Source organism: Scyliorhinus torazame, chromosome 10 (genome assembly GCF_047496885.1).
Source record: "Scyliorhinus torazame isolate Kashiwa2021f chromosome 10, sScyTor2.1, whole genome shotgun sequence".
Classification (NCBI taxonomy): Eukaryota; Metazoa; Chordata; class Chondrichthyes; order Carcharhiniformes; family Scyliorhinidae; genus Scyliorhinus; species Scyliorhinus torazame.
In genome coordinates this window covers 49,906,043-50,327,311 of record NC_092716.1, presented here as the reverse complement: position 1 = coordinate 50,327,311, position 421,269 = coordinate 49,906,043, and the positions used below count along the sequence as shown (strand labels likewise).

At 48.4% G+C, this 421,269-nt stretch overlaps 2 protein-coding genes across 4 annotated transcripts; both read left to right on the top strand.

Annotated features, from left to right (window-relative positions):
- Positions 1 to 39,952: 39,952 nt before the first annotated feature.
- LOC140430549 (uncharacterized) lies at positions 39,953 to 82,307 on the top strand. The gene is made up of 4 exons (XM_072518086.1): positions 39,953 to 40,386; positions 67,066 to 67,204; positions 75,943 to 76,082; positions 77,397 to 82,307. Exons 1-4 carry the CDS (start codon positions 40,175 to 40,177, stop codon positions 78,205 to 78,207), a joined length of 1,302 nt encoding a protein of 433 aa, XP_072374187.1. The 5' UTR covers positions 39,953 to 40,174; the 3' UTR covers positions 78,208 to 82,307.
- A 2,814-nt stretch (positions 82,308 to 85,121) lies between these two features.
- Positions 85,122 to 418,703, top strand: jph3b (junctophilin 3b). 3 transcript variants are annotated; one of them, XM_072518084.1, is made up of 6 exons: positions 85,125 to 86,016; positions 146,392 to 147,166; positions 309,207 to 309,331; positions 394,061 to 394,938; positions 406,467 to 406,822; positions 417,334 to 418,703. In XM_072518084.1, the coding sequence occupies exons 1-5, from the start codon at positions 85,635 to 85,637 to the stop codon at positions 406,545 to 406,547; spliced, it is 2,241 nt and encodes a 746-aa protein (XP_072374185.1). In that variant the 5' UTR covers positions 85,125 to 85,634; the 3' UTR covers positions 406,548 to 406,822; positions 417,334 to 418,703. The 3 variants fall into 3 exon arrangements, with proteins under 3 accessions (XP_072374186.1, XP_072374185.1, XP_072374184.1); XM_072518083.1 differs by having other exon boundaries at positions 416,561 to 418,703; XM_072518085.1 differs by lacking the exons at positions 146,392 to 147,166; positions 309,207 to 309,331; positions 394,061 to 394,938; positions 406,467 to 406,822; positions 417,334 to 418,703 and adding an exon at positions 107,587 to 107,933 and having other exon boundaries at positions 85,122 to 86,016.
- Positions 418,704 to 421,269: the final 2,566 nt, after the last annotated feature.

Sequence of the window (421,269 nt, the reverse complement as noted above, 5' to 3'; positions counted from 1 at the left end):
CTTTCCAGGATCATAGTGGGTTAGTAACCCAGATGACGACAATTGTTGTTTTACCCGCCGGAAAGCGGTTTCTTGCGGCTGACCCCAAACCCAGGTGTGATTTTTCTTCAGCAGAAGATGCAACGGGGCCAGCGTAGTTGCCAGATTGGGGAGGAATTCCCGTAATAGTTTACGAGGCCGAGAAAAGAACGAAGATGCGAAGTGTCAGTCGGGACGGGGGCCTGTTGAATCGCGCGCACCTTCTCTGCGACGGGTTGCAAACCTTTGCGGTCCACCCGATAACCCAGGTAGACTACTTCCTTCGCCTGAAAGACGCACTTTGTGCGACGTAAATGGACTCCAGCCTCCAAAAAGCGTCTAAGGACAGCTTCCAGATTTTCCAAATGTTCCTGCTCCGACGTCCCTGTGATCAAAATGTCATCTAAGTAGACAGCGACACGCGATAAACCTCTCAAGGTGCCCTCCATAACGCGTTGAAAAATAGCGCAGGCAGAGGAGACTCCAAAGGGCAAACGTGTACATTCATACAGGCCCTGGTGTGTATTAATCGTTACATATGGTCGGGAGGCAGGGTCCAGCTCCAACTGCAGGTAGGCGTGGCTCATATATAATTTTGTGAATGAGAGTCCACCTGCAAGCTTCGCGTAGAGATCCTCTATGCGAGGCATTGGATATCGGTCGAGTCGGGAAGCCGTATTCACTGTAAGTTTATAGTCGCCGCACAAGCGAACTGTGGCATCTGGCTTCATTACAGGTACAATGGTGCTGCCCAGTCAGCGAAACGGACAGGCCTGATAATACCCAAAGTTTCCAAACGAGTGAGCTCCCCTTCTACCTTCTCGAGCAAGGCGTAAGGCACCGGGCACGCCCGGAAATAGCGCGGCGTGGCTCCTGGTTCGACTTGGATATGGGCTATGGCCCCTTTTATTTTCCCCAAACCGGGCTGGAATACATTTGGGTATCGTCCTAGCACCTCAGTCAACACTCCAAAAACTGTTTGGCGGATGTGCTGCCACTGCAAGCGCAAATGGCGCAACCAGTCCCGACCCAACAGGCTGGGCCCATGGCCGCGCACCACGATAAGTGGGAAACGCCCCTCCTGGCGTCCATAAACAACAGGGGTTATCGTAGTTCCTGCAATGTCCAATGGTTCCCCCATGTAGGTGGCCAACCTGGCCTGTGTGTTGGTTAATGTAAGGGTCTGTATACCCTGCTTGATGTGGTTGAATGTCCTCTGGGCGATCACGGAGACCGCTGCGCCAGTGTCCAACTCCATCTCAAGCGGGTGACCGTTGACCTGTACTGTCACTTAATGGGGGCCACACGGGGAGCTGCCACACAATGCAGCTGCAGGCAGTCGTCCTCCGTTTCCACGTCCTCAGGAGTAGTCGCTGCAGGTTCATCCACATGGAAGGTACGGCTCCTGGGCTGGTCCTAGTTTCGGTCGGAACGACAGCACCTCTGGCGCCCCCAGGACCGGCGTCCACAAGTCTGACACGGACATGGCTCCTCATCCATTGGTTCTGGAGAAGGCTCCCTTCGGGGAGGAATGTCCAACAGCCACTAGCGTCGATCCGGAAGTCGCCTCGCCCAAGGTACCGCATGCACTTCCATTCCCTGTAGCTCCTGCACTCCTCGTTCTGCGCTCTCGGGACAATACTATTTGAATGGCCTGTTGAAAAGTCAATGTTGGCTCAGCTAACAACTTTCTCTGGGTGGCCACATTGTTAATACTTCAAACCAAACGGTCGGGTAACAATTCTGACAAGGTCTCACCATAGTCACAGTACTCCGCAATCCTGCGTAGCCTGGATAGAAAGTCGGCAAGGGATTCTCCTGGGGTTCTCTCAGCGGTATTAAACCGGTAACGTTGGACTATCGTGGACGGGGTTGGGTTAAAATGCTGCCCCACTAAATTCACAAGTTCATCAAACGTTTTGGTGTCCGGCGCAGCTGGGTACGTAAGGCTCCTAATCACCCCAAATGTATGCGGGCCGCAGGCAGTGAGCAATATGACCACCTGGCGCTCGTTTTCTGTGATATTGTTTGCCCGGAAATAGTAACACATCCGTTGTGCGTACTGGTTCCAGCTTTCCAGCGCAGCAACTAAAACATCCAAACGTCCACACAGGCATGGTGTAATAGAAAACAACTTCCAACCTGTATCCACCAAAAATCCAGGGAGGTGGCTTCAGCAGTGTAGACAGCTATTCACTTTAACCCTCGTCGCCAGTTTTGTGAGGGCCACGAAGAATCCAGCACGAGTTTCAAGGATACAAAGAAATAACATTTATTTACAATAACATATATACACAACAACAGCAGCAGCAGCAGCAGCAGCAGCAGCAGCAGCAGCAGCAGCAGCAGCAGCAGCAGCAGCAGCAGCAGCAGCAGCAGCAACAACTTCGCTTGCTGCTTACTCCTTTCTGCTGGTTCCAAACTGGCCAGCTTTATTTATACAGGGAGTCTGCTAATGATTTCTCATTAGGGAAGCTCATACTCCCACAGGATTGTGGGATTGTCATTAGTCCCCAGCCAATGGTAAGCAGGCAGGTTATAACAATGGTGCAAACACACACACTGATGGACACATAGTGGGACCAATCAACACACACAACACCGCAGCCAATCACCAGTTAGAGCACATGCACTATAAAGACAGGGGGCATCAGAGTTCCCGCTCATTCGAGCTGCAGCTTCCTAGTAGGATTGAGCTCACAGCCTGCAGCACAGACATTCACCATGTGCTGAGTGCATCGACTGGTTAGGACAAGGCAAAGGTCTTTAGTTAAAGCTAGTATCGTGTTAACCCACAGTGAGAGTATGTTAAACTGTTAATGACTCAATAAAATAGTGTTGCACTATTTCAAGTGTTGGTGACCTGTATGTGTTCCACTGATCCAGAGCGCCCAACACAACATGATACCAGGTGTTGAGGGATATTAGCACTTCTTAGACCTACCTGCAAGTGATCTGCCTTCTGCCAGCATTCCGTCATCCTGCAACATGGACAACATCTGCCCGCTGCCGCCGCTCCGCATCGCCGGCAACCTAGGGGCCAACTGGAAGATATTCAAACAGCGCTTCCAGCTCTTCCTTGAGGCCACAGACAGGGAGGAAGCCTCGGATACCAGGAAGATTGCTCTCCTCCTATCCACGGCCGGGGACCATGCCATCCACATTTTGAATTCTCTCACCTTTGCGGATGATGAACATAAAACAAAGTTCAAGATGGTCCCACTCAAGTTTGACACTCACTGCAGCGTAGAGGTGAATGAAAGTTTTGAGCGCTACGTGTTCCAACAGCGTTTGCAGGGTAAGGATGAACCTTTCCAGTCCTTTCTCACTCACCTCCGCATCCTTGCGCAGTCTTGCAGCTACAGGCCCACCTCCATGATACGCGACCAGATCATTTTTGGTGTTCAGTCGGACCCCCTACGACAGCAGCTCCTCAAAGTAAAGCAGCTCACCCTAGCGACCGCCATTGAGATCTGTGTCCTACACAAAAACTCCACGAGTCGGTATTCCCACATCCAAGCGGCTGAAACGGCGCGGCAAGGTCCCCACGAGGCGGAAAGGGTCCAAGCAATTGAGCAACTCCAGGGCCTCAGCCTGGATGAGGGCGGCCATTGCGCGCTCTTTTTGCGGACTCCCACACTTGTGCGCACCAAACGAGGGGACGCCGAAGAACGTAATGTGCAGGCGCGCACCACGCACGACCGCACCGCGCATGCGCGGTGGTGCAGCGACCGTGCTGACGCTACAACGTGCGGCAACTGTGGCTCCGCCCATTTAAAATGGCAATGCCCTGCCAAATCTCGACAATGCCTAAGATGTGGCAGACTTGGCCACTATGCTGCCTTATGCCGAGCAGCTCAGCCTACCAATTCATAACGCTTCAGCCCGCCTCGCAGGAATGTCCGGGCAATTCAACCCACAATCACCGAGTCCGATGCGGACCTCCCACACAGCAGTGACACCGAGGACCCAAAGGCACCTTTTCGAGTCTGTATCGTGACAAAAAACAGGGTGTCCCCGAAGCAAAGACACCAGCCACTGTCAGTATACAGCATCGATCCAGACGATGAGTGGTGTGCCACCCTGATGGTCAACCGGTCCCAAATATGATTCCGCCTGGACGCTGGTGCCTCCGCCAATCTTATTGCGCGGTCTGACTTCCAAAGGCTTCGTGTCAAACCAGCCATCCTTCCATCAGCCTGCCAGCTACTGGATTACAATGGCAATGCCATTGATGCCAGCGGCTCATGACAACTTGAAGTGATGTACAGGTCACGCAAAGCCATCCTTCCTTTTGAAATCGTGGGCTCCTCGAAAGCCTCCCTGCTTGGCGCGCAGGCATGCAAGCTGTTGAACCTAGTTCAGAGAGTTCACTCTCTCTCTCCTGATGACACGTCTGCCTTTCAGGACACCGACTTCAGGGCGCAACTCGACGCCATCATCAACCAGCACCACGACGTCTTCGAAGGCATGGGCACGCTCCCATACACCTACAAGATCTTATTGAAACAGAATGCCACGCCTGTGGTGCACACTCCTCGCAGGGTCCCAGCACCCCTTAAGGACCGCCTCAAGCAGCAGCTGCAGGACCTCCAGGACCAAGGAGTGATTTCCAGAGTCACGGAACCAACCGACTGGGTCAGTTCCATGGTATGTGTAAAAAAGCCTTCCGGCGAATTGAGAATTTGCAATGATCCCAAGGATCTAAATCGCAATATCATGAGGGAACATTATTAAATTCCCAAGCGTGAAAAGATCACATGCGAGATGGCTCGCGCCAAGCTCTTCACCAAACTCGACGCCTCAAAAGGTTTCTGGCAAATCCAGCTTGACAAATCAAGCAGGAAACTGTGTACATTCAATACCCCTTTTGGCAGATATTGTTACAACAGGATGCCATTTGGGATCATATCTGCTTCAGAAGTGTTCCATAGGATCATGGAACAAATGATGGAAGGCATTGAAGGTTTTCACGTCTATGTCGACGACATAATCATTTGGTCCACCACCCCGCAGGAGCATGTCAGTCGCCTCCAGCGCGTATTCAATCGCATACGTGCTGCAGGACCTACGCCTCAACAGGGCCAAATGCTCTTTTAGTCAGATGGAACTCAAGTTCCTCGGGGACCATATCTTCCAGTTGGGTGTGCGGCCGGATGCGGACAAGGTGGCTGCTATCACAGCCATGAAAACGCCAGAGGACAAGAAGGCGGTCCTCCGATTTCTGGGCATGGTCAACTTTTTAGGGAAGTTCATCCCTAACCTCGCCTCTCATACCATGGCTCTCAGGAACCTGGTCAGGAAGACAACAGACTTCCAATGGCTCCCTGCCCACTAGCGCGAATGGAGAGAACTCAAAACCAAACTCACCATGGCCTCGATCTTAGCTTTCTTTGATCCAGCAAAAGAGACCAACATTTCGACCGATGCCAGCCAATCTGGCATTGGGGCAGTGCTCCTGCAACGCGATGAGGCCTCATCATGGGCCCCCATTGCATATGCGTCACGCGCCATGACCCCCACGGAGCAGCGCTACGCGCAGATAGAAAAGGAGTGCCTGGGCCTTCTGACCGGTGTCGTTAAGTTTCACGATTATGTGTACGGACTTCCTCAATTCACTGTCGAGACCGACCATCGCCCGCCTCCAGCGTATTCTTCTCAAGCTCCGCCGATAAGACTTCCAGCTGGTATACACCCCAGGCAAAGACCTCATCATTGCTGACGCTCTCTCCAGAGCAGTCAACACTCCATGTGACCCAGCGGGATTCGTCTGCCAGGTTGACGCCCATGTGGCCTTTATGGCCTCCAATCTACCTGCCACGGATGAACGCCTCGTCCAAATTCGCCGCGAGATGGCGGCTGACCCCTTGCTACAGCGTGTCATGCGCCACCTAACAGACGGGTGGCTCAAGGGCCAATGCCCTCAGTTCTATAATGTCAGAGATGATCTGGCGATAGTAGACGGGGTTCTTCTGAAACTGGGCCGCATTGTCATCCCGCATAGCATGCTCCTGTGACCACTGCACCCACGCTGCTTGGTCTCCAGCCGTCGCCATCTTGCTTTTCCTCCCCGCACTTTTCGCTGCACCAGAATCACTTTTTTAACCGCTCCACTCCTGGTCCAATCCATATAATGTCAGGGGGACCTTGCTGTCACCTTCCCACACTGGAAGCCTTCGAACAATTGCCGTTGGGGCCCCACTGAAGAGCCCAAAAGTCCGTTCCCGGCGGGAGCTGCCGAACGTGCGACCTACCTAGGCATAGCCGCAACCAGAAGTCCCAGTACAGCAGTGTTAGCACCAACATCACTGCCACCCTAAAATGCCTCAGCAACTGATTCCATATCTTCACCGACAACTGCACCACTGGGCTCCCTGAATACCTATTCTGCGCCATTGGCAACGCTGCAGTGACCATAGCCCTCAAACTGGACTCCTAACAAGATTCCTCCTCCATCCTAACCCACTCTACCTCTTCTCCTTCCCACCACCTCGGCACCTTGTCCACATTCACCGCCCAATAACAATGAAGCAAGTTCGGCAACCCACCCCTGCTGCCTCTGCCTCTGTGGCAGGGTCCTCCCCACCCTCGGCACCTTCCCCGCCCACACAAAGTCCGAAATGATCGTTTCCACTTTCCAAAAAAGGCCTTTGGTATAAAGGTTGAGCGAGCCCGAAAGATAAACAAGAACCTCAGCAAAATATTCATTTTCACCACTTGAACCCTCCCTGCCAACGTTGTGATAGTGCCACATGGGCGTCAACCTGGCAGACGAATCCTGCTGGGTCACACGGAGTGTTGACTGCTCTGGAGAGAGCGTCAGCAATGATGAGGTCTTTGCCTGGGGTGTATACCAGCTGGAAGTCTTATCGGCGGAGCTTGAGAAGAATACGCTGGAGGCGGGCGATGGTCGGTCTCGACAGTGAATTGAGGAAGTCCGTACACATAATCGTGAAACTTAACGACACCGGTCAGAAGGCCCAGGCACTCCTTTTCTATCTGCGCGTAGCGCTGCTCCGTGGGGGTCATGGCGCGTGACGCATATGCAATGGGGGCCCATGATGAGGCCTCATCGCGTTGCAGGAGCACTGCCCCAATGCCAGATTGGCTGGCATCGGTCGAAATGTTGGTCTCTTTTGCTGGATCAAAGAAAGCTAAGATCGAGGCCATGGTGAGTTTGGTTTTGAGTTCTCTCCATTCGCGCTAGTGGGCAGGGAGCCATTGGAAGTCTGTTGTCTTCCTGACCAGGTTCCTGAGAGCCATGGTATGAGAGGCGAGGTTAGGGATGAACTTCCCTAAAAAGTTGACCATGCCCAGAAATCGGAGGACCGCCTTCTTGTCCTCTGGCGTTTTCATGGCTGTGATAGCAGCCACCTTGTCCGCATCCGGCCGCACACCCAACTGGAAGATATGGTCCCCGAGGAACTTGAGTTCCATCTGACCAAAAGAGCATTTGGCCCTGTTGAGGCGTAGGTCCTGCAGCAATGTGACCTCTTAAGATCCTCGCTGGCCTCCTCCACCAGCTTCATTAAGTTCCACTTATGGAGCCCCGTCCATTCCCTCGCTACCTGAAACCCCAAATACCTAAACCTATCCCTCGCTACCATAAATGGCACCCCCCCTAAATTAGCCCGCTGTCCTAGCTCATTCACCGGGAATACCTCGCTTTTCCCTACATTCAGTTTGTTCTCTGAGAACCCTCCAAACCTCCCAGCAGGCCCATAATCCTTCACATACTCTCCAGCGGATACAGCAAGAGGTCATCGGCATAGAACGACACTCGATGCTCCCACTGTCCTCTCATAATCCCCCATCACTACGCCGACCCCCTGAGAGCCATCGCTAATGGCTGTATGGCCAGCGCAAACAGCATGGCGACAGCAGGCACCCCTGCCTCGTATCCCTGTGTAACTCAAAGCTTCGTGAGCTCATATCATTCATCCTCACCCTCGCCCTTGTTGCCATACACAGCAACCGTACCATTGCCACAAATCCCATCCCAAACCCAAACCGTCCCAAAACCTAGAACAAGTACTGGCACTCCACCCGATCAAATGCCTTCTCCGCGTCCGTGGACACCACCACCTCCGCTACCAGAACCCCCGCCGGACTCATCACCACATTCAACAGCTGTCTTATTTTACTCGCGAGCTGTCTACCCTTCACGAAGCCTGTTTGATCTTCTGCAACCACCCCCGGGACACAGTCCTGTCTCTTTGCTTCCTCCACCTGGGGAAATTCCAACTCGTCCAGAAACCGCCCCAAGTCCCCCTCCTCTCCCCCCGGGTCTGCCTCGTAAAATCCCTGGTAATACTCTCTAAATGCCCCATTTATCTTCCCTCGCTCCGACACCACATCCCCAGCCCCAGTCCGTATCTTCAGTATTTCCCTGGATGCAGCCTGCCTCTGCAGCTGGTGCGCCAGCATGCGGCTCGCCTTATCCCCATACTCATATTGCACCCCTCTTGCCCGATGCAGTTGCATTACCGCGCTCCCCGTTGTCAGCTTGTCAAACTGCCCCGCAACGTTTTCCTCCTCGACAATCCCTCCACGGTGGGCACCCTCGAACATTCCCTGTCCACCTCCACTATCTTACTGACAAGACGGTCATGTTCCTCCTTCCTTTCCTTATCCGCATGAGCCTAACATGAAATAATTTCTCCCCGGACCACTGCCTTCAGTGCTTCCCAAAAAATGGCCGCTGACATCTCCCCATTCTGATTCAACTCCACATACTCCTTAATCGCCGCCCGCCCCTTATCACAAAAACCTTCATCCGCCAACAACCCCAAGTCAAACCTCCACCCCGGCCTCTGCTCTCGTCCCGTTCTAATCCGAATCTCCAGCCAGTGGGGGTGCATGGTCCGAGATAACTATCCCCGCATACTCTTCCCCCTCCATCCCAACCAAAATCTCCGGACACACTACAAAGTAATCAATCCTTGAATTCACCTTTATAGACGTGTGAAAAGAAGGAATACTCCCTTCCCCCTGGTTCTGAAAGTTTCATGGATCCACCATGCCCATCCTCTCCATAAACCCCCCCCCCCCCCCCAGTTCCCTTGCCATTCGTACCCTACCCATCGACCTGGGGCTCGACCTATAGACCCTCGGCTCTAGGACACCATCTCCTCACATGATCAACTGGTGCGTGGCCAAATCCGGGATCGCTGCCAGCAATCCCCTCACAAAACCCGCATCATCCCAATTAGGGGCATACTCATTTACCTTCCACTACCACACTCACAATCACATATCTCCCACCCGGATCCCTCATCTCCTCCGCATACGGGTGTTCCCCAATCGGAAACCCTGGATCAACCAAAAGGTCCAATCCCTGCTAAAAGTCCTGGACGGAGGCGCTCACGTCTGACGGCCCTGACCTATATAAGAAATCCAGATATGACATACGGAAAGCCATCAGGGATGCCAAAAGAAAATACCGCATCAAACTAGAGTCCCAAGGCCAAGATGTCTATGGCAGGGCTTACATGCGATCATAGGCTACAAAGCAAGGCCAGGCGGAATCTCTGGGGCTGGAGCATCCGTCCCCGATGAACTGAACAGGTTCAATGCCCGCTTTGAACAGTCAGCCAATATATCAGTGCCACCCGCCCCAACAGCCTTGGACACACCCATACCCACTATTACAGCCTTGGAGGTAAGAGTTGTCTTCTTGAAAGTGACGGGCCCCGACGGAGTCCCTGGGCGAGCACTCAGAGACTGCGCTGACCAGCTGGCGAGTATATTCGCAGATATCTTCACCACCTCACTCCTCCGCTCTGCGGTCCCTACCTTCTTCAAGAAGACCACTATAATATCAGTACCAAAGAAGAACAAGGTAGCCTGCCTCAATGACTACCGACTGGTGGCCCTGACGTCTATTATCATGAAATGCTTCGAGAGGCTAGTCATGAGACGGATCACTGCCAGCCTCCCAGACGGTCTCGATCCATTGCAGTTTGCCTACTGCGGCAACCGATCCACAGCAGATGCTATCTCTCTGGCCCTACAATCAACTCTCAAACACCTCGACAACAAGGACACCGACATCAGACTGCTGTTCATAGACTACAGCTCCGCCTTCAACACCATTATCCCAACAAGACTAATAACCAAACTCTGCAACCTCAAACTTGACCCATCCCTGTGCAGCTGGATCCTTGACTTCCTCATCAACAGACTGCAATCTGTCAGGATAGACAACAGCACCTCCTCCACAAGAGTCCTCCACACCGGGGCCCCGCAAGGATGTGTGTTCAGTCCTCTACTATACTCCATATACATACATAACTGTGTGGCAAGATTCAACTCCAATTCAATCTATAAGTTTGCAGATGATACGACTGTGGTAGGTCGTATCTCAAACAACAACGAATCAGACTACAGAAGGGATTTAGACCACTTGGTTGCATGGTGTACCGAAAACAACCTCTTTCTAAATGCTGGAAAGACCAAGAAACTGATCATTGACTTCAGGAAGCGTAGCACGACACACACTCCCGTCTGCATCAATGACTCTGAAGTAGAGATGGTCGATAGCTTTAAGTTCCTGGGGGTCACCATCACCAAAGTCTGTCCTGGTCCATTCACGTTGATGCAACAGTCAAGAAAGCCCAACAACATCACTACTTCCTACGGAAGCTAAAGAAATTTGGCATGTCTGCATCGACTCTCACAAACTTCTACAGATGTGCCACAGAGAGCATCCTATCCGGCTGCATTACAGCTTGGTATGGCAACTGCTTGGCCCAAGATCGCAAGAAACTGCAGTGTGGTGAACTCAGCCCAACGCATCACACAAGCTTGCCACCCTCCCATTGATTCTGTGTACACCTCCTGCTGCCTCAGGAAGGCAGACAGCATTGTCAGAGACCCCTCACACCCAGGCTTTCCCCTCTTCCAGACTCTTCCATCAGGCAGAAGATGCAGAAGTCTGAAGACCTGCACATCCAGACATAGGAACAGCTTCTTCCCTACAGCTGCCAGACTCCTCAACGACTCTCCCTTGGACTGATCTGTTTCCTGTAAGAACATTATTCACGACGCCCTCGGCTGCTTTTGTTTGGCCCTTGTTCCGCACTGTAACCAATCACTGTTTGTCGATGTACCATTTGTCAATGTACTCTGTCGATTATTCTTTTGTCTACTATGTACGTACTGTGTACGTTCCCTTGGCCACAGAAAAATACTTTTCACTGTACTTTGGAACTTGTGACAATAAATATCAATCAATCAATCATTAATTTTTTTTGCTCATTAAAATCGCCACTTCCCTCAATTTCAAATCAAACCCTGAGTGAAAAACCTGCCCGACCCACCCCATCCTTAACCTAACCTGGTCCTTCACACAGAGGTGCATCTCCTGTAGAAAGACCATCCCTGCTTTCAAGCTCCTGAGGTGCATGAACACCCGCAACCTTTTAACCGGCCCATTCATTCCCCGGACGTTCCACGTTGCCAGCCTTACTAGAGGCTTACGCCTCCAATCCCCTCTACCGTCTGTCATCTTCCCTACTTAACTCCCGCCCTCTTAATTCCACCCTATACTTAACCCATCCCAGATGGCCTCTTTCACCTCTCCTGACCACGTCATCTCGCACCCCCTGCCGCATCACAACAACCTTCCCCCATCCCCTTCCTCCCTCCCCCTTCCCGGCCACCCCTCTCGGCCTTCTCCCCACCACCTGACTTCCGTTCACCAGCATCACCTGTGAGGCATCAGCATCAGCGTCCTGTGTGGGCACGAGCCTGAGGGCGCTGGTGACGGCACCACTGCCGCTCTCGCCGACAAGGTACACCACGGGTCCGGTGGTGGCGGCGACGCTGAAGATCTGGGGGCAGTGGAGGCGACACAGGGGCGAGGTGGGAGCCTCGGTTTGGTCCCCGATTCGGGAGAATCATCGGTTCGTCCCGGGAAGGATGGATGGGGGGTTTCGGAGCTGGCAACGGGCAGGGATTAGAAGAATGGAGGACCTGTTCATCGATGGGACGTTTGCAAGTCTAGGGGCGCTGGAGGAGAAGTTTGGGCTACCCCCGGGAAACGCTTTCAGGTACATGCAAGTGAGGGCATTTGTGAGGCGGCAGGTGAGGAAATTCCCGTTGCTTCCGGCACGTGGGATTCAGGACAGGGTGATTTTGGGTGTATGGTTTGGAGATGGCAAGGTTTCGGCGATTTACCAGGAGCTGAAGGAAGAGGAGGAGGCCTGGGGGGAGGAGTTAAAGGGCAAGTGGGAGGAGAAGCTTGGGGAGGAGATAGATGAGAGTCTGTGGGCTGATGCCCTGAGTAGGGTTAAGTCATCCTCCTCTTGCGCCAGGCTCAGCCTAATACAGTTCAAAGTTACTCACAGAGCGCATATGACAGGGGCGAGGTTGAGCAGGTTCGTTGGGGTGGAGGACAGATGTGGGAGGTGCTCGGGGAGCCTGGCAAACCACATCCATATGTTCTGGACGTGCCCGGCGCTGGATGGGTTTTGGGGCTTTGCGAGGACTATGTGCAAGGTGGTGAACGCCCGGGTCAAGCCAAACTGGGGATTGGCATTATTTGGGGTATCGGACGAGCCGGGAGTGCAGGAGGCAAAAGAGGCCGGTAGCCCGACGGAGGATTTTGCTACTATGGAAAGATGCAAAGCCCCCTAGTGTGGAAGCTTGGATCAATGACATGGCAGGGTTCATCAAGCTGGAGAGGATAAAGTTTGCCTTGCGAGGGTCTGTGCAAGGATTCCTCAGGCGGTGGCAACCGTTCCTAGACTATCTCGCGGAGCATAAGGAGGAGGTCAGCAACAGCAGCAACCCCGGGGGGGGGGGGGGGGGGTTCTTTTGGGGTGGCGTTTGGGTGAAGGTGTTATTTTTTTCCCTATTTGTGTTTTAAAATGTTATATGGGGGGTTATTGTATATGGGGGAAATCCAATGTATAATTTCTGATTGTTGTGTTCTTGTTTTTTTTTGTTGGGGGGGGGGGGTTTGTTGAAAATTTGTTGAAAAATTTGAATAAATATATTTCTTTTAAAAAACACTGCTATACGAGAATCATGGGTTTGAGCTGGGGGGGAATGGATAGTGTATTTAGGAGGTGAAGGGAAGTGACAAAGGTCAAGGTGAGGGTACGGGCAGCACGGTAGCATTGTGGATAGCACAATTGCTTCACAGCTCCAGGGTCACAGGTTCGATTCCCGGTTTGGGTCACTATCTGTGCGGAATCTGCACATTCTCCCCGTGTGTGTGTGGGTTTCCTCCGGGTGCTCCGGTTTCCTCCCACAGTCCAAAGATGTGCGGGTTAGGTAGATTGACCATGCTAAATTGCCCATAGTGTCCAAAATTGCCCCTAGTGTTGGGTGGGGTTACTGGATTACGGGGATAGGGTGGAGGTGTGGATCTTGGATAGGGTGCTCTTTCCAAGAGCCGGTGCAGACTCGATGTGCCGAATGGCCTCCTTCTGCACTGTAAATTCTATGATGATCTAAATTCTATGATGATCTGTAGTTGGAGGAAGGGTTCGCCAGTCTGGAGGAGCTAAGGGAGAGGGTAGAGCTGCTGAGGGGGAGTGAGTTCAGGTATCTAAAGGTTAGGGATTGGAGGGGGTTCCCTAGCTTGCAGGGATACACCCTGCTGGAATGACTGCTGCTTCTGGATGTGGAAGGGGAGGGAAGAATTGGGGATGTATACAAGTGGTCGGGGGAGCAGGGATGCGAGCGGGTGGCGAAGATCAAGGAGAAATGGGAAGCGGAGTTGGGAGGATCAATTGGGGAGTATGGAGTGAGGCACTACGTAGGGTAAACGGGACCTCCTCTTGTGCCAGGATGAGCCTGATACAGTTTAAGGTGGAGCACAGGGTGCATATGACTCGGGCGAAAATGAGTGGGTTATTTCAAGGGGTAGCAGATGAGTGTGAGAGGTGTGGGTGAGGGCCAGCGAATCACACGCACATGATTTGCGGTTGCGAAAAATTGGGAAAATTCTGAGTGGGAGCGCTCGCAGTCTTAGCCAGGATAGTGGAGTAGGAGGTGGACCCTGACCCTTTAGTGAGGGGGGGGGCGGGGGGGTTGAGAAATGGTGGGGATGTTTGTGACCGTGTTTGAGGGGCTGTTAATCGCTGGGGGAGGGGAGGGGGCGGTGAAAAAGGGGGGAAATCTGTACAGACTGTATAATTGATTACTGGGAAGTATTTTTCCCAGGGTGTTTATTTGCCGTCACCTGTTTTGATACATGTTTGTAATAAAATACATTTTTTTTAAATGCAAAGGCAGGAGATGCAACACCTGCCAATTTACCTCCTCTTTTCACTGTTGAAGGCCCCAAACACTTCTTCCAGGTGAAGCAGCAATAAATGTGTATTTCTTTAAATCTACTGTATTCTCTGCTCAAAATGTGGTCTCCCCTACAATGGGGAGACCAAACCCAGATTGCGTAACCACTTTGTGCACAGCTCCGTTCATTCTCAAGCAGGATTTGGGCAGCACGGTAGCATAGTTGTTGGCAAAGTTGCTTCATAGATCAAGAGTCCCAGGTTCGATTCCCGGTTTGGGTCACTATCTGTGTGGAGTCTGCATGTTCTCCCTGTGTCTGTGTGGGTTTCCTCCGAGTGCTCCGGTTTCCTCCCACAGTCCAAAGATGCGCAGGTTAAATTGCCTGTAGTGTCCAAAAGGTTAGGTGGGGTTACTGGATTATGGGGATAGGATGGCAGTGTGGGTTTAGGTAAGGTGCTCTTTCCAAGGATCAGTGCAGACCCGATGAGCCGAATGGCCTCCTCCTTCACTGTAAATTCTATTTTTCTATGATCCCAAGCTTTCCAGTGGCCTGTCATTTTAATTCTCCAACTTGCTCTCACTGACTTTTCTGTTTGGCCTATCGCACCATTCCAAAGAGGTTTAATATAAGCTTGAGGAGCAGCACCACATCTTTCAAATTGGAAATTTTTCAACCTTATGGACTAGTCTCCAAGGAACAGACCCGGAGAGGCGGAGCATCGGAGCTGTAAGTATAAATAACTTACCTCAGGGATTCGCAGCCTAATCTCCAGAGAGCGGACATGGAGGGGCTGAGTATTGAAGCAGTAAGTATAAAAACTTTACCTTGGGGATTTGCGGCCTAGTTTCCAGAGAGCGGTCAAAGAGGGGCTGAGCATCGGAGCAGTAAGTATAATAACCTTACCTTGGGGATTTGCGGCCCAATCTCCAGAGAGCGGACATGGAGGGGCTGAGCATCGGAGCAGTAAGTACAAAAACTTTACCTCAGGGATTTCACTGAAACGAAGAAAGGAAAGAAAAAATGACATCACAGGACAAGCTGTGACCTGATTGACTGGTGGGGAATCTGCACTAAATTTGAAAAAAAAAATTGATAAACTAACCAATTAACTAAGTAGAGGAGTAACTAAACTAGAGGGCGGAGACTAATTCCGGGTCAGGTATAAAATTTAGCGTGGGGCTTTCCGCGACTAAATGTTTTATTTACAGGACCTACCTGAGAGAGGCTGGGACCGGAACGCGACCGACCGGAGGGCAGAGATTAGTGTATTTAGCATATAATATTTATACTAGAAATCTAGTGCCAGGGACCATATAGTTAATTGTAACTTAATTTAATAAGAATTTATTAAGTATTTTTTAATTAATTAGTGCTAGAAATATTAGTCACTGGGGTAAAGTGCTTTATCTGTGAGATGTGGGAAATCTATGATACTTCAAGTGTTCCGGATAACTACATCTGCAGGGCGTGTATTCAACTGCAGCTCCTCACAGACCACATGAATCGGTTGGAGCAGCACTTGGATGCACTTAGGAGCATGCAGGTGGTTGAAAGCGTCATTGACAGGAGTTTTAAAGACACGGTCACACCCAAGATGCAGGGAGATAGATGGGTGACTGCTAGAAGGTGCTGGCAGTCAGTGCAGGAATCCCCTGTGTGTCTGTCTCCCACGGCCTGATGGGATCTACCCCAGAATACTGAGGGAGGCAAGGGAGGAAATTGCTGGGGTCTTGATAGGGTAGAAATGACAGGATTTGGGAACCATAGATGACAAGGGAAATTGTAAGCTTAGTCAAAAGGAAAAAGGAAGCATAAGATAGATTTAGGCATCTAAAAACTGACGAAGGCTTTGAGGAGTACAGTGCAAATAGGAAGGAATTTAAACGTGGAATCAGGAGGGCTAAAAGGGGCCATGAAATGTCTTTAGCAAACATGGTCAAGGAGAATCCCAAGGCTTTTTATGCATATATTAGTAGCAAGAAGGTAGCAAGAGAAAGAATAGGCCCACTTAAGGACAATGGAGGGAAGTTATGCATGGGAATCACAAGGAGTGGGTGAAATTCTTAATGAGTACTTTGTATCGGTATTCACCAGGGAGAAGGACATGACGGATGTTGAGGTCAGGGATAGGTGTGTGAACTCTCCTGAGAATGTCAATATATCAAAGGAGGAAGTGTTGAATATCCTAAATTGCATTAAGGTAGACAAGTCCCCGGGCCCGAATGGGATCTATCACAGGTTAGTGCGGCAGGCAAGGGGAGAAATAGCTGGGGCCTTAACAGATATCTTCACATCCTCTTTGACCACAGGCGAGGTTCCAGAGGACTCGAGAATAGCCAATGTTATTCCCTTGTTTAAGAAAGGAAGCAGGGATAATCCAGCAAATTATAGCAGGTGATTCTGACATCAATGGTGGGGAAGCTTTTGGAAAAGATACTGAGGGATAGGATATAAGCACATTTGGAGAAAAATGGACTAGTTAGTGACCGACAGCATGGTTTTGTACGGGGAGCATCATGTCTCACCAGCTTGATTGAGTTTTCTGACGCAGTGACAAAGAAAATTGATGAGGGAAGGGCTGTGGATGTAGTTTATATGGACTTTAGTAAGGCATTTGACAAGGTCCCACATGGCAGACTGGTACAAAAACTAAAATCACATGGGATTTAGGGTGGGCTGGCTAGATGGATACAGAACGGCTTGTTTATGGAAGACGGAGAGCAGTGGTAGAAGGGTGTTTTTCAGAATGGAGATCTGTAGCTAGTGGTGTTCCACAAGGATCAGTGCTGGGACCTCGCTGTTTGTAGTATATATAAATGATCTAGAGGAAAATGTGGGTGGTCTGATTCGTAAGTTTGCGGATGACATGAAGATTAGCGAAATTGCTGACAGTGCTGACGATGGTCAGAGGATACAACAGGATATAGATAGATTGGAGACTTGGGCACAGAAATGGAAGATGGAGTTCAATCAAGACAAATGCAAGAACAAAGAACAATATAGCACAGGCACAGGCCCTTTGGCCCTCCAAGCCTGTACCGGTCATGAAACCACCCTTGGCCAAAACCCTCAGCATTTCCTAGTGCCGTATCCCTCTATACCCATCCTATCCATGGATTTGCCGAGATGCCTTTTGAACGGTGTTAATGTATCTGCTTCCACAATCTCCCCTGGCAAAGCGTTCCAGGCACTCACCACCCTCTGTGTAAAAAACCTGCCTCGCACATCTCCTCTAAACTTTGCCCCAAGGACCTTAAACCTATGCCACCAAGTGACTGACCCCTCCACCTGCCCATCCGCTCTGTCCATGCCCCTTATAATCTTGTAGACCTTTATCAGGTTACCCCTCAACCTCCGTCGTTCTAATGAAAACAGTCTGAATCTATTCAGCCTCTCTGCATAGCTAACACCCTCCAGACCAGGGAACATCCTCGTAAACCTCCTCTGCAACTTCTCCAAAGCCTCCACATCCTTCTGGTAGTTTGGGGGCCAGAATTTTGTGGAATATTCCAAGTGTGGCCGTACCAATGTTCTATACAACTGTAGCATGACTTGCCAGACTATATACTCGATGCCCCGTCCAATGAAGGCAAGCATTCCGTATGCTTTCTTGATTACCTTTTCCACTTGTATTGCCACTTTCAACAATCTGTGGACCTGCATGCCAAATCTCTCTGACTTTCTATATCCCTAAGAGTTTTGCCGTTTACTGTATATTTCCCCTCTATGTTAGACCTACTAAAATGCATTATCTCACATTTGTCTGTATTAAACTCCAATTGCCAGTTCTCTACCCAAGTCTCCAACCTATCTATGTCCTGCTGTATTCTCTGACAATCCTCAACACTATATGCCACTCCACATATCTTGATGTCATCCGTAAACTTATTAATCAGACCATCTACTTTTTCCTCCAAATCATTTATGCGTACTACAAACAATGGAGGTCCCAGCACAGATCCCACTAGTCACAACCTTCCATTCAGAATAACAACCTTCTACTGCTACCCTTTGCCTTCTGTGACCAAGCAAGTTCTGAATCCACCTTTACACCTCACCTCTGATCCCGTGTGACTTCACCTTTTGTACCAATCTGCCATGAGGCACCTTGTCAAAGGCTTTACTGAAATCCATGTAAACAACATCCACAGCCCTCCCCTCATCAATCATCTTTGTCACCTCCTCAAAAAACTCGATCAAGTTAGTGAGGCACGACCTCCCCTTCACAAAACCATGCCGTCTATCGCCAATGAGTCCATTTGTTTCCAAATGGGTACAAATCCTGTCCCTGAGAATTCTCTCCAACAATTTACCTACTACTGTCATGAGGCTCAGCAGCCTATAGTTTCCTGGATTATCCCCACTACCTTTCTTTAACAGCGAAACAACATTAGCTATTCTCCAATCCTCTAGGATCTCACCTGTAGCCAATGAGAATACAAAGATGTCAGTCAAGGCCTCAGCAATTTCCTTCCTTGCTTCCCTCAGTATTCTGGGGTAAATCCCATCCGGCCCAGGAGGTTTACCTACCTTAATGTCAAACACCTCCTCCTTTTTGATGTCAACATGACCCAGACTGTCCACACACCCAACCCAAGAATCATCTTCCAAAAGTCCTTTTCTTTGGTGAACATTGATGCAAAGTGCTCATTTAATACCTCACCCATTCCTTCTGGCTCAACACATAGATTCCCCCCACTGTCCTTAAGTGGTCCAATCCTTTCCCTGGCCACCCTCTTGCCTTTTACATATGAATAAAAAGCTTTGGGATTCACCTTAATCCTACTTGCCAAGGACTTTTCATGAGCCCTCCTAGTCCTCCTAATTTCCCGCTTAAGTACCTTCCTACTTTCATTATACTCGTCAAGGGTTTCGACTGTCCCCACTCTTTTAGACCGTACAAAAGCCTCTTTGTTCTACTTGACGAGGTTCACAATATCCCTCGTTATCCAAGGTTCCCTAAACTTCCCATACTTATCCTTCATTCTCTCAAGAATGTGACTTTCCTAAATCCTAATCAACTGTCGCTTGAAAGCCTCCCAAGTGTCCGATGTTGATTTAGCATCCAACAGCCGCACCCAATCCAGATTCTTCAATTCCTGTCTAATGTTATAAGTAATTTGCCTTTCCCCAGTTTAGCACCTTAACGCGAGGGTTACCCTCATCCCTATACAAAAATACCCTAAAACTTACAAAATTGTGGTCCCTACTCCCAAAATGTTCCCCTACTAAAAATTCAACTCAATGTCCAGGCTCATTTCCCAATACCAGATCCAGTACTGCCCCTTCCCTAGTTGGACTATCTACATATTGCATCAAGAAGACTTCCTGGATACTCCTTACAAACATTGCCCCATCCAAGCCCCTAGTACTAAGTGAATCCCAGTCAACATAGGGGAAGTTAAAATCCCCTACCACAACAACCCTGTTACTTTTGCATCTATCCAAAATCTCCCTACCTATTTGCGGACAAGACCCGTCCCCTGAGCCAAACCACAGTTTTTCCCCTGTCGATAGAGGCCCGCCAGGCCTTCAGCCGCATCAAAGCAGACATTGCAAAGGCCACGATGCACACTATCGACGAGTCCCTCCCCTTCCAGGTCCAGAGCGATGCATCCGACGTAGCTCTGGCGGCACCCCTCAATCAAGCAGGCAGGCCCGTGGCCTTCTTCTCCCGTACCTTCCATGCTTCTGAAATCCGCCACTCTTCAGTCGAAAAGGAGGCCCAGGCCGTAGTAGAAGCTGTGCAACATTGGAGGCATTACCTGGCCGGCAGGAGATTCACTCTCCTCACGGACCAACGGTCGGTTGCTTTCATGTTCGATAATGCGCAGCGGGGCAAGATAAAAAACGACAAGATCTTGTGGTGGATGATCGAACTCTCCACCTACAACTACGAGATCTTGTATTGTCCCGGGAAGCTAAATGAGCCTCCTGACGCCCTGTCCCGCGGCACATGTGCCACCGTAAAAGTGGACCGCCTCCGAGCCCTCCACGAGAACCTCTGCCACCCGGGGGTCACTCGCTTTTTCCATTTCGTCAAGACCCGCAACCAGCCAAACTCCATCGAGGAGGTCAGGGCTGCCACCAGGGACTGCCAAATCTGCGCGGAGTGCAAACCGCACTTCGACCGGCCAGAGAGAGCGCACCTAATAAAGGCTTCCCGTCCCTTTGAACGCCTCAGCATGCACTTCAAAGGCCCCCTCCCCTCCACTGACCGCAACACGTACTTCCTGAACGTGATTGACGAGTACTCCCGGTTCCCATTCGCCATCCCCTGCCCCGACATGACCGCCTCCACCGTCATCAAGGCCCTCCATAGCATCTTTGCACTGTTCGGGTTCCCCGCTTACATACACAGCGATAGGGGGTCCTCCTTAATGAGCGACGAACTGCATCAATTCCTGCTCAGCAAGGGCATCGCCTCGAGCATGACGACCAGTTACAACCCCCGGGGTAACGGACAGGTAGAGAGGGAGAACGGAACGGTCTGGAAGACCGTCCTACTGGCCCTATGGTCCAGGAACCTCCCAGTCTCCTGCTGGCAAGAAGTCCTCCCGGATGCCCTCCACTCCATCCGGTCACTACTTTGTACAACCACCAATCAGACACCTCACGAATGTCTCCTTGTCTTCCCTAGAAAGTCCTCCTTCGGGACCTCGCTCCCGACCTGGCTGGCAGCACCTGGACCCATCCTGCTCCGAAAACATGTGCGGGCGCACAAGTCGGCCCCGTTGGTCGAGAGGGTCCATCTGCTCCATGCTAACCCCCAGTACGCCTACGTGGCGTACCCCGAAGGCCGACAAGATACGGTCTTCCTACGGGACCTGGCGCCCGGCGGAACGCCACGCACATTCCAGCCACCAGTCCCACCCTCCCCTCCACCGCAGCACCTTACAGGAGGATCAGTCCTTCCGCCGCCCCTGTCTAGGCCCCCCCACCCACCGACGCCCCCTGCAGGCGCGCCCTTCCCAGGTCAGCCGTTTTCCCCACCAGCGCCGTCTAGGGGTGACAAAGCTGCCATGGAGGTCAAAGCCACGTTCCCAGAGTCACAGATGCCCGAGCCTCCACCGGAGTTACCACCGAAGCTTTGATGATCACAGAGGACGACCAGGGTCCCCGATCGACTGATTGCTTCATTTTAACTCTAATCTGTAAATATAAAACACCAAATGTACATAGCTACGAGACTTGTAAATAGTTACTGAACACTGTACGGAGGTATTACGGTACCTCCATAACTAATTATACCATGTTGTTAGGTTTTGTAGTTTCTGGCCTCCACCCCCGCCGGACTTTTTTTTAACAGGGGGTGAATGTGGTATTGTAGGTATTATGGTACCTGAGAGGCTAAAGTACCATTGGTAGAACCTGTATACTTGCTATTGGCTAGAGTGTATAATAGCTCCGCCCTGATAGGCGGGATATAAGAACCCATGCCACCCCAGCAGCCCTCATTCTCTACCTGAGCTGCTGGGGGAAACATCTAGCTTATTAAAGCCTTCAGTTGGACTACAACCACGCTTTAGTGGTCATTGATCGTGCATCAGGGGCGCCATCTTGGGACCCCTCCGCTGCCTCCCAGGAACCCAGCTCGCCCGACCGTACGCTGGCCACCGCTACCGCCGACCGTCTTCCGACACTCGCCTCCGTCACACTGGACCAGTCCCGGCCGCACCACCTCGCGAAGTCTACAATGACCGTCCGGATCAATGGGCTCGAGACGGCCTGCCTTTTTGACTCCGGGTGCACGGACAGTTTCATACACCCAGATACGGTAAGGCGCTGCTCCCTCTCCATCCTACCCGCAACCCAGAAAATCTCCCTGGCTTCCGGATCCTACGCAGTGGAGATCCGGGGGTACTGTGTCGCGATCCTCACTATGCAAGGCGTAGAGTACACCAACTTTAGGCTCTATGTCCTCCCCCATCTCTGCGCTGCCCTATTACAGGGGCTCGACTTCCAGTGCCACCTCCAGAGCATTACCCTAAAGTTCAACGGACCTCTGCCCCCCCCCCCCCCCTCACCGTCTGTAGCCTCGCGACCCTTAAGGTCGCCCCACCCTCCCTCTTCGCAAACTTCACCCCGGACTGTAAGCCCGTCGCTACCAGAAGCAGACGCTACAGTGCCCAGGACAGGGTCTTCATCAGGTCAGAGGTCCAGCGACTCCTGCGAGAGGGGATCATTGAGGCTAGTAACAGCCCCTGGATAGCCCAAGTGGTGGTCGTCAAGACTGGGGAGAAGCACCGGATGGTCATCGATTATAGCCAGACCATAACCAGTACACGTACCTCGATGCGTACCCCCGCATATCTGACATGGTCAATCAGATTGCGCAGTATCGAGTCTTCTCCACAGTCGACTTGAAGTCTGCGTACCACCAGCTCCCTATCCGCCCGGAGGACCACCAATACACTGCCTTCGAGGCAGACAGCCGCCTCTATCACTTCCTCAGGGTTCCCTTCGGCGTCACCAACAGGGTCTCGGTCGTCCAAAGTGAAATGGACCGAATGGTTGACAAGTTCGGGCTGCGGGCCACGTTCCTGTACCTAGACAACGTCACCATCTGCGGCCGTGACCAGCAGGACCATGACGAGAACCTCCGGCGCTTCCTCCACACCGCGAAACTCCTGAACCTAACTTAAAATAGAAAGAAATGCGTCTTTCGCACAACCCGCCTGGCCATCCTCGGCTACGTCGTGGAACTCAGAGTCCTCGGGCCCGACCCCGACCGCATGGGTCCCCTCCTGGAACTCCCCCTTCCCCACTGCCCCAAGGCCCTGAAGAGATGCCTGGGGTTCTTCTCTTACTATGCCCAGTGGGTCCCCAATTATGCAGACAAGGTCCGCCCACTGATCAAGTCCACCACGTTTCCCCTGGCGACTGAAGCCCGACTGGCCTTCGATCGCATCAAAGCGGACATCGCCAAAGCCGCGATGCACGCTGTGGACGTGTCCATCCCATTCCAAGTGGAGAGCGATGCGTCGGACTTTGCTCTGGCCGCTACACTCAACCAGGCGGGCAGGCCCGTGGCTTTCTTCTCCCATACCCTCCACGCCTCTGAAATTCGACACTCCTCCATCGAAAAAGAGGCCCAAGCCATAGTAGAAGCTATGAGACATTGGAGGCATTCCTGGCCGGCAGGCGATTCACTCTCCTCACTGACCAACAGTCGGTTGCCTTCATGTTTAACAACCCACAGCGGGGCAAAATCAAGAATGACAAGATCCTGAGGTGGAGGATCGAGCTCGCCACCTACAGCTATGACATCTTGTATCGGCCCGGGAAGCTCAATGAGCCCCCAGATGCCCTCTCCCGCGGTACATGTGCCAGTGCACAAGTAGACCGACTCAGGGCCCTCCACAACGACCTCTGTCACCCGGGAGTCACCCACTTTTTCCACTTTATCAAGGCTCGCAACCTGCTCGACTCCATCGAGGTCCGTGACCAGGGACTGCCAGGTCTGCGCGGAGTGCAAACCGCACTTCTATCGGCCAGACAGAGCACATCTGGTAAAGGCCTCCCGCCCTTTTGAGCGCCTCAGCATGGACTTCAAAGGGCCCATCCACTGGCCGTAACGTGAACTTCCTCAACATCGTTGATGGGTACTCCAGATTCCCCATCGCCATCCCCTGCTCTGACATGACCTCTGCCTCCGTTATCAAGGCCCTGCACAGTCTTTTCACCCTGTTCGGGTTCCCCACCTACATCCACAGTGATCGGGGCTCCTCCTTTATGAGTGATGAGTTGCGTCAATTCCTGCTCAGCAAAGGCATCGCCTCCAGCAGGACGACCAGCTACAACCCCCGGGGAAATGGACAGGTGGAGAGGGAGAACGCGTGTGGTGAACCACTGTAATAGGAGATGTAAGGTAGGACCTGCACTACAAGTTCTCCGGTAGCTCCTGCCGGCTGGCTCCGCCCACAGAGAACTGTATAAATATGCATGACCTCCAGTGCCCTGCCATTTCACCAGCTGCAGCAGAAGGCCACGCATCTGACTGTAATAAAGCCACAGTTGTACCCAACTTTAGTCTTTCTGCAATTGATCGTGCATCAATTTATTACAGTCAGATTTTCCACAGAATGGATATCCGAATTAAGCCCGATCGCATGCAGCTGGATCCGCACTCGCCCGACGCCAGGAAAGACTTTGCTCACTGGTAGCATGTTTTGAGGCCTACATCAACGCGGCGGACCCCACGCCAACGGAGGCTTAGAAGATAAACGTCCTGTACTCCAGACTGAGCTCCAGCGTGTTCCCGTTGATCCAAGACGCCACGAATTACACAAAAGCAATGGAACTCCTTAAGGAACACTACGCGCAGAAGGCGAACACGCTCTTCGCCAGGCATGTACTCGCCACCCGTTCGCAACTACCTGGTGAGTCCATCGAAGACTTCTGGCGGGCCCTAATTCCACTCGTCCGGGACTGTGACTGTCAGGCCGTCACGGCCGCCGAACACGCAAATCTCCTCATGTGCGATGCCTTCGTGACGGGGATTGCGTCGGACCGCTTCTGAGAACAATTACTGGAAGGGGCCATGCTCGAACTGGCGGAGACGAAAACCTTGGCGCTTTCCATGACGGTTGCATTCCGTAACGTACAATCGTACCCCTCCCGCCGCGCTGCCCACCCTTTTACTCCTTCCTACCCCTCCTGGGCCCCGCCGATGACCTCCTCAGCCGGGGCCCTGCCTTCCCAATACGCCTGCGCCGCACGCCGATCCGCGCACCCCGGGGGTCCCCGGTGCTACTTCTGCGGTCAGCAGAAGCACCTCTGCCAACACTGCCCGGCCCGCACAGCAGTTTGTAAAGCCTGCAGTAAAAAGGGCCACTTCGCGGCTGTGTGCCAGGCCTGCGCAGTCGCTGCAATCGCGCCCGTTATCGCCCCCTCCCCCACGCCAGACGCACAATGAGAGCCGCCATCTTCTCCTCCCGGGTCCATGTGCGATCAATGGGCGCCGCCATCTTGTCCCCCTTCGGCCACGTGCGCCCCATGGGCGCCGCCATCTTGTCCCGACCCCGCAATGTACGCACCATGGGCGCCACCATCTTCTCCCCCACAGGGTCTCCAGACATCCCAACATCGGAACCGCACACACTCGCCACCCGAAGCATCCGATGGCTACCCGCAGCTCGCTTCGCTGACGCTGGACCAATCTCGCCTGCACAACCTGGCTACCGCGTCGACGCCGGTTAAAATCAACGGCCACGCGACCTCGCGCTTGCTGGACTCCGGGAGCACCAAAAGCTTTGTTCACCCAGATACGGTAAGGTGCCGCTCCCTCACGGTCCACCCTGCCAGTCAAAGGATCTCCCTAGCCTCCGGGTCCCACTCTGTCCCAATCCGAGGCTTTTGTACAGTCACCCTCACGGTCCAGGGCGTAGAATTTAGTAACTTCCGCCTCTATGTCCTTCCTAATCTCTGCGTTGCACTCCTGTTGGGCCTGGACTTCCAGTGCAACCTCCAGAGCCTCACCCTCAAATTTGGCAGGCCCTTACCCCCCCTTACCGTTTGCGGCCTCGCGATCCCCCCTCCCTTTTGGCCAATCTAACTGCGGATTGCAAGCCCGTTGCCACTAGGAGCAGATGGTACAGCACCCAGGACAAGACCTTCGTCAGGTCCGAAGTCCAGCGGCTGCTTAAGGAGGGTATTATCGAGGCCAGCAACAGCCACTGGAGAGCCCAAGTGGTAATGGTTAAAACTGGGGAGAAACACAGGATGGTCGTGGACTACAGCCAGACCATCAATCGGTACATGCAGCTCGACGCGTACCCCCTCCCACGCATATCTGATATGGTCAATCAGATTGCGCAGTACCGGGTCTTCTCAACAATTGACCTGAAATCCGCCTACCACCAGCTCCCCATCCGGAAGTCGGAACGGTCATACACTGCCTTCGAGGCGGACGGTCGCCTCTACCACTTCCTTAGGGTCCCTTTCGGTGTCACAAATGGGGTCTCGGTCTTCCAAAGAGAGATGGACCGAATGGTGGACCAGTACGGTTTGCGGACCACCGTTCCGTACTTAGATAATGTCACCATCTGCGGCCATGACCAGCAGGACCACGATGCCAACCTCGATAAATTCCTCCGCACTGCCACTCTTCTCAACCTGACCTACAACAAAGAGAAGTGTGTGTTCAGCACGGCCCGGTTAGCCATTCTCGGCTATATAGTCCAAAACAGTCTTCTCGGGCCGACCCCGAGCGCATGCGCCCCCTCATGGAACTTCCCCTCCCCCACTGCCCCAAGGCCCTCAAATGCTGCCTGGGGTTCTTTTCCTACTACGCTCAGTGGGTCCCAAACTATGCGGACAAGGCCCGCCCACGCATTCAGTCCACCTAATTCCCCCTCGCGGTCAAGGCACAACACGCATTCGCCCGCATCAGAGCAGACATCGCTAAGGCCGGGATGCGCGCAGTGGACGAGTCACTGCCTTTCCAAGTAGAAGGCAACGCTTCAGACGTCGCCCTTGCCGCCACTCTAAACCAGGCAGGCAGGCCCGTGGCATTCTTTTCCCACACCCTTCATGCCTCTGAAATTCGACACTCATCCGTTGAAATGGAGGCCCAAGCTATCGTTGAAGCTGTGCGGCATTGGAGGCATTACCTGGCTGGTAAGAGATTCACTCTCCTTACGGACCAACGGTCGGTAGCCTTCATCTTCAATAACACACAGCGGGGCAAAATCAAAAATGATAAAATCTTGCAGTGGAGAGTCGAGCTCTCCACCTATAATTACGACATCTTTTATCGCCCGGTAAACTCAACGAGCCCCCAGACGCCCTCTCCCGAGGTACATGTGCCAGCGCACAAGTGGACCAACTCCGGGCCCTACACAACAGCCTTTGTCACCCGGGGGTCACTCGATTGTACCATCTGGTCAAAGCTCGCAATCTGCCCTACTCCGTCGAGGAAGTAAGGACAGTCACCAGTGCAAGTCACAAGTGCAAGCCGCACTTCTACCGGCCAGACCGTGCGTGCCTGGTGAAGGCTTCCCGCCTCTTTGAACGCCTCAGCGTGGATTTCAAAGGGCTCCTCCCCTCCACCGACCGTAGCACGTACATTCTCAGTGTGGTCGATGAGTACTCCAGATTCCCCTTCGCCATCCCATGCCCCGATATGACATCTGCCACCGTCATCAAGGCCCTCAGCACCATCTTCGCTCTGTTCGGTTTCCCCGCCTACATCCACTGTGACAGGGGATCCTCATTCATGAGCGATGAGCTGCGTCGGTTCCTGCTCAGCAGGGGTATAGCCTCCAGCAGGACGACCAGCTACAACCCCCGGGGAAACGGGCAAGTAGAACGGGAGAATGGGTCGGTTTGGAGTGCCGTCCAGCTGGCCCTCTGGTCTAGGAACCTCCCAGCCTCTCGCTGGCAGGAGGTCCTCCCTGATGCTCTACACTCCATCCGGTCACTATTGTGCACCGCCACTAATAACACACCCCATGAACGTGTTTTTACCTTCCCAAGGAAGTCCACAACTGGGGTGTCGCTCCCGACTTTGCTCGCTGCTCCAGGATCTGTCTTTCTCCGTAGGCACGTCCGACTCCACAAGGGTCCACCCCTTGGTGGACAGAGTTCACCTACTCCACGCCAACCCTCAATATGCCTACGTGAGTTCCCTGATGGCCGCCAAGATACTATCTCACTTAGGGACCTGGCACCGTCAGGTTCCACCCCAACACACCCCCCACCAATGCGCCCCACCCCCCCACCTCCCACCGCGCTGCCGATATTGACCGCACCAGACCACCCCCCTCCCCCTTTTCCGCACAAGAGGACGAAGAGGACTTCGGCACGCTCCCGGAGTTCCCCGATGACTGGCCAGGATCAACACTGCCATCACCGCCATCGGTGCCACCTCCACCACCGCCAGCACCGACTTCGCCGCCACCGTTACGCCGCTCCCAACGAAGCACCAAAGCACCGGACCGGCTGAACCTTTGACGGACTCCGGACCGTCAACATGGACTTTTCTTTCCCTACCACTGTACATAATTGCACTAATTGTATATAGTTTCACGTCACCCCCGCCGGACTCATTTTTAACAGGGGGTGAATGTGGTGAACCACTGTAATAGGAGATGTAAGGTAGGACCTGAACTACAGGTTCGCCGGTAGCTCCTGCCGGTTGGCTCCGCCCACGGAGAACTGTATAAATATGCATGACCTCCGGTGCCCTGCCATTTCACCAGCTGCAGCAGGAGGCCACGCATCTGACTGTAATAAAGCCACAATAGTTCCCTACTTTAGTCTTTGTGCAATTGATCGTGCATCAACGCGATGATCTGGAAGACCGTCCTCCTGGCCCTCCGGTCAAAAAATCTCCCAGTCTCCCGCTGGCAGGAGGTCCTCCCCGGTGCGCTCCACTCCATCCGGTCGCTTCTATGTACGGCCACTAACCACACTCCTCATGAGCGTATGTTTGCCTTCCCCAACATGTCCACCTCCGGGGTCTCGCTTCCGTCTTGGCTGACAATCCCCGGGCCCGTTCTTCTCCGCAAGCATGCGAGGAGCCATAAAACCGACCCCCTCGTCGAGAAGGTCCTGCTGCTCCATGCGAACCCCCAATATGCCGACGTGACACACCAGGACGGGCTGCAGGACACGGTCTCCCTTCGGGATTTGGCTCCTGCAGGCTCCCCGGCGACAAACACCACCACACACCACTCTACACCGTCTCCCCCCCACCTCCGCCCACCTCCCTCACAAACTGACTCCCGCAGGCCCACCGAGGACAAGCACCACCACCCCCGCCCATACACCTCCCCCCCCACCCCCTTTGTCGACTCAACATGTGGCTGAAGAAGATGACAACACGCTCCCGGACGTGCCAGTCTCGACGCCGGCGCCACACCACAGCCAGGACTGAGGCGGTCACAGCGGAAGGTCAAGGCCCCCAACAGAAATGACCTTGAACACCACTTCACCCCCGCCGGACTTTTTTTAAACAGGGGGTGAATGTGGTAAACCACGTTATTGTGTTTATTGTATTATATTCACTGTGCTGTGTTGTACATGCCTAGGCTTGTCCAGGCTGGCTCCACCTGTGGCTCCTCCCCTCAGGGCTTCTGTATAAAAGTGGCTAGTCTCCGCCTCCAGACCCAGTTCGGGTCCAGAGGCAGGAGGCTTGCTGTTTAGTGTATTAAAGCCTCAGTTACGTTTATCACTCGTCGTCTCATATTGATGGTGTATCAGTATCCTTGTTAGAGAGAAGGACAGCAACAGGGGATTCCGGCACTGACTGCCTGCCTTTCTAGCGGTCACCCATCTGTGTGCCTGCACCTTGGGTGTGACCACGTCTCTATAACTCCTATCTATGATGCTTTCCACCACCTACATGCTCCAGCTGAACCACGCAGTCTGTGAGGAGCTGCCATTGGTTACATTTCCTGCGGACGTAGTGAACCAGAATGCTGGAAGCGTCGTGGATCTCCCACATCTCACAGTTAGAGCACTGCACCCCGCTGAGTGTCATTTAAGCACTAGTTAATTAATTTAAAATAAATACTTAAATTGTTATTAGATTAAGTTACAATTAACTATATGGTCCCTGGCACTAGACTTTTACTGCAAAATTAAATGCTAAATGCTATTCTCTGCTCTCAGGTTTAGTTACTCCTCTACCTAGTTAATTCAATAGTTTTTTAAAAAAATAATTTTTATTCTCCTTTTTCACATTTTCTCCCAAATTTACACCACCAACAATAAACGATAATCAGTAACAAATATGTCAATCCCCATTTCAATAACAACGATCCCATCCTCCCACCAAACTCCAAACATTAGCCCACTTGTTCACATAAACAAATGACTGGAATCAGGAATCGCCCATAGTCACCATTTACACACACAGCCCCCCGCCCCCCAACCCTCCCACCCCCCCCCCCCCAACTAATGTTCGATGTTGTCCAGTTCTTGAAAGTGCACGATGAATAATGCCCATGAATTGTAGAACCCCACCGTCCTTCCCCTCAGTTCAAACTTAACCTTCGCAAGAGTCAAGAATTCCAACAGGTCCCCCCGCCACGCCAGGGCACAGGGTGAAGAGGTTGCTCTCCAAGCCATCAGGATCCGCCTTCGGGCGGTCAACGAGGCGAAGGCTACAACATCTGCCTCCGCACCCGTTTCCAACCCTGGCTGGTCCGACACCCCGAATATGGCCTCCTGGGTGCCCGGGTCCGGTTTCACGTGCACCACTTTAGAAATTACTCTAAAAACCTCCACCCAGTAATCCTCCAGCCTTGGACAGGACCAAAACATATGAACGTGATTAGCACCCCCCCCCCCCCCCCCGCAACGTTCACCCACATTTTCTACTCTTTCAAAGAATCGGCTCATCCTCGCTCCCGTGAGGTGTGCTCTGTATACCACCTTCAGCTGTATCAGCCCCAACCTCGCGCACGAGGTAGAGGCGTTCACTCTCCAGAGCACCTCACACCAGAACCTCGCCTCCATATCCTCTCCCAACTCTTCCTCCCACTTCGCTTTGATCCCTTCCAGTGGTGCCTTCTCCTCTTCCAAAATAGCTCCGTAAACCGCTGAACTACCCCCTTCTCCAGTCCCCCTGTCGTCAGCACCTCCTCCAGCAATGTGGAGGCCGGCTCCACCGGGAAGCTCTGTATCTCCTTTCTGACAAAATCTCGAACCTGCAGGAATCTAAACATTTCCCCCTGCTGCAGCCCATACTTCGCTTCCAGCTTCTTCAATCCTGCAAACCGACCCTAAAGAAACAAATCTTTTAGTGTCATAATCCCCTTCTCCTCCCATTTCTGAAAATTTCCATCCCACTTCCCTGACTCAAATCTGTGGTTCCCCCGAATTGGCATTTCCCTTGACCCTGCCCCCAACCTGAAGTGTTGGCGAAACTGCCTCCAAATTCTCAATGAAGCTATTATTACCGGACTCCCTGAGTATTTCCCCGGAGCTATCGGGAGCGGCGCTGTTGCTAGTGCTTTCAATGCCGACCCCCTGCACAAACTCTCCTCCATTCTGACCCACTGGGAATCCACCCCTCTGACCCAGCTCCGCACTTTCTCCACGTTCGCCGCCCAGTAGTAGTACAACAAGTTCGGGAGACCCAAACTCCCTGCCTGCCTTCCCCTCTGTCGTAGCACCCTTCTAACTCTGGCCACCTTCCCTCCCCATATGAACAAAGTAATCATTCCCTCAATCTCTCTGAAAAAAGCCTTTGGCAGAAAAACCGGCAGGCATTGGAAAATAAACAGAAATCGCGGCAACACGTTCATTTTAACCGTCTGTACCCAACCCGCCAATGACAGAGGGAGACCATCCCACCGTGCCAGATCAGCTTTCACTCTCCCCACCAAACTAGAAATGTTGTACCTGTGGAGCAACCCCCCCCCCCCCCCCCCCCCCCCACTCCCAGGTAACCTGCACCCCCAGGTACCTAAAGTGAGTCCCTGCCATACAGAATGGCAGACTCCCCCACCCCTGCCCCCACCCCCGGCCGAGACACCACAAAATACTTACTCTTGTCTAGATGTAGTTTGTACCCTGAATTCAATTGTTTTAATTAGATTTTCAATGTTTTTTTTTTCAAATTTAACAGATCCTCTATCAGTCAATCTGGTCACAGCTTTACTGTGATGTCACTTCTCAGTTTTCTTCCCCCACAATTTGTAAACTCAGTGAGAGACACAGACACAAAGTACCACTTCCCTTCCCAGACTGCACTCCGGATGTCTCCCGCTCAGACACATAGTGAGAGACACAGACACAAAGTACCACTTCCCTTCCCAGACTGCACTCCGGATGTCTCCCGCTCAGACACACAGTGAGAGACACAGACACAAAGTACCACTTCCCTTCCCAGACTGCACTCCGGATGTCTCCCGCTCAGACACACAGTGAGAGACACAGACACAAAGTACCACTTCCCTTCCCAGACTCGGATGTCTCCCCTCAGACACACAGTGAGAGACACAGACACAAAGTACCACTTCCCTTCCCAGACTCGGATGTCTCCCCTCAGACACACAGTGAGAGACACAGACACAAAGTACCACTTCCCTTCCCAGACTGCACTCCGGATGTCTCCCGCTCAGACACACAGTGAGAGACACAGACACAAAGTACCACTTCCCTTCCCAGACTGCACTCCGGATGTCTCCCGCTCAGACACACAGTGAGAGACACAGACACAAAGTACCACTTCCCTTCCCAGACTGCACTCCGGATGTCTCCCGCTCAGACACACAGTGAGAGACACAGACACAAAGTACCACTTCCCTTCCCAGACTGCACTCCGGATGTCTCCCGCTCAGACACACAGTGAGAGACACAGACACAAAGTACCACTTCCCTTCCCAGACTGCACTCCGGATGCCTCCCGCTCAGACACACAGTGAGAGACACAGACACAAAGTACCACTTCCCTTCCCAGACTGCACTCCGGATGTCTCCCGCTCAGACACACAGTGAGAGACACAGACACAAAGTACCACTTCCCTTCCCAGACTGCACTCCGGATGTCTCCCGCTCAGACACACAGTGAGAGACACAGACACAAAGTACCACTTCCCTCCCAGACGGCACTCCGGATGTCTCCCGCTCAGACACACAGTGAGAGACACAGACACAAAGTACCACTTCCCTCCCAGACGGCACTCCGGATGTCTCCCGCTCAGACACACAGTGAGAGACACAGACACAAAGTACCACTTCCCTTCCCAGACTGCACTCCGGATGTCTCCCGCTCAGACACACAGTGAGAGACACAGACACAAAGTACCACTTCCCTTCCCAGACTGCACTCCGGATGTCTCCCCTCAGCTCCGCTCCCGATATGAAGGACTTACCTGCCTTACCTGCTACTCACCAATCAGCTCTCTCCCTTGTAGTGCCCTGCAGCAGGGCAAGGCCGCTCCCTGGAAATTTGAGTGTAACAAATCAAGGGATAAAAAGCACCTCCTCCCACCCAGCTTCGAATTCCCACCTAGCTTCAAATTCCCAGCTCCCAAACTAACTCCACGATGTGTCTCACTCTGGATGTGTCCGCTGGCTCACTCCAGCGAGGTGATGCGTTTTGGAGGATCAAATCTAGGTATGAATTATACTGTAAATGGCAGAACCTGAGAAACATTAACACACAGAGGGATCTGGGCGTGCAGGTCCACAGTTCCCTAAAAATGGCAACACAGGTGGCCAAGGTGATTAAGAAGGCATATGGCATGCTTGCATTCATCAACCAGGGCATTGAATACAGGAGTTGGGAAATCATGTTGCAGCTATATGGGTTAGGCGGCATTTGGAGTATTGCGTGCAGTCCTGGTCACCACATTATCAGAAGGATGTGGAAGCTATGGAGAGGGTGCAAAGAAGGTTCACCAGGATGTTGCCTGGTCTTGAGTTTGTTGGCGATGAGGAGAGGTTGAATAAACTAGGATTGCTTTCAGTGAAAAGACAGAGGTTGAGGGGAGACCTGATAGAGGTCTACAAAATTATGAAAGGCATAGACAGGGTGGATAATCAGAGTCTTTTTCCAAGGGTGGAAGTGCCAATTACAAGGGGGCACAGGTTAAAGGTGAGAGGGCGAAAGTTAAGGGAGGTGTGCGAGGTACGTTTTTCACACAGAGAGTGGTGGGTGCCTGTAACGTGCTGCCAGAGGATGTGGTGGAAGCAGGAACATTGGCAACATTTAAGAGGCATCTGGATGGGTATATGAATAGGGAGGAAATAGAGAGATACGGACCGAGTAAGGGCAGAAGGTTTTGTTTTTAGTTAGGGCATCATGATCGGCACAGGCTTGGCGTGCTGAAGGGCCTGTTCCTGTGCTGTACTTTTCTTTGTTCCTTGTTCTTTGACATAAAGGGGCTGTTTAGCATAGGGCTAAATCACTGGCTTTGAAAGCAGACCAAGGCAAGCCAGCAGCACCGTTCAATTCCCGTACCAGCCTCCCCGAACAGGCGCCGGAATGTGGCGACTAGGGGCTTTTCACAGTAACTTCATTTGAAGCCTACTTGTGACAATAAGCGATTTTCATTCATTTAATTTCATTTCAAATATTTGTATCCTCATTGGCTACAGGTGAGGTCCCAGAGGACTGGAGAACAGCCAAGTTGTTCCTTTGTTTAAGAAGGGTAGCAGAGATAATTCTGGAAATTATAGGCCAGTGAGCTTTATGTCAGTGGTAGGGAAATGATTGGAAAAGATTCTTATAGACAGGATTTACTTACATTTGGAAACAAATGGACTTATTAGCAATAGGCAGCATAATTCTGTGGAGGGGAGGTCGTGTCTCGCTAACTTGATTGAGTTTTTTGAGGAAGTGATGAAGACGATTGATGTAGAAAGGGCGGCGGATGTTGTCTATATAGACTTCAATAAAACCTTTCACAAGATCCCTCATGGCAGACTGGCACAAAGGTGAAGGCGCACAGGATCAGAGGTGGGTGCTGGAAAGATGGATACAGAACTGGCTTGAGCCTAGAAGACAGAGGGTAGCGGTGAAAAGATGCTTTTGTGAATGGAAGGCTGTGACTAGTGGTGTTCCGCAGGGACCTTTGTTGTTTATAGTATATATAAATGATTTGGAGGAAAATATAGCTGGTCTGATTCGTAAGTTTGTGGATGACATAAAGATTGATGGAGTTGTAGACAGTGAAGAGGATTGCCAGAGGATATAGCAGGATATAGATCAGTTGGAGACTTGGGCGGAGAAATGACAGATGAAGTTTAATTCGGACAAATGTGAGGTAATGCATTTTGGAAGGTCTAATGCAGGTGGGATTTATACAGTAAATGGCAGAACACTTCGGAATATTGAAAATGAAATGAATTGAAATGACAGGCAAAGAGGCCTGGGTGTACAAGTCCACAGATCACTGAAGGTGGCAGTGCAGTTGGATAAGGTAGTCAAGAAGGCATATGGAATGCTTGCCTTCATTGGTCGTGGCATTGAGTATAAAAATTTACAAGTCATGCTGCAGCTGTACAAAACCTCAGTTAGGCCACATTTGGAATATTGCATACAATTCTAGTCGCCACATTACAGAAGGATGTGGATGCTTTGGAGAGGGTACAGAAGAAGTTTACCAGGATGTTGTCTGGTCTGGATCGTATTTGCTTTGAGAAGAGGGTGGATACACTTGGATTGTTTTTACTAGAATGACGGAGGGTGAGAAAATAGAACATAGAAAATACAGCACAGAACAGGCCCTTCGGCCCATGATGTTGTGCCGAACTTTTGTCCTAGATTAAGAACAAATTAATCTACACCCCATCATTCTACCGTAATCCATGTACCTATCCAATAGTCGCTTGAAGGTCCCTAATGTTTCCGACTCAACTACTTCCACAGGCAGTGCATTCCATGCCCCCACTACTCTCTGGGTAAAGAACCTACCTCTGACATCCCTCCTATATCTTCCACTTTTCACCTTAAATTTATGTCCCCTTGTAATGGTTTGTTCCACCCGGGGAAAAAGTCTCTGACTGTCTACTCTATCTATTCCCCTGATCATCTTATAAACCTCTATCAAGTCTCTCCTCATCCTTCTCCGTTCCAATGAGAAAAGGCCTAGTACCCTCAACCTTTCCTCGTAAGACCTACTCTCCATTCCAGGCAACATCCTGGTAAATCTCCTTTGCACCTTTTCCAAAGCTTCCACATCCTTCCTAAAATGAGGCGACCAGAACTGCACACAGTACTCCAAATGTGGCCTTACCAAGGTTTTGTACAGCTGCATCATTACCTTACGGTTCTTAAATTCAATCCCTCTGCTAATGAACGCTAGCACACCATAGGCCTTCTTCACAGCTCTATCCACTTGAGTGGCAACTTTCAAAGATCTATGAACATAGACCCCAAGATCTCTCTGCTCCTCCACATTGCCAAGAACTCTACCGTTAACCCTGTATTCCGCATTCATATTTGTCCTTCCAAAATGGACAACCTCACACTTTTCAGAGTTAAACTCCATCTGTCACTTCTCAGCCCAGTTCTGCATCCTATCTATGTCTCTTTGCAGCCGACAACAGCCCTCCTCGCTATCCACAACTCCACCAATCTTCGTATCGTCTGCAAATTTACTGACCCACCCTTCAACTCCCTCATCCAAGTCATTAATGAAAATCACAAACAGCAGAGGACCCAGAACTGATCCCTGCGGTACTCCACTGGTAACTGGGCTCCAGACTGAATATTTGCCATCCACCACCACTCTCTGCCTTCTATCGGTTAGCCAGTTCGTTATTCAACTGGCCAAATTTCCCACTATCCCATGCCTCCTTACTTTCTGCATAAGCGTACAATGGGGAACCTTATCAAAGGCCTTACTAAAATCCATGTACACTACATCCACTGCTTTACCTTCATCCACGTGCTTGGTCACCTCCTCAAAGAATTCAATAAGACTTGTGGGGCAAGACTTACCCCTCACAAATCCGTGCTGACTATCCCTAATCAAGCAGTGTCTTTCCAGATGCTCAGAAATCCTATCCCTCAGTACCCTTTCCATTACTTTGCCTACCACCGAAGTAAGACTAACTGGCCTGTAATTCCCAGGGTTAGCCCTGGTCCCTTTTTTGAACAGGGGCACGACATTCGCCGCTCTCCAATCCCCTGGTACCACCCCTGTTGACAGTGAGGATGAAAAGATCATTGCCAACGGCTCTGCAATTTCATCTCTTGCTTCCCATAGAATCCTTGGATATATCCCGTCAGGCCTGGGGGACTTGTCTATCCTCAAGTTTTTCAAAATGCCCAACACATCTTCCTTCCTAACAAGTATTTCCTCGAGCTTACCAGTCTGTTTCATACTGTCCTCTCCAACAATATGGCCCCTCTCATTCGTAAATACAGAAGAAAAGTATTCGTTCAAGACCTCTCCTATCTCTTCAGACTCAATACACAATCTCCCGCTACTGTCCTTGATCAGACCTACCCTCGCTCTAGTCATGTTCATATTTCTCACATATGTGTAAAAGGCCTTGGGGTTTTCCTTGATCCTACCCGCCAAAGATTTTTCATGCCCTCTCTTAGCTCTCCTAATCCCTTTCTTCAGTTCCCTCCTGGCTATCTTGTATCCCTCCAGCGCCCTGTCTGAACCTTGTTTCCTCAGCCTTACATAAGTCTCCTTCTTCCTCTTAACAAGACATTCAACCTCTCTTGTCAACCATGGTTCCCTCACTCGACCATCTCTTCCCTGCCTGACAGGGACATACATATCAAGGACACGTAGTATAATCTGTTCCTTGAACAAGTTCCACATTTCACTTGTGTCCTTCCCTGCCAGCCTATGTTTTCAACTTATGCATTTCAGTTCTTGTCTGACAGCATCGTATTTACCCATCCCCCAATTGTAAACCTTGCCCTGTTGCACGCACCTATCCCTCTCCATTACTAAAGTGAAAGTCACAGAATTGTGGTCACTATCTCCAAAATGCTCCCCCACTAACAAATCTATCACTTGCCCTGGTTCATTACCAAGTACTAAATCCAATATTGCCCCTCCTCTGGTTGGACAATCTACATACTGTGTTAGAAAAGCTTCCTGGACACACTGCACAAACACCACCCCATCCGAGGCGACGTGATGGAGGTTACAAAATTATGAGTGGCATGAACAGAGTGGAAAAACAGACGCAATTTCCCAGGGTGGAAAAGTAAATTACTAGGGGAAGGTTTAAGGTGTGAGGGAGAAAGTTTAGGGGAAATGTGCAAGGTAAGTTTTTTTATGGATCATGGTGAGTGCCTGGAATGCGCTGTCAGGGGAGGTGGTGGAAGGAGATACGACAGCGATGTTTAAGAGCCTTCTTAATATTTAAATCAATAAAATGGAAATAGAGGGATACGGACCCGGGTAGTGCAGACGGTTTTAGTTTAGACAGGCATCATGATCAGAGCAAGTTTGGAGGGCTGAAGGGCCTGCTCCAGTGCTGTACTGTTCTTTGTTTAACATTGAGTTCAACAATATCAGACCATAATCTGTGGTCCATTTTGTTTCCTTCCATTTTTTTACAGTCAGCAGTACACCTGCTCCAGGCACATTCTTTGTTTCTTTTCTTGCCCCATCACCATCCCCGTTTGTCCTGGAAGGCTACCTCTTCCTTCATTCAATCTCTCCTCTCTTTTAACCTTTCGCAAGCCTTCATTTTGTCCCCGTCTCGCCCATCCCTGCTCAAACCTACAGTATTACATTTCTAACTTTTCCCAGTTCTGATGAAAGGTCATCAACCTGAAATGTTAACACCATTTCTCTCCACAGGTGCTGCCATAATGTGCTGAGTGAGCATTTCCAGGATTTTCTATTTTTAGTTCTAGATTTCCAGTATACGTCTTTTCTGCTCGTGGATTATTTTTTTCTTGTTTCATTGATCAAGAGACCCAACAACCGAACCATATTGTGACTCCTGCCCAATAACAAATTGGTTGATTCTTCCTCGCTCAATTATCAGCGGATGATAAATAATGGTCTAGCAGAGTGACACACAAACCCACCTCTGCAACTTTAAAACAACTCAGTACTGTGTGGCTGGAAAAATGAACGTCAATTGGCCAAATATCTGTGGCCAACCAAACCTATTGGACAACACTGCTCTACACATCCCAGGGATAAGAATGTCTTGAGTTTCACGTTCAACCTGGGGGTAGTGAGTGAGCTGATCTTAGTTAGGGCAGCAGTTTTTGTGCCCCATGATTGTAATCCAAAAAAAGACAAATCAGCCAGAATTCCCGGGAGGGATTTTCCGAGCCACCATGCCGAAATCGCGATCGGCGCGGGGCGGAGAATGGGCGTCAAACCCGAAATCCGGTCCGATGCCGCTCCCACACACGGTCTACGCGGCATGGGTCGGGGACCATTGATAGAGGCCCCCGCGGCGATTCTCCGATGTGAACTGGCCGGGTTCTCGATGGCGTGGTTCTAATCACGTTTTGCCTGTCGGGAACGGCCATGGCGGCTAAGGAGTCAGTCTGCAGCCGTCCTGTTGGGGGGCGGGGGGATCCTTCACCGGGGAAGAGGGGGGGGGGCCTCACAGACGGCCCGGCTATCGATTGGGGGCCAACGATCCGTGGGCGCGTGCAATCTCGGGGGGGAGGGGCTCCTATCTATTTGGTGCCAGTCTGCGGTGTGGGTCCGTCATGTTGCGCAGGGCAGCCGATGCAGGCTGCCGCCGTGCGCATGCGCTGACCCCGGACCAGAAGTGTAGGGCCCCGTATCGGCAGCCACAGCTGCGATTAGCACTCCGGGGCCCTGCTAGCCCCTTTCAGGTAGGATAATCACTCTGAACTTTCTTCAGGAAAGTCCAGAGTGATTCGCTCGCGTTTTGACGCTGGAGTGGGGACATAGCCCTATTATTGGAGAATCCCGCCCCGCATTCCTGTTCGCCATCTAGTGACTTTGTTGGAAGGTGCCTAGTCTGTGAGTATGCACTGTCTAAACTAACATCTGAAAAAGGGGCTGTTTTTAATGTGGTGTCGGGAAGTTATCTATGTATATCGATCCACTGGCGACAAAGGTTATCTCTTTCAGGGAAAGCAGCGCTATTAAATGAAAGAACCAGACATTCCTGGCTGATATGTGAACGAGTTGCCGTTTCCCTCTGGTAACACCAGGCTAGTTAATGATTGACAGCAATCCACAGAATCCTTTGGTGAAAGAGGAACCACCAATCAGCGGAGTGGGGCAGTGGAGCAGACATGGTAACGCCGCCAGATCTCTCGGCTATTTAAAGGGAAGACGTCCTCAGATTTAGTACTCAAATTACTCATTTATTTATCCGATGAGAGAGGATTTTACAGAGGGCGAAAGTGTGCCTCGCGGCCTTTATTAAAATATCTCCAGCAACAGGCAACTGGTCGGGCAAGTACACGCCTATCCAGTAAAGGACTTAGGAAATTACTGCAGGTTACATTTTTATGTAAAGTCATTGACAATGAGCTATCACAAGCTAAAGGTAGCGGTGATCGGAGCGGGGGCGGGCGGACTCTGCGCTGCCCGTCAGCTGCTGTCCAGGCCACAGACCTTCGCTCCCCCTGTGGTGTATGAGCTGTCTGACTGTGTCGGAGGTACCTGGGTTTACACAGACAGAGTGGGAAAGGACGACAATGGCCTGCCTATACACTCCAGCATGTACAGGGATTTAAGGTAATGTGCATCGCATGTCAAACTAACGCGAATGTAATTTGATGTATCAGATAAAATGTCATGAACACAAACTTGGCATCCTGCTGTTTGTACACCAGGGTGAGCTGTCGCCCTCCTCCTGCCCAAAGGCCTTCGCCTGCTTGAATAATCCAGGTGACAGGAAGTGGACTGGTTTTTGTTTCCCTGTGTGGTAGCTTGCACCATCTGGTGGTCGTGTCAAATCAGCAGAGCAGTAAAGCAGGAGTCCGTTTGGGCTGCATAGATGTAGGGAGCTTTAATAGGCACCTCAGATGATTAAACTCATGTTTCCAGTCGCTCAGATGAACCAATCTTGGTGCATTGATTTGAAATTTATCAATTAAACAGCAGAAAGAGAAGTAGACCATGGGTGAGAATGGTGACCATGACAGCAGATCTCTTGGTAAAAGTAGCTACAGGAAGTAGGACAGAAAGGAGCACTCTACGTTCATGCAACAATACTTTGCAAAGGCACGGATTTGACACAGTTAGAATGCAGAAAAGGTTAGGGGAAGTTACTAAAGATTGGTAAGAGGAACATTTTGAAAAGGCTTAATGGAGATTCAGGAAGGGAATTCCACAGTGGTGAGCTGTGATGGCTGAAGAATGTTGAAGCAGAGTTGGGGAATGAGTAGACTGGGGAGTACGAGAACTAGAAGGAGCTGTAGGAACATGGCCAGGGAAAGGAGGAAGAGGATTTTGAATTCACATGCTCCAGTGTCTGAATGCAGATTGGATTGGATTTGTTTATTGTCACGTGTACTGAGGTACAGTGAAAAGTATTTTTCTGTGAGCAACTCAAGCAGATCATTTAGTACATGAAAATAAAATAAAATAAAAAAATACACAAATACACAATGTAAATAGACACTGGCATTGGATGATGCTACAGGAGGGAATTCATCGGGTCAGTCCATAAGAGGTTCGTTTAGGAGTCTGGTAACAGTGGGGAAGAAGCTATTTTTAAATCTGTTTGTGCGTTGTGGTATTATAGGTATTACGGTACCTGACAGGCTAAAGCACCATTGGTGGAAACTGTATGCTTTCTATTGGTAGAATGTATGATAGCTCCGCCCTGATAAGGCGGGGTATAAGAACCCGTGCCCCCCCAGCAGCCCTCATTCTGTACCTGAGCTGCTGGGGAAACATCTAGCTCATTAAAGCTTTCAGTTGGACTACAACTTCGCTTTAGTGGTCATTGATCGTGCATCAATTTAATAAGCTAGTTTTTAAGAAGAAAGGATGGAGCTCCGAATCAAGCTGGAGTGTCTGCAACTTAGCCCCCACACGGTGAACTCAGCGGCAATCTTTAAGCACTGGTTGGCGTGCTTTAAAGGGTATCGCGAGACGGCCGAAAACGCACCCACGGGAGAGCAGAAACTGCACGTCCTGCACTCAAGGGTGAGCCCGGAGATTTACACCCTCATCGAGGAGGCGGAAGACTTCGATGCAGCAATAGAGCTGCTAAAAGGACACTATATTCGCCCGGTAAACCAGGTCTATGCCCGGCACCTGCTTGCAACAAGGCGACAAACCCCTGGGGAATTGTTGGAGGAATTCTACCGTGCACTCCTGGTGTTGGGCAGAAGCTGCGGCTGCCCGCACGTTTCGGCGAGCGAACACATGGAACTCTTAGTCCGGGACGCTTTCGTAGCAGGTATGCTATCGTCACAAATCCGCCAGTGCCTGTTAGAAAAGGACACCCTGGGTCTCAGGGAGGCACGTGCCCTTGCTGGCTCCCTGGACGTGGCCTCCAGGAATGCCCGCGCTTACGTTCCCGACCGCGCGGCAGCCCCCTGGGCAGCGTGGAACCCCTCCGTGGCCGACCCCGAGACTTCCCCTATGCCCCCACAGGCCTGCGCTGCAAGGCGGCCTGGCAACCCCGAGGGGCCCCGCTGCTACTTTTGCGGGCAGGCAAAGCACCCCCGCCAGTGCTGCTCGGCCCGCGCATCCACCTGCAAGGGATGCAGCAAAAAGGGCCATTTCGTGGGGGTGTGCCAGGCCCGGGCGGTTGCCACGGTCTCCGGTGGCGAATACGGACCGCAACAACTAACCTCTCCACGGGCCCCGTGCGGCCAGCGGTCGCCGCCATCTGCATATTCCAGGACCACGTGCGGATCCCGGGTGCCACCATTTTGTTCCACGGACGCCACGTTGGAGCGATAGGCGCTGCCATTTTGTCCACCCCCAGCCATGTGCGACCAATGGGAGGCGTCATCTTGGATGAACCCCAAGGACCCCAGCTCGGCTGACCATGCACTGCCTGAAGAGAACTCTCAACTGCTGCGACTAGCCTCGGTGACTCTGGATCAGTCTCGGCCTCGAACACTCTCAACTGCTACAACAACCGTATTCATCAACGGGCACGAGACTTCCTGCCTAATCGACTCTGGGAGCACGGAGAGCTTCATACACGCCGACACGGCAAGGCGCTGTTCTTTCCTCATTCACCCCGTTAATCAAAAAATCTCCCTGGCCTCTGGTTCATACTCAGTGGAGATAAAGGGGTTTTGTGTAGCGAACCTCACAGTCCAGGGAAGGGAGTTAAAAAATTTCCATCTCTACGTCCTTTCCCACCTCTGCGCGGCTACACTCCTGGGTTTAGACTTCCAGTGTAACCTCCAAAGTCTAACTTTCAAATTCGGCGGCCCTATACCCCCCCCTTACTGTCTGCGGCCTCGCGACCCTTAAGGACGACCCGCTTTCCCTGTTTGCGAACCTCACCCCAGATTGCAAACCCATCGCCACCAGGAGCAGACGGTACAGTGCCCAGGACCGGATCTTTATTAGGTCAGACGTCCAAAGGCTACTGAGGGAAGGGGTCATTGAAGCATGTAACAGCCCCTGGAGAGCTCAAGTAGTGGTGGTAAAGACCGGGGAGAAGCATAGGATGGTCATCGACTACAGTCAGACCATCAACAGGTTTACGCAGCTGGACGCGTACCCTCTTCCCCCGCATATCCGATCTGGTTAACAGGATCGCGCATTATACGGTCTTCTCCATGGTGGATCTCAAGTCCGCCTACCACCAGCTCCCCATCCGCACTAGTGACCGCAAATACACTGCCTTCGAGGCAGACGGGCGGCTCTACCACTTCTTAAGGGTTCCCTTCGGTGTCACCAACGGGGTCTCGGTCTTCCAGCGCGAGATGGACCGAACGGTTGACCGGTACGGTTTACGGGCAACATTCCCGTATCTCGATAATGTCGCCATCTGCGGCCACGACCAGCAGGACCACGACACCAACCTCCGAAAATTCCCCCAGACCGCAAAAATCCTTAACCTTACATACAACAAGGATAAATGCGTGTTTAGCACTGACTTATAGGCCCCGACCCTGAACGCATGCGCCCCCTTATGGAGTTCCCCCTCCCTCACTGCTCCAAGGCCCTGAAGCGCTGCCGAAGGTTTTTCAGTTACTACGCCCAGTGGGTCCCCAACTATGCGGACAAGGCACGTCCCCTGATCCAATCCACAGCTTTTCCCTTGTCGATAGAGGCCCGCCAGGCCTTCAGCTGCATCAAAGCAGACATTGCAAAGGCCACGATGCACGCCACCGACGAGTCCCTCCCCTTCCAGGTCGAGAGCGATGCGTCTGACGTAGCTCTGGCGGCCACCCTCAACCAAGCGGGCAGACCAGTGGCCTTCTTCTCGCGTACCCTCCATGCTTCCGAAATCCGCCACTCCTCAGTCGAAAAGGAGGCCCAGGCCATAGTAGAAGCTGTGCGACATTTGAGGCATTACTTGGCCAGCAGAAGATTCACTCTCCTCACTGACCAACGGTCGGTTGCTTTCATGTTTGATAATGCATAGCGGGGCAAGATAAAAAACGACAAGGTCTTGCGGTGGAGGATCGAACTCTCCACCTACAACTACGAGATCTTGTACCGTTCCGGGAAGCTAAATGAGCCTCCTGACGCCCTGTCCCGCAGCACATGTGCCACCGCACAAGTAGACCGCCTCCGAGCCCTTCACGAGGACCTCTGCTACACGGGGGTCACTCGCTTTTTCCATTTCGTCAAGACCCGCAACCTGCCCTACTCCATCGAGGAGGTCAGGACAGCCATCAGGGACTGCCAAATCTGCGCGGAGTGCAAACCGCACTTCTACCGGCCAGAGAAAACGCACCTGATAAAGGTTTCCCATCCCTTTGAACGCCTCAGCATGGACTTCAAAGGCCCCCTCCCCTCCACCGACCACAACACGTACTCCAGGTTCCCATTCACCATCCCCTGCCCCGACATGACCGCAACCACCGTCATCAAGGCCCTCCCATAGTATCTTTACGCTGTTCGGTTTCCCCGCATACATTCACAGTGATAGGGGGTCCTCCTTTATGAGCGACAAACTGCGTCAATTCCTGCTGAGCAAAGGCATCGCCTTGAGCAGGACGACCAGTTACAACCCCCGGGGTAACGGACAGGTAGAGAGGGAGAACGGAACGGTCTGGAAGACCGTCCTACTGGCCCTACGGTCCAGGAACCTCCCAGTCTCCCGCTGGCAGGAAGTGCTCCCGGATGCCCTCTGGTCACTGCTTTGTACCACCACCAACCAGACACCTCCCGAACGTCTCCTTGTCTTCCCCAGGAAGTCCTCCTCTGGGACCTCGCTCCCGACCTGGCTGGCAGCTCCCGGACCCATCCTGCTCCGAAAACACGTGCGGGCGCACAAGTCGGACCTGTTGGTCGAGAGGGTCCATCTGCTCCATGCTAACCCCCAGTACGCCTACATGGCGTACCCCGACTGCCGACAAGATACGGTCTCCCTACGAGATCTGGCGCCCGCCGGAGCCCCACGCACACCCCAGCCACCAGTCCCACCCTCCCCTCCACCGGGGCACCTTACAGGGGGATCGGTCCTTCCGCCGGCCCCGTCTAGGCCCCCCCCACCCACCGACGCACCCCGCAGGCGCTCCCTTTCCAGGTCAACCGTTTTCCCCACCACGCCGTCTAGGCGTGCCGAAGCTGCCATGGAGATCAAAGCCACGCTCCCGGAGTCACAGGCGCCTCCACCGGAGTCACCACCGAAGCTCCGACGATCACAGAGGACGACCAGGGCCCCCGATCGACTGATTGCTTCATTTTAAACTGCAAACTGTAAATTTATATCATCAATTGTAAATAGCTATCAGAATTGTAAATAGTTACAAAACGCTGTACGGAGGTATTACGGTACCTCCATAACTAATTATAAGCTTCGAGCATGCCCGAACATATGAACATGGTTCGCTGGTCCTCCCGCGCACCTTGCGCACCTATCTTCTACCCCAAAGAACCTGCTCATCCGGGCCACTGTCATGTGAGCCCGGTGAACGACCTTAAACTGTATCAGGCTGAGCCTGGCACATGCTGTGGACGCGTTGACTCTACTCAACACATCCGCCCAGAGACCATCCTCTATCTCTCCCCCTAACTCCTCTTCCCATTTGTGTTTCAGCTCCTCCGTCTGCGTTTCCTCTGACTCCATGAGTTACTTGTAAATGTCTAAAACCCTCTCTTCTCCCACCCACATTCTGGAAACGACCCTGTCCTGTATCCCCCTTGCTGGTAAGAGCGGGAAGGTTGAGACCTGCGTGCGCAGGAAATCTCGCGCCTGCAAGCACCTAAACTAATTTCCACCCGTCAGTTTGAATTTCTCCTCCAACTCCCTCAGGCTGGGGAAGCTTCCCTCTATAAACAGATCTCCCATCCTCTCGATCCCTGCTCTCTGCCATCTCCAGAACCTTCCATCTAGACTCCCCGGGGCAAACCGGTGATTATTGCAGATTGGAGACCAGACCAATGCTCCCTCATATTTCCTCCATTGCCCCCAGACTCTCAGGGCTGCTACCACCACTGGGCTGGTGGAATACCGTCCCGGCGGGAAAGGCAGAGGTGCCGTTACCAATGCCCCCAAACTAGTGCCCTTGCATGATGCCACCTCTACTTACTCCCACATCGACCCCCCCCCCCCCCCGCCACCACCCACTTCCTAATCCTGGTGATATTCACCGCCCAATAATAATTACTAAAGTCCGGCAGCGCCAGCCTGCCCTCCCCCCGGCTGCGCTCCAGCATCTCCTTTTTTACTCGCGGGGTCTTACCCGTCCATACAAAGCCAGGCAGAGATCACCTTATTGATCCGTTTAAAGAAGGTCCGTGGGATAAAGATGGGAGACACTGAAACACAAACAGGAATCTCAGGAGGACCGTCATTTTCACTGTACCCTCCCAGCCAGTGATAATGGGAGCATGTCTCACCTTTGGAAATCTTCCTTCATTTGGTCGACTAATCGGGCCAAATTTAACTTGTGAAGCCGTTCCAATTCCCGGGCCACCTGGATGCCTAGGTACCGAAGGCTTCCCCCTACCACTCTAAACGGCAGCTCCTCCAATCCCCCCCCCCCCCCATACCGACTCGTGGCGTTTTTGTGTAGGACACAGATCTCTATGGCGGTCGCTAGGGTGAGCTGCTTTACGTTGAGGAGCTGCTGTCGTAGGGGGTCCGACTGAACATCGAAAACAATCTGGTCGCCTATCATGCAGTCAGAAGTGGGCCCGTAGCTGCAAGACTGCGCAAGGATGCGGATGTGTGTGAGAAAGGATTGGAAAGCTTCATCCTTACCCTGCAAACGCTGTTGGAACACTTAGCGCTCGAAGCTTTCATTCACCTCTACGCTGCAGTGAGTGTCAAACTTGAGGAGGACCGTCTTGAACTTTGTTTTATCCTCATCATCCGCAAAGGTGAGAGAATTGAAAATGTGGATGGCATGGTCCCCGGCCGTGGAGAGGAGGAGAGCAATCTTCCTGGTAACCGAGGCGTCCTCTCTGTCTGTGGCCTCAAGCAAGAGCTGGAAGCGCTGTTTGAATATCTTCTAGTTGGCCCCTAGGTTGCCGGCGATGCGGAGCGGCGGCAGCGGGCAGATGTTGTCCATGTTGCAGGATGACAGAATGTTGGCGGAAGGCAGATCACTTGCGGGTAGGTCTAAGAAGTGCTAATATACCTCAACTCCTGGTATCATGTTGTGTTGGGCGCTCTGGATCCGTGGAACACATACAGGTCACCAACACTTGAAATAGTGCAACACTATTTTATTGAATCATTAACTGTTTAACATACTCTCACTGTGGGTTAACACGATACTAGCTTTAACTAAAGACCTTTGCCTTGTCCTAACCAGTCGATGCACTCAGCACATGGTGAATGTCTGTGCTGCAGGCTGTGAGCTCTGTCCTATTAGCTAACTGCAGCTCGAATGAGCGGGAACTCTGACGCCCCCTGTCTTTATAGTGCGTGTGCTCTAACTGGTAATTGGCTGTGGTGTTGTGTGTGTTGATTGGTCCCACTGTGTGTCCATCAGTGTGTGTCTGCACCATGATATACTGGTGTATATTATGACACCAACCACTGCCTTGAGCGCCTCCCAGACCATTGCAGCCGAGACTTCCCCCGTATCATTAACTTCCAGATAGTTCTGGATACATTTCCTCACCCGCCCACACACCTCTTCATCAGCTAACAGTTCGACATCCAATCTCCAGTGTGGGCGTTGGCAACCCTCCTTTCTCACCTGTAGGTCCACCCAGTGCGGGGCATGATCCAAGATCGTGAAGTCGTAATACTTAGTGTCCACTACCCCTGTCAGTAAAGCCCTGATTAAGATTTTAAAAGTCAATCCTTTATGCACGTGGGAGTAGAAGGAGAACTCCTTCACTCTCGGCCGCCCAAGTCTCCATGGGTTCACGCCCCCATCTGCTCCATAAACCCCTTTAGCTCCTTTGCCATTGGTGGCAGCCTGCCTGTCCTTGAGCTAGACCGGTCTAGCCTTGGGTCAATGACTGTGTTGAAGTCCCACCCCCCCCATGACAAACTTGTGTGAAACCAGGTCCGGGATCTTCCCCAACATCCTCTTTATAAACTCCACATCATCTCAATTTGGCGCGTACACATTCACTAGTACCACTGGCAGCCCCTCCAGCTTACCACTAACCATGATGTAACGGCCTCCCACATCTGCAACTATTCTTCCCGCCTTGAATGACACTCGCTTGTTAATCAGGATCGCGACCCCTCTAGTCTTAGAGCCCAGTCCCGAGTGAAAAACCTGTCCGACCCATCCCTTCCTTAATCTAATCTGGTCGGTTACTCTAAGGTGCGTCTCCTGTAACATTGCCACGCTTCAGTCCCCTCAAATGCGCGAACACGCGTGCCCTCTTAACCGGGCTGGTTTAGCACAGGGCTAAATCGCTGGCTTTTAGATCAAACCAAGGCAGGCCAGCAGCACAGTTCAATTCCCTTACCAGCCTCCCTGAACAGGCACCGGGATGTGGCGACTAGGGGCTTTTTACAGTAACTTCATTTGAAGCCTACTTGTGACAATAAGCGATTTTCATTTAATTTAATTTCAACCGGCCCATTTAGCCCTCTTACGTCCCATGTAATCAGCCAGGTTGGGGGGCTTCTCACCGCCACCCCCCCCCCCCCCCCCCCCCGCCGATCAGCCATCACCTTTCTTGGTCCAGTCTCCAGCCCGCGCCCCACGCATCCGCAGGCCCGCCCCCACGCATCCTCCACCCCCGACCTCCCTCTTGTCCCCCAGCAAAAGTCCCTCCCCCGTCTGCAGAACAGTTCCCCCCCCACACCCCAGTAACAGCACTATGCAAACCACCCCCGTCAACAAGCATAACATCTGCTCACACCCCACTGCGCTTCCGTGAGCTAGCCCGCCCAGCTGGCTTGGTAGCCCCCCGCCCATGGCGCCAGACATTTTCCCACCTATTGTTCCCTCCCCCACCCCCTGCTCAGACACACATATGCAAAAGAAAGCAATCCCAACCCAATTGCCCGAAAGAAACACAAAGAAAATCAAAAAGAAAACCCAACATCTAAAATTCACACCTCCATCCCCCCATCAGTGCAAATGCAAACTTTAACTCACACAGCTCTGCGGCAGGCCCCAAATCAATACAGAAGGCATTACAGATAAAGTCCAAAAACAAAAACGTTTTTTACCGTGAACGCTGCAGCAAAGTTCAAACACCTCAGTCCGCTGCCACCCATTTCGTTCTGGCGAAGTCCATCACTTCCTCGGGCAACTCAAGGTAAACATATTGCTCCTCATAAGTGACCCAAAGACAGGCCGGATACAGCAGTCCAAACTTCACCTTCTTCTTGAAAAGGGTCACCTTTATTTGGTTGAACCCTGCTCATCTCCTGGCCACGTCCACGCCCAGGTCCTGATATATATGCAGGATGCTTTTCCCCCACTTACTGCTCCGTGTGTCTGGCCCACCGTAAAATACGCTCCTTGTCCAAGTACCTGTGGAATCTCACCACCATCGCCCTCGGGGGGGGGGGGGGGGGGGGGGGGGTGCGCTATGTATGCCCCTGCGTCCACTCCTTCGGATCCGCCTGGGAGGCCAACGATTCTCACGTTCTGCTGGCAGGACCTATTCTCGAGATCCTCCACCTTCTCCTGGAGCCTTTTCTGTTGGTCTCTCAACATCCCCACCTCCAACTCCACTGCTGCTTGGTGTTCCTCCTGCTCAGTCAGTGCCTTCTCCACTTTCTGGATCGCCCAATCTTGAGCATCCAGTCTAAGTTCCAGCCGCACAATCGATTCCTTAATCGGGTCCAAGCATTCCTGTTTTGGCTTGGCGAAGCCCTCCTGTGTGAACTGCATCAGCTGCTCCGTTGACCACTGGGTCGTCAAGCCAGGACTCTGGTCGTCCACCATGCTTTCTCCCGCCTCAGCCCAGACCTTCTCTGTTCGCCTATTTCTTCCTTTGCGAGCACTCCTGGTCCACCTCTCCATGCATTGATGCAGGATTCCTCTTCACAATTGCATCCACCATCAATTTTCCGAATCAAATCCAACAAAAAATCGGGGGAAAAGGTCCAAAGGTCCGACCCAAGCGGGGAGCCACCAAATGTGCAACCTACTTCTTCATAGCCGCCACTGGAAGTCAGCCGATTTAAGAATTCTAATATTACATCTGTATTTTATAAGCTTGAAGGATATGGAACATCCAGCTTTTATTCAGTGCTGCGGTGTTAAGCAATGTCAAGAAGTGATATTATTAAGCCAATTAACTTGAATAACATTTTGATTGAACTACTTGAATTTCAGGATTTCCAAATTTTCACAATCCAGCAATTAATACAAATTATGGCAATACTTTTTAAAAAAGTGCTAATTTTTGTTTGTTTCTGTGTTATGTCTGCTTGACTCACTTTTAGATTAATATTAGTGCATTTCACCTTGTATATTTCAGTCCATGGAGGTCTTGCGGTGCATTGGTAGTGTCCCTACCTCTGGGCCAGAAACTCTGGATTCCCACTTCAGAACTTGATGGTCATGGAAGCTGCATTCATAATGTTGCCAAACAGGTTAATTAACAGGCTGTAAATCTTTCCAATACACCTGATGGCAGGCAGTAAGATTGGCAGTTTCCTGGCCAGTTATATTGTAGAAGGCAATGGCAAACCACGAACTTGACTAGGCATAATCCTGGACCAATGCAATGAAAGTCCATGGTTGCAAATGTCCTCTTAGGGCATGGTACCCAAAGTAGGAAGAGGATATTCCAGTACATTTCAATGAAAATAAAAAGGATTTGTTAAACATTGATGCCATCAGAAATGACGCATTCTCCCTGTGGACAAAACCGCCTGGTTCACTTTAATTATAGCTTTCACAGGATGGTATATCGACCATCCTTAAACAGGTAACCTTATGACCTTATGTAAATCAGTTCTCTAAATTGAACTGCAAACTTATCCAATGAGACTTTACGTTTGCCGACTGCTATTACCATTGATAGTGCAAAGAGGGCTTTGCAGTATTTACTGTTTTGAGTACAATATTGTTTTTCTAATTCTGTACTTGATCTTTTGGTATTTTTCCACATCAGTTTATTTTCACGCTGTCCTCCTTAAATGATTGAGTGAAATAATGAAATTTGCAAACATTTTAGTGCAACTGATCAGTTCCAAGGAGATCACTCCAGTCAAGCACAAAGACTTTTCTAGTTTCAGCTTTTCCTCCATTCCATAAATAACATGATAACACCAGAAAAATCTAATTTTTATAAGAAATATATTGAGGAATTCAGAAGAAACGTCTTTACCCAAACAATGGTTAGCAAGTGGAACTCTACCAGTGGTTGAAGCGACAGCCGAAACTTGAATATCAATCATGGCTGCATTGGAATTTGATCCGAATTGTAACTGAAATGTTGCAGCTAACAGGCTGGCCTAGATTTTATTTTTAAACAAAACTTACAGGCGCACTGGGTAGTGGTGGGTGGAATAATATTCCCCCAGTGAAATTAATAGGAACAGTTAACAGAAAGCTAAGTGGGGCGGGGTAGGTGTAGGATAAAGCAGCTTTGGAAAGATCCATATATTAGAAGTTTAAAAAAAGTTTATGCTAATCAGGACAGACCTGCATGTAGGCATTGCTGACACTTTTTAACCTGCTGTTGTATGAGCTCACCACTCCTAAAGACAAACTGTGACTCAGCATTAGCCTCTGGCGGTTGTGGAATCCTAGCTGTACACAAGCCTTGGTTCCAAAAATAAACTGTATCTGATATGAATACAGTGACTTTTATTTTGGGCTCTGAATATTGCATTTTGTGTGACTGATCCAAGTGTACTTTAATGACTCAAGTGTAAGGACTATTGAAATTCATTAATTTAATAATCTTTAGTAGTGTTACAAGTAGGTTTACATTAATACTGCAATGAAGTTATTGTGAAAATCCCCGAGTCACCACACTCAGTGGGTACACTGAGGGAGAATTCGGAATGTCCAATTCACCTAACAGCACGTCTTTCGTGACTTGTGGGAGGAAATCGGAGCACCCGTAGGAAACGCACGTAGATACAGGGAGAACGTGCAGACTCTGTACAAACAGTGACCCAAGCGGGAATCGAACCTGGGACCCTGGCGCTGTGAGGCAACAGTGCTAACCATTGTGCTGCCGTGTGCTTTCTTAAAAAAAAACGAAAGGAACTTGGTACCAGCCTGTTCTAAAAATGCAAAGTGCACAGCGTTCTTGAACTTGTTACAGTCCCCGCTGATATTATTCCTGGACAAGTCTGATCCCAGAGTGGAACCTGGCTTGATAGATCCTAACGTTTTATTAGAAACCATGGAGGGCACTTACTGAATGCATTCACAGGAGTCTGCTTGTGTACTTCTAATGCAAATAATAAAATGTTGAGTCAAAGGAAAAAGGATTAATGCACCAGAACAAGAATATAGAGCAGTTACTGGACCACAGGACCCCAGCTCACAGTTCATGGCCCTCTGGTTTTACACAAGATGTAGAAGGAACGTTCTGACCCACCCCTCAGAGGGTTGGAGGGGGGGGCTGTATTCCCCACAGTCAATCCCCCAGTCTCATAAGTGTCCCATGACCTGCTTAATCCCTGGTTATGACACTGTCCTTTCAGTCCATGGCCTGTTCCAAAGAAGCACCAAACTAGCTCGAGGAACAGCCCCATATCTTTTGTGCAATGAGTTGTCTGATGTTCAGATCAATGTTCATTCCTCTATCAATAACGCTGAACAGATTAACTGATCATTTATTTAATTGCTGTTTCAAAATTATGAGAAAAAAAAATCTGTGTTTATGTACAAAACAATAACCGCAACTCAATTCATATTCAGTTATGTCTTTTGCTATATCTAATCATATGAAGAGCATGATAGAAATACAGCTTGCTATTTTATTTCTGGCTAGCTTGTCAATCTCCAATTGATTTTAGCGTTTCTGGATAGTCTTTTACCTGTACTGTTACTGTCTTACCTGGTAGGCGTGTAGATGCCAGAACCTGAAATAGTTAAAAATGATGGTTGTGGTAAAGTAACAAATCAGCTTTTGGGCATTTTCTGCTGCATAATTGTCTTGGCCACAAACAACTCGACACTTGGCGATTAACAAACTAACAACTGACTTCCAGTTGCGGCTATGCAGAGCTAAGTCGCACGTTCGGCTGCTCCCGCTTGGAACGGACTTTTGGGCTCTTTTCAGGGCCCCCAACGGCATTTGTTTCTACATTTCCCGGTGTGGGAAGAAGATTGCAATATTCCCCCGACAGTGTATGGCTTGGACCAGGAGCGGGGCGACTAAAAAAGTGGTGGTGAACCCAAAGAAAGTGCGAGGGAAGAAGAGCAAGATGGCGGCGAACAGGCAGCATGGATGCAGTGCGCGCAGGAGCAGCAGGAGACTATCCAGCGCTGCTTCAGGGAGATCAAAGCGGACCTGCTGGAGCCGATGAAGGCTTCTATCAACAAGCTGCTGGAGACCCAGACGGCCCAGGGGGTGGTGATCCGCGAGGTCCGACAAAAGATCTCCGACAACGAGGACGAGATCTTAGGCCTTGCGGTAAAGGTGGAGGCGCACGAGGCGCTCCACAAGAAATGGCAGGAACGGTTCGAGGAGATGGAGAATCGGTCGAGGCGGAAGAATTTGCGGATTCTGGGCCTCCCGGAGGGGCTGGAGGGGTCGGACGTGGGGGCCTATGTGGTCACCATGTTAAACTCGCTGATGGGAGCGGGGTCCTTCCAGGGGCCCCTGGAGCTGGAAGGGGCCCATAGAGTGCCGGCGAGGAGGCCCAAGGCTAACAAGCCGCCGAGGGCGGTGCTGGTGAGGTTTCATCGGTTCGCTGATCGGGAGTGCGTGCTCAGGTGGGCCAAGAAAGAGAGGAGCAGCAGGTGGGAGAACGCGGAGGTTCGAATATACCAGGACTGGAGTGTGGAGGTGGCGAAGAAGAGGGCCGGGTACAACCGGACGAAGGCGGTGCTGCACAGGAAGGGGGTGAAGTTTGGCATGCTGCAGCCGGCGCGAATGTGGATCACCTACAAGGACCGGCACCATTATTTTGAGTCTCCGGAGGAGGCGTGGGCCTTTGTTCAGGCCAAGAAGCTGGACACAAACTGAGGGTCAGGATGGGTGGTCGGGGATTGCTGTTGGTGTGTTACATTTTGAGGGGGGGTTCTTTGCTCTTGTTTCTTTTCTTTTTGGTTCGGTGTGGGTGGTTAGGGCACTGTTTTGGTTGGGTTGGTCGCGGGGGCTCTTGGAAGGGGGTAAGTAAATGGAATAGGGGTAGATGGCCGGTAGGGGGGATGGGACCCCGCGGGGGAGGGGGAGGGGGAGGGGGAGGCCCGAGCCATGGGTGAGGGGACTGGGCCTGTAAAAGGAGCTGCGTCAGAGGTGGCGGGGCCGGGCAGGTGGAAAGAGCGGGCTTTTTCCCGCACTGAAGGCTGGAAGGGGCGGGGCCAGGGCGGGGAAGCAAGGGTTGTTTCCCGCGCTTGGGATGGAAGGGGGAGGCGGAGAGCCTGCTGATGGGTCATGGAAGAGGAGGGTATGTCCCACAATGGGAGGAGTCGAAGGAGAGGCGGGAGTGGCCGGGGTCAGCAGGAGTCAGCTGACTTGCGGGAGTGCAATGGGGGGAGCAAAGCAGCTAGGAGGGGTCCTAGCGGGGGGCGGGTAGGGGGGTGGGTGGGGGGGAACCGGGTTGCTGCTGGTATGATCAAGGGGGAGCTGGAGCGAGTAGAGGGGGTTGGGACGGGGGTCTGCCGCCGTGGGGAACGGGCCGGGCATGTGGTGCGGGCGCGTGGCTGGCCGAGGAGGGGTTATGGCTAGTCGGCGGGGGAGGGGGACTGGTAGCCCCCTGATCCGGCTGATAACCTGGTACGTAAGGGGACTGAACGGGCCGGTCAATCGGGCCCGGGTGTTCGCACCTGAAGGGGCTGAAGGCGGATGTGGTCATGCTCCAGGAGACACACCTGAAGGTGGCAGACCAGGTTAGATTGGGGAAGGGGTGGGTAGGTCAGGTGTTTCATTCGGGGCTGGATGCCAAAAATCGGGGGGTGGCGATCTTGGTGGGAAAGAGGGTGTCGTTCGAGGCGCGAGCATTGTGACAGACAATGGCGGCAGGTACGTAATGGTAAGTTGCAAGGGGAGAGGGTGGTGCTGGTCAACGTGTACGCCCCGAACTGGGATGATGCGGGTTTTATGCGGCACATGTTGGGTCAGATCCTGGACTTTGAAGTGGGGGGCTTGATAATGGGGGGGGGACTTTAACACGGTGTTGGATCCGGCACTGGATCGCTCCAGGTCTAGGACGGGTAGGAAGCTAAAGTGCTGAGGGGGTTTATGGACCAGATGGGAGGGGTGGACCCTTGGAGATTTGCAAGGCCGGGGGCTAGGGAATTTTCATTCTTCTTGCATGTCCATAAAGCTTATTCCCAGATCAACTTTTTTGTTTTGAGCAGGGCGCTGATAGCGAGAGTAGAGGATACCAAGTACTCGGCGATAGCCATTTCGGATCACGCCCCGCATTGGGTAGACCTAGAGCTGGGGGAGGAGAGGGACCAGCGCCCATTGTGGCGCTTGGAGGTGGGGCTGTTGGCGGACGAGGAGGTGAGTGAGGGGGTCTGAGGGAGCATAGAGAGATACCTGGAGGCCAACAATAATGGGGAGGTCCGAGTGGGGATGGTATGGGAGACACTGAAGGTGGTGGTTAGGGGAGAGCTGATCTCTATTAGGGCCCACAAGGAGAGGAGAGAGCAGAGGGAGAGGGAGAGGCTGCTGGGGGAGATGGTGAGGGTAGACAGGAGGTATGCGGAGGTGCCTGAGGAGGGACTGTTGATGGAGAGGCGTAGCCTCCAGGCCGAATTCAACCTGTTCACTACCAGGAAAGCAGAGGCGCAGTGGAGGAAGGCCCAGGGGGCAATTGATGAAAAGGGGAAAAGGCAAGTCGGATGCTGGCGCATTAGCTTCGGAAGCGGGACGCAGCTAGGGAGATCGGGGGAGCTAAGGATAGGGAAGGGAGTGTGGTGCGGAGTGGGGTTGGTATCAATGGGGTCTTCAGGGACTTTTATGAGGAACTGTATCAGTCCGAGCCCCCACTGGAGGAGGGAGGGATGGGCCGCTTTCTGGACCAATTGAGGTTTCTGAAGGTGGAGGAGGGACTGGTGGTGGGATTGGGGGCCCCGATTGGGCTGGAGGAGCTGGCCAAAGAGATAGGGAGCATGCAGGAGGGGAAGGCACCGGGGCCGGACGGTTTCCCGGTCGAATTCTACAAGAAATATGTGGACCTGTTGGGCCCGTTGCTGGTTAGGACCTTCAATGAGGCAAGGGAGGGGGGGGGGCTTTGCCCCCGACGATGTCCCGGGCACTGATCTCCTTGATCCTGAGCGGGACAAGGATCCCCTGCAGTGTGTGTCTTACAGGCCAATTTCGTTGTTAAACGTAGATGCCAAGGTGCTGGCAAAGGTCTTAGCCACGAGAATTGAGGATTGTGTGCCGCAGGTGATCCACGAAGACCAGACTGGGTACGTGAAGGGGAGGCGGTTGAACGCGAATGTGCGGAGGCTCCTGAACGTTATTATGATGCCGACAAGGGAGGGGGAGGCAGAGATAGTGGTGGCGATGGACCCTGAGAAGGCCTTCGATAGGGTAGAGTGGGGGTACTTGTGAGAGGTGCTGAAGAGGTTTGGGTTTGGGGAGGGGTTTGTCAGGTGGGTTAGGCTGTTGTATGAGTTCTCCCAGTGAGCCAGAGACGACAGAGCCAGGAGTGAGACACAGCTAAGAGTGAGTTTGGGAATTTGAACCTAGGAGGGAATTGAATTAAATCAGGAAGGCAGCTCCTTTTAAATTTCAGGAGTTTAAATTAATTTAAATTAAGCTAGTATTGTGTAGTGTGGGTTAACGAGGGCTGCCCCACCCACTCACATAATTGGTTGGCAGTTAAGTGTCAGTCACTTAAATCTACCTTGATCTAAAAGCAGGTGGGGGAGGGGGGTCAATTCAGGACAGTTTAAAAAGAGCAACTTGTAAACTCACTCCCAGTGAGTTCTCCCAGTGAGCCAGAGAAGACAGAGCCAGGAGTGAGACACAGCTAAGAGTGAGTTTGGGAATTTGAATCTAGGAGGGAATTGAATTAAATCAGTAAGGCAGCTCCTTTTAAATTACAGGAGTTTAAATTAATTTAAATTAAGCTAGTATTGTGTAGTGTGGGTAAACAAGGGCTGCCCCACCCACTCACATAACTGGTTGGCAGTTAAGTGTCAGTCACTGAAATCTACCTTGATCTAAAAGCAGGTGGGGGAGGGGAGTCAATTCAGGACAGTTTAAAAAGAGCAACTTGTAAACTCACTCCCAGTGAGTTCTCCCAGTGAGCCAGAGACGACAGAGCCAGGAGTGAGACACAGCTAAGAGTGAGTTTGGGAATTTGAATCTAGGAGGGAATTGAATTAAATCAGTAAGGCAGCTCCTTTTAAATTACAGGAGTTTAAATTAATTTAAATTAAGCTAGTATTGTGTAGTGTGGGTTAACAAGGGCTGCCCCACCCACTCACATAACTGGTTGGCAGTTAAGTGTCAGTCACTTAAATCTACCTTGATCTAAAAGCAGGTGGGGGAGGGGAGTCAATTCAGGACAGTTTAAAAAGAGCAACTTGTAAACTCACTCCCAGTGAGTTCTCCCAGTGAGCCAGAGAAGACAGAGCCAGGAGTGAGACACAGCTAAGAGTGAGTTTGGGAATTTGAACCTAGGAGGGAATTGAATTAAATCAGTAAGGCAGCTCCTTTTAAATTTCAGGAGATTAAATTAATTTAAATTAAGCTAGTATTGTGTAGTGTGGGTTAACAAGGGCTGCCCCACCCACTCACATAACTGGTTGGCAGTTAAGTGTCAGTCACTTAAATCTACCTTGATCTAAAAGCAGGTGGGGGAGGGGAGTCAATTCAGGACAGTTTAAAAAGAGCAACTTGTAAACTCACTCCCAGTGAGTTCTCCCAGTGAGCCAGAGAAGACAGAGCCAGGAGTGAGACACAGCTAAGAGTGAGTTTGGGAATTTGAACCTAGGAGGGAATTGAATTAAATCAGTAAGGCAGCTCCTTTTAAATTTCAGGAGATTAAATTAATTTAAATTAAGCTAGTATTGTGTAGTGTGGGTTAACAAGGGCTGCCCCACCCACTCACATAACTGGTTGGCAGTTAAGTGTCAGTCACTTAAATCTACCTTGATCTAAAAGCAGGTGGGGGAGGGGAGTCAATTCAGGACAGTTTAAAAAGAGCAACTTGTAAACTCACTCCCAGTGAGTTCTCCCAGTGAGCCAGAGAAGACAGAGCCAGGAGTGAGACACAGCTAAGAGTGAGTTTGGGAATTTGAACCTAGGAGGGAATTGAATTAAATCAGTAAGGCAGCTCCTTTTAAATTTCAGGAGATTAAATTAATTTAAATTAAGCTAGTATTGTGTAGTGTGGGTTAACAAGGGCTGCCCCACCCACTCACATAACTGGTTGGCAGTTAAGTGTCAGTCACTTAAATCTACCTTGATCTAAAAGCAGGTGGGGGAGGGGAGTCAATTCAGGACAGTTTAAAAAGAGCAACTTGTAAACTCACTCCCAGTGAGTTCTCCCAGTGAGCCAGAGAAGACAGAGCCAGGAGTGAGACACAGCTAAGAGTGAGTTTGGGAATTTGAACCTAGGAGGGAATTGAATTAAATCAGTAAGGCAGCTCCTTTTAAATTTCAGGAGATTAAATTAATTTAAATTAAGCTAGTATTGTGTAGTGTGGGTTAACAAGGGCTGCCCCACCCACTCACATAACTGGTTGGCAGTTAAGTGTCAGTCACTTAAATCTACCTTGATCTAAAAGCAGGTGGGGGAGGGGAGTCAATTCAGGACAGTTTAAAAAGAGCAACTTGTAAACTCACTCCCAGTGAGTTCTCCCAGTGAGCCAGAGAAGACAGAGCCAGGAGTGAGACACAGCTAAGAGTGAGTTTGGGAATTTGAACCTAGGAGGGAATTGAATTAAATCAGTAAGGCAGCTCCTTTTAAATTTCAGGAGATTAAATTAATTTAAATTAAGCTAGTATTGTGTAGTGTGGGTTAACAAGGGCTGCCCCACCCACTCACATAACTGGTTGGCAGTTAAGTGTCAGTCACTTAAATCTACCTTGATCTAAAAGCAGGTGGGGGAGGGGAGTCAATTCAGGACAGTTTAAAAAGAGCAACTTGTAAACTCACTCCCAGTGAGTTCTCCCAGTGAGCCAGAGAAGACAGAGCCAGGAGTGAGACACAGCTAAGAGTGAGTTTGGGAATTTGAACCTAGGAGGGAATTGAATTAAATCAGTAAGGCAGCTCCTTTTAAATTTCAGGAGATTAAATTAATTTAAATTAAGCTAGTATTGTGTAGTGTGGGTTAACAAGGGCTGCCCCACCCACTCACATAACTGGTTGGCAGTTAAGTGTCAGTCACTTAAATCTACCTTGATCTAAAAGCAGGTGGGGGAGGGGAGTCAATTCAGGACAGTTTAAAAAGAGCAACTTGTAAACTCACTCCCAGTGAGTTCTCCCAGTGAGCCAGAGAAGACAGAGCCAGGAGTGAGACACAGCTAAGAGTGAGTTTGGGAATTTGAATCTAGGTGGGAATTCTAAGCTGGGTGGGGAAGAAGTGCTTTTTATCCCTGGTAAGTAGTGTTTCTGTTTCCTTTCATTGGTATATTTATTTTTTCTTTGTTGTTTTTTTTGTTGAAATTGTAGTTGTTGAAGTTAACCGAAGGTTTAAGACATGGCAGGAGATCTCAGACCCGTGTCATGCTCCTCGTGTGCGATGTGGGAGCTCAGGGACACGTCCACTGTCCCTGGCTCCTTCACGTGCAAGACGTGTGTCCAGTTGCAGCTCCTGTTAGACCGCTTGACGGCTCTGGAGCTGTGGATGGACTCACTTTGGAGCATCCGCGATGCTGAGGACGTCGTGGATAGCACATTTAGCGAGTTGGTCACACCGCAGCTGAAAGGTACTGAGGGAGATAGAAAATGGGTGACCAAAAGACAGAGCAAGAGGAGGAAGGCAGTGCAGGTGTCCTCTGCGGTCATCTCCCTGCAAAACAGATATACCGCTTTGGATACTGTTGAGGGAGATGGCTCACCAGGGGAAGGCAGCAGCAGCCAGGTTTATGGCACCGTGGCTGGCTCTGCTGCGCAGCTGGGCAGGAAGAAGAATGGTAGGGCTATAGTGATAGGCGACTCAATTGTAAGGGGAATGAATAGAAAGGCGGTTCTGCGGACGCAATCGAGACTCCAGGATGGTATGTTGCCTCCCTGGTGCAAGGGTCAAGGATGTCTCGGAGCGGCTGCAGGACATTCTGGGGGGGGAGGGTGAACAGCCAGCTGTCGTGGTGCACATAGGCACCAACAATATATGTAAAAAACGGGACGAGGTCCTACAAGCTGAATTTAGGGAGCTAGGAGTTAAACTAAAAAGTAGGACCCCAAAGGTAGTAATCTCAGGATTGCTACCAGTGCCATGAGCTAGTCAGAGTAGGAATGTCAGGATAGAGAGGATGAATGCGTGGCTCGAGAGATGGTGCAAGAGGGAGGGATTCAAATTCCTGGGACATTGGAACCAGTTCTGGGGGAGGTGGGACCAGTACAAACCGGACGGTCTGCACCTGGGCAGGACTAGAACTGATGTCCTGGGGGGGGGTTTGCTAGAGCCGTTGGGGAGAGTTTAAACTAATGTGGCAGGGGGATGGGAACCGATGCAGGAAGTTGGAAGGTAGTAAAACAGGGACAGAAATAAAAGGTAGTAAGGGGGAAAGTGTAAGGCAGAGAAGCCATAGTCAAAAATCAAAAAGGGCGACAGTACAAGGTACAGTGACTGAGGGGAGCTCAGTGAATAGGACCAGGAATACTAAAAGAAATAAAACGGGAAGTGAAAACATTAATGGTAAGCGACGCGGCAGGTTGTTACATGAAGATATGGGTTCAACGGCAAGGAAAATTAGGAGAAAGGTTAAGAGGAAATATAACTTACGAGAGGTTACTGATCGAGGTGTTAAGATTCAGAACAGAGGTAAAAAAGCCAACATAAGTGTACTTTACCTGAATGCTCGTAGTATTCGGAATAAGGTAAATGAGTTGATGGCGCAAATCATCGTGAATGACTATGATTTAGTGGCCATTACTGAAACATGGTTAAAGGATGGTCACGACTGGGAGTTAAATATCCGAGGGTATCAAACTTTTCGGAAGGACAGAGTGGATGGTAAGGGAGGTGGTGTAGCTCTGTTATTTAAGGATGACATCCGGGCAACAGTAAGGGATGACATCGGTGCTATGGAGGATAAGGTTGAATCCATTTGGGTGGAAATCAGGAATAGTAAGGCGAAAAAGTCACTGATAGGAGTAATCTATAGGCCACCAAATAGTAACAATATGGTGGGGCAGGCAATAAACAAAGAAATAACTGATGCATGTAGAAATGGTACAGCAGTTATCATGGGGGATTTTAATATACATGTCGATTGGTTTAACCAGGTCGGTCAAGGCAGCCTTGAGGAGGAGTTTATAGAATGTATCCGCGATAGTTTCCTAGAACAGTATGTAATGGAACCTACAAGGGAACAAGCGGTCCTAGATCTGGTCCTGTGTAATGAGGCAGGATTGATTCAGGATCTCATAGTTAGGGATCCTCTCGGAAGGAGCGATCACAATATGGTGGAATTTAAAATACAGAGGGAGGGTGAGAAGGTAAAATCAAGCACTAGTGTTTTGTGCTTAAACAAAGGAGATTACAATGGGATGACAGAAGAACTAGCGAAGGTAGACTGGGAGCAAAGACTTTATGGTGAAACAGTTGAGGAACAGTGGAGAACCTTCCAAGTGATTTTTCACAGTGCTCAGCAAAGGTTTATACCAACAAAAAGGAAGGACGGTAAAAAGAGGGAAAATCGACCGTAGATATCTAAGGAAATAAGGGAGAGTATCAAATTGAAGGAAAAAACATACAAAGTAGCAAAGATCAGTGGGAGACTAGAGGACTGGGAAATCTTTAGGGGGCAACAGAAAGCTACTAAAAAATCTATAAAGAAGAGTAAGATAGATTATGAGAGTAAACTTGCTCAGAATATAAAAACAGATAGTAAAAGTTTCTACAAATACAAAAAAGAGTGGCTAAGGTAAATATTGGTCCTTTAGAGGATGAGAGGGGAGATTTAATAATGGGAGATGAAATGGCTGAGGAACTGAACAGGTTTTTTGGGTCGGTCTTCACAGTGGAAGACACAAATAACATGCCAGTGACTGATGGAAATGAGGCTATGACAGGTGAGGACCTTGAGAGGATTGTTATCACCAAGGAGGTAGTGATGGGCAACTAATGGGGCTAAAGGTAGACAAGTCTCCTGGACCTGATGGAATGCATCCAAGAGTGCTAAAAGAGATGGCTAGGGAAATTGCAAATGCACTCGTGATAATTTACCAAAATTCACTAGACTCTGGGGTGGTCCCGGCGGATTGGAAATTAGCAAACATGACACCACTGTTTAAAAAAGGAGGTAGGCAGAAAGCGGGTAATTATAGGCCAGTGAGCTTAACTTTGGTAGTAGGGAAGATGCTGGAATCTATCATCAAGGAAGAAATAGCGAGGCATCTGGATGGAAATTGTCCCATTGGGCAGACACAGCATGGGTTCATAAAGGGCAGGTCATGCCTAACTAATTTAGTGGAATTTTTTGAGGACATTAACAGTGCGGTAGATAACGGGGAGCCAATGGATGTGATATATCTGGATTTCCAGAAAGCCTTTGACAAGGTGCCACACAAAAGGTTGCTGCATAAGATAAAGATGCATGGCATTAAGGGGAAAGTAGTAGCATGGATGGAGGATTGGTTAATTAATAGAAAGCAAAGAGTGGGGATTAATGGATGTTTCTCTGGTTGGCAATCAGTAGCTAGTGGTGTCCCTCCGGGATCAGTGTTGGGTCCACAACTGTTCACAATTTACATAGATGATTTGGAGTTGGGGACCAAGGGCAATGTGTCCAAGTTTGCAGACGACACTAAGATAAGTGGTAAAGCAAAATGTGCAGAGGATACTGGAAGTCTGCAGAAGGATTTGGATAGGCTAAGTGAATGGGCTAGGGTCTGGCAGATGGAATACAATGTTGACAAATGTGAGGTTATCCATTTTGGTAGGAATAACAGCAAAAGGGATTATTATTTAAATGATAAAATATTAAAACATGCTGCTGTGCAGAGAGACCTGGGTGTGCTCGTGCATGAGTCGCAAAAAGTTGGTTTACAGGTGCAACAGGTGATTAAGAAGGCAAATGGAATTTTGTCCTTCATTGCTAGAGGGATGGTGTTTAAGACTAGGGAGGTTCTGCTGCAATTGTATAAGGTGTTAGTGAGGCCACACCTGGAGTATTGTGTTCAGTTTTGGTCTCCTTACTTGAGAAAGGACATACTGGCACTGGAGGGTGTGCAGAGGAGATTCACTAGGTTAATCCCAGAGCTGAAGGGGTTGGATTACGAGGAGAGGTTGAGTAGACTGGGACTGTACTCGTTGGAATTTAGAAGGATGAGGGGGATCTTATAGAAACATATAAGATTATGAAGGGAATAGACAGGATAGATGCGGGCAGGTTGTTTCCACTGGTGGGTGAAAGCAGAACTAGGGGGCATAGCCTCAAAATAAGGGGAAGTAGATTTAGGACTGAGTTTAGGAGAAACTTCTTCACCCCAAAGGGTTGTGAATCTATGGAATTCCTTGCCCAGTGAAGCAGTAGAGGCTCCTTCATTAAATGTTTTTAAGATAAAGATAGATAGTTTTTTGAAGAATAAAGGGATTAAGGGTTATGGTGTTCGGGCCGGAAAGTGGAGCTGAGTCCACAAAAGATCAGCCATGATCTCATTGAATGGTGGAGCAGGCTCGAGGGGCCAGATGGCCTACTCCTGCTCCTTGTTCTTATGTTCTTATGAGGTCCCGATGGCTAGTGTGGCCACGAACAAGAGGAGGTCTGAGTACTTTCGGTTGCATCGAGGGACGAGGCAGGGGTGTCCCTTGTCCCCCCCCTGCTCTTCGCACTGGTGATTGAACCTCTGGCTATGGCACTGAAGGAGTCGAGGAACTGGAGGGGATTGGTGCGGGATGGGGAGGAGCATAGGGTGTCGCTCTTTGCAGACGACTTGCTGCTATATGTGGTGGACCCGGTGGGGGGAATGCCAGAGGTAATGAGGATCCTCAGGGAGTTTGGGCATTTCTCAGGGTACAAGCTCAACATGGGGAAGAGCGAGTTGTTCGTGGTTCACCCAGGGGACCAGGAGAGGGGGATTGGTGAGCTCTCACTAAAAAGGGCGGAGAGGAGCTTCAGGTATTTGGGGGTCCAGATGGCCAGGAGCTGGGGGGGCCCTGCATAGACTTAATTTCACGAGGCTGGTGGAGCAAATGGAGGAGGAGTTCAAGAGGTGGGACGCGTTACTGCTGTCCCTGGCAGGTAGGGTGCAGTCAGTTAAGATGACGGTGCTCCCAAAGTTTTTGTTCCTGTTCCAGTGCCTCCCCATTCTTATCCCGAAGGCCTTCTTTAGGCAGGTCAACAGGAGCATAACGGGGTTTGGGTGGGCGCGAGGGACTCCGAGGGTGAGAAGGGTGTTCCTGGAGCGGAGTAGGGATGGGGGGGGGGGCTGGCATTGCCCAACCTCTGTGGGTACTACTGGGCCGCCAATGCGGCGATGGTGCGCAAGTGGGTGATGGAGGGGGAGGGGGCTGCATGGAAGAGGCTGGAGACGGCGTCTTGTGAGGGTACGAGTCTGGAGGCACTGGCAACGGCGCCGCTGCTGCTCCCTCCAATAAGGTATACCACGAGCCCGGTAGTGGCGGCTACCCTCAAAATTTGGGGGAAGTGGAGGCGGCACAGGGGGGGAAGTTGGGGCCTCGGTGTGGACCCCAATACGGGGGAACCACCTGTTTGTCCCAGGGAGAATAGATGCAGGGTTTTGGGCTGGCACAGGGCAGGGATAAGAAAGCTGGGGACCTGTTTGTGGATGGGAAGTTCTCGAGCCTGGGTGAGCTGGAGGAGAAGTATGGGCTCCCCCTGGGGAACACCTTTAGATATTTACAGGTAAGGGCGTTTGCCAGGCGGCAAGTGGTGGAATTCCCGCGGCGGCTACCACGCACAGTACAGGACAGGGTGCTCTCGTGGGGGTGGGTTGGAGAGGGGAAGATCTCGGAAACTTACCAGGTGATGCAGGAGGAGGAGGAAGCCTCGGTGGTGGAGTTGAAAGGTAAGTGGGAGGGGGAGTTGGGAGAGGAGATCGAGGAGGGGACGTGGGCAGTTGCCCTTGGGAGGGTGAACTCTTCCTCTTCGTGCACAAGGCTCAGCCTCATACAGTTTAAGGTGCTGCACAGGGCACACATGACTGGGACAAGGATGAGCCGGTTCTTTGGGGGTGAGGACAGGTGTGTTAGGTGCTCGGGGAGCCCAGCAAACCACACTCATATGTTCTGGGCATGCCCAGCGCTGGAGGAATTTTGGAAGGACATAGCGAGGACGGTGTCGAGGGTGGTAGGATCCAGGGTCAAACCGGGCTGGCGGCTCGCAATATTTGGGGTTGCAGGGGAACCGGGAGTGCAGGAGGCGAAAGAGGCCGGTACTCTGGCCTTTGCGTCCGTGGTAGCCCGGCAAAGGATTCTTCTTCAGTGGAAGGATGCGAGGCCCCCGAGCGTGGAATCCTGAATCAACGATATGGCGGGGTTTATTAAATTGGAGAGGGTGAAATTTGCCTTTAGGGGATCGGTGCAAGGGTTCTTCAGGGGCGGTGGCAACCGCTCTTGGACTTCCTGGCAGAACGGTAGACAATGATCAGCAGCAGCAACCCGGGGAGGGGGGGGGGGTTTCTATTTTATTTTTGTTTGTTTACACTGGGGGATCTGGGGGCTGTATATATTTGCTATGTTTGCTTTGTGTTAATTCGGGGTGTTAATTTATTATTTATGTATAGGGGAGGGGGGCACGGGGGTTGTTTTATTTAATTCTATTGGGTTCCTTTTTCATTCTGTTGTTGATATTTTGCGAAAACCTCAATAAAAATTATTTTTAAAAAAAAACTAACAACTAAGATTGTAAATAATCAAAATTATGAAGGAGAACAAAACATTAACATTCTGTGATGACCACATTAAATGTTAACTTATCTGTTCAAATACTGATAGAGTTATTGTGTAGAATTAGAAAGATAAGGCACAGAAGGAGGCCATTTGACCCATTCTGCTGGCGCTGGCTCTTTTAAAAGAGACATTGAGTTATTCTCACTCTCATACTTTCTCCAAAGCCCTGCTGTTGTTTTGCAGTTCAAGTTTTTGTCAAGTTCATTTTTTAAAGTTATTATTGAATCTGTTACCAGAGCAGTGCATCCTGGATCACAATGACTCGTTGCTTCGCTTTTTTCTTTCTTACAGTGCCACTAGTTATTTTGCCAATTTCCTCAAACTCTTATTTTAACTCACAATTAACACTTGCCTATTGCCAGGATCGCGTTTGTAATCAAACAATGGTAGTTTATTAAGATGAGGAAGGTGGGGTAATTTTCAACTTCACACTCCTGCAAAGGAATGTGTGCCAAAATCTCAGATCAGCTGTTTGTGTTTTCTCTGTCCATCAAATTAAAAATGGTTGAAAAATCATGTGCAGAATTCAGCCAAATTATTGTTACATGTCTCTGATGGGCAAGATTACCTACTGGCAGCACAAAGTCTGAAATTACCATCTATAATAACTGCTTTATTATGTTAAAAAAAACTTTAATTTGTTGAGCGACAGTGTTAAATTCACAAAGTTTGATTTTGCTTTTGTCTCTCATCTTTCCTTTAGGACTAACCTTCCAAAAGAGGTCATGCCCTTCCCGGATTTTCCATTTGACACTCAACTCCCTTCTTTCATCCATCACACTGATGTGAAGTCATATCTGGAACAATACACTGATTCTTTTAAAATTCAACCCCACATAAAGGTTTCAGTATGAAATTTGCACAGTTGCTTTTGGAAAGTTCAAAGATTGTCATCTAAAATAGATGGAACAGGAACAAAAAAAGAGTACAGGAAGTGTTGCACCATTAAGAACGCATAATCTTTTGGTTTCCCAGCCTGGCATTTGGGGGAGGGGTGTGAACTGTCTGTATAGTGCTGTGAACTATGACCTGGAAATGATAATACGGTCTACTTCCAGGTACTGTACTGGAACCCCGGTGGGCTCCGCCCTCACCGGGGGATATATAGACCGGCCACCTGTGGGTGGCACTCATTTCTACAACAGATACTGGCAGGCGAGTTCCTGGATGATAAAGCTGAGTATTCACTCGTTCTCATAGTGAATTGACTGTATAACAGGGGGGTACTCCAATCATGCGCTGGATAATCCCACTCGGAAGTTTACCATGTAAGGGCAATTGTCCAGAGGGGTTAACTTCCCATGATATTTGCACTGGGCTAGGAACCACCCATCAAAGTCATTTAAATCGCTAACTTTGGATGATTGTGCTAGTTTTGCCCTGCTAGTTACTCTGAAATAGTTGGAATAAGGAAAAAAAAGCATGCCTAACTTCAAAGAAACTATTTTTAGCAGCCGGACCGCCCGCACATACACAACCCCCACACCACCCCTACCTACAACTCCCCAGCCCAGAACAACCTGCATCCCGCACATACACAACCCCCACACCACCCCTACCTACAACTCCCCAGCCCAGATCAACCTGACATCGGACACCCCTTTTGCTCCCCCAGTCTAAGTCAGATCCGCCCGCAGTCCGGGTCTGACTCCGACCACCCACCCTCCCCCCGGTCAGATGTCTTCCTGCTCCAGTCCTCCATTGTTCTTCCCTGCCCCTCCCCTTTTTTCCAGAAGCGATTACTCCAGTACCTGAGGGAATGCAATAATAATAATCACTTATTGTCACAAGTAGGCTTCAACAAAGTTACTGTGAAAAGTCCCTAGCCGCCACATTCCGGCGCCTGTTCAGGGAGGCCGGAATGAGAATTGAACCCGCGCTGCTGGCCTTGTTCTGCATTACAAGCCAGCTGTTTAGCCCACTGTGCTATGTAGACAGCTCTTTACGTGCAAAGTCTCACACTTGCCAGTACCTAAACTCACTCCTCTTGGTAACTCAAACCTCTTCCGAAGCTCCTCTACCCAGCGAACCTCCCCTCTGAAAATATGATCCCAACCGGCTCCAACGCCTCCTTCCTCCACCACCTAGACATCCCATCCATCTCCCACACAATGGCATCAACACCAACGTGTGACCCAATTTAAAGTGCCTCCTCAGCTGCTTCCAGATTTTTATTTATGACTCCTTCACCAGACTCCCCGTATACCTTCCCGGAACGAGCGGTAACAGGGCCTTCACCAGAGCCCTCAGGCCCGTACCCTGACAAGACTCCCCCTCCCCCCATCTCACCTTCTCCATGTTCGCTGCCCAATAATAGTGCAACAAGTTTGGAAGCGCCGACCCCCCCTTTTCGCCTCTGCCTCTGCAACAAAACCCTCTTCACCCTCGGCACCTTCCCTGCCCACATAAATTCCACGATTAACGCATCCGCCTTCTGGAAAAAAGGCCTTGGGGAGATAAATCGGGAGGGACTGAAACACAAACAGGAATCTCGACAGCACATTCATCTTCACCACCTGCACCCTCCCCACCAATGTCAGGTGCAGTGTATGCCATCTTTAAGATCCCCCTTGACTTCCTCCACTAAACCCCGTCAGGTTTCATCTTTGCATTGTGGTCCACTCATGCGATACCTGGATCCCCAGGTACCGAAACCGCTTCCTTGCCACCTTAAATGGCAGAGTTCCCAAGTTTGCCTCGTGCCCCGCTGCATTCACTGGAAACAATTCACTTTTCCCTACATTCAATTTATAACCCGAAAAAGCCCCATACCTTTCCAGTAAGCCCATGATTCTGCCCATGCTTTCCAATGGGTGCAACATGAACAACAACAGATTTTTGGCGTACAACGACACTTGGTGCTCCACCCCCCCCCCCCCCCCCCCCACCCCCCCCTTCTCACAAACCCGTGCCACTCAACTGAGGCCCGAAGTGCCATCACCAAGGGCTCAATCGCCAATTCAAACAACAGCGGGCACTCATGCCTCGCCCCCCTATACAACCAAAATACCCCGAGTTCTTCTCATTCATTCACACACTTGCCAAGGGGGATGCATACAACAACCAAACCCATGCTACAAACCTTGGCCCAAACCCAAACCTCCCCAGAATCACAAACAGATACCTCCATTCTACCCGATCAAAAACCTTTTCCGCATCTATGGACATTATCACCTCTGGCACCCGCCCCCTGACTATATTTCGCACTTCCTAATATTACTAGAGAGCTGCCTCCCCTTCACAAAGCCACTCCAAAACCGCCTCTGGCACACACCCCTCTAACCTTCGTGCCAATGCCTTTGCCAGGATTTTCACCTCCATATTTAGCAGTGAGATGAGCCTCGAGGACCCGCACTCCAATGGATCCTTCCCCTTTTCCGGGATCAGCGAAAGCGATGCCTACACCAACATAGCCGGCAGCTCCCCTTTTCCACCACTTCACTAACGATTCCCAAAAGGTGGGGGGCCAACGCCATCATTACTGCTTATAAAATTCTGCCGGAAAGCCATCCGTCCCCGGTGCCTTCCCTGACTCCATCATTCCAATACACTCCATCACCCCCTTTATTCCTAATGGCTCCTCCAACACGTACCTCTTCCCATCCTCCAACCCATCCAAAGACCGACCCATATCGGCCTCCTCCCCACCCCCCAGCTCAGCCTGTACAGCCCCTCATAAAAGGCCTTAAACACCTCATCTGTCCTCCCCTGATGCCCTGCCCTCACCTGAAGAATTCCCCTTGCTGCTGCCCATCGCCGCAGCTGGTGGGCAAGCATGCAACCCGCCTTCTCCGCACATATACTGCACCCGCCTATTATGGGCCAGGGTTTAGAGAACCCCAAAGTGTATCATGGAGTTCACCTGACCCACAACTTTAAATAGATTTTGATTATGGGGAGCACAACGGCCCACTTAACAGTTGTGGTACAACAGAGAGCTAAAGTATATTTAAAACACAACAATGTTTATTCTATGAATCCAGTTAACACTTTATAAACACACAGTGAACATCTTATCATAGATTATCATAGAATTTACAGTGCAGAAGGAGGCCATTCGGCCCATCGAGTCTGCACCGGCTCTTTGAAAGAGCACCCTACCCAAGGTCAACACCTCCACCCTATCCCCATAACCCAGAAACCCCACCCAACACTAAGGACAATTTTGGACACTAAGGGCAATTTATCATGGCCAATCCACCTAACCTGCACATCTTTGGACTGTGGGAGGAAACCGGAGCACCCGGAGGAAACCCACGCACACACGGGGAGGACGTGCAGACTCCGCACAGACAGTGGCCCAAGCCGGAATCGAACCTGGGACCCTGGAGCTGTGAAGCAATTGTGCTATCCACAATGCTACCGTGCTGCCACTTATCAACTACAAACACTGATACTTTCCCAAATACAATATTCTATAGGTAACCCTTTATAACTTCCCAAACAACAGCCATAAGTTAAATCCTTTTTTAAATACAAACAGCAGGTTTAAATGCTCTACAGAAACAGCTATTACTTTGAAATCATCAATGATCTGGAGACATTCCTGAGCTTGTAGAGAGAGAAATCATTATACAGTTGCTTACTTTCAATGCAGTTTCCATCTCTGAAAACGAAGCCAAACACACTGCTGCGCCCAACTCAAAACGAAAGTGCAAGACAGACAGCCAGCTCCACCCACACAGTGACATCACTGCAGCTATTTGATAAAACACCTATTTCTTAAAGGTACATCCACCTGACACACCCACGCTGACCCACCGCTCAGTCTGTTGTCAACTGGTCAAACTGCCCCTGCATCTTCTTTCTTTCTGCCAACAACTCCTTTGTGGGGGCCACAGAATACCTCCGATTCATCGCAACTATCTCGTCCAACAGACAGTGTTCCTCCCCCCTCATCCTACCTTTACGGGCATTGAACGAAATAATTTTTCCCGGACCACCGCTTTCAAGGTCTCCCAAAACATGACTGCCGGTACCTCCCCTTTCTGATTGAGCTCAACATAATATAGGCACAGTAGCACAGTTGCTTCACAGCTCCATGGTTCCAGGTTCGATTCCCACCTTGAGTCACTGTCTGTGTGGAGTCTACACGTTCTCCCCGTGTCTGCGTGGGATTCCTCTGGCTGCTCCGGTTTCCTCCCATAGTCCAAAGATGTGCAGGTTAGATGGATTGGCCATGCTAAATTGCCCTTGGCATCCAAAAAGGGGTGGGGTTACTGGGTTACGGGGGTAGGGTGGAGGTGTCAGCTTAGGTAGGGTTCTCTTTCCAGGGACTGGTGCAGACTTGATAGGCTGAATGGCCTCCTTCTGCACTGTAGATTCCATGATTCTATTAATCGCCACCGCCACCTTCCCACAGAATTCCTTGTCAGCTCCGATTCCAACCTTCATTCCAGCCTCTGTGCCTGACCCGAACATAGACTCCTGTCTACATAGTGGGGAGCATGGTCCGAAATCATTGCATACTCCGCAACTTCGACCCGGCTCACTGCAAGAAAGTCAATCCTGGAATAAATCCTATACGCGTGCGAGAAGAAGGAATTCTCCCTCTCTCCTGGGTGCCCAAACCTCCACGCATCCACCATCCCCATCCTCTCCATAAACCCTCCCTGCTCTTGTGCCATTTTCGACCTCCCCAGGAATCCAATACACAATTGAAATCCCGCCCCAAGCCCCCCTTAACCAGCCGGTGTGAGTCCAAGTCCGGGATTGCACCCAACAGCCTCTTCATGAATCTGGCATCATCCCAATTGGACATTCACATCCACCAACACCAGCGAAGTCCCCACTAGCAACCTACTCACTATCAGAAACCCCTCTCCCCGGGTCTCGTACTTAACCTGGCCCCTGTAAACCCCGTTTTCTTGCTCAACAATTTGGCAGCCCCCCTCGGCTTCGATTCAAACCCCGAGTGGCACACTTGCCCCACCCACCCCTTCCTCAATCTCATCTGATCTTTCACCCAGAAATGTGTCTCCTGCAAGAAAATCACCTCTGCTTTCAAACTCTTCAAGTGCGCAAACACCCTGGACTGTTTACCGATACTCACTGGAGGCTTCCACATCCCCTCTCCCCTAGAGTCCGGCATCATCACCCTTGGGCTCCACTCTGAATTGGGCCCATCCAAGATGTCTCCCTGCCCGCCCATGACCAAATTCATCCTCCATAACTGCCGCGTTGCCTCCCGCCTCAGAATCTTTTCTTTGTGCATATGCACAAGTTCCAGGGCAATCACCACCTGAGGCGACTCTCCCACTCTTGGCCTCTGCCTCATGGACCTATGGGCCCAATCCACCTTCGGGACCTTGTCCAGCTCCTTCTCTTCCACCAACCTGGCCAGCATCCTCGCAACATAGCCAATTGTCCTCGTTCCCTCCACTCCCTCCAGAAGTCCCACAATCTGCAGATTTTGCCGCCTGCCCCCCTCCACATGGGTCTCCCTCGCTTTCTGACAACTGCCCCCGGCCTGACCCTGCTATCCCCCATCTGACTCCGTCCGCCGCCGATGTCTGAACTCCCATTTAGCACTTACATTTCAAACTTGCCTGCTTCCCTTAAATTGTCCTTTTAAACACTTATTTTACAGAAGCTAGTGATGTGTTGGGTGCTCTGCTACACAGACGAACCAACACGGTTGCGAATGGTACAACTCAGTTTTATTACTAACATATATTTACAGTGGTTAACTGGTTACTGAGGTTCGATCATAACCCTAGAATCTGTGGACCTATTCCTAACACTATCTTGGAGTGGCACTCAGCACATGGTGGATGTGTTGTGTGTGTGTTGATTGGTCCGTTGATCTGTCCATCAGTATGTATGTCTGTTTGCACCATGATGTTTACCTGAATATTATGACAGCTGGTGCCATAAAAAGGGGCATATCTTTCCTTTTTGTGCTCCACATTGATGCAGCTGGGGGTGCGCTTTGCTGCTACTATCTCGCCCGGCCTTGGTGAGGAAGGTCAGGTGAGAAAAGGGCTTTGGAATTTCAATGAGGTTAAGTCCCTCCAGAGTGGCTGTTAGTCGGTGATTGTCACTCTGAGGAAGTTACAGGTCAGTGTTGAACTTTCTCTGAAGTCACAGGGTTGGACCTTAGTTGTTTTCAGTTCTTTAACTGTGAATTGGTTGGAACACTTACCCAAAGTATAGTAAGAAGAGTTCAACTCAGACTGTATAACATTGCTGTTAGAGGGCAGCATGGTGGCGCAGTGGGTTAGCCCTAATGCCTCACGGCGCCGAGGTCCCAGGTTCGATCTCGGCTCTGGGTCACTGTCCGTGTGGAATTTGCACATTCTCCCCGTGTTTGCGTGGGTTTCGCCCCCACAACACAAAGATGTGCCAGGCTAGGTGGATTGGCCATGGTAAATTGCCCCTTAATTGGGAAAAATGAATTGGGTACTCTAAATTTTTTTTTTTAAATAAAAAAAACATTGCTGTTAAAGTTGAGGTGATATTTGTTGTTCTACCAGATCATTGTTCTAGGTACCAGTTCTTAAATAAACATGTCCTTCCCTGATTTTTATCAGGAAAAAGTATTAACGATTATGGAACCAGGATATGGTAATAGACTTGAGATGCAGATCATCCACCATCTCATTGATTGACTGGTGGAACAGGCTCAAGGGGCCAAACGTCTTGCCTTCTCTATCCCATTGTTTTTCATCATACTTCCTGTTGATAAAACATTTTTTAAAAAAAATTTGGAGTACTTAATTATTTATTTTTTTACCAATTAAGGGGCAATTTAGCGTGGCCAATCCACCTACCCTGCATATCTTTTGGGTTGTGGGGGCGAAACCCACGCAAACACGGGGAGAATGTGCAAACTCCACACGGACAGTGACCCAGAGCTGGGATCGAACCTGGGACCACGGCGCCGTGAGGCAGCAATGCTAACGACTACGCCACCGTACTGCCTCTCTGTTGATAAAACATAGCAAACAACTTGTTTACAGCTTCTGTCATCAGTTTTCCTGAATCTGTTATGCAGGGCATACTTCTCGATTTCTTATTTCTCCCTAGGAACCGATTATTAAGCCCATGTAGCAGCCTGATGTGTGTGCTACTGGAATGCAAGGAATATCGTATTGGGTGAGCAGGTTGTACACCAGTTTATTTCTGGTTTGCAATTTGGCATTCATCTAATTTAACAAGCTTAAGTATTTACCCACTTTATGTGTAAGTTTTGCTAGGCTGCAGATTAGAGTCGTTGGCCAATGTAGCATCATTTCACAGTGAATAGCATAATCTGTTATTCAATGCTACACACTGTTGCAAACTACAGGGGATCACTGGTTCACAAGAGACCAATCTAAGGCTCTTGGAAGATGAGTGTAGCAAAGTTTACAATTACAAATTGCATCTTGACTGGTCCCAACTGATGTCTGGGCATTCTGCACACATTTGTCTTTAAATACCCACATCCCTTTAATTTCACTAGCTATCACAAGTCTGAGACTACTCTTTCATTTAGTTTATTCATTCAAGCAACGTGGGTTTCGCTGGCTAGGCTAGTATTTATTGCCCTCCCTGATTGCTATTCAGAAGGAGCTGGTGAGTTGCCTTCTTGATCGGCTGCAGCCCACGTGGTGTGGGTACACCGACAGTGTTGTTAGGGAGGGAGTTCCAGGATTTTGACTGAACAACAGTGCAGGAATGTCGATATATTTCCAAGTCAGGATGGTGAGTGGCTTGGAGGGGGACTTCCTGGTGGTGGTTGTTCCCTGGTATCTGCTGCCCATGTCTGTCTAGATGGTAGTAGTCGTGGGTTTGGAAGGTACTGCCTAAGAAGCCTTGGGGAGTTCCAATAGTGCAACTTGTAGATGGTATACACTGCTGCTACTGTGCATTGGTGATGGAGGGAGTAAACGTTTGTGGATGGGCTGCCAATAGTGGGCTGCTTTGTCCTGGATGTGTCGAGCTTCTTGAGTGTGGTTGCAGCTGCACTCATCCAAGCAAGGGGAGAGTATTCCATCACACTCCTGATTTGGAGACAGGCTCTGGAGAGTCAGGAGGTGAGTTGTTGGCTGCAGATATCTAGCTTCTGACTTTCTCTTGTAGCCACTGTATTTATGTGGCTAGTCCAGTTAACTTTTTGGTCAGTGGTAACCACCATGATGTTGATACAATTTGTAATTGTAAACTTTGCTACACTCATCTTCAAAAGCTTTAGATTGGTCTCTTGTGAACCACTGACCAGATCCTTCCCTTGGTTCATGCTTTGCAGGAAGCATGTTAAAATAACATCCATGAGCTGGCTTTGGAGAATCGATGAGAGGGACGTTTATTGTACCACTGCTGCAGATTTTGGGCTCGTGCAGCACTATATTTTACCAAGGTTATTGAAATAGCCCTTTCAATCTCCACTAAATGTCTTCCTTTGCATCCATGTTATAACCTTCCCACTACCATCCCCTTCCGCCACCTGCCTATCCAAATCTTTATCAAATTGCGTGTTTATGGTAAGTAATATTGGAAGGAGTAATTCCAGAGGGCGGGGTGTTTTGTTTTACAACAGATATATTATATTTATATCTTTGAGAAATGTGTGAATACTTGGCAAATCTTTTCACAGTTTCGCACATATGTTGAACTATTGAATCCTGTTTTTGGAACCACTGGAGATGCTCAGAACACATGGGAAGTAACCTGCTTGAATCTGAACAGTCATTGTCGTAGTAGGGACAGATTTGATTCTGTTATTATTTGTAATGGGTGAGTCTGCAATACTAAATTTTAACAATGAGAAATGCTTATTTTTATCTCCAAGGTATCTGAAATAAATTCAACAATAATTTGTTTCTCCGCATCTATTTTTCACGTAATTTTGACAACCCATTTTCTTACAGCCACCTTTGGCTCAGAGGATGGGTTGAGGTCTAAATGCTATCTGATGTGAAGCATTGTAGCTGCAAGACATATTGTCTATCAATCTAATTGAAAACGTTTATCACAGCAGAAAGAAGGCGATTGGGGCTGCCTACAGATTCTGCTGTAAATGGGATTAAGTTTGCTACCATTGAATACATTTAATCATTTATTCATAAAGCAGGTGTACAATGTGCCTTCCCCTCTACAGTGGTCCAGATTTTACAATAGGAATAATGGTGAGGCTATTAGCACTGGCGGTATTATCAAATAAAACGGACAGGAACTTCTGGAGTTCATTCATATGCTGATAAACACAAAATCCCCAATATACTGTCTGCATTTTTCCTGCTTCTCCCCCAACCCTCCCGAGCTTTGTTACACTTGCCAATAGATTCAGCAGTAAAACACACGAAATTGTAATATTTGCCCACTGGTCAACCATAAACAAGGGCAGTAAAAGTTAGGGCTTGTTCATTCAGGGGTAAGTGAAATTTTGAATGGTGTGTCAAAACTTAATTACTGCCAAAAAAATGTTTCTGGCCCAGAACATTTAATTTTGCATGTGCAGAGTGCCATTCCCTCAGAATTTATTATTGAAGATTTTAAAAATATATTTTTTCTGATTCCATCTAAGTCCCATCTTTCTTTCCCTCATTATTTTGCTTTCTGTATATGATTTTCCATTGAATTAAATATTCTAATTCACACTTCATGGTTGAGACCCTGCATGGCTCCATGAAGATTCTTCAATCTGATTGGTTTTAGATATATATGTATATATGCTGTTGCTGTTTTATCACAGATGCCCTGTAGAGGGCGCCATACTGTGAAAGATCTCTAATTACCATAAATTGCTGATCAAAAGCCCACACAAACTCTGTGGACAGCTGTGAGCATGAAGAATGATGTGTACCGTTTCTTTGCCACTGACCACGAATTGTGTGCCATGGTTCCCTTAACAAAACTGTAATAAATGAGAAATTTGTAAATCAAATGTACACCTGTTCCCCAATTAAACATAGGTTTATAGCAAGCAGAAAGATCTAACACCTCATGAGCAAGCTTTTGTAAATCTTTGAAATGTCTTTGTTATATTTAGATGGCTTTTAAAATGTCACAATAATTAAGTTCTTACTATGTTTTAATTTGTATTTGCAGCCACTATTCTGATCCTTTCATCCCTCACATCCCTGAAATTGAACATTTCAAAGGACAGAAAATGCACAGTCACGAGTACAGGTTTGCTGAGCCTTTCACTGGAAAGAATCTGGTTCTCCTTGGTGCTGGTCCATCAGGAACTGATATAGCATTGGAGTTATGTCCGGTTGCAAATCAAGTTGTGTTGATACACAATAATCTGCCGATATCCTCACAGCTGCCTCCAAATTTCCTGCAAGTCAAAGGTGTGAACAGGTTTTCAGAAACTGGAGTGATTTGTGATGATGGAATGGAGTATCCTGCAGATGTTTTCATGTTCTGCACTGGTTATAACTATTCTTTTCCTTTTCTTAAAGACGTGGACTTAAAGGTGAAAGATTACAGAGTTACACCACTTTACAAACATATTGTTCACACAACCTTTCCAACTCTCTTTTTTATTGGTTTATGCCAGACTGTTTGTCCTTTTCCTTTGTTCCACAACCAGGTTTTGTTTGCATTGGCGTCTTTAGATGGTACCCATAAGCTACCACCTAAAGCTGAAATGGACATGCTAACAGAAGAGGAATACCAGTCCTCTTTGCATCATGGAATTCCCCACAGACATTTTCATAAATTGGATAGCCTTCAGTGGAGCTACATGGATGAGTTAGCCCATTTATCCAAAACTGAGCCCATACCACCAGTTACAAGAGATCTGTATGAAGCAAACGCGAAAATAAGAAAGCAGGATCTGTGTAATTATAAAAGGTTTAACTATAAAATAGTAAGCCATGATATGTGGACAACAGTGGAGCCTAAACCATTATAAAATTGACTGTCACTTCTTTAATTTGTATCTTCCAGCCACCTGAGTATAGCCAGCTGGATATGTTCCAGGGAAACTATGGTGCAGATTTTCCCATCCTCGTGCTTTATCTTATCAGATTTGCTGTGTAGAGGAAAAGTGGGCAGGGACGATCACACATTGTAAGGAAGCCTGTTCAATTTCTTGTCCAATAATTTAAGTGGATGGAAAGTCAGGCATACTTGCATGTATAATCCTTCCTGTCCAGTTTTTCTCTCGTCACTGTAAGCGGATGATGTAAATGGCCAGCTGCGGTGTGTTCAATGTGCTAAGTGTATAATTTAAAATTGTTGTCATCAAATGCAGGGAAGTACTGCTGCTACAAATCTTTGAATCTCAGGAGTTATGCATCAGTTTGTTTTTATTTTGCTAAATATAATTTGCTTCTTGCTGTTGTTGCCAAAGTTTGAGACAAACCTTTGAACTTGTATACAGAAGTAGCTTAATTTGGACCAAGGGCAGAGAATCAAATGTTCTCTTATCTGAATTGTTAAGGTTTCCCAAAAGCCCACAAAACGGAACTCTAGAAGAATCAAACTGGTCACGTTTTTAGGCCAAGTGTGTGTAAAAGAAACGCACCTATGGTTTTTTGATCTTACCAATTGATGTCATTTGATGACAGCAATTTTCAATTCTTTGTTAAATCAACAACCATATAGAGAGAAAATAAGCAAAATAAAAATAATTATACAACAGGCTAAGATACAAATAATAATTTTGCACTCAGTGGAAAGTGTAAACCCCAGCTGGATGTGAATAAACTATACCCTTTGACCCATGAACTATAACCTGTATCATACAAAGTAACTGCGTCAGCATTTCTTTTTTAAAAATAAATTTAGAGTACCCAATTCATTTTTCCAATTAAGGGGCAATTTAGCGTGGCCAATCCACCTAGCCTTGCACATCTTTGGATTGTGGGGGCGAAACCCACGCAAACATGGGGAGAATGTGCAAACTCCACACGGACAGTGACCCAGAGCCGGGATCAAACCTGGGACCTCGGCGCCGTGAGGCATCAGGGCTAACCCACTGCGCCACCATGCTACCCTTGGGTCAGCATTTCTGCACCAGCATCTGCTAAAAGCTTTAATAATAATAATAACCTTTATTAGTGTCACAAGTAGGTTTACATTAACACTGCAATGAGGTTACTGTGAAAATCCCCATGTCGCCACACTATGGCGCCTTTTGGGTACAGTGAGGGAGAATTCAGAATGTCCAATTCACCTAACAAACACGTCTTTCGGGATTTCTGGGAGAACGTGCAGACTCCGCACAGACAGTGCTATACAAAATGTAATTATTTATTCATTATTGCCAATGCTTATATTCGCTAAAATATAAACATGGTGTCATAATTTACCAAATCTGCTTCTGTTGCTAACATGTACTCTTTAGGAATGCAAGCACCTTAGTTTCTATATTATGCAGAACTTGGTGAAGAAGCATGGCTACCCTGAAGAATCGGATTTTTCTCTTCTAATCTTGGTCACTTAACCTTCACATCAATGACTTGTTGGATATTTTTCCAACTTGAGGACAGATGAAGACAATGTGCAGGAATTTACAAATATGCAAAAGTATCTACAGATGTGCGTCCTAGTCATGTCACTTCATTTCACAAACACACACATCTCTTGAGATTTTGCGAGGCGATCAAACTGCCTTGCATGTTGAACTTTTTCATAGTGACAGCCATCTTGGTCCTATTCAAAATTGGGATTCTTCTTTCAATTCACAGACAACTCATCTACAGCCAACACAAATACTTTTGAGGCTTGCAGCAAGCGTTCCCACCGAGAATTGCTGCTGGTATTCTTGGAATCATACTGAGCTAGAGCAGGCATGCTGAGAAGCAAGAGCTTATGTAATTCTGATCAACTTTCATTGGTACAAAAACTCTGTTCTGAGCAGTAAACATTTAACTACTTAAAATTAATTGAAAATGTCAGTTTGTTTTTGGTTACAGTTTCTTTTTGCTTTATTATTAAAAGCAACATTCTGAATATTACAGCAAAGTACTAGAGATGCTGGAAATCTGAAATAAAAACAAAAAAATAACTTAATACTCAGCAGAATGTTCTAATGAAAGGTCCTCAACCTTAAATGCTAATTCAGCTTCTCTCTCCACAAATGCTGTCAGACCTACTGAGTATTTCCAGCTTTTTTAAATTCTAAATTTTAGTTGGATAGGGTTAGATAAAGATTTTGGAAATATAAATTTCACTGTAAAAGATAATAAAATTGGGTTGTTTTAAGATATTTACTTTAATATTATGAGCTGTTATTTATCAAACATAGCTGCAAACAGTATATCGACATGTACTGTCTGGATACCATCTATAATCTTGCAAAGTATTTACAGTGGAGAAACAGGCCATTCAGCCCAACAGGTCCATGCCAGCATTTATGCTCTATATGAGCCTCCTCCCACCCTTCTTCAACCCATCAACATATCCTATTTCTTTGTGTCTCAGGAACTTATGTAACTTATTTAATACATCTATATTCTGTGTGAAGGAGTTCATCCTGAATTTTCCATTTGAATATTTTTGTGACAATCTTATATTTATGTCCCTTAGTTCTGCTCTTGTCCTCAAGTGAAAACATCCTCCCAATGTCCACCCTATTAAATTCCTTCATAATCTTAAAGACTTTTAATCAGATCACCCTCTGCCTTTTTTCTAGAAAATAGGGATCCAGCCTGTCCAATCTTTCCTTTTTTTTTTCTCCTTTTAAAATGTTTTTTTTATCCCATTCTTAAAGTTACAAAACCAATGTGCAGAATGGACGGGGCAAACCCTTAATCCATCTCATTGCTTGTCCAAACTCCAATTAAATTCAAATTGAAGCCATTCATGGTTTCCACAAGAGAGAGATACAAGATCCAAGCTGACAAGAAAAGGCAATGCACCACAACTTGGGTTTGATCTGACGCTTGATCTTACCAAAAGCAATTGGTCAATCCTTCCTGTCGGTGTAACCGCTCTGTTCTGCTATCATTTCAGAAAATCTTTCTTGTTCTTTTTCTAGTGCCTCATTTTTATAATATAATATGGAGACCAGAGCTGTTCACAATATGCCAAATGTGGTCTAATCAAGGTTCTATACTAGTTTAACATAACCTCTCTGCTTTTCAATTCTATTGCTCTGGAACTGAAACCCAGTGCCTTGCTTTTTTATGTGGTCATGTTAACATGTGTTGCTTCTTTGAATGCTTTATGCATCAATGTACTCTGTTGATTATTCTTTTGTCTACTATGTACGTTCTCTTGGCCGCAGAAAAATACTTTTCACTGTACTTCGGTACATGTGACAATAAATATCAATATCTCTACCTCCAAATCTATCTGCCACCCTACCCCATTTAGAGACTTGTTTTCAATTTGAGTGTGACCTCTTTATTCTTCCTACCAAAATGAGCCACCGCATGCTGATCTATATTGAAGTTAATTTGCCAATTACCTGTCCATTCTGCAAGTTTATTAATGTCTTCCTCAGTTTATCAATATCTGCCTGATGAAGGAGCTACTCTCCAAATGCTTGTGATTCCAAACAAACGTGTGAGACTTTAACTTGGTGTTGTAAAACTTCTTACTGTGCCCACCCCAGTCCAACGCTGGCATCTCCACATCGTGACTTTTTTTTGTGAGGTAACATTACAACATAGCAATTGTTGCCAAAGCAGGCCATGATATCACAACCTTGAAAATGGTTGGGCAAAAGAATATTTAACAATTATAAAACTTATAGTAACAAATCAGTAGTAACAATAATCAAGCTTGATGAATACAGCCTGTCAAATATCTAAAGGGGTCTGTTTTAAGTTAATGATACAGTAAGTCTAATACACAAGGTAAGGATTTAACCCAATGATTGACACATAGAAACCATGTTACACAAGGCTTAGATCACTGCATTTTAGGACAATACCGTCAGCCTGTGTAAAAACCATCGAGCGGCAGTAGATCTTTGAATTATGCAGTAATTTTCAAATCCGTTCACTTTCTTAATACTTCTAGGATTAACTTTCTCCTTACTATTAAAAACAATATTGGCATCATTTGACTCGGTTATCAATTTAATTTTAGGACTTATCAAGACTACATTGTAGTATACTTGTTTACAATATAGATTCATGATTTACATTACTGAGAAAACAACTTTGGAAAAATATTGCTGCATTTTTTTCTCTCTTTGCTTCTTCCAATCTTGTACCCCAGCACAAGATCCTATTGAGAACGCAGGAAAAGGTATTGTTTAGAAGATGGCTCAGGACTGGTGCGTTGCAGAGCCAGAGCATGAGTTGGGGCAACTCTTCTTTATTTTTTCCTTCCAAACTATGCTTGTCCCTCACTATGATGGCATGACTGAGATTGCGAACTCAATTTGTGGAATTGTTAGCATGCACTTGCATCCTATTACACTGTCACCCAACCCAATGGAACCCCCACAGGTTGCAGAAGCTACCAAGCACCAATAGAGAATTAAATTTGCCATAGTCACAGTGGAACATAGGCTGCTCTCCCCCTTTCGAGAGAGCTGACTTATATATGAGTCCTGAATGTGTTGCATGCTATGGCAAAGCCTTGAATTTTAAAGCATGTTATTGCTCAACAATAGTGATGCAAAACCTGCTTGTTAGTAGAATGAGTTTATTCTGCCAGCTCTTTAACTCTTACCCCCTCACCCCCCTTTGCAGCCCTTAATTTTTCTGGGATGTTTGGAGCTCTCGCAACTACATGCAAGTGTACTTTATTCACTTCTCATTAAGGTGCATCTTGGAAAAGAAAATACTTGGAAGTAAAACGTTTTTTCCCAAGCAAATGAAAATAAATTGTTTTTTAACCTTTATGTAATCTGTCAGCAATTATTGGTAACCACTATGACATGGGTCAACACCCAATCTGACCAAATCTTATACTGACATATTGTCTTCTGACTGGAAGTATCTGATATGCTGATATTGAATTTAATCACATTATCGATATACAGCTCAACTTCCAGCAAAATGGAATCGGTTTGTTGTGTCGACCGGATTTAAAATAGTTTGTGCCCCTTACTTTAGGGGAATAAATTAAAGGACAAGTGGCACTCCTTGTTTTCTAGGTAGGCTGCTGACGCTGTTGAATGAAATCATTATTTATGTTTTGGTGGATTCTTTGGGGTTTTCTCGGCTGCCGGAAACTCGTGTCAAGTTTAAAGACTCCAGCGAGCGGATCTCGACATCTAATTGGGATGGGGGTTGTTATTACAAACTGGAATGCCAGCTGCTCCCTACATCTTGTAATTGGGATGGGAGGGGGGTTCCTGTCGGAGTGTCTCTAAGTGACATTACGCACTCCTCCAGCTAATAAACCGAGGATTCATAATCTCGCTCCTGACAACCACACTTGGAGCAGTCTTGCGAGACTTTGTTGTTTTGAGTGCTGCCAACCATACCTTGCATGTTGGCGATTTCGGTGCCATCTGATCTATATTGTCTGCAACACAAACTGCACTCAGTGAGGATTTACACGATGCAATTCAATTTTTTCAAAACCAACTACTGTTTACCATTTTGTCTGTTGCAGGTCTTGCCTATCGCTGACTCTCCTGGGTACTGAAGTAATTTTTTGATTTGGAGAATTTTCTTTTGCTTAAAATGAAAATAATTTGGGGAATGTAAAATATAATTGATCTGCAAAAATAAGCCCTTTCCACTTTGCTTATTGCTGTTGTTTGGATTTGACTTTCTGGCAATAGAATAATAAAGACTTGTGTCCAGATGGTGGCTCTCCCGTTAGGACCCTGGCTCTCTTTCTCACAAAGCACCCCTATCAATCATCTTGGATGATTCCCAACGCACAATTATACCAAACGGCTTTGTAGATGCACATAAAAGAACAAATTATATGCTATTCACACACAAAAAAGAGAAACAATTAATAAAAACACACGTGACTGTACGTGTCATATTTCTAAGGATGACTATTTTTGACATGTTAAGCCGATCTGATTTGTTGGCAACGGGCCGGAAGGGAAACAGTAAAGCTAATTAGACTCATTGGAGTTACACCATGAACACATTCTGATGATTAAAGCTATTGCCATTCCACTTTATGTCTCCCCCCCCCCCCCTAACAAACCCATGCAGCTCCCGATAAAATAATGACCATATCGAGGAAATGTAAGCAGAAAAACAGAGACCTGGCCGGAATAATCCTATTCTGCCTCGAGGCTGGTTTGTCCTTATTGATCAATGTATCATTTAGCACCGGGCGAGCACACAATCAGAAATTGTTTACGCAATCCACGAAATAAAACCGTTCAATTTCTTTAACAAGAGCGGTGATCATAAACACACACACAGAATAAAATGGCCAGCAATACATGTTACCGTCTTTTCACCGTTAACATTTGGTGGTGGCATCTGTTCCGATAAATACAACGCCGTCGTTTTAATAGACGCCCTTCTAATTGAAAGGAAGGAAGTAGGCCTCCAGCTCCCGAGCTGCAGAATACCAATCAATTCGGCAACAGAAATTGCAATCAAAATAAAATAGGATATATGCATTATTTATAAAATCAAATGTAACCACGTACCAAGTTGTTTATTTTATTTTTTTTAAACAGCGGTGTCCGTTCGAAGCAATTTTTAAAAAAAATAAAAGCGTTCGTACAAAACATAAGTCAAATCCCAGATGTAAATGTACACAGCGCCCATACTCAGCATAGCCAACACTGGACATTTGCTGAATGCTCGGTGAAGCTATAATAAAATAGCCCAGCGGTGAGAGATTAGCCTGGTCTCTATAGCAGTAACGGATCCGAGCAATGGGATTCTCGAAGTGTACATGAACATTACGCAAGATCCTGCGCCTTCAATCCATCGAGAAGGGGGTGAGAGGAACCCTGTTCGCTCTAACGGGGCTTTAAACACAGAAGCATCAGGACTCAGGAGAGCGAAAGAGCCATCTCGGAATATTCCTTGATTCAGCACCATCCACTCCAGACTGCTCTGAAAACAGGAGCATCCTCTCTCCAGCATTGGAGCAATGCTGCAAGATTGGAAAAAAACATCAGGTCTGTTGTTTTTCTCTTGAGGTGTAGAGACGCATTGCTGTGCCAAAAGGCGTAATCCTCCTAACCAACTGAATCTCGTCCTTTAGAAGATTTCATTATAAATATGCCATCATTTTTGAATAATTATCGCAGGCGGTCGAATCCCAGATGACTGGAATTTTATAGTAGCCGAGTGTTGGTTCATTTCTGGTGGACCCATCATCTTTGTTGAAGGCGTTGCTCGTGTTTCTTCTTATTTTGTTTTTGTTTTTTTTGTTTTGTTGCCCGGCTTCTTTAATTGTCCAGGCGCCTTCTTGCTCTGAATTGTGATCCTCATTTCATGCATGTCCAGGGGTGGCAGGTTCGATTTTGACGATGGAGGGTCGTATTGTGGAGGTTGGGAAGATGGCAAGGCTCACGGACATGGCATCTGCACCGGCCCAAAGGGCCAAGGAGAATACGCGGGCTCCTGGAGCCATGGCTTCGAGGTGGTGGGAGTGTACACCTGGCCAAGTGGCAATACTTACCAGGGGACATGGGCTCAAGGAAAGAGGCATGGCATCGGAGTGGAGAGCAAGGGAAAGTGGGTCTACAAAGGCGAATGGTGCCATGGTTTCAAAGGACGATATGGGGTTCGGGAAAGCACTGGCAGTGGAGCCAAGTACGAGGGAACATGGAACAATGGGCTACAAGATGGATACGGAACAGAGACCTACAGAGATGGAGGTAGGAGAAGAAAACTTAACCGGTGTCTCAATAACCCCATCTTTTGCAAAATAAAAGGTTTCAGGAGAAAATGATGGCAATTGTGATAAAGCTGTATTAAAACGTTATTGGGCGTGCCAAAAAGTTGATAATTGGAGACGTTAGTCTTCAGGGGTGTCCCAGGACCAATGCCGCATGTGACCCACACATTTGTAATAAATTCTGAAACCCCTTCTATCCCAAATTCCAACATGACAATGCGAATCGCCTGTGAAACTGGAGAACTCGGATTTCAAAGAGGAAAACCACCATGTTAAGTACCTAACGATAATAGAGACCGAGTCGGTGCAAGATCAATAGATCTAAAACTAAAAACGCGGGTCAAAATGCCCACTACAGTTTTTAAAAGTGCAGCTGAGGCAGGACAGATCCACACTTGTCTGCTTGTTCAGCCATCACCCATTTCTAAAGATTCAGAAAAACTTGGCAAAAAACAAAGAAGATTGTGATAAAGATGAGGCTTATTAAAAAGTCTCACAAGTAAATAAAATGAAGGATATTTTCTTGTCGAAGAACATGGGGTCAATGCTAGAAACTGGTCATCCAAAAATCCTATTACATTAATATTATTTATCTGCAGGAACAGATGTAAATGAGTGCTTTGGTTTTGCACAGGACCAGAAAACCAACATAACTGAAAACATCATTTTGAAAGAGCACAAAACAACCACTAAATCGGACAAGCAATGAAAACCATAAGGCGGGGGTGGGTGATATTGCAACTGGGCTTCAGGCAAGGAAGAGAAGACGGGTAGAGCCAGGGCATCGTGATAGGCTAGTGATGACTAGGCAAAGATTTCAAGTTAAGACGCGGGTCTGCTGACTTTGCACAAACGGTGGAATTATAGCATTTAAGGTTTCGATTTTATTCACCTAAACTCCGATTGTGTTGCCTTGGCAATCGTACAATACGCTTTCCGCATCGTGCACTGTGGAAGAAAACGCTTTTTTGAAACCATTCCAGTGCGGTTGTGATTGTGGAGCTTGCAACCGAAGGAGCAGTGAAGCAACCGGTTACATCTGCTTCTCAACTCCGCGTGGAATAAATAAGGTGGCTCAGGTACTTCTGCCCTATGTCAATGGTCATAGTAAAGTTAGTGTCACCAACTACCTGTGTGAAACATGCAAGAGATGGGAAATGACCAGACTAAACAAGGACAAGAACCTTTTAAAGGAGCTAATAAAAAGGGCGAATAAAACATGGAATTACGGAGATAATGACACAGATTTAAGGAGTCATTGAGTACGAACAATGCCGAAAGTTCCTTCTGATGAGTGTATGATAAATTATTAATTTACAAGAAACCATGAACAAGGCTTTATTAGATTACTCCCATTACAGAACCCAATGGTTTTGAATTACAAAAAGCAGAATGGAAGCGGAAGTCTGTTCGATTAAAAACAAAATCGAATGTAACCAGAAGGATGTCAGAGAATTCATAAATTATCTAATCCGTGCAGCAGACATTGCGCAGGGAAAACAATATCATCTTAACCCGAATTGCGGAGAACCCGTATCAAAATGATCACAATACTTGCTTTCCTATACATGTTAAAATGGGCAAAATTGTGTTTAGTGCTCACTGCGCCCAGCTTGCAGTAAAATATGTCAACTTGAATTAATGTTAAGTTGTTGTAGCTGTTTTTCCTCATTTCCGGAGTCACTCTTCCACATTCCACACTATTGTTGCAGGGAGTGGTGACAAATTACTTTTACACTTCTGGTCCAAATTGTTTAATATCGCCTTATCAAATTTAGCGATATAACGTTCCTTTATTCCGGCAAAGGGGCTATAAAAATACAAGTTGTTGTTTTACAATGTGATTACTGGTCCTTTTTGGGATAGTGATAGGAGAAACATATTAATATGCAAACACGTGTCTTTTGTCCCACACACAATGGACTATCTTCTGATCTGGCGCCAGCAATTCTACAAACCTTTCGCACCAACAGCAATTAATCAGTAATTGACCTTAGGATTTACAGCAATTCAACCATGTAGCTTAAAAGAACAGGTAATTAAACATAACTGAACCCCAGGAGCACAGTAATGTATATTATATGATATAACACCCCTTTCATTATAAAACAGGACACCAACTGACTTATTATGAGGAGCTCTCCAGGAGAGCTGCTAGTCACCATTGTAAAGTATTGGGGAAAAAATAAACCATGCAGTGTCATAGAACATAGAACATAGAACATTATAGCGCAGTACAGGCCCTTTGGCCCTCGATGTTGCGCCGACCTGTGAAACCACTCTAAAGCCCATCTTCACTATTCCCTTATCGTCCATATCTCTATCCAATGACCATTTGAATGCCCTTAGTGTTGGCGAGTCCACTACTGTTGCAGGCAGGGCATTCCACGTCCTTACTACTCCCTGAGTAAAGAACCTACCTCTGACATCTGTCTTATATCTATCTCCCCTCAATTTAAAGCTATGTCCCCTCGTGTTAGACAACACCATCTGAGGAAAAAGGCTCTCACTGTCCATCCTATCCAATTCTCTGATCATCTTGTATGCCTCAATTAAGTTACCTCTTAACCTTCTTCTCTCTAATGAAAACAGCCTCAAGTCCCTCAGCCTTTCCTCATAAGATCTTCCCTCCATACCAGGCAACATTCTGGTAAATCTCCTCTGCACCCTTTCCAATGCTTCCACATCCTTCCTATAATGCGGCGACCAGAATTGCACGCAATACTCCAAATGCGGCCGCACCAGAGATTTGTACAGCTGCAACATGACCCCATGGCTCCGAAACTCAATCTCTCTACCAATAAAAGCTAACACACTGTACGCCTTCTTAACAACCCTCTCAACCTGGGTGGCAACTTTCAGGGATCTATGTACATGGACACCGAGATCTCTCTGCTCATCCACACTGCCAAGAATCTTACCATTAGCCCAGTACTCTGTCTTCCTGTTATTCCTTCCAAAATGAATCACCTCACACTTTTCTGCATTAAACTCCATTTGCCACCTCTCAGCCCAGCGCTGCAGCTTATCTATGTCCCTCTGTAACTTGTAACATCCTTCCGCACTCTCCACAACTCCACCGACTTTAGTGTCATCTGCAAATTTACTCACCCATCCTTCTACGCCCTCCTCCAGGTCATTTATAAAAATGACCATGTAGCTTAAAAGAACAGGTAATTAAACATAACTGAACCCCAGGAGCAGTGGCCCCAAAACAGATCCTTGTGGTACACCACTAGTAACTGGACTCCAGTCTGAACACTTCCCATCAACCACCACCCTTTGTCTTCTTTCAGCGAGCCAATTTCTGATCCAAACTGCTAAATCTCCCTGAATCCCATGCCTCCGTATTTTCTGCAGTAGCCTACCGTGGGGAACCTTATCAAACACTTTACTGAAATCCATATACACAACATCAACTGCTTTACCCTCATCCACCTGTTTGGTCACCTTCTCAAAGAATTCAATAAAGTTTGCGAGGCACAACCTACCATTCACAAAACCGTATTGACTATCTCTAATCAAATTATTCCTTTCCACATGATTATACACCCTATCTCTTATAAACCTTTCCAAGATTTTGCCCACAACAGAAGTAAGGCTCACTGATCTATAATTATCGGGGCTGCCTCTACTCCCCTTCTTGAACAAGGGGACAATATTTGCTATCCTACAGTCTTCTGGCACTATTCCTGTAGACAAAGATGACTTAAAGATAAAAGCCAAAGGCTCAGCAATCTCCTCCCTAGCTTCCCAGGGAATCCAAGGATAAATCCCATCCGGCCCAGGGGGCTTATCTATTTTCACACTTTCCAGAATTGCTAACACCTCCTCCTTATGAACCTCAACCCTTCTAGTCTAGTAGCCTGAATCTCAGTATTCTCCTCGACAACATTGTCTTTTTCCTGTGTGAATACTGACAAAAAATATTCATTTCACACCTCTCCTATCTCCTCGGACTCCAAGCACAACTTCCCACTACTGTCCTTGACTGGCCCTACTCTTACCCTAACCATTCTTTTATTCCTGACATATCTATAGAAAGCTTTAGGGTTATCCTTGATCCTACCTGCCAAGGACTTCTCATGTCCCCTCCTGGCTCTTCTTAGCCCTCTCTTTAGGTCCTTCCTAGCTAACTTGTAACTCTCGTGCGCTCTAACTGAACCTTCATGTCTCATCTTTACATAAGCCTCCTTCTTCCTCTTGACAAGTGTTTCGACTGCTTTAGTAAACCACAGTTCCCTTGCTCGACCTTGCTTGTTTTTTTTTTGGTTAGGGGAGGGGTTAGGGAGGGAAACACTGAAGAAGTGTTTCTGGTTTAAGTGTCACTTGACAACAGCTCCTCTACAAACCACCTTCAAGTTAGGGTGACCACAACGGAGGTATGCAAATTTCCCCCACAACAACCAATCAGCAGCTCCACTCTACTGCCCTCTGCTGGATCATATAACCATAGAATGATTACACTCAGAAAGAGGACATTAGGCCTATCGGGTCTGTGTAGGAAAATTAATTTGTTGTTGCTATTGATATTATCAATAGGACTAAAGAAACATGGATGTCAATTTCACATAATGCTATGCTGAAATCATCAATGCAATTATCACAGTAAATATGGAACAGAGAATGCCTTAAATAAAACTGAAAAAATTCAAAATCTGCTGTGAATTTCTTGCCTTGGAGTGCTTTCCAAAAATCTGCTATTACATACTCGATAAATTCGTAAAAATATACTATTTTCAACAACATTTTTCAATATATGTTTTTAAAAATGGTTTCAACTGGACCATAAAAACTTTATGGCAAAAGTGTTCAGATCTGAGTCTAGAAATACAAAACATAAAATAAGAACAAACAACAAAAAGTATGCAAATAGGGTCAATTTTAACAGTAATGTCAATAAAATATGAAAATGAAACACAATAAAATTATGCTGACTGACAGTAGCCATCCATTACTTAAGCCTTGATTCTCTGAAAATGTACAGATTCTCAAAGCCAGGCTACCCGGGCATATTTGTAGCTATCACAAAATCTTTCCCCTCTAATTTAATAGTCTTACACTAAAACATGCATCGTCATTGATTTTAAAATTCATCCATTGCAAAAACAATCCTTTTTGAATAATTTTGTCCTTTAAAACAATTACTTAAGTTCAGGTTTAAACCGATGATGATGTTGGGAGAACTGTTTTAGCGGTGCTTGAGAGCCTGACTTGAAGATATGGGGATCGATTTTCACTGCCTTTGCCTTGTGTTCATGAGGCAAAATAGCCTTAAGATAAGATCTGCAATCATTGTCACACCTGCGATATGACCAGCTTAATTTTGAAATGAGCCTCCTATCAAGTGACCACAGCACGGTAGCACAGTGAGCATTGTTGCTTCACGGCACCAGGGTCCCAGCTTCGATCCCTGGCATGTGTCACTGTCTCTGCGGGGTCTGCACGTTCCCCCTGTGTCTGTGTGGGTTTCCTCCGGGTGCTCCAGTTTCCTCCCACAAGTCCCGAAAGACGTGCTTTGGTGAATTGGACATTCTGAATTCTCCCTCTGACCCAAACAGGCGCCAGAACATGGCGACTATGGCCTTTTCACAGTAACTTCATTGCTGTGTTAATGTAAGCCTACTTGTGACAATAAAGATTAATATAGTTTTTTTTACTTGTTCATGGGATGTGGGTGTCTCTGACTATGACAGTATTTATTACTCATCCTTAATTGCCCTTACAAAGGTGTTGGTCAGCTGCCTTCTTGAACTGCTGCACGCCATATGGTGTAGGTAGACCCACAGTGTGCTAAGAAGGAACTTCCAGTATTTTGACCCAGAGACATTGAAAGAATGCGAGAGAGTTTCAAGTCAGGATGATGTGTGTCCTGGAGGGAGCTTGCAAGTGGTGGTGTTTCCATGCATTTGTTGCCCTTGCCCTTCTAGAACAAAGAACAAAGTAAAGTACAGGAACAGGCACTTCGGCCCTCCAAGCCTGCGCCAACCTTGCTGCCCATCTAAACTAAAATCTTCCAAACTTCCGGGGTCCGTATCCCTCTATTCTCATCCTATTCATGTATTTGTCAAGATGCCCCTTAAATGTCACTATCGTCCCTGCTTCCACCACCTCCTCCGGCAGCGAGTACCAGGCACCCACTACCCTCTGTGTAAAAAACTTGCCTCGTACATCTCCTCTAAATCTTGCCCCTCGCACCTTAAACCTATGCCCCCTAATAATTGACCCCTCTACCCTGGAAAAAAGTCTCTGACTATCCACTCTGTCTATGCCCCTCATAATTTTGTAGACCTCTATCAGGTCGCCCCTCAACCTCCATCATTCCAGAGAGAACAAACCAAGTTTATTCAACCTCTGCTCATAGCTAATGCCCTCCATACCAGGCAAGATCCTGGTAAATCTCTTCTGCACCCTCTCTAAAGCCTCCACATCCTTCTGGTAGTATGGCGACCAGAATTGGTGATTCTAGGTGATAGAGGTTATGTGTTTGGAAGATGCTGCTGAAGGAGCCTCACTGAGTTGCTGTAGTGTACCTTGTAGATGGTACACACTGCTGCTATTGTGTTTCGGTAGTGGAGGGAATGACTGTTTGAGTTCATGAATGGGGTGTCAATTAAGCAGCTGCTTTGTCCTGGATGGTGTCAAGCCTCTCGAGTGTTATTGGGGCCACACTTGTCCACACTTGTCCACCCATTATACTCCTCACTTGTGCCTTGTTGATGGTGGACAGTCTTTGGGGAGTCAGGAGGTGAGTTAGTCTCCAAAGAATTCACAATCTTTGACCTGCTCTTGTAGCCACAGTATTTATATGGCTGGTCCAGTTCAGCTTCTGGTCAATACTAACCCCCAGGATGTTGATAGTGGGGAATTCAGCAATGGTAATTCCATTAGATGTCAAAGAGAGATAATTAGATTCTCCCTTGTTGGAGATGGTCATTGCCTGGCAGTCGTATGGCGTATATGTTATTTTCCACTTTTGAGTCCAAGCCTGGATCTTGCTACATATCAACAAGGTTGTTTCAGAATCTGAGCATTTGCAAATGGTGCTCAACATTGTTCAATTATCTGTAAACATCCTCTCAACTGACCTTATGATGGAGGGAAGGTCATCAATGAAGCAGTTGAAGCTAGCTGGGCCTAGGACACCATCCCGAGGAACTCTTGCAGTGATAGCCTGGAGCTGAGAAGGTTGTTCTCGAACAACCACAACTATCTTCCTTTGTGCAAGGTATGACTCTAACCAGTAGAGAGTTTTCCCCTGATTCCCATTAACTAGGGCTCCTTGATGCTACATTCAGTCAAATACTGCCTTGAGGTTAAGGGCAGTCACTCTCACCTCTCCTCTTAAGTTCAGCTCCTTAGTCTATGTTTGGACCAAGGTTGTAATGAGGTCATGAACTGAGTGGTTTCCGATAATGAACTACTTTTAATATCAAAATTGTCATTCTATCGTGATTCTAATTACCATTTCAGGAAAATTGGTATGTTCTAATTAGTTCTATGGGTAATGGAACCAAAATATCTGCCAACGGTTAAGTGTCACATTACTTTTATGGGTCCAAGAGGTTGAGCAGTAATATGGGCCACTGCTGCTCCAGTCCAATCCCCAATCTCTCCACCCACCTCTGTTGTCATTAGAAAAAAATGAATTGACTGCGAGTTGCTGGATACATGAATAACCGATGAGTTCCATGGACACCATTGATGGGTTGTTCAATCTTTGATTGGCTGAGATAATCAGATTATTCTGTCTGTTACAGAAATTCCGCATGCAACAAAGGTAACAGATACAAGAATAACAGGTTTTGAAGAATGTACATCGGTGTTTGTACCAGATGTTCAGGCTGTGCTGGCAATGTGGGACTGCCTGAAGACCTTTGTTCAGATTTTGCAAATAGTGCAGAAAATTAACATCTCTTGAACTTCATGTAATTTGGGTGCATTGTACACCAGACTACCAGGAAATATATTCACATTGATTACACCCTCACTCCACAGATTTATCGAGATGAAATGGATAACTTGCACTCAATGTCACTGAATCTATCACCCCCCCCCCCCCCCCCACCCCCAACCCCACTACATCACTAGCTACAGAATAAAACATAAGGACCAGGAATATGTGGCTAATGGTGAAGCAAAATTCAGATGGATAAAAAACTGCAAAGATCGACACTTGGCTGTCAAAATCCAGCAAATTCCAGGTCATGAAAACAGCATTACTTCCACCCAGGACTAACATAGTTAATAGAGCTGGAGCTTCCTGCTTGGACACCAACCATGCACGCAACAAGCAAGTTATTGTTTCAAGTGCTTATTGTAATGGTTCATTTTAAAACCGTAATTTCACATGGAGATCCATATTTATCTTTGCGAAGGGCCAACCCTCTAAAGCAGTCTTTCCTCCTATCCTACCCTCCATTTGGTAAACTGATACTATAAAAAAAATACGAGGCTACATAAAGAAATCTACATGGGTTATGAGAAAAGAATGTTAATTAAATGGCTGCCATAATTTCAAACAGTTTTTTAACAACTCCCATTATTTCATTATCAGATGAACACTCGATTTGTATACAAGGCATTGTTTTCTCTTTGATATTTAATTTGGGCACTTGGAATTCACTGCCTAAGTTGGTGGTTGAGGTTGAAATGCTAATCTCATTTAAAATGTACCTGGATCTACATCTGAATTTATGTAACCTGCAAGGTTACAGGCCAGATGCTGAAATATGGAATTAAAGTGAGCAGCTGTTTCTTTTGTCTATTTTCTGGCCAGTGCAGAAATGATGGGCTGAATGGCCTCTTTCTGCATCATAACATTTTGTGGTTCTATGGTTCATACTTGAGCTTAAACAGCGAGTGCCTGCAGGATATTTGACTGTGCTGGGCATCACACACAAATCTCATGTCACTCTTATGCAAACAGGCATCTTAAGGAGAAGTAACCAGATAATAATCATGAACTGGAAGCCTTGTTGACTTTTCAAGACCCTGGGATGCTAAAGCTTATCGTAACTCTCCAACATCTCACTATAATCAGCTGATGGATCTAGGTCTTTGCCTTTATTTCCCAAGCATTAAACATGACCTGTGTGGAATGCAGAGAGAAAACTCTGTTGGGGAGAGAATTGCAACCTCCTTTACAAACCCACCCAGATTTTCTTTCAATTAATTTAAATGGAATTAAAATCAGTCACTGATCCCTTAGTGGCACATGATCCTCTTTTAAAAAATATATATATCCCCCCCCCCCCCCCTTGACGGCTAATTTTCCTTGAAGAAGTCGATGAACGTCTGCCATCTCCGAGTGAATCTCTGAACCTCTTAAGGTGAACTTAATTTACTCTTGCCTAAGGAACTCTGCCATGTCACTGACCCAAACACCTGACTTTGGAGGCTCCGAGTCCCTCCATCCCAACAGAATCCGTCTCCGGGCCACCATGGAGGCAAAGGACAAACTTTGGCCTCTCTTGCCCACCTGGGCTCCCGGATCTTCCGACACTTCAAATATTGCCACCTCTGGACTGGGAGTCACCCTCCCTTCCAGGACCTCTAACATGACATCTGAAAATCCCTGTCAAAATCTCCTCAGCCTCGGACACGGCCAAAACATATGTACATGGTTCGCAGGACTTCCCCCACATCGCCCACAACTGTCCTCCACGTCAAAAAACCTACTCATCCGGGCCACAGTCATACGAGCCCTGTGCACCACCTTGAATTGGATCAGGCTACGCCTGGCACATGACGAGGATGCATTGACTCTCCTCAGGACCTTCTCCCATAACCTGACTTCCAACTCTGTCCCAACTCTTCCTCCCACTTCCTCTTCATCTCCCCTATTGGAACCCTTTCCCACTCCATCAGTTCCTTGTATATTTCTGAGACCCGCCCCTCCCCAACCTCTGTTTTTGACATCACCTTATCCTGTAGTCCCCTTAGTGGGAGGCGAGGATAGCCCGAAACCTGCTTCCGGACAAAATCCCCCACTTGTAAGTACCGAAACCCATTCCCACCTGGCAACTCAAGCTCCTCCTCTAGCTCCTCCAAGCTCGGGAAACTCTCCTTAATGAAGAGATCTCCAATCTCTCAATCCCTGCCCGCTGCCACCTCCTGAAGACCCTGTCCAACCCCTCCGGAGCGAACCAGTGATTGTCACAGATCGGTGACCATTGTCACAGATCGGCCCCCTCCAGTCCCATGTGCTGCCTCCATTGCCCCCACATTCTCAGGGCTGCCACTATCACTGGGCTTGTGGAGTACCGAGCCAGCGAGAACGGCAGAGGTGCCGTTAACAAAGCCTTCAGGCTCGTGCCCTTGTAAGATGCTGCCTCTACTCACTCTCACACCGACCCCTCCCCCACTACCCACTTCCTAACCATTGCTATATTAGCCATCCAGTAATAATTAATAAAGTTTGGAAGGGCCAACCCCCCATCCCTGTGCTCCCGCTCAAGTAGGACCTTCTTCTCCCGTGGGTCTTTCCCCGCCCATATAAAAGCTGAGATCGCCGCATTCATCTTCCTAAAAAATGCCTTAGGGATGCAAATTGGAAGACATTGAAACACGAACAGCAATCTCGGGAGGACTATCATTTTCACATGATCCTCTTGGCCAGAGTTTCCCTTCTGTGCTCTGCTTAGGTGGTACTTAATGCCCAGGCAGTAAAGACAGAAATCTACATCAGGGTATCAAACTTGGGCCATTCTATTTCCATTAAAGCTCTACAGGTGGTCTTCACTGATCAATAACATGCATTGAGTCAAGTTTTAAAATGCTCAAATAATGCTGAAATGACTTAATTTAGGTCACTTTAAATATTCAATTCCACAATGATGTGTGCATAATTATGTGACACTCAGTTATATGGACTAATTGATCTGTCATCTCCCTCCAAAACAGGTATACCGTTTTGGATACTGTTGGGGGAGATGACTCACCAGGGGAAGGCAGTAGTAGCCAGGCTCATGGCACCGTGGCTGGCTCTGCTGCACAGAACGGCGGGAAAAAGACTGGCAGGACTATAGTCATAGGGGATTCAATCGTAAGGGGAGTAGACAGGCGTTTCTGTGGTCGAACACGAGACTCCAGAATGGTATGTTGCCTCCCGGGTGCACGGGTCAGATGTCTCAGATTGGCTGCAGGACATACTGAAGGGGGAGGGTGAACAGCCAGTTGTCGTGGTGCATATTGGCACCAACGATATAGGTAAAAAACGGGATCAGGTCCTACAATCAGAATTTAGTGAGTTAGGAGATAAGTTAAAAAGTAGGACCTCAAAGGTAGTGATCTCAGGATTGCTACCAGTGCCACGAGACAGTCAGAGTAGAAATTCAAGAATAGTCAGAATGAATACGTGGCTTGAGAGATGGTGCAGGAGGGAGGGGGGTTCAGATTTTTGGGACATTGGAACCGGTTCTGGGGGCGGTGGGACCATTACAAATCGGATGGTCGACACCTGGGCAGGACTGGGACCAATGTCCTAGGGGGTGCTTTTGCTAACACTGTTGGGGAGGTTTTAAACCAACGTGGCAGGGGGATGGGAACCAGATTAAGAAGTTAGAGGTCAGTAAAAAGGCAGCAACTAAAGCCAGTAAGGTACTAGATAATAAACTCAATGTGACTAAGGGGAAGAGTAGACAGGGAAGAGATGAAGAACGCAAAGGGACAGGTGGTCTGAGGTGCATATGTTTCAATGCGAGAAATGTAGCAGGTAAGGCAGATGAATTTAGGGCTTGGATTAGTACCTGGGAATATGATGTTATTGGTATTACAGAGACTTGGTTGAGGGAAGGGCAAGACTGGCAGCTAAATATCCCAGGGTATAGATGCTTCAGGAGAGATAGAGAGGGAGGTAAAAGGGGTGGAGGAGTTGCATTACTGGTCAGCGATGACATCACAGCTATGATTTAGGAGGGCACAATGGAGGATTCGAGCACTGAGGCAATATGGGTAGAGCTAAGAAATAGGAAGAGTGCAGTAACATTGTTGGGACTTTACTACAGGCCTCCCAAAAGCGGTCGTGAAGTAGAGGTACAAATATGTAGACAGATTATAGAAAAATGTAGGAGCAATAGGCTGGTCGTGATGGGAGATTTTAACTTCCCCAACATTGAATGGGACTCATGTAGTGTTGGAGGCGTAGATGGAGCAGAATTTGTAAGGAGCATCCAGTAGAGTTTTTTAGAGCAGTATGTAAATAGTCCAACTCGGGAAGGGGCCATACTGCACCTGGTATTGGGGAATGATCCCGGCCAGGTGGTTAAAGTTTCAGTCGGTGATTACTTTGGGAATAGCGATCACAATTCCGTAAGTTTTAGAAAACTCAAGGACAAAGACGAGAGTGGTCCTAAAGGACTAGCTAAGATGAAAAAGGATGCATACATAAGATCTAGGCGGCTTAAATCTGATGAAGCTTTGGAGGAATATCGGGAAAGTAGGACAAATCTCAAACGCGCAATAAAGAGGGCTAAAAGGGGTCATGAAATACCTTTGGCTAACAGGGTTAAGGAAAATCCCAAAGCCTTTTATTCGTATATAAGGAGCAAGAGGGTAACTAGAGAAAGGATTGGCCCACTCAAAGACAAAAGAGGGAATTTATGCGTGGAGTCAGAGGAAATGGGTGAGATTCTTAATGAGTACTTTGCATCGGTATTCACCAAGGAGAGGGACATGACGGATGTTGAGGCTAGGGATGGATGTTTAAATACTCTAGGTCAAGTCGGCATAAGGAAGGGGGAAGTTTGGGGTATTCTAAAAGGCATTAAGGTGGACAAGTCCCCAGGTCCGGATGGGATCTATCCCAGGTTACTGAGGGAAGCGAGGGAAGAAATAGCTGGGGCCTTAACAGATATCTTTGCAGCATCCTTGAGCACGGGTGAGGACCCGGAGGACTGGAGAATTGCTAATGTTGTCCCTTTGTTTAAGAAGGGTAGCAGGGATAATCCAGGGAATTATAGACCTGTATGGTCTGTATACCTGACGTCAGTGGTAGGCAAACTGCTGGAGAAGATACTGAGGGAGAGGATCTATTCACATTTGGAAGAAAATAGACTTATCAGTGATAGGCAGCATGGTTTTGTGCAGGGAAGGTCATGTCTTACAAACGTAATAGAATTCTTTGAGGAAGTGACAACGTTAATTGATGATGGAAGGGCTGTAGATGTCATATACATGGACTTCAGTAAGGCGTTTGATAACATTTCCCATGGCAGGTTGATGGAAAAAGTGAAGTTGTATGGGGTTCAGGGTTCAGAGTGTACTAGCTAGATGGATAAAGAACTGTCTGGGCAACAGGAAATAGAGAGTAGTGGTGGAAGGGAGTGTCTCAAAATGGAGAAAGGTGACTAGTGGTGTTCCACAGGGATCCGTTCTCGGACCACTGTTGTTTGTGATATACATAAATGATCTGGAGAAAGGTATAGGTGGTCTGATTAGCAAGTTTGCCGATGATACTAAGATTGGTGAAGTTGCAGATAGCGAGGAGGACTGTCAGAGAATACAGCAAAATATAAATAGATTGGAGAGTTGGGCAGAGAAATGGCAGATGGAGTTCAATCTAGGCAAATGCGAGATGATGCATTTTGGAAGATCTAATTCAAGAGCTGACTATATGGTCAATGGAAGAGTCCTGGGGAGAATTGATGTACAGAGAGATCTGGGAGTTCAGGTCCATTGTACCCTGAAGGTGGCAATGCAGGTCAATAGAGTGGTCAAGAAGGCATACAGCATGCTTGCCTTCATCGGACGGCGTATTGAGTACAAGAGTTGGCAGGTCATGTTACAGTTGTATAGGACTTTGGTTAGGCCACATTTGGAATACTGCATGCAGTTCTGGTCGCCACATTACCAGAAGGATGTGGATGCTTTAGAGAGGGTGCAGAGGAGGTTCACCAGGATGTTGCCCGGTATGGAGGGTGCTAGCTATGAAGAAAGGTTGAGTAGATTAGGATTGTTTTCGTTGGAAAGACGGAGGTTGAGGGGGGACCTGATTGAGGTCTACAAAATTATGAGAGGTTTGGACAGGGTGGATAGCAACAAGCTTTTTCCAAGAGTGGGGGTGTCAATTACAAGGGGTCACGATTTCAAGGTGAGAGGGGGAAAGTTTAAGGGAGGTGTGCGTGGAAAGTTTTTTACGCAGAGGGTGGTGGGTGCCTGGAACGCTTTGCCAGCGGAGGTGGTAGAGGCGGGCACGATAGCATCATTTAAGATGCATCTAGACAGATATATGAACGGGCGGGGAACAGAGGGAAGTAGATCCTTGGAAAATAGGTGACAGGTTTAGATAAAGGATTTGGATCGGCGCAGGCTGGGAGGGCCGAAGGGCCTGTTCCTGTGCTGTAATTTTCTTTGTTCTTTGTTTGCAGATGGAGAAAACATTTTTTTATACATCATCAATATTGTAGCAATGCAATTTTGTGAAATCCCCAATCCACTGGAAGTATGTGTAATAAATGAATGATTCAAAATCAAGAACAATATCAACATAATTCAATTATAATATATACTTGTATAATTTATTGTGACACCCTGGGCTAGTGTGGGGTCAATTCCAGCCCCGTTTGACCCGGAGTCGCAAAAACTACCCGAAGCATTGGACCCTTGGCTGTCCAATAATTACAGTCATAGAATCCCTGCAGTGCAGAAGGAGGCCATTTAGCCCATGAAGTCTGCACCTCTGAACCTCTGAAAGTGTACCCTACCTAGGCCCAACCCCCCCACCCTAGCCCCGTAATCCTACCTAACCTTTGGCCACTTAGGGGAAATTTAGCATGACCAATCCACCTAACCAGCACATTGTTTCAACTCTGGGAGGAAACCGGAGCACCCAGAGGAAACCCACGCAGACACAGGGAGAAATTGCAAACTCCACACAGGCTGTCACCTGAGGTCGGATTAAAACCTGGAACCCTGGCACTGTGAGGCTGCAGTGCCACCATGCCACCCTGCCACCATACCACCCTTTGGCACCAGGTTTGTACATGTAAACACAATTACTGTTTATTTATAACAAGAACTATAATGAAATCTACAGTAAATACAACTGGTTAACTACTATCTAATTCCTACTGCTCCGCTTTAACTTGCCCCCACCCTCTATATACACACACACACACACACCATAGACAAACACAGAGGGGGAAAAGGGGTAACAAATCATAAGTAAAAGGAAAAATAGTCTTTGTTTCAGATAGTGGCTTCCAGCACTTTACTCATTTCCAAACCTTGCTTTTATTGAAGTTCTCTGCAGTTTCAGAAATACAGTACTCACAGGCCCTTCTGGAGAGATATATCCAGTTCTGGTCTTTGTTTCTAGCCTGTAATGATTTTCCTGGTGATAGATTCATTAAGGTTATTCGCAAGTTCAGAAATACAGTTTTTCTGGAGAAAGAGAGAGAAGATTCTTGTCTCTCTGCTGTCAAGAGTCAAACTGAAACTCCTTGGAACTCTGAAAATCATTCCAGCAGAATAGGATTCAATCATCACCTGTTACCGGGCAGAGTATGGCCTTTTGGGACAATTCATTGACCACCAGCCAATCAATCCGAGTCCCACCCAATCTCTCTGGTGCCGACAAGTCTAGAGCCTCCTGTTCAAACCAGCTGTGACTAGTAGAGTTCTCTCATTTAACTTCTGAATACTGCTGCTTGCTTTAAAGATACTTGTCCATTAATCATCCACATATCAAAAATAATACGTCAAAATAAAAGAAAGGGGAAATAAAGGAATAAATAAAGCTCCTCCCTAAAAGAATGAAACTTCAGGGGAAGGACGTTTCATTATGATGTATGCAAGACATACATCATATCCATCCAACCCATCTCCGTTATACAAGTTCCCTTCCCAATCTCTACATTGGTGACTAGTCGACCGTTAAATGCTTGACAAAGCATCCGCAATCACATTATCCTTTCTGGGAATTTGTACAATTTTAACGTTGAACTGTTGTAGTAACAAACTCCAATGGAATAACCTTGCGTTTTAAACCTCTCTATAACTTCAAATGGATTATGGTATGTAAAAGCTATGCTTTGATTATTGTCTTTTCGGACATATGCTTCAAAGTGCTGAAAGGCTAATAGCAAGGCTAAGGCTTCCTTTTCAATGGTGGAAAACTTTATCTGGCACAGAATTAGTTTTTTTTGGAAATTATCCCACTGGCCTCCCTATCCCTGCATTGTTGTCTTATAGTAGCACTGCCCCTACCAACAGGCCACTGGAATCTGTGGCTATTTTAAATGGCCTGGAAACGTCCGTGGTGGCCAGCACCGGTTCACTTACTAATCTGGCCTTCAATCTCTCACACCCTCCTTGGCATTCTGTGGACCAGTATTTTTGCTTGTTTCCGCAACATGCCTAACATGCACTGTATTTCAGTCTCTAACTGAGCTAGTCTCCATGGTTTTAGTCGAGATGTATGTGGCTTTATTGGCTCAGAGATTCCTATGTCTACATCATGACTAGTTAACAGAGTGCCCCCTGGTGTTTCCCTACAACTCTGTCTATACTCTTTCAGTGTCCTTATTATATCTTCTCTCTTCTTCTTCCTTCAATAGGTTTGCATCTTTCATTTTTGATCTCCCTCTGAAATCTTCAAACAGTGTCTTGTTTTCATTCTCATCATCAGAATCAAAGACAACATGCATCCCTTTGACTGTCCAAATTGGAAAGGACCCCTTGAATGAGTTTCCTCTACATTTCTGTCTCTCACATAGTGTAGCCAGTCTTTTCTGGTTGTCCAATGAATATCCACATTTCGAGGATCTTCTGCAGCCAAACTACAGGCAGTATTATCAATGCAGAGGGAAATATTTGGTTCATTTTTAATCAATATTCACTCTTCAACCCCTCCTGCTCTACATTATTTTTCTTCACATGTTTTCCTTCAGCTGCAAGTATAGCTGAGGGCTCAATCTTTTAGTTGGTTAGCTGTATATGCCCCATTCTTTGTTTTACATCTTTTACCTCCTCATCGGAGTATTTATAATCACAGCCCCTATCCCCATTTAATAATACGAACTGAAACAAATTGTGCTTTCCAGAGTTCAACTGTCTTCCTTACATTCAGGATCAGAGGGTGTCACATTATTGGCTCCATGAACTTTCTGTTTTTTGTTAACAGATGTGGTTGCAGAACCACTACATGGTTCTCCATTCACCTTCCTCTTAATTTTCAAAAGAAATTGATTGCTGATTATTTCATCCCCTTTGTTATTTGCTTCCTTTACCTTGAAGAGGCATTGAAGACTTTTAAAAGGAATTTTAAAAGGTCAATTATCTGTTTGCTTGGTGTCACTTCATCGTCCTTGCGGTCCTCATCCTGAATAACTGATGCCATGCTATTATGTATATTTTCCTTTAAAGCAGGCTTGCACTGGGAAATATTTACACCTGAAGTGGATGACATGGGGTTTACTGCAAGAGGCTGCAACAAATTACTTTTAGAAAAGTCCAATTCACTTTTGTCTTCCAATTTGCTGTCTTCTTTCCTCGCTTTGAAAGAATTACCTGCCATTTACTCAAGATTAGTTAATGACTGGTCTATTCAGTTGCAATTGTTTATCATTACTTCATAATCAGAACCAAAATTGAATTCAGAACTCTCGTCAGACTCTTCATCACCATTATTACTATTAGATGCAAACTCCTCTTTCTTATGGTCATCTTCGGTCTTGGAGTTTTCAGAATCTGGTTCCCTACCAGAATTTATCATTGACAAGTCTCTGTGAGGAATCATTCTTGTAGAGATAATTTCATCAGTATCAGCATAATCAGATTCACTATCATTGTCATTTGATATGTGATTAGTGTCTTTCAACATTTCTTTCTTTGAGTCATTCAATGCCCAATGAGGTTTGCTAATTTCAACATGCCCGACCATTGATGCCTCATATGCTATCTGCAGTACTTCCCTTGGACTCTCTGTAACCATGGGTGAAGCTACAACCTTCACTCCTGCCAAATAATTCCCCAAAAGTAAGTTACTCCGTCCGCTGGGAAGTTCTTAACCACCCCAACCACCACTGGACCTGACACTAAATCACACTTCAATTGTACTTAATACAATGGAACTGGGATATGATCTCCACGTATCCCATTCACTAATACCTTAGCTTTCATTGAGTTCTCTGGAGGGAAAACCAAACCCTTCTCCAGTAAGAGAGTTTGAGTAGCACCTGTGTCCCTTAGAATAGTTATGGGTTCAGGCAGCAAAATGGTGCAGCACTTAGCATTGCTGCCTCACGGCACTGCAGACCCAGGTTCAATCCCGGCCCCGGGTCACTGTCCATGTGGAGTTTTCACATTCTCCCCTTGTCTGCGTGGGTCTCACCTCCACAACCCAAAAAGATGTGCAGGTTAAATGAATTAGCCAGACTAAATTGCCCCTTAATTGGAAAAACGAATTGGGTACTCAAAATTTATTTTAAAATATAGTTATGGGTTTGTCTACATCAGTTGTGAAAAATGGGGTGATCCTCCCCTTAGACAAAAACCCTACATACCGCTCCTGTACCTCATTCCTCACACATGCTCCCACAGCAGCGTTCACCTCAGGTCTCCGAAGTCCAGTCAAAGCTACAGTCTGTAGTATTCTCCACTTTTGTTCCCTTTTTGGAATCCTCCTCATGAATCCTCAACAGTCCCATGGGCTTTCCTTCAACTTCCATCATGCTGAACAAACGTGTCCTGCCTTGTTACAATGGTAACATCTAGGCTTCTGAGTCTCACCTCCACCCTCAGTACCTTCCTTCTTGGTTGGAGGAGGATATCTTGGAGCTTTCCCAACTGTCCATTCCTTACCTTGGCTTCCTGCCTTCCTTTCACTCTCCCACTTCCTATCCTTTTCAAAATTATGTGGTGATGGGACAAAGATTTAAATTTATGGATTAGCTCACGATCATCAGCCATAATTGCTGCCTGTCTAGCAGTCTTCACCCTCTGGTATTTAAAATGGGTTCTTATTACAGAAGGTAGATAATTCTTAAATTCCTCTAAGAGAAGGCCCTCTCTCAGATTCTCATAAGTAGTTGTTCAATGCTCATATCCATCTATCAAAATTGTCCTGCTTAATCTTTTCAAATTCAGCATACGTCTGTCCCGGCTGTCTCTTTGAATTCTGAAACTTTTGCCAAATGCTTCGGGAACTAATTCATATGCACCCAAAATAGCCTTTTTCACCTTATCATAATTCTTTGACACCCGCTCTGTCAGGGAAGCATAAACTTTCTGTGCCGGCTCCATCAATTTACTCTGCATGGTGTCACGATAGGGAGATATTAGAAACATGGGTTCAGAAATGGGGCCCAAAAATAAAGCAGACAATTTGAAGGTTTAAGCGCAATGGAAAACTGCTAGCAGCAGAGGCAAAGGAATATGCCCATACCTAGCTGAGTCACAGGCTCCTATTCAAACCTAACCTCGATAGAGAATGCATAATGTGATTCAGCAAAGCCCCATTCAGGACATTCCTGCAGGACTAGACTTCCTCCCATAAACAGAGTCTGATGACCTAATGGTCTAGTAATAGAAATCTAGTTGCATATGAATGGTCTAGCTCCAGCCTTTCATGTAGATGGGAATGGGCTAGCAACCAAATAATGGGAATAGATTCAGGTTTGACCATCTCAAGGAAGAAGCTTTGTTTAAAGGGCTGGGCAGAGCTTAGAGAGAGAGAGAGAACACCTTTTTGGGAACAAAGGCACAGCAACAGGTAGGCAGCCAGTGGAAGAGGCCATGGCAAAGACCCACAGAAGGAAGTCATGAACATACAGTCATAAAACAGTTACAGGGCAGCATGTAGAGGGCAGCCAGACTGGTCAGGAAACCTGCAAGCTTAAAGAAGCAGGTAGGCAGCCATCAGAAGAGGTCATTAAAAAACTGCCAGAGAGAGAAAAAGTTTTGATAAAGGATTCTGAAAGAGACATCCCAAACAGAAGAAAGATTGCTTCCTAAGTCAAATTGTTGCTTTTGCCTGGATGTTTAAGTGGAACAAGAGCTGAGTTCCAATGCCGAGTATTGTTTAATGGGAATTTGTGTGTTAAAGTTAAGAAACTGCATATAATCTGTTAGTGTTAGAAGTGTGATGTTTGAAAGTTTAAATCTTGTTTTCTTTTGATTTGTTTTAATAACATTTTATTTATAAAATAACAAAGCCCAATTTCTTATATTATCACACGTGAAATGAATCTATCTTTTATGCAGAGTATTAAAACTTAAAATCGTTACACGTCTCATTCAGCATCTTAACCATTGTTGAAGTCTGACTAGGCATCCGTAACAATGTGTAATGTCTACTTTTCTCTTGGCCACATCATTTGAGTTGCTATTTCCTCAAAAGCCCTAGAAAACATTTCTCCCTACTTCTCTGAATTTTGGGGAGAGCCGGTATAAATTTAAACATATCGCCATTGGGTTCCATTCCAAGATTAAACTCCCCTCGACTTTCTGGCAACTCCCCATTAATTTCTGGTACTTTCATGCGGGAGTCTCTCTCTCTCTCTCTTGCAATTCCTCTCTCTCTATTTCCAATGTCATTTCCATCTCCCTTTCTGTTTCTTTTTCCTTTTCATTTGGGCATCTCCATTTCTGTTTGCTTTTCTTTATGCTTCATCTCCATTTCTCTTTGCCTCAGCTCCATTTATTTTACTATTCTTTTTAATTCCCTTTCATGCTCGAACAGCTACTGAACCCTCTGTAGCTCAGTGTCCTCACCACTCAATGTCCTTGATGCTACACTACTTTGTGGGCTCTCCGATGTTCCTAACATCTCTTTCAAATTTAAATGCTGAGCGATTACATCAGTTATCTCCACCTTACTATCTCTATCTGGTAGCTTTATTTCTAATTCCCCTTCCAATTCAACTAGCTTGTATTTTCAAAGCTCTTTTAAATAAACCAGAGACAAGTCGTCTACCTGAAGAAAACCCATAGCAGCTTCCAGAACCGTCCTGTTATGTCATTACAAACTTGCTACTTTTGTTTAATCTATACTGAACTCAAACTTTGATGTCTACCATTCCAAAGAGCCCAAGCGAGCCCCCATATTATGTTTCAATACCCTGGGCTGGTACATGGTCAATTTCAGACACACTTGACCTGGAGTCACAACACAAGTGGTTAACCAATAATTCTTTGAAAAAAACCCAAAGTGTTTGGCCCCTGACTGCCCAATAATTACAGTCACCAAGTTTGTAAATGCAAACACAATTATTGTTTATTTAAAACAAGAACTATTAATGAAATGTTCAGCAAATACAATTGGTTAATTACTATCTAATTCCACCCTCTACACACACACACAGAAGACATAAAGCCACAAAGGGGAAAAAGGGGTAAAAATCATAAGTAAAAGGAAAAAGAGTCTTTGTTTCAGATGATGGTTTCCAGCACTTTACTCCTCTTCAAAACTTGTTTTCAGTTTATGGTTTTATTGTTGGGTCATTCATGTCTCTGCAGATTCACAAATACAGCACTCACAGGTCCTTCTGGAGAGATATAGCACGTTCTGGTTTTTGTTTGAAGTCTATAATTGTTTTCCTGTCGATAGATTCATTCAGGTTCTCTGCAAGTTCAGAAATACAGCCTTTCTGGAGAAAGAGTGAGAAGATTCTTCCTTTCTGAGGAGTCAAACTGAAATTCCTTGGCACTCTGAAAATCATTCCACCAGGAAAGGATCGAATCACCACCTGTTACTGGGCAGAGTACAGCCTCTTGGGCCAATCAATCAAACCAAGACCCACCCCATCCCTCTCTCCAATGCAGACAAGTCTGCAGTCTCCTGTTCAAACCAGCTGATGCTAGCAGAATTCTCTCCTGTAACATCTGAATTCTGCTGCTTGAATTCAAGATACACATCCATTAATTATCCATGGATCAATATTAATGTCAAAATAAAAGAAAGAATCAATGCCTATGTTTTCCGAGCTTTTCTTTGTGATCTCTTTGTCTTTCTATATCATATAAGCAAATTTCTCTCTGTGCCATTGTTGTGATTTTGACATATCAATATGAAAGTATGATGGATATTAAGGAAATAAACAATCCATGTCTACTTGACACCACGGACTTTCAATTGCACAACTAAATTTGGCTTTTATTAGGCACAAGGAACTATAGTTTAAGACCACATTCGTACAGACAGTGGTGTAAAAGGATATCTGAACAAAGAGAACAAAGAACAAAGGTGTGAGGTGAAACAAAATTGCAAACACATTCTTTTATAAAAGGTTTAAAATGTCATTGTATCTAGTTATTAGGGAAAATGCTAGTGAAATTAAGGTGCTGTGTAGCTGTATTCCTATCTATCCAAAGAAATGAACTTGACAAACAAACAATTAATACATTTAATAAATAATTTAAAATGCTTCTGGTGCTTTCTCTACATAATGTGGGTAAATATTTTCCAAGTTGACTCTGGAACAAAACGATGTTCCAATATTCCAGATGGGCTTTGCAGAGTTCATTCACGACTCTACAAACCTACCAATGAATTTGGTGGAATGGAGCTTGAGTATTGTTGAAAAAGGAGGCACTGTCAGTAACCATGAACTGGTGCATTTTCCATGGCAACATCTATACCAATCAGAGTCCACTTGCTAACCAATCAGCATTCTCTTCTCAAACAGTATAAATGTATTATTTCCCCTTGAATTGGTATTCTTGCGAATTTTTCTGATATGTGCAAGGAGACTACTTTGATATGCTGGAGGAAACGAGTAACCTTTTAAGGCAGGCATTTTCAAAGTCGGAGTCGCGAGTCGCGGGTGGGTCGCGGGCAGGTGTCGTGAGGGTCGTGGAGCTGTCCGTCGCTGCGCTCCCGATTGCGTAAATTTGCGCACAACAGCCGTAGCAGCTGGCTTTTAACAATGCTGGCTGCGAGCGGCCTTCAAAATGACGGCCGCAACCATAAAAGAAAATGCGGGTGCACTGTGTGTGCGTGCCTGCTCATTGGTGCGCATGCGCAGAACCACGTTCCTAACATGTATTCTAATAATGAAACACTTTGATACGCATCGTGGTTGTTTGTGCCTTGTAACTGCTTGCTGGGTAGGTTTTTCCTGTAAGCTTATTGAACTGACAAGACAAGAAATTTTAATTGATTGTGGGATGCAAACTCATTACGCTGGATTTTATCAGGCAGCTGGAGATGGGCTGGGAGGCAAGGTGGCCCATATAGTGATATAAGGAGGCGGGAAGGATGCACAGTTGCGGGGACGGGATGGTGGAGTCATACCGAACATTTTACCGCCACCAAGCTACCTTGCAAGAACTCAATTGAGCTGCTTGAGAGGCCAATGAAGGGTCTCTTCCTGCCTCTGTCAATGACGAGGTACAGCCACGGCTCCTGCTGACTGCAAAGCGGGATCACGCCAACTCCGCCCCCCCCCCCCCCCCCCCCCCCAATGTCTTCCTGCACTGAGGAGTTCCGGCGAGTGTAGCTCCTCCGTGCAGGAAACGGGATTAAGTGCGGCCTCATCAGGGCGTCCCCCGCTGAGGCTCCAAATTTCAGCAGAGTCCTAATGATAGAGTGGTCTTTCCTGGCACTGCGAGCTCATTCTGGGACTGTTTCAATTTGCATTTATGTGGCACCTTGCATTTATGTAGCACCTTTCATGACGTCAGGATGTTCCCAAAGTGCTTCACAACCGAGTATGTACTTTTGATGTGTAGTCACTGCTGTAAGGTAGGAAACACAGCAGTCACTATGTGCACACAGGCTCCCACAAACATTGACCAAATCATCTCTTTCAGTCATGTTGGTTGGGGATTAATGCTGGGTCCCGAAGGTCGGCTGTCTTAGGTCGTGACAGTCAGCCGGCAGGGGTCACGAAGATTGGCTGGCGTGGGTCCCGAAGGTTGGCCGGTTCGTAAAACTGGATCCCCAGAAAAAATGTTTGAAAAACACTGTTTAAGGGACCATGAGCTGGGGCCATTAGACTTAGGATTTTGGTTGGGTTCACCTGTGACCTGCATTGGGGGAGTTTTAGTTAGTGGGTGAGAGGGATTGTATGTTTTCACGTGTGGTTGTTAAGTATGTATTAAAATGTGTGAGGTTTGGTGGCTAGCGTGCTGGGGAGGAGAGGGGGGGGACAAAGGAAATTGGTGTGACGCGGTGATAAGGATGGTCTGGGGGAATAAACATTAACACGTTATAAAGGAAGCGCATCCTTTGTCCCGGTGGTGGGCCACCATGCTAGCACATTTGCTAATTAACGGAAGCAAAATGGCGGGGGGGGGAGAGTTGTGGTGGGTTATGGAGGGGAGAAAAGGGGTGGTTTTTCTGCTTTTTTTGTTTCTCTGTTTTGGGCTTGGGTTGGGAGAGTTGGTCTGGGGGTGGGGCTTTCTTTCCTTGGGGTGGAGGAGGGGTGGGTGTGGCTGGCGTCAAAGGTTTTTGTTGGAGGGAGATGGTGGTGGCCATCATGAGGTGAGACTGGGCCTGGAGGAGTCCATTAAAAATTGGATATGGCTAATTGAGGTTGGGGGAGGGTCCCCCCCCCCAAACCAGTTTGGCCTCATGGAACATTAAGGGTCTGAATAGACAAATCAAGAGGTCCTTGAAGTCACACGGGATCAGGGGTGAACTGGCAAGGTGGATACAGAACTGGCTAGGCCATAGAAGGCAGAGGGTAGCAATGGAGGGATGCTTTTCTAATTGGAGGGCTGTGACCAGTGGTGTTCCACAGGGATCAGTGCTGGGACCTTTGCTCTTTGTAGTATATATAAATGATTTGGAGGAAAATGTAACTGGTCTGATTAGTAAGTTTGCAGACGACACAAAGGTTGGTGGAATTGCGGATAGCGATGAGGACTGTCTGAGGATACAGCAGGATTTAGATTGTCTGGAGACTTGGGCGGAGAGATGGCAGATGGAGTTTAACCTGGACAAATGTGAGGTAATGCATTTTGGAAGGGCTAATGCAGGTAGGGAATATACAGTGAATGGTAGAACCCTCAAGAGTATTGAAAGTCAAAGAGATCTAGGAGTACAGGTCCACAGATCACTGAAAGGGGCTACACAGGTGGAGAAGGTAGTCAAGAAGGCATACGGCATGCTTGCCTTCATTGGCCGGGGCATTGAGTATAAGAATTGGCAAGTCATGTTGCAGCTGTATAGAACCTTAGTTAGGCCACACTTGGAGTATAGTGTTCAATTCTGGTCGCCACACTACCAGAAGGATGTGGAGGCTTTAGAGAGGGTGCAGAAGAGATTTACCAGAATGTTGCCTGGTATGGAGGGCATAAGCTATGAGGAGCGATTGAATAAACTCGGTTTGTTCTCACTGGAACGAAGGAGGTTGAGGGGCGACCTGATAGAGGTATACAAAATTATGAGGGGCATAGACAGAGTGGATAGTCAGAGGCTTTTCCCCAGGGTAGAGGGGTCAATTACTAGGGGGCATAGGTTTAAGGTGAGAGGGGCAAGGTTTAGAGTAGATGTACGAGGCAAGTTTTTTACGCAGAGGGTAGTGGGTGCCTGGAACTCACTACCGGAGGAGGTAGTGGAGGCAGGGACGATAGGGACATTTAAGGGGCATCTTGACAAATATATGAATAGGATGGGAATAGAAGGATACGGACCCAGGAAGTGTAGAAGATTGTAGTTTAGTCGGGCAGTATGGTCGGCACGGGCTTGGAGGGCCGAAGGGCCTGTTCCTGTGCTGTACATTTCTTTGTTCTTTGTTCTTTGTTCTTTGTCCTGTGTTTTCGCTCATTTAATGAGCTTGAAGGCAGGAAATGCGGCTGACGGTAAAAGATCATATGAGATTGAGGAAAGGTTGGGTGGGGCAAGTGTTGCATTTAGGGCTGGATATGAAGGTGAGGGGGCTATGGTGTTAATTTGTAAGAGAGTGGCTTTCTTGGCGACCAGAATAGTGGGGGACGCGGGGAGTAGGTTTGTCATGGTGAGGAGGGGGTGCCCCTGGTGTTGGTGAATGTCTATGCCCCGAATTGGGATGGTGTATTATGGGCCAGGGTTTAGAAACCTCCAAAGTATATCATGGAGTTCACCTGACCTACAACGGTTCATTGATTTTGGTTACAATAAGCAAAGGGAAGCCCTTTCAGGTGTTATTCAACAGAGGCCTTAAGTACTTTTAATCAAAAACAAAGTTTATTCTATGAATTTAGTTAACATTTTTATAAACACACACAGTAAACATTTTAATCAACTACCAACATAAATACCACACACAGCTACAGTACTCTATGTATAACCCTTAATAAATTCCTCCTTTAGCTGTTCCAATTTAATAACAAGATCCCATAAACCAGAAAACCCTTTTCAAAGGTGTGGTCCAGCACACAGCACTCAAGACCTGGTATGGATGCTCCTTTTCAAAACAGCAGCTTTGAATTTCTTCTAGGAAACAATTATTTATTTTCAAGTTATCAAGCAGTCCAGAAACAGCTTTTAAAATGCAGATCGAGGAAAAAACCATCTTTCAACCTGTGCAGAACAAAACCAGTTCAAACTCAAAGGGAAAGTAAAACCAACTCTCAGAGCCACAGCCCAGCTTCACCCACACAATGACATCACTGAAGCCATGTGATAAGACAAAAAAAATTCTTAAAGGGACACTCCCATGACAGGTGGATTTTAAGAAGCAGATGTTGGCAAAGATTCTGGACCTAGACTCGCATTGGTTGATAATGGGGATGGGGCATTTGAACATGGTTCTGTATCCTAGGTTGGATCTGTCGTGCCCAAATCTATGAAGGTATTGGCGATGGCAAGGGAATTGTTGGGGTTCATGGAGCGAATGGGGGGAGTGGTCTGTGGGATCTGGGTGACCGAGAGTGCCGGAATATTTGTTCTTCTCGCATGTACATCGGGTGTATTCCTGAATAGATTTCTTTGTCATGGACAAGATGTTGTTGGCGGGGGTGGTTGGGGCAGAGTATTGAGCGATTGTGGTGTTGGATCATGTGCCGCATTTTGTAGATTTGTGTGTAGAAATGGGGGCTCTCAGCGACCACAGGGGAGGCTGTGTGGGACTGTTGGCAGATATGGGTGTGTGTGAGAGGTTAGGGGTGGCTACACACACCAATGTGGAACTTAATAAAAGGAGGTTTCTGCCTCCCTGCTATGGGAGGCGCTGAAGGCGGTAATTCAGGGGAGGCTTATTTTGATCAAGGCGCACAGAGATAAGTTGGAGTGGTTGGATAGGCCGAGGTGGTGAGGCCATTTTAGCGGTGGATCGGAGGTACTCAGCAGCCCCTGAGGAGGAGTTGTTGAAAGAGAGGGAATAGATCCAGATGGAGTTCAAACTTTTGTCTATCGGGGACCTGGGCATGAGGCCCTTCTTGGATAGCTTGGATTTCCTGGAGGTAGAGGAGGGGAAGGTGCAGGGGCTGGGTGCTCTGGTGGGGTTGGATGAAGTGTATCAGGTCGATGCAGTCTGGGAAAGCTTCGGGAGAGGATTGTTTCACAGCTGAATTCTATAACACGTTTGCTACTGAGTCATTTAATAAGTGGGAGCTTCCGCCCAAGCTGGCACAAGCATTATTTTGCTTATTTGAAAGAAAGATAAGGATCCAGAGAAGTGTGGGTCATATTGTCTGACATCGCTTTAGAATGTGGCTGCAAAGTTGTTGGCCAAGGTGCTGACAAAGTGCATGGAAGATTGTGTGCTGGGAGTGACAGAAAAGGACCAAACGCGATTTGTGAAGGGGCGACAGCTATGTCTAATATTAGAAGGTTACTAAATGTGGTGATGACACCCCCGAGGGCATGAGGAAATGGAGGTAATAATATCTATGGATGCAGAGAAGGCGTTCGACCGGGTTGAGTGGGATTACTTGTGTGAAGTGTTGGGGCGGTTTGGCTTTGGGCCAGGCTTGGTGGGTTGGATCAGAATGTTGTACAGGGCTCTCACGGCCAGTGTATGTATGAACAATACAAGTTTGGGGTATTTCTGTTTGCACCAGGGAATGAGGCAGGGCTGTCCACTGTCCCCATTGGTTTTTGCATTGGCGATTGAACAATTAGTGATGGCGCATAGGGCTTCAACTGGGTGGAGGGGTATAGAGAGAGGGAAGGTGGAGCATTGAGTGCCTCTGTATGCAGATGACTTGCTGCTGTATGTCACAGACCTGGTGGTTAGTATGGATAGGATTATGGGAGTATTGACAGAGTTTGGGGCTCTGTGAGGAAGCAGTTGGCCATGTCTCCGAAGCTGCCACCCCGTTGCTTGAGGACGAGATATGGGGAGCTAATGGAGAGGGAGATGAAGGAGGTAAAACGTTACTGGGAGGAAGAGCTGGGCGAGGGGAGTTATGAAGCAGGGTGTGGAGCGAGGCCTTGCAGAGGATAAAATTGACCTCTTGTGCAAGATTGAGCCTAATTCAATTCAAAGTGGTGCATAGAGCGCACATGACAGTATCATGGATGTCTTGTTTTTTTCCGGAGGTGGAGGATAAATGTGGGAGGTGTTCAAAGGGGCTGGCAAACCACACTCACATGTTCTCGTCATGCCCAAAGTTGGGGGAGTTTTGGGAGGCTCTTCCAGAGGTTATGTCGGAGATTTTGGGAGTGAGGGTTGTCCTGAGTCCATGGTGTGTTGGAGGATCTGAGTGGTGCAGGTACGAGAGAGGCTGACGTGTTGGCCTTTGCCTTCCTGATAGCCTGGAGGAGGATTTTGTTAGGGTGGCGGGCTTCCCTGCTGTCCAAAGCAGCAGGGTGGGGGGAGTGACTTGACGGAATTCTTTAACTTGGAAAAATAAAAATTTGCCATTAGGGGGTCCGAGGAGGGGTTCTTCTCAAGGTAGAGGTTGTTCATTATCTTCTTTAAGGTGTGGTAGAGTTCAGTGGGAGGGGGGAGGTTGTTGGACAATAAGCACAGATTTGCTGCTAGTCTGCCTACATTAAAAAACATACATATCACTGAATAAAAGCGCTAGTTTTTTAATTTATATTTATTAAAAACAATAATATTGTGTATGAGGACTATATTGGCGCAGTGGCACACAGGTTATCACTGCTGCCTCACAGCTCCAGGGAGCCAAGTTCAATTCCGGCCTCCCCGTGTCTGCGTAGGTTTACCTCGGGTGCTCCGGTTTCTTCCCACAGTCAAAAGGTGTGCAGGTCAGATGGATTGACCATGCTAAATTGCTCCTTAATGTCCAAAGGTTGGGTGGGGTTACTGGGATAGGGTGGTGGCGTGGGCTTAAGTGGGTGCTCTTTCTAAGGGTTGGTACAGAATCAATGGGCCGAATGGCATCCTTTTGCTGTAAATTCGATGATTCAATATAACACTTTGAATTGTACCACAACAATAAAACTCACCATAATATATTTGATTTTTGACAACATATGTAAGTATATCTTTTGCAATCAGTTCTTTTCGCTTGGGTATATTATCAACCAAAATTTGTCAAGTACTAGTCAGTTTAAAAAAAAGTACTAGTCAGTTTAACCAATGCATTTGCTTCTTTCTCGCCCATGATTACTTTATTTTCACAGTATCCTCCAGGTATATTGGCGGAGCAGTCAAAATTGAATGTTTATTGATGATGACATGTTGGGTTGCCTGGAGTGCTTGTAACAGAGCACCAGGCACCATGGCTGTTCTTCTCCACTGGTATAAAGTTGTTCAACCAAATGCCAAGAGAAATAGATCTTCAAACTAAACACAAACTGTGCGTATGAAGCAGGTTGATGGTTCAATGGCATTTGGTTGAGAAACAAATATCACCACTAAACCATGTCCTCCTGTAGGACTTGTTTTGGTGGGTTCCATATGTTAGATTTCTTTGCAACGCGAAGCTGAGAACACTGACAGATGAGTCATACCAGAGGTATCACATTATTTTGATTTAAGATATAGAATTAGCAGTAAATATTTGAGCTCCAAAGGAAACTTTTCAGACAACATCTTGCTGACAGGGAGCTCTCCATGGTTCTGATCAGTCTCCAGTAACTTGCTATGAGTATGTCGGCAAATGTTTTGCTTCAGGAACAGTTGTGACAAATTTATGCCCAGCCAGGAATAAATTGAGCATGAAAATTGTTGTTAGAAGCCACAAGATCCCATCAGATTGAATAGCACCACATCCACTGAATCCATCCAGGATAATTAATTTTCCTCTTCCTACATTCTCAGGATGCAGGGCACCACCAGCATTCATTACCCATTCCTAGTTGTACTGATAAGGTGGAGATGGACCTATTTCTGGAGAGGCTGTACTGTGGTTTGGCACAGCTGAGTGGCTTGCTGGACCACTTCAGAGGGCGGTTAATCATTAACAAAATTAGCATTGGCTGAGAATCATATATCGGTCAGACTAAGTAAGGCGAGATCCCCCCCCCTCAAAAGACAGTCATAAACCAATTGGATTTTTACAATATCATCATAGTCACGAAATGAAGGAGCAGTAAAGCAAGCTATTTATGAACATTGCAATAAGACAGAATAACAGAGGAATTAAGTGAACAAATGCGTAGGAATAATAATATGGAATTAAATGCACTGAACATGCACAGAATAATGACAAAATAGGCCCTTTCTAAATAGCTATTTTCTTGAAATAAGGACATTAATGAAAAATGGAAAACCCTTTTAAATGTGAAACATTATTGAGGCAAACATTGCCCAAGCATCGATGTCGATCAACATGGCTATTGGACAGATATTCTCATTGATAACCATGTCAGCGATGTCCTGAGCAGTACTACATCTATTTTCATTGTGAATCTAACTGCATTTCAAACTGCAGGAAAGCTTCATTGAAAGGTGGGGGGCACTCGGAGGAGACAATTTCCCAACTGAGATTGGTTAAATAGCTAATTGTTGCATCCATTAGCAAAAACAAACACAGATTCTGGACAATTGTTGCCCTTCATGATCCTTAAAGATAATAGATGAGCAAAGACTTTGAAACTATATTGGAAGCTGTGTACGAAAGTGATAGACTGCATTGCCCATGTTCTCTCTGTAAACACTCTGGAGCAGATTTAACCTTGTCTGGCAGAAGTAGGGGTGGTATAGCACAGTTAAAATTGTTTCTTGGTAGCTAATACTGATTTCCAGCCAACTATTATTTTAACTATGCACTTCCTTTTTTTCAGCCTGCCCAGCATACAACCTGCTTATAAAACCTAGGGGGATTGGTCCCTCTGGGCCACTAACAGCTGTATTTAAAAGAGAACGGAATGCAGGCAATTGGATCACAGGGATCTATGTGTCATTGTGCAGTTTGGATTACCAAGAGAGTTTCCAGATTCCAGATTGCTGCTTTAAGGATTTTTTAAAAACCTTACTTATTCCAATTAATCTCTGCCAGCCTATCATATCACATTATAGATTTTATTACATATTTTGATTTGGATAAGAGGAATGATAGCAGCATCTGCATGCAGCAGATGAGCCGATTAAAAGATGGTAGGTAAGGGTGGCTGCTTGTAGAATGCCATACCCAGCCCACAGAGACTGAAGCCAAGAATCACCTTACTGGGTCTATCTGAGGAATGGTGCTGTGCTTCTCTTTGCTGACTGTTTTGCTAGTGACTGTAAAAGTCATCGCAGCTAGTTCTCTCCAGGTTGCTTCAAGGTACATCTCCACATATATTTCATTCCATCATGCACGGCTGCGACAAGCCTTGTTTGCCAGGGCTAACTAGTACATTACTTTCCCCATTGACATCAACAAGAGAGCTCAGAGATTTAGAGCAGTGGCTGGCATCCCTCACTTCCAGGTGTAATAGATTGTACACATGTTGCTATCAGGGCACTAGAATACCAGCCAGCAGCCTTTGTAAATAAGAAGGGGAACCAACCAGTTATGTACAATTTGTCTCCAGTCACAGAGATAGGAAAATACACGTCTGTGTGAGGCACCCAGGCAAATGTCATGATGCTTTTACCCTACAATACTCAACAATTTCTCCAATATTTGTCCCTACAGGAATATGGAAATACATCTGCCGCAATACACACCTACATAATGGTCCATGACACTCCTCAGCAAACCCATCATGAGTGAACAGCACTTGCATAATCAAAGTCATGGGATCACAAATATCATGATCAAGTATTCTTCAACAAAGGCTTAGGTGTCGAGACTTAGCTATGAACTCCCTATAATGTCCCCCACAATGGGATTCTTATATCATACTGATATGCTGCATCCTGCAGAGCCTCACCATTCACAATTGGAAGGAAAATGAGTTTCACAATGTGGTAGTATGTATTAGGGGTCATGTGGGACTGTGAAGCCGTGATGCTATTGGCTGACAGATCCCGGGTCCTGGTTTGCTGTTGACTCCTGGCTCCGCCCTTCTCCCCGCCGCTCCATTCTGTTGCTGAACTGCTGGGGACAAGTCTCGCTTAATAAAGCCTCATCGACTTCATCTCTACTCGTCTCTCTCGTAAGTCATTGTGCGCTACAATTTATTAAGCGAGACTTGTCCCCAGCTTTGAAGCTAGAGAAATACGGGATGAAATATATGAAGAGCAATCCGGTGGCCTTGCTTATCACTCTGCCCTCATCACTCACATAAAGACCCTCTGGATTAACAGTTCTTAGAGCATCCTTCATCAATCCCTTAATCCTGCATTAAAGAGCATTGAAACCATTCAGCCACTATACCAATGACATACTGATTTAGAAACTGCTATTAACCCACACTGCAGGCACAAGTGCCTTATGCGATATCAGAGATTAATTTAATGGCAAACACAATAATTGCCATGAATTCATTTTGCACTTGAGTATGAACCAAAGGTAAAAAGTAAATTACTGCAGATTCTGGAAATCTCAAATAAAACAGTAAGTGCTGGAAATACTCAGCAGGAAGGGCAAGCAACACTTATGAAGGGAGAAGCAGACTTAATGGGCAGAATTTCCCCCTCAGACTTATGGAGCAGGGCCATAAAAATAGTTGGGCGCTCATCAGAACTGCATCCCTGCTGCTCGGGAAGTTTCTCAGTGGTCTGGGACGCGGATTGAAAATGGAAAACCTATTTAAATATTTAAGACCCAATTTTTAAATTTATTTTAAATTTTTTAAATTTTAATTCTAAATAAGGGACAATTCACCTACCCTGCAGATCTTTTGGGTTGTGGGGGTTGTCATAATATACATCTATGTATATAATGGAGTGCAGACAGGCAGTGATTGACACACAGGATGACCAGTAAGCACACAGAACAGAGCAGCCAATCACCAGAAAGGACACAAGCACTATAAAGCCAGAGGGCACCAGTTTTCCCGCTCTCTTGGGACCCAGCCTCTGAGACAGTCAGGGTTAGTGAGCTGTCCAGTGCAAACACCGTGTGGTAGCTAGTAAGTCTGGTTAGGCTAGTATCAGGTCTCCAGTCAAGTCAGCATAGTGTCAACCCACAGTTGAACATGTATAATAGTTTAGATGTTAAATAAAATAGTGTTGCATCTTATCAAGTGTTGGAGGTCTGTCTCTCGCTACACTGAATCAAGTGTAGTCCACATAGACCCAGCCTACCCAACACATCAGGGGTGAGATCCACGCAGATATGGGGAGAGTGTGCAAACGCCACATGGACAGTGATCCGGGCTGGGATCGAACCCGGGTCCTTGGCGCCATGAGGCAGCAGTGCTAACCACTGCTCCACCGTGCCACCCCAAAATACCCTATTTAGGGGTGATTTAATGAGCTCGCTGGCATTTTATAACCTCCTGCCACATATGGAGGCCAGTAAGGCAACTGAGGCCGCTTACATTGAGGTAGTGGCTTCCTTGTAGCAGGCATGGGGTCCATCGGAGTCAGAGGCCCCATGCCCCATTGATGGGGCCTTAGAAGGAAAGGCAGTTGCTATGGCCCCAAAGCTCCCTCCAGAGGGCTTTCTCTTCCATTCTGTCGGACCTGCCACCTTCCCCCTCTAAGTATTTTAATGTTTTATCCTTCCGAGGATGTTTCCATTTTGAGAAGATCTCAGACTTCGTCTCACATGACCCTGATGGGTGTGTTTCTGGTGGGGGTGGGCACCTACCCAATTTTATGAGCTTACCCCCACCAGAAACACACCACTTTCCCACCACCCCAGACTCTAACCTCAGAATACGGAGGGCGGGTGGGTGCTGAAACTGAGAGCAGAGCTGGCTTGAAGGTGTGCTGAGTTCCACAAGGCCAAGGCCACATTGTACAGAAGTAATGTACGATTCGGGGTGGTACAGCCTGCATGTTTCGAGGGACATTTAAAGAGAGAGACTATTGTTTTGAGTTGCTGGAGGATGTGGGGAGATGATAAAGAAGTCTGGGTGGGGCAGGGGGGGGCAAATTTATTGTTAATTGTTAGGTGCATTTGTATCTGTAGTTGCTGCAAGATTTCTGTATTGCGGGTGAGGGCATGTGGTTATAGGAATTTACTCGGGGGAGGGAGGGAGGGTGGTTTCTGGGTGAGTTTCAAGTTTGTATTTTGTATTTTTGGGGTTGTTTGTGAGATGGGTGCTGGTGTCCTTTTACCCTCTATCTTTTTGTATCAAATTTGGATGTGGGAGGGTGGGCTGATTGGCGGTATGATTATTTTTTCTGGTTTTACGCTGAGCAGTGGTCACCCTGCTAGCTGTAAAGTTAGTTAATGGGAGCGGAGGACTGGGGGTACCGGCTGCTCATTACGTAGGGTTAGTTCTTTTTAAGTAACGGGCTTCGGAATTTGGTTCTTGTTTTGTTTGGGATTTTTGTCTAATGGGGGTGGGGGAGGGGTGCGGAGGTTAAGGGTCTTTGTCCTCCTTTTCACTGTTTGTTTATTGGGCTGTGGTACTGCTGGGAGGCAGGGTGGGGGGTAGACCGCTGACTGTGACTGATTCTTTGTCCCTGTTCAGTTGATAACTTGGAATGTAAGGGGGTTAAACGGCTCAGTAAAAAGATCACGGGTGTTTGCGCACCTGAGAAGTTTGAAGTTTGATGTGGTGTTTTTGCAGGTGTTTTGTGGATCAAGGACCAAACAGGTTACGGGAGGGCTGGGTGAGACAGGTATACCATTCGGATTCCGATGTAGGGCTCGGGGGAGCTGCAGTGTTGATCAACAGAGGGTATCTTTCTCAGCTGCTAAAATATTGGCGGACCCAGGCGGGAGGTTTGTAATTGTGAGTTGGTCATTGGTGGGCACGTCGGCAGTCCTGGCGAACGTGTGTGCACGGAACTCAGGTGATATCGCAGTTATCAACAAGTTGCTGGCTTCTATTCAGATCTGGATTCACATCAATTAATTCTGTGGGGACTTCAATCCCATTTTGGATCCTTAGTTGGATAGGTCAAGTCCTAGGTTTCTGAGCCCAACAGGTGTAGTGACGTGATATTTGTCTTTATGGAGCAGAATAAGGGTGGGGGGGGGGGGTGCACGGGCAGGCCCCTGGAGATTTAGGGATCCAAGCAATAAGGAATTTTCTTTTTTTTCTCAAGTCCATCAGGTCTACTCCCAGATTGACTTCTTTGTGGTGGGTAGGTCTCCTCTTCCTGGGAGGAAGGGGGCAAGACACTCAACGGTCTTTATTTTGGATCATGCTCCAAATTTTGTGGACTTGATGTTGGAGTCGGGCCCCTCTCAATGACCCCTGTGGAGATTGGACATGGCGTTTCTGGTGGACAAGGGATTCTGTGAGCGTATATCCTCCGCCATTGGGGAGTACATTGCGTTCAATAGAAGCGAGGTGGTCTCACCTTCCAAGCTGTGGAAAGCTCTGAAGGAAGTCATTGTGGGGGAGATAATCTCTTACAAGGCACATAAGGATAAATCTAGAAGGGTGGAGAGGCAAACTCTGGTGCACTTCATCCTAGAGATGGACCGACAGTACTTGATTGCCCCAACACCAGAGTTGTTGGTGGGTAGGAAAATATTGCAGATGGACTTTGAGCTGCTTTCGACAGGCAAGGTGGTGAACCAGCTGCGGAGCTTGAGGGGGACCTTCTACGAATATGGGGAGAAGGCCAGTCATCTTTTGGCACACCAGTTGCGATGGCAGGAAGGTAGTGCTGATAAGGAATTCAGGTGGTGGGTTGGTTTCCACCCAGGGAAGGTTAATGCGTCGTTTGTGGCCTTTTATCAAGAACAATATCTATTGCCGGATTTTGTCCATGGAGCAGACTTTGTTGGAGGAAGTACAATGAAAGTGGGAGTGTGAAGAGGCTCTGGATTTTGATGAGTGGGGGTGGGGTGGAGTGAGGCTTTTCACAGGACAGCTCCACCTTCTCTTGTGCTAGGCTCAGCTTGTTCCAGTTCAAGGTGGCGCACAGGGCGCACTTGACCAGGGCGTGGATGAGTGATTTCTTCTTGGGGGTGGAGGATAGGCGCGCGCATTGTGCTAGGATACTGGTGAATCATACACACATGTTTTGGTCTTGCCCTAAACGTGTAAGCTTTTGGGTCTCCTCCTTCAACACCATGCTGGGGTCTCTGGGTATTCAGCTGGAGCCGTGCCCGTTGGTGGCTAATTTTGGTGTATCGGAGTCAGCGGTGCTGCAGACGAGAGTGAAGGCGGATGTCCTCGCTTTCACCTCGTCGATAGCATGGAGGCAAGTTCTGCTAGGGTGGAGGTCCCCGGTGCAGCCCAGAGCCTCGGCCTGGATGAGGGATTTAATGGAATCTTTGTATCTTGAGAAAGTTAAGTACACCATGAGGGGATCGGTGGAAGGTTTCTACTCGAGGAGGCAGTCTTTCATTTCCCTTTTCAGGGAGTTGGTTACTATCAGTTGCTTGGGGGGGGGGGGGGGTTATTTTTTGTTAAGTTTGTTTGTTTATGGAGGGTTGGCATGGGGGGTAGATCTGGGTGAGTTTAATTTGAAATGGTGTTTGCAGTATGTTATTGTTTTGTTTTACCTTGTTATCACAAAACACTTTCTGAATAAAAGTATTTGTTGAAAAAAAAGCTTGATAATACAATGCACATGCCATTAAACGGCTGGCATGGGCAGTGGGTGGGAGTAGGCAGGTCATATTTCTGAAATGTGCCAGGCCCATCCCCCTTCCTAAACTGCCCAAACCCTCCCCGTCTAAGACCTCCTAGCTCCATGCTCCATGGGCCGCCTTCTTGCTGTTGGGTACAGAAACGGCAGCACCCAATATTCTGCTTTTGGCTCTGCCAGGACTGATGGAGCTGCCGACCAATCTGATTGGTCAGCAGCTTCCATGGCGGGCTCCTGAGACTCTAGAGCTGCCGACTTTGTGATTGGGCTCACTGAATTGGGTTCCCTACAACTATCCTTAATTGGCAAGCACAGTGGCGCACAATTAGGAAGTTGCCTCCAGGAAAATAGCTTTCCCAATTTGGCTCCCAGGAGTGCAGACTCAGGATGCCAATTTGGATCCAACATCGTGTTCCCGACACCTGTGGGAAAGTTTTCAGATCAATGACCTTATATCAGAACTGGGATCAAACAAAAGCTCATCGACTTGAAATATAAGCTATTTTTTCTCTCTCGCAAATGCTGCCTAACCTATTTCCAGAATTTTCTATTTTCATTGTAAACCAACGGTGCCTTTCTTTAAAAAAGTTTATTAAATCTAATACTCCTATGAGATGCTTTCCTTGTGGCCTCAACAAAGCTGATGGAAGGCTGCTATTGTTTATTTTGGAACTTATACTTGTAGCCAGTAACTTTTGGGTGTTCCTGACAGCAAAGGCAACTATATTTGTTGCAACTTGGCTTCTGTTGGGGCAGCCTGGTCCAGCTGCCTTCTTGGCACCATGATGGGTCCTCTCTCTTTGAAATCAAAGCAGGATTTTAGAATTCAGCCATGGCGGGCCAAGAAATTGATTGAGAAAGTGGAAAGAGATATGAGAGTAAACTTTAAATACACACAAAAACAGATTGTAAAAGCTTCTCTCTGCCGGTTGTGACCATGGAGTGAATGGTCACATACAGGGCAGCTCCTGGTTAAAGTCATAGAAAAGAGCTCTTTTTACCAAATACTGGGTGGCATTTTGATGAAAAGGTGTAGGTGAATGCTAAAGGAATAGTTTCCCCTGGGAGTGATATGTTTGCTGGTCACCAGACCCGGCAGAAAACAGTGAGAGATTTGGCTGAAACGTTGGAACAAGCTTGTGCTGCAGCAGCAGCCTCTTTAAACATGCAGGCGAGAAAGGGCTGTGCAAGCTGGACGGCCTCAGATACTGGAGCTGATGGCTTTTATCAAGGAGGAATTCCATCAAGAGAGGAAAGAAATGCGTGAAGGGGGGGTGGGGAGGTTGTTGCGACGTGGCAGGGGGTGAGAGATAACATGGTCAGGAGTGGAGTAAGTGGCCATCAATGGCAGCACGGTAGCATTGTGGATAGCACAATTGCTTCACAGCTCCAGGGTCCCAGGTTCGATTCCGGGTTGGGTCACTGTCTGTGCGGAGTCTGCACGTTCTCCCCGTGTGTGCGTGGGTTTCCTCCGGGTGCTCCGGTTTCCTCCCACAGTCCAAAGATGTGCAGGTTAGGTGCATTGGCCATGATAAATTGCCCTTAGTGTCCAAAATTGCCCTTAGTGTTGGGTGGGGTTACTGGGTTATGGGGATAGGGTGGAGGTGTTGACTTTGGGTAGGGTGCTCTTTCCAAGAGCCGGTGCAGACTCAATGGGACGAATGGCCTGCTTCTGCACTGTAAATTCTATGATAATCTATGATCTGCGATGGGCTAGGCATAGGGTGGAATTAAGAGGGCGGGAGTTAAGTAGGGAAGATGACTGACGGTAGAGGGGATTGGAGGCATAAGCCTCCAGTAAGGTTGGTAACGTGGGACGTCCAGGGACTGAATGGGCCGGTTAAAAGGTTACGGGTGTTTGCGCACCTCAAGAGCTTGAAAGTGGGGGTGGTCTTTCTGCAGGAGATGCAGCTCCGTGTGAGGGACCAGGTTAGGTTGAGGAAGGGGTGGGTCGGGGAGGTTTTTCACTCGGGGTTTGATTTGAAATCGAGGGGAGTGGCGATTTTAATGAGCAAACAAATGGGATCTGTGAGTGTGAAAGTGAGGGATCCAGTTGGGAGATAGGTGATTGTGAATGGGGTATTGGAAGGAGCACCGGTAGTGTTGGTAAATGTGTATGCCCCAAATTGGGATGATGTGGGTTTTATGAGGGAGTTGCTGGCACCGATCCAGGATTTGGCCACGCACCAGTTGATCATGGGAGGAGATTTTAACTGTGTCCTGGAGCCGAGAGTGGATCGGTCGAGCCCCGGGTCGATGGGTTGGGTATGAATGCCGAGGGAGCTGGAGGGGTTTATGGAGAGGATGGGTATGATGGAGCCATGGCGTTTTCAGAACCCAGGGGGAAGGGAGTATTCTTTCTTTTCACACGTCCATAAGGTGAATTTGAGGATTGGCTACTTTGTAGTGAGTCGGGAGATTTTGTTTGGGGTGGAGGGGGCAGAGTATACGAGGATAGTTATCTCAGACCATGCACCCCACTGGCTGGAGGTTTGGTTTAGAATGGGACGAGAGCTGAGGCCGGGTGGAGGTTTGACTCAGGGTTGTTGGCGGATGGTGGTTCTTGTGATAAGGGGCGGGCGGCGATTAAGGAGTATGTGGAGTTGAATCAGAATGGGGAGGTGTCGGCAGCCATATTTTGGGAAGCACTGAAGGCAGTGGTCCGGGGGGAAATTATTTTGTTTACGGCTCGTGCGGTTAAGGCAAGGATTAGCCTGATACAATTTAAGGTGGTGCACAGGGTACATATGACTCGGACGAGAATGAGTGGGTTCTTTCAGGGGCTAGCAGATGAGTGTGAGAGGTGTGAGCAGGGGCCAGTGAATCACGCGCGCATATTTTGGGGTTGCGAAAAATTGGGAAACTTCTGGGCGGGAGTGTTCACGGTCCTCGCCAGGGTAGTGGAGGAGGAGGTGGACCCGGACTCTTTGGTGGTGATATTTGGGTTTTCAGAGAAGCCGGACTCATGGAGAGGAGGAAGGCTGATGTCATGGGCTTCGCTTCTCTGATTGCACAGCAGCAAATGTTGCCAGAGTGGCGGTCGGCATCGCCACCGGGGTAGCGGCTTGGCTGGGTGACCTGTACGACTGCCTTCAGTTGGAGAAGATAAAGTATGAGTTAAGGGGCTCCTCAGGGGGGTTTGAGAAAAGGTGGGGGATATTTGTGACTGTGTTTGAGGAGTTGTTTGTCGCAGGGTGGTGAGGGATGGGTGGTGGGGGAGGGGGGATGAAAAAGGGTAAAACTCTGTACAGACTGTATAGTTGATTGTTGGGAAGTATTTTTCCTCGGGTGTTTATTTGCTGTAACCTGCTTTGATACATGTTTGTAATAAAATACATTTTTAAAAAAAGAATATTCAAACGATAGATTTTTGAATGCCGAGAGAGTCAAGGCTTTTGGAGATGGCACAGGAAGGTGCAGTTGAGGTAGAAAATCAGCCATGATCTTAATGAAAGCTTGAAGTGCTGAATGGTTTAGTCCAGCTCTCATTTCTTATGTAGCGGAAGAGTAAGCTGAGCCGATATCCTGACTTTTATTTTGCAAATATAATGTCATGTGAGAGTACCTTTAAGACATGGATGTTTAAGCAATGTACCTTTAAGAAAACAGTGATGTCAGAAAGTGGGTGGAGCTGAGGTCAGGTCAGCCATTTTGCAGTTTAGTTTTGCAGTTTGAAAAGAGCTTGGAAGTGTCTGTGTTTGCAGTGAGCTGGATCTCTGCCATGAAAGACTACCTCTGGATCATTAGGGTGATTTAAACTCATGATAGTAAAGCCTTTAACCTGATGTGATTCTGTTTAAAGGTGTTAAGAATCTTGGAAGTTTGAAGGAACATTTTGAGGAATTATTTACTGTTGCAATACTTTCGGCGTTATCTTTGAAGTCAGGGGTGTTAAGAGATCCAATGTTTATTTAAGATGTTAAGTTGAGTTCATGGAATAAACAGTGTTTTGAGTTTAAAAACCCACGTGTCCATAATTGTAATCCCACACCTAGGGAAGAAGCCGTGTGCTCGGAAAAGCAACAAATACATTAAAGGGAGAGGTTGGTTGAACTCCATGATACATTTTGGGGTTCTGAAAATGCCTCGCCCATACCAATTGGGGGCTCGAGGGGGATAAAAGTCTATCTATTGGATTGGCTTTTGTGAACTTAAAGACAGTGAAGGATTGTTGTTTTTCCGGTGTGGTATTTTAGTTTAAGTGGGGAGAGTGTTGTGAACAATGGCTCTTTCAGAGGCTCAGATGTTTTTTGGGGTGGAGAATGTCACACGTAGTACTTTACGGACAGAAACGAAAAGCAGATTGTTAGATTTGGCAAGAACATTGCAGTTAACATTACCTGACAAAATGCGAAAAGATGAGGTAATTATGGCGGTGGTTAAGCATTTAAAGTTGCCTGAGATAGAGTTTGACTCATTGGAAATGGCAAAAATTCAGTTGCAAATTAAACAAATGGAACATGAGAAAGAATTAAAGCGGCTTGAATACGAGAGTGAGAGAGAGGAAAAAGAAAGAGAAAGAGAGAGAGGAAAAATAAAGAGAAAGAGAGAGAGAGAGGAAAAAGAAAAGGAGAGAGAAGAAAGGAGAAAAGAAAGAATAGCTCTAGCAGAACAAAAAGAAAAAGAAAGGGAGATACAGATCAGGGAAAAAGATAAAGAGAGGGAGTTTGAACTTCAGAAAATGGCCATGAAACATGACAATCAGTTAAGATTGGCAGACGTAAAGGGAAACGTACAGTTGGATGATAGTGATGAGGATAGTGAGAAAGAGCGTCATAGTCGAAGGCTTGGTGGGAATCTATTTAAATATGTCCAAGCATTGCCAAGGTTTGACGAGAAGGAAGTGGAAGCCTTTTTCATTTCATTTGAGAAGGTAGCTAAACAAATGAAATGGCCACAGGACATGTGGGTGTTACTGATTCAAACAAAACTGGTAGGTAGAGCTAGTGAAGTGTTTGCATCACCACCGGAGGAGGTATCTGGAATGTATGAGGAGGTGAAGAAATCCATCTTAAGTGCATATGAGCTAGTGCCTGAAGCTTACAGACAAAGGTTTAGAAATTTAAGGAAAGAATTTGGTCAAACATACATGGAGTTTGAAAGGCTCAAACAGAGTAATTTTGATAGGTGGATAAGGGCTTTGAAAATAGACCAAACATATGAAGCTCTCAGAGAAATTATACTTTTGGAGGAGTTTAAAAATTCAATTCCTGATGTAGTGAGAACTCATGTGGAAGAACAGAGGGTTAAAACTGCGAGATTAGCAGCGGAAATGGCAGATGATTATGAATTTGTTCATAAATCAAAGATTGGTTTCCGACATCAGTTTCAGCCGGCGAGGGATAGAAACTGGGGACATGAGAAATACTCACGTGGGAAAGGTAAAGGTGATCAGATGGGAGACAATAAAGAGAGTGTACCTCAGATTAAAAAAGAAATCCAGGAGGGTGGAAAATAAATGAAAAGTTTCACATGTTTTCACTGTAATAAACTGGGCCATGTAAAGTCACAGTGTTGGTGGTTGAAGAAAAGCACTGGGAAGGCTGATGTGGTAAAACAGGATAAGACAGTGGGATTTGTTAGAGTGGTAAAGGAAAGCCCAAGGGAAGCAAAGGAGGTGCAAACGATTGTACAGCCTGTCCAAGAAGTAATTGTTAAGAAAGTGCCAGATGTCTTTAAAAAATTTACTTGTGTGGGTAAAGTTTACTCATGTGTATCAGGAGGAGCAGGTAAAGAAGTCACAATTTTAAGAGATACAGGGACTAGTCAATCTTTAATGGTAAGAGATGAGGAATTATGTAGTTTGGGAAGAATGTTGCCAGAAAAGGTGGTGATATGTGGAATTCGGGGTGAGAGGAGTAGCGTTCCATTATATAAGGTAAGGTTGTAAAGTCCAGTGAAGAGTGGTGAAGTGGTAGTAAGAGTAATAGATAAACTATCTTGTCCAGGAATACAGTTTATCTTGGGTAATGATATAGCTGGATCACAGGTGGGAGTGATGCCTACTGTGGTTGATAAGCCAGTGGAAAATCAGTCAACTGAAGTGTTGAAGGATGAATATCCTGGGATTTTTCCGGATTGTGTAGTAACAAGGTCGCAAAGTCACAGGTTAAGACAAGAGGAGAAATCAAAGAGTGAAGATGAAGTTGAAGTGCAATTATCAGAAACGATTTTTGATCAGGTGGTTGAAAAAGAACAAGAACAGGTGGAGGATGAGGCGGATATTTTTAGTTCAGGAAAATTGGCGGAGTTACAACAGAAAGACGTAGAAATAAAATGGATAATTCAGAAAGCATATACGGAAGAGGAATCTGAGAGTATACCAGAGTGTTATTACCATAAAACTGATGTCTTGAGGAGAAAATGGAGACCTGTACATATGCAGGCGGATGAAAAGTGGGCAGAAGTTCATCAAGTAGTATTGCTGGTAGGGTATAGAAAGGAGGTGTTGCGAGTTGCACATGAGGTACCAGTGGGAGGTCATTTGGGAATAAGGAAAACTCAAGCTAAAATCCAGAAACATTTTTATTGGCCTGGACTACATAAAGATGTAGTTAAATTTTGTCAATCATGTCACACATGTCAAGTGATAGGGAAACCTCAAGCAGTGATAAAACCAGCGCCCTTAATACCCATTCCAGCATTTGAGGAACCTTTTACAAGGGTTCTAATCGATTGTGTAGGACCGCTTCCGAAAACAAAAAGTGGGAATCAATATCTTTTGACTGTAATGGATGTGTCTACTAGGTTTCCAGAGGCCATTCCAGTACGTAATATTACAGCTAAAAGGATTGTGGAGCAGTTACTTAAATTCTTTACTAGATATGGACTACCCACAGAAATTCAATCGGATCAAGGAATGAATTTTACTTCAAAGTTATTCAAAGAAGTTATGGATAGCTTAGGAATAAAACAATTTAAATCAACTGCGTACCATCCAGAATCACAGGGAGCATTAGAAAGGTGGCATCAGACATTAAAGACATATTGTCAAGATTATCCAGAGGATTGGGATAAAGGAATCCCATTCGTATTGTTTGCAATTAGGGATGCACCTAATGAGTCTACCAAATTTAGACCTTTTGAACTAATTTTTGGTCATGAGGTAAGAGGACCACTTAAATTGATTAAGGAAAAATTGGTGAGTGAGAAATCGGAAATTACACTATTGGATTATGTGTCAAATTTTAGGGAACGATTAAATAGAGCAGGTGAATTGGCTGGACAACATTTGAAAGTTGCACAAAATGTGATGGAACGGGTAGCGGACAAGAAATCCAAAGTTCGTCGTTTTGCCAGTGGGGATAAAGTTTTAGTGTTGTTACCAGTGGTTGGGGAGCCTTTAAACGCTAGGTTTTGTGGACCGTATCAGATTAAAAGGAAATTAAGTGAGGTGAATTATGTGGTAAAAACACCAGATAGAAGGAAGACTCACCGAGTGTCATGTGAAAATGCTTAAAAGGTTAACTAACAAAGTCGTTTCAGGATTACCCAATTGTGCGGTATACATCGACGATCTGGTAATTTTCAGCCAGACATGGAAAGAACATTAAAACACCTGATGGAGTTATTCGATCGACTTCAGGAGGCGGGTTTGGTGATAAACCTAGCCAAAAGTGAATTTGGAAAAGCCCAAGTCACTTTCCTTGGCCATAAAATCGGACAGGGTCGAATGGTCTCACGGGATGTGAAAACAAAAGTTATTGGGGAGTTTCCGATACCCTCGACACGACGGGAAATAATGCGATTTCTTGGTATGAGTGGATTTTACCGGAAATTTGTACCAAATTTTAGCAGTGTGGTCGCTCCACTGACGGACTTGCTCAAGAAGCGTAACAAATTCCAGTGGACAGCGGAGTGTCAACAGGCATTTGACGGCCTGAAGGCTGTGTTAACCACTGCTCCTGTGTTAGCCATCCCAAATTATACCAAACCCTTCAAAGTGGCTGTTGATGTGAGTGATGTGGGCATAGGGGCGGTGCTTCTACAAGACGACGACGAAGGGCTAGAGTGGCCTGTTGGTTATTTTACAAAGAAATTGAATTCTCACCAGAAAAAGTATTCGATGATTGAGAAGGAGACTTTGAGTTTGGTGCTGGCTTTGCAACATTTTCACATTTATGTGACCAGCAATCCATCTGACACCATTATATATATTGATCATAATCCTTTGACGTTTTTGGAGCGATTTTGGAATAACAAAGAAAGGTTGTTTCACTGGAGTTCATTGTTGCAGCCATTTCATTTAAAAATAGTACATGTGGTAGGACAGGAAAATGTGATAGCCGATGCTTTGTCACAAATGTGATCAATTGAGAAGGTTTTCGGTTGGAGGAAGAAGAACAAAGAAAAATGGACTATATTATCATACCTGTTTGCGTGTGTTGTTTTTTTTAAAAAACGAAAAGGTATATTTACTGTGTACATTTCTTAGTGGATGGTGCAAAAGTGAAAAATGAAACCATCTTGAAGTTGATGGTTTATTATTTTTTCTTGGGGGGAGGTTTCATGTGAGAGTACCTTTAAGACATGGATGTTTAAGCAATGTACCTTTAAGAAAACAGTGATGTCAGGGAGTGGGTGGAGCTGAGGTCAGGTCAGCCCTTTTGCAGTTTGGTTGAACTCCATGATACATTTTGGGGTTCTGAAAACGCCTCGCTCATAACAATAAACTTTCCAAATTTTTGCACATTCTCTCCACGTCTGCGTGGGTCTCACCCCCACAACCCAAAGATGTGCAGGGTAGATGGATTGGCCACACTAACTTTCCCTTTAATTGGGAAAAAAAAAAAATTGGGTACTCTAAATTTATTTTAAAAACATTTTCCAAGTCTAACTTTGAACTCAATATGGTAGCTGCCTATAGAAATGCAAGGTGGAATTTTCTCATTCCAGGACTAATTCTGTTGTGGTGGTGGGAGCCAAGAGTGTTTCCCGCTGTGGAAGCCAGTGGGAATTTATGCCATATTGCGCGATGCTGGCCTCCTTTTGCAGTAGGGGGTTTCCTGACATTTTTCACAGTGGGGTGAGATGGATGGCGCGTGCCCCATCCTGGGTGCCATATTTAAAAGGCGCCCCGACGTCGACTTACCCATCATTGAAGGAGGAGGTGGCCCACCAATCACAAGGAACTCTGGCCCCCAAATTCAGTGACACGTCCTTGAAAATCCTTCTCAATGCAATAAAGGCCAGGAGGGATGTTCTCCACCCAGAGGATGCTGGGGAAGAGGCATCCGTAACATCCAAGTCAGATGACAAACCTCTGAGGTGGCCCTGCAGAAGATCCTGGGGAAACTGCAAAAGTTGCAGAAACATTATGCAGAGGTATCAGAGTCCCTCAGCAGAGTGGCATGTGAGGTGGAGGAGTCCACCCACCTGATGATGTGCACACATTGAGGTCTCCAAGGGGAGAGGGGATAATGGATGCCATGGAGGACCTGGTTCAGCAGAACACCCAGTTTCTGCTGGAGATGTGCAAAGACCTGCATGCCATCGCTGTAATCATCAATGAACTTTTTCAGTGGCGATGCAAGAGGGGGATGGGGTACCTCACCCACCCTCCGGGTGTTTCTGCCCCTCAGGGGGTCAGGCAGGGGCCCTCGGGAACACAAATGGATGAGGTGCAGCTGTTGGATACCCCTGTGATTTCCACTGAAAAAGCCGCGAAGGTCAACATGCCAACAGGGGGAATTAGTCAGCAGGCTGCCTCCACCCCTGCTGCAGGTGTTGGGGGAGTGCTTAGAACAAATGGTAGCGAATGCAAGATTAAAAAGTCTTGAATTTACATGTGGTTTCACGGGTACAGTATGATCAGGCAGCACAGTGGCACAGTGGTTAGCACTGTTGCTTCACTGCTCCAGGGTCCCAGGTTCGATTCACGGCTTGGGTCACTGTCTGTGCGGAGCCTGCACGTTCTCCCCGTGTCTGCGAGAGTTTCCTCCGGTTTCCTCCCACCAGTCCCAAAAGACGTGCTGTTAGGTAATTTGGACATTCTGAATTCTCCCTCTGTGTAGCCAAACAGGCGTCGGAATGTGGCAACTAGGGGCTTTTCACAGTAATTTCAATGCGGTGTTAATGTAAGCCTATTTGTGACAATAAAGATTATTATTAATAATTTCCATTAAATGGGTGAGGGTGGGAATGCTACCATTCTTCAATGAACAAGTAACACAGCGTCATTCAGCTGTTTTTTTTGTCAAAACTTGAAACCAGCAACCAAAGATCCTCACAAGCTGAGCAATCAAATATGATCAAATTATTAATTTCTTTGCCTGCCATTTTCCCTTTCAGTTGATGAAGTAGTGTTGCCAACTAAATCAAATGTTATTAATATTCTGCTATTATTTCATATTTCTTCCATTTATGTTTTATTTCCTTTCTACATAAAAAGATAAACAATTGTGAGAAAAATCAATTTGGTGATATGCATCTGCTTCGGACACAATCAAAACATCAGGCATAAACTGCTCTAGTTAGGTTGTAGTTTCTGCTCTTCTGCATAACCAAAGATGTAAAATCTTCCGGGACTTAATGGAATTGGTCAGCATTAAAAATTATTCACTGACGTATTCATTTACGTATGAGTGACAACTAGATGCAGTTTTACTAATATTGTTGAAAATTGATACATCACAAAAAAATATTTTTAATGCAAGTCTGGTCCTCCACCTGCGATTAAACCTGATTTTAAATCACTGAGAATTACTTTAAAAGAACTGCACTGAACCATTTACTAGTTTCTTAATAAATTGCATATTTTTAACCTGTAAAAGCTAATAAAATGTGCTACGTGTCCCTGTGTGCATGAGAAAACAAGTTCAATTTGAATCCTTGCATGGCCACAAATGGGAGCAACAGGCAAGAAGGTCCACCATGCTTATTATTCGGACTGGCAGTCACACCAGTTTTGTGCATACAGCTGCCCTCAGATGAAATAATTTTTTTAAGCAACATTGCACAAATTCAATAAAGCTTGACATAACTAACGTTTAAAATTCCACGATCTTTTGTGTTTGTTTGTCTGGTTTCACTGGGATCACACTGATAATGCTAATGCAAACTCTACCTCAATAATAAATTATTCGTGAAATGCTAACAATGCCTGGAAAAAGTTCTCTTTGCACAAGCATCAAACGGGTGTTACGTTTCAGTCACAGTTGGAAATTTCATATTTTCCATTTGTGCAACAAAGTAGTAAATCTTGGAAGCGTTGAGAAATCTGGTGAGTCTACCCACTGCCATGTGAGAATACCTTTAAGACATGGATGTTTAAGCAATGTACCTTTAAGAAAACAGTGATGTCAGAGAGTGGATGGGGCTGAGTTCAGTTCAGCCATTTTGCAGTTTGGATTTGCAGTTTAAAAAATGCCTGGCTGGTTTTGCTGAGAGCAGTTTAAAAGTAGAAAGCCAGTTTGAGACAGCAGCTTGAGAAGTTCTGGTTTGCTGTGATATGCTTAGAAAGGAGAAAACCAGGTTTGAGAAAGCAGTGTGGGTGTGTCTGTGGGTTTCCAGAGAGCTGCATGAAGAAAGCAAGGTGCTGGAGCTGAAGTCACCCAAGCTAATATATCTCTGCCATTCTACAGAAAAAATATATATCCTTTAACCTGATGTGATACTGTTTAAAGGTGTTAAGTCTCTTGGAAGTTTGAAGGAATATTTTAAGGAAGTATTTACTGTTGCAATATTTTCTGAGTTATCTTTGAAGTAAGGTGTGTTAAGAGATCCAATGTTTATCTAAAATGTTAAGTTGAGATCATGGAATAAACAGTGTTTTGTGTTTAAAAACCCACGTGTCGATAATTGAAATACCACACCTAGGGAAAAAGCCGCGTGCTCGGAAAAACAACAAATACATTAAAGGGAGAGGTTGGTTGAACTCCATGATACATTTTGGGCTTCTGAAAACGCCTCGCCCATAACACCACTTTCACCCAATTTGTGGAAGGCTTTGAGTGGGAGAAATTTCCAACTTCGACACTGAGGCCGCGATTCAACTAAATGGGAACAAAGTACCATAGGAAGCGGGTTTAGCCACTTGTTTCCTGGCGCTTGCAGTGCCGAGATACACCTGGCTATAAGACACCACTTTTATTAAATAAGGGGCCTCAGCGGGGGAACATGTGGTCGAGGCCGCACATAGCCCCCTTTTCTACATCGAGGAGCTCCGCTCGCCGGAACTCCTTAGTATAGCGAGAGATTGAGACGCTATTTTAAAATGGCATCTGGATCTCTGAGGCCCCCAAAACAACCCCCTGTGCCCCTAACCACCCATGCAGGACACTCCTGGCCCAATCGCCAGCACTCAAAATGCCATTTTGGCACCCTGGCATTGCCTCTGCCAGCTGGAAGTGCAACCTAGACAGTGCCACACTCGCACCCAGGTGGCACTGCCAGGCTTACAGTGCCAGGGTGCCAGGCTGGTGCTGCCAGGCTGGCACCGGCAATGCCAGGGTATCTTACCAAAGTGCTGCACCTGGGGCCAGAGTGTGGTGAATCTGTGGACCTCTACGCCGCAGAAGACTGTGGAGGCCAAATCACTGGGTGTCTTTAAGACAGAGATAGCTAGGTTCTTGATTAATAAGGGAATCAGGGGTTATGGGGAGAAGACAGGAGAATGGGGATGAGAAAAATATCAACCATGATTGAATGGCGGAGCAGACTCGATGGGCCAAGTGGCCTAATTCTGCTCCTATGTCTTATGGTCTTATGGGGCCTGCGATCCCCTGGGAAATCCCCATGGGTGCCATTCCATCTGGTCCCAGTTTGTGGAGACCAATGCTGAAAGACACTCGCCTGAGGTCTCCGAGGGGAAGGGGATAGTTGACAACGCCTCGGGTACCTCGAGAAACTGCATATTAAAGTGACACTAACTGTCTCGCTCAAATATGCAGATTTGCTAAAAAGTTAGAACTCGCAAGGCATTGCGAGCCGGGTAGATCCCGGGAGTGGGGGCTCCCGGCTTCTATCGACCACATTGCGCTGCGGTGGACTGCTTTTTGGGTGCAGAGTGGCCATTGGATCACGCTCTCAATGTCAAAGGGATGGTATCAAATGTAAGGAATTTTCAATGCTGGAAATCCAGGTATGCGCCATGCGCCATGCTTGTGTTTTGACTGGGTGTGAGTGCTGAGGAAGCGTTTAAAAGCAGCTCCCCTTTGTTAGCAGCGAGCAACTGAAGCGCGAGTTGGGTGAAACAGACGGCGAGGGAGCCCATCATGGCAAGATTCAGGTGGGGGCTCATTTTTGGCATTAAGTGCTGTTGAATACAGGCTGGGATCTCACCAACACGGTTGCCATGAAACACACCTGCCAAACATGCCCAAAAGTCCCAAAAGCAAACTTGAATTATTTCCGCTGAATCACGCCCATTGTGAGGGAGTGGGTAAAATACACCAACATATGAAAACATTGAACAGAAAAAAATGAGCTGGTCCATCCAACCGATCCGCTACCTTCATGGTGCAACCCAGCATCATGACCTCCAGTATTCCCAGCCAACAGCAGCTGCATTATTTCCTGGGAGAAGCAGAAAATAGAGAAGAAAATACAACCCTAATTCAGGGGAAAAGAATCTGGGATACCCTCTCCGAACCCCAAGTGGAACGAACAAATGCAAGGGTGTCACATTCATCTTGAAACATATTACCTAGTACCCCACGGTCCCTTTGTATGTCACAGCAGGAATTTATCCAGCTCCCTTTTGAGTGCTGCCAGCGGAGCGCACATACTCCTTGTGCTGGCAAAGCAAATAATAGAAACATACTGTTAATTAGAGCAACAAATGATAATGCACAACTTTCTTGGGTCATAAAAAGTTTTGAAACTGGAGTTAATTAGTAAAACAAATAGCTCATCTGAGAGACCCTGGGTGGGATTCTCCGTTGGCCGACGCCAAAATCACGAAACGGGATTGGGCAGAGAATCGGTTCGCATTACGAAATCGTGGCAGATGCCTATTTGACGCCAAATCGCGTTTCTCCGTCACCTCGATAGTGTCGCCAATCGGAACGCACATACAGTAAACACCATTTGCATGTCACTAGCGGGCCTGACACAGTATTCTCCGGGGCCTCCACGATTCTCCTCCTCCAATGGGCCAAGTTCCCGACGGCGCGGTTCACGTGCGCGTTCAAAATTCGCGAAACTGGCGTGGTGGCTGCTGAGGGAGAGAGAGGGGATACGGAAAATGTCCAACATCACCATAGTTTGCTGACAGTTGAGCTGCTCACGGGGGGGGATTCTGCCAGGGCTGGGGTGGACGGGTACAGAACACCATTGCTGCAGCCAGCAAGGCAACCATGCAGCTGAGCATGCCGCTGATGGCCCACTGTGAATTTAGTGCCACAAGTCGTATGGGTGTCCCCCCAGGCCACCCCCCTAGGTGCCCTCTGGCTCCAGCCGACCCATCAGCTGTATGGACGAGCTCCAGCACAACTAATGCCATCTTGTTGGCTGGGATGAGTGTGTGTAGGGACTGTAATGTAAATATGCGACTGCAGCTTGTCAGCCCGGGTGTCACTCATGGACCCGATGAATCCCGCACCGTTTTTCATTGAAATCGATTGTGCTCCACACGGGGCCGGTACTAGCCCTTTAACAGTAACGGAATCGCTCCTGGTACGGCACTAGTTTTGCTGTCATGGAAGTCCACGAATTCTGAGTAGGCGTCAACACCCGCCCCCTAAGTTTTTCACTAGCAGTAAGTGTGGAACATTTTTGTTTCAAGTTTGTCTTGTGATAGACTGATTTAGTAAATTTGCTATTAAAGGTAGAGATCAAATACTATCATATCTAAACTGTTGTGCAATAAAGGCTAAAGTCCGGAAACAAAACTTGAAGCCACAGGCTACTGCGGACCAATGCCAAGGGAGATCTGCTCGTTTGCTTTAAAATGCAAAATATTTATATACATGCACTTTAGGGAATATAATTAAAGGTATAACCATGAAATAAAACTTGAACTTAATTACCCTGAATGAATGCAAATCCAGACTGAAACGTTGAAAACACTCAGTCACATTTTGGTTTCAGTGATGAGTATCAGAATTTGGGTCACTTTGGTTATGAGATCTTTATCCTTTTAAGGAGCTATGGTGCACAGGTATAAAATACCAAAATATGTGTGCATACTTAATGCATATTGGGGTACCTGCACCGGCACTACAATGGACCTGCAGTGTAATGTGAGGTCAGATCATGTAAAAATATTACTACTGGAGGATCTCTCATGATGGAGCAGTGCTGCATTATTGAGCAACAGCAACTAGAGAAGAGGTTTTTTTTAGCTTCCTACAGCATTCCAGGGTACTTTCTTCAATTGTGGGGCAATAACACCAGACACAGGCCAAAGAGGGAAGAAGTTGGGAAATGGGAGCAATGTTGCTAAGTTTGGGTGAAATAGGAAACAGAAGGGTGCACAATTTTGGGCCCTAATTTTAAGGCAATGGTCTCCTTTTCATTTAATAGGTTCTCCAGGTGCAATATGGGGTAGGAACCTAATTTGAATGATGGTCAGAACTTAATGAGCATAGAATACAGCTTGTGTTTCAGCTGTGTGCCAGTGTATAATAGGATCCCGCATGTTTTGGCTTTGAAAGCTGCCTCTACATATGAGAAAAATACCATTGTAAGTGTGAGTACAGCAACAACTTGCATTTAGATAACATTTTGAATGTAATAACACATCTCAAGACACTTCACAAGCACTGTCAAACAAAACTGGGCATCAAACCACAGAAGGAGACGTTAGGACAGATGGCCAACAGAGGCTACAGAGGTGCACTTTGAGGAGTGCCTTAAAAGAGGAGGAACTGACTTCCGGGTGCGGCGATGACCAGCTGAGTCGCACGTTTCGGCAGCTCCCTGTGAAACGGACTTTTGGGCTCTTGATAGGAGCCCCAACAGCAATTTTGACGGCTAAAAACACTGTGCGGTAAACCAGAAGGGAATCCCCCCTGGATACGGATGGAAAAAGGAGAGGGAAGTGGCCAGATTGCAGTGGATCCTTTAGAACAGCGGCAAGGAAGGCAAGCAAAAACCAAGATGGCGTCGGAAGGTGGCAGTTTAACATGGGGCCCTGAACAGCAAGAGTTCTTGAAATGCTATGTGGAAGAGATCCAAAAGGAAATGAAGAAAGAGCTGTTGGCCCCGATACTACAGGCGATCGAAGGGCTAAAGGAGGAACAAAAGACCCAGGAGCGGGAGCTTCGGGTCGTGAAGGCAAAGGCAGCCGAGAATGAGGACGATATACAGGGCCTGGTGGTGAAGACGGAGACGCAGGAGTCACATCAGAAACGATGTGTGGAAAGGTTGGAGGCACTGGAAAACAACGCAAGGAGGAACAACCTGAGGATTCTTGGTCTTCCTGAAGGTGTGGAGGGAGCGGACGTCGGGGCATATGTGAGCACGATGCTGCACTCGTTAATGGGAGCGGAGGCCCCGGCGGGTCCGTTGGAGGTGGAGGGAGCATACCGAGTGATGGCGCGAGGACCGAGAGCAGGAGAAATTCCCAGAGCCATAGTGGTGAGATTCCTCCGTTTTAAGGATAGAGAAATGGTCCTTAGATGGGCGAAGAAAACTCGGAGCAGTAAATGGGAGAACGCAGTGATCCGCGTTTATCAAGACTGGAGTGCGGAGGTGGCGAGAAGGAGGGCGAGCTTTAATCGGGCCAAGGCGGTGCTTCATAAAAAGAAGATAAAATTTGGAATGCTGCAACCGGCAAGACTGTGGGTCACATATCGAGAGAGGCACCACTACTTTGAGACGGCGGATGAAGCGTGGACTTTTATTGTGGAAGAAAAACTGGAATGAGCGGGTTATTAAAAAGAACGTTCGAACAAAGTGGTGGGGCGAATGTGGGGGGCAAAGAGGGGTTTTATGTACTAATCCTGCGATGTGGTAACTTTTCTCTCTCCCACAGGTGGTGATGGGGGGAGGAGGGGAGGTGGAGGAGATGGGGCGTTGGCCATTGGGGGCGGGGCCAAGGGAGAAGCGCGGGCTTGGTTCCCGCGCTATGATAATCATGGCGGGAATAGAGAAGCAGGAAGGAGGGGGCGTCGCACGGTGCGAGCCGAGGTCACGGGGGGAAGCCGAGGTCAGCCAGAGTTTGCTGACTTCTGGGAGCAACATGGGGGGAGTAATTACGCTAGCGGGGGATCTAACGGGGGGGGGGTGGGAGGGGGGAATTACTGGGTTGCTGCTGCTGGGGAGAGGGGGGAGCTGGTATGGGAGAGGATGGGCGGGGGGGCACCGCCTGGGGGAGATACAGCTGCGTGGGAACTGGGTGAGGAGCTGGAAAAAGGTGATGGCTAATCGACAAGGGGGGGGGGGTAGGAAGCCCCCCAACTCGGCTGATCACGTGGAACGTGAGAGGGCTGAACGGGCCGATAAAGAGGGCACGGGTACTCGCACACCTTAAGAAACTTAAGGCAGATGTGGTTATGTTACAGGAAACGCACCTGAAACTGATAGACCAGGTTAGGCTACGCAAAGGATGGGTGGGGCAGGTGTTCCATTCGGGGCTAGATGCGAAAAACAGGGGGGTGGCTATATTAGTGGGGAAGCGGGTAATGTTCGAGGCATAGACTACAGTGGCGGATAACGGGGGCAGATACGTGATGGTGAGTGGCAAACTACAGGGGGAGACGGTGGTTTTGGTAAACGTATATGCCCCGAACTGGGATGATGCCAATTTTATGAGGCGGATGCTAGGACGCATTCCGGACCTAGAGATGGGAAAGCTGATAATGGGGGGAGATTTTAATACGGTGTTGGAACCAGGGCTGGATAGGTCGAAGTCCAGGACTGGAAGGAGGCCGGCAGCAGCCAAGGTACCTAAAGATTTTATGGAGCAGATGGGAGGTGTAGACCCGTGGAGATTTAGCAGACCTAGGAGTAAGGAGTTCTCGTTTTTCTCCTATGTCCATAAAGTCTACTCGCGAATAGACTTTTTTGTGCTGGGTAGGGCATTGATCCCGAAGGTGAGGGGAACGGAGTATACGGCTATAACCATTTCGGAACACGCTCCACACTGGGTGGACTTGGAGATAGGGGAGGAAACAGGAGGGCGCCCACCCTGGAGAATGGACATGGGACTAATGGCAGATGAGGGGGTGTGTCTAAGGGTGAGGGGGTGCATTGAAAAGTACTTGGAACTCAATGATAATGGGGAGGTCCAGGTGGGAGTGGTCTGGGAGGCGTTGAAGGCGGTGGTTAGAGGGGAGCTGATATCAATAAGGGCACATAAAGGGAAGCAGGAGAGTAAGGAACGAGAGCGGTTGCTGCAAGAACTTTTGAGGGTGGACAGACAATATGCGGAAGCACCGGAGGAGGGACTGTACAGGGAAAGGCAAAGGCTACATGTAGAATTTGACTTGCTGACTACGGGCACTGCAGAGGCACAATGGAGGAAGGCACAGGGTGTACAGTACGAATATGGGGAGAAGGCGAGCAGGTTGCTGGCACACCAATTGAGGAAAAGGGGAGCAGCGAGGGAAATAGGGGGAGTGAGGGATGAGGAAGGAGAGATGGAGCGGGGAGCGGAGAGAGTGAATGGAGTGTTCAAGACATTTTATAAAAAATTATATGAAGCTCAACCCCCGGATGGGAGGGAGAGAATGATGGGCTTCTTGGATCGGCTGGAATTTCCCAAGGTGGAAGAGCAGGAAAGGGTGGGACTGGGAGCACAGATCGAGGTAGAAGAAGTGGTGAAAGGAATTAGGAGCATGCAGGCGGGAAAGGCCCCGGGACCGGATGGATTCCCAGTCGAATTCTATAGAAAATATGTGGACTTGCTCGCCCCGGTACTGACGAGGACCTTTAATGAGGCAAAGGAAAGGGGACAACTGCCCCCGACTATGTCTGAAGCAACGATATCGCTTCTCTTAAAGAAGGAAAAGGACCCGCTACAATGCGGGTCCTATAGACCTATTTCCCTCCTAAATGTAGATGTCAAGTTCCTGGCCAAGGTAATGGCAATGAGAATAGAGGAATGTGTCCCGGGGGTGGTCCACGAGGACCAAACTGGGTTTGTGAAGGGGAGACAGCTGAACACGAATATACGGAGGTTGTTAGGGGTAATGATGATGGCCCCACCAGAGGGAGAAACGGAGATAGTAGTGGCGATGGATGCCGAGAAAGCATTTGATAGAGTGGAGTGGGATTATTTGTGGGAGGTGTTGAGGAGATTTGGTTTTGGAGAGGGGTATGTTAGATGGGTGCAGCTGTTATATAGGGCCCCAGTGGCGAGCGTGGTCACGAATGGACGGGGATCTGCATATTTTCGGCTCCATAGAGGGACAAGGCAGGGATGCCCTCTGTCCCCATTATTGTTTGCACTGGCGATTGAGCCCCTGGCGATAGCGTTGAGGGGTTCCAAGAAGTGGAGGGGAGTACTTAGGGGAGGAGAAGAGCACCGGGTATCTTTGTATGCGGACGATTTGCTACTATACGTGGCGGACCCGGCGGAGGGGATGCCAGAAATAATGCGGATACTTGGGGAGTTTGGGGATTTTTCAGGGTATAAATTGAACATGGGGAAAAGTGAGTTGTTTGTGGTGCATCCAGGGGAGCAGAGTAGAGAAATAGAGGACCTACCGTTGAAGAAGGTAACAAGGGACTTTCGTTACCTGGGGATCCAGATAGCTAAGAATTGGGGCACATTGCATAGGTTAAATTTAACGCGGTTGGTGGAACAGATGGAGGAGGATTTCAAGAGATGGGATATGGTATCCCTGTCAATGGCAGGGAGGGTGCAGGCGGTTAAGATGGTGGTCCTCCCGAGATTCCTCTTTGTGTTTCAGTGCCTCCCGGTGGTGATTACGAAGGCTTTTTTTAAAAGGATTGAAAAGAGCATCATGGGTTTTGTGTGGGCCGGGAAGACCCCGAGAGTGAGGAAGGGATTCTTACAGCGTAGCAGGGATAGGGGGGGGCTGGCACTACCGAGCCTAAGTGAGTATTATTGGGCCGCTAATATTTCAATGGTGAGTAAGTGGATGGGAGAGGAGGAGGGAGCGGTGTGGAAGAGATTAGAGAGGGCGTCCTGTAGGGGGACTAGCCTACAGGCTATGGTGACAGCCCCATTGCCGTTCTCACCGAGGAACTACACCACAAGCCCGGTGGTGGTGGCTACACTGAAGATTTGGGGACAGTGGAGACGGCATAGGGGAAAGACTGGAGCCTTGGGGGGGTCCCCGATAAGAAACAACCATAGGTTTGCCCCGGGGGGAATGGATGGGGGATATGGAATGTGGCAAAGAGCAGGAATAACGCAACTGAAAGATCTGTTTGTGGATGGGAAGTTCGCGAGTCTGGGAGCGCTGACCGAGAAATATGGGTTGCCCCAAGGGAATGCATTCAGGTATATGCAACTGAGGGCTTTTGCGAGGCAACAGGTGAGGGAATTCCCGCAGCTCCCGACACAAGAGGTGCAGGACAGAGTGATCTCAAAGACATGGGTGGGGGATGGTAAGGTGTCAGATATATATAGGGAAATGAGGGACGAAGGGGAGACTATGGTAGATGAACTAAAAGGGAAATGGGAAGAAGAGCTGGGGGAGGAGATCGATGGGGGTGACAAAGGTGCTTTCAAAAGTAGTAGGAGTCCGGGTCGAACCAAGCTGGGGGTTGGCTATATTTGGGGTTGCACAAGAGCCGGGAGTGCAGGAGGCGAGAGAGGCCGATGTTTTGGCCTTTGCGTCCCTAGTAGCCCGGCGCAGGATATTGTTAATGTGGAAAGAAGCCAAGCCCCCGGGGGTGGAGACCTGGATAAATGACATGGCGGGGTTTATAAAGCTAGAGCGGATTAAGTTCGTCCTAAGGGGGTCGGCTCAAGGGTTCACCAGGCGGTGGCAACCGTTCGTCGAATACCTCGCAGAAAGATAGACGGAATGGGAAAAAGAAGGCAGCAGCAGCAGCCCAGGATGGGGGGGGGGCGGGGAGGGGGGGGGGGGGGGAGGAGGAACCAGAAGGACTCTCAGGGTTGTTAATATATACTGTATAGAATGTATAGGTCGTTGCTACAGATAATTATATATTGGACTGTTAAATTATATTTTTGGAGAGTGTTACTTGTGACAAGGCAGTTGCCAATTAGGGCTAGTTTTCATTTTTGTTATTTATTATTTATTCATTTTTTGTTTATAAAATAGGTCATTGTTATTTGTGTTGTTATAATATTGTGTAAAGGATGCACAATGTACTGTGTTGGTTGACCAAAAATTTTCAATAAAATATTTAATAAAAAAAAAAGAGGAGGAACTACAGCTTCAGGGACACTACCAACATTTTCTTCTATCAATACTATCACATCTTTAATAACATCAATATTTAAGTTTTGAATCACATGATGATCTGCTGAAGGGCTTCCTCTGCAAATGACTTCGTAGTCCATGAGGGAGTCCTTTAAATTCCTAATAAAAGAAAGCTGTTTCAAGTGCTACTCATTTCTTTTATTGCGCTATAATATTAAGTATTAGTAGTAGTCATCTAGGTATTGTGAAAGAGAAAATAATTAATTTGTTTCCAGTGAGGAGTCTTCAACAAAGCAATATGCAAAGCACTGGAGCGCTGCAAGCAGCAAACATTCAAATACTAAAAAACAATGTCCCTTTTTGAGAATTGTGAAACCACCGAACAAAAAGGCTGCAACAATATTGGCTATGTTGATCCTGCTTTTGCAGTTTAATTTATGTATTCTTTGTTGTTAAATACATTTTCTTAACGATGTATGTGCCAGCCTGGCAAACACCCTGGCAGTAACAGGCTGGTACATGGGTGGGGGTGCCAGGGTGGCACTGCCAGGATGCCAGACTGGCAGTGCCAAGGTACTCATGTGGCACCACCATTGCCAGGGTGCCACCCGGCCCAATGGCCGATCACCCGGGGGCCTCTGTTGGCCTGGGAGACCCCACTCAGCTATCGTTCTGCCTGGTCCCTGCTCAGCTATCGTTCTGCCTGGTCCCTGTTTGAGTGGACCAGTACTTAACGGTGCCTGGCTGAGGTCTCCTCAGCAAGGCCGGTAGATGCTGGGTGGCCGTTAGATCGGCGCTAGCATGGCTAAGTGGGTTCTTAAACTGGTTAAATCTTGTGAGGCCTAGAGAATCTTGTGAGAATCCCGGGGTAGGCCTCTCCTGGGATCTGCCGGCTGTGTCGCACCCCAGTTCCGGCAGGACACAGCCAGTAGATTGTGCCCAACGTTTCCTATTTTCTAGGTTGATTAAAAGTGCCCTGGAAACCTGTTTTATCTTATTCATCCATGAGATGTGAGCATTGATGGCAAGGCCAGATTTTGTTGCTCATCCCTAATTGCCCTTGAGAAGGTGGTGGTGAGGCAACTTCTTGAACATTTGCAGTCCATCTGGTGTAGGCACGCCTACAGTGCTGTTAGTAAGGGATTTTGACACACCAACAGTGAAAAAACATTGATATATTTCAAAGAATGGTGTGTGTTTTGAAGGGCAACTTGCAGGTGGTAGTGTTTCCATTTGCTTGCGGCCTTATTTTTCTAGGTGGCAGTGGTTGCAGTTTTGCATGATGCTGTCCAAGGAGCCTGTGAGTTGCTGCAATACATCGTATATACGGCGCACATTGCTGCCACTGGTGGAGGGAGTGAAAGTTTAAGGTGGTGGATGGGGTGACGATCAAGCAAACTGCTTTATCCTGGATTCTGGCAAACATCTTGAATGTTGTTGGAATTGCACTCGTCCAGGAAGGTGGAAAGTTTCCATCACACTCCTGACTTGTGCCTTGTAGATGGTGGACAGACTTTGGGCAGTCAGGAGGTGAGTTCTCACCACAGAATTCCCAGCCTCTGACCTGCCCTTGCTGCCACAGCATTTGTATGGCTGGGTTGTTAAGTCTCTGGTCAATGATAATCCTCAGGATGTTGATGATGGGGGAATTCAGCAGTGGTAATGCCAGTGATGTCAAAAGGAGATGGTTAGTTCTTTGAAATATATCAATGTTCCTGCACTGTTGTTGTGTGGCGTGAATGTTACTTGTCACCTATTATTATCAGGTTAAAGTATTATGGACCTAAATGAAGTAAAACCTGGACATCTTCAAATCTTAATGACAAGTGAACAGATTTGCTTAGATATGAAGACAAAATGCACACTCAGCCTGAAATGCTGACTTATTTGTTCTCTGACTCACCTGCCGCAATGCGAGTTCCAGCATTCTCTTCTTTTGTTTCCGAATACCAGCACTTATGTTTTATTTTGTTTCTGGTTTATGTGGTGTAAATAAGGATGTTTCTCCTAGAGATGGTACTCATGTGAGGGGAACAGGCAGTTCAATAAACCTAGATGAGTCGATCAGTATCTAACATTTGACTAGTGCCTTTAAGAAGTAACTTACATGTTGATTTATTTAACCATGTCTGATCAGTGGGAGTTATTCATTATTTAAATTGTATTTATTTATATATAAACTATAAATGTAATAAATATTTAAAATTGGTGTGTTCTCTGTTTCAGGTACCTATCAAGGACAATGGGTTGGAGGAATGCGCCATGGGTATGGAGTGCGTCAGAGTGTTCCCTATGGGATGGCTGCTGTTATCAGGTCTCCTCTTAGAACTTCTATTAACTCTCTAAGAAGTGAACATAGTAATGGTACAGCCATACACCCAGACACTCCAGCTGGAAGTCCTGCAGGATCGAGGGGGGGCTTTGTTCTGACTATGCATAGTGACAATGATCTTCTTTCAACCAAACACAAAAAGAAAGGGATTTTCCGCAGGTCCCTTTTGAGTGGACTGAAACTCCGGAAGTCCGAGTCCAAAAGTTCCTTGGCCAGCCAAAGAAGCAAGCAGAGCTCATTTCGAAGTGAAGCTGGGATGAGTACGGTCAGTTCTACAGCCAGTGACATCAATTCTACAATTAGTTTTGGTGAGGTCGAGACAGATTTATCAGTCATTGAAGATGATATAGATGCAACAACAACAGAAACGTATGTTGGAGAATGGAAAAATGACAAACGCTCTGGTTTTGGGTTAAGCCACCGGTCAGATGGCTTGAAATTTGAAGGGGAGTGGCTGAACAACAAGAGGCATGGTTATGGATGTACAACATTTCCAGATGGAACAAAAGAAGAAGGCAAATATAAACAAAATGTGTTGGTGAGTGGGAAGAGGAAGAACTTGATTCCTCTACGGACAAGTAAGATTCGGGACAAAGTGGATAGGGCAGTGGAAGCAGCTGAACGGGCTGCAGCTATTGCCAAACAAAAAGCTGAGATTTCTGCATCCAGGTAAGAAGCTGGCTACTGACTCACTTCCAATTGTGAGATTGTCAATGATTTTGTATGAGCCTAATTTTACGCAAACAAATAATCATGCTCTAGACAGTTTTGATTATGGCACTAGAGGTGCCAAGCCTGAAGGCCTAGTGTGCAAGTGGTAGCATTCTAGTACAGTGGCAGAGTTAGTGGAAGTGGTCAGTACAAATGGGTGCTAGGTCCATGAACACCCAATTATCTGAGGTTGGCCAACTTGGGCCTGAATGATAACATTATTAGCTCAAGAAAAGAAGAGGGTCAGAGGAGTTTGGCTGAAAGTCTCAGATATTTAGAAAGGAGAACAAGAAAAGTAATATTGGAAGACAAAAAGAGCAACGAGGAGGAGGTCAGAAGGGAATTAGTGCCAGGGTGGCAATATTGCTGGAAAACATGCAGAAGTTGGCAAGTGCAATGTAGAAATGAGCCAATAGAGAGAAGGGTTCTGGTATGCAAACAGGAGAACTGATGAAAGTGAAGAAGAACATGCGCTGGTGGAGGAGGTTAACTTCAGGGCTGCAATTTTACAGTGGACAATTGAATAATGGCATAAACTCAGCAACTGTCTACCCACTTCCAAATCCAGGGATTGTCAATTAAATCTGAGCCCCACCCCCCTCTCCAGCTCCTCAACCTTATCTTCAACCTGATCCTGAAAGGAACGTTAACAGTAGCGATGCTTGTGCTTAATTGGTGTGCAATGCAAAACTGACACTTTTCCATTGATGTTTGTAAATAATCATCATTTCTATGTCTTGGTCATTAATTTTCACTAAGATACTCAATCATTTAAACTTCCGTTTAGAAAGGCACCAAAGTAGTCTCGAAGAAAATATAATTATTTCACACAGATTTAGTTATGGGATGAAATGCCAGTACTTACTGTCCGCATGCTTCAATCTAACAACTGGAAATATTATATATTTCATCAAGTACCAAATTAGAGCGGTAGGTAGTTTACTTCATGCAGAGTAAACTGAAACACAGCCTTTTGCTGCTCAGAGAAGTGCGTCCAGTGAATTGATCACATGACATTACAGGGGAGAAGAGACATATGAACGTGAGTGATCTTAACGAGGGATAAAATAATAAAGGTAAGAGTTGGCTTAATAAAAGGAGTTAAATCTTGTAACAGCTATTCAATTGCAAAATTATTTTGGACGAGTTAACTTTTTTCTGACATGCTACAGTTTTGTACTTCAGCAACAGTTATTTATTCCATTAAAGAAATGTGGACGTTTACAATGTTAATATCCAAAGAGAAAAAATTTAACATTGTGCATTGAGCCTTCACTGTTTATACCATTTGATTGGGAAACTAAAGGCAATTTGTACCTATCCTAATCTAGGTTGGAGTTGGGGTAGATTAGCATATATACCAACTCTATTTTATCACAGTAGGAGCAAATTAAAATATGGAATAAATACATTTCTCTCTCCTGTTGATGCAGATGGAAAATAATAATTAATGGCCTTCAAATGGATGCAGACAAATTAGTGTTTCTACTTCTTGGACAAAAAAATGAATGTCCAATCAATGCCAAATGAGATGCAAATTCTTTTAAAAGAAAATAATGTTCAGCCTTTGTTTTTTAAAACCATCAGTCAACTTGTAGTTTATGGGCGACATAAATTGTAGCTAGGTTATTTTAAAATTCGTACCATTGGCTCAGAAGAACCACTCACCTGAAGACATGATGCTCTAAAATGCACCTTCCTGGTTTTGTTCAGTCAACATGAATTTTTGTTTTAATAAGCCTGCTGTTGTGCACAGCTCGCTCATGTGGAGTGCAGTTGTTGAAGAGCTGGAGATGTTTTTGTTTGCAGCATGCTTAGTCATGCAAGTTAGTGCAAAAGTGAAAAAAAAAACGAGCAATTTTCTCTTGTCATCTCACACCAGCTTGGAATTGGATTGTCACTGGAGGAAAATGTTTCATTTCTGATCCTTAATATCTGCCAGAAGGATCTAACTTAAAAAAAAAGCTTTGTTAAGATCTGAGTACCCACATATAAAAACAGAACTGCATTGCATAACAATTACTGGGTGTTTGTCAGTATTGGAGCTAATGACTAAATCAGGGCCTAGAAATTAATTGGTGCAAAAGAGACCAATGTAGAAAAAATAAACATAGATTTATAAAGCATCTTTCATAATCTCAAGACATTTCAAAGTGCTTTACAGCCAGTAAAGAAGTAATTTTGAAAGCTAGGCCGGAATTCTCTGGCCGTTGAGATTCTCTGTTCCCACTGGCAGTGCACCCTTGCCCACAGGTTTCCCGATAGTGTGGGGTGGCATCAATGGGAAATCCCATCGACAGCGGTGGAAACAGAGAATCCCACTGCCAGCAAACAGCGCCCATCGAGAAACACGTGGCCGGGAAACTGGAGAATCCAGCCCATAATCACAATTGCAATGCAGGGAACATAGTAGGTTGTGCGCACATGCTTGTCTGTCTCTGGGAGTGTACCGTCTGCCATGTTGAATTGTGCTCCTCTGTCCAAGGCGCACACCAGATATATGTGAAACAGTAATTAAACTTCCTAGTATTGTTATTGGAACCTTTTCTGAAATTAGGCTGTCCCAAGGTTTGACTCACCATGTGATAAACTCACTCAAAAACGCATGGCACAAGGACCCTTCAGCAGTGCTATTTCAAGGGTCACCATTACATATTGGTAATTAGATGGTTTGTCCTTTTAGGCTGCTTATAGGTTTTTGTAGACTATTTTCTGTTAAGAAGCTTCTGCTAAAGCTGTACTGCTTATGGGGATTTTTGAAACAGTTTCACTGCAATCATGGATAGTTTGATAGGTTCCCTAGTGACGGGGCGGACAAGCCATGCAAAATGCCGTAGGCTTTGGCAGGACCAGCAGATCCTGCTGTCTGCTAATGGCGAGCTGCCTCTGTGGGGGCAGGAAAATCCCGGCCCTAGGTCTCCCAACTGAACTTTAACACAGAGCTATGTCTCAACACCTTCGCTTCATGAAGCTATTTCACCTCCTGCAGTCACAATTCAATCTCAAGTTTTATATCCACCTAGTTGAATTTGAGCAAGGCATGATTGGCCAATGACATTTTCTTCAACAGCTAAATGATGACAAGAAACTAAAACGAGACATGATGAAATATCAGATCGAGTGAGAGCTCGAGAATTTGGAATTGGGTTGTGCAGCTAATTAGTGTTAATGAGGTTCTGCCCTAAAAATGATTGGGCCTCTCACTGGAGAGATAGACAGGCCAGTTATTTGAGATTAATAAAGGTGCAATTCAATGGCCTTGTCATGCCCGACTTAGTGTCGGGATGAGGCCATTGAATCTCGCGAGAGGCCCGCATCGTGATTTGCGACATCGAAATGTCTCGCGGGATTCAACAGAATCTCATGGCACACCGCAATCTGGATTTCACTGGACGAGATCCAGGCGCGCATATTTAAATGATTCACTTGCTTCATTTAAATATACGCTCGCCCAATTCACCTGGGGCACGGGATTCAGCGGCCTCGCCAATGAGGCCTCAACCGGACACTGTTTAGTACAGGATAACAAAGTCGTGAACCAGTCGTGATGGCACTTCGGGGTGGGGGGGGGGGTTTGCTGGGGTGCCCCTGGCACCTGGGCACCTTGCACTCACAGCCTGGCACCCTGGCAGTGCTAACCTGGTGCCCAGGTGATACTGCCCGATCGGCAGGAGCACTACCAGGGTGCCCAGATGGTAGTGCCAAGGCATCCAGATGCCAGATTGCCCATTTCAGGGGTAGGACCCCTGGGGGCCCTGTGCATAAGAGGTGGGTGAGGGAGACTCGAGGACTCCGGAAGAGGCAAGGTGGGTGAACTGGGGGGGGTGGTTTATGAAGCTGCGGTGGGGAATCATAAGATCAGGGCTGCCTTTAGAAATGGTTCCCTGATCCGCGAGCAGTCTTCAGCTCGCCAGTGAAGGCAATGACTTAAATACTGGCCTCGACAGGGAGTTCCTCGGTGAGCCCCCCAAAAAGTCAAAGTGCTATTGAATAGCTCAACACTGCAGGTGCTGGGGAGGCAGAGGTGGCAGTAGTGCAGTGGTATTGTTACTGGACTAGTAATCCAGAGACCCAGGGTAATGCTCTGGGGACCCAAGTTCAAATTCCACCATGGCAGACGGTGACATTTGAATTCAATATAAACCTGGAATTAAAGGCTAATTACGACCGTGAAACCATTGTCAATTGTCATAAAAACCCATCTGGTTCACTAATGTCCTTTGGGGAAAGAGGTCTACCATCCTTACCCTGTCTAGCCTACATGTGACTCCACGCCCACAGCAATGTGGTTGACTCTTAAATGCCCCAGCAAGCCACTCAGTTCAAGGGCAATTAGGGATGGGCAATAAATTCTGGCCAAGCCTGCAATGCCCACATCCCATGAATTAATTTTTTAAAAACCTGCCTTTCAGCAGACTTTAAGTTGAGTCCGCTGAATCGCTCCCTAAATCTTTTGTTAGTGAACCAGATGGGTTATTACGACAATCAACAATGTTTTCATGGCCATCATTAGACTTTTAATTCTAGATTATTATTGAATTCGCCATCTGCCGTGATGCAATTGGAACCTGGGACCCCAAAGCAATACCATGGGTCTCTGATGACCAGCTCCAGTGACAATACCACTGAGCCACCATCTCCTAATAATAGTGCAGGGAGAAGCCTTTCATTGGTGAAACCTGCAACAATGCTGCAGCTACTGGCGGCTATAAAAGAGCTGCCACTGTCCTTTAGGCCCCCCATTTTCTTACTTTGATTGCCCTCCCCACATCCAGGGTGCTAGGGCCTTCCACTCCTTGAAGCCCCTAATAACACTTTATATTCTCCCTTGAATCCCTCGTTCACTCCTCGATGCCGCCAATCCCGCTCCATGCACTCACCGTGACCCCTGACGTGCCTGTTTACCTGTCTTGTGTCACAGAGTTCAGCAAAGAAAACCTTAGACATTTTTGCACAAAGCCAACTGGTGCATAGCATCTTTGAACAAATGTGAACTGGGTGCCACGAGATTCTCGTGCACCACTGACTTCATCTTGAAAGTAGGATGCAATTATAAATGTTTTATGCTAATGAGTATTCATGACATGCAATTATATTACAAGTGTGAACCCGCTGCAGGCCAGCATGAGACCCAACATGCCACAAACACACCACTCACTTAATCTTGACATCTCAACCCGCTGTCGGGAAATCAAAGTTTCGGCTCCTTCCTAATTCACTCACCCCATGAGCCACAGAGGAAATTCACCTATCTGACCCTGTCTTCCTCCCTTAAACATACCTGTGGTACAATGGTGCGCACAGTGGCCCAGCCAAGGCTGTTGAGCTGCCAGCCCACCGATTGAGGGTGGGGGTGGGGGCTGCCATCCCCAATTGGATGGTAAATTGGTTAACAGGCCTGTTAATTAGCCGCTGCTGTCAATATACTACTTCCAAAATCCTTTCACAGGACAAAGCAGCGTTGACCCCTACTTTTGGTCCTGGCAATGGGACTTCAGCCTCTCCCTGAAAATTCAGCCCATGGTTTTTCTATGAGAATTAACTTTATGGTTCATAAAACAGGATAATTTTAACAGGGGATTTACTAAACAGTACCAGGGACGTTAGTTATGAGGAGGGACTAAAGAAGCTGGGACTGTTCTCCAAAGAGCAATGAAGGATAAGGGAAAAGTCAGTGAAGACATTCAGATTTTGAAAGGTTTTGATAGTATAAGTAAGCTTTTTCCACGACCAGGAAAGTCAGTGGACACAGATGTAAGATAATCAGCAATGGAATCAGAAGGAAGATGAGGAGAATTTCTGACACAGCTAATTGTTATGATGTGAAATGCACAGATTCAATTATATCTTTCAAAAAGGGAATTGAATATGCACTTTAAAGGGAATATTTTGGGCATAGAGAAGTGGGGTGGAACTAATGGGATAGCTCTTTCAAAGAGGTGTCACAGGCACAGGAGGGTCAAAAGGCCTCCATTGTGCTGTATGATTATATGAACAAGAAATGGTCATTAAACTCAATCAGCCCATTCTTTTCTGCATTGGTGGCAAATTGTCAGCTAATTTTCCCAGGAATTCTGTATTTAGTTTGATATTTTCAGTAAAAATTGAAGTGTATTGTCAGTGATTGGTCATAGGATCAGAATGTGTTTCTTCATAATCAACAGTATTTTGAAGAGGCTTTGGTCCTGATTACCTGGATTTTTACCATTCTGGTAGCTGAGATTAATCATTACTTTTTATTGAATAATTTGCATCAAATATTATAGACTTTCTGCAAATGTTATAGTTCTGGCAGACACAGGCAATTTTATATTGCCTATTCACTTTGAAGAACTGTAGCAGACTGTACTTTGCTGATCTGCTCTGTTAATAGGGGCGTTGTTCTTTTTAACATCAGGATATTACCAGCAGACAAATTCTTTGTACTTCAGCTTTCTCTACCGGCCTACATCACTGGATCTGAAGGAAGGCCTTTATTAATGCCTTCACCCAGTAACTGGTGAAGATGGATCAATGTGGTGTGTCGATTAAGCTGATCAGCAGAAACTGAAATTGGTTTCCGGCTGAACAGATTGCACACAAAATTGAATTTAAAGCTGACTCAGTTGATTCTCATTGGCTGCAGACTGAATTTCAACAATGCTTTAAAATATAGATCAAACTGCTGTACTTCAGCATTTTTAGCAGCTACAAACAGTGCACAGTTTCAATATTGATGCAGCATCTCAGGTAAATAGCAGAAAATTATTTTGGGACTGAGGGATTAAATTTTTACTCTCAACACTTTGAAGGATTATCAATGCTGGGGAATAGCATATTTTACTCAAACATACTTGAAATCCATAACAGGTCTGTCAGCCTTGAAATAGTGGGCAAAATTCCATTTGTGTGACTTGTGTGATCGCACTGATCCTCCCAAAAGGGAACAAAATCCCCTCGCGAGCGTATATAGCCATGTGTTTCCTGGCGCTTGCAGTGCCCAGAAGGGGCCTGAACAGGGAACACCAGGCCGAGACCGCACATAGTCCCGTTTTGTACTGTGGGGAGCTCCACTCAACTGCACAAGTTGAATCTGGCAGAACTGGTGGAGGGAATGAAGGAGGACTTTAGGAGGTGGGATGTGTTGTATTTGCCATTGGCTGGAAGGGTCCAGACGGTAAAGGAGACAGTGCTACCAAAGTTTTTGTTTGTGATTCAGAATCTCCCGATTTTCATGCCCAAGTATTTTTTTAGTTGGGTAAATAAGATGATACTGTGGTTTGTGTGGGCGGGTAAGGTTCCCCAGACCAGGAGCGTGTTTCTGAAAGAGATAGGCGGGTGGGGGGGGGGGGAGATCTGCAGAATTATTATTGGGCGGCGAACATAGCCATGGTACAGAAGTGGGCAGTGGAGGCGAGGTCGGTGTTGGTGCGGATGATCGAGGCTTCATGTAAAAGGACAAATCTGAGGGCACTACTGTTGGCACCTCTTCTGTTCTCGCTGGCCAGATAGCATTGAGGGTGTGGAACCAATGTCGGTAGCACTGTAGGATGAAAGGAATTTCCTGTGGATCGATTTGTGGTAACTACAGGTTTGTTCCATTGGGCTGGATGCGAGGTTTTGAGGGCAGTTGGGGATAGAGTATTTTCGTGATCTGCTTGTGAGGGTTAAGTTTGCGGAATTGGAGGACCTTGAGGTGTACTTGCTGCCGAAGGGGAATGGGTTCAGGTACCTCCAAGTGAAGGACTTTTTGAGGATGGAGTTGGGTTCGTTCCCGCGACTGCCGCCTTCAACTCTACGGGGTATGCTTCTGTCCGAGGATGAGATAGGTGAGGGCAAGGAGTCAGATATACATGTGGAGCTGATGGAGAGAGAGTGGAGGAGGTCTGGCACAAGTGAGAGGAGATGTTGGGAGGGGCGATGCAAGCTGGGGTGTGGAGTGAGGCTCTGCGGTGGATAAACACGTCCTCACCATGAGTAAGATTGAGTCTCATACAGTTTATGGTGGTGCATAGGGCTCATATGACTGGGTCTAGGATGAGTTTGTCTTTTCAAGGGATGTAGGGCAGGTGTGGGCTATGTGCAGGGAGTCTGACGAACCATGTCCATGTGTTTTGGGCATGTCCAAAGTTGGAAGGATTCTGGAAAGTGTTTGCGAATGTAATGTCAAAGATCTTAGGAGTGGAGATGGTGCCGAGCCCTTGGGTGGCGATTTTTGGGGTGTCGGAGGATCCGGGTGTGCTTGCCGGCAGAGAGGCTGAAGTGGTAGCCTTTGCCTCTCTGACAGCCCAGAGGTGAATTTTGCTGTGCTGGTGGGACTCGGAGCCACCAAAATTGGGGGCATGGGTGAGAAACTTGGCAGAGTTCCTCCACCTAGAAAAAAAATCAAGTTTGACATAAGAGGGGCAGAGGAGGCGTTCTCCACAAGGTGGAGGCTATACATTGATTTCTTTAAGGAACGGTAATACATCAGTGGTGGATTTGGGGTGGGGGGGGGGGGGGAGGCTGGGTGTAAAAGGAGGGGGTGGAGGGAATAGTGGCGATTCGGCATGGTTAACTATTGTTGTTTGCTTATTTCTGGTCTGTATAAATTTAAAAATACCTCCAATGAAATATTTTTTAAAAAGCTTGGCAACTGGAGCTGTTATTAAGGGCTCCACTTACCACACATTCACTGCAGCCACCAAGATGGCTCAGAGAAGACCTGCCCCCGAGGTTGGGAGTCTGAGTTGGACACACAGCTCTATGCCAGTGAGGAGTGGAGAGACACCATCTTCCTAAGCATGGGCCACAGACTCAAGCCTGTCCCCCTGAACACTGAAATAAATATTTATTTAGTTTTGTAGCTGTCATCAGTTGAAGATGAAGTCAATTTTTGTTTCCATTTTCTCAAATATGGCGAATGTGGAAAAATAGCTTTTGCCATATTGCTAAGCTTCATTTACTATACTGTTTGACACTGTTACAAAGAAACAAATGGCGCTTTAATGAACTTATTTTACCTTTACTATCAACATTTATTTCAACCACAAACAATACTACATTAATTGCACCCTTGCGGTTGTGTCAAATTAATTGGGGAACTATTGTGTATTGAAGACAGGGCCATTGCAAGACCATTAGGTATCCTAGCCGTGCGCCCCCACCACACAATTAACTTTCAAAAATTAATATTGTGCAGTAGTATGAATAAAATATTGCCTATATAAATACATATTTATGAAGAAGAATATTATGGTAGTGATTGTACATTTTCATTTTACAGGATCTGTGCTTAGAAGAAATGCACATTATAATGTGGAATATGGTTCACATGATGTTCACTGGATGATTTTATATACAATTTACACAATCAATAATCATTATAATGGAGTGGGCAAGATTAAATTACATTTTTGATATTGCACTTTTGGAATAATCATGTAGATATACAAATTTGTAAACTGTTGCATAAACTGAATGCGGAATATAGTACGCAATTTTGGGAAAGATTGCAATGTGAATATATGTACGTCAGTATATATAGATGTATTTCAGTAGACCTAGACCTCTTATTCCCCTACTGAAGCCGGTTTATTTATTTATGTAGTTTCATGAATAATTAATTTAGTTTTTTGCCACCCACCCCTCCCGCACTGGCTAAGGTTTGGTGCTCTAGCTGACCATTTAGTTTGCCTCTTGGTTCCATGGTTCTGGTTGGTTTTTTTGCAATATTTTTATTAAATTTTACCATTTTATACATGAAAAGAAAACACACCCAACCCCAGAACTAATACAAAAACAGAAACCTACAACACCCCCCTTACCCCCCCCCCATAACCCTACTTATATTTCCCTCCCTAGCAGCTGATGGTGACTAACTCTGAAATACAGAATGAATGGACGCCATCTTTTGTAGGCCCTCGATCAACCCCCTCAAGGTGAACCCTCTTTCAAGGTGTAGGAATTCCATTAAGTCCCCCATTCACACTGAAGCATAGGGTGGAGAAGCTGACCTCCACCAATCAGCGGGGCGAAGGCTGAAACATTCGCCCCCGCCCTCGTCTGGTCAGATGGCAGGTCCGACACCCCAAATATGGCCCCTAGGGGATTGGGCTCCAAATCCATTCGTAAGACATCATCTGGCTGATGATGTCATTTTAAAATTGAAGATGGGGTGGATTTTGGCCACCCGCACTCCAGCTGTTCCCAGCTCCACAACAAGTTAAGAAAACAAATTGAAACTTATCTTACCTTCAATAACCTTTGATGTGGCTGCTAAGTGCCTGAAGTGCCTGAAGAAACCAAAGAGAAAATGCTGGAAAATCTTAGCTGGTCTGGCAGCATCTGTAGGGAGAGAAAAGAGCTAACGTTTCGAGTCCAGATGACCCTTTGTCAAAGCTGCGACAGAGGGTCATCTGCACTCGAAACGTTAGCTCTTTTCTCTCCCTACAGATGCTGCCAGAACTGCTGAGATTTTCCAGCATTTTCTCTTTGGTTTCAGATTCCAGCATCAGCAGTAATTTGCTTTTATCAAGTGCCTAAAGAAACTGACCACAGCATACTCGACACTTGCTGTTGTCAGTCGCAATCAAATTTTGCGCAGGAGGTTTCAAGCCTATGTACATATGACATTAGTGGAGAGTTCAATCAGGTGGGAGGTAAAGTGGTCAGTGAATCTGATCCCATCAGTTTCCCACTGGGTAGATTAGGTTGAAGATTAAACTATTTTCTTAACAAGCAGCACAGACTTTCTCATTTAATTTTTTTAATGCTATTAATTGATATACGTTTATGTTAGGAAATGTACATCCTCATGCTACATGAATGCTAGTTGAACTTGTATCTTTCCTGAATATCAGTTATGCCTAACAACTACCATGATAATTAATTAACGCCAAAATAATAGTCTGCAGTCTATTGTGCTATATTAAATGTTTAATTGATAGTACAAATGGAAGAAAATTCTGTAGATATCACTGTGGGAAAGGTGTCAGAATATCGATTGCCGTCAAATGCCATTGGTGTAATGACACAGTCCTCTTTCTGGGGAACTTAAATACTTCAATGGAACATTGATGTAAGCTTCTTCCTCTTTGCTGTTCTGGATGGACACTTTGATAGTGGGAAAACAGGAATATTTGAATTGCTGTAAACAATAAAATATGGTTCAATTCAAAACTAAGAGCTATGTGGGCTTGATTACTGTTTTCCCTTCAGACTAATCTGCGGGTGGTTAATATGTGTCTGATATTGTATTGAGGGATATTGCTTTCCCTCTACTTTGGAAGCCAGTGTCATTTCAATGGGAAAGTACTCCAATTTACCAATTCCAGAGGCTGAACAAGATTAAACTATCAGACTTGATAGAGATCAGGAGGTTACTGTTCCTCTCAACACTGGGTGGAAAGCAGTTTCCATTCAACAGTAACCTTTATAATAAAATAAAACTTTAAATTAAATTATTGCATATGGTTCTATGCGGAAAAGAATAATTCAGTGTACCAATATGAACAATCATGTTGTCAGAGGTTTTGAGGCTGACGTATTTATATTTTTCACTTCCATTTTTTGATCAGGAGATTGTCAACATCCAATAATTAATTCCTCAGCACAGCAAACAAACCTTTAGTGATAGCTATCTGGAAACAAAACTATAACTATTGGATATTAAAGCTGCAATACTGTTTCTTGAAAATATCCTGCATGCTAACCAGTCATTTAAAGTCAACAAATAGCAGACTATTTTCACACACATGGATTTGTAAATTCCGTAAAGCTTTTTGGGGGAAAAAGCAGCAGTGCAAGTACAGGTGAATGAGAACAGTTACACTTTATATACTATACATACAATTACACTGTAATTAATGTCATAAAGAAATTGGTAACTATTCCACTGCTTCATTTCACTGAATACCATAGCATTTGAATTGTCTAAGCGAAAGGTATATCTTGCTTAGCTCAATTGTTTAAGAAAATAGCATTTTCAAACATTTTTTAAAAAATTGAACAGCTTCCGTTTGTGAGTGAACCATCAGTGCTATTACTTTCCCAGAAGATCAGAGTGGAAATAAGCATGGATTTTTACACTCGAATTAACTTGGAACCTTAATAAACAGTAATACATGGCACGGTGGCACAATGGTCAGCACTGCTGTCTCACAGCGCCAGGGAGCTGGGTTTGATTCCAGCCTTGGGTGCCTGTCTGAGAGGACAGTAAGAGGTCTTACAACACCAGGTCCAACAGGTTTGTTTGGAACCACTAGTTCTCGGAGCGCAGCTAGTGATTCCAAACAAACCTGTTGGACTTTAACCTGATGTTCTAAGACTTCTTACAGTGCCCACCCCAGTCCAACGCTGGCTTCTCCACATCATGTCTGAGAGGAGTTTGCACATTATCTCCATGTCTGTGTGAGTTTCCTCCGGGTGCTCCGGTTTCCTTCCAGAGTCCAAAGACTTGCAGGTTAGGTGGACTGGCCATGATAAATTGCCCCTTTAGTGTCCAACGATGTGCAGCTTAGATGGGGATACAGAGTTACAGGGTTATGGCGGGGGAGTGGGCCTAGGTGGGGTGCTCATTCGGAGGATAGGTGCAGATCGATAGGCTGAATGGCCTCCCATGAATTCAACTGTTAACTAGTGATTTTAAATAATAGTGTTTTGGTTAACTGAGCAATCTACAGAATTTACACTGATCGTTATGCAAATAGAATCTAATCTGGAGAAGAAATAACGCTTGTCGCCACATTGAAAATTAGACTATAGCAAAGCATTCCTTCGTTTCATCAGGCTTTTAGTGTACAGTTGTATGTAAGAATGTACAAAACACAAGGAAAAACAAATTTACTCCAAAAGTTAACCCATTATATACATCAAAAATAATCATGGAAATTTATAAGTTTTATGTTCAAAACATAGTTTTATTGTGTGCTTGTCTCAGCAGTGGCTCAACTGGCAGGCCCACAATAAAACTCTGTTTCAAAGAAGAGCAAGGGAATTAATGCCTGGTATCCCGACTAATATTTATCCTTCAATCAACATCACATAAACAGATTATCTGCCATTGTCACATTGCTGATCATGTGAGTTTGCTGCACATTTCCAACAGTGACTACACTTCAAAAGTACTTAGTTGGCCAGAAAGTGCTTTGAGATTTTTAAATATTCCATTCCATAGCCATTTCCTTCTAAATTTCAGAATCCAAATCCACAAAATTTAACCACACAAAAATTGATATCAATTTATTTTGGCGTCCTTAACATTAACCACTTGATTTTGAAAAACCATGCCAAATTGTGTTTAATCACCCGAGGTGGAAATTTTAATATTGGGTTGATATTTAATAATTCATGATTCATATTTCACAATTTATTTTTATTTTCATTAATGTTAGCAAAAGTACAATATACCAGTGATTAGGTGTACTGGTGGATTAGTAAGGTGCACTGCCACGGGTCCGTGTACTCTCTCTCATGGCTTGCTTTTGCCCTCTCAGCCTTTCGATAATTCCTAATCTAGTATGTCATCTATGTGTCACTATTTTATGTCATTATTTTGTCAAATTGTTCAAGTGCTTTATACAGATGGGGTTAGGTGGTAGTGATTCCTTTCAGAGCTGACTCCAATTGCAGTTTACTATGTTTCAAATTTGGGTGATTGTGTCTGTTGTATTTCACAGCACTCCCAAATGCTAACACCTAGTACGGTGTGAAGTGCAGTCCTTGAGAAAGTAGCTGCTGTCAGAATAACTGAGAAAATCTTTACTTACTGCATTTGTTAATGTGGAACCTAGTTCTTCATAAGTGCTCTTCAAAACAATCTTTCAGTGTTTTATTAAAAAAAACTAACTGTAATATTAATTTAACCAATTAGTCTTAAATTTGGCATGTTTCGTTCTCCTGCTTAATTATGTTTGAGCTATATTAATTTGGGATTAATTTTAGGATTTTGGTACAATACTTTTGAATGCACTTTTTAAACAGCAAAATTACAAAAAAAAATGATAATGGTAAGTGTGTCATATTTGACCAAACAGGTATTGCTGATTCGCCAGCCTAATTAATATATGCTCCCAGGAAGAGATTTCATATTGAAGAGTGAGATTCAAATTTACAGAATAATTTGAAGTTAATGCCCAACGCATCTGTCTCAGTTACAGTTGGATCATTTGCATCCTGTTACTTCCCATCATGAAAAAGATCACCAACATTGATAGAAAATTTTTCTCTGGTAAACAGATTGGGTAACTTAAGGTTAAAAACTTAACTTGCAGGAGAAGCAGCCCTCAGATTTTCGGCAGGAGCAGTGTCCAGGGGCCTGTCGGGAAGGTAAGGTTAATTTTAAAAACTTATCTTGCAGGAGGAGCAGCCCTCAAATTTTTGGCGGGAGCAGTGACCAGGGGCCTGTCGGGAAGGTAAGCTTAACTTTAAAAACTTATCTTTACAGCTGCAGGAAGTCGGTGGGGATTTCTGGGACGATTTGTTAGTACCTGTATATAAGTTGGGCGGTTGCGAAACCCGAGACACTACACTTGTAGTGTCACCCACCCTTCCACCTCCTCTAACCTAAGGGGTTGAGTGAATATCAGGTAAGCTCTTTCTTTCTTGTTTTATCTAGAGGAGATGGAAGGGAAGATCTTATGAGGTCGGCGCAACATCGAGGGCCAAAGGGCCTGTACTGCGCTGTAATGTTCTATGTTCTATTAATACTCCGAGTTAACTCATTAATCAAGTACTAATGTTTCGCTGCAATAATTATTGCATTTTCTTTACAGGCATTATAATGTCCAGAAAGCATTTTTATCTGGATGGGTAAGAGGAAAGACAATGCTGGGTGTTAGTTTAACCATGTGTCTTGGGGAGGAGAGAGAATGTAAAAAGGAGGAATAGAGATTAGGAGCAGAGTTCATTCGAAGGAGTAACAGAAGCGTCATATGATGTAGTTTGCTGGTAGTTAATGCAAGTTATAGTAGGATGAAAATGTTTCATGTTCTCTCTTCTGTCTTGCTATGAATATAAAAAGTGAGAACTACCAGCACACCATGGCTTCAGTGTGTTCAATCTACAAGGTCACTATAGTAACTTTGCCAAGGAGTCTTTGACAGCACCCATCAAACCAGGGTCTACCACCTGAAAGGTCAAGGGCAGCGGATGTATGAGAATACCACCAGCGCAATTTCCCCTTCAAGTTGCCCACCAACCTGATTTTAAAATATATCACTTTCCTTCATCATCACTAGGTCAAAATCCTGGAACTTCCTCCTTACAGCATGTTGCGAGTACCTTCACCACCACATTGCATCTTATTACCACATTCTCAAGGGATTGGGCAATAAATGATAGCCTAGCCAGCAATACCATCATCTCATGAATGAATAAAAAAATAAGTAGGTAAATGCCAACTTACAACAAACTAATGGGAGAATCTTGCCGAAGATTCACTCCTTAAATTGAAAGAAAACGCCTGTAATTTCCACAGGTGTTTCCCTGACCTCCTATTGGAACTCAATAGACAAGTAAAAAGCTCATTTACATAGTTTTTTCAGGGCTTCTGTTAGTTTTCCACTGAATTTACAGCAGGAGATTGGGGAACCTTTGTGGAAATTGTATCCCTTTTATGAAAGGCATCGTGCATGAGGGCGAAGTTCTTTGGTGATGCTCCTGCCAATCTAAATCATAGAGGCGGATTTTCAAACCAGGGGTCGGGATCACAAAGCCCGGATGTGTTCCGTGTCTCAACTGCATTGCTCTTGCGATGCTATTTTAAAATACACATTACTTAATCCTGCAAGAGGTGTGATTGGCCCTCAATTTGTGGCGTCAAATGTCTCCAGGAGGTCGGAGCTGTCTGCTTGGTGCAAGTGGCAAAGGGAGGTGGCAGCCATGTTGGAGGCTGCTGCTGTCTTGCCAGATAGGACAGGCAGCTCCTGGAAAGACCAGGAGCCGAAACACAGAGGAAAGTGACTATGGACACAGGCTAAGGTACAGCATTTGACCAGTGCTAGTTAGCTCCTCAAAGTTCGTTTTAAGCCAAGAGCAGATAAACTTTCTTTCGTTCTGGGGCAAACGCACCAGCTGTGACTAATATGTATCATCGTTTCGGTTCTCTGATAAAAACTTGTAATAATTCTATTTTCCACTGGACAGGCTCCTTAACAAACTCATGAACGAACTTAATGGGACGGTAATTGATGGAAAATGGCTTTTGAGTTTCCTTCCCATGCCAGCCCTTTGAAAATTTCAAACTGTTTCAGAGGCATCTGGGACCTGCGGCGGCCTGTTGGACCTCAATGTTTTACTTACATCCGCACCAGGGGTCCCATTTGAAAATCTGGCTCAATAATTATCATACAGAAGTCGGCCATTCGGCCTATTGAGTCTATACCGATTCTCTGTAGAGGAAAACTGTCAGTCCCACTTCCCTGTTCTGTTTCTGTATTCCTGCAGGTTTATTTCTAAGTGCCCATCCATCCAATTTCCGTTTCAAATCTTTGATCATCTTCACTTCCACCACCGTAGGCAGCAAGCTCCAGGTCATTGCCACTTACTATACTGTTATAACCTCAGTGGAAACATTGGAAAAGTATCTCTTCACCCAAAGTTCGGGTGGCTGAAGGGGAGAAATTTTGCAGAAATTCATCTCCATTGTGTTTCTATTGAATGAAAGCAGACTCCAGTCAAATGCTTCAGAACGTTTGTGTATGAATATTTTTTTGACAAAACACATACCATGGAAATAACAAAATCAAAAATTGATAAAAATGGTCAAACCAGGAGTATGTTAATCTTTAGTATAATATATTTGAAGTGTCGACGTTCCGATTGCCTTTGTATTCTAAACTTTAAAAAAAAGTTCTTTCTCCAATTCAGACCTTGGGTGACTGTCTGTGTGGAGTTTGTACGTTCTCCCCGTGTGTGCGTGGGTTTCCTCCCGCAGTCCAAAGATGTGCGGGCTCGGTGGATTGATTGGCCATGATCAAATTGCCCCTTAGTGTCCAGGGATGTACAGGTTAGGTTACTAGGCTAGAGCGGGGTGAGTAGGGTGCGAGGTAGGGTGCTCTTTCAGAGGGTCAGTGCAGACTCAATGGGCCGAATGGTCTCCCTCTGCACTGTAGGGATTTTATCATATTCTTCAGGATTTGCCACTTAAAATGATCTGAAAATTGTTTGCAAGCTAAGTGGAGTAACTGCTTTCTGCAATTTTAAGCATGTAAAATGCTGTTTGACTTTCATACAAAAGAATATTCTTTTCTTGTGGAGCGGACCATCTCCCCATCAAAACCCACACAGCTGAAGGTATTTTTGTACCAATTTGTTGACATACAGAATAGGGTGCAAATAGGTCAATCTCTGATTATGTGGAAGGGTTAGTTTAAAGGCCATACAATTGGCCTCAGCACATCTAGGTTGGAGACAGACACACAGAGAGAGTTTGTTGCTGTTCTGTGACCCAGACTGGAAGGAAGTGTCTGTGGATGTACATGATTGATGGGCATGGCTATTATGCTCATGCAGTTGAACACAGTGCTAAAGTTATGGCTCATACTGAAAACTGGTCATTTGGCTGACTGACTGTCACAGAGCTGTACCCTAGCAACATAGCAATATCTTGAGAAGGCTGGGAAGTGTGAGGACATATATCTAATAGCAAAATAGCATGGTATATTCATTCTAAAATGGCGCAACATCTAAAAGAAATATGTATCATTACAACTAATTGGCAATATAATTACTGTAGGTGAGCCAATTCCCAATACATAACCCAGATCAAAATAAAGTAGCAGCCTAACTGTATATTTGTCTGCATTTTCTGTGTATCTGCATGACAATACATTGAACAGCACTGGGAATTGAATTGCTTACAAAGGAAGCTGATGTATACTGCACCAATATTAAAAAACGAGTCAGCAAAATAGGCTTGAGCCATGACTAAAACCAGGCTCTTGGTTGGTCCACTGATATTTAGTTAGTATCAGAACCTACAAGAGATGGCTTTATTCTACATTATAAAATACATTATTGTTTTAAATTTCTGGTAGGGGATAATCCGTAACAAATGTTACAGTTAAATATTCCATGAAATGTGATGCACACAGCCAAAAGCACCCCTCAGCATTTTCATATTCAGTTGGAAATATGGGTTTCACGATTGTATTATTATGGGGAAGGGGGGAGGGTGGAAAAACTGGTGACGTGTTTTTTTCCTGTAAACCTTATTACTGTGGTGCGGTAGATTGATTTTTGCACAGAACGATAATATTTAAACCATGTTGTATGTTGGAGTGGAAAATGAGTGACCATACATAGTCAATGAGTATTGCAATGGTATGGGACATACACCTGTTACACTTCAACTAATTTCCTTTCTATGGTGCTTTTCACTCTCTAATTTTTGCTTGCTTTTAAAAAACAGACAGCTAAACATTTCAAAAAATGCAGATGGTTCTCATGAACATTGGCAGAAATATTTAGTCAAGAACAATTAACGGGCGTGATTTAATGGAAAGATTTTGAAGTGTCATTTTGGCTGCGATTGGCAGGGTATTGCTCGATGGCCGTGTTGGCGAGATCGCAGCCCGTATTTAATGGCACTTAGTGCTGGAAATAACCCCCCATGAGCTTCTGCCATTACTCTCTCACTGTCTGATTCGGCAGACTTGCACCCCAGTGTTTTGCTGCTGACAAGGGGGATCGGCTTTTTCAGAGGACAAGCAGCAGGGTCACCAATACCGCTTGGGAAGCAGTAGCAATGGCTGTCAGTGGGGCAGCATGACAAAGAGGACCACTGTCCAATGTAGGGAGATGAACAACAACCTCCACTGAGCAGCACGGTAGCACAGTGGTTAGCACAATTGCTTCACAACTCCAGGGTCCCAGGTTCAATTCCCGTGGAGTTTGCTCATTCTACCCATGTCTGCGTGGGTTTCCTCCGGGTCCTAGGTAGGGTTACTGGGTTACGGTGATAGGATAGATGCGTGGGCTTAGGTAGGGTGTTCTTTCCAAGGGCCGGTGCAGACGCGATGGGCCGAATGGCCTCCTTCTGCACTGTAAATTCTATGATCTATGAGTTGCAAGGGTAAGTGACCATCTGGCTCCTGGCATCAGTTCCACCTGCCACCCCTCAACTTCCCACTCTCCCCACCCCACCCTCCCCAAATCACTGGCTGAACCTCACACCCTCCCCACATCCGAACTTTGTGTTCGCTCCACAGAACCTACAGGCACCCACCAGCACAATCCCTTCACGTCCAGGTGCGGTGCCCACACATTCCACCTGCTATAGACTCCCCCCGACCCATCAAATGTGTGGTGCACAGTGGCACAGTGGGTAAAACTACTGCCTCACGGCACCGAGGACCCAGCTTCGATGCCAGCCCCAGGTCACTGTCCGTGTGGAGTTTGCACATTCTCCTCGTGTTTGCGTGGGTTTCAGCCCCACAACCCAAAAAGATGGACAGGGTAGGTGAATTGACCGCGCTAAATTGCCCCTTAATTGGAAAAAAAAAATTGGGTCCTTTTTAAAAAAATGAGTATTCACAATACTCCGGCCCAGGGGCAATCCCTGACCTGGAATGCTTCAGCCCCCTGAACAAACCCAGGGCCAGTGAGAGCTCTAGTGCCCTTGAGCTGCATGCCGGTAAATTAAAATGGCTACTCACCTCCTCAGTTCTCCTCAGCAGCCATTACGTCAGTTTCATGTTTTTAAAAAGGAGTGCTAAACAACGCCTGGATGATTTCTCACTGGGGAGCCGGTTACTTCCCGGGAGGCGGTTTCATTCACCTTGAATTTCGCTAATGAGATTGAAATTAATGCAAATTGGTGTTATGATATGCTCTCCGTATTTGGGCGAGGTCCAGAACTTGCTATCGGGAGCGGGCCGGTTAGATGGCAAACTGATTCGTGCACAGCACAAATTTAGATTTTGGTCTTTCCTGCTACTTAACTGGCGCACCCAGATCCACGCCGGGCACAACCCAGTGGATAAACCATGTCTAAAATGTTGTAAGGAAAGCCCTTTTTCCAAAAGGAAAATCAGCTTACTCGTGAACACTCACTAATTTTTAAATTATGAAACATACCAATGTATGTGGACCAGTTAGCTCAGTTGCCTCGTGTGTTGACCAGATTTACACCAATAGCACAGGGGTTGATCCACCTTCCAGGTGAGGTAGATTCAGGGCCTGCCTCCTTACCCTACTCATGGTAAGAAAATCTTGGCCTTTTGCCCTGATTCAGTAAATAATCGGCAAGGACCTGTCTTTAGCCAAGAGAACTCAAGAAGATATCAAAATGTAAAAGAAAAATGTTTTGGAAAATTAATTTATTCAGATAATTTTTCTAAAGTGTGCAGAGTTATATGAATTCAACACATATGTTGATCCTAATCCGTTCCGTCGTGTGTTTCAATTCACTTTAGAGATAGAGCAGTGTATCCCACTCCCTTTCCTCAACGTGCTCGCCGAAAAATCTGTGAATGGTTTCTCCGCCATTGCTTTCTGCAAGCTGACCTTCACTGGTCAATATACTTATTGGGATTGGTATAGCTCCACATGCTATACAATTGGCCTTATCATCAATCGGGCCCGATCCATTTGCCCATCTTGCAAGCTTGACACAGAAATACAGCGCATCAAAGTTATCTGCAGGGCAATAGCAATTCTGATCACACCATTATTTGTTGTGTATCATGCAAACTTGCAAATGGGCGAGAGACCACCACTTCTGGACCTTTAAAGTGCCTAGACTACCAACCCTGGCAAGGCAAAGTATCTCAAAGATTTGAACAACCAGTTCAGCAAGCCATCTCGTGTTGTTACTAAGCAATGACTACATGAGTGGTATTTTCTACTCATAGGCTGTTGCCGTCAGTCCAAAAGGACATTATACCTGTCACCTAATTGAGCAAAGCCATGTATGAATTTCAGTGGCAGTGCAAAACCAGGTTCAAGGGCTGTACATCCCAATGATTGGCTGCCCAAATCAAACAACACGTTCCCCCCATTGTTCATAATAGGCAGAGTACAGACTGTACTCAAAAGACAGAGTACAGACCGTACTCAATAGGCAGCGTACAGGCCAATCTCAATAGGTGGGATGCTGGCCATACTCAATAGGCAGCGTACAGGCCATACTCAATAGGCAGAGTACAGGCCGCACTCAATAGGCAGAGTACAGGCCATACTCAATAGGCAGAGTACAGGCCGCACTCAATAGGCAGAGTACAGGCCGCATTCAATAGGCAGAGTACAGGCCGTACTCAATAGGCAGAGTACAGGCCGCAATCAATAGGCAGAGTACAGGCCGCACTCAATAGGCAGAGTACAGGCCGCATTCAATAGGCAGAGTACAGGCCGTACTCAATAGGCAGAGTACAGGCCATACTCAATAGGCAGAGTACAGACCGTACTCAATAGGCAGCGTACAGGCCATACTCAATAGGCAGAGTACAGGCCGCACTCAATAGGCAGCGTACAGGCCATACTCAATAGGCAGAGTACAGGCCATACTCAATAGGCAGAGTACAGGCCATACTCAATAGGCAGAGTACAGACCGTACTCAATAGGCAGAGTACAGGCCGCAATCAATAGGCAGCGTACAGGCCGTACTCAATAGGCAGCGTACAGGTCGCACTCAATAGGCAACGTACAGGCCATACTCAATAGGCAGAGTACAGGCCATACTCAATAGGCAGCGTACAGGCCATACTCAATAGGCAGAGTACAGGCCGCACTCAATAGGCAGAGTACAGGCCATACTCAATAGGCAGAGTACAGGCCGCATTCAATAGGCAGAGTACAGGCCGCATTCAATAGGCAGAGTACAGGCCGTACTCAATAGGCAGAGTACAGGCCGTACTCAATAGGCAGAGTACAGGCCATACTCAATAGGCAGAGTACAGACCGCACTCAATAGACAGAGTACAGGCCATACTCAATAGGCAGAGTACAGGCCGTACTCAATAGGCAGAGTACAGGCCATACTCAATAGGCAGAGTACAGGCCGTACTCAATAGGCAGAGTACAGGCCGCACTCAATAGGCAGAGTACAGGCCGTACTCAATAGGCAGAGTACAGGCCGCACTCAATAGGCAGAGTACAGGCCGCACTCAATAGGCAGAGTACAGGCCGCACTCAATAGGCAGAGTACAGGCCGTACTCAATCAGCCCACGCTTGAAAACCCAAAACAAAATGTCTACTGGCTTTTCATTCAGTGACTAAAAGAGGAATCTGGAACCAGTCTTTCCTGAACATAGGTTTATTCACAAAGCCCAGAGAACACAGGCACAGACTTCCTTTTCCTTAACCCTCACAGGTGAAAACGGGTTCTCATACATACTTAAGAATAATGCCATAACCTTTCTCCAATTATTAACAGTTGTTCTCACTTACAACTAATAATAATAATCGCTTATTGTCACGAGTAGGCTTCAATGAAGTCACTGTGAAAAGCCCCTAGTCGCCACATTCCGGCACCTGTTCGGGGAGGCCAGTACGGGAATTGAACCTGTGCTGCTGGCCTTGTTCTGCATTACAAGCTAGCTGTTTAGCCCACTGTGCTAAACCAGCCCCTGGTATGCTAAACCAGGGCATACATTTCATTGTGACAGGATTGTAAAGTGAATATACTGTTAGATTGAGTTCATAATGCGGCTCATTTATCCTTGTTCGAGGTGACATACATTCATTTGGAAGGGCATGTTCTCTACAAACAAAAGGAGTATGTTCAAACCGTGTGCTTTTTTTGAATCACTCAGAATCATGGGAGCCAATAGCTTCATGTTACTTTCTCTATGGCAATGCCTTGGCCAATCAGAGACCTCTTGCCATCCAATTAGCTTCTTTATTCTCATACGGTATAAATTGTTGTGATAGTTTGAAGATTGGCATCCTTGTGTTGGGCCTGATGAGTGAAAGATGAAAAGCTTCGGCAACATATCTTCCTTTTCAGAAACTTTCAGGTTCTGGATACAGTCAAGTAATTCAGTGGCTAGACTGTCTGAGCTATTTTGCTTCTCCCAGTTTGACATAATTAAAATCTCCATTATAACTGCTTACTTGCTTTTTGATCTCTATATCTACGCATTCCGTTACTGTATCATTACTATCCGTAGCTCTGTTGATAATTTCTACAGGAGCATTACATTTTTGGTGTATTTTAATTCCATCCATTCTGTTTCCATCGCATGATCATTTTTACTATCATCCCTTCTTTTTTACTGTTGCATTTGTGTCTTTAATTAATAGTGCCACTCTCCCTCCTTTCTGCAGGTTTTATAGCTTAGAATATTTACTGCCCAATCTGAAAGGCTAACACAGTTTGGCTTTATTTTTGTGCTGTGCTGACATTGGTCGGTTCACATGGTTTGACATTCTGGCCTGTCAAAACCTCAACACTGTAGGTTGTGACAGTGGGAGACTTTAAATGAGATCTAGACACCCAAGGGCAGGTTTGTGACACACATTGAATTGTGTGACACAGGCAACATGACCTATGCATCCTCCAAGTTGTTTTAAAATATCACAGCAAGCATTTGTAATGAATTAACATATCAGCCCGAACTCTGCGGAAACTCATGTGATTTTACCATTATAACATTAGCTCATTTTAATAAAATGGAACAAACCATCATTGAGTAGAATGGGTAATTATCCACTGATTTGTGCATTTCAGATGAGGGTATATCAAACTTTCATAAGGCAGAGCATTGTCATTATAAATTTGAAAACTGTAATTTAGTCAAATTACCATCTTTTTCTGAATTGGATTTGGATTTGTTTATTGTCATGTGTACCGAGGTACAGTGAAAAGTATTATTCTACGTACAGTCCAGACAGATCATTCCATCCATGAAAAAAACACCACAGGGCACACATAAATACACAATGTAAATACATAGACACAGGCATCGGGTGAAGCATACAGGAGTGCAGTACTACTTAGTCGAGAAGATGTGTGAAGAGCTCAGATCAGCCCATAAGAGCATCATTCAGGAGTCTGGTAACAGCGGGGAAGAAGCTGTTTTGAATCTGCTGGTGCATGTTCTCAGACTTTGTATCTCCTGCCCGATGGAAGAAGTTGGAAGAGTGAATAAGACGGATGGGAGGGGTTCTTTGATTATGCTGCCCGCTTTCCCAAGGCAGCGGGAGGTGTAGACAGAGTCAATGGATGGGAGACGGATTCGGTTGATGGACTGGGAGGTGTTCACGACTCTGGAGTTTCTTACGGTCTTGGGCTGCGCAGTTGCTATACCAGGCTGTGATGCAACCAGATAAGATGCTTTCTGTGGTGCATCTACAAAAGTTGGTAAGAGTCAATGTGGACATGCCGAATTTCCTTAGTTTCCTGAGAAAGTACAGGTGCTGTTGTGCTTTCTTGGTCGTAGCGTCAACATGGGTGAACCAAGACAGATTATTGATGATGTGCGCACCTAGAAATTTGAAGCTGTCAGCTATCTCCACCTCGGCACCATTGATGCAGTCAGGGATGTGTATGATACTTTGCTTCCTGAAGTTAATGGCCAGCTCTTTAGTTTTGCTGACATTGAGGGAGAGATTGTTGTCGTTACACCACTCCATTCGGTTCTCTATCTCCCTCCTGTATTCTGACTCATCATTGTTCGAGATCCGATGCACTATGGTCATGTCATCAGCAAATGTGTAGATGGAGTTGGAGCCAAATTTTGCCATGCAGTCATGTGTGTGTATAGGGAGTATAGTAGGGGGCTAAGTACGCAGCCTAGCAGGGCCCCGGTATTAAGGATTATCATAGAGGAGATGTTATTGTTCATCTTTACTGATTAAGATCAAAACAAAATCGTACAATCAATCATTACAATTTTTGTGGAGTTACTTTTGTAAAAGAAAGTGGTCACAGCTGGATCAAGTTTGAACGAGAAGCCCATGAGAATTCTAATTTTCATTTTCTTTCCCTTCCTATGCCCAGATGCTTTTGTACTAAGCAGTGCTGGAAAGTGTAGACATTGGATTATGGATTCAATACTTAAGTCTGAATTACTCTGTTTTCAGTACAATGTTTCGATTCTGATCCTGAGATCAATAGTGATAAAGTAAGCTTGAAGATTTTTCTCTTTCAGAGCAAAAAAAAAGCCACGGGTATATTTTTCTAGGATACAGCGGGCGCGATTCAGTGGCTCGATTTGGTGTTGTGATGAGGCCGTTGAATCACGCAAGACGTCACAATCTGGATCTTGCCCACGCCGTACGGCTCATTTAAATATACGTTCTCCAGATTCAACTGGGACTCAATGGCCGCGCCTGGGAGACTTCACCAGGGCGCCGTTCATTACTGGTCCACACAAACCCAGACCCGTTGTAACGGCACCTAGGGGGTGTCCCGAGGCCAATGGAGATTCTCGGGTGGTCGGGGACAGGGCAGGATGTTGCCCTGGCTCTCTCTCTGGCACCTTGGGTTTCCAGCCTGGCATCAGGCTGCCAGTGCCAGGTGTTATGGGCCAGGGTTTAGAGAACCCCAAAGTGTATCATGGAGTTCACCTGACCCACAACTTTTAATAGATTGTGGTATGGGGAGCACACAGCTCACTCTACAGGTGTGGTAGAGCAGAAAATGGACCAGTGGTTTTTAAAACAAAACAATGTTTATTTTATGAACTCAAGTTAACCTTTTTAAAACAAACAGTGAATATCTTAGCAACCAGTAAATGAAATACACCACCCAAAGAATACAACATTAAGTAATCTGTATGCCGTCCGTTTAACATCCAAAAGGCTTAACAAACCTTCAAACAGGAACACATTGGGGTTTACATTCAAGACTGAAAACATTTATAATTCTTCTGAATTCACCAAATGATTAAGATATAGTCCTTCTTGGCAGAGATCAACAGCAGTGCAGCTCACAGACACACCCAAGCCTTCTCAAACTGAAACTAAAAAAAGCAGAAGTGGAGCTCAGCTCCACCCACTCTCTGACATTACTCCAGTAACATGAGCAGCTCCATTTCTTAAAGGTACATTTCTTAAACACTCATTTCTTAAAGGGTACTCTCACATGACACAGGGGATCGGGCCCGGGAAGCCTTACCGGGTTGGGGGGAAGGAGTTGAGGAGGTTGTCCAGGGCCTCCACAAGGTTGGGGGGGGGGGTCATAAACAGGGGGTCTGAAGTGGGGGGGGGGGGGGGGGGGGGAGATTGTGGCAGACTTCCAAATTGGCACCCCATTCTGCGAGGAGCTTTTCCTGCTGGCGAGCTTGAAATCCCGCTAAGTGCGATCTCAGTGGAAATAATTTCCCCGAGGCCAAAGAAAAATAGCCATGTGCCGTTGAATAGCAGGGTGTTGCTCGGCCCCTTAACTCAAGCCCGCTGAATCCGAATGGCCTCCTTCTGCACTGTAAATTCTATGATGATGATGATGATGAATCGCGCCATCTGCGTCCACACTATGTGGATAAATTCCCAACTGGGTTCTCCTGCTTGTCTGTTGGACATTCATGGAAGGAGTCAAATAAACCACAGAAAATGGATTACATGGCATTTACATCATTTGTCTGAATTTCCAAGGCTACCAAAGTCACAAGTGACCAACAGGAGAGAAATTCAATCCCCGATGTGTTTTGAGAGAGATCAGCATGACAGTTTGGTAGTGAATGTCTCCATATTGGTCATCAATGCTTCTTACCTTTGGCCGGAATTATGGCCATCATGCAGCCATAACTCATCCCTGGTGTGTCTATATACCCACTATTTTGCACTTTTTTTGCGGAGTTATAGGCAATTGTATAACCTCTATAGACTACCTTATTGGCATATAATGATAAATGTAGACACAGGAAATCATTCAGCCCATCTAGTCATTCTTCTATAAACTTTGTTATACCCTCATTAAAATGTGTTTTAGCCATAATGTTACAATCCTCGCACAAGCCGGTAATGTTTAAAAGCATATTTGAATTTCCAGGGACTGATCGGAAGGATCACACAACAATGTTTCAGGTTTTAAGATTTTTACTGTATTAAACAAATTAAGGGCACAGTGGTTAGCACTGCTACCTCACAGCACCATGAACCTGGATTTGATTCCGACCTTGGGTGACTGTGTGGAGTTTGCACATTCTCCCCATGGGTTTCCTTCCAGTATTCCGGTTTCCTCCTACAGACCAAAGATGTACAGGTTAGGTGGATTGGCCGTGATCAATGCAAGGGGTTGCAGGGATAGGGCAGGGAAGCAGGCTTGGGTAGAGTGCTGTTTTAGGGTGTTGGTACAGACTCAATGAGCCAAATGGCCTATTTCTGCATTGTAGAGATTCTATGGAAAAACAATATTGACTAAACACTACTTTTGTAGACAACATACACTCTAAACTACAGCAACACATCCTTATTTAATTTAAAAAAAACATTTTATTAAGGCATTTACGGTTTTATAACAATAAAAGATACAAATACAAATGTAAACATAGTTCAGTGCGTAACACATCTTCCTGCCTAATCTAGACAAAAAAATAGCCTAACTCACCCCTACACCCCCCCCGCAACCTATTGAATCTGCTGGCAGTTTAGTTTTCTCCGAAGAAGTCGATAAATGGCTGCCATCTCCGAACGAACCCTAACGTTGATCCTCTGAGGGCGAACTTCATTTTCTCAAGTCTAAGAAACCCAGCCATGTCGCTAACCCATACCCGTGATTTTGGGGGCTTCGAGTCCCTCCACGCTAGCAATATCCGTCTCCAGGCTACCAAGGAGGCAAAGGCCAAAACATCAGCTTCTCTTGCCCCCTGGACCCCCGGGTCTTCCAACACTCCAGAAATCGCCACCTCTGGACTTGGCACCACCCTTGTTTTTAGTACCATGGACATGACATCCGCAAATCCCTGCCAGTATCGCCTAAGCTTCGGGCATGCCCAAAACATGTGGACATGGTTTGCAGGTCCACTTGCACACCTCACCCACCTGTCTAGGTCCACTTGCACACCTCACCCACCTGTCCTCCCCCCCAAAAAAACCTGCTCAGCTGGGCCACCGTCATCTGTGCCCGGTGAACCACCTTGAATTGTATCCTGCACCCCAAAAAACCTGCTCATCTGGGCCACCGTCATGTGTGCCCGGTGAACCACCTTGAATTGTATCAGGCTGAGCCTGGCACATGATGAGGACGTGTTGACTCTGCTCAGCGCACCCTCCCACAGTCCCGCCTCTAACTCCTTTCCCAGCTGAACTTTCCTTATTTAACTTTGAAAGTGACCGAAAATTACTCGCCATGCGCCTACTTTATGGTGTCCTTAAGTAGACACTTTATTCTTTTGGAACCATAAAGTATGGGCGAAATTCTCCGTTATCGGCGCGATATCCGCCGACCGGCGCCAAAAACGGCGCAAATCCCACCTGCATCACGCCGCCCCAAACGTCGCTAAGTCTCTGGCCCGGAATGGGCTAGCAGCGACGTGACGCTATCCGCGCTTGCTCACGTGGTTCACGCCGTGTGGCGTCATGCACGCCGCACGGCGTGACGGCTCAAAAGACGCGCTGCTCCCCCCACCCGACCAGAAGACCCGACCGGATGGCTGGCCGTCGCTCAGCCCCGAGGTTCCAGTCCCGCGACATTGAGGCGCTCCTGGACGCAGTGGAGCAGAGGAGGGAGGCCCTGTATCCCGGACACAGCCGCAGAGTCGCCCCACGCCACAGCCGGCGTCTGTGGAGGGAGGTGGCAGAGGCCGTTAATGCTGTGGCCCTGACACCACGGACAGGCACCCAGTGCCACAAGAAGGTGAACAACCTCGTCAGAGCAGCCAGATTGACCCCCCCTCCCCTGCCCGATATCCATATCCCCCCTCCCCATATCCCCCCTCCCTCATATCCCCCCTCCCCAATATCCCCCTCCCCATATCCCCATATCCCCCCTCCCCATATCCTCGCTCCCCCATATCCCCCTCCCCATATCCTCCCTCCCCCATATCCTCCCTCCCCCATATCCCCCCTCCCCCATATCCCCCCTCCCCATATCCTCCCTCCCCATATCCTCCCTCCCCCATATCCCCCCTCCCCCATATCCCCCCTCCCCATATCCTCCCTCCCCCATATCCCCCCTCCCCCCATATCCCCCCTCCCCATATCCCCCCTCCCCCATATCCCCCCTCCCCATATCCCCCTCCCCATATCCCCTCCCCCATATCCCCCCCACTCCCCTCCCCCATATCCCCCTCCCCACATCCCCCCTCCCCCCATATCCCCCTCCCCACATCCCCCTCCCCCATATCCCCCTCCCCATATCCCCCCTCCCCCATATCCCCTTCCCCCATATCCCCCTCCCCATATCCCCCTCCCCCATATCCCCCCTCCCCCATATTCCCCCTCCCCCATATACCCCCTCCCCCATATCCCCCTCCCCCATATCCCCCCTCCCCCATATCCCCCATATCCCCCCTCCCCATATCCCCCATATCCCCCCTCCCCCATATCTCCCATATCCGCCTTCCCCCATTTCCCCAAGTGAATCCAACCCTAACCTTAACCTCTGCAATACACGCGCAACCGATGGCGTGCATTCATATACCTGTCTAACACTGTTGCCTTTTACCCCTGTCACCACCCCCCACAGGAGAAGCGCGCACACAACACCAGGGAGCATGTGAGGACTGGAGGAGGCCCCGCTGATGAGAGGCCACTGACCGAACATGAGGGAAGGGCCCTGGAACTGGCTGGCGGACCTGAGGACCGGGAGGTTGCTGATGCAGAGGTCGGGGGCCCACCAGCAAGTGAACCACCGACAGCCCGTCCCCATATCCCCCCTCCCCATATCCCCCCTCCCCCATATCACCCCTCCCCCATATCACCACTCCCCCATATCCCCCCTCCCCTTGTCGATACCAGCACGGGCAGGACTGGCAGCGCCAGATGTCGGGGGGACGTCGGATGGCCAGTCCGTTCGCATCCCCCAGCCATGTAGAGGCCTGGGGGCCATCGGGCACCCCGAGGGAGGAGGAGGTGCTGGGGCCTGTTCCGGGTCCCATTGTAGGGGAGGTCCCGGAACACCTCAACACCTCGGGCTCCCCCCCTTCCGTCCCAGGTGCATCGGGTGGGCAACGGGCAGGACAGGCTGGCAGCTCGCCATCCCAGTCGCCCGGGCCACAGCCTGGCCCAGCTAGGCCAGGACGCCCCAGGAAACGGCCGCCAAAGGGATCCCGTGTCAGAGGGCAGGAATCACAGGAGTCCACCTCCAGTTCTGCTGTACCGTTTGGGGAAGCACCTAGGCGTAGTCAAAGGGCCCGTAAGGCCAAACAATTAGACACTGAGTAAGTCGGCATGGGTGCAGGGCACAGATGAGTTTTAGGGGCTAGGGCACATGCATTAACTCCTTTCGTTATTAAAGTCAATGTTAACCTACAGAAGCTGCCTTTGTGCTCTGTCCAAAGTGTGCGGGGGTGTCATGTACGTTGAGCGCAAGTGTGTGTGTGAGGGGTGGTCTTACCTCAGCCCCAGGTGAGTCTGCCCCCTTCCCCCTGGGCCGCCATCAACATCCCCCCAGGCAGAGGACGGGACCGTGAGCTGCAGTGTCACAGTCGCATGCAGGGATGGTCCGGGTGGATGGTGGTACTGTGGCCATGGGTCAGACATAGTCCAACGATGTGGAGCCAGGAGCTCATCGCAGGGCGGGTTGTCATCATCCTCCATGGCCTGCAATAGACACGTGCCCACCGGCAACTGTGTGAGCCCGGCCGTGGATCAGCAATGGGGGGGTGGTGTGCATGAGGGTGGGGTGGGTGGGGTTGGGGAGGGGGGGTGAGGGTGCTGGGTGGGTGGATGGGTGGGGGGTGTGGGTGGTCGGGTGTTGCCATGGTGTGCGGCCTGTGGCCATACTACCCGATTCCCACGCCCATCTAGTCAGTGAAGCGGGCGTCTCTCAGCCTGCCTCGTGCCCGCTGGGCCAGCCGGTAACGGTGGACAGCCACCCGCCCATGTCTAGCCCGTCTGCCCTGACCATTGCCCCCATCCCCCTCATCTGGGGAGGACTGCGCCTCTTCCTGCCGCTCCTCCACTCCGCCATCCTCTGCCTGCGGCACATCGCCCCTCTACTGGGCTATATTGTGCAGGACGCAGCACACCACAATGTTGCGGCCGACCCTATCTGACCGATACTGGAGGGCGTCCCCAGAGAGGTCCAGGCACCTGAAACGCATCTTCAGCACGCCAAAGCACCTCTCTATCACTCCCCTTGTCGCTACATGGGCATCATTGTAGCGGTTCTCCGCCTCATTGCATGGTCTCCGTTTCGGCGTCATCAGCCACGATCGCAATGGGTTGCCCTGTCGCCCAGCAACCAGCCCCTCAGCCGGGGATGGCGTCCCTCGTACATGCCGGGGATGTATGACCGCGACAACACGTATGAGTCGTGTACACTGCCCGGGTAACGGGCGCAGACGTGCAGGATCATCATGCGGTGGTCGCAGACCACCTGTATGTTCATCGAATAGGGCCCCTTCCTATTGGTGAACACGGCCCTGTTATCTGCAGGTGGCCGCACAGCGACGTGCATCCCATCGATCGCGCCCTGGACCATGGGGAACCCGGCCATGGCAGAGAAGCCCACGGCCCAGGCATCTTGGCTGGCCCGCTCCACGGGGAAGCGGATGTAGCGGTGCGCCATGGCATTTTGGGCGTCTGTCACTGCCCGGATGCACCAGTGCACCGATGTCTGCGATATGCCGGACAGGTCCCCACTCGGTGTCTGGAATGACCCCGTTGCATAAAAGTTCAGGGCCACCGTAACCTTGACGGACACGGGGAGAGGGTGTCCCCCGCCAGTGCCACGCGGTGACAGGTACGCCAGCAGGTGGCAGATGTGTGCCACAGTTTCCCGGCTCATCCGGAGTCTCCTCCTGCATTCCCGGTCCGTGAGGTCCTGGTATGACAGCCGGGGCCGGTACACACGGGCCGCCCTCGGGTGCCTCCGTTGCCGTGGGGCCGCGACGTCCTCCTCCCCCTCCTCGTCCTGTCGGTCAGGTGTCCCTCCAACCTGGTCGGCTGCCACCTGCCCCTCTGCGGCAGCCTGCGCCGCCTCTCTGGCACGCTCCTCATCCTCCTCCTCCTCATCCAGGGCAACATGGACATTAGCGGCTGCCGCCACGGCGGCCAACATCGCTGGCTGACCGGAAAACATGACGGCCTGTGCGGGGGAGGGGGTGTGGTGGTGGGGGGGGAACGACGACATGTCATCATTGCCCATACTCCCTCCTCCCCCCCAACCAGGTGGCATGGACCGCATGGGTCCGACTGTTGGAGGCTGGCACCTGGCCAGGTGGACCAACTCACTTGCCCTCACCCCCCCCTCCCCGGCACGGACCCCGTCCCCCGCCCCCCTCCCCGGCACGGACCCCGTCCCCCGCCCCCCTCCCCGGCACGGACCCCGTCCCCCTCCCCGGCATGGACCCCCGTTCCCCCCCCCCCCCCCCCCCGTCCCCCTCCCCGGCACGGACCCCCCCGTCCCCCTCCCCGGCACGGACCCCGTCCCCTTCCCTGGTTTGCCGCCCCCCGTCCCCCTCCCCGGCACGGACCCCCCCATCCCCCTCCCCGGCACGGACCCCCCCGCCCCCCGTCCTCCTCCCCGGCACGGACCCCGTCCCCCGCCCCCCTCCCCGGCACGGACCCCCCCGTCCCCCTCCCGGCACGGACCCCGTCCCCTTCCCTGGTTTGCCCCCCCCGTCCCCCTCCCCGGCACGGACCCCCCCATCCCCCTCCCCGGCACGGACCCCCCCGCCCCCCGTCCTCCTCCCCGGCACGGACCCCGTCCCCCGCCCCCCTCCCCGGCACGGACCCCCCCGTCCCCCTCCCGGCACGGACCCCGTCCCCTTCCCTGGTTTGCCCCCCCCCGTCCCCCTCCCCGGCACGGACCCCCCCCATCCCCCTCCCCGGCACGGACCCCCCCCGCCCCCCGTCCTCCTCCCCGGCACGGACCCCGTCCCCCGCCCCCCTCCCCGGCACGGACCCCCCCCGTCCTCCTCCCCGGCACGGACCCCCCCCGTCCCCCTCCCCGGCACGGACCCCCCGTCCCCCTCCCTGGCAATCATCCTCCCGTTCCTGGCACTCACCCCCCCTCCCGGCACTCCCCCGGAGCCCAGCCCACTCTGACCACCCCCCCCCCCCCGCCGCACACACACACACACAACCCTACACACACCTCTCCCCCACACATACAGACTACGGCCACGCCATCGCCTCGCCAGCGGCCAATCCCCCAGGCCGTCACCTATCTCCACGCTGGTCGGCGTCAACCATGAGCACTGGTTGACGCCAATTAATAGGTGGTTTGATTTACGCCGACGTGACCCGTGATCACGTCGGCGGGACTTCGGCCTATCCGGACTGGAGAATATCGGCAGCCCCGAAGTCCATTGCCTTGCGCCCACCCGTGCCATTCTCCGAGGTGTGCAGATGCCCCACCGACTTTTCTCCCTTCGGAGAATTTGGCGGGCGGCGGGGGCGGGATTCACGACAGCCCACGGCGATTCTCCGACCCGATGGGGGGTCAGAGAATCTCGCCCCTGATCTCCATTCCCGATGGCCTGCCTCCTTTTTCTTTTCCCAGCTGGGTAATTCCGAACATCAGAACTGATCTTCACTGGAGGGTTACACTGGGGATTCTTCCCTTTGGCCTAAGTTAGATGAATCTTTCAGCCCCCTTTAACTTCTCACAAACTGTTTGCTTCATGATGAATCCTAGCATCTGCATTTTCTCTGTTTCAGGTGCAGGACTAGCTGCCTATATTTCCTACTGCCTCTCTCTTAGATTCTTGCAGACTGACTTGGGTCTGTGAAGTTCATAGATATTTTAGGAAACCCGATACCCTGCAACCCGATATTGCAATGGCATGCTCTGGACTCTCCCCTTCCCAAAGTCCAACTCCATGGCAGCACATATTTCATGGGCCTTGTATCCAGGTAGAAGTACCAATTACATTGTATCGAGACCCCCAACTCTATTCTATCTTGAAATTTAAAAAAATCAGTTTAACCTATAAAACCTGGCACCTGCCTGTCAAAGAACAAAGAACAAAGAAATGTACAGCACAGGAACAGGCCCTTCGGCCCTCCAAGCCAGTGCTGACCATGCTGCCTGACTAAACTACAATCTTCTACACTTCCTGGGTCCGTATCCCTCTATTCCCATCCTATTCATGTATTTGTCAAGATGCCCCTTAAATGTCACTATCGTCCCTGCTTCCACCACCTCCTCCGGTAGCGAGTTCCAGGCACCCACTACCCTCTGCGTAAAAAACTTGCCTCGTACATCTACTCTAAACCTTGCCCCTCTCACCTTAAACCTATGCCCCCTAGTAATTGACCCCTCTACCCTGGAAAAAAGTCTCTGACTATCCACTCTGTCTATGCGCCTCATAATTTTGTAGACCTCTATCAGGTCGCTCCTCAACCTCCGTCGTTCCAGTGAGAAAAAAACAAGTTTATTCAACCGCTCCTCATAGCTAATGCCCTCCATACCAGGCAACATTCTGGTAAATCTCTTCTGCACCCTCTCTAAAGCCTCCACATCCTTCTGGTAGTGTGGCGACCAGAATTGAACACTATACTCCAAGTCAGACTTGAAGATTAACATTCTATCCACAGTCAGCACAGACCCGTTTGCCATTGTCCACAGATATGAACATCATCTTGCATCTTCTCAGCTGGGTCACTAGGAAGGGTAGCAAGATGTCAGCACTGGAAGCAGAATGGCACATTGGACATTGTGACCTTCAGGGTGACGTATATGGTGTGAGATGGCTGTAAACTTGATTGTTGCAATTACAGATATTTAACAGATGAATTGCTTCATGGAGACGTATTCTATCCTGAAGTACGTCTTGTTTGAGTAGAATCTGAATCTGCTGCCATTAGGTGCAAAGCTTGCTCAATATCTACAAGACAAATGTGCCTGCAATTGGTAACGTTCTTTGGCAGTTTTCCCTTTCCTCCCTGTATCTTCTGACAGCCTTTCTTCAGAATGGAATGTGCACTTCAGGGACTCTCCATTATCAGCGTATCCTCTGTGTATAGGGTGAGCATTAGGAGGTGGGGAACGCGGAACTGTATGCAATTGGGATGTAAGTAATTGCGCAATTTCAAGCACCTTACTGTCAAACGAATACTGGTTATTGAAGACAGTTTATGTCTAAATTAGGATGAAACACATACAGATGTAAACTTGTTTTCAGTCGGGAAAAAGATTAAACAGAAGACCATCTATACCTACAAAACTGTGAGGGACACGGTGAATGTGAAGTTCAGACCACTATTTAACATGGATTATGTGTGCTCAAGTAAAAAAATGCAAACATAGAGCTAAGAAATCTCAAGTTTGATGAGCGAATAGAATAATTTCAATCTCATCAGAGAGTGGATTTATGGAACAGACTCCACCAAAAGAAATTAATATCAACTAAATCCTTTAAAAAAAAGCGGACAAATGTCAGCATCAAAACTTAAATGATGATTTGGAATGCAATGTCATCAGATATTTAAAATGCTACCTACAATACAACTAGCAGCTAAATTGGTATTTTAATTTCTTTGGATTTTTGTGTAACTAACACTGATGTTTTTTCTGTTTACACACTGATATTAAAATGCTCCTAGCTAGTCACTAAGGATTTCTCAGGTATGAATTTCCATTCCAATTTTCCCTCCGACATTCTGGAGAGACAAATCAGCATGGCGTTACAGCTCAAATCAAGATGAGTAAACATATATTTCTCCTTATTCTGGATGTGAACATTCGTACTTCAACACTCATCACCCAGACAATACTATTAATCTTTTTTTAAAAATCATTCTTATTGTCACAAGTAGGCTTACACTGCAATGAAGCTACTGTGAAAAGTTCATCGTCGCCACATTCCGCCACCTGTTCGGGTACACAGAGGGAGAATTCAGAATGTCCAAATTGCCCAACAGCACTTCTTTCGGGACTTGTGGGAGGAAACCAGAGCACCCGGACTGAGGTTATATAATTATATACTTGAGTTCAATTTTAATTTTTCCAATTAAGGGGCAATTTAGCATGGCCAATCCACCTACCCTGCACATCTTTGGGTTGTGAGGATGAGACTCACACAAACACGGGGAGAATGTGCAAAATCCACATAGACAGTGCCCCGGGGCCAGGATCGAACCCGGGACCTCATCCCCATGAGGCAGCAGTGCTAACCACTGTGCCACCGTGCCACCCTCAAAGTTTGATTAATGAGATCAAATGGGTGGCTTGAGCCTCTGGTATATTAAATTTAGGTGCTTGGTGGAGGAAGTAAGCTTGATGGGCTGAATGGCTTTTGCTCATGAAAAATGAAATGAAAATCACTTATTGTCACAAGTAGGCTTCAATGAAGTTACTGTGAAAAGCCCCTAGTCGCCACAGTCTGCGCCTGTTCGGGGAGGCTGGTACGGGAATTGAACCGTGCTGCTGGCCTGCCTTGGTCTGCTTTTTTTAAAAAGCCAGCGATTTAGCCCAGTGAGCTAAACCAGCCCCTGCAAACATTCCACTGTTTGCTTAAATTCTTGTGAAATTATAAGTTTCCTGGCAAATATTTGAGGAGTTGACAGTTAGGAAAAGCTAATTAGAGGTTACGTTCCTCACCTCCTGCCACCCAAACAGAAATGTACTGATTAGGAGAAAGTTACACGTGCTGCCCATTTTAATAATGCTTCCCTGAGCTTGTAATCATCAGTGATGCAAAACTGAGCTGGAGGCAAGATCAGCAAACGTCTGCTTTCAAAGACTCATGGGACAAGAGACTGCGGAGATCAGAACATAGCTACACTCAGCTGCCAGGAACGAAGCACATTTCAAGCAAGCTCATATAAAGAAAGAGGATTCCTTTTTTCAAACATCAGGTTGAATTAAATGAAGAAACACATGATTGGCAGGGGTATACCAGCCAGCAATCTAAACCAGGGTTTTAAACATTTCTCAGCTCCTGGTGACCAGCAACAACAGAGTGTTCTGTTAATATTAACAACATTATTTGGTTAGCCAATTTGAAGTTAACTTATTCATACGTTATTTGTCAAAAGATTAAAAAACAAGTCAATACAAAATAGAGGTGGACATTTCTAAAAATCTAAAACCAACATTTACCAGTTTGATCTGGTCCAGTACAAACTTACATAGTAGCCACTGCTACAAATAGCATTCATGGTTCCTGTAAAACTGATAAATATTGGACTAGATTTTCTTTTTGATGGGCAAACAAAATATTTCTACCATATAATTTTCCACATAGCTTGCCTGATGCTAGAAAATAAACGTTACACCTATTTACGTTATAAAGGCAGTAGTTTGAAAACTCAGTTTCACTTCACTGGAATGTGCTAGAGTGGGATTTACGCCCATTGAAATTGGAGGAGACTAACCCCATCAGAAATGGTGGGATCAGCTATTTTAACTCAAAAGCAGCTGTCCCCATCAACAAGAGGCCAATAATGCCAGGGCAACCCAAAAGATTCAGAAAAGGGGGATCTCGCAAGGGTACAACTTTGAAGTTTGAAGGGCTGTATGCAATTGAAAGGCAAAGTAGGCTCTCAGAGCAAAAATTGAAAGGGCAGGAGATAAAGAGATGAAAAGGCAACTTTTCAAGAGTTTGATAAGGAAGTACTCATGGCCTAAATTAGAGAAAGGGTGTAATATAGAGAGTAAGCTATCATGAATTCTCTTTGTGTGTACCCGAATGCTGATTGTAAGCTGGCATTTCTACCCATAAAATAAAAACTGAGAAAGACCAAAAAAGTGTATCTGTCCTTATATTTGCATGTACTATCTAGCTTGTCATAGTCATGTGACTCTGTCACGAGGCAATCTGACTGTAGACTAAAATTTCTACTAATTTCAATAAAGCCACTTCCTGAGAGAAGACACCGATGAACCACTGCTGTCCTTATATATGAAACATGGTGCACAGAAATGGAGGAAAAATAGAACTTTGAACCCTGGAATTGATGCAGAAAATACACTGAAAACCCAGGAACACAGAAAGGTTGAAATCTGCAAATAAAAAATGCCGAAAATAGTGCAAAAGAAAAACACACACAGGCTGTAAGTGAAATATTGGCTGCAGAGAGAAGACACAATGAAGAAAGGCATACAGCAAAGTTCAAATCTACAGACAGCTACTGCAAAGGGAGAAAGGAAAAGAGACATGAAAGGACACAAGGAACATAAACAATGACTGCAAGGTAACCTATGGAGTAAAAATGACTGCAGTAAATTTTCCATTCCCATCTTGAGTCAAAATGAATGATATATGGCTTTATAGTGGCAAAACTATGAGATTGCAACAGACTTAATTGACACGCCTGAAAAGATAAGAATAACTACACTTTTAACACTGCTAGGACGGGACTGCCACAAAGTGTATACCACTCTAAATTTAACTGGCAAGCAAAGAAAATACACAGCAGGGATTTTGAATGTGTTGATTGCATGTTCACCTTGAGTGAACGTTACATATGAACATTATGTATTCAATATTAGAGTTCGGAGTGAAAAGGGGACCAATGAACAGTATGTGTTGGCAATAATGCAGCTGGCAGAATGATATGAATTTGGAGAGTTGAAAGATTAGTCTTTAGTGTGCGAGATCTCTCGGTGAAAGCAGGTCTACTTAAATATGAGGAACTGATGCTAAAGAGAGCGATAGACATATGTGTTAAAGTGTGGAATTTGTGAAACGTCAAGTGGAGTTATGTAAGGCAGAGCAGATCAGGAAATATATTATGTTGAGAGACGTCCAAGCCGAAATAACGAAATAATTGCAGATAAAGGGCAGAATGCAAATACTGCAGAGGACAGCATACACAGGAAAAGGAGTTTCTGGCATGGGGAAAAAAGTATTTTAAATGTAAGACCCAGAATCATTTTGCACACAAATATTTGGCTAGAAAGAAGCAAAACAAGTCTATACATGTGGCTATAGGGGAGATATCAGCAAATAATAGAATTATATATGATACAACAGGTTGGTTCAGTAAAATCTATAGGTGGCCAACGGTCCCACGATGACTGCAGAGGGAGAATATCAAGTGAACTAAAATGTTTTGAAGGACGCTGATTTGTGTGAAGTGGCTCAATATATAGTTCGCAAACGAAGCCCTCGAAAATAAGATTGAGGCTATCTGATACTCATACCGAGAGTACAAATTAGTCGGACAACCAAATGTAATGGTATGAAGGAAGATCGGGAGTTCTAGATCATAGATGGGATGCAATGGCCACTCATCTCAGCTGAAGTAAGTATGAAGTTTGGACCGATAGTCTTGAGCAGGCCTTGGGCGGCACGGTGGCGCAGTGATTAGCACTGCTGCCTTACGGCTCTGAGGATCCAGGTTCAATCCCGATCCAGGGTCATTGCCTGTGTGGATTTGCACATTCTCCCTGTGTCTGCGTGGGTCTCACCCCCACAACCCAGGGTAGGTGCATTGGTGATGCTAAATTACCCCTTTATGGGGAAAAAAGAATTGGGTACTCTGAATGTATAAAGAAAAAGCCTTGAACATACCAACAAAGGAAAACAAAAGATTCCAGAGTGAGGGAGACTATATGTAAGTAAACCACAAGATGGTTGCTGCCAACACCAGCGTAAGGAAATGCACAAGTGGAAGGTAAATGAAGAAGATCTAGAGGAAAATGTATGTATCAGGGTGGAACTGGAAGATTTGAAGGGCAAGATTCAAACTGAGTATATACCATTGAAAACGCACAATAAACTGAAGTCTTCAATGAATCAAGCTGTGTGAGATCAAAACAAGCAAATTGCAGAGACAACACCAAGTAACCGGAGGAAAGAATGATCCACAATTCTACTGTTGGCAGCTCAAAGCAGTAACTGAAAACTTTCAACCAAATGTACGGCCAGGAAAAATGGCAGGCATAAAAGGCACGCGACAAAGTTGTGATCTTGAAAGAATCCTTGAAGAATCAATATGTAGCCATGGAAAAACATGAGGAGCCAGTTCAGGTACAAACCCACAACATTCTCAACAGTAGTTAGTCCACCTGTAAACTTGAGACATGTGTAGAGAAAATGTCACCTTAATTGCACGTAATGGAATCGAATGACCAAAGATATCGGCCCAATTGCAGGGATATATTCTTAACGAATGAAGTTGTTCCTTCATTGCAATCAGCAGATTAAGGAGGAGGGATCTCACCAGCTGTATTGAATACAGAACTATGATTAATACCAGAGATCCCCAAATCCCCAACAACCGGAGTAGAACAACAACAGTCACCAACATAACAAGGGCCACAGGAACAATATTCTCGGGATATGGAACATCAACCAGATGAACAGCCAATGTCAACGTGAACGCGTTCCATTAAGAGATCTGCACAGTTTAAAGACTGTGTGAAATACATGTGCAGTGACTAACTAGCAGAACAAACAGTTGTTAATGCATAACAGCGGGTGTAGAGTGAGTAACTTGGGTAACTCACAGTCACACAGGATCGTGCAAGCAAATCTGTTTTTGTTCGCTAGGAAAAGTTGGGTGTCAGTTTCATTTGTTTGATATGAAAAGGGGGGTGGTTTGGGTTTTGAAAATGCGATCTTACTAAGTGTACTACCTAGCATACCATAGTCATGTGACTCTGTCATGAACATACACATGCACATACAAATTAGGAGCAGGAGAAGGCCACTCGGCCCTTCAATCCTGCTCCATCATTCACTAAAATCATGGCTGATCTGATTGTAACCTCAACCTCGCATTGCTGCCTACCCCAGATAACCTTTCACCCCCTTGTCAATTAAGAATCCATCTAGCTGTGCCTTAAAAATACCCAGAGATTCTTCTTCCATTGCCTTCGAGGAAGAGAGTTCCAGATACTCACGACCCTCTTGAGAGAAAGAAATTCTTCTAGTCTCTGTCTTAAATGAGCAACCTCTTGGGCGGGATACTCCGACCCCCCGCTGGGTTGGAGAATCGCCGGGAACTGGCGTGAATCCCGCCCCTGCCGGTTGCCGAATTCTACCCCCCCCCGGCGATTCTCCGGCCCGCAATGGGCCGAAGTCCCGCTGCTGGAATGCCTGTCCCGCCGGCGAGAATCAAACCACCTCTCCTACTGGCGGGATAAGGCGGCGCGGGCGGGCTCCGGGATCCTGCGGGGGGCGCGGGGCGATCTGGCCCCGAGGGGTGCCCCCATGGTGGCCTGGCCCTCGATCGGGGCCCATCGATCTGCGAGCGGGCCTGTGCCGTGGGGGCACTCTTTTCCTTCCGCCTTTGCCATGGTCTCCACTATGGCGGAGGCGGAAGAGACCCCCTCCACTGCGCATGCGCGGGGATGCTGTGAGCGGCCACTGACGCTCCCGCGCATGCGCCGCACGGCAAAGTCATTTCCGCGCCAGCCAGCGGGGCACCAAAGGCCTTTCCCGCCAGCTGGCGGGGCGGAAATCAGTCCAGCGCAGGCCTAGCCCCTCAAGGTGAGGGCTCGGCCCCTCAAGATGCGGAGAATTCCGCACCTTTGGGGCGGCGCGATGCCGGACTGATTCGCGCCGTTTTTGGCGCCGGTCGACGGACATCGCGCCGATTGCGGAGAATCCCGCCCCTTATTTTTAAACAGTGTCCCCTAGTTCTAGATTCTCTGAAAAGTGGAATCATCGTCTTCACATCCACTCTGTAAAGACCTCTCAGGCTCCTAAAAGGCAAACTGACTGTAGGCTGCCATTTCTGCCCAGCTCAATAAGGCCTCTCACTGACACAAGACACTGATGAAGACTCCTGTCCTAATACATAAAACCCCAGCTGAGGAAAAGAACTCCCTTGCAATTTGAAACTATCGCTTTTATGGCTTTTTCCATTGCTGTGGCCTCAGCCCAGGTCTCCTTCCCCATCAGCTTATTACCTTTGCTTAAAAACTTGGCCTGGATTTTATTCTTTTTGAGGCCTCCTACAAGTGTGTCTCTGAGGTTGATTTCTAAGTTTGCGCTTTACCAACAGTGATATGAGACAGTTATTTTTAAATTCAAGAACGTAATCTGCAACAGTCTTACTCGGCAACTGCTTCCTTATACATGAAATGCAATATCATTCTTAGTTATACCAGAATATGAGTCCAGGATCTCATTAGTTTTGGAGTTGGCTATATTACTGGGGTCCCATGGGCAACGTTAATTACAGACTGCCTCAAAGATATCTGGCACCACCGTGGTAAGAAAATCATTCAGCGGAATCCTACGTCAGGCCCTCCGGTCCGCCGGCAGCCCACCCATACCCGTGGGTTTCCCGACGGCGCGGTGTGGCCACAATGGGAAACCCCAGTGACTGGCTGCGGGAACGGAGAATCCCGCTGTCAGCGGGCGCGCATCATGCAGGAAAACGCTGCTGGCGGACCGGAGAGTCCCGCCCATTTACTTTATCCTCATCTCCTTTTTATTTCACAGAATCACAGAAAAATGCAATGCAGAAAAGGCCCCTCGGTTCATCGAGTCGGCACCGCCGCATCAAAGGCACCTGATCTACCAATCCTAATCCCATTTGCCAGCACTTGACCAATAGCCTTGAATGTTATGACGTGCCAAGTGCTCTTCCAGGTACTTTTTAAAGGATGTGAGGCAACCCGCCTTTACCACCTGCCCAGACATTGCATTCCAGACCGTCACTAACCTCTAGGTAAAAAGGTTTTTTCTCAAATCCCCCCTGAACCTCCCGTCCCTCACCTTGAACTTGTGTCCCCTCGTAACCCACCTTTCAGCTAAGGGGAACAGCTGTTCCCTATCAACCCTGTCCATGCCCCTCATAATCTCGTACACCTCGATCAGGTCGCCCCTCAGTCTTCAACAACCCAAGCCTACGCAGCCTCTCTTCATAACTAAAATATTTAATCCCAGGCAACATCCTGGTGAAACGCCTCTGCACCCTCTCCAGTGCAATCACATCCTCCCTATAATGTGGCGGCCAGAACTGCACACAGCACTCAAGCTGTGGCCTCACCAATGTTCTATATAACGCCAACATGACTTCCTTGCTTACGTAATCTATGCCTTGATTGATAAAAGCGAATGTGCTTTTTCACCACCCTATTAACCTGCCCTTCTGCCTTCAGGGATCTATTTACAAACATGCCAAGGTCTCTTTGTTCATCAGGACCTCCCAGTGTGATGCCATTCATTGAACACTTCCTTGTCAAATTACTCCTTCCAAAGTGTAACACCTCTCACTTTTCAGGATTAAATTCCATCTGCCACTTTTGTGCCCATTTGACCATCCTGTCTATCTTCCTGCAACCCAAGACCCAAGGTTAACCACCCAGCCTATCTTTGTGTAATCCACACACTTACTGACCCCCCCCCCCCCCCCCCAGCCCCGCCATCCCTGACATAATCACCTAAGTCATTTATTTTTTAAAAAATATATATTTTATTCAAGTTTTTTGGCCAAACATAACAATACGTAGTGTTTCTTTTACACAACAATAAAGCAATATAAATAACCGTGGCCAGTTTTAAACAAATAAATAAGTAATATATAAACAAAAACAAAAAAACAAAACTAAATAGCAACTGCCTTGTCCAAAATAAATACTCTCCAAAAATACAATCCAACAATCCAATATACAATTACATATACCAAATACCTATACATATACAATAACATCCCTGAGAGTCCGTCCGATTCCTCCCCCCCGCCCTTCCCCCCCCCCACTCCCCCCTGGGTTGCTGCTGTTGTCTACTTCTTTTCCATTCCCTCTACCTTTCTGTGAGGTAGTCGACGAACGGTTGCCACCGCCTGGTGAACCCCTGAGCCGAACCCCTTAACACAAACTTAATCCGTTCTAACTTTATAAACCCTGCCATATCGTTTATCCAGGTCACCACACCCGGGGGTTTGGCTTCCTTCCACATTAACAATATCCTGCGCCGGGCCACAAGGGACGCAAAGGCCAACACGGCAGCCTCTCTCGCCTCCTGCACTCCCGGCTCTTCTGAAACCCCAAATATAGCCAACCCCCAGCTTGGTTCGACCCGGACCCCCAGCACCTTTGCCACCCCCACCCAGAACCCCTGTAGTGCCGGGCATGACCAAAACATGTGGGTGTGATTTGCTGGGCCTCTCGAGCATCTCGCACACCTATCCTCTACCCAAAAAAATTTACTAAGCCGTGCTCCAGTCATATGCGCCCTGTGTAGCACCTTAAATTGTATCAGGCTTAGCCTGGCACACGAGGACGATGAGTTTACCCTACGTAGGGCATCAGCCCACAGCCCCTCCTCAATCTCCTCCCCCAGTTCTCCTTCCCATTTCCCTTTCAGCTCATCTACCATGATCTCCCCCTCGTCCCTCATCTCCCTGTATATGTCCGCCACCTTACCGTCCCCCACCCATGTCTCTGAGATCACTCTATTCTGCACTTCCTGCCTCGGGAGCTGCGGGAATTCCCTCACCTGTTGCCTCGCAAAAGCCCTCAATTGCATATACCAAAATGCATTCCCTTGGGGCAACCCATATTTCTCCGTCAGCGCTACCAGACTCGCAAACGTCCCATCTACAAATAGATCTCTTAGTTGTACTACCCCAGCTCTTTGCCATGCTCCAAATCCCCCATCCATTCTCCCCGGAACGAACCTATGATTGTTTCTTATCGGGGACCGCACTGAAGCTCCTGTCCCTCCCCTATGCCATCTCCACTGCCCCCAAATTTTCAATGTAGCCACCACCACCGGTCTTGTGGTGTATTTCTTTGGTGAGAACGGCAACGGCGCCGTCACCATTGCTTGCAGGCTAGTCCCCCTGCAGGACGCCCTCTCCAATCTCTTCCACTCCGCTCCCTCCCCTTCTCCCATCCACTTACACACCATTGAAACATTGGCGGCCCAGTAGTACTCACTTAGGCTCGGTAGTGCCAGCACCCCCCGTCCCTACTACGCTGCAAGAATCCCCGCCTCACTCTCGGGGTCTTCCCAGCCCACACAAAACTCATAATGCTCTTCTCAATTCTTTTGAAAAAAGCCTTTGTGATCACCACCGGGAGGCACTGGAACACAAAAAGGAATCTCGGGAGGACCACCATTTTAACCGCCTGCACCCTACCTGCCAATGACAGGGACACCATGTCCCATCTCTTGAAATCCTCCTCCATCTGTTCCACCAACTGTGTTAAATTGAGCCTATGTAATGTACCCCAATTCTTGGCTATCTGGATCCCCAGGTACCGGAAGTCCCTTGTTACCTTCCTCAACGGTAAATCTTCTATCTCTCTGCTCTGCTCCCCCAGATGCACCACAAATAACTCACTTTTCCCCATGTTCAGTTTATACCCTGAAACATCCCCAAACTCCCCAAGTATCCGCATTATCTCTGGCATCCCCTCCGCCGGGTCCGCCACATATAGCAACAAATCATCTGCATACAGAGATACCCGGTGTTCTTCTCCCCCCCTAAGTACTCCCTTCCACTTCCTGGAACCCCTCAGTGCTATGGCCAGGGGTTCAATCGCCAATGCAAACAATAACGGGGACAGAGGACATCCCTGCCTCATCCCTCTATGGAGCCGAAAATAGTCAGACCTCCGTCCATTCGTGACCACGCTCGCCATCGGGGCCCTATACAGCAACTGTACCCACCTGATATACCCGTCCCCAAAGCCAAATCTCCTCAACACCTCCCACAAATAATCCCACTCCACTCTATCAAATGCTTTCTCGGCATCCATCGCCACCACTATCTCCGCTTCCCCCTCTGGTGCGGGCATCATCATTACCCCTAGCAGCCTCCGTATATTTGTATTTAGCTGTCTCCCCTTCACAAACCCAGTTTGGTCCTCATGGACCACCCCCGGGACACAATCCTCTATCCTCATTGCCATTACCTTAGCCAGAATCTTAGCATCCACATTCAGGAGGGAAATGGGCCTGTATGACCCGCAGTGCAGCGGGTCTTTTTCCTCCTTTGGGAGGAGCGATATCATTGCCTCTGACATAGTCGGGGGCAGCTGCCCCCTTTCCCTCGCCTCATTAAAGGTTCTCATCAGTAGCGGGGCCAGCAAGTCCAAATATTTCTTATAGAATTCAACTGGGAATCCGTCTGGTCCCGGGGCCTTCCCCGCCTGCATGCTCCCAATCCCTTTCACTACTTCCTCCGTCTCAATCTGTGCTCCCATCCCCACTCTCTCCTGCTCCTCCACCTTAGGAAATTCCAGCTGATCCAGAAAGCACATCATTCTCTCCTTCGCGTCCGGGGGCTGCGCTTCATATAATCTTTCATAAAATGCCTTGAACACTCCATTCACTCTCTCCGCTCCCCGCTCCATCTGTCCCTCCTCATCTCTCACCCCCCCTATCTCCCTCACTGCTCCCCTTTTCCTCAGTTGGTGGGCCAACAACCTACTCGCCTTCTCCCCATATTCATACTGTACACCCTGTGCCTTCCTCCATTGTGCCTCTGCATTACCCGTAGTCAACAAGTCAAAGTCTACCTTTGCCTTTGCCTTTCCCTGTACAGTCCCTCCTCCGGTGCCTCCGCATATTGTCTGTCCACCCTCAGAAGTTCTTTCAACAACCGCTCCCTTTCCCTACCCTCCTGCTTTCCTTTATGTGCCCTAATAGATATCAGCTCCCCTCTAACCACTGCCTTCAGCGCCTCCCAGACCACTCCCACCTGTACCTCCCCATTATCATTAAGTTCCAAGTACCTTTCAATACACCCCCTCACCCTTAAACACACCCCCTCATCTGCCAATAATCCCATGTCCATTCTCCAGGGTGGAAGCTGTTGTTTTTCTTCCCCTATCTCCAGGTCCACCCAGTGTGGAGCATGATCCGAGATGGCTATAGCCGTGTACTCCGTCCCTGTCACCTTTGGGATCAGTGCCCTTCCCAAAACAAAAAAATCTATTTGTGAAAATACTTTGTGTACATAGGAGAAAAACGAAAACTCCTTACTCCTAGGTCTACTAAATCTCCAGGTATCTACTCCTCCCATCTGCTCCATAAAATCCTTAAGCACCCTAGCTGCAGCCGGCCTCCTTCCGGTCCTGGACCTCGATCTGTCCAGCCCCGGGTCCAGCACCGTATTAAAGTCTCCACCCATTACCAACTTCCCCACTTCTAGGTCCGGGATTCGTCCTAACATACGCCTCATAAAATTGGCATCATCCCAGTTCGGGGCATACACGTTCACTAATACCACCGCCTCCCCTTGCAGTTTACCACTCACCATCACGTATCTGCCCCCACTATCCGCCACTATAGTCTTTGCCTCAAACATTACCCGCTTCCCCACTAGTATGGCCACCCCCCTGTTTTTTGCAACTAGCCCCGAATGAAACACCTGCCCCACCCATCCTTTGCGAAGTCTAACCTGGTCTATCAGCTTCAGATGCGTCTCCTGAAGCATAACCACATCTGCCTTAAGTTTCTTTAGGTGTGCGAGTACCCGTGCCCTCTTAGTCGGCCCGTTCAGCCCTCTCACGTTCCACGTGATCAACCGAGTTGGGGGGTTCTTTTACCCCCCCCCCCTGACGACTAGCCATTTCCTTTTTCAATCCAGCTCCTCACCCGGTTCCCATGTAGCTGTATCCCCCCCCAGGCGGCGCCCCCCCCGCCCAGACCCCCCCCTTCCATACCAGCTCCCCCTTCTCCCCAGCAGCAGCAACCCAGTTAACCCCCCCCCCACCTGCCCCTCTAGATCCCCCGCTAGCGTAATTGCACCCCCCATGTTGCTCCCAGAAGTCAGCAAACTCTGGCTGACCTCGGCTTCCCCCCGTGACCTCGGCTCACACTGCGAGGCCCCCTCCTTCCTGCTTCCCTGTTCCCGCCATGATTACCATAGCGCGGGAACAAAGCCCGCGCTTCCCTTTTGGCCCCGCCCCCAATGGCCGGCACCCTCAGCTCCTCATCCTCCCTAACCCCCTCCCCCACGACATGGGGAAGAGAGAGAAGTTACAGGGTCGCAGGTTTAACAACTTGGGAAGTCCTCTCTTTCCCCTTTTCCCCCCTTCATCCCACAAATTCACCCCCCCCACTTTTGTCCCAAACGTTCTTTTTCTGGCCCGCTCACTCCAGCTTCTCCTTGACAATAAATGTCCACGTCTCATCTGCCGTTTCAAAGTAGTGGTGTTTCCCTAGATGTGTGACCCACAGTCTTGCCGGTTGCAGCATTCCGAATTTGACCTTCCTTTTATGCAACACCGCCTTGGCCCGATGAAAGTTTGCCCTCCTTCTCGCCACCTCCGCACTCCAATCTTGATATACGCGGATCACCGCATTCTCCCACCTACTGCTCCGAGTTTTCTTTGCCCATCTGAGGACCATCTCTCTGTCCTTATATCGGAGAAATCTCACCACTATTGCTCGAGGAATTTCTCCAGCCCTCGGTCTTCGCGCCATAACCCGATAGGCTCCCTCCACCTCCAGCGGACCCGTCGGGGCCTCCGATCCCATTAACGAGTGCAGCATCGTGCTCACATATGCCCCAACGTCCGCCCCTTCTGCACCTTCGGGAAGACCAAGAATCCTTAGGTTCTTCCTCCTCGCATTATTCTCCAGCACCTCCAGCCTTTCCACACATCTTTTGTGTTGTGCCTCGTGGATCTCCGTTTTCACCACCAGGCCCTGTATGTCGTCCTCATTCTCAGCAGCCTTTGCCTTCACGACCCGAAGCTCCTGTTCCTGGGTCTTTTGCTCCTCCTTCAGCCCCTCAATCGCTTGTAATATCGGGGCCAACAGCTCCTTCTTCATCTCCTTTTTGAGTTCATCTACGCAACGCCGCAGGAACTCTTGTTGGTCAGGGCCCCATATTAAACTGCCTCCTTCCGACGCCATCTTGCTTTGTGCCTGCCTTCCTGGCCGCTGCTCTAGAGGATCCACCGCAATCCGGCTACTTTCCTCTCTTTTTTCCATCCGTGTCCAGGGGGGATTCCCTTCTGGATTACCGCACAGTGTTATTTGCCGTTAAAATTGCCGATGGGGCTCCTATTAAGAGCCCAAAAGTCCGTTCCACCGGGAGCTGCCGAAACGTGCGACTCAGCTGGTCATCGCCGCACCCGGAAGTCCACCTAAGTCATTTATATAAATGATGAATAATAGGGACCCAGCACAGATCCCTGTGGGATGCCACTGGACACTGGCTTCCAATCACTAAAGTTTTTAACTCAAGATGAAACCTTTATTTATAATTATACCAGTCCTGCATGTTTTTTTTTGTTAAATATTTTTATTCTCCATTTTCACATTTTCTTCAAAATTTACACCCCACCAACGGTAAACGGTAACGAATACAATGTCAATCCCCTTATCAACAACAACGATCCCATCCTCCCACCGACCCCCAAACAACGGTCCGCCTGACAATATAAGCATGAAATAAAACAAAACCTCCCAAGGAGAAAATAAAGAAAAATGAATTAGGAATTGTCTATGGTCACCATTGACATATACAGTCCAGCCCCCCCCAACCCCCCTAATATTCAACGCCATCCAATCCCCGAAAGAGTACCGTGAATGACACCCATGAATTGTAGCCACCCCCCTAACCCCCTCCCAGACTCCTCCCGTCCACTTCCTCTTGTAAACTCCTCCCCCCCAACTTCGGTTCCTTCCCCCACCTTTTCACTCCGACTAGTCTCACCGAAACCTGTTCTACCAGGCTCCGCAACCCCACCCCCACCTCACTCACGTTCACTGGCCAGCTTAAACCGGCCAGTGTGGAGGCCCCCGCCCAGGTCTCCTTGCCCGGTCCCAGGAAAACCAAGAAATCCCCTTTAGCACACAATCCCCGCACACATACCCAAGCCCCAAAGAACCATCATTGCAAATGAAAATCCCATCTCTTCCCTTGTCCAAATATATACAGCGTCGACTCATTTAGTACATACACCAACACGCAGTGAGAAAATAAAGTTACATGAGGCTACATCGTTACGTGGCCATTTCTAAATTCTGGCCACAGTCCTTCTGCCTTCGCAAACTCCTCCACTGCTTCCGCCGTCCCAAATAAAAGTCCTTGGATTTGCAGGTCACCCTCAACTTAGCTGGATACACTATGCCGCACTGCACCTTGCTGATGTATAGTGCCTTCTTCACCCGGCTGAAGGCCGCCCGCCTCCTCGCCAGCTCCAGCGTAAAGTCCTGGTATATGCGTATACCAGCTCCAGCCCACTGCACCACCCGCTTCTGCTTTGTCCAGCACAGGACCTTCTCCTTCACGCTGTAGCTACGGAAACACACAGTTACTACTCTTGGCGGCTCACTCACTTTGGTACAGGCCTCCATGACCAATGAGCCCAATCCAGTTCCTATCGAGAGGGATTGTCCCCCTCCCCCAATAGCTCCGCCTACATCATGGCAAAACACTCCGTCGGCCTCGGGCCTTCCACCCCTTCATGCAGACCCACGATCCTCAGATTCTGCCGCCTGGATCTATTTTTCCAGGTCTTCCATTTTGGCTCGCAGACCCTTGTTGGTCTCTGTCACCCTCCGCAGCTCCTTCCCCATCGAGGTGAGTTGATCACTGTGCTGCGATAATACCTCTTCCACTTCCTTCAGTGTCTCACCTTGCACCCGCACCTCCACCGCTGCACTCGATACCGTCGCCCTCACCGGGGCAATCGCCTCCTCCATCAGCACTTTCAACACCGCCCCCATCTCCTTCTTCATCACTTCCATGTGCTTTGTGAACTGTTTTTCAAGTTCCACGGCCATCGCCTTGGTCATTTCTTCTGCCGTGAGCAATGTGGCCTCCCCTGGTGCCCCAACCCCGCTTTCCTTATAGTTCCCGCGCCGACCTTTCCACTCACCGGCGGACTTTCATAACCCCCTTTTTCACGGCCGTTTGTTTCCCCAAATTTGGACATTTCAAGTCACTGTGCCTTCTTACAACTTTTTCAGCCTCCGTTGCCCCTGGCACCGGGCGTTAAAACCCCGAAAAGTCTATTCCCGAGCGGGAGCCTTCCAGTGTGCGGCTGCCTCCCGCCCGCTGTCATCGGAAGTCCACCAGTCCTCCTTGTTAGGGTTGAATTTGCCCATTGTCCCCAAATATACTGGCAGTGCTATTTTTCAATTAGATGTTATGTACCTGAATGCAATGTGTACATGGGGAATTGGACATTGCGGAACTTCCGCAAAATCAACTTTAGGAGTTCCAAACGGCAGGCAGCTATTATTGAACTAATTTTATTTACGCCTCCCCAACAGACAGGGCAGAGTAGCAAAATGTTCAGATCCTGCAATATATGACATATATATATTAAAAACATTTAGTTGGGTCATCCACTCTAATCCATCCTTCTGTTTAAATGTGTTTTAAAAAAAATTCTTGTTTCTCTCTGTCTTGATTTATTTATTTTACCTTCATTCTCTCAGGCTTTTAGTATCTTACACGCTTTCAACAGCACCTCGCAAACCCACGATCTTTACCGCCTAGAAGGACAAGGGCAGCAGATATATGGGAACACCACCACCTGCAGGTTCCCCTCCAAGCCACACACCATCCTGACTTGGAAAGATATCGCCGCTCCTTCACTGTCGCTGGATCAAAACCCAGAAACTCTGTACCTAACAGTGCTGTGGTGTCCAACATCACATGGACTGTAGTGGTTCAAGAAGGTGGTTCACAACCACATTCTCAGTTAGAGAAAGGCAATAGATACTGACCTAGCCAGTGACACCCACATCCTGTGAAAGAATAAACAAATTTTCCTTTACCCATAGTGTTGAGAGCACATGTTTTAGTTATTATTCGACAGTCTTTCCTTTTGTTTTAGAATTATTGTCCCCCGTCTTCCAGTTTCTGGACCGCTGGGGACCGGACATATGATCCAAGATGTGTGACGTGACTCCATGTGTGGATCTCTGTGGGAATTGCCTGGGATGTTTAAACTTTCAATGGGTATTTCCCCAGCTCCCTGGGAGACTCAGCAAAAGTCCACCGACTCTGCACTAGAGTAGCTACCCAAGAAATGTTAGTCAGTAAAAACCTAGCCTAACTCCTGGGTAACTATAAAACTGACCCCCTGTTACCACCCCCCTTCCATCACTCACACTGACCTCCGAATCACTCTCACTGACCCCCCCCCCCCCCAATAGCTCACAATGACCCCCCTGACTCCTCCTTGACTCCTTGATTACCCCACTGGCCATCCTAGCTACCCCTTCTGATCACGTTAACCCTTGACCACCTGACTAGTCCCCCCAACTAGATCTGATCAGCCCTCACCATCCGACTACCCCTTTGACCAGATCCGACTACCCTCCCCACCTGATTACCTCCCAATCCAACTCGAGTAGCCCATGTACCTGACTACCCTTCCCCAACCCGACCAACCCAATCAACCTACTTATGTGCCCACCTGCCAGCTTACACCCTACCCACCTACCACCTCACCCAAATGTCATCCTACACGCCCACTGCGTCACCCGCCTGCTGCCCTATCCACCTTCTGCCTTATCCACCTACTATCTCACCCACCTCCCCACTTACGCACTTATTGCATCCACCTTACCCACCTACCTCACCCACCTGTCATTCTACCCACTTTCCACCTTATCCACTTACCACTTTACCCACGTACCATGTCATCCATTCTATCCACCCTACCCCCTTACCCAGTTACCTCACCCACCCACCTACCCTAATCATTCACTCATTCATCCACCCTTCCATTCATTAACATTCACACAGGGCTTGTATCTTGCCAAGCAGCAACTAATGCTGTTAAAAAAAGAGGCAAGTGCTGTCTTTTGCCAGATGTTACAGCACTGAATGGAATTCTTTGATGGATACGGCACTCCGCATTTCTGGGAAAGCTGGGTTTGGAAGACCCGACAAGAAATACACTGCAGGTTAATGGAGAGGAAACCTTTGAGTGCAACTGGAATGACAATCCAACACTAATTGCGGATGATCCGAACCATTATTTATACTACTTTTTCACCCTTCCCCCTCTATTTTGTGGTTCAAATACTTATGATGGCCCGATTCATCCTTTCCAGTAGAACTGAGGTCCCAGCCTACTTCACATAGAATCCATACCTCTCCACATCCTGCAGTACATGTCTTTCCTCTTTCCTAAAAAATGTAAATGTCGCCTCAGTTCCAGAGGATCATCGGCTGCTCTCCCCTTTGACAGCTGACTGGTGAAGATTTCACCTGAGAGCTGCCACAACTCAGGCAAGAGGCAAGGTCGAGAAGGCAGGTGTCATAATATACATCAGTACATTATGGTGCAATCACATACACACACTGATGGACATGCAGTAGGACCAACCAGCACACATAACACCGCAGCCAATCACCAGTGAGAGCACAAGCACTATAAAGACAGGGGACAGGAGAGTTCCCGCTCATTCTAGCAGCAGCCAGCTCAGAGCACAGAGCTCACAGCCTGTAACACAGACATTCACCATGTGCTGAGTGCCTCACCATAGCTAGTGATAGGAAAGGGTCCACAGTTAAGCTGGTATTGCTTATACCCACGTTCACAGTATGTTAGCATCGTTGAACAGTTAATAAAATAGCGTTACACCACTTCCAACATTGTTAGCTTGTTTGTGAACCAGAACACCCAACACGACATGGTACAAGGAGTGGCCGCAATCTAGCACTTGTGAGACCTACCTGCAACTTCTCAGCATTCCAGCATCCTACAGCATGGAGACCATCAACCCGCTACCGCTGCTCTGCATCGCTGGCAATCTCGGTGTAAATTGGAAGATATTTAAACAACGCTTCCAGCTCTTCCTCGAGGCCACGGACAGGGAGAATGCATCGGACACCAGGAAGCTAGCCCTTCTTCTCTCCACGGCTGGGCAACATGCCATCCACATCTTTAACTCCCTGACATTCGCGGACGACGAGGACAAGACCAAGTACAAGACGTTGCTCCTCAAATTTGACACACACTTCAGTGTTGAAGTCAACGAAAGCTTCGGAAGGTACCTGTTTCAGCAGCGCTTGCAGGGTAAGGACGAGCCTTTCAAATCCTATTTAACACACCTCCGCATCCTCGCGCAATCCTGCGGCTACGGGCCCACCTCCGACTCCATGATACGTGACCAGATTGTTTTTGGGGTCATGTCGAACACCCTGCATCAGCAGCTCCTTAAAGTTAAGCAACTAACCCTAGCGACTGCCATCGAGACCTGTGTCCTGCATGAGAATGCCACCAGCCGGTATTCCTACATACAGGCAGCTGAAACGGCGCGGCAAGGGCCCCATGAGGCGGAACGGGTCCAAACGATCGAACACCTCCTGGGCCGCAGTCTGGAGGAGGGCGGCCATTTTGCGTGCTTTCCGAGGCCTCCCGCGCTTGTACACGGCAAACGAGGGGATGGTGACGTGGAGGAACGCGATGCGCAGGCCCGCACCACGCAATACCGTACCGCGCATGCGTGGCGGCACAATGAAAGCACTGACGTCACGACGTGCGGCAACTGTGGCTCCGCCCACTTAAAGCGGCAATGCCCTGCAAAATCGCGACAGTGCCTACGCTGTGGCAAGCTTGGCCACTATGCTGCCTGCTGTCGAGCAGCCCAGCCTGCCAACTCGCAATGATTTAACCAGCCTCGCAGGAATGTTCGGGAAATCCAACCCACCTTCACCGAGTCCGATCCTGACTTCATGCAGACCAGTGACACCGAGGACAGGGAGCCTTTTCGAGTCGCTGTCATAACCAAGAACAGGCTGTCTCCGAATCGAAAGCACCAGCCGCTGTTGGTGCACAGCATTGATCCGGACGACGAGTGGTGTGCCACCCTGATGGTCAACCGATCCCAGATCAGATTCCATCTGGACACTGGTGCTTCCGCCAATCTCCTCGCATGGTCAGCATTTCAAACCCTGGGGGTCAAACCAACAATTCTTCCATCCAATTGCCAACTGGTCGACTATAATGGTAACGTCATCCCCGCCACCGGGTCATGCCAACTCGAGGTGACACACAACTCGCGAAAAGTCACCCTACCCTTCGAGATCGTGGGCTCCTCAAAGGACTCCCTGCTAGGCGCACAGGCGTGCAAGCTCCTCAACCTCGTGCAGCGCGTACATTCCCTCTCTCCAGAGGACACGTCTGACTTCCAAGATGCGGACTTCAGGGCGCAACTAAGTGCCATCGTCACTCCACACCGAGATGTCTTTGAAGGCATGGGCACACTTCCCCACATGTACAAAATCCTGCTCAAACAGGACGCCACGCCTGTGGTTCATGCACCTCGCAGAGTCCCAGCACCCCTCAAGGACCGCCTCAAGCAGCAGCTGCAGGACCTCCAGGACCAAGGAGTGCTTTCCAGAGCGATGGAACCAACCGACTGGGTCAGTTCCATGGTGTGCATCAAGAAGCCTTCCGGCGAGATCCGGATCTGTATTGCCCCGAAGGATTTAAATCGTAACATCATGCGGGAGCATTACCCTATCCCCAAGCGTGAGGAGATCACGTGCGAGATAGCTCGAGCCAACATATTCATCAAGCTGGATGCATCAAAGGGCTTCTGGCAGATTCAATTGGACAAGTCCAGCAGAAAGCTGTGTAATTTCAACACCCCATTTGGCAGGTACTGTTACAATAGAATGCCATTTGAAATCGTATCAGCATCTGAAGTGTTCCACCGCATCATGGAGCAGATGATGGAGGGCATCGAGGGTGTGCGCGTCTATGTGGACGACATCATCATCTGGTCCACCACCCCGCAGGAGCATATCAGTCGCCTCCAATGCGTTTTTAAGCGAATACGGGACTAAGGCCTGCACCTCAACAGAGCCAAATGTTCTTTCGGCCAGACCAAACGCAAGTTTTTAGGAGACCACATCTCCCAGTTGCGGCCGGATGCGGACAAAGTGGCAGCCATCACGGCCATGCAGAAGCCGGCGGATAAGAAGGCGGTCCTCCGGTTCTTAGGAATGGTCAACTTCCTAGGAAAGTTTATCCCGAACCTCGCTCCCCACACCACGGCTCTCCGCAACCTAGTTAGGAAGACAACGGACTTCCAGTGGCTTCCCGGCCACCAGCGTGAATGGGAGGAGCTCAAGGTCAAGCTGACCACCGCCCCGGTATTGGCGTTTTTCGAACCTGCAAGGGAGACAAAAATATCAATGGACGCTAGCCAATCTGGCATAGGGGCGGTGCTCCTGCAACGAGATGACGCCTCGTCATGGGTCCCTGTTGCCTATGCGTCACGGGCCATGACCCCCACAGAGCAGCGCTCTGCGCAAATCGAGAAGGAGTGCCTAGGCCTGTTGACTGGTGTCGACAAATTCCATGACTACGTGTATGGCCTTCCCCAGTTCACTGTGGAGACCGACCATCGCCCGCTGGTTGGCATCATCCAAAAATACCTCAATGACATGACCCCTCGCCGACAACGCATTCTGCTCAAGCTCCAGAGATACGATTTCCAGCTGGTGTACACACCGGGTAAGGACCTGATCATAGCCGACGCTCTGTCCAGGGCAGTCACCACTTCGTCCGACCCAGAGGGGTTCGTTTGCCAAGTCGACGCCCATGTGGCCTTCACGGCCGCCAATCTGCCGGCCACGGATGAACGCCTAACCCACATTCGCCGTGAGACTGCGGCTGACCCCCTGCTACAACGTGTGATGCGTCACATGACTGATGGATGGCTCAAGGGACAATGCCCGCAGTTCTATAATATTCAAGACGATCTGGCAGTCATTGATGGCGTCTTCCTGAAGCTGGACCACATCGTGATCCCACACAGCATGCATCACCTGGTTTTAGAGCAGCTGCACGAGGGCCATCTCGGCATAGAGAAGTGCCGACGGAGGGCCCGAGAGGCTGTCTACTGGCCTGGCATAAATGAGGACATTGCCAACACTGTGCTCAATTGCCTCACTTGTCAGCGGTTCCAGCCGGCCCGACCAAGGGGAGACCCTTCAGCCCCATGAGTTGGTCACGTCCCCTTGGTCTAAGGTAGGCGTGGACCTGTTCCATGCGCTCGGCAGGGACTATGTTCTCATAGTTGATTAATTTTCCAGCTATCCCGAGGTTGTACACCTGCACGACATCACGTCATCGGCTGTTATCCGTGCCTGCAAAGAGACCTTTCCTCGTCACGGCATCCCACTCACTGTGATGTTGGACAATGGCCCCTGCTTCGTGAATCAGGAATTGTCTAACTTCGCCAGCAGGTACAACTTTGTACACATGATGCCCAGTCCCCTGCACCCCCAGTCAAATGGCAAAGCAGAAAAGGGCGTCCACATCGTAAAGAGGCTCCTCTGCAAGGCTGCTGATGCAGGATCCGACCTCTGCCTCGCATTGCTGGCCTATCGCTCGGCTCCACTGTCCACGGGCCTGTCACCAGCCCAGCTGCTGATGGGTCGTACCCTCAGGACCACTGTACTGTCCATTCACGTCCCAGACCTCGACCATGCTCCAGTCCTTCAGCGGATGCAACAGTCTCGCGCGCGGCACAAGGCGGCGCATGACGCTCGAGCGACGGTTCTTCCTGCTCTGGCGCGAGGTGTTCAACGTCCGAATCCATCTTCCGGAGGGTGTCTGGTCTGCGACTGCTGTGGTTCTTCGGCTGGTGGCTCCCCCGCTCATTCCTGGTTCGTCTGCCTGATGGCTCCATTCGCCGCCGCAATCGTCGTGCCCTTTGTCTGGTTCCATGCTCGCTACGCGATCCTCCACCGATGCTACGCCCTCCTTTTGTCCCCAACCTGGACTTTGTAGAGCTTCCGGATACTCTGCATCCTCCTCACTTGGCCGTGGCCCGGCCCGACCCTCAGCCGGTGGCTCCTGACCCACCCTTGAGTCGGTCAACCCGAACTCGTCGCCCACCTCAGAGACTTGATTTATGAGCCTTACAATGTTGGACTCAATGGTTTGTTCTTTCATCCTGTTTCAGCATTTCACTAGTTTGTTTACGGCATTCGTTATTAGTTTTGTTGTTGGTGTAACACCTTGATTTTCTTCTCTTTCACCAGGCACCTTCCCGTGTATATCGACTAGCCTCATGTACATAGTTATGTAAATACACTCATTACACGTTATTTATTCTCACATAGGCACATGTTCTTTGTAAAAAAGGGGGATGCCATAATATACATCAGTACATTATGGTGCAATCACATACACACACTGATGGACATGCAGTAGGACCAACCAGCACACATAACACCGCAGCCAATCACCAGCGAGAGCACAAGCATTATAAAGACAAGGGACAGGAGAGTTCCCGCTCATTCTAGCAGCAGCCAGCTCAGAGCACAGAGCTCACAGCCTGCATCACAGACATTCACCATGTGCTGAGTGCCTCACCATAGCTAGTGATAGGAAAGGGTCCACAGTTAAGCTGGTATTGCTTATACCCACGTTTACAGTATGTTAGCATAGTTGAACAGTTAATAAAATAGCGTTACACCACTTCCAGCATTGTTGGCTTGTTTGTGAACCAGAACACCCAACACGACAGCAGGGTCTTCATGAATGACCTTTGCCAGTACGGGAATTGAGCCTGCGCTTTGGGGATGCTCTGCATCACGAACCAGCCATCCAGGTAACTGAGATAACCAAAGTACATAATACTTGTTGCATAAGATCACCTTGCAGATCCTCATTCTCTATTTCACCTGTGTTGCCTTACTATGCACACGCTCAGCCATGCCAACCCTGTTCTGATTCTGCACATCCCTGTGACGAATGACTGCGATCTGTAGCAAACTGTCCAGATCCACTGCCCCTGCCCTTATGTGTCAGAAATTCTGAACACGCAATGGAATTTTCCACTGATAATCCCCGAAAGAGGGTAAATCCTGGCAGGTATGCCTTTGACCAGGGCTCCTCATTCTTGGACATCTGGTGCCCAACAGAAAGACCCTCAGACAGATAGGAAGGGTCCTCGGCAAGCCCCTCCTCTGATATTACACAAATGGCAAGTATTGAAGACAAAAATATTTAGCCTCCATCCGCAGAGGAAATTGAGGGAGGAGTTCTGCTATGAAGAGAAGATGCTAACAGGTATGATGGCCATCGGGATCCTGACCCGACATCACATTTTGGGGATTTAACTCCCTATATACACCAAAACCTGGGCCAGAGTAGCATCTCCTAAAATGTATGGGGAATGTCTGGAATAACAATAGAATTCACTGTTGGGCTGTGTGTCACCAATCAAGATCTCATGTATTGCTGGAGAGGAAATGCAAAATTTCCACTGCTTCCGGAGAAATATGGACAAGTCAATTAATTCAATATGGGAGGTACTGTATATAAACAGTATCTCTGAGGGACTGGAGGATATCCACGTCCTTCTCACTCAGGGTTTTAAATGATGTTTCTGACTCCTTGAGGTGTATTCTCCAGTGTTCATTGGTCACTGGAATTGTGTTCCCAGTGGTAATGGGGAAGCATGCTTCATAGACTGCTTCTACTCATGGCAACAGTGCAGAGGAACGCTCAATCCGTTTCTTACAGAAGCCTTCCTCCTTGTGGGAACAGGCGGCTGAGGAAACGGACATTGCCTGAGAGTGTGCTGGAGACAGATTCAATCAGGACATTCAAAAAGGAATTGGTTCATTATTTGAAAATGGACATTGTGCAGGGCTACAGGAAAAAGACGGAGGAAATGGCAGTAGCTGAATTGCTCCTGCAAAGGACCAGCAAAGGCACAACAGGGCCAAGTGGTCTCCTTCTGTGCTGTGACCATTCTGTGACTCTATGATTAATTGCCAATCAAGTTGTTTCAGGGAATGGAGGCTTTGTGGCTCAAATAAATGGAGGCTTTACATTTGGAGCATTCCACACGGATGTAACTCCAACAACCCTGGGGAGTCTGGCAAATCTGAAAATTAATTTGTCCCTACCAATAACCTCTGAACAAGCACTGTTTCGTTCTATAAATTCAGCTGCATTGGTGAAGAATGAATTGGTGACTTAACTTGTAAAGGATTGCAGAGCTCTTTGGCTGAAAATGTGACTCAATGAATAGCATAGAAGTTTAGAGCTGTGGTCATTTTCTCTGCCATTATCAGAGCTGCACATGCTGTGGTCCTTGGTTGCAATATCTGGTGGCAACAGAGAACAAAGATCCTCCAAAGCTTCAAGATAAAAGCACAACAATCTGAGATAGAGCTCTAAGGGTGATCTTGGAAAGTGTGCCTGGGTCTATAGATCCTGATCGATGGTCTGACTCTTTTCTAATGTTGCCTAATTAATCTGGCTTCCCCGACAGCTTGTTACTGCTCCTCTTCTTCCTCCTCCTCCAAATATACATATATGTCATGTAAAGTGGGATTGCCAGCAAGAAGCCAATTGTACAATTCTCAGATCAGTAATTTTGTTCAAAGAAAGTGGTTTCCTAGGTTACTGCAAAATTTAGCAGAAGGCTCCCTGCGTATGAAAGTGGAAGGTTTTTTGCTGTGTCTACAATGTAACAGTATTTTTTTAACCAACTCTGCCTTGCTGAATGGGTCTGATAAAATGCATCTTTTAACCAAAGACACACACCAGCTACGGTCTCTTTCAATTTATGTTGGTTATCCATTCTTTATCAGCTCTTAAAATTGTCAAATTTAATCAGCTCAAAAATAAACTTCCAAACTTTTATAAAAATGTTTTAGATTATATTTGGTGAAAATTATATTTGATTCCTTTCTCACTGACAGGTAGTGTGTTTAGAGTGGGATTTGTAGATAGTTACATATGATAGATGTTAGTTATTCAAGCGAAGGTCAGGTTTTTTTTGACGATCAAGGAAGAGATGTATATGCAATGGATGGACTGAGAGATGTCCCTGTGGGCTTTTAGCTCGAATCTAATGGATGATAATTCAATTGCAGACTGGCTGGTTGATGCGACTATCAATTCACTCGAAGACACGTGGAGAAGTAAACCGTGGTTTTAATCAGCTTAGAACTGAGCCTGCCTGTGACCGGTGCAACACTGAAGGCGGCCCCGCAGGTCAGCAGCTCTTATACTTCCTGTAAAGGGGGTGGAGCCATGGGCAGAGCCTGTACATGCCTCAACATATCCCCTGTGGGTGAAGCCACACAATGACCCATAGGTAGAGCCCACAGGGTTAATAACATAACACAGTGCACTGGTGAATTATCAGTAATTATACATCCACCACATTCACCCCCTGATTAAAAAATGAAGTCCGGCGGGGGTGATGGGCTCATAGATTCAGTCTGTCCGGTGCCCGGATCGTGCGTTGCGACCGCCGAAGCACTGGTGTTGCAGCCGTTTCGGGTGGCTGTGGAAGTGGGTCCGGAACAGGCACAGGCGTGGACTCCAGGAGCGGCTCTTCCGGAGCTTCATTCCTGTGGACCGGTGCGGCGGATGGGAGGGAACGCAGGAACCATAAAGGGGTGGGGGCGCTGAACATGGGAGGTTGGACGGGACATAGTGTGGGGGGTGCAGTAGTGTGGGTTGGAGTGCAGGAGCTGGACCCTCTCTACCAGGGGGTCCGAACATGTTTTCGGAGGAGGACTGGACCTGGTGTCATCAGCCAGGGCGGAAGCGAGGCCCCTGAGGTAGCTCCCCTAGGGAAAACAAACAAACGGTCAAAGGAGACGACCACCAAAGGAGGGACCTAATAGAGTGGAGCGCATCGGGGAGGACCTCCTGCCAGTGAGATTCCTGGACCGCCAGTGAGATTCCAGACCATCGCGTTCTCCCTCTCCACCTGCCCGTTTCACCTGGGGTTATAACTGGTAGTCCTGCTCGAGGCAATGACCTTACTGAGCAGGTACTGACGCAGTTCGTCACTCATGAACGATGAGTCCCTGTCACTTTGGACATAACTGGGGAAACCAAACTGGTTGAAGACACTATGCAGGGCTTTAATGACAGTGGGGGTGGTCATATCAGGGCAGGGAATGGCAAACGGGAAGCGGGAGAACTCATCTATGATGTTAAGGAAATACGTGTTGCGGTTATTGGAGGGGAGGGGCCCTTTGAAATTGGGCCCTTTGAAATTGATACTGAGGCATTCAAAGGGCCGGGATGTCTTTACCAGGTGGGCTTTTTCCGGTCGATAGAAGAGCGGTTTACACTCCGCAGATTTGTCAGTCTCTGGTTATCGCTCTGACCTCCTCGGTGGAGTAGGGCAGGTTGCTGGCCGTGATGTAATGGGCGAGCCGGGTGACCCTTGGTGGCAGAGGTCATCGTGGATAGCCCATAGTTGATCATCTTGCGCGCTGGCGCATGTGCCGCGAGACAGGGCATCTGGGGGCTCGTTGAGCTTCCCAGGACGATATACTATATCGTAGTTATAGGTGGAGAGTTCGATTCTCCACCTCAAGATCTTATCATTCTTGATCTTGCCCCGCTGCGTATTGTCAAACATGAAGGCAACCGTTCGTTGGTCGGTGACGAGGGTAAACCTCCTACCAGCGAGGTAGTGCCCCCAGTGCCGCACGGCTTCCACGATGGCTTGAGCCTCTTTTTCGACTGAGGAGTCTCGAATTTCGAAGGTGGTGAGGGTGTGTGAAAAAAACGCTACCGGTCTGCCTGCTTGGTTGAGGGTGGCGGCGACAGCGACCTCTGAGGCGTCGCTCTCCACCTGGAAGGGGGCGGACTCGTCCACCGCGCACATCACAGCTTTGGCGATGTCGCCTGGCTGCAGTTGGAGGCCTGGCGGGCCTCGGCTGCCAGTGGAAAGAGGGTGGCCTTAAATAGTGGGCGGGCTTTGTCCACATACTGGGGGACCCACTGGGCGTAATAGGAGAAAAATCCAAGGCACCTCTTTAGGGCCGTGGGACAGTGAGAGAGAGGGAGTTTTAGGAGGGGGCGCATACGGTCAGGGTCGGGCCCTAGGACCCCGTTTTCCACGATGTAGCCGAGGATGGCTAGCCTGGTTGTGCGGAAAACGCATTTCTCCTTGTAGGTGAGGTTGAGTTTTTGGGCGGTTTGGAGAAATCGGTGGAGTTTGGCGTCGTGGTCCTGCTGATCATGGCCGCAGATGGTGACATTGTCCAAGTACGGAAACGTGGCCCGCAGCCCGTACTGGTCCACCATTCGGTCCATCGCTCGTTGGAACACCGAAACCCCGTTTGTGATGCCAAAGGGGACCCGGAGGAAATGGAAAAGGCGGCCGTCTGCCTCAAACGCCGTGTAGTGGCGGTCCTCCGGGCGGATTGGGAGCTGGTGATATGCTGACTTCAGATCCACCATGGAGAACACATGGTAATGCGCGATCTGATTTACCATGTCTGCAATCCGGGGAAGGGTGTACGCATCGAGGTGCGTAAACTGGTTAATGGTCTGGCTGTAATCAACCACCATCCGGAACTTTTCCCCGGTCTTGACGACCACCACCTGAGCTCTCCAGGGGCTATTGCTGGCCTCTATGACCCCCTCCCGAAGAGACGCTGGACCTCGGACCGAATGAGCGTCCTGTCCTGCATGCTATACCGCCTGCTTCTGGCTTGCAATCGGCGGTGAGGTTTGTGAAAAGGGGGGGGGGCGATTTTTAGGGTCGCGAGGCTGCACATGGTGAGCGGGGGCAGGGGCCCCCCGAACTTAAGAGTTAGGCTCCTGAGGTTGCACTGGAAGTCGAGTCCCAAAAGGAGAGGAGCGCAGAGGTCTGGGAGCACATATAGTTGAAAATTAGCGTACTCAGCGCCCTGTATCGCTAGGGTTGCAGTAGTGCACCCTTGGATTTGCACTGAGTGCGACCCAGAGGCGAGGGATATGGTTTGTTGCGTCAGGAATAATGGGAACGAGCAGCGTCTTACCATGTCCGGGTGAATGAAGCTCTCTGTGCTCCCGGAGTCGAAAAGGCAAAGTGTCTCGTACCCGTTAACCCGGACGGCCATCGTGGAGCTCCGGAGCTGCTTAGATCGCGACTGGTCCAGGGTGACTGCGCTGAGGTGTAGGTAGCCGGCGGCGTGATCGGAGGTGCTGGGGCGGCCCCGCGATGGCTGTCCGTGTAAGTCGTACTCGTCGAGCGGCGTAGCAGATGGCGGCCAAGATGGCGGCCCCCGTTGGTCAAGCGTGGCGGGCGGTGAGGAAGATGGCGTCCAAGATGGCGGCCCCCATGGATCGCACGTGGCCGACCGCGTGGGGAGGATGGCCAAGATGGCGGCCCCCAAGAGTCGCACATGTTATGCGGAGGCGGAGTCGGCAGACACGCTGCCACCTTGTGGGGTCTGCGGGCCTGTGAGTCTGTGGATCGGGTCTGTGAGTTCGAGTTCTTAGACCTGGCCAGGCAGACCTTGGCGAAGTGTCCTTTTCACCCGCAGCTGCTGCAGTTTGCGTTGCGGGCCGGGCAGTGCAGTCGGGGGTGTTGGGACTGGCCGCAAAAGTAGCAGGGTAGCCCCCCATGATGGGCGGGCGGCCGCGCGGTACAGGCCTGGGGTAGTCTCGGGTCGGGGGCCCACGAGGGGGTCACGTGATCGGCTGGGAACGCAGTAAGGCTCTGAAAAGCGGCCTCCAGAGAGGTAGCCAGTTTTACCGTGTCGTCCAGGTCCTGGACCCCTTTTTCGAGCAGGCGCCGTCTCACATAGTTTGATCGGACCCCCACCACGTAAACGTCTCGGACGGCGAGCTCCATGTGCTGAGTGGCCGTAACGGCCTGGTAGTTACAGTTGCGCGCGAGGGCTTTGAGGTCGCATAGGTAATCATCTAGTGACTCCCTGGGATGCTGGCGGCGAGTGGTGAAGACGTGTCGCGCATATACCTCGTTCACAGGCCCCACATAGAGGCGTTCGAGTAGTGCGAGGGCCTCTGTATAGGACGCGGCTTCGTCGAGCTGGACAGAAATGCGATGGCTCACCCGTGCGTGGAGGAGGCTCAGCTTCTGTTCGTCAGTGACGGATGGCGTAGACGACGCGACGAGATAGGCCTTGAAGCATCGAAGCCAATGTGAAAACATTTCTTTCGCCTCCGCGGCCTGTGGATCGAGTTCCAGTCTGTCAGGTTTGAGGGCTGATTGCATAGTAGTATTTTAAGCTGATTAAATTGATGCGACCATCAATTCACTCGAAGACACGTGGAGAAGTAAACCGTGGTTTTGATCAGCTTAGAACTGAGCCTGCCTGTGAGCGGTACAACACTGAAGGTGGCCCCGCAGGTCAGCAGCTTTTATACTTCCTGTAAAGGGGGTGGAGCCATGGGCGGAGCCCGTACATGCCCCAACATATCCCCTGTGGGTGAAGCCACACAATGGCCCATAGGTAGAGCCCACAGGGTTAATAACATAACACAGTGCACTAGTGAATTATCAGTAATTATACATTCACCACACTGGTTATAGGATTTCACATGCTGCGTTTACCATTTTAAAAATCAGTATCCCATTTGACTAACCCACCAAGGCTACAATTCAACTCAAAAATCAAAAATAAAAAGTATCCATTACAATCCTTTAGCATTTTTCCGAAACATTCTGGGTAAATATTCTTTTAAAAAAATAAGTCATTTGTGAATTTTAGCTTTAATCAATCAATTCACGTCCTTAATGCATTCCGAAACTAGCCTTTTACTTTGTGCAGACAAACCTTTTTGACCAATTTCTAAAGGTTTTCCATTGTTTGGTGTTCTCACTGGTAAAAACTGACGCTTCTTTTTCCTATAGTTTAAGTGTCACTTATTGGAAACTAAATCCTCAGGTTTAGAAATATTCATTCAAACGTGATTTAGACAATCCTCACGTGTAGACTAAAAAATGTATCAGAACTTGGTATGTAATGGGTGTACAGAACACAGGCTGTTCTGCATGATAATTTAATTTTGTTTTCAGTACAGTACTGAGGTCACTTGTACTTTCTGTGAATCTTTGTCATGTACCACTCCACTCCTACTATTACAATTCATTTTGTGACTGGCTGCAGTCTAGTTACAGATTAAATAAAGTGATCTCCTGACAGAGGCACCCGAGTTAAATCTGCACTCTAATAACAAAATCGAAACAATATTAAATTTGGTTCAGGAACACTCTGCATAAAAAATACAATCGCCCATTAATGTTTTAAGTTTGAAAATCTAATTTTGAGGCTCTTTTGGCAGGGGAGGTCTATGTATATAAAACAATGATACATTTCTGAGATTTAAAAAAAAAATTTGTGGCGCTACAAGTAACTGACTTAAAAAGATAGTAACTGCAGCAATTATATTTTGAATTGGAGAAACTCGGCAATGTAGAAGAACAGAGGTGCAAATTGATAAAATGTTAAAAGCAGCAGCAAGATTTAACAAGATTTTAGAAAAGGCAAGATTAAACAATAGTTAAACAAGATTTTAAGGTAAGATAATGTTTTCAGGTTTTACTACGATGTGTAAAATATAAAAGCTAAGAGGTAATGATGAGTTGATATAAAACCATAGGAGGACCTCAGTTTGTGGAATGTGTATGGTATTGGGATCCATGCTATAGAAAGGATATTGAGGCCACAAAGAGGGTACACAGATTCAAGAGGGTGCTATTTTGTGCAAGGAAGTATAAAGAAAGACTTGAAAATTTGGAACTGCAAAATTCAGCTCAATAGCACCAGTTCTCTTGGCGTTATAAATGCAATTTGGATACAAAATGGCATCTATGCCGCATGTACAAATATCTGGTACCAGATGTCACCTTGCTGAGGATGTTAGCCTGTGTGTCTGCAGTGTCTGCGGTGGGTATGCAGAGTGAGCAGACTGTGCTCCAGTTAATGTGTGATGCAGCACGGTAGCACAGTGGTTAGCACTGTTGTTTCACAGCACCAGGGTCCCAGGCTCAATACCCACTTGGGTCACTGTCTGTGTGGAGTCTACGCATTCCCCCCGTGTCTGTGTGGGTTTCCTCCCGGTGCTCGGGTTTCCTCCCACAAGTCCCGAAAGACGTGCTTGTTCGGTGAATTGGACATTCTGAATTCTCCCTCTGTGCACTTAAACAGGCGCCGGAGTGTGGCAACGCGGGATTTTCATTGCAGTGTTAATGTAAGCTACTTGTGACAATAATAAAGATTATAGATTATTATTATGCTGATTTGAGTGTAACAGTGCCATTTTGAACCTCAATGCTCCAGCAAAAACCCTCTCTCAACCTCACACGGCTGAACAAACTTTCAGCAGCAGGAATGACTCCCAATTAGCAATATTTCAGCTTAGTTACTGATGGATTTCTGCTGTCTAATTTTGAGTTTGCAGAAATGCTCTGCGTTTTCTATTGCTACTTAACATTGGTGAAGTGTACAGGGGGGTGGTGTAGCGTATATTGAAGGCTTTGGTTCTCATTTTAAAGACTCAGTTCAGACCACTTGTGAGAAGGCCTTTCAGCAGAAAACTGGGACCCAGGGTCTTCAAGGAGCTTTCTTGTTTCTCAACGATAGCGAGGATCAATGTATGGCACATCTCTGATATTCAGAGGAGAGGCTCACTGAAATTTGCCTCAGGTTGACACATCTGCAGCCTCAGAGCTGAGGAAGGGTGACAATGCTGTAAAGGTGAATGTGCCATGAACCTCTTCACATCAAGATCCTTTCGTAGATTTCATAGAATCCCTACAGTGCAGAAGGAGGCCATACGGCTAGAGCAACAACATTCTAACTTCTCAGAGTTTGCTGGCCACTGTTGTATAAGGGGTGTTATTGACACCCTTTGTTCAAGGAGAGGAGAATATATCGCATTCTGTCTTTCCAGAGAGAAACAGGCAGCATATGCATGTGGTTTTGCCAGGATAGCAGGCTTCCCCATGGTGCAGAGTGCCACTGACTCCACATATGTTGGTTTGTGAGCACAACATCTAAATGCAGAGGTATACTGCAACTGAAACGGATTCAACTCCCTGAATGTGCAGTTAGTGTATGACCATGCTCAGTACATCATGCAGGTGGATGCCCAGTGTCCTGGCAGCAGTCATTTTGTTCTGTGCCAGTCCAACGTGGCATTTGTATTTGTGGACAACATATAATCAAAGATGACAAGGGCTACCTTCCTTCATCTGCTTCATGGCTCTGGTGCACAATCCACACACAATATGACATTGAGCAAATCTTTGAGGTATGTAAGGAATGCATCCATTGCCTAGGCCACTTGGGAGGATCCCTGAGTACTTTCCAGAGCGTGTGTCATGATTCATTGTGGCCTACTTGATACACTATCAATTACCACAAAGAATAGTGGAACAATCGAGTCGTTATTGAGCAAGGTGAGGTGCCTCCTGTAGCTGGAACCAGAATGGCTGCAGCACCGGTGAGCACACACATTTATACGCCGCCTACTGGGCGGAGCCAGCAGGCAGAGATTTACCCTTGTACCTCTAATATACGGGCAGTGCCGTAATACATTTAATATACTACTAGTGGTGACTACCACATTCACCCCCTGTTAAAAAAGAGTCCGGCGGGGGTGGTGGAAAACAGTACAAGTTAAGTCTGTCGGGGGCCTTGACGCTCCTCTGCGATCGCCTCAGTCCTGATGGTGATGTGGGCGCCGACTTGGTCACCTGCGACTCCGGGAGCGTGTTGTCCTCGTCTTCGTCACCCCTGAGTGGAACCAGTGGGAGGACGGATCCTGCTGGGTTGGGGTCTGCGGTGAGGTTCACTGGAGGGAGGGTGAGTGGCGCAGGGGTGAATGAGACAACTGGGGGGGGGGGGGGGGGGGGTGTCAGGTCAGCGGTCGTGGGTGGGGATCCAGCGAGTGCCAGGTAAAGTCCTGGCGCCCGTCGGGGTGTGCCACGTAGGCGTACTGCGGGTTTGCATGTAGAAGGTGGACCTTTTCGATCAAGGGGTCCGATTTATGGCTCCGCACATGTTTCCGGAGGAGGATGGGTCCAGGAACTGTCAGCCATGTTGGGAGCGAGACCCCGGAGGTGGGCTTCCTGGGGAAGGCAAACACGTTCGTGAGGGGTCTCGTTAGTCACTGTGCAGAGGAGCGACCGGATGGAGTGAAGCGCGTCGGGGAGGACCTCCTGCCAGCGGGAGACCGGGAGATTCCTCGACCGAAGGGCCAGCAGGACGGCCTTCCAGACCGTCCCGTTCTCCCTCTCCACCTGCCCGTCTCCCCGGGGGTTATAGCAGGTCGTCCTGCTCGAGGCAATACCCTTGCTGAGCAGGAACTGACGCAGCTCATCACTCATGAAGGAGGATCCCCGATAGCTGTGGATGTAGGTGGAGAAACTGAACAGGGTGAAGATGCTGTGCAGGGCCTTGATGACCTTGGCAGAGGTCATGTCGGGGCATGGGATGGCGAAAGGGAACCGGGAGTACTCATCAATCACGTTCAGAAAGTACGTGTTATGGTCGGTGCAGGGGAGGGGCACTTTGAAGTCCACGCTGAGGCGTTCAAAGGGGCGGGAGGCCTTCACCAGAAGCGCTCTCTCTGGCCGGTAGAAGTGCAGCTTGCACTCTGCGCAGACTTGGCAGTCTCTGGTGATGGTCCTGACCTCCTCAATGGAGTAGGGCAGGTTGTGGGCCTTGGTGAAATGGAAGAACCGGGTGGCCCCCGGGTGATAGAGGTCATAGTGGAGAGCCCGGAGTCGGTCCACTTGTGCGCTGGCACATGTACCGCGGGATAGGGCATCAGGGAGCTCGTTGAGCTTCCCCGGGCGATACAAGATCTCATAATTATAGATGGAGAGCTCGATCCTCCACCTCAAGATTTTGTCATTTTTGATCTTGCCCCGCTGTGTATTATTAAACATAAAGGCAACCGACCGTTGATCAGTGAGTAGAGTGAATCTCCTGCCGGCCAGGTAATGCCTCCAATGTCGCACAGCTTCCAAGATAGCTTAGGCCTCACTTTTCGACAGAGGAGTGCCGAATTGCGGAGGCAAGGAGGGTGTGGGAAAAGAAGGCCACGGGCCTGCCCGCCTGGTTGAGGGTGGCGGCCAGAGCCAAGTCCGATGCATCGCTCTCCACCTGAAAGGGGAGGGACTCGTCAACCACGTGCATCGTGGCCTTGGCGATGTCCGCCTTGATGCGGCTGAAGGCCTGACGGGCGTCAGCCGGCAGGGGGAAAACTGTGGACTGAATGAGTGGGCGGGCCTTGTCCGCATAATTAGGGACCCGATGAGCATAATAGGAAAAAAACCCCAGGCATCGTTTCAGGGCCTTGGGGGAGTGAAGGAGAGGGAGTTCTAGGAGGGGGCGCATGCGGTCGGGGTCGGGCCCTAGGACTCCATTTTCCACTACGTAGCCAAGGATGGCTAAGCGGTTGGTGCGGAACACGCATTTCTCCTTATTGTATGTGAGATTAAGGGGTTTGGCGGTATGGGAGGTCCCGGGTTGGTCAGTGGTGGCGGAGGTAGCGGCAGACGATGAACGGCCAGAAGAGCAGGGGTCCTGAGACGCCGTCCAAACTGGCGCCGAAGATGGCGGCGCCCACGGATAACACATGGTGGGCGGCATAAAGATGGCGGCGCCCATGGGCCGCACGTGGCTTACGGTGAGGAAGATGGTGGCGCCCACGGGCCGCACGTGGCTTGCGAAGGGGAAAATGGCGGCGCCCCTGGGTCGCACGTAGAGGGTGTAGGAATGCCGGGCCTGGAAACAGTGGCAACCGACCGGGCCTGGCAAACAGAAGCAAAGTGTCCTTTCTTCCCACACCCGTTGCAGGTTGTGCTCTGCGCCGGGCAGCGCTGCCTGGGGTGTTTATTTTGCCCGCAAAAATAACAGTTGGGCCCCCTAGAGTTGGCTGGCTGCCGTGTGATGCAGGTTGGCGGTGAGCTGGAGTCGGCAGCTGGTGGGGCTCACGATGCCCATGAGGGTGCCGCGCGGTCTGGGGCGTAGGACTGAATGTTACGGGAGGCCACTTCTAATGAATTAGCGAGCTGCCTAGTTCCTGCAAGATCGTGCCCCCTTCCAGTAGCTGCTGGTGGATGTATGCAGACTTCATGCCCGTGACGTAAGCGTCTCTAATTAAAAGTTCTGTGTGCTGGACTGCCAAAACTGCCTGGCAGCCACAGCTCCTACCTAGGATGTGCAGGGCACGCCAGAAATCGTCCAGAGACTCCCCGGGGAGTTGCAGTCTCATGGACAGGAGGTGCCTGGCGTATACTTGATTGACTGGTCGAACGTAATGTCCCTTCAGGTGCTCCATCGCTTAAGAGTAGGTGGGTGCATCTCGGATGAGAGGAAAAATGTCAGGGTTCACCCGTGAATAGAGGATTTGGAGTTTCTGCGAGTCAGAGGGTTCTTCAGCGGCTGTTCGGAGGTAGCTTTCGAAGCAAGCTAGGCAGTGGTCAAAGGCGGACGTAGCTTTGGCTGCTTGTGGGCTCAGCTGCAGGCGATCAGGTTTGACGTGGAGATCCATCGTTTAAAAAAATCTTGCTCAATAAATTGATGCACTATCAATTACCACAAAGATGAGTACAGTGGAACAATCGAGGCTTTATTGAGCACAATGTTGTGCCTCCTGTAGCTGGAACCAGAATGGGAGCAGCACAGGAGAGCACACACATTTATACGCCGCCTACTGGGTGGAGCCAGCAGGCAGGGATTTACCCTTGTACCTCTAATATACGGGCAGCGCCATAATACATGTAATATACTACCAGTGGTGACTACCACACTACTTTATACCACAAAACCCTGCTATCATGAGGGCACAGCCATCTCCACCACGTATATCATATACAATTGAGAAGGAGGAGGGGGAAGATGAGTAGGTGGTGGAGAAAGAGAAAGAGGGGAGGCCAGAAAGCTACTTTCTGGACGGGCCATTTGTGATCAGCTCATCTAACAGTTGACCCAGTCAACGTAACCCCAATTTTCAGTCAACAATAGCCCTTCACATTATATTTCTCCTTTTACTGACCAGTACAATGTCCTCGACCACACACTGAAATAAAAGCCATTCCAAGTAATAATTTTGTGCTTCCCCCAGTGCCTATTTTCCATGTGCTTTTGCCTGACCGAGTGTTCCTACCCAGTGCAAGTCCAGTGGCTGCAGCATGGCTGGTGGACGGCTGCTGATTCTCAATGAGGGAGAGTATTGATGACTTAGCAGGGTGACATCAGGGAGTTCGAGCCCGAGGATGCCCAGCTTTAGTCTGCACCATCCCGGCATGGGTGGTAGCAGCCTAGACTGGCTGACGGACAACAACAAGGGCACTAGAGGCAGTGGCAGTGGTGGGAGGATGAATGCTGTCACCCTGTGCATGGATAGCAGGTTATTGCTCCACAAAGCCACAGTGATTTCCCTGTGATTGTGATGACTCCTTGTAATCTTTTGGATTACAGATTGCTGGACTTCAGTGAGACTCTGCAAGCCCCTTTGAGCATCAATATCCACAGTCATGATGGCCGCAGTTTGAGTCTGCATGAGTGATATACCTTCAATTCACCGAGAGGCAGAGAGAGCAAGTGAACATTAGGCTTTATTAGTCATGAACTTGCCTAGCCAGAGTCGGTTGTACAGATGAATGCCGCCCAGAGGCGGCCGGTCTATATATGGCCCCGGTGAGGACGGAGCCAGAGGCGGAGGTTACAGTACAGTAAGTGGAAGCAGCTTGCATCACCACTTCCAGGTCATAGGTTACAGTATCATGCATACATTAGGTGCACAATGAGCTTGGTGCAATAAGTGGAGAATGACCTCAGTCCGAGCTTCCACTGCAGCACTCAGATATTGGGTGGCTTTTGTTGGTGCTGCATTGGAAGCTGAGTTATTGGTCATCAGATGCTGCACCATGGGCGGATCCACAAGTGTGCTGATGTTACCTCCATTTTTGTGTTTCTAGCACAAGACCACCACTTTGTGCTAGAAACGCTAAGTTCTAAATTCTCTGTGGAACCTGATACCAGGTTGGAGCCAAGTCCCCTATGCTCCTTAACAGTGATAGCCCAGCTTTCTGTGTGCGTACCTATCAACCTTTCCTGTGTGCCACCTCTTTGAAGTCTCCACCTGAGATCCCAGCAGCAGACCTGTGTATAACCTCACGCTCCAGTGAGCTGACACCCACACGGCCCTTTCCTCCTGTCTTGGTTGTAGGCCCATCATAGCTGGTAATTTGAAACAAAAACAGTATATACTAGACAATCGCATCCAGACTCGAAACATTAGCTCCCTTCTCTCTCCACAGATGCTGTCAGACCTGCTGCGGTTGTCCAGTATTTTCTGTTTTTATTTCAGATTTCAGCATCCCCAGTAATTTGGTTTTATATTATGGCTGGTAATTTACCCTCTGCAGATCCTGCCTTGATCCTACCCTCAAAAGTATGCACAGTGCCACGATCTGAGCTCATGGATCTGAGATTGAGTGATGGTGTTTCATCATCAGACTCTCCTTCTACTCTGCATTTCTGCCGAGCTCGATGACACTTCTTGTGTATCTGAATGGAGAAAGGCACAAGTTGTGGTGAAGGGGGCAGGGAAAAGCAAGAGGTGTGTCCTTATATGTGTGCAGCTTGGGAACCAGAAGAGATTGAGCGATGAGAGGGAAGTGGAACGGGCGATGGGGGATTTGATCCTTTCAGCTGTGCCATTGGCCATGATGTGACATCTGCCATGCCCCCTCTGGTGATGGCCAACACTGTTTCCTCCATCAGGGTGAGGAGATTCAGTCCTTCCTCCCCCTCAATGATTACACGCTCCTGCCTGCCTTATATGCCTTAACCTCCGAGGGAGAGGGAAGTATGTCAGTGAGTGTGGTGCATTGCATTTGGGTGATGTGGTTGTTCCAGTCGAATAGCTGACAGTGTTTGCAAACTGTGAGATGTGGGCGGAGGCTTGGATGGTGCTATGTGCATGAGGGTGAGGTGAAGTTATGGATGTTAGGTAGTGAGCTGTGATTGATGGAACTTGGTGGTAGGTGAGTGATAACTGTGTGGTGCATTGAGCAGAGTGTGAAACCAGCAGTGGAGTTTGAAAATGCATTCACCAACCTTGAGTACTCATGTGCCAGAGTGAGCCACAGTGAAGAGTGATTTTGGGAATTTGAAGCTAGGTGGGAATTGAATCCTGAGCCAGAGAAGACACAGCCAGAGTGAGACACAGCGAAGAGTGAGTTTGGGAATTTGAAGCTAGGTGGGGATTGGAAGCTGGATGGGAGGAGGTGCTTTTTATCCCTGGTAAGTAACTGGTAAGTAGTTTTTCTTTTCATTTGTCTATTTATTTATTTTTTCTTTCATTTTTTTGGAATTGTAGTTGTATAATTTAACCTAAGGTTTAAGACATGGCAGGAGATCCCAGGCCCATGTCATGCTCCTCATGTGCGATGTAGGAGCTCAGGGACACGTCCACTGTCCCTGGCTCCTTCACGTGCAAGAAGTGTGTCCAGTTGCAGCCCCTGTTAGACCACTTGATGGCTCTGGAGCTGCGGATGGATTCACTTTGGAGCATCCGTGATGCTGAGGACGTCATGGATAGCACTTTGAGCGAGATGGTCACACCGCAGGTGAAGGTTACTGAGGGAGATAGAAAATGGGTGACCAAAAGACAGAGTAAGAGTAGGAAGGCAGTGCAGGTGTCCCCTGCAGTCGTCTCCCTGCAAAACAGATATACCGCTTTGGATACTGTTGAGGGAGATGGCTCACCAGAGGAAGACAGCAGCAGCCAGGTTCATGGCACCGTGGCTGGCTCTACTGCGCAGGAGGGCAGGAAGAAAAATGGCAGGGCTATAGTGATAGGGGATTCAATCATAAGGGGAATAGACAGGCAGTTCTGCGGACACAATCGAGACTCCAGGATGGTATGTTGCCTCTCTGGTGCAAGGGTCAAGGATGTCTCGGAGTGGCTGCAGGAAATTCTGGGGTGCGAGGCGGGGGGGGGGGGGTGAACATCCAGATGTTGTGGTGCACATAGGCACCAACGATTTAGGTTTAAAAAATGGATGAGGTCCTACAAGCTCAATTCAGGGAGTTAGGAGTTAAACTAAAAAGTAGGACCTCAAAGGTGGTAATCTCAGGATTGCTACCTGTGCCATGAGCTAGTCAGAGTAGGAATGTCAGGATAGATAGGATGAATGCGTGGCTCGAGAGATGGTGCAAGAGGGAGGGATTCAAATTCCTGGGGCATTGGAACCGGATCTGGGGGAGGTGGGACCAGAACAAACCAGACGGTCTGCACCTGGGCAGGATTGGAACCAATGTCCTAGGGGGGAGTGTTTGCCAGAGCTGTTGGGGAGGGTTTAAACTAATGTGGCAGGGGGATGGGATCCAATGTAGGAAGTTGGACGGAAGTAAAAAGGGGCCAGAAACAAAAAACACTAAGGGGGAAAGTGTAAGGCAGAGAAGCCATAGTCAAAAATCAAAAAGTGCCACAGTACAGGGTACAGTGACTGAGGAGCGTGTGAAAAGGGAGGTGGCCAATGCAGGATTGAGGGTGATGTACCTAAATACGCGCAGTATACGGACCAAGATAAATGAGCTTGTTGCGCACATTGAAATTGACCGGTACGATGTTGTGGGCACCACAGAGACAAGGCTGCAAGGGGATCAGGGCTGGGATCTAAATATCCAAGGATATATGTCCTATTGAAAGAACAGGCAGATGGGCAAAGGGGCAGGGTTGCATTGTTAGTAAGGAATGAAGTTAAATCGATAGCAAGAAGCGATATAGGATCAGAAAGCATAGAATCTCTGTGGGTAGAGTTGAGGAATCGCAAAGGTAAAAAGACCCTGATGGGAGTTATGTACAGGCCCCCATGCAGTAGTCAGGATGTGGGGCAGAAAATAAATCAGGAGATATAAAAGGCTTGTAAAAAATGCAATATTACAATAATCATGGGGGACTTCAAAATGCAGGTGGACTGGGAAAATCAGGTTGATAATGGATCCCAAGAAATGGAATTTGTGGAATGTCTAAGAGATGTTTTTTTGGAGCAGCTTGCGACAGAGCCTAGTAGGGAACAGGCAATTCTGGATTTGGTGATGTGTGATGAGACAGACTTGATTAGGGAACTTAAGGTGAAAGAACCCTTGGGGAGCAGTGGCACAGAGTCTGTCCCTGTTACTCAGAAGAGAAGAGGGGAGAGGAGTAGAGCATTAGTCATTGGAGACTCCATAGTTAGGGGGAGAGATAGGAGATTCTGTGGGAACGAGAGAGACTCGCGGTTGGTGTGTTGCCTCCCAGGTGCCAGGGTGCGTGATGTCTCGGATCGTGTTTTCGGGATCCTTAAGGGGAGGGGGAGCAGCCCCAAGTCGTGGTCCACATAGGTACCAATGACATAGGTAGGAAAAGGGATAGGGATGTAAGGCAGGAATTCAGGGAGCTGGGGTGGAAACTTAGATCTAGGACAAACAGAGTTATTATCTCTGGGTTGTTACCCGAGCCACGCGACAGCGAGATTAGGAATAGGGAGAGAGAGAAGTTGAACACGTGGCTACAGGGATGGAGCAGGAGAGAGGGTTTCAGATTCCTGGATAATTGGGGCTCATTCTGGGGTCGGTGGGACCTCTACAAATGGGATGGTCTGCACCTGGACCAGAGGAGTACCAATATCCTGGGGGGGGGGGGGGGGGGGGGGGGGAGTTTGCTAATGCTCTTCGGGAGGGTTTAAACGAGTTCAGCAGGGGCTTGGAAACCTGAATTGTAGCTCCAGTATACAGGAGGTTGAAAGTAGTGAGGTAATGAGTAAGGTTTCAAAGTTGCAGGAGTGTACCGGCAGGCAGGAAGGTGGTTTAAAGTGTGTCTTCTTCAATGCCAGGAGCATCCGGAATAAGGTGGGTGAACTTGCGGCATGGGTTGGTACCTGGGACTTCGATGTTGCTGCCATTTCGGAGACATGGATAGAGCAGGGACAGGAATGGTTGTTGCAGGTGCCGGGGTTTAGATATTTCAGTAAGCGCAGGGAAGGTGGTAAAAGAGGTAAAAGAGGTTCAGTTAGCGCCCTCAAGAGTTTCAAGTTAGCTAGGAAGGACCTAAAGAGAGAGCTAAGAAGAGCCAGGAGGGGACATGAGAAGTCTTTGGCAGGTAGGATCAAGGATAACCCTAAAGCTTTCTATAGATATGTCAGGAATAAACAAATGACTAGGGTAAGAGTAGGGCCAGTCAAGGACAGTAGTGGGAAGTTGTGCTTGGAGTCCGAGGAGATAGGAGAGGTGCTAAATGAATATTTTTCATCAGTATTCACACAGGAAAAAGACAATGTTGTCGAGGAGAATATTGAGATTCAGGCTACTAGACTAAAAGGGCTTGAGGTTCATAAGGAGGAGGTGTTAGTGATTCTGGAAAGTGTGGAAATAGATAAGTCCCCTGGGCCGGATGGGATTTATCCTAGGATTCTCTGGGAAGCTAGGGAGGAGATTGCTGAGCCTTTGGCTTTGATCTTTAAGTCATCTTTTTCTACAGGAATAGTGCCAGAAAACTGGAGGATAGCAAATGTTGTCCCCTTGTTCAAGAAGGGGAGTAGAGACAGCCCCGGCAACTATAGACCAGTGAGCCTTACTTCTGTTGTGGGCAAAATCTTGGACAGGTTTGTAAGAGATAGGATGTATAATCATCTGGAAAGGAATAATTTGATTAGAGATAGTCAACACGGTTTTGTGAAGTGTAGGTCGTGCCTCACAAACCTTTTTGAGTTCTTTGAGAAGGTAACCAAACAGGTGGATGAGGGTAAAGCAGTTGATGTGGTGTATATGGATTTCAGTAAAGCGTTTGATAAGGTTCCCCACGATAGGCTACTGCAGAAAATACGGAGGCATGGGATTCAGGGTGATTTAGCAGTTTGGATCTGAAATTGGCTAGCTGGAAGAAGACAAAGGGTGGTGGTTGATGGGAAGTGTTCAGACTGGAGTCCAGTTACTAGTGGTGTACCACAAGGATCTGTTTTGGGGCCACTGCTGTTTGTCAATTTTATAAATGACGTGGAGGAGGGCGTAGAAGGATGGATGAGTAAATTTGCAGATGACACTAAAGTCAGTGGAGTTGTGGACAGTGCGGACGGATGTTACAAGTTACAGAGGGACATAGATAAGCTGCAGCGCTGGGCTGAGAGGTGGCAAATGGAGTTTAATGCAGAAAAGTGTGGGGTGCTTCATTTTGGAAGGAATAACAGGAAGACAGAGTACTGGGCTAATGGTCAGATTCTTGGCAGTGTGGATGAGCAGAGAGATCTCGGTGTCCATGTACATAGATCTCTGAAAGTTGCCACCCAGGTTGAGAGGGTTCTAAAGAAGGCGTATGGTGTGTTAGCTTCTATTGGTAGAGGGATTGAGTTTCGGAGCCATGAGGTAATGTTGCAGCTGTACAAAACTCTGGTGCGGCTGCATTTGGAGTATTGCGTGCACTTCTGGTCGCCGCATTATAGGAAGGATGTGGAAGCATTGGAAAGGTTGCAGAGGAGATTTACCAGAATGTTGCCTGGTATGGAGGGAAGATCTTATGAGGAAAGGCTAAGGGACTTGAGGCTGTTTTCGTTAGAGCGAAGAAGGTTAAGAGGTGACTTCATTGAGGCATACAAGATGACCAGAGGATTGGATAGGGTGGACAGTGAGAGCCTTCTTCCTCGGATGGTGATGTCTAGCAAGAGGGGACATAGCTTTAAATTGAGGGGAGATAGATATAAGACAGATGTCAGAGGTAGATTCTTTACTCAGAGAGTAGTAAGGGCGTGGAATGCCCTGCCTGCAACAGTAGTGGACTCGCCAACACTAAGGACATTCAAATGGTCGTAAGGATAGACATATGGACGATAAGGGAATAGTGTAGATGGGCTTTAGAGTGGTTTCACAGGTCGGCGCAACATCGAGGGCCGAAGGACCTGTACTGCGCTGTAATGTTCTATGTTCTATGTTCCTTTAAAACAGAGATGAGGAGGAATTTCTTCAGCCAGAGGGTGGTGAATCTGTGGAACTCTTTGCCACAGAAGGCTGTGGAGGCTAATTCACTGAGTGTCTTTAAGACAGAGATAGATAGGTTCTTGATTAATACGGGGATCAGGGGTAATGGGGAGAAGACAGGAGAATGGGGATGAGAAAATATCAGCCATGATTGAATGGCGGAGCAGACTTGATGGGCCAAGTGGCCTAATTCTGCTCCTATGTCTTATGGTCTTATGGTCTTATGTGAGGTTGAATGAGGGCTATGTAGCGGACAGTGATTTGCATGGCTGACTGCTCCCATTGCCTTCTCAAAATGTGTCTGACTTCTTTCCCCATTGTGGATACAGGACCTGTCTCCTCCTGTTGACCTAATGCAGCAAAGCCTCCAGTGCTACATTGGAGAACATTGGAGACTACTCTATATCAAATTGTGCCATTCCTCCATCTTGCTTCGGTCAAAGTCACTTGTGAAATTAACCCCAGCACCTGTTGCAGCCAAAATGAACTTCTCCTTCAAGAATGGCAGGCTTGTTGTTTTAAGCAGTACAGACTAGCTTTGAACATACAAGCTCCTTAAGGTTTTGCACCCACTGCTCAAACATGCAGCTGCTGAACAGTAGACTTAGTGCTGGCTGCACATTGCAACTCTGTAAATGAGCAGGGGGCACAAAGTTTGATTGCTGCCAGTATTGGAACAAACAGACGAGTATTATAAACACATTCTGATCCCCGGTGATGTAGCAGGATGTAGCAGGTTACAGAGGGATATAGATAAGCTGCAGAGCTGGGCTGAGAGGTGGCAAATGGAGTTTAATGTAGAGAAGTGTGAGGTGATTCACTTTGGAAGGAATAACAGGAATGCGGAATATTTGGCTAATGGTAAAGTTCTTGAAAGTGTGGCTGAGCAGAGGGATCTAGGTGTCCATGTACATAGATCCCTGAAAGTTGCCACCCAGGTTGATAGGGTTGTGAAGAAGGCCTATGGAGTGTTGGCCTTTATTGGTAGAGGGATTGAGTTCCGGAGTCGGGAGGTCATGTTGCAGCTGTACAGAACTCTGGTCCGGCCGCATTTGGAGTATTGCGTACAGTTCTGGTCACCGCATTATAGGAAGGACGTGGAGGCTTTGGAGCGGGTGCAGAGGAGATTTACCAGGATGTTGCCTGGTATGGAGGGAAAATCTTATCAGGAAAGGCTGACGGACTTGAGGTTGTTTTCGTTGGAGAGAAGAAGGTTAAGAGGAGACTTAATAGAGGCATACAAAATGATCAGGGGGTTGGATAGGGTGGACAGTGAGAGCCTTCTCCCGCGGATGGATATGGCTGGCACGAGGGGACATAACTTTAAACTGAGGGGTAATAGATATAGGACAGAGGTCAGAGGTAGGTTCTTTACGCAAAGAGTAGTGAGGCCGTGGAATGCCCTACCTGCTACAGTAGTGAACTCGCCAACATTGAGGGCATTTAAAAGTTTATTGGATAAACATATGGATGATAATGGCATAGTGTAGGTTAGATGGCTTTTGTTTCGGTGCAACATCGTGGGCCGAAGGGCCTGTACTGCGCTGTATTGTTCTATGTTCTATGTTCTATGTTTCTGGGCCTTATCCAATTTTTCCCCTGGGCATTTTTCATTAGAAGAACCTAGAGCGTGAGTAGATATAATAGAGGTGTTTGAAATTATGAAAAGGGGGACAGGGTAGATAAAAGTAGACTGTTTCACTGGTTGAGGTGTCGGGCATGAAGAGCCACAGAAACAAGAATAAATATGTGAGTTGTGAGGCTGCAGAATTTACTGAGTGGTTGAGGTAAAATTGATATCAGTGTTCAAGGTTTAATTGGATAGGTGAATGAATGAATGAAAAGGGGTTGAAATAATATAGAAATAGGATCGTAAATAAATTAGAACAATTTACAGATATCAATACAAAATGGTAGGCTGAATGGCTTTTCTTGTTATAATTTATTTCTGATTCTACGTAAGATATGGATAGGAAGACTGCAAGATTGGATTGAGCTTTTGTAAAAAGGAACATGACTCCTCGTATGTTGCTTCCTTCCACATCATTGACTCATCTAAATTATTTCAAATAAGATTTTTGTCCTCCCATATTCTCCCACCCCCTCTGAACTCATCAGCCTCTTCCTGGGTTATTGTTCAAAGAGTGACTGAAACCCTCCTGTACTTGACTCTAATGGTCATTATTTACCTTTTGGTAGTGTGGCTACTTTAAGGGGCATGCTCGCACGGTCCATGTGATTGACCCGGGGTCTATCGTGTGTGGGGTGCACGAACCCCGACCAATAGGGGTTCCAGGGAGCCTGGGGCCCGGGGAGCAGGTTCCTGGTCAGAATGAACCCCGGAGCCAGTGTGTGAGAACTTGTATAGAGATTCTGTGCCGATTTATAAGTTATCCTCATTAGTTCAATTAAACCTTTGTTCTTCCTTACTGACATCCACCTGGTATTGCCTCGAGCCACCACAAACATGTCCTTGACAGTGAGCATTTAGTGTATTTGCCCACAGGCGTATGTAAAAGCAATTCTGTTGAACCCAATCCTGTTCTCAAAGTGGCATTCTCATACAAGTCACAAACCAGCGATCAAAGCCAGCAATTCTGATTGATTTTTCGCTTTATAAACTCATGGGGATGGAGGTCAATTGTAATATTCCCACTACTGCCTCAACCAGGATAAACCAACTGTGCACAGACCAGGGGGAATTAATATCCCCTTGTGTTCAGCTCTTGTGCTTACTGGAGAACTCATTGTCAGGGGTATTACCAGAAGAATTTATAACTCAAGCTTTCGGCCCACAGGGCATTTCAGTAAACAGGCCTTAACAGCGGATTCTCCAGCAATAAAATTGCAACTTAGACCAAAGAAAAACTGGCGTTTGGAAGGATACGTTGGAGGGGAGGGTATGTCCTGGAATTCCATGGTTGTGACAAACAGACTCTTATACTAGTTCTTGCAGTACATGAGCCAAACTGACACTCTGATCAAGCTCGCCATAGCTTTTAAATCACCACTTTCAGATGACAGAGAAATATAATTTCAAAGGAAAGTTGCTACATCCTTTTTGGTGATCATCTTTCATTATATAATGTACTCATCTTAATATGCAATTGTTCTCCTCAGCCTGTCAAGGCTTATTTATAACATGAATTAGGAATCTATAAATAGTACTGGAAAATATTTAATTTCTGATTAATTCACTCTGAATATAGACACTATACTTCCGCATCATAGTTTAATTGCTATTTATCAACACCCATGTGTAACAACTTCTTATCCTTTAGATCAGCAGTGAAACCAGGTTTTATGTGTCTCTTTGACATAGAAGCAGAGTGACAAGTCATTGATAGAGCATTAGAATCTTATAATCTTTTACTTTTGGTAGCACATGGACTTCCATTGAGTGATACCAGTACCACACGGCCTTCGTCACAAACCAAAACATAATCCTTGTCAGACGTAATAAATATTGCTACATCCAGTCCTCTCTGCCACCTATCGTTTACTATATAATCACACCACGGAATCATTGCTAGGTTTTTCAGGACTGTTTGTGACATAAGCATATTATTCGCTTTTTTTGGAAATGTTTTTATTAAGTTTTTAACGTTTTACACAAAATTACAAAACATACAAACAAATACCTTGAACCAAACACAAACTCCATACAAACCCCCACCCCAACCTTTCAACCCGTGAGACAACAAAAAACAAAAAAGAAAATAAACCCCTAGCTACTCATCCTTCCCCCCTCCGACAGATAACAGTGACCAATTCTCTGCAATATAATACAAATGGCCGCCATCTCCGGTGGAACCCTTCATTCGACACCCTCACGGTGTATTTGACATTCTTGAGGTGCAAAAGCTCCATCAAATCCCTTAGCCACACCGAGGCACTCAGCGGCATCACCAACCTCCAACCCAGCAGGATAGACCTCTGCGTCACCAACGAGGCAAAGGCAAGGACATTTGCCCCTGCACCCGTCGGAAGCTCTGGCACATCCAAAAATAGTCACCAGGGGCAGGGCTCTAGTTCTATATTTTGAATTGCCAACACGATATTGAAAAAGGACCTCCAGAAACCCACCAGCTTAGAACAAGAACAAAACATATGCGTGTGATGTGTGGACCCCCTTGAGCAGCGTAGACAACTATCCTCCACCCCCTCAAGAAACTCATCCTAGCCTGAGTGAGGTGCACATGAAACACTGCCTTCAGCTGCAGAAGACTCAGTTTCGCGCACGGCGTAGCATTCACCCTCCGCAGCCCCTCACTCCACATCTCCTCCTCCAATATTGGCCCTGACTTCTCCAGCCATTTAGCTTCCCCTTCCACCGAACTGAACTCTTCCCTTACGACCCACTCAGAAATGTCAGATGTATTGCCCTCTCCCAACCCCGAACAGGAGAGAATCCTGCCCAATAAGGAAGATGGCAGCACCACCCGGAAATCCAAAAAAAACTCTTAACAAAGCTTTTCACCTGGAGGTACCTGAACATGTTCAAGCCTAACAGCCAAATTTCTCCTTCAGCTCCTCCAGTCTGGCAAACCGCCCCATCAAAAATAATTCCCCCACTCTCTCCAGCCTTCTTCATGTGGCATTTAACCGTGCCGGCTCAAACAGGTGGTTAGTATAAATGGGATCAGGCCTTGAGCTGCCCCTAACTTAAAATATTGGCGGAGTTGCCTCCATAATTTTTAGTGTGGACACCACCACTGAGTTTGTTGAGTACTTTGCTGGCGCCAATGGAAGTGGCCCTGTTACCAATGACCCCAAACCTGTCCCCCGATATGACCCCGACTCCATCTGAACCCAGAGGGCCCCAGGTCCCCGAACCACCCCAACACCTTCTCCACTTTGGCCCAATAATAGTACCGCAAATTTGACAACGCTAGACCCCCTGCCTGTCTCTCCATCTGGAGCACCCCCTCCAAATCCTTGATGTTTTACCACCCATATAAAAGCAGAAAGAAGCCGCTTGACTCTTTGGAAAAATGACTTGCGGCAAAACACTGTGAGACACTGAAATAGAAATAGAAATCTCGGACTTCTGGTGGCTTTTATTGGCCCGATTTCAAAGATGGCAACTCACCTCCTCGGATCTGCGCTGCAGTCATCCCACTAGCTTCACATTTTTAAATAGGTGTACTAAACGGCATCCATGAGACTGCTCAATGGGAGGCGGTTAGATCATAAGTGGCTGTTCGATACAGGGTCCTTCCCGTTAAGGGGATGGAGATTGGACTTAATTGATGAATTTGGTTTCATGCCATGCCACGGCGGCATCTGCAGCCCACCAATGGGAGCGGGCTGGTTAGATCGGAAACCAATCTGGGCCCAGCGTGGTTCCCGATTTTGGCCTCACCTATGATCTAACCAGCCCGCTCGTTTTCGTGCCTGCCGCGATGTGACCGGTAGATCACGCCCATAGCTTCCGGTAAGCGCAAGTGCGCTACTCTGCCAGCCCGATTGATAATCTTAAATTGATTGTTACTGTAATTCTTAGCACACTTGGGATTGTTCAGCAAATGCTGCCCAATCATGGAATCATGCCTAACATTAGACATTATGGCTGGGACTTTCTGGCCGTTCATGCCAGCGGGATTTTATGATCCAGCCAACGGTGCACCCCTGCCATGGGTTGCCCAGTGGTAAGGGGTGCATTCAATGGGACAACAGGACCAGAAAGTCCCGCCCCTGGCCAAAGGCTGGCCACCTCCGGCGCTGAAAAACATGCAGCGGGCCGCGTAGAAATTCCCTCCCTATGTCCAAGTATCACAAGCACAAGTTTAAAAAAAAACATTTTGAGTACCTAATTCTTTTTTCCCCAATTAAGGGGCAATTTAGTGTGGCCAATTCACCTACCCTGCACATCTTTGGGTTGTGTCCGTGAGACCCATGCAGACACGGTGAAAAATGCAAACTCCACACAGACAGTGACCCGGGGCTGGGATTGAACCCGGGTCCTTGGCGCTGTGAGGCAGCAGTGCTAACCACTGCGCCGCCATGCTGCCCCAAACATAAGTTGGTCTAGTACAGTCAGTTCACTGCCTATTGTGAACAAGTGAAGGGACATGCTGTTTGATACAATTCACCAGTCTCTGGGATGTAGAGTCTAATACCTGGCATCGCACCGACACTGAAATTCAGATATCACGTCACTCATTGTGTGGTAGGCAGAACATATTTTTAGCTTGAGGGCAGCATCTTAAATTTAGATAGACTGGCATTTCAGGTCCAAAAGTACGATACACAGTGAGCAATGATCTGATCGGGGGAGCAATTATCCCACAGGATAGCTGTGGCTTCAACCAATGGTATACCCGAGCTACTCACCTGTTGGGAGGTCCAGATCATTTTCAGATGCAGGCCCCATTTGATGTTTACTGGGGAGCTGCAGGCACCCAAGTGGGTTGTAGCTTGCTGCTACCAAACAGTGTGAAGTAGTCCAATTCTGTAAGGAGCTAGCCAGCAATTATGACCTGTTGATGTGGTGCAAATCCTGAGGAAAATGAGAAAGGGCTATCTACAGTCTGAAAGATTTTTCTGCTCATCTTGGCCACACAAAGATGACGAAAAATGTTTTTTTTAACGTGAGCAGCCTCCAAAAGGGTTTACGGGTTTATTGGCTGCTTGTTCGACTGCTTAACACCTGGTACATGGCTCTCGTTCCACCATTTGTACATTAAAATTACGGCTAGTTCAGAAGGAATTTGCATATTGAAGCAACCTATTTTGGACAGGAGTACTGGTGGCCGATTAAAGGCCAGCCTGACAATTGAGTGTCTAAGATGTCCACAAGACTTTCTTCTGTAAGTCATCTGCTTTTCATGGAAGAACCAGGTGGCTCACACACCGCGCCCCCCCCCCCCCCCCCCCCACACACACACCCACACCCTGTGATAACTCCTCCCCCTGCTGGTGGAATGGTGTATTATGGTATATTGAAGAAATTATGAATAAAACTTTGGATTAAAATCAGAATTTCTGGAAATACACATCAATTCCATTGGTAATGAAGTGGCCTGAAGAACCTTGGTGTAGGGATAGGAAAAAAGGCAGGTTATCATTTTAGGTGGAGGCATTTCATTAAACACTGTTATCACAATGAACAATTATTCTTAACCTATCAGGCTACATTATTTACAAGACAATGTTACCACTTTCCTATATAAGAATTGCATCTCTTGTGCTAGTCGCTTGGAGAAACATTGGTTCCCCATTAGCCATAAAGACAAAATCTAAAATTATTTGACTAGAAGTGCACTTACCTCTTCATTGTTCAAACTCCTGTGTCAAACAGAAGATACAAGGTACGCCTGAACCTGAATTGGTGTTGAATTCAATAGTCACCCCTCTTCCCACTATCTTCAATCATTCGGCAGTTGATACACCAATTTTCACAGCAGTGTTACCCAAAAGTGTTAATACTTCTCCAAGAAGGATGTGATAGCAGGTGTTACATAACATACGATCCTCCGGATGCTAATTCCAATGCAAATTCTCGGTAATGTGACAAATATTGTAACTCTTGATCTTTTCTACCCATGCTCAATGAAGCCCTTGGAAATCAGAACCTGGACTTTCAACTAGATTGTTCTGGCTTCTAGTGCACAATTCCCCCGTGTCTGAATGGGCAATGCAAGAAGATCGAGGAATTTTAGGCATAAATCGTGTTCAGTGCAATTCAGTTTTCTGTGATCTTCTGAACTAGCTTCAGTAATAGCGTTCTAGAGGCTCGCCCCGCCCATGAAATGACAACAGCCAAAGGGTAAATTAATCCCCTTTGCAGGCCTTCAGGAGGTCCCAGAAATGAACATAGGAAATAGTAGCAGGACTCCAGCCAGCCCCTCAGGCCTGCTCCACCACTCAATTATATCATGGCTGATCTTTGACCTCCACGCCAGATTCCTGCGCTATCCCCATATCCCTTGATATCTTTAATGACTAGAAATGGTGGTGGATAGACACTGTGATTTATCAGACTTACTTTATGTGATAAGCACATTTTAAGCTGCATTTTAAAAAAAATCATTTACGGGATGTGGGCATCGCTGGTTAGGCAATAATCCCTAGTTGCCCTTTAGAAAGTGGTGGTAAGTTGCCTTCTTGGATCGTTGCAGTTCCTGGTATGTAGGTACATCCACTGTGCTGTTAGGGAGGGAGTTCCAAGATTTTGATCCAGCGACAGTGAAGGAGCGGCAATATATTTCCACGTTGGGATGGAGAATGATTTGGAGGGGAAACTCCAGGTGGTGGTATTCCCAGGTATCTCCTGCTCTTATCCGCCTAGACAGTTGTGGTCGTGGGTTTGGTAGGTGCTGTCTAAGGAAGCTTGGTGAGTTACTGCAGTGCATCTTGTAGATGGTGTACACAGCCGCCACTGTCCGGCGGTGGTGGAGGGTTTGAATGTTTTTGGACCCTCAAGCGGGCTGCTTTGTCCTGGATGGTGTGGAGCTTCTTGAGTGTTGTTGGAGCTGCACTCATCTAGGCAGGTGAGGTGTATCCCATTACGCTCCTGACTTGTGCCTTGTAGATGGTGGAGTGGTTTGGAGGGTCAGGAGGTGAGTGAGTCACTGCAGGATTCCTAGTCTCTGACATGTTCTTGTAGCCACAGTATTTATATAGCTAATCCAATTCAGTTTCTGATCTATGGCATCCCCCAGGATGTTGATATTGAGGGATTCAGTGATGTTAATGCCAATTGAATGTCAAGGGACGATGGTTAGATCTTCTCTTGTTTGGGATGGTCATTGCCTGGCACCTGTGTGGCAGAAATGTTACTTGCCACTTATCAGCCCAAGCCTGAATATTGTCCAGATCCTGCTCTATTTGGACATGGACTGCTTCGGTATCTGAGGAGACACAAATTATTCCGAGCATTGTGCAATCATCAATGAACATTCCCCCAAAATAATTCATATTAGTAAAGAAAAGGTGCAGGAGAAATTAGAAGATTAGAACATAAGAATATAGGGGCAGGTGTAGGCCATTCTGGCCTTTAAGCTCATTCTGCCACCCAGTTAGAACATGGCTGATCTTCAATTTCAACAGCATCTTCCTGCACTAGCCCCGTATCCTTTGATGTTTTTAATATGTAGAAATCTATCAATCTCAATCTTGAACATACTCACTGACTGAGCCTCCGCAGCCCTCTGGGTCAGAATTCCAAAGATTCATCACCCTCCGAGTGAAGAAACTCCTCTTCAGTTAAGTCCCTCTGCAAATCCATCATTCCTTAAGTAGGGGAGACCAAATCTGCAATCAATACTCTAGGTGTGGTCACTGCAAGGCTCTATCGAAGTAAGGCATCTTTACTCCTACACACAAATCCTCTTGTAATAATGGCCAACCCCTCACCTGCCTTCTTCATTTCTTGTTGTACCTGCTTGTTAGCTTTCAGTAATTAATTAATGATACTAAAACCTGCCAAATCCTACAGACCTGATGGCCTACATCCTAGGACTTCAGAGATGGTGGGTGCATTGGCTTAGATACTCCAGAATATCCTAGGTTCTAGAACAGTGCGGTTACAGTTAAAGAGCAAAGATGTGGCACTAAGTACAACTGCTCTTTCACAGAATCCTGAAATGATTGGCCAAATAACATCTTTCTGTGCTGTACATTTCTATGACTTAACGATTAGGAGGTAATGAATGTAACCCTACGGTTCATGAAAGGAAGGCGAGAGAAAAGAGGGAATTAGAGGCCAGTTAGCCTTATAACAGTAGTAGGGAAACCACTAGAATTTGTCCTCATGACATTGTAACAGGAAACTGAAAAATCATAGTATTAGGTCACCGTTTTATGAAATTAATGCCAATATTAGACGCAATGCTGCACATGGCCAAACCTCCTTTGACATCACCTTCCAAACCTGCAACCTCTACCACCTAGAAGAACAAGAGCAGACAATTGGGGATACCTACACCAGCAGTTCCCTTGAAGGCCGCATACCATCAAACATGGAACTATTTCAGTGTTCCTTCACTGCCATTGGGTCAAAACAGCACCGTGGGTGTACCTACACCACACGGAGAGCAGTGGTTCAAGAAGGCAGTTCACTACCACTTACCCGGGGCCAATTCGGAATGGGCATCAAATGTTGGCCTTACTCACGGCCCTCACATCCCACAAATAAATAGAAACACATGGGATCATCAGAAGGCATTCAATAAGGTGTCACACAAGCAGCTAATGTATCAGCATGGATTGGGCATTGATTAATGGATAGAAAACAGAGCATAGGAATGAACAGCTAATTTTTGAGATGGCAGCTTGTAACTGCAGAACTGAAACAAAGATTTGTGTTTGGGCCTTAACTATTTACAATCTATATCAATGGCTTAGATGAGAGGACCACATGTAAATATCTAAGTTTTGTGTCGACTGGAAGATTTTAGGAATACTGGGTTCTAATTATTGGGCAATTTAAGGGTTGAAAGCCTTGGGTTATAGTGGGTTTGACTGCAGCGGTTGTATTTTTTAAAGAACCCTATTTTGGGAGCTTTTAGGAGCCAGAAGGTGAAATTGGCCAGACAAATGTGTTTTTCAGTCTGGGCTAATGTTCTGTGGTTTGACTGGGGAAAGTCCCTGGGGATTAATGTGTTTTCAGTCCCTGGAAAGTTGACTTGTTTTTCAGCTTGGGAGGTGATGTCTTTGCTGGGTAGAGCTAAGAGATTCAGAGAGATTTTTAAAAACTTTGGAGAAGAGTTCAAGTCTGACCTGGCAAGCCTTATTCTGACCAGAAGTAAAGGCAGTTTTTTCTCACCGCAGGATAGTTAAAAAAAAGAGTAATAATATTTAAAGCAGAGCAGTTTGATCTGAAGACAAGGAAAATGCGAAACAACCCAGTTGAAACAGCTATTTGAAGAAATTCAGCCAGAGTCTGAAAGGGTTCTAACTGGAGCCAAAATCTGTCCTGTAAAGCAAGCATGTAATTATTGCTCTATGTCATTCTGATTTTAAGCTGAATTGAGAGCTGTATGTTTCTTCTCTTGTTGTTTAATGAGGGATTGAGTAGTAGTGTTTAAGGGGTAATTGTAAGCTGTTCTTTGTGGTTGAGAAGTTAAAGAGTTTCATATTGTATTCATAAATGGAGTTTTGTTTTAAAATACCAAATCCCTATTTTTTTAAATTCAATCACCCTGGAGCAAATCATTCTCTCTGCACAGTCTTATGAAATAAACTAAAATATTGGGGGTTCGGTCAGTATCCTAGCCACTGTTGGGGTCTGGTCTAGGATCATAATAAAATTGGAGGCTCGTCCGGGATCTTTTGTATAATTTCTTCTTTGGCTCGGAATTATTGAATTTAAAGACAGTGAGTGTGTGAGGAACAATTGCATTCTTTCAGGTTTTGAAATATAAATAAGGATTGACTGGAGATGGCTCTTCCAGTTGCAAAAGCCTTCTGGGGTGTGGAAAAGTTTACTCGGGATGGTTTACAAAGGGAGAACAAGGCAAAACTTTTGGGTTTGGCAGAGAAGCAGCAGTTAGCGTTATCTAAATGGGTGAGGTACGTAGAGATAATACATCGCTCAATATTTAAATTTGCCAGAGACACAGCCTGAATCATTAGAATTAGCTAGAATTCAATTACAAATAGAAGAGAAGAAATTGGAAATCGAAGCAAAGAGAAAGGAGAATTTGGCAATGGCAGAAGCAAAGGAAAAGGAAGGATTGGCAATGGCAGAAGAAAAGGAAAAAGAGAGAGCTTTTCAAAAGGAAGTTGCAAGGAGGAAGATTGAGGTAGAGATGGAAAGATTATCAAAGGAAGAAATGGATAAGGAAAGATAGAGGAAATTTGAACTTTGGAAACTCACACTGCAAACAAGCATCAACTGAAAAGGTTGGAGTTTAAAGCAGAAGCTGAGGAAGGGCTGGAAAAAAAATACTGCCTGGTCAAAGCTTATTAGAGATATGTTGAAATACATTCCAGCATTGTCAAGATTTGATGAGAAAGATGTGGAAGCCTATTTAATCTAATTTGTGAAAGTGGCTAAACAATTGAATTGGCCAAAGACCATGTGAGTAGTGTTGGTTCAAACAAAGTTGGTAGGTAGAGCTGGTGAAGTGTTTGTATCATTATCAGAGGAGGTATCTAGGGATTATGATGAGGTCAGAAAAGCCATATTAAGTGCATATGAACTCGTGCCAGAAGCCTACAGACAAAGGTTCAGCAATCTAAGGAAAGAACCAGGTCAGACATACATAGAATTCAAAAGAATTAAACAAAATCATTTTGATAGGTGGATAAGAGCATTAAAAATAGACCAAAGGTCTGTTCGGGAAACAATTATTTTGGAGGAATTTAAAGATTCACTTCCTGGAGTAGCCAGAACTCACGTGGAAGAGCAAAGAGTTAAAACTGCTAGACAGGCAGCAGAAACGACAGATGATTTTGAATTGATTCACAAAGCAAAGTTTGGTTTTCAAAATCAATTTCAATCTGTTAAAGTTAAAAACTAGGGAAATAAGAAATTCACAGGTGGTCAATGTAAAGGAGGTTTAGTTGGTGATGTGAAGGAGAGTTTGCCTCAGAGTAAAAAGGAATCCTATGATAGTGGTAGAGAGATTTTTTTTAAACTTAAGTTTTTTCATTGTAGTAAAGTTGGACATGTAAAGTCGCAGTGTTAGTGGCTTAAGAAAAGTACTGGACAAACAGACTTGATAAAACCAAATAAGTCAGTGGGGTTTATTAAAGAGGGGAAAAAGGTGCACCTCTTCCCAGTGGAAGAGGTGCAACAGAGTGTACAACCTGTTCAGAGGTTGCTGGAAAGCCAGCACCAGAACCTTTTAAGGATTTTATTTATGAGGGTGAGGTTTACTCATGTGTACAAGGTGGCGTAGGAGATTAAGATCTTAAGGGATGCAGGCGCAAGTCAATCTTTAACGATGAGAGATAAGGAGATAAGTAGTTTGGAAGGAGTATTGCCAGAAAAGGTAGTAATATGTGGAATTAGTGATGAGAGTCGTGGTATGTTACTATGTAAAGTAAGGTTAGAGAGTTTGGTGAAAAGTAGTAAAGTGGCAGTAGGAGTCATAGAAAAATTACCGTTTTCAGGGTTACAGCTTATTCTGGGGAATTATATAGCTGGATCACAGGTGGGAGTGAACCTACTGTGGTTGAAAATCCAGTGGAAAGTCAAACAACTGAGGTGTTGCAAGAAGTATACCGTGGAGTGTTTCCTGATTGTGTAGTAACAAAGTCATAAAGCCACAGGTTGAGGCAGGAGGAAGAGAACCTGAGGCGTGCCGGTAGGGACGTTGAGATTTAGTTGTCAGAAACCAAGTTTGATCAGATGGTTGGTAAAGATCAAGAGCAGGTGGTGGATGAAATGGATATTTTTAGTTCAAACAAGTTGGTTGAATTACAGCAAAAAGATTTAGAGATAAAGCAGTTGTACCAGAAAGCATATACAGAAATGGAATCTGAATGTATACCAGAGTGTTATTACATTAGAAATAATGTATTGATGAGAAAATGGAGACCGTTACATATTCAAGCAGATGAGAAATGGGCAGAAGTTCATCAAGTGGTAATACCGGTAGTTTATAGAAAGGAGGTTTTGCAGATAGCGCATGAGTTTCCAGTAGGGGGTCATTTAGGTGTAATGAAAACGCAAGCAAAAATATTCTTATTGGCCTGGACTGCATCAGGTGTAGTTGAATTTTGCCATACATGTCACACATGTCAGGTGATAGGGAAACCTCAGGCAGTAATCAAACTAACACCTTTAATACCCATTCCAGTATTTGAGGAACCATTTACCAGGGTCCTAATTGATTGCATGGGACCCCTACCTAAAACCAGAAGTGGGATTGAGTATCTGTTGACCATAATGGATGTATCTACTAGATTTCTGAAGCCAATTCCATTAAGAAACATTACATCTAAAGGGTTGTAGAGGAGTTAACCACTTTTTTTACGAGCCATGCACGACCAAAGGAAAATCAATTAGATCAGGGATCCAATTTTATGTCTAAGTTATTCAAGGAAGTTATGGATAGCTGATTAATAAAGCAATTTAACTCAACGGCGTATCATCTGGAATCATAATGGTATTAGAAAGGTGGCATAAAACTCTAAAGACCATGTTGAGGGCCAGGAATATCCAGAGGTTTGGGATAAAGGAATTCCATTTGTACTATTTGTAATCAGGTATGCACCTAATGAATCAACTAAATTCAGTCCATTCGAATCGATTTTTGGTCATGATCTGAGAGAACCACTTAAGTTGATCAAAGAAAAACTGGTGAGTCAGCAATCGGGGACTACGTTGTTGGATTATGTGTCAAACGTTAGAGAGAGGTTAACTAGGGCTGGTGAGTTGGCTAGGAAACATTTAAAATGGTCACAACCTGTGATGAAAAAGACGGATAAGAACAAAAATTCTAGTTTTGTTAGTGGGGAGAAAGTCATAGTACAGTTACCAATGGTAGGTGACCCATTAAAAGCAAGATTTAGTGGGCTGAATCAAATTGAAAGGAAATTGAGTGAGGTGAATTATTTGATCAGAATGTCAGACAGAAGGAAAATTCACAGTGTGTCATGTTAATATGCTCATTGATGTCATAGATGTTTACAGCATGGAAACAGGCTCTTCGGCCCAGCTTGTCCATGCCGTCCAGTTTCTATCCCTAAGCTAGTCCCACTTGCCTGCATTTTGCCCATATCTCTCTATTCCCACCCTCCCCGTGTAACTGTCTAACTGCTTTTTAAAGGACAAAATCATACCCGCCTCTACCACTGCCTTTGGCAGCCCGTTCCAGATGCTCACCACCCTCTGTGTGAAGAAATTTCCCCTCTGGTCTCTTTTGTATCTCTCACCTTAAACCTATGCCCTCTAGTTCTAGACTCCTCTACCTTTGGGAAAAGATGATGACTATCTACCTTATCTATGCTCCTCATTATTTTTTAGACCTCTAGAAGATCACCCCTACGTTCCAGGGGAAAAAAATCCGAGCCTATCCAGCCTCTCCTTATAACTCAGACCATCAAGTCCTGGTAGCATCCTCATAAATCTCTTCTGCACTCTTTCTAGTTTAACAATATCCTTCCTATAATAGGGTGACTAGAACTGAACACAGTATTCCATGTGTGGTCTTACCAATGTCTTGCACAATTTCAACAAAACGTCCCAACTCCTGTATTCAATATTCTGACCAATAAAACCTAGCATGTTGAATGCCTTCTTCACCACACTGTCCATCTGCGACTCCACCTTCAAGGAGCTATGAACCTGTACTCCTAGATCTCTTTGTTCTATAACTTCCCCAACTCCCTACCATTAACTGAGTAGGTCCTGCGCTGATTTGATCTACCAAAATGCATCACTTCACATTTATCGACATTTATTCACATAAACTCCAGCTGTCATTTATTGGCCCACTGGTCCAATGGGTCAAGATGCTGCTGCAATCTTACGTAACCTTCTTCACTATTCACTCTGCTACCAATCTTGGTGTCATCTACAAACTTATTAACCATGCCTCCTACATTCTCATCCAAATCATTTATATGTATATAACAAATGTTCAAAAGATATTTTGATGACTTCCGGTTGCGGCGATGACCAGCTAAGCTGCACGTTTCGGCGGCTCCAGCTCAAACGGACCTTCGGGCTCTTTTAAGAGCCCCAACGGGAAATTCTTTTGTGACGAAACCCGGTGTGGGGTGAAGCAACAGGGAGTCCCCCCCGAGCGGAAAAAAAAAATATCGGCTGTGGCGGCCAGATCTCGGAGAATCCTCGAGGACAGCGGCAGAAGAAAGAAAGGAGCAAGATGGCGTCGGAGGGAGCTCAGGCGACATGGGGACTGGACCAGGACGAATTTATAAGACGGTGTGTGGAGCTGCTTAAGAAGGAGGTGCTGGCCCCGATGCTACAGGCAATCGAGGGGCTTAAAGAGACACAAAAGGCCCAGGAGATAGAGCTCCGTGTGGTGGAGCAGAAGGTAACAGACAACGAGGACGAGATCCTGGGCCTAGCGGTCAAAATGCAGTCGCACGAGGCGCTCCATAAGAAGTGCACCGAAAGGATTGAAGTCCTGGAAAACAGATCAAGGAGAAAGAACCTACGGATCCTGGGTCTCCCCGAGGGAGTGGAAGGAGCTGACGGCGGGGCTTACGCGAGCACGATGCTACGCTCGCTAATGGGAGCTGAGACCCCCTCGGGCCCCTTGGAAGTGGAAGGGGCCCACCGGGTCCCTGCGAGGAGACCAAAGGCTGGAGAACCACCTAGGGCGATGATCGTGCAATTTCACCGCTTCAATGATAGAGAGGTGGTTCTGAGATGGGCCAAGAAGGTACGGAGTAGTAGATGGGAGAATGCGGTGGTACGAGTGTATCAGGATTGGAGTGCGGAGGTGGCGAGAAGGAGGGTGAGTTTCAATAGAGCCAAGGAGGTGCTACATAAGAAGAAAGTGAAGTTCAGGATGTTGCAGCCGGCGCGATTGTGGGTCACGCACCAGGACAGACATAACTATTTTGAAACGTCGGAATAAGCATGGACCTTCATTCAAAAAGAGAAACTGGACCAGAACTGAGGGACTGATGTTGGAGGGGAAACGAAAATGCTGATGTATAGAGGTGTAAATTGGGGAAGAAGGGACACTGAGAAAGTTGGCGCCGGTGGGGGGGAAGAAGAAACATAGGCGGGGGACGGGCAATGGGAGCGGGGTGGTAGGGGGAGCTGCGCCATGGGGGGTGGGATGGCACTAGAAAGCGCGGGGTTTCTTTTTCTTTTCCCGCGCCAGAGACATGATGGCGGGAAGATAGGCGCAAGGAGGATGGGAGTTCCTCACACGGGGGGGTCAAGGAGAGAGCGGGAGAAGCCCGGGTCAGTTGAAGTCAGCTGACATTCGGAAGCAATATGGGGGGAGTAACCATGCTAGATGGGGATCTAGCGGGGGGGGGGGGGACTACTGGGTTGCTGCTGCGGAGATCGAAGGGGAGCTGGTAAGAGAAAAGGTGGTCGAGGCGGGAATGCGCCGCCTGAGGGACGGGTGGGTGCGCGGAACCGGGACGTGGGACTGGCCAAGAGAGAGTGATGGCTAGTCGACAGGGGAGGGGGGCGGGCAGCCCCCCAGTCCGGCTGATCACGTGGAATGGCCTAAATGGGCCGATTAAGAGGGCCCGAGTGTTCGCGCACTTAAAGGGGCTGAAGGCAGATGTGGCCATGCTTCAAGAGACGCATCTGAAGGTGGCGAACCAGGTTAGGTTAAGGAAAGGATGGGTGGGACAGGTGTTCCACTCAGGGCTGGACGCAAAGAATAGAGGGGTGGCCATATTGGTGGGGAAACGGGTGTCATTCGAGGCTAGGAACATTGTAGCGGACAGCGGGGGCAGATATGTGATGGTGAGTGGCAGACTGCAGGGAATGGAGGTCATGTTGGTCAACGTATATGCCCCGAACTGGGATGATGCGGGATTTATGAAGCGGATGCTGGGATGCATCCCGGACCTGGAGGTAGGAAACCTGGTAATGGGGGGGAATGCAACACCGTGCTAGACCCAGGGTTAGATAGATCTCGATCCAGGACCGGACGAAGGCCGGCAGCGGCCAAGGTGCTTAGGGGGTTTATGGACCAAATGGGGGGTGTAGATCCGTGGAGATTTGCTAGGCCGCTGGCCAAAGAGTTCTCCTTTTTCTCCCACGTCCATAAGGTATACTCCCGGATAGATTTCTTCATTTTGGGAAGATCACTGATTTTGAGGGTGGAAGGAACGGAGTACTCGGCCATAGCTGTTTCAGACCATTCCCCACATTGGGTGGATCTGGAACTAAGAGAGGAGAGGGAGCAGCGTCCACTCTGGCAACTGGATGTGGGATTATTGGCGGATGAGGGAGTCTGCGGAAGAGTGCGGGGATGTATCGAAAGGTACCTGGAGGCCAACGAAGATGGGGAGGTCCGAGTGGGGGTAGTATGGGAAGTGCTGAAGGCGGTGGTCAGGGGGGAGTTGATCTCCATCAGGGCTCACAAGGGGAAAACAGAGGCCATAGAAAGGGAAAGATTACTGGGGGAGATTTTGAGTGTGGATAGAAAATATGCTGAGGCCCCGGACAAAGGACTATACAGGGAGAGGCGACGACTCCAGAGAGCAGGGAAGGTAAATGAGGTGTTCGAGACCTTTTACGAGAGGTTATATAGGTCCCCACCCCCGGAGGGAAAAGAGGGGATGCAGCAGTTTCTGGACCAACTAAGGTTCCCGAGGGTGGAGGAGCAGGAGGTGGCAGGCCTGGGGGCGCCAATTGGGGTGGACGAGGTGACCAAAGGGCTGGGGAACATGCAGGCAGGGAAGGCCCCGGGACCTGACGGGTTCCCGATGGAATTTTATAGGAAATATGTGGACTTGTTGGCCCCGCTGCTGGTAAGAACCTTTAACGAGGCCAGAGAAGGGGGGACCCTACCCCCGACAATGTCGGAGGCGACGATATCACTAATCCTGAAGCGAGATAAAGACCCGCTGCAATGCGGGTCTTATAGGCCTATCTCACTCCTAAATGTGGACGCCAAGTTGCTGTCAAAAGTGCTGACAATGAGGATAGAGGATTGTGTCCCGGGGGTGGTGCACGAAGATCAGACAGGGTTCGTAAAGGGGAGACAATTGAATGTCAATGTGCGACGGCTATTGGGGGTGATAAAAGGGCAGAGATAGTGGCGGCAATGGATGCAGAGAAGGCATTTGATAGGGTAGAGTGGGATTATCTATGGGAGGTGCTGAGGAGGTTCGGGTTCGGGGAGGTGTTTGTCAGCTGGGTTAAACTCCTCTATGGGGCCCCAATGGCAAGTGTAGTCACAAATCGGCAAAGGTCGGAGTATTTTCGACTACATAGGGGAACAAGACAGGGATGCCTGCTGTCCTCATTACTGTTCGCGCTGGCAATTGAACCACTGGCCATAGCGCTGAGAGACTCCAGGAAATGGAGAGGGGTGGTTAGAGGGGGAGAGGAACGCCGAGTGTCACTCCACGCAGATGACCTACTGCTATATGTGGCGGATCCAGTGGGGGGGATGATAGAGGTTATGCAGATATTGAGGGAGTTTGGAGATTTCTCGGGATATAGGCTTAACATGGGGAAGAGTGAGCTTTTCGTGATACACCCTGGGGACCAGAGTAGAGGGATAGTTGGCCTGCCGCTAAGGAGAGTGGAAAGAAACTTCCGATACCTGGGGATTCAGATAGCCAGGAGCTGGGGAACCTTACACAGACTCAATCTGACTCGGCTGGTGGAGCAAATGGAAGAGGATTTCAAAAGGTGGGATATGCAGCCGCTGTCACTGGCGGGCAGAGTGCAAGCGATTAAGATGATGGTCCTCCCGAGGTTCCTATTTGTGTTTCAATGTTTGTGTTTCAATGACAGCAGGGTGTGACTGCAAGTCAGGCAGGTAAAGGGAACCAGCAGTCAGGAACTCAGGAGCCTCAGCCCTTGACTCTGTCCAACAGGTATGAGGCACTTGCTCCCTGTGTGTGGATGGCGAACAGGGCTGCAGGAAGGATGAGTCAGCTGACCAAGGCACCACGGTTCAGCAGGCCATTCAAGGGGAGGGAGTAAATAGGCAAGTTGTAGTTGTAAGGGATTCTATTATCAGGGGGATAGATAGTATCCTTTGTGAGCAGGATAAAGAGTCCCGCATGGTATGTTGCCTGCCCGGTGCTAGGGTGCGGGACATCTCTGACCGGCTTGAAAGGATACTGGAGAGGGAGGGGGAGGATCCAGTTGTTGTGGTCCATGTCGGTACCAACAACAGAGGCAAGTCTAGGAAAGAGGACCTGTTTAGAGATTATAAAGAGCTAGGATTCAAATTAAAAAACAGGTCGTCAAGGGTCATAATCTCCGGATTACTGCCCGAGCCACGTGCAAATTGGCATAGGGAGGCAAGAATCAAGAAAGTTAACACGTGGCTGAAAGAGTGGTGTGGGAAAGAGGGGTTCCTTTTCATGGGACACTGGCATCAGTTTTGGGACAGGGGGGACCTATACCGTTGGGATGGTCTCCACCTGAACCGATCTGGGACCAGTGTTCTGGCGAAAAGAATAAATAGGGTGGTCAATAGGACTTTAAACTAAAGATTGGGGGGAAAGGGAAAGTCAGGGGACCAAGAGGTGAAGTAATCAGTGGGAAGCGTAGCTGCTTAGGAATACAAAAAAGCACGTAAAGACAAAACTCAGGAGAGGTTACGATAGTCCCCATCCCACAAAATATGACACAGTGTATGGAAAGGCTCAGTAAACCAAGTCCCACCACACTAAGAAAACAAAAAGGGACGGTCAATAGAGAATTAAAGGTGGTATATTTAAATGCGCGCAGTGTACGGAACAAGGTAGATGAGCTTGTCGCCCAGATTGTGACTGGCAGGTATGATGTGGTAGGCATCACTGAGACATGGTTGCAGGGGGTTCAGGACTGGCATTTAAACATCCAGGGATTCACAACCTATCGAAAAGACAGGGAGGTGGGCAGAGGGGGCGGGGTTGCCTTGTTAATTAGGAATGAAATTAAATCAATAGCACTAAATGACATAGGGTCAGATGATGTGGAGTCTGTGTGGGTAGAGTTGAGGAACCACAAAGGCAAAAAAACCATAATGGGAGTTATGTACAGGCCTCCTAACAGTGGCCAGGACCGGGGGCACAAAATGCACCACGAAATAGAAAGTGCATGTCAGAAAGGCAAGGTCACAGTGATCATGGGGGACTTCAATATGCAGGTGGACTGGGTAAATAATGCTGCCAGTGGACCCAAGGAAAGGGAATTCATTGAATGTTTACAGGAGGGCTTTTTGGAACAGCTTGTGATGGAGCCCACGAGGGAACAGGCCATTCTGGACTTAGTGTTATGTAATGAGCCAGACTTGATTAAAGATCTTAAAGTAAGGGAGCACTTAGGAGGCAGTGATCATAATATGGTAGAATTCAATCTCCAATTTGAAAGAAAGAAGGTAGAATCAGATGTAAAGGTGTTACAGTTAAATAAAGGTAACTACAGGGGCATGAGGGAGGAACTGACGAAAATCGACTGGGAGCAGAGCCTAGTGGGAAAGACAGTAGAACAGCAATGGCAGGAGTTTCTGGGAGTAATTGAGGACACAGTACAGAGGTTCATCCCAAAGAAAAGAAAGGTTATCAGAGGGGGGATTAGGCAGCCATGGCTGACAAAGGAAGTTAGGGAATGCATCAAAGCAAAAGAGAAAGCCTATAATGTGGCAAAGAGTAGTGGGAAGTCAGAAGATTGGGAAGGCTACAAAAACAAACAGAGGATAACAAAGAGAGAAATAAGGAAAGAGAGGATCAAATATGAAGGTAGGCTAGCCAGTAACATTAGGAATGATAGTAAAAGTTTCTTTAAATACATTAAAAACAAACGGGAGGCAAAAGTTGACATTGGGCCGCTCCAAAATGACGCTGGTAATTTTGTGATGGGAGACAAGGAAATAGCTGAGGAACTAAATAAGTACTTTGCGTCAGTCTTCACAGTAGAAGACATGAGTAATATCCCAACAATTCCGGAGAGTCAGGGGGCAGAGTTGAATATGGTAGCCATCACAAAGGAGAAAGTGCTAGAGAAACTAAGTGGTCTAAAAATTGATAAATCTCCGGGCCCAGATGGACTACATCCTAGAGTTCTAAAGGAGATAGCTGAAGAAATAGTGGAGGAGTTAGTTATGATCTTTCAAAAGTCACTGGAGTCAGGGAAAGTCCCAGAGGATTGGAAAATCGCTGTTGTAACCCCCTTGTTCAAGAAGGGAACAAGGAAAAAGATGGAAAATTATAGGCCAATTAGCCTAACCTCGGTTGTTGGCAAGATTCTAGAATCCATTGTTAAGGATGAGATTTCTAAATTCTTGGAAGTGCAGGGTCAGATTAGGACAAGTCAGCATGGATTTAGTAAGGGGAGGTCGTGCCTGACAAACCTGTTAGAGTTCTTTGAAGAGATAACAAATAGGTTAGACCAAGGCGAGCCAATGGATGTTATCTATCTTGACTTCCAAAAGGCCTTTGATAAGGTGCCTCACGGGAGACTGCTGAGTAAAATAAGGGCCCATGGTATTCGAGGCAAGGTACTAACATGGATTGACGATTGGCTGTCAGGCAGAAGGCAGAGAGTTGGGATAAAAGGTTCTTTTTCGGAATGGCAACCGGTGACGAGTGGTGTCCCGCAGGGTTCAGTGTTGGGGCCACAGCTGTTCTCTTTATATGTTAATAATCTAGATGACGGGACTGGGGGCATTCTGGCTAAGTTTGCCGATGATACAAAGATAGGTGGAGGGGCAGGTAGTATGGAGGAGGTGGGGAGGCTGCAGAAAGATTTAGACAGTTTAGGAGAGTGGTCCAAGAAATGGCTGATGAAATTCAACGTGGGCAAGTGCGAGGTCTTGCACTTTGGAAAAAAGAATAGAGGCATGGACTATTTTCTAAACGGTGACAAAATTCATAATGCTGAATTGCAAAGGGACTTGGGAGTCCTAGTCCAGGATTCTCTAAAGGTAAACTTGCAGGTTGAGTCCATAATTAAGAAAGCAAATGCAATGTTGTCATTCATCTCAAGAGGCTTGGAATATAAAAGCAGGGATGTACTTCTGAAGCTTTATAAAGCATTAATTAGGCCCCATTTAGAATACTGTGAGCAATTTTGGGCCCCACACCTCAGGAAGGACATACTGGCACTGGAGCGGGTCCAGCAGAGATTCACACGGATGATTCCAGGAATGGTAGGCCTAACATACGATGAACGTCTGAGGATCCTGGGATTATATTCATTGGAATTTAGGAGGTTGAGGGGAGACCTAATAGAAACTTACAAGATAATGAATGGCTTAGATAGGGTGGATGTAGGGAAGTTGTTTCCATTAGCAGGGGAGACTAGGACCCGGGGGCACAGCCTTAGAATAAAAGGGAGTCACTTTAGAACAGAGATGAGGAGAAATTTCTTCAGCCAGAGAGTGGTGGGTCTGTGGAATTCATTGCCACAGAGGGCGGTGGAGGCCGGGACGTTGAGTGTCTTTAAGACAGAAGTTGATAAATTCTTGATTTCTCGAGGAATTAAGGGCTGTGGAGAGAGAGCGGGTAAATGGAGTTGAAATCAGCCATGATTGAATGGTGGAGTGGACTTGATGGGCCGAATGGCCTTACTTCCGCTCCTATGTCTTATGGTCTTATGGTCTTAATGTCTCCCTATATTGATCACTAAGGCCTTTTTCAAAAAAATAGATAGGAGCATCATGAGCTTCGTGTGGGCAGGGAAGGCCCCGAGGGTAAGGAGCAACGTAGCAGGGACAGAGGGGGACTGGCGTTGCCGAATTTGGGCGACTACTACTGGGCCGCCAACGTGGCGATGATCCGTAAGTGGATGATAGAGGGAGAGGGGGCGGCGTGGAAAAGGCTGGAGATGGCGTCCTGCAAAGGAACGAGCTTAAAAGCGCTGGTGACGGCGCCACTACCGCTCGCCCCAAAAAGGTTTACCATGAACCCAGTGGTGGCGGCAACATTAAGTATCTGGGGACAATGGAGGCGACAGAGGGGTGTGTTGGGAGCCTCGGTGTGGTCCCCGATCAGGAACAACCATAGGTTTGCTCCAGGGAAGTTGGACGGAGGGTTCCAGAGCTGGCACCGGGCAGGAATTAGGAGAGTGGGAGACTTATTTATAGATGGGACGTTTGCAAGCTTGGGAGCACTAGAGGAAAAGTATGAGCTGCCCCCGGGGAATATCTTTAGGTATATGCAGGTGAGAGCGTTCACGAGACAACAGGTTAGGGAATTTCCGCTGCTCCCGACACAAGGGATCCAGGACAGGGTGCTTTCGGGGGTGTGGGTCGGGGAGGGCAAAGTGTCCGAAATATACCGGGAGATGAGAGAAGAGGTGGAGGAGCTGGTAGAAGAACTGAAGGGAAAATGGGAAGAAGAGCTCGGGGAGGAGATTGAGGAGGGTTTGTGGGCTGATGCCCTAAGCAGGGTAAATTCCTCTTCCTCGTGTGCCAGGCTTAGCCTGGTCCAATTTAAGGTGCTACATAGAGCACACCTAATGGGAGCGAGGTTGAGCAGGTTCTTCGGAGTGGAGGACAAATGCGGGAGGTGCGGGAGAAGCCCGGTGAACCACACACATATGTTTTGGTCGTGGCCGGCACTGGAGGGGTATTGGAGGGGAGTGGCGGGAGTGATCTCGAAGGTAGTGAAGGTCCGGGTCAAGCCAAGCTGGGGGTTAGCTTTATTTGGAGTTGCGGATGAGCCGGGAGTGCAGGAGGCGAAAGAGGCCGATATTGTGGCCTTTCCGTCCCTAGTAGCCCGGTGTAGGATTTTACTCATGTGGAAGGAAGCGAAACCCCCCGGCATGGAGGCCTGGATAAACGATATGGCGGGGTTCATAAAACTGGAGCGGATGAAGTTTGCGCTGAGAGGATCGGGTCAAGGGTTCACCAGGCGGTGGCAACCATTCCTCGACTATCTAACGGAACGTTAGGGGGAAAATAGATAGCCAGCAGCAGCCCAGAGGGGGGGGGGGGGGGGGAGGGAGGGAAGGTGGGGGGGGTAAATTGTTTGTGTTCTAGTGCTTGGGGGAGCACTATTTTGTGTTATTTTGTTAGTTCACTATTTTATTTTAACAATGTTATCTATCAGTTATCATGTTACCATTTTTGTTGATTTGTAAGGGGGAAAAATTGTGTTCGAAAACTTTAATAAAAATATATTAAAACATTTTTTTTTTTTTAAAAAGGTATTTTGATAGAGAAGGGAAGAAGGATGAATTGTTAGTTGTTGTAACTCAGGGAGAAGAGATTAGTCCAGATGATTCTGAATTTGATATTCCTCAAATGAAACTGAATAATGAGGAAGTATTAAAAAATTGGGATAAACTATGAGTTACCTTCTGGAGGAAAATCAAAATGGCCTAAAAGAGTTATTACAGTCAATAAAGCTGTAAGTGGGAATAAAGTGGGAAGTACGAATGTAATTATGCATGATGTCGATGTAGGAAATGCTATTCCCATTAAACAACATCCATACATACTCAATCCACGAAAGTTAGCACAGGTACAAAAGGAGATTGACAACAAGCTTAAGGAAGATATCATCGAAGTGAGTTGCAGCAATTGGATCTCACCAATTGTCATGGGACCAAAACCGGATGGAACACAACGACTGTGTGTGGACTATAAAAAGATTAACGCAGTTACAAAGTCAGATTCTTACCCTCGTCCTCGTTTGGAAGACTATGTTGAAAAGGTGGTCCAAGCACATTGTATTACCAAACTTTACTTACTTAAAGCATATTGGCAAATATCTTTGTCAGACAGGAATTTCAGCTTTTGTGATGCCAAATGGTCTGGATTAATTTATGGTTACGCCATCTGGAATGAATAATGCACCTGTAGTATTTTAAAGACTGACCAACAAGGTCATTTCTGGACTAAACAATTGTTCAGTGTACATTGACGATTTGGTGGTGTTCAAAGAAACATGGAAGGAGCATTTGGAACATTTTAAATAATTATTCAATCGACTAAAGGATCCTGGATTGGTGGTAAATTTGGCTAAAAGTGAGTTTACGAAAGCTCAAGTCACATTCTTATGCCATATAATTTAAAAAAAATATATATATAGAGTACCCAATTCATTTTTTCCAAGTAAGGGGCAATTTAGCGTGTCCAATCCAACTAGCCTGCATATCTTTGGATTGTGAGGGCGAAACCCACGCAAACACGGGGAGAATGTGCAAACTCCACACAGACAGTGACCCAGAGCCGGGATCAAACCTGGGACCTCGGCACTGTGAGGCTGCAGGGCTAACCCACTGCGCCACTGTACTGCCCTTACGCCATACAATTGGACATAGTAAGATGGCCCCAAGGAATGTGAAAACAAAAGCTATTGGAGAATTTCCAATCCCATCAACTAGGAGAGAAGTCCTGAGATTTCTGGGTATGAGTAGTTTCTACCAACCGTTTGTGTCAAATTTCAGCAGGTAGTTGCTCCACTGACTGAACGTCTAAAAGAACACAACAAATTTCAGTGGACTTCGGAATGTCAGGAGACATTCGATAATCTGAAGACTGTGTTCACCACCGCATCAGTGTTGGTGACACCTAATTATGCCAAGCCATTCAAGGTGACAATTGATGCAAGTGATGTGGGTGTTGCTGCTGTACTGCTGCAGGAAAACAGCGGAGGAACTGAACGACCAATCGGGTATTTTTCAAGGAAAATCAATATTCACCAAAGGAAATATTTGACCATCGAGAAGGAGACATTGAGTTTGGTAGTGGCATTCCAACACTTTAACATTTATGTGACTAGCAATTTATTTGAGACAACTGTACAGACCATATTGCACTAAAATTCTTAGACAAATTAAAAAATCAAGATGCAAGACTGTTCTGATGGAGTTTATTGTTACAACCGGTTAATTTACAAATTCTACATGTGGCAGGATGAGAAAATGTGATTGTCGATTCCCACAACTGTGACATGTGGGAAGACTAAAATGGACTATACTCATGGTTATGTTTGCCTGCTTAAAAATGTACAATGATATATCTTTTAGAGTATAAGTTGCAGATAATCATAAGAAATGTTTAAAGTTAAAAGGTTTTAGAAAAATAAAGCCATCTGATTATATTGCTGGTTCATTTTTTTAAGGGGGATGTATCACAATTGGAAGATTTTAGGAATATTGGATTCAAAGTATTCAGCAATTTAAGGGTTTAGAGCCTGGTGTTATAGTGTGTTTGACTGCAATGGTCATGTTTTTTAAAAGGATTCTGTTTTGCAGGGCCTGGGGAGTTTTAGGCGCCAGAAGGTGAAATTGACCAGAGGAATGTGTTTTTCAGTCTGGGCTAATGCACTATGGTTTGACTGGGTACAGCCATGGGAAGTTAATGTGTTTTCAGTCCCTGGAAAGTTAATTTGTTTTCAGCTTGGGGAGATGGTGTCATTGCTGGGTGGAGCTAAAAGATTCAGAGAGATTTTGAAAAAGCTTTTGAGAAGAGTTGAAGTCTGATCTGGCAAGCTTTGTTTTGACCAGAAGCAAAGGCAGTTTTCTCTCACAGCAGGGTAGTTAAAAAAAAGAGAGTAATAATACATAATGCAGAGCAGTCGTGTCTGAAGACAAGGAAGAGGCTGAAACAACCCAGTTGAATTAGTTATTTGAAGACATTCACAGAGTATGGAAGGATTCTAAACGGAGCCCAAATCTTTTCTGTAAAGCAAGTATGCAAGTATTACTCTATGCAAGTATTACTCTATGCAAGTATGACTCTATGCAAGTATTACTCAATGCTATGCTGATTTTAAGCTGGATTGAGAGCTGTATGTTTCTTTCCTTGTTGTTTAATGGGAAATTCAACGGTGAATTTAATGGGATGGGCTAGGAATACCTAACTCACCTCCTGACCCTCCAAAGCTTGCCCACCATCTACATGGCACAAGTCAGGAGTGTAATGGAATACCCTCCACTTGTCTGAACGAGTGCAGCTCCAACAACACTCAAGAAGCTCAACACCATCCTGGACAAAGCAGCCCGCTTGGTTGCTCTTCCTTCCACAAACATTCAAACCCTCCACTGCCGGCAAACAGTATCAGCAGTGCACCATCTGCAAGATGCACTGCAGTAACTCACCAAGGTTCCTTAGACAGCACCTTCCAAACCCACGACCACAACTATCTAGAAGGACAAGAGCAGCAGATACCTGGGAACCTCACCACCTGAAGGTTCCCCTGCAAGTCACTCACCACCCTGACTTGGAAATATATTGCCATTCCTTCACTGTCACTGGGGCAACATCCTGGAACTCCCTCCTAACAGCACAGTGGATGTGCCTACACCTCAAAGACTGCAGCGGTTCAAGAAGGCAACTCACCACCACCTTCTGAAGGGCAACTAGGGATGGCCAAAAAATGCTGGCCTAGACAGCGATGCCCACATCTCGCAAATTAATTTTTAAAAAATTGAGTAGTAGTATTTAAGGGGTAATTGTAAGCTGTTCTTTTTGGTTGTGAAATTAAAGCGTTTAATATTGCATTCATAATAACGTTTTGTTTTAAAATACCAGATCCCTATTTTCTTAATGCAATTGGTCCTGGAGAGTATCCTTCTTGCTGCACAGTCTTACAAAATGAACTCAAATATTGGGGTTTCAGTCCACTGTTGGGGACTGGGATTATAATAGTTTGCCACGGATACAAAACTAAGTGGGGATATAAACTGTGAGGAGGATGTAAAGGGATATAGACTAGTTCATTTATTGGTCAGAAGGCGACTGATGGAATATAACGTGGACAAATGTGCAATTATCCATTTTGGTAGGAGGAATTTTTAAAATATTTTTTTTAGTGAGAGAGGTTAGTAAATGTTGGTATTTGGAGGTATTTGGTTGTTCTTGTACACTAATCACAGAAAATTAACATGCAGCTATAGAAAACAAATACTTCAGCCTTTATTACAAAGGCTTGTGTGTTAAAGTGAGGAAGTCTTGCTGCAATTATATGGGACATCTTGGAGCACAGTGCACAGCACTTGAGCCTTTAACAAAGTAAAGCATTCTACAGGTATTATGTTCTAACAATCGTAGATATATTATTTGTTTAGCTAACTGCAAAATAACAAATATGTTTATTACATACCAAAGGATTTAATGAACCAATCAGTTCACAATAATAACATGCATCTATACATTGTCTTTAATATAGTGAAATGCACCAAGGGGAAGCATTATCACACATAATTAAAACCGGCTTGGTCAAAGAATTAGCTTTTAAGGTTCATCCTAAAGAAGGAGAGAGGGAATTTCAGATCTTACAACCTAAGATCACTGGAGTCACTGGTGGGGCAAAGAGAATCAGGGTTGCTTGAGAAGTCAGAATTAGAATTGGACAAATGTAAAATTCTTGAACAGTTGCAGGGCTGAAGGAGTATGCAGAGATGGAGGAGTGTGTGTGTCGGGGGGATGGGTAAGGGATGGGGGGGGGGGGGAATATAAACAGAAGGATGAAATTTAAAATGTGCAGCATTTCTGGACGAGGAACCAATGTAATTGGTGAGCAGTGTGGTCTTGGAAATGCTGAACTTGATGTGAGATAGAATACTGGCAGCAGAAATTTTATTGCGAGCAAGTTAATTGAGTTTGGAAGATGCGGGGCGGGAGGGCCAGCCAGGAGGACATTGGAATAATCTCATCTGGACGTAACAACAGCATGAGTAAGGTTTCAGCAGCCTTGGCCTGAAGAAGGGATGGGATGAGCGATATTGTGAAGGTGGAAATGAATAGTAATGGTATTGGAATGGATAAAGCTACAGCTCAGAGTCAAATAAGACACTAAAGTTGCAAACAGCCTGGTTCAAGCACGCACAATGGTTAGGGAGGGGGATAGAATTGGTGGGGAGGAAATGCAGTGTGGGGCAGGACTGAAGACAATGGCTTTGCTCTTCCTAATATGTAGTTGGAAGGGATTTCTACGCATCCAGTACCGGTCATCAGTCAAACAATGTGACAAAGCAGAGGTACTGGAGATGTGAGAGCGGTGTGGGTGAAGTGAAGCTGGGTGTTGGCAGCATACATGCGGCACCTGTCATTGTTTTCAAATTATGACTGAAAATCGCCAAAAATACCATTTTTAAACAGCCTTCGGGCCATTTTACCAGTCCCATTGTGTGTGTTCGGTCACTCAGCAGCAGTGCAAGTGGGCAAGAGTTGGTGAAGCATCTTTCCTCTTGTTTGTACCTGAAAATTACAATAATACAGAAGCAGTACCTTGATTTTAAAAAGGAAATGCTGGGTTAATGATAAAGGAATCAATTGCACAAGTTAAGTTGTTTGGACAATACAAACAGATAATTATGGATAAAGATTGCATTGTTTCAGAAAGCAAGAACTTGTACAATGACAAAAGATCAAATTAAGGAAATCTCTGTGATGAGAGGCTGGGGACTTTCTTTCTAAAAGAAATGTCCATTAATTGCTGTGTTTATCAATCGCCATTAATGCTCATTGGAAAGTTATTTCCTTAACCATAAACTATACATTGAGAGATAGCAGTGATTAGATGTATTCTGTATTGTGCGTGTGTCACAGGTGCATTGTCATCCAAGTAGAAAATTAGCAATTATATCAAATCTTCAGGGGAGAAAGGGACTAAGTAAATTTCAGTAACAAAATTCTAATACTCCTTTCAGTGTTAAGCTGTGTTGTTTATGCCCATTTAGTTTCTCCTCACTTGAACCGAGCACCATTGGAAGATATTACCCATAACTTCCTGGCACCCTGGCGTTGAATTTGGGGTGTATCCCAAAGACCCCCAAAGATCCGCTGGGGAATCCCTCTCGGAAGTTCCCAGGCAATTGTCCATGAGGGTTAACTTTCCCTGGACAATTGTACTGAGCTGGGAAGCAACCGACAAAGCAATTTAAATTGCTAATTTCAGATGGTTCTGCCAGTTTTACCCTGATAGTTACACCGTTAGAGGTAAAATGAACAAAAGCACTGCTAACTTCAGCATGACTATTTAAAACACCCAGACGGAGCACCACCACATCCCAGACCCCCAGGGGATCCCACACTCGCCAACTAAGCACCTCATCCTCCCATGGTATTTGTGGTGATCCACTGTAATAGGAGATGTAAGGTAGGACCGGCACTACAGGTTCGCCGGTAGCTCCTGCCGGCTGGCTCCGCCCACGGAGAACTGTATTAATATGTATGACCTCCAGTGCCCTGCCATTTCGCCAGCTGTAGCAGGAGGCCACACATCTGACTGTAATAAAGCCACAGTTGTACCCAACTTTAGTCTTTCTGCAATTGATCGTGCATCAATTTATTACAGTCAGATTTTCCACAGAATGGATATCCGAATTAAGCCCGATCGCCTGCAGCTGGATCCGCACTCGCCCGATGCCAGGAAAGACTTTACTCACTCGCTAGCATGTTTCAAGGCTTACATCAACGCGGCGGACCCCGCGCCAACAGAGGCTCAGAAGATAAATGTCCTGTACTCCAGACTGAGCTCCAGCTTGTTCCCGTTGATCCAAGACGCCACGAATTACACAAAAGCAATGGAACTCCTCAAAGAACACTACGCGCAGAAGACGAACACGCTCTTCGCCAGGCATGTACTTGCCACCCGCTCGCAACTACCTGGTGAATCCATCGAAGACTTCTGGCGGGCCCTAATTCCACTTGTCTGGGACTGTGACTGTCAGGCCGTCACTGCCGCCGAACACTCGAATCTCCTCATGCGCGATGCCTTCGTGACGGGGATTGCGTCGGACCGCATCCGAGAACGATTGCTGGAAGGGGCCACGTCGAACTGGCGGAGACAAAAACCTTGGCGCTCTTCATGATGGTCGCATCCCGTAACGTACAATCGTACCTCTCCCGCCGCGCTGCCCACCCTTCTACTCCTTCCTACCACTCCCGGACCCTGCCGACGATCTCCTCAGCCGGGGCCCTGCCTTTGCAATGCGCCTGTGCCGCATGCCAATCCGCGCACCCCGGGGGTCCCCACTGCTACTTCTGCGGTCAGCAGAAGCACCTCCGCCAACACTGCCCGGCCCGCACTGCCATTTGTAAAGCCTATAGTAAAAAGGACCACTTTGCGGCTGTGTGCCAGGCCCACGCAGTCGCTGCGATCGCACCCGCTATCGCCCCCTCCCCCACACCAGACGCACGATGGGAGCCGCCATCTTCTCCTCCCGGGTCTATGTGCGACCAAGGGGTGCCGCCAACTTGTCCCGACCCCGCAATGTGCGCACCGTGGGCGCAGCCATCTTGTCCCCCACAGGGTCTCCAGACATCCCGACATCGGAACCGCACACGCTCGCAACCCGAAGCATCTGATGGCTACCCGCAGCTCGCTTCAATGACGCTGGACCAATCTCGCCCGCACATCCTGGCCACCGCGTTGACGACGGTTAAAATCAACGGCCATGCGACCTCGTGCCTGCTGGACTCCGGGAGCACCGAAAGCTTCGTTCATCCAGATACGGTATGGCGCTGCTCCCTCGCGGTCCACCCTGCCAATCAAAGGATCTCCCTAGCCTCCGGATCCCACTCCGTCCCGATCCGAGGTTTTTGTACAGTCACCCTCACGGTCCAGGGCTTAGAATTTAGTAACTTCCGCCTCTATGTCCTTCCTAATCTCTGCGCTGCACTCCTGTTGGGCCTGGACTTCCAGTCCAACCTCCAGAGCCTCACCCTCAAATTCGGCGAGCCCTTACCCCCCCTTACCGTTTGCGGCCTCGCGACCCTCAAGGTCGATCCCCCCTCCCTTTTAGCCAATCTAACTGTGAATTGCAAGCCCTTTGCCACTAGGAGCAGACGGTACAGCACCCAGGACAAGCCCTTCATCAGGTCCGAAGTCCAGCGGCTGTTTAAGGAGGGTATTATCGAGGCCAGCAACAGCCCCTGGAGAGCCCAAGTGGTAGTGGTTAAAACTGGGGAGAAACACAGGATGGTCGTGGACTACAGCCAGCCCATCAATCGGTACACGCAGCTCAACGTGTACCCCCTCCCACGCATATCTGATATGGTCAATCAGATTGCGCAGTACCGGGTCTTCTCAACGGTAGACCTCAAATCCGCCTACCACCAGCTCCCCATCCGGAAGTCGGACCGGCCATACACTACCTTCGAGGCGGACGGTCGCCTCTACCACTTCTTTAGGGTCCCTTTCGGTGTCACAAATGGGGTCTCGGTCTTCCAAAGAGAGATGGACCAATGGTCGACCAGTACGGTTTGCGGGCCACCTTTCCGTACTTAGATAATGTCACCATCTGCGGCCATGACCAGCAGCACCACGATGCCAACCTCGATAAATTCCTCCGCACTGCCACTCTTCTCAACCTGACCTACAACAAAGAGAAGTGTGTGTTCAGCACGACCCGGTTAGCCATTCTCGGCTATGTAGTCCAAAACGGACTTCTCGGGCCCGACCCCGAGTGCATGCGCCCCTTCATTGAACTTCCCCTCCCCCACTGCCCCAATGCCCTCAAACGCTGCCTGGGGTGCTTTTCCTACAACGCTCAGTGGGTCCCAAACTATGCGGACAAGGCACGCCCACTCATTCAGTCCACCCAATCCCCCCTTGCGGCCGAGGCACAACATGCTTTCGCCCGCATCAGAGCAGACATCGCCAAGGCCGGGATGCGCGCAGTGGACGAGTCACTGCCTTTCCAAGTAGAAAGCGATGCTTCAGGCGTCGCCCTTGCCGCCACTCTAAACCAGGCAGGCAGACTCGTGGCATTCTTTTCCCGCACCCTTCATGCCTCTGAAATTCGACACTCATCTGTCGAGAAGGAGGCCCAAGCTATCGTTGAAGCTGTGCGGCATTGGAGGCATTACCTGGCCGGCAGGAGATTCACTCTCCATACGGACCAACGGTCGGTAGCCTTCATGTTCAATAACACACAGCGGGGCAAGATCAAAAATGATAAAATCTTGCAGTGGAGAATCGAGCTCTCCACCTACAATTACGAGATCTTGTATCGCCCCGGTAAACTCAACGAGCCCCCAGATGCCCTCTCCCGAGGTACATGTGCCAGCGTACAAGTGGACCATCTCCAGGCCCTACACGACAACCTTTGTCACCCGGGGGTCACTCGATTGTACCATCTCGTCAAAGCTCGCAATCTGCCCTCTCCGCCGAGGAAGTATGGACAGTCACCAGGGACTGCCAGGTCTTTGCGGAGTGCAAGCCGCACTTCTACCGGCCAGACCGTGCACGCCTGGTGAAAGCCTCCCGCCCCTTTGAACGCCTCAGCATGGATTTCAAAGGAACCCTCCCCTCCACCGACCGTAACACGTATATTCTCAGTGTGGTCGATAAGTACTCCAGATTCCCCTTCGCCATCCCATGCCCCGATATGACGTCTGCCACCGTCATCAAGGCCCTCAGCACCATCTTCGCTCTGTTTGGTTTCCCCGCCCACATCCACAGTGACAGGGGATCCTCATTCATGAGCGATGAGCTGTGTCAGTTCCTGCTCAGCAGGGGTATCGCCTCCAGCAGGACGACCAGCTACAACCCCCGGGGAAACGGGCAAGTAGAACGGGAGAATGGGATGGTTTGGAGGGCCGTCCAGCTGGCCCTACGGTCCAGGAGCCTCCCAGCCACTCGCTGGCAGGAGGTACTCCCTGACGCTCTGCACTCCATCCGGCCACTATTGTGCACCACCACTAATAACACACCCCACGAACGTGTTTTTACCTTCCCCAGGAAGTCCACATCCGGGGTGTCACTCCCGACTTGGCTCGCTGCTCCAGGACCGGTCCTTCTCCGTAGGCACGTCCTCCCTTGGTGGACAGGGTTCACCTGCTCCACGCCAACCCTCAATATGCCTACGTTGAGTTCCCCGACGGCCGCCAAGATACTGTCTCACTCATGGACCTGGCACCGTCAGGTTCCACCCCAACACACCCCCCCCACCAATGCGCACCCCCCCCCCCCAACCTCACCGCCAATATTGACCCCACCAGACCACCCCCCCTCCCCTTTTCTGCACAAGAGGACGAAGAGGACTTCGGCACACTCCTGGAGTTCCCCGATGACTGGCCAGCATCAGCACCGCCGCCACCACCATCGGTGCCACCTCCACCACTGCCAGTACCGACTTCGCCGCCACGTTTAAACTGCTCCCAACGAAGCACCAAAGCACCGGACCGGCTGAACCTTTGACGGACTCCAGACCGTCAACATGGACTTTTCTTTCCCGACCACTGAACATAATTGCACTAATTGTATATAGTTTCACGTCACCCCTGCCGGACTCATTTTTAACAGGGGGTGAATGTGGTGAACCACTGTAATAGGAGATGTAAGGTAGGACCTGCACTACAGGTTCGCCGGTAGCTCCTGCCGGCTGGCTCCGCCCACGGAGAACTGTATAAATATGCATGACCTCCAGTGCCCTGCCATTTCACCAGCTGCAGCAGGAGGCCACGTATCTGACTGTAATAAAGCCACAGTTGGACCCAACTTTAGACTTTGTGCAATTGATTGTGCATCAGTATTCCTCACACCACCCTCTGGGATTAGGGGCCCTGAAGCTTAAGCTTCATTAGTTTCATAGTAGATCCGCGCCTGCCCCTCCATCCACACAGAAATCCACATGCCCCCCCTCCCACCCGCACAGGAATCCACACGGCCCCCCCCCCACCCACACAGGAATCCACCTGGCCCTCCCCCCACCCGCACAGGAATCCATCTGGCCAACCCCCCACCCACACAGCAATCCACCTGGCCCACCCCCCAAGATGTATGAACCCTCACCCTCCCCGATGCCTGAACCCTCACCCTCCCCGATGCCTGAACCCTCACCCTGCCCGATGACTGAACCCTCACGCTCCTCGATGTCGGAACCCTCCCCCTCCCCGATGACTGAACCCTCACCCTCCCCGATATCTGAACCCTCACCCTCCTCGATGTCTGAACCCTCACCCTCCTCGATGTCTGAACCCTCACCCTCACCCTCCTCGATGTCTGATCCCTGACCCTCCCCGATGTCTGAACCCAGCACCCCTCGATGTCTGATCCCTCACCCTCCCCGATGTCTGAACCCTCACCCTCCCCGATGTCTGAACCCTCACCCTCCCCGATGTCTGAACCCTCACCCTCCCCGATGTCTGAATCCTCTCCCTCCCCAATGTCTGAACCCTTCCCCTCCCCGATGTCTGAACCCTCACCACTCCTCGATGCCTGAACCCTCACCCTCCCCGATGTCTGATCCCTCACCCTCCCCGATGTCTGAACCCTCCCCCTCCCCGATGTCTGATCCCTCACCCTCCTCGATGTCTGAATCCTCTCCCTCCCCAATGTCTGAACCCTTCCCCTCCCCGATGTCTGATCCCTCACCCTCCCCGATGTCTGAACCCTCCCCCTCCCCGATGTCTGATCCCTCACCCTCCTCGATGTCTGAATCCTCTCCCTCCCCGATGTCTGAACCCTCACCCTCCCCGATGTCTGAACCCTCACCCTCCCCGATGTCTGAATCCTCTCCCTCCCCAATGTCTGAACCCTCACCCTCCTCGATGTCTGAACCCTCACCACTCCTCGATGCCTGAACCTTCCATCACCCGATGTTTGAACCCATCTTCCAAATGTCCAATTCCTCACCACCCGATGTCCTACTCCCCCATACTCTGATGTCCGAATGCACTACCTTCGATACCCAACTCTCCATGCCCCCGATGTCAAACCCTTCGCCCCCCTGATGCCTGCATTCCCCGATGTCCAATTCCCCAGCCCCCAATGTCCGAGCCCCCAACTCCCCCGATGTCTGAAGCCACACTACCTCCAATGTCCGATCCCCCCAGTCCTCCCAATGTTCAAACACCCCTACCCCCATGTCCAACTCCACCCCACCATCTTGACGAACCCATGTGTGGACCCCTCACTCTCCCAGTGCCCTTTGATGAGTGAAACACCCACCCACCCCCTGTTGTCCAGCTCCATCCCACCATGTCTGACTTTCCTCCTTAATGTCCAAACCCCCACTCCCACATCCCATTCACTTACGTTCTCCCTTGCAATGGGACCTTTAGGCTCACCAGCTTTCCAGCATCCAGTGCCATAAAAAGGGGGCATGTCCTCATTCCCTCCGCTCCTTTTGCACTTCGCCGGGGAGGCGCTTCGCCACCTGAGTCCCACCCAGCCTGAGTCCCACCCAGCCTGAGTCCCACCCAGCCTGAGTCAGGAAGGTCGGGTCTGACAGGTGCTTTTAAATGTAAGCGTAGATAAGTGGGGATGGAGTGGCAATCCGCCGCTGATTGCCACTCTGAAGTAGGTATAATCCATTATTAACTATGAAAAAAATGAGTTTTGTGCAATTAGCAGTTTGAGATTTGTGCACCGTTTTCATAAAAGGAAGATAACAAATATAACATAGGCCCGAAACACAATTCTATTCAGTTGTTTTGGTAAATGATGTGAGAGTGAAGCAGAGCACACTGAAGAAAGAGAAAATGCAGCAGACAGAGTGATCTCAGTGGATGTCCATACTGTTCAAAAACACAACCTATTGCTTCCAGATGAGGGATTTCCATGATTGTATCAACTGACTGTAATGAATGTCCTATATAAACCCTTAAAGTAACTATCGTGCGTGCTACACACAGAATGTTGCCAAGCAACAAATCATTAACGATTGTATGCTAATTATACAGTAAAACCTGAAAGGCAAAATTATTCATGTTTGCCTGGTATCATTTAAACTACGAAAATAGTAATTCAACACATTGAAATAAATTAGAATTAAGAATTTGTTCTTGCATCCCAGACAAATTTGACGCCTGCATGATGACAAATTAAATATTCAAATTCTTAATGACAGCTAATGTGTCAATGGAGACAGAAGAGCCTGGGGACATGATTCAACTTTTCCCAGAGTCCATTCAGGAAGCTAGAAAGATCTAATTTAAACCACAGTATATTTTCCAGTTTAACAGACAACACACTGAAAGGAAATTGTATCAGGTTTCATTTGATGTCTCTGTATTGCATCAGGAGCCATAAAACAATGTTTTGGCTGTTTGCAACTCACTGATTGTGCGTTTGTTCCTGTTAAATCCCCTGCATTAGGCCATTTTGATGTCACAGGCGAAAGGAAATTTGATCAATATCCAGATGTTGGCTGTGCAGTTGATGTCTGTAAAAAACACTCCCTCTTGTGCTATATATCAGCTCTGGGTTACCAGTTAACAGCAAGTAATGGTGGTGTAAGGTGAAAAACAGTTTGATAGCTGGAATAAATAGGACAGTATTCCGTGAAGAGATTTCCTCTCTGTCTGGTTGCGCTTTTAAAAAATCCTAGCAGACATTTTTGCAATTGATTAATGCAGTGGCTATGAAACTGCAGAGTTTGCATGTAATGAGCTTGCTGTGGAAATGTTACTGCAGCGTCCTCATCAGCAACAGTTCCAGAAATTTAGAAAACTGGATAAAACTGGTTTCCTGTTGCGATGTGATAAGTAATTATTTTTGGAATTGCTGCTTGGTTTGTAAATCGGATGGGCAATTCTCTGATCTTGGGGCTTAGTGTTGACGCTGTCGTAAACACCAGAGCGTTTTACGATGGCGTCATCTGGCCCCTAGGATCAGCGATCCTGCGCCGCACAGGAGGCCAACACGGCACTGGAGAGCCTGATGCTTCTCCAGCTGCCAATCCGGACGTCAGCATGGGTGCCGCGGGTCTGCGCATGCGCGCCATGTCCAGCGTGAGGTCGCGCATGCGTGTGGGTTGCCTTCTCCGCGCCGGCCTCGACGCAACATGGCGGAGAGCTACAGGGGCCCGGCGCGGAGGAACATAGGCCCCCACCGGGATAAGCCCGCCCACCGATCGGTAGGCCCCGAACGCAGGCCAGGCCACCGTGGAGGCCCCCTCCGGGATCAGATCGCCCCTCCCCCCCACCAGGCCGCCCCCCCGCAGCATGAATGCCGAGGTCCCGCCAGGTAGGACCACACGAGAACGATGCCGGTGGGACTCGGCCTAACTCGGCGGGCACTCGGCCCATCGCGCGGGGAGAATCGCTGGGGGTGGGTCGCGTTGAGCGGTCCCCGACCGGCACCGTGCCGACCGCGCCGGCACCAACGGCGCCAATTCTCCAGTCGTCAGAGCGGCGTCGCGTGATTCACGTTTGCCCACCCCCTGGCGATTCTCCGACCCGGCGGGGGGTCAGAGAATCCCGCCCGGTATGTTTAAACTACAACCAGCAGGAATCCAGTGTTACCTGACTTGACACTGCAACAACTCTGATCTTAAAATCTGAATAAAGCAAACTGTGTAGCTATGAGGAGTGGGTTGGCTATGGAAGATTGGAAATCTAGACTAAAAGGTATGGCAGTAGATAATCAATGCAAACATTTCAAGAATTAACCCATCATTTGCAATAAATTCACATTACCTTAAAGAAGACTGGGCCAACTGTGATTGACAAAATAAATTAAAATATTATTAGACTAAAAAAAAGGGAATATAAAGTTCTGTGACGGACAGGAGGGGAGGCGGGAGTTAAGTCAAGCAGCACTAATTTCTCCTCTTGTCAGCTGTCTGTAAACAGAAAGGTGTTTTGATGTGTTTCTCTCTTAGAGATGGTGGCATATTTCCCAGCCCCTCGGTTTTTGTGCAATACAAGTTTCTATTAATAACCCCACAACAAACCCGAGATAGGATGAACTCAAAGTTTAGTTTCTTTGCAAACAATCAAACCGTGGGAGGAGGGTGGCAAAGCTGCCTCCTTTGCATTCGTACAGTAGAAACGGGATAGAAAAAAATAAAGATTTACAGTATAGAGACCGCAGAAAAAAGAAATATTGTTACACGAGTCCAGAGTCCAGAATCAAAGACCAATGAGATATTCCTTCACGGAGGTCGGTGGGCTGAAAAGCGATGCGGTATAATTCACTTTTCCCGTGGTGTTTTAAAATAAATATTTTGATGAAGGCATTTATAAATAAACATAAAATAAAAGACAACCAAGATAAAAAAAAGCTAACCAACAGATAACAAACAGGAGAACACAGCATTACTCAATAAATAGCCTACAACCGCAACCCGCCCTCCAGACTAAGGGAATCCGTGAGGATTTTCCCATACGCCCGGCTTTGGAGGCTCCGAGTCCCTCCACCCCAACAGGAACCGTCTCCGTCCTACCAGAGAAGCAAAGGCCAGAATGTCGGCCTCTCTCATCCCCTGAACTCCAGGGTCTTCTGACACTCCAAACACGACCAGTTCCGGACTCGGGACCACCTTCACCCCCAGTACCTCCAACATCACGCCAGCGAACCCCCGCCAAAATCACTGCACCTTCGGGCAGGCCGAAAACATGTGAACATGATTCGCGGGCCCCAGCAGCACACGGCACACACCTATCGTCGACCGCTTCAAAGAATCTACTCATTCTAGCCACCACCATATGCACCCTATGGACTACCTTAAATTGAATGAGACACAGCCTGGCACACGAAGAGGACCAATTCACCCTCCTCAAAGCTTCCTCCCATAACCCAGCCTCCAGCTCACCCCTGAGCTCCTCCTCCATTTTCACTTAACTACTATCTCGGCGCCCTCCCAGTCCATCAATTCCTTATATATCTCTGACACCCTGCCCTCTCCAACCCCTGTTTTCGACAGCACCTTGTCCTGTAACCCCAGGGGTGACAGAACAGGAAAAGTCAGCACCTGCTTTCTCACGTAGTTCCGCACCTGTAAGTGTCGGAACCCATTTCTAGTGGGCAACTCATGCTCCTCCACCTGTCCTTCCAAACTTGGGAAGCTGCCCTCCACGAACAAATCTCTAAACCGCTCAATCCCCATCTGCCGCCAACCCTGAAAGCCCCCGTCCAGTTCCCCTGGAGCGAGCCTGTGATTCCCACAGATCGGGGCCCAAACTGAGGCCCCCTCAAGCCTCACGTGCTGTCGCCACTGTCCCGACACCCTCGGGGCCGCCACTATTAGCGGACTTGTGGAGTACCTGGCCAGTGAGGAAGGCAGAGGCATTGTCAACAACACTCCCAAACTAGTACCGTTACACGAGGCTGCCTCCAACAGCTCCCAAACCGACCACTCCCCCACTACCCACTTCCTTGCCATGGCTATATTTGCTGCCTATTCCAGTGGTGTCAACTTGACACATTGAGACAGGCATACAGAGATGAATTAGTCTTAGAGGCAAGGGTACAAGAGTTTCAACCAAAGCAGTGTAGGTGGGAGTTGGGATTCAACCTGGGAAGAGCACATTTTCTGTGAGGCTATCTGTAGGATGCTAAACAGCAGATTGAGATTTTGCGTACAGCAAGGCAATATAACTGGTTCCACAAGTTAGCGGTCCATGTCACATGACTCCAACCTCTCCGCATTGCCGTTGACCAGGGGTATGTATCCCTTGTCTGGGTCACCAAGGTGGTTAAATGCCTGGAAGAATTTAAAGGAAATTTGTTTGTCCTGGCAGACGTGTCGATTCCGGTTGGCCAACCTGAGTTATAAAATGCAGGTGGCCTTTGTATAGATCTCTTTGATTTTGATCTGAGTAGCTCACCAAGGGGTAGCCCACAGTGGGGTCATTGGTGTCTCTTCAGGGATAAGAAAATGCACGTTTTCCCGATACTGCTAGGTAGCTACTATTGTTCGGGGGTCACAGACATTGATTCAGCCATTTTAAAAGGTCTTTGTCCAGTTTTTTTAATTTTAGAAATAAGTCTGAGCATATCTATACATATTTCATAAAAATAGACAGTATGAGGTCTTAGTCCCTTCACAATTGTTCACGTGAGTTCCAGAATCAAAGTCCAGTGAGGTGTTCCTTCACAGATGTTGACAGGCTTAAAACCAATGTTGTAGAAGACACTTTTCTGGTGGTGTTGACTTCACATTATGAAATAGGCATCCAGGGGTAAATCAGTCTTGTAGGCGATGGTACAGAACTTCCAACAGAAGCAGTGGAGATGGGGCCAGGTGTTCACCTGCGTAGAGCTCCTTGTCCGCTAGTCAGATGTTAAAGAACAGACTGAGGTATTCAGCTCAGCAAGGCAATATTACTTGCTCAACAAGTAATATTGTCACATGGCTATGTCACATGGCACCTACCTCCCCACCAGATCTTCAACAAAGGTGTATATCCATCATGTGGAATTCTACTGAGTCTCAAAGACTGCTGAACATCCCAACCATTCTGAATTGAAATGAATGCATGAGTGGCATTTTGTCTCAGCAGACTCTCTATCTCCTGCTGGCAAACCTGGGGTGGGATTCGCTGCAATCGGCGCCATGTCTGCCGACCGGCGCCAAAAACGGCACGAATCAGTCCGGCATCGCGCCGCCCCAAAGGTGCGGAATTCTCTGCACCTTGAGGGGCCGAGCCCTCACCTTGAGGGGCTAGGCCCGCGCCGGACTGATTTCCGCCCCGCCAGCTGGCGGGAAAGGCCTTTGGTGCCCCGCCAGCAGGCGGGAAAGGCCTTTGGTGCCCCGCCAGCTGGCGCGGAAATGACTTTGCCGTGAGGCGCATGCGCAGGAGCGTCAGCGGATGCTCACGGCATCCCCGCACGTGCGCAGTGGAAGGGGTCTCTTCCGCCTCCGCCATAGTGGAGACCATGGCGAAGGCCTGCCCTCGGATCGGTGGGCCTCGATCGAGGGCCAGGCCACCTTGGGGGCACCCCCCGGTGCCAGATCGCCCCGCACCCCCCCCAGGACCCCAGAGCCCACCCACACCGCCTTGTCCCGCCGTTCGAAAGGTGATCAATCCACGTCGGCTGGCGTGGGTTAACAGCGGCGGGACTTCGGCCCATCGCGGACCGGAGAATCGCCGTGGGATTTCCGCCGACCGGCACGGTGCGATTCCCGCCCCTGCCGAATCTCCGGTGGCGGAGAATTCGGGACACGGCGGGGGCGGGTTTCACGCCGGCCCCCGGCGATTCTCCAACCCGGTGGGGGGTCGGAGAATCGCGCCCCTGGTTTATCAAATGCAAATGAATTTGTATAGCCCTGTTTGAAACTGGGCTGTGTAGTCCCCAGGTAATTGTTAGTGGTTCCTCAGAGATAATGAGGTACGTGTTTTCCTGAAACTGCAGAGTCTTATTTTATTCTAGGGTCACAGAAAAACAATAGTTTAGCCATTTTAAGGACCTTGTTCAACCAATGCTTAGCTTTAAAACTTGGAAATAGCAATGAGTATTGGGCAGCACGGTATCCCAGTGGTTAGCACAGTTGCTTCACAGTGCCATGAACACGGGTTGAATTCCCGACTTAAGTCACTGTCTGTGTGGAGTCTGCACGTTCTCCCTGTGTCTGCGTGAGTTTCCTCCGGGTGCTCCGGTTTCCTCCCATAAGTCCCGAAAGATGTGCTTGTTTGGTGAATTGGACATTCTGCATTTTCTCTCAGTGTACCCGAACAGGCGCCAGAGTGTGGTGACAAGGGAATTTTCACTGTACCGTCATTGCAGTGGTAATGTAAGCCTACTTGTGACACTAATAAAGATTATGATTAGATATATTTTTTAATAAAAATGTACAGTTGTCAGATCTATTCCATTACGGTTGCCAAAAAGAATAGTAAGCCTTAGCAATGGGAAGATTTTAGAATTCATCAATGATGACTAAAATAATTGATAAAATATAAGAGTAAATTAGCAAGAGACATAGAAACAACCGCCGACCTGGAACACTTCAGACCCCCTACCAAGCCCAACCCCTCACAGTGGCCCCCCACCCCACTGAACACTTGGGCAGCAGCTCCAGTGCCTTGGAGTTGCATGTCGGAAAGCGGAAATGGCTACTCACCTCCTCAGTTCCCCTCAGCAGCCACTGTGCCAGCTTCACGTTTTTAAATAGGAATAGTAAATGTGGCCCGCATTATTTCTCACTGGGGAGCCGGTTAATTCCCGGGAGCCCTTTACATTCAACTTCAATCTCGCTAATGAGATGGAGATTGATGCAAATTGGGGTCAATGATATGCTCGCCATATTTGGGCGCCGTCGAGAGCGGGCCGGTTAGATGGCATACTTGTGCCCGGCGTGAATCTCGATTTTGGCCCTTCACGCTATTTAACCGCCGTACCCAGATCCGCGTCAGGCGTAACGCGGTGGTTCAATCACACCCCCGATCTATGCGTTAATGCCACGCCAATGTTGAACCTATTGTTTTAATCCACCATAAAATGTGTTAGCTTGTTCAAATAAATCAACCATTTTTTATATTCCAGTTGCAAGTAGCTATTATTCAGAAATCGTTAGCAGCTTAATAGAGTGGAACCTTGATCATTTACTGTAATTGAGAAGAATTCCCTGGTGCGAAATGGTCAGTAATCAAGGTTGCACTGTAACAAAGAGCCTGCTGATCAGGTACTCAAGGGGAGTGGAGACTTTACTAAAATATGATTCTCCTTGTCATAGCTTTTCCTCTATGCAGTTATCCCTAACCTGACAAAATATTTGAAATGGAATATAAGGACATCCATATAGTGGACTGTCCATGCCCCTGAGTAATTTATCTGTATCCTGCTCTCACTGAATAGAAAGGCATTCCATTTTTTCTTTTTGAACTCTCTCCTAACTATTGCCAGGCATTCAATACATGACAAGTACAGTTACTTGTGTGAGTCCCAATCCTGCTGTGTTTGCCCATCTAACTGAGTCTCAATACTGTTGCACCTTCTGATCCTCCCAGCAGTTTGACTTGGATTTCCTTCACCTGTGCTATCACTCATCAGTGTGCATTCAGGTGAAACAATAATTTTAGCTAAGGAGCAGTTGCAAAACCTTCGCTACATGCTCAAAAGAGTAAATCTGTGCTGCTGCTTGAGTTTGGAAGAAATGCACTAATTGGTACTGTAAACATGCTGCCTTAGGCATGCACTTTGTTCATAGATTCTCCAAAAGTGCAAAATATTTTAACAATGACGATATTGTTTTCCAGCGATGGTCTTTAAAATTATGAAGGGGTTTGAGAGGCTCAAAGGGGTATGGAGGGATTGCTCTCACTTGAGGGTGAGTCCAGAAAAACGTGACACAAACATAACAGAGCCTCCAACAGATCAAATGAATAATTTTGGAGGAATTTCTTTAAGCAAAGCACACTGAGAATGTGAAGTTTGCCGTCAGGTGGATTAGTTGAAGCAGATAAATAGTATGGATACATTTAAGGGAAACATTTACAAATACATGAGTGTGAAGGGGATACTCGATACAGGAGCAAGGTGGTAGAGGTTATGAAAGTGAGGTGAGGCTCATATGAATTGTGATTTGTGATGTTTGTCCCTTTAAGGGCACCACAGCAGAGTCAGGGTCAGCTGGTTTGGGAGGCCAATTGGGAGTGAGAGTGGGTAATCACCCCATGGGTGGAGTCCTCTCTTAGGCAAAAGACATGTCAGGGATTAGGGCAGCCGTACTGTTGTACAGTTTTTGTTATTGATAAATAACTTTTGCTTTCTAATGAAATTTGTGAAAGTGAACCATTACATCTGGTGATGAGGATGGGATTGTCATGATACTGCATCTGTCCCAACACTTGTGAGTCTGAGATAAAATACTCACAAGAATGCTTCTCTTTGGGCAAATAGATCCATTTGAAATACCGAGATATTACGAGACCCCGAGGGACAGACACAGAAGAAACCTGAATTGGCCGGCAGTGAAAGGTTTAGAGAAAAAAAAATAACCCAGCGAAGCAAGAGCTGTGGCTTTAAGTTTTTGAAATAGAACTTAAGTTAAAAAAAACAAAGTTGCAACAAAGTTTTATTTTAAAGTAAGAACACCGTAGACATTTTAAGCATGGGGGGGGGAGGGGGGGGGGGGAGAGAGAGGGGGGGTCCGTCCGTGGTACCATTCGCTGCACTGATGGACTGCAGAAGTTTTAAAATTAACAAACTCCTCAACCTTTTATAAAAATAAGTTAAACAATTGAAACAGAACGGCCCCATTGGATCTCGAGTGTCATTGAATTATGATGAAAAAACTTGTACAACAAAAAGAAGAAACAAAACAAAAACTCCAAATGGCCAGAGGGGAAAAACACCAAGACGTCACTAAAAGGGATTTTCATCAGTAAAAGTGAAGTTTTAAACGTTCAAAAAAGGGCAGCGGGAAGCACACGAACAACACAGAGAAAGCTGGTAACTGCGTACAACTCAGTAAGAAAATTACGGTCTTAAACCAGTCATGCATTCAAAGTGACAATGCACATAAAGTGGCAATCACAAGAAGTGATTGCCATGGCTATGGACAGGAAATTGGAGAAGACCTCAGGTGAAGGGCAAGTCTCAAAAAAGGTCAATAAACAATGAAGACTTCAAGGAAGAGGCAATACAAAACCTCAGAGGAGGCAATGAAGACCTCAAGAAAGAGACAACAGAAGACCTTAGAGGAGTCAATGAAGACTTAAAGGAATAGGGGACTGAAGACATTGGAGGGGGCAATAAAAACCTCAAGGAGTAGGCAATGTATTACGATCCCAGACCAGATCCCAACAGTGGCTAGGATACCGGACCTCAATATTTTAAGACTGTGTGAAAAGAATGATTCACTCCAGAAGTTATTGCACAGAAAAATAGGACTTTGGTATTTCTAAAACAAAACAAATTCTGAATACAATATTACACTTTTAACTTCACACCCAAAAGGAACAGCTTACAATTACCCCTTAACACAACTAAAGAATTTCCCATTAAACAACAAGAAAAGAAATATACTGCTCTTAATCCGCCTTAAAGTTATCAGGGCATAGAGTAATACTCGTTTTATAAAACAGATTTGGCTCCAATTGGAACCCCTTCAGACTCTGGCTGAACATCTTTAAATAGCTTTTCAACTAGGTAGTTTCAGCCTCTTCCTGTCTCAAACAAGACTGCTCTACTTTAACATATTATTACTTTTTTTAACTATCCAGCTTGGAAAGAATTGTGGACTCAGAGTCAGACATCAGAACTCAACTCCTCTCTCCCTCAAAGCTTCTCCAAACTCACTGCCTCTCTGTCTTTCAGAGCTCCACATGGCAATGACCTCATATCCCGAAGCTGGAAACACATTGGGCAAGATTCTCCGTGCCCGGTACACCTACAATGCGTTCCCTGATGGAACGGAGAAAAAGGTGTCAGGGCAAAATCAGGATCAGTGCCGGATGCCAACCCAAACATCATGCTCCGACTCCTTGCTGGCGGCGTGAACGGGTTCCATTCCGCACGCCAGCAGGCGCATGGAAAAAATGCAAATGGGTCATTAGTGGGCCCGGCGCCCAATGCTTCGCCCTCCCGTGACACTCCGGTCCTCATGGCCCGGAATCACGTGGGCAAGGTTCACTTGCGGTCTCTATATCATGAACTTGATATGGTGGATCTTGCGGTGGACCAAGGGGGCTCTTTGGCCCACAGCGAGGTTCACCATGCCAGGACCACGATGGTAGAGACCACCCAAGCCCATCAAACCCCACACTGCAAATCAGCCCTGACCCGCCCCCCCCTCCCCCACCGCACAGCAGCCCCAACCCTTGAATTGCCTGGGTGCCCCCCACTCCGACCTGCTGCCCCTCAGGAACCCTTGTAATACAGGGACCCCCCACCGGGACCCCTGTAATAGGTATACCCCCCCACAGGGACCCCTGAATTAGGTGGGCCCCCCCACAGGGACCCCTGTAATAGGGGGAACCCCACAGGGACCCTTGTAATAGGGAGGACAGGATGAGATCAGCCATGATCGAATGGTGGGGTAGGCTCGATGGGCCAAATGGCCTAATTGTGCTTCTATATCTTATGAACGTATGAACCTATGACCCCCCACAGGGACAGCTGTGTTAGGGGAACCCCTGTGACAGGGGGAACCCCCCCTCTGGGACCCCTGTGATAGGAAGACCCTTACAGGGACCCCCTGAGTAAAGGGACCCCCCCCAGTAACCCCCCAGTGACCCCCTGACTATGGGAACCCTCCCCACAAATTCTCCCCCCCCACCCTCAGAAAAGAAACCACTGTCTGGAAGCTAGAGAGCAGTCCAGACAGGGGTTGCAGGATGTATTATAGCTGTAATACTTACCTTGAAGCTCCACCTGTCTATTCCTCGAAGGGGAGCAGCTGTGTCTGCACCTGGTTCCCACGGATCCACTATCCGATATCCATTCATGGCTTTCAAATAGTGATTGACAGCTTGTCAAAACCATCTGCAGCTTTGATCCATTCATATCCCTTAACGATTCAGTGGCCTAAGTGGTGAAGCCCCAATGTTTGTGAACATTGTCCACATCAAAGAGATGAAAGTGCAATAAGTGCATTCCAATGACTCAGGCATGTGATTTCACTGCACTTTCATCTCTTGCAGTGCACAGATCGACCGATTTGCGATGTGGAGGGGGCTCGGGGCTGCTTTGCAGTACGGGTGGGTCAGACCACTTTGCAGTGTGTGGGGGGGGGGGGGGCGGTAGTGTTGGCTGGCCGCGGAACTCTGCTACTGCCCACATATCAGCCCGATATCGAGATTCCCCTGGGAATTCCTCGTATACCACACCATGCATACATTTGCATGGTGTGGAACACTGAATTGCATCCCGCTTTACAACTTCAATGGGATCATAAACTAGTGCAATTCAGCTCTGGCAGTAGAACAGACGGCGGGATTCTCTGTTGCCCAACGCCGAAATCGGGAACGGCGATTGAGTGGAGAATGGCTCCCGATGCCGAAACTGCGGCAGGCGGCGGTTAGACGCTGGGTCACGATGCTCTGACCCTCCAAATTGGCATCATCGAGACGCGCACCGTGCGCAGTTGCAACCCACTTGAATATCATTATCGTAGCAAGGACAGCACGGTAGCACAAGTGGCTTCAAGCGCCAGGGTCCCAGGTTCGATTCCCCGCTGGGCCACTGTCTGTGCGGAGTCTGCATGTTCTCCCCGTGCCTGCGTGGGTTTCCCCCAGGTGCTCCGGTTTCCTCCCACAGTCCAATGACGTGCAGGTTAGGTGGATTGGCCGTGATAAATTGCCCTTAGTGACCAAAAAGGTTAGGAGGGGTTATGGGTTACGGGGATAGGGTGGAAGTGAGGGCTTAAGTGGGTCGGTGCAGACTCGATGGGCCAAATGGCCTCCTTCTGCACTGTATGTTCTATGTTCTATGTTCAATGCTAAGGCTTCCTTTTCAATGGTGGAATACTTTCTCTGGCACAGATTTATTTTTTTCTGGAAAATATCCCACTGGCCTCTCTATTCCTGCATCTTCAGCTTGTAATAGAACTGCCCCGTCTCCAGGTCACTGGCATCTGTGGCCATTTTAAATGGTCGGGGAATGTCCTGAGCAGCCAGCATCAGTTCATCTACTAACATGGCCTTCAATCTCTCACACCCTACTTGGTGTCTGGACTACAGCGGTTTCGCTTGTTTTTTCAACATGTCCAATATGCATTGTATTTCAGTCTCTAATTTCTTCCACCGGGCAGGAGATACAAAAGTCTGAGATCACGCACAAACAGACTAAAAAACAGCGGCTTCCCCGCTGTTACCAGACTCCTAAACGACCCTCTTATGGACTGGCCTCATTTACACTACACCCCTGTATGCTTCACCCAATGCTGGTGTTATGTAGTTACATTGTGTACCTTGTGTTGCCCTATTATGTATCTTTCTTTTCTTTTCTTTTATTTTCATGTACTTAATGATCTGTTCAGCTGCTCGCAGAAAAATACATTTCACTGTACCTCTGTACAAATGCAATAAACAAAAAAAAGAGTCCGTCTCCATGGTTTAGTCAAGACAAGTGTGGCTTTATTGGTTCAGTCTTTCTTATGTCTACACCATGAGTAGCTAACAGAGTGCCCCCTGGTGTTTCCCTATAACTCTGTCTATACTCTTTCAATATCTTGTGTAATGCACTCAGTCTTTTCTGATTGTCGAATGAATGTTTAACCAAATTCAAGACACACTGCAAGCAATATCGGCAATGCTGAGGGGAATATTTGGTTCATTTTTGATTAATAAACACTCTTCAACCCCTCCAAATTTACATTCTCTCTTGTCCTTCACAAGGCTTCCTTCAGCAACAAGTACAGCTGAGGGTTCAATCCTCTCAGAGTTGGTTGACTTTATATGCACCATTCTTGGAATTACAACTTTTACCTCCTAATCAGGGTTTCGGAATCACAGCCCTGATCCCCTTTTGGTAATACGGACTGAAACAATTTGTGCTTTCTAGATTTCAATTGTTCTTTATTTTCAGGATCAGAGAATGTCACGTTATTGATGCCACAAACTTCCTGGTTGTTGTTAATAAATAGGGTGGTAGAACCACTAAATGGTTCTCTGTCCACCTTCTTTTTAATCTTTAAAAACAATTGATTACTGACTATCCGATCCCCTTTGCTATTTGCTTGTTTTATCTTGAAGAGGCACTGTGGACCTTTAAAAGAATGTGGGTTAACCAAGCGTTTGCTTGGTATCTCTTCTCCGCCATGACTGATTAACTGATACCATGCTTTCATGTGTATTTTCATTCAAAGCAGGCATGCTGTAGGAAATATTTGCACCAAAGTGGATGTCAATGGGTTTATTGCAAGAAGCTGTAACTGATTACTTTTTGAAAAAGTTCAATTCACTTTTTTCTTCCAATTTGCTGTCTACTTTCCTAGCTTTGTAAGAATTATGTGCCATTTGTTCAAGACCAGTTAGTGATAGGTCTATTCGGTAACAGTTGTTGAACATAATTTCATAATCAGAACCGAGATCGAATTCAAAACTCTCATCTGAGTCTTGAACACTTCATTACTATGAGATTCAGACTCCCCTTTCTCATGGTCACCTCCGGTCTTAGAAGTCTCAGAATCTAGTTCATTACCACTGACACGTGATATGTGATTAACTTCTTTCAACATTTCTTTCTTTAAGTCACTCGCTGCCCAATGAGATTTCCTAACTCCCCCATGTCATACTGTTGGCATCTCATGTGCTGCGTGCTTCCTTCTGACTCTCTGTAATCATGGGCGAGGCTACAACTTTACTCTTGCCAAATCATTCCCCAAAAGTAGGTCCACTCCACCCGCTGGGCATTCCTTAACCTCTCCGACAACTATTGGACTTGACACTAAATCCCACTCGAATTGTACTTTATACATTGGAATTGGGATATAATCGCCACCTATCCCCTTCACTATTACCTTAGTTTTCATTGAGCTCTCTGGAGGGAAAATCAAATCCTTCTCCAGTAAAAGTGTTTGATTAGCACCTATGTCCCTTTAGATAATTATAGGTTTTGCTACCTCAGTTGAGGAAAATGGGGTGACCTTCCCCTTAGGCAAAAACCTAAGGGGAATGAGGTACTCTCATCTGCCTCATTCCTTTTTTAAAAATATATTTAGAATACCCAATTATTTATTTCCAATTGAGGGACAATTTAGTGTGGCCAATACACCTAACCTGCACATCTTTGGGTTATGGGGGCGAAACACACGCAAACACGGGGAGAATGTGCAAACTCCACACGGACAGTGACCCAGAGCCGGGATCGAACCTCGGACCTCGGACCGTGAGGCAGCAGGGCTAACCAACTGCGCCACCGGGCTACCCTATCTACCTCATTCCTTGCACCTGCTTCCACAGCAGTGTTTACCTGAGGCCTTCTCAGTCCAGTTAAATCTACAGTCCACCTTGTAATACTTTCCACTTTTGTTCCCTTTTCGGAATCCTCCTTATTAACTCCCACAAGTCCTTTTTTAAAAATAAATTTAGAATGCCCATTTATTTATTTCCAATTGAGGGGCAATTTAGTGTGGCCAATACACCTAACCGGCACATCTTTGGGCTGCACAGTCCAAAGATGTGCAGGGTTAGGTGGATTGGCCATGGTAAATTGCCCTTAGGTTAGGTGGGGTTACTGGGTTACGGGGGTAAGGTAGAGGTGTGGGCTTAAGTGGGGTGCTCTTTCCAAGAGCCGGTGCAGACTCGATGGGCCGAATGGCCTCCTTCTGCACTGTAAAATCTATGACCCCTATGACCCCTGTGGGGGTGAAACCCATGCAGACACGGGAAGAATGTGCAAACTTCACACAGACAGTGACCCAGGGCCGGGATCGAACTTGGGTCCTCAGTGCCCGTAGGCAGCAGTGCTAACCATTGCGCCACTGCTGTCCTCTTCTTTTTTTAAAAATGTAGAATACCCTATTATTTTTTTCCAATTAAGGGAGAATTGAGTGTGACCAATCCACCTAACCGGCACATCTTTGGGTTGTGGGGCTGAAACCCGTGCAGACACGAGGAGAATGTGCAAACACCTCACAGACAGTGACCCGGGGCCGGGATCGAACCCGGGTCCTCAGCATTGTAGGCAGCAGTGCTAACCCCTGCGCCACCGTGCTGCCCTAGCTCCCACCAGTCCAAGGCTTTCCTTGCAACTTCCAACATGCTGAATGGAAGTTTCCCACCTTGTTACATGGGTAACACCTGGGCTTCCAAGTCTCACCTCCACCCTCAGTACCTTCATTCCTGGTCTGAGGAGGAGATCTCAACGTATTCCCAGCTATCAATTCCTTACCTTGGCTACCTGCCATCCTTTCACCCTCCCACTTCCTACCCTTTTCAAATTATGGGGGCAATAGAACAAAAGTTTAAATTAATAGATTAGCTCCTAATCATCAGCCATAATTGCTGCCTGCTTAGCAGTCTTCTGCCTCTAGTCTTCCACATGTGTTCTTACTATAGGAGATAGAAAACCTTTAAATTTCTCTAAGAAAATGACCTCTCTTAGAGCACCATAGGTAGTTACAACCCCAAATGCTCGTACCTGCCTATCAAAATGTTTCTGTTTAACCCTTTTGAATTCTCCCTGAGTCTGTCCCGACTAAATCCTTAAATTCTGAAACTTTTGTCGATATGCTTCGGGAACCAATTCATATGCATTTTTGCCTCATCATAATTCTTAGACACCCACTCTGACAGGGAAGCATAAACTTGCTCTGCCCGCCCCGCCAATTTACTCTGCATGGGTAATGTCCACTTTTCTCTTGGCCACTGCATTTGAGTTATTTTCCCAAAAGCCCTAAAAAATGTTTCTCCATCCTTCTCATTGAATTTTAGGAGGACCTGTATAAATGTCAACATATTGCCACTGGGTTCTGTTCCAGGATTAAGCTCCCCTCTACTTTCTGGCAGCTTCCCACTCAGTTCTTGTGCCTTTAACTGGAAGGATCTCTCCTTTTGCTTTTTCCTCTCTCTCATTCCCTTCCCTCTCTCTCTTTCTTTGACCTCTCTCTGCAGCGCAAATTCGCCGGGTGATTGTCCCTTTAAGGGTAACACAGAAGCGTAAATGTCACCTGGTTTGGGGGACCAATTGGGAGTGTGAGTAACATGCAGGGGACTAGGGCAACCATATGGGCTGCTGTACAGTTTTCCTTATTGATAAATACCTTTTGTGTTTCTAATGAAATCTGTTGTGCGTCATTACAGTGCAAACATTGGCATAGATCAGTTGGGCCAAATGATCCTGGCTGGAATTCTCCGGCTGTTGCGAATCACTGTTCCTGATGGCAGTGCATCCCTGCCTGAGGGTTTCCCGGCAGCATGGGGTAGTTTCAGTGGGAAATCCCATTGACAAGTTACAGGAGTAGTGAATCCTGCTGCCAGGGAATGGCGCACTGCCAAGGAACACGGGCTGGGGAACTGGAGAATACAACCCCTGCTTCTATCGATACTTTGCAATTCCTTTTTTTTTAATTTAGAGTACCCAATTATTTTTTTCCAATTAAGGGCCAATTCAGCATGGCCAATTCACCTACCCTGCACATCATTTTGGGTTGTGGGCATGAGACCCACACAGACACGGTGAGAATGTGCAAACTCCACATGGACAGAGACCGGGCCTGGAATCGATGCCGGGTTCTCGGCACCGTGAGGCAGCAGTGCTAACTACTGCCCCACTGTGCTGCCCTTTAGGCTTTGCTATTCCATGTAAAAAGCATGTGGTCTGTGTTTCGCCATGTACACAACTAAACCCAGGTAAAAACCTAACTTTTAAAAGGTAAATTTCGAGTACCCAATTCTTTTTTTCCAATTAAGGGGCGATTTAGCGTGGCCAATCCACTCACCCTGCACATCATTGGGTTTGTGGGGGTGCGACCCATGCAGACACGGGGAGAATGTGCAAACTCCACATGGACAGTGATCCAGGGCCGGGATCGAACCCGGGTCCTCGGTGCCGTGAAGCAGCAGTGCTAACCACTGCACCACCATGCCGTCCCGATAAAAACCTAACTTTCTCTAAAAAGATATATTTGGGTTTCTATATTAAGAAATTTATAGGAATTAGAGCAGTGGAAATATGATTCCAATTTTAATGCTGGAAACAAGAACTGGCTTCAGAAGAGGACCAGATGGTAAGTTTCAAATTTATTTTTCAGGTTTTCCTTTGGTTGGAAGGGACAGGATCATTCCTCCAGACCTCACAAAGAGCCTTGAACACCCTCTGACTGACTTGCACCCAGCCATGATCCCAGTAAGACACCCTCTCCCAAAGCCTCCTATGTTGCCATTCTCGGATGAGAGGCTGGAGTGGATGCTGCTTTTTGAGTGCTGCGATCATCCACGCTGTGGTTGGCTATGACCTCCTGCCACCAGTTTTCTCTCCTGCCATTGGACTCACAGTCAGCCTGGCTGGCTGCTAAGCAAGAGGGGGGCCCAACAAATATTCCAACGAGGCCCTGCCACAAAGTTTGGCAGAGCCTGTACACCCTCAGGTTCACCAGGACAATTCTAAACTCCCTGTGCCCTCCTTGATTCCCTGTTATTACTGGGACCTACACATATGTATTACTGTCAGTTCAGGATACATTCATCACAAGCAACATCTGATATTTAGCACCCAGCTTTGAGTTTCTCCCTTTCAGGGTTTATTAGTTATTGAACTTTGATTTCTCATAAGTCAGCAAGTAAAATATGGCACTAGGGTTGTTGCTGGGCCCTCAGCAGATTCTACTCTGAAGAGGATAATTGTTTCAAATTGTATTGAACAAAAGACACAAAGACCTTGAAAATACAGTCAGTGGACAAATGTCAGTGCCCTGTTTGAGGTAGCATTTATTAGGTTACATTTAAAAACCAGGGGACGGAATTTACAGGGGATGATGGGGTTGTACAGGGCCCAACTATCTCCAGCATAAAAGTGAGGGGTGAGCCCGGCCCTTGCTTGGCTGGTCTGCCCCACAAGCATTTCACTACCATTGGGCTGATAATTGACTTGAGGCGAAACGTCTGCCGCCATCTGACAAGGAAGTCCTGCCTCTGAATGCTGCTGACCAATTAAACGGTCGGAAAGTTTCTGGTCCCAACAGCGCCACTGCGTACTACTTCGAGAAACACTATGCAGTCCTCATTGGCGATTGTTAATGGAACCAGGTGCAAGTGACTGGCAGACCCCTGCAAAGTTGGCGGGTTGGTTGGGGGTGCTGTCTTACTATCCCAGTTGGTGTTATAGCTAGATGGGAAGATCCCTGAATAGAACCCTGGCTCAAAAGACCCGATAGAGACATGGATGTGGGAAGACCCTGGGTGGTCTCTGATGGGCAGAGGGTCTTGTAAATGAGGTACCACTCCCTTGCCCATCCACCAGCCTGAACTGAGAAGACATGGGGCGAAATTCTCCGACCCCCCCGCCGGTCTCCACCATGGCGGAGGCGGAAGAGATTCCCTCCACAGCGCATGCGCGGGGATGCCGTGAGCGGCCGCTAACGTTCCCGCGCATGCGCCGACCACAATGTCATTTCCGCGCCAGCTGGCGGGGCACTTCTGCCAGCTGACGGGGCGGAAATCAGTCCGGCACGGGCCTAGCCCCTCAAGGTTAGGGCTGGGCCCCCCAAGATGCGGAGGATTCCGCACCTTTGGGGCGGCGCGATGCCCGACTGATTTGCGCCGGTTTTGGTGCCGGTCGGCGGACATCGCGCCGATACCGGAGAATTTCGCCCATGGATACTGTACAAAGGTGAATCCGGGGTTTTTGCTCAGGGAGGGATCAGGGACCATAGTGAGGAGGAACAAAGCGGATGAGGGTGTCGGATTTTGGAGGCCAGGGAGTGAATCACAACGTGAGAGGTAACATATTGGTGGCACCCCCGATGGTCACAGGGAACCCTCAACAAAGGCATAACCTCTTCTTTCTTGCCTTTTCACCTGAGATGGTGTAGTAGGGGCTTGCCTCCTTCCTTCTTCAGCCACACATACTTTTGTGGCAGGGGTGGAAACATGTCCTTAACTGGTCATTAGGGGAGGCAGTGGCACAGTGGTATTGATGGTGGACGAGTATTCAGAGACCCAGGTAATGATCTGCGAACCCGGGGTCAAATCCCACCATGGCAGATAGTGAAATTAGAATTCAATAGAAGTCTGGAATTAAAAGCCTAATGATGCTTATAAAACCATTATCAATTGTTGTAAAAGCCCATCTGGAAATCTGTCATCTTTACCTGGTCTCGCCTACATGTCACTCCAGATCACAGCAATACGGTTGACTCTTATGCCCTCTGAGATTTGCAATAAATGGCCCAGCCAATGATGCCCCCATCCCATGAATTAACATCAGGGTAGGCGGGATGGCTGATGCCATACCCACCCACTGTATTATGGGGGATGGCTCAGGTGTGGGTGGGCTAGCCATCTATTTTTCATGCCTCCACCCCCCACCCCACCCCACGCCCCCCCGGCCTGGAAATAAACTGGCTGGGGTGCCGTAAAACTCCCCCACATTATTATCCTTCTTGTAGCTTCCTTAGTGCTCCAAAAATCACATTATTTACTGTAATGTTGTCAACCCTGGGTCAATCCCCAGTTAGTTTAAGAAATTTTACCTTGCTTACCGCGTGGACGAGTACAATGGATCTCTTCAGTGACCGCGAGTAATGGCTTGTCTTCCACTGGTATGAGAGACCTATAACTCATGAGTGCTGTAGACGTGGAAGAGCTATGATGGTCTGCTATATGATAAAAGGATAATAGAAATCATGGATGGGATATTTGATCTGTTCTACAAGTGGACACTAAAAGCATTATTTTAATTTTAAAATTTTATTTCCTCGGTGAATTAGCCGATCTAAATGTGGTGACATTACACCCGCAGAATTTTTTTAAAAACAAAGTTCCTTTCTTTACATAATCACTTAAGAAATTTAGACAAGTTATCAAAATACTGGCCTGTGCTGCAAATATATCAAGATGAAGGAGAATCCTTTAATCTGGAATCTGAGTTTCTCTGAATTCTGAACTTTGTTCCGATTTATAAATATTCAACAGAGAAGTCTGCAGTCCGTTCACTACAACATGGATATCTCACTGAGTGAAAATCCTTCTGCTTTTCCTCAAGTGCCTTGGGCAAAGCTCATTTCCTGGCCTATTGCAGGCGGTGCCATGGAAAACAATAGGAAGAGAGGAAGGGATTTTTTCAGATTTGTTTGGACAAGGCAAGAGAATATTTTCCTCAGTTCATTGGACAGTGCTATTATTAAATTAGCTTCAACTGAGTGGGCACACTGCTCATGCTTGAATTGTGATGCTATCCAAAAACCGCGATTGGACCCAGTAGTTTCAGTCGCAACTCCAGTTTGAAATGCTGTATTGATTCAACATATTACCAATTCTCAGCAGATTCTATTCTGAAGAGGATATTACCAATTCTCTCCTGCATCTTTAAAAATCTTGTTGTTTTCCATTTTTGAAGTTACTTTGACTTTGTTCTAACCCCCACATGACCCACGGGATGACCCGATTAATCTCCCCATGAGCCTCGAGGAGTATGAGCTCCATCAGCGGGATAGTTAACCCTGTGGGAGCCGAGCTGCAGAGTAGTACCGACTGGGACTGTTACTTGTATATATTTTCTTTGGCAATAAACCCGTTTGTTTTAACTCTCCTTTCTGGACTCCTCCGTGACTGCTAAATTGACGATGAGGGTAAAGTGGAACTACAGTCTGCACTGTTAACCATTGGAGCTCGGCCACTATTCTTCGTGAACCATCTTGAAAATGCCGCTCTTTGGCAGACTCCATGATTTTGATGTGTGTGTGGAGGACTGGACTTAGTACGTGGACCATATGCACTCATTTTTTAAGGTAAATGCTATCATTGGGGATGATCACCAGACGGTAATTCGTCTGACTGCCTGTGGGGACCTGACGAACCCCGCGGCCCCACACTCCAAAATGTTTGAAGAGCTATTGGTACTCGTGGCAAACCATTATGATCCCAAGCCGTTGGTTATCATGCAGAGGTACTGATTTAATACAGCCGAGAGGACCCCAGGGGTGTCCGTTATCGAGTTTTTGCCGCGTTTGGGAAAATTGCCAGAATTTTGTGACAATGGCCCATTCGTAGCCGAGATGCTATGGGATCACCTTGTATGCAGAGTAAACAATATGGCGACCTCGTGAAAATTGCTGGCCAAGCCATGGCTGGACCTAAAGAAGGCAGTTTAGATCTCCGTCTCATGGGAGAGTGCTGAGAAAGGAGTCCAGGAACTCCAGTGAATGTCAGGGATGGAGGTAAACAACGTAGGGCGCACAGTGCCCCCCCAGGACTAGGAACCGCGGGACCCTACCCTGGCCCGAGCACCGCCAGGGCCAGGCCCACTGGTCAAGGGCCACTATAGCCAGAAGGGATGAACACCCGGAGTCGGAGGATGATGCAATGCGGCGCGGCACTTGTGGCAGTTGGAAGGGCAGGGATAGGATACCGCAGGTCAGCCAGCAAACCTGCCACCTTACCGGAGGGAGACACCAACCCAGAGCCCAGATTCTCCACTAAGACCAGCCTGAGGACGAGAGTGGATGCGCTTGCATTGCGTCACCACGTTGCACCCCATTAGAATTACCATTCAGGTGAACGGCTATCTGGAGATGGACACAGGGGCCGCAGTTTTGTTAATTGGGAGACAGACTTTCAAGAGAATCAGGACTAGGGTTCAATGTTTGAGTTTGTGGGACACTGAGGTGAGGCTAGCAACCTACATGGGAGATCCCCTAGCCATAGCGGACATGACGATGTCCGCGGTGACTTACAGGCAGTAATCCATTAGGCTGCCAATAATAATAGCCAAGGCTCCAGACCAGATTTGCTAGGCTGTGTGACTGGCTATAATGCCTCCCGTTGGACTGGCAACAGAGTTTCCAGATGGGCGCCGGAGGACTTTACGAAGTATCGGGGAAATACCGTGACGTTGTCCAGGAAGGCCTGGATAAAATTAAGGGAGCTGTGGCCAAAATGCAGGTGGACCCTGAGGCCCAGCCTAAGTACTTCCAGGCCTGCCCAGCCCCCTGTGCACTGCTGGCGAAGGATGAGGACGAACATAGACAACTGGAAGGCCACGGGATCATCCGATCCATAGTATTTGCCAATTTGGCAGCTACCGTATGCCTGTGCAGTGATTATAAGTTGACCGTCAACAAGGCCTCCCATCTGGACAGGCACCCAATGCTGCGGATAGAGGACCTGTATGCAAAGCTTGACATGAGCCAGGCTTATCTCCAGCTGGAACTGTACCCTGACTCCTGGCATTATGTAAACATTAATGTCCTCAGGGGCCTCTATGAATACACAAGACTGCCTTCTGGAGTGTCATCAGCTTGCGCAATTTTTCAGCGTGTTCTAGAGAACATCCTGAGAGGGCTATCGTGTGTGGTGGACTACTCGGACAATGTCCTGGTCACTGGAGCTACGGAAAGGAAGCCCCTGAACAACCTGGAGGAAGTCCTCACTGCTTTTCCGAGGTGGGTGACCGCCTCACGAGGAGAAAGTGTGTTTTCCACACCAGGGAGATTACCTACTTGGAGTATCATGGGGACCGGGATGAACTACAGCCGGTAGAGGAGAATGTGCCGTTGATTAAACAAGCTCCCACTCAGAAAACGCAACAGAGTTACGGTGGTTTTTAGGTTTCGCAAACGGTTACAGGAAATTTATTTCAGTTCTAATGATCATCCTCACCCCTCTACACACAGTAGTGAAAAAGCACCAAGAATGGGCGTGGAGAGAACCGTAGGAGGAAACTTTGCCAGGGTGAAAGAGCAGCTAATGTCACCTGGATTATTGATGCATTCAGACTGCTCCAAGCCTCTTTTCGTAACTTGCAATTTAGGGAATTGGAGCTGAATTTTCCCATTGCATGGCTAATGGAAGAGAACGGCCAATAGCATTCCCATCCAGGACACTGCAGAGTGAAATTACGCTCAGATTGAAAAAGAAGGTTTGCTGTTGTATTCGCAGTGGATAGATTTCACCAGTACGTGTATGGACGTCAATTCACTACCATTACGGACCACAAGCCATTTCTAGGGCTCTTTAAAGAGGACAAGGCCGACAAAGTCATTTTGATGCTAAATGTTATGGATACCCTGCCAGTCACCGCTGCCCAGGTATGCGACTGGACGCAAAAATACTCCTTATTGACGAGAGTACATCATATAGTCTTATACGGAGACCAGCACGGGAAGCTGCCTGAAGAACTACAGGCTTTTGCAAACAAAATGCTGGAGCTCAGCATTGAAGGCTGCATCTTTCTGTGGGGGCCCATGGCCTGGTCCCACGCCAGGGCAGAGATGCCATCCTTCAGGATCTGCACAATGGACACCCTGGGGGTGTCGAAAATGAAAATGCTAGCCTGTAGCTATTTGTGTTGGCTAGGCCTGGATGGCACGATTGAACAATTGGTCCAACAGTGCACCACATGGCTAAGAACAGCAGAAACTCCCGCCTGCCAGCCTGCTCCATCCGTGGGAATGGTCAGGCTGGCCTTGGGTGCGCCCACATACTGATTTTGCTGGATATTTCCAAGGGTTAATGTTTCTTCCCATATAGATGCCCATTCCAAATGGCTGGAAGTTCAATGGATGTTATCCACCACATCGAGAGCGACGGTTGAGAAGCTCCGACTCTCCTTTAGCACCCACATTATTCTGGAGGTTGGTCACGGATAATGGCATCCCCTTCACGAGCAAAGAGTTTGAGCGCTTCATTAAGGTCATTGGGGTGCGGCACATTTGCATGGCCCCGTATCACCCTTCCTCGATCGGGCTGGCCGAGTGGGCAGTGCAGACCTTCAAAAGGAGTCTGAAGAAGACCACCCACTTGTGGTCAGGCAGCTGGCAAGGTTTTTGTTTTGTTATCGGACCAGGCCGCCGCAATCGGCATGACATTGACAGAACTATCGATGGGCCAGTAACTTATGGACTTTGGGGGGGGAAGGGGGATGGGGATGCCATAACCCCCACAAGACCCACCGATTAATCTCCCCATGAGCCTAGTGGAGTATGAGCTGCCATGTTGCGGTGGGATAGTTAACTCTGGACATTAAAAGCTGGCCCAGGTAGGAGCCCAGCTGCAGAGTAGTACCGATTGGGACTGTTACTTTTATATACTTTACTTTGGCAACAAACCATTCATTTTAACTCTCCTTTCTGGACTCCTCTGTCACTACTGAAGATTTACTCTTTAATACTGTGTAGCATCAGGGCTGAGAGTGGGCAGCCTATTGCCAGGACTTCAGCAACACTGTGCTTGAACCTGCTACCAAGGCATGAAGGAAATGGGTCAATTACCTACAGACTCTCAACTAGGATGAAGAACTGATTCTGTGGGAAATTAAGACGAGATTGAGGTTACTGTCATCCTCCAGTATGCAACATGTTGCTTCAGCATTTCTGTCCTTAAAATGGCTGTACAAAGGTTCTTCAATCGGTGATATCAGGGGATAACCAATGACATTATGATCTTCCAAAATTCAAGCTTTCCAATAAATATGCAGAATTATTAAATGCTTCGGAATCAGAGGATTATTTATAATTTGCAAAAAACATCTGTCCTAAAATTCTGATTTAAATACTTAATTATTCCCGGGGGTGATTGGCGTGGGGTAGGCACTGAGTGGTACTGAATGGCTGGCATGTTCCCTGTGCCCCAACAAGGATTAGTGAGGTAGATTTATATTGGCTCATGTGAAGAAGACTGCAGGACCACTGGGTTAGCCGCATCATGAGAGCGATTCCATTGGAAATTCCGAGATCCCAAAATTGCACTGCGGTTCTAACCTTGGATAAAGGAAGCCAATTTAAATATTACATTGAGGCTTCTGCCTGTTTGGGCAAATAAAGCTATGTTGACAGCAGTTTACCAGTAAATGGTAGATTAAAAAAAATATATATATATACATTGTTTACCTCCAGGATCCAGCCCCATTTGTCTGTAAGAATCTGTGGTAGGTGGGTGCAAATACCCTCCTGATGTATTTTGCAACTCATTAAAGCTACAGGGAATGTCCTGTCCAAAAATATGGGAAAGTGAATAAATTCCTGCAGCTTCTGTTCCAGCCTGGGCCTACTGGTTTAGGAGGCGAAACTACTGGACAATAAATGACCGAGGTGCGTCAAGCTTCTTGCTAACACAACAGGGGTGATTCTCCGAGCCCCGCGCCGGACTGGAGAATCGGTGCAACCGCGCCATGACGCCCCGACGCCGGCATGCAATTCTCCGAGGTGCAGAGAATCGGCACCATTTGTGCCGGCGCGTTTGGCGCTGCGCCGTTCACCTCTGGTCGCTGCCAGCAGGAATTCTGCACGAACAGTCGGGGGGCGGCCTGTGGGGTGGGGAGGGGGGCTCCTTCACCGGGGGGGGGGGGGGGGGGGGGCCTCCGATGGAATCTGGCCCGCGATCGGGGCACACCGATCGGCGGGCTGTCCTCTCCCCCTCCCCCGGGCCTACTTTCTGGCGCGGCCGGCCCCTGAACACCGACTCCATGTTGAGTCGGGGCCGGTGCGCTAAAGAAGTCCCCCACGCATGCGCAGGGTGGTGCGGTCCAACTGCGCATTCGCGGGTTGGCGCGGTGCCCAATCCTGTAGATTGGCCACTCACTCACCAAAATATAGAACCAAAACTCTCCCAGCCATATGGAGGTGGGTTCGATGGCAGGACAGCTTGTAAATTGGTGGCAGCAGTGTTTGGTAGGGAGCCCACATCGTTCCACTGCCATGGCACATTACCGACTCTGGGAATCTCAGTGGCATGGCCGTCCACAGGGTGGACAATTGTGCCAATTAAGTGCCCAAATAAGGCTCGTCCCCCAGCCCCATTGGCATTTTACCTGGGGAGGGAGGGGCCACTGCCACAAGGGGAAAATGCCTGGTAAAACTTGGAAGCCACCCAACAGGCTCCCAGGGAGGAGTCCTCCTTTGCACCAAGATGTTTTTAAAGATGCCTCAGCATGGAAGCTCCTTCTTCCAGGGCGGCACGGTGACACAGTATTTAGCACTGCTGCCTCACAGTGATATGGACCCGGGATCAATTCCAACCTCGGATGACTGTCTGTGTGGAGTTTGCACTTTATCCCCATGTCTGGGTGGGTTTCCTCCGGTTTCCTCCCACAGTCCAAAGATGCGCAGGTTAGGTGGATTGGCCATAAAAAAAATTATTTATGTTTTTATTCGTTTATGGGACGTGGATGTCGCAGGCTGTGCCAGCATTTATTGACCATCCCTAATTGCCATTGAGGGGGTAATTAAGAGTCAACCCCTCTGGAGTCACATGTAGGCCAGACCAGGTAAGGACGGCAGATTTCCTTCCCGAAAGGACATTAGTGAACCAAATGGGTTTTTATGACAATTGACAATGGTTTCATGGTCATCATTAGACTTTTAATTCCAGATTTTTAAAATTTAATTCAAATTTCACCATCTGCAGTGGCGGGGTTTGAACCTGGGTTTCCAGAGCATTACTCTGGGTCTCTGGTTTACTAGTCCAGTGACAATAGCACTACACCACCGCCTCCCCATTGCCCCTTAGTATCCAGGGATATGTAGGTTAGGTGGGGTCATGGGGATAGGGTGGGGGAGTGGGCCTAGGTAAGGTTCTCTTTCAGAGGGTCAGTGTGGACTTGATAGGCTGAATGGCCTCCTTCTGCACTGTAGGGATTCTATGGTCCTATGGTTCCTGCAACCTCAACAGCGGCAACGTTGATGGGTGACACTGCAAAGGCCTCTGAATGTGCTGATGGGCCACCATCCTCAATTGGATGGGGAACCTAGCAGCAGCCAGTCAATTTACTGCCGCAGCCTCCAGGGCCAGGTCCCATTTCCCATTTCGGCAGTGGGGCTTACCTGTATTGAAAGGCCAGTTGATTGTTTCTGCAAATTAGCAATTTGTAGAAAAATCATGTTTGGTTCAACTTCTAAAATTTGAAGGGTTCTTTCAGGAAGCATGGTAATAATGTGGATTAATTCCTAAGACCATAAGACCATAAGACATAGGAGCGGAAGTAAGGCCATTCGGCCCATCGAGTCCACTCCACCATTCAATCATGGCCGATTTCAACTCCATTTACCCGCTCTCTCTCCACAGCCCTTAATTCCTCGAGAAATCAAGAATTTATCAACTTCTGTCTTAAAGACACTCAATGTCCCGGCCTCCACCGCCCTCTGTGGCAATGAATTCCACAGACCCATCACTCTCTGGCTGAAGAAATTTCTCCTCAATTCCTGCTTGACATCCAACCAAATCATGGTTTATTTAATTTTAATTTTTTTTTGAAAATCTTTTTATTGGCTTTTCTCATATTTATAAACAGTTTTAACTTATATACCCCCCCCCCCCACCCCCCGGGTTGCGCAGTCCTTTGGTTCTTCATCTTTTCCCCCCCCCCCCGGCTTACTCCTCGTTGCTGGCCTTGAACAGGTTATGGAACAGGCCGACAAACTGCCCCCAAGTATCCAGGAAGCCTTCCTCTGACCCTCGGATGGCGTACTTAATCTTCTCCAGGTGGAGAAATTCCGAGAGGTCAGCGAGGCAGTCTGCAGCTGTGGGTGGTGCTGCCGATCGCCAGCCGAGCAGGATTCTCCGGCGTGCGATTAGGGAAGCGAAAGCAAGGGCGTTGGCCCCCTTCCCCATGTGTAACTCTGGCTGCTCCGATACCCCGAAGATTGCCACTATTGGGCATGGCTTCACCCTCACCCCCACAACCTTGGACATTGCCTCGGAGAAGGCTGTCCAGAACCCAGCAAGCTCGGGGCAAGCCCAAAACATGTGGGTGTGGTTGGCTGGGCCCCTCTGGCACCGCTCACATTTGTCCTCCATCTCCGGGAAGAACCTGCTCATTCGAGTTCTGCTCAGGTGCGCTCTGTGCACCACTTTGAGCTGCATTAGGCTTAGCCTTGCGCAGGAGGAGGTGGAGCGCACCCTGCTCAGTGCTTCGCTCCAGAGTCCCCATCCCATCTCTGTCCCCAGTTCGTCCTTCCATTTTTGTCTGGTCCTGTCCAGTGGTGTTCGGGCTCTGTCCAGTAGCTGTCTGTATATTTTCCCACATAGCCCCCCATTCTCGCTGCTTGTGCCTATCAGGTCCTCTAGTAGTGTGCTTTCTGAGGCCCCAGTGTACCCCACTGTCTCTTTGCGGAGGAACTGCTTTATTTGGAGGTGTCTCAATTCCTGTCCTCTTGCTAGTTTCCACTTCCTCGTCAGTTGGTCCAGTGTCGCCAGGCTGCGCCCTACGTAGAAGTCCCCGACCGTCAGTGTGCCCCTGGCCCGCCTCCATCTTTTGAAGGTGGTATCTAGCATGGCTGGGGGGAATCTGTGATTGCCGCAGATGGGGGCCATCCAAATATGGCCAAATTTGAATCCCCAGGTAACGGAATCTGTTCTGGGCCGTTTTGAACGGGAGCCCCTTCAGCTCTGTCCCTGCCCCTTTTGGGCTCACTGGAAATGTCTCGCTTTTGCCCAGGTTAAGTTTGTAGCCCGAGAAAGTTCCAAACCCTTTCAGTATTTGCAGTATTGCCTTCAGTACCACCTGTGGCTTCGAGACATAGAGGAGCAGGTCATCTGCAGAAAGTGAGACTCTGCTCTCTGTCTCCTCTCCAGATTCCCTTCCAGCTTTTTGCATCCCGCAGGGCTAATGCCAGGGGTTCGATTGCTAGCGTGAACAAGAGTGGGGCAGGGGGCAGCCCTGTCTTGTTCCTCGCTGTAGCTGGAAGTATTTAGAGCTGGTGGTGTTAGTTTGGACGCTCGCTTTGGGGGCGTTGTACAGGAGCCTCACCCAGGCGGTGAATCCCGCTCCTAGCCCAAACCGTTCCAGTACCTCGAGGAGGTAGCTCCATTCAACTCTGTCAAAAGCTTTTTCTGCAAACAGGGAGATAAATCATGGGTTTATGACTATTCTGTGTTATAGACAGAGTATCTCTTTTTGAACAAAAGTACATTCTTCCAATGATTCCTCAGCCCGTTTGAGAAATATTTTATTTCTGCATTTATTGATCTGTAAACATCAGAAAACTTGACAAATCATTTATTAATGTATGGCTGTGATTTTTAAAAATTAACTGCAATTAAGACCATGGGCGGGATTCTCCACTGCCCAACGCCAATCGGTGATCGTGCAGCGAATACCTTCCAACGTCCAAATCGGGGGAGGCGGGGGTTTGACGCTGATTTTCGAGTCTTGCCCCCCTCTGAAATGGCTTCATCGCGCACTGCACACTGTTTGTAGCACCATCGATCACACACGAGGCGAGACGTAAAGAACTTCAATCGAGGCTTTATTGAGCAGAATTGTTCAGACTCGTTCCCCAGCAGCTCAGTCACAGAATGCAGCTGCGGGGATTAACCCAGGTTCTTATACCCCGCCTATCTGGGTGGAGCCCAGTAGGCGGCAGATCCAATCGGGATCCAGCATCAGTCCTCCAATGGCTCCTCGGCATTCATGGTGTACCGTATTACCCTTAATACATACCACCACACTGTTGAAACGGCGTTGGCACATCTTCGGAAGGTCCTCCCGCGATGCTCCGCCCCTGAAGAGCCGAGTTCTCAAAAGTGTGGTTGATGAGGCAGCACGGTGGCGCAGTGGTTAGTGCTGCTGCCTCACGGCGCTGAGGTCCCAGGTTCGATCCCGGCTCTGGGTCACTGTCCGTGCGGAGTTTGCACATTCTCCCCGTGTTTGCGTGGGTTTCGCCCCCGCAACCCAAAGATGTGCAGGGTAGGTGAATTGGCCACGTTAAATTGCCCCTTAATTGGAAAAAATTATTTTTTTAAAATATGGTTGACGTGTGGTCTGAGCGGTCAGGAACCCGGCGTGGCAGCTGCGGACTGCGTCCAGCGGCGTCACATTCGGCTGGGAGTCGTGCCGCTGGCCAGCGGGTCTTCCGCGAGGGGTGGGGGTGGCCCGGGGGTGGCCTGTGAGGCCGTATTTGGCAGGTCAGGTCCGCACACGGCCGGCGCCAAGTTGTAAGACTCGACCGCTGCAGGTCATCGCCGTGCGCAAGCGTGGCCACGGACCTGCCCATTTTTGGCACGGCAGTTGGAAGTTTTACCCGGCGCCGCTACTAGCCCCTCACCCAGAATCAGTGAGGGTTCGGCGCCGATTTTGGCATTGTAAAACACCCACGAATTCTGTGTTTCAGCCGGCACTTAGCCGCTGAAACGGAGAATCCAGCCCCATATTTCTCATATAAAGTAGTGTTTCTTTAATGATTAAAAACCAGGTTACTGCAAGTTCCACTGGCTCCAGCAGAGTAAAGCAGGCCAAGTATTTGAGAGAATTGCCACAAATTTAATCTGATGGTTCTCTGGTTTGTCTTACTCAGCTCCTTCACCATTACTAAGCAAATATTAAGGATTTATGGTGAAATAACGAGCACTGGGGAATAAGCTGGCATTTATTAGCAATTTCATTAGTTAGTCATTAAATAAAAAGCTACCTCGCAATGACGTCATCATCTCCTGTAATGACTTCAAGATAGAAGAGCAGCTTTCTTTCAGTAACCTCTGATCGATCAATATAGTTGTGAGATGTTCAAAATCCATTTGAAAATTCAAACATGCTCCTTTCAGAAAAAAGCAATTTATTTGGATTCCTGTCAGTATTTCTTTTTGCAGCCAAATAATTTATCCATATAGCCTTTAAAATAAAGTGCAAACAAAGAACATGGACGAAATCGGCGTGATGTCCACCGATCGGCACCCAAAACGGCACAAATCAGTCGGGCATCACGCCGCCCCAAAGGTGCGGAATCCTCCGCATCTTGGAGGGCCAAGCCCCAACCTTAAGGGGCTTGGTCCGCGCCGGACTAATTTCCGCCCCACCAGCTGGTGGAAAAGGCCCTTGGTGCCCCGCCAGTTGGCGCGGAAATGACATCTCCGGGCGGCGCATGCGCGGGACCGCTAGCGGCCGCGCACGGCATTCCCGCGCATGCGCAGTGGAGGGAGTCTCTTCCCCTTCCGCCATGGTGGAGACCGTGGCGAAGGCGGAAGGAAAAGAGTGCCCCCACGGCACAGGCCCGCCTGCGGATCGGCGGGCCAGGCCACCGTGGGGGCACCCCCCGGGGCCAGATCACCCCGTATCCCCCCCAGGACCCCGGAGCCCGCTCGTGCCGCCTTGTCCTGCCGGTAAGGTAGGTGGTTTAATCTACGCCGGCGGGACAGGCATTCTAGCAGCGGGACTTCGGCCCATCCGGGCCGGAGAATCGCGGGGAGGGGCCCGCCAACCGACGCGGCGCGATTCCCGCCCCCGCCGAATATCCGGTACTGGAGATTTCGGCAACCGGCGGGGGCGGGATTCACGCCAGCCCCCGGCGATTCTCCGACCCGGCGGGGGGTCGGAGAATCTCACCCCATGTCTATATCAATTTAATAATATTGAAGATCAAACACAAACAAATGGGAAGATTTTATTCCAACTGATTCCACTTCAGATCTTCAACCAGAACTTGCATTTCTGTACCATTAACTTACAAACCATCACAACGGACGTAAATGGGGGAACAGAGCTCAAGCCACGGAGGGAAAGATTTAGACATTGGAAGGTTGACTTGTGTAGATATTTAACCCGGTGGAGAGGTTTGCAAAGAGAGTTCTAGAGAAGGTCAAATTAGAGGTAAACTCTGTTTCCAATTTTAGGATAGAATCATACATATTAGGCCGGAGTCAGGGATCCAAAGTGCGTGATGTGATGATATGCATAATGTAAGTTTGTATGCAATGTTATGCACGACCTCTGACCACTAGGTGACATTGTAAAACCATCACATTACCATGTGATCTGGGAGTTGGGAGTTGGCCGTGCTCAGAGATAGACATATTTGCAGTAGTTCCATGAGAGTTGTTTAGTGTTAGTTGTTTGTTAGTTAATTTATCCTAGTTATTTTACCATGCAATTTATTCCATAATAAATCATTTTAAACTACATGTTCTGTCGTTCATCGTTCACTTCGGCCAGTCGACAGAACAACATGGGCGAGATTCTCCGACCCCCGCCGGGTCGGAGAATTGCCGGGGGCTGGCGTGAATCCCGCCCCCGCCGGTTGCCGAATTCTCCATCACCGGATATTCGGCGGGGGCGGGAATTGCGCTGCGCCGGTTGGTGGCCCCCCGCGATTCTCCGGCCCGGATGGGCCGAAGTCCTGCCGCTAAAATGCCTGTCCCGCCGGCGTAGATTAAACCACCTACCATACCGGCGGGACAAGGCGGCGCAGGCGGGCTCCGGGATTCTGGGGGGGGCGTGGGGCGATCTGGCCCCGGGGGGTGCCCCCACAGTGGCCTGGCCCGCGATCGGGGCCCACCGATCAGCGGGCGGGCCTGTGCCGTGGGGGCACTCTTTCCCTTCCAACTTCGCCACGGTCTCCACCATGGCGGAGGCGGAAGAGACTCCCTCCACTGCGCATGCGCGGGAATGCTGTCAGCGGCCGCTGACGCTCCCGCGCATGCGCCGCCCGGAGATGTCATTTCCGCGCCAGCTGGCGGGGCACCAAAGGCCTTTTCCGCCAGCTGGCGGGGCGGAAATTCGTCCAGCGCGGGCCTAGCCCCTTAAGGTTGGGGCTCGGCCCCCAAAGATGCGGAGCATTCCGCAAAGAGGGAACTGGAATAACTGAGCTGAGTGGTGGAAGGTGGCTGTTTTGCACAGGTACAAATAACCAGTTTGGGGGTCAGGACTTTCTGGCCCCACCAGTGGCAAGCATCATCACAGATGGGAACAGGAACATTTGGACTGCAGCCAAAAGACAATGGACAGGATTTTCCGGCCCCTCCCAATAAACAGATAAACAAAAGTTACACAAAACAAAACCGCAAAATTAGTGGGTGTGGTTGGGGGGGGAGGTGGCCGGAGGGGAGGCGGGGGAGGCGGCTGGGGGGGGAGGGTGGATGTTGTTGGGGGGGGGTGAGGGGGCCGGGGGGGTGAAGGGGGTTGGGGGTGAGGGGGCCTGGGGGGGGGTGAAGGGGGTTGGGGGTAGTGGGGGGGAGGGGGGAAGGGTGTATGTGATTGGGGGAGGGGGCGGAGGGGGGAAGGGTAGATGTTGTTGGGAGGGGGGAAGGGTGGATGTGGTTGGGGGGAGGGGGCAGAGGAGGAAGGGGGGAGGGGGCGGAGGGGGGAAGGGTGGATGTGGTTGGGAGGGGGAAGGGTGGATGTGGTTGGGGGGAGGGGTGAAGGGTGAATGTGATTGGGGGGAGGAGGGGGAGGGGGAAGTGTGCATGTGGTTGGGGGGAGGGGGCGGAGGGGGAGGGGGAAAGGGTGGATGTGGTTGGGGGGAGGGGGCGGTGGGGGGAGGGGGCAGAGGAGGGAGGGGGGAAGGGTGAATGTGGTTGGGGGAGGAGGGGGAGGGGGAAGTGTGCATTTGGTTGGGGGGGAGGGGGCGGAGGGGGGAAGGGTGGATGTGGTTGGGGGGAGGGGGGAATCATAGATGTGGTTGGGGGGAGTGGGGAAGGGTGGATGTGGTTGGGGGGAGGGGGGAAGGGTGGATGTGGTTGGGGGGAGGGGGCGGAGGAGGGAGGGGGAGGGGGGAAGGGTGAATGTGGTTGAGGTGAGGGGGGAGGGGGAAGTGTGCATGTGGATGGGGGGAGGGGGTGGAGGGGGAGGGGGGAAGGGTGGATGTGGTTGGGGGGAGGGTGCGGAGGAGGGAGGGGGAAGGGTGAATGTGGTTGGGGAGGGGGAGGGGAAGGGTGGATGTGGTTGGGGGAGGGGGAGGGGGAAGGGGGGATGTGGTTGGGGGAGGGGGCGGGGGGAAGGGTGGATGTGGTTGGGGGAGGGGAGAATCATAGATGTGGTTGGGGGGAGTGGGGAAGGGTGGATGTGGTTGGGAGGGGAGGGGGCGGAGTCGGGGAGCAGGGGAGGGGTGATGGGGAGGGGGAAGGGTGGATGTGGGTGGGGGGAGGGGGACAATGTGGTTGGGTGTGAGTGGGGAAGGGTGGATGTGGTTGGGGGAAGGAATGGTGGATGTGGTTGGGGGAAGGGGGGGAGTGGGGAAGGCTGGATGTGGTTGCAGGGGGATGGGTGAAGGAGGGTTTGGGATGGGTGATGACAGGGCTAAGGAGGCTGGGTTGTGTAAAGGAGTACAGGGAAGGGGGGACGGGGTAGGAGAAGGGGGCGGGGCAGGGGATTGAGATGGGGGTAGGAGGAGGGGGCAGGGCAAATGATGCCACCATCCTGCCGGGTTGGGGGGGGGCCCTCCACAGTTGCCAGAGGGACCGAGACCCCCAGCTGGATTGCCATGGCAGGAAGGTGGCGAAGACACCCTTCCTATTCGAGGGCATGGTGAAGGGCTGTGCCCGCTGGCGCTGCGATGAGGAGGGATGGGGTGAACTGTGCGAGATACGGATACTGTGGGCAGGTGGCACGGTGCCTGAATGAAGTGACCAGGCAGCCGGGGCACCCATTCATCTAAAGGGCCCTGGCTGCCTACCTGCCAAAGCGCCCTCCTAACAAATTTCACTGCCTCTCCCTCCCAAACCTACCCCCCCCCTTCAAGTTGATGATGTATTCGCAGCAGCCATCGACGTTCGCCGCCGTGGCGGCAGCGGCAGCCATGCAAATGGGCATTCGTCGCGGGCGAGCACTGCGGCTCAGGGAAGGTGCTGCAGAGCCGGGTGCAGCAGAGGGAGTGGCTACGGAGGGGCCCGTGCCAGCTGCTGCTGCTGCAGGCCATCACGCCCGACAAGTCCAAGAGGAGGGGGAGGGCGCGGATCACCTCCACGTCGTCGGCCAGGAAGGGGGCGACGACACTGATCCTGAGGGGTCACCAGGGGATTAGCATGAGCAGGTGGTCGTGCCAAGGCAGCGGAGGCGTCCCATGCATCACCGTGTGTACAGGGACTGCATTTCCTTTGAGGGCCTAACGGAGGCGGCATGCAGGAGGAGACTCCGATTGAGCCGTGAGACGGTCGGCCATAAATGGCCACCTGATGGCGCACCTGGAACCACGTGGAACCTGGGGAGGACATCCCATCCCAGTGAGGGTGAAGGTGACCGGCGGCCTGAATGGACATGCCCTCCCAGTGAGGGTGAAGGTGACCGGCGGCCTGAATGGACATGCCCTCCCAGTGAGGGTGAAGGTGACCGGCACACTGAATGGACATCCCATCCCAGTGAGGGTGAAGGTGACCGGCGGCCTGAATGGACATCCCATCCCAGTGAGGGTGAAGGTGACTGGCGCCCTGAATTTCTTCGCGATTGGCTCCTTCCAGTCGCCGAGCGGGGACCTTTGCGGTATCAGTCAAGCTTCGGTTCACTGGTGCATCCGGGCAGTCACCGACGGCCTTTATGCAGTCGCGGCACGATACATCAATTTCCCGGAGGACCACGTGCACCAGGCTGCCAGGGCATCGCAATTCACCTCAGTGGCCGGCATCCTGATGGTAGAGGGCGTCGTGGATGGTGTGCACGTCAACCTGCGTGCACCGACGTGGGACAGGGACGTCTTCCTGAACAGGAAGGGGACATATTCGCTGAACGTCCAGGTGGTGTGCGACCAGGGAATGAGAATAATGCACGTGTGCGCCCAGTACCCGGGAAGCGTGCATGGCGCCTTTATATTGGCGCAGGCCTACATCCCCGCAATTTTCAAGGGTCACCCCCACCTCCCCCCCTGGATTAGGGGCTGGTTGCTGGGCAACAGGGGTTATCCGTTGCAGCCGTGGCTGATGACGCCCATACGGAGGTCACAGACCAACGCGGAGAGCCGGTACAATGAGGCCCATGCGGCAACCAGGGGTGTAGTGAGGAGGTGCTTCGGCCTCCTGAAAATGAGGTTCCGGTGCCCGGACTGCTCAGGGGCGCTCTGCAGTACGACCCCGACAGGGTCGGGAGGATTGTCGTCGCCTGTGGCGTCTTGCACAACATCGCCCAACAGAGGGGCGATGTGATGGAGGAAGAAGAATCAGGTGAGCCCGAAGAGGCCAGCGACTCTGAACAGGAGGGTGAGGAGGAGGAGGAGGAGGAGGATGGGAGGGTGGCGGGGCACAGACACCATCGGGGCGCGGGATATGGCCGGGAGGCCGCATGACGCCACCGTTTGGGACAGCGGGCACGCGATGCTTTGATCGCCGCACGATTCGCACACTAGGGGAGGGCATCGTTGTTCAGGGCACTCGCACCATTGACCACCCAGTCACCACCCAGCACCCCCCTCACCCACCTCCCGCACCATCGCACAACCCTACCACACACGGCACCACCCTCAAGCAACACTACACCTGCGGCACCTCGTTACTGTCGGTAGACTTTTACTTCCGTAAGCAGGTATGAACAGTGCCATGTTGGATGATGACAACCCGCTCTGCAATGAGCTGTGAGCTACAGATCGCTACTGAATGTCTGACTCATGGCCATATCTGAACACCCCCACCTCGTGTCCCCTCTATGCGTCATGGACACTCCATCACATGTCCATGTGGGGCAGCGGGCGTCGGAGCACTGAGGACGACGGCGTGTTTGGTGTTGGGGATGGGGGGGGTGGGGGGGTGCACTCCCGGCCTCACCACCGTCACCGGGCACCCTCATGTTCCCCCCCCCCGGCACCGGAAATAGGACAGACGCATGAAGGTTTGGTGTAACAACTTTAATTGTGACATTAAAAGACACGTGCCCTAGCCCCTATAACTAATCCGTGCCCTGCACCCGTGCCAACCTACTACGTGTCTAACATTTTGGCCTTACGGGCCCTACCACTACATCTCGGTGTTTCCCCAGACGGTACATCAGGAGTGGAGGCGGAAAGCTGAGAATCCTGCCCTTCAATGTGGCTCCCCGTCGGCGCTTCCTGGGGCGGCCCGGCCTGGATGGGCCAGGCTGCTCGGCGGGCATGCTGGATGGCATGATGCCACCCTCCTCTGTCCGCTGCCCACCTGATGCACCAGGGACAGGACGGGGGGAGTGCGAGTGTTCCGATCCCTCCCTTGCCGTAGTTACCGGGACAGGCACCGGGACCTCCTCCTCCCTCGGGGAACCCGTTGGCCCGCTGGCCTCTCTTTGGGACGGTGGTGCGCGCGGAGGCATGCCCCGTTGCCCCACCGACACCTGGCACTGCCAGTCCTGGAAGCCCACTGTGGAACCGACCAGGGTCTGAACGTTCCCGGTGATGGAGCTGAGGGAGTGCGACATCCCTGTCAGGGACAGCGCTACCTCCTGCTGGGTCTGGGCGACGCTGTCCATCACATGGACAAGGCCACCGATGCTCTCAGCGGTGGCCTGCTGGGACAGGGCCATGGCCTCCTGGGACAGGGCCATGGCCTGCTGGGACTGGGCCATGGCCTGCTGGGACTGGGCCATGGCCTGCTGGGACTGGGCATGGCCTGCTGGGACTGGGCCATGGCCTCCTGGGACTGGGCATGGCCTGCTGGGACTGGGCCATGGCCTCCTGGGACTGGGCCATGGCCTGCTGGGACTGGGCCATGGCCTGCTGGGACTGGGCCATGGCCTGCTGGGACTGGGCCATGGCCTGCTGGGACTGGGCCATGGCCTGCTGGGACTGGGCCATGGCCTGCTGGGACTGGGCCATGGCCTGCTGGGACTGGGCCATGGCCTGCTGGGACTGGGCCATGGCCTGCTGGGACTGGGCCATGGCCTGCTGGGACTGGGCCATGGCCTGCTGGGACTGGGCCATGGCCTGCTGAGACTGGGCCAGACCCCGGAGCGCGGCGGCAATGTCCGTGTGGCTCTGGAGCATGGCTGCCGGTGAGTGGGCAGCCCTGTCATGGGCCACGGATGACACGTGCACACTAAGCCTCACGCCCTGGAGAACCTGACCCATGGCCAAAGCCATTTCCCCCGTTGCCTCCATCACGGATGCCACCCATGCGGTGTCGGCCTGGGTTGCAGCCATGACCGGCAACACTCCCGGCTTGTGGACGCGGATGGACTCCTCCAGCTGCGTCTGCAGTTGCCGGAAGACAGCCGTCACCCCGTCGTCTGGTCCCTGGGGTAGCGAATGCATCGGGTCTGTGGGTGGGCCTGGAATGCCCAGGAACCCGGGTGCCATCTGGGCAGCAGCTGAGTGCTGGGCCTGGGCTGCCTCTGACCGTCCAGCCCCTGGGCTGCTCCTACCTCCACCTGCTGTACCGGTTCGGCTGTGTGGTGCGCACCAGTCTGTGAACCAGAAGCCTCGTCACTGACTTGCCCAACCGGGGTGAGTGTATCTGCGATGTTGGAGGGTGTGGGTGACAGCAGTGCCGCGGCCACTAGGTCCTCGTCTGTCCTCAGCTCTGGTGTCTCCTTTGTGGAACCTTGGCCCGGTGCATTGGGACCACGGCCGATGCCAGGTGCCGTGCCCCTGTGCCTCGAATGTCGCAACGTCCTCTGTGCACCACTGTCCGTGCTCGCTGTCCCCTCCTCGACCGTCTCACTGTCATAAGAGTCATTACTGTCCACCCTGACGTCTGTGTCTGTCCTCTGTGCATCTCGCCTCGATGGCCCGGCCTCAGAGGATGGCCCTCCTGACCGTGATCCTTGCCCTCTGTCCCGTGCGTCCCTGTGGCCAGAAGAGGTTGGAGCTGTACGGCGACGGGGTGGACGGGCAGTTCCACGGCGGTGCTCGAGTGGTCCTGGAGAACACAGTAAGGCACGTTTCGTTAGACACGCGGGGTCGTATGTGAGGGGGTGGAGGGGGCGTTGTGAGGGTTTGGACTGTGGGGGTGGTGCAGTGTCAGGTGGTGGGGTGTGAACTGTGGGGCAGGTGCAATGTCAGCGGTGGGTTGTGAGGGTTTGGACTGTGGGGGTGGTGCAGTGTCAGGCGGTGGGGTGTGAGGGTGCCGACTGTGGGGGGGGGGGGTGCAGTGTCAGGCGGTGGGGTGTGAGGGTGTGGACTGTGGGGCTGGTGCAGTGTCAGGCGGTGAGGTGTGAGGGTGTGAACTGTGGGGGTGGTGCAGAGTCAGGCGGTGGGGTGTGAGGGTGTGGACTGTGGGGCTGGTGCAGTGTCAGGCGGTGGGGTGTGAGGGTGTGAACTGTGGGGGTGGTGCAGTGTCAGGCGGTGGGGTGTGAGGGTGTGAACTGTGGGGGTGGTGCAGTGTCAGGCGGTGGGGTGTGAGGGTGTGGACTGTGGGGGTGGTACAGTGTTAGGCGGTGGCGTGTGAGGGGGTGGCGTGTGAGGGGGTGGCGTGTGAGGGGGTGGACTGTGGGGGTGGTGCAGAGTCAGGCGGTGGGGTGTGAGGGTGTGGATTGTGGGGGTGGTGCAGAGTCAGGCGGTGGGTGTGAGGGGGTGGACTGTGGGGGTTGTGCAGTGTCAGGCGGTGGGGTGTGAGGGTGTGGACTGTGGGGCAGGTGCAGTGTCAGGCGCTGGGGTGTGAGGGTGTGGACTGTGGGGGTGGTGCAGTGTCAGGCAGTGGGGTGTGAGGGTGTGGACTGTGGGGGTGGTGCAGTGTCAGGCGGTGGGGTGTGAGGGTGTGGACTGTGGGGCTGGTGCAGTGTCAGGCGGTGGGTGTGAGGGTGTGGACTGTGGGGGTGGTGCAGAGTCAGGCGGTAGGTGTGAGGGTGTGGACTGTGGGGGTGGTGCAGAGTCAGGCGGTGGGGCGTGAGGGTGTGGACTGTGTGGGTGGTGCAATGTCAGGCGGTGGCGTGTGAGGTGGTGGACCGTGGGGGTGGTGCAGTGTCAGGCAGTGGCGTGTGAGGTGGTGGACTGTGGGGGTGGTGCAGTGTCAGGCGATGGCGTGTGAGGGTGTGGACTGTGGGGCTGGTGCAGTGTCAGGCGGTGGTGTGTGATGGTGTGGACTGTGGGGGTGGTGCAGTGTCAGGCGGTGGCGTGTGAGGGTGTGGACTGTGGGGGTGGTGCAGTGTCAGGCGGTGGCGTGTGAGGGTGTGGACTGTGGGGCTGGTGCAGTGTCAGGCGGTGGCGTGTGAGGGTGTGGACTGTGGGGCTGGTGCAGTGTCAGGCAGTGGCGTGTGAGGTGGTGGACTGTGGGGGTGGTGCAGCGTCAGGCGATTGCGTGTGAGGGTGTGGACTGTGGGGCTGGTGCAGTGTCAGGCGGTGGCGTGTGATGGTGTGGACTGTGGGGGTGGTGCAGTGTCAGGAGGTGGGGTGTGATGGTGTGGACTGTGGGGCTGGTGCAGTGTCAGGAGGTGGCGTGTGAGGGTGTGGACTGTGGGGCTGGTGCAGTGTCAGGCGGTGGGGTGTGATGGTGTGGACTGTGGGGGTGGTGCAGTGTCAGGAGGTGGCGTGTGAGGGTGTGGACTGTGGGGCTGGTGCAGTGTCAGGCAGTGGCGTGTGAGGTGGTGGACTGTGGGGGTGGTGCAGTGTCAGGCGATGGCATGTGAGGGTGTGGACTGTGGGGCTTGTGCAGCGTCAGGCGGTGGCGTGTGATGGTGTGGACTGTGGGGCTGGTGCAGTGTCAGGCGGTGGGGTGTGAGGGGGTTGGGGGTACTGATGGGCTGAGGGAATGCGTGCATACAGTGGATTCTCACTTGGAGCTTTGCCTCCGACCTGGCACGGCGCTCCCTCCCGGTTGGCGGTTCCCCCAGCAAGGTCCAGTGCCCTTTGCTCATAGACGGTCAGGGATGCAGCTCAGGTGACCCCCCCTCCGGTTCTTGCACACTCCCTGTAATTGTGAGCTGTCTTGCCCTTGGTTGAGGGGTGGGGGAGAAGGAGATGAACCTCAGGGTTAGGTGGACATTGGTAGGACGTACACATGAACGCAACATTATCACAAGGTGGGGACACTACGACCCACGCCATGGCACCTGCCCACTGGGTGGGGTGGGGGGTTCCACATGTGTCCTGGATACAACGTAGGGCCCCAGCCCCCCCGCCCCCCCCCCCTGCCGGCGTGGCCGGGGGGGCGGGGGAGGGCATTGCCCGGGGGGACTGTCAGGGTACTTACCCTCGCTGCTCTCGTGAGGTCGTGCAGTATCTTCCTGCACTGGTCTCCCGTGCGGGGGATGTGCCCCTCAGTCCTGACGGCCGTCCAGACATCTCGCCATCCACTCCTCACGGTGCTGCATGGCTGCCGGTGTCCACGCCTGGGAAAGAGATGGCCTGGCGCTCCTCCACTGCCTCCAGAAGTGCCTCCAGGTCACTGTCCCGGAAGCGGGGAGCAACGTAACGGGGCTCATCCATGTTGGGCCCCGGTGTGTGTGTGCCGATCCACGCACTTCCTTATACGTAGCGCGGTGTCATCCTGGTGTAGCGCGATGACGCCGCTGGTCCTGCGCAACGCCCAGCGCGTTTCCCACGCCGCCGCTGCTGGCCCCTTTTCTGGCTGTGAATCGGTCGCAGCGGGGGCCTGTTCGCACCGTCGCATTTCACGATGGCGTTCACGACGGCGCGGGCACTTAGCCCCGCGATCGGAGAAGCGCCCCCCCTTGTCTTCCAACCAGAATGAAGCATTGGGTGGCTTGGGGAAGTTCCAGGTTAACAAAATCCACCTGTGGGCTATTAATGAAGTAAATGCAATGACGTCTGCCTCAGTCTTCGTGAAACTGACCAGTGCAGATGAGACTCCGAATATTGCTATTAATGGACAAGGCTGAAGGTCAATATCCAGACCTTTGGAAAGAGTATCAAAGAAGAATGATCAAAAATCATTGCTGTGTGGAGTTTGCACATTCTCGCCGTGTTTGCGTGGGTTTCGACCCCACAGCCTAAAGATGTGCAGGGTCGGTGGATTGGCCACACTAAATTGCCCCTCAATTGGAGAAAATGAATTGGGCACTCTGAATTTATTTAAAAAAAATATTTGTTGCCTGTGTTAGAGAAAAACGTTCTAATTCTGGCCTTGGTAAAGTGAATTCTGTGTAGAACTTTAAATTGAATTAAGCTTAACTGAGCACAGGAGGATGTGGAGTTGACCCTAAAAAGGGCCTCCTCCTACCAGTCGTCTGTAAAGTCGAGCCCAAGCTCTGCTTCTCAATAATTTTTTATCTTGCCTTATCGAAATTGCCCCTTAGTGTCCAGGGATGTGCAGGTTAGGTTATGGGGTTACGGAGATAGGATGGGGAGGACAGGTGAGTGGGCATGGGTAGCGTGCTCTTTTGAAGGGTCGGTGCAGACTCGATGGGCTGAATGGCCTCCTTCTGCGCTGTTGAGAATCTATGAAAAGCAAGATAGGTTCTGTCTGAGGGGTAGGATGAAGTGTAGGAGGATCGTTAAGCTGGGTTATGGGGCTCCTTCTTGGAACGCATACTCAGGTATTGGTGTTGCAACAGTGGACAGGGTCCAGGTCAATTATATGGGACTCAGAGCCTGTTGCCCAGGAAGTTACAGCAAACTTGATTTGCAATTTTGTGCTTTTGAAGGAATCGGCAGAATTCAATAACCTCACATCAAAGTTTGAAAAGCTACATAGGGGAAGAGAGGAATGAAGCCTTGGAAGGTGAAGGCTATAGTGAAGGAGGCGCAGCTGCATCAATTCTGCCATCCGATCAGAGGACGCAGGCATGGGTTAACAATTAATGCTAATCATGAGTACCCAAATCCCATTCATTCACCTTGAGCAACCGAGAGCTTATCAAGTCAATGAGTGGAGTTCAGAACCACATTGGTTCAATCATGTAATTTATAAGTTCTCACTGCCCACAGGGCTCCAGATGTAATATCTGTACAATGGAATGTTGCTCGTCTCTATGTCTGTGCTAGAGTCCCAGGGGTAAGTTAGAATGAGGAACAATACAATCCAAGCTGTCAAAGTGTAGCTCCTATAGGCCTCTCATTCACACATTTATCTGCACCTTTTAAACATTCTGGTCTTCAATATACTTTTTCAGAGCGGAGGCAAAAGTGATAATGGATCTAGTGATGCAGGCAGCCTTTCTCAGAATCCTCAATCACTGCAGGAGGCGAAGGAAGGAAATGGGTCAGCAGTGCACACAACTCTAGCAGGAGGCACTGCATGGAAGACATGGCCGGGGGAGCCTAACCATCAACAGCAGGCTGCAAAGCAGAGACCCAGACAGTGGGGGCAACTTGCCACACCGAGGGTCTATTATCAGCGAGTGTCCTAACTACACATGTGTGCGAGGAGAGGAAGTGCCTGGGTAGTGTCGGGGGCAGTGCCCAGTCATGACCCTCTCTTTCCAGTGATGCGCTCACCTGAACTCCTCTGGTGAGTTCAGCTGGCCAGGTGCATGCGTGGGAGACCTGTTGTAATTCAGGTCAGCACGACCGTATGCCAATGTGAAATGATTATATAATGGGGGAGGGGAATTATTAAGCACAGAGACCTGATAATGAGATGCAAGTTTATTGTAATGGGCTTCCCGTTACATCATTGACTGGGCAATTGTAATGGGACATCCTCTCGGCATAAATTGGATTTTAGGCCTCCCGCTGGATTTTCCGCTCCTGCCGCTTCCGGTCTCTGGAGTACAATTTGAACCATAACCTTCTGCTCAGGGCTGCGAGTGCCAGCAACTGAGCCGCAGCTGCCATGCCCAGCTGATTGGATTTTTCATTAACTTCAAAGCAGGAAGATGGGTCATTTCCAGCACTATCATGCTTCACTTTGCCAAGTGAATGTGGAGACACTAAAAACTTCTCAAACATACACATAATGGATTCTTGCCAACCTCACTTCAGCCTTTTAGTTATCTGAAACAAGATTTTGCCCTGCTATGGGGTGGGGCAGATGCTGGTGGGTATGTAATTTCACACCAGTATTTATGTTGGCTTGCTGGCACTACACTGCCCCAAGCAATTACCCGGGAGGCCGGTTCAGGGGGGCGGGCGGGGGGTGCGCAGAATGGTGGGTAGTTTAAGATCACTTAAAGGCCAATTATGGAATTTTCCAGTTGGCCATTGGGCCTGGCTCCAGGGACAGGCAGTTGCCTAGAAGCAGCAGACTGGGGTGGGGCTATGGGCTGATGCTGCAGGATGCTTTTTAACTGCCCCACTTGCCTACTTAGGCCATCATGTGGAATGAATCCCTCCACAATGGTGCAGAAGGAGACATTCGGCCCATCGAGTCTGCACCAACCCTCTGAAAGAGCACTCCAGCCAAACTCACTTTCCCACCCTATCCCAATAACCCCTTAACCTAACCTACACATCCCTGGACACGAAGGAGCAATTTAGCATGGCCAATCCACCTAACCTGTACATCTTTGGACTATGGAAGGTAACCGGAGCACCCGGGGGAGTTCACTCCGACATGGGGAAAACGTGCAAACTCCACACAAAGCCAGAATTGAACCAGGTCCCTGACACTGTGAGACTGTGGCCATTTTTAATTTAACATTTGTTGAGAGGGTGCCTCAGGATGGGGTGGCTGTGGGTTCATGGTGTTGAGTTATTTCACTCTCAAGTTCTGGTTGGAAGTTTGAAATTAAAACAGAAAGTACTGAAAATACACAGCAGGTTTGTAGAATCTGTAAAGAGAAGTCAATTTATCAGGTTTTTGGCATAGACCCTCCATCTGTTCTTATGAAGAAACTGTGTTGGCTCAAGAAGCGCTCTGGAGGCTTCCAGTAGTGACATAGGGGGTTATTAACGAAAGGCAAAGGCTGGTAATTATACAGGCACAGAACGCAATAGGATGGGTCTTGTCTCTTCGGAATCCAGGGTCCACACTGCTTGGGCCATTGCTCCCAGGGCCCTGCGCAAACTCCAATTTGGCTGGGTTTTGCGTGTTCCTTCTCAATTGGCCCTGAGCCAGTCATGTGGTCGTAAGCCCACCTCCTTAAAGGGGCCACGCTACCACAGATACATCGTACCTGAATACATTAACCGCTCATCTATTGTATTTTCAGATTTCCAGACTTTACATTTTGTCCTTTTTAGTGTATTGATTGGCAATTAGTTGTGAAATTAAAGATTTTGAATGAGACTAAAATGGAAATGGAGAGAAAAAGAAAAACCAAACCTTCCACCAACATCCACCTGTGTAATTATAATATAGAAAATGTGCTAGGATAATTAAAATAACTTGAACATTGTAATTAACATGTCATCCGTTATTCTAAAAATTAATGTAAAATTGGACATTGGAAGAAGTGGTGTATTTACCACACGGGGGTTCATTAATAAATAAATTATGCTAGTTATATTAAATTTGAGGCCCTGTTGGCCAATCATTAATTGAATACTTTCTTTCCGATTCAAAGTCGATTTTCTGAATTTTGTTGCTTCTGATGCTCTGCAGATTCAGCTTCAGAAATACTGCTGCAACCAGTGAATATCTATATAATGTCTACTTGAGCTTGCAGAGCTCGTCACTGAATCACATCACTGGCACTGGCAAGAAAGAATAATGTGGCTATGGTGTGTAGTGCATGATGTGACATTAGCCTTCACTTAGATTGTGGGTGGAATTTCCCCCCAAAAATGGCAAAGTATTTTTCCCCAGAGATACGGCCAGGTTTTCTCTTCAGATCTTCTGACCCGTTGTCAAAAAAAGCAGGGGGCATTTTTTGCGCCATCAGTCTGGAGGGGGTGGGGCATCGTAGAGCTGGCAAGCTTGGCTCTACAGAGCCCCGATCTCAAAGTGAAAGCAAAGGCTCCTACCCACCACCACAGCCAGCATTGGGGCTTTAGTGCCCCCCCTGACCACCATTGCCGGCATCTCCACATAGTGGAAAGTCACCCCCCTCACCAATTGACTTCCCTGGAGGCCCTGGCCCCACCCCCAGCACTACCAACCTGGCATGACCAACCTGGCAGTGCGAGGTTGGCACTGCCAGGTTGCCAGGGGCAGTACCAGGGGCCTGCACTGACATGTCCCTGACCACCCAGGGGCTACGCTTGCCTCTTTGCCCCCAGCATGGTCATCTCGCCTGCTGGAGAACGGTAGTGATTCCCGGCAGCATGATGTAATGCCGGCGAGGGGGATCATTTTGATGTCCCGGAAGATGTGGCATATTTAAATCCATGCAAATTGATGGAGAGTGTGACAACCTGATTACATCGCTGGTGAGGGGACGGTGAAGATCTCATTCTGAGATCTCCATGGCCCAAATCCCGTTAGGACATAACAGGACTTGTGCCCAGAGCAAACAAGCTTGGGAAATCCCCCGCTATGTAGCAGATGAGCAAAATAAAACATCTTTCTTTGTTTCAACCAAGTTCCAGAATGAAATACTAAATTTCAGATTTAGACTTTTAAAAATTATTTTTCTCCTGCTCTTCCAGATAAGGGTCAATGTTTTTTCTGGGCTGTGTTTGCGATTTGGAGAATAAGCTAACTTTGTGAATCTATTTTTTTTGACCCAAACTATACAATGATATGCATGTACTTTTCTGAAGGAAAATTTGAGAAGTGGATAGTTAGAAAAATATGCTCTTAAATTATTATCTTCATAATCAACAATTGACTTGATTTTTCAGGGAAGTAATTCAATCATTGTTTCTTCAAAATCACTGTATTGAAAAATCAATTTGAAGGATAGTATTGCAGTTTTATTCAGAGGCAGTAGAATTGAACATTTGCCAATGTAATTTCTCCAGAGTAACAGAATTTGCGAGGTGTTAGATGCAGAATTGGTAGTTTAGTAACAAAAAGTGAAGATGTTTTGTAATCCAAATTTTGATGTAGAAAGCTAATAAAACTATGAAGAGGATAAGAACATTATTTTCTTGGTTTATTACAGCTAGGGCAAAAGGTTCAGCTCCCTGTTTATTTAAGATGGAAACAACAATGGTAACCAAATGTGTAATTTGTTTGCAGTATGCTGGTAAATTCAACATGATGAATGAATTTTATAGATTGGACACAATGCTGTTGTATTTTTTATAAATTGTCAGATGTATTTGTCACTCCTCTGAAGAGCTTTATTGCTTCATGTTCCTTATACAGGACATCTCATGCTAAGTCAAAATCGGAGGTGGCTGAAACAGCTGCCCACAAAGCTCAGGATGAAGCACAGCTTGCCAGGATCACTGCCAAAGAATTCTCACCAACCACCCAACACCCAGGCAATGGTCAGTACGTTAAAAATTCATTGTTTTTCCATCAGTCTGTTAACTATTGACCAGGGCAATAAATGTGTAAAACAGCACAGAAGGCTGATCACAGTGAACAAAGATAAACACTCGATGCAATCTATGTTCTGATAAGATTCAAATTATGGTGTAACAAAGGTTTATTGTGAAATATTATTAGCGAGGAATCTCTGACTCCTAGAATTATAGAATCACAGATACCTACAGCGCAGAAGGAGACTGTTTGGCCCATCGAGTCTGCACCCACCCTCTGAATGAGCACAAGCCCAAGCCCACTCGCCCACCCTATCCCTTGTAGCCCCACCTAACCTTTGGACACCGAGGGGCAATTTAGATTGACCAGTCCACCTAACCTGCACACCTTTGGACTGTGGGAAGAAACTGGAGCACCCAGAGGAAACCCACACAGTCACGGAGAGAATGTGCAAATTCCACACAATCACCCAAGGTCAGAATCAAACCTGAGTCCCTGGCACTGTGAGGCAGCAGTGCTAAACCACTGTGCCACCGTGCTGCCCAGTTTACATAATAATCTTTATTTGTTTCACAAGTAAGCTTACATTAACATAACACTGCAATGAAGTTACTGTGAAAATCCCCGAGTCGCCACACTCTGGCGCCTGTTTGGGTACACTGAGGGAGAATTCAGAATGTCCAGTTCACCTAACAAGCATGTCTTTCGGGACTTGTGGGAGGAAACCGGAGCACTCGGAGGAAACCCACACAGACATGGGAGAATGTGCAGACTCCGTCGTACAGACAGTGACCCAAGTCGGGAATCGAACCCGGGTCCCTGGCGGTGTAAAGCAACAGTGTTAAACATTGTGCTACTGTGCCAAGTAGCATAAGGGGAGCCTGGTTTAACATTTAATAAAAAGTAGGGCAGCTTGATTGTGTAATACCATAACACTCGACGGAGGTGTTAGTATTCTGTATGCATTCAAGATGTTTCTATTCTGAAGCGAGGCCCACACAAAATTAATTCCAAAGCACCGGATACAATATTGATTTCAAGATGGTAATTTCAGGTTTTTAATAGAATTGATAAAACAGTTTTTATATCACTAATACTATACATTTAGCAGATTTTCTATTGAATCATAGAATCATAGAATCCCTACAGTGCAGAAGGAGGCCATTCAGCCCATCGAGTCTGCACTGACCCTCTCAAAGAGCACCGTAAACAGTCTCCCGCCCTCTCCCTGCAACTCTGTAACCCCACTTAACTTGCACATCTCTGGACACTATGGGGCAATTTAGCATGGCCAATCTACCCTACCTGCACATCTTTCGACTGTGGGAGGAAACCAGACCACCCGGAGGAAACCCACACAGACACGGGGAGAAAGTGCAACTCCACACAGACAGTGACCCAAGGCTGGAATTGAACCCGGGTCTCTAGCGCTGTGAAGTAATGGTGCTAACAACTGTGCCATTATGCCATGCTCTAAATTATTTACAGTGAAGCAAAGTTGTCTTTTGGAGCAGTGATCTGAATATTGCTCTGCAACATGAGAAGAACTAGTAGATTAAATCATACTTAAGTAATATAGTCAACTACAAATCTATTTTGCATTTCTTGGAGTCCTTGAACAATGTACCTCCCTGTTCTTTCACCAGGCTCTCTTTCTTGGCCCCTTTCTTGTTTTCCTCACCTTCTCTGCTGCTTTACTTATTTTCTTTAACATTTTTTTCATTCTGTGTTTATCTTCCTTTTTCTTAACCTTTCCATGTTTATCCCTTTTTCTCATTTGTCTCTGCGATCATGGGGCTCGGGCATGAATTCAGACCACATAATGACTGGGAAGCAAGAGTTGCTTGCTGGAAGTAGAAGGCATATGTCAGCAGTCTGTGAGAATCTGCAGCTTCGTTTGATTCTGTTTTATTCCCCATTGGCTGATCAGCAGTTTCATTAGTGGTGAGCGAGTTAATTAATAGCCTTCACCTCACTTATATATGTGTCTCTGGGAGTGGGAAATATCAGTTCCCTCGATATACAGTGCAAAATTATCTGATCAGGGTAGCCATTATCCCACAGGATGTCTTCGATGCATCCTATTTCAGCATTGAGATTGCATGTGAGCAAATGGTTCAGTCACTATTTACAAGGTTGCCGATAAGGTCAATCTAATAGCCCGTGGAACTGTGAGAATCCCAACATGTATATTGACCAGTGAAGGTAGGCGTGCAGTAGACCATGGTAGAGAAACCCTGGAAGATCAAGGAAAGGTAGTTAATTTGACAGCTCCATTTCAAATGTGAATTTGAGTGCAGGATGGAGTCTATTAAGGCACGTAAGGAAATTATTATGTGCAGCTGTGGATTTAAATATAGCAAGCATATCACCTACATATCACACAAACTCATGAACGGCCATCATTTTTGCCGCTTAGAAGTATCCAGTTTACCTCAGATTACTCTGGAAGTGCAAGGTAGCTCAAAATGTGAGCAACAGATGACGCTAGCTGTTTCACACTTCTACTATGCAGTAGCAACACAAGTGGCATTCATCACTAAAAGAATGCTGTTGTCAAGTGTTATGGATGCCTGGCCACCCTTCAACAGTGGCTAAGAGACTGGAACAGATGTCATAACCTTTTTAAGTTTTAATGCGGTGTGGAAAGATCGATTCGTTCCAGGAGTGAAAATATAAAAATAGGGCGTAGTTATTTTATAAACAAACTTTATTATGACGGAAGCAAAGAAAACAATATATAAACTTTTTCTTTACCTCTCACACTAACAGATTACATGCAGTTTCTTAACCTTAACACACTTGTTCCTATTAAACAGCACTGTACATGAACACGCAGCTCTCATTCCACTTACACAGACAGACAAAGGCAATACTTGTATTTATGAAGCATTTATAAAGCAATTTTTCTTCTGTTAGGGACAGTTGTTCGGAACCCTTTTCGAAAGCCTGCCTCGGTGGCAACTTTCATAACCTCTCTGCTCAATTGCGACACCCTGTAATTATTCAGAACAGCATTATTTCACTTTCTCTCTCTCCCAATTCCTCAAACAAAGGTTCTCTCGGGTTTCCAGACTTGAACCTATTATTGTTATCTTGGCTAATTACCCACTCCTGTTTATACAAAAGAACAGAGCTATGCCATTTATATGCAACTAACCTTCCATTGATGGACAAATAGGTAATCCCCAGACTCTGTGATGGACTGATGGCTGGTCAAACACATTTGTCCTGAATGACAATGGATCTTGAGTGGATCATCCTGGCTGGCTGAATCGGGGCATCCTGGGTATTTCCACTAACAAGGTTAAGTCTGAAAGGGACAAGGTAACTCAGGTCGTGGGCATATCCGTCTGACTCTGCTACTAGCAGTCTTTTCCCTCAGACTATATAATCCCTAAATTGCCTGCTATATCTTGTAATCCATTTCTGGACCCAAGTTCCTAATATCTCCCTAACATGACACAAGCCAAAAAGGCATTCTGCCTATCACACAAATGGGTAATGTGGGATATGAATTTAGTGCCAGTGTGATGCTGGGTATGTAGGCTGTACATCCCAAAGACTGGCAGATTGTATCAAACAGCAAATCACTTCTGTTGTTAACAATGATACAGACCTTGCTCAACCAGATTGTGTTTGCAAAACAGAAAACTTAGTGTCCTACATTAGATGTGATTCCGCGATTGGACAATATTTGCTAAATAATCCTGATGTGAGAAGAAGTAAAAATTGTCAGTCAGGCTCGTTCCTTATGGACGAGCCCTACTGGGCCATGTTCTTCGCAGATAGAAAGAACATGTACACGTGTTACGCCTGTTTCAGCTAAACAAAATAAGTTACAGCCATTCGCTGGTTCATTCCTCAGGGCACTATCTTGACCAATCAGAGTCAATCTGTCTGGTTTAAATTTCAAACAATGCTTGGCAGTTAACTGTCAGTCACCACCAACTGGTGCATTTTCCATGGCAATGCCTCTACTAATCAGAGTCTACTTGCCAACCAATCAACACTTCCTCTCTCTTCTCATACAGTATAAATTTGTTGTTTCCCTTCATTGGTATTCTTTTTGTCCTTTATTTGACTGTCGGATGGAAGGAGTTAAGGCAGTGGTGACTTAAATGGATGAGAATACTTCAGTGATTAGTTGTGTTTGGATGCTCCTTGCAGCCATGATTGAAGAAGTCTCTGAGTGATGGTCACACTGATGCTCTCTTTGCTTTCTTCTGCCTCCAAAGCAGTTAGGACCATTTACCCAAGATGTTCCAGTCCAGGCATTTGTATTGCAGCATTCGACATTATGTTATAACTGTACAGAAAGTTTCCATGATGAAACCCTGGCTCAAAAGACTGTAACTTTTACTTATTTTTAATCGAACATGGAGGAATAGTCAGAGAACCACTAATTAGTTTTAACTACAAAAAAAAGTATTAAACATGGAAAAATCGTATGATAATACAATACTCTTTTACTATTTCTTAGCTTAACAATCACACACAGATTTTAAGATCGATACCAATGGCAAAGTACATTTTAATCTACAATGGTCTCATTGACACACAAAGTCAATTTTTTAAGGCACATCAATTGGCTGCGGCCAAATATGCACTCTGCTCTGAAACCAAGTTAGTGTCTGTGGGCTCTTTCTCGTAATATCCCCAAATGATTGTCATATGAAAGCTTCCAAACTCCACTTCCAAAACAGGTTTTACAACCTTCTCTCATAATCATGTTTTCCATTTGCGGTTTGTATTCCAAAATCCACTCCATATTTTCCAAAGGACTCTTTTGAACAGAGCTTCCATTCCAATTCTACTAGCGACTCCACTCCACGTCTAACAGCGAATCCACTCCAGGTTTTACACCAACCCCATTTCTGACTTCTTTGTCTTGACTGCTTTTACACACACAAAATCCGATATCCAGCCACCGATCACTCCACAATTATTTAAACTAATGTCTCACAAACTGTAGGAGGATGTCATAAACCTTAGAACCACTTAAGATATCTTATTGACTTCTCAGTAGCCAGCTCTGTTACTGTTCTGTGACTTGAAAGGAACAGTGCCTTGTTTTGCTCCCAGTTCCACTTTGTTCCTTTAAGTTTAGGGTCCCTGGAAACTCCTCTTCATTTCTTGAAGTATCTGTCCTTTAGATTTCTGGTACTGGCTTTCTTAACCATTACTCCATTGTATGGCTTTTCTTGAAGGAAAGCTGAGAGTATTGTTTCCTCTCTAGCTGCCTGTTTCCAACTGCTGTAGCGTCCAGTTAAAACTAAAGAACAAAGGAAAGCGCTTTGATTTACCTGACAAGGGTCTCTAATTCCCAAACAATTATATTTACTCTTCATGCCATAACTCCCTCTCTCACAGTTGGAACTTAACCAACCCCTCCCCCCCCACACACAAATACAAACACCCTTTGTTCAGCATGAGTCTAACTATAGGACCCTTCTAGGCACAGACACATTAAATTAAACCACCTAAAACTATACCTTATCTCTAGTATTTATCAATACAAATATAATCTCTGAAAACTAACTTTGTTTTCCTAACATCTATGAGACATAGGAAGACACAGATATACGAGCACACGAGCTGGACAAAATTACACCCATGCCTCTGACCTGTAGGGCAGCAAAAGCATCAATTTAATATTTCCAACTGTCCTTCGTGTTTGAGGCATGTATTTTGTTTAGGCACTCCTTTAGTAAAGTCATTATCCATGGGAACAGTATTGAGAGTAACATGGGAGTAAACCATAAGCCATCTGATAACATGATTTTCTCCTTCGAAAAGAGATGGCTGAATTTTGAAGAATAAATGTATCAAGATTGCTTCTAGAAAATCTTGTATTAATGTCCAGGATCATTTGTTTGTTGCGACAGACAATCCAGCCATTCAGAAAGAGGGACCTCCTTTCTGATGAGGAAATTGACTGTAGGAGCAGCAAAACAATGGCTCTATCCCTCTGCTGTCTTGCTGTGATGTCAAACTGGATAAATTCCCACAATGCTGCAGAAAAGGGATTCAGTCACTGGGTATGTGCCCGTCTGGGAAGCACCCCTGGCTGATGCACGTAGATCATCATCACTGCCTGAGCTGATCCACTGCCATATGGTGAATGTTGTTGTGACCTTTATAGCCACAGTGAATGGGTCCACATGAAGTCGGTAATGGAACTGCTTTTTTGTCTCTTTTGGCGATGTTTTACCACCAGCACACATTTCCTCACCAATGTGTTCAAAGCACAAATGTTTCCTCTAAATTCTTTGGGAAGCTGGAGGGAATAATATAATGCAATGTATCCTCCTTAAATGTTGCTTATTTGCTTTCTGTCTATTCCTCCTCTATGATAATGGCCTACAAAGGTATGTCTGAGGGTAGTACGGTAGCATTGTGGATAGCACAATTGCTTCACAGCTCCAGGGTTCCAGGTTCGATTCCCGGCTTGGGTCACTGTCTGTGCGGAGTCTGCACATCCTCCCCGTGTGTGCGTGGGTTTCCTCCGGGTGCTCCGGTTTCCTCCCACAGTCCAAAGATGTGCAGGTTAGGTGGATTGGTCATGCTAAATTGCCCTTAGTATCCAAAATTGCCCTTAGTGTTGGGTGGGGTTACTGGGTTATGGGGATAGGGTGGAGGTGTGGGCTTGGGTAGGGTGCTCTTTCCAAGAACCGGTGCAGACCCGATGGGCCGAATGGCCTCCTTCTGCACTGTAAATTCTATGGAAGTCTATAATGCATACCGTACCTGCCCCTGAAAAGCTCGCACTGTGGTTGAAGAATGGTCAAATATTTTCCAGTGACTTCACACTCTCCTAGATGGCCAGAAAGAGGTCCAACACTATCATTGCTCAAAAACAAAAAACAAAACACTCCTGGAGCTGGCCCCAGTTACATATTCAAACTTTCAAGTGTCTTCAAGGCTCAAAAGACTTTTGACTCCTGCCAGTTTCAGTTGGCACAACTGCACCTTATTTCTCATTTTAACTTAATACCTTGCAATGTCAAAAGTAGGAAATGCGTCACTGGTCCCTTATTCCCAATATATTAATGAGCACTAAGTGGGGTATCCTACTGAAAGTGCCAAATCGTGTTTGGAAATTTAGGGATTTTAGGTGCATTCTTTGGCTCTTGCTGCTGGTGAGCTTGGAGGTGGGAAGGGCATTTACAGCAGCAGGGTAGTGGTGTACCTGAACTCTGCCACCTTTCTGCCTCTAATTGAGGCCCTTAAGTGACCAATTTAAGACCCCGTATGGGGCTCATCTCATCACCTCTGGGATTAACCTAGATGCAAGTGGGCCTATATCCATGTTGCATATGTAAGAGTGAACCTGTGTGGGCCACTTGTCTCCCTTGTGTTGGGGGGGAAGCGTCCCTTAATCAAGGCAGTCAGTGCTTGATTGAAGGACATGGGAAGTGGGGAAGGACGTGCGCTGGGAGCGCAACCTCTGCCCTCACTTCCGACCTTTTCTCCCCATAAACCTCTTCGTGGCTCTCCCGCCCCCTACATTACTTACCTGTAGCCTGGGTCCTCCACAATCCTGGGACCCTGTGAGGTGTCCTACTAGCAGCAGCCATGGCTTCCTCAGAGGCTCTGCTGAACGCAAGAGCTGTCAGCTTCTGCTTGGCTGTCAGCTCTCAATAGGCAGGAATTGCGCTCCTGGGGTCTTGATTCCAGGAGAAGGTCCGTCAGTGGCCCCGCCACTGCCTGATTAGCGTGTGGCTTGACAGGCCTTCCCAAAAGGAGGCACTGTGCGTCTCTGGTCGGCAGACAAGACCCCAATGCCACAACAATGCCGTTCTTTGTTTCGAGGGTGGGTGCTGAGTAAAAAGAACTTTGCACCAATGGATTTGCTATGATTGGAGCAAATTGAATGGAATTTGGAGCCAGAATTTTATCATCTCCATGAATCTAATTAGCAACACAAGAAGAGCCATCAAAATCAAGCTTGTTGAGCTGAATGATAATTAATATGAAGACAACGATAAACTGTTGTGGTGTGCGTTAGAAGGTTAGAATCGTCTTTATATTAAAATAATCATAGGCTGAACAGTATTCTAAATATCTACATTTATACACCTCAAATTCTTATTTACTTCCTGCCCCTTTTCACAACCCTTGTGCCATAAAACATTCCCCAACCCGACAGATTAGATAACATATTGCCAACCCCCTGCCAATTCAGCAACTGAGAGGAGCATACATTTGGCTGAGTGACTCAATCCCTCAATTCCCTTCCGAGTTACCTCCCACATCATCCGACTGTATTCCCAACCCCAGCCTGAAAGGCTAAGAACTTGTCTTGAATTAGCGTTTCCCGAGCTTAGGTGAAAGTAGCATTTCCTGAATTGAGAACCTTTGGAGCACAAAACTACATCTTGTCTCCCTACACCCTGAGTTGGAAGTGAACAAACCTTTTCATACAATTTGATTTTAATGTGGGTTACGATTTATCCGGAAAAAAATCTATGTCCGGTTTTGGGCACGTTTAGTGGGGTGTTTCTCGGCAACTGCAGTGTCAATAAAATCTCACTATTTCACGGCACTTTGCCGGTTTGTGTGGCCTTGTGGAATATCTCTCCACCGAGGCGGCACTTCGCTGAAGCTTACCCTAAGGAAAGATTCTTTGCTGATTTAAAAAATATATTTTTAATCTCCTCCTTTTTCACATTTTCTCCCGCATTTACACCCATCAACAATAAACAATAATCAGCAAGATATGTCAGTCCCCATAATAACAACGATCCCATCCGCCCACCAACCCCCAAACATCAGCCCGCATGCTTCCATAAACAAATCACAAAAAGGAATCAAGGATTACCCATAGTCACCCGTAATCTACACAGCCCCCCTCCCCCCAACCCTCCCACCCATCCCCACCCCCCAACTAATGTTCAATGTTATCCAGTTCTTGAAAGTGCATAATAAATAGTGCCCATGATTTGTAGAACCCCTCCGAGCTTCCCCTCAGTTCGAACTTAACCTTCTCAAGGGTCAAGTATACCAACAGGTCCCCCCGCCACGCCAGGGCACTGGGTGGAGAGGCTGCTCTCCATCCCAGCAGGATCCGCCTTCGGGCGATCAACGAGGCGAAGGCTATGATCTCTGCCTCCGCTCCCATTTCCAACCCTGGCTGGTCCGACACCCCGAATATGGCCTCCTGGGGACCCGGGTCCAGTTTCACACGCACCACCTTGGAAATTACCCTAAACACCTCCTTCCAGTACTCCCCTAGCTTTGGACAGGACCAAAACATGTGACCGTGATTAGCGCCGCCCCTCCCCCCCCACCCCCCGCAACTCTCACACACATCCTCTACTCCTTCAAAAAATCGGCTCATCCTCGCCCTCGTGAGGTGCGCTCTATATACCACCTTCAGCTGTATCAGCCCCAACCTCGCACATGAGGTGGAGGCATTCACTCTCCGGAGCACCTCACACCAGACCCCCTCCTCTATAACCTCTCCGAGCTCTTCCTTCCACTTTGCTTTGATCCCTTCCAATGGTGCCTTATCCTCTTCCAAAATAGCTCCGTACACCGCTGACACTGCCCCCTTCTCCAGTCCCTTTGTCGTCAGCACCTCCTCCAGCAATGTGGAGGCCGGTTCCTCTGGGAAGCTCTGTATCTCCTTCCTGGCAAAATCCCGAACCTGCATGTACCTAAACACTTCTCCCTGCTCCAGCCCATACTTCGCTTCCAGCTCCCTCAATCCTGCAAACCGACCCCGAAGAAACAGATCTTTTAGTGTCTTAATCCCCCTCTCTTCCCATTTCCGAAAACTTCCATCCCACCTCCCTGGCTCAAATCTGTGGTTCCCCTGAATCAGCATTTCCCTTGACCCTAAACCCAACCCAAAGTGTTGGCGAAACTGCCTCCAGATTCTCAATGAAGCTATTATTACCGGACTCCCTGAATATTTCCCTGGAGCTATTGGGAGCGGCGCTGTTGCTAGTGCTTTCAGCCCCGACCCCCTGCACAAATTCTCCTCCATTCTGACCCACTGGGAATCAACCCCTCTGACCCAGCTCCGCACCTTCTCCACATTCGCCGCCCAGTTGTAGTACAACAGGTTCGGGAGACCCAAACCCCCTGCCTGCCTTCCCCTCTGTAGCAGCACTTTTCTCACTCTAGCCACCTTCCCTCCCCATATGAATGAGGTGATTCCTGGCTGATTGAAGCACCATTTGGTCTAGCTGCCCTGATCTCCTCTCCTCTCTCCACCCCCCCCCCCCCACCCCCCCACCCCCCCACCCCCCCCACCCCCCCCACTCCCCATTTTCGAAACCCCTCTAACAGTTCATTTAAATATGCTGATCTGGATCACAACATCTCACGAGACTCATTAAATCTGGTGAGGCGTGGGACTTCCGGTGACGGCGGGCGGGAGGCAGCCGCACATTGGAGGGCTCCCGTTCGGGAACGGCATTTTCGGGGTTTAACGCCCGGTCCCAGGGGCAATGGAGGCGGCAAAAGTAGGGAGAAGGCACAGTGAAGGGAAATGTTGAAAATAAGTTTAAAAAGGGTCATGAAAAAAGCAGCTGAAAGTCCGTCGGGGAGTGGATGGGTCACCGCGGGGACGGCAAGAAAAGTGGAGGCTGGGCTGCATTGCCCACGGCTGAAGAAATGACTAAGGTGATGGCCGTGGAACTCGAAAGGCAGTTCACAAAACACATGGAGGCGATGAGGAAGGAGATGGGGGCGGTATTGAAAGTGCTGGTGGAGGAGGCGATTGCCCCGGCGAGGGCGACGGTATTGAGCGCAGTGGCGGAGGTGCGGGAGCAAGGTGAGGCGCTGAAGGAAGTGGAAGAGATATTATTGCAGCACAGTGATCAACTCACCTTGATGGGGAAGGAGATGCAGAAGGTGATAGAGATCAACAAGGGTCTGCGAGCCAAAATGGACGACTTGGAAAACAGATCCAGGCGACAGAATCTGAGGATCGTGGGTCTTCCCGAAGGGGTAGAAGGCCCGAGGCCAACTGAGTATTTTGAGACGATGTTGGCGAAGCTATTGGGGGAGGGGGATGATCCCTCCTGACATGAACTGGATCGGGCTCATCGGTCGTGGAGGCCTGCACCAAAGGAGAGTGAGCCGCCAAGAGTAGTCACTCAGTGTTTTTGTCGGTGCAGTGAGAAGGAGAAGGTCCTGTGCTGGGCAAAGCAGAAGCGGGTGGTGCAGTGGGCTGGAGCTGGTATACGCATATATCAGGACTTTACGGTGGAGCTGGCGAGGAGGCGGGCTGCCTTCAGCCGGGTGAAGAAGGCACTGTATATCAATAAGGTACAGTGTGGCATAGTATACCCAGCTCAGTTTAGGGTGACCTACGAATCCAAGGACTTTTATTTTGGGACGGCGTAAACAGCAGAGGTGTTTGCGAAGGCAGAAGGACTTTGGCGGAATTGAGAAATGGTCATGTACCGATGTAGACTCATGTGACTGTATTTTCTAACTGTGTGCTGGTGTATGTGCTAAATGAGCCAAAGTTGTATATATTTGGACAAGGGAAGAGATGGGACTTTCACTTGTAATGATGGTTCTTTGGGGCTTGGGTGTGTGTGTGGGGTTTGTGTGCTAAAGGGGAGTTCTTGGTTTCCCTGGGACCGGGCTAGGGGAAAAGAGACCCGGGCGGGTGCCTCCACGCTGGCCGGTTTAAGCCGGCCAGTGAACGGGAGTGAGGTGGGGGGAGGGGCTGCAGCCATCGGAGCCCGGCAGAACAGGGTCCGATGAGTCTAGTCGGGGTGGAAAGTTGGGGGGAAGGAACAGAGGTTGGGGGGAGGAATTTTACAAGAGGAAGTGGAGGGGAGGAGTCGGGTAGGGGTTTACAATTTATGGGTGTCATTTCCGGTACTCTTTCGGGGATTGGATGGCATTGAATGTTAGGGGGAGGGGTGGGGGGGGACTTTATAGGTCAATGGTGACCATAGGCAATTCCTGGTTCCTTTTTCTTTTTTTTTCCTTTGTTTTTCCCACCGTGGGAGGGTTTGTTTTATTTGACGCTTGTATTGTCAGGTGGGGCGTTGTTTGGTGTGATGGGTGGATGGGATCGTAGTTGTTGATAAGGGGATTGACTTTGTATTTGTCACCGTTTACTGCTTGTTGATGGGGTATAAATTCTGAAGAAAATGTGAAAATGGAGAATAAAAATATTTTACAAAAAAAAACCATCTGGTGAGGCGTTTCAAGCTTCGCAAATCTCATGAGAAGCCTCGCACGAGATTTAACGGTCTTGTCGTGACACCAAATCGGGCGCGACGAGGCCATTAAATCGTGCCCTGATGCGAGAGTTCATGTCGCTTTACCTCATGTTTATATATCAGCCTGAAAATGATCTTGAAACAGGAATGATTTTGCATGTGGAAATAATAGAACGCGGTTTAGCTTTGCTGTCCAATGCAATGTCCAGTTCTGTTTGATTTGTGCTACATAAATGGATCAAACCAGGAAGACTCAACATAGCTCAAGCACCAAGCAGGAATTAAGTATAACATTGATCAGGTTGCATTTGACTTTCAGTTCACTGCAAAAATTACCAAAGACTAAACAGACAATAATTTGACATTGGTTACAGACAGGAGGGGGATCAATTTAAACAGCCCTGATTTCTCCTCCTGTTGTTTTTGATTTCTGATTTTCCCCAACCCGTTCAGTTTTGGAGTGATCCAAACCTCCATAAATAACCCCACAGCAAACTGGAGACATGGTAGAATAAGAAGGTTGGTTTATTTTAGACACACACAAAACATGGGAAGGGGTTTCACAACATCCGCCCCTTTTTACATTCACCTAATAAAAGAGGGATAAGGGAAAGGGGTTTAGGGCAAAGAGCACGGTAACAATAAAAGTTATGGTTTCACGTAAGTACAGTAAGAAAATGTCCAACAAAGATTCTTTCGGGTGGCTTTGTCTTGCAAAATTCCTGGTCTTGGTCCTAAGAACTCAGTTATAGGTTGAGTCCATTGAAGATGCAGCAAAGTTCTTGCATCCTGGAAATGAGTTCACTCTGTTATATTACTTGGAGTAATATATATTACTCATTTGTTTATGTCGAGTTGTACTTAACTTTGATGATGATGAATACTCAAAGTCGTCCAGTGAGAACAAATAATTTATTGAGTAACTAATCAATTAACTTGTGAGTTCGATTCTTCAACACTTTTACTAGTAGTCAAATTAAACAAGATAGAATTAGATTAACTATGAATATTACACTTTGCCCTCTGAGCTAACTATACTTCTGTTCTCTAGTCACAACACACCCGAAGAGAGCGGGAAAACAAATTGAGCTTGTGTTTATACTCCGTTAGTGTTGCCCTCTTGTGATCTTTTTTTAAATAAATTTAGAGTACCCAATTCTTTTTTTTCCAATTAAGGGGCAATTTAGCATGGCCAATCCACCTACCCTGCACATCTTTGGGTTGTGGGGGCAAAACCCACGTAAACACTCTAGTGATCTTCTGACTGTACTGACTACATATTAACCCTTCATGTATATACATATACAGCGATCACTACACACTCTGGCAGTGAAATACAGGGTTCTTTCTGGAGATCGGACTTTGAGAGAAATGGAGATGGAAAACAGGCTGCTAGCCTGGAGCCCAGTTCTCTTCGGAGGTTAAACTTCAACTGAATGTAGAATTCAAAAGCTGTATAATTAAGGTGCAGATTTAGCACAGTGGGCTAAACAGCTGACTTGTAAAGCAGAACAAGGCCAGCAGCGCGGGTTCAATTCCCGTACCAGCCTCCCCGAACAGGCGCCGGAATGTGGTGACTAGGGGCTTTTCACAGTAACTTCATTGAAGCTTTCTTGTGACACTAAGCGACTATTATTGTTATTATTATTACTATTATTCAATACATCTCACTGCTCTGAGCCTACTTGTGACAATAAGCGATTTTCATTTAATTTCAATTAAAGGAATTCAAACTGCTCAACATTCAGTCATGTGCCAGGGTGATATTGGGTCGCGCTAAGCAGCTAATTAAGCCCCTGGTTAAAACCCATGGAGACGAAGAGTCATAAAGATCTCTGCCTTTGTCCATAGCTGGCTGGTGCAGACGTTTGTGTTGGCGTGCTGAATTGAATTTATACAATACAAGGAGTGTTACATTCCAGGGTTTGATGTGTTAGCCTCTTGTCCATTTTAAACCATTGAACCTCTTGTCCATTTTTTAATTGTTCAGAAACTTTCATTTTTATCAGTCCAGCCATTTGTCCATTATTTTTTCATTGTAATTTTATAAAGCAGCTAGGGTGACGTAGATATAAATATAATTTCCCTTCATGTCGTTTGATCATGACACATATTACTAACAATTATTATTTCACTGCTCCTGCATTGTCAATATTAACACAATTTTCAATGTAATCATTAAAAATATAATAAATAGGTTTCAGCAGTAGTTCAATCAAATATAATGAAACTCAGTTTCCAGGTTTACAATCCTAGCTTGCACTTTTTCCGTTTAAATAGCAAAGTAACAGGTAATTAAACTTCACCTGCACATGAATATATCTTGGACAACATGAATAGAAAAATACACAATCTCTTTATATACTATGTTAAAATGTCTCCACCTTCCTGTGCAGTACATTAATTCCAGCCTCAAGGCTTTACCTTCTTCAGATTGTCTGTAGTTTTATTTTTCCAATTATTTGGCAGCCTCATTTTTTTAACTTTTAGCTAACATCGGTCACAGACTCACACAGTTATCATTTCTTCTTGTGCTTCTCCTAACTTGCTCTAATGGATTCCATTGTCTACATATTGCTGTAAACTCTCACAACTGTTCTTTGAAATATATTTGAGCATATTAGTGCTCTAAAAATATTCTTCTGTTTATTATGGTACGTTATGTGTGCTCTGGCCAAAGGTAGCTCCTTGACTCGTTGTCTGCTGATACAACATTGAGCTATTTTCTTGACAGTTTTTGTCAGTGGTGGCTTGCCATTACCATCTATTCTCAGGGGTAGGAGGGAAGTCCCATGTTACCTCAGCCAGAATGGGAATCAAACCCATGTTGTTGGTATTATTCGGAATCACGTATTGGCCATCTAGGCAATTGAGCTAACTCGCCCCAATATTCTTCTTTTATAAACTAATATTTCTGAGTTGCTTCCCATTTCAAATTCCACCCCATTGCCTCTAGAATCCTGTATATACCTCAGTTCGTCATAGAACATAGAACATTACAGCGCAGTACAGGCCCTTCAGCCCTCGATGTTGCAACGCCATGTGAAACCACTCTAAAGCCCATCTACACTATTCCCTTATCGTCCATATGTCTATGCAATGACCATTTGAATGCCCTTAGTGTTGGCAAGTCCACTAGTGTTGCAGGCAGGGCATTCCACGCCCTTACTACTCTCTGAGTAAAGAACCTACCTCTGACATCTGTTTTATATCTATCTCCCCTCAATTTAAAGCTATGTCCCCTCGTGCTCGACATCACTATCCGAGGAAAAAGGCTCTCACTGTCCACCCTATCCAATCCTCTGATCATCTTGTATGCTTCAATTAAGAAGAACCTTCTTCTCTCTAACGAAAACAGCCTCAAATCCCTCAGCCTTTCCTCATAAGATCTTCCCTCCATACCAGGCAACATTCTGGTAAATCTCCTCTGCAACCTTGCCAATGCTTCCACATCCTTCCTATAATGCGGCGACCAGAATTGTACGCAATACTCCAAATGCGGCCGCACCAGAGTTTTGTACAGCTGCAACATAACTCAATCCCTCTACCAATAAAAGCTAACACACCGTACGCCTTCTTAACAACCCTCTCAACCTGGGTGGCAACTTTCAGGGATCTATGTACATGGACACCAAAATCTCTCTGCTCATCCACACTGCCAAGAATCTTACCATTAACCCAGTACTCTGTCTTCCTGTTATTCCTTCCAAAATGAATCACCTCACACTTTTCTGCTTTAAACTCCATTTGCCACCTCTCAGCCCAGCGCTGCAGCTTATCTATGTCCCTCTGTAAATTGTAACATCCTTCCGCACTGTCCACAACTCCACCGACTTTAGTGTCATCTGCAAATTTACTCACCCATCCTTCTACGCCCTCCTCCAGGTCATTTATAAAAATGACAAACAGCAGTGGCCCCAAAACAGATCCTTGTGGTACACCACTAGTAACTGGACTCCAGTCTGAACATTTCCCATCAACCACCACCCTTTGTCTTCTTCCAGCTAGCCAATTTCTGATCCAAACTGCTAAATCACCCTGAATCCCATGCCTCCGTATTTTCTGCAGTAGCCTACGGTGGGGAACCTTATCAAACGCTTTACTGAAATCCATATACATCACATCAACTGCTTTACCCTCATCCCCCTGTTTGGTCACCTTCTCAAAGAACTCAATAAGGTTTGTGAGGCACGACCTACCCTTCACAAAACCGTGTTGACTATCTCTAATCAAATTATTCCTTTCCAGATGATTATACATCCTATCTCTTATAAACCTTTCCAAGATTTTGCCCACAACAGAAGTAAGGCTCACTGGTCTATAGTTACCGGGGTTGTCTCTACTCCCCTTCTTGAACAAGGGGACAACATTTGCTATCCTCCAGTCTTCCGGCACTATTCCTGTGGACAAAGATGACTTAAAGATCAAAGCCAAAGGCTCGGCAATCTCCTCCCTAGCTTCCCAGAGAATCCTAGGATAAATTCCATCCGGCCCAGGGGACTTATCTATTTTCACACTTTCCAGAATTGCTAACACCTCCTCCTTATGAACCTCAAGCCCTTCTAGTCTAGTAGCCTAAATCTCAGTATTCTCCTCGACAACATTGTCTTTTTCCTGTGTGAATACTGACGAAAAATATTCATTTAGCACCTCTCCGATCTCCTCGGACTCCAAGCACAACTTCCCACTACTGTCCTTGACTGGCCCTACTCTTACCCTAGTCATTCCTTTATTCCTGACATATTTATAGAAAGCTTTAGGGTTATCCTTGATCCTACCTGCCAAAGACTTCTCATGTCCCCTCCTGGCTCTTCTTAGCTCTCTCGTTAGGTCCTTCCTAGCTAACGTGTAACTCTCGAGCGCCCTAACTGAACCTTCATGTCTCATCTTTACATAAGCCTCCTTCTTCCTGTTGACAAGTGTTTCGACTGCTTTAGTAAACCACGGTTCCCTTGCTCGACCACTTCCTCCCTGTCTGACAGGTACATACTTATCAAGGACTCACAGTAGCTGTTCCTTGAACAAGCTCCACATTTCCATTGTGCCCATCCCCTGCAGTTTTCCTCTCCATCCGATGCATCCTAAGTCTTGCCTCATCGCATCATAATTGCCTTTCCCCCAGATATAGCTCTTGCCCTGCGGTATATACCTATCCCTTTCCATCACTAAAGTAAACTTAATCAAATTGTGGTTACTATCACCAAAGTGCTCACCTACCTCCAAATCTAACACCTGTCCTGGTTCATTACCCAGTACCAAATCCAATATGGCCTCGCCTCTCATTGGCCTATCTACGTACTGTGTCAGGAAACCCTCCTGCACACATTGGACAAAAACAGACCCATCTAAAGTACTCGAACTATAGCGTTTCCAGTCAATATTTGGAAAGTTAAAGTCCCCCATAACAACTACCCTGTTGCTTTTGCTCCTATCCAGAATCATCTTTGCAATCCTTTCCTCTACATCTCTGGAACTATTCGGAGGCCTATAGAAAACCCCTAACAGGGTGACCTCTCCTTTCTTGTTTCTAACCTCAGCCCATACTACCTCAGTAGACGAGTCCTCATCAAACATCCTTTCTGCCACCGTAATACTGTCCTTGACTAACAATGCCACCCCTCCCTCTCTTTTACCACCTTCCCTGAGCTTACTGAAATATCTAAACCCCGGCACCTGCAACAACCATTCCTGTCCCTGCTCTATCCATGTCTCCGAAATGGCCACAACATCGAAGTCCCAGGTACCAACCCATGCCGCAAGTTCACCCACCTTATTCCGGATGCTCCTGGCATTGAAGGAGACACACTTTAAACCACCTTCCTGCCTGCCAGTACACTCCTGCAACTTTGAAACCTTACTCATGACCTCACTACTCTCAATCTCCTGTATACTGGAGCTACAATTCAGGTTTCCAAGCCCCTGCTGAACTCGTTTAAACCCACCCGAAGAGCATTAGCAAATTTCCCCCCCCAGGACATTGGTACCCCTCTGGTCCAGGTGTAGACCATCCCGTTTGTAGAGGTCCCACCGACCCCAGAACGAGCCCCAATTATCCATAAATCTGAAACCCTCCCTCCTGCACCATCCCTGTAGCCACATGTTCAACTCCTCTCTCTCCCTATTCCTCGTCTCGCTTTCACGTGGCACGGGTAACAACCCAGAGATAATAACGTTGTTTGTCCTAGATCTAAGTTTCCAACCTAGCACCCTGAATTCCTGCCTTACATCCCTATCCCTTTTCCTACCTATGTCGTTGGTACCTATGTGGACCACGACTTGGAGCTGCTTCCCCTCCCCCTTAAGGATCCCGAAAACACAATCCGAGACATCACTCACCCTGGCACCTGGGAGGCAATAGACCAACCGCGAGTCTCTCTCGTTCCCACAGAATCTCCTATCTATCCCCCTAACTATGGAGTCTCCAATGACTAATGCTCTACTAGTCTCCCCCTTCCCTTCTGAGCAACAGGGACAGACTCTGTGCCAGAGACCTGTACCCCATGGCTTACCCCTGGTAAGTCCCCCCCCAACAGTATCCAAAGCGGTATACTTGTTACTAAAGGGAATGACCACAGGGGATCCCTGTACTGACTGCTTCCTCCCAGCCCCTCTCACCGTCACCCATCTATCTTGATTCTTCGGAGTAACTACATCCCTGAAGCTTCTATCTATGACCACCTCTGCTTCCCGAATGATCCGAAGTTCATCCAGCTCCAGTTCCCTAACGCGGTTTCTGAGGAGCTGGAGATGGGTGCACTTCCTACAGATGAAATCAGCAGGGACACTGACGGCGTCCCTCACCTCAAACATTCTGCAGGAGGAACATTGCACTGCCTTCCCTGCCACCATGAGAGGAAATAGTTCCAATGGCACTATTTATCAAAGTTGGAACCATCTTAACAATGCAAACAAACTTGGGAAAATAATCTGATTGCTCCAAGATTCTTCATGTTTGCATTAAATTTAACTTAGATGTTATGCTTATTTCTCCAAAGTTTTGGTACTCCCGCTTTTACTGACAGAACTTAATTTGATTGCACTTTTGTTCATTATTGTCCTTTTAAAGTTAAGGGACGGGATTCTCCGTCCGCAGGATCCTCCGCTTTGCCGGCAGCGCACTCACGCTTGCAAATTTCCCAACGGCAAGGGGGTTCCACACAATGGAAAACCCCATGGGCCGGCTGCCAGAACGGAGGATCCCACTGGGGGCACCGCACCGGAAAATGGGTGCGGCAGGTCAGAGAATCCCACCCCATGATATTCGACAATGCTTAAAAGGTACTTGGAACCTCTGTTAGTTGTAGTGTCATTTCTGGATCTGGAAAGAACATAAACCATGTTATGTTGGGTTTATTACAGCCTTTTTCTTCATACAGATTAGCAATAATTCGATTTTACTAAATTGAGCATGGGAACTGTTAAATCTGCTAGCCAATGATAATTCTTGGAATATCAGTGATACACAATCAAACAGAACAAAAAACTCAAAAATATTATTTGCTTCCGTCCTATTTGTTCTCTCAAATTATGACATATGGAACTAAAACAACATGACCTTCAAGGAAAAGGCCATACAATTTATTCTCTTGGTTTCCATTTACAAACGCACAATGCTATAAGTTGCATTGTTTCATCTTTATATGGAGGGCTCTTGCACCAAATATTACGGTCCCTCTTCCTCCCCAACCAAATGAAAGTTTGTCAAAAATATGTTTTCAAGTAACCAACGTTCTTTTAGATTGATAAATGTTTATTAAACGAACCGACTGGCTACAAGATATATTTGACACACAAAATACTAGACTTGTGTTGAGAAAGTAAATCTTTAGGCTTGCGTGATGTCTTACTTGGCAGGAAACATTTTTGAAACAAGTGCACAAATCTGTTCACTTAACACAGACACACAAGCCACCAAAGTCCAGAAACATCTTGCCATTCATGTTCTAATATGGAACTGATACAACAGTTACCTGCAGAGTAATGCTTTATCCTCTTCTTCTGAATATAAGTTAGCCTCATATTAGATTCCAGAAACATTATTTTTAAAAATGACATTTTTAAAATAGTAGTTCAGCATTCAGGGACCAGAAGATTCCATTGTAGAAACAGGTATCTAGAATTCAACCACTTTCATTACAATCATGTGCTCAAACTCAACATTCCAATTACCGATAGGGCCTGTTTTTCAATTGGTTACAAGCTAATATTGTATTATTTAAGTTAAGAATATCATTAACAAACTCATCTAATTAAATTGACCCTTGCATCTACATTCATATAATTAAATAATTCTTGTTTTTCGTTGCACAATAGTCATAACCTGCACCCACAGGACATAGCAGGTAGGGAAAGAATGTTGAAAACCTATATAAAGGGAAATGAGCAAGAGATGGCAATTCCAACAGTAAGAGAGGATAATACTGGAAAAAGTTATTTCACTAACAACAACAAAGCTCAAACAATGGGCCAAATCTCTGGACCGGGATTCTCCGAATTCCCGGCGTAAACACCGGAGTGATGTACGCCGGCGTCAACGGGCCTCCTAGCCAAGCAATGCATCACTGTTTAGGATTCTAGCACGGCGCTGGAGAGCTGCGTGCTGCTCCGGCGCTGAAAGGTGGCCCTGCACGGCTGGTGTGGGTCCACGCCTGCGTGCGACGGCCGTCTCCGCGCCAGCCCCCGAACAACATTGCGGAGCCCTACAGTGGCCCAGCGCAGAGGAACATAGGCCCCCACCCCGGAATAAGCGCGCGCACCTATCAGTAGCCCCTGATCACGGCCTGGCCACCGTGGAGGACCCCTCGGAGTCGGATTCCCCCGCCTCCCCCCCCCCACCAGGATAACCCCCGCAGCCAGAACGCGGAGGTCCCGCTGGGTGGGACCACATGTGAACCACACCGGCGGGACTTGGCGGGCACTCAGCCCGTCGAGCGCGGAGAATCGCCGCAGGGGCCGCTTTCAACGGCCCCCGACCGTCGCTGCGTCGACTGCGCGTGCACGACTGGCAGGTCCACGGAGAATCGCGGAAGCGCCGTCTCGCTTGATTTCTGGAGTGAACAGCATTGGAGCGTGATTCCAGCGTGGAGGGTCGGAGAATCCCACCCCTGATATGCAATCTTCCTTGTGAATTGCCCAAGAAGTTTGAACTTCAGATGGGCAATATTGCTGCCTTTTGGGACCCTCTGCAAATGCCTCCATCTCTGAGTTAGAGTCGGAAACATACTGGACAGAAGTATTACAAATATGGAACTTCACAACACGGTTATTTTTAAAATGACTCCTTTAACTGAAGATGGTAGCACAGTGGTTAGTACTGCCTCCTCACAGCACCAGGGACATGGGTTCAATTCTGGCCTTGTGTGACTGTGTGGAGTTAGCATGTTCTCCTCGCATCTGCGTGGGTTTCCTTTGGGTGCTCCGGTTTCCTCCCACAAAGATGTGCAGATTAGGCGGATTGGCCATGCTAAATTGTCCCTTAGTGTCTAGGGATTAGCAGGTTAGGTTAGGCCGGGGTGGACAGATGAGTGGGCCTGGGCAAGGTGCTCTTTCAGAGGGCCAGTACAGACTTGATGGGCTGAATGGCCTCCTTCTGCACTGTAGGGATTCTATGATTCAGAAAGTTTCACAATACCTCCATGAATAATTACCCAGAAAATGTTAGACCTATTACAACCTAAAGTAACGCAACTGCCCCCTCCCAACCAATTCCCCCCCCGACTACTTAATTACACCCCCACCCTCCAGACTACCTCCCACCTCCTGACTACTCTCCCAACTCCCCAATTCTTCCCAACTTCCCACTATACTCTCAACCTGCTGACTGCCCCTTCTGATCAGCAAACTACCCCCCGAGAACACATGACTATCTTCTCAACCATCTGCCTACCCTCAACCACTGACTAACTTCTTACCAGCTGACTACACTCCCAATCCAATCTCATTACCCCCCAACCTGGCTACACACTTACCCACCCTACTCCCTACCCACTGACTTATCTACACATCTCACCCACTTACCAGCCTCACCCATTTACCCTCTACCCACATATCTATGACATGCACCTACCCCCTACCCATTTACCCACCTCACCATTCCACTATCTCAACACATAGCCCTTATTCACCTACCTACCGACCTCACCCACCTATCCACCTCACCTACCTACCCCCGACACAATTAACCTCTTACCCACCTTACCCACCTACTCATTTACTCACTAATCCATTCTCAACAATTTACTCATTGATGAACTAACATTCAGACTGGATATTTAAAATTACCATACAGCAGCTATTTTCATAAAAAGGGGGCATGTCTTCCCTTCTACTATGATCCGATGGAGTTCTCCATTGCACTCTGTATTTTTAGTTCGGAAGATCACAGTAGAAATATGGAGTAGCGTCGGGTTGGGAAATTTCCAGACACAGGGCCAATCCTATGATTGCTGCTCCTCAGAAGATGTGGCCCAATATTTTCCAAACTAAATCCATTTGTGAAAATTTGTGAAAAGATACGCTTGAAGTTGCAGCTTTTTTTCTCAATGTTATGACCCCAGATGATGTTAATACTGGACAAGACAGGCTCCAGATTCAAACCTGGTTTAATAGATCCAAACTTTTCTTAGAAACCATGGAGGCCAGTTACTGAACACATTCACAAGAGTCTGCCAGTGTGATTTTAACACAAGGTATACAATGTTTATTAAACAAGACAAATGAACTATATTAGACTAGACAAACAGGTTGGAAAGACTTCAATACAAACACCAGAAAACAATTCAAACTCACATTATTCCTTTTATCCCAGCAATACTTTTACAGACACAAAATCCCAGTGAAGATTTCCCACTATCCCAACATAACAGCTTCTTTCTTGGCATGGGCAGTCGCAAACAATTTTTTCTTCTGGTGGATTTCTGAGCATTTTCTAGATGTTTTTCCCGCAGTTGATATCTCTCCCTGAGACACACAAAAACCACAATCTAAACACATCATTACTTCAACTTCAGAGAAAACACGATGAGCATGATTCAACGGACAAACGTTAAAGTCCACTTTTGGTCGTGTTTGGCGGGGTATTTCACACTGACTGCAGCCCTGAGAATCAACCCACTATTCAATGGCACATTTTTTGCAGGGTTTTATTCGGCCTAAGGGAGTTTCTCCTCACTGGGCCACATTCAGAGAGATTTCCTGCCGGTGAGCTGATCGTGTTTCCAAATTCCACACACCCACAAAGGGCAAGAATCTAATTTTAATGGATTTCAATACATTGTGCCAACCTGGCAGAGCTAACCTGTGCCATGGGGCAGTGACAGGGGTCAGTGTCGGGGCGGGCCCTCGTAGAGGCCCATGGAGGGGTGAGATTTCCAGTTACGTATGGTGGGGAGGAGCAGACAGCGAGGGGGGAACTTACACGCACGGAGGGGGAATGTTGCCGATACTTCCGCAGTGATTGGGGGGAAGTCCCCGACGATTGTCCGGGTGGATGGAGAGCAACCGATGATTGTCAGCAGGAGGGGAGCCCCCCAAAATCTCTGTGATTGGGGGGAGGGAGGGGAAGTTGCACTTCAGTGCTGATCAGGGCACCCTTTTAAGATGGCGTCCCAATATCCATGGAGTATGTTGAAGTAAGTTAACGGAATATGTGGCAACAGCCTTGTCGGCTCTATCAGGCTCTCTGGGGCGTAAACCATGCCCACTCATTGTTTTTACTCAGAGAGAAAACTGGTCTGTGCAGCTGGAGAGCTTAGCTTCATAATACTAATAATCCCTTTGTAACCTTTGTAACACTTCAAGGGTTGTAAAACTCCAATCAAAATGCATGAGTCAAAAATCCTTCCCAGCATCCAGCACACAAAAAACATTTCTTAACATGCAAATAGAAATATAATTAAACTTAAAGTTATACTTTGTTCCTAACACTAGCCTATATGTATTGTTTTTCTAAATTCTAAATAGTTTACAATACCTCTCTCCTCATCAAAGTTAATTTCCTTTCAACAAATATTGAGACAATTTTTCAGGCAATGTAAAACTCTCAAAAGAATTTGATCTTTGCCTGTTTAATGAAACTGGATTACTATTCTTCAGTTCCTTAAGCACACTGTAGTTCCGTGTGATCAGAAAAAACATTGCAATTAGACAATGTGAGCTAAGAACTGTGGCTTAGCAATCGGTGTATTCATCTTTCTCTCCACTGTTTGAGTCGAGGTTTTAGGATAAATTGGCAATGTTCCTGTGTGGAGAAAGACATCCCAGGCATGTTCATACACAATGTTATCCAGGACCGACATCACAACAGAAATGATTTACGAAACTTCAATGAGAATAATTGCAAATTTTGCATAACCAAACATCCTTTTTTGTGCTAATCTTCAGAAGCTTCCTGGGATTTCTGAAGAAAAGAAGGCTGGTACATTGATATCTGAAATGAAATGAAATGAAAATCACTTATTGTCACAAGTAGGCTTCAAATGAAGTTACTGCGAAAAGCCCCTAGTCGCCACAATCTGACGCCTGTTCGGGGAGGCTGGTACGGGAATTGAACCGTGCTGCTGGCCTGCTTTGGTCTGCTTTCAAAGCCAGCGATTTAGCCCAGTGTGCTAAACCAGCCCCTGCAGGCATTAATGCAGGCATTAATTATATTTTTCTACCTTAAGCTCTTCAGCACAGAATTTTCATCTGAGTAAACCCCTTTTTAAAAGAAAATACTTAATCGGATTGGTTCTGATTTTTTGTTCTACAGTTTCATGGGGTTAAATTCTTTATTTATTGTCATGTGCAGATTCTGGTTTGATGTCAGCATGTGGATTAAATTGCTGAGTATATTGAAACATTGACAGTTACGTACAAGTTGCCAATCATGGAATCGCAGTCAGCAAGTTTCAACTGGTTGCTGTTCTGATCTGTGTGTTCATTATAAGATGTCAGTTTCGAGATTGATTGCTGAATCTCAGCAGAACTGTTTGTCCGCGTAAATTTCCCATTTTGAGTATTTGAGTACAATCACAATTAATTTTGCGCTATTCACTGGGAGCTGGACAAAATTCATAGATGCAATTTTCACAGTGCAATTTGAATTCTAGGATAGAGACGTTATCAGTTTTCCACTAATTTTTGTTTTCTGTCACAGGTCTGAGAAAGGGGCAAAGTTAAGAAATATATACAAGCACTTAGTTCTGATTGCTTCCAAAAACATAGAGTGTGCTCAGCCCACATTTTATTACATGCCATCTGTGCTGTGACCAACACAGATAAGAATGCAAACATCATAAATAATGTTGGTTTAATGAACTTTTGTTCATGTATTGTTAATAATTAACCATCAGTGCTTATGTACTGAAGTGATGCATAAGTGTTCTTCTATAATAGTTAGAACTGTAGTTTGGTTAAATCATTTATCCATCTAAAAGCTCAAAATTCTGTCAGAAACTTTAGGAATTGCGTAGGGAGTAGAAAGATGTGGAATTGATGCTAAAATTGGTTTCTGGAGGTCTTGAGTGGGACAACTTGCAAGTGTTGAATGACTTTTTCTCATTATTTTGCCTTTTTAGCCCTTGTGAAAAATATGCTGTTCATCATCAGGATGCCATATATATAAAATCTATAGTTATGTGGGACAATTTATGGGGCTGATGCCCTGATGCCAACTTATTAACAACTCAAACCAACCCATCCAGCCAACACCCTTTGTCCTCACACCCTAAATGCCAATGCATCCAGTATCTACCATGAGCAGACCTCAGGAGATGCTGAGATGAAAATTCTCAGAGTCAATTGCAGACTTTATTTTCATAAAAAATCCACTTATTCATTAAAAACACTCTTATTCAGGAAAAAAATCATGCACTACATTGAGACAGAAATTTTCCCAGAAATCGGCAAAGGTTGATGACGGACGGGAAAAGTGACATTGAGCCCACCAATGGCATTGGCGGCTTTTCCCATTGTATAGTGCTGCACTTAGTGCCAAAATTTCTTATCCACTGGCTCCACATGTATAGCTGGTGGGACAGCCTCTAATTCACCCGCCCCGCTATCACCTCAATGCTGCAATTATTGGGACACCACATTTAAAGGCCGATGCAGCGTACACCAGCCAAACATCGTAGGCACAGGGAAGTGATTGATGCACAATCAATTACACTCAAGACGAAGTGATTTCATAACTGAAGGCTTTAATCGACTAGAACTGATCCCCAGCAGCTTCGGTACTGAAAGTGAAGGCTGCTGGGACGGCACCAATTCTTTTACTCCGCCTGTCAGGGCGGAGCTATGTATCAACAGCCAATGGTAAACTCCTAGGTTTAACCAATGGTCATCAGCCTCTTAGGTACAGCAATACCTGATAATACCACATTCACCCCCTGTTAAAAAAGAGTCCGGCGGGGATGGTGGCCAGTGGTAACAGTCGCCTTTCACATGGTATGATCAGATATGGAGGTACCGTGATACCTCCTTACAGAGCTGTCGAGAATATTTATAAAGTGTTCGTTCACGGTTAAAGTCACAGCGAAGCAATCAGTCGATCGGGTGGCCTGGTCTGGTCGTCCTTCTGGATCGCCTGGGTTTCGGTGGTGATTCTGGTGGGGGTCCAGGTGGTTGTGACTCCGGGAGCGTGGTTTCGGCCTCCCTGGCAGCTTTGTCACCCCTAGGCGGCGCTGTTGGGGCAAACGGTTGACACAGGGGGGGGGGCCTGTAGGGGGCGTCAGTGGGTGGGCGGGCCTAGGCAGGAGCGGCGGGAGTACTGACCCTCCAGTGAGGTGCTGTGGGTGGGGGGGGGGGGGGGGTGGTAATGGTTCGGGTGCGCGTGCGGTTCCGGCAGGCGCCAGGTCCCAGAGGGAGACTGTATCTTGCCTGCCGTCAGGGGACGCCACGTAGGCGTACTGGGGGTTAGCGTGCAGCAGGTGGACCCTCTCGACCAACGGGTCCGACTTGTGCGCCCGCAGGTGCTTTCGAAGCAGGATGGGTCCGGGTGTCGCTAGCCGGGTTGGGAGCGAGGAGGAGGACTTCCTGGGGAAAACAAGGAGACGTTCATGAGGTGTCTGATTGGTAGCGGGAGACTGGGAGATTCCTGGACCGTAGGGCCAGTAGAACAGTCTTCCAGACCGTTCCGTTCTCCCTCTCCACCTGTCCATTTCCCGGGGGTTGTAACTGGTCGTCCTGCTTGAGGCAATGCCCCTGCTGAGCAGGAATTGACGCAGTTCGTCACTCATAAAGGAGGACCCCCTATCACTGTGTATGTAAGCGGGGAACCCGAACAGTGTAAAGATACCCTGGAGGGCCTTGATGACGGTGGTTACGGTCAGGTCTGGGCAGGGGATGGTGAATGGGAACCGGGAGTACTCGTCAATCACATTCAGGAAATACGTGTTGCGGTCGGTGGAGGGGAGGGGGCCTTTGAAATCCATGCTGAGGCGTTCAAAGGGACGGGAAGCCTTTATCAGGTGCGCCCTCTCTGGCCGGTAGAAGTGCGGTTTGCACTCCGCGCAGATTTGGCAGTCCATGGTGACTGTCCTGACCTCCTCGATGGAGTAGGGCAGGTTGCGGGTCTTGACGAAATGGAAAAAGCGAGTGACCCCCCGGGTGGCAGAGGTCCTCGTGGAGGGCTCGGAGGTGGTCCACTTGTGCAATGGCACAAGTGCCGTGGGACAGGGCATCAGGAGGCTCGTTTAGCTTCCCCGGACGGTACAAGATCTCATAGTTGAAGGTGGAGAGTTCTATCCTCCATCGCAAGATCTTGTCGTTTTTAATCTTGCCCCACTGTGCATTATCGAACATGAAAGCAACCAACCGTTGGTCAGTGAGGAGAGTGAACCTCCTGCCGGCCAGGTAATGCCTCCAATGTCTCACAGCTTCAACTATGGCTTGTGCCTCTTTTTCGACCGAGGAATGGCGAATTTCTGAAGCATGGAGGGTACGGGAGAAGAAGGCCACGGGCCTGCCCGCTTGGTTGAGGGTGGCCGACAGAGCTACGTCGGACGCATCACGCTCGACCTGGAAGGGGAGGGACTCGTTGATGGCACGCATCGTGGCCTTTGCAATGTCTGCTTTGATGCAGCTGAAGTCCTGACGGGCCTCCGTCGACAGGGGGAAGGTTGTGGACTGGATTAGGGGTCGTGCTTTGTCTGCCTAGTTCGGGACCCACTGGGCGTAGTAACTGAAAAACCCGAGGCAGCGCTTCAGGGCCTTGGGGCAGTGAGGGAGGGGGAACTGCATAAGGGGGTGCATGCGCTCAGGGTCAGGGCCTATAACTCCATTTCGCACTACGTAGCCTAGAATGGCTAGACGGTCGGTGCTAAATACGTATTTATCTTTATTATACGTTAAGTTAAGGATTTTCGCGGTCTGGAGAAATTTGCGGAGGTTGTTGTTGTGGTCCTGCTGGTCATGGGCGCAGATGGTGACGTTATCCAGATACGGGAACGTTGCGCGTAAGCCGTACCGGTCAACCATTCGGTCCATCTCTCGCTGGAAGACCAAGACCCCATTAGTGACACCAAAAGGAACTCTTAAAAATTATTAGAGCCGCCCATCTGCTTCGAAGGCAGTGTACTTGCGGTCACTGTTACGGAGGGGTAGCTGATGGTAGGCGGACTTGAGATCCACCGTGGAGAAGACCTTGTATTGCGCAATCCTGTTAACCAGGTCGGCTATACGGGGGAGAGGGTACGCGTCCAGCTGCGTAAACCTGTTGATGGTCTGACTGTAGTCAATGACCATCCTATGTTTCTCCCCGGTCTTTACCACCACTACTTGAGCTCTCCAGGGACTGTTGCTCGCTTCAATGACCCCTTCCCTCAGCAGCCTTTGGACCTCTGACCTGATGAAGGTCCGGTCCTGGGCACTGTACCGCCTGCTCTTGGTGGCGATGGGTTTGCAATCCGGGGTGGGGTTTGCAAACAGGGAAGGCGGGTCGACCTTAAGGGTCGCGAGGCCGCAGACAGTTAGGGGGGTATAGGGCCACCGAATTTAAAGGTCAGGTTTTGCAAGTTACATTGGAAGTCCAACCCCAGGAGTGTAGCCGCGCAGAGGTGCGGAAGGACATAAAGGCGGAAATTGTTGAATCTCCTGCCTTGGACATTAGGCAGAACCCCTTTATCTCCACCGAGTGTGACCCGGAGGCCAGGGAGATCCTTTGGTTTACAGGGTGGGTAACAAGTGAACAGCGCCTTACCGTGTCGGGGTGAACAAAGCTTTCCGTGCACCCCCTCGTCCAGGGGAGCTCAACGAGCCCCCAGATGCCTTGTCCCGCGGCACATGCGCCAACGCGCAGGAGTACCGCCTGCAAGCACGGTAGCATTGTGGATAGCATAATTGCTTCACAGCTCCAGGGTCCCAGGTTCGATTCCGGCTTGGGTCACTGTCTGTGCGGAGTCTGCACATCCTCCCAGTGTGTGCGTGGGTTTCCTCCGGGTGCTCCGGTTTCCTCCCACAGTCCAAAGATGTGCGGGATAGGTGGATTGGTCATGATAAATTGCCCTTAGTGTCCAAAATTGCCCTTAGTGTTGGGTGGGGTTACTGGGTAATGTGGATAGGGTGGAGGTGCTGAACTTGGGTAGGGTGCTCTTTCCAAGAGCCGGTGCAGACTCGATGGGCCGAATGGCCTCCTTCGGCACTGTAAATTCTATGACGACAGTGCATCTATTCTATGATCCACAATGACCTCTGCCACCCGGGGGTTACCCGGCTCGTCCATTTCATCAAGTCCCGCAACCTACCTTACTCAACCAAGGAGGTCAAGGCCATGGTCAGGGCCTGCCAAGTCTGTGCGGAGTGCAAACCGCACTTCTATCGGCCAGACAAGGTTCGGCTCGTGAAGGCCTCGGGTCCCTTTGAGCGACTGAGCATGGACTTCAAGGGGCCCCTCCCGTCCACCAATCGTTATGCCAATTTCCTCACCGTGATCGATGAGTTCTCCCGTTTCCCATTCGCCATTCCCTGCCCCGACATGACCTCAGCCACTGTGATTAAGGCACTGCACAGCACCTTCAACCTGTTCGGTTTCCCCGCTTATATCCACAGCGACCGGGGTACATCGTTCATGAGCGATGACTACGTCAGTATCTGCTCGGCAAAGGCATCGCCTCGAGCAGAACGACCAGTTATAACCCGCGGGGAAACGGGCAGGTGGAGAGGGAGAACGCGACAGTGTGGAAGGCTGTACTTCTGGCCCTGCGGTCGAGAAATCTCCCAACCACCCGCTGGCAGGAGGTCCTACCCGATGCCCTACACTCCATTAGGTCACTCCTCTGCACGGCCACGAATGAGACCCCTCACAACCGATTGTTTGTCTTCCCCAGGAAGTCTACCTCCGGGGTCTCACTTCCACCTTGGCTGATGGCTCCAGGACCTGTTCTTCTCCGGAGGAACGCGAGGAGCCATAAAACGGACGCCCTAGTTGAAAAGGTCCGACTGCTCCACGCCAACCCCAGTTACGCCTACGTGGAGTACTCCGACGGCAGGCAAGATACGGTTTCCCTCCGGGATCTGGCACCCGCTGGATCCTCCACCACAGACGCCCCTTCCCGCGCCGCTCCACTGCAGGACCCGTCGCCCCCTACAACACACCCCCTTCCGGCCCTACCACCCGTTGATGAGCCCCTACCTTGCGGTTTACACCCCCCGCCGGCGGCGGCTCCGCGACCCCCGGCCCTGCCGAGTTCCCCTGCCCCGACCCGAAGCTCCGACCGCTGTGCTCCCGGATGTGCCCTCAACCGGGACGTCCGTGCCCGCCGCACCACCGCCCGAATTGAGGAGGTCGAGGAGGACGATCCGGCCACCGAGACGGATGGACCTATGATGGCACTTGACCCCCGCCGGACTCCTTTTTAAACAGGGGGTGAATGTGATGAACGGTTACTGCCTTATCATCATGTAAGGTGATGTCCCCTTTAAGACAGGGCTTGTAACCCTGGGGACTCCGCCTCTGGCTCCGCCCATCTGGGAGCCATACATAAAGGCCTGCCTCATGGTCTGTAACAGTCAGCTCTCGTCTCTAGCTGTAGTATAGTTATTAGTCTAATAAAGCCTTCTTTACGGTTTAATCTCTAAGTGTCATTATTGAGAGTACCTCACTCCACTAACGCAGAGACACACCAGTGCTCACCACACCCTCCACTAGCACAGAGACACACCACAATGCTCACCACACCCTCCACTAGCACAGAGACACACCAGTGCTCACCACACCCTCCACTAGCACAGATACACCACAATGCTCACCACATCCTCCACTAGCACAGAGACACACCACAGTGCTCACCACGCCCTCCACTAGCACAGAGACACAGCAGTGCTCACCACACCCTCCACTAGCACAGATACACCACAATGCTCACCACATCCTCCACTAGCACAGAGACACACCAGTGCTCACCGCACCTTCCACTAGCACAGAGACACACCACAGTGCTCACCGCACCCTCCACTAACACAGAGACACACCACAGTGCTCACCACACCCTCCACTAGCACAGAGACTCACCACAGAGCTGACCACACCCTCCACTGGCACAGAGACCAACCACAATGCTCACCACACCCTCCACTAGCACAGAGACACACCACAGTGCTCACCACACCCTCCACTAGCACAGAGACACATCACAATGCTCACCACACCCTCCACTAATACAGAGACACACCACAGTGCTCACCACACCCTCCACTAGCGCAGACACACACCACAGTGCTCACCACACCATCCAATAGCACAGAGACACACCAGTGCTCACCACACCATCCAATAGCACAGAGACACCAGTGCTCACCACACCCTCCACTAGCACAGAGACAGGCCACAGTGCTCACCACGCCCTCCACTAATACAGAGACACACCACAGTGCTCACCAAACCCTCCACTAGCACAGACACACCCCACAGTGCTCACCACACCCTCCACTAGCACAGAGACACACCACAGTGCACACCACACCCTCCACTAGCACAGAGACACACCACAATGCACACCACACCCTCCACTAACACAGACACACCACAGTGCACACCACACCCTCCACTAACACCGACACACCACAATGCTCACCACACCCTCCACTAGCACAGAGACACACCACAGTGCTCACCACACCCTCCACTAGCACAGAGACACACCAGTGCTCACCACATCCTCCACTAACACAGAGACACCCCACAGTGCTCACCACACCCTCCACTAACACAGACACACGACAGTGCTCACCACACCCTCCACTAACACAGAGACACACCACAGTGCTCACCACACCCTCCACTAGCTCAGAGACACACCACAGTGCTCACCACACCCTCCACTAACAGAGACACACCAGTGCTCACCACACCCTCCACTAGCACAGAGACCAACCACAATGCTCACTACACCATCCACTAGCACAGTGACACACCACAGTGCTCACCACACCCTCCACTAACACAGACAGACACCACAATGCTCACCACACCCTCCACTAGCACAGACGCACACCGCACCCTCCACTAGCACAGAGATACACAACAGTATTCACCACAACCTCCACTAGCACAGATGCACACCACACCCTCCACTAGCACAGAGATACACCACAGTGCTCACCACACCCTCCACTAGCACAGAGACACACAACAGTATTCACCACAACCTCCACTAACACAGAGACACACCACAGTGCTCACCACACCCTCCACTTGCTCAGAGACACACCAGTGCTCACCACACCATCCAATAGCACAGAGACACACCACAGTGCTCACCACACCCTCCTCTAGCACAGACACACCCCACAGTGCTCACCACACCCTCCACTAGCACAGAGACACAACAGTGCTCACCACACCCTGACTAGCACAGAGACACACCAGTGCTCACCACACCCTTCACTAGCACAGAGACACACAACAGTGCTCACCACACCCTCCACTAGCGCAGACACACACCAGTGCTCACCACACCATCCAATAGCACAGAGACACACCACAGTGCTCACAACACCCTCCACTAACACAGAGACACACCACAGTGCTCACCACAACCTCCACTAACACAGAGACACACCACAATGCTCAACACAACCTCCACTAACACAGAGACATACCACAGTGCTCACCACACCCTCCACTTGCTCAGAGACACACCACAGTGCTCACCACACCCTCCACTAGCACAGAGACACACCACAGTGCTCACCACACCCTCCACTAGCGCAGACACACACCAGTGCTCACCACACCATCCAATAGCACAGAGACACACCACAGTGCTCACAACACCCTCCACTAACACAGAGACACACCACAGTGCTCACCACAACCTCCACTAACACAGAGACACAACAGTGCTCACCACACCCTCCACTAGCACAGACACACCCCACAGTGCTCACCACACCCTCCACTAGCACAGAGACACAACAGTGCTCACCACACCCTGACTAGCACAGAGACACACCAGTGCTCACCACACCCTTCACTAACACAGAGACACACCACAGTGCTCACCACACTCTCCACTAGCACAGAGACCAACCACAATGCTCACTACACCATCCACTAGCACAGTGACACACCACAGTGCTCACCACACCCTCCACTAACACAGACAGACATCACAATGCTCACCACAACCTCCACTAGCACAGACGCACACCACAGTGCTCACCACACCCTCCACTAGCACAGAGACACACAACAGTATTCACCACAACCTCCACTAACACAGAGACACACCACCGTGCTCACCACACCTTCCACTAGCACAGAGACACACAACAGTATTCACCACAACCTCCACTAACACAGAGACACACCACCGTGCTCACCACACCCTCCACTAACACAGAGACACACCACAGTGCTCACCACACCCTCCACTAGCACAGAGACACACCAGTGCTCACCACATCCTCCACTAGCACAGAGACACGCACCAGTGCCCAACACACCTTCCACTAGCACAGAGACACGCACCACAGTGCTCACCACACCCTCCACTAGCACAGAGACACACCACAATGCTCACCATACCCTCCACTAGCACAGAGACACACCACAGTGCTCACCACACCCTCCACTAGCACAGACACACCCCACAGTGCTAACCACACCCTCCACTAACACAGACACACGACAGTGCTCACCACACCCTGACTAGCACAGAGACACATCACAGTGCTCACCACATCCTCCACTAACACAGACACACGACAGTGCTCACCACACCCTGACTAGCACAGAGACACACCAGTGCTCACCACACCCTCCACTAGCACAGAGACACACCACAGTGCTCACCACAACCTCCACTAACAGAGACACACCACAGTGCTCACCACATCCTCCACTAACACAGAGACACCCCACAGTGCTCACCACACCCTCCACTAACACAGACACACGACAGTGCTCACCACACCCTCCACTAGCACAGAGACACACCACAGTGCTCACCACATCCTCCACTAACACAGGCACACGACAGTGCTCACCACACCCTGACTAGCACAGAGACACACCAGTGCTCACCACACCCTCCACTAGCACAGAGACACACCACAGTGCTCACCACAACCTCCACTAACAGAGACACACCACAGTGCTCACCACACCCTGACTAGCACAGAGACACACCACAGTGCTCACCACACCTCCACTAACACAGAGACACACCAGTGCTCACCACACCCTCCACTAACACAGAGACACACCACAGTGCTCACCACACCCTCCACTAGCACGGAGACACACCACAGTGCTCACCACACCCTCCACTAACACAGAGACACATCACAGTGCTCACCACACCCTCCACTAGCGCAGACACACACCAGTGCTCACCACACCATCCAATAGCACAGAGACACACCACTGTGCTCACCACACCCTCCTCTAGCACAGACACACCCCACATTGCTCACCACACCCTCCACTAGCACAGAGACACAACAGTGCTCACCACATCCTCCACTAACACAGAGACACCCCACAGTGCTCACCACACCCTCCACTAGCACAGAGACACACCACAGTGCCCACCACACCCTCCACTAGCACAGAGACACAACAGTGCTCACCACACCCTCCACTAGCACAGAGACACCCCACAGTGCTCACCACACCCTCCACTAACACAGAGACACCCCACAGTGCTCACCACACCCTCCACTAGCACAGAGACACAACAGTGCTCACCACACCCTCCACTAGCACAGAGACACAACAGTGCTCACCACACCCTCCACTAACACAGAGACACCCCACAGTGCTCACCACACCCTCCACTAACACAGAGACACCCCACAGTGCTCACCACACCCTCCACTAGCACAGAGACACAACAGTGCTCACCACACCCTCCACTAGCACAGAGACACACCAGTGCTCACCACATCCTCCACTAGCACAGAGACACGCACCAGTGCCCAACACACCTTCCACTAGCACAGAGACACGCACCACAGTGCTCACCACACCCTCCACTAGCACAGAGACACACCACAATGCTCACCATACCCTCCACTAGCACAGAGACACACCACAGTGCTCACCACACCCTCCACTAGCACAGACACACCCCACAGTGCTAACCACACCCTCCACTAACACAGACACACGACAGTGCTCACCACACCCTGACTAGCACAGAGACACATCACAGTGCTCACCACATCCTCCACTAACACAGACACACGACAGTGCTCACCACACCCTGACTAGCACAGAGACACACCAGTGCTCACCACACCCTCCACTAGCACAGAGACACACCACAGTGCTCACCACAACCTCCACTAACAGAGACACACCACAGTGCTCACCACATCCTCCACTAACACAGAGACACCCCACAGTGCTCACCACACCCTCCACTAACACAGACACACGACAGTGCTCACCACACCCTCCACTAGCACAGAGACACACCACAGTGCTCACCACATCCTCCACTAACACAGGCACACGACAGTGCTCACCACACCCTGACTAGCACAGAGACACACCAGTGCTCACCACACCCTCCACTAGCACAGAGACACACCACAGTGCTCACCACAACCTCCACTAACAGAGACACACCACAGTGCTCACCACACCCTGACTAGCACAGAGACACACCACAGTGCTCACCACACCTCCACTAACACAGAGACACACCAGTGCTCACCACACCCTCCACTAACACAGAGACACACCACAGTGCTCACCACACCCTCCACTAGCACGGAGACACACCACAGTGCTCACCACACCCTCCACTAACACAGAGACACATCACAGTGCTCACCACACCCTCCACTAGCGCAGACACACACCAGTGCTCACCACACCATCCAATAGCACAGAGACACACCACTGTGCTCACCACACCCTCCTCTAGCACAGACACACCCCACATTGCTCACCACACCCTCCACTAGCACAGAGACACAACAGTGCTCACCACATCCTCCACTAACACAGAGACACCCCACAGTGCTCACCACACCCTCCACTAGCACAGAGACACACCACAGTGCCCACCACACCCTCCACTAGCACAGAGACACAACAGTGCTCACCACACCCTCCACTAGCACAGAGACACCCCACAGTGCTCACCACACCCTCCACTAACACAGAGACACCCCACAGTGCTCACCACACCCTCCACTAGCACAGAGACACAACAGTGCTCACCACACCCTCCACTAGCACAGAGACACAACAGTGCTCACCACACCCTCCACTAACACAGAGACACCCCACAGTGCTCACCACACCCTCCACTAACACAGAGACACCCCACAGTGCTCACCACACCCTCCACTAGCACAGAGACACAACAGTGCTCACCACACCCTCCACTAGCACAGAGACACAACAGTGCTCACCACACCCTCCACTAACACAGAGACACCCCACAGTGCCCACCACACCCTCCACTAGCACAGAGACACAACAGTGCTCACCACACCCTCCACTAGCACAGAGACACAACAGTGCTCACCACACCCTCCACTAACACAGAGACACCCCACAGTGCTCACCACACCCTCCACTAGCACAGAGACACACCACAGTGCTCACCACACCCTCCACTAACACAGAGACACAACAGTGCTCACCACATCCTCCACTAACACAGAGACACAACAGTGCTCACCACATCCTCCACTAACACAGAGACACAACAGTGCTCACCACATCCTCCACTAACACAGAGACACACCACAGTGCTCACCACATCCTCCACTAACACAGAGATACAACAGTGCTCACCACACCCTCCACGAGCACAGAGACACACTACAGTACTCACCACACCCTCCACTAGCACAGAGACACACCACAGTGCTCACCACATCCTCCACGAGCACGGAGACACACCACAGCACTCACCACATGCTGCACTAGCACAGACACACCACAGTGCTCACCACACCCTCCACTAGCACAGACACACCACAGTGCTCACCACATCCTCCACTAACACAGAGACACACCACAGTGCTCACCAAACCCTCCACTAACACAGATACTCCACAGTGCTCACCACACCCTCCACTAACACAGAGACACACCACAGTGCTCACCAAACCCTCCACTAACACAGAGACACACCACAGTGCTCACCAAACCCTCCACTAGCACAGACACACCACAGTGCTCACCACACCCTCCACTAACACAGAGACACACCACAGTGCTCACCAAACCCTCCACTAGCACAGACACACCACAGCACTCACCACACCCTCCACTAACACAGAGACACAACAGTGCTCACCACATCCTCCACTAACACAGAGACACAACAGTGCTCACCACATCCTCCACTAACACAGAGACACAACAGTGCTCACCACATCCTCCACTAACACAGAGACACAACAGTGCTCACCACACACTCCACTAGCACAGAGACACACCACAGTGCTCACCACATCCTCCACTAACACAGAGACACACCACAGCACTCACCACATCCTCCACTAGCACAGACACACCACAGTGCTCACCACTCCCTCCACTAGCACAGACACACCACAGTGCTCACCACATCCTCCACTAGCACAGAGACACACCACAGTGCTCACCACATCCTCCACTAACACAGAGACACACAACAGTGCTCACCAAACCCTCCACTAGCACAGACACACCACAGTGCTCACCACATCCTCCACTAGCACAGAGACACATCACAGTGCTCACCACATCCTCCACTAACACAGAGATACACCACAATGCTCACCACACCCTCCACTAGCACAGAGACTCACCACAGTGCTCACCACACCCTCCACTAGCACAGACACACCACAATGCTCACCACACCCTCCACTAGCACAGACACACCACAGTGCTAACCACACCCTCCACTAGCACAGACACACCACAGTGCTCACCACACCCTCCACTAACACAGAGACACACAACAGTGCTCACCACACCCTCCACAAGCACAGAGACAGACCACAGTGCTCACCACACCCTCCACTAACACAGAGACACACCACAATGCTCACCACACCCTCCACTAGCACAGAGACACACCACAGTGCTCACCACACCCTCCACGAGCACGGAGACACACCACAGTGCTCACCACACCCTCCACTAGCACAGACACACACCACGGTGCTCACCACACCCTCCACTAGCACAGAGACAGACCACAGTGCTCACCACACCCTCCACTAGCACAGAGACACACCACAATGCTCACCACACCCTCCACTAACACAGAGACACACCACGGTGCTCACCACACCCTCCACTAACACAGAGACACACCAGTGCTCACCACACCCTCCACTAACACAGAGACACACCACAATGCTCACCACACCCTCCACTAACACAGACACACCACAGTGCTCACCACACCCTCCACTAGCACAGAGACACACCACAATGCTCACCACACCCTCCACTAGCACAGAGACACACCACAGTGCTCACCACACCCTCCACTAGCACAGAGACACACCACAGTGCTCACCACACCCTCCACTAGCACAGAGACAGACCACAGTGCTCACCACACCTTCCACTAACACAGAGACACACCACAGTGCTCACCACACACTCCACTTGCACAGAGACAGACCACAGTGCTCACCACACCCTCCACTAGCACAGAGACAGACAACAGTGCTCACCACACCTTCCACTAACACAGAGACACACCACAGTGCTCACCACACACTCCACTTGCACAGAGACACACCACAGTGCTCACCACACACTCCACTTGCACAGAGACAGACCACAGTGCTCACCTCACCCTCCACTAACACAGACACACCAGTGCTCACCACACCCTCCACTAACACAGACACACCACAATGCTCACCACACCCTCCACTAACACAGACACACCACAGTGCTCACCACACCCTCCACTAGCACAGAGACAGACCACAGTGCTCACCACACCCTCCACTAGCACAGAGACAGACCACAGTGCTCACCACACCCTCCACTAGCACAGAGACAGACCACAGAGCTCACCACACCCTCCACTAACACAGAGACCAACCACAATGCTCACCTCACCCTCCACTAACACAGACACACCAGTGCTCACCTCACCCTCCACTAGCACAGAGACACACCACAGTGCTCACCACACCCTCCACAAGCACAGGCACACCAGTGCTCACCACACCCTCCACTAACACAGAGACACACCAGTGCTCACCACACCCTCCACTAGCACAGAGACACACCACAGTGCTCACCACACCCTCCACTAGCACAGAGACACACCATAGTGCTCACCACACCCTCCACTAACACAGAGACCAACCACAATGCTCACCACACCCTCCACTAACACAGAGACCAACCACAGTGCTCACCACACACTCCACTAGCACAGACACACCACAGTGCTCACCACACCCTCCACTAGCACAGAGACACACCATAGTGCTCACCACACCCTCCACTAACACAGAGACCAACCACAATGCTCACCACACCCCCCACTAGCACAGACACACCACAGTGCTCACCTCACCCTCCACTAGCACAGAGACACACCACAGTGCTCACCACACCCTCCACAAGCACAGAGACACACCACAGTGCTCACCACACCCTCCACTAACACAGAGACACACCACAGTGCTCACCACACCCTCCACTAACACAGAGACACACCACAATGCTCACCACACCCTCCACTAACACAGAGACACAACAGTGCACACCACACCCTCCACTAGCACAGAGACACACCACAGTGCTCACCACACCCTCCACAAGCACAGGCACACCAGTGCTCACCACACCCTCCACTAACACAGAGACACACCAGTGCTCACCACACCCTCCACTAACACAGATACACCACAGTGCTCACCACACCCTCCACTAGCACAGAGACACACCATAGTGCTCACCACACCCTCCACTAGCACAGAGACACACCACAATGCTCACCACACCCTCCACTAGCACAGAGACACACCACAGTGCTCACCACACACTCCACTAGCACAGAGACACACCACAGTGCTCACCACACACTCCACTAGCACCGAGACACACCACAGTGCTCACCACACCCTCCACTAACACAGAGACACACCACAGTGCTCTCCACACCCTCCACTAGAACAGAGACACACCACAGTGCTCACCTCACCCTCCACTAACACAGAGACACACCACAGTGCTCACCACACACTCCACTAACACAGAGACACACCACAGTGCTCACCACACACTCCACTAGCACAGAGACACACCACAGTGCTCACCACACACTCCACTAGCACAGAGACACACCACAGTGCTCACCACACCCTCCACTAGCACAGAGACACACCACAGTGCTCACCACACCCTCCACTAGCACAGAGACACACCACAGTGCTCACCACACACTCCACTAGCACCGAGACACACCACAGTGCTCACCACACCCTCCACTAGCACAGAGACACACCACAGTGCTCACCACACACTCCACTAGCACCGAGACACACCACAGTGCTCACCACACCCTCCACTAACACACAGACACACCACAGTGCTCACCACACCCTCCACTAGCACAGAGACACACCACAGTGCTCACCACACCCTCCACTAACACACAGACACACCACAGTGCTCACCACACCCTCCAGTAGCACAGAGACTCACCACAGTGCTCACCTCACCCTCCACTAACACAGAGACACACCACAGTGCTCACCACACACTCCACTAGCACCGAGACACACCACAGTGCTCACCACACCCTCCACTAGCACAGAGACACACCACAGTGCTCACCACACCCTCCACTAACACAGAGACACAACACAGTGCTCACCACACCCTCCACTAGCACAGAGACACACCACAGTGCTCACCACACCCTCCACTAGCACAGAGACTCACCACAGCGCTCACCGCACCCTCCACTAACACAGAGACACACCACAGTGCTCACCACACCCTCCACTAGCACAGAGACACACCACAGTGCTCACCACACCCTCCACTAGCACAGAGACTCACCACAGTGCTCACCGCACCCTCCACTAACACAGAGACACAACACAGTGCTCACCACACCCTCCACTAGCACAGAGACACACCACAGTGCTCACCACACCCTCCACTAGCACAGAGACACACCACAATGCTCACCACACCCTCCACTAGCACAGAGACACACCACAGTGCTCACCACACCCTCCACTAGCACAGAGACTCACCACAGTGCTCACCGCACCCTCCACTAACACAGAGACACACCACAGTGCTCACCACACCCTCCACTAGCACAGAGACTCACCACAGTGCTCACCACACCCTCCACTAGCACAGAGACACACCCCAGTGCTCACCGCACCCTCCACTAGCACAGACACACCCCAGTGCTCACCACACCCTCCACTAACACAGAGACACAACACAGTGCTCACCACACCCTCCACTAGCACAGACACACCCCAGTGCTCACCTCACCCTCCACTAGCACAGAGACACACCACAGTGCTCACCACACCCTCCACTAGCACCGAGACACACCACAGTGCTCACCGCACCCTCCACTAGCACAGAGACACACGACAGTGCTCACCACACCCTCCACTAGCACCGAGACACACCACAGTGCTCACCGCACCCTCCACTAACACAGAGACACACCACAGTGCTCACCACACCCTCCACTAGCACCGAGACACACCACAGTGCTCACCGCACCCTCCACTAACACAGAGACACACCACAGTGCTCACCACACCCTCCACTAGCACAGAGACACACCACAGTGCTCACCACACCCTCCACTAGCACAGACACACCCCAGTGCTCACCTCACCCTCCACTAACACAGACACACCACAGTGCTCACCACACCCTCCACTAGCACCGAGACACACCACAGTGCTCACCGCACCCTCCACTAGCACAGAGACACACCACAGTGCTCACCACACCCTCCACTAACACAGAGACTCACCACAGTGCTCACCACACCCTCCACTAACACAGATACACCACAGTGCTCACCACACCCTCCACGAGCACAGAGACACACCACAGTGCTCACCTCACCCTCCACTAACACAGAGACTCACCACAGTGCTCACCGCACCCTCCACTAGCACAGAGACACACCACAGTGCTCACCACACCCTCCACGAGCACAGAGACACACCACAGTGCTCACCTCACCCTCCACTAACACAGATACACCACAGTGCTCACCACACCCTCCACTAACACAGACACACCACAGTGCTCACCACACCCTCCACGAGCACAGAGACACACCACAGTGCTCACCTCACCCTCCACTAACACAGATACACCACAGTGCTCACCTCACCCTCCACTAACACAGATACACCACAGTGCTCACCACACCCTCCACTAGCACAGAGACACATCACAGTGCTCACCACACCCTCCACTAGCACAGACACACCCCAGTGCTCACCACACCCTCCACTAACACAGAGACACAACACAGTGCTCACCACACCCTCCACTAGCACAGACACACCCCAGTGCTCACCACACCCTCCACTAACACAGAGACACACCACAATGCTCACCACACCCTCCACTAACACAGAGACACACCATAGTGCTCACCACACCCTCCACTAACACAGAGACACCCCACAGTGCTCACCGCACCCTCCACTAACACAGAGACACACCACAGTGCTCACCACACCCTCCACTAGCACCGAGACACACCACAGTGCTCACCGCACCCTCCACTAACACAGAGACACACCACAGTGCTCACCACATCCTCCACTAGCACAGAGACACACCACAGTGCTCACCGCACCCTCCACTAACACAGAGACTCATCACAGTGCTCACCACACCCTCCACTAGCACAGAGACACACCACAGTGCTCACCGCACCCTCCACTAGCACAGAGACACACCACAGTGCTCACCACACCCTCCACTAGCACAGAGACACACCACAGTGCTCACCACACCCTCCACTAACACAGAGACACACCACAGTGCTCACCACACACTCCACTAGCACAGACACACCACAGTGCTCACCACACCCTCCACTAACACAGAGACTCACCACAGTGCTCACCACACACTCCACTAGCACCGAGACACACCACAGTGCTCACCACACCCTCCACTAGCACGGAGACTCACCACAGTGCTCACCACACCCTCCACTAGCACAGAGACACACCACAGTGCTCACCACACCCTCCACTAGAACAGAGACACACCACAGTGCTCACCTCACCCTCCACTAGCACAGAGACACACCAGTGCTCACCACACCCTCCACTAGAACAGAGACACACCACAGTGCTCACCTCACCCTCCACTAACACAGACACACCACAGTGCTCACCACACCCTCCACTAACACAGAGACACACCACAGTGCTCACCACACCCTCCACTAGCACAGAGACTCACCACAGTGCTCACCACACCCTCCACTAGAACAGAGACACACCACAGTGCCCACCACACCCTCCACTAGCACAGAGACACACCACAGTGCTCACCTCACCCTCCACTAACACAGAGACACACCACAGTGCTCACCACACCCTCCACTAGCACACGTACACCACAGTGCTCACCACACCCTCCACTAGCACAGAGACACACCACAGTGCTCACCACACACTCCACTAGCACAGAGACACACCACAGTGCTCACCACACCCTCCACTAGCACAGAGACACACCACAGTGCTTACCACACCCTCCACTAGCACAGAGACACACCACAGTGCTCACCACACACTCCACTAGCACAGAGACACACCACAGTGCTCACCACACCCTCCACTAGCACAGAGACACACCACAGTGCTCACCACACACTCCACTAGCACAGAGACACACCACAGTGCTCACCACACACTCCACTAGCACAGAGACACACCACAGTGCTCACCACACACTCCACTAGCACAGAGACACACCACAGTGCTTACCACACCCTCCAGTAGCACAGAGACACACCAGTGCTCACCACACCCTCCACTAGCACAGAGACACACCACAGTGCTCACCACACCCTCCAGTAGCACGGAGACACACCACAGTGCTCACCACACCCTCCACTAGCACAGAGACACACCACAGTGCTCACCACACCCTCCACTAGCACAGAGACACACCACAGTGCTCACCACACCCTCCACTAACACAGAGACACACCACAGTGCTCACCACACCCTCCACTAGCACAGAGACACACCACAGTGCTCACCACTCCCTCCACTAGCACGGAGACACACCACAGTGCTCACCACACCCTCCACTAGCACAGAGACACACCACAGTGCTCACCACACCCTCCAGTAGCACGGAGACACACCACAGTGCTCACCACACCCTCCACGAGCACAGAGACACACCACAGTGCTCACCACACCCTCCAGTAGCACAGAGACACACCACAGTGCTCACGACACCCTCCACTAGCACAGAGACACACCACAGTGCTCACCACACCCTCCACTAGCACAGAGACACACCACAGTGCTCACCACTCCCTCCCCACTAGCACAGAGACACACCAGTGCTCACCTCACCCTCCACTAACACGGAGACACACCACAGTGCTCACGACACCCTCCACTAGCACAGAGACACACCACAGTGCTCACGACACCCTCCACAAGCACAGAGACACACCACAGTGCTCACCACACCCTCCACTAGCACAGAGACACACCACAGTGCTCACCACACACTCCACTAGCACCGAGACACACCACAGTGCTCACCACACCCTCCACTAGCACAGAGACACACCACAGTGCTCACCACACACTCCACTAGCACCGAGACACACCACAGTGCTCAGCACACCCTCCACTAACACACAGACACACCACAGTGCTCACCACACCCTCCACTAGCACAGAGACACACCACAGTGCTCACCACACCCTCCACTAACACACAGACACACCACAGTGCTCACCACACCCTCCAGTAGCACAGAGACTCACCACAGTGCTCACCTCACCCTCCACGAACACAGAGACACACCACAGTGCTCACCACACCCTCCACTAGCACAGAGACACACCACAGTGCTCACCACACCCTCCACTAACACAGAGACACAACACAGTGCTCACCACACCCTCCACTAGCACAGAGACACACCACAGTGCTCACCACACCCTCCACTAGCACAGAGACTCACCACAGTGCTCACCGCACCCTCCACTAACACAGAGACACACCACAGTGCTCACCACACCCTCCACTAGCACAGAGACACACCACAGTGCTCACCACACCCTCCACTAGCACAGAGACACACCACAATGCTCACCACACCCTCCACTAGCACAGAGACACACCACAGTGCTCACCACACCCTCCACTAGCACAGAGACTCACCACAGTGCTCACCGCACCCTCCACTAACACAGAGACACACCACAGTGCTCACCACACCCTCCACTAGCACAGAGACTCACCACAGTGCTCACCACACCCTCCACTAGCACAGAGAAACACCCCAGTGCTCACCGCACCCTCCACTAGCACAGACACACCCCAGTGCTCACCACACCCTCCACTAACACAGAGACACAACACAGTGCTCACCACACCCTCCACTAGCACAGACACACCCCAGTGCTCACCTCACCCTCCACTAGCACAGAGACACACCACAGTGCTCACCACACCCTCCACTAGCACCGAGACACACCACAGTGCTCACCGCACCCTCCACTAGCACAGAGACACACGACAGTGCTCACCTCACCCTCCACTAGCACAGAGACACACCACAGTGCTCACCACACCCTCCACTAGCACCGAGACACACCACAGTGCTCACCACACCCTCCACTAACACAGAGACTCACCACAGTGCTCACCACACCCTCCACTAACACAGATACACCACAGTGCTCACCACACCCTCCACGAGCACAGAGACACACCACAGTGCTCACCTCACCCTCCACTAGCACAGAGACACACCACAGTGCTCACCACACCCTCCACGAGCACAGAGACACACCACAGTGCTCACCTCACCCTCCACTAACACAGAGACACACCACAGTGCTCACCACACCCTCCACTAGCACAGAGACACACCACAGTGCTCACCACACCCTCCACTAACACAGAGACACACCACAGTGCTCACCACACCCTCCACTAACACAGACACACACCACAGTGCTCACCACACCCTCCACTAACACAGAGACTCACCACAGTGCTCACCACACCCTCCACTAACACAGATACACCACAGTGCTCACCACACCCTCCACTAGCACAGAGACACACCACAGTGCTCACCTCACCCTCCACTAGCACAGAGACACACCACAGTGCTCACCACACCCTCCACGAGCACAGAGACACACCACAGTGCTCACCTCACCCTCCACTAACACAGAGACTAACCACAGTGCTCACCGCACCCTCCACTAGCACAGAGACACACCACAGTGCTCACCACCCCCTCCACGAGCACAGAGACACACCACAGTGCTCACCTCACCCTCCACTAACACAGATACACCACAGTGCTCACCACACCCTCCACTAGCACAGACACACCCCAGTGCTCACCACACCCTCCACTAACACAGAGACACAACACAGTGCTCACCACACCCTCCACTAGCACAGACACACCCCAGTGCTCACCACACCCTCCACTAACACAGAGACACACCACAATGCTCACCACACCCTCCACTAACACAGAGACACACCACAGTGCTCACCACACCCTCCACTAACACAGAGACACCCCACAGTGCTCACCACACCCTCCACTAACACAGAGACACACCACAGTGCTCACCACATCCTCCACTAACACAGACACACACCACAGTGCTCACCACACCCTCCACTAGCACAGAGACACACCACAGTGCTCACCACACCCTCCACTAACACAGAGACACACCACAGTGCTCACCACACCCTCCACTAGCACCGAGACACACCACAGTGCTCACCGCACCCTCCACTAACACAGAGACACACCACAGTGCTCACCACACCCTCCACTAACACAGACACACACCACAGTGCTCACCACACCCTCCACTAGCACAGAGACACACCACAGTGCTCACCACACCCTCCACTAACACAGAGACACACCACAGTGCTCACCACACACTCCACTAGCACAGACACACCACAGTGCTCACCACACCCTCCACTAACACAGAGACTCACCACAGTGCTCACCACACACTCCACTAGCACTGAGACACACCACAGTGCTCACCACACACTCCACTAGCACAGAGACTCACCACAGTGCTCACCACACCCTCCACTAGCACAGAGACACACCACAGTGCTCACCACACCCTCCACTAGAACAGAGACACACCACAGTGCTCACCTCACCCTCCACTAGCACAGAGACACACCAGTGCTCACCACACCCTCCACTAGAACAGAGACACACCACAGTGCTCACCTCACCCTCCACTAACACAGACACACCACAGTGCTCACCACACCCTCCACTAACACAGAGACACACCACAGTGCTCACCACACCCTCCACTAGCACAGAGACTCACCACAGTGCTCACCACACCCTCCACTAGAACAGAGACACACCACAGTGCCCACCACACCCTCCACTAGCACAGAGACACACCACAGTGCTCACCTCACCCTCCACTAACACAGAGACACACCACAGTGCTCACCACACCCTCCACTAGCACAGGTACACCACAGTGCTCACCACACCCTCCACTAGCACAGAGACACACCACAGTGCTCACCACACACTCCACTAGCACAGAGACACACCACAGTGCTCACCACACACTCCACTAGCACAGAGACACACCACAGTGCTCACCACACACTCCACTAGCACAGAGACACACCACAGTGCTCACCACACACTCCACTAGCACAGAGACACACCACAGTGCTTACCACACCCTCCAGTAGCACAGAGACACACCAGTGCTCACCACACCCTCCACTAGCACAGAGACACACCACAGTGCTCACCACACCCTCCAGTAGCACGGAGACACACCACAGTGCTCACCACACCCTCCACTAGCACAGAGACACACCACAGTGCTCACCACACCCTCCACTAGCACAGAGACACACCACAGTGCTCACCACACCCTCCACTAACACAGAGACACACCACAGTGCTCACCACACCCTCCACTAGCACAGAGACACACCACAGTGCTCACCACTCCCTCCGCTAGCACGGAGACACACCACAGTGCTCACCACACCCTCCACTAGCACAGAGACACACCACAGTGCTCACCACACCCTCCAGTAGCACGGAGACACACCACAGTGCTCACCACACCCTCCACGAGCACAGAGACACACCACAGTGCTCACCACACCCTCCAGTAGCACAGAGACACACCACAGTGCTCACCACTCCCTCCCCACTAGCACAGAGACACACCAGTGCTCACCTCACCCTCCACTAACACGGAGACACACCACAGTGCTCACGACACCCTCCACTAGCACAGAGACACACCACAGTGCTCACGACACCCTCCACAAGCACAGAGACACACCACAGTGCTCACCACATCCTCCACTAGCACAGAGACACATCACAGTGCTCACCACACCCTCCACTAGCACAGAGACACACCAGTGCTCACCTCACCCTCCACTAGCACAGAGACACACCACAGTGCTCACCACACCCTCCACTAGCACAGAGACACACCACAGTGCTCACCACACCCTCCACTAGCACAGAGACACACCACAATGCTCACCACACCCTCCACTAGCACAGAGACACGCACCACAGTGCTCACCACACCCTCCACTAGCACAGAGACACACCACAATGCTCACCACACCCTCCACTAGCACAGAGACACGCACCACAGTGCTCACCACACCCTCCACTAGCACAGACGTACACCACAGTGCTCACCACACCCTCCACTCGCACAGAGACACACCACAATGCTCACCACACCCTCCACTAGCACAAAGACACACCAGTGCTCACCACACCCTCCGCTAGCACAGAGACACACCACAGTGCTCACCACACCCTCCGCTAGCACAGAGACACACTACAGTGCTCACCACACGCTCCACTAGCACGGAGACACACCACAATGCTCACCACACCCTCCGCTAGCACAGAGACACACCACAGTGCTCACCACACCCTCCACTAGCACAGAGACACACCAGTGCTCACCACACGCTCCACTAGCACGGAGACACACCACAATGCTCACCACACCCTCCACTAGCACAGAGACGCACTACAGTCCTCACCACACCCTCCACTAACACAGCGCACAAAGACTCCGTGAGATTAATAAAGTGAAGTCGATGAGGCTTTATTAAGCGTGTCTGTTCCCCCGCAGCTCGATAGTAGAATGGCCTGCGGGGGAGAACTCCGGCTTCTTATACTCCGCCTTCAGGGCGGAGCTAGAGGTCAACGGCCAACCAGGACCCGGGATCTGTCAGCCAATGACATTAGGGCTTCCAGTCCCACATGACCCCTAATACATACTACCACATTCACCCCTTGTCAAAAATGAACCTGGCAGGGTGATGCTTCGCATGGTGGTAAGGGTGTACAGGGCTGGTCCTGGGAGGAAAACATTCACATGGCAATACAGTATGTACAATTTTGTCCTGTTTCAACTATTTACAGAAGGTATCGGGAGAAAAGCAAAATGTTCTTGTGAAAAGTCCATATATTGATTTGATCGACGCCACGAGTCGGTCGGGCGGTCTGGTCGTCCGTGTCGATCGTCTCGGCCCCGGTGGTGGTGGTGGTGCTTGTACCGGTGTTGTCGTCTCCGGGAGCCTTACGGTTTCAGCTTGGGCTTTATTCTTGGTCGGGCCTGAGGGGAGGGGAACCGATCCTCCTGGGAAGGGGGCGGTCGCGGGGTGCGGCGGTGGCAGGAAGGGGGGGGTTGGGTGAATGGTGTCGGGGGGGTGTGTGTGTTGCCGGCGGGCGCCAGATCCCGCAGGGAGACCGTGTCCTGTCGGCCGTCGGGGTACTCCACGTAAGCGTACTGCGGGTTCGCGTGGAGGAGGTGAACCCTTTCGACCAACGGGTCCGCCATGTGTGCCCGCACATGCTTTCGGAGCAAGATGGGTCCTGGGACCGCCAGCCAGGTCGGCAGCGACGTTCCAGAGGAGGACCTCCTAGGGAAGACAAGGAGACGCTCATGAGGCGTTTGATTAGTGCTCGTACATAATAGCGACCGGATGGAGTGGAGAGCGTCCGGGAGGACCTCCTGCCACCGTGAAACTGGGAGGTCCCTGGACCGTAGGGCCAGTAGGACGGTCTTCCAGACCGTGCCGTTCTCCCTCTCTACTTGCCCGTTCCCCCGGGGGTTGTAGCTGGTCGTCCTGCTTGAGGCTATGCCCTTGCTGAGCAGGAACTGGCGCAGCTCGTCACTCATGAAAGAGGACCCCCTGTCGCTGTGGACGTATGCGGGGCAACCGAACAGTGTGAAGATGGTGTTCAGGGCTTTAATGACTGTGGCCGCGGTCATGTCAGAGCAGGGAATGGCGAATGGGAAGCGGGAGTATTCGTCCACCACATTAAGAAAGTATGTGTTGCGGTCGGTGGAGGGGCCCTTTGAAATCGAGACTAAGGCGTTCAAAGGGGCGGGAAGCCTTAATCAGGTGCGCACCATCCGGCCTGAAAAAATGCGGTTTGCATTCCGCGCAGATGTGGCAGTTCCCTGTGACTGTACGGACCTCCTCTAAAGAGCATGGGAGATTGCGGGACTTGATAAAGTGGAAAAACCGAGTGACCCCCGGGTGGCAGAGGTCCTCGTGGAGGGTTTGGAGGCGGTTAATTTGTGCGTTGGCACATGTGCCGCGGGATAGGGCATCGGACGGCTCGTTCAGCTTTCCGGGACGATACAAAATCTCATAGTTGAAGGTGGAGAGCTCGATCCTCCACCTTAAGATCTTGTCGTTTTTGATTTTGCCCCGCAGTGCATTATCGAACATGAAGGCTACCGACCGTTGGTCGGTGAGGAGAGTGAATCTCCTGCCGGCCAGGTAATGCCTCCAATGTCGCACAGCTTCCACTATGGCTTGGGCTTCCTTTTCCACTGAGGAGTGGCGGATTTCTGAAGCGTGGAGGGTTCGAGAGAAAAAGGCCACGGGTCTGCCCGCTTGGTTAAGGGTGGCCGCTAGAGCTACGTCGGAGGCGTCGCTCTCGACCTGGAAGGGGAGGGACTCGTCGATGGCACGCATCGTGGCCTTTGCGATATCCGCTTTGATGCGGCTGAAGGCCTGGCAAGCCTCTGTCGACAGAGGGAAGGTCGTGGTCTGTATTAGGGGGCGGGCCTTGTCTGCGTAATGGGGGACCCACTGGGCGTAGTATGAAAAAAACCCCAGACAGCGTTTTAGGGCTTTTGAGCAGTGCGGGAGGGGAAATTCCATGAGTGCGCGCATACGTTCAGGGTCGGGGCCTATTATCCCATTGCGCACTACGTAGCCCAGAATGGCTAGCCGGTTGGTGCTAAAGACGCACTTGTCCTCGTTATACGTGAGGTTCAAGGCTTTGGCGGTCTGGAGGAATTTTTGGAGGTTGGCGTCGTGGTCCTGCTGGTCATGGCCGCAGATGGTTACATTGTCGAGATACGGGAACGTGGCCCGCAACCCATGTTGATCAACCATTCGGTCCATCTCCCGTTGGAAGACCGAGACCCCGTTTGTGACGCCAAATGGGACCCTTAGGAAATGGTATAATCGCCCGTCTGCCTCGAAGGCTGTGTACTTGCGGTCACTTGGGCGGATGGGGAGCTGATGGTAGGCGGACTTGAGGTCCACGGTGGAGAAGACGTTATATTGAGCAATCCGATTGACCATGTCGGATATGCGGGGGAGAGGGTACGCGTCTAGTTGTGTGTACCTGTTGATGGTCTGGCTATAGTCTATGACCATCCTTTGTTTCTCCCCTGTCTTCACTACTACCACCTGCGCTCTCCAGGGACTATTGCTGGCCTGGATTATGCCTTCCTTTAGTAGCCGCTGGACTTCGGACCGAATGAAGGTCCAGTCCTGGGCGCTGTACCGTCTGCTCCTAGTGGCGACGGGATTGCAATCCGGGGTGAGGTTCGCAAACAAGGACGGGGGTTGCACCTTGAGGGTTGCGAGGCCGCAGATAGTGAGTGGGGGTATTGGGCCGCCGAATTTGAACGTAAGGCTCTGTAGATTGCACTGGAAATCTAATCCCAGTAAAGTGGGGGCGCAGAGTTGGGGAAGGACGTGTAGTTTGTAGTTTTGAACTCCCTCCCCTGCACCGTTAGGGTAACTATGCAGAAACCTTGGATCTGTACGGAGTGGGATCCTGCAGCTAGGGAAATCTTTTGTGCGCTGGGATAGGTGGTCAAGGAACAGCGTCTTACCGTGTCGGGGTGGATAAAGCTCTCCGTGCTCCCGGAGTCGACTAGGCATGGTGTCTCGTGGCCGTTTATTAGCACCGTTGTCGTCGTCGTCTGGAGTGTCCGGGGCCGAGCTTGATCGAGCGTAATTGAAGCGAGACGTGGTTGTAGTAGTGGAGTGGGGTCCGTTGTTGCCGTCCAAGATGGCGTCGGGGATGAACAAAATGGCTGCCCCCAAACATCGCACATGGCTGGTGGGGTCACAAGATGGCGGCGGGGGTGGACAAAATGGCCGCCCCCACGCGTCGTACAGGTCTGGGGTGGTCCAAGATGGCGGCGCCCTTCCTCCCCTCGTGGTGGCCGGGACCCAAAATGGCGGCGTCTGCGGGTCGCACATGGGGCGCTGGGGGGGTTGGGGAGCGTTAGGACCGCGCAGAACTCCCTCTTCTCCGGGGAGATCGGTGGTCGGGACCCAAAGTGGTAGCGCCGGCGGGTCATACATGGGGCGTGGGGGGGGGGGAGGGTTGGGGAGCGTAAGCGGCGTGCAGGGCTCCCTGTTCTCCCGGGACCGCGGTGGTTGGGACCCAGAGCGACTGCGCCTGCGGGTCGTACATGGGGCGTTGGGGGGGGTTGGGGAGCGTAAACGGCTTGCAGGGCTCCCTGTTCTCCCGAGACAGCGGCGACCTCGCGGGACCGGCACACAACCGCGAAATGGCCCTTTTTCCCGCAGCTCTTGCAGATTGCTGCGCGGGCCGGGCAGCGCTGCCGGGGGTGTTTCGCCTGGCCGCAGAAATAGCAGCGGGTGCCCCCGGTGCGACTTGGCGTTTGGACCGCGCAAGCCTGTGGGGTGTCCGGGGGGGGGGGGGGTTTGTCGCGAGGGGTACGACGGAGCCCAATGGGCTGCCGCGCGGTCGGGGCCGTAGGCGCGGTTATTACGCGCGGCCACGTCTAGGGAGGCTGCTAGGGCCCGGGCCTCTGATAGTCCTAGCGACTCTCTTTCTAGATGTCTTTGGCGGATTTGGGAGGAATTCATACCTGCCACAAAAGCATCGCGCATTAACATGTCCGTGTGTTCATTTGCGTTCACCGAAGGGCAGCTACAGGCTCGTCCCAAAATCAGCAGCGCGGCGTAGAATTCGTCCATCGATTCTCCGGGACCTTGCCATCTCGTCGCGAGCTGGTAGCGAGCGTAGATTTGGTTAACTGGGCGGACATAGAGACTTTTCAGTGCTGCGAACGTCGTCTGGAAATCCTCCGCGTCTTCGATGAGGGAGAAAATCTCCGTGCTCACCCTCGAGTGCAGGACCTGTAGTTTTTGGTCTTCTGTGACCCGGCCGGTGGCCGTTCTGAGGTAGGCCTCGAAACAAGTCTGCCAGTGCTTGAAGGCTGCTGCCGCGTTCACTGCGTGGGGGCTGATCCTCAGGCATTCCGGGATGATCCTGAGCTCCATAGTCCTTTTTAGGCACGCTTAATAAATTGTAGCGCACAAAGTCTCCGAGAGACGAATAGAGTGAAGTCGATGAGGCTTTATTAAGCGTGTCTGTTCCCCCGCAGCTCGATAGTAGAATGGCCTGCGGGGGAGGACTCCGGCTTCTTATACTCCGCCTTCAGGGCGGAGCTAGAGGTCAATGGCCAACCAGAACCCGGGATCTGTCAGCCAATAACATTAGGGCTTCCAGTCCCACATGACCCCTAATACATACTACCACAACCCTCCACTAGCAGAGAGACCAACCACAGTGCTCACCACACCCTCCACTAACACAGACTCACCACAGTGCTCACCACACCCTCCACGAGCACAGAGACACACCACAGTGCTCACCACACCCTCCACTAGCACAGAGACACACCACAATGCTCACCACACCCTCCACTAACACAAAGACACACAACAGTGCTCACCACACCCTCCACGAGCACAGAGACACACCACAGTGCTCACCACACCCTCCACTAGCACGGAGACACACCACAGTGCTCACCACACCCTCCACTAGCACAGAGACACACTGTAGCACCGTCAATATGACGCGAGGCAGGTTGAGGTAATGTCAATTGAAGGCTTTATTAAGCAGAACTTTATCCCCAGCAGCGTGGTTACAGAATGCAACTGCTGAGGGAAATGGAGGGAAAAACTGGGTTCTTATACCGGCATTTCTGGGTGGAGTCCAGTAGGTGGCAGATCCTATCAGGACCTGGCATCCCTCCACCAATAGCCTGTCGACACGTGGTGTACCGTATTACCCCTAATACATACCACCACACACACCACAGTGCTCACCGCACCCTCCACTAGCACAGACACACACCACAGTGCTCACCACACCCTCCACTAGCACAGACACACCAGTGCTCACCACACCCTCCACTAGCACAAAGACACGCACCAGTGCTCACCACACCCTCCACTAGCACAGACACACACCACAGTGCTCACCACACCCTCTACTAGCCACAGAGACACACCAGTGCTCACCACACCCTCCACTAGCACAGCCACAGCACAGTGCTCACCACACCCTCCACTAGCAGAGAGACCAACCACAATGCTCACCACACCATCCACTAGCACAGAGACACACCACAGTGCTCACCACACCCTCCACAAACACAGACACACACCACAATGCTCACCACACCCTCCACTAGCACAGCCACAGCACAGTGCTCACCACACCCTCCACTAGCACAGCGACACACCACAGTGCTCACCACATGCTGCACTAGCACAGAGACACACCACAGTGCTCACCACACCCTCCACTAGCACAGCGACACACCACAGTGCTCACCACACGCTGCACTAGCACAGAGACACACCACAGTGCTCACCACACCCTCCACTAGCACAGCGACACACCACAGTGCTCACCACACGCTGCACTAGCACAGAGACACACCACAGTGCTCACCACAGGCTCCACTAGCACGGAGACACACCGCAGTGCTCACCACACCCTCCACTAGCACGGAGACACACCAGTGCTCACCACATGCTGCACTAGCACAGAGACACACCACAGTGCTCACCACACCCTCCAATAGCACAGCCACACCAAAGTGCTCACCACATCCTCCACTAGCACAGCGACACACCACAGTGCTCACCACACCCTCCACTAGCATAGGGACACACCACAGTGCTCACCACACCCTCCACTAGCACAGCGACACACCACAGTGCTCGCCACACCCTCCACTAATACAGAGACACACCACAGTGCTCACCGCACCCTCCACTAGCACAGAGACACGCACCACAGTGCTGAACACACCCTTCACTAGCACAGAGACACACCACAGTGCTCACCACACCCTCCACTAGCACAGAGACACACCACAGTGCTCACCACACCCTCCACTAGTGCAGAGACACACCATAGTGCTCACCACACCCTCCACTAGCATAGGGACACACTACAGTGCTCACCACACCCTCCACTAACACAGAGACACCCCACAGTGCTCACCATACCCTCCACTAACACAGAGACAGACCATAGTGCTCACCACACCCTCGACTAACACAGAGACACACCACAGTGCTCACCACACCCTCCACTAGCACAGAGACATGATACAGTGCTCACCACACCCTCCACTAGCACAGAGACACACCACAGTGCTCACCACACCCTCCACTAACACAGAGACACACAACAGTGCTCACCACATCCTCCGCGAGCACGGAGACACACCACAGTGCTCACCACACCCTCCACTAGCACAGCCACAGCACAGTGCTCACCACACCCTCCACTAACACAGAGACACACCACAGTGCTCACCACTCCCTCCACTAGCAGAGAGACCAACCACAGTGCTCACCACTCCCTCCACTAGCACAGAGACACACCACAGTGCTCACCACACCCTCCACAAACACAGACACACACCACAATGCTCACCACACCCTCCACTAACACAGAGACACACCACAGTGCTCACCACAACCTCCACTAGCACAGCCACACCAAAGTGCTCACCACATCCTCCACTAACACAGAGACACACCACAGTGCTCACCACACCCTCCACTAGCTCTGAGACACACCAGTGCTCACCACACCCTCCACTAGCACAGACACACACCACATTGCTCACCACACCCTCCACTAGCACAGAGACACACTGTAGCACCGTCAATATGACGCGAGGCAGGTTGAGGTAATGTCAATTGAAGGCTTTATTAAGCAGAACTTTATCCCCAGCAGCGTGGTTACAGAATGCAACTGCTGAGGGAAATGGAGGGAAAAACTGGGTTCTTATACCGGCATTTCTGGGTGGAGTCCAGTAGGTGGCAGATCCTATCAGGACCTGGCATCCCTCCACCAATAGCCTGTCGACACGTGGTGTACCGTATTACCCCTAATACATACCACCACACACACCACAGTGCTCACCACACCCTCCACTAGCACAGACACACCACAGTGCTCACCACACCCTCCACTAGCACAAAGACACGCACCACAGTGCTCACCACACCCTCCACTAGCACAGAGAAACACCACAGTGCTCACCACACCCTCCACTAGCACAGAGAAACACCACAGTGCTCACCACACCCTCCACTAGCACAGACACACCACAGTGCTCACCACACCCTCCAGTAGCGCAGACACACACCAGTGCTCACCACACCCTCCACTAGCACAGACACACCACAGTGCTCACCACACGCTGCACTAGCACAGAGACACACCACAGTGCTCACCACACCCTCCACGAGCACAGAGACACACCACAGTGCTCACCACACACTCCACGAGCACAGAGACACACCACAGTGCTCACCACACCCTCCACGAGCACAGAGACACACCACAGTGCTCACCACACCCTCCAGTAGCACGGAGACACACCATAGTGCTCACCACACCCTCCACTAGCACAGAGACAGGCCACAGTGCTCACCACACCCTCCAGTAGCACGGAGACACACCACAGTGCTCACCACACCCTCCACTAGCACAGAGACACACCACAGTGCTCAACACACCCTCCACTAGCACAGAGACACAGCAGTGCTCACCACACCCTCCACTAGCACAGAGACACACCACAGTGCTCACCACACCCTCCACTAGCACAGAGACACACCACAGTGCTCACCACGCCCTCCACTAACACAGAGACACACCACAGTGCTCACCACACCCTCCACTAGCGCAGACACACACCACAGTGCTCACCACTCCCTCCACTAGCACAGAGACAGACCACAGTGCTCACCACACCCTCCACGAGCACAGAGACACACCACAGTGCTCACCACACCCTCCAGTAGCACGGAGACACACCATAGTGCTCACCACACCCTCCACTAGCACAGAGACAGACCACAGTGCTCACCACACCCTCCACTAACACAGAGACACACCACAGTGCTCACCACACCCTCCACTAGCACAGAGACACACCACAGTGCTCACCACACCCTCCACTAACACAGAGACACACCACAATGCTCACCACACCCTCCAGTAGCACAGAGACACACCACAGTGCTCACCACGCCCTCCACTAGCACAGAGACACACCACAGTGCTCACCACACCCTCCACTAACACAGACACACGACAGTGCTCACCACACACTCCACTAGCACAGAGACACACCACAGTGCTCACCACGCCCTCCACTAGCACAGAGACACACCACAGTGCTCACCACACCCTCCACTAGCACACACGACAGTGCTCACCACACACTCCACTAGCACAGAGACACATCACAGTGCTCACCACACCCTCCACTAACACAGAGACTCACCACAGTGCTCACCACACCCTCCACTAACACAGACACACGACAGTGCTCACCACACCCTCCACTAACACAGAGACACACCACAGTGCTCACCACACCCTCCACTAACACAGAGACACACCACAGTGCTCACCACACCCTCCACTAACACAGACACACGACAGTGCTCACCACACACTCCACTAGCACAGAGACACACCACAGTGCTCACCACGCCCTCCACTAGCACAGAGACACACCACAATGCTCACCTCACCCTCCACTAACACAGACACACGACAGTGCTCACCACACACTCCACTAGCACAGAGACACATCACAGTGCTCACCACACCGTCCACTAACACAGAGACTCACCACAGTGCTCACCACACCCTCCACTAACACAGACACACGACAGTGCTCACCACACCCTCCACTAACACAGAGACACACCACAGTGCTCACCACACCCTCCACTAGCACAGAGACTCACCACAGTGCTCACCACACCCTCCACTAGCACAGAGACACACCACAGTGCTCACCACACCCTCCACTAACACAGAGACACCCCACAGTGCTCACCACATCCTCCACTAGCACAGAGACACACCACAATGCTCACCACACCCTCCACTAGCACAGACACACACCACAGTGCTCACCACACCCTCCACTAACACAGAGACACACCACAGTGCTCACCACACCCTCCACTAACACAGAGACACACCACAGTGCTCACCACACCCTCCACTAACACAGAGACACACCACAGTGCTCACCACACCCTCCACTAACACAGACACACACCACAGTGCTCACCTCACCCTCCACTAGCACAGAGACACACCACAGTGCACACCACACCCTCCACTAGCACAGAGACACACCACAGTGCACACCACACCCTCCACTAGCACAGAGACACACCACAGTGCTCACCACACCCTCCACTAACACAGAGACACACCACAGTGCTCACCACACCCTCCACTAACACAGACACACACCACAGTGCTCACCACACCCTCCACTAACACAGAGACACACCACAGTGCACACCACACCCTCCACTAGCACAGAGACACACCACAGTGCTCACCACACCCTCCACTAGCACAGAGACACACCACAGTGCTCACCACACCCTCCACTAGCACAGAGACACACCACAGTGCTCACCTCACCCTCCACTAGCACAGAGACACACCACAGTGCACACCACACCCTCCACTAGCACAGAGACACACCACAGTGCTCACCACACCCTCCACTAGCACAGAGACACACCACAGTGCTCACCACACCCTCCACTAACACAGAGACCAACCACAGTGCTCACCACACCCTCCACTAGCACAGACACACCACAGTGCTCACCACACCCTCCACTAACACAGAGACACACCACAGTGCTCACCACACCCTCCACTAACACAGAGACACACCACAGTGCTCACCACACCCTCCACTAACACAGATACACACCACAGTGCTCACCACACCCTCCACTAACACAGAGACACACCACAGTGCTCACCACACCCTCCACTAGCACAGAGACACACCACAGTGCTCACCACACCCTCCACTAACACAGAGACCAACCACAGTGCTCACCACACCCTCCACTAGCACAGACACACCCCACAGTGCTAACCACACCCTCCACTAGCACAGAGACACATCACAGTGCTCACCACAACCTCCACTAGCACAGAGACACACCACAATGCTCACCACACCCTCCACTAGCACAGAGACACACCACAGTGCTCACCACACCCTCCACTAGCACAGAGACACACCACAGTGCTCACCACACCCTCCACTAACACAGGTACACCACAGTGCTCACCACACCCTCCACTAGCACAGAGACACACCACAGTGCTCACCACACCCTCCACTAGCACAGAGACACACCACAGTGCTCACCACACCCTCCACTAACACAGAGACACACCACAGTGCTCACCGCACCCTCCACTAACACAGAGACACACCACAGTGCTCACCACTCCCTCCACTAACACAGACACACCACAGTGCTCACCACACCCTCCACTAGCACAGAGACACACCACAGTGCACACCACACCCTCCACTAACACAGAGACTCACCACAGTGCTCACCACACCCTCCACTAACACAGAGACACACCACAGTGCTCACCGCACCCTCCACTAACACAGAGACACACCACAATGCTCACCACACCCTCCACTAGCACAGACACACCCCACAGTGCTAACCACACCCTCCACTAGCACAGAGACACATCACAGTGCTCACCACACCCTCCACTAGCACAGAGACACACCACAGTGCTCACCGCACCCTCCACTAACACAGAGACACACCACAGTGCTCACCACTCCCTCCACTAACACAGACACACCACAGTGCTCACCACACCCTCCACTAGCACAGAGACACACCACAGTGCACACCACACCCTCCACTAACACAGAGACTCACCACAGTGCTCACCACACCCTCCACTAGCACAGAGACACACCACAGTGCTCACCGCACCCTCCACTAGCACAGACACACCACAGTGCTCACCACTCCCTCCACTAGCACAGAGACACACCACAGTGCTCACCGCACCCTCCACTAGCACAGACACACCACAGTGCTCACCACTCCCTCCACTAACACAGAGACACACCACAGTGCTCACCACACCCTCCACTAACACAGAGACACACCACAGTGCTCACCACACACTCCACTAGCACAGAGACACACCACAGTGCTCACCACACACTCCACTAGCACAGAGACACATCACAGTGCTCACCACACACTCCACTAACAGAGACACACCACAGTGCTCACCACACCCTCCACTAGCACAGAGACACACCACAGTGCTCACCACACCCTCCACTAGCACAGAGACACACCACAGTGCTCACCACACCCTCCACTAACACAGAGACACATCACAGTGCTCACCACACACTCCACTAACAGAGACACACCACAGTGCTCACCACACCCTCCACTAACACACAGACACACCACAGTGCTCACCACATCCTCCACTAGCACAGAGACACACCACAGTGCTCACCACGCCCTCCACTAGCACAGAGACACACCACAGTGCTCACCACACCCTCCACTAACACAGACACACCACAGTGCTCACCACACACTCCACTAGCACAGAGACACACCACAGTGCTCACCACACACTCCACTAGCACAGAGACACACCACAGTGCTCACCACGCCCTCCACTAGCACAGAGACACATCACAGTGCTCACCGCACCCTCCACTAGCACAGACACACCACAGTGCTCACCACGCCCTCCACTAGCACAGAGACACATCACAGTGCTTACCACACCCTCCACTAACACAGACACACCACAGTGCTCACCACGCCCTCCACTAGCACAGAGACACATCACAGTGCTTACCACACCCTCCACTAACACAGACACACCACAGTGCTTACCACACCCTCCACTAACACAGACACACCACAGTGCTCACCACACCCTCCACTAACACAGACACACCACAGTGCTCACCACACCCTCCACTAGCACAGAGACACACCACAGTGCTCACTACACCCTCGACTAACACAGAGACACACACCACAGTGCTCACCACTGTAGCGCACAAAGACTCACAAGAGACGAATAGAGATGAAGTCGAAGAGGCTTTATTAAGCGTGACTTGTTCCCCGCAGTTCAATAGCTGACTGGCCTGCGGGGGAGAACTCCAGGTTCTTATACTCCGCCTTCAGGGCGGAGCTAGAGGTCAACAGCCAACCAGGACCCGGGATCTGTCAGTCAATGACATCACGGCTTCACAATCCCACATGACCCCTAATGCATACTACCACATTCACCCCTTGTTAAAAATGAACCCGGCGGGGTGGTGCTTCGTATGGTGGTAAGGGTTTACAAGGCTGGTCCAGGGAGGAAAACTTTTGCATGTCATCACAGCATGTACAGAGGTGTTTTTTTTTGTTTTGAACTATTTACAGTAAAAGGGGGAAAAGGAAAACGTTCTCGTTACAGTCCACAATATAGTAGTGTTACATTGATGCCACAAGTCGGTCGGGCGGTCTGGTCGTCCTCGTCGATCGCCTCGGCCCCGGTGGTGTTGCTTGTTCCCGTGTTGTCGTCTCCGGGAGCCTTACGGTTTCTGCTTCCGCTTCACTTCTGGTCGGACCTGGGAGGAGGACCGATCCCCCCGGGAAGGGGGCGCTCGCGGGGTGCGCCGGTGGCAGGGAGGGGGTGATTGGTGTCGGGGGGGTGTGCGTGTTGCCGGCGGGCGCCAGATCTCGCAGGGAGACCGTGTCCTGTCGGCCGTCAGGGTACTCCACGTAAGCGTACTGCGGGTTCGTGTGGAGGAGGCGAACCCTTTCGACCAACGGGTCCGACTTGTGCGCCCGCACATGTTTTCGGAGCAGGATGGGTCCTGGGACCGCCAGCCAGGTCGGCAGCGACGTTCCAGAGGAGGACTTCCTGGGGAAGACAAGGAGGCGCTCATGAGGCGTTTGGTTAGTGCTAGTACACAGTAGCGACCGGATGGAGTGGAGAGCGCCCGGGAGGATCTCCTGCCACCGTGAAACTGGGAGTACCCTGGACCGTAGGGCCAGTAGGACGGTCTTCCAGACCGTGCCGTTCTCCCTCTCTACTTGCCCATTCCCCCGGGGGTTGTAGCTGGTCGTCCTGCTCGAGGCTATACCGTTGCTGAGCAGGAACTGGCGCAGCTCATCACTCATAAAGGAGGACCCCCTGTCGCTGTGGACGTATGCGGGGCAACCGAACAGTGTGAATATAGTGTTAAGGTCTTTAATGACTGTGGCCGCTGTCATGTCAGGGCAGGGGATGGCGAAGGGGAAACGGGAGTACTCGTCCACCACGTTCAGGAAGTATATGTTGCGGTCGGTGGAGGGGAGGAGCCCTTTGAAATCCAGACCAAGGCGTTCAAAGGGACGGGAAGCCTTGATCAGGTGCGCTCCATCCGGCCTGAAAAAGTGCGGTTTGCACTCTGCGCAGATGTGGCAGTTCCTTGTGACTGTACGGACCTCCTCCACAGAGTAGGGGAGGTTGCGGGACTTTATAAAGTGGTAGGACCGAGTGACCCCCGGGTGGCAGAGGTCCTCGTGGAGGGTTTGGAGGCGGTTAATTTGTGCGTTGGCACATGTGCCGCGGGATAGGGCGTCGGACGGCTCGTTCAGCTTTCCGGGATGGTACATGATCTCATAGTTGAAGGTGGAGAGCTCGATCCTCCACCTTAAGATCTTGTCGTTCTTAATTTTGCCCCGCTGTGCATTATCGAACATGAAGGCTACCGACTGTTGGTCCGTGGGGAGAGTGAATCTCCTGCCGGCCAGGTAATGCCTCCAATGTCGTACAGCTTCCACTATGGCTTGGGCTTCCTTTTCCACTGAGGAGTGGCGGATTTCTGAAGCGTGGAGGGTTCGGGAGAAAAAGGCCACGGGCCTGCCCGCTTGGTTAAGGGTGGCCGCTAGAGCTACATCGGAGGCGTCGCTCTCGACCTGGAAGGGGAGGGACTCGTCGATGGCGCGCATCGTGGCCTTTGCGATATCCGCTTTGATGCGGCTGAAGGCCTGGCAAGCCTCTGTCGACAGAGGGAAGGTCGTTGTCTGTATTAGGGGGTGGGCCTTGTCTGCGTACTGGGGGACCCACTGGGCATAATATGAAAAAAACTCCAGGCAGCGTTTTAGGGCTTTTGAGCAGTGCGGGAGGGGAAATTCCATGAGGGGGCGCATGCGTTCGGGGTCGGGGCCTATTATCCCATTGCGCACTACATATCCCAAGATGGCTAGCCGGTTTGTGCTAAACACGCACTTGTCCTCGTTGTATGTGAGGTTCAAGGCTTTAGCGGTCTGGAGGAATTTTTGGAGGTTGGCGTCGTGGTCCTGCTGATCGTGACCGCAGATGGTCACGTTGTCGAGGTACGGGAACGTGGCCTGCACCCCGTGTTGATCAACCATTCGGTCCATCTCTCGTTGGAAGACCGAGACCCCGTTTGTGACGCCAAATGGGACCCTTAGGAAGTGGTATAATCGCCCGTCTGCCTCGAAGGCTGTGTACTTGCGGTCACTTGGGCGGATGGGGAGCTGATGGTAGGCGGACTTGAGGTCCACGGTGGAGAAGACCATATATTGGGCAATCCGATTGACCATGTTGGATATGCGTGGGAGAGGGTACGCATCTAGTTGTGTGTACCTGTTGATGGTCTGGCTATAGTCTATGACCATCCTTTGCTTCTCCCCTGTCTTTACTACTACCACTTGGGCTCTCCAGGGACTGTTGCTGGCCTGGATTATGCCTTCCTTCAGTAGCCGCTGGACTTCGGACCGAATGAATGTCCGGTCCTGGGCGCTGTACCGTCTGCTCCTAGTGGCGACGGGTTTGCAATCCGGGGTGAGGTTTGCAAACAAGGATGGGGGCTCAACCTTGAGGGTTGCGAGGCCGCAGATAGTGAGTGGGGGTATTGGGCCGCCGAATTGAAACGTTAGGCTCTGCAGGTTGCACTGGAAATCTAATCCCAGTAATGTGGGCGCGCAGAGTTGGGGAAGCACGTAGAGCCTGTAGTTTTTAAACTCCCTCCCTTGCACCGTTAGGGTCACTATGCAGAAGCCTTTAATCTGTACGGAGTGGGATCCTGCAGCTGGGGAAATCTTTTGCGCAATGGGACGGATGGTCAAAAAACAGCGTCTTACCGTGTCGGGGTGGATGAAGCTTTCTGTGCTCCCGGAGTCGACCAGGCATGGTGTCTCATGCCCGTTTATCAGCACCGTTGTTGTCGTCGTCTGGAGCGTCCGGGGCCGTGCTTGGTCCAGCGTCATTGAGGCCAGACGTGATCGTAGTGTTTGAGCGTCTTCCTCGAACCCCGTGGAGCCATCGACACTGGGGTCCGTTGTTGCCGTCCAAGATGGCGACGGGGGTGAACAAAATGGCCGCCCCCATGCATCGCACATGGCTGGGGGGTCACAAGATGGCGGCGGGGGTGGACAAAATGGCCGTCCCCATGCGTCGCACAGGTCTGGGGGATCCCAAGTTGGCGGCGCCCCTCCTCCCCTCGTGGTGGCCGGGACCCAAAATGGCGGCGCCTGCGGGTCGCACATGGGGCGCTGGGGGGGTTGGGGAGCGTCAGAAACGCGCAGATCGCCTTGTTCTCCGGGGACAGCGGTAGTCGGGACCCAAACTGGTTGCGCCTGCGGGTCATACATGGGGCGCTGGACAGCGGTGGCCGGGACCCAAACTGGTTGCGCCTGCGGGTCGTACATGGGGCGCTGGGGGGGTTGGGAAGCGTTAGAAGCGCGCAGGAATCCTTGTTCGCCGGGGACCGCGGCGACCTCCCGGGACCGGCACACGGCCGCGAAATGGCCCTTTTTCCCGCAGCTCTTACAAGTCGCTGCGCGGGCCGGGCAGCGCTGCCGGGGGTGTTTCGCCTGGCCGCAGAAATAGCAGCGGGCTCCCCCGGGACGACTTGGCGTCTGAACCGCGCAAGCCTGTGGGGTGGGGGGGGAGGGGGGGTTTGTCGCGACGGGGGTCCACGGAGCCCAAGGGGCTGCCGCGCGGTCGGGGCCGTAGGCGCGGGCGTTTCGCGTGGCCACATCTAGTGAGGCTGCAAGGGCCCGTGCCTCTGAGAGTCCTAGCGACTCTTTTTCTAAAAGTCTTTGGCGGATTTGGGAAGAGTTCATACCAGCCACAAAAGCATCACGCATCAACATGTCCGTGTGTTCCATCGCGTTTACCGGCGGGCAGCTGCAGGCCCGTCCCAAAATTAGTAGCGCGGCGTAGAATTCATCTATCGATTCTCCGGGACTTTGCCGTCTCGTTGCGAGTTGGTAGCGTGCGCAGATCTGGTTCACTGGGCGAACATAGATGCTTTTTAGTGCTGCGAACGCCGTTTGGTAATCCTCTGCGTCTTCGATGAGAGGGAAAATTTCCGGGCTTACCCTCGAGTGCAGGACCTGTAGTTTCTGGTCTTCTGTGACCCGGCCGGGGGCCGTTCTGAGGTAGGCCTCGAAACAAGTCTGCCAGTGTTTGAAAACAGCTGCTGAGTTCACTGCGTTGGGGCTGATCCTCAGGCATTCCGGGATGATCCTGAGCTCCATAGTTCTTTTAAGCACGCTTAATAAATTGTAGCGCACAAAGACTCACGAGAGACGAATAGAGATGAAGTCGATGAGGCTTTATTAAGCGTGACTTGTTCCCCGCAGTTCAGTAGCTGACTGGCCTGCGGGGGAGAACTCCAGGTTCTTATACTCCGCCTTCAGGGCGGAGCTAGAGATCAACAGCCAACCAGGACCCGGGATCTGGCAGCCAATGACATCACGGCTTCACAGTCCCACATGACCCCTAATGCATACTACCACAACCACACCCCCCACTAGCACAGAGACAGACCACAGTGCTCACCACTCCCTCCACTAGCACAGAGACACGCACCACAGTGCTCACCACACCCTCCACGAGCACAGACACACAGCACAGTGCTCACCACTCCCTCCACTAACACAGAGACACACCACAGTGCTCACCACACCCTCCACTAGCACAGAGACACACCACAGTGCTCACCACACCCTCCACTAGCACAGAGACACACCACAGTGCTCACCACACCCTCCACTAGCACAGAGACACACCACAGTGCTCACCACACCCTCCACTAGCACAGAGACACACCACAGTGCTCACCACACCCTCCACTAGCACAGAGACACACCACAGTGCTCACCACACCCTCCACTAGCACAGAGACACACCACAGTGCTCACCACACCCTCCACTAGCACAGAGACACACCACAGTGCTCACCACTCCCTCCCCACTAACACAGAGACACACCACAGTGCTCACCACACCCTCCACTAGCACAGAGACACACCACAGTGCTCACCACACCCTCCAGTAGCACGGAGACACACCACAGTGCTCACCACACCATCCACTAGCACAGAGACACACCACAGTGCTCACCACACCCTCCACTAGCACAGAGACACGACAGTGCTCACCACACCCTGACTAGCACAGAGACTCACCACAGTGCTCACGACACCCTCCACTAGCACAGAGACTCACCACAGTGCTCACCACACCCTCCACTAGCACAGAGACACACCACAGTGCTCACCACACCCTCCCCACTAACACAGAGACACACCACAGTGCTCACCACTCCCTCCACTAACACAGAGACACACCACAGTGCACACCACTCCCTCCCCACTAACACAGAGACACACCACAGTGCTCACCACACCCTCCACTAGCACAGAGACTCACCACAGTGCTCACCACACCCTCCACTAGCACAGAGACACACCACAGTGCTCACCACTCCCTCCCCACTAACACAGAGACACACCACAGTGCTCACCACACCCTCCACTAGCACAGAGACACGACAGTGCTCACCACACCCTGACTAGCACAGAGACACACCACAGTGCTCACCACACCCTCCAGTAGCACGGAGACACACCACAGTGCTCACCACACCATCCACTAGCACAGAGACACACCACAGTGCTCACGACACCCTCCACTAACACAGAGACACACCACAGTGCTCACCACACCCTCCACTAACAGAGACACACCACAGTGCTCACCTCACCCTCCACTAGCACAGAGACACACCACAGTGCTCACCTCACCCTCCACTAACACAGAGACTCACCACAGTGCTCACCACACCCTCCACTAACACAGAGACAGAACAGTGCACACCACACCCTCCACTAACACAGAGACACACCACAATGCTCACCTCACCCTCCACTAACACAGAGACACACCACAGTGCTCACCTCACCCTCCACTAGCACAGAGACACACCACAATGCTCACCACTCCCTCCCCACTAACACAGAGACACACCACAGTGCTCACCACACCCTCCACTAGCACAGAGACACACCACAGTGCTCACCACACCCTCCACTAACACAGAGACACACCACAATGCTCACCACACCCTCCACTAGCACAGAGACACACCACAATGCTCACCACACCCTCCACTAACACGGAGACACACCACAATGCTCACCACACCCTCCACTAACACAGAGACACACCACAGTGCTCACCACACCCTCCACTAACACAGAGACACACCACAGTGCTCACCACACCCTCCACTAGCACAGACACACCACAGTGCTCACCACACCCTCCACTAGCACATAGACACACCACAGTGCTCACCACACCCTCCACTAGCACAGAGACACACCACAGTGCTCACCACACCCTCCACTAGCACAGAGACACAACAGTGCTCACCACACCCTCCACTAGCACAGAGACACACCACAGTGCTCACACACCCTCCAGTAGCACAGAGACACAACAGTGCTCACCACACCCTCCACTAACACAGAGACACACCACAGTGCTCACCACACCCTCCACTAACACAGAGACACACCACAGTGCTCACCTCACCCTCCACTAACACAGAGACACAACAGTGCTCACCACACCCTCCACTAACACAGAGACACACCACAGTGCTCACCACACCCTCCACTAACACAGAGACACACCACAGTGCTCACCACTCCCTCCCCACTAACACAGAGACACACCACAGTGCTCACCACACCCTCCACTAGCACAGAGACACACCACAGTGCTCACCACACCCTCCACTAACACAGAGACACACCACAATGCTCACCACACCCTCCACTAGCACAGAGACACACCACAATGCTCACCACACCCTCCACTAGCACAGACACACCACAATGCTCACCACACCCTCCACTAGCACAGAGACACACCACAATGCTCACCACACCCTCCACTAGCACAGAGACTCACCACAGCACTCACCACATCCTCCACTAGCACAGACACACCACAGTGCTCACCACACCCTCCACTAACACGGAGACACACCACAGTGCTCACCACACCCTCCACTAACACAGAGACACACCACAGTGCTCACCACACCCTCCACTAGCACAGAGACACACCACAGTGCTCACCACACCCTCCACTAGCACAGAGACACACCACAGTGCTCACCACACCCTCCACTAACACAGAGACACACCACAATGCTCACCACACCCTCCACTAGCACAGAGACACACCACAATGCTCACCACACCCTCCACTAACACGGAGACACACCACAGTGCTCACCACACCCTCCACTAACACAGAGACACACCACAGTGCTCACCACACCCTCCACTGGCACAGAGACACGCCACAGTGCTCACCACACCCTCCACTAACACAGACACACACCACAGTGCTCACCACACCCTCCACTAGCACAGAGACACCACAGTGCTCACCACACCCTCCACTAGCACAGAGACACACCACAGTGCTCACCACACCCTCCACTAACACGGAGACACACCACAGTGCCCAGTGCTCACCACACACTCCACTAGCACAGAGACACACCACAATGCTCACCTCACCCTCCACTAACACAGAGACACACCACAGTGCTCACCACACCCTCCACTAGCACAGAGACACACCACAATGCTCACCACACCCTCCACTAGCACAGAGACACACCACAATGCTCACCACACCCTCCACTAACACAGAGACACCCCACAGTGCTCACCACACCCTCCAGTAGCACAGAGACACACCACAGTGCTCACCACACCCTCCACTAGCTCAGAGACACACCACAGTGCTCACCACACCCTCCACTAGCACAGAGACACACCACAGTGCTCACCACACCCTCCAGTAGCACAGAGACACACCAGTGCTCACCACACCCTCCACTAACACAGAGACACACCACAGTGCTCACCACACGCTGCACTAGCACAGACACACCACAGTGCTCACCACACCCTCCACTAGCACAGAGACACGACAGTGCTCACCACACCCTGACTAGCACAGAGACACACCACAGTGCTCACGACACCCTCCACTAGCACAGACACACCACAGTGCTCACCACACCCTCCACTGGCACAGAGACACACCACAGTGCTCACCACTCCCTCCACTAGCACAGAGACACGACAGTGCTCACGACACCCTCCACTAGCACAGAGACACACCACAGTGCTCACCACTCCCTCCCCACTAACACAGAGACACACCACAGTGCTCACCACACCCTCCACTAACACAGAGACACACCACAGTGCTCACCACTCCCTCCACTAGCACAGAGACACGACAGTGCTCACGACACCCTCCACTAGCACAGAGACACACCACAGTGCTCACCACTCCCTCCCCACTAACACAGAGACACACCACAGTGCTCACCACACCCTCCACTAACACAGAGACACACCACAGTGCTCACCACACCCTCCACTAGCACAGAGACACACCACAGTGCTCACCACTCCCTCCACTAGCACAGAGACACGACAGTGCTCACGACACCCTCCACTAGCACAGAGACACACCACAGTGCTCACCACTCCCTCCCCACTAACACAGAGACACCCCACAGTGCTCACCACACCCTCCACTAGCACAGAGACACACCACAGTGCTCACCACTCCCTCCACTAGCACAGAGACACGACAGTGCTCACGACACCCTCCACTAGCACAGAGACACACCACAGTGCTCACCACACCCTCCACTAACACAGAGACACACCACAGTGCTCACCACACCCTCCAGTAGCACAGAGACACACCATAGTGCTCAACACACCCTCCAGTAGCACGGAGACACACCATAGTGCTCACCACACCCTCCACTAACACAGAGACACACCACAGTGCTCACCACACCCTCCAGTAGCACGGAGACACACCACAGTGCTCAACACACCCTCCACTAACACAGAGACACACACCAGTGCTCACCACACCCTCCACTAGCACAGACACACCACAGTGCTCACCACACCCTCCACTTGCACAGAGACACACCCCACAGTGCTCACCACACCCTCCACTAGCACAGAGACACATCACAGTGCTCACCACACCCTCCACTTGCACAGAGACACACCCCACAGTGCTCACCACACCCTCCACTAGCACAGAGACACACCACAGTGCTCACCACTCCCTCCACTAGCACGGACACACACCACAGTGCTCACCACACCCTCCACTAGCACAGAGACACACACCACAGTGCTCACCACACCCTCCACTAGCACAGAGACACACCACAGTGCTCACCACACCCTCCACTAGCACAGAGACACACACTACAGTGGGATCTAGTTTTAGAGCAGCCTTGGGGTTACAATCTGGTGAGCACATTACACTTCCTGTTCCACAGCAGGTGGAGGCAGGGAGGTCCTAGGATGCTGGCACTCGGAGGATTGCTGGAGGCCAGGAATCTGCTTGGTCCCAGGTAGATGACATACCTTTGGGCTTGGTCATGCCTCAGTGTTGAAGCTTCAAAGACAAAGGTGGGAAACTCAGGATGGGATGTCTAGTACACTCCTTGGATTGAAAGGCTGCATGGAGGAGCCTGTTCACCTTTTGTCTGAGATGATTGTGTCCACACTCCAACGCAATAAGGTCAACGCAGCAATGGTGGCAACCACTGTGGAGACCTTGGTGCAGGGCCTTTGTCTTGCACTGCTGCAGGATGCGCACTCCATGGTGCAGGCACTTGCAGGGATCCAAAGGTGCCAATTGTAGAAGACAGTGGGGCTTCTCCAGATGCCCCTCTGTCCCAAGGAGGAGGCCAGCGCCCCTGGGCACCCATAAGGAGGAAGATCAGTTGATGCATGTCCAGGGCCATCCAATCAGGTGACTCCGGGTGTGTTCCGTCCATCCGAATCCCCTCTTCCTGTCGCCGTTCCAGCTCCAGCTCCATCAACCGAGAAGGATGGCACTGCCCCACAGCAGAACCCTGAAAGCAGGCCGGGGCCCTCTAGGTCTTAGTCCTCCAGAAGGTGTCCACCAGGGTCATCACAGACAGCAGGGCATGGCAGAATGCTGGCTGTCTCCACCTCCACAGTGGATATTGGGGATGCACCAAGACGTAGTGGTAGTGTTAGAAAGGTTACGAATCGCTAGTTACACTGTGTGGCCACAGTGTTAAGCACTTGCCTCAATTACCTCGGTAAATAAACTATCACTAATTGCATCCTTTCTTTGGCTCATTGTTCTGATGAGTTGTGTTCCTGTAGCCCAACCCGAAAACCTGATTCCTGAACAAGATAAAGGCAGTTCCTCAGCCCAGGGCTTCCTCCAAGTGCTTTGTGCAAGGCTGCTAGCACATTGGTGGCGTCCCTTCACAGTGACTGAACACATCAGTTATTCCTGTTTCTCATAGGGAATGAGGATATCTCCCACAATGTACAGGGCGAGCGTCGCTCATTCCAATCCTTGTCCTTGCGTGCTCTCTGCACCTTTGAGCAGTGGCTGGCTCCACTCTCCCATATTTCTCAGCCTCCGGTGACAGTAAAACAGCCTCCGGTGACAGTGCTCCCGGATGTGCCCTCAACCGGGACGTCCGTGCCCGCCGCACCACCGCCCGAATTGAGGAGATCGAGGAGGACGATCCGGCCGCCGAGACGGATGGACCTATGATGGCACTTCACCCCCGCCGGACTCCTTGTTAAACAGGGGGTGAATGTGATGAACGGTTACTGCCTTATCATCATGTAAGGTGATGTCCCCTTTAAGACCAGGCTTGGAACCCTGGGGACTCCGCCTCTGGCTCCGCCCATCTGGGAGCCTTACATAAAGGCCTGCCTCATGGTCTGTATAGCAGTCAGCTCTCGTCCAAATCTGTAGCATAGTTATTAGCCTAATAAAGCCTTCTTTACAGTTTAATCTCTAAGCATCATTATTGAGGGTACCTCACATGGTTTGTGTTGTTCTGACATCGCGTCACCGTGGATAGATTATTTGACGGAGGGGGGGTATGATTCTGACGTATTGGCCCGATAATAAGATGCAAATGTATTATAATGAGACTCCTGATATTGACCAGCGGGAAATGCAGCCTGCCACTGATATGGGGAGGAGATGATCACGGAAAGCTCTCACACTGGCGGAAACACAAATTTGTCTTTCTTATGATATTTTCTTTTTTTTTTCTTTTAAAAAAAAATTTTGAGTACCCAATTTTGTTTTCCAATTATGGGACAATTTATCGTGGCCAATCCACTTTACCTGCACATCTTTTGGGTTGTGGAGGTGAGATCTACACAGACATGGGGAGAATGTGCAAACTCCACACGGGCAGTGACCCGGAGCCGGGATTGAACCAGCATCCTCAGCGCCGTGAGACTGCACTGCGCCACGATGCCGCCCCTTCTTGTAATTTTTCCGTTCCTGTCACCGAACCCGCCCGACACTAACGGGAGTGGAACATCCCGGCCTCATGTTCCTTCTACCATATAATCCCTCATAAAAACAACTATTTCATTCAAATGCTTAATCCATTATAAAAACAAGCATTTGTATTCATAGCTCCACATCAAAGAATTCATAACTAGTTGGAGCGGTCAATTGAACTGTGAACTGACAGGCATCCCACTGTGTTAATGATAGCTTGTGAAATTCATGCATTGAGCAATATGAAATACATCTCCTTTCCAATCTGATGGTTTTATTGCAGCTTTGCATGGATTGACCATATTGACACTCAAAGGAATAAATTATCCTGCAGTAAAACAAACTGTAAATTTGCACTGTCACGCCTTTTCTGCCAGTAAAAAGCTCAACACTAGAACAATATCTTAACCCGTATTTACGTATATTTGCCAATTAGCAAATAGTCTTTCAGATTAAATATCTCTTCTCAGTAGAAGCTTTATTTAAAAAGAGAACATATAGAGGGCACCTTCATCAAAGATCAGATTTAACAAACTCCAGAGACCAGAGTTCACATCTTCAAGCCATTATTCACAGATGAGACAAGGATATTTAAGCCAAAAACCTGAACAGAGTTTCTTTCATTGCAACAAAGGTCTGTACAAGTTCTTAAGGCAACTAGAATTAATGCGTTTACAGCTTGCTGGCCCAAGTGCGAGTAACTACAGTAACTGCAGTAAATACAATATTCAGAGCAGGAGTTTCCTCAAGTACTGATAACAATACTGCTGAAGAAACAAGCTTGTTGTGAGCACTCTGGGGAGAAGCAACCGCACCTGTCCTTTAATCAGTACTACTGCATTCTAAAATGTACAAGAGAAAATAGTGAAAAATGATACCCTGAGAAAATGATTGTTTGGAATAAAAAGGCTTCTGTGAATAAAATGGCTGGATGAACTAACATTGCAAATAGTAAATAGCTTCCAAAATCTTTTCAAAGGTTTTCCCAGGTGTTTTATTTTGTCCTCCAGGGGTAGGGGTTGAAGACATTAAGTGCTTATTGATTACACATTTCTTATTTGACCTTCAATCCATAGCTATATTTTTCCCTCTCAGGTTTTATTTTCATCTCTTCGCCCATCTTCCACACACAGGCACTAGTATCTGAGGTTAAATGAGTCGAGAAAAAAGGAGACAAGTGTAGGTCAGAAGGGGAGCACTGGATTCAGATATCAGGTAGTATGTTAGTGAATGGGATAAAACACTGGCTAATCCTATGACTCAAACTTACACCTGAAAAAGAGGAAGTCTACATATGGGGATCTGGTCTAAAGGTGCCTATTTTCATCATGTTTACAGGCCACATGGTGGCATAGTGGTTAGCACTGCTGCCTCAGAGTGCCAGGGACCCGGGTTCGATTCCGGCCTTGGGTGACTGTCCATGTGGGTTTTGCATGTTCTCCCCGTGTCTGCATCCAAGGGTGCTTGGTTTCCTCCCACAGTCCAAAGGTGTGCAGGTTACGTGGATTGGCCTTGATTAATGCGCACGTTTATGTGGATAGGGCAGGGGCGTGGGCCTAAGTAGAGTACACTTTTGGAGGGTCAGTGCAGACTCAATGGGTCGAATGATCTCCTTCTGCACCACAGGAATTCTATGAAGGAATGAGGAACTTTCATTTTGGTAGCTTTTTTTAAGTTCTCAGAATGTCCCAGCTTGCTTCACTGTCAATTTAACTTTTGTAATGCAATCAGTGTTGTAATTTGTGTAGAGCAAAATTCCACAATTAGATAAAAGACCAGTTAATTCAAGAGCAATATACTGCAGATGCTGGAGATGAAAGGAGGCATGGGATTCAGGGTGATTTAGCAGTTTGGATCAGAAATTGGCTAGCTGGAAGAAGACAAAGGGTGGTGGTTGATGGGAAATGTTCAGACTGGAGTCCAGTTACTAGTGGTGTACCACAAGGATCTGTTTTGGGGCAACTGCTGTTTGCCATTTTTATAAATGACCTGGAGGAGGGTGTAGAAGGATGGGTGAGTAAATTTGCAGATGACACTAAAGTCGGTGGAGTTGTGGACAGTGCGGAAGGATGTTACAAGTTACAGAGGGACATAGATAAGCTGCAGCACTGGGCTGAGAGGTGGCAAATGGAGTTTAATGCAGAAAAGTGTGAGGTGATTCATTTTGGAAGGAATAACAGGAAGACAGAGTATTGGGCTAATGGTAAGATTCTTGGCAGTGTGGATGAGCAGAGAGATCTCGGTGTCCATGTACATTGATCCCTGAAAGTTGCCATCCAGGTTGAGAGGGTTGTTAAGAAGGCGTACGGTGTGTTAGCTTTTATTGGTAGAGGGATTGAGTTTCGCAGCCATGATGTCATGTTGCAGCTGTACAAAACTCTGGTGCGGCCGCATTTGGAGTATTGCGTACATTTCTGGTCGCCGCATTATAGGAAGGATGTGGAAGCATTGGAAAGGGTGCAGAGGAGATTTATCAGAATGTTGCCTGGTATGGAGGGAACATCTTATGAGGAAAGGCTGAGGGACTTAAGGCTGTTTTCGTTAGAGAGTAGAAGGTTAAGAGGTGACTTCATTGAGGCATACAAGATGATCAGAGGATTGGATAGGGTGGACAGTGAGAGCCTTCTTCCTCGGATGGTGGTGTCTAGCATGAGGGGACATAGCTTTAAGTTGAGGGGAGATAGATATAAGACAGATGTCAGAGGTAGGTTCTTTACTCAGAGAGTAGTAAGGGCGTGGAATGCCCTGCCTGCAACAGTAGTGGACTCGCCAACACTAAGGGCATTCAAATTGTCATTGGATAGACATATGGACGATAAGGGAATAGTGTAGATGGGCTTTAGAATGGTTTCACAGGTCGGCGCAACATTGAGGGCCGAAGGGCCTGTACTGCGCTGTAATGTTCTATGTTCTATGTTCTATATCCAGCAGGACAGACAGCTACTGTAAAGAGAGAAAAACAAAGTTAAAGTTTCAGGTCTTATGATATTTCATCAGCTAAAACAGCAGCCTGCAATACTGAGGTGCAGGCAAGTTCTCCTTATTCAAAACAAATCGTAAATATGTTCTTCTGTGGTCAACAACTGTCCTGAGTTAGATTGCTAAAGAGCTGAAAGAACTGAGAACCATGCTCCACCCAGTTTTTACAGATTTGACATTGGGGTGTTAAATCAGACAATTAGCATATTCAAAGCGGAAAAACGTCTGTTCCAGGCTGGGGTCCTGGGCACTCAGAATTCACCGCAAATGGCAGATGACTTGCTGCACAGGATTCAGAACCCTGTGTACACCTCACAGAAAATCTATCCTATGTTTTGATTTACTCTGGAGAAAGGCATTGCATTTTCATTTCAAGAGGGGAATACTTTTAATTCATGATTTCAGGAAAAAAATGATGTGCAGTCCTGCCACATCCAGTTGTGAATGGTGGTGGACAATTAAACACCTAACGGGAGGAGGAGATTCCACAAATAGCCCCATTCTCAATGTCTGGGAGCCGAGCACATCAGTGCAAAAGACAAAGCTTAAGCTTTTACAACCATCTTCAGCCAGAAGTGCCTAGTGGTTGATCCATGTCGCTCTTCCTCTGAGTTCCCCAGCATCACAGAAGCCAGTCATCAGCCAATTTGATTCACTGCACATGATGCAAAGAAATGGGTGAAGGCACTGCATGCTGCAAAGACCATGGGCCCGGAGAAAGGGCGGGATTTACCGGCTGGTCACACCGCCGGGGAATTCTGGTCCCATGTCAGCGCACGGGTTTCCCGGCGACGAGGGGTGTTGTCAATAGGAAATTCCGTTGATAATGGCGGGACCGGTAGATCCCGCTGGTCGGCCGCCTCCACTGCCGAAAAATATGCGTCGGGGCGGTCAGTAAATCCCGCCCAATGTTTTGGCAATAGTACTGAAGACGTGTGCCACAGAACTAGCCCATAGCCAAGTTGTTCCAGTACAGCTACAACACTGGCATCTACCTTACAATGTATAAAATTGCCCAGGTAAGTCCTGTGCACAAAAATCAAGACAAATCCAAACCGGCCAATTATCACCCCATCAGTCTACTCTCAGTCATCAGCAAAGTGATGGAAGATGCTGTTGACAGTGCTATCAAGAGGCACTTCCTCAAAAATAAATGCTTACTGATGCTCAGTTTGGGTTCCTCCAGGACTAGTTAGCTACTGAACTCATTACAGCCTTGGTCCAAATGGATAAAAGATCTGGACTAAAGAGGTGAAGTGAGAGTGACTGCCCTTGACATCGAGGCAGCATTTGATGAGTGTGGCATCAAGGAGCCCTAGCAAACTGAAGTCAATAGGAATGGGGGAAACACTCTCAAAGGTCGTGGTTGTTGGAGGTGAATACTCTAAGTCCCAGAACATTGCTGTAGGAGTTCCTCAGGGTAGTGTCCTAGATCCAACCATTGAGCTAGCTATTTCATCAATGACCTCCCTTCCATTATAAGGTCAAAAGTGGGGATGTTTGCTGATTGTTGCACAATTTTCAGCACCAGTTGCAACTCCTTTGACACTAAAGATGCAGCAAAACTAGGACAACATTTAGGCTTGGACTGATAAGTGGCAATTAACATTTGTGTCATTCTAGTGCCAGTCAATGACAGTCTCCAACAAGAGGGAATCCAACTGTGGTAAACACCACTGGTAACACTTTGCATGTATTACGGTACTGCCACTGGATTACAGGTACCACAGTAAAATCCAGCTTGCTGGCTCCTCCCAGCAGGCGACGTATAGAAGTGTATGCTCTCCTGCGCTGCTCCCATTCTGGTTCCAGCTGCAGGAGGCACAACATCTTGTGCAATAAAGCCTCGATTGTTTCACCATTCTCGTCTCGTGGTTATTGACGGTACATCAATTTATTCCACAAGATTTCAAAAGATGAACATCTTAATCAAGCCTGATCGCCTGGAGCTGAGCCCTCATGCAGCCAACGCCACATCTACCTTCGAGCACTGGCTAGCCTGCTTTGAAGGCTACCTCACTGCAGCCACTCTCGGACCCACAGAAGCTCCAAGTCCTCTACTCACGGGTGAGCCCTCAAGTTTTTTCCCTCATCCAGGATGCGCCCACCTGCACAGAAGCGATGACGCTATTAAAGGGACAGTACATTAAGTCGGTGAATCAAGTGTACGCCAGGCACCTCCTGGCCACGAGACGGCAACTCCAGGGGGAGACTGTGGACGATTTCTTGCAGGCTCCACAGATTCTTGGTAGGAACTGTGACTGCCAGGCAGTCTTGGCTGTCCAACACACCAAACTACTAATCAAAGACACTTATGTCACAGGCATTAAGTCTGCGTACATTCGCCAGCGACTCTTGGAAGGGGGTACGCTCGATCTTGCAGAGACTGTGCAGCTTGCTAATTCCCTAGAAGTGGCCTCCCGTGATCTGGAGGCCTACACCTCCGACCGTGCGGCACCCTCGTGGGCATCGTGGGCCCCACCAGCAGCCGACTCGATTGCACCGCAAGCCTGCGCCGCGCGGCAGCCAGCCCAACTCAGGAGGGCCCAAATGTTATTTTTGTGGCCAGAGCAAACATCCCAGGCAGCGCTGCCCGGTGCGCAGCATGACCTGCAACGGGTGCGGGAAGAAGGGCCACTTCGTTTCCGTTTGCCAGGCCCGGTCGGTCGCAGCTATTTCCAGGGCTAGCATTGCTACACCCCCCACGTGTGATCTGGGGCGCCGCCATCTTCTCCTCCACAGGCCACGTACAGCTCGTGGGCGCCGCCATCTTTGGCACCATTTTTGACCGCGCTTCAGGACCCCTGCTCGTCTGGCAGTTCGCTGCCCGCTGATACCTCTGCCACCGCTGATCAGCCCGGGACCTCCCAACACCTTCTGCAGCTCGCCTCCATCACCCTGGATCAGTCTCGGCCCTGCAACCTTGCAACCGCTACGACAATGATAAAGATCAACGGGCACGAGACGACAGCCTCTTTGACTCCAGGAGCACAGAGAGTTTCATCCACCCTGCTACGGTAAGGCGCTGCTCCCCCGGTACTCCCCGTCACCCAGAAAATCTCTCTGGCCTGCGGATCCCATTCCGTACAAATCCGGGGGTACTGTGTCGCGACCCTCACCGTTCAGGGCGTAGAGTTCAGCAACTTCAGGCTCTACGTCCTCCCTGATCTCTGCGCTGCCCTGTTACTAGGTCTCGATTTTCAATGCCACCTCCAAAGCCTTACTCTGAAATTTGGCGGACCCCTGCGCCCCGTCACTGTTTGTGGCCTCACGACCCTTAAGGTCGATCCACCTTCACTGTTCGCAAACCTCACCCCGGACTGTAAGCCCGTCGCCACAAGGAGCAGACGGTACAGTGCCCAGGACAGGACCTTCATCAGGTCGGAGGTCCAACGGCTTCTGCGGGAGGGGATCATTGAGGCCAGCAACAGCCCCTGGAGAGCTCAAGTGATGGTAGTGAAGACTGGGGAGAAGCACAGGATGGTCATTGACTACAGTCAGACCATCAACCGGTACACGCAGCTCGATGCGTACCCCCTCCCACGCATATCTGACATGGTTAATCAGATTGCGCAGTATCGAGTCTTCTCCACAGTAGACTTGAAGTCCGCCTACCACCAGATCCCCATCCGCCCGAAGAACCACCGCGTTCAAAGCAGATGGCCTCCTCTATCATTTCCTTAGAGTTCGCTTCAGCGTCACCAATGGGGTCTCGGTCTTCCAGCGTGAGATGGACCGAATGGTTGACCAGTACGGGCTGCGGGCCACCTTCCCGTACCTAGATAATGTCACCATCTGCGGCCACGATCAGCAGGTCCACGACGCAAACCTCCAAAAATTCCTCCATACCGCCAAGCTCCAAGCACCAAGATGGCGCCGGAGCGAGGCGACTCTCTGCGAGCTCTCCCAAACAGATCCACTTTTTACTCCCTATTATGTATTTTCTTTTATTCCCTTTTCTTCTCATGTACTTTATGATCTGTTGAGCTGCTCGCAGAAAAATACTTTTCACTGTACCTCGGTACACGTGACAATAAACAAATCCAATCCAATCCAATCCAACTCCTTAACCTCACATACAATAAGGAGAAATGCGTGTTCCGCACCAACCGCGTAGCAATCCTTGGCTACGTAGTGGAAAATGGAGTCTTAGGGCCTGACCCCGACCGCATGCGCCCCCTCCTGGAACTCCCTCTCCCCCACTGCCCCAAGGCCATGAAACGATGCCTGGGGTTTTTCTCATATTACGCCCAGTGGGTCCCTAATTATGCGGACAAGGCCCGCCCACTCATCAAGTCCACAGTTTTTCCCCTGACGGCTGAGGCCCGCTAGGCCTTCAACCACATCAAGGCGGACATCACCATGGCCACGATGCACGCAGTCGACGAGACGCTCCCCTTTCAGGTGGAGAGCGATGCATCAGACGTTGCTCTGGCCTCCACCCTCAACCAGGCAGGCAGACCCGTGGCTTTCTTTCCCCGCACCCTCCATGCCTCTGAAATTCGGCACTCCTCTGTCGAAAAGGAAGCCCAAGGCATTGTGGAAGCTGTGCGACATTGGCAGCATTACCTGGCCGGCAGGAGATTCACTCTCCTCACTGACCAACGGTCGGTTGCCTTCATGTTTAGCAATACACAGCGGGGCAAGATCAAAAACGACACTATCTTGAGGTGGAGGATCGAGCTCTCCACCTATAGCTATGAGCTCTTTTATCGCCCGGGGAAGCTCAATGAGCCCCCAGATGCCCTGTCCCGCGGTACATGTGCCAGAGCACAAGTGGACCAACTCCGGGCTCTTCGCAATGACCTCTACCACCTGGGGGTCAGCCAGTTCTTCCATTTTGTCAAGGCCCGCAACCTGCCCTACTCCATTGAGGAGGTCAGGACCGTAACCAGAGACTGCCAAGTCTGCACAGAGTGCAAGCCGCACTTCTACCGGCCAGATAGAGCGCACCTGGTGAAGGCCTCCTGCCCCTTTGAATGCCTCAGTATCGATTTCAAAGAGCCCCTTCCCTCCACTGACCGCAATGTGTACTTCCTCAACGTAATTGATGAGTACTCCCATTTCCCATTCGCCATCCCATGCCCCGACATGACCTCTGCCAAGGTCATCAAGGCCCTGCACAGCATCTTCACCCTGTTCGGTTTCCCCACCTACATCCACAGCGATCGGGAATCCTCTTTCATGAGTGATGAGCTGCGTCAGTTCCTGCTCAGCAAGGGCATCGCTTCAAGCAGGACGACCTGCTACAACCCCAGGGAAACGGGCAGGTGGAGAGGGAGAACGGGACGGTCTGGAAGGCTGTCCTGCTGGCCCTTCGGTTTCGAAATCTCTCGGTCTCCCGCTGGCAGGAGGTCCTCCCCGACGCGTTCCACTCCATCCGGTCGCTCCTGTGCACCGCTACTCATGAGGCCCCTCACGAACGTGTGTTTGCCGTCCCTAGGAAGTCCACCTCCGGGGTCTCGCTCCCAACATGGCTGACAGTTCCTGGACCCGTCCTCCTCCGGAAGCATGTGCGGAGCCAGAAATCGGATCCCTTGGTTGCGAAAGTCCGCCTCCTCCATGCCAACCCGCAGTACGCATACCTGGCACACCTCGACGGGCGACAGGACACAGTCTCCCTCTGGGACCTGGCACCCGCTGGGTCCCCACCCACAACCCCCGACCTGATACTGCTCCTACCCCCGGTTGCCTCGTTCACCCCTGCGCCGCCCACCCTCCCACCAGCGAACCTCACCACAGCCCCCACCCCAGCAGTATCCGTCCCTTCACTAGATCCACTACAGGGTGACGAAGGAGAGGACAACACACTCCCGGAGTCGCAGGTGACCACATCGGCACCCACACCACCACCAGGACTGAGGCGATCGCAGCGGAGGGCCAAAGCCCCCGACAGACTCAATCGGTAATGTTTTCTTCACCCCCTCTGGACGTTCTTTAAACAGGGGGTGAATGTGGTAAACACCACTGGTAACACATTGCATGTATTACAATGTTTTGTATTATACGTACCACAGTAAATCCCAGCCTGCTGGCTCCTCCCAGCAGGCAACGTATAAAAGTGTATGCTCTCCTGCACTGCTCCCATTCTGGTTCTAGCTGCAGGAGGCACAACATCTTGCGCAATAAAGCCTTGATTGTTTCACCATTCTCGTCTCGTGGTAATTGACGGTACATCACCAACCATCTCCCCTTGACATTCAGTGGCATTACCATTACCGAATCCGCCACTATCAACATCCTGGGGGTTATCATTGACCAGAAACTGAACTGGACTAGCCATATTAATACAATGGCTACCAGTGTAGGTCAGAGACTGTGAATTCTTCAAAGAGTAACTCATCTCTTGACTCTCCAAAGCCTTGCTACTGTCTACAATGGAGAAGTCATGAGTGTAATGTAATACTCTCCACTTGCCTGGGTGAGTGCAGCTCCAACAACAGAAGCTCAACACCACCCAGGACAAAGCAGCCCACTTGATTGGCACCCCATCCACAGCTGATGCACAGTAACAGCAGTGTCTACCATCTGCAAGATGCACTGTGGCAACTCCCCAAGGCGCCTTCAATAGCACCTTCCAATCCCACGCTCTCTCCCATCTATAAGGACAAGAGCAGCAGATGCATGGGAACACCACCACCTGAAAGTTCCCCTCCAAGACACACACCATCTTGACTTTGAATTATATTGCCGTTCCTTCACTGTTCCTGGGTCAAAATAACGGGACTCCCTCCTGAACAGTCCTTTGGGTGCATGTACAAAACATGGACAGAAGCAGTTCATGAAGGCAACTCACCATCACCTTCTCAAAGGCAATTAAGAATAGACAATAAATGTTCCACATAAGACCATAAGACATAGGGGCAGAATTAGGCCACTCGACCCATCAAGTCTGCTCCGCCATTCAGTAATGGCTGATGTTTTCTCATCCCCATTCTCCTGCCTTCTCCCCATAACCCCTGATCCCCTTATTAATCAAGAACCTAGCTATCTCTGTCTTAAAGACACTCAGTGATTTGGCCTCCACAGCCTTCTGCGGCAAAGAGTTCCACAGATTCACCACCCTCTGGCTGAAGAAATACCCCCTCATCTGTTTTAAAGGATCGTCCCTTTAGTCTGAGATGGTGTCCTCTGGTTCTAGTTTTCCCTACAAGTGGAAACATCCTCTCCACGTCCACTCTATCCAGGCCTCGCAGTATCCTGTAAGTTTGAATAAGATCCCCCCTCATCCTTCTAAACTCCAACGAGTTCAGACCCAGAGTCCTCAAACGTTCCTCATACGACAAGTTCTTCATGCCAAGGATCATTCTTGTGAACCCCCTCTGGACCCTTGCCTAGGCCAGCACATCCTTCCTTAGATATGGGGCCCAAAACTTCTCACAATACTCCAAAATGGGGCCTGACCAGAGCCTTACAGCCTCAGAAGTACACCCCTGGTCTTGTATTCTAGCTCTCTTGACATGAATGCTTGACATCTTGTGAAAAGAATAGATTTTTAAAAGGTTTTCCCATTCATAATCAGTTGAGTAAGGTACTGTGCATCATTCGTATTTAAATAAACATTCAATGATATAGATTTTAGCAAGAGGGGTTGGGGTGTGCATATTGAAGATTTATTGAAAGTTTAATGCTGTAATTACTTTCCCCTCAGGAATTGAGTATCAACGGCCGAAACACCAGAACTCAACTGAGAATGAGATAGACAGAATTTCATCAGAAAGTCCACCTGCTGAAGAGAGTCCAGAGCTCTACCGGAAGGGAACAACACCCCCAGACCTTACGCCAGAACACAGCCCTGTGCCAAGCCGATCATCCAGCTCACCATCAACCTCACCGCCAAAGTACAGAAAAAAGAATTCAAGGCTTGTGAGGCAGGTCAACATAGAACATGACAAAGGGCAAGACATTCAGGTGCTGTTGGAAGGTGAAAGGGATGAATACCCAAGAGCTACTAACTGGAATGATAAGCAGCGATTGGGCAATCGAAGGGGAGGAAGCAGCCACTCAAATACACCATCAATAGCTGAGGAGATCAGGGAAAGAGGTAATGAATGCAAATACAAACACAGATCCACTGACAGAAAAGGGACAGAGTCACCAACTTTTTCATGGACTTCCTATCGGTTGCATAATCATGATTCAGGTAGCCAGCTGCATGAACAGGACGAAGAAAAACTTAGTAACTACGAAATGGAAATGAAACCCTTACAACGCATGGAGTCCTATGTGCAAGATACATTTTCAGAAAAACACCACAGTAATCTCAGCTCCAAAAACACGATGGAAGATTACCATCCAGACTTTCTCAGCTATGGAGTCCAGAGACTAAAACGCACAACACAAAATACAGAGAACTTCAGACCTATGCCCCCCTCTGAGCCGAATGTACAAAGGCTGGAGACACTGAGAATGAATGTAAAGCTGGAGCCTCGACCATCAAGGCATGATATTAGTATGTCACCAAATTTGAAGACAGTAACTGTACCACAGTGTGAAGAGGAAATGATGGTTCAATATAAATCTAATTCAGTAAGTAATTTGCAAAACTTACCTTTGTTAAATAGGAGCAACTAATTTCAACTTTGATGAAATCAAACTCAGGTTTTGGAAATTTAATTATATTTACTGATTGTTTGAGGTTAAAGGCAAACTTGTACGTATACTGAAGCTACCTGGGCACAAGAGAAATTCCTGTATGTCAATAACTAGCAACAGGATCTTATTATATGTTACTGCAATTCTGACACTCAGGTCAAGTCCCTATTTTGTGTCTGTTCTATTTCCTGCACTACCATCCCGCACTTTGATAAACACAAGCATTCACAAAAAAATATAAAATTAAAGTTGAGATATGGTTCAAGCTGCAAGTTTTATTTGTAGTTTATAGCTATCAAAGAAAAACTTCAAAACAGTCTGACACAATATTTTCTGACTCCAGTTGACTGATTTTATGAGAAATAATATCCTACAAGTTAGTTTAATGTTATAGAAGGACTCAGCCTCACCAGCTTTCATTTTAAAATTGCTACATTTACTGAGGTTTTTGGCCTGATTTTCAAGTTAGCAGAAGGTGTGGTCTGACCTTTAGCTACAAGCATTGGCCAGACAAAGGAATGCCCACTTTAAATGGGAGGGAGGGGTTTCCTGCTCGAGCATTAAGCTGATTCCAGAGGCAGAGGATATCTCCTGAAGGTTTTCAAACCCTGCCGGCATACCGAAATGTAGGTTAGAGGCCACAGTGTGGGAAATGGTCCCTCGATGTGAGTTCCCCAGGGCAGCCAATTAATGGGCAGCGGACTGGCTCACTGCCCAATTAAGGACGGTGATCGGAATTAAAAGTTGGAGGTCCAATCAAAGGCCTTCCAGCCTGAAAGAAATAGCAGGCTGCAATCGAGCGTAAGTAAGAGAGACGGTACTTCAAAATGGAGGCATACACTCTCCAGCTTTGATAAAGTTTAAACTAAAAAAATTGCTTTTGCAGTCAGGCCACCTTTTCAGGCCACCCTTCAGGAGGCACCCAAGCAAGCAGGGAGGGCCTTGCAACCCACTTGGAGCACTGTTCCCCGGTCTGCCACAAGGAGGCTCCCTACAGGCACCTAAATTAATCCAGTTGCATGCAGAACCTGGGAAATCCTTACTGAGGCCCTAAATGAGCCTGCCATGTGTGAGTGGATAATCCTGCCACCCCTCCATCATTCCTCCACAATAATGGCCCAGGGGCTGGATGGAACCGGGGAACTGGCATGCCAGTCAACTGGGCTATTTTTAACTCCCACCCAACTCTGATCAGTACCCAGTGGGCCTAAAACTAGTTCAAAACATTTGGCATAGCTTTTGCTCTTTTTAACGCCCTTTTCAACTGGTGGCAATCCTTGATTACCAATGGCTGTCAGTTGTATAATTTCGGTGAAATCATTCTAAAATTATATAGGAAACCAACCATCTGCAAAAAAATTCCAGTTGTAATCTTTTAAAACAAAATTATACCTTTGAATTATCTCTGACACAAAATGCACACTAAAATTGCTGGCAAAATGGCCCACTGAATAAATGTACAGAAAGATATCCAATTACTTAGCACACTAGAGTTAAAAATGTTGTTATTTGTATTAATTTGTATTAATCTGTGAGATCAGAAAGAAAGAAAATACTGTTTGCTTGTAAAATATCACACATACCGACAAATATTTAGTATTAGTGGTGAAATTTTTAATTCACAATTGAAAATTGTGGAGAACAAAGAGTCTTAATGGTAGCTATTAAATAAATAATTCATCGAATGGCAAAATGGATGAGGCCGTTCAGCCCCCTCAAAGCTGTTTAACAATTCAGTTAGATTATGGTCAATCTGTACCTTAACTGCATTTACCTGCCTATGCTTCATATACCTTGATATACTTACTAAGAAAATATCCATCGATTTATCAGCTTATTCAGCAGGTTTAATCAAATAACCAGCGTCGGTCCTACAGCTCATTGGCTACATTCCATATTTAACGGTTTAGTAGCGAGTAGATCAGATGTATCAAAGTTGGATCATACATTTTGCACTAAAGTCAATACAAGAAAGTTATATTTCAATATTGCATCAATTTTACTGTAAAAGCAGGGAGTGTGTTAAAATCTCCCATGTCTTTAATATGGAAGTTGCTACAGAATATTTGATTCTGTCTACTTCAAAATTCCATCAGTGGAGATTTAATTTTGTGTTAAGTACACATTTTGTAGAATCAGAGAATCTTTTAACACCAAAGGAGGCCACTTGTCCTGTTAGGAAAGAGTTGTTCAATTTAGTCTCCCTTCCCGTCTTTTTCCATTTAACACTGTAAATTAACCTTCTTCAATTGTATATCCCATTGCTTTTTGGAAGTTACTATGGAATCTAATTCCACCATCGTTTCAGGCAGAACATCCCAGATCTTAACAATTTCTGTGTGAAGAAATTTCTCCAAATTTTTTCTTTAGCTCTTTCACCAATTATTTTAAATCTATGGTTTCTGGTTACCAACCCACTTGCCAGAGGAAACAGTTTCTTTCCGATTACTTGATTGAAAAAAACCTTGTAATCCACCATTATAGTGTCTCCCCTTAACCTTTTCTGTTTTAAGGAAAACAATCCCAGATTCCCCAGCCTGTCTATATAATTGAACTCCCCTTTCCATTGTATACCATCTCCTCACCCTCTCCAAGACATTGGCATCCTTTCTTAAAGTGTGGTGTTTAGAATTGCACACAATGCTGCAGTTGAGGCTGAACTAGTCACTTGTAAAAGTTCGGCATGACTTTCTTGTTTTTGTATTTAATGCCCCTATTTACAAAGCCAAGTACCCCACATGCTTTCCTCACTGCCTTATGAACTTACCCTGCCACCTTCAAAGATTTGTGAGTTTATACCCTTTGCTCCCTCTGTTCTTACAAACCCCTCAAATCAGCATCATTTATATTATGCTGCCTTTCCATGTCGTTTCTCCAAAAGTGCACCACTTCACACTTACTCCCATTAAATTGCACTGACTATGTGTCCACCGCATATCACCCAGTCTGTCCATATGCTCCTGAATTCTGCTACTATCCTGCTCATTATTTACTATATCAGGAATTTTTGGTTTTCAAGCGAAAACCTTGAAAATCTATTCTCTGTACCCAAGTCCAAGTCATTTATACCTATAATAAAACTATTTGGGATTAGTAAATATCCCACATATTTTGTTATGTTTCCAGCAGCAAGGCTGTGCATCTTCTTTCTGCTAGAGGGTCGGAGTAGATTGCATCATGACCGGATTTTGATTCAGATGAACAGACAGTTGAAACATTCATTAGAGCTGAAGGGATTGCGAGGCCAGTTATAGATTCAATGACAAAAATTGGGAGAGATATAAACTGGGCTTCAATTCTCGATCAACCACTTTACACTATCACCGTCAAATAATTCTCTTTGCATCTAACTAACACATTAGGTGAAAGATATTCATTATCAATGTCGTAAGAATGCTTTAAATGCCACACTTGTATTATAATACTACTATTACAGTGTAGAGATGATGTAAACTAAGTGAGGCTGATGTGAAATATGATGTGACTTTTGCAGGACAATTATTTAAAGAAATATATGAAATATTCTTAGCCGGTTCTTAGCCTGCTACTTTAGGAATGGGCCAAATGATTTCCTTCTGTCGGAAATGTTCTATATACTGGATGTTAACCAGTTTCTAGAAATTGTCAGATTTGTCCTTTATTAATACCAGCATCGACTCCCGGTTGCGGCGATGCATCGCTAAGCCGCACGTTTCGGCACCTCCCGTTTCAACGGACTTTTGGGCTCTTATCGGGAGCCCCAACGGGAACTTTTTTTGGCCAAACCCACTGTGAGGTGACAAAGGAAGCAGTCCCCCCGGGGGTGGATGGAAAGGAGCGGCAGTAGCGGCCAGATTGCGGAGGATCCTTTGGAGCAGCGGCAGAGAAGAGAAGGGAGAATCAAGATGGCGGCCGAGGGAGCCCAGATGGTATGGGGCCCGGAACAGCAGGAGTTCCTCCGACGATGTGTGGAGGAGCTCAAGAAGGAGGTGCTGGCGCCGATGTTACTGGCAATCGAGGGACTAAAGGAAACACAAAAGGTCCAGGCGATGGAGCTCCGTGGAGTGAAGGCAAAGGCAGCCGAGAATGAAGATGAGATACAGGGTTGGTGGTAAAAACGGAGATGCACGAGGCACTACATAAGAGGCGCATAGAAAGGCTGGAAGCCCTGGAGAACAGCTCGAGGAGGAAGAACTTACGGATTTTAGGTCTCCCCGAAGGAACAGAGGGAGCTGATGCTGGGGCGTATGTGAGTACGATGCTCCATACTCTAATGGGAGCTGAGGCCCCAACGGGCCCCCTGGAAGTGGAGGGAGCGTGCCGGGTCCTCGTGAGAAGACCAAAGGCAGGGGAAACACCAAGCGCAATGGTGGTGAAGTTCCATCGCTACAGGGACAGAGAGATGGTCCTGAGCTGGGCTAAGAAGACACGGAGTAGCAAATGGGAGAACGCGGTGATACGCGTGTATCAAGACTGGAGTGCGGAGGTGGCGAGAAGGAGGGCGAGTTTCAACCGGGCCAAGGCGGTGCTCCATAGGAAGAAAGTCAAATTTGGGATGCTGCAGCCGGCGAGACTGTGGGCCACGCATCAGGGCAAACACCACTACTTTGAGACGGCGGAGGAGGCATGGACATTTATTCAGGATGAGAAATTGGACTAGACTTGAGAAATTGATGTCCGGAGGGAGGTAGCGAGGTGGTGGCACAGAAATGTAAAGTGGGGAGAGGGGAGGGCTACTGTATACTAATGTTGGACGGGGAATATTTCTCCCCCCGATGGGGGGGGACACGAAGAAATGTGGGCGCCGGTGGAAAAGGGGACAGGGAAGGGGAATGAGGGAACTGCGCCATTAAAGGCGGGGCCGAGAGGAAAGCGCGGGTATTTTCCCGCGCTATGGAAATTATAGCGGGAAAAGGGGCGCAGGAAGGAAGGGAGCCTCACACGCAGGGAGGTCAAAGAATGAACGGGGGAAGCCGAGGTCAGCTGACTTCCAGAAGCAATATGGGGGGAGTAATCAAGCTAGAGGGGGATCTAGCGGGGGGGGGGGGATTAACTGGGTTGCTGCTGCTGAGGGTAAGGGGGAGCTGATACGAGACGAGGTGGTCGGGACGGGAGGGCGCCGTCTGGGGGACAGACGGGTGCATGAGACCTGGGTGAGGAGATGGCTTAAAAAAGGGGATGGCTAGTCGACGGGGGGGGGGGGTAAATGCCCCCCAATTCGGCTGATCACGTGGAATGTGAGAGGTTTAAATGGGCCGATTAAGAGGGCAAGGGTGTTTGCGCACTTAAAGAGGCTGAAGGCGGACGAAGTTATGCTCCAGGAGACACACCTGAAGTTGGCGGATCAGGTTACACTAAGGAAAGGATGGGTGGGACAGGTATTCCACTCAGGGTTGGACGTGAAAAACAGAGGGGTGGCAATACTGGTGGGGAAACGTGTATCGTTTGAAGCTAAGACCATAGTGGTGGATAGTGGGGGCAGATATGTGATGGTGAGTGGCAGATTGCAGGGTGAGGCGGTTGTGCTGGTGAACGTATATGCCCCGAACTGGGATGATGCGGGATTCATGAAGCGAATGCTGGGACGTATCCCGGACCTGGAAGTGGGAAACTTGTTAATGGGGGGGGACTTCAACACAGTGCTGGACCCAGGGCTGGACCGGTCCAGATCCAGGACCGGGAGAAGGCCGGCAGCGGCCAAGGTGCTTAAGGGATTTATGGACCAAATGGGGGGAGTAGATCTGTGGAGATTCGCCAGACCGATGGGTAAAGAGTTTTCCTTTTTCTCCCATGTCCATAAGGTATACTCTAGGATAGACTTTTTTGTTTTGGGACGGGCACTGAAGGTGGCAGGAACGGAGTACTCGGCTATAGCCGTGTCAGATCACGCCCCGCATTGGGTGGATCTGGAACTGGGAGAGGAAAGGGAGCAGCGCCCACTCTGGCGATTGGACATGGGACTACTGGCGGACGAGGGGGTATGCGGAAGGGTGAGGGGATGTATCGAAAGATACCTGGAGGTCAATGACGATGGGGAGGTCCAGGCAGGGGTAGTATGGGAAGCGCTGAAGGCGGTGGTTAGAGGAGAGATGATTTCCATCAGAGCCCACAAGGGGAAACAAGAGGGTAAAGAAAGAGAGAGATTAGTGGGGGAAATTTTGAGGGTGGATAAGAAGTATGCGGAGGCCCCAGACGAAGGGCTATACAGGGAGAGGCGAAGATTACAGACGGAGTTTGACCTGCTGACCACGGGAGAGGCAGAGACACAGTGGAGGAAGGCACGGGGGATACAGTATGAATATGGGGAAAGGGCTGCTGGCCCAACAACTTCGGAAGAGGGGAGCGGCGAGTGAGATCGAGGAGTTAGGGACGAAACGGGAGAGATGGAGCAGAGAGTAGGGAAAGTGAACGAGGTGTTCAAGACATTTTATGAGAGGCTGTACAAGTCCCAACCCCCGGAGGGGAAAGAAGGAATGATACACTTTTTGGATCAGCTAGAGTTCCCGAGGGTGGAGGGGCAGGAGGTGGCAGGTCTGGGGGCGCAGATTGAGGTGGATGAGGTGATCAAAGGAATAGGGAACATGCAAGCAGGGAAGGCCCCGGGACCAGACGGGTTCCTGGTGGAATTTTATAGGACCTGCTGGCCCCGCTCTTGGCGAGAACCTTTAATGAGGCTAAGGAAAGGGGGATGTTACCCCCGACAATGTCGGAGGCGACGATATCGCTAATTCTGAAACGAGACAAAGACCCGCTGCAGTGCGGGTCATACAGGCCCATCTCCCTCCTAAACATAGACTCCAAACTGCTGGCCAAAGTGATGGCGACAAGGATAGAGGATTGTGTCCCAGGGGTGGTACATGACGACCAGACAGGGTTTGTAAAGGGGAGACAATTGAATGCCAATGTACGAAGGCTGCTGGGGGTGATGATGATGCCCCCACCGGAGGGAGAGGCAGAGATAGTGGTGGCGATGGATGCAGAGAAGGCATTCGATAGGGTGGAGTGGGACTACCTGTGGGAGGTGCTGAAGAGATTTGGGTTCGGGGAGGGGGTCATTAGATGGGTTAGACTCTTGTACGGGGCCCCGGTGGCAAGCGTCGTTACAAACAGGCAAAGATCGGGATACTTTCGATTACATAGGGGTACAAGACAAGGGTGCCCCCTGTCCCCGTTACTGTTCGCGTTGGCAATTGAACCATTGGCCATAGCGCTGAGGGACTCTAAGAGGTGGAGGGGGGTACTTAGCGGGGGAGAGGAACATCGAGTGTCACTATATGCAGATGACTTACTGCTATATGTGGTGGACCCGGTAGAGGGGATGCCAGAGGTAATGCAGATACTCAGGGAGTTTGGAGAGTTCTCGGGATACAAATTAAATATGGGAAAGAGTGAGCTTTTTGTGATACACCCCGGGGAACAGGGCAGGAGGATAGATACTCTGCCGCTGAGGAGAGTGGCAAGGAACTTTCGCTACCTGGGGATTCAGGTGGCCAGGAACCGGGGAACCCTACATAAACGTAACCTGACGCGATTGGTAGAGCAGATGGAGGAGGACTTTAAGAGGTGGGATATGGTGCCCCTGTAATTGGCAGGCAGAGTACAGGCGGTTAAAATGGTGGTCCTCCCGAGGTTTCTTTTCGTGTTTCAGTGCCTCCCCATCCTGATTACAAAGGCCTTTTTCAAAAAAATAGACAGGAGTATTATGGGCTTTGTGTGGGCGGGAAAGACCCCGAGGGTAAAGAGGGGGTTCCTGCAGCGCAGTAGGAACAGAGGGGGATTGGCACTGCCGAGTCTGAGTGACTACTATTGGGCCGCTAATGTGTCGATGGTCTGTAAGTGGATGAGGGAAGAAGAAGGTGCGGCATGGAAAAAGTTGGAGATGGCGTCCTGTAAGGGAACGAGTCTAAAAGCGCTGGTGACGGCGCCGCTGCCGTTCTCCCCGAAAAGGTACACCACAAACCCAGTGGTGGTGGCGACCTTGAAGATCTGGGGGCAGTGGAGACGACACAGGGGAGTGACGGGTGCCTCGGTGTGGTCCCCGATAAGGAATAACCACAGGTTCGTCCCGGGGAGGATAGATGGGGGATTTCAATGTTGGCAGCGAGCAGGAATCAGGAAGCTGAAGGACCTGTTTGTAGACGGGATGTTTGTGAGTCTGGGAGCATTGGAAGAAAAATATAAGTTGCCACCAGGGAATGCTTTCCGATACATGCAAGTGAGGGCATTTACGAGGCAACAGGTGAGGGAATTTCCGCTGCTCCCGACGCAAGGGATCCAGGATAGAGTGATTTCGGGGGCATGGGTTGGAGAAGGTAAAGTGTCCGAAATATACAGGGAGATGAGAGACGAGGGGGAGACGATGGTAGAGGAGCTGAAGGGAAGATGGGAAGAGGAGCTGGGGGTAGAGATCGAGGAGGGGCTGTGGGCAGATGCCCTAAGTAGGGTAAATTCTTCGTCCTCGTGTGCCAGGCTTAGCCTGATTCAATTTAAGGTTCTACACAGAGCGCATATGACGGGAGCAAGGCTGAGCAGGTTTTTCGGGGTGGAGGATAGATGTGGAAGGTGCTCAGGAAACCTGGTGAACCACACTCACATGTTCTGGTCATGTCCGACACTGCATGAGTTCTGGGAGGGTGTGGCAAGAGTGATTTCAAAGGTGGTGGGGGTCCGGGTCAAACCAGGCTGGGGGTTAGCTATATTTGGGGTTGCAGAAGAACCGGGAGTGCAGGAGGCGAAAGAGGCCGACGTCTTGGCCTTTGCGTCCCTAGTAGCCCGGCGAAGGATTCTACTTATGTGGAAGGAAGCGAAACCTCCGGGCGTGGAGGCCTGGATAAACGACATGGCAGTGTTCATAAGACTGGAACGAATAAAATATGTGTTAAGAGGATCGGCTCAGGGGTTCACCAGGCGGTGGCAACCGTTCCTTGACTATCTCGCGGAACGATAAGGGAAAAACAGAAAAGACAGCAGCAGCAACCCGGGGGGGGGGGGGGGGGGGGGGGGGGGGAGTATTATCCCGTGTTTTTGTTTTTTGCCAGTTGTTGATATTTGCTTTTTGGTTTATCTCTTTTTTCATTTGTTGTTAGTTTAATATATTATTTAAATAACGTTTAATGTATATTCCTTTATTAAGTTGTAAAAACGGAAAATTTCTGTTTGAAAAATTTCAATAAAATATATTTCAAAAAAAAAAATTAATACCAGCATCACATTATTCATATCAGTATCCCAATGAAAATCAGCATAAGGTTCCATTTAACATCTGACACATATATAAAGAGTAAGGTGTCATTTCATACTGATATTCAGTTCTGTATATTACCCTAGCTATTTCTCCAACCTTTCATTAGCTCATTTTAAGCAGCACAACCACTTTAGTGCCTAAGATCTGCTGAGCCATTAAATACTGCCATCTCATTAGCTTTCTCAGTAGTCACCTAGCAACAGCTTATGCTTTCATTAAAGGCTCCCTGTATTTAAATAGACGTATCTGAAATGAACGGAATTACCTGCAACTCAATAAGATTATTTTGTATAAACAACAGCTGACATATATTTTTGTTATAAAATTGCAAGTTATAGCTTTTAAACGTATGATTTATCGAAACAAATACAGTTCCTTTGACAGGGACAACATCCTTTTTACTGTACAGTCAAAGACTAACTGAAATGGCCTGATTAATCCAGGCTCAGGTTCAATACTTTGCATTAGCCGCTTAATCTAAGTTCCTGTCGGACATAATAAATTATTTTTGGATTGTGGCAGCTTGCCTGTATAAGGCAGATAGCTTTTAACCTCTTTATAACTGTGGTACATTATTAAATAATATTGCCTTATCCTCACTAGGAATTAATTTTCAGTATAGAATGCAAGGAATGAACAGGAAGGGAACTCAGTTTGTCAATTACTTAAATCCCACACAGTCTAAAGAATATTAACAAAAGTACTTGCAGTCACACAGATGTTTGCCTCACTCAACAAAAACTGCACCAAAGCATTGCAACGTAGTACATTCTTCAGGCAGTCTAAATATTGGTATGCATTAAATATTAGCTACAATTGTTGACAGCTAACTCAGATATTGATTACCACTTGTGGTACCATGTAAATACCATGTAAATAATCAGGTTGAAGAGTAATTACAAATTATTTCTCTTTGATTTTTGTTATTTTCTTTTTAAATGCCATCTATTCCATGAACCATTTCCAAGTTGCAAGATTTGGCATGTGATTTAGACCCAGGTTTTTGCACGTACCATTCTTTACCATGCGAACGAGGGTGATATAGTTCATTTTTTCCCTAGTTCTTTGCCTGCTGCTTTAGGAAGCACAGAGGAAAACCCAAATCTTGCTCTGTGTCATAGTGCAATGGTGTACCTGGAAAACTACTTAAAAATCTTTAATAGTGATTTACTTCTAAAAGATATATTTGAGATATATCACCTGCAGCTCAATAAGATTACTTTGTATAGACAACAGCTGACATACATTTTTGTCATAAAATTGGAAGTTATAGCTTTTAAACGTAAAATTTATCGAAACAGATACAGTTCTTTTGACAGAGACAACATCCTTTTCCCTGTACAATCAAAGGCTAACTAAAATGGTCTGATTAATCCAAATTTATGTTTGAATTGTGCAAATGACCCACCAGTTGTTACCAGTTGTAGTTGCAGAATAACTAATGAACCTGAAATCGCACAAGAAGTGATGGTGCCCCATCCAAATCTCAACTTTAAAAATTGTTAACGATTACAAACTGGAGCAACAAATTGCAAATGCAACATTTTGAATGATAATAGGTGTTGCAACATCAGATTCTGGAATGTTCTCTTGATAGATTTGCAATATGATAATGGACCACCATCTTTTAGTAAGACATTGAGAGACATCTTTTTCTGAAATCTGATGTTTTTAGTCATAGATCAGTATTAATTGCTCACGTGCCTATGAAACCATTGGGACAAACGTCTGGTATTTCACTCTCCAACATAGGTTTTCCAAGATATTTCATATGCTGGGTCAGGAGGATTTGGTTTTTATAATTAACTTCCCATAAACAGGGTCATCAGACCAAAAGACCAGACTTTAAAACATATATTAATATTTGATCAATTGTAGAGAAAAAGCAGCATTCATTTATTTTACATTAAGAGTAATTTAACCTCAGTTTTCTCATTTGTTTTCATTTGAATGTCATTGTTTAATTAGTGACTGCTGCTGACAGAAATTTAAGATCAAACGTATAGGTGCAGGTTAATTCTTTGTAAGTTTTACTTCATAAAGGGCTAACAGTGGTGAGTACATATCACTAAGTTGTTTCTGCTATTAAAAATTACTACCATTTTAGAGGAGTGAAACGTTTGGGTAAATTTGCTTCTTAAAAACAAGAAAAAGAATTATGTCAAACATACTTATTTGTGATATTGTTGGGGGTCACCTAATTTCCATGTCTCATATGTTTGTTTCTTTTCTCTTTTAGGGCTCCAATCCTATTCTGGTTGCTATGGTGATTTTGCTAAACATCAGTGTCGCCATTTTGTTTGTTCACTTTTTTATTTGAATGCCTATTTGTCAATTTAAATAAGAGAAAACATGAAATTGCAGAAAAGGAAACTGATGTACTTCAATCTGAAAAAGTCAGCTTTTACTGAGAACATGGTCAACTTCTTCACATTTTGCCTTTCCTAGATAACAATACTGGAATTTAGTCAAAATTAATGGCATAAATAAAATAGCTCTGTGGCATGACAGAATGGTGAAATATGCTTCCCCATTACTTCAATGATTTAACATGCAATGTTTGAAGAGAAGAACTATAGACAAACCAGGAGGAAGGTAACATTACCTTAGTACTGACATCAAGAAACTTAAAATAATGAAATGTCCATTTGGGTATCAATGAGGATTTATTCTGAATGTATAGTTTACATTATCTTTTTTGTTGGTCTACTCAAGTCAATTTTCAAAACTATCGTAATATTCTCTTATTTATCGTTGTGGAAACATTCATAGCATTTTGATTAAAATGAGCTGAATAAGAAAACAAATATGCCACAGAAATCAACTCATTAGGTTCACTCACAAACCTATACATTATTTCATAACTTTTGATCAGTTTTTATCAAACACATCCTTTTGAAGAGTTCAGTAGAAGCTATTTAACCTTTTGCGTAACAATAGTATTTCTGCATCAAAACACAATCAGAATCTGCAAATGACTGTTTAGCTCTTTCAGAGATTGTGAATTAAGAGGTGTTCCTGGCTCCATATGGACCATTTCTGTAATTTTACTTCATAATATTTAATATTTGAAATTTTAATGAAAATCATTTTCCAGGCATGAAAACGTGTACATCTTGAAAATCACATGAAGGTTTCAGGGCTTAAGGGGTCAATGCTGAATCCAAATGGAGGATTTCTAGCCCTGATGGGGAAGGATACGGCAGGTGTGGAAATTTGCACTGTTACTCGGCATTTCAGTTCCCTGGCTTCATCTAGCACCTGGCTATTTTCCTGCAAAGTTGGGGGGGGGGGGGGCAGCGGTGTGATGGTGGGGAGGGTGGCGGCAATGTGGCAGGTGGCCTGGTATGACCTATAGTCGGAGGCTGACTCGAATTTTCCCGTTGGGCTCCAAGTTCCCTGAGTCTTTGGAAAACAGTGTGGCTGTCCAGAAGCAGCCTCCTGGTGGCAGATTGCAGACCACGCTCCACGCAGACTGAGAAACCCTTCTGGCCTATCTGCCTTACAGCTGCAGCTGCAGGCCACCCTATGGAGGGATCCACCACCACCACCCACCCTCCCCCTACCACACAATGGCGGGCCAGCTGCTGAGGCCATTTTGTATTTTAAATTTAGAAGTGTTGGAGAGAGGACACCTCCATCTTGAGGTGCCCTTTCCTCACGTACCTGCCGTGGCATTCTGCTGCTGGTTCAAAGCTGGATGACCTCCTATTGACCTTCCAGCTTTGAAAACCTACCTGCTCTACTCAATTGGATGGTGATCCCTGACTACTAATTGTGTTTCTGACCCCCATTTGAGGATGACAATGGGTGTCCTGAAGCCCATGGAGGAAATCCCACCCCACGACCTTGTGGCTTCTGCATCTAATTTTTATAAAGTATATTTTGTCAATGGTTTTTCATAGTTCTTCAATATACAACATGCAAGACTGCTTCCAAAGCTACAGCTGGCATGAAATGGCGAAATGGTTGTGAATTTACTTTTTAATAGTTGTTAATATAAAGCAGGCTACAAAATAAATAAGATCTGACTTTGCACTCGGGGCAGGGATTTGATAGTTAGAAAATTTATAATCTTGGTAGTCCAACAAAAAAACGAATTGCTATTGATATATGTTTCTTTGATCAGATATCAATCATGTTGAAATTGAGCTTTCCCTAATTTTAATAAAAGATTTTCCCCCAAGTTAGGTGTCAACAATTAACAGATTGTCAGATCACAGCAGGAATTTATAAATCATTGTAATTATATTGGTATTATCTGGATTCCCATTATTAGTTGAGAGAAGAAAGTGATAATTGCAATTAATTGTTCACAGAACATTGGCCACTTGAGGTTGGCAGTAATGAGTTTATAACCAGGCATCAGACATAGCGGGCCAGATTTTTACTACCGAAGCGGGTAACGTCAGATGAGAAATCTCCCGATTCAGCAGACCAACCTCAGTTTAAAGGGCCCCATGACACCCAATTTCCATGGAGGCGGGGTGGGCTAGAATCCGGCCCCCTAATCTCAGAAGTAGGTCATAGGCGACCACAGGTGTGGATGACTGCTGAAGCAGATTGGCCAAAAAGTCAGTTTCTCTTGAACTTGTCCCAGGTGTTTTTGAAATGTTAGGCCCTCTAGCCCTCACTCTTCACACCTCCTCCATCCCCACCCTCTCCCCACATCATCTTTTTGCCAAATCATATGCCCCCCACTGACCTCCATGTCACCACCATGCCACCTCATACCCCATGCCCCCTCCATGCCATTTCACACGCCCATGCCACCTATATAGCCACTCATGCAGTATTCACTATGGTAGGCCTCAGGAGCCATCTAGAGATGGAAAAAAAAACTCCTAGCAAGCTAATAAAGCTCTTACTCATACACGCTTGATAAAAAAAACTCCCATTCATGAAACCTATTCAAAGATTTTAAATCTTCCTAATGTTTTAGAATGTCTACAAATAACACTGTTGAAACTGTAGGAACAGATAGTAATGTTTCTTAACCTACAACATTACTTTAACTTATAGCGTCAGCCTGTTTTTTCTTAATTAAAGGACTGGGGAACTAAAAAAAACTTCAGATCATGATACTTAAACTTTATCCACCCGTCAAAAACATTAACGTCTATTAAAGCAATTTGTGATTTCCACAGTGTGCTAAGGCCCTTGGAACAGCCAAATGGGGCATGTTTGAACTCAGCACTAACTTCAAAAGGTCCTCCTGAGTTTGGATTTCTTACTTGTGCGATTCACACCCAGACCCTCTTTACTGGTCTAGCAAAAATGGGATCTGTTGGAAATGGGCTAGGACTTCTGAATCTGGGTCCTGCACGCCATTTTTAAAGGCCTCGGCGATTCTGTGAAAATCTAGCCCAATGGAACCACCTTTTCAAGAAAAACACAACCATTCCATCCTTCTCTTACCAATCCCAACCCAATACCCCGACCTTAGATAGACTGTCCAGCTCTAACAATTCTAACACTTGACACTATTTTACAAACTACACATACAATCAGTAATGTTCATAATAGAGTTCAATGAACACATCAGCTGGGAAGATGACCAATAAAAAAAATACAGTCATAAAGTGACAGAAAGAAAAAGGAACTTGCATTTACGCTGCACTTTTTACATCCTCTGGATACCCCAAAACGCTCATTCAATTCAATACTTTTGAAGGGTGTTCACCATGGTAATGTAAATGTAGATAAACAAAACAGCCAATTTTCCCACATCAGCATTCTACAGATCGGATGAATGGTCATTTAATATTTTTTATTTGAGGGGTACATGTTAGCCAGGACGCCGAGAGAAATCCCATGTGCTTTCTCAAATGGTGCGACGTAAGCAGACTAATGACTGCTTGACATCATATCCAAAATGTGATACTTTCAACAGGGCAGCATTTCCTCGGGTCAGATGCTAACGTCCTGTACTAGAGCTTGTGCCCACAGCCCTCTGACTAAGAGGTAAGTGTTACTGCTGACATTTGCAAGGAACACACCAACATTTTTTATACATCATCTATTTTTCTGGGCCACTTGATATTAGGTTTGTCAGAAATAAATGTTACTGCAGCCATTGTGTGACATTCAATTGATATGTTTCAAACTAACTATTTCCACATAATCGTGAGAAATCAACAAATTTAGGGAAAAACTCATTTTTAAAATGGAATTCTATTTCTCTAAAAATATTTTTCTCTAACAAGTATAGTTTTGGTGCATAACCTACCCAGATCCTTTGCATCTCATCACTTTTGCAAGTCCATGTCCCAAGCAAAAATGTTTAATAAACAGAAGATAAATCACAGTAAAGGCAGAGAAACTTCAAGCTGGTCTTGTTCAAGGAACCTCACTGCACATCCACTACCTGATTGGGTATAATACTGATAGCACTTTGACTGGAAAGTATTACTTCTCAGTAGAAATTTGAGGCCAACCACATATAAAAGTTTACTGTGATTTTTTAAACAAGGGAAATAGGGAAAATTGGACAGACATCACTAATGATGATACTTAAGCTATTGTGTAGCTAAGTTGATACTTGGTTATGAACACCACTTTGACTGAGTTGGACTGCATTAAAAATACGTCTAAACAACTAAAAATGTGAGTAAGTAGCCATTCACAGACTCAAACCTTCATTGTATTACTCACTTCTTGAGTGGGATAATCCATTTATTTTATATACTAGCTTTTAGTTAGAAATAAGTACATGGATCAACCAACAACTAGAGGTGAAACAGTACAACAAAGACTAAAACCTCTCACAAAAGCAGTTGTGACACCTGTATGATAAACAATCTATTTTTGCATGTTATAGATTTTTACACAGAAAGGATTCTTTTTAAAGTCCAGCTTTGTGTTGAGTGAAGTTTTTGGTTTTAATTTTCTGCAGCACCTGGGTTCATCACAGTTTGTGAGATTTTTATCCAATCCATTTTATGCCTTGACACAAGTCATACGCACAAAACAATGTTTTGTTTTAAATGGAAATCAACATTGTATGCAGAATAAACCACACAGTCCCACCATAAACATTTCAACTTTGCTGCTTGATGAGATATAACTATTTGTTTTGTATATTGCTTTATGGTACTTTATAGTCACATTATAGTACTTTATGTTACTTTATATCACATTGTAGTACTTTGACAAGTTTACAACATAAAAAAACCTGAATTTAAGAGTTTAAAAAAACTACCTGAGCCACATTTCAACATTTAAAATGCTGTGAATTATTTAGGATATCCCACCAATTAAGTTTCCTGATCAAGTTCATGTGGTTCTAAGTGGCTAATCTTTTCAACTATGGATCAGAAATTTAGGCTTTGATAATTTTATTTTAAACCTTTTTCAACTTCGTCATGATGGAGTTACCACTGTAGGGCTCCAATGTCAAAAGTTATCTTGCAAGACATGTCAGTCATTTTTTACACTTCTGTGAACTACTTCTACTGGAGACAAAACAAAATCCAAAGAGGTTCATGCCATTTTGAAAAATATTCCATTTTAGGAATGTGAAAAGGTCAGTTGCCTCCAGAAAATCATTGTTTTTTAGCTGACCTCACTCCCACTTTTTCACCAAATTCCTCAATGTTTTCAGAAATGTTTCACTGTATCAAGAACTAATCTACACTGCTGTTTCCATGGTCTGTCTCAGTAACTAATATACCTACTCTTGAACATTAAAGTTATTTTGATTAATTCAGTTATTTTAGCCACAAGGAACTGTCCAAACACACACCTTTTCCATGGTACATAAATGTCACTTTATGTTTGCTTGCTTTGCCTATCTAAAATTCATTGGAGCATGCTGGTATTGTGACAAATTCAATGTGTGTGAAAGCTGTGCTCCACCATCTTCTCAAGGGCAGCTAGCATTGGGCAACAAATGCTGGTCACGATCGTGAAGCTCACATTGCATAAACAAAAGTCACGTGACCCTGTTAGTTGACTGGAGACTAAAACTATTTTCATGTCAGTCAATTTGAAAAAAAGAAAGACTGATATTTAAATAGCATCTTTCATGATCACCAGACATCTCAAAATGCTTTACAGTGAATTAAGTACTTTTTTGAAGCGAAGTTGCTGTTGGAATGTAGAAAACATGGCAGCTAATTTGCACCCAACAAATTCCTACAAATATCAATGCACTAAAGTTTGACAATCTGTTTTTTATGATGTTGATTGAGGGATAAATATTCCGGGAATGACTTGATTGTTGTGCTCAAAACTTGACATGGGATTCAAACGTGGAGCTTTGTGATTCAGAAGCAAGTGTGCTTCCAACTGAGTCTAGGCTGCACTTGTATGACTTAAGATTATACTTTTTGTCACATGCTTGGTTATTGGCTTTTGATTTGCAGTGGCAAAACTAGAAATTAACTACTAAGTTGAAACTATGGATTGTCTTTGAAGTTCATTGTCAGGGCAGCACGGTGGCACACTGGTTAGCATTGCTGCCTCACAGCTCCAGGGTCCCAGGTTCAATTCCGGCTCAGGTGACTGTCTGTGTGGAGTTTGTAATTTCTCCCCGTGTCTGCGTGGGTTTCCTCCAGGTGCTCCGGTTTCCTCCCACAGTCCAAAGATAAGCAGGTTAGGTGGATTGGCCATGCAAAATTGCCCCTTAGTGTCTAAAAGATTAGGTGGGGTTTGTGGGTTACGGGAGATAGGGTGGATGTGTGGGCTTAAGTAGGGTGCTCTTTCCAAGGGTCAGTACAGACTTGATGGACCTAATAGCCCCCTTCTGCACTGTAAATTCTATGATTCTATGAATAACAACAGTATTTAGTCAGGGATGGATTTTTGTTATAATGCTGTAATCTTCTCGAACTCCTGGGTGTATTGTTGTGTTTGACTATCAAGGAAATTGTAGAAATTGTAATGATTGATCGTGTGTTGATCAGAAAGCTGGTAGCCATGTGAACATGGTGTGAGAGTATAATTTCTGAAGGTATATCAGCTGAGTTCAGCCAGAAGTGTGGAGTATGGGGTTAAGGCCTCTTCATCAGTTTAATTTGACTAAGAATATTGTGTATGAGGTTGGATGGTCATAGAGTTCCTAAGTAATTCTGATGTGACTGCTTTATTTACATCCAAATAAAAAGTGGTGAATTATAATTTAAAGAACAGCAGTAGCATGATACATATTTGTCTTAAAATTCTATGCATGCCCTTGATAAATTATGACTATGTCTGATCTTAGTGTGATATTTGGAGTATACTAATATCTCCATATGTAAGTTTTTTCAATATGTTTAATGCAGTTTATAAGTTCCCTCCTTCATTTTTCAATTTTTTCACTAATGGTTACATTGCTTCTCACTAAACCCCAATAAATAAAATCCAAAATGTTTTGCCATCATTCCAAAACTATTAATCTGATCCGGAGAGTGATTGACAATTGATGTTCTATTCATCAGTCAAAATAAGAAAAAGAAAAATTAGAATATTGTCTCACCTTGCATTATGAATTTCAGGTGACATATATTGTTATGGCACATTTAAATCACACACAAAAAACAGTGATGATCTCCTTCCTTCAGTATGTAAACTAACTGTTAACTTGCTTAAGTCACATGTTTATTTGTTTATAAATAATCTTTAACAAATCTGTGAACAAATCATTTCAGATTCATATTTCTTGTATTACATAGATGCATGTTCTATGTGAATGTTTATGGTTCACATGGGTCTCGTGCCACCTTTCACCATATCCCTAGCAGCATATCTGCTCTTCCTTTCTCCTTCGTGTATCCTGATCTATATTTCCAAATCTAAGGTGTTCTGCTTTGCCATTTTTCCTCTTTATTTAATTCAAATGAATCAAAGAAACAGCAGTTTTAGTATCAAAGAATATTTTGTTTTGAAAAGCATCTTCCAGTAATAATGATTTCAGAAGTGACCAATGATCATTGTTCCCACACAGACCTAACACAAATTAGCCCCTTCAAGATACCCGCACACTTAAATGAATAGGCCATGCACAACAACAACTAATTAGAGGAAATGTTGCCAATATCTGAACACTATTGAACATTGCCTCAATATTATTTCAACACTTTTAAAAAAATGAAAGTACCCAATTCTCTTTTTTTCCAATTAAGAGGCAATTTAGCGTGGTCAAACCATCTACCCTGCATATCTTTGGGTTGTGGGGGTGAGGCCCACGCAGACACGGGGAGAATGTGCAAACTCCATATGGACTGTGATCCAGGGCCAGGCTCGAACCTGGGACCTCGGCACTGTGAGGCAGCAGTGCTAACCACTGTGCCACCCTAACCTTATTTCAATGCTTACCTGAATTTCCATTTTTTTTCATTTTTGGAAATTCATTAAATTGTATTGATACAAATTGTGATTACATGAGATGGCTAATGCTTCATCCATATCTCTTTCTATCTCTTCACCCCATTGATCTTCTATCCTGATATCGGAGTTTTGCCTATACATGTATTATAGAGAATACATTTCCTGATATCCTCTACTTTGTCTTTTACATGGCAAAATGTGTTTCCTTCAGGCCAGGAACAATCAGCTCCTTCAACTTCCAACCTCATTTTTAGCAGATTTTGTGTAATATTGTTCAAATTGTGTTTCTAGAAAAAGTTGGTGAAAAGGGACGATAGTTAACCTGAAAGTCTGTCTTTTAAAATCATTAGATCTTCCATGGGCTTTCTACCCAACTGAGTGGCAGCATTTTACAAACTAAGAGCTATATTAATTTTCTAGGCTAATGTGCCAGGGCCTCAGGAAAAACAAAATGGGGCTGGTTAATTTGAAAAGCTATTGCCCACCCCTACCGTAAAATACCTGTTATTCAGTTAATACATTCTGAGGGCTCTGGATAAATCGTTTTACCATGTCCTTAAAGAAGCAAGTTCATAATCAGAAGAGGCCCCTTCTTGCTATCCTGCCATTAACAGTTCATAGAGAGACACATTTTACTCAAACTTTCTGGAATTTGGTATTTATAACTTAGTCTCCTTGGTCCTGTAAAATAAGGCAAGCTGGGTCACTTCTCTTTTTTATCGGTGCTTCACCCCAGGCTTTAGAGTCACCAAAGAAAATTTCTTACAACTTCTGATTGAGGCATGAGTTAGGTCCAACAATACTGATTGATTATGTAGAAGGAATACTTTAAAAAGAATGAACAATCTTATGTATAATAACTGACTCTGACTGAAATGAAGGATCTCTGATTATCTGGTGGGAGGAGGAAAGTGAGCCATGTTGGGGGACTGGAGTGGGGTGGTAATCTTGTTCTTTGGCAATAACTATTAGTGTTCCTCAGAGATAGTGGGCAGGATTTACCAACCACCCTGCCGCATGTTTTTCAGCGGCGGAGGCAGCCCACCAGCGGGATCTACCGACCCCGCTTTTGTCAATGGGATTTACCGGTGACAGCATTCCCCTCCTCGCTGGGACCCCCGTGCACCGCATGGGACCTGAATTTCCTGCCGGCGTGAACAGCTGATAAATCCCATCCAGTATCTCCATGATTGATTTTCACACTGGTGATATCAGCTTGCAAATAAAAAGCACTTCCCCATAATGTTCATATGGACAACGAGACATCAGCATGATGCCTTTCATTCTTGGGTCTCCTGAGATAGTTTATGTTTTCTTAAGGATAAAAGTGAAACTGTCTAATACTCTTAATCTCACTTCCACAGTTCCACAGTTCAAACCAGTGTCAATAAACGTATTGAGGTTGTCAAACCTTAATCTTAGATTTAAATGGATGTTAATCTTTCATTTGGGTTAGACCATCCTCTTTACGGGGGGGGGGAGGGGGGCGCGGGGGGGTGGGGGGGTGGGGGGGGGGGGTCAGCTGAGTAATGTTGTAATGTGTACAATAGGATATATATTTGGATTTTCTTACATTGTCAGAGTTTACTCTAGAGATTGGACATTACTGTTAGCTGTCCTGCTTGTTCGAACAGTTCTTGGTATTATTCAAGAGAACAAGGTCAACAGAGAGGGAAAGGCCACCAGGTCTTTTCCAGCTTGATTTTATAAGTGCCTGAAATATGAAGTGAGTATTTCCCATAGTCTGGATGATATTAAGAGCAGAGACGATGTACAGTATACTTCCCCTCACTTGAAAAGATGTTGAAACTCTTTTCAAGTCAAATTTACAAAAGCCTCATAACATATTGTAAACTGAATGTTTTTACTATTTATTTTCAAAGCCCTGCTTTTTAATTATTTTCCCACTTTTTGTCCCTGGTCAAAGTAATGAGCACAAAAGATACGGACTCTGTAACCAGCTTTAGGACAAGTGGGCCAGGGTGACCAACCCTGAAATTCTCCCTCTTCTTTGTTCCTCAGCTTCCAATTACTGCCTCCCTTCAATGGCTCACCTAAGTTTAGGAACGGGCTGAATGAGAATCACAGGCATGAACTCACATCCGACCACTATAACGTGCAGTGAGTTGGTACAACAATATGTAACATCATCACCTTACTCCAATAAAATTATTGAAATTATATCTGAAGATTCAGAATTCCAAAGGTACTGAAATGGAGATCTTTCTTTTTCTGTGAACTACATCTAAAGCTATAGAGAAGTCCATGACTATTGAAGATTCTTCTCTTTATTTTGTTACAATATACTCAAGTGTATTTCATCTAGACTACAAACTGTTCTGAATGCTATGGAGAGAAGGGTTCAATGAAGAATGGAAGTAAAGCATCATTATATGATTTAACACTTCTGCCATAACTTTTGTTCAAGGATATCCAGCAGTTGTATTGATGAGACCAGAAATAATACAACAATACAACAAATCGCACTTAAATAGCATGTTTAACATAGAAAAAATCCCCAAGGTGCTTCACTGAGGTGCAGTCAACTAAACATTGATAACAGGACTTTATCAATGTGTAAATACTATCGACAACTCTTTCTTTAAAGTCAGGGGCCACCTGGAGACTACACTACCAACCTTCCACCCTTCTATGCATTTTGTGGGCACTTTTATTTGGCAGGTAATCCTGTTAAAGCTTACAGCCAGAGAAGAATTGACTGAACCCCTTAGTGGGTGAGTAGAATAGCACGGCCTGAGTATCAGCACTACTTTTTTTCACTTTTATTGTTTCAGACCCAGGATTGGCAGCCATTGATGCAATGTGAGCAATTTATTAATACTGTACATGTTGTCCAACTACAAGTGTGCCTTCTACTGGCCAATCTGCTGTCATAGAGAAGCCCAGAACCACTGCAAGCCCTGGTCTTTTGAATGAAGAATATGACATTATGGAAGACTTTGGCAGAAAAAAGAAAAACTTGGGAAATATATAAATACATACATGTTTCATTTTTAGTGCAATCTTAAAAGTATTGACTATTAAAATGGCCCTGTGCATTTCTTTGCATGTGTCATAATATAACAGTTCATCTACAGGGATAAAATGCAACAAGCTTTTAGACTGCTAAAAACCACCATTGATCTACTTTATAATTATTATGCTGGGGCTTTGATGAAGTACATGGACTGTAATCTAGCCAATTAATGTACAGTCTGCATGCTGCAGCTCTGCACAGAGCATGGAAAGCTATGGCATTGTACACGTCAGCCTATGAGAAGGTATTGCTTTCATCAGGTTTGGTTAGAATTCAACTGCAAACTGTAGTAAATCATTGAACAGTACAGAAATGTTATTTGTCTACTTAGTTATATTAGCAGCCTTCAGAGAGCAGTGTATCATTATAAAATTCTGCAAGGGTAAATTAATTTGGTTTAATAATTCCAATTGACACAAATTCAAGATCCGTGTAAATTGGTGTCGGGTTTCTAAGTTTCTAATTAACAAAGGTTGCATTAACGGTTCACTATTTCTGTTTTGGACTTCTATGTTAGTCGGTTTTTTAAAAAGTGATAATGTATTCATTTCTAAATTTCATTTACAAATTTTGAATTTGATTGCAGTAATTATTTTATAGTTGACTTCTAAATCAGCCCAATTATGCTCTGTGATTCATAGATAATGATTTTTGAAATTGGTCTGAAATTTGTATGTTGGATATCGGATACTGCAGTTTTAAATCACAAAATATCAATCTCAAATATACAATTCTGTTTCTGTATGCTTTCCAGATGGGAAATAAGTTCCAATGTACAACTATGGTTTCTGTGTTATTTTAAACTTTGTTGAACATTGCATGACAGAGTTACTTGCAGTTGATAACATGCAGACAAAAATTTTGTTCAAGTGTACACTTTGCCTCAGACAGCACAAAAATGCCTATTATGATAAACAAGTTGTTGCCTTTTGTGACTCAAAGTAGAGTTCAATGGTTTGAATCTGTCAGTTTTTTCAACCTAAAAATGTTTTTTTGCATGTAAGCAGATGTTTGAAGATTCATTCTTTACTCTCTGATAATGTGTGAAGATTTTATGCTTTAAAAGGGAATGTTGACTTACGAATTATATTCATTCTAATTTAATTTTAAAGAAATAGTTCAAAGTTACACCAGGTCTTTGTCTTTGTTTTCATATTTGTTTATCACTTCACTCTCCCTCAAAAATGCCTCATTTTATAAGGATTTCTGTACGGTAGTTTTAAAACCATGGTGACCTTCTTAATTCCCTTCAGTAACTGATATGATCCAACCAATGCTCCTAAATCATTCTGATACAATGAATATATTTCCAACTCACCCCTGTTCAATATAATAGCAGTCTCTTGGGTTCTTACTGAATCACAGAAACATCACATTTTAAAAACTGACATAGGACCAAAATTTCACCACTCACCATAGTAAGTTAATGACTGATACTTTTAAATCTGGAATAATGAAATGACTAATGCCCTGAAGGAAATTTATTTAAGCTTTAAAAATATTTTTTCTTGCACAATACTTTAGTGCAATTTTTCTTTAGATTCTTACTGCAATTGAGCAAAGATTTACACTTGTGAAAACTGATCCTGGTTATGGTTGTGCACCTTTAAACAATATGGCCAGAATTCTCTTGATGTTGGAATTCCCTGTTCCCACCGGCAGTGCAACCTACCCGTAGGTTTCCCAGTGGTGTGGGGTGGTTTCAATGGGAAATGCGAGAATTCAGCCTTATATCTTATTCTTATTGTGTACTATGTAAAGCAATAAATAGCCAACCTCATGTAACTCCTGTTAAAAAAACTGATTGATAACTCCAAAGTCCTTCAAAAGTTTTCCTTCAAGATTCTCAAATGTGCTTTAATATAAGAGTTTTCGGTGTGCAAAATGTTGATTGATGTATATCAACCTTTAATTTTACTTTCTCTGAATTCTCATGTGTAAAGGAGGATCTCACAAGCCTGATAATGAACAGGTTTAATATTTCTTCTTACTTCAGGTTCCTCGCCTCAGCCGAGCACATTGACTAGGTTTCTCTAGAGCTATTACCAATTACGCTGTTTTAACCAACTGGATGGCTATTTTGTGTTTAGGCAAAGACCACAAGCCAAGCATTTATTTTCACCAAACCAAGGTAGATCCTCTCGTGGACTAACAAACAGAACTGACCCTTGTGAGTGGCAAATTTGAATGGATTATATTTGAAATATCAACTCAAATCTTCTAAATTAGAGTCCAGTGTCAGTCCAGTAGGATATTATATATATATCTAATAAGAAAAAATGATGGGCAGCACGGTGGCGCAGTTGATAGCACTGCTGCCTCACGGCACCAAAGTCCCAGGTTCGATCCCAGCTCTGGGTCACTGTCCGTGTGGAGTTTGCACATTCTCCCTGTGTTGCGTGGGTTTCACCCCCACAACCCAAAGATGTAGGTGGATTGGCTACGCTAAATTGCCCCTTAATTAGAAAAAATGAATTGGGTACTCTAAATTTATTTTAAAAAAACAAAAAAAAAGAAAAGAAAATGATTAAGATGTTTCTGCACACCTCGAAGCAGTTGGATTTGGAATAGTAGAGGCAGTATCATTGGACAGCATACAAGATAGTGCATCGCCTAACTGTCAGTACAAACATGCTGCAGAGAATGATCCCTTTGCCGAAATGGGTCTCAATGTTGGGCCTCAAGCCTTATTCACATCATGTTGGTAAACTGCAGATGCCCAGTCTGCTCACTGTTGAGGACTTCTTGAATTTTGAGCCTCAGTAGTTGTCATAATATACACCAGTATATCATGGTGCAGGTACGCACACACTGATGGACACACAGCAAGACCAATCAACACACACAACACCGCAGCCAATCACCAGTTAGAGCACACTCACTATAAAGACAGGGGGCATCAGAGTTCCTGCTCATTCAGGATGCAGCCTCCTAGAAGGACAGAGCTTACAGCTTACAGCACAGATCTTCACCATGTGCTGAGTGCATAGACTGGTTAGGACAGGCATAGGTCTTTAGTTTAATCTAACATCGTGTTAACCCACAGTGAAAGTTTGTTCAACAGTTTCTAACTTAATAAAATAGTGTTGCACTATTTTAAGTGTTGGTGGCCTGCCTGTGTTGCACAGATCCAGAGCACCCAACATATCATGATACCAGGAGTTGAGGGATATTAGAACTTCTTAGACCTACCTACAAGTGATCTGCCTTCCACCAGCATACAGCCATCCTGCAAAATGGACAGTGTCCGCCCGCCGCCGCCGCTCCGCATCTCCGGTAACCTAGGGGCCAACTGGAAGATATTCAAACAACGCTTCCAGCTCTACCTTGAAGCCACAGACCGGGAAGATGCCTCAGACACCAGGAAAATCGATCTCTTCCTATCCACAGCCGGGGAACATGCCATTCATATTTTCAATTCTCTCACCTTTGCTGATGATGAAGATAAATCAAAATTCAAGACGGTCCTCCTCAAGTTTGACAGTCACTGCAGCATAGAGGTGAATGAAAGTTTCGAGCGCTATGTATTCCAACAACGTTTGCAGGGTAAGGATGATCCTTTCCAGTCCTTTCTCACCTACCTCCTCATCCTTGCGCAGTCCTGTAATTACGGGCCCACCTCCGACTCCATGATACGCGACCAGATCATTTTCACTGTTCAGTCAGACCCCCTATGCCAGCAGCTCCTCAAGGT

What these genes read in the sequence shown, in the direction of transcription:
- LOC140430549 (XM_072518086.1), top strand. Translation starts at nt 40,175, where the DNA reads ATGAGCTATCACAAGCTAAAGGTAGCGGTGATCGGAGCGGGGGCGGGC. An exon ending in AGCATGTACAGGGATTTAAG is followed by an intron (nt 40,387 to 67,065) that starts GTAATGTGCATC and finishes TCTTTCCTTTAG; the next exon opens with GACTAACCTTCCAAAAGAGG. An exon ending in TCTGTTATTATTTGTAATGG is followed by an intron (nt 76,083 to 77,396) that starts GTGAGTCTGCAA and finishes TTGTATTTGCAG; the next exon opens with CCACTATTCTGATCCTTTCA.
- jph3b (XM_072518084.1), top strand. Translation starts at nt 85,635, where the DNA reads ATGTCCAGGGGTGGCAGGTTCGATTTTGACGATGGAGGGTCGTATTGT. An exon ending in GCTGAGATTTCTGCATCCAG is followed by an intron (nt 147,167 to 309,206) that starts GTAAGAAGCTGG and finishes TTCCTTATACAG; the next exon opens with GACATCTCATGCTAAGTCAA. An exon ending in TTCAATATAAATCTAATTCA is followed by an intron (nt 394,939 to 406,466) that starts GTAAGTAATTTG and finishes TTTCTCTTTTAG; the next exon opens with GGCTCCAATCCTATTCTGGT.